Source organism: Schistocerca gregaria, chromosome 2, assembly GCF_023897955.1.
Source record: "Schistocerca gregaria isolate iqSchGreg1 chromosome 2, iqSchGreg1.2, whole genome shotgun sequence".
Lineage (NCBI taxonomy): Eukaryota > Metazoa > Arthropoda > Insecta > Orthoptera > Acrididae > Schistocerca > Schistocerca gregaria.
The window spans coordinates 267,709,729-268,264,640 of record NC_064921.1 but is presented as its reverse complement, the minus strand read 5'-3'; the positions used below and the strand labels follow the sequence as shown (position 1 = coordinate 268,264,640).

Below are 554,912 nucleotides of genomic sequence, written 5' to 3'. Positions count from 1 at the left end.
GCAATGGTGAAGTGACACTGTTCTTGCCCTGGTGACTCATGAAGTAGCCCACAGCAAAACTGAAATAACTGCCCTGAAATGGATAAGTTGCGAGATAGAGATATGTGACGTTTCTCATGCATGTTAGGGCACTTCATACATATTTTTCGGCGACAACAAAAAATTCTCCCCCCCCCCCCCCCTTTTTTTTTGTCTGGATGAGATGGTGGAATGCTCTTGTGCAAGTATTTCACCTTTAGAAGGAACTATATAATGATAGATTATTATGTGTTTAAGGAAAAGTCATCAAGCTGTTTACTTGTGTTGTTAAGCTTTAGATCTTCAGCATCATTACGTATTATGTCGTATGGTAGACGCATGTGCAGCATGTTGACGAATATACGAGAGTAATCCCAAAAGTAAGGTCTATTTTTTTTATAAGTACGTAGACCTGTTTATTTCTACAATGGTTTACATCAGTTTAAAGCTTGAACATTTAGCTATTTTCGACATAATCACCATTTCTGTCGATGCATCTTTGTAGACGCTGTGGCTGTTTTTGTATGCCCATGTCATACCAGCTCGCTGCCATGCTGTTGTTCTTTCACATCGCCATCGGAGCTGAATCGCTTTCCGGCCAAATGTTCTTTTAACCTAGGGAACAGGTGATTGTCACTGGGCGCTAAGTCAGGACTATAGGATGGGTGGGTGATTATGTTCCACTGAAACTGTTGCAGGAGAGCAACAGTTTGCTGAGCGATGTGTGGGTGAATGTTGTCATGGAGAATGTGTACCCCATTGTTCAACATTCCTCTTCTCCGGTTCCGAATTGCCCGTCTGAGTTTTCTCAGAGTCTCACGGTATCTGTCAGCATTAATTGTGGTCCCAGTGATTCAGCCCCGACAACGAGGTGAAAGAAGAGGTTCATAACTTTCTGAACAGCATGGCGGCGAACTGGTATGACATGAGCATACAAAAACTGCCACAGCGTCTACAAAAACGCATCGACAGAAATGGTGATTATGTCGAAAAATAGCTAAACGTTCAAACTGTAAACTGATGTAAACCACTGTAGAAATAAACAGGTCTATGCACTAATAAAAAATAGGAGACCTTACTTTTGGGATTACCCTCGTAGGTGGAAGTTTACAACAGCCATTCTGTGAGTTCTGTGCAGATGACATTGAAAGATTATCCTAGCAAAAAATTGTGTGGTTATGGGGTTAAAGTTACAACTGTTCATAACACAGCATTATGACTGGGTGGGGTTGGAGCCATCCATTTACACTTAATTAGTGAGACTTTACCTGCTTATTTCCAAAAGTAGCTTCGAGATTGGGACTTCATCGACCCAGTTATACACGTGGATCTGTACTTGGCAAGTCACTTACAGTGTGTGGTACAGGGTATTTCATGTTGTACTATCATTTCCACTACAATCAAAAAAGTTGCACAGAAACGATAATTTCCAAGTGACCTCCAATTCCTCTGACCTTACCATGAATTTTGTTCGTGGAATGTGCATTATGGTATAAAAAAAAGGTGTGTAGTCAAATCTAAGTATGATAATATGGTACTGGAATTGGCCAAAGAAATGTAATAAAACTGTTAACTATACCAGTATGACATAAAAACAAAATATAGCCAAATACCACCAAATTAGTATTACACAAAAATGTCATTTGCATGCTATTAATAACTTTTCTAACAAACTGTTCTGTTCAGGTACAGTTGTTCCACAGCAAAATTTGATCTAAAACCTCCCTTATTCAGTGGAAACCAAAATATTAATTTATGCTGAATTAATAAGTTTGGGCAGGTAGCTGTTTTTAGACAAATAACTCTCATAAAGACCTACAACAGTGACCATGTGCTTCTGTGTAAATGGTATAAACTGCATTTGTAATACCAGACTAAATCATTATTAGATAAAGAACAAAGATTAATACTACAGCATTTTTTACAGTGTTTGTGAGAGAGTGTGGTGTAGAATAAAGGTATCACAATGGTGTAACCTGATGTGACACTAACACGTCTTTCTGATGTCCAGGAGCAAGTAACAGTGTCCAGTGTAGGCCCATAAAGATCAGATTAATATGTTGTCTGCTACCTACTGTTTGTGTTTTTAATGTTGCTCATGGGAGCATTGTTAGATCTTTACCAGTCACCATTCTACAGCATCATGCCTCACCATCTCCCAGTGGAATAATTTCTTAAGGCCAAGAGTTGTCTTCACCTTTTTCTTCGTGTGATTCTCTTAGTGAAATATCTGCTTTTCCCCCCTCTTCTGTTTGTTTCCTGTTCTAAAGGCAACACATTATGTTTGACTGCCATTGCCATATCATAAGTGAGTGCATTTACAACCTCTTTGCTATAAGGAGGGTCACTGATCAAAGAATTACATTAGAGAAATTTTGCTTGTATGCTGCAATTAGATATTGACCGGAATGTTAATCTTGGGATATCCTACTGGCTGCTACTGCCGCCACCACTCCACACCCATTCTGTTAACAGCCTTGACAAAGAGGACAGAGGTCCACAGCACCTTCTTGCCCTTAGGGTGAGAAACAGCCCATATAAGGCAGAAGAATTAGCAATGATCAACAACGATTGGAATGCAGAAGGTACTGGAAACCAGTGCATTGATGATATAAAGTACGAGGGTCACTCCAAAAGAAATGCACACTATTTTTGTAAAAATACAGTTTTCATTCTGCATATGTGAAAGTTTTACAATGTGTAGATACATCCCTCTCACTTGTTTTCAAACGGAGTACAACCTGTTCCCGTGAGTGGCACTATCACAGCATGTCTTCAAGGTGGCTCCTACACTTGACGTTGATCAGAAGCAACGTGCTATCATAGAATTCCTTTGCTGTGAAAACGAGACAGTGGGAAACATTCACAAGAGGTCGAAAAAGGCGTATGAGGATGCTGCTGTCAATCACAGTACAGTTAATTGGTGGGCAAGCAGGTTACGTGATGAAAGCGGGCACGGCAATATTGAGGATTGTCCTCGCAGTGGCAGGGCTCGTACTGCTCGCACTCCAGACAATGTGCAGAGAGTTAACGAATTAGTGGCTGCTGACAGACACATCACAGTGAATGAATTGTCACACTACTTTGGGACAGGGGAAGGAAGTGTTTGCAGAATACTGAAAGTGTTGGTGTTAAAAAAAGGTTTGTGCCAGGTGGGTTCCCAGGATGTCGACAGTTGCTCACACAGAAACAAGAAAAACGGTATGCAGTGAACTTTTGGAACAGTACGAGAATGGTGGAGATGAATTTCTTGGAAGAATTGTGACAAGTGATGAAACATGGCTCCATAATTTTTCACCAGAGACGAAGAAGCAATCATTGGAGTGGCATCATGCAAATTCACCTAAGAAAAAAAAAATTAAAACCACATCTTCTGCTGGAAAAGTTATGGCTACAGTGTTTTTCATTTCTGTAGGACTCTTGCTTATGGACATCATGCCAAGTGGAACCACCATAAATTCTGATGCATATGTGATGACACTGAAGAAACTTCAAGCTCGACTGAGTCGTGTTCGACCACATCAGCAAAAGCAGGATGTTTTGCTGTTGCACAATAATGCACGGCCACATGTCAGTCAAAAAACCATGGAAGCGATCACAAAACTCGGATGGACAACACTGAAACACCCGCCTTACAGTCCTGACCCGGCTCCATGTGACCATCATCTCTTTGGAAAGCTGACTCTCTTTGTGGTACAAGGTTTGAAGATGATGACTCTTGTGCACACTGCCAAACAGGGCATAAGGCAGTTGAGAGGGATGGAAATTATGTGGAGAAATGAAAATATTGTTCCTAAAGGATGTATCTACACACTGTAAAACTTTCAAACTTCTAGAATAAAAGATGACTAAAAAAAATAGTGTGCATTTCTTTTGGAGTGACCCTCATACATCCACAGTGCAGGTGGCCTGAAGATTTCTGCATTGGCAAAAGGTTCCGGATTAGTCACAAATTGGATGTCCAGGTGGGGATTCCCAAGGAGGAGGTGATAGCGAGAGAATAACCGAAGAAAAGGTAACATTCTACAAATGGGGTCGAAACGTTGAACATTTTGGAAGAAACATGGCGCAGCCTAATAACCCAGAAGATTTTAACTTCATTCAACGTTCTACAAGTTGGATTGTGGCATGTCAAAAGCTTCAATTTGGTAGGAAATTGAAAAAATTGGGAAAGAAAAATGCAAAGGCTCAGCGTAAATATAGTCGGGTCAGCGAGGAGACATGAAAAGACATAACGATTTCTGTCAAACAAATATAGGGTAATATTAACAGCAGCTTAAAATGCTGTATCAGGACTAAGATTTGTCACCAATATGGAGATAGGTCAGATAAACAGTTACTGTGAACATTTCAATGAAGGGATTATTCTCATCACAATAGACAACAAACTAGTGGCAACAGCAATAATTAAAGTATACAAGCAAACGTCAGAAGCTGAAGATGAAGAAATAGACACATCGTATGAGGATATCGAACATGTTATTCAATATGTAATGGGGAATAAAATTCTAATAGTCTTGGGTATTTGTAATGCTGTAGTAGAGAATGAATAGTAGGCATAGTCACAGGAGATCATAGGCACCATTTTAGGAATGAGAGAGGAGGAGGAAGACTAGTAGAGTTCTGCAGAACATTTCAGCTTGTAATAGTGACCACATGCTCAAAAATCTAGAGAATGAGATATCCTTGGAGAAAGATCTGGAGATTGGAGATGGGAAGATTCAACTTGGATCACATCATTGTAAGACAGATTTAGAAATTAGATACTGAAGTGTAAGGTGTACCCAGGGCAGATATAGATTTGGACCACAGTTTACTAATATGAAGAGAAGGCTAAATTTTAGTGACTCGTCCAGAAGAACCAGTATGGTAAGAAGTGAGATACTGAAGTGCTAGGGAATGATGACGTGCATTTGAAGTTCTCTGAGGCTATAGATAATGTGATAATGAATACCACTGTAGGCAGCACAGTGATGAAAGAAGGAAGTAAAAAGATGTTTAAGAATACAGTAACATATGTCACTTTGGGAACAAAACAAATAGGAAGCACGGGGAACCCAAGGTGAAATGGCCACAGGAAAATGTAAAGAAATCATAAAAGAAATTGTAGGTCAAATAGACTGATTCAGCATATAGAAAAGTCAAAACAGCCTTTGTTGAAATTAAAAGTAAAGATGACAACATTAAGAGTGCTAGAGTAACTGCACTTTCAAATGCAATGGAGAGTGTGGATAGGTGGAAAGAATACTTTGATGGCTCCAAAAGAAGAAGAAACTGATGATGTGGTGGAAGAAAGGATGAGAGTCGATATGTGAAGGTGTAAGATCATTATAATGTTTTAATTGATTCAACTGTGGGTTCTTGGTGGGTAATTGCATTAACTAAATGGAAATATGTTGTTAGCCTTGTTTCATAAACTTCATCATTACTGTACAACCTAGGTTTTGGGTTTTGAGCCAGTTTTCTGGTACATAACTGAACCCAAAGATGAGAACTGAGCAAAGTTTTCAAAATTCATTAGCACAGTATTTACAATATGTATGACTAAACATTCATTGCAGTGGAGCTGTGCACAGGAGCAGAACGTTTTTCTCATGAGAATTAAGGCATCAAGATTTTTCTTCTATGTAGCAGCTGCAATATTGTCTAAAAGAGGTAATAATTGAAAGGAGTTTGTTCATTAATAAGTGTTGGGATACACACATCAGTTTCTTAATTTCTAATTGGGTGAACTTTGCCCACTTTCCCGCTATGTGTAGCACTTCTATATCTATTATGTATTTATGGTTTTCGTTTATGCATTGTTTGGCCAAGGATGAAACTGATTTCTGTAATCTCCAATATCTGTGGTGTTCTCAGAACCCAGTGCAGATTGCAAATGTATTTATTTATTTATTTATTTATTTGTCATTAGCTAACATAAGTTGAAATAGACAATTACATACTTAATAGTTGATCACATTTGATGGTTTACATGTTTAGCTTTACTATATACATTCAAATTCCGTAATACTATACACACACTTATCAACTAACAATTTGTGATGTGCTTACAGAAGGTATCACATGGTAAGTCTCTCACTGGTGGTGGTAGCTTGTTATATAATTTTATCCTTATTTGGATCTTACACAGTCTTGTAAAAGCTACATCTACATTATTTCTGTGTCTAGTTTCATGTGAATGGATGTCTGTTCTGCAAGGTAGTGTATGTATTTGATTTTTTGTAGAGAGAAGACATGTTTTAATGTAAAGGGAAGGTACAATCAAGATGGTGAGGTGTTGCTTTGTAATGCTTGTAATTGCTCTTATGGCTTTCTTCTGCCACAAGAACACTGTCTGAGCACCATGAGAGTTGCTCTGTACTTTTATTGCATACTGGAGGGGACACTGAAAGAAGACAAAGTAAGAAGTTAAAGTTGTTGTTTTCTGACTAGTGTTTTTCATTTCTTTAACAAGAAGACTGCTCTCGATAGTTTGGTACATAACTGTTTGGTATGGCAGTTCCAAGTTAGTTTAGGATCCATACCTCCCAGTCTGCCCAATGCAGCGATGCTGACACTCTCGACAGATGATCTTCTAAGCCCCACTTTCCATGATGTCTGGATGTTTATATTTTGAATTGAAGGGACACCTTCCTATCATTTGTGGGATAAAGAAAGTCACAAAGAAACCTTTCGCTTTTAAAATGTTGCTTATCCAACTTGAAGTCATACCTATAAAAGGCTGTATGTCCTTTTTGGCCCCTCTAGAGGAAATGGTGCAGTTTGCCTTTTCTACGGAAAATTTCAAATAGGATAAGCAATATTTTAAAAGAATTTCTCAGTGCTTTTCTATGTTCCTCAGACAATAGGCAGAGGTCTCTTCAGCTCAAAAGATAAATTGCCAAACATTGTGAAAAGTGAGGTTTAGAAGTTCATCTGCTGAGAGTGTCATTGTTGCTCCACTGGACAGATTGGGAGGTTTATCTGCAGTAGGTTCAAGGAACACCATGGAAATTAGAGATTAAAGAAGCTAAATTCGTTCTTCACCAAACATTGTGTAAATGAAAACCACAAATTCATGATAGTTGTAGAAGTCCTACACATAGAGAGAAAGTGTGCAAAACTCACTCACTTAGAAATTTTATAAATTAAGGACCAGGCATGTGTATCCCTCCATTTATTACTGAATGAAGGAACACATTTCAGTTGTTCACAGCTTTTAGACAATATTGTGTACATAGAAGAAAAACTTTGGTTCCTTCATTCCTTTGACAAAAAATTCTATTCCTGTGTATAGCTCCCCTCCAATGTATGTTTATTCATAGGTACTGTGAATGCTGCCCTAATTAATTTTGTAAATCCATATGTAACTTTGCCAAAATTGTCAACAGAAATAATTTTAACAGTTTAAGTCAAGAACTGATAGACAAAAAAGTTGACATGTTTATATTGGCATGGTTTTCGTCTTTGGACTCAGTTGTATACCCGAAACCTAGAATGTACGGTAATAATAAAGTTCTTGAGATGGGGCTAAAAAAAGTGTTTTGTTTAGTTAATACTATATTAGAGCTAACAGACCTTTAACTGACTTGTGATCAAATGAGGCTGAAAGTATAGATCACATTTCTTGGGAATTTCTAGACTCAGTAAAAGAAATAAAGATCAAACAACTATTCAGTTTCATTTGTACAGTCTATAAATCTGGAGACATGCCATTAGACTTCGAGAAAAATATTATCTACACAACTCTGAAGATAGCAATGGTAGGTACGTGTGACAACTATCACACAATAAGCTTACATTTCGTGCACCAGAAGAGTAGAAAAGAAAATTTAGGATCTGTTAAATAATGATCAATTTGGTCTTGGAAAGGTAAAGACACCAAAGAGGCTGGTCTGACTTTGCATTTGATAATGGAAGAATCACTTTTTTGACATAGAAAAAGTGGTTTGGCAAATGAAAGTGCTGCAAGATGTTCAAAATTCTCAGGAAGATAGGTGTAAACTCTAAGGAAATATTGGTAGCATACAGTATGTATAAGAAACAAGAGAGAAAAATATGAATGGAAGACATTGAATGAAGTCCTCCAATTAGAAAAGTTGTAAGACAAGGATGTAGTCTTGTGCTCCTATTGTTTAATCTATACATTGGAAAGCAATGTTGGACATGAACGAAATGTTCAAGATTAGGATTAAAATTCAGGGTGAAAGAATATCAAGGATAAGATTTGTGATAACATTGCTGTTGTCAGTGATACTGAGGAAGAATTAAAGGACCTGTTAATGAAAAGAACACTTAAATGAGCATATGGTAGGGACAGATAGTAAACTGAAGAAAGGCAAAAAGTAATGAAGAGTAACATAAATGAGATTTACTATCAACTTCACATCAAAACTGGTGACCACCAAAGTGAAAGAATTCTGCTATATTTGAAGCAAAAATGATACAAGGCAAATGAAGGAAGGAAGACATAAAAGCAGCTTAGAACAGGCAAAGAGGGGACTTGTTACAGCAGGAAAAAACACAATTTACGGAACATAGTGCTTTACAGAGCAAAATGTAAGACACAATGAAGTACTGGTTGTGCATAGCACTGAACACATTGACTGGACAACACTAGTACAAGTCACAAAATAGGCTTAGCATTCATTTGCGATCACTTAAATAATACTGTTTGTTTGCTGGCTCTCCAGAGCGAGCCAGTGGGGCCGACCCAGTTGGCCTCTATAAGTCGGCCTGTGACCTGTATGGATGCGTAATCTCTGAAATTGCACGTTTCATGAGAGAAGGTACATCACTCATCCCTTTTTGGGGGTGGAAAACCACATACATACATAAAAATGTGTGGTACAGAAAAATGTATGGTACAGAAAAAAGCACTGGTACCGAAGAAGCACCAGCACCGTGTAGAAAAAAAAAGTGCTGATTTCACAAGGCACTGAGATTACGAGTCATAGAAAATACCAATGACCACACTGACATCCATTTCGTTGCCCAACGATGGCAGTCGCTACAGAATGTGGCTGGCAGTCACTGGCAACTAGGGGCAGAAATGATGAGGAGGTGGATTTGCACACTTTCCCCCTCCCCCCCCTTCCCCCCTTGTCAGACGCCGTAGGGCAGGACCCAGGAACGGCATCACCATAGAGACATCCTGGTTGGGGTCAGTAGTCAGCACCAGAGGTTTCCGCGGGTTTGTGGGAGATGATGGCTGGACAGGAGCCAGCAATGGAGGTGGCAGCCATTGTGTAGTGGGTGCTGTATCAGTGACAGCAGTCAAAGAGTGGCAGTAGAGGCAGAAACTCGAGACAGCTATCTGCCAGGCAGCGACCGCTGCTGTGGTGCAAACTGGACATTCTGTGACACAGGAACATGCATTGGCCAGCATCGGATGCAGCAGGTGAAGAAGGGTACGTGGTGATGTCCACACATAGCAGGCTCTTGTCCCTCACAGGAATGAAATGGTCGAACTCAAAAATTACTCTGAAGTAGCTCCAGGGGATTGCTCGATATATAATTCTGCATCTATGCTTTAACTGTCTGAACCATGCATTCAGTCTCACAATTAGTTTGAGGATGAAATGGGGGAACTGTGAGATGGCAAACACTACTAGCCTGACAAAATTATCAAGAAACAAACTGGGTGCCATTATTGGTAACCATGGAAGTCCCTCAATTGCGAAAATCTTAGACAGGGCCAAAATAGTGGCCACTGTGGACGTGGACAGACAATGCACCATGTAGGGAAACTTGGAATAGGCATCCACTACAACGACCCAATACTGGCTTAGGGATGGCCTTGCTAAGCAAAATCATCGTCTAGATGCTCCTGCGGGTGCTGCAATGTCAGCCACAAGAAAAAGGATGTCTGCAGGACCACCTGTTGCTACACACAGTGAGTGCAACCTGCGATAAGGTGATGCATAATGCCCTCATCTATGCCCAGCTAATATACATGCTCACAAGCCAAAGCTTTATTGTGAGAGATCCCCCAATAACCAACAAGTGGAAGCATCCCCCAATAACCAACAAGTGGAAGCCCCAGTACATTATGGAATAAGGAAGTGGGAATCACAACCCAAAAGCCACTCCATAGCTAACAAAAGAACCTCATCAAACACACAAAGGTGATGCTGGAGGGAGAAGTAATTATGCAAGAGATCTGTGGCACGGCCTGGGGCTTTTATGGCCAACAGTGCTGTATAAAAGAGAGGACCTGACTAAGTACAGGATCCGTGGCGACAGCTGATGCTATTGTGGCACTAGTGATGTGAAAATCATTGATGATGATCTGCTTCTCAGTATCTAGAAAGAAACAACACCATTTGTCCTGATCAAACATTGGGTCCGGCCCAATTCGAAGGCAAGATAAGGCATTGATGATGGCATATTACAGTGTCAGTCACTAAAGAATCTGAAAATGATAATGGGAGAGGAAGAAAGCCCACCAGTGTAAACAATGTACTGCTTTGTGGCACGGAAGCCGAATGGTTAAAAAGAGTAACCTGCAGCTTGTGATCTGTGATTAAATGTAACTTAGAACCATACAAGAAGACGCAAAATTTCTTAGGGCGAACACAATTGCTAAAGCCTCCTTTTCAGTCTGGGAATACCACTGCTGAGCAGGAGTTACAGTCTTAGAAGTGTAAGGGGTCATTCAAACCTGTCCATGTGTTTGTGCTGCAACACCAAGCCAGGACAATACTGAGAGGCACTTGTAGCCAACAGAAGATGCTGACTCAGATGAAAAGTGGCTAGACATGGAGGAAATTGAGGCTTAGATTTAAACAAAGTGAATGCTCAGTCACAGGCTGTGGACCAGAAAAAATGGCATATTTTTATGCAAAAGTGTGTGTAGGGGCTGAACAACAGTGGATGTGTCCAGTAAAAACGTATGGCAGTACGTAACTCTACCTAGAAATGCCTACAGTTCCTTAATGGAGGTCAGTCATGTCAAAGCCACAATTGTGTCAACATGGTGACACAATGGCTTGACCCCAGTGTGAGAAACCTCAAAACCTAGGTATTTAACTGACGGCTGAAAAAAAGTGAGGTTTCACAAGATGGCACTTTAGATTCACGGACTGCAAAACAGAAAATAACAATGAGAGATTTCTAAGGTGGTCTGTGATGGAAGAACCTGAAATAACGATATCATTAACTGATGCAACCAGGCACATAGGCTGTCAGCTGTTCTAAAAAATACTAAAAAATTGCAGGCATGTAAGCAATACCAAAAGGAAAGCATTGATATTGGTATATGCCAAAAGGTGTATCGACAACAAGAAGGCACCTAGCACCCTCATCCAAGGGGAGCTGGAAGTATGCTTCTGACAAATCAACCTTGGAGAAGTAGTGGTTGCCTGATAATGTTATGAGCAACTCATCAGGATGGGGCAAAGGTTATGTAACTATCATGGACTGTGCATTAATCGTGACACTGAAGTCGCCCCAGACGCAAAGCTTACCCATCAGCTTCTTGACAACGACAAGTGGTGTAACCTGTTCACTGTGAGAAGTAGGCAGAATGACATCGAGTGAAGTCAAATGTTTTAAACTGGCCATGACAGAGCTGCACAATGTGACATGTACCAGGCCTGAGAACTGGTAGTACAACTGAGCCCAGGAGAAAACAGATGAAAAAGCTGAGCGAGAGACTCCAGTTGTTTGTACAGAACTTGATCCGACACTAAATTTATCTCATCAGCAATGGAGGGACTGAAAGCATTAAACACATCTAACCTGAACAGGTTGTTGGTATGGGAATGATTCACAGCAAAGTAGGTGAGAGAGCTAACAACAGATTTGTAAGAGATACGAGCAGAGAACTGACCTAGGATCGGAATCTGCTGTTTGTTGTAGCTAACCAACTCCCATGAAACCTGTGTGAGTGCAGAGAAGCCAAAGTTCATGTAAACACATGCAAGTCAAATAAACAATTTGTTCGGGGGAAACAGTCACTGTAGATATACAGTTTATGTCCATCAGTATTACTGTCTCTGCCATGTTTGAAAAGGAGTTACACACCGATCCAATGTGGCTTGTCTTTTGACTCTTGGTACAAACAGCCCAACACTTAGGGCATGCAGCACTCTCGTGTTGGATGAAGCAGTATGGGCAAAACGGAAGAGGGGCAACCAGCAGCTGTTGCGACATGCCCTGTTGCTGTGTGGCCGTAACCAATACTGCCCCATATGGTGCTGGAGTCAAAGCTTGCTCTGATGCAGTGGCTTCTCTGTCATCCTGAACACTTGCAGTGTACCTAACAGGGGTTGACTGAGCAACTTCTGATACCTCCCCTCATACAACAATCTGATTGCCTGCAGTCCATGACACTTCAAAGGGCTGTGCTATATTGAACACATTTGTAAGTGTCAGATTATCACATTGAAGTGCTTTTCCACAGCTTTCACTATCCAGGGCCAACAAATAATAACAGTACGCATCATGTGATCAATGTAGGATTTGTGATGGGTAGTAGTAATAAATGTACGATGACAGCTCAACCTGTGTAATTCGTAATTCGGCAGCCCAGGCTTCGTAAGATTGTTTTGGACATTTCTGATAATGGTGAAATCCTACATGCATTCCAGTGACATGCGTTCTGTCACAGTAACGGGTTGTAGAAGCTTGCACATTCCATCAAATGATAAGCTGGCCAGTTCTATCAAAGGCAAATGTTGGCACAGCAACTGGTAAATGCACAGTAAAAGCCAGGAAAGAAAGACAGAAGATCTACACTTGTTTACTTCACCCACATGAAAAACCTGGAGTTGTTGGCATAATGGTGTCACATAGGAGCCCCAATCTTCAGTACAATGATCATATGCCAGCAAGGGCAACAGTTTCACTGATGGGAAAGTAACCTGCAGTGAATACGCAGATGCCACTTGATTGAAAGGGGTGTCAAGAGCCTGTTGTCGTTCTGTGAAAGCTTGTTGCTGTACAATGATATATTGAAGTATTTCTTCCATCGAGATGTTTGCTGGGTGACTTAACACAGAGAAAACGTTGCCAAGTTTTCTCTAGTAAGAACAAACATGATTTATGGAACACAGTCATTTATAGAGCAACATGCGAGCCCAGTACAAATTGTGCTGAACACAGTGACCGGGCAACAGTAATACATCTTACAGAATAGGCTAAGTACTCATTTGCGATCGCTTAAATAATGCTGTTTCTTTGGTGGCTCACCAGAGTGCACCAGATATCTGACCCAAGTGGCCTCTTTAAGCAGGCCTGTGATCTGTGTAGACACACAATCTCTGAAATCATGTGCGTCAAGAGTGTATGTACATCAGGCCTGATGGCTAGAAGTAGTTTACTAATATCAAACATCGGCCTTAGTTTGAGGAAGAAATTTCTGAAAATTTATCTTTGGAGCACAGTATTGTATGGAAATGACTCATGAACTGTAAGAGAACCAGAATAGAAGGGACCCAAAAAAATTTGAGATGTGGTTCTGTAGAAGAATGTTGAAAATTAAGTGGTGTGATAAAAAATGACAACTTTTTCCACAGAATCAGCAACAAGAGGAGTAAGTGAAAATCACTGAAATGGATGATATGACACATGCTGAAAGACATCAGGGAAGTACTTCCAAGGCACTTGAGTGAGATATAGGGGGTGAAAACTTTAGGGAAAGGCAGAGGGTGGAATATATGCAACAAATAATTTAGTGTTGCACTGAAAAGAAGAGACAGATATGAGAGAGAAATTTGCGGTGGGTGCATCAAGCCTCTCAGAATGCTGATGAGAGAGTGAGGGGGAAAAATGCTCCAGCCTCTGTTAAGAAATTTAACAAGTGTGGTTCTTTCAAATGTTTGGTCACAATATATGCAGACAAATGGAGACTCTCACACATATTAATGCATGGGTATGAGGGACAGTCAAGGTTTCATCTGTCACCTTGCAAAAATAAAGCTAAGTAATTAATTTTTTGACATATTGCCTGTTGGTTTCTGTCTTGTGGTCTTCAATTGCCAATTTGTGCATGGAAGTTCTGGAGATGATAAATCATGTCATGTTGTTGTTGCTGTGGTCTTCAGTCCTGAGACTGGTTTGATGCAGCTCTCCATACTACCCTATCCTGTGCAAGCTTCTTCATCTCCCAGTACTTACTGCAACCTACATCCTTCTGAATCTGCTTAGTGTATTCATCTCTTGGTCTCCCTCTACGATTTTTACCCTCCACACTGCCCTCCAATGCTAAATTCGTGAACCCTTGATGCCTCAGAACATGTCCTACTAACCGGTCCCTTCTTTTTGTCAAGTTGTGCCACAAACTCCTCTTCTCCCCAATTCTATTCAATACTTCATCATTAGTTATGTGATCTACCCATCTAATCTTCAGCATTCTTCTGTAGCACTACATTTCGAAAGCTTCTATTCTCTTTTTGTTCAAACTATTTACTGTTCATGTTTCACTTCCATACATGGCTACACTCCATACAAATACTTTCAGAAACGACTTCCTGACACTTAAATCTATACTCGATGTTAACAAATTTCTCTTCTTCAGGAACACTTTCCTTGCCATTGCCAGTCTACATTTTATATCTTCTCTACTTCGACCATCATCAGTTATTTTGCTCCCCAAATAGCAAAACTCCTGTACTACTTTAAGTGTCTCATTTCCTAATCTAATTCCCTCAGCATCACCCGACTTAATTCGACTACATTCCATTATCCTCATTTTGCTTTTGTTGATGTTCATCTTATATCCTCCTTTCAAGACACAGTCCATTCCGTTCAACTGTTGTTCCAGATCCTTTGCTGTCTATGACAGAATTACGATGTCATCGGTGAACCTCAAAGTTTTTATTTCTTCTCCATGGATTTTAATACCTACTCTGAATTTTTCTTTTGTTTCCTTTACTGCTTGCTCAATATACAGACTGAATAACATCGGGGAGAGGCTTCAACCCAGTCTCACTCCCTTTCCAACCACTGCTTCCCTTTCAGGACCCTCGACTGTTATAACTGCCATCTGGTTCCTGTACAAATTGTAAATAGACTTTCGCTCCCTGTATTTCACCCCTGCTACCTTTATAATTTGAAAGAGAGTATCCCAGTCAACACTGTCAAAAGCTTTCTCTAAGTCTGCAAATGCTAGAAACATAGATTTGCCTTTCCTTAATCTGTCTTCTAAGGTAAGTTGTAGGGTCAGTATTGCCTCACGTGTTCCAAATATTTCTACGGAATCCAAACTGGTCTTCCCCGAGGTCGGCTTCTACCAGCTTTTCCATTTGTCTGTAAAGAATTTGTGTTAGTATTTTGCAGCTGTGACTTATTAAACTGATAGTTTGGTAATTTTCACATCTGTCAACACCTGCTTTCTTTGTGATTGGAATTATTGTATTCTTCTTCAAGTCTGAGGGTATTTCGCCTGTCTCATAGATCTTGCTCACCAGCTGGTAGAGTTTTGTCAGGACTGGCTCTCCCAAGGCCATCAGTAGTTCTAATGGAATGTTGTCCACTCCCGGGGCCTTGTTTCGACTCAGGTCTTTCAGTGCTCTGTCAAACTCTTCACACAGTATCGTATCTCCCATTTCATCTTCATCTACATCCTCTTCCATTTCCTTCATATTGTCCTCAAGTATATCGCCCTTGTATAGACCCTCTATATGCTCCTTCCACCTTTCTGCTTTCCCTTCTTTGCTTAGAACTGGGTTTCCATCTGAGCTCTTGATATTCATATGAGTGGTTCTCTTTTCTCCAAAGGTCTCTTTAACTTTCCTGTAGGCAGTATCTATCTTACCCCTAGTGAGATAAGCTTCTACATCCTTACATTTGTCCTCTAGCCATCCCTGCTTAGCCTTTTTGCACTTCCTGTCGATCTCATTTTTGAGACGTTTGTATTCCTTTTTGCCTGCTTCATTTACTGCATTTTTATATTTTCTCCTTTCATCAATTAAATTCAATATTTCTTCTGTTACCCAAGGATTTCTACTAGCCCTTGTCTTTTTACCTACTTGATCGTCTGCTGCCTTCACTACTTCATCCCTCAGAGCTACCCATTCGTCTTCTACTGTATTTCTTTCCCCCATTCCTGTCAATTGTTCCCTTATGCTGTCCCTGAATCTCTGTACAACCTCTGGTTTAGTCCCATCTCCTTAAATTCCCACCTTTTTGCAGTTTCTTCAGTTTTAAACTACAATTCATAACCAATAGATTGTGGCCAGAGTCGACATCTGCCCCTGGAAATGTTTTACAATTTAAAACCTGATTCCTAAATCTCTGTCTTACCATTATATAATCTATCTGATACCTTTTAGTATCTCCAGGCTTCCTCCATGTATACAACCTTCCTTCATGATTCTTGAACCAAGTTATGCTCTGTGCAAAACTCCACCAGGGGGCTTCCTCTTTCATTTCTTAGCCCCAATCCATATTAACCTACTATGTTTCCTTCTCTCCCTTTTCCTACTCTCGAATTCCAGTCACCCAGGACTATTAAATTTTCATCTCCATTTGCTACCTGAATAATTTCTTTTATCTCATCATACATTTCATCAATTTCTTCATCATCTGCAGAGCTTGTTGGCATATAAACTTGTACTACTGTAGTACGTGTGGGCTTTGTGTCTATCTTGGCCACAATAATGTGGCCACTATGGTGTTTGTAGTAGCTTACCCACACTCCTATTTTTTTCATTCATTATTAAACCTACTTCTGCATTACCCCTATTTGATTTTGTATTTATAACCCTGTATTCACCTGACCAAAAGTCTTGTTCCTCCTGCCACTGAACTTCACTAATTCCCACCATATCTATCTTTAACCTATCCATTTCGCTTTTTAAATTTTCTAACTTACCTGCCCGATTAAGGGATCTGACATTCCACGCTCCGATCCGTAAAACACGTTTTCTTTTTCCTGATAATGACATCCTCTTGAGTAGTCCCTGCCAGGAGATCTGAATGAGGGACTATTTTACCTCTAGAATATTTTACCCAATAGGACGCCATCATCGTTTAACTATTCAGTTAAGCAGCATGCCCTCGGGAAAAATTACAGATGCAGTTTCCCCTTGCTTTTAGCCGTTCACAGTACCAGCACAGCAAGGCCATTTTGGTTAGTGTTACAAGGCCAGATCAGTCAATCATCCAGACTGTTGCCCCTGCAACTGCTGAAAAGGTTGCTGCCCCTCTTCAGGAACCACAAGTTTGTATAGCCTCTCAATAGACACCCCTCCATTGTGGTTGCACCTACAGTACTGCAATCTGTATCGCTGAGGCATGCAAGTGCCTCTCCACCAACGGCAAGATCTATGGTTCGGGGGGGGGGGGGGGGGGGGGGAACAACTATTGTTGGAAACAAAATGTTTCCCAATGCTTTCCAGTGATACGAGGCGACTTTCATTATTGGTTATGTACCAGTGAGGTGGTGGGTTATGTGTACTGTGGTTTGTGTACACAGTGTGTATTGCCTGCAATCCAGTGGAGGGTCAAAATTAGAATTCCCAAGTTGTTTCTGAAATATCTTTCTTAATTAAGAGTGATCTTAAGATATTCTTGTTAAAAGTTACTCTGTCAGTTTACTGGGGTAGGCAGTATGCAGATGCAGCACACCTGGTAAGTAGAGGCTGCTGGTTTGGTGAAATCTTGTCTTCTCAGGGGTGGTAAATTTAGAACAAACATGCATAGTGTCATCAGGAAGAGTTGGTGATCTGTCGTACCTAGACGTTTGATGCAGAGACTTTCAAAGCGTGTTTTTTGTTTGTTTGTGTGTGTGTGTGTGTGTGTGTGTGTGTGTGTGAGAGAGAGAGAGAGAGAGAGAGAGAGAGAGACTGTTGTGAGGTCCCACAAATGAGACTAATCCTCTCAACCTCTTCCGCAGTCTCCACAAAGGGTCAGGAACTGTGTCAGATCTCAGACAATGAATGTCATTGGTGCTGCAGTGAGAAACGATCCAATGATATGCGCCTAACTGCAACATAAGCTTTTGATTTCTCTTTGTGTGACCTATTCCACTTGGTGGTCAATTCCTCCTGGGATGCATGCCATGTGTGCACTGGTTTCCTTTCTCTCTTGTGCCTAGTGTGGGAACCACATGTGGAAATGCCCTCTCTTTTCCCCCTCTGTGACCTCACACACTTGATGAAGGTGAGGCTGCTTCAGGGTATGTCTCATTATCAGCAGGAGGCATGCCTGAAAACTGTTTGTTAGAGGTATTTGGGCTACCCTTTTGGCCTTTTCTTACCTAAAACTTTTTCTTAAGAATAGCTTCAGGTGTAGGCACAAAACACCAGCCATCTTCAGGTGACTCATGAGTGTTAGATCAGGGATGTCTGTGAACCTCATAAACATAAGGAGCGATTAGCAAGTTTTGTGACCTGTTCATAACAGCAGTTGTTGGCCTATGGTTCAGTCAACAATCCACCACACAGTAATCAGATTATGTTGTTTGACAGTTGACAGAGTTTGTGGACAACAGTCAACTTGTGCTCAAATGTCCCAATGCACATTGTGACGTCTCTTACCTCCTTCTGCACTCGTCGGGAGGAGAAACGACTTGTAATGATGTTCGTCCCCGACAGTATGATGTGGAACAGCACCTGTAACTCTCGTAAAACACAGATCCTTGCATAGTTAAGACATATTCTATTGTTTGTCGGTAACAGTCTTATCAGTTTGTGTTAACTGATCAATTGTTTATCTTTTATCTTATGCCCAGTTAGTTTCGTTGAGCAGTGAAATCTTAGTTCTTAATCCTATCATTAAGGTCATTTTTCACATAATCCTAAGTAAGGATTAATAATTGCTGTTCGTAATTTCGTTGCTATGCTGTTGCTACACCAAATTATTAACAACCATCCAACGTAACTCCAGATATCACTTATGTTGAAGTAATGTCCTTGTAACACTCCATAATGCTGATTTTTATATTATTTACCTTTCACTGTCTGTTATTCCTGTCTTCACGCAGTCACTTAAAATGTTTAAATGACTCAGTCACTAGCATGAACATACGTAATATTATTTCTTGAATCATGTAGGCGACACATTTGATTTATCTCTTAACTAATAGCTTATTAATCTTTTTTAATTAATTGTTTGTCCCTACCATGCACATACACCATTATGTCATTCAAGATTAACTCCTCATCAGTCCAGTAATTGTGATGTTGACAACAACTTTTGATTGAACGGCGTATTTGTTTTTCTTCATGACTTTGTATTATTATGTCTTAGTCAAGACTATGAATAGTTTTCGTGTCACTGATCCATTACTATCAAGTTCGCAACTGTTCTTCAGTGTGAAGGTTAAGTCCAGTAAATCAGTATCACTCCATTAAAATAACTGTCTCGTTGATAATGGTAAATATTACTTTATTCAGTCAAATGACTGAGTATGGCTTTTGTCTCTCTCTCCCGAACTATCGAACTTCCACAACTGAAACAATCTGATAGCATTTGCTTCCAGAAGATTATCGCAAAAGTACTCTAGACTGACTCAAGAGCAACTAGTTAAACATTTCCATATCTGAGTTACATTGTAGGCACATTGAATTTCCTTTTCGATGCAGCTACAACTCTCTTCCATGGTAAATGTTATCTTTTTGAACTCCTGTCGAACTCCTGGCGACAATGGCGGAGATGGCCATTGAAAGCTCGAACATTTTATTTGAATTGACGCGGCTGGAAAACTGAGAACGTTTTATTCAATGTTATCTTTGACCAAATTACCTCCTTGGATTTAACCTTCGTTCATATGAATTTAAATTTATTCTATAGATGTTTAAAAGATAAAGCATGAAAACCCATTGCTTTTGTCTCCTCTTTTGTATGTTACTCTCAGTATTTAAGTGTTACAGTTGTTAACCAAAACATTATCAGTGTAATTAATTTTTTATTTTATTATTTTGTTTAATCATCAATAGTTGTTGTTACTGTCAAGATGACTCACTTCCCTACTGCAAGTTTTCACAAAGTTTGTTAATTGGGGTTTTCTATCCTTGGGGCGTTTCACGTGCCCCCCGGACGATGAAGTGGGTACGTGACCTCCCGCTTCATCGTCCCTAGCCAGGTCAGGTTCTTTTTTCACACACATACACTCCTGGAAATTGAAATAAGAACACCATGATTTCATTGTCCCAGGAAGGGGAAACTTTATTGACACATTCCTGGGGTCAGATACATCACATGATCACACTGACAGAACCACAGGCAACAGAGCATGCACAATGTCGGCACTAGTACAGTGTATATCCACCTTTCGCAGCAATGCAGGCTGCTATTCTCCCATGGAGACGATCATAGAGATGCTGGATGTAGTCCTGTGGAACGGCTTGCCATGCCATTTCCACCTGGCGCCTCAGTTGGACCAGCGTTCGTGCTGGACGTGCAGACCGCGTGAGACGACGCTTCATCCAGTCCCAAACATGCTCAATGGGGGACAGATCCGGAGATCTTGCTGGCCAGGGTAGTTGACTTACACCTTCTAGAGCACGTTGGGTGGCACGGGATACATGCGGACGTGCATTGTCCTGTTGGAATAGCAAGTTCCCTTGCCGGTCTAGGAATGGTAGAATGATGGGTTCGATGACGGTTTGGATGTACCATGCACTATTCAGTGTCCCCTCGACGATCACCAGAGGTGTACGGCCAGTGTAGGAGATCGCTCCCCACACCATGATGCCGGGTGTTGGCCCTGTGTGCCTCGGTCGTATGCAGTCCTGATTGTGGCGCTCACTTGCACGGTGCCAAAAATGCATACGACCATCATTGGCACCAAGGCAGAAGCGACTCTCATCGCTGAAGATGACACGTCTCCATTCGTCCCTCCATTCATGACTGTCGCGACACCACTTGAGGCGGGCTGCACGATGTTGGGGCGTGAGCGGAAGATGGCCTAACGGTGTGCGGGACCGTAGCCCAGCTTCATGGAGATGATTGCGAATGGTTCTCGCCGATACCCCAGGAGCAACAGTGTCCCTGATTTGCTGGGAAGTGGCGGTGCGGTCCCCTACGGCACTGCGTAGGATCCTACGGTCTTGGCGTGCATCCGTGCGTCGCTGCGGTCCGGTCCCAGGTCGACGGGCACGTGCGTCTTCCGCCGACCACTGGCGACAACATCGATGTACTGTGGAGACCTCACGCCCCACGTGTTGAGCAATTCGGCGGTACGTTCACCCGGCCTCCCGCATGCCCACTATACGCCCTCGCTCAAAGTCCGTCAACTGCACATACGGTTCACGTCCACGCTGTCGCGGCATGCTACCAGTGTTAAAGACTGCGATGGAGCTCCGTATGCCATGGCAAACTGGCTGACACTGACGGCGGCGGTGCACAAATGCTGCGCAGCTAGCGCCATTCGACGGCCAACACCGCGGTTCCTGGTGTGTCCGCTGTGCCTTGCATGTGATCATTGCTTGTACAGCCCTCTCGCAGTGTCCGGAGCAAGTATGGTGGGTCTGACACACCGGTGCCAATGTGTTCTTTTTTCCATTTCCAGGAGTGTATATATACACATTAAAAACAAAGATTCCATGACTTACCAAGCAGGAAAGCGCCGGTAGATAGGCACAATAAAAAAACACACAAACACACACACAAAATTTCAAGCTTTCGCAACCGGTGGGTGCTTCGTCAGGAAAGAGGGAAGGAGAGGGAAAGATGAAAGGATGTGAGTTTTAAGGGAGAGGGTAAGGAGTCATTCCAATCCCGGGAGCAGAAAGACTTACCTTAGGGGGAAAAAAGACAGATATACACTCGCACACACACACATATCCATCCGCACATACACAGACACAGGCAGATGTTTGTAAAGGCAAAGAGTTTGGGCAGATATGTCAGTTGAGGTGGAAGTACAGAGGCAAAGATGTTGTTGAAAGACAGGAGAGGTATGAGCGGTGGCAACTTGAAATTAGCGGAGGTTGAGGCCTGGCAGATAACGAGAAGAGAGGACATACTGAAGGGCAAGTTCCCATCTCCGGAGTTCTGACAGGTTGGTGTTAGTCGTCATTCTTCCAGCGGACAAGGGTTCCATGACTGTGGAACTTGATTGTCGGGAGTATGTGGTTGAGGGACTGCGTCAGCTTTCAGACAACACCACATACAAAGTTTGCCAAGGTAATCCCATTCCTGATGTCCAGGCGGAGCTTCAAGGAATCCTCAGAACCTTAGGTCCCCTACAAAACCTTTCACCTGACTCCATCAACCTCCTGACCCCACCGACACCCCACACCTCTACCTTCTACCTTCTTCCTAAAATTTACAAACCCAATCATCATGGCCGCCACATTGTAGCTGGTTACCAATCCCCCACAGAACGTATCTCTGCCTACGTAGACCAACACCTTCAACCCATTACATGCAGTCTCCCATCCTTCATCAAAGACGCCAACCACTTTCTCGAACGCCTGGAATCCTTACCCAGTCTGTTACCCCCGGAAACCTTCCTTGTAACCATTGATGCCACTTCCTTATACACAAATATTCCGCACGTCCAGGGCCTCACTGCGATGGAGCACTTCCTTTCACGCTGATCACCTGACACCCTACCTAAAACCTCTTTCCTCATTACCTTAGCAAGCTTCATCCTGACCCACAACTTCTTCACTTTTGAAGCCCAGACATACCAACAATTAAAGGGAACAGCCATGGGTACCAGGATGGCCCCCTCGTACGCCAACCTATTTATGGGTCGCTTAGAGGAAGCCTTCTTGGTTACCCAGGCCTGCCAACCCAAAGCTTGGTACAGATTTATTGGTGACATCTTCATGATCTGGACTCACAGTGAAGAAGAACTCCAGAATTTCCTCTCCAACCTCAACTCCTTTGGTTCCATCAGATTCACCTGGTCCTACTCCAAATCCCATGCCACTTTCCTTGACATTGACCTCCATCTGTCCAACGACCAGCTTCACTCGTCCATCCACATCAAACCCACCAACAAGCAACAGTACCTCCATTATGACAGCTGCCACCCATTCCACATCAAACGGCCCCTTCCCTACAGCCTAGGTCTTCGTGGCAAATGAATCTGCTCCAGTCAGGAATCCCTGAACCATTACACCAACAACCTGAAAACAGCTTTCGCATCCCGCAACTACCCTCCCGACCTGGTACAGAAGCAAATAACCAGAGCCACTTCCTCATCCCCTCAAACCCAGAACCTCCCACAGAAGAACCACAAAAGTGCCCCACTTGTGACAGGATACTTTCCGGGACTGGATCAGACTTTGAATGTGGCTCTCCAGCAGGGATACGACTTCCTCAAATTCTGCCCTGAAATGAGATCCATCCTTCATGAAATCCTCCCCACTCCACCAAGTGTGTCTTTCCGCCATCCACCTAACCTTTGTAACCTCTTAGTTCATCCCTATGAAATCCCCAAAGACCTTCCCTACCCTCTGGCTCCTACCCTTGTAACCGCACCCAGTGTAAAACCCGTCCCATGCACCCTCCCACCACCACCTACTCCAGTCCTGTAACCCGGAAGGTGTTCACGATCAAAGGCAGAGCGACGTGTGAAAGCACCCACATGATTTACCAACTGACCTGCCTACACTGTGAAGCTTTCTATGTGGGAATGACCAGCAACAAACTGTCCATTCACATGAATGGACACAGGCAGACAGTGTTTGTTGGTAATGAGGATCACCCTGTGGCTAAACATGCCTTGGTGCACGGCCAGCACATCTTGGCACAGTGTTACACCGTCTGGGTTATCTGCATACTTCCCACTAACACCAACCTGTCAGAACTCTGGAGATGGGAACTTGCCCTTCAGTATATCCTCTCTTCTTGTTATCCACCAGGCCTCAACCTCCGCTAATTTCAAGTTGCCGCCACTCATACCTCACCTGTCTTTCGAGTGTACACCTGTCCTTTTTTCTCCCTAAGGGAAGTCTTTCTGCTCCCGGGATTGGAATGACTCCTTACCCTCTCCCTTAAAACCCACATCCTTTCGTCTTTCTCTCTCCTTCCCTCTTTCCTGAAGAAGCAACCATCGGTTGCAAAAGCTAGAAATTCTGTGTGTTTTATTTATTGTGCCTATCTACCGGCACTTTCCCGCTTGGTAAGTCTTGGAATCTTTGTTTTTAATATATTTTTCCCATGTGGAAGTTTTTTCTATTATATTAAAAACAAAGATTCCAAGACTTACCAAGCGGGAAAGCGCCGGTAGACAGGCACAGTAAAATAAGACACAAACACACACACAAAATTACGAGCTTTCGCAACTGGCGGTTGCTTCGTCAGGAAAGAGGGAAGGAGAAGGAAAGATGAAAGGATCTTGGGTTTTAAGGGAGAGGGTAAGGAGTCATTCCAATCCCGGGAGCGGAAAGACTTACCTTAGGGGGAAAAAAGGATAGGTATATACTTGCGCGCACACACACACACACACACACACACACACACACACACATATATATATATCCATCCATACATATACAGACACAAGCAGACCGTATATGTATGGATGGATATGTGTGTGTGTGTGCAAGTATATACCTATCCTTTTTTCCCCCTAAGGTAAGTCTTTCCGCTCCCGGGATTGGAATGACTCCTTACCCTCTCCCTTAAAACCCAAATCCTTTCATCTTTCCTTCTCCTTCCCTCTTTCCTGACAAAGCAACCGCCGGTTGCATAAGTTGAATTGTTACATAATGTGGTACAATCACCTGAACTTAAGTTTCACAACTTAATAAATTTCATTATAACTGTTCAGTTTCTTTCCGACACATTGTCACTCTGACACTGCGTCTGCACCAGGCCATGCGAGCTGCAAACATGGCCCAGTTTGAAGCCAGTTTCTTCCTCTCAGGCACCATGGTGAGGCTGCTACAGCATCAGATCATATAAGGTAGCAAGTACAATCCAATAACCCGTGCTCGTCTGGTGACCTGCATTATCCAGAGGCTGCTCTCCTGGTAGACTGCACTAATAACTCAGTACAATCTACTGTAAGATGGTCCACATCACCATTGTCACTTGGTCTGTAACTATTAATTCACTCTTGTCTTATGCACATACATGACACTACATGTTCATTGTTTTTATCATGGTATATTGTTTCCACACCAAATTGATCATGTTTGTATTTAGTCTGATTAAGCTTTTGTCACTTCATACTTCTTATCAGTCTATTAACCAGTACAGTTTTTAAACACTGTCACTATTGTATTAGTAATGTTTTCATTGCAATGACTTTCCCCCTTTTGAAGTCTTTGAGTTGATCAGTTTATATTTATTTCCGTTTCCTCTTTATTTCTTTCACTTTTCTCAAAATAAGTGATCTTTTCCCTTTTTTAATCAATTTCCTTATCCCGGAATGATCATGACAAGATGTTTCAGTGTGCTTGTGTATTTGATGCCTCGTTTATTGTATAACATTATGAGGCATGTTAGCAAAGAATAACCAACAAACATTAATATTTAACTTAAAATAGGCACATACTTAACTACTTAATAACTTCTAATAAAAGCTGTGATCTTTCTCAGTGGATTCTTAAGCAAAACTCAATGAACATGTTGCTATTACTCATTAAATTCTCAGTGGAACTCATTATCTTCTTTGATGGCTTAACATTTACTTAAGTGTTATAAAACTACTACTATTGATTGATTGTATCAAATTCTACATAGAAAATTTCACAAACATTGTTCATGTCTTCTTACTTCCTATCTTATTCTACTTTACACATACAAAAATTAAATTCTTCATCAATGAAAATATTTCTTCAATTCTATATGAGGATATACTCCTATTATCTCCTAGCATCTTCGTCTTCCAGAAGGTAACATCCTGCATGTGGGATTTTAATAATCCTGTCCTTTACATACGCTACACCATTTTCTATTTAATTATTTTTTTTTTTTCTTTGAAGATTTGGGGTGATTCTTTGATAATACGCAATCCCCAACTTTATAGCTAACTCCTAACCCTAGCTTCTTACCCAAGAATTTAATCTGATTTCTTCCAAATTTGGATTTCGCTAAATTGACCATAACTCTATACTCAAGGAATTTTTCGAATACATGACTCATCAATTCAATATGTTCTTTCCGTGTCTCTGTGGCAATCATTAAGTCATCAACATATACCGTGACCCACTCTAATAACTCCAGACCAAGCACTGTATCTAAAGCAGTTATAAAAACACCACCATTAATATTCAGCCCAAATGGCATTACTTTAAATTGGTGACTACATCCTATATAAATGAACACTGTATACTTCCTCGATTCTTTAGATATCTTAGTTTTCCAATATGAGCTTCGGAGTTCAAGGGAGGTCAGGAACTTCACCCCATGAAATTTCTGTAATAGTTTTTCTAAATTCTCTGGGTGAGTCCTTACAGGCTTAATAATATTAATATCATGAGTGTCTAAGGCTAACCGAATGTCACCGTTAGGCTTAGTCACTGTCAATAATGGGTTGAGTATTCAGACGTGGAAGTCTCAATAATTCCCCAGTGTATCATCTTTTTTATCTCATTAGTTATGGCTTCTCTCTTTGATGAAGGGACTGAATATGTAGTTTTACAAAAAGTAGGATGAGGATGTGTTTTGATACTATATTGAAAGACTTTAATTACACCTGGCTTTTTATTAAATACCGGCAAAAATAATTGCAAGACTTCTCCCAATTCAGTTTGTTGTTGTGGCGATAAATATTCTGATTCTCATACCTTTTCAGCAATACTCGATACATTGATCTCATTATCAGTTTGCCTAACGCAATCATTATTCTTAAAATGCAAAACATTAGCAGGAGGACAATTAATGGTTAGGTTCTGGCAATATTTTCCTAAAATAATTTTATTCTTCAATAAAGTTACGTTGAGTGGTTTGCCTTCAACTACAAAAGTACACACACCTTCTTTCATATCAATCACTGCACCATAATCACATAAAACATCCATAACCCAAATACACAGCGTGGACATTCTAGACGCTACCAAGAAAGTGCACTCTAAGGCTACTCCTTGTAGTTCCATTTCCACCCGTATCTGCTTAATTACTTGTTGCGCTTTCGCACTAACTGCCCCTGATACTGTGCAGTCTGTTACTGGTAAGGTGAGTAATTTCTGTTGCTGACTAACCTTATTCAAGCAACTCATTATCATCACAATAACAGTCGCCCCATATCTATTAGTACATTAACTGGTACATTATTTATCTTTGCTTCTACAACCGCTTGCGAAGTATACCCTTCTTCCTTCATCTAATTCCCTGGTTCTTTCATGAGATTTTCCCGAATATCCAACTCCATATTATATTCAAGAATATTTACTGACTTGCGATGTATGCTTCCCTCCTCAGTACCAGCCACCCGAGGAAGGCCAAAAATGACTGGTACTAATTTGACCGCCTGTCATTCAGGTTCCTCGGCAGTTCATGTACCTCTACCAAATGAATTTCAGTTCCTGTTTGTGGTTATGTATTATTCACAACTACATTTCTCCCATCTGTCAGTTGTATGGGTCTGGTTATTTTTATTTTATTTTTTATTTAAATGTCAAGTTCCGTAGGACCAAATTGAGGAGCAAATCTCCAAGGTCATGGAACATGTCAGTACATGAACTTACAACATAAAAAGTAATAACAGATAAAAATAAATGTCCATGAACCTGAAAGAAAATCAGTCCATAAGTTTAAGCAAACGCTATCAGCAATACAATGAGAATCATCTTAATTTTTCAAGGAACTCCTCGACAGAATAGAAGGAGTACCCATGAGGAAACTCTTCAGCTTCAATTTGAAAGCACGTGGATTACTGCTAAGATTTTTGAATTGGAGTGGCAGCTTATTGAAAGCGGATGCAGCAGTATACTGCACACATTTTTGCACAAGAGTTAAGGAAGTTCGATCCAAATGGAGGTTTGATTTCTGCCGAGTATTAACCGAGTGAAAGCTGCTTATTGTTGGAAATAAACTAATATTGGTAGCAAGAAATGACATTAAGGAATATACATATTGAGAGGCCAATGTCAAAATACCCAGACTCGTGAATAGAGGACGACAAGAAGTTCGTGAACTCACACCACTTATTGCCCGAACCGCCCGTTTCTGAGCCAAAAATATCCTTCTAGAATGGGAAGAGTTACCCCAAAACATAACACCATATGACATAAGTGAATGAAAATAACCAAAGTAGACTAATTTACGTGTCGAAATATCACTCACTTTCGATACCGTAAGAATAGTGAAAATGGCAGTATTAAGTCTTTGAACAAGATCTTGAACGTGGGCTTTCCACGACAGCTTACTATCTATCTGAACACCTAGGAATTTGAACTGTTCAGTTTCACTAATCATATGCTCATTCTGTGAGATTAAAACGTCAGGTTTTGCTGAATTGTGTGTTAGGAACTGTAAAAACTGAGTCTTACTGTGATTTAACGTTAGTTTATTTTCTACAAGCCATGAACTGAGGTCATGTACTGCTCTACTTGAAACCAAGTCAATGTTGCACACAACATCCTTTACTACCAAGCTAGTGTCATCAGCAAACAGAAATATTTTAGTTACCCATAATACTGGACGGCATATCATTTATATAAATAAGGAACAGGAGCGGCCCCAACACTGATCCCTGGGCCACCCCCCACTTCACAGTACCCCACTCAGATCCCACATCACAGCCGTTATCAACATTGTGAATAATGACCTTTTGCTGCCTGTTGCTAAAGTAAGAGGTGAACGAATTGTGTGCTACTCCCGTTATTCCGTAATGGTCCAACTTCTGGAGCAATATTGTGTGATCAACACAGTCAAATGCCTTTGTTAAATCAAAAAATACTCCTAGCGTTAGAAACTTTTTGTTTAGCCCATCCAGTACCTCACAGAGAAAAGAGAATATAGCATTTTCAGTTGTCAAATGACTTCTAAAGCCAAACTGTACATTTGAAAGCAAATCGTGCGATATAAAATGATCAATTAACCTTACATACACAGCCTTTTCGATAACTTTTGCAAACACTGATGGCATAGAAATAGGTCTAAAATTATCTACATTTCCCTTTCTCTCTTTTTATAAAGCGGCTTTACTACTGAGTACTTTAATCGCTCAGGAAACTGACCATTCCTAAAGGAAAAATTACAAATATGGCTAAATACAGGGCTAACATGCGCAGCACAGCACTTTAATATTCTACTAGACACTCCATCATAACCATGAGAGTCCTTAGTCTTCAATGATTTGATTATTGTCTCAATCTCCCTCTTGTCTGTATCACAGAGGAGTATTTCAGACGTCAATCTCGGAAAGGCATTTGCTGAGAAATTTATATGATTTCCTGTAGATACTAAATTTTTATTTAATTCACCAGCAATGCTCAGAATATGGTTGTTAAATAGTGTACATATATCTGGTTTATCAGTAACAGAAATATTATTACTGCAAACTGACTTTATATCGTCAACCTTGTGCTGCTGACCAGACACTTCCTTCACAACTGACCATAAGGCTTTAATTTTATCCTGCGAATTAGCTATTCTATTTGCATACCACATACTTTTTGCCTTGCTAATAACATTTTTAAGCATCTTACAATACTGTTTGTAATGGGCTACTGTAGCTTGATTGTGACTACTTCTAACATTTTGATATAATTCCCACTTTGTTCTACATGATATCCTTATCCCACTAGTCAGCCAAATGGGCTGTCCATTACTGCTAGTACCCTGTTTAGAATGTTCTAATGGAAAACAACTCTCAAAGAGCATGAGAAATGTGTTATGGAAAGCATTGTATTTATCATCTATATTATCAGCACTATAAACATCTTGCCACTCTTGTTCCTTGACAAGTTTTGAAAAACTCTCTATTGCTGTTGGATTAATTTCCTATGTAGTTTGTAATTAAATATGACATTGGTTTGAGTACAAAAACCTCTTAGTGTTAAAATTTGTGCATCATGGTTTGAAAGGCCATTCACCCTTTTACTAACAGAATGCCCATCTAGTAATGAAGAATGAATAAAAATATTGTCTATGATTGTGCTACTGTTCCCCTGCACCCTAGTTGAAAAAAAACACAGTTTGCATCAGATCATATGAATTTAGGAGATCTACCAACATCCTTTTTCTTGCACAATCATGTACAAAATTAATACTGAAGTCACCACATAGAACTACTTTCTGGTACTTCCTACAAAGTGAATCAAGAACCCTCTCTAACTTAAGCAAAAATGGTCTGAAGTCAGAGTTAGGGGACCTATAAACAACAGCAATTAGAAGTTTAGTTTCACTAAATTCAACTAATGCTGCACAACTTTCAAATATCTGTTCAGTGCAGTGTCGTGATACGTCTATGGACTCAAATGAAATACTGTTTTTTACGTACAGAGCCACTCCCCCACCCCGCAAGGAACTCCTTGAGAAACAGCCAGATAATCTGTAGCCGGGTAAAGGAAGCCTCTGGATTATCAAATTATTTAAGTGGTGCTCTGATATACCAATAATTTCAGAGTTAACATCTATTAGCAGTTCACTAACTTTATCTCTAATACCTCTTATATTTTGATGAAATATGCTAATTCCTTCTCTACTTGGAAACATTACATCCTCTGGAGGTGAGCCCTTAGTTAGAGGCACTTCCTTTAAGCAGGTATACCTATCTGCTGACTTCAGTCTAAAAAAGGTGCAGCTCTAACACCAACTGCTATAGGAATTTTCCCATGATTGATACCACTACCACCACCACCCACTACACTGTCACCTATAAGCTTAGCCAGCCTCCCCTTCCCATACCTATTGAGGTGCAGGCCATGTCTCCAGAAGATGTACCTGTCGTATTAGTATTTGTCCAATCTGCGTTATTCGTTTGATACGTTCCTCAATTTACTTTATTTGGTGGCTCCATAGGAGTGCAATTATTTCTGCAGCCATTGTCGCAACTTGTATTGTTTGACAATTGCCGCCCCCCAAACTTTCTTTTCCTATTCGTAGTCACAACATTCACCCATTGAAAACCTCCTGCTCCTGGTACTTGACTATGATTTCCTATGAAATTCCCTTTAGTGTATTTGTAATTCGTATTCCAATTTTGATTATTGTTTTGTGAGCGATCCACCTGTCTACTATTATTGTTCTTAAAATTATTGTTACCTTGATTAAAGCCTGGAGAATGACTGTTACTTTGATTGCTATTATCCCATTGATTGCTACCCATATTATTCCTAGAATAATAATTACTATTATTATTCTGCCATTGTCTCGCATCTTCCATCAGCATATCAATTGAATCTATTGCTGATAGAAATCATTCTACATCACTGTTGGCTACATGAATAAGCTTCTCTCTAATCTCAAAAGGTAATCAGCCCTTTAATACTCTAATAACCTCCCTACTCGAAATCGGTTCAGTCCAATAATGTGTCTTGTTAAAATAATGTTCAAAATATTGTCTCAACTTTTCTGTTTTGAATTGTAAAATGCAGGCTGATAAACCTCTTTACATAATCTCTCTTGTGTACTTATTGACCAATATTTTGCTAAAAATAATTTTTCAAATTTGAAACATGTATTGCAGGTTTCATTTATCTCAGCAGCCCACAATGCTGCTTCTCCTACGAGTTTTTATACTATGAATTGTAATTTGTCATACTCTGTCCAAGTACTTGTAAATATCGTTTTACAAGAATTAATAAATAATTTAGGATTAATTTCATTCTTTTTACTCAAAAAAATAGTAAATTGTCTACTTTTGAAAATACCATGTTCTACCTTTAATGATGAAATACAATTTTTTTGGAAATATGGGTCATCCTCTCCATCCGATTGGCTGTTTACTTCCCATGGTTCACCTATATACGCACTCTGTTGTACTCATGGACGTTTTCTCTCACAGTTAGATTTTGTATCACTACATATTTGTTCATTTTCTGGTTGCTTAGAAAACTGGGCCTCAGCCAATGCATTAACAATTTCAGTCATAATCCCAAATTGTTCTGAAAAATTACTAACACTTTCTTGTATCTTGTTTACACGGTCAGTAATTTTAACGTCTCCCTTTTCTCGACTAACTTATCTGGATTCTATATTACTAATTTTATGATCCACATCAATTTGCTGTTGACTAAACTTGTCCTCCCAAGCAGCGATCATTTTAGGCTGTTGTTCTGAAAATTTATTTTTTAAGGCCTGTTGTTGATCCCTAAATTTTGCATCGATGGATGCTTGGTGCTCCATTATCCTATCACCAATGTCAGATAATCTAATTTCTAACATCTCCCACTGTCCAGAGAATTTAGTATTTAAAGTTTCTTGTTGTTGACAGAATTTGGTATTCAAAGTTGCTTGTTGTTCAGCTAACTTAGTATTTAAATCACCCAACATATTTCACTTTGATAATATAGTACTAAGTACATCTATATATCCTGAACTGGTTTGTGCAACATTCATCATGCATTCATTGGCTGCTTTCTCGTTGGAATCAGAATTATCATCATCTAGTTCCATAACTTTACTTTCCATTCCAGAACCAGATACACTAGGAGTAATAATTTTGTCTGCCTCTGTAAACAATTCTCCACCTACATTGACAATAGTACTATTAATCTCCTCATGTTCAGATAATTCGCTTCATTCATCACCAGATTCTGGAATGGCTTTGCCAAAATCACTACGTAACCTCCTACTTCGCTTGGACATGATGGAAAATCTTGTTAATTATGATTATTACAATTACAATATTCAGACTACAATGCTTTTACTCCTACTTGACACAAGCATAATGAACATGTTACTGTTACCAGTATGGTAAAGTAATGAAATCTACAATAACTAAATAATCTTTTATTTGATTAGAGCTTACTGGCCGCGTGGGATTAGCCGAGTGGTCTAAGGACCTGCAGTCATGGACTGTGCGGCTGGTCCTGGCGGAGGTTTGAGTCCTCCCTTGGGCATGGGTGTGTGTGTGTTTGTCCTTAGGATAATTCAGGTTAAGTAGTGTGTAAGCTTAGGGACTGATGACCTTAGCAGTTAAGTCCCATAAGATTTCACACACACAGAGCTTACTGTTTATCATCTATTTGGTGTTGTTGCAGCTTCACCAACATCCAAGCCAACAGCCTATTTGCTGTCTCGACCGACGTTCTCCACTCGAAAAGTTCTCCAATGCGTTGTGTCACTCCGTATGTAGATACCTCATAGTCGCGAAGCATTGACCCTCACATAGCAGTCGTAGAGGCATCAAGCTCCACAAATCATCTCTGCTGTCGTCGGTGGGTTGAATCGCCAAACAATGGGTAGTCCAGTGTCATCAACCCTTGCGCCAACTAATGTGATGCTCATCATCGGTGGGCCCCGAGTTGCAGGTGCCAACTGATGTGACATCTCTTCCCTCTTTCTGCACTCACCGGGAGGAGAAGCGACTTGTAATGATGTTCGTCCCTGACAGTATGATGTGGAACAGCACCTGTAACTCTCGTAAAACACAGATCCTTGCATAGTTAAGAAATATTCTATTGTTTGTCGGTAACAGTCTTATCAGTTTGTGTTAACTGATCAATTGTTTATCTTTTATTTTATGCCCAGTTAGTTTCGTTGAGCAGTGAAATCTTAGTTCTTAATCCTATCATTAAGGTCATTTTTCACATAATCCTAAGTAAGGATTAATAATTGCTGTTCGTAATTTCGTTGCTATGCTGTTGCTACACCAAATTATTAACAACCATCCAACGTAACTCCAGATATCACTTATGTTGAAGTAATGTCCTTGTAACACTCCATAATGCTGATTTTTATATTATTTACCTTTCACTGTCTGTTATTCCTGTCTTCACACAGTCACTTAAAATGTTTAAATGACTCAGTCACTAGCATGAACATACGTAATATTATTCCTTGAATCATGTAGGCGACACATCTGATTTATCTCTTGGCTAAAAGTTTATTAATCTTTTTGTAATTAATTGTTTGTGCCTACCATGTCATTCAAGATTAACTTCTCATCAGTCCAGTAATTGTTATGTTGACAACAACTTTTGATAGAATGGTGTATTGGTTTTTCTTCATGACTTTGTATTATTGTGTCCTACTCAAGACTATGAATAGTTTTCGTGTCACTGATCCATTACTATCAAGTTCGCAACTGTTCTTCAGTCTGAAGGTTAAGTCCAGTAAATCAGTATCACTCAGTTAAAATCACCATTGCATTGATAATGGTAAAGATTACTTTATTCAGTCGAATGACTGAGTATGGCTTTTGTCTCTCTCTCCCGAACTATCGAACTTCCACAACTGAAACAATCTGATAGCATTTGCTTCCAGAAGACTATCGCAATAGTACTCTAGAGCAACTCAAGAGCGACTAACTAAACATTTCCATATCTGAGTTGCATTGTAGGTTCATTGAATTTCCTTTTAAATGCCGCTACAACTCTCTTCCATGGTAAATGTTACCTTTGACCGAATTACCTCCTTGGCTTTAATCTTCATTCATATGAATTTAAATTTATTCTATAGATGTTTAAAAGAAAAAGCATGAAAAACTTTTCCTTTTATCTCTTCTTTTGTATGTTACTCTCAGTATTTAAGTGTTACAGTTGTTAATCAAAACATTATCAGTGTAATTTTTTTTTTATCACCAATTGTTATCACTGTCAAGATGACTCACTTCCCTACTTTAAGTTTTCACAAAGTTTGTTAATTGGGGTTTTCTGTCATTGGGGTGTTACACTATGTACATCTACTGGTAGAGGAAAGAAAGTGACTTTAGCAAGGAACTGGAATACGGAACTCAACCTGTTGACGCAGAGAGAGAGTTTCCATTTTTTTGAATTTGCTTAAATGGCGGAAATGATGGATTGGGGAGGTGGGGGGAGGGTTTGAAATGTTATGTAGTTGGTGACCTTACTCTTTCTCTTCTTGATCGTCAAGTGTACAAAATTTTGCAAGTTAGGGATAATCTGTAGATTTCTATAACAAACAAATATATGTACACTTTTCTTTATGTATTCATAAATTAAGGCTCCAAATATAATGTGGCTTACTTTTCTGATGATAGTGATCTGAACTGCTTTTGATATGGGTGTATTGTGAAAAAAATGACAGTGACAGTTTGAATGGCTTGCTACATTCAAGCTTTGTGCAGTCCTTTGCTCATTGTTGAGTTTGCTGTCTGCAAGGTCACTGCCTGTTCTCTGATAAATGCAGCTTTATTCATTGTCAATATCACATTTGTACTGACCATTCAAAGATACGTGGAAGTGAGGGTTGGTTAAAAAAATTGTAGAGGAGTCAGTTTTTATTGTTTTTGTTAAATTTACTTTCTTGAATGTTATGTAAAAAGACATAAGTTTCATGCAGACATTGAGAAAACTCCACAGGGTTCTTTGAAACACAGTTTATTAATGATGGTGTAGAATATTAAAATGTTATAGTGATGTGACTGAAATACCCATCAGTTTTTCAGTCAGTCAGTAACTTGAAGCACATCTCCTGACAGACTTAATACATAAAGGATACCTCCACATTTAGAGTAAGAGCTAAGTAAGTAGTCTTCTATGTCTACATCTACACTTTGCATCTGCCTCCTGCCATAAGGAAGAACTGGGTTCTATTTCCAGTACTGCCAAGCATTTTTTTGGGTAGGAGGACTGGACCAGGTTGCACTCACCTTCACAATGCCACTTGAGGAGTTACCTGATTGAGAGGTATAAGCTACAATGTCTAAATGTGAACTTTGGCTGGGCGAGTGGAGTGTTGACCACATACCCCTCAGTGCCACATCTGTGTAACATCACACAGCAGAGGGTGACACAGTGGCTGGTGCACATCATGTGTTCAGGGCATGGTCACTGACTTTTGTTATCATTTCATTTATCTATACTCTGCAAACTACTGGGAAGGGCATGCCTGATGTTATTTCCCATTGTACCACATATTAGGAATTCTTCCCATTACCCTTCCACATGGAGCAAGGGAAGAATGACTGCATACTTTCTTCTGTGCATGCCATGGGAAATCTGACACCTGTCTTCAGTCATCTGCCCATTCAAGTTTTCAGCAATTCTCTGACAGTGTCTCATGAGTTGAAAAACCTGTGACCATTTGTCCTTCCCTTCTTTGTATATTCCATCTACACTGTGCATCTGCCTCTGTAGCTGAGTAGTCAGTGTAGATGGCTGCCATATTTTCAATGCATACCACTACACTTATTTGGTACTGGCCCCAAACACTTGAGTAACATACTAGGACAGTTTAAATAAGCATTTTTTAAACAATTTCCTTTGCAGATTGACTGCATTTTCCCTGTATTCTGTGAATCACTCGAAGTCTGCCGCCTGCTTCACCTAAGATCTAGCCTATCATTCCATGTAATATCACTATAAATTGTTGCCACCAGATATTTGTGAGAGTTTGAAACATAGCAAAGTGGTATAACTTGTTTTGCCATAATTTTACTCTCTACATAACTAATTTTTTTCCCTCTCTGTTGTACTGCTGATTACTACACCACATTTACATAAAATATCAAGATTCTTGTCTAGGTGATATTTCATTAAAATTTGTGACCCATGCTTTTTTGAGCTATACTGAGTACAGTGGTAGCCTATATTTGGTTCATCCTAAAACATTTTCTTTAATGAGAAATCTGTGATTTAATATGTTCAAAAAATGTGTGCTCACAAAAATGTCATGAGGTAATGATTGTTTATTTGCAAAATGACATAGCTCATTTGAAAGCCCTATTTCCCTCGATCTAGTAAATATTTTACTTTTCCTGAAAAGAAAAAGTTTCCTATCACTCAGAAAGTACTTCCATAAATCTTTAAATATGTTTAATTCTAAGAACTAATGTTATAATTTTGTTATCCTAATTTTTCTGACTTAGAAAATATATTTGCACTAATTATCATACACTTGTCTTGGTTGTCAAGAATTAATGTATTTTTCACATCTCATGACACTTTTTGGTTTACTCCACCATCATATCTGTGGCATAAGAGGAACATGTAAAGTGAAATTGAGAAATGTATATTACAATGAAGCAGTGAAGCCAAGTAACGTACCTACAACAGCGAGACACAGTGTCTTGTTATCCCTACTTACTTGCTATCCCTACTCACTCTACTACATCCTCTGTGCCAATATGCTCAGGCAGTACAACATGTTACAAGGTAAGCAATTTTGCCAACAGGCAATGTTAGTGAATATTAAAATGCCTAGGACAACAGGTATATCTGTGACGTGTCAACATCTATTATAGTACATATGTTATTTAACTTTCAATTATGTAAAAATTAGTACAGGAACTGTATTACATTAATAAAGGCCTACAGATAAATTTCAGTGCTGTTTGTATTCTAATGTAGGAAGTGAAAAACTGCATTAAGGAAACAAAATTTAAATCCAAAATTGGAAGCACAAAATCTGGAACTCCATGAAGTTCCATATTGGGACCGCTCTTAAAACATGAATGGCATTAGAAAAATCAAAGTATTGTTCAAAATTTGTAATTCTTTGCTGACAATTTAAGCAAGGACCCAGATTGAACAATATCAGACAGCCCAAACAATAGAGATGAACAGAACTGCAACTGATTCACAGCAAGCAGTTCAAGTTTCAGTCACAGCAGTTCATATTATAGAAATGCTATGTCTAGAATCCTATGGATTCCACTGAGTGACAACCTATAGTGGCATCAACCAGTAGATACAATTACCAAAAAGCACAGTTCTGCTTGTTTTATGTACAGAAATATCTCTTACTCTGTTCATTTAAAGAACAGGCCGTTGCTGGTAACTTAATTTGTTTACTATGTCTCCCTGTTATACTACCACATTATCTTATGAACCATGAAAATAAAGAAAGTATTCTTTAAGAAAAATGGATAGTAAGAATATTGAATGAAACAGATAAAGCAGCTTATAAAGGTCTCCAAGATCTTGCATTATTACATAATTCTTCCAGTCCCTTTACTCATCAGTAGCATTATGATGATAAAAATCCATTTCAGATGAAGAGTGTGAGGGCACAGACTTTTTTAAAATTAAATTCAAGAACTTTTCTGTAAATGTTTGAGGTGCAAAGTTTTCTGTACTCTTGTCACCATTCATAAATGAGCACGTGTGTCTGTAATTAATATTATTATAATGATTAGGAGGTTTAAATAATATGGCAGCACATTATTTTAACACATAGGAGATTCTGTATTGGTGCAAATATTTGTTTTTTATTGCATTATTTTTTTGAGGTATGGTGCTCCTTGGGCAGCATATTGTGGTTGAAGTTTGTCAGCCTATGCCCATACCTCACAGCACATGCTGCACAGAGCTACTAACACATGTACAGCTCAGGGGAGAAGGGTGATGGGGCCTCAGAGTCTTGCTAAACAACAGTTGTCAATGAAGAAGCAATACAAGAATGAAGTGTAAAAGTTTTGTAAAAAGTATGAATTAAGACACAACTCAAATCCAATGCCTATGGTTGGGTGTAAAATAAATGTTCAGCCTTATCTAAATAGTATAGTTCACTGATCACATCTGGTCATAAATACACGAATTTGGCAGTGAATTGCAGCAGCACCAGCCCCAGGAAATTGTGGCAATTATATAACATACTTTACAAAGTGTAATATAGTCTCCTCATTGTTGTGAGCCAAGCTGTCCTGACAGGGTGTAAAAACAGTTGACAAAGTAGTACCCAAACTGTAGTTGTCATAGTCCTTTTGACACTAGCAGCCACAGAAATGTTTAGAGTATGTGCTGCAAGGTAAGCAAAGCACAAACAAGAGCAGCTCAAAAGCATATAAATACCTAACCATTTACACTAAAATCACTTCTGTTGGTATCACAAATCCATTGCTGTAGGGCTGTGATGTTTGATAGTTGTCTGGAATGCTGCTGGTAGACAACAGTTTGACTCTGCATTAGGGCAGTCCACCCTGAGACTGCATGATCTCGAGCCGAAGCCACAATGGGCTAGGACCAGCCCTCAGAAGCAGCTTGTTGGCTATTGACTCTGGGGCAGTGAGTTACAGCCATTACATTGCTGGCCTGCTACTTTCTGCACAGTGCAGGGTGCACAAATTGTGCCATAACCCATGCGATCACAGCTAGCCGAGGCTGCCCAGAGCTGGAGTCGCTGCTGACAGAAGCAGTTGCATCAGGGGCCATTGCCCAACCGATGCTGTGCTCTGTTAGCATTGAGGGGCAACAACTAGCAGGAGGCCACTGAATGCTGATGCCCAGCTGCTGCTTTTTCTGCTGAAGTACAGCAGGGTGCTGTAATAAAGCATTTGAAATTACAGGCTGTGTAATTGGTGCTGCATGGCATTCCCCCCAGCCCATCTCCACCAGTCATTTACAACTTGTGTCAGAGTACTGGCATGTCCTTTACAGTGCAATGTTTGAGACTATGACTATATTATGGAGACTCAAGAAATTTAATTGTTTTTGCCAGAGTGTCTTTGTCATGGAAAAGAAGCTTGACTACCATGGTTTTTGTAAGGTGAATTTTGTGACAAGTAAGGAACCGGTGGATTTGTCACACTTTAGAGATAGAGTGGGATTTGACTGGCTAGTATCTGTCAGATGACTGCAGTGTAACTTTGAAGGTCATTCAGCACCATGTACAGAATCAGTAGCGGTAGTGCATATCACATATAAGCATTACATGCACATAGTTAGACAGTGCTGGATATCAAAATGACTGATGATTAAATTTAAAGATTAAATTGATTTATTTTTAGTGTTTTGTAATTGTTGGTATTCCAAAATGAGTACTGAGTAGGGCAAGGCTTTGGCAGCACCATGGACCCAAGCAGTATCAGAATCAGAGATAATGTGTATATGATTGGGAAGGGTAACACAATTGACAGCAGACATATTGAGTTAGGTTCTCAATTGGGAATGCTGCAATATACAGATTTTTCAGTTGTGAGTTTAGTTGCACCATTCTTTTGTAAATCAGATTGACTCTCCACTTCTGCCTTCTGCCTCATCATGTTGAATGGAAATGGCATTTTCCCATACACAATCTCGAATGGCAACTATCCTGTGCTAGTGTGTACTTCAGAGTTGTACGCACTGTATAAAAAGAACAAATACATGTCCCAGTTCAAATGATGTGCATTTACATAATAACTCTGAATTATTCTAATCATCTGATGAATTCAGACCATTCTTCTATTAGTCTGGTGGACACATCCTTAACATTTTAACTCTCAGTAATAGACACAACTTCTTCATTACATCTGACATGAAGTTTGTGTCTTGTTCCATATCTATTGTTTCCTATACTCCAAACTTAAACATTCGCATATTAACTAATGCTTGTGCAAATGTAATTGGTTGCTGGTCTGACATGGTTACATTCTCTTTGACACTCTGTGCTGGCTGCCATGCCTCAAGGTCGTAACATAGTGTCTGCGTTACTGCTACTTTTCTGCTCAATCTGTCTGCATTTCCCTAGTTTGCAGTTTACTTCATAATCAAATTCACTGAGTTTCAATGCCCATCTCATAAATCTACTGGATGGGTCCTTCAAACTTAGTACTGATTTAAAAAGAGCATGGTCTGTAACCATCTTCAGTTTCCTACCATTTAGGTAACACCAAAAATATTTTATTCCATACACCACACTCAGCATTTCCCTCTCCACTGTGGAATAATTTCTTTCCATCACATTTACCTGTCTTGACGCAAGAGCTACTGGATGTTCCTGACCATCCATTTTCTGAGTTAAGACACACCCTAGAACATGACTCAATGGATTTAATATTGATCTAAAATTGTTTTGAAAGTCACAAAAAACCAGCACCATATTCAATGTTAATACAATTTTCAGCTCTTCAAATGTTACCTGACATTCTTCTGACCACCCAAACTCTATGCTATTTCTTAATGTCTGTGTAAGCAGTCACACGATATCTGCAAATCTCTTCAGAAACTTCCTGTAATAATTTGTGTGACCAAGAAAAGAAGATTGCAGCTTCTTAGTTGTTTCAGCACTGGAAAACCCTGTACTGCACATACTAATTCAGATCAGTCCACACACAATTCTTGCTGATAAGATGGCCTAAGTATTTAATCTGTTCCAATTCAAAATGATATTTTTCTGTACTCATTGTTAAATGAGCTGCCTGTAAGCTGTTAAACACTTCACTTAATCACTGCTGTTGTTCCTGCAAATCCCTTGAAATGACAGTTATGCGGTCAAGCTACAACAAACATTGACATGATTTTAATCCTTTCAATGCCTCATGCAATAACTGTGTTGGAGTGTTGCCTGTGTATTTTTTAATCCAAATACATTCCTTTGTATTGGTAGCATCCCCATAGTGCTGAAAATTCAGTCTTAGGTATATCCTCTGGACCAACTTCTAATTAGTGGTACCCACTTCACAAGCCCATCATACAGAAGTACTGGCATTGTCCAAGAGTATCTATTGCTTCAGTGTTGTTCAGGTGAGCATCTACTATGTTTTTGCTATTTAAATGTCAATAATCACAACAGAAGTAATACATCTTCAAACCATCTGTAGACTTCTTGGACATGATTACAATTCCCCCCCCCCCCCTGCCCCCACCCCCAGGGATACTTTTTTCATATTATCCCATCAGCCAATCATTGTTTCATAAATTCCTCCAAGATAGAGATATTCTGTAATGACCCCAATCCAATATATCGACAGTTCATTCCATGTTGGAATCCTGTGCCCAATCACTGGCACTGCATGCAGGTACCATAGAGGAAAAAACAAATCATGAAATTCCTGTAATAACTCTTCTATTTGATTCTTTTAAATGCTTCAACTTCTCACAAAATGCAGACCTAGCAGCATCCTGTTTGCTCTTATGGCCCATGCCTCTTGTGTGGGAATTTTCTCCATCCAGAATTTCTAACATGTCCAACAATATTCATTTCACTAACTCTTCTATTTGTTTCTTTTAAATGCTTCAGCTTCTCACAAAATGCAGTCCTAGCAGCATCCTGTTTGCTCTTATGGGCCATGCCTCTTGTGTGGGAGTTTTCTCCATCCAGAATTTCTAATGTGTCCAACAATATTCATTTCACTAACTTAACTTCTTTGGAGTTAAAATTATCTATATTGGTGGTTTCTACTTTTCTTCCATCCCTCTCCTGCATGTTTACAATACTTCATTTCACTAAACAATGTGCTGCATCCAAAACTTCAATACCTCATAGCACTTCCACTACACATAATATGTCAACTGGTAAGTATGGCTCCACATTCACCGATAGTGACTTTCTGGTGCCACTAGACACACAATTATGCAAATTAAGCATTGATGTCATTGTTCATGGTACAATTGGATTACTCTGTACAAGAGCCATTCCTTGTGACAGAATGTTTTCCCACTAAGTTCTATCATGTGTTGTCGAAGGTCAGTTATGGCATGATGTTGATGTAGGATTCTAACCTTAGGATCATGCTGTAGCCCTTGCTTACATGATAAACCACTTTTACACACAGTTTAAACTTGGCTGTTCCCAATGAATAATTCACCATCACTGATCCCAATGGTTGCATACCACTACCCCCAACTCCATACAATTTGTAACATGGGTTCCAAAGCCTCCTACCCGCTGACTCTCTTGAGGCCACTGATACGTGAACACTTGTGGCCAACATAATCTTATACTCCCTCCCATCAGTCATAACTATTATGGCAGACTGTAGCTTTGCATTTGTTTCTACTGAATTCAAACTTACTGCAAACTCCTGTCGGCTACTCTGGGGTTCACTCTCAGTTTTAATGGATTTCTTTTGAACTGCAGACCACATCTGCTGCTACCCCACGATCCCTGTCCATGATCCATTCCACCTCTGCTACTACCAACTCCACTAATATAGAACCACAATTACCAACTTTGTCAACAACTGTGCATGTTGGGCATCTGCAATTATTCAAAGGACGTCCAGAAGTAATACCTTGGGAAGTGGGAATAAAGTCAAAGAAAGAAGCAAACAGGAGCAAGCAAAAGGATAATCAATGGGAAGAGGAACCTTGGGTATTTCATCTTTGATGCATGTTAAGGCTGAGAAAGTAATGGCTGTATATTACTTTTTATAATTTTGGGGGTATTCTGTTTTTATTGTGTGTAGTATAGGGTTTTGTTTTGTCTGTGTCGCATTGTTTCTGATAAGACTGTTTGTCTCTGTAGGGTTGAATTTAGTTGTATTGTGGTGAGCTGTGCTGTTCAGAGACTGTGGGCTTCCAAGGGTAGGGGAGGTAATGATAGTCCCTGTCTTATGGAGAAATCAAGAAAAAGAAGAATTCTTGTTGTGGCAATACTGTACCTCTTCACTGGCTGTGGAGCAGGAACACTGGAGAGCCATCATGTGGACAGAGGAGTTCTATTTTCCAGGCAACAGGATGTAGTATTATCAAGTCCAACATCGTCATCGAGTCTGGTATTTCATGTGTGGGAGTTGCAGAATGAGGTTAGGAAGATTGCAGAAGGTTCAAAGGAAACTGTCACCAGAATTACAATTGGTAGCAGATCTGAATAGGCAGAACCTGCCATTCTACTCTCATAGAGCAATGACAGATGTGTCAATGGATAAAATATGTAGCAATAAAGATACCAGTAGCAGGCAAGCATGTGATACTCAGATGTTACATGGTGCACATCTGTCTGGTGAATCTGGTAGCAATTAGGAAATTTGTGCAAGTAAGGGAAGAAGAAGTGTTAATGGAAGAAGATGGGGATCAACGCATTGTAATGTCCAAAGACAAGCTTCAGCAATGCTAGAGTGGAAGGCTCACCATATGTGCAACACATTATGCACTTGTTCAGAAACAAAGCTCAGGGGCATCCTTGTCAAAAGGGGATAATTGAGCCTAAACTATATTGTTGGAGGGCAGGACTACATTGGTTGTACTCAGTATATGACATTGAAGTGCTAGGTGCTAGTTCCTACATGTGGCATAAACTCATGGGGTCTGTAAGTTTAGAATTGCAAGGTTGTTAATTAACAGGTCTAAGTGTGACATAAAGTGACCCGCATTTCATTTACCATCTACCATGAAAGGAGTTACTGTATTGAATGTGACACAGTGACAGCTATTATGGTTAGATGAACTCTTGGAAATGTTATCCTAGCAGAACCTCACATTTCCTTAGTGACACCTGGGAACAGAGCCTGGACCATTCTTTAAGACAGGTGAAAGCCACACAGGAGGGGAAACTCAGTAATTATTGTAAAACAGTATAAAGAAGAGAGACCTTGAGTGACAGTGTCCTTGACTGTTGTAATTCCAAGCACCATAGTGATTCTGATCATACTTTGCCTAGCCTTCGTGTATCTGAGGCGATAAGCCAGACACAGAGGAAATCCAGAGATGATTGGAGTCCTGTGAATTGGGTTCCTCTAGCTAAGGATGGAGAGTAAATGTTTAGATTCAGTTATAACATAATAAGTGCATAGTATTTAGGAAGAAATTACTCTGTAGTAATACTACTAGCTTACATGCTGAAGAACCAAAGAAACTAGTACATCTGCCTAATTTCTTGTAGGGCCTCTGCAAGCACACGGAAGTGCTGCAGCACGATGTGGCATGGATGCAACTAATGTCTGAAGTAGTGCTGAAGGGAATTGACACCATAAATCCTCCAGGGCTGTCCATAAATCTGTAAGAGTACGGTGGAGTAGAGATCTCTTCTGCTTAGTGTGTTGCAAGGCATCCCACATGTGCTCAATAATGTTCATGAGTGGGGAGTTTGGTGGCTAGCGGAAGAGTTTAAACTCAGAAGAGTTTTTCTGGAGCCACTCTGTAGCAATTCTGGATGTGTGGGGTGTCACATCATCCTGCTGGAATTGCCCAAGTCCATCAGAATGTGTAATGGACATGAATGGGTGCAAGTGACCAGACAGGATGCTTATGTACGTGTCACCTGTCAGAGTCGTATCTAGATGTATCAGGGGTCCCATATCACTCCAACTACACATGCCCCACACCATTACAGAGCATCTACCAGCTGGAACAGTCCCCTGTTGACAAGCAGGGTACATGGATTCATTAAGTTGTCACCATACTTGTACACATCCATCCCTTCAACACAATTTGAAATGAGACTGATCCGACCAGGCAACATGTTTGCTGTCATCAGCAGTCCAATGTCAGTGTTGACAGACCCAGGTGAGGCATAAAGCTTTGTGACATGCAGTCATCAAGGGTACATGAGTGGGCCATCGGCTCCAAAAGCCCATATCGGTGATGTTTCATTGAATGGGTTGCACTCTTGACACTTGTTCATGGCCCAGCATTGAAACCTGCAGAAATTTGCAGAAAGATTGCACTTCTGTCATGTTGAATTATTCTCTTCAGTCATCATTCATCTTGTTCTTGCAGGATCTTTTTCCAGCTGCAGCAATTTTAGAGATTTGATGTTTTACTGGATTTCTGATATTCACGGGACACTGGTGAAATGGTCATATGAGAAAATCACCACTTCATTGCTACCTCAGAGATGCTGTACTCATTGCTCATGTGCCGACTATACACCACGTTCAAATTCACTTAAATCTTGATCACTTTTCATTGTAGCAGCAGTAGCCAATCGAACAGCTGTACCAGACACTTGTTGTCTTATATAGGTATTTACAACCACAGCACTGTATTCTGCCTGTTGACACATCTCTGTATTTGAATAAGTATGCCTATACCAGTTTCTTTGGGGCTTCAGCGTAGACAGAGATTTCAGTGGAGAACCATGTAAAAGTTAACTATGAGAAGCTGGGACTTTTCTGTGGAGGAGGAAAATGTAATACTACACTAATAAGGAATGGTAAGTAAGCCACAAGAAGGATTGCAGTAGCCATAATGGGATGGAAGCCGCCTGAGTGGTGACATGTAGGTCAGTTTAAGCAGACAGGAAGTATGTTGTGTACGTAGTGAAGGCAGCTGCCCACAACAGAAAACAACATAATGCAGCAATAGCTGCCACAAAGGTTGAGGCAATGTCACGACACCAGGGCTGGTGTGCATTACAAATGGCGTGACTAGCTGCAAGATTTAGGGAAACAAATGTGCTAGAGGACATGGGATCTGGATAAGCTGAAAGAACCAGAGGTTGTACAGAGTTTCAAGGAGAGCATAAGGGAACAATTGACAGCAATGGGGGAAAGAAATACAGTAGAAGAAGAATGGGTAGCTCTGAGGGATGAAGTAGTGAAGGCAGCAGAGGATAAAGTAGGTAAAAAGACAAGGGCTAGTAGATATCCTTGGGTAACAGAAGAAATATTGAATTTAATTGATGAAAGGAGAAAATATAAAAATGCAGTAAATGAAGCAGGCAAAAAGGAATACAAACGTCTCAAAAATGAGATCGACAGGAAGTGCAAAATGGCTAAGCAGGGATGGCTAGAGGACAAATGTAAGGATGTAGAAGCTTATCTCACTAGGGATAAGATAGATACTGCCTACAGGAAAATTAAAGAGACCTTTGGAGAGAAGAGAAACATGTGTATGAATATCAAGAGCTCAGATGGCAACCCAGTTCTAAGCAAAGAAGGGAAGGCAGAAAGGTGGAAGGAGTATATAGAAAGTTTATACAAGGGCAATGTACTTGAGGGAAATATTATGGAAATGGAAGAGGATGTAGATGAAGACGAAATGGGAGATAAGATACTGCGTGAAGAGTTTGACAGAGCACTGGAAGACCTGAGTCGAAACAAGGCCCCCGGAGTAGACAACATTCCATTAGAACTAATGATGGCCTTGGGAGAGCCAGTCATGACAAAACTCTACCAGCTGGTGAGCAAGATGTATGAGACAGGCGAAATACCCTCAGACTTCAAGAAGAATATAATAATTCCAATCCCAAAGAAAACAGGTGCTGACAGATGTGAAAATTACCAAACTATCAGTTTAATAAGTCACAGCTGCAAAATACTAACGAGAATTGCTTACAGACGAATGGAAAAACTGGTAGATGCAGACCTCGGGGAGGATCAGTTTGGATTCTGTAGAAATGTTGGAACACATCAGGCAATACTGACCTTCCGACTTATCTTAGAAGAAATATTAAGAAAAGGCAAACCTATGTTTCTAGCATTTGTAGGCTTAGAGAAAGCTTTTGACAATGTTGACTGGAATACTCTCTTTCAAATTCTGAAGGTGGCAGGGGTAAAACACAGGGAGCGAAAGGCTATTTACAATTTGTACAGAAACCAGATGGCAGTTATTAGAGTTGAGGGGCATGAAAGGGAAGCAGTGGTTGGGAAAGGAGTGAGACAGGGTTGTAGCTCTCCCTGATGTTATTCAATCTGTATATTGAGCAAGCAGTAAAGAAAACAAAAGAAAAATTTGGAGTAGGTATTAAAATTCATGGAGAAGAAGTAAAAACTTTGAGGTTTGCCGATGACATTGTAATTCTGTCAGAGACAGCAAAGGACTTGGAAGAGCAGTTGAACGGAATGGACAGTGTCTTGAAAGGAGGTTATAAGATGAACATCAACAAAAGCAAAACGAGGATAATGGAATGTAGTCAAATTAAATCGGGTGATGCTGAGGGAATTAGATTAGAAAATGAGACCCTTAAAGTAGTAAAGGAGTTCTGCTATTTAGGAAGTAAAATAACTGATGATGGTCGAAGTAGAGAGGATATAAAATGTAGACTGGTAATGGCAAGGAAAGCGTTTCTGAAGAAGAGAAATTTGTTAACATCAAATATACATTTATGTATCAGGAAGTTGTTTCTGAAAGTATTTGTATGGAGTGTAGCCATGTATGGAAGTGAAACATGGACAATAACTAGTTTGGACAAGAAGAGAATAGAAGCTTTCGAAATGTGGTGCTACAGAAGAATGCTGAAGATAAGGTGGATAGATCACGTAACTGATGAGGAGGTATTGAATAGGATTGGGGAGAAGAGAAGTTTGTGGCACAACTTGACTAGAAGAAGGGATCGGTTGGTAGGACATGTTTTGAGGCATCATGCGATCACAAATTTAGCATTGGAGGGCAATGTGAGGGGAAAAATTGTAGAGGGAGACCAAGAGATGAATACACTAAACATACACAGAAGGATGTAGGTTGCAGTAGGTCCTGGGAGATGAAGAAGCTTGCACAGGATAGAGTAACATGGAGAGCTGCATCAAACCAGTCTCAGGACTGAAGACAACAACAACAACAACATGTGCTAGAGAGTGGTAAATATAGTGCTTCAGTTTCAGGCAGGGCAGATTCATCTTTGACTCATTATGCAGTCAACTTCTCCATATTGGTGCTGAGTTCTGTAGCACCACCATGATGCTCGGCCTCACCAAGTCACTGGAGATGGAGCAGCATCAGAAGCAGTCATGGGATCGAAGCCAGGCTGCACCTGCTGCCTTTAGCACAAATTTACTGGTGAGACTTAGTGTCTCAGTGCCACCAGACTGTCGCCATTGCCTGCTGCTGCCTGCACTTAGTTAGAAGGGGGGCTCAGTACCATAGTGCCAGCTGCTGCCTTACTCCTGAACAGGAGCTGTGGGTGAAGTTCTGAGCAGAGTAGTTTCCATGCCCCACCACAGTGAATGCTCATGGGCCAGAGCGGGATGGCTATATGGTCTTCCATCATTGCTGAGAGAAGCAGTGTGCTGCTGACATCATAACTGTGGCCTAGTAGGCTACTGGCTGATCATGGGCCTTCCGTCAGCATCACCATGTGCCAACACAGTATTCTGGATGGATGCTGCAGCCCATACATCACCAGCAGCCCGGGTTGATGAGGAGAGGTGTGTCTGCCTAATTGAGCCACAAAGCAATACATACCAAAACTTATAAAGACATGTGTTGTTGTAAAATCATTGTACTGGGTCAGTTTGACCCCATCACTCACCAACACACCCTTCAGCAACAAGTATTTAATCGAAGAAGGTCTAAGGCAGGATAAGCAAAACAATACCTCAGGTATAACTTCCAATAGATCCAGTGGATTCTAAATTTGAAAGAACTACTGAACTCGGTACATTGCAAGCCGTTGCTTCTGTAACACCAGAGATGTTCCTTTAACAGTCAAACAGAAGAGATGGTTTTAGAAAAAGACACCTCGGTCACATCCCTTCAGCATTGAAACATTCATTTTGGATGAACCGGAAGGTATTCGTGGGTCTCAGGTTCAGAACTCTAAATTCTCAAAGTGTCAAAGCAAGCTCATCTCTGGAAGGCCTTCAAACACCTAGAAATCTGGAAAGGTATAACTTATTAGACAGGTTAATGGTCAGTTAAGTAAGAAGTGCAGAAGGATATCAATCATTGTGTTAACTGTGCTGTGTATCAAGCTCTTCATTGGCATTTTCCATGGTCAGCTGGTAGATTATAAAATTTGTAATTTAATTAGCAAACATTAAGATAGTATCTTTGAAATCTATACTTGTACAATATCGTAATGTCCGACTTATATTCTTACAGCTAGCAAAGAAAAGAAATATTTTTAGCAAACCATAATTATGACCACACTTGCAATATAAAAATGTTCAAAACTAATAGATTACAGAAAAATTTAAATATGAATAGTACTCAATATGCAGTATTTTGGTAATGACCACAACTTCTGAATAAGATCAAAAAAGACATCTTAGCTATTACTGTTTGTTAGTAAAACATAATTTAACAAAATAAATAACTTGTGGATTTGCTTATTTACTAAGAGTAGTTACCTTTTTAAAATCTGTAGTTCATTAGAAAGTTTAGGAGATGGTGTGTCCAGAATCCATTTTATTTCTTGCCCAACTTACTAAATAGAATGGTTATCAAACCATGGAATATTTAAATTGCACTGTGATTCAGAATTTCAAAGCACACCTGATGTGTTACAGTATTACATCAGAAATCTGTTGGAATTTTACATTGTTAATGTGATACATAAACAAAACTTAAAAAGTCATGTTCTCAGGAAAATTAACTATGAAATGTATATTTGTCGAGCAAGTTTCAAACCAACTACTATGTTCAATGACACTGAAGAGCTGTTTTTTCATAAATAGGATGCTGTGACTTATCACACAAACACACACACATACACACACACACACACACACACACACACACACACACACACACACACACACACAATTATTTCAAGCTTTCGCAACCCAAGGTTGCTTCATCAGGAAAGAGGGAAGGAGAGAGAAAGACGAAAGGATGTGGGTTTTAAGGGAGAGGGTAAGGAGTCATTCCAATCCTGGGAGTGGAAAGACTTACCTTAGGGGGAAAAAAGGAGAGGTATACACTTGCACACACATACATATCTGGGGGACTGATGACCTTAGCTGTTTAGTCCCCCTTAAACATCCCAACAACCACCACCACCATACATATCCATCCACACATATACAGACACAGGCGGACATGTGTAAATGCAAAGAGGTTGGGCAGAGATGTCAGTCAAGGTGGAAGTACAGAGGCAAAGATGTTGTTGATTGACAGGTGAGGTATGAGTGGTGGCAATTAGCGGAGGTTGAGGCCTGGTGGGTAACAGGAAGAGAGAATATATTGAAGGGCAAGTGCCCATCTCCGGAGATCTGACAGGTTGGTGTTAGTGGGAAGTATCCAGATAACCTGGACGGTGTAACATTGTGCCAAGATGTGCTGGCCATGCACCAAGGCATGTTTAACCACAGGGTGATCCTCATTACCAACAAGCACTATCTGCCTGTGTCCATTCATGCGAATGGACAGTTTGTTGCTGATGATTCCCACATAGAAGGCTTCACAGTGTAGGAATGTCAGTTGGTAAATCACGTGGGTGCTTTCACACGTGGCTCTGCCTTTGATCATGTACACCTTCTGAGTTACAGGACTGAAGTAGGTGGTGCTGGGAGGGTGCATGGGACAGGTCTTACACTGGGGGCAGTTACAAGGATAGGAGCAGGAGGGTAGGGAAGGTGGTTTGGGGATTTCATAGGGATGAACCAAGAGGTTTCCCTCTCCTTCCCTCTTTCCTGATGAAGCAACCTTGGGCTGCGAAAGCTTGAAATTTGTGTGTGTGTGTTTTTTATTGTGTCTATCTACCAGCACTTTCTCGTTTGGTAAGTCACACATATATACACCCTAATTTTAAAGGGGGAACAAAGAAGAAATATTAGCTATAATTTGTGTTTTACTTACAAAAAAATTACTCTAACACAATGATTCTATTAATCATCACTTTCACCATCACCACTGGCAGGAGAATTCATGTTGCATTTACAGAAAATTATTCTAACATAATGATTCTGTTCATCATCAAGTTTATTGTCATCATTAGTGGAAGAATCACTGTTGAAGCTGACATTTTCCCAAAGAGCATCATCCTTGGTTCCATCCATTGAATTTGTGATACCGCATTGCTTGATGGATTTTTCTATGAGTGGTAGTGGAATGGAGTTCCATTCACATTTCTCCCACTCACAAATCTGCAACTAATATGGCTGCTTTATTTTTCCACTCAGTATGTGCTTGCAGTTTTCATCGGCCACCCATTGAATATATTTTTGTTGAAGAGCAGATTTGAATGCTAATTCGTACTTACATCTAGTGGTTGTAGGATGGATGTTAGATCTGCGGGGATAATGACCAAATCAGTTTTCCCTTTTTTTCTCTCACTTCCTCAGTTGTATGTCCACAGAAACTGTCCAGGACCAACATATTACAAAATTCAGTGACGCACAAGGGTGAAATTGCGAAATGTGGGTCACCCAGTCAACCACAAGGTCATCGTCCATCCACCCTTTCAGATTCATCCTCACCTATAAGCCTTTCACCAATATTTTTGGAATGGTTTTCCTTTTAAATATCACATAAGGTAATAGTTTCCATTTGTCAACAGTTACACATATCACTGTACTCCTTTGTTTCTCTTTGCCACCAGTTCATATCTTGATACTGGATTCTCCTTTTCTGTTCATGGTGGTGTTGAGTGGTGCCTCAAAATGGACTGGTATTTGATCCACATTACTGATTTGCAGTATTATATAAGAATGTTCATGGTGCAAATTTATCACTTGGAGATGAAAAGTCACTATTTTTTCCTTGTAATTATCTGGAAGTCTTTGAGCAATGGTAGCTTTCCTCTGGCTGCCTAATCCATTTTGATTGAAAAACTCGATAGCCAGCCCCAGGTAACTTTAAAACTGGTGAAGCCTATTTCTTTGACAAAAGCTAATGCTTTGAGTTGTTACATCTCACTAACCACTGTGCGTCCTTATTGTCGCTCCTCATCTGTATAATCACAGAGCCTTTTTTCAACATTCAGATGCTTCACCTTTTGCCCGCAAAATGCCTAGCTATTACCATTTGTATTCTGAGAACTTGTACCATAATTAACAAATTAACTCATGATTACTACATTTCTACCATGCTACATGCATCATAGACAGGCTGAAACAATGCTATAGTATTGCAGTCAGTCTGCACACCCCAGTTTTTTATCCTTAAATACAGGAAAAAAATATCTGCAGATTATTTGCAAATATGTAGCATATAACTTTTTGGTGAAAATCATTAACATCTAATCTGTTATTATTACAGATATTGTTTTCTATTTATGGTTGACATAAATAGGGCAAAATTTAGTAAGTCGTATGGTGTCAGGAGTAAGTCAACCATTTTGGAAGCTGGGACATGAAAGGCGAGTTGGTTTTCTGGTGTAATGCTGAGCAGATGTATTTGTGACATACTCTTCTGTGTCAAGTGAATTATGGTTGAAAAAGTGAAATGTTCAGTTTCTATGAACTGGTATTAGTCAACCAACAGAATAAATGCAATTCATTAACTGAAAAATATGGCCAGTTTAATTTGAAATTCCACAAGAACTTATTAGACAATAACTGCACAAAACATAATTGGATCCTAGAGCAATAAACAACTTTTAAAGCCTATGAGATCACATGACAAAAGCAAAGTAGATTCTTCTTTGAACTTGCGTCACTTTTCTCGCAAATTAGGAGTTTGTTGCGCTAATATCACATAATGTGTGATAGCACTTACGGATTCAAACTGAGAACTACAAGTGACATTTCAAAGTACCATCTTCATTCCCCAATAATTGATGAAAAAGAAAAAAAGAAATCAAACAGAAATAAACTTCCTTGCGCAGTTACTTCAGAAAAATGGAAAGGATATCTTGAAGCTTTGAGAACAATCATAGATGATAAAGAACAAAAATTAAAAAGGAAGACAATGGAAAAAACCTTGGAACACAAGCAAAAACTGATGTATTCCTAGAAAAGCACATTCTCAGATAAGTGAGGAAAGATGAGAAAGACACTTTAGCTGATGAAGTTATAACACCCCTACACAATTCAGATGAGGTTTTAGAACATATGTTTCACACAATCACATGATATGATGATTCGTTCTCCTATTACAATGACAGAGATGTAAAAGTAAATAAAATCTATGTAATTGTAGTTTATGAAGGCAAGTATTTTCTAGGCACTATTACTGATCTATGACAATGTGTGGACCAACACACTGGAAATGGTCCAAGAAAGAGAACCATATTTTGTATCCGAGAGAGGAGATAATAGAGATTATTTCAGATCCTAAGGCAGTCTGTCGAATGTATTTATGCATATCTCATATTAACATTGTTGAGAAAATGAAATATAGAAGCCATAAATAAAATATGCTATATAAGGTTTATCAATTTTATGTTTTATCTGTGAAGCTAAATAGCCTTCAATGTTGGGAGGCTCCCAGTACCATGTCATTAACTGCAAAACCTTTTCCCGAGTCATAACCCAGTGTACGTCAAAAATTGCAGCACAAATTGTCCCAGATGGGAGGAAATATTTATAGCTAAATTAAATGGACATGGCAGTGTTTTGATTCTTGGAGATGTGTATAAAGAGCAATGAGTTTGACTAAGAAAAAAAAGTCATCAAAAGTTGACATTTGATGACTCTAAGAAAGAGTTTTTGAAAAAGCTGGTCTGAAGTGGAGCAGACTAGAATTAAGGGTGAATTTCTAAATGGACCACGTCACAGAGAGCAGAAGTAAGGCATGAAGGAGTTTTGCAATGCTCAGTTAAAGAAGCCATTTCATTTGAGTAAACCTTTCAATGAGTTAACACATATAGAGGCAATAAAGAGGATGTTGCTTGAAAGAATGTGATGGAGTTTGGTATATGGATGTATGGACCTTTATAACTCCATTGTCCAGTTCTTGAAAGATGTAGACCAGCCAAAAGGGCATTTGAGAGAACTGCTGGACAAAATTTTTACTATGGGAGGCAAAATTTGGGAAATAATAATAATAATAAGGAAATTGGCATATGCAAGGAAGCCAGAATGTTAAAGTGATGGCAGTAGACTGTTTGAAGGTAGAGGCAGACCATGGCAAGAGCACAATCAACTACAACAACCCTTTAGACATAATGGGAGAAGGACTGATTAATTAAACTGAGGATCTCTCCATAGCCAGCCACAATGTGAGAGCTTATGATGATTTTATTGTGGGGACCATTGATAAAGATGAATGTTCAATTTGCAGTTGTGATGAGAATGATAACAGTGTGGTAGAAGTATTTCATATAAATACAACTGCCATTACAGAGAAATTTTGGAGAGGATTTTGAAAGATAACTGAGAAATTCAAATTAATAAAGAGACAATTGGCGATGAGTATCATTTGGAGGAAGGGGATTCACATAGGTTGTTCGGTCAAGATTTGGGGAAAGTGTAGTGAATTAGGAGAAAATGGGAATGAAAGAATTAGAGAACTAGAAGTACATGAGCAGAAGTATGAATGCATAACAGGCAATAAGGTAACTGGTGTTTTTCTGAGGGATAATAAGATAAATAAACATGTTGCAAAGTTGAGAGAGGAAGAAAAAGAAGTGGGTTATTAAGTTAGTTTAAATGGTGTTTCTCTGTGAGAGGAATAGAGTGAAGTCTTAGATATAGTGGATCTTGTAGATACTCTAATTGGCAAGGGGGTATGGGGTAAGGATGTATTAAGATGATGCGGGAAGTCTGTTCATCTGTTGTGTTGAAATTGACAAATTCTGCTTATTGCTGCAATACTAATCGAGCTGAAGATCATTTAAATATGGAACAAAACTACAGTGTGTAAAGTCAGATGCTGCTAGAGGGAAGAAATAAAAGTTTCTTTATAAAATTTGGATGAATTTAGGAAATGTCACTTATAACTGTTTCTGTTGGGAAATCTGGCAGTAATAAGTAAACAACTGCAGACAGGATGGTGGAAAAAGTATCAGAGTATGTTTTATAAATAGTTTACAGAAACATTAAGTTATCTTCACCAAAATTCATTAAAGACAGATGCACTGTTAAAATGGCAGTGATGAGGCGAGAGAGCACATTTCTGAAGTGAGCATTAAACTATTTGAAAGAGTAACTGATGTTAACAATAGCAAAGGGCTTGAATTTGATAACATAGAATGGAACTTGTCAGAACAGCCTGTTGATAATACACCTTGTGAGTCAAGGGGAAGCCCTTCTGTCAATACAATGGTTGGAGCATGGGAAGGAAGATGCCTAATAAACTGAGCGAGTCAGATCTCTGGGTTTTCAGAGTCAATACAATGGTTTGAGCATGGGAAGGAAGATGCCTAATAGACTGAGGGGGTCAGATCTGTGGGATTTCAGGAGTACTTAGCAAAGAACTTAGAGAAGAGTCAAATCAAGGGGAGCGGGAGTGGAGGTCACCAGAGGCTGGAGCTTCACATGACCAACAATGCCATGGCTGGCTGCTATGCGGGGTGTGTTTGGAATATTTCTCACTGAAAGGGAGGATAAAGGACATGGTGTTCTGATTCCCACCTTGTTTCAATATAGGTGGTATTGGCTGAGGTAGGGTGGAGTTCAAAAGGAGTAGCTGTAGTGGAAGTGTTGGTCTGTGTTGATTTGTGACAGTCATTGAGTAACTGTGAATGTTGCTCAAGTACAATGCACGTTGAAGGTGCTTATGGATTGGTGTCCTCAGAAACCATATGTGCGTATTGTGGCAGACCATCAGTGATGCCAGGTACAGATTTTCTGCTGTTTCATGGGTTCCTCATCTTAAATATGTGGTGAGATGAAAGTGTTGGAGGAAATCCACCCCTAACATTGGTTCATGAACATTCGTGACCAAATATTACCATGTAACTTTTTCATGGAGGCCAAAGTCTATGGTGTATGTTTCAGTTCCATAGAAGAGTTGTTTGTAGCATGCAGTTGGACGGCTGGTATTGGGAGGTACTGCCTGGGGATGGTACAGGCTTCTGAGCCATTGTCAATCAGAAAGTATTGATTTTTTAATAGAACCAGCACATATAGTCTACCAATGTCACTTATGATCTGGGCAAAACTGGTTTGGACCACATGTTTGAGGTATGGGCAGGGTCATGTTCTGAAATGTACGTGTATCACCTATTGCATTTGGGAGTTTGCACATGTACAGCAATTACGGACTTTGTTGCTGAAGCAAGAGTGGACCAACACAATCAAGATTGAGTTGACATACCTGTTGACTGAATGTTGTCGCTAGGCAGAGGTGTGTTTGTTGTGGTTGGTGAAAGGTCAGTGTCCTCATCATTGGGACTAGTGGCGACACTCTTATACGTGTACAGAATCAATTGGATTGCATCAGCTCCTAGCTGGTGAAATCCAAATGATTCTGTACACTCATGGGGGCAGCATATTGTGCTAGTAACGTCCCTGCCATGCAAATCTGGAACCACTTAGGTCTTATCAGCTGCTCATGGGTTCTGCTGGAACAGGCTTCAGCAATTTACTGGTGGTGGCTACTTTTGTTCAATATATTTGCATACTGTTTTTGTTGCAGAATCACAAAAAATGTATCAGCCAGAAGTAATCTGTGTTTTACATTACATTTTCTTGCAAAACCATTCCCATCTGGATGTGTGGTGGTATAGTCTGGGAAATGGCTTTTTGGTTCTGTCAGCTCAGTAGCATCATTCCATTGCCTAGCAACTGCAGGTAGCCAGCCAATGGATTGCACTTGAGCAGGTAGCAGGAACCACATTGCCACTCTGCAAACCTGATGTGTGTGTGTCAGAAATGTAACAGTGAGTGTCTCATGTGCAACCAGTGCTGTTGTTTCCTCATTTGTGTTAATAGTTTAGTTCATAGTTTATTTTGTTTTTGTTATTGTTAGTGTTTATTTGCTTTTGTTTCCTTTTAAACAATGCCCCCTGCAACAAGTAGTGCCAGCCAAACACATGAAGGGAAATGGAGGAAGGAAAGTGTATTACACAGCCAGGCATGTGAATTCGTGTGTTCGTTGAGGGACTGCTTTGAAAAAAGAAAAGGAAAAAGTTGATCCTTTATTTCCTGTTTGCCAGGTTGTTAAGAGCACTGCAGCAGCATTTAGAATAAGCAAGAATATTGTTGTAACAATAGGGAAAGAACAGTACAGTAAAGATTGTGGTGAGAGTGGCACAACAAGGCTGCACGCACTAGGAATGGAGTGGCTGAGGAAGAAACAAGTGACAGCTTTGGACAATTTCCAGAAGGATGCTGTTAGTTGTCATATATATGGCCATTGTAAGAGAAGGAGTCATCCCACTCTATCTAAATTACTTGTGTCACTTCAGAAATATGATCTTTTTAAAGCAAGCAAATTTTGATCATGTACAGTGCTGAAAGACGAGGCTTCAATTATTCAGTGTTTAATGGACCCTAAATATTGATGGCAAGGACAGACGTAGTTGCTTGGTGGTAGATTTCTGTGCAGAATCATGGGTCTGAGATTCAAAAATATAGTATGGCTAGCTGGAGCTTGGGTTAATGCTACCATTCATTATGCAGAGGTTGGAGTGACAGAATGCCTGAGGGGACCATGGCAGTGCCTGTTGGAAAAGGGTGGCGAATTATTGTTTTCCATGTAGGTACATTGGATGGTTCTGTGCCAAACTGCTTGTTAATGTTTCGTTCAAAAAAGACAGGTGATTACCACAAAGAGATGAACAGTGTGGTTTTTCAAAAGTTGTTTAAAACCTTACTTATGACAAATATGACAAGTGCAGCAGTGATCATCATAGACAATGACCCTTATCATTCCATTGTTCACAGTAGGACATCAACTTTGGCCATGAAAAAAGAAGATCTTATTCAGTGGATGAAATGACAAAAAGTGGAGTTCAGAGAAGATATGAAGATGTCAGAATTACTCAAAATTGTGGTACAAAAGAAACCACAATTTCTGACATACGTAATTGATGAGATTGTCAAAAGGCATGGACATGAAATTTTTCAGCTTCCTCCATACCATTATCACTTCAATGCCATTAAAGGGGTACAGGTGCAAATAAAAAATTACATTGCTGCAAACAATAAAAAATTCACAATCTCTGTAGTTGAAAATCTTCTTGTAGCAACTGTCAGTCAAGTGACAGCAAGACGTGAACAAAAATTGTGAACAATACTGCAAATGTCATTAGAGGCAGACAAAAATGAAGGCATTGCAGAAGAATGCATAGAAAATTTAATTGTACAACTGGGAGAGAGCAGTGATAGCTTGAGTAGTGCTGAAGAAGACTATTTTAAATCAGATTCTGACATTAACAAGAGTGGTGTTTTTCCATTAGCCCAACTACAGCACACTCAAGAATGTAAGGAGTGATCAAGCCATAGATTTATCATCTTATTATGAGTACCATCTTCAGATTATAATTGTTAATATACTGATAAATTATTTAGTCACTCATTGTAGAACTAATTAATAAAACTAATATTCAACAATGGAAGCAAAAACTGCATCATGTTAAACAATTTGAGAAAATAGTTTTCATTTATATTGTGAAATTAGACAAATTACTTCATGATATTTCAGCATATTAGATAGCTCTTTTCAGTTTTTTGAGATTATACATTACAAATAGCAGCTGTAAATAAATGTGCGAGTTCAAATACGACTTGCATGTTATCAACATTTTTGTTTCTGCTGCTAGATAATGTGTACAAGTAGAGACCAGGTGCGGAATGCTATAAGCCATGTTTGGCAACATTGCCTTCTGCCTGCTGAATAGTCAAAACCAATCACTTGGTTCAAATGGCTCTGAGCACTATGGGACTTAACATCTATGGTCATCAGTCCCCTAGAACTTAAACCTAACTAACCTAAGGACAGCACACAACACCCAGTCATCACAATGCAGAGAAAATCCCTGACCCCACCGGGAATCGAACCCAGGTGTGGGAAGCGAGAACGCTACCGCACGACCACGAGCTGTGGACCCAATCACTTATCTCATAGACTATAGATTGATGAGCAATAATATCCAAAGTATAATATGTAGTATAAGTGATGAGGAGATATATTTATGGATATGTTTTCAAAGCTGAGACAGCATACTGTTGTCCGGTGTGTCCTTGTAAATCACCTGTCACAACTGTTGCTTTGGCATTTTTATGAGATGGTGGAGCAGCCCCTGTTTGGTGGTGGCGAATTTGCCATTAGCCAGGGGTGCTATAATGACATCACTGATAATGTGTGCTTTCTCTCCTCTTTTGCTCTGTTGAGTGACAAACTTGAAAGTGTTATTGGAGATGTTGTCTCTGTAGAAGAAAGTCAATCGTTGTGAACCATGTTGCTAGGTGGTCTGGCTGGAATGGTGGTAGATTGGGATAAAATCTGTGTCACCCATACATCCAGCACAAATTTTGTTGTTGATGTGCTGGTTCATGTAGCAGATGGAATCGCTATGATCATGTGTGGTACAGATGGTAAACCGAGAATTTTGTTACATGGACCATCTGGCTTGGCTACGCATGGATGGGGCCAGAAAGTGCTCAATGCAGGTGGACTCAAAATCTGATGATTCAAAGTTGCACAAGTTGGAAATAGTCTGTAGAACATTGTCTTGTTGGGAAGCTTGATTAAACTCACCACTGAAATCACCATGGAGATCAAAGGTCACCTGCTCATTGCCCACACACATAGGTCACTGTTACAGTCAACAGCCTAGTATGTCAGTTTCACATTTCTCATATGAGTTGGTTGATCCATGTGGTGAAAAACATCATACAAAGTACCATGAGAGTGATTTCCTTGTACTAGTTCTTCACACAGCCAGCAACTGTCAGACAGCTAAAATTTCATACTAAGACAGTTGGATAAAATACACTGCGGTTGTTCATTGCATGGTCACCACTGTTAGATTTCCTGGAGGAAAACCTTGCAGTGGAACACAGAATGTAGATTTAGGCTGTTGTAATATATTTTATTTCAACATAGAGATACAACTTGAATACGTGTGCACTGCACAATTGTTCATAGGGAATTCCGAATACCAAAGGCAAACCCTTCACAGGAGCTCAGCCACTGACCAAAGAGTCTTAACTCAACACTGTAGTATATAGGAAGAACCTAAATGTGTGTGTACTCAGAATACCTTTTAGTATCTGCACTGGTGTGACAACACTGCTACACTACATTGTTGGCATGGGCACTTCATGGGCTGACAGTGGGTTTATAATGACCCGACAACATAAACCCATGAGAGGAAATGAATACTTGCCATCTAAGTCAACCTATGGGAAGTAGGAAGCCCAAACCATCTTAAGGACAGGCACAAGGATAACTCGGCATACATCTGGCACAGTGTCTGTTGACTGAGCACTAGGCAACAACATGGTGTGCAAGGTGTGAGGCCAATGGTAGTTGCTTCAGTGTAAGCACTGGATTGCTCATCTTATGGTTGACCCCAGGGAAACATCTCAGTCAGTGGGTCTGCCCATACTACACACACTTGCACCCTCCATGGTACGTTTTCACACTATTCAGTGGTGCTACCCAGGCCAGCTCATTTCCTCCATTTTCCTCCATTGTGATGCCCACTGGTAGGGATACTAAATCCCTCCACCCTGAACAGGCCAGGTATGGTCCAAAATGTCCATACTTGGGCTGTGATGTCTGATGCAGAACTGGAGAGGTAACCAGGCCCACCTTATGGCCCACCACGACACCCGGCAGCCACCTCTGCTACTGGCTGAAGGACTGGGGCTAAATGGCAGCCCTAGGAGGAAAACACAGCAGGTCACAGTGGTCTGTGGTTTGCACAAATAGAAATAGACACTGACTTATTCATTTGGGTCTTGAATGTAATCACAAAGCACTGCATATCTGAGTTAGAAGCCATGTGAAACAGTCCAGTGGTCAGATGCTGAACACCCTCACAAATACAGAAGTCTTCAGACTCCTGCAACACAAATTGCCTACCATTTTTGCATAGAAAAGTCCTGGGGGATATTTCAGTGGCAAAAATAACCAACAATGCATGAGCAGTGGCAAGGGAGGGCAGCTTGGCTACACAAGTGAAACTGAACAATGTGTCGACCAACAACAACCACATGTTATCCAAAAATGGGCCTGCAAAACCTACATGCACCCTTTCCCAAGGGTGCTCCAGGACCATCCAAAGAAAAAACTGGTGCAGTGGTCCAGCCTGGTTCTGTGCACAAGCTCCACACCAGACATTTGATGTCACAATCAATCACTGGTCAGTAGACATGACATCAGGCCAATGCCTTCATAAGAGTCATACCCCAGAGTGATGCATGTAGGAACTGGAATACATGAGGGCACAATTTTGGAGGGATGACCACTTTCCAGCATTCCTCCTCTGTGTTAAGCTTTCAGATCCACTGGACAATGTTGAGTTGATCATGTAGGAGAAAGAACACAGACCAGCTGGATCCACACCTGAATACAATAGCCTCCTTGCTATTGAACTCTGGATTAGACCCCCTGGAAGCTGCTTCCAAATTGGCATGCTGGGTGGTCGAGTGGAAACACATGTTGTAAAAATAGTCACTAAGAAAGCGGGCCCACCTCTGCAATTGCTGGGGAGTCCTACCAGACAGCTTGCCTCAAATGGGGACCAAATAATGACACCAGCAGCAACTTGCAGTCAGTGATAAGGAGGGACTCAGACCCATATAAGAAAATGTGCAACTTTCCAACTCCAAAAATAACAGCTAACAGATCCTTTTCCACTTATGAATAGTTATGCTGCATGCAGAATGTGTCTTCGGTGCAAAGATGATGGACTGTTTGTTGCTATCGGGGTTCCAATGGGACAGGACTACACTAATGCCATTCTAGGACACATCACAGGCCAGGGTTAAAGAGCTACACAGTGTAAAAGAAGCCAGACTGGGACTGAGCACAAACATTGCCTGAGGGAGTGAAAAGCACACTGACAATCTGCAAACCTAACAAACTTAATGAGTTTCTGGCAAAGCTAGTTAAGAGGATGGTGGATGTGCATGACCCAGGGGATAAACTGCTGATGATACAAAGTCCTACTCAAAAAATGCAGGAGTTCCTTCATGTTCTTGACCACTGTGAGATTGGTAGCTTTGATGTGGTTGTCCATCAGGACAAGGCCATCTTTGCTAAGCACAGGTCCCAAAAATTCACCTTTGGAGAGAAGAAAACTGTGCTTTTCCATCTTGCAATGAAGGACATTCCCCAGAAGGCATTGGAAAACCGACTGAAATTTCTGTAAATGCTCTTCTCTGGTAGGACCCATTACACAGACATCATCAAGTTAATTAATGCTACAGGCAATGTCCTGAATCAACTGCTCCAAATGCCATTAACAAATTCCGGGCATACTCAACGAGCGGAAGCAGTACAATGGAAGGATCCAAAAACCACTGCAGTTGGGAATTGCATTGCTGTGACTGATGTGAATCAGCCAAGCTCAGCAAAGTTAAAGTCATGCAGTGCCCTGCTGCCACTGCAGCAGACTTGTCAATGGTGTCAATACATGGCGTCTCAGTGGGAGGTGAGGCTGCCTGAGGTATCCTGGTGTGTGTGTGTAGGGGGGGGAGGGGGAGGGGAAGGCACTACGGGCTGTTACTATGGACATGTAATTCAGCTACCTGCCAATTGTCAGAAAGAACATATCATGTCACCCCTGTAATTTTATATGAGTCCACAGTATGGGCAACATCGGCCAAAGAAGGGTTGGGCAATTCCAACACCCTAGTCTCAATCTCAGGATCAAGCTCTAATGTGATAGTCATATCCCGAATTATTGAGTCTGCTTAAGATGCAATACATTTGGGACACTCAAAGTGACACTTACATGAGAGACCCTGCAAATCAGAAATCCAGGTCGCATATGACTAGCCATGGCACTTGTGCTGGCTAACTGCTACTGTGCCTCCACCATATGGGTTTGATGTCTGAAATACTGCATAAGAAACTGACAAAGCTTGTCAAAGGATAGTTTTTTGTGATCAGTGGAGGGCTTCAAATTTTGGGCAACTTATATAAACCTGCAGTGCTGGACATTATCACAGTGGCCTTATCAATGTGATTGACAATATGCTTTACCTCGCAGTGCAGCAAACACTGACACAGGTGATTCTTCCACCTTTCCATAGACTCACCAAAACTAGTAAATGACATCAGGGGCAGAGAAGAAAATTGCACAGCAGGCACCTGGCCTGCTGCCATTAGAGCAAGGGTGTGAAGGAGCTCAGCACTCTGGTTCATCAGCACTTACATCTGTTCCTCTGGCTGCTACTGTTGTTCGTTTTGCAGTGTCAACTGTTCCTACAGCATTACACAAATGTTGAGTCCATGGTGGCCCAAAATTAACACTAGGAAACACTTTTAAGAGACAGCAAAAGATCATTCTCCACAGTACTGAGAATGGCTATGATCTGGGTCCGAGTGAGGTATGGTTATGCCCCAGGTTATGTCTTCTAGTATTGCTGGTGGTTCTAAAATATATCTGTTTGCTGAAAACACTAGCTTTGTAATAAAGGATGTTGTGTGCCACTGTTTCAAATAGTGCAGGTCAAGACATAAGTTTATGGCTTGCAGAATCACAGTAAGCCTCAGTTTGTATAGTTTCAAATATACTATCTGACAAAACCTGATGTTTTAATTACACAGGTTGGACCCATGATTAGTGATATTGAACAGTTCAAATTTTTAAGTGTTCTGATAGATAGAAAAGTGTCATAAAAAGCACATGTTCAGGAACTTGTTCAAAGACTTAATGCTGCCAATTTTACTATTACAACTGTATCTGAAGTACATGATAATTTGACTTTTCTTAACATTCATTCACTTATGATGCATGGTATTATATTTTTGGATAACTCTTCCCATTCTCAAAGGGTACTTGTAGTACAGGAATAGGCAGTTTGGGCAGTAAGTTCGCAAACCATTTGTCAACCTGTATTCATTAGTCTGGGTAATTTGGACACTGGTCTCTCAATATGTTTATTCTTAAATGCCATTTCTTGGTAACATTATCAGCTTATCCCCAAGAATTATCAGCTTTCACTCATTTAATACTAGGCAGAAATCCAATGTGCATTTGGATCATGACTCCTCGAGTCTTGCGCAGAAATGTCTGCAATATTCTGCTGCATCCATTTTCAATAAGCTATACAGAATTCAAAAATCATAACAATAACCCACACAGTTTCAAATCTTAACTGAAGAGTTTCCTCGTGGATTATTCCTCGTATTCTGTTGAGGAGTTCCTCAAAAAATTAAGCTGATTCCTGTGTTATATTGCTAATTGTATTTATATAAACTTATAGCTTGTTGCTTTTGAGGATTCATAAACATTTTACTTTATTTATTATTACTTTTCTGTTGTAATTTCTTGCACTGACACATTCCATGACCACAGGGGTTTGTGCTCCTCAATTTTCTCAAATAATAAAAAAAGAAAAAAAGAAATGGCCATGGAGGGGAAGGAGGGGAGGGGGAAGGCTGGTGTCACACAAGAAAGAACACTTTTTTCCACCGCTTTAGAATTTTCCATGGTGGGACAATGCCACTAGACTAAACTGTTGTTGCGGGCACTTTATGGGACAATGGTGGCTCAATAATGACCAGAAAGGAAATAAATACTCGCCATGTGAGTCAATCTATGGCAAGCAGGAAGTACAAACACTCATAGAGATGTGCATAGGGATACCTTAGAAAGTAACTGATAGGGGTGGCTGTCAACTAAGCCCTGGCAACAAGACTTGGCACTATGCAAAACCTGAGGCTCATGGTAGCTGCACTCAGCATAAGCACTGACCCGCTTGGCTTGTGGCCCCGCTGATAAACCACTATGTCACAGAGTCTGCCTTTCCAAGGCTGCTTTCCACACTATTCTGCGGTGCTACTGAGGCCTCCATCGTGATTTCTGCAGATGGGTATACTAAATATCTTAATCTATAATATTAAATAATTTTGCAAATTTGTTTGAAAAAAAATTGATTGAAGAGGTGTAGTAACCAGTTTGTGATGTTACAAATAAGCTTCAGAACAACATTTAATACATTTTACCATTGCATTTTATTTGATATGCTTAAATAATTCTTACATGCACTAATTAGTCAGGTTTGCAAGGATAAAATTTAAGTGCTTTTCAAAATTTTACTTTATATATATATTAAAAAATGAGTAAAGTTAAAATTATATATATATATTAAAAACAAAGATTCCAAGACTTACCAAGCGGGAAAACGCCGGCAGACAGGCACAAGAACAAAACACACAAACACACACACAGAATTACTAGCTTTCGCAACCGATGGTTGCTTCTTCAGGAAGAAGAGGGAAGACGAAAGGATGTGGGTTTTAAGGGAGAGGGTAAGGAGTCATCCCAATCCCGGGAGCGGAAAGACTTCCCTTAGGGGGGAAAAAAGGACAGGTGTACACTCGCGCACACACACACACACGCACACATATCCATCCGCACATACACAGACACAAGGCCTAAATATGTCTGCTTGTGTCTGTGTATGTGCGGATGGATATGTGTGCGTGTGGGTGTGTGCGCGAGTGTACACCTGTCCTTTTTTTCCCCCTAAGGGAAGTCTTTCCGCTCCCGGGATTGGAATGACTCCTTACCCTCTCCCTTAAAACCCACATCCTTTCGTATATACTCGCATGCGCACGCGCACACACACACACACACACACACACACACACACACACACACACACACACACATATCCATCCATACATATACAGACACAAGCAGACATATTTAAAGGCAAAGAGTTTGAGCAGAGATGTCAGTCGAAGCGGAAGAGGCAAAGATGATGTTGAATGACAGGCGAGGTATGAGTGGCGGCAACTTGAAATTAGCGGAGATTGAGGCCTGGTGGATACCGAGAAGAGAGGGCAAGTTCCCATCTCTGGAGTTAGGATAGTTTGGTGTTGGTGGGAAGTATCCAGATAACCCGGAACCCGGACGGTGTAACACTCTACCAAGATGTGCTGGCCGTGCACCAAGGCATGTTTAGCCACAGGGTGATCCTCATTACCAACAAACACTGTCTGTCTGTGTTCATTCATGCAAATGGACTGTTTGTTGCTGGTCATTCCCACATAGAAAGCCTCACAGTGTAGGCAGGGCAGTTGGTAAATCACGTGGGTGCTTTCACACGTGGCTCTGCCTATGATCGTGTACACCTTCCGGGTTACAGGACTGGAATAGGTGGTGGTGGGAGGGTGCATAGGACAGGTTTTACAGCGGGGACGGTTACAAGGGTAGGAGCCAGAGGGTAGGGAAGGTGGTTTGGGGATTTCATAGGGATGAACCAAGAGGTTACGAAGGTTAGGTGGATGGCGGAAAGAGCCTCTTGGTGGAGTGGGGAGGATTTCATGAAGGATGGATCTCATTTCGGGTAGGATTTTAGGAAGTCTTATCCCTGCTGGAGAGACACATTCAGAGTCTGATCCAGTCCCGGGAAGTATCCTGTCACAAGTGGGGCACTTTTGGGGTTCTTCTGTGAGAGGTGCTGGGTTTGAGGGGATGAGGAAGTGGCACTGGTTATTTGCTTCTGTACCAGGTCCGGAGGGTCGTTGCGGGATGCGAAAGCTGTTTTCAGGCTGTTGGTGTAATGGTTCAGGGATTCAGGACTGGAGCAGATTCCTTTGCCACGAAGGCGTACGCTGTAGGGAAGGGACCATTTGGTATGGAATAGGTGGCAGCTGTCATAATGGAGGTACTGTTGCTTGTTGGTGGGTTTGATGTGGACGGATGTGTGAAGCTGGCCATTGGACAGATGGAGGTCAATGTCAAAGAAAGTGTCATGGGATTTGGAGTAGGACCAGGTGAATCTGATGGAACCAAAGGAGTTGAGGTTGGAGAGGAAATTCTGGAGTTGTTCTTCACTGTGAGTCCAGATCATGAAGATGTCGTCAATAAATCTGTACCAAACTTTGGGTTGGCAGGCTTGGGTAACCAAGAAGGCTTCCTCTAAGCAACCCATAAATAGGTTGGCATACGAGGGGGCCATCCTGGTACCCATGGCTGTTCTGTTTAATTGGTGGTATGTCTGGCCTTCAAAAGTGAAGAAGTTGTGGGTCATGATGAATCTGGCTAAGGTGATGAGGAAAGAGGTTTTAGGTAGGGTGGCAGGTGATCGGCGTGAAAGGAAGTGCTCCATTGCAGCGAGGCCCTGGACGTGCAGGATATTTGTGTATAGGGAAGTGGCATCAATGGTTACAAGGATGGTTTCCGGGGGTAACAGACTGGGTAAGGATTCCAGGCGTTCGAGAAAGTGGTTGGTGTCTTTGATGAAGGATGGGAGACTGCATGTAATGGGTTGAAGGTGTTGATCTACGTAGGCAGAGATACATTCTGTGGGGGCTTGGTAACCAGATACAATGGGGCGGCTGGGATGTTTCGGTTTGTGAATTTTAGGAAATAGGTAGAAGGTAGGAGTGCGAGGTGTCAGTGGGGTCAGGAGGTTGATGGAGTCAGGTGAAATGTTTTGTAGGGGGCCTAAGATTCTGAGGATTCCTTGAAGCTCCGCCTGGACATCAGGAATGGGATTACCTTGGCAAACTTTGTATGTAGAGTTGTCTGAAAGCTGACGCAGTCCCTCAGCCACATACTCCCAACGATCAAGTGCCACGGTCGTGGAACCCTTGTCAGCCGGAAGAATGATGATGGATCGGTCAGCTTTCAGATCACGGATAGCCTGGGCTTCGGCTGTGGTGGAGTTGGGAGTAGGATTAAGGTTTTTCAAGAAAGATTGAGTGACAAGGCTGGAAGTGAGAAATTCCTGGAAGGTTTGGAGAGGGTGATTTTGAGGAAGAAGAGGTGGGTCCCGCTGTGGTGGAGGACGGAACTGTTCCAGGCAGAGTTCTATTTGGATAGTGTCTTGGGGAGTTGGATCATTAGGAGTGGGATCAGGATTATTTTTCTTCGTGGCAAAGTGATATTTCCAGCAGAGACTACGAGTGTAGGACTGCCCTTGTCAAAGATTTACTGTCTTTTTAATAACCTCTAAAATATCTTGCGTTTGTTAATGGCTTTCTTCCCAGTTTCCTGAAATACTTTTGAAATGACCCCTTTATTTCTGCTTCTTTATTTCATTGAACGCCACAAATGAAATCATTCATGCAATAATTTATGTGCGAAATGACTGGCATGCTGTCGAAGATGATAAAAAGATACTTCGAATTTTTTATATGTTTTGGAACATTTTCCTTAACGGTTTTCTCCAGAACTGAGATAAAAACGTTTGACAATGGATGAAGAATTGTCAAGAGAGATTCCGCAACTGTTTACATTTTTAAGATACTTTCTATAACAGTCTCAGTTGCTATTAGTCGCGCTTGTTAACTAGTTTAGACCACATTTGATAATAATTTTTAAATCTGATTAATCACGATTTGTGAGAAGTCAAAATTCTTTAAAAAAAGATCGTAGTCATAAGCAGTAACATAAAAGGAACAGAACTACAGTACATAATGACAACATTATGTGTAACAGATTACGACTACGTCCTTTTTAAAGAATACTGACTTTTCACAACTCATGGGAAATCAGATCTAAAGACGAAACTTCATGTCTTTGTCACAGAGTAAAATGCGTGCTGGACGGAGATTCGACCTCGGGACCGTTGCCTTTCGCTGGCAACTGCTCTACCGACTTTTTTCTGATGTTCACCATAAAGAAACTGACTCCATTTCCCTGAAATTACCACTTTCTTCACTAATAAAATAACATGTCCCATTCACTCGTCATTACATTACCGTGTCCTAGCATCGACTGACTCATACATTTCTCATTTCCTCCTGAACAACTTAGCACAGATAAAACTTTTCCTAGCGAACCAGAGCGTTTTTCTTTACACACAAATTGCACTCAATCAAAATTAAATAAAACATTATATTGTATTTATAGAACACATTAAATTTAATTAACACTTTAATGCAAAGGAACTAAACGCATCTGTTGCTGGGGTCATCTGCATTGTAGTATGTTCATTGTCTCCCACCATGGATGATTCAGCTGCGTGGCAAGTTGTGGAGTGCAGTTCAAAGGTAGTTCGAAAAATGTTGTATGTTTTTGGAAGTCCTATCACACAATGCCATTTAGTTCCAAAAATCAAGTACATCCTTTGCGCCATTACTGAATAAGGAATGGACCACATAGTCTTGGATACATGTGATGGCGTTTGTGTTGTCTCTGGATAATATGTCTCATCCAGAAGAAGAAAAGTTTAAGCGCTGGTATGTGTCGGTGCTACCCGCAAATTGTCGCGGCCTCTCCGCAGCTAAAGTGGAGTTCAGCCTAGTCGATCATATTACATTGCATTCAGCTCAGGAACTCCGCCATGTGGATTTTAAGTTGACGTTCCTGTGTGGACTGTTTGCTATTGACTGTCGCATATCAAGTAGATTGGACACCAGAGTAGAGCATTGCTGCGTGGACTATGTCTCACACGAAAGGTATCCACCACATTTGGTTATCGTCTCTGTTGCAGAGCACAATAGATCTCCTTCGCCGTTGTCAAGGGAGGAGCCAGGAAAGTGTCGCCTGTGTAAGCAAGTTCCAAATGGAAATGCCCAAGGTAGAAGAACGGTGCTGGGATATTTTGTAACGACGCTGGGGACTCGAGGGAAACTAGCGCTAGTGCTTCCAACTGCAAGCTCATGAGGCTGGTGTGTCAACGAAGCTAACAAACAGCACCCCGACTCTACTGTAAACGTTTACTAGCTCTAGTCCTCCCCTGTCCTCAGGCAGGGCGAGGAATTCATATTGAACGTTGAACAATATTCATGTGGTAACATGCAGCCAAGAGTTGCGAGATTCATATTGAACTTTGAACAATATTCCTGTGGTAACGATGCAACCAAGAGTCGCCACAATGGTGTTAGCCATCGGTTTCGTAATTGGTAGTGCCTCTGTGACGTGTGGGATGCGAGACACTAGGTAGAAATTCGCGTACTATATGCTCTGGAGGATGTTCGAAGTCTGTGGGCAGTGATCTGCTATCCTTGTTCTAATTTGATGCAGGACTCGTCTGTAATTACGGGACGACATACGACATATATCGTGCATGAAGTCTAAACCCAAGCATCTCATCTAGTCGCTGACCTGTAAGGGGTTGACACTGTCAGGTGGCAGTCTCGTCCCGATACGCATAACGACTGATTTTTCGACGTTAATGCAACTACGTGATCCATTCCACGGCGATTTTCATATCGTTGCTGCCACCGAGGAACAGCATCAAGTTGTCCGTGTACACATTGCGTTGGAAGACGGCGGTACTGTCTTCTCAGTCAATCTATGGCGCAGGCCACATAACAAGTGTTCTAAGGCCAACGTGTATAATATCACAGATAATGGATAGCTTTGGCACACTGAGCAGAGAAACTGGAAGACTGTCATTAAACGAGCATTCTCAACCATGCATATGAAGTAGGCACATCATCACTTCGATAACGTGGTCCGAGTATCGAACGCTCCAGAGAACTGCAATCAAGAATGAGTGGTCAATGCGATCAAATGCTTGATTAAATTCGATGGTTGCTAGCACACCTAGTGTGCATCGAATTTTCACCAAGGATATCATGTCTCAAAATTGGCACAACGCTGTAAATATTTTGTGGGCATCGCCCAACGATGCTTGATCCTGAGAAAAAATTACATTCTGTATGTACTCCTGAATCGTGTGACCATAAATTTGGTGAAAATGTCCATGTTACTGTTCAGCAATGTCAGGGCTCTGTAACCATTCGATTTATGAATAGGCACTATCATTTCTTCTAAGAAGGTTAAGGGAGTGGTACATCCAAAATTCTTGGCATATCTCTGTCCAACATGACATCGACAACTGCTTGAAACCTGACCAAACTCCAAAGGAAGGCCTCTGGTCCCAGGGTCTTGTTGGCTGCTCCTCTATCGATGGCATCAGGTGCCTACTCTTCTGCCATATTTCCTATCAAGCCCACCTCCAAAGCCGGCCGGTGTGGCCGAGCGGTTTTAGGCGCTTCAGTCTGGAACCGCGCAACCACTACGGTCGCAGGTTCGAATCCTGCCTCGGTCATGGATGTGTGTGATGTCCTTAGGCTAGTTAGGTTTAAGTAGTTCTAAGTTATAGGGGACTGATGACCTCAGATGTGAAGTCCCGTAGTGCTCAGAGCTATTTGAACCATTTTTTGAACCACCTCCAAAAATTGTGGTAAGGAGCCGTGGATCAGCCCTGAGACCTCTGTAAAGAATGCCAGAACTGGAATTGTGCTGAATACAGTCGAGAATAATGATCATGAAAACCCATGCCTATAACATGTAGCTCATTGAGACATTTACCTCCTCCGTCTCGATAACGCGCACCAGCGCCCATTATCGCCTTTCGCGCTCCTTGAGTATGTGATACTTTGAAGGTCGTTCCATGGACAGGCTGTGTTATGTGCATGCATGTACTACAGCTCCTACTACCAATTGGAGGTGTATGAGAGAAACGACTTTTGCTTTGGCACAGCTAACTGAGGCCTGTCTGTCTGGCGAGGATGTCTGATTGGAATGACTGGAATGATAGAGTGGTTGTACCACGCAGGTGCTTCTCCACCAGACGCCATGAAGGTTCGCCTAAGGACCAGTTTTGCACAGTTAATCAGTCTTCTTAGGATCGAGGGGTAAGGACCGCAATGACAGACACAGTTATTCCATGTATCTTCTATGGCTACTCGACGGACTGGGAAGGTGAAGTGGGCAGTGTTGAGCTTCCATGGGCTGATGTTTAACCATACCTTGAGGGTATTGAGAGAGATGGCACAGATGTAGGCTGACTGAACAGAAAAATCTGTTGGCCATAGTTCTGTGTCACATATTGTCATCTGGAGTGAGCAAATGACATAAGTAAGTTCGAGTCAGCTGGATAAATGACTGGTAAAGTGAGTAGAACCGTCTATCACCATGGATGTGGTGCCATGAGCCCACCAGTTAAAGGTCGCAGATTATGTCAGGCTCAGTGCACAGGAATTGATGCCGGAGCTAGTCCAAAGGTGCTTGTGTGCAGTTGAAGTGCCCACCAATCACCAGATCGCTTAGTCGACCGTGACAGAGCAGCGCAGTGTGCTCTGCCAAGAAGATGGAGCGTTTCAGCCACCAATCAGAAATGTTACAGACATTGATTAATTGGACACCATTCACTGTGGCGCCATGCTCCGTTCAATGGGGAGATACTGAACGTCTCCTGCTACTAACCTCTCTCGTAGTAGGGCGATGACACCGGGTAAAATATGGGAGACATTAGCTGTGAAAATGAAAAGGTCGGAGAAGCTGGCTATATGGACCTCAAGCAGGAGCGCGATGTCGATGTATGCAGCACTAAGCAATTCTTGTAGCATGGAGAATTAATGGTGTCTTCTAATAGTGTTGAGGCTGATTTTTGCCAACCAAAATGTTTGTTGTGTTGTCTCCGCTTATGATCGTGTCATCATGGATAACGATGGAACGGGATATCGTCACCTAAACGCCACTAGCTCACTGTCATTTACTTGGTCACCAGAGCGGTAAGGGCACACTGGGTATCGACCCTATTTTCCTCCCTATCTTCTGTTGGCACATCACATTCAACGACAGCTGCCTGTTGGCTGTAAGATACCAGCTCCTGTTGTGTAGAAATTCCGAAGGTCGGATCCGGTATCTCTTTCCAACAGGCAGCTGATGGAGGGTTAGCTTCCCTTCATGTCATGAGAGGAGATGAGGAGACCGCGTCTTGAGCATCAAGGGTCAAGTCAACCGCTCCCATTGTGAGTGTGTCCTCAATGCCATGTGCAACACAGTCACTGTCCTATTCCATCGTGCAAAGGAGGCAAGTGGCAGAAGGTGTGCACTGACTCTGTTTATGCTTGCAAGGTGATTGTAGGTTACATACATGAGTTTCCATGTCAGAGTGTGCATGTTGATCGGTCACTGTCATGCCCTCAGTAAGGAAGGCTGAGGTCTGCACAGCCCTGCTGTTGATGTCCATCTTTTCTTGAGATTCGCCCAGTAATGGCAGTTGGGGGTGTCACAGTGTCGCAGTGGCATGGCCTGGGTTGTGTCCTCATTGGATTCACAGGGCGTCAGCACCTGCAGATGATCAATGGTTTCTTCGTCCATGGAGGATGTTATCTCCGCTTTGACGAAGGTAAGGGGGAGGATCGTCGCCACCGCTGTTGGGTTTCAGAATAAGCAAAAGAAAATTGTCTCAGGTCATTTTGATCCGACACAAGTACTTATTTATTTTCATTACATAATTAAAAAGTAAAACAGTTCAGGAAAGATCGGAGGTACATGACTTAACCAACGTAACAACCGTGTCTTCGTCGTAAACACAAACGACTGACTAGAGAACCTGATCTTAAAGGAAGATATAATTTAATGTAATTACATCTTTACATTACATCCAGCTACACGTTTCTCTGAAAATACTTTTTTAATCAAGGAATATACGAACCAAAGCAGGACAACCTCAGTTTCACATCAGACAGAACGTTATACTATTTCCAAGACAGTAAAGCAAGTTTGCATTAAAATATGGCACGTTTTGCACAACTACATAACAAATTATATGAATTGGGTCAACACTTATAATGCTGAGCCCGTCGTAGCCACAGAGACATTCTCTCTAGGATCTCATAACGCAATTAACTGCACACCTAGCTATTGTGTTGCAATTTTTTGAAATGGGTAGTCTCGTAGACTACTACAGTGTACATTTGAATAAATGAATACCTTTAAAGGAAAGAGCACCAAGCGACACCTCTGCAAAACTGTATCCAAGATCTAATTTCTTTTTTTGTGCATCCATACATAAGTCTACGTCTATGCTATCCAAAGTGAATGTCTCCTCAATACACAACCTCATTTTTTTACGATCACAGGCACTTTTGCTAATAAAATAGTGGTTTTCTTATTTTACAATCTCAAATCTCTACTTACCACAAAATAACAGCAGCACGAAAACCTTCAGAGAATAACCAAATCGTAAAAACAGTTTAGTGACTGACAAGCTATGTTAATAGCGTCCCTTTGCAAAAAAGTAGATAGGCTATATACCAATCTAAGATCATTAACATCACCTTCTCAAGTACTGTGTAGGCACGGTATCTAGACGGTAAAAAGTGCGTATTTATGCAAAATAATTAGACCCAGTCCATAAGCTCTAGTTTCTCACTAGCTGCCATTACTGTCAAAAATGAAAAGACAAAAAAAAAAAAATTACAACTTGTGCCGTTCGTGGCATCCCCACGGAGGCGCCCGCAATCCCTTAAGGCCTGGCAGACAGAAAGCGGTCTGGCGGTGCGGTTCATGCCGCAGCGTCTTTCAGCGGCGAGCGACGTCACACAGGAAGCGGTTCCCATAGAGCGCCTGATGGCGGTACACAAGAAAAATGAGCTTTCCGAATTTCTTGCCGTAAAAAATACTGTGTGTAAATGAAGCAAAACTATTTCAATTCGTGTAGTTATTTTTTCGGTAAAAAAAAACACTTTTTTCGGATTTGTGCGTTTTTCTCATTAAAAAATACTCCCAATTGGCGCAAAAAGTTTATATTTCCATATCTTATAGTGCTGTTATGTCGATGCTTTCACTTGATACCGCATACGATCGTACTTTTGAGAACAAGAGCAGGTGTGGTATGAGCAAATGCTTTTCGGAAATAGAGAAATACTAACTCTACCTGGCTGCCTTTATTTATGGCTTTCAGTACGTCGTGTGAGCAAAGTGCGAGATAGGTTTCACATGATCGGTGTTTCCGAAATCCGTGCTGGTTGGCATGGAGGAGGTCATTCTCTTCGAGACACCTTTTTATGTTTGAGCTCGCAATGTGTTCCAAGATACAACAAATTTACGTGAAAAATATTGGACGGTAGTTCTGTGGATCACTTCTACTACCCTGGTTGTAGATGGATGTGAACTATGCTTCTTTCCAATTAGTGGGAACAGTTCTTTGTTACAGGGATCTATGACAGATTATAGTTAACAGGCGGCCTAAATCAGCCGCAGCATAAAATTTGATAGGGATTCCATCGGACCCTGGCGATTTGTTCAGTTTTAACGAGTGGGTAAACTCTTTACTGATTGAAAATGTTAAGCGTACAATTTCTCGTAAGATATGAGGTATTGCTTTAAATTGTATTATAAAACATGTGTATGAAATAATATCTTCGATTCTTGGCGTCAGAAACAAGCATGGAAATAATTCTTTTTGACATCATAAATACCATGTGAAGCAATACAATTTTCGTTTGAATGCGACACGTGATTTGTCTTATATAAGTTCGATTTTCTACGTGTTGCTTTCTGTTTTGATCACAGGGTGCTTACATATTTACTGTGATATCTTTCATGTGCTTTAAGATGTAATATACCAGGTGTACCGGTATGAAATGAGCGTTAAGATACAGATGTGTCGATAGGGAACATTTGTTGTGAACGAGCCTTAAATTTTTTTTTTGGTTGGTGTGACATCTGTCAAAGATATTTAGTATACATCAAGTCACGAAAAAAACAACGTCATATGTTTCATAGTGTTAACAATGTCGAATTTTGTACCAGAAAGTGATGATTTGCGGAAAGCATTAATTTTTTGTTTTCATTTGAAAAAAAGTGCTGCAGAGTCGCACCGAGTGCTTGTAGAGGCATATGGTGATCATGCTCTATCAGAAGCAACATGCAAAAGATGATTTCAACGGTTCAAACATAATTTTTTTGATGTAAGGAATGAAGAACGTGGAAGACCACCAAAAAAGTTCGAAGACGCCGAATTGCAAGCAATATTGGATGAAGATGATACTTTTAGTAGGAAGCAAATGGCAGCAATGCTAAACTTTGCACAACAAACAATTTCTGACCGTTCGAAAGCTATGGGAAGTATCCAAAAATGTGGAAAATGGGTGCCACTTGAAGTGACTGAAAGGCACATGGAAAACCGAAAAAACCATTTGTCAAATTTTGCTTCAAAGACATGAAATAAAATCAATTTTGCATCGAATTGTCATTGGAGATGAAAAATGGATTTATTTTAAGAATCCTAAACGGGAAAAGTCATGGGTTAATCGGGGACAACCATCAAAGTCGGCTGCAAAACCAGATCGATTCGGCAAGAAGACAATGCTCTGTGTTTGGTGGGATCAGAAAGGTGTGGTGTATCATGAGCTTCTAAAGCCCGGTGAAACTATGAATAGTAATCGCTACAGACAACAAATGATCAATTTGAACTATGCATTCATCGAAAAAAAGACAAGAAGACATGGCAAAGTAATTTTTTTACACGACAATGCACCTGGGCACAAAGCAAAACTGGTTCAGGATACAATCAATACACTTGGCTGTAAGCTGCTACCCCACCTGCCGTATTCACCAGACTTGGCCCCTTCCGACTACCATTTGTTTTCATCAATGGGACTCGCACTGGCTGAGGAACACTTCGATTCCTCGAAGAAGTCGAAAATTGGGTGTCTGATTGGTTTGATTCAAAAGACGAACATTTCTTTTGGCGTGGTGTCTACAAATTGCCAGAAAGGTGTTCAAAATGTATAGAAAGCAATGGTCAGTCATTTGAATAAAATGTTTTTACTTTTCAATTCAAAATTAGTGTTTTATTTTCACAAAAAACGCTCATTTCAAACCGGTACACCTGGTACATTAACAGATTTCCAGTACTGAATACTGTACTGTATTTCATTTTATGTAACTTTTTGCTCGTGTGAAAATTAAAACATTTGGAAAAAATTTCCCATTTTGAACCATTTCAGCATATATATGCCTCCAAGCTTCGGCCTTCTTCAAAATGCTCTTGTTACCTACCTCGCCTGTATCGTACGAGAAGTTGTACTTCCTCACCTGTTAGATAACTTCTTCTGTTTGCATGATTTCCACTGAGTACACTGCACGGTCACCGATTCGACAGATCTACCTGCCACCGCTGCTGACTCAGCCGTCGGTGTGAGAAGAAGGCAAGAAATGCGACTGCAGGCGCTCACAGCCGCTGTCCGCGGCGGCGAATCTGTATTTTGAGGCAGACTGGTGCTCGCCGCGGCGGCTGGCCGGTCGCCGCCGCGAAAAGCCCGCCGTCTTTGCGGCTGACACGATGCGACAACACGCTTGTCAACGACGCGGGCTGTCCGCCGCTGCTCAAGGTCGCAGACCGCGCGGCCAGACGGAGTTGTGTGTGGCCGGGCCTTGAAGCTATGTCTCTGATATAAAGGGTGATCAAAAAGTTGTTAGAAGAGTGTACAGTCCATAATCGGTATGGCAATCAGACAAAATCGCCGTGAGCATTAAGGCAACCATCACACCGACACACCAAGTTGAAGACACCCGTTTAAACATCGTCACTTGTCGCGTGGAGAAGTCCGCAGGTGCCTGTTGCACATCCTCCTTCGACTGGAATCGTGCACCCGCCAAAGCCTTTTATTGAGAGACCGAAGGTGCGATAATCGCATAGGGAGAGATCAGGGGTGTAGGGCGGGTGCTCGACTCCCTCTAACTTGCGTTGGCGTAACTTCTGCATTACGACATTTGCGATTTAGGGACGTGAGTTATCGTGAAGCAGCGGCATCCTTGTTGCAGTTTCCCCGAACGTTTCGTCTTAAATGCGCGTTGTGATACCGGTTCTTCATTTTCCGTTGGATATCTACCGGTGTTTGCCTTTCGCCTAACGAAGAAAAAAATAACAGCACGTTGATCCTGTTTGGGCGCATTTGGTAATAACGCCGCCGTAGTTCACGTTTCCGCAATTATCGCACGCAAGTCTGGAAGACACGAATGTCACACTAATCCCTTGCCTATATGTCGGTGCTTATATACGCGCATCGGAGCCACACTACGTCACACATAAACTGCAGTACACCCTCAGAAGGAAACTTTATATCATGTTCTTCTTCTCTGGGAAACTGTGGGCTACGCCGATGTACACCAGAGTCCCACATTGACACAGGGGCAGCCCTGCTTGGGTTTCCAAGATTTCGCCGTTCAGCGATACGATACGCTACGTGCTCGATTGCATACCTTACTGCTCACAAAAGCATGGCTATGCTATGTATGTTATGAACTGTTAAGGCTGTTTATGACGTCGAGATAACATGAAACATGTGTGTAATTTTACCTGCTTACATGAGTACCTTTTCCGTAGAACCAGCTAGAAATTAACAACTTTCAGTTGATATGACCTCGCGCCAAATTCCGCATTAACTTTCTATCGCGGGACCTGGTGGCGGTGATCGGAAGGCAGCCCTGCTTTCCGGCGCTCCAGTCGCTACTTGTATAGCCCGTTCAGATAACATCAATCCTTTCCTGAAGCATAAAGCGTAGTGAGCGATGACTTCCGAATATTGGTGATAATGATGAACAATCGGTAACTTTAATCCATTAGCACTGTATAATATAACAATTATTAACTCATATAAGGAATGTATTTTGAACTTAAATGATTCCATTAATTTTGCTGCTGCTTCCAGTTTATGCTGGTAAGCAGTACGTAACTTTTACTCGTTGAATTCGCACCAGTGGCTTCACGGCTGCACTTTGGCCCTTGGAGTGTTGATCATCAGTCTGGACCGTCTCTGTAGTGGTGTGAAAGTAAATGGGCACGTGGTGTGGCGATGCACAACAGCGTGGGACCAGTGTAGCTACAACATGATGCAGCAGCCAGTACCATCATTCTGCTATGGCTGTTTGCAGGGTGCGCTTTGAGGTAAGCTCCAACATTTAGCGTCGATTTTCATTTTAATTTAGGTATGGTGAAGATATTTAGCAACTATAGTGTTTACTATGGGTGGCATAAAGCACTCACATCAGGTATTACGATAACAAGTGACAAATTGGTTTTCCGAGCATACAAATTTGTCTAGAACGAATACGCAGCAGAAATGATGGCCCAACGTGGGGCTCACCAAAGTGCTGCCATTGACCAGGGTAGGCAATAGCTGGAGAAGGTGATGTGCGACATAGCAGGAATCAGTCTGGCGACTCCGTAAATTCTCCAGCTCTGTGTAAAACGCATCACGCAGATGTCTTCATATGAGTGCACCACTGTAGGGTTAATAGAAGAGATAGGAAAGATTAACAGCTGAGCTGTACGTTTCTACATAAGTTCGTTTAGTGAGTGTGAGAACATCACGGAAATGCCCCATCTCCAATTGCAGACTCTAAATTTTCCGAGAACTCACAGTCAAAGAAGATTCAGGCAACATATTACGTCTTCCTACGTATATCTATCAAAAGACTGTAAAAATCAAAGAAATTCATGTCCATGTAGAGCATTAAAGACAGTTGTTCTGTTTGTGTATCAGTCGGGTTTGAAAGACGGGGGAGGGGGGGGGGAGGAGAAAATAATAGTGTACACTCTACCAACCACCGTACGCCATTGTGAATTTTAGAGTAGGCCTATAATCAGCAGTAGACATGGGCTAAAATAGAAGAAGAAGAGGACGAAGAAGAAGAAGGATAACAAAACAGGCATGATGGAGAATGACAAGTGTGTGAATTTGAGACATAGAACATTAACCCGGGAATGACTGAGCCGTAAATTATAAGTGGCAAATGGGAAAATTTCGTATTTGCCATTGATCTAATGATGACGATAAAAATTCAAGAAAACATTTCTTTTAGTAGTCTTATTTATTGGCAGCACTTGAGCAACGTGTTATATTCACAACATGTGTGCAATGCGATGTGATATCCCCCATGACATCGTCACACGAAGTTTTAAAGTTTCTCTTCGAGTAATCCTGGCGTTGTTCGAAAAATCTCAAAGGCAGAGAAAATTGCAGAAAGTCGTCTTCAAGCTCTATGGGTGTGTCGTACAGAAGACCTTCCGCAGAAGCCCACGAGAAGATACCAAGTGCATTCAGATAGTTGCACTAATTGATCACGAAGCAAAACCCAAGCTAACGGTGTGGATGACTCTTCACAACTTTAGCGTGAGGATTTTCAACGTACTTTACACGACTGTTGCCACTTCTGAGTATTCCGTGTGTCAACAGTGCCGAGGGATGATCATAAAGCACTACTGTTCCTGTTGACTCAACAAGTGATCGAAAGCCAACAGGATTTAAAGACGGCGCTGTCTGTGAATGTTGGGGTTATCGGTGCTATTCCCATATTAATTTTCACGCAGAACTATGCGACACTAAATAATTTGGCTTACAACTGATCGAATGCTGATTGAAAACTCCTCAGTTAAAGCAAGCAAGCAAACACTGTTTCTTCCAAGTGATAATCTGCACATTTCGTTCTACTCCTCAGTCGTACTTTATTAGGATATGCTCTGTTTCCGTTAACCGCTATAAGTATTCTAGAAATATGATTTTCGTAAGATGTCTTCTATCAGGATACATGGCCTGATACAATGGTTTAGCTTCCCTACAGTTTTAGTTATATTGTTCATACATGAAACTCACGTCTACTAATTCCGTAACCGGTTACAACTAGGGCTGACTGATTATGTACACAGTGCAGTTTCACCGATCTTTCCATCGTGCCTATCTGTTGACACTGTACACATGACGCCCTCTTAGCTTATCAGCATAGTTTCCTGACCCTACCACTCATGGTATAAGCGTGCATGTTGGTCGCCTCTGTTAACTCCCATCTACATACTCATATGTTCAAATGTGTGTGAATTCCTAAGGGACCAAACTGCTTAGGTCATCGGTTCCTAAACTTACACGCTACTTAAACTAACTTATGCTAAGAACAACACAGTCATCCACACCCGAGGGAGGATTCGAACCTCTGGCTGGAGGAGCCGTTCAGTCCGTGACATGAGGCCTCAAACCGCGTGACCACTCCTCACGGCTCTACATAATCAATCAGCTTTTTAAACTGGTTCATAAAGTGCAAATCCTGCAGTAGCAATAATGCTCGCATAAAGTCCGAGTCTCATATGCTGTCTCCCACTGTCCATAATATACACTGAAGTGCCAAAGAAACTTGAATAGGGATGCGTATTCAAATAGAGAGATACGTAAATAGGCAGAACATGGCGCTGCCGTCGGCAACGCCTATATAAGACAACAAGTGTCTGACGCAGTTGTTACATCGATTACTGCTGCTATAATGGCAGGTTATCAAGATTTAAGTGAGTTTGAACGTGATGTTATAGTCGGCGCACGAGCGATGACACATAGCATCTCCGACATAGCGATGAAGTGAGGATTTTCCCGTACGACCATTTCATGAGTGTACCGTGAATATCAGGAATCCGGTAAAACATCAGATCTCCGACATCGCTACGGTCGGAAAAAGATCCTGCAAGAACGGGACCAACGACGACTGAAGAGAATCGTTCAAGCTGACGAAAGTGCAACTCATTCGCAGATCACTGCGGATTTCAGTGCTGGGCCATAAACCAGTGTCAGCGTGCGAACCATTCAACGGAACATAATCGATTTGGGTTTTCGGAGCCGAAGGCCCACTCGTGTACCTTTAATGACTACACGACACAAAGCTTTACGCCTCTCCTTGAGGCACCAACACCGACATTGGACTGTTGATGAAAGCAAACATGTTGGCTGGTCGGATGAGTCTCGTTTCAAGTTCTATCGAGCGTATGGACGGGTTACGGGTATGGAGACAACCTCATAAATCCATGGGCCCTGCATGTCAGCCGGGGATTGTTCAAGCTGGTGGAGGCTCTGTAATGGTGTTTGGCGTTTGCAGTTGGAGTGATATAGGATCCCTGATACGTCTAAATACGGCTCTGACAGGTGACACGTACGTAAGCATCCTGTCTGATCACCTGCATTCATTCATGTCCGTTGTGCATTCCGACGGACTTGGGCAATTCCAGCAGGAGAATTCGACACCCCACACGTCCAGAATTGCTACAGAGTAGCTCCAGGAACAATCTTCTGAGTTTAAACACTTCTGCTGGCCACCAAACTCCCCAGAAATGAGCATTATTGTGCATATCTGAGATGCCTTGCAATGTGCTGTTCTGAAGAGATCTCTACCCCCTCGTACTCTTACGGATTTATAGACAGCCCTGCAGGGAAATTAAAAACGGTGTAAGACAGTGCTTTAGTCTCTCGCCCTTACTGTTCAATCTATACATCGAAAAAGCAATGATGGAAATAAAAGGTGGGTTCAGGAGTGGAATCGAAAATTCAAGGTGAAAGGATAAACATTTCTATCCTCAATGAAAGTTCTAACACACTCGTTTTATCAGGTTTTAGCTGAAAATGTTCGATTAACGTCCTCGTAGATAACAGGTCTGTGTTGTTCAATGAAATGCTTGAAGTGTGTACTTACCTCGTCGGTTTCGACGACTTTTCTCCACCAGTTCAGTGTTAATTGGGGTGTGTAATATTAATTGCTTCACTGCAGAAATACCAGGGGTCAATGTGAAAGGCCGATGATATTAAAAAATTTACAACACACAGTTTACATTTTATGTTAATATTTATATTGTTCCAGAACATTCGTACAGTCCACAGCTCAAAGAAACTGACTTTACAGATCATGCATCCAAACTAACTAAAAACAACTGCCACTCTGCTGTCACACTACTGCCATTCCGGAGCTCTTAGCTCACTGTTTATATAGTTTCGTAGCAATACAAGGTCTTTGAAAGTATTGATCAACGAAGTCACGTTAGCTGAGTTAAATAAATATCAGTTGTTTCATGAGAAACTACAGTTACAGTTTTGAAGATAATAAGTGACTGATTATAACAAATGTGATTTCTAAAATTGCTTTTCAAATTTAGTATCGAAATTCTACTTGAGAAAAGTGACTAACAATACTTGATATTAAATAATGAATATCTCGTTAATTACAACAGGTATTTTGATGCGAATATATTTTGGAGTATTTTACATAATGCTGAAATAGATTTTGATATTCAATTTTACACAATAATCTCGTTTTGACCAAATGTTCAAAATAATAGTTTATGACAGAAAGTTCTAGAACTCGTAATAACAGAATTAATTACAATGAGCTGATTTGGTTTCCAATTACAATTAATCTGATTTGAGTTTGTATAAAAACAATCTCTTGAGAGTGAACGCAGCTTTCAGTGCATGAGTTAGCCAGAGATCTAAACAGAACATTAATTTTCGCGTTTTATGAAATATTCAAATTTTGACAAGTAATTTCCCGTTTAATGACTGTACTGATTTTAACGCTAATATTTCTACGTGATAATTTTCTGATAGTTACACAAATGAAATAATCAGTTTTTCTGTAAATTTTGTAAAATTTATGATAACAATAAGGCACTTTTCAACTAATTAAAGGTTCCTGTTCATTGTATTTAAATGAACTGTAGTTGACTAAATGGGTGTGCTACGTTTCATATATCTCATGCACAATGCTACTTGATATAACATAGAACACCAAAAGTTATATTTTAACATTTGTTGTACTGTGAAATGCGTATCGTATAATACGTAAAAGTATGGTACCGAATACTTCATATTACGGTCCCCAAAGTAAGTCCTATCACAAAATGAAGAAGAATTACATGATCTGCTGAAAGTAACGAACCGTCTAATGAGTAGAGAATATGGATTTGGAGTAAATCGAAAAAAGGCTAAAGTAATGAGAAGTAGCATAAATGAGAAAAGCGAGAGGCTTAAGATCAGGGTTGATGGTCACGAAGTAAATGAAGTTAAGGAGTTCTGATAGCTAAGCTGCAAAATAACCAATGACGGACGGAGCAGGGTTTCATTCTATAGGGTTCCTAAGGACCATGAGACATATGTAACAACACATTACAGGAACATTTAATAAAATTTTCTTTAGCATAGAGATATTAACTGAAGAATAACCTTTCTTTTCAAGGACAGCAAAAGACATGATCTACTGCAGATAGGTGTAGTATATCATAACAGTAATTGGAAGTTTTGTTGACTAAACTACGAACCGAAGCAGTTATGAATGCGTAAAATAGGAAACAGGTATGGAATCCAGTACCTACATTATTTAACGTACCATATAGACCAACATATCTATATCTGAAGAGGAAAATACCACGCAAGTGAATTAACAAAACAACAAAAACAGTAAAACCGTTTCCCAACTCAAAAGAAATATGTTCTTCATTTGTTGGTTCATCAGAGCCACAGACGTCAGTAATTGTCAAAATATTCGTCTTAAAGGATAAGTAACTAAACTAAAAACATTCATGAAATGGAAAGCGAGTGCAAGAATGTGTAAATCTGTAGACCCGGTGCAAAACAGTTTCTTGTCAAGAAAGTGTCTATCATTATCAGAAAAGTCACCATCGGGAATATATCCTTCCTATACATACAAGAGGCAGTCAGTTGCAAACAAGTCCGAAGGAAGAAAAGTAAGTAAACCGTTCATTATTTCAAAAGTCATCGCCAACTGTTAGTACATTTATCCCTCTATGGGACAAGACGGTCAATGCCTTCGTGGAAAAATGGTTGCGATTGACTACGCAACCATGACTGGTATCATGAATGCATTTCCCGGTCCGAATCAAATCGACGGCCACGGTTGTCTACCTTTAGGGATCCAGAAATATGAAAATCGCATGGAGAGAGATCGGGGCTGTCTGGAGGGTGTGTAAGGGTTTCCCAGTGAAACTTCTGCAGCGAAGTGGCAACAACCTTGGCAACTTATTGGTGGGCTCACATGTGGGCTGGTCCACATATTGTTTACGTGAGTATAACAAAAATAGCAATGCATCAGAAATCTTTCAGCAAAAATTTACTAAATTGAAGCCTAAGAAAGGAGGGGCAGCAGTTCAGTCACGAACTAGCAAATGATAGGCTTCCGGGAAGTCAAGAAATTATAATAAGATTAAGAGTAATAGCTGAAATAATCTGTGATGGAAACATGATTGAACCTATGATTGACTCTTCATTGTAGACGACTGACGCATAAAACCATAAAACAGCTTGTCACAAGTACATCTAACATCGTCCACCATCCTTAATGAACTATTGAAAGACAGGGGACTAACAGACACGAGCACCTGCAAGCAAGTTTTGAGTCTCAAGTAGCATTACACAACAGTAGCATTAACTGCACACATAAATTACACAGATTTTAATCTGGCATAAGCATGAAGGTCCAAACAAAAATAATTACAATCAAAGTGATAAGTTGGATTAGAAAAGAACTGCACGGGAAACAAAACAACGACCTCAGACAGTATGTGAAAGTATCGAACACCTGATTGGAGCATACAGGTCTGCATGGAGAAAGAGAAATTTGTGACAGTAATACAAGAGCTCATACAGCCGCGACGAAGAGCTACAGCAAGTACACTATTTGACCAAAGGATTCCGGCCGCCCTTATACTAGCTGCGCAGGGTAGCCGTTCGGTCGTAGGTGCCTTGCCACGGTTCGCGTGGCTCCCCCCGTCGGAGGTTCGAGTCCTCCCAGGGGTATGGGTGTGTGAGTGTTGTCATTAGTGTAAGTTGGTTTAAGTTAGATTAAGTAGTGAGTAAGTCTAGGGTCCGATGACCTTCGAAGTTTGGTCCCATTCCCTTACGTTATCGGGAATTGACCATCAGATGTCCCGAGAGGCGGGCCCGCCAGTATAAAAGGAGCCGGTGGCTACCGTGTTGCCAGCACAGAAGCAGTAACAGCAGAAAGGGAGGAGACCTCAGTGACTTGGAGCGTGGACTAGTCACTGGATGTCATCTGAGTAACAAGTCCATCAGGGACATTTCAGCCTTTCTAAAGCTGTCCCACTCGACTGGTCTGAAGTAGTTGTTTCTCAACTAAACCGATATCAGGCATACCTCATGTACCATCGAGCATTGCGGATGATGGTTCTAAAATATCGCATCAGATCAGCGAAAAGAATCCCTCGGAGTTCCAAAGTGCTACCAGCAACTCGTCAGGTTCAATGACTGTGCATAGAGAGTTAAAGAGAAATAATGGGTTACAATGCTCGAGCCACTCCTCGAAAACCGCAGTTTTCTGTGGTCAGTCGTATGCAACACTTCATGCAGCGGAAAGAGCGATGCCACTGAACAGCGCATAGAGTGCTGCCACTGGACAGTGCATGACTGAAAACGAGTGATCTGAAGTGATGAATCACGCTATACCCTACGGCAATCCCATGGAAGGGTTTAGGTTTGGTGAATGCCTGGAGAATGTTAGGTCTACCTGCCATCACGCTTAGTGCCAACAGTGAAGTGTGAAGGAGGTGCTGTTACGGTATTAAGGTGGTTTTCGTTGTTACTGTGTAGTCCCTTATTGTGCTTAAGTAAATGAAAGTGCGAAAGGATATGATCACGTTTTACGCCATCGTTGCTGCGTTCACTACAGCAACAGTTAGCAGACGACAATTGTATCAGCATAACAGTGCATCCTCTCATAAATAAGCCCCCCCCCCCCCCCACACACACACACGTGCGCGAGCACAAACACAGAGAGAGTGAGTAAGAGAAAGAGAGAGGTAGTGAACAAAATTCAAATTCGGTGTCAAACTCACTTGAGAACAAGTGAATGCCGACTGAGAAGGCCACACAATATCAACAATTACTTAACTTGTTGGCGAAGTGAAAAATGTTTGTGCGTTTTTGCTTCTCCATAACTGATTTGGACACAAAAGAACACGGAGCTATCAAAGGCAAACGTAAGTAACTGTAAGTATGTGCGCGAAATATCTCGGCACATCAAAATTACGTTTAAACATAAACTAAATTCACATTAACATCGTTTGCTTGCATATGACCCGCAACCAGTACATCATAATGGCCTATGGTCCTGTTGAAGCGTATAATGTAAAATTTACGTAATGACAAAAACAATCAAAAACTGTTGTTTACACCTAATTTTCATAGATTTGGTATCACTCAAAATATGTTCGCATTTCACAGAGTATTAATAAAGAAAACCCACTGATGATGGCACGGAAATGCGAAACGTGTTCGGATCATACGAAAAAAATAGTGTTTTGCATAACAGGCGGGCCATATATCCAATAAGTTTTCCTGCGGGAAGGTGAAGAATCTGTAGGGCATAAAACTTCATCTGTCGCTCTGTTGGCAATTACAGAAGACGGTATTATTAATCACTTGCAGAAAATTTCCTTTATAAATTGGCAAACATGATTCTTTTGTAACAACGCGAGCTATTTAAACCGTTATTATATCTATACCATTCCAAAAATAGTCAAGTGAGAAATAATACTAAAATTGCCATGTAAGGTTATCGTGTGAGAATACAGCATACTGACTCCCATGAATTTCGTTTCTGCCTCTACTTCAGGAGAAGCAACTGTACAGAAAATCAGAGTATTAATTTTTGCTTAAAGCACACAGAACGTACTCCAAGATTATTTAAGAAGCACTATTCTCACGACGAGGAGCAAGGAGCACCATTTCAGGAAAAAAGCAAGGAAAGGTATCGTCCTCGACTGGGATTTAACACGCAAACATGAAACTGACGGGCCGATACGCTGATTGCGCTGCCACTGGCCTCAGAATAAGGATATTATTACTGACGTTACCCAATTTGAGCAGAGAAATAAGTGACGATGACCGAAGTAGAGAGGAAATAAATTGCAGGCTGGCAAGCAAGAAAATCGTTTCGGTAAAAGAGAAATATTTTAACATCTAATACAACGTACATTATTAGGAAGTCCTTCTGAAGATGTTCGTCTAGTGTGTAGCCTGATAGCCAAGTGAAACGTTGACGATATACTGTACAGACAAGAAGAGACTAGAAGCTTTGGAAATGTGGTGTGGCAGGAGAACACTGAAGATTAGATTGATCAAATGAATCCATAAAAATTATAGAATGGATCTATGTAGGCCTATGGTTGTATGTATGTACGTTCCACATATCCTCTTAAACCACGTGACCGATTTAAACCATACTTGGTACACGTATCATTTACTACGAGGACAAGAACCACCCACCCCTCAAGGGGTGGGGGTGAAAAAGCAGTGTAGCCTACTACGCGAGAATACCCACATTTTAGCTATCCAGTATTTGAGAATGAGAGCACTTAGAAACTTGGAACAAAATTTATACATAATTTAAAGCATTTACGAAACATTTTGTCACTGGCAACCCCTCAAAATGAAGATAGGTACAAAATTTACAGTTTACTAAATTTTTGCTGTTCATGCAGTAAAACTGCCACATGAAGCATGACGTTTTAATCTATTATTTGTTTTTACAACCAGTTGTGTCCCTGACAAAGTTTTCAGACATTATTCACATACACCACTGAATGCACTAGAAAAATTACGTCCTTGTACGATACTTAGTTCAGGAGATATGATGTTATAAACAATGACACTCGTGAAAAACTACCGTATCATGCAAGACGTATAAATTTATTACTTCTTTTCTACTAACTTCATTTGAAACACATTTTGCAGACTGGGTGTACCTGCAAAGTTATATGATCGTACAGCACTGGCTCAGAAGATACGACGTCATAAACATTGGGCTGCGTGAAAATGAAACTGCAGGGCGAAGCCCGCTGGTCGTACAGGTGAAATATGTGTACAAATACACACAAAATGTATTAAATACGTGTGAAATATATTTGACATGTGTGCATGAATCATAAAAGAAGGTTGTATACATGGAAGAATCCTGGAGATACTAAAAGGCATCAGATAGATTACATAATGGTAAGACAGAGATTTAGGAATCAGGTTTTAAATTGTAGGACATTTCCAGGGGCAGATGTGGACTCTGACCACAATCTATTGGTTATGACCTGTAGGTTAAAACTGAAGAAACTGCAAAAAGGTGGGAATTTAAGGACATGGGATCTGGATAAGCTGAAAGAACCAGAGGTTGTACAGAGTTTCAAGGAGAGCATAAGGGAACAATTGACAGCAATGGGGGAAAGAAACACAGTTGAAGAAGAATGGGTAGCTCTGAGGGATGAAGTAGTGAAGGCAGCAGAGGATAAAGTAGGTAAAAAGACGAGGGCTGCTAGAAATCCTTGGGTAACAGAAGAAATATTGAATTTAATTGATGAAAGGAGAAAATATAAAATTGCAGTAAATGAAGCAGGCAAAAAGGAATAGAAACGTCTCAAAAATGAGATTGGCAGGAAGTGCAAAATGGCTAAGCAGGGATGGCTAGAGGACAAATGTAAGGATATAGAGGCTTATCTCACTAGGGGTAAGATAGATACTGCCTACAGGAAAATTAAAGAGACCTTTGGAGAGAAGAGAACCACGTGTATGAATATCAAGAGCTCAGACGGCAACTCAGTTTTAAGCAAAGAAGGGAAGGCAAAAGGTGGAAGGAGTATATAGAAGGTTTATACAAGGGCGATGTACTTGAGGACAATATTATGGAAATGGAAGAGGATGTAGATGAAGACGAAATGGGAGGTAAGATACTGCGTGAAGAGTTTGACAGAGCACTGAAAGACCTGAGTCGAAACAAGGCCCCCGGAGTAGACAACATTCCCTTGGAACTACTGACGGCCTTGGGAGAGCCAGTCATGACAAATCTCTACCAGCTGGTGAGCAAGATGTATGAGACAGGTGAAATACCCTCAGACGTCAAGAAGAATATAATAATTCCAATCCCAAAGAAAGCCGGTGCTGACAGATGTGAAAATTACCGAACTATCAGTTTAATAAGTCACAGCTGCAAAATACTAACGCGAATTCTTTACAGACGAATGGAAAAACTGGTAGATGCGGACCTCGGGGAGGATCAGTTTGGATTCCGTAGAAATGTTGGAACACGTGAGGCAATACTGACCTTACGACTTATCTTAGAAGAAAGATTAAGAAAAGTCAAACAAACGTTTCTAGCATTTGTAGACTTAGAGAAAGCTTTTGACAATGTTGACTGGAATACTCTCTTTCAAATTCTAAAGGTGGCAGGGGTAAAATACAGGGAGCGAAAGGCTATTTACAATTTGTACAGAAACCAGATGGCAGTTATTAGAGTCGAGGGGCATGAAAGGGAAGCAGTGGTTGGGAAAGGAGTGAGACAGGGTTGTAGCCTCTCCCCGATGTTATTCAATCTGTATATTGAGCAAGCAGTAAACGAAACAAAAGAAAAATTTGGAGTAGGTATTAAAATTCATGGAGAAGAAGTAAAAACTTTGTGGTTCGCCGATGATATTGTAATTCTGTCAGAGACAGCAAAGGACTTGGAAGAGCAGTTGAACGGAATGGACAGTGTCTTGAAAGGAGGATATAAGATGAACATCAACAAAAGCAAAACAACGATAATGGAATGTAGTCAAATTAAATCGGGTGATGCTGAGGGAATTAGATTAGGAAATGAGACACTTAAAGTAGTAAAGGAGTTTTGCTATTTAGGAAGTAAAATAACTGAAGATGGTCGAAGTAGAGAGGATATAAAATGTAGACTGGCAATGGCAAGGAAGGCGTATCTGAAGAAGAGAAATTTGTTAACATCGAATATAGATTTATGTTTCAGGAAGTCATTTCTGAAAGTATTTGTTTGGAGTGTAGCCATGTATGGAAGTGAAACATGGACGATAACTAGTTTGGACAAGAAGAGAATAGAAGCTTTCGAAATGTGGTGCTGCAGAAGAATGCTGAAGATTAGATGGGTAGATCACGTAACTAATGAGGAGGTTTTGAACAGGATTGGGGAGAAGAGAAGTTTGTGGCACAACTTGACTAGAAGAAGGGATCGGTTGGTAGGACATGTTTTGAGGCATAAAGGGATCACAAATTTAGCATTGGAGGGCAGCGTGGAGGGTAAAAATCGTAGAGGGAGACCAAGAGATGAATACACTAAGCAGATTCAGAAGGATGTAGGTTGCAGTAGGTACTGGGAGATGAAGAAGCTTGCACAGGATAGAGTAGCATGGAGAGCTGCATCAAACCAGTCTCAGGACTGAAGACAACAACAACAACATGTGTGCATGCGGGCAAAGCCACAGGTTAGAAGCTCATACTAAATCCGTTGAAAGATTTCAATGAAATTTGGCACAAATACACTGATGAGTCAAAACACTATCGCCCCCTGCTTAATAGCTTGTTTGTCGCTTTTTGGAACGATATATGTAACTTATTCTACGCATCCGGGATCCGACAAGTTGTTTGTAGGTTTTTGGAGGTATGTGGCGTTAGATGTCTAAGCACAGGTGATGTAATTTGCGTAAATAACGCGCCTCTGACTTGCGTACGCGGTAGTGGCGCCCGATAGAGACCCAGATTGGTCTCAAAGGATTTAGATCAGGCGAATTTTGTCGCCGAGACTTCAGCACGAGTTCACTGTAGTGCCCCTCAAACCATTGTAGCACGGTTCTGGTTCCGAGACACGGACTATAATGCTGCTCGAAGATGACATCGCTGTCGGGTAAGACATCAAGCAGGCGGTTCGCAGCTGTCAGGTCCCATGCAAGCGCAGGAGAATGTCTGCCACACCATAACACTGCTCCCAACAGCCTGCGTCCGTGGCACGCTGCACGTTTCGAGCCGCTGTTCACCTCTATGACGGCGTTTGAGGAGACGACTGTCAACCTAGTGAAGCAAAAATGTGATTCATCCGAGGAACAGACTCGTTTCCATTCACAGACCGTCGAATCGCCTTGGTCCTGTGCCCACTGTAATCGTAACTGACGATGTCTTTGGGTCAACATTTGAACACATATGGGTGGTCTGCTGCGAAGCTCGATGTTCAACAATGTACGATGAACGGTGTGCTCCGAAACACTTTTACGTGCACCAGGATAGTGCTCTTTTGCCAGAGATGCCACAGGCCCCTATGTATCCTACTTGACAGAGCACACAAGCCTCCGAAACCACGTTCTGTGAAGAGTCGTGGTCGTACAACCATTTAGCGCCAATGTCCTTCTACCTCCTTCAGTAGATGTTCACGACGGTAGCACGTGACCATTCGACCAGCTTCACCGCTTCCGAGACACTCGTTCACAGGCTCTGCGTAATAGTATATCTGCGCTTTGTCAAACTCGCTTATCTCAATGAATTTCCCCATTTGCAGCCCATACCTGCCCTAAGGTGAACCGCGTCTGTGTCTACTCAAATGGTTTAAATGGCTCTAGGCACTATGGGACTTAACATCTGAGGTCATCAGTCCCCTAGACCTAGAAACTACTTAAACCTAACTAACCTAAGAACATTACACACATCCATGCCCGAGGCAGGATTAGAATCTGCGACCGTAGCAGCAGTGCGGTTCCGGACTGAAGCGCTTTGAACAGCTCGGCCACAACGGCCAGCTCTGTGTCTACTCTGCGTACATACTTTTATACTTTTGTTAACACATCACGCCACCAGGCGGCATCCAACGTCATGGTGGGCAGTGATCATAATGTTTTGGCATATCGATGTATTAGTTAGAATCTGAAAAGAAACCCTGTAGGGGTAAGAACCATCAACCTCCTGTTGGGGTGAGTGTGATAATGTCAAAAAATGCATGGAGAAAGAGGAGACGAACAGACGGCGAAGGGAAAGATGGAAAAAGACACAGACAGGAGGAAGAAGAATACAGGGGAGAGCAAATGGACAGAGAGAGAGATGGGGGGGGATAGGTGGAGATGGACACAGGAAAGAAAGGGGAGGAGACGAAGAGAGAGAGGGGGAGGAGGAGATCGCGAAGGAGAGGGTGTAGCAGAAGATGGAATTAGAGGAGGAGGAGGAGATGGACAGAGGAGGAAGGAGCAGGTCGACAGATGTGATGAACCAGACTGACAGAGAGGGGGGGGGGGGGGCAGGAGGAGATGGACAAAGAGAGTAACAGCCAGAGGTGGACATAGAGTAAGGGGTGCAGCAGGTGGGCAGGGAGAGCAGGTGGTGGAGATGGACAGAGAGAGGCGTAAGGAAGAGATGGACTAAGAGAAGACTGGAATAAATACAAACCTGGCCAATGCCGTGTACTCAGCTACTAATTAATGAAAAGATACTGAATCGAATTGAGGAGAAAATAGGTAACTAAAAGAAGGGGTTGGTTTATAGGACACACACTGAAGCATCAAGTAAAAATCAACTTGATTAGGGAGGAAGTGAATGTGTGTGGGGGAAGAGGAGGGGGCGGGAACTGTAGAGGGAGATCAAGGATTGAGTACAGTAAGCCGGTTCAAGTGTTGCAATAGTTGTGCATAGAAGAAGAAGATTCCTTTGTAGGACAGACCAGTCTTCAGACTGAAGACCACCACTACAGCATACTAGCTACTCACCCCTGCTTCGCACAGGTAGCAATAAGTATCTGCTGCCGGACGTCTTGCGTAGCGGTAATAAATTATATACGTAAAACTTCCTCGTGAGAAAGTCTATTAACGAAAACCGTATGAAAGTCACTACGGTAGTTTCTGAGACTGACCTCCGTACACAGACAGGAAAATCTGTCACGACATTTCATTTTATAATACGTGTCGATTAACAGTGTTAAATAATTAAGCATTTCGGAAACACCACTACTTCGCGAGAAACGATATTCCAAACATACAGTGGAGACACTGAAACTTCTATTATTAATTGGATAATAATAATTAATTACAGAATGGATGGATGTCGTAGTAAAAGATCGTTCTGTCAGTCGGTTGATGGATGATAGGCGGCGGGAAAATGAACGTAGTCTTATGTGAACTCATTGGTCCATTCGTCGCTTTAATTGGGGAGCAGGAAGTCAACGTACCATATATTGGTTGTATCGCACGCACTAGAGACAGCACTAACTGTATTGACACAAATGTGACAAGAATTCGACTGTATTTTTGATGAAGACCAAGCCAGTATTCTCCTGAAATTACTAAGGAAACATTGATATTCTAAAATCAGAACATCTGTATGGTGATATAAGAAAAATTGTGAGGAAGGATTTGTCGTCTCGTCGGCGACATTAGAGGTGGATTTGCGAGTCCAATTAAACTCCTCCATTAATCAATGAGCCACTCTCCCAGTGACTTGGCAAGATTTTCATAGGCGATTAATAAAGGCACAGTCAATTAATACAGTAAACTTGTATCTAAATTTTAATCTTTTCACTGTTCTCACAACTTCCATCTTCGGAATTCACTGTCATAAGTAAGAATAAACTGAATGTCGGACAATAGGTAGGCTCTATGCTTTTTATTTGAATGCGTACCGTTTTATTCGCTCTAGTGTGGATCGATGAAGAATCATTTAATTCAGCTTGAGAGTTCGACTCGCTTTCTTCAAGGTTTCAGTTTTCAGTTACTCTAAAACTTGTACCGATTTTCTAATTATTACAACTACGATATTATGATAACTTTGGGCGACTAATCTCGTAACTTTCTTCTCTCAGTCCGAAATTTTTCGCGAGATTCAAATTTCGTTTTAGATCACACAAGACACAGGACACTACGAATAAACTAATAGCATTTTTCTTTCGTTTTTGTGTTTTGATATATCTTTTGAGAATGTGATGTTACAATATAGCTCGAATTGTGCGTACATGTTCAAGAGAAGGCTTTTCATTGAGGACTTGGAGTTGTTCGAATATATGCGACCCGCAACACAGACGCGTCTCTCGATGCCTACTCAGCAGGCGCCGATGAGTGTCGAAAGAGAAGGAAGAAGTATGGTGCAGGTTTAATGATCGTTCGACGACTAGGTCATTAGAGGCGGAGCAGAAGTTCGAATGGACCATACTGGCATTCGACTTAAGCCATTTAGAGAAATCATAGGAAAACTACATGTAGATAGCCGTCTGGGATTTGGGCCGTAGAACAGCTGTCCTCCCGTATGTAAGCCCAGTCCCTCCGTAAAAGTTTTGATAAATAGCCGTGTTTAATTTGACGTTTTAACTGGGAAAAGGACAGTCAATTAGCGCTGAAGTATAGCAATTAGGATCACTGTAGTGTGGATAGACCCTATTAGAGTGATTTTATACAGGCGAATCACATAAAGCTTGCACCGCAAATATTGCGGAAATGGAAAGTACCATTGATGTGTGCGGTTTTCACAGAATGGATTGGTTGGCAAGGGCACGTATTATTAGCTAATAATCGGATATAATACTTCGAAAGCGTATTTTTTTGTGCAAAGATACACTTTTTAAAACGGAACAAAGCCTATTGACATTAACAAACTAACAGTAGGGTAAATTAGAATGTCAGTGGTTTTTGTTGCTGTTTTTTAGTGCGAGTCTTTATGAGGTACCGCATTTTGAGAAGTTTCCACAACGATATTTGTTTGTGCTGTTCAACCTGCGTAGTTGCTAGGTACGATGTTGTTATGTTTGCTTACAATGTACTTGTGTGTTTCTTGAGTACATTGCGACTCGCTAGTCATTCAATGTATAACAGTCCAAGACGTAGGTCATGTGTGGACGATGGGATTTATCAACGCAGAAAAAGCCGACATGCTCATGGAGATTGTAGAAAGTATGCAGTTCGTTCTCGTATGGTGTATGCTGCAAGATATCCCAATAGACGTCAACTATCTCGGCAATTATTTACCAACCTCTTCAGTCACTTACATGAAACTGATAGTGTAACACCCAGACAACATAACAGAAGGAAACAAGTGACGACAGAAGAGGGGGGAAATTAATGTCATTGCTATTGTTGCAGTTGATCCGCACTTAAGCTGCCTCGCAATCGCTCGAGGAAGTGGTTGAGCCAGGAAAATGTCCCAGGTATTCTCCATCGACATAGGTTCCATAGGTTCCATACCTATCACGGCTCTTTCTACCAGGGGCTGCATGGAAACCATTATGAGAATTGTGTTAACTGTGTTAACTTACCTACGTGGGCGTTAAGACAGGATACTCCAGATGTACCATGTATCTCGTTTTGTGTTGAAGCCACATTTACCAGTCATGGTCAGGTAAACCGCCGGAACATTCACTACTGCTCTGCTAGCAATCCCCGTTGGCTTCCTCATGTGGAACGTCAGCGTCCATTGAGAGCAAATGCGCGGTATGGGAAAATGAACCATCAGCTCATAGGCTCGTTTTTCATAGACGGAACACTGAACGTGCACAGGTATTGTACTCTCCTAAAAGGCCATATTTTACGGCTGCTAAAAGCTGTTCCTCTGCAGACTAGGAGGAATCTATGGTACCAACATGATGGCTGTCCAGCCCATAGTTCACGAAGTACTACAGCACGTCTTGACGAATTGTTTCGAAATCGTCAGATTGGACGCAGAGGAGCTGTTCCGTGGCCGGCCCGTTCCCGGGATTTGACCCTGTAGACTTTTTCGGTGGGGAAAGCTGAAAGACCTGCCTACAAGAACATACCAACTGCAGCCGATGATATGCAATGAAATATTACTGTAGCCTGTTCGGACGTCGTCGCTGAAATGCTAGCAGTTGTGCAGGAGTCATTTCATACTAGACACGAACCGTGTTTTGCCACTGCCGGTCGGTCATCTTGAACAAAAACTGTGATTGTCAGTTATCTTATTACTTGTAAGAATCCACATAACTAGCACATGCACTTGTGTTGTTCTTTAGTGTGTGCTATCACAGGTATTGTACAAATGTCGGTATGGGGACTTCTCAATTCACGTTGTCTCGTAGACCACTCGCTCTATAATCCTTCAACAAACACCACTGACACTCCAATATATCCTACTTTTAGTTTCTTAGTATCAATAGGCATTGATCCATTTAAGAAACTGTATTTTTCACACAAAAAATGCACTTTCTAAGTGTTATTGCAATCTGTTGATTGGCTAATAGTACGAATCCCTGACTACCAATCCATTCTTTGAAAACCGCACATTAATAGCACTTTCCGTTTAAGCAATATTTTCGGTGCAAGTTTCCGGTGATTCACCCTCAGTTTTCGAAACTCTACCCCATGGCCGTATTGCTGTCATCTTGTTTGTTTGTTCGTTAAGTCTTTTCGTAATACAGTATAACTTAAAACCCCTAAGTGGAGCATCCAGTCTGTAACCGTTTCGCCATTGAATGAAATTAGGACTTGAATTTGTTTCTGTGAGTTCCCAGGTAGCTTTTGTGCGAGTCCACTAAGCACGAATAGTAGTTACTGGAAACCGTGACTTACAAGCCACAGACCAACTATATCACAAACTGTTTTGACGGGTCACATTTCAGGCGAATAACCAAACCGGTGAATTAATAGAACAGGCTGTTTTTGATGAAGGGTAGCACTTCTCTGGCCTGAGCATTGTCCTGGTGAAATTTGGCAAGTATCGTTGCCAGGGGAAAGTGCAGTACTTCGGATGCTAAAAACTTCCCGATATAATGATTATCATTTAGATTGCTATTCGACATGTACTAGTAGTCTAGATCGCATGTAGCACGACAAACCGTGATCTATGACGTTTGTCCATTATGTCGCCCAACAATGCAGGCAGCCTCACTGCAGTCAGTAAGGAAGAGTCTAATACATATCTGGTCATCACCGTAGGACACCTCGAAACAGAAACTGTCACTGAACACTGCATCTTGCCGTTTGGCACTATTACAACTCTGTGTACTTGGACTTGTATACAGTCAATTGTGGATTTAAAAAAATGAAAACTTAAGCAATACCACACGTGTTATCAGTTCAAGCGGCAGATTAATACGTCGAATAGTCGACGTGGACTGGTCAACACCCATTGCAGTGCTCCACTGTCGCGTGAAAACTGTATGAAGTCGCATGGTCTGATGCAGTCGTGGGTCAAGATGGAGGCGGCATTGTCGTGTTGTATAATCGAGTGGCCAGTCCAGGTTACGCACAATACTTCTGTGGTTCCGTAGACAAATCACAAATCAGGGACAAGTGTGCGACCTGAACCTCTGCAGCATAAGAAGACTGTTTCCAGGAGACCGATCATTCCCCATCTAAATTCCCATACAAGCTGATATTGAATTCTGTGAGGGTATACGAAGTGCGTGTATTCGTGCTAGCACACTACTCTTTCCGCAGAGCCATTGACTCGAAAAGACACGAATTAGTTTCCCTTTCACCTCCCTTCCCCAAACACAGCGTGTTAATATTTCGGATCCAACACTGAAGTATTTCTGTCAGTACAAATATTTATTCGTTAACCACTAATACTTAGCTTAAAAATTCTCACCGATGAAATAGACACATTTATTATGCTTTATAATTTGACGATGGTTTCATACGCACGCTAGTGTCTCAGACTCATCGCCGTCCGTAACATCTATCACGCCATGTATTTGGACGTGTTCAACGACGGAAACAGCATAATATGTATCGGAATGTAAGGTCAAAATGTACAAATAAATGTAACAATGTAACTAAAGTCGAGAAATATTTGTGTCCAAATGAGAGTTGTGGCGAATAAATATAATCAACGATATAATAACGGTATACGATTACCAGAAGTTGAGGCTTTTGCAAATGATCAAACAAGCAACAAGTCAATAGTTTCTGCAAAGATTTGGCGAGAAATGCATTGAGTTTGGCAGTCAACAAAATAACGTTGGCACAAACAAATGGTGCAAATGGCTCTGAGCACTATGTAACTTAACATCTGAGGTCATCAGTCCCCTACAACTTAGAACTACTTAAACCTAACCTAAGGACATCACACACACACACATGCCCGAGGCAGGATTCCAACCTGAGACCGTAGCGGTCGCGTGGTTCCAGGCTGTCGCGCCTAGAACCGCTCGGCCAACCCGGTCGGGTGAGCACAGACAGACAGGGGATGGGTTTCACAGGAGTTATATTTTCTCCAGCATTTTTCACAGATATGAAGGCACACACCGTCAGGTGGCTTGCGGAGTATGGATGTAGATGTAGATGTAAATTACTTTACTTCAGAGGAATAGTATGCAAAAACATTGACTACATTTCAGAATCCATAAAAATTTAATTTTAGCCACTCCTGCCAGCGATGCGCGACTGTATATTTTACATAAAGTAGAAAACTAGTCGCCTTCAGTTACTAATCATTATTTTTATTTCAATGCACGGTGTATTTCAAGGCCTGGGGGTCATCTTCGGGTGCTCGATTAGTCTACACCATTTCTAGAATTTGGGTTAATACAGATCCTGTTGAGAGTACATAGGTATATTACAAGGTGGAGCATTGTGACTACAATTTTTAAAAAGCAAAGACGAAACTAAAAATATTACAGTAAGGGCTACAAAGTTTTTAGCACAGTACGAGTAGACACTATTATATACATACGAGAGCTATTCGGAAAGATAGGTCAGACCGGTCGCGAAATGGAAACTACTGTGAAAATCAAAAATGTTTTATTTGCAACACCTTCCAGCTACTTCTCTACATAGTCGCGGCTTCGACACAGGCATTTGTCGTAGAATTGTACCAACTTTCCAACACGCTCGTCATTGAAGGCAGCCGCCTGTGCTTTCCACCATTTGTCTATGCTGGTCTGCAGTTCATTGGCCGAGCCAAAATGTTGTCTTCATTGGCAGCGGTTCATGTGAGCACAGAAGAACATCAGAGGGAGCCAAATCCTGGCTGTATGAGGGTGATCAAACACTTACCATTGAATACGCTGTAGGGGCGTCCTCATTCCCGTGCAATGTGCTGGGCGAGACTTGTCATGGAGAAGGAAATGCATGAATGGTATGTTCTGTGGGGTTGCGTGAAATCAGGCGAAATCTCTCAGTGGGCACCCATATTTGGTTTGAGCTACTGTTGTTCTAGGCATCCTTTCGTGCCCACTGTGTGCTCAGAACTGAAAAGAGCGACATGATGCGACTGAGAGGCATACTGAAGTCACTACCCAACACATCCGCGCAAAACTTCAGTGAATTTTCACTGTGGTATCCATCTCGTAACCTATCGGACCTTACTTTCTGAAAGCACTCGCATACACAGTTTCCGTCTCACAGCACATTTGTAAACTAAATTCGTACAAGTCAAAGAATTTCCAAATGTAAAGATGTTACATACACTCAAGTGTTGTTATTTATAAAATGATGCAAATGTGTTACATTATTATGTATACATTGGTGTAACTTTAAAAGTAGTTTTTTGTGCAGTGTGAGATGTGACCTCATGTTATGAAATTTACTATTGTAACTATAAGACAATTGCTGCTTTAGAGAAAAAAAAAACCTCTGAAATTTGTCGTAAAACTGTGGCTGTTAAACTCTGTTTGTTCATTTAAAATGTTTTCGAAAAATTTGTGTAACAGTATTCCTGACTCCAGAGATGGCATTTAAACTGCCTTTTAACGAATATTGTTATAGACATGATGCGATAATGTCGTCCGTTTATATCAATACGCAATTGTCATCCACGAACTAATGATTGTCTACTATGCAGATGTTTCACGAATAGTGCCTGCAGCTTCAGCCAAACGATCCGCCAGCTCTTCTAGAGTGTCTGTCGATGTCTAGTACACCAAACGCTTCATCTTTCCAAAGAAAAAAAAAGGAATGCCACTGGTACTGGCTCACCCACTCCCAGTGCAACGACTGGAGAAAACCTTGCCTAAAGGTTCTCTGTCATCAACGGCAATATGAGGGGGGATCACGTCACTCTGAAACCCTAATCGTTCCATGACTGACAGCGGGATATTTTCAGACATTGCCTTTAGTTCTTCAGGGAGAAAGATACACTAATTTCCACCACGAGCATGTTGCATAGAAGACATCGCCCCGTCAAATGATCGCGTGCAATACCAGTTCATACATCTATGGTAAGTCTCTGCTGCTCTGAGATTTTCCAAATTCCAGACGTGACTATTGTGGCTGGTGTGTATTCCTTCTCTTGTGAAGACGGCCTCATCAGTAAACAAAATACACGTTTAGCACTGGGGCATGTTTGCAATGGAATGTAGTTACCATTGGCAGAATTTCACACGCTGGGGAAAGTGATCAGCTGATTGGTCTCGTACCATCGGATGTTAAATCGGATGCAAGTGCGTTTCGTGCAGGACAATCCACACGTTGGCACTAGGGGATATTTAGTTCCTTTCCGCTGGATCGTGCTGTGGCTGTCCGCAATAGTTCGCTGGAACCGAGCTTCCTCAAACTGAACAGCTCACACACTGCGAGGTCTACAAGTTTCCCGTCGGTCTGGTCTAAGGCATCCTGCCTCAAGAACACAGTTATCAGTACTTTGAACCTGACATTATTTGGCTACCCGCTCCCCGGAAATTTTTCTGCATGCAGGGGCCTGTCTGCTCGATTATTGCATCGTGTTTTCCCATAAATAAGGTGCATGTCAGCTAATTCGGTTATAGCCTAATCAACTATCAAGAACCGTTAAATTTCAGCAGAAACTTCCTTGTTAACACAAGATAGATAATAACAATCTAAATGTTTCTCCAGGGCTTTGACAATGCTAGCAGTAATTAAAACTTCCCTTTCCTAGCAGTAATATCTAAATGTGTTGCAAATCAGATTCTAACGTCAACATGTTGCATACGAAGCGGTGAAACAACTGTGAACGTTGGACTAACTGTATGGGAAGTACAGCGTCAAACTCTTCGAGGACCGTTAGTGCAGAAACAGTTCATCTTGACGTGTGTGTCACATAACGTAAGTGTTTCTCTGTATCTCCTCGAATAATTCTACAAATTTGTGTACATAATTTTTTTACGCCCCGTATAACTCTTGAAAGGTAATCAACAAGTATCCAAAACAAACAGATGATTGCCTACACTTATTCTCGGCCATCGAAATCTAAGCACTTCTTTGAACATAGTTTCGTTTGGTTGTGAAGTGAGGACACTCGTCTTATCCACGCCGAATATCGACGCTAAAAGCCAATAAGACTCTTTAAAATAACCCAAAAGTTACTGAAGAATTCACTTTCGTGGATGCTTTTGGTTACAATTCTGTTAATTTAGAGCCTATCTTACACTATGTTTTCTAGCATTTAATTGATCATGTAATATACCTGAAAGATGAACACGTTTTGTTCAGGTAACCATTTTTTTTAAATCATGAAAATCATGGAGTACATTCGCAATGTCCTCCCATTAACTTCTGATGAATTTTTGTTGCTCATTAACCGTCAAAACTGATTCTAAGAAGTCACAGTATTCCAGTTAATCCACTAGAACGAAACACACGTGGAAGACACGTTCAAAAAGTCATGATATCCAAACTAGTCCTTAGGTTGAATTTATGTTCAGTTTACGCCAATTCGCAGTGACTACCAGATATTGTATTCTTCAGTCTGAAGGCGGCTTTGATGCAGCATTCACGCTAACAATACGGCCCCCACATCTAATATTCGGCATTCTTCTGTAGCATCACATTTCAAAACCATCTATTCTTTTTTTGTGCCTACTGTTTATCATCCACGTTTCATTTCCACAGAAGGCTACACTTCACACACTTCAGACAAAGCCTTTCGTAAGATACTACCTAAAACACTTATGTTATATGTTGATAAATTTTGTTTTTCAAGAAAGCTTTCTTCACTGTAGCCAGTCTGCATTTTATATGAAACTTACTGGCGAATTAAAAGTGCATGTCGGACAAAGACCCGAATCCAGGACCTTTTCCGTGAAAGCCAAAGGTACCGGGTTCGAGTCTGATCCAGCACACAGTTTTAATCTGCCAGAAAGTTTCATAACAGCGCACACTATGCTACAGAGTGAAACAGTCGTATTAATTTATGTATCTTTAGTTCTATGGGTGTCAGTAATTCTGCTGGTCAAATAGCAAAAATTGTTCATTATTTTTAGTGCCTCATTTCCTAATCCAGTTTCTCGACGTAACTTGACTTGATTTGGATACTCTCCGTTACCCATGTTTCACTTTTACAGAGCTCCTTGTTACAGTTCCTATTCAATACACTTCCCAAGACGCTGAAGTGATCTTCCAAGCCCTTTGCCGTTTTCGACAGAATTAGAATATCACTGTCAAACATTAAAAATTTTATTGACTCTCGCTGGAGCTTAATTACCTTCCAAATGTTCCATTGGTTTGATTTACAGCGTGCTCCTCCTAAACATCGTCCCACTCGCTGCCTCCCTTTCTTGTCCTTCACTCTTTTCCACATGAAGCTAAGCGATCTGGCACAGTGTGTAACAAACTGGATTCTTATTCCGAAGAGCGGCGGTCTCATCGGCACGTTTAATCCTAATATTCTTCGCTTTTTGTTTTATGACTGCAGTCTAGTTTCTATATAAATCATAGATACGGATTATACCCTGTTTTTTATTCTTTAAAACTTCAGAATCGAAAATAGCATAAAGCAGTTAACAACGTCAAAAGCTTTATCTAAATATACTAGAATAAAGAAAGTAATACTTCAGAGATACCAACACCACGTTGTGGCAGGAGGAGGCATTTTCACCGATCGTAATATTGGAAAACATGCACCTGTAAGTTTTTACCATCGTATTTTAGATAATTTCTTCATTTAAGTTGTGCTTGACAACTTTTATAAATGACATTATGTACACGAACAGCAAAGCGGTTAAAATATTTATTGTTCACAAACTAGTCGCGACAGAACCCCATCATTTAAAATTCTAGAGTCTTCTAGACGGTGACGTATTGTCATTGCGATAGTACGTCATCATTTAAAATTCTGGAGTTTGCTAGACGGAGACGTATCGTTGGAACTACCTGAACAACAAAGATGTAAGCACCTTTGTCGGGTTTATTCATAAAATTGCTGTCAAGTGAACTACTTGTTCATGAGATGTAGCATGAAATCCTTTTGGTACCTTTGAGCATTTATATAGGTCGTTTCCAGAGACGAAAAAAAAAAAAATCTGCTATATGACAAAAAAATGGTTAAAATGGCTCTGAGCACTATGGGACTTAACATCAGAGGTCAACAGTCCCCTAGAACTTATAACTACTGAAACCGAAGGACAGCACACATCCATGCCCGAGGGAGGATCCGAACCTGCGACCGAAGCGGTCGCGCGGCTCCAGACTGAAGCGCCTAGAACCGCTCGGCCACACGGGCCGGCTCTGATACATGACATCTATGGCACCACGCCTTAACAGATATTCACATTTTTAATGCAGCTCTTATTGGATTGGAGTGCGTTGTCTACGGAACTGTTGATAAATTTTAATAGTAGCAATAAACCCCCATTCCCCGATTTTTTAAAGAAACAAATTCCCATGTGCAAAACGCCTTATCTCTCGAACTACACGTTGTAAAAAGCAGGTACATTCCGTGGTCTGTGTGAATACTGTCTTCAGACTGTGTTGCGAATAGAGAGAGTAGTAAATGAGTAGTAAGCTGAAACGTCTGGTCTGATGCTGTAGTCTACTGCATGAACGGGGGAAATGTAATAAGCGATAAATTTATTTCCTTTCATCATTTTGTGTGTGTATATATGTGTGAGGGGGTGTCAGAAAGAAAACTTTCGTAAAGATTTGAAATTATGTTCAAACTTCGTTGAAAATCGCTAAGTGCTCTTTCTTGCAAATACTGCGTGAATATAGTCTGGGTAATATGAGCAGCATACACAGTTTGGAACTGTAATACCAGAGTTAGTTTAAAGCTCTTAATGAGTAGATTATGACGGCATTTTAAATTTTTTAAATTCGGTCTATAACTGTATGAAATATTAAGAATTATTTTCTTTTGTCCCTTGAAACCGTTAGATACGCAACCTGCAACTGAATCCATGCCGCATTTAGCAACATAGATCTGAAAATAAATAGACGGGTATAGCGACAAGTCGCCAACCGTAATACCACAATATGACACCTCTGATAGAGATAACAGGCACACTTAGTGGCAGAGTCGAGCACAATAGCTCTGCTTGACGCGGACGGACACAAAGAACAGTGGAGGGCGACCGTCGGTATTTTGGAGGCGGCGGGTTGGCAGCGCCGGCGTGCGCGCGCAGCCCGCTATTCCTGTCGGCTGCTGCTACTGCTGCTGTTGCGCTATCTTAGGACTGCGCTCAGTTTGCCTGTCGACGGCAGCGCGTCGCGACGTCGGCGGGAGAGTCGGAGAGCCACGATCCGGCATACGAACAGGTAGGAGCCGCTCCGCGTGCCTAATACCGCGTAAACAGCCCACAGTCCCATATGGCCTATTTCGGCACCCAGTCTCTATCGTTACAATAAAATCTGCGGGTAATTTAGCATTTTTTTACTGTCGGCGAATACATCAACAATCCAGATATAAAACCCACAGATAAGAAATCAGTCGTATATTGCCGCGGTCCAAACGTTGCAAAAAGGCAGTTGTTTGTGTACAGGAGGGCGTTACAACTGTCTGTCAGCCTGTGCTGGCGTGGAAGGTGAGAAATAACTGTTTAGGACTACGTCCTGTCTCTAAATAATATTAGAGGACAAAGGATTTGAATGCGTCGGTCACTAACTGTGGCACGGGACTTCTTAGGGCGCCGGTGTCAACTCTGAGGTTCCGTAAACACTCGAGGGTTGTGTGTCATACTTCTGTTTGACTCGCTCATTTGAAATATTAGTAATGATTCGCACCGGCCATCTGTTGCTGAAAGGGGATGTGGACAAGTTCAGTGTGTGGGGTTAGTTCGTCGACTACGGACTCTATAACTATTATGGATCTGTGTAGAAGACCATCGGTGAACCACTGAGTAAATTGTGACTTTAATTATTCATAAATTATTAATTTTCAACGCATGTGAAGTGAGAAAAAGATGATTTTTTTGTTTGGTACGGCAGCCCCCCCCCCCTCCCCCCGTCGGAGGTTCGAGTCCTACTTCGGGCATTGGTGTGAGTGTTGCCCTTAGCGTAAGTTAAAGCTAGATTAAGCAGTACGTAAGCCAAGGGACTGATAATTTCAGCAGTTTGATCCCATATTTCTTACCACAATTTTCCAAATTTTTTACGCAGTAAGCTTCTTCCATCTAGGTTGCTTTGTTCCTAAAGTTAGCCTATTACTTCATCCATCGATGAATCTTCTTCTATAAAAAGTTTTAGTTACATCACAACATTTCCTCTCTTTTGAAATATATTATATGTTTATGTATATAATCATGTTTCTGCCGCGAGCTAGTTTCGGACTCGGGGGCATTTTCATCTGATACAGAAGTCGCAGGCCAGCGCTACTTTTGTAACAGACTGAACCACTTCGTACACATATGCGACAAAAACTCTGTTAGAATAAACAGACAGGTCCGTCAGACAGACGAAGGAAATAAAAGCGAGTAACGTGAGCGCAGCGCTTACGCGTGTCGGAAGAACTGGGTTTTTATACTTTGCCATATTTTTGTTGGCTGAGGAACCCAGCAGAAGAAACTAGGTGATCCCTATGTTGGCGCCCAAGCGAAATTTGGGACCGAAGCCAGGAACCGCAAACTTATTGCCAAGGACGCTTCGCTACAAAGAGCCCCCGCATCCCAGGTAGCTTCTCTGGTTCAAAGCTATTAAAGAAAAGGACCGCATAGACTACACCTTTACTAAAGCAAATTTTTTTCCATTCAGTTCTTCTCTGTCGGCCTCAACAAATAATTCTGAGGACCGAAAATTGGCCTCTCATGTGGTTCTTCTTTTGTTTCATGATTTTTGTGTTGTCTTTTAATCGGTTTTCATTGTTTTCAGTGTGTACACATGGGCTGGCTGAGGGTAGCTTTGCAACGCATATACGCATAAAGTACTAAACTTTCCGGTACTTCAATAAACCGAACTAAGATTTTCGACAAGTGATCAGACCTACAAGGGAGAGAATTTACCTGTAACTTTTTTCTATCCATTGAGGTACTGAAGCAAGTATGTCTCTATCCATTGAGGTACTGAAGCAAGTATATCTCTATTATTCTTCGTATTTATGGAACGATGTTCTTCGTAAGTATATTACAGAGTTCTGTAAAAGCTTTATGCACTGATATACAACCTTTCATTGTTTACACTTAAATTCTTCGCAAACAAAATTAAGTAAGATTTCGACCAAGATTTTACATCAAAACTTTTTCATCTCTTGTAATGTAAACATAGTGTCGTACAACTCTGACCGACGCATAGGCCATTAAATTTAGGACACTTGTCGGTACACTTTCTTTTTTAAACAGGCACTACAGAGATTAATAAATGTAGTTATCTATTACTAAATTACCTTAAGAAGAATAGAGCTTTAAAAATATCATCGCCTGAATATCTGCTAAATTAAGTTGACATACTTGTCGCTTCGCGAGAAATAACAAGTCGAATTTCCCGTTCTGATTTGGTGTTATACAAGGTGTCTCTGGAGGAACGGCCAATATTCAAGGCTATGACAGGAACGATTATTTGAGCAAGAAACTTCATATGGAGATATTCCCTATTCCGAATGGTTTCAGACATTGTCATGAAGTCGTTATTTATTTTCTGTATTATTCAATACACTGCCAGGTTTGAGCGTGTACAACAGTAAACATTACAAATGGGTTTTACCCAATATATGTATTTCTAACAGATTTACGTCTAAGCGTTATCATACATGTCACACTACGGCTTATAATACATGTTCGAATATCCCACCGTCAACTTCACAACATTTGTGCACTCTTGATAGAACATGTGTTGCTTGTCTGAGTGCCTCTGCACGTGCCGTAATGAGAGAAGAAGTGCCCATGATGTGACTGAGCAGTTCATCTCGCGCATTAACCTCTCTTTTTACGCTCAGACTTCATCCAACATCATGAACAAAAGTCGACTGGCTTAAGATCTGGCGATCTTGGTGGCACATCAGACAAATCCAGTAAAACGGTAAGTGTACTTGAGGTGTTCCCTCACACGTTTGGTAATACATTGAAGGAAGAATATTGCTGAAAGTACACTCCTGGAAGTACATTTCAGCCCACGTTGCCAAGGAACTTCCTCAAGCTGTTCAAACAACGAATTTCGCAAAAAATATACGTAATTCTATCCCGTCATTCGCTCCTTTATAATGACGGGAGCTACATGTTGTCAACGGCCTTGCCGCGGTGGTAACACCGGCTGCCGTCGGATCACTGAAGTTAAGAGCTGTCGGGCTGGGCTAGCACTTGGATGGATGACCATCCGGTCTGCCGAGGGCTGTTGGCAAGCGGGATGCACTCAGCCCTTGTGAGGCAAACTGAGGAGCTACTTGATTGAGAGGTAGCGGCTCCGGTCTCGTAAACTGACGTACGGCCGGGAGAGCGGTGTGCTGACCACTTGCCCCTCCATATCCGCATCCAGTGACGTCTGTGGTTTGAGGATGACACGGCGGCCGGTCGGTGCCGTTGGGCCTTCATGGCCTGTTCGGGAGGATTTTTTTTATGTACATGTTACCGATCATGCCGCATCAAAAATTAATCGGAAAACAAACAGCACCAAACATTGGTTGGAAAACAAAATTGGAAAATGGTTTCCACACTAGCGTGTGGCTTTTCCTCCGACCATCGATGATTATTAAGTGTGTTGTTGATTCCATTCCGTGTAAACAGGCTTCATTAGTGAATAGTACAAATGACGACTGTGATTTAAGCTGTGACAAAATTCAAGTTTTGTAACATTGTCAGCAATGTGGAGATTGTAGACACGCTGTATGTGAAATGGGTACAAGTTTTCCGCGTGTAGTTCGTCACACACGCGTTCGTTGAACATTGATAAGTGCAGTAAGTCGCCTTGTCGTGGTTGTAGAACTACGCTGCACCAATTCAACATGGTGTTACTGTTCCTGCGCGGGTTGTTGAGCTACATGATGAGAATAAACATGGGGAATTGGAAGAATGCCTGTTTCACACAATGTGCTGAAAACTCTGGTAAACAGTCTATCAGGAATTCGGTGTGTTGGAAAGCGCCGACGGTATTCTTCGACAGTGGCAGCAGAGCTACCATCGCAAAAGCCGTAAACATTCACCATATCTGCATATTCTCCATTAGAGTAGATGTGCAGCATGTTAGCCAACGCGTGTACAAACACAGTTAAGCGGTGGTTCTCTGTGATATCCTCTCAATGTCTCGTATTACTCCACTTACACCAGACTGTGTGCAACTGTGCACTCAACGAGCAGGTTTAATGACAGAAAGGCATCCCGGGCAAAGAAGTTGCAAACAACGAAGTAGGGTGGGCAGAAATAAAACGTCAAAGAGGTTGCGTGGGAAAGTCGCATTCCTGCGCGTCACTGGCCCAAAATCTATCTCCATTCGGAATAGGGCCATATGAAGTTTTTTGCTTCAAATTGCTGAAGTTTATCATTCCTCCTTGGACATCCTGTCGGTGACCGTGTTACATGGCACAACGCCGATACATCCAACTGAGTGTCTTCCGGGATATCTTCAGCGAACTTCCCTGTCATTTTTTTTGAGATATTTTTATTTCCTGTACTGCCTGTATGTGTTTGTGTGGAGTTCCCCTTAACAAAGTCTTCCCGTATGATGCTGCATGCGATGTTCAGTGCCTATGGTATACGCCAGCTTCGTTCTTGTTAGAATAAACTTTTTAAAGCGTAATTGTAGGTACCTAGCGATATTCATTTATACATCTACATCTATACTCTGCAAAGCACCTTGCACCTTCCGGTGTTTGGCGGAGGGTACTTTGTGTACCATTACCCCATCAATCTTAACTGGTAATATTTCGGAGCCACGAGCAATACCGGTCGAACGAGGTTCATTCGTTAGTGGACTGCATTTTGTCAGGATTCTTCCCATTAATCTGTCTGGCATCTGCCTTTCCTACCGTAAGTTTTACGTGATTATTGTACCTTAAATCGCCAATTATGCATACTACAAGATATTTGAGGATCACTTTCTCTAGTGACTGTTCGACAGTTGGACAATCATAAAAAAAACTGGACTTTCAACCTCTTTAAGCGCAAGGCATTGTATTTATGTTGAGGGCCAACTGCCAATCCCTACACCGATCGTCGATTCTCTAAAGGTCTTCCTGCATTTCACCATAATTTTCTAGCGTCACGAGTGCTCCAAATACCATAGCATCATCGGTGAACAGCCTTATGGAGCTTCCAACGTTATTTGCTATGCGGTATATATACAGTAAGGGGTGTAGAAGTGGTTATCTCCCCTCAGGTACTGGAGCAGCTACAAGGCATCTCTTAGCTGAGTTGATATCGAAGTCTCTGACAGTATATTTTTGACGTGCTCAACAGAAGTGTGTGGGCTTCACCAAAGAAACTGCCGAACTGGCAGGTCTTTGACGGATCCTTTGATCGACTCACGCACTTGTTAATGTTGTACCCGTGCGTGATCGCGCCACGAGAGGGAGCGAAAGAGGAGGGTCGAAAAAGCGTAAACACCCATTGCTGATTCGGATCACGGTCAAATTTCATAGAATGGTTTGGAATGGTCCCCAGTGGTTCCACCCTCTACACCATGAAACTTCCCCCTAGAAAAATTAAGAATGACTGTGCTGGTAAACTTCTACGTTACTTGATTTCCAAACAGCTGAGCAAAACTGAAAGTACTCAAACAGTTTTCTCTTTACTTATTCTGATCATCACTAAACTGATACACAATATTTTAGCGCAACGCAGTCTGACTTTCAATAACCTACAAAACAATGGCCCTGACTAACAATAACCTATTTCTATCATGAATCACTTACGTCACAAAAATCTTTGTTACTCGAACTACTGCAATACAGCGAGCGCCAATACTTTCAGCTAAATAAAAGATGTGAAAATTACCGAACTATCAGTTTAATAAGTCACACTTGCAAAATACTGACGCGAATTCTTTACAGTCGAATGGGAAAACTGGTAGAAGCCGACCTCGGCGAAGATCAGTTTGGATTCCGCAGAAATGTTGGAACACGTGAGGCAATAGTGACCCTACGACTTATCTTAGAAAATAGATTAAGGAAAGACAAACCCACATTTCTAGCATCTGTGGACTTAGAGAAAGCTTTTGACAATGTTGACTGGGATACTCTCTTTCAAATTCTAAAGGCGGCAGGGGTAAAATACAGGGAGCAAAAGGCTATTTACATTTTGTACAGAAACCAGATGGCAGTCATACGAGTCGAGGGGTATGAAAGGGAAGCAGTGGTTGGGAAAGGAGTGAGACAGGGTTGTAGCGTGTCCCCGATGTTATTCAATCTGTATGTTGAGCAAGCAGTGAAGGAAACAAAAGAAAAATTTGGAGTAGTTATTAAAGTCCATGGAGAAGAAATAAAAACGTTGAGGTTCGCCGATGACATTGTAATTCTGTCAGAGACAGCAAAGGACTTCGAAGAACAGTTGAACGGAATGGACAGTGTCTTGAAAGGAGGGTATAAGATGAACATCAACAAAAGCAAAACGAGGATAAAGGAATGTAGTCGAATTAAGTCGGGTTATGCTGAGGGAATTAGATTAGGAAATGAGACACTTAAAGTAGTAAAGGAGTTTTGCTATTTGGGGAGCAAAATAACTGATGTTGCTGGAAGTAGAGAGGATATAAAATGTAGACGGGCAATGACAAGGAAAGCGTTTCTGAAGAAGAGAAATTTGTTAACATCGAGTATAGATTTAAGTGTCAGGAAGTTGTTTCTGAAAGTATTTGTATGGAGTGTAGCCATGTACGGAAGTGAAACATGGACGAAAAATAGTTCGGACAAGAAGAGAATAGAAGCTTTCGAAATGTGGTGCTACAGAAGAATGCTGAAGATTAGATGGGTAGATCACATAACTAATGAGGAGGTGTTGAACAGAATTGGGGAGGAGTTTGTGGCACTACTTGACAAGAAGAAGGGACCGGTTGGTAGGACATGTTTTGAGGCATCAAGGGATCACAAATTTAGCATTGGAGGGCAGCGTGGAGGTTAAAAATCGTAGAGGGAGACCAAGAGATGAATACACTAAGCAGATTCAGAAGGATGTAGGTTGCAGTAAATACTGGGAGATGAAGAAGCTTGCACAGGATAGAGTAGCATGGAGAGCTGCATCAAACCCGTCTCAGGACTGAAGACAACAACAACACCACCACCAAATAAAATATTCTAACTACTGAAGGCACTAACTACTGATAGGCATAGTTAGCAAATGAAAGATTTACCTTAATAATGTCCATCTTTACAAATTTCCTTTTCCTGCCGGACACACGTCCAGATCGTCTGCTTATAGTAACCTCTCAAAACTCTGGCATCTCTCTCTCCACATACACCACTGCTGGCGGCTCATCTCCAACTGCCAAACGCTACGCGCTGTTCACATCCAACAACCCAACACTACACAAGCAAATATTCCAACAGTGAGTCCAACCAGCCACAGACTGCACACAGCGCAGTCAGCGATTTTCATGCAGAGCACTAAGTGGCGTTACCAACATAAAAACCTAAACAGCCCACTTACAACCGCAGGAAATAATTGAGGTGGCATTACCCGACAAACGGAGCAGATCGCTTTCAGTGTGGCTGTAGACGCAAGATGTCCTTACAGTAGGACTGTATCGTCCGGGGGAGCATCAGCAGTGTCGATCATTAAATACTGCTGTCGCTGACAGCGCACTAAACTGTCGTTTTCAACCGCTAAGTGTACGGGAATCGGAGACCCAAGGGAAGCGGTGGTTTCATGGACGCCCATTATACCACTTCTTGTGGGCTTCCTTTGTAGATTCTGATCGACGGTGTGTCTGAAGTGTTTTCCTCGGCCACCCATAAGAAAACTGCGTGACTTCAGCGCTGGGCGTTGCAGTTCTGACCTCCATCGCAGAGACGTCAGAGGAAGGAGTGAAATGTTGGTAAGATGCGGTGTGATAACCATCCCATGGTGTGACACATCCACGGAATGTAGCAGAAGTTTGGTGAAATTTGGTACTAATTTGACGTCACTAACCACCTTACATCTTACATGAAGTTTTAAGCTGCGCCCATTTTTTTTCCGTATTTTCACACCTTGGTGTTTAAAGCGCCACCGAACCCGAGTGTGGCGTCGCAGGGCGCTACATCCTTGCACCATTACAGCGGATGGTTGTAGACATCTTTAAGCCAAATTTTAAACTTCTCAATGGGAGACAATAACGGTGTTTCGAAACACGACAAATCTTTCGTTCTACAATACTTCCTTGGGGTACGCACGAGATTAACTTTATGTCTGAAGATTTGTTTCCATTAAGAATTACATGCTACATTCGTCTGCTTATTCGGATAAAGGACACGTAGTGACGGTGACAATAAAAGACGATGAATAATCTCCATTTTCAGCAGTAACTAACATTAGTGATACGACGCATGTGGTGAGCTGCTCTCTGCTTTCTCAGTCACTGCGAAACGTTTTCACTGGAATTATGGCATAGCACGACAACAGCCCAAGATCAGTCTTTGCTTGGACTGTCTCCATGTACGTATATACACTCCTGGAAATGGAAAAAAGGACACATTGACACCGGTGTGTCAGACCCACCATACTTGCTCCGGACACTGCGAGAGGGCTGTACAAGCAATGATCACACGCACGGCACAACGGGCACACCAGGAACCGCGGTGTTGGCCGTCGAATGGCGCTAGCTGCGCAGCATTTGTGCACCGCCGCCGTCAGTGTCAGCCAGTTTGCCGTGGCATACGGAGCTTCATCGCAGTCTTTAACACTGGTAGCACGCCGCGACAGCGTCGACGTGAACCGTATGTGCAGTTGACGGACTTTGAGCGAGGGCGTATAGTGGGTATGCGGGAGGCCGGGTGGACGGACCGCCGAATTGCTCAACACGTGGGGCGTGAGGTCTCCACAGTACATCGATGTTGTCGCCAGTGGTCGGCGAAAGGTGCACGTGCCCGTCGACCTGGGACCGGAACGCGGCGAAGCACGGATGCACGCCAAGACCGTAGGATCCTACGCAGTGCCGTAGGGGACCGCACCGCCACTTCCCAGCAAATTAGGGACACTGTTGCTCCTGGGGTATCGGGGAGGATCATTCGCAACCGTCACCATGAAGCTGGGCTACGGTCCCGCACACCGTTAGGCCGTCTTCCGCTCACGCCCCAACATCGTGCAGCCCGCCTCCAGTGGTGTCGCGACAGGCGTGAATGGAGGGACCAATGGAGACGTGTCGTCTTCAGCGATGAGAGTCGCTTCTGCCTTGGTGCCAATGATGGTCGTATGCGTGTTTGGCGCCGTGCAGGTGAGCGCCACAATCAGGACTGCATACGACCGAGGCACACAGGGCCAACACCCGGCATCATGGTGTGGGGAGCGATCTCCTACACTGGCCGTACACCTCTGGTGATCGTCGAGGGGACACTGAATAGTGCACGGTACATCCAAACCGTCATCGAACCCATCGTTCTACCATTCCTAGACCGGCAAGGGAACTTGCTGTTCCAACAGGACAATGCACGTCCGCATGTATCCCGTGCCACCCAACGTGCTCTAGAAGGTGTAAGTCAACTACCCTGGCCAGCAAGATCTCCGGATCTGTCCCCCATTGAGCATGTTTGGGACTGGATGAAGCGTCGTCTCACGCGGTCTGCACGTCCAGCACGAACGCTGGTCCAACTGAGGCGCCAGGTGGAAATGGCATGGCAAGCCGTTCCACAGGACTACATCCAGCATCTCTACGATCGTCTCCATGGGGGAATAGCAGCCTGCATTGCTGCAAAAGGTGGATATACACTGTACTAGTGGCGACATTGTGCATGCTCTGTTGCCTGTGTCTATGTGCCTGTGGTTCTGTCAGTGTGATCATGTGATGTATCTGACCCCAGGAATTTGTCAATAAAGTTTCCCCTTCCTGGGACAATGAATTCACGGTGTTCTTATTTCAATTTCCAGGAGTGTATAAGCCGAAACTGAGAATATCTTCCGAAGTACCACTGAAGACACCTGACGTCCTGTTTAACAAAATGGCACTGAGCGCTATGGGACTTAACATCTGAGGACATCAGTCCCCTAGAACTTAGAACTACTTAACCCTAACCAACCTAGGGACATCACACACATCCATGCCCGAGGCAGGATTCGATCCCCGTAGCGGTCGCGCGGTTCCAGACTGAAGCGCCTAGAACCGTTCGGCCAGAACGACGGCTGCCCTGTTTGACAGACAACTTCTTTTGAAGGCGAGGTCCTTAGATACGAATAGATCTCCACTATTGGGATGACTAAGAAGAAAAATTCTGGCAAACTTAAATCTAAATTTTCACTTCCGCAGTTGACGCCTAGTCCTCGCAATTGTTGGACGCAATTTGCTGGATACACTCCTTCAGTTACATGTCCGTATTAGAGGACTTACAAATCCACGCTAGAAACATATATATTACATAATTCGCTCTTGGAAGCTGCAATATACATTTCATGGTGGTGAACTCAGTGAGATTCACAGTTTAGGGACCTACTTATAACTCCGTATCTCCTTTGATTCAGAATGCACTTCTTCTGCCGCGTTTTTCAGTAACTGTTATGGCATTTTCAATTCCCAGCAGTAGGAAGTGTTAATTTGTATGTACTTGAGGTTGGAAATCATCACGTGAACTATAATACGTACGTGACTCAAAGGAATCAAAAAACAATGGTTCGCTCCTTACAATGTGTTTCTTCTGTATTACAATTCACCACATATCAAAAATAAATGGATAACGGGAAGCTATTTTCAGACTACACGAAGTATCTCGTGACTCTTTCAGAAAAGTGGACTAGTTGCTAAACTATTAAACTTTTATGTGACTGTCCTCCACAATTTCATACAAACGGTGTGTATGTGTACTAAAAGAATCTAGTACTCTTAGATTCTTCTCTGAATAGCTCGTTACACAACAAAACTGTGTACGATTCCGAATTTATGGCTTGCAGAATGAATATTAGAATATTGCTGTAACAAATGTGTGCCGTAGCGAGAAGGTCAAAGGCAATCCCGCCTGGCGAAAATGTCACTGGGTAATGCTCTAAACGTATATATATATATTTTTAATTTAACGTTTTCGTTTGTTTAATTGGAGTTTAAACGGATTAAGGTGCAAAAAAGGGATCGAGGAGGAAAAAAAGACGCACTTTAGCAAAACTGCGTCAAGATTAAAAACTAGAAGAAAATTATTGCATGAGATCTGTAATAAAGTTGTCCTAAATTGTTTTAGACTTCCGGTGCCAGTTACAGAGAAAAAAAACTTACAAGAAGATTAGCAGACAGATTACCAGACCGCAGTGCAAATTTATGAACACACGACTCTCCTGTCTGTCCGTTCGTCCACGGTGTTGCTAAAGGGCTCCGCACGGTGCACTTTGTCCTTTGCTTTTCCTATGAAGGATGCGATGCAGTGTATGTGAGATACTACAGGCGACCGAATCGAACTGTTAGAGCAAGAGTTAAATGCAGTAGTGGAAATCATTATACAGGCAAGATTCCTACTAAAAAATGGTTCAAATGGCTCTGAGTACTCTGGGACTTAACATCCGAGGTCATCAGTCTCCTAGAACTTAGAGCTACTTAAACCTAACTAACCTAAGGACATCACACACATCCATGACCGAAGCAGGATTCGAACCTGCGACCGTAGCGGTCGTGCGGTTCCAGACTGAAGCGCCTAGAACCGCTCGGCCACACCGGCCGGCTGGTTCCTACTAAAGTAATAGTATAATATCTGAAGCATCGGTGAGTCTAATTTGTTATGAAAGTAGTAAATACAAATGCAATGACAAACAATGATGATGGAATTACATAGTTCCTTTCATAACCGAGTAGCAAAATAAGATGTTTGCATGCCCTGGATGGTAACTGGTATAAAGGCACTTACGGTGTTATCGCATTGTTAGTGCTTTGTCCAACCTCCGTTCTTCCTAATCAGTTCAAAAATTTTCTTTGGCATTGATTTTGCTAGGGTTTGTAGTTCGTGCAGTGAAATTGTCGCCCACTCTTCTCGTATCACATACGGCCTCAAATTGCTATCCATTGCGATCAACACGCATAAAAATATTCAGCAAGATTTTCCACGGGTTCAGATCCGGGCTACGTGCAGGCCTTGGCAAGACATCGATATCTTTATCTTCAAACCACGTTTTTGTTGTAGCAGAAACATGCAAAGATGCATTATTATGTTGAAACATAAGATTTTCGTCCCCTAGGTCCTTATGCATTCTAATCAGTTTCGTTTCTAGCATCTCAGTGTACATGTTAGAGTTCAGCCAAGTAATGCGTAATTTACTTTTAGCGCAGAAGGCTGTCCAGATCATAACATTTCCTCCACCAAAATTTCTATTCATTCTTATCCGATGCTCTGTTCTCAGATCATGCCAATAATACTGAAATCCATCGCCCATCGAAATTCAACTTCTTCTCATCAATGAAGATCACTTTGTCCCATTCTGAAGTTCATGACAAGTTTTTCAGCGGACTTCAATCTAGCCTGTTTATGTTCAGGTGTTAGAACTGGTATCTGTAGTCACTTATTGAATCCAGGTTGTTTTTCACGTGACAAAATTTGTCGTATATACCTGGCAATTAATGGTAACGGTAAATCAGCAACAAACTAAGAACAATGATGTTTTGTGGCCTTTGCTATGCGCAGAAGTAACTGTTTCGATGCCCGCCCGGTGAGCCGAGCGGTCTAACTCACGGCTTTCCGCAGTGGGAAGGAGCGCCTTCCCCGGCACGAACCCACCCGGCGGACTTGTGTCGAGGCCGGTGATCTGGCCAGTTTGTGGATGGTTTTAGGCGGTTTTCCGTCTGCCTCGGTGAATGCTGGCTGGTTCCCCTTGTTTTGCCTCAACTACACTATGTCGGCGATTGCTGCGCAAGCAAGTTCTCCACATACGTGTGCACCACCATTACTCTATCATGCAAACATATGGGTTACACTCGTTTGGTGTGAGACGTTCCCTGGGGGGGGGGGGGGGGGGGGGGTGTCCACAGGGGGCCGAACCGCACAATAACCCTGGGCTCGGTGTGGGGCGGCGGAGGGGTGAAGTGGACTGCGGTAGTCGTCGTGGGGTTGTGGACCACTGCGGCTGTGGCGGGGACGGAGCCTCTCCGTCTTTTTCAAGTCCCTGATTCACATAGAATATAGTATAAACCGTTTCGATGCCTCAGATAACCGTCTACGAGTACTTTGCCCATATTTTCCGTTCTCTCCATATCGTACCGGCCAACCTAACGAAATTATCAATCACTGTACTTGAACAGTCAGCTTCTTGCCGATTTGACGATCAGATAGTCCCATTTTCTTGTAGGCACCGATTTTTGTTTTTGCATCACGTGATAACTGTTCTCCGCGTGCCATTGTCATAATCGTCACTAATGGTGTCTGTTTCTTATCTGCAGTAAAGGCACGTATGCACACAACACCACCACACAGAGCCGACTGCCCATATACGAGTTCCACCCTCCACCATCTGAGTGTGTGATGTACCTTCATACACTGTACTACTGACACCAAATGCGATGCCATTTGGCTAGATTTGTCGGTGCACTGGATCTCATACTACTGCATACACACTGTGCACAACTATTCCAACTTTCACTGATAATTTTTCTACAAATATCAATGCCTATACACTCATTTCCACCACTGTACCTGCGGCAGTCGTTTAGCGGCGAATGATGGACAGACAGACTCACGATTCCATACGTTAGAAACAGCAGAAGAAGCAAGGGAAGAGCTTCGTTGCCTGCTCTCTTGAGACAACTTCTTAAGTACGAGCTGAATGATGTGGAGGACGAGATATTTTGATGTGGCATTTCTAAGAATGAAGAGAACGTAGTAAAAAGAAATGATTAGAAATAAATAGTGGGGAAGTAATAAGAAATCTTTTAACGTAAATAAATGTAATGTAATGCGTGTAAATAGTCAAAATACCCGATATTGCTTGACTACGAGATCGATGATCACTAAGTGGCTTTCAGTGATAACTTTCAAGTGTCTTGGAGTATCTTTTTGGAACGATTTAAAATGGAACGATCACATAACCAAATAAACCTAGGTATGAAGCAGGCTGACGCTGGACTCTCATTTCTTAACAGAAGACAGAAAAGATGAAAATAGGAGTCACCTGTACGAATTACCTTTTGCTAAAGCTTGTTTCAGTTTACAGCGTGGTTATAATCAAACTTTCGCTACTTGAGAGTGCCCCACATGAAAATGAGCAATGTAGGACAATGAAACTTTGTGGAAACATTTGTGAGGACGTGCGAAACAGGAACCACGAATATACCCTTGAAAGAAACAAGCTTTAATTTCCACATGAGAGGTTTTGTATTAGCAGAAGAGCCAACACTGTGTTACGTGTGGAGACCGAAATGCAACAGTTTTAGCTCACGCAGGCTGGCATGAGGAGGGAAGAACTATATTGACGTGAGGTATGGAACATGACAAGGAATGAGAATTCAGAAAGCGGACGTAATTAGTTTGATACTTAACTTTAATCCACTAATGATGAACGTCGCTCTTGACGGTACATGATTCACAATATTATCTGTTCAGAACACACTCTTGAAGATAGTAATTATAGTAACTGAATACGGCGCCTTGCTAGGTCGTAGCAAATGGCATAGCTGAAGGCTATGCTAAACTGTCGTCTCTGCAAATGAGAGCGTCTGTAGACAGTGAACCATCGCTAGCAAAGTCAGCTGTACAACTGGGGCGAGTGCTAGGGAGTCTCTCTAGGCTAGACCTTCCGTGTGGCGGCGCTCGGTCTGCAATTACTGATAGTGGCGACACGCGGGTCCGACTTATACTAACGGACCGCGGCCGATTTAAAGGCTACCACCTAGCAAGTTGGTTCAAATGGCTCTGAGCACTATGGGACTTAACATCTATGGTCATCAGTCTCCTAGAACTTAGAACTACTTAAACATAACGAAGCTAAGGACATCACTCACCTAGCAAGTGTGGTGTCTGGCGGTGACACCACAAGAGGCAACATTGTTGATTGCGTATCATTTTTACGTTACAAACGTTGCTCACTGTGACAACCATCTGCATCCCAGCGTGGTAGATTCTACAAATACCATTTCACAGTTGTTCGCAGCACTCACCGCACGATGGACCTCGCAATGTTCAGCTGTCAGGACACAGCTCGTGCACTGCTTGAAGATAGCACATGGCCGACCAGCATTCTCAGCCTTGGCGACAGTAACTTCTTCCCAACAATTTGTGGCTCAGATGGTCGTCGGTCTCTCACAGGACCAATTCCCAAATCTCCGGTTAATTCGAAGATCCGAATGATGTTCACTGCCACTGCGGAAACAGGACCTCTCGGTATTTCTTTAACACGCCGATACCCGCAGAGAACAACAGCACTATTCCTGTTGTTTAGATAAAACAGCTTTACAAATAGAGCCCTGCTCAGCCTGTCCAGACCCGTGTTGACTGTCTGCAGCTGTAATGCACACTGATGCTTGGTTTCAACGGTACGTGGCCGTACCAGTGCCTGCTCCTAAAGGCAAATAAGTCATAACGCAAACACCACCAACAACGCAAATCCTGCAGCGCACAGTCCGAACGTCATTTTTACAAAATAGGGTGCCCTTGCGGTAAATAGTTTTCCGTCTACGTTCGCTCAAGCAGCGGAAGTTTAAAATAACCACCCTGCACTTCGATAATTTCTATGGCATGTAAAGTATCACACTTTCAAATAATAAGTATCATCCAAATTAGTGGTTCCAAGAACGTAGTGTAACGTGGGTATCCAAGCCCTTATCCGTGGTTTTAGGCACGGAGGTAAGTCGGTTCAGAACCTCGTGGTGGATGGAATTTTCACTGCCAGTACTTGGCTAGCAAGAGGACCTGCGTTGATGGCGAAAAGTTCCTGATTTTCAATCTTTGAGCCAATGTCCTGCATTAAATGCCAAACCTCTCCGCAGTGTCTCGTGAAGCGAAGGCAGGTGGCATTGTTGACGGTGATCCATCGGATGGGGACGTTAAGATCAGCGCTCCCTTGGTGCTATCCAAGAGGAGAAGGCCATTTGCCGATACAAGGTTTCACCCTCGTCTTTCTCACACCATCACCATACAACATAAAGAATGCACTGTACACGCACCCATTATGCTCACCTACACGCCACAAGTACACATATGACAACTCTCGCGCATCCACAAAGGAAAGGGCCAACGTGCGCGGAGGAAGAACATCTCTTTCCGCTCGACGGCTGAGCCCAACTCGTGGAATACCCCAGCCAACAATGTCCTACGACATGTAATACGAATCCAGAAGACATTGAAATTAAACATCAAAAGAGGACAGACTATCATCAGATAATAATGTACAGAAAGTTTTGAGCTAATACTCTGTCGTTTGAAGCAGATGTTTCACCTGAATGATGAGAAACAGATTCAGGTGAAACATCTGCTTCAAACGGCATAGCATCGGTGTCCCGGGTTCGATTCGCGGCGGGGTCAGGGATTTTCACATGTCCCGAGATGACTGGGTGTTGTTGTGTCGTCTTCATCATCATTCATCCCCATTACGGTCGGTGGAAGGCAGGGGCAAATCTCCACTAGGACCTTGCCTAGTACGGCGGTGCGGGTCTCCCGCATCGTTCCCCTAAGCTTGTGTGAAGAAGCATGGGGCTTCATTTCCATACATTTCCACTAGATTTCATGTACGTTTAAAATTTTTCAGTCAAGCTTTACCCAAAAATTTAAGTTTCAATAGTAGATATAATTTTTCCCAGTCAATGTCAGGGCCCCACTAATACGTCAGAATCTTTTTAAAAAGTGTATTGAGAGTAAAAGTCCATAACAATGAATGTAATTTGCATTTCTTAAAATTTCCTCTGGTAGTCATAAAGTAACCCTCCCTCAGTAGTGCAAGTTATTGAAAGTACGTTGATAATGTTAAGTGTGCTAACAGATATTTTCAGGTTCTGGACCATACTTACACATCAGTACCTATTTAAAAAGTGTATTGTTAATATAATACAACAACAAACGAATAGGGTTTTTGTCAGTTATTATGATATCATTTCTTTTATTTCACGGAATGTGCTGGAGTGCTTGCTTCGTTTCGTTGAGTTCTTTCCCTTGTTCATACGGGAAGTGGCCACGTGCAATCAGCCTTGGTCTCTCTTTGCTTGAATATCTATTGTATTCTACTTAACAATAAAACATATTTTCAATTCGCGAGAATAACGATGCTGATTTAATTCATTTTTGTGTTTTAACCAATCATAGATTTCAGTATGACGAACCGTGTGTGAAGAGTAGTATTTAACTTATACCTGTTTATCGGAGTTTTTGCCTTCAGCAATCTCTAGTGTTATTGCCATGTAATGACACGAATCAGATCATGGAATTGTTTTTCCTAGGGTTGCTAGATGTCCTGGTTTTCCGGGACGGTCACGGTTTCAGATTAAATAAATGGGTGTCCCGAAAAATACTTTCGGATATCAGAGAAATATTCTCTTACTATCTACTTTTTCTCCAAGTTCTTGCGTGGATCTATATTTCATCTCCATCTGTTAAGCTAAATACCGAAAGTTTTTATTATCACTGATGACTGAGCCTCTTGAGGCGTATTATTGCGGGGAAACGCTGAAGAGTTTCCATCATTAGCCCTTATCTCTGTCCAGTTTAAACTCTGCGCCGAAGTGGTTCTTTGTTTCTCCGTCTCAGATGTATCGTGGTTAATTTGTTATTAAAGTGTTTGATTGTTTCAGGTTAACTCAAAATACCAAATAGGAAGCGTTCGTTCCAAGACAAATACTCAGAAAACTGGTTTTTCATAAAACGAGGGTGATGTTGTTACGAAGTAGACTGTGTAATTTGTGTTATGCTTCACTTGCACGTGAGGGAAGAGCAGATATTAACGACCTTTTAGGTAACGTAAAGCATAAATCAAAGGTGTACTCTTGTAAGTAGGCTGTTTAGGTTTTCTTATTGGTAACGCCGCTTAGCGCTCGGTATGAAAAATCACTGGCTGTGCTGTGCGCAGTCTGTGTTTAGTTTGCCTTGTTGTCTGCCATTGTAGTGTTGGGCAGCGGCAGCTGGATGTTAACAGCGCGTAGCGTTGCGCAGTTGGAGGTGAGCCGCCAGCAGTGGTGGACGTGGGGAGAGAGATGGTGGAGTTTTGTAATTTGTAAGACTGGATGTCATGAACTGCTATATATATTATGACTATTAAGGTAAATACATTGTCTGTTCTGTATTAAAATCTTTCATTTGCTAACTATGCCTGTCAGTAGTTAGTGCCTTCAGTAGTTTGAATCTTTTATTTAGCTGGCAGTAGTGGCGCTCGCTGTATTGCAGTAGCTTGAGTAACGAAGATTTTTGTGAGGTAAGTGATTTGTGAAACGTATAGGTTAATGCCAGTCAGGGCCATTCTTTTGTAGGGATTATTGAAAGTCAGATTGCGTTGCGCTAAAAATATTGTGTGTCAGTTTAAGCACAGTCGTGTATAGATTTTACAAAGGGGACGTTTCACTCTCAAAGCATTTAAAAATGAGCAGCTATTTTGTTTCAAATTCATTTAAAGACGGAAAATTAGGAATAGACGCGGAATAAGTAATGTGCTATCACACCGTTAAACATCATATGACTTTGGAATCAGTGGTCTGTTCTTCTAGGCTACACTCCAAACTTTTTAATGATTCCGAATCACCAAAAACTGTGACGCTGGGCACAACAAAATCAACAGAAATTGTATAATCAGTGTTAACCCGCGGCACTGTCAGACAAATATGCGATGATCTTAGAAACGTCCGTTATTTTGGTGTAGCCACAGGCGGTAGTAATCACAAACCGAAAAGTATTTCCATTTATTAATTTACTTTTTTAAGATTAAGAGAAGTGTTTTACGTTTCTGTTGTGGTTGGCAGGAGAGCCAACACCGTTACTACAGGAGGCCGAAATGCACGCGTTTTAGTTCACGCAGGCTGGCGTGAGGTCTGGAACATGACAAGGGAATTAGAATTGAGAAAAACGGACGTAGCTGGTGGAATACTTAACTTTAATCCATTAATGGAGAACGTCGCTCTTTATGGTACATGATTCACAATACCAATAGTACGGATACTAGCGCCTTGCTAGGTCGTAGCAAATAACGTAACTGAAGGCTATGCTAACTATCGTCTCGGCAAATGAGAGCGTAGAAGTCAGTGAACCATCGCTAGAAAAGTCGGCTGTACAACTGGGGCGAGTGCTAGGAAGTCTCTCTAGACGTGCCGTGTGGCGGCGCTCGGTCAGCAATCACTGACAATGGCGACACGCGGGTCCGACGTATAGTACCGGACCGCGGCCGATTTAAAGACTACCACCTAGCAAGTGTGGTGTCTGGCGGTGACACCACAGTTTCTGTTTCTCAAATTGCGTCCATTTTTAGTCAGCTTAAGAGAAATGTCCCAGTTTGTCACACATAAATTATGGCAACCCTAGGTTTTCCATGTCTGAGGTATGACTATTGGTGTGGCTTCACCGCTGTGTGTGAACGAAATAACGGTATTGCAAGCGTAGGCCATCCGAATGCGTAGCTTACTTATTTCTACGCGGATCGATCCCCAATTTGAATAAAGTTTCTCGAACTGAATGAGGGTTAAAGTATTTCTCACTTTTAGCGGTAAGGCTTTGACTTTAACAGCCCTCTGTCTCCCCTGTGTAGTTTCAGTTGTGGTGGAATAAACCTCATGAATAAACTGTTTCCGTAACTTGTCAAGTTACTGTGGTTATTTTTGAACATCTATGCAGGATTGCTCTTCTTTTGTGTAGTTTCCAGTTTTTCTTGTCTCCGTCTTTGAATTCACTATACTGGTTTCCCTAGCAATCTTTTTTCCAACATAATAATTGCACAAGTAATGGACTATAACTTCACTGCTAATTCGTTGTCAATTAATATATTTGATGTGGAATGTGAACCGCGCTAATAAATTTCTAGGATCAGTGGTAGTTGCTTTATAAACATTTCACCTCATCTCATGCTCCCCTATCGTGTGATTGTTATCCTCAAAAGATAAAGAGAAGGCACATTAGATTTAGTGCGCTAAGTATTGGAATTTCTTGTGTAGGCGTTGCACACCACGTCTCTATGTAGTCGGACCATATCACGGGGAACGTACCGTTACGCTATTTAAAATCAAGGTTCCTTACAAATTGTGCTGATCGACTGGCAGTGCTCGCTTGGTAGACGAGGGTGAGGCGTAACTCATGTGAACTACTGGGAAGTAATAAAGTCCATGATATATGGGAGCTTGTCAAGTCCACTAAGAAAGCGTTTACCGATTTCTAAACACATTCTTTCGGCAACAAAAAGAAACGACTGGTAAATTGCAGTTGAAAATACGTAATATCATTTTGACTGAAGATCGAGAGAGCAGCAGTCTTGCAACTGGTATACCATTTACCTCCACCACACATCCTATTGTGCCTTGCTGGAAAGGGGGGGGGGGGGGCAGTCAGCTGCATCTCTAGGTGTTTAATAACTGTAAACGACACGTTCCTCTAGTTTTTATGTGTTTTCTCAATTTGAAAAATGTGAAATTAATCATCTCATTTGTCCATTGTCTAATTCACAGTGTATTGCTACAAACCATATTTGGTCTTTTGCTTTCTGATACAAAGACGAATAAATTTTATGGTTTTCCGAACCGCGAATACGCTGTGCATGGTTGTCCGTGTGAGAAACATTATTCTGTTAAATTCACTCAGGAACATTGAAGCGTTTGCCACTGTGTCTTGTTAAGTCATACACTACGCTAATATTGCCTGCAATAGGAGTCTTTTAAAGCTGGATGACAAGTTAGTTGAAATGAATAGAATTCGCGGAGTAAATACTGACTTGCCTTTTTCTTTCCCGGTTAATAATTGAGCTTCTATAATGTTGTTTGTATCGTTTGTGACGAGAGCGCCTTCATCGACATACATACTCCGCAAGCCACCGTATAATGTCCCAACCACTAATAGACATAACTTTTCCTATACCACTCGTAGATGAAGGAAAACGAATGTCTACATCCCTCTGCACGAGCTCTAATTTCAGTTATCTTGTCCTTGCGCACTATGTACGTTAGCGGCAATAGAATCGTTCTGCAGTCAGCTGCAAATTGCCATTCTCTAAATCTTCTCAATGGTATTTTTCGAAAGAAAGCTGTCTTCCCTGCAGGGAGTCCCATTTGAGTTCAAGAAGCATCTCCGTAACACTCGCGTGTTGACGGGATCTGCTTGTAACAAATCTGACTGCATACTGGAAACAATGAGTTATTCTTTTCTTCCCTTTCTGTCATATTCTGTGATTGCTTACTTGTATACTGCATTTTTGTTGTTAAAATTGTTCGCTGACACAAGCATTCTTTATTTCCGTAGTTTCTCTCTATAAGCGGTTACACTTTTTCGATAACTTGTTGTTCCTCTGCCTTTACTTCACTGCACCTTATAAGTCAAAATGATTTTGCTTCATTCCGGACCCATTCGATTTGTATTACTTCCAAGATGACTTGTTGAACGTTCGAGAATATTCTAGAACAGTGATCGACAAACATTTTTCCTCAAAAGCCAATACTGGCATTGTGGTGCGAATATGTATCGGTTTTAGGAAAATTTGGAAATTTATGGTAAGGTCTTATGGGACCAAACTGCTGAGGTCATCAGTCCCTAAGCTTACACACTACTTAATATAACTTAAACTAACTTACGCTAAGGATGACACACTCACCCATGCCCGAGGGAGGACTCGAACCTCAAACGGGGGAAGCCGCGCAGACCGTGACAAGACGGCCAAGACCGCTCGGCTACCCTCCGCGGCTATCGGTTTTAGTATTAATTGGTAAGCTATATAAATTAGAATGTTACGAGTCCCCAATAGCTTGGTCCCAACCACTGACCGTTAAGTTGGCGCCATTCTGAACACTTCGTGTCGACTGTCGTTCGTTTTAATTGCTGCCAGTGTCAGCGACCCCAAAGTTGTGACATGGTTACTGCCTGACAAAGTGCTGTTGTCTTTGTGAGCGGACGATTGATTGATTACCAACAGTAATTGCAGTTTAATTTAAATGTATTATGCATTATGAAACACGATCAGAAGTGTTTACTAATTATTTCTAATATCGTTTTTCTCCTATTCATTGCGTTATTTCAAAATAGCCTTAGTTAATTTTATATGTATAAATGTGTGCCACATTTGAAGATGACTGTCTCTATAACACGCTTTCACGAATCCTTGTTACTTTAATTTTGTGTCAAAATTTATACCATAACATCTGATTGGCACGAAGTGGCCATGCCCGCGAGTTTCAGTGCTGGAACACAAACGTTTCGCCGGCCTGGGTGGTCGAGCGGTTCTAGGCGCTATAGTCTGGAACCGCACGACCGCTACGGTCGCAGGTTCGAATCCTGCCTCGGGCATGCATGTGTGTGATGTCCTTACGTTAGTTAGGTTTAATTAGTTCTAAGTTATAGGGGACTGATGACCTTAGAAGTTAAGTTCCCATACTACTCAGAGAGAGCCACAAATGTTTCCCGCTCTTACATTCTTTAACACCGCTGTTTCCACGCTACGTGTCTTTCTCCCCTGACGTAAGCATCCAGCTTAACCCAAGATCGAATTTACAGACGTCTTCCAAATTAATCGTTTCTTAAGATTTTATTGTTTCTGTAATTATTTTTGTTTGTTACTAGGCAGGAAAACCAAGCTCTTAAGAAGCTCTTAATGTATCTCGGATTCGGCTAAATGCATATTATAAAACACAGGTGAGAATCGAGGACCACACAAATACTTGATTCGGACTGTAGTTTTAGAACTTTCGAAAACATTCGCTGACATTCGAGAATATCAGAAAAAGCTCGAAATCATTATATCACTAGCTCGAGTTTTTCCTCTTAAAATACATAGATTGCAGAGAGGCAGAAAACATCCTCGTAACCACCACAATCCACAATGTGATGGTGACCTCTTCACTCATATCTCCTCAACCACAACAGCTCCCGCCGCAGAAACACTGTAGTGTACAATGGAGCCGCTAAGGGTAGCACCAGAGACAGAAACCAGTCACTGGCTGTGGATGGATTTGCAAGTATCGTCAACTCCACCCACAAACGCAACGGTTAGTTTTGCACCACGTACTATCAACTGCAAAATGCACAGCGCCTGACCAAGCCGGAGGCGATCTCACAACCAACACATCGATGTAGATTCAGGTCTGAAGAAACTGGTGCGAGGCAATAACTTCGACGTTTTTGATGTGATAATGCTCGAGCTGCTGGGTAAGGTGCATGCCCTTGCGTTAAGTCCTCATCCCTTCCATGAAAAATAATTCTTTCCGCATCGTTTAGCATTCCTTTTCTGTTTTTAGATTCTTCCATAGCTGTTTGGTCGAAAAACTCCTTATTTAAAATGGAACCACACAATGTGGAATTCATACGGTATGCAACTTATTGCGCAGAAATAGGTTAAAAATACACTGTTGTGCGATTACACTATTAGCAACAAATCAAAGAAAATGGTAACTAACGTACAACACCTAGGACTGACAATTCAGATCGAATTAAAGTGGAATGACTACAAAAATAAACTGCAGGTTAAGCGGATGCAAGCCTGAGAATCACTGGAAAAATGTTATGGAAATTCACATCATCCACGAAAGAAGCGACGTACGAAACACTTATTCGATCGATTGTTCTTCACTCCAGAAGTAGTGTGGCAAAGAGAGTGCAGTATGAAACTGGTATTCCTCCTGGGGATAATCCGTCCTTCTATAACCCCCCCCCCCCAACCCCCCTCCACTCTGGGAATACCAAGCCTTTCCATCCACATCTCCTGTTAGCGGGAAATTCAAAAATCGGCGGGAAATTCCAATTTTCAAGCTAAACTCGAATTTTCGCTGTAAATTCAAATGCTAATTTGCGGAGGAAATAATAATAAAATTGCATTGCAGAGGACATAATTATTATTATTCTTGCATTGCAGACGACATAATGATTATTATTATTATTATTATTACGTAGTCTACAATGATAATGATGATGATGAAAATAATTATTATGTCCTCTGCAATGTAATGTAATTAATATTTGAATTTTCGGTGAAAATGATAGTTTACCACGAAAGTTTGAATTTCCAGCCAATAGAAAGTGGAGTGGAGAGGGCTAGGGATTTCCCAGAGGGGAGGGATTGAGAATTTATCAGGACAGATTATCTCCATGGGTCATAAATCAATTAACATCTCAATAGGTAAGGGAGTACATCATCAATTAGTTAATTGGTATATCCGTTTGATATCAAATTAATTAATTAGCATATAAATTTGATATTAAAAGTGGTGGACAGATTATCTCCATGGGTCATAAATGAATTAACGTCTCAATAGGTAAGGGAATTAAAATACAAGGTGAAAGGATATCTTCAAGTGAAGAAAAATTAAATGATCTGCTGAACGGAATGAACAGTCTAATTAGTACACAGTGTGGTTTTAGAGTAAATCGGAGAAAGACGAAGGTAATGAGAAGTAGTAGAAATGAGAAAAGCGAGAAACTTAACATCAGGATTGATGGTCACAAAGTCAATGAAGTTAAGGAATTCTGCTACCTAGGTAGTAAAATAACCAATGACGGACGGAGCAAGGAGGACATCAAAAGCAGACTCGCTATGGCAAAAAAGGCATTTCTGCCCAAGAGAAGTCTACTAATATCAAATACCGGCCTTAATTTGAGGAAGAAATTTCTGAGGATGTACCTTTGGAGTACAGCATTGTATGGTAGTGAAACATGGACTGTGGGAAAACCGGAACAGAAGAGAATCGAAGCATTTGAGATGTGGTGCTATAGGCGAATGTTGAAAATTAGGTGGACTGATAAGGTAAGGAATGAGGAGGTTATACGCAGAATCGGAGAGGAAAGGAATATGTGGAAAACACTGATAAGGAGAAGGGACACGATGATAGGACATCTGCTAAGACATGAGGGAATGACTTTCATGGTACTAGAGGGAGCTGTAGAGGGCAAAAACTGTAGAGGAAGACAGAGATTGGAATACGTCAAGCAAATAATTGAGGACGTAGGTTGCAAGTGCTACTCTGAGATGAAGTGGTTAGCACAGGAAAGGAATTCGTGGCGGGCCGCATCAAACTAGTCAGTAGACTGATGACCAAAAGAAAGGTAAGAGAGTACATCATCAATTAGTTAATTGGTATATCCGTTTGATATCAAATTAATTAATTAACATATCAATTTGATATTAAAAGTGGTGGCGTTCTCTTTTTGCCCCACTACTTATTGGTCCCTTACCAGGCCTGAATTAATAGAAACAGACAAGATCCGAGGAAGTGCGGTGCGTTCTGTTATTTAGTCGGCACGAGAGCCTTATGAAGAGGTTCATCAAACTCAAGTGGGAAACGCTTTTTATACACATGTCAATAAACGTGAAGTGGAATAAAAACATCTAAGAGAAACGTAGGTGGGGGAAAGAGACGGAGTAAAAGGTAGAGTGGAGAGGGAGGGCAAACCTATTCGCTGCATGCAGACTTGTCAGCTATAATTTAAAATAAATGATCTTGCCTCAGTCGTCCTTTTGGATGCCTGATTATATAGCAGCTTAGACTGTAAGGTGTCTAAGCAATCCCGACCACTCATTTTCGTAGCTTTCATTATTTGGATAAAAGAGGAAACATTTCGATTGACCTTTCTGTTAAAATGAGAGTGCCCTTAGTTATAACTGTATGACCTTTCGGGGTACTGGGAGATAGGCAGAGGCCGAATGCAGGGTCGTAAAAGGGCGTCACTTGGGGGTAATAGCCACAGAGCGACACGGCTATACTGAATCGAACTTTAAGCCTTCCTGTCGTTCCGTTCACTACGTCTAAATACCAGAGCGTATCAAAATTACGTGTGCTTTTCGGAAAGTAAGGTCCGATCGGTGGCAAAATGGAACCACAGTGAAAATCAAAACTGTTTTATTTGCAAGAGCTTGTTACAACTACCAGCTCCTCCTCTTCACAGTCAATGCTCCGACTCAGACACTTGTCGTAGCGTTGTACCAACATTCCCATACCCTCGTCATAGAAGGCAGCCGCCTGTGTTTCCGCCACTTCTCTACACTGGTCTACAGTTCGTTGTCTGTTCCAAAATGTCTTCATAGCCAGTTGTTTATGTGAGCAGAGACGAACATCAGAGGGATAAGTTGAATTTTATCCATAATGGATGCAGATGAACTACGTGACTGTTCCTTTCAGGGTGTTGAATGAAAACCGCTACCAGTCACAATTGAAGGTATTTATTTACAGCACGACCGGTTTCAGGCTTTTGCCCATCTTCAGGTGCTTACATTCAGAAACATGTGACGTTCAATGATGGAGTTCACTGTTTAAATAAAAAGAGAATATGATAACTAATAAAACCGAGCGAACCAAATGCAAATGAGAAGTGGTTTATACGAAAACTATTCCTGTACTTACACACAGATGGATTATCCATATTGTTGTCACGCTAATCTTGCAGTTTTTGGTCTTGTGTTCGTTCTTCTTCACATAAAACTTTTCAATTTCACTTATTGTTTTGATATTTGCACCACTATAAGCATGAACTCTTTGATTTACAGACGCTACTTTCATTTTTACACTTTTATAAGCGTGAACTCGCGACATTGAACGTCTTTACATTTAGATACAGCTGTTTTGGTCAAAGAGCTTAGATCTAAGAAGTGTAAAGACGTTACACTTACAGAACCAGAAAACGTATTACAAATTACGAAATATAGGTACAAATATGTTACACATACAGAAACAGAAAGGTATTACAAATTATGAATTATAGGCACAAATATGTTACATAGAAATAAACAGCTATTACAAATTATGAAATTGAGAACTGTTGTATGATTGTGGGACTACACTGACATTTATAATATACAAAATGGTTGTAGGTAAATGATGTTGGGTTCAAAAAGTTTGTAGAGTGAATATAAGCTGATCTGTTTTCAATGTGAATTACTGTAGAGCTGTTACAAATTCAGTGGTCATGAGAAAGGAATTAGTTTCTGTTTTGAAATATTTCATGAAAGATGTTTAGGAATGATTTGTTTGCAAGGTCGACTTGTTCATTTAGAATGAGGTGTGGTGAGTTTGAGCTGTAGATGTAAATTTCAAGTTCTTCAAGGAGGTTCATTTTCTTTCCTTTGCTGACAGTGTGTAATATTTGTAAGTTGTCTGTAATGGCTGTGGCTGAGTGGCCATGTTCTTTTAGATGTGCTGCAAAGGTTGATTTGTCAAAGTTGTTTAGCCGGAATGCATCCATATGCTCTCGGTATCTTACTGTGAAACTTCTTCCTGTCTGCCCTATGTAGTATTGTGGACAGTTGTCACATAAGAGTTTGTAAACACCTGACTTATGATGACACTGGCTGTTGGTTTTGCTACTGTGAATGATATGCTGCTGTAGCTTATTGTTGGTGCTGAAGGATATTTGGATGCCACTGTTACGAAAAAGGTTGGCGATTTGATATGAAATTTTTCCAAAAAAGGGGATGCAGGCAAATGTTTGTGTTTCAGCTTGTGAATCTGGTTTAGGAGGTGTGCAATGTTTCTTTTTGATCTTATTGTTAAGTTTATCAATTATATCTGGGCTGTATCCATTTCTGTCTGCAATTCCTTTTATAATGTTAATTTCTTTTTGTTCATCAAGAGGACTGAGTTGGATTTTGTGTACACGATTAAGTGTAGATCTGAAAAATGCCATTTTATGTTGTACTGGGTGACAGGAAGAGTTATTTATAACAACATCAGTGGTGATGGGCAAAAGCCTGAAACCGGTCGTGCTGTAAATAAATACCTTCAATTGTGACTGGTAGCGGTTTTCATTCAACACCTAGAGGGATAAGTGTCCGTGCTGCACGGTGGGTGATCAGACACATCTCATCGAAAACACTGTAGGGGTGTCCTGCAATGTGTGGTCGAGAATGTTCATGAAGAAGTAAGTGCTTGGCTGGGTGGTTGTGTGGGGTTAGATGAAATCAGGCAAAATCTAGCAGTGGGCACACCTACCTCGTGGGAGACATTATTGTTGTAGGCATCTTTACGTGCTCACTGTGTGCTCAGAACTGAAGAGATATGTGGTGTAATCGACAGGCATTTGTGCAAAGCTTAATCGGATTTTCACTGTCGTTTCCATTTCGCGACCTATAGAACCTTACATTCCGAATAGCCAACGTATCTTCACAGGCTGTATAATTCGTCATGCCGACGCTTATAATTCATCTGAGCCAGTGCCCTTAAGTACGGTCGAGGAATGTAATTCAGTAGGGACTGAAGATGCTTTCACCGAACGTATTCAGAAGCATGCTAGTGGAAGAAATACTCACTTGCATAAATTGGTCACCAGGAGGATGAAACAAAAATGCTGCTCTCAATTCCCCATTACGAGAATACTTTTCAGTCTTCATCAGTTATTTCAAATCCACTGGTAGGTCGTTTTCAGTCCAAAACGGTCTCGAACGAGGTGCAGCTGTGCCACTCGTGCACGTTTCTAGCACAGCCACTCGCATGACTACAGTTTCCACCCAGATACATACAGAGCGATATCGTTTCATGCAACCCGCAATGTTATATCTGCCCTTCTGGCGAGATGTTCCTATTCCAAATGGTTAAAATGGCTCTGGGCACTGTGGGACTTAACATCTGAGGTCATCGGTCCCCTAGAACTTAGACCTACTTAAACCTAACTAACCTAAGGACATCACACACATCCATGCCCGAGGCAGGATTCGAACCTGCGACCGTAGCGGGAGCGTGGTGCCAGACTGAAGCGCCTAGAACCGCTCCGCCACAACGGCCGGTTGTTCAAATCCTCTCGCTCGCTAGGCGTAAATTATTAATCCTACAGAAAAAGTGAACAGGACCTTTTTATAGGAAATTTGATGTAGTTAAATTTTATACTGGGATACCTTTTCGCCAAAGAGTGTAGTTTTCGAGTTATTCAAGAAAAACGTACAGAAGTGACCTTAAAGTACATCCCCTTTCCCACTCCCACACAAGCCCCCACCGGCTAGGATTTCGAGTAAGTTGTTCATCGCACTCCCCCCCTATCACTGTAGAAATATTTGCGACTGCACGAATCATGAATTATTTCCCACATTTGACTTTCTTTGTCTTCATTCACTGGCCTTATTAGGCTACCGGTTTAACTGAGCACATACAAATTGTAAATTTCATTCAACAATTTTGTTAATTTTAACAGCATAAAATAAGAAACTAAATTTTTATATTCGTCAGTCGTTCTCACTACGAAGTTACTGTGCATGTAAGGGTTAAGTTTGGATCGAATTGTCAATGTAATTAGTTTTAGCGTAACGATTACAAAAGTCGTTTTTATTTCATTAACCTCTTGGCCACGTTTAAATTAAAAACGTTAACGGAAGGGTCGAGTGTGCTAGTATTAAAATAGCCCAATCAATAGGGACCAAGAAAGGTCGAATATCGGGAATAGTTCGTGTAGTCGAAAATTTTTGTACAGAGGTAGGAGGAAGCGGCACGGATAACATACTAGAAATCCTGATTGATGAGTTATGAGTGTGGGCGTGGAAATGCATTTCAAGGTCACTTTTGTACGTTTTTCTTGAATAACTCGATAACCGTGGCCTCTAGCGAAAACGCATTCCAGTACAAAATTTAAGTACATTAAATTTCATATTCTTTTTTTCTGTAGGTCTGAGTTTGCGTGCAGCGAGCAAGAGTATGAAAATCTCAGGCGAGATGTAACACTGCAGGTTGCATAAAACGACGTCGATAGGGGCAGCTGAATCCTCCTGTGTAATTTTCGCTGCAGTTGTAATCGAGTCTCCTATCGTAGTCTTCTTCTCATACATTGGTTTTCTTCTCTGCGTAATTTCCAACATAACATGCGTCCCATTATTCTTCCATTGTAGACAGTCTTTAAGAAACTTCAAATTTTTTTTTTAAACATAGTGTCTAACAAACATCCAATTATTATCTAGAAATACGGATTCTGCCGCGCGGGGTAGCCAAAAAGCGCCTTGCCACAGTTCCAGCGGCTCCCCCCGTCGGAGGTTCGAGTCTTCCCTCGGGCATGGGCGTCTGTGTTGTCCTTAGTGTAAGTTAGATTAAGTAGTGTGTAAGCCTAGGGACCGATGACCTTAGCACTTTGGTCCCATAGGAACTTACCACAAATTTCCAAAACGGCTGTTGTAACGCGAGCGTATTCTACAGTCATGCTTCGTGCGTTATGTGTAAATCACTTTTCAACTCAAAGACGATCCGATCCAAGCCGGTTGTGTATGTTGCATCGATACATCTTTGCTGTAGGCATCGTCGGCTATATCTTAGGGAGACGCAAAAACTTTGACCACGGCCATCCAACCAGAGTGCTAGGTGGGTATTTTTCAGTTGGACGCATCTTCACTTTAAGCGCAAAGCACTCCTTTCTGGCAGCACATCACGCAGACGTGATTTGCGTCCTTGTGGTTACCAGATAGGCGCGTTCCACCAGGAACTTTCAGCGCTGTGGCGAGTTTTCAGCAAGAGTCAAGCATTCGGATTATATTCCCGTGACCGGAATTAACGCTTGTGTTGGTGTTATATAAAACTGTCTCCTTTTCGCGTTGCATTTTTCATTCGTACTTGTGAACAATGTTACGCCTGCGTTCTCGGTTTGAATCTCATCAGAACACATGGTGAACGTAATCAGTTTCATAGTTGACCATCTACAAATTCGAGTGACTTACAAACAGTTACTTTCCTTCGCAATATCAGAAGGCTGTGATTTTATTTTTGAATATTCTCGTGCTATGATATTCGTACGGCATGTAGGGTGGTTTATTCCGATCCAAAATGAGTAATCAAACAATGTAGTTGATCATCGTGTATTTATCATCTTGCACCTCTTACCCTTTCCACAACTTTCACCATGTATCGCATATTTCCGTATGTAAATACTTAACAGCTGCTTCACAAAACATGCTCCATTCACTAACATTACAATCTGTTAAATATTGGGGTATTTCAGGAGGAACGGTCAATATTAGGATTATGATCGGCTAGTTAAGAGACCATTTGGAGCCATCCATAGACTTCATATTCCAAAACAACGATACGCCATGTCACTAGACCGCAATTGTTCGTGATTGGCCTGAAGAAGATTGTGGATAATTAGAACGAATGATATGGCCAGCCAGGTCACCGGACTTTATTTCAATCCAATATTTATGAGACGTAGTAGAGATTATAATTAAATGAATGTTCCTAGCTGCATACAGGCGTTGATATGTCAACGGGGACATTTGAAAATGTATGGCCCCTACCGGAACTCGAACCCGGGATCTCCTGCTTACATGGCACACGCTCTGTCCATTTTGAAATCTCATTTTGTTCGTTTTCGTTCGTTGTATCTGCTCGGGTCGGACGTCGCAAGACACCCGTTTCAGATCGTCATCGATCCATTAACTCAGTTTTTATATTACAGAGGGTAGCTAACCCTCTGACCGAACACGCTGAGTTACCGTGCCGGCGTCCATCTGAGTCACCGAGGACACAGAGACTGCAGGGACATATCTCTGGCACGCCTCCCGTGAGACCCATATTCCCACCTTATTCTCCCGCACTATATTCATAGTGCCCCTGACAATTGTAGTCATTGCTCGCAGCTTTTTGCTGATTCCTGTAAGAGTTCGGCCACTGTTTGGGCATCCGCACAGAAGAAGATGGTCAAATGGCCTGTGAGCGTTATACATGGTATCTGTTCTTTCGGACATGTCCGAAAGAACAGATATCTTCATATACACTCCTGGAAATGGAAAAAAGAACACATTGACACCGGTGTGTCAGACCCACCATACTTGCTCCGGACACTGCGAGAGGGCTGTACAAGCAATGATCACACGCACGGCACAGCGGACACACCAGGAACCGCGGTGTTGGCCGTCGAATGGCGCTAGCTGCGCAGCATTTGTGCACCGCCCCCGTCAGTGTCAGCCAGTTTGCCGTGGCATACGGAGCTCCATCGCAGTCTTTAACACTGGTAGCATGCCGCGACAGCGTGGACGTGAACCGTATGTGCAGTTGACGGACTTTGAGCGAGGGCGTATAGTGGGCATGCTGGAGGCCGGGTGGACATACCGCCGAATTGCTCAACACGTGGGGCGTGAGGTCTCCACAGTACATCGATGTTGTCGCCAGTGGTCGGCGGAAGGTGCACGTGCCCGTCGACCTGGGACCGGACCGCAGCGACGCACGGATGCACGCCAAGACCGTAGGATCCTACGCAGTGCCGTAGGGGACCGCACCGCCACTTCCCAGCAAATTAGGGACATTGTTGCTCCTGGGGTATCGGCGAGGACCATTCGCAACCGTCTCCATGAAGCTGGGCTACGGTCCCGCACACGGTCCCGCTCACGCCCCAACTTCGTGCAGCCCTCCTCCAGTGGTGTCGCGACAGACGTGAGTGGAGGGACGAATGGAGACGTGTCGTCTTTAGCGATGAGAGTCGCTTCTGCCTTGGTGCCAATGATGGTCGTATGCGTGTTTGGCGCCGTGCAGGTGAGCGCCACAATCAGGACTGCATACGACCGAGGCACACAGGGCCAACACCCGGCATCATGGTGTAGGGAGCGATCTCCTACACTGGCCGTACACCTCTGGTGATCGTCGAGGGGACACTGAATAGTGCACGGTACATCCAAACCGTCATCGAACCCATCGTTCTACCATTCCTAGACCGGCAAGGGAACTTGCTGTTCCAACAGGACAATGCACGTCCGCATGTATCCCGTGCCACCCAACGTGCTCTAGAAGGTGTAAGTCAACTACCCTGGCCAGCAAGATCTCCGGATCTGTCCCCCATTGAGCATGTTTGGGACTGGATGAAGCGTCGTCTCACGCAGTCTGCACGTCCAGCACGAACGCTGGTCCAACTGAGGCGCCAAGTGGAAATGGCATGGCAAGCCGTTCCACAGGACTACATCCAGCATCTCTACGATCGTCTCCATGGGAGAATAGCAGCCTGCATTGCTGCGAAAGGTGGATATACACTGTACTAGTGCCGACATTGTGCATGCTCTGTTGCCTGTGTCTATGTGCCTGTGGTTCTGTCAGTGTGATCATGTGATGTACCTGACCCCCTGGAATGTGTCAATAAAGTTTCCCCTTCCTGGGACAATGAATTCACGGTGTTCTTATTTCAATTTCCAGGAGTGTATATACACAGTCGTGCGCAAAATCCTGTATAGGCAAGACTTTCGCAGTTATGACCGCCTGTAGAGGCAGGTTGGCTCAGTATTTCTGCAGGGGACTTCCCATGACGTGTTAAGTCTATTCCTCGTCGAGTTGCTGCACTACACCGAGCAAAAGGAGGTCCGACACGATACTGGGAGGGATCCCATGACTTTTGTCACCTCACTGTACTGCGTCTAGTGAGTAACATGACCCATAGCACCCTCGACGAACTCATTTACCCGTCTTTTACTGGATCCGCACTGCACTTGGAACGTGACTGTTTACTGCCGAGTGCGGAGTGGCTGCGCTTCCGAGTGGTAGTAGTGTGGGAACACTCTCAGAAAACCCACCGCGCCCGTAGTAAACAGCCGGCTAGGAGGGCGCTATATGTCGGCCTATTAATAGCGAGCTGGCGGTGCGTCGTTTGTACTCGTCGTGCTGTCTCAGTCACAAGGCGAACGCCCTGTTGTCCCACGCGGTAAACAGCGGGAAGTCGGAGCTACTGGTCTTTCTCCTTGCCAGGGACGTCTGCCAAGAACTCCTTTGATATTACGTCCCAGACGCCCCATACGGCGCACAGATGCCAGGTTACAAGATGCCGCTCCGATCCTCCTCTCGCGGTCGCGATTCAGTCTCGGGACAAAATTTCCAGTTGGTAGATTTCTTTAAATGTGGCTAACGTAAGATAATATCTGTAACAAAGAGAATCAGTCCGATGTCATACATAGCGGCGAACATACACAGAACGCACTAGTCATTGGGGTTGAATTCCCAAAAAGGACTTAAGTACCTAGCTACGATAATTGCTGCTGAGGGAAATCTGAGCACAGAAATCACAAATCGCCTGAGCAAGACGTGGCTCAAATGGCGTTCTGTAACTGATGTACTCTGTGATCGAAAGATTTCAAACAGGTTCAAACCGAAAGTACACCGATCTGTAATCCGTCCATTTGCTCTGTTTTAACCATGAATTCTGACCTTCAACAAAAGAAGCGGGCTAGCGACTTGCTGTCGTTGAAACAAAGAAGCTCAGCTGGACATCTGGATCAACAGTGCACTATCATGTCACAAATGATGAAGTTCAGAAGTTACGAGGGGAATCATTAAGTAATGCTGCACATTTTTTTCGCAGCCAGTTTCGATCGGAACAATGCGGAATTTGTTGTGGGAGTCGCGTAAAATTCTCGATTTAGTCTCTTTGGTTTAATGAAGCTTCGATAGATGTTGGCACTAATAATAGCTTTTAAAATGGCACCTGTAAAGAAGGAGCGTACGTGTAAAGTCATGGGGACAGTCTTCTGGGACTCTGAAGGGCTATTCCGTTTGATGTGTCGATGTGTCCCTTCATGGAGCGACGACCGACTCTGAAGTGTGTTGTGGTACCCACAGGAAAATGAAGAAAGGATAACAGTGTGTTCGTCGCCACGAAAATGCAAACGAACTTCTCCTTCTCCATGCCAAACAAAGCAAGGTCTGACACAAGTCTGCGCACCGAACAGGTATCCACATATCTTCATTAGACTGTTCTTCTTCATCCGTCGTACAGCCCTGACCTCACACCTCCCGACTTCCATCTGTTTGACCCAATGAAGGAAGCGCACCGCGGGGAACATTACGTGGATGATGGGGAGGTTATTGATGCACCGAGACGTTGACTCCGCCGTCGATCAGTAGAGGGGTACCTTGCTGACAAATAGGCATTTACAGTAAGCTAGCGTAAGGCCGGCACGTTGAACGGAGATTATGTTGAAAAACATTGTTTTGTAGCCAAGACAATGGAAAATAATGTGGTGTAGTTGAGTTTGAATAAAACCAACCTGCTTTCAGAAAAAGTTTGTTGTATTACTTACGAATGCCCCTGGTATTTAATAAGCTTTTTGCTGTTTTTCTCACAAAAATCATTATCTTATGAAAATAATTTATTGCCCAATACTATTACATTTTCAGTAGGAAATAGCCGGTAAAAGTGCTTTCTGCAGTGGCAGAAGTCAACTACGCTATCTTAACATTTGAAGAACAAGCAATCGCTGGCTTCTACATTACAACTGAAATATCGTTTCTTCCATAATTATCTTCGCCGGCTAAAAGCACTCGGTACCAGTTACAGGTTGCCTATCTAAAGGCTTCAAGGGGCAAAAAAATTGGTTTTCAGTATTTCATATAATTACTGAATGAATTTAAAAATTTTAAATGCTATCATTATCTACTCATTTACAGTTATAACCCGACGGTATACGTTTAACAAAATAAGACACGTATTACAATTAGAAATTATATGTACGTGTCCTGAAGCAGCGTAACTCGCGGTGAACAAGTTACCTAGAAAATATTCATCCAGTGTTTGAGAAAAAGCGAACCAAGAGACTTCAAACAAACTTAATACATAATTTTAAACTGTTCCGAAAGTTTTTCTAGCTGACACCCCCACAAAATAAAGAAAGGAAAAAAAATCATCGCTTGCACCATTTTCAATGTCCATACATAAAATTTTTACTTGCTTAACGTCAAATATTTAACATATTGGCTCATTTTTAAAGTAAACAGACGTTTGAGCCTGTTTTGTACGTGAGCGTCCGATTCTTTAAAGAATCGGGTGTAGGGTTGAGGCAGAGAGTGGTGTTAAGGGTTTGAGCAGTTTGTTGATGGGAAGAAGAAAACGTACTGAGTCATTTTGCAACATATCGCTGAGTACCTGCTTTTGGAACAGCTGATCATGGATTAGCGTAAGAAAAGGTGAAGAATTGTAGTAGTAAGGAAGGAAACGCTCTTTTTACTCGCTGCACATTTATTTTTAGATCTAGACGCGTTTAGTCTTTTTAAAAAGGCTTCCTTAAGGGGTGTCCTGGAATATTACATGATTTTTCATTTTCACATTAAGTATTCGGTTTTGGGCTGTGAATTGGTCACCCAAATATTTTATATCAAAATCAAAAGGTATTTACTGTATAAACGCCCAATTAATTACTTGAACATAATGCTGTTTTGCCTGATATGTACAACCGGTTGAAAGTCGCACTTTTTCGCGTAGAATCACTGTAATTTCGTAACGTAACATTTCAACTATCATTTTAGATTCCTAGTGTGTCGTTTCTTTTTGTAGAAGATGCCAACTTTCCCAATTTTTTACTTGTTTTTTGTCTACCTGTCTGTGCCTCTGTTTATGCAAGTGCGTCTCTGTGTGTGTGTGTGTGTGTGTGAGTGAGTGTGTGTGTGTGTGTGTAAGAGTTCTTTCTTTTAATTAAGGGAAAGAGTGGAATTTGTGATCACATGTTTCGCTGTTTATCCACTATGTGATGAATTACAATTAGTGGAAAAAGCGATTTGCTTGTCACGTTCATTTGGTCTTTTCATAGTAGTTTCTTTTCTACCTTTGTTTTGTATGACTTATAATGAATTATGAAGTTAGATGTCTTTCATTATTAATTGAGATATGAATACAAATCCATACCTGGACACACCTGTTTTGTACATCAGCATTCAATATTTCAGTGTCATTTCTTTTTTACTAGTTCCAGTGCAAAACAGTACTTTGCCCACACTCTCACAATGAAGAACGTTAAAACACGAAGCGTCGCTCAGTGATACGGCATGGAACGGAATGGTGATAGTCAGCGGTAACGAACGAATTTCCAGGAGCGGCAAGAGGTTACAACTTATAGTTAAAACTATAAATGCTATCTGAACTTCTAATAATCACTAATAAGTAACATGATAGCCGGAAATTTCGTTTGCTAATACAGGTTCATGGAAATCCAAAATTCAGCCTGGACCAAGCTAGAATTCTCAGTAAATCTTTAGATGAAACTAGGTCGTCACCTTCTTATTACAACGGTGTTTTCTCTGTTATTTCTGGCAATCATGTCATCTTGCTAATATTTACCATGAGCCATATCCGATAATGTGTGTATTTGTTAGTTGAACACATTTCTGCGTGTCTAACAAGTCTCTGCTGGTATCTTTTATGGTGCAGAGAGATTAAATTGTCTCTCCATTATTAACTTTTGTAGCCTTAGTACCAGCTAATGGACTGGTATTATTGAACGAAACTATAGCAACGGCGCCCACAGTCGGTGTAAGAGCAGATCGAATAACATGTATACCAACAAAATTGCGTTTTCGTGCCATTGTCGGACGCAACGTCTGTGGCGTCACGGTACCCTTTATTGTGTAGCGCAGGCAGTCTTTGTGCTTTCGCCTTTGTGTGATCCCGGATATCGCACTAGTAAACATCTTGCGACACTCTTTTAGCGAGGTCGTTACTATTCTGACGCACACGAGTACTTCTGTACCAGTTGCACTCCTGTCTTATTTCCGACGTTATTTAGGAACACACTGCAACTGCCTCTCCTCGTACTGGTATTTTATAGAGCGATAAGAATGGTCTACTTAACCGAAACTACTGTCGTAAATCCGCAACGGGAGCCTTCCGGTGACGAAGTGATAACTTGACGTGCACAACATGTATCCACTTTCCGTTCCCTCTCGAAACGAATTTGATTTAGGGGCATCCGGTCGTCCACGGAGAGCCAGGTAACATTCAGATCTCGGAGCTTTCAAACATGGATACTGACACAATGTGAATTGCTTTGATGGACTTCGCATATTGCAGATGTGACAAAACGCCTTTCAAATTCAAATGCTGTATAGAGGTCGAAACACTGTCTTATTGGCCGCATTGGAACTCTTAATGTTCCTTACCTCATTACGAATTGATTGTTATGACGAACTTCATGAAATTACTGGTTTTAATGGTGGTATGCAATCACTTCCCCGCTTTCAAAGTCGTTGAGGAAAACAGAACCGCCAATTCAGGTTCTCGTCTAGACTCGCCCCTCTAGACATGTTTCCGTGTGCGGTGGATGAAGGTGATATGTTCACAACACTATTCGCCGAATGTATATGATCTCACCTCGCACGACCGCCACAAATGATAATTTCATAATTAAGAAGAACGTCAGCCCTTCTTCAGTCTGTGGCAGCTCCACTTGTACCATCCCTCAACTACTCTACTGCCCCATATTTAACCATTTTGACCATTTTATTACGTATTGTGAAATCTTAAATGAAGCTGTATCAGAATTATGTTCCTAGAGGAACCTCACCCCGAATACTGGATTACGGACTTGGTATCTCACCTTAACCATCTTCAATAAAGAGGTATTAGCGGAACAATATGTCGTTGTCTTCCGCTTAAATGGCTCTGAGCACTATGGGACTTAACACCTGAGGTCATCGCCGGCCGAAGTGGCGTTGCGGTTCTAGGCGCTGCAGTCTAGAACCGCGAGGCCGCTGCGTCGCACGTTCGAATCCTGCCTCGGGCATGGATGTGTGTGCTGTCCTTAGGTTACTTAGGTTTAACTAGTTCTAAGTTCTAGGGGACTAATGACCTCAGAAGTTGAGTACCATAGTGCACATAGCCATTTGAACCATTTTTTGAGGTCATCAGTCCCCTAGAACTTAGAACTACTTAAACCTAACTAACCTAAGGACATCACACAAATACTTGCCCGAGGCAGGATTCGAACCTGCGACCGTAGCGGTCGCGCGGTTCCAGACTGTAGCGCCTAGAGCCGCTCGGCCACTACGGCCGGCTCTTCCTCTTACCGACTGATTAAATTTACCACTTTTATCATTTTCTCTTTACTGTAATTTCATTCCGTTGAACTATACGAGCTGGAGTGGGCTGGAGCGGAATAATTTCCCACCTTCAGCGAAACTAGCTTGGACATCACACATTATTTAAATATATAAAGAGATCAAATAGTCTTGTACGATACATAAGGTAAACACATTGATGATACTTAAAAAGAACTGTTGTACATTAAAACAATGCTGGAGAGGAAGCAGATTAATGCAATGACACCCAAAGCATCAGCACTGAGAAGGAGTAAGTAGCGAGAGGGAACATTAAGTAGTTATGTAATGTACAAAGGATGGGTTAGTAATGGAAGTGCTGGGATTGTGTGAGGAGGAGGGGCAGGGAGTAATATTACAGCAACTTTGAATTTGTGGTAGATATAATTAGAAAGTTTGTGCAGACGAAGAAAGTGGAAATGATGGGAATGATGGAAATGATGCAGGAAAGCTCTCACCAGGAAAGAAGAGTGGAGTGGTTTGGTTGTGACACCAAGAATAAATGTCACGGCGGATTCATTTGCAGTGGGGTGGGGACGGGAGATGGTTTGAATTGCGAGAGGTACCGAGAATGTGGAAATATAATGCTGGAGGAATGTGTTGCGACATAGTGGGACTGAAAGTCACGTATGAAATACTGGGGTGATTGGAGTAAGTTTACAGAGTGTATAGGATATTCGTAGGTGGTGAATGAGACAAGCCAGCAAGGTATTAGCGTACTTGAGGGTAATCAGTTATGGAAAACAAGGTGGAGTGCTTACCCTGCAAGAATTTGCAAGGAATGATAAAAATTCCAAGGGACGCTCGCTAGGGATTTTCACATCAGGAGTGTGATGAAGGGGTGCAATCCACATATTCAGCTATTTATTAGTTTTTGCACTTTCAGCTTGTTTAGATGGTTGAGTTTCCTTGCTAGTTCACGCCAGAGGGTAGCGTGTAACGCTGCGTATGTGTTTTGTGGGTTTATATGGAATGAAAGTCTGAGAAAGGGAAATTAAATGTTGATGCCTAGCCCACTCCTCCCGAAAAGAAACGCTTTGGCTGCTGAAGTAAACGTTCGTATCCGAGATGACGGCCTTAGGTGGCGATGGGCTTTGCACAACTGAAGTCACGGTCAGTGGCTCGGCTATGGATGGAAGCAGGCATCAACCACACCGTAATCAGTGTTTGTCCACGTTTGTAGTATGTTCTTTATGTTTTTCTTTGGGGCTAATGTTTCTTGTAATTTTACATCCTTTATCCACACTTGTCTCATGCAATTTTAGTACCGGTGGTAAAGACCTTAGTGTCGTGTGTCCACATCACCATATCATCATCATCATCATCACCATTACCATCATCATTATCATCATCATCATGGCAATCGCCTTCTGGCCATTGCCAAGAACTATTTGACCAAAACCTTGAGAAAATTAACCACTTCATCTTACTTGAACTCTTAGAAATACTATTATATTGCCACGAGACTAGGCATTTGTATACTACCTTTCTAAAGAGCCTTCTGGGATGATCTATATATCACTTTCGCACTACATCATTGGCGGCTTTTGTTCAAAAATGGTTCAAATGGCTCTGAGCACTATGGGACTTAACATCAACGGTCATCAGTCCCCTAGAACTTAGAACTACTTAAACCTAACTAACCTAATGACATCACGTACATCCATGCCCGAGGCAGGATACGAACCTGCGACCGTAGCGGTCGTGCGGTTCCAGATTGTAGCGCCTAGAACCGCTCGGCCCCTCTGGCCGGCACTTTGGGATGCCTCACTCGTTTTATCGGGCAATTTACTAGTTTAAATATGGGCCATTTAACACGTGTTGAGAACGGTCAGTACAGAATGCTGTAGATGGTGGACAGCACACAACACCCAGTCATCACGAGGGCTTTTGTGAATGTATACATGTAACTAAGAGTAAATAGAGGTTCTGCCGGAAAGCAGCACCGAGCGGAGCTGTTCAGTTGAATGCAGAGAAAGCAGGCGCATGGGGAATGCCTAGCTGGAGACAAAGGTCAGGGTGTTACCGCAGAGGCGATTGATTAAAAGCCGTCATCTTAAAAAGTTTTCTGGAGCTTTTCGACACTAGAAATTTCGAGCAGTTGGGCGTGGATCCTCGTAAATGGTAAAATAGAGATTTTGGCATCCTGCAAGACATGCAAAACGGCAACTATTTTGACATTATTCTGTTTCCTTAGAAGATCGTTGTCATCAACTGCGTTAGAGCCTATAGTTGCTTTGAAATAAGCGGTGCTCAATAGATGACGAGGTCCTCAACTTGCGTCAGTAGACTGCGTTAAGTGCTTCACTTTTGGCGTTATTAACAAGAGTAAGATATGAATAAACAGCGACTGTGAAGCACTTATTGTCTGCTTAGTCATTTGAACCAAAGAATAAAAAATATCTTTCCAGTTATGCCACAAGAGCTTACGCTAAAGTCATGGGATAACGATATGCACACATACAGATGGCGGTAGTATTGTGTAAACGAAGTGTAAAAGGGCTGTGCATTGGCGGAGCTGTCATTTGTACTCTGATGATGGTTCAAATGGCTCTGAGCACTATGGGACTTAACATCTGAGGTCATCAGTCCCCTAGAACTTAGACCTACTTGAACCTAACCTAACCTAAGGACATCACACACATCCATGCCCGAGGCAGGATTCGAACCTGCGACCATAGCAGTCGCGTGGTTCCGGACTGAAGCGCCTAGAACCGCTCGGCCATCGCGGACGGCTGTACTCAGATGATTCCTGTGAAAAGCTATCCGACATGGTTATTTATGGCAGCACGACAGTTAACGCTCTTTGAACGCGGAATGGTTATTGGAGCTAGACGAATGGGATATTCCATTTTGAAAATCGTTAGGAAATTCAGTAGTCCGAGATCCTCTGTCAAAAGTGCGCCGAGAATGCCAGATCTCAGGCATTACCCCTCAACATTGACAACGCAGTGGCCGACGATCTTCACTTAACGACCGAGAGTAGCGGCGTTTGCGTAGAGTTTTCAGTGCTAGCAAGCAAACAATACTGCGCGAAATAACCGCAAAAATCTATGCAGAAATCAATGCGGAACATACTACGAATGTATCCACTAGAACAGCGCGGCGAAATTTAACGGGTAACAGCAGCAGCCGACCGACGCGAGTGTCTTTGCTAATAGACAGCATCTCCTGTAGTGCCCCTCATGGGCTTTTGACCATATCAGTTGGACCCTAGGTGACTGGAAAACCGTGGGCTGGTCAGATAACTCCCGATTTCAGCTGGAAAGAGCTGACGATAGGGTTAGTGTGGAAGAGACACCCTCTCCCCCCCCCCCCCCCCCCTCCCGAAGCCATCGACCCAAGTTGTGGTGGCTCTATAATGGAGTGGACTGTATTTACGTGGAATAGACTAGGTCTACTGATAAACTGAACCGATGATGGACTGGAAACGGTTATGTTTGGCTGCTGGATACTATTTTTTTTAAAATCCTTATTGACCAATTATTATAATGATACAATTTAACCTACTACCTAAATACATTAGTAGGTCCTATTTTTTAACTATTACAATTTCTATCTGCAGCTATTATATTAAACACTACAGGTATCTACGATGATCCTTTATCTCTATGGGGTTAGTCTACTATGCTATACTACGTTGTTATTTTGGTGTTACTTTGAGTCTATCTACTGTTAATTATGATACTACTTGTGGATGGTTGTTATTAATACTATTAAGACTACACTACCTGCAGCGTTACAAGTGTGCCAGCTTAGATATAAACCTAATTGTTGGCCGTTCCCACTAAGCTAATCCTAGTGGGAGTGCCCCTGGCACTAGGCTGGCCGGTGACATGTCGCTGCAGTTCTATTCTATTTCTATTTCCTGGTTTAGCCTATAACTAGCCTTATATCTAATGCTGGATACCATTCGCAGACATTCATGGCTTCATGTTCCTAAGCAGCGATAGAATTTTTATTGATGACAGTGCGTCTTGTCACGGGGCCACAGTTATTCGCGGCTGGTTTGAAGAACATTCTGGACAATCCGAGAGTGTGTGGCCGAGCGGTTCTAGGCGCTTCAGTCTGAAATCGCGCGACTGCTACGGTCGCAGGTTCGAATCCTGCCTCGGGCATGGGTGTGTGTGATGTCCTCAGGTTAGTTAGGTTTAAGTAGTTTTAAGTTCTAGGGGACTGATGACCTCAGATGTTAAGTCCCATAGTGCTCAGAGCCAAAATAATGCACAGGCAACAATTTTTCAATTCGGACGGCTAGGAGCTCGTGACACGATATTAGGAGGTCTCCCATTCTTTCTGTCACCTAAGCGTATAATGAGTGTCTTGAAAATTATAGCACTTCAAGCGGCGTAAACAACAGTTTTCCAACGCACACTGAATTAATGATAGCGATTTCACGGTAGAAGTTTTTGGTGTCTCTGCTTTTGAAGCACTAGTAGCATTCATATGATTATGCCACCAAGAAGTCTAGCTATATTCGAATTCCGCACCAGCTACTGCTGGGTCTGGGTGCTGAAGAGTCCTCTCCATTTGGCTCGGTCCTACACCACTTTTCTTCCTCCACTTGCTGCCAGGTCACACCTTTCCTTTCTACAGATATTCTCACACTCATTTTCCACCGTGTTCTTGGGCGCCCTCTAGGTCTTTTCCCATCCATCTTTAGTTCTTCCATAATTTTGGGGAGTCTCTGCCCATGCATCTTCTTAACATGCACATACCATCTTAATCTCTTTTTTTCAATTTCTTCTCTCATACTTTCTTGTTCAAGGTCCTTTCTAATCTCTACATTCCTTACTCTGTCCATTCTTCTTTTTCCCTCAACTACTCTGAGAAATTTCATTTCCCCTGCTTGAATCTGCTCCAGCCCTTTTCTGTCATTGTCCATGTTTCTCCACTATAGGTGACAATAGGGAAGTAATAATTTTGCGTTTTCTGAAACTTCCTTATTCCAAATCAGGTGTTTTATTGTTTGGTAGAAATATCCTCCCTTCTGTAACCTCCTGTTAATTTCGTTAGTTATTCTTCCATCCCTAGATATTTCACTCCCCAAATAAGTGAAACTTTCTACCACTTTCAGGGGTTCTCCATTCAAGGTAATATTTCCGTTGATCCCTTTCTCTGTTCCAAATACCATTACTTCACTCTTATCTTTATTTATTTTAAATCCATACCTTTTCATTATTTCCTTCCACGCATCAAGCTGTAACTGTACATCTACCTCTTTATCACCCCATATTACCATCTAATTTGCAAAAATCAGCTTTTTGTCTTTTCTTTTTACTACATCTTTAACTGCCCTATTCACTCCCCCCACCACAACATTAAAAATTGCAGGAGATAGAATACTTCCTTGCGTAAGTCCTTGTCTTATTTCGAAGTATTCAGAGTTCCCCAGTGGTGTTCTATTTCTACAATTATGTCATCTGTATATTGTCTTTATTACATTAATGTATCCATCTTCTATATCTATCTTCTTCATTTCTCCCCAGAGTCTTTCACTGTTAACTGAGTCATATGCCTTTTTATGTCTATAAAAACCATTATCACCCTTTTGTTATACTGCTAACTTTTTTCCGTCAGTTGACGGATAGAAAATATCAGGTCGATCGTGCTTCATTTCCTAAACCCATGCAGTTCTTCACTGAGCTCCTTTTCTATGTTTTCACTTATTTGATTTAGTAAAATTCTTTCAAAAATCTTGGCTGTATGACTCATAAAGGTTATACCTCTGTAGTTTTTACAAAGTCTTTTATTGCCTTTTTTGAAGATGAGAACAATGTCTCCTGTTCTCCAATCGTCAGGTATTGTACTATTTCTCCACACGCTTGATAGTACTCTATACAGCCACTGCATTCCCACTGGACCTGCTGCTCTTATCATGTCCACTGATACTTCATCAGGTCCTGCGACTTTCCCCCCATTCATCTTCTTCACAGCTTTTTCCATTTCTTCCCGTGTAATTTGTCTGAATTCTGTTTCCCAAAGTCTCTCAATTTCTCCATTATTTGTTGTTTCCTCATGTACCTGCTCCTCAGCGTTTAACAGCTTCTTAAAATGTTCTTTCCAGAGAACTTTTATATTCCCTGGATCTTCAATCACGGTACCGCCTTCTGTTTCCACCTTTACTGGTACTTCAGAAGCCTTCAGAAGCCAAGAAGTATGGATTAAAATTAGGTGATTAGTCACCTTGCCAGGCCGCCAACTTTCCCCGATCTCTCCTACACACAAAAGTTTCAAAATTACTAAATATGTTTGGAACGAGTCCATTCACAAGGCTGTGTTAACTTACCAAACTTAAGATGAATGAGACACGGCACTGCGTCTCCTAATAGTGTCTGCAAACGAAACGGACTGCCAGCCATCGAGTGACCTAGTTTCCAAGAGATAATGAGGCAGTAGCACGGCTGCCGTTGGAAAATCACGGAGACTCGCTGCCTATCTTCTCCGCTGCAAGAGGATGGCACGCCATGCCTTATGCAGAGGCAGACGGCGGCGATTTTCCGCACATCCCAAGTGCGAAGCGCAACGGATACGTATCCGTTGCATGCGCGCGGCCGCAGTCCGTCCCTGGAGATAGAATTACCCCAGCCGACAGCTCAGTCGGCGTGGTGTTACGTTACGTCACATTACGGCCGCCGACAGCTCGCATTACACTCTGTTCAGCCCAGTTCGGTAACCTGGCATAAATCTGACCCAATTAATCCAGCTGGTTGTAAGCGTTCATGTTCATCTCTTCCTCTAGTCGAGGAATTTCGTGTTACATACGATTCTGCAAAACTAGAATTCTTTTTCACGGGAAGCGATACCATTTTAGCATTTACAAGGTTTTCCGAAATCACTTGACCCTTAGAATAACAGATACCTCCGTCCAAAATATGTCCCTCACAGATGACTTATACTCTCCCGTTCAGAGAATCTCTTCCACCAGTAATCCTAAGCAGCAGAGATATCACCTTTCCTTCTTCTGGAAAGAATCTGGGGATAATTCTGGACCATCACCTAGACTGGACTGTACACACAACTGCAGTTTGTAACGAGGCGTCAGCATCACTTCATTCACTATAGAAATTTGAAAATTATATCCGCTCGAGTTTAAAAAGAAAGGGTCACTAATACTTCCAATCCTTGATTATGATGATCCTGTTTCCGAAGAACTTTCGTATGAGTGCTCATGTCTTGTGGAACTGGCGATGAATACTTCTGTGTGACACATTTTTTATGTACGCTATTTCGACAATATCACTCCTGCCTATGAATAATTATCATAGCTACGTGCCCATAACTGTATGGATTATCATACCATCTGTTTGCCGTATCGTCTTCTCAATCATTGCACTCCTTCCTATTTATCTCGAACCCTTACACTACTAACTGAATAACACGGCAGAAATACTGGTTCTCAACAAATTAACATCCTTTCTGTACCACTATACAGTACTTCCATGTTCTCTAAATCATTTCTCTATTACGAACCCGACTTGGAACAAACTTCCTCGAAATATTAGAGAACTTAATAAGCCTTTCAAACTTCAGAAGACAGATAATGGCCATCCTTCCATCACAATAGCTATCTCTTCGTGTAGCTCACTCGCCTCAACCCACCTTCCCCCAACACTTTTCTCTCCCCATGTCTACAGAGTTGTCTGTTGAAATTCTCTTGTTTCCAAGCAATCATTGTCACTTTAATTTCAGTTCTCTCCTATTTCATTATCCCTTCCACTTCTTCTATTACCAAACAAGAGTGCTAGATTAATCAATATCATTCTGTTACGGAGTTTATTGTGCAATAACTAATTAATATATTTTATCATTATCAAAAGTGTTACTATTATTATTATTATTATTGCCAATAACTTTTATTGACTATGTAAATTATCATTATTGTGGTTATTATGTAATAGTTTTTGTATACGTTGTTCCTGGTCAGATATAAGAGATGGCCGTAAGGCCCTAATCTGGCTCGGTTAAATGTAAACATATTATAAAAAAGAATGTATGTATGCGTATGTGTATGTTCCTCAACTCCTAAACCACGGGTCCGATTTCAACCAAACATGGTACACATGTATCTTACTGTCAGGTAACAATCACTGTGGCGGTAAGAACCATCTACCTATCAAGGGGGGGGGGGGGGTTCGAAAAAGTGCATAGCTTGCGACGAATAATGAATTCCCACACTTTATTCATTCAGTATTTGAGTATGAGGGCACTCAGCGACTTTCAACAAACCTAACATGTAATTTCAAATCTTTACGAATTTTTTTTCCTCGCTTACAACCTCAACAAAATTATGAAAAAAAAGTTTAGCGCGTAGTACTTTCCGCTGTTCTTACAGCAAAAGTACCAAATGACGCACGATTTATAATTTCTTACTTCTTTACTACTAACTTTATTCGCGACACATTTTTCAGGCAGTGTGCTCATGCACCACTGAATGTAACTGAATAATTATGTCATTGTATGACACATAGTTCAGAAGATATGACGTCACAAACAGAGATGCGTGAAAAACTGTCACATCATGCATGGCGTTTAAATTTATTACTTCTGTGCTACTAACTCTATTCGCAATACATTTCACACGTATGACGCTGAATGTATCCATAAAATTATATCATTGTGTGACACATACACGAGATATGACGTGATAAACATTCAGCACAATTCCAGACGCTGCGTGGATGCATAATTAAATAACCCAGCAACGCCGGGTTCCTCTGCTGCTAAGCAATAAATAAATAAATGAAATCATTTTACTAGCGGAGGTGCTCCACATCCCGAGTCGTAGAACTAGTGATACGTGAACCTACATGAGGCATTTTCTCGTACACTTGTCCCCATAAATTAGTGTCAAATCACAGAAAACTAACAAAAAGTGTAACACCGCCATCAGGCTCACAGAACCACGCAATCCCAATCGACTGCAGAATTATCTTCCACCATATGGCCTCATTCAGATGCGGTACGGAGGGACATGTGGTCAAAACGTCATTCTTCTGGCCGTTGTCATCTTATGGAATCGGTGGGTTCAGGAGAGTAATACGGAACGCCGTGCTGGATCCCACTAGCAGTCGAGATGACAGGCATCTTATCCGCATTGCCGTAACGGATCGAGCAGCCACGTCTGGATACATGAGTCAACACATGAGGACGTTTGCAAGATAACATCCATCTGCACGAACAGTTCGACGACGTTTGCAGCAGCATGGAATATCGGCTCGGAGACCATGGCTGAGGTTACCCTTGACGCTGTATCACAGACAGGAGCGCCTGCGATGGTGTACTCAACGACGAACCTGGGTGCACGAATGGCAAAACGTCATTTTTTCGAATGAATCCAGGTTCTGTTTACAGCATCATGATGGTCGCATCCGTGTTTGGCGACATCGCGGTGAACGCACATCGGAAGCGTGTATTCGTCATCGCCATACTGCCGTATCACCAGGCATGATAGTATGGGGTGCCATTGTTTACACGTCTCAGTCACCTCTTGTTCGCATTGACGGCACTTTGAACAGTGGACGTTACATTTAAGATGTGTTACGACCCGTGGCTCTACCCTTCATTCGATCCCTGCGAAACCCTACATTTCAGCAGGATAATGCACGACCGCATGTTCCAGGTCCTGTACGGGCCTTTCTGGATACAGAAAATGTTCGACTGCTGCCCTGGCCAGCACATTCTCAAGATCTCTCACCAACTGAAAACGTCTGGTCAATGGTGGGTGGCCGAGCAACTGGTTCGTCGCAATACGCCCGTCACTACTCTTGATGAACTGTGGTATTGTATTGAAGCTGTATGGGCAGCTGTACCTGTACACGCCATCCAAGCTCTGTTTGACTCAATGCCCAGGCGTATCAACGCCGTTATTACGGCCAGAGGTGGTTGTTCTGGGTACTGATTTCTCAGGATCTATGCACCCAAATTGCGTGAAAATGTAATCACATGTAATTCTAGTATAATATATTTGTCCAATGAATACCCGTTTATCATCTGCATTTCTTCTTGGTGTAGCAATTTTAACGGCCAGTAGCGTATTTGTATCCGCCCGGGGTGCATCTTCTTTGGAGAAATACGCAATCGAATAGTTGTTGCCGCGACTCTGCCTGCGTGCACGAACACCATAAGCAGAGTTATTTTATTTTATTTTACCGACTGAAGCACAGTTTAGAAGGACAAAATAATATTTACATTTATATGTTCATTAAGGCTTATGAGGATAGCTTGCTCTTCGGAACCCTTCAGTTCTAATGCTATTGCACTGTGAACGGTGACTTAGCATACATCTTAACTTTAACCAGTGATACGTTGAAAGTGAGTCGGTCTGAGAGCCGTGTTCGCTAGCTCATTAAGAGGCACAACGTCAGCGAAAGACTGATATGCAGCTTAAGTGTCCTGCTCCGAGACAAAGTATTGTGCAAAACTCATGATGTGTACAAAGTTTATGTCACTAACAATGGTAGCTCCTTTATCTGCAAAATTGCGATAGCAAGATGAAATGTACCCCTCTGGCAGCTGCAGGTTGTTTATGTAAGATGCACTTATTATTCGATGTTAATTTCCTTTCGATTAGGTCACTTTGTCCAGCACTTTTTCAGCCATTCATTCCATCACTGTTGTGTAATTATATTACGGAAGATATGTAGAATCTTGATCTGTGGCTTCCATGACCTCCATATTTAAATCATATCACGTTCCAGATACATATTTCCTTGCAGGACTAAGTGGTGATCATGTGCTAAACACAAGCGTGTGTTACAACAGTTTGCACTTAAAACCCCACGGTTTTCCCAGTGCCACAGCACCATCGTCTTAGCCTCCATTGTATTAACGTAAGATAACGCTCATACAGTCCCTGTCTCTTGAATGATTCATCAACTAGCTGAGCAAGATTTGAGTTTTATTCGTCAACTATTGTCTTACCATTTAAAATTAAAACGCTTAGTAGAAACCCTTCTTCATTTAAAAAATTACCACCCATTACGTTTCCCGTACATGAAATCAACTTCACTTCATGCGAATATCCTGCTGCGTTTTGTTTGCTTTTCGTCTGCATTCAAAAAATGCAACGCCTACACAGCACAAAACTATCTCATAGTGAATGCTTCATGTAAAATAGGCCACTTTCTGTCTTGCGATATCCTTATATTTCATACGTCTTTAAACGCTTAATATGGAGGATCTGGAACGTCTTGTAAATGGATTATCTTCAAAAAATCCCAGGCACGTCTGATTTCACCCATCTGTTGACAGTGCAGGAATCTACTCTTTACGTAGCACCTTACGATGAATTTCCGCTCGAAAGAAAGGAATATTTTAACGGCACGGCATTTCACTGTACACATTTAAATGAGACATGTACAACAAGATTATTTAAAATGTCTTAATAAACAAAATTATTCCGCCGATCAAGTGATACACACACGACATACAGTATTTTAGAACACGGGGCAAAGTCAACAAAGTACCATTTGATGTCGTCGCCATCCGTGCTGACCCAGCACTTGTTTCCTTTTTTTGCTTCCACAGTGGGGAATATGACATAAAACATGTACTAATCTCCTTGAATAAGGAGACAGAAAGTTTAGCGATATGTCCGCTTTGTTGCTAAGACTTCAGAGAAGATGTAGCAGGTAAGCCGGAAAGAACGGAGAGCACGAAAATGTTGAACCTACGAAACCATCTTTCAGCAATGAGATCACCAAAGTGGTCGACGAGGAACATGCATAAAATACACGCCACACAAGATTTTTAATTATTCTCGTGATATTATATAGGTTGGCTTCGCCACCTTGCTACCAGACTTTCAGCTTTAACGTATTCTCAGGTGTAATACAAATGTCGCCACAACTAAGATTTCATACTAAAATTCATTGTCCTCGCCAACTCACAATCGAGCTGTCACCTTACCTAGATTTCGGGCTTCGACGCAGATCGTCGTGTCACGATATTTAAGATTTCATATTGCAGTTCACGCTGACTTCGCCAAATCAAAACAAGACTGCCACCTATGTTAAAAGAACTTAGGTAGAAGCAAAGTAATATTGCAGTCTCTTGTTCTATCTCTGTTAGCGCACGTTGACGTCACACACCTCAGCATCATTAACTCACGCTAACTCACACGAAAGCAACTCTTAACACACTTACTCGATAGAACTAGTTGTTTCTAGCAAGCCCACTTCGTAAGACGGCGCCGACAACTTCTGGAGTTTAATACCGGTCGACGGCGCGCAGTCTCGTAATTACGAACTTACGCTGCCCCGCTAGTCCTCACCTGCGGCCCGAATGCTGATGATGGAAGTTCTTCCACCAAGGGGATTCAAATCAAATTACGCTGCCTCGAAAAGTGACACGCCCTTCGGTCTAGTGATTTGCGTTATGTAGGTTGACGTCACACTGCCTCACTCACCGGCTTCGGGCGACGAATATTAAAGACATCTACGTGATATAGGAACTATTTATTCCTAGGTTATTTAGATGAACTGTGCTGTGCGCAAAATTTAAAGCTGCGCAATGGAATGTATGGGTAAGCAATGAGTGATTCTTCTTTTTAATATTACCATTTCGAATCGAAAATTAAATTTTAGAGGCTGAACCAAAGTTTCATTTGCAACTTGCAATTATTTTAGAATACCATTCATCATCTTGCCAATTGTCTTTTTACATCAGCAGTAATTTTCGCAGAAAAAATTGACTGTTTAAAAGCAGCAAATAATGAAAATATGGTTAAAGGATGCTGCCAATTCCTGCTTGTAGAAGCAAAGATTTTCTTGGGAGCCACGAGTAGTTTGACATAAATCTTTAATTGTAGTATACCTTGAAGGCCTTTTAACTGTTCTGTGTTTTACCTGCACCTACTATAATTTCCTAATCTTACGGTACTAGAACGAATTGCGAACAAATTACAGGTGATTTTCGACATACTAGTACAAATGTGCCACTATGGACTATAACATAATACCAAAGTACCGCTCACTGTTTTAGTATACCTGAGCGAATCCTGTTCAGTTGAAAGGAACCCTTGACCGAATAATGTTGAAAGACACAGTTTCTCATCGCGTAAGAATTAATTACTATGGGGGCCAGAGAACGGATGAACGCAACTGTTCCTTTAGTTTGGAGCCCTTCACATTTTAGAGCAAACATACGTTTTTCGATAAGTTAAAGAGATTAAAAAAAAAGTTCATGCAGATACCCAATCGAAATATCGTGGACTGTAGTTAACGAAGACCGGCTGCAAGCCCAAAACAGAATATTCAATTCGCGGCAAAAATTTTGAATTTCACCAATTAAAGAGCTCTCTCTTTATATTTGGAACAAGTTGTATTACTTACGTGCACACTATGTGCTTCTTGTGTCGTACACGAGAATAATTTCGTGTAGAAAAATTAAAGGTGTGTCTCATAACCTTACAGCAAATAGTACGGACAGGAAAAGATCACTAGTTGAGATATGGACCGCTATGTTCTATGAAAGTCGTCTGTTTGTTGATACTGTGTACAGGTGTCCGGTGGGTTACCACTCACTCTCACACAGTCATTCTCACATAATCACGAACTCGTGCTGACACACCTGTCTGCACTTTGATGTGATTACGTGCATGCTACGCTCGATCCTGCATCGTGTGTTCGTGCGTACGTTGTCCATGGGTGTGGAATACATCAATACCTTCAAATATCCGCATATCATGTCAGGTGAATTGATAGGCCATGCTATGGGGCCTTCTCAACCAATCCATCGGTCACTGAAGTTTTGTATTTTGTTCTGTTGTGGGAGGTGTAGGAAATGGGGTGGTGCCACCTCGTACGTACATCACACCCATTGTGTTTCTCCAAGGGTAACATTCTGCAATAATGCGGGCAAATTGCCGCTCAGTAATGGCTGATAATACAATCGTTAAATTGTCCAGTGTCCTGTGAGTTTATCACTAAAATTTCCTGTGCAAACATTAATACTAAAACAAACTTAATGCGTTGCTTTCATGATCACTGAATTTGCATACACACGGTTATTTTGGTAATTTATTATGCCACTCCGAGTGCATCCGCTTCATTCGTAAATATAAGGAGAGATCAAAAGGTTTCTGTTGAAGGGCATAGCTGCAACTTATATCCAACGTAGCGCGACTCTGATGTCGATATATTAGCACCGATGTTTTGGACAAGGGATTAGTGTCACAGTGCGCGCGGAAAATGCGGGAACGTGAACTATGACGGCGTTGTTACGAAATGCGTACAACCAAGAGCAACGTGCATCTTTTCTTTGCTGCCGAAGGGTAAACACCGGTAGACATCCTTCGGATGTATGGGGCAGCATATGTGTCGAAAATCGTCGTTGTGGAATGGTGCGACAAGTTCCGTGCTGGTTCTGCTCCTTCGTAACATGTTTTACTGAATGGGTATCTTCAACCTCGCAGTTACGGACTTCTTCACGCAGCAACACCCAGAGTTTTACCATATGGGTATCTGCAACCTGCTGCGACGGTGGGCTGTTTTTGTCAATGCTCACAACGATTTTGTCTGATTGTCATACCGATTCTAGACTGTATGGCTTTCGACCGGAAACTTTTTGATCGCCCCTTATAAAATACAAATTGTGAATTCCGTATCCTGAACGCTCCGTCTTCGAATCCAAGCACAATTTCGAGCGGCGATTGTGTGACTTCGAGGCTCGCACACACTGTGATGTGGATCAAGTATTTGCTTGTGTAGAAGTGCCATTAAGAGCATGGTTTGTGCCTTCAGTTTCTCCAATTCTTCGTACACCTGTTTCAGGATCGTTTACTACTCGTCGCAGCACTTGCTTCACCCTATACGGCAAGCGAGCTGTGCATATTCTGCAACAATTCCTAGACATTTTTTGGGAATGGTCCTTGTCTGCAAGTCTCTGTTACAAACTGTGCAACATTTGTTTTTCCATGTGGACTCCGGTGTTCAGAATGTCTCCGTCGTACAAGTACACACGATTGTTGATCAACAATGTAGGCTAAAACGTGGCAAAATAACTGGGTCCTATTTCTTGCATGGAACAGTAGGTCTCTTTGTCACTGCGCCCTTCACAGATTCACTGGTCTTATTCAGGTACCAGCGCAACTTGGTAATGGCACGTACGGAATGACAACAGCACCTCAGTCAGAAGACAGAACAGAAACAACCAATAGGAAATGAGCAATGACATTCTACAGGAAAACCACCATCTACAGCATTCTGTACTGACCGTTCTCAACACGTGTTAAATGGCCCATATTTAAACTAGTAAATTGCCCGATAAAACGAGTGAGGCATCCCAAAGTGCCGGCCAGAGGGGCCGAGCGGTTCTAGGCGCTACAATCTGGAACCGCACGACCGCTACGGTCGCAGGTTCGTATCCTGCCTCGGGCATGGATGTACGTGATGTCATTAGGTTAGTTAGGTTTAAGTAGTTCTAAGTTCTAGGGGACTGATGACCTCAGCAGTTAAGTCCCTTAGTGCTCAGAGCCATTTGAACCATCCCTAAGTAGAGGAGGACAGGAAATGAAACTTCACAATCTGCGAGGGATTTTGATATTATTTCCGTGACCACGAAATCGCATAATATTTACAAAGAAACTTAGCAGTATTAGCCCAATTATCAGCATGGCGTTGCACCCCCTTGGCCTGGATGCAGACAGTCATTTGGTTAGAGAGGAATTCATAAAGCTACTTTATCCTCTCTTGAGGCAGGCTGGCCCACGTCTGTTGTAACTGGTCCTTGATATCCTAGATACTGGAACCGGAACGGACATAGGAGTACCTAAACGTCACACACAGTCCATACAGGCACGTACAGTTGAAAATGGTAACGTGACAGCATCGCACGAAAGGTAACACATGATGACGCTGGATGAACGTGATGTACCGTTGTACTGTCGGCGTTTCTTCAGTCACTATCAGCTGCGAGCTGAAGTCATATCGATTGGCTACCCGCACCATGGTACCAGGAGTAACCCCGCCATGCCTCTCTTAAACACTGGAACAATGGGGCCTCTTCCTAGCTCGCCGCCGTACTCGCTGGCGCTGATTGCAGAACCGTGAATGGATGCACAACCGTGAACTATTACTGAACACACTATGACGCCATTCGTCAGCAGTCCATATTTCCTAGTCACGTCACCACTCCAGACGCAGCCGTTAGTGATGTGATTTTAACACCAGCCTACGTTTGGGGCGGTAATAATGTAGTCTTGCTGCTGCTGCTTGTCTCCTATCAGTGGTGCAGGACGTACATCTACATCATACTCCGCAAGCCACCTGATGGTGTGTGGCGGAGGGTACTTTCGGTACCACTATCTCATCCTTCCAAAACTGCTCCATTCGCGAGTAGTGCATGGCAAGAATGATTGTCGGTAAGCCTCTGTATTGGCTTTAAGTTCTCGAAATTCTTCCTCTTGGTCAATACGCGATATGTATTGGGGGGGGGGGGTGGGGGTGGGAGGAAGGTAATATATTGTCCAACTCCTCCTGAAAAGTGCTGTCCCTAAATTTCAATAGTAAATCTCTCCGTGGTGCACAACTCCTCTCTTGTAACGTCTGCCAGTGTAATTTGTTTAGCATCTCCGTAACGCTCTCCCGCGAGCTAAACGATCCAGTCACGAAACTCGCTGCTCTTCTTTGGATCTTCTCTATCAGTCCTACCTGATAGGGATCGCAGATGGATGAACAATACTCAAGAATCTGGCGAACTAGCGTCTTATAAGCCACTTCTTTCGTGGATGAGTTACATTTTCTTAAGATTCTTCCGATTTATCTGAGTCTGCTGTCTACTTTCCCCACTATCTGTTTTATGTGGTCATTCCACATAAGGTAGCTCTGGATAGTTACGCCTAGATATTTTACGGTTGAGGCTGTCTCCAGCTGTTTGTCATCAACAGTGTAGCTGTACAGTAGTGGGTTCCTTTCCCTATGTAAGCGCAATATGTTACATTTATTTACTTTCAGGGTCAACTGCCAGAGTCTGCACCATTCTTCAATTCTCTGCAGGTCGTTCTGCAAATTCTTACTATCTTCTGGCGTTGCTACTTTGGTATAATCAACTGCATCATCTGCGAATAGCCTTAAAGAGCATCCGACGCTTTTTGCTACATCATTTATATATATTGTGAACAGCAACGGTCCTATCACACTTCCCTGTAGTACTCTGGATATTACCTTAACATCTGTCGATTTAGTTCCGTTAAGAGCGACGTGTTGAGTTCTATTTGCAAGAAAGTTTTGAATCCAATCGCAGGTCTGCTCCTATACTCCGTAAGCTAGTATTTTTTTCATTTAACGGCAATGCGGGATGGCGTCAAATGCCTTACTGAAATCAAGAAACACGGCATCAGCCTGAGCGCCGTTCCCTACTGCGCTGTGGATCTCGCAGAGGAACAGAGCGAGCTGAGTTTCGCAGGATCTCTGTTTGCGGAATCCATGTTGATTTTTATGGAGGAGATGTCCATTTTCCAAGAACGTTATGATTCTTGAGCATAAAATATAGTCCATAATTCTACTACAGATTGTTGTCAACGATATAGGGCTAGAAATGGGAATGACCTGCGCATTTTTGCAGTCGTTAGGTACCTTTCGTTGCTCAAGCGGTCTACGATAAATTACTGCTACAAGTGGAGCAAGTTCTTTCTCACAGTCTTTGTAGAATCTTATAGGTAGGACGATACAGACTGTTGCAGGGAGTCCGTTACTTGTCCTTGGTTGGCAGGTACAGATGTCCTTGGTGCACAATGCGGCAATCCTACCTCCTGCCAGTTATACGTACGAGTAATCGACCGGATCCTTCACGACTAGTATGCCTGCGCTCACGTTTTCATGCAATCCAACATTAGACCACTGTCCGAATGGATCACAACTCTGGATGTTACACGTTTCAACCAGCTGGCCAAACGGAGACCCAAAATGAAAGCTGTTTCAAACTGTTAGGTACTGATAAAGCTTATCACGTGAACGCGGCAATTCCGTGTCCTTCACAGCGATCTCGCTGAATCTGACGCCGTTTATGTCCTGTACATACTCTATCAGACCTGGTAACAACACTCTGGTGGCCGTCCTACATGTCACTGAAAATTGCAGTTCTTATCACTTATGTGGTGTGTACGTATACGAAGCTACACTGAGAAACGACCATACACTATGTGATCAAAAAGTATCCGGACTCCCCAAAAAAACATACGTTTTTTGTATTAGGTGCTTTGTGCTGCCACCTACTGCCAGGTACTCCATATGAGCGACCTCAGTAGTCATTAGACATCGTGAGAGCGCAGAATGGGGCGCTCCGCGGAACTCACGGGCTTCGAACGTGGTCGGGTGATTGGGTGTCACTTGTGTCATACGCCTGTACGCGACATTTCCACACTCCTAAACATCCCTGGGTCCACTGTCTCCGATGTGATAGTGAAGTGGTAACGTGAAGGGACACGTACACCGTAAAAGCGCACAGGCTGACCTCATCTGTTGACTGACAGAGCCCGCCGACAGTTGAAGACGGTCGTAATGTGTAATAGGCAGACATGTTTGCAGACCATCACACAGGAATTCGAAACTGCATCAGGATACACTGCAATTACTATGGCAATTAGGCGGGAGGTGAGAAAACTTTGATTTCATGGTCGAGCGGCTGCTCATAAGCCACAAATCACGCCGGTAAATACGAAATGACGCTTCGCTTGGTGTAAGGAGCGTAAACATTGGACGATTGAACAGTGGAAAAGCGTTGTGTGGAGTGACGAATCACGGTAGACAATGTGGCAATCCGATGGTAGGGTGTGGTTATGGCGAATGCCCAGAGAACGTCATCTGCCAGAGTGGGTAGTGCCGACAGTAAAATTCGGGGGCGGTAGTGTTATGGTGTGGTCGTGTTTTTTATGGAGGGGGCTTGCACCTCTTGTTTTGCGTGGCATTATCACAGCACAAGCCTACACTGATGTTTTAAGCACCTTATTGTGTCCCACTGTTGAAGAGCAATTCGGGGACGGTGACTGCATCTTTCAACACGACCGAGCACCTGTTCACAACGCACTACCAGTGGCGGAGTGGTTACACGACAATAACATCCCTGCAATGGACTGGACTGCACAGAGTCCTGACCTGAATCCTATAGGACTTCTTTGGTATGCCTGCGAGAGTGGAAGCTGTCATCAAGGATAAGGGAGGGCCAACATCATATTGAATTCCAGCATTACCGAAGGAGGACGCCACGATACTTTGGATCACATAGTGTCTCTGCTGGGTGCTACAGATTTTTGTTAGGCAGTGTACTTGTTCTGGACATTTCCTTACAGGCATTTTGGCATATAAGAATATGAGACGCTTTGTGCTTATTTGCCGTGTTATTCTCTGTGAGCTTCGGTGAGCGCATTACTCTTCACTAAAAGATTTATTTCAGTTGATGCTCACATAAGTTATTTTGTGGTTAAATCGGTTTCAACAGATTAGTTACAAATTTATGGCCTATTGCTAATGAATTACAAATATCGTATGAGAAAACGGAATACATTGAACATAAACGCAACAGACGAAAACGTATGAAAACACAACATGGAACATCAAAGAATTGATAAGTTTAAGTATTTGGAAGAATGGATATAATGAAATGAGTTAGATAACGCCACAACTAAAGAAATATTGAAGAAAATGGAATTAAAACACAAACTCATCAAAAATCGATATAATAAAAGATGAGTATCGTTCCAGACAAAAATTAAAAACTACGCAACAGTAATAAACAGGAAGCACTATACGGATCTTATGGCTAACACTGAATGAAAGAGGTGAAGAAGAAGAAGAACTGGAAAAGAAAGCAAAATCAAAAATTCAGTAAAATTTTAGGAGCACAAAACAACAAACGTAACTGGACGAAAACAAGAAATGAAGGTCTATATAGAAACAAGCACAGGCACTATAAGGAAGACGAGATTAAAGTTTTGTGGTCGTATTTACAGAACGAATGCGAATAGGCTAGCGAAGAAAATGATTAATTTCATTTCCAAATTAAAAAAAAAAGCACCACGGGATGGCTGGAAGGGACAAGATGGAATTTGAGAAAACTTAACGTCACGGAAGACGCCGTAAAGGTCAGGCAAAATTTCAGGCCACCATCCAATAACAAAAACCACAACCTAGGAGGGTGATATCAAATAAACACAAGCAGGCAATGAGCTAATGCATGAAGAAGTTCCGGGCAAATAAGAAGAAACAAGCTGTGTTAAGCGATCTATAACAGGCCGAGATCTGTAATAAAAAAATAATAATCTGTCGGAAGAGATACAACAATCAAACGATCTATTTTAATACTGAAATAAACTTTGTGTGATGGGAAATGTTTTTTGAATGGTGTTATTTGAGGTGTTATTGTTAACACTGAATTAAAGTAAGACAGTAAGACAAGAATGTCTGTCAGAGAGAGAGAGAGAGAGAGAGAGAGAGAGAGGGAGAGAGAAGTGAGAATTTTGCACAAGCAGCAGCATCAGTACACTTTACGCATAATTAGCAGCGGCCAGTTTGCCCCGAGATAAGCTCAACGCAAAACTAGTGACACCCTGGTAGGCGGTTCTCACAGAGAAAATTAAGTCCGTTGCTGTTAGAGTTGGTGTCGTTAGGCGCCTAGCAAATTGGTTTTCTTACTTGGCAGCCTACAGTAGCGCAAAGTCATCGCTTACGTCCCCACGGAGACGCAAATTAAGCAGATATATGGCGTGCTCCCTTATCGGACAGGAGGCTCTTACGAAGCGAGATTAGTGTTCTTCCTGTCTCTAGGTACTCGTCTCCCCGTTGCTCCACAGAGGCCTCAAACAAGCAGTTAAAAATAGCGAGTTCAACTAACTGTGGTAATAAATAACTACCGAGGTAGTGCCAGTTACTACCGGCACAGCCATGTACTAATTAATTAAACAAACAGCGACTGTTTTTTAAATTAATATTTTATCGTCTTTTTGTAGCAAACGATGCAGCCATTAGAGTTGCTTTACTTTGTGACGTAAGTTTAATTTTAAATACGCATCTACTTTATAGATATATAAAATTACAAAATTACAGTTAAAACTCAGTATTTTTTTGTGTCAGAGCTACACTAATGGCCATTAAAATTGCTACACCAAGAAGAAATGCAGATCATAAACGGGTATTCATTGGACAAATATATTACGCTAGAACTGACATGTGATTACATTTGTACGCAATTTGGGTGCATTGATCCTGAGAAATCAGTACCCATAACAACCACTTCTGGCCGTAATAACGGCCTTGGTACGCCTGGGCATTGCGTCAGACAGAGCTTGGATGGCGTGTACAAGAACAGCTGCTCATGCAGCTTCAACACGATACCATAGTTCATCAAGAGAAGTGATTGGCGTATTGTGACGAGCCAGTTGCTCGGCCACCATTGACCAGACGTTTTCAATTGGTGAGAGATATGGAGAATGTGCTGGCCAGGGCAGCAGTCGAACATTTTCTGTATCCAGAAAGGTCCGTACAGGATCTGCAACATGCGGTCGTGCATTATCCTGCTGAAATGTAGGGTTTCACAGGGATCGAATGAAGGGTAGAGCCACGGGTCGTAACACATCTTAAATGTAACGTCCACTGTTCAAAGTGCCATCAATGCGAACAAGTGGTGACCTATTCCTTTATTATTCACAATATATAAGCCCAACGGAATCTGACTGCTATACCTTGACAACATGACTTCGAATTGCAAGAAATCCTAACAATAATACAAATAAAAGAATGAAATTAAGGAAATATGAAACTACGTCCAACTCTGCTAATTGCCTAAACTAATTTCAGTCACGAATCCCAGTGCAAACCTCATTATTTTTCATTAGTCACTTACCTCACACAAAATCTTCATAGCACGAACTACAACAATTACAGCAAGTAGGAACTACAGCCAGATAAATAAAAAAGGTTCTAACTACTATAGACTACCTACTAGTAGGCAATATGGTTAGCGAAAGAAAGATTCTGTTGAAGATCAAACTTTGTATTTAGAAATTTTTTCCTTATTCATGTGACATCCAGTACCAAAAATTATGTAGTTATCAATAATTCCACTGCCAAACATTATCAACGAAACATCCGTTATCATGCATTTCCTTGCGTATTTTCTTATAAACATCATTTCATCTCACTTTACAATGCATGTTCTGCCTGCACAGTCTCCACTAAGAATATCATGTCCATAAACCTCCCAGTCCACTTGCTAACTGCTAGTCTGTCCAACCACAGAATCTCTTGCCGAGGGCGCAGGGCGCTGTCAGCGATATTAACACAGTCTATAGCGCTGCCAACTTACAGTCTACTTACAAGGTGTATAAAAGTAGGGTCCTCTTCTTTGATGCTATCTTTTGGATGACCTTGTACTACTTCGTTATGCCGAATACCGGAGAGTCCCTTCACCCACACGAGATGTATCGATTTATTTTTGTTGTTGGCTTTCATTATTAGTTCCACCACGTCGTAGATACGAGAGACTGAGGGAAACCGGTTTTACAAATGAAGCTTTAGGCTGTCTATGGAGATTCTGATTTTTTCCAATTAGCAAAAATCTAAAATATCTAGTGTCCGCCCAGTTACATGTAGGTCCTTATGATAACTCCAAATCCGCAACTCTTGTTTAGTGTTTCCCGGCAGTGGTTACAATAACATGAAAGATTCGCCTTACCCCCATATTCCACAAACATGTAGTTCACCATGGTCAACAGGAACCTATTAAAACTGAAATGTACATACAGATTTCGTTCTGTACTGTAGTGAATGATTATTACTATACAGTAGCACACTGTGAATAAATACGACGAGCCCAAAAGCAGGTATCAACTTCTTTGGACAGATCAGAAACTAAAATGAATGATATGTAAACGGTCCTATAGGTGGCGTGGGTGGTCGGTGAATGACCACTGATGTGAGAGAAGTCAAGGGATACCTTCTAACATAGTGTAGGACTTTCTTTTGCCCAGGCGTAGCACACAAGCAGAAACGGCATGGATTCAACAAGTCGCTGCAAGTCCCCTGCAGAAATACTGAGCAGTGCTGATTCTATAGCCGTACATAATTGCGAAAGTGGTGCCGGCGCAGGATTTTGAGCACGAACTGACCTCTGATTATGTGCTACAACTGTTCGATGGGATACACGTTGGGCGATGTGAGAGGCCAAACCATTCAATCGAATTGTCCAGAATGTTCTTCAAACCAATAGCGAACAATTGTGGCCCGGTGATATGTTTGGGGAACATGAAGTCCATGAATGGCTGCAGATGGTCTCGAAGTAGCCGATCATAACTATTTCAAGTCAATGGTAGGGTCAGTTGGACCGGAGGATCCAGTTCGTTCCATGTAAACACAGCCCACACCATTATGGAGCCAGCAACATCTTGCACACTGCCCTCTTGACAACTTGCGTCCATGACTTTGTGGGGTGTGCGCCGTACCCGATCCCTACCATTAGCTCTTACCAACTGAAACCGATACTCGCCCAACCAGGCCACGGTTTTCCAGTCGTCTAATCTACAAGCGATATGGTCACGAGCCCAGGAGAGGCGCTGCAAGCGATGTCGTGCTGTTAGCAACGGCACTTGCGTCGGTCCCCTTCTCTGTAGCCCATTAACGCCAAATTTCGCCGCACTGTCCTAACGGATACATTCGCCATTCCTCTCACGTGGATTTCTACTGCTATTTCACGCGATGTTGCTGGTGTGTTAGCACTGTCAACTCTATGCAAACGCCGCTGCTCTCGGTCGTTAAGTGAAGGTCGTCAGCCACTGCTTTGTCCACGGTGAGAGGTAATTCCTGATTCTTGATACAGTGGATCTGGGCTATTGAATTCTGTAACGATTACTGAAATTGAATATGTTGTGGTTGGCAGGAGAGCCAACACAGGGTTACTAAAGGAGGCCGAAATGCACGCGTTTTAGCTCACGCAGGCTGGCGTGAGGTCTGGAACATGACAAGGGAATTAGAATTGAGAAAAACGGATGTAGCTGCTGGAATACTTAACTTTAATCCATTAATGACGAACATCGCTCTTGACGATACATGGTTTACAATATCAATAGTACTGATAATGCCGCCTTGCTAGGTCGTAGCAAATCACATAGCGGAAGGCTATGCTAACTATCGTCTCGGCAAATGAGAGCGTAGAAGTCAGTGAACCATCGCTAGCAAAGTCGGCTGTACAACTGGGCAAGTGCTAGGAAGTCTCTCTAGCCCTGCCGTGTGGCGGCGCTCGGTCTACAATCACTGATAGTGGCGACATGTGGGTCCGACGTATACTAACGGACCGCGGCCGATTTAAAGGCTACCGCGTAGCAAGTGTGGTGTCTGGCGGTGACACCACAGAATATCCCATGCATGTGGTTCCAACTACCATTCCGCGTTCAAAGTATGTTAATTCCCGTCGGGCGTCCATAATGACATGAATCAACACAGTACGAATGACAGTTACGCAAATGCACTGCCCTTTTCTATCTTGTTTACGCGACACTCCCGCCATCTGCTTATGTGCATATCGCTATCCCATATCTTTTGTCACTTCAGTGTAAAGCGAGTTTAGTTACAATTTATAGAGAGGTCTCTGCTGGCCCGCTATCCGGCGTGCCCTTCCGTGCCGATGAAGTGGTAGTGGCGCTGCAGATGAGGTATTAATTACGGCGACCACGCGTCGGCGCCAGGCTGCGACGGCCGCGATTTATGGCGTTACGCAACGTGGTGCCTGGGCCGGCACCTGCCGGCGACAGGCGACATGCGTCGCACAGACAAGGCAGAGCCCCTCTCTCCGCCCCCTGCTCCCGGCTCCACACGCAGACTCGCCGCCACCAGCAGCGAACCACGCGCGACTAAATTGAGAGTGGTATTTGAATCACTATTTCCGTCGCAGCTGCCCCGTCGCTATTAGCTCGGCGAGGATTTTTGAGCCCGGAATAGCCCGTCTGCGTCTTTCGGACCCGATGTGAGCTTACCGAAGATCGTAGCCTGAGTTTTGAAGTAGTATTTTGCGAAGATTCGGGGAGAGAATACGAGGGCACTTGTATTCAATACTTGCACGACAACAGCGGTGAAGTCACTGATGACAGTGCCACTAAAGCAGAGTTATTAAACACGGTTTTCCGAAACTCCTTCACCAAAGAAGACGAAGTAAATATTCCTGAATTCCAATTAAGAACAACTGCCAAGATGAGAAACATAGAAGTAGATATCCTCGGAGTAACGAAGCAGCTTAAGTCACTTAATAAAGGCAAGGCCTCCGGTCCAGATTCTATACTAGTCAGGTTCTTCTCAGAGTATGCTGATAAAATAGCTCCATATTTAGCAATTATATAAAATTTTCCTGGCAGATTAAAACTGTGTGCCAGACTGAGACTCGAACTCGGGACCTTTGCCTTTCGCGGGCAAGTGCTCTACCATCTGAGCTACCCAAGCACGACCCACGCCCCGTCCTCACAGCTCAACTTCTGCCAGGACCTCGTCTCCTACCCTCCAGACTTAACAGAAGCTCTACTGCGAACCTTGCAGAACTAGCACCCCTGAAAGAAAGTTCTGCAAGGTTCGCAGTAGAGCTTCTGTTAAGTCTGGAGGGTAGGAGACGAGGTCCTGGCAGAAGTTGAGCTGTGAGGACGGGGCGTGGGTCGTGCTTGGGTAGCTCAGTTGGTAGAGTACTTGCCCGCGAAAGGCAAAGGTCCCGAGTTCGAATCTCGGTCCGGCACACAGTTTTAATCTGCCAGGAAGTTTCATATCAGCGCACACTCCGCTGCAGAGTGAAAATCTCATTCTGGAAATTATATAACATCACTCGCTCACAGAAAGATCCGTACCTAAAGACTGGAAAATTGCTCAAGTCACACCAATACCCAAAAAGGGAAGTAAGAGTAATCCGCTGAATTACAGGCCTATATCACTAACGTCGATTTGCAGCAGGGTTTTGGAACATATACTTTATTTGAACATTATGAAGTACCTCGAAGAAAACGATTTATTGATACATAGTCAGCACTATTTCAGAAAATATCGTTCTTGTGAAACACAACTAGCTCTTTATGCTCATGAAGTGTTATCGACAGGGAATGTCAAACTGATTCCATATTTTTAGATTTCCAGAAGGCTTTCGACACCGTTCCTCACAAGCGCTTTTGCATTGTACAGCTGGAGTCTGCCCAAGCAAATAGTGATCATTAAGACTTTCATTCGATTACTAGTGTCGACGGAAGCGTCGGTTTGTTGCGGGTTACAAATAAAATGTTTTTTAATGTGGAATTTTCCCTACCAGTTCAACAGAGCGCTGGCAAATTAGTCCAGGGTGATATTTCTGCTGAAGCACCAGAGAAAACACGCCTAACGACTCCTAGGTGGGACGTACGATACTACAGTGTCATTCTAAATTACATGCAAAATTCCTTCTGACATGCATGCGTATTCAAACGAACTGGCACTCCGGTGACTACAGCCGTCATGAAATACATTAAATGTATTCGCAACTGCGACCATGCACAACGATCGGCTGTAGGATGAAATAACGATAGTGAAAATTTGTGCAGGATCGGGATTCGAACCCGGATTTACCAGTTAATGCGAGCGGTCACCGTAATTGTTTTTTCCCTTTTTTCTCTTCTTTATTTGATTTTTTTTTATTATTAGGGCCTCCCTCCTCCTCTCACAGCTCAGCCATTCTATCATCTGTTTAGCATGCATCGGGTAGTTTCTAAGCTTTATTTGCAAGTAAATCATTAAAAAACAGAAGTTCATTTATGAAGAAGGAAAAAATGAAGATTTTCTCCGTATTTGTGATGGAAATAGATTAACGGAAATATGTATTACTTGCAATCTTCTGTTAACTAATTTATTTGTTCTTTTCAAAGTAGAAATAGCAAAATGAAATGGTACACAAATAATTATCATTTTATTGTTGAAGAAAAATTGGGTCTCCCGTTCCTGGAGGGAAAGGAAATGTAAGAACACAAAATGGGAAATAAAACTGCCTGCTGAGTCGTTGAACGTCTGCAATAATTCCTTAAAGATTCAGATATAACTGAAGTCTCCGAAAGTAATTAAGGTTCGTACGTACATTGGCTATTCTTGTACGACTCACGGACAGACCCAAACCCCCATTCGCCGTCGTTCCTGCGTCACAACAGCTGCTTTTACGCACAATGAAAGTGCTAATTTGTTTTTGTTGTGTGGTAACGTTTAGTTATATTTACCTTTTATTTTGTCTATTACGCAATGTGAAGCTAAACTCCTGATTAGAAGTACAGTTAGGTAACACAAAGAAGGACCTGTGCGACGCATCTTAATTACTGTACATATTGGTGTACAACTACTGCCATCATCAAACTGCTACTATAACAAGTTACAATCAAAGTGTCTACGGTAGGCGTGTTTGTACACCTGAAAGACCCTGTCTGTTCAAATTTCGCACCAGTAGCTAGTAACGCCACTATTAGGACGCAGATCAGGTTTCCTTTAAATACACACTGCAACGGTCGTGAGCGATAGTTACTCTCGAGAGCGGACGTTGTAAGTTGATGTTAGTCAAGATAACCTTTAAGGCGACAAGTATGCCATTGTCAAAATCTCACTGAGTTTGAACGAGGTCGTTTAATAGGGCTACGATAAGTTGGATGTTTCTATTGGGATACTTAGAAATGGCTAAGCAGGGATAGCTAGAGGACAAATGTAGGGATGTAGAGGCTTATCTCACTAGGGGTAAGATAGATACTGCCTACAGGAAAATTAAAGAGACCTTTGGAGAAAAGAGGACCACTTGTATGAATATCAAGAGCTCAAATGGAAACCCAGTTCTAAGCAAAGAAGGGAAAGCAGAAAGGTGGAAAGAGTATATAGAGGGTCTATACAAGGGCGATGTACTTCAGGACAATATTATGGAAATGGAAGAGGATGTAGATGAAGATGAAATGGGATATACGATACTGCGTGAAGAGTTTGACAGAGCACTGAAAGACCTGAGTCGAAACAAGGCCCCCGGAGTAGACAACATTCTATTAGAACTACTGACGGCGTTGGGAGAGCCAGTCATGACAAAACTCTATCAGCTGGTGAGCAAGATGTATGAGACAGGTGAAATACCCTCAGACTTCAAGAAGAATATAATAATACCAATCCCAAAGAAAGCAGGTGTTGACAGATGTGAAAATTACCGAACTATCAGTTTAATAAGCCACAGCTGCAAAATACTAACTCGAATTCTTTACAGACGAATGGAAAAACTAGTAGAAGCCGACATCGGGAAAGATCAGTTTCGATTCCGTAGAAATATTGTAACACATGAGGGAATACTGAACTTTCGACTTATCCTAGAAGCTAGATTAAGGAAAGGCAAACCTACGTTTCTAGCATTTGTAGACTTAGAGAAAGCTTTTGACAATGTTGACTGGAATACTCTCTTTCAAATTCTGAAGGTGGCAGGGGTAAAATACAGGGAGCGAAAGGCTATTTACAATTTGTACAGAAACCAGATGGCAGTTATTAGAGTCGAGGGGCATGAAAGGGATGCAGTGGTTGGGAAAGGAGTGAGACAGGGTTGTAGCCTCTCCCCGATGTTATTCAATCTGTATATTGAGCAAGCAGTAAAGGAAACAAAAGAAAAATTCGGAGTAGGTATTAAAATCCATGGAGAAGAAATAAAAACTTTGAGGTTTGCCGATGACATTGTAATTCTGTCAGAAACAGCAAAGGACTTGGAAGGGCAGTTGAACGGAATGGACACTGTCTTGAAAGGAGGATATAAGATGAATATCAACAAAAGCAAAACGAGAATAATGGAATGAAGTCGAATTAAGTCGGGGGATGCTGAGGGAATTGGATTAGGAAATGAGACTCTTAAAGTAGTAAAGGAGTTTTGCTATTTGGGGAGCAAAATAACTGATGATGGTCGAAGTAGAGAGGATATAAAATGTAGACTGGCAATGGCAAGGAAAGCGTTTCTGAAGAAGAGAAATTTGTTAACAGCGAGTATAGATTTAAGTGCCAGGAAGTCATTTCTTAAAGTATTTGTATGGGGTGTAGCCATGTTTGGAAGTGAAACATGGACGATAAATAGTTTGGACAAGAAGAGAATAGAAGCTTTCGAAATGTGGTGCTACAGAAGAATGCTGAAGATTAGATGGGTAGATCACCTAACTAATGAGGAAGTATTGAATAGGATTGGGGAGAAGAGAAGTTTGTGGCACAACTTAGCCAGAAGAAGGGATCGATTGGTAGGACATGTTCTGAGGCATCAAGGGATCACCAATTTAGTATTGGAGGGCAGCGTGGAGGCTAAAAATCGTAGAGGGAGACCAAGAGATGAATACACTAAGCAGATTCAGAAGGATGTAGGTTGCAGTAGGTACTGGGAGATGAAGAAGCTTGCACAGGATAGAGTAGCAGGGAGAGCTGCATCAAACCACTCTCAGGACTGAAGACGACGACGACGACGTAGAAAGACTTGGCAGGAACGTAGCCACTGTAAACGAATGCTGCCAGCGGTGGTCACGTGAATGTACGCTCACAAGAAGACCAGGCTCCGGACGGCCATGTGGCAGTACCGGAGGGAACACCATAGTGTTCGGTGTGTGGCTCTGGCTCATAGTACTGCATCTGCAGCAGCAGTTGGCACCACTGTGGCACAAAGAACTGTTACAAATCGGTTACTTCATGGACAACTCCCAGCCAGACACTTTGCAGCGTGCATTCCACTGACCCCAGACCGTCGCCATTTGCGACTTCAACGGTGTCAGGCTAACTGTAGGACAGGATGGGGATCTGTTGTGTTTTCTGATGAAAGCTGGTGCTGCCTTGGTGCTGGTGATATCCGTGTGTTGATCGGGAGGAGGCCAGTTGCAACCAACCTGTCTGCGCGCTAGACACATTGGACCTACACCTGGAGTTAGTCTGGCGAGAGGTTTCGTATGACCGCAGGAACACACTCGTTGCTATCCCACGCGCTCTGACTGCAGATTTGTACGTCATTCTGATTATTTGACCTTTTGTGCTGGCATTCATGAACAACATAGCAGGGGGTGTTTATAAAGAAAGACAAAGTTTGTCAGTGTGTTCACCTTACAGAGTCCTTCTATAAAGCTGTGAAAACTGAACACTTGACAACGGACAACGGATTCTTTAGAGGCGGTGAAGATGACGATGCGATGAAGATTACCGAGAAGATTATCTGCATGAGTAGCAAATTAAGTGACGAAGTTTTAAAGAAACTGTAGGAGAGTAAAAGTCTTGTGACTACTATTCAGATGAGGAATGTAGGCCGCGCGGGATTAGCCGAGCGGTCTGAGGGGCGCTGCAATCATGGACTGTGCGGCTGGTCCCGGCGGAGGTTCGAGTCCTCCATCGGGTATGGGTGTGTGTGTGTTTGTACTTAAGATAATTTAGGTTAAGTAGTGTGTAAGCTTAGTGACTGATGACCTTAGTAGTTAAGTCCCATAAGATTTTACACACATTTGAACATTTTGAGGAATGTAGAAAACTGTGATCGTATATTTACACTGAACAGCTCTCAAAAATATTTTGAGGCAAATATAGGGGGGGAAAGGCATGGTGAGATCACCGAAAATGTCTCTCAGGATGTAACAGAAAGAAAAAATGGAAATTTGTGGTAAGTTCCTATAGGAACAAACTGCGAAGGTCATCGGTCCCGAGGCTTACACACTACTTAATCTAACTTAAACTAATTTAGGCTGAGGACAACACACACACACACACACACACACCCATACTCAAGACCTCAGAGGGGGGGGGGGGGGGAGGAGGTTACCACGCGAACCGTGGCAAGGCTCCATAGACCTCACAGCTAACCCGCGTGGCTATAACAGTAAAAATGAAAAGCATACTATAGACAAGACATGGCTTTTAGTAGATTGGGAGGAGCTGTCCAAATCTCTAAATACTTACCAAAAAATAGTTGCTTTCTACCAGCAATTCAAGTAGCAATAGCTGCAAATGTTGTGCGGTAAGTGTGGAAAACGTAATCCCACCGTAATAAATGACTAATACTATATCTGAATGTATTAATATACGCCGAAAAGTATGTTTATTAGAAGTTTAGCACAAAACCGTCTACTGGGGTGGCGAAAGAATGAGATTAAAATGGAATCAAAGAGAGAGGCTGTGCACGAGTGTGCCCTCCAGTCGCCACGGCGAATGGAACAGTCTGGCTTATCACGTGAGTGGGACGTCGTCAAACCATGTACTGGCCGACGGCATACAAAAGGACGCACAACACACTCGATAGCAGCACATTACATAGGAGCCCTACCGTCGGCTCGTGACACAGGGAATCATCCATTCCAGAAGTTGCGCAAGCACTGGGCGTTCCACGAGCTTTCATGTCCACAGCGCACTGTAACACCTCGATACCGAGAAAAACTCTACCAGCTGGGTCTTCAGGGGCGTATAACGTGTTGATGAAACCGGCTACTGTTGAAACTGCAGTTTCTAGCAGCGAACAGATAAACCACACACAGCAAAATCTCCCGCTAATTCAGGACATCAAGAATTCAATCTTCCTATTATGCGGTACAGAAGCTACCGACCGAAGCGGTCACAACAAGCAGAGGGTACGGATGGAGACGGGTGTAGCATCACTGCCCTTTTGTGCTCCATGCGTGTAAAAAAGGTCTCGCGATATTTATTAATGGCTGAATAACTGTCTATTAAACTACGCGAGTTGACGCATCCGTGCCAAAAGGCCACCGTTCAAGAAGGCGGTCGAGATATTCTTGTATGGGGGATACTTATATTCCATGTTACTTGATGCATCAACCAAAGTTTCTCATCAGCGACAGATTGAGTCTACTGACCGATTAGTGCTTCCGGTTCATTCCCTATGGCTCCTCATAGGGTACTTACACCTTCCCAAAAAAATGGTTCAAATGGCTCTGAGCACTATGGGACTTAACATCTGAGGTCATCAGTCCACTAGAACTTAGAACTACTTAAAACTAACTAATCTATGGACATCACACACATACATGCCCGAGGCAGGATTCGAACCTGCGACCGTAGCGGTCGCGCGGTTCCAGACTGAAGCGCCTAGAACCGCTCGGACACAAAGAACGGCCCTTCCCACTGAACGCGAATCTTATCAGAGTTTTATGAAAACCTCCACCAGCATAAGGACGTTAGTGTGAAGCCTCTGTCTTCTGAGCGCAAACACACTAAGCGCCTCTGAAAAGCCACAGATAGCGATGTGCACGTATTAGACGCAAGGCCGACCGATCTGTCAATTGTGGTAGGCGCTTGATCGGTCATGAATTAGAATCACAGTCCAACACATTCGGTGTGTCGCGGAGCGTTTTTGGTTTGCCTCGTTTTATTAGGGTGCAAAGGTTCATATTAGAGATTAGCGGGTCGTATGACGTCATTTCCGAAAACGTCATCTCCGTACTCTCGGAAGCTCGATTCGCAAGGCACTGCTGCTGCCGCCCATTTAAATGAAAACTCTTGTGTCAGGCGCAAGAGGACAAGACCGGCGTAGGTAGGAGAGCTAGTACACGAGTTCGAAAGCAGAATGGAGAACTCGTGGCACTACAGCTTCGTCCGCATGGGTATTACGGTTATTTTATAGCAGTCCAGTTCCTTCTGGACCATTCTCTTCCATACCTGTGGTTCGAATCCTGCTTCGGGCATGGGTGTGTGTGATGTCCTTAGGTTAGTTAGGTTTAAGTTGTTCTAAGTTCTAGGGGACTTATGACCTAAGATGTTGAGCCCCATAGTGCTCAGAGGCATTTGAACCATTTTTTTCCATACCTGTCTCCAAACGACGGGCGAGCAAAGTATAAAGTAACTCGCAGTGATTTCTAGTCAGTTGTCGATACATACTCGCCTTGCTCTGTTGATGGAGCAAGATGCCAAGAATCGTGTTGAAGTTGTAAGCGAACTGCCCTTTCTGGCTCTGCTGAGTATGTGAAGTATCTATTCAAAAATATACTTTGAGGACACACTCTTTTCTACATAAAATTTACATCCAAGAAATGATTTTTAACCAAATCTGTATGAAAATGTATTTAAGAGTACTGAAATGATCGAATGACATTGTTGACGGGGAGGCCCCACGCGGAAGAGTACCGCCGTATTGCAAGTCCTTTTTTAGTTGAGGAATGATGGACACACATCACCCAGTACTCTGCCGGTAATCGGTAATTGAACCCTGGCCCCTTGCGCGGTAGGCGCAAACGCTACCGCAGCGCTACGGAGGAGGAGCGAGAGTAGTGACTGCTTACTTTGAGCAGTGGAAAGATAAGAGGGAATAACTGAATATTTAAACGAATATTATGCTCACACTTACTTCCTGCAAGCTTGTAATCTGATGTCAAGAACATGTAGATGACCCAGCCTAAAGGCGAGTTATACACGATGACCATACATAGCTATGTCTGAAAACCTCTCAGTTTTCTACCGAGAAACTTGTAACATATATACCCAAAACAATCAGTTCGAACACGATCTGATAAGCATACGGCACTTTCGGATTCTGCACCCTGTCACCTTCAATCATGCAAGGAATGGAAAAAGCATTCTGCCGATTTCATTTCTTAAAATGTGTATACTGACTGCAATAGTGGCCCACTTTGACTAGTATTCCTGCTGAAGGCAGAGTACATGTAATTGTACATATTGTAGTTAAATTGGGGGTGCAACGTGCACACAATACCACGAAAGTCATAGAACCCTTAAACATGAATTTATCATTGGCGCGGGATTATGAATAGCTTTCAGAAGCTTCAATTCAGTGAATAATTATTTCGGCTCAAACCGTAGCCACTGATACAGAAGAGAATAAGATTACCCATACATGAAACATGAGCCATCCTAGGGCACCACAAACGAAAGAACTAAACAAGATATTCTATATCCACGGGAAAAAGCTAAAAACATTTAGGTAAACGAGAGTGTGACGAATTTCAGCACGAATATCATTCGGACGAATTCTGTACCAAGAGCCTTAAGACTAACCCCTTCACTAAACAACAAACGTCCATTCTGCATGTAAGCAAATTCTGCAATGTTATGCCAAGCAGCGCGGTGCTAAACGGTATCTCACCATAATTTTGTAACTCGTTGCACTAAAAAGGCTATCAGAAACCAACTTCAAAGCAAGTTAATATGTCACTCGTCTATAGAAGGGCTGCAACAGATGACCATCCGGAAACGGCGGCAGGAAATTAACCAGACCAGACTCGACTAGATTCGACTAGCCTAGGCCGCTTTGTGCGACTCAGACAAGCATGCACGCAGAGAACTCTTGGCTGTACTCCCTTCCCACTGGCTACCGCTTCAACTCACCAAAGTACATCATTTTACGTTACACTGGGCCCGCACCGTAGTACACATTTTGAAAACGAAATATACAGGCTAGCTGCAGTAAATTTAATATTCTTTACGCAATTGTTTCGGCTTTATTTCCGTTCTCAAGTAATCTGCAAATACAACATAGGTGAGACCATCTACGTATGTGGTGGTTATCCATGTGAATAATTATACATTGTAATTTCACATTGTTAGTAATGTCTAGTTTGATTTGATGACAGTATTGCATCTCCACCATCTAATTCTTAGACATTATGTGATGTATGGTAATTAAAAACGTAAAGAATGCGTTTCTACACGTGTTTGATAGTTCATTTACCACAAACTACGATTTGACATTTAATTGACAGTTAGATTACTAGTAAGATGTTCTATGTTTACAAAGTATAATGAGCTAAGCAACGATAATATTATATTTCACTGACTACATTTTCGGTTCTAGGCGCTACAGTCTGGAACCGCGCGACCGCTACGGTCGCAGGTTCGAATCCTGCCTCGGGCATGGATGTGTGTGATGTTCTTTGGTTAGGTAGGTTTAAGTAGTTCTAAGTTCTAGGGGACTGATGACCTCAGAAGTTAAGTCCCATAGTACTCAGAGCCATTTGACTGCATTTCACAGCAAATTAAATTTTTGGTCTCAGTATTGTTGTTGTCAAACGCACTAACATTTTTCGGGTTCCAGTATGTCAACAAAGTTTTCCGGTTAGAATTATTGTTTTAAGTCTCTGAGTTCATTTAGTACATTTATAAATATCTCCAATTCTTCGAGTATGTTCACAGTAGATCCTTTCGGTATTCTGTGTGGTATTTGTAATATAGTTTCAATTTTCCCGTTGTGTGATGTTGGGTTTTTTAGTATCAGATTCAGATAAAACACCAGGAACAGCGACAGTAATCAATCTAGCTTCTTCTTACACCTAAAAAAAATCAACACTATATAGCGAAGAAACCCCGTCGGCCAAATTTAGACACTTTTATTCGAAGAAGACTATGCGAATATTGTGCTGCCACCATCGTATATCAGGCGTAGGGATAGTCAACGAAAATAACATAAGAGTGATCATGGTACATACAGACGCTGATAGACCATCTTTCCAATGGAACAGGACAGAAAATAATTAATATTTGTACGATGTTCCCTCCGCCAAGCAAAGATTAATGACTTGCCGAGTATATACAGGATATTTCAAAGTCCTTACATCAAACATCAAAGGATTATAGAATGTATCAGGGAAAACAACTTTCATTTAAAAATAAAATATTGGACGATGTTTCGTGGCTACGCAAGGCATCTGTTAGCAGTCACCGGCGCTGCGACGACGAGATTTCACCAAACTAGCAGCATCTGATAACCAGGTGCGCTGCATACTAGCTGCCCCAGTAAACTGATTGATTTCCAACAAGAAAAGGTTAAGAATGAGTGTCTCTGTGGAGAAAGATATTTTAGAAGCGAATCAGGAACTTCAATTGGCCCAGTCCACGCCGTTTCACACGGAGCAGGTGACTGGATTATAGGAAACACACATTGTATGCCCGTGCGCTGCCGCTTCTCAGGGGAATAACAAATAAAAATGGGCGCCTCATTACACGATCTATCATCCATATGTGTCTCTTGCAAAGACTGAAGCACCCTGTCTACATATGCAGGCTAGTATGTAAAGTGCTCTTTATCTGCTCTCTTCTTAATGTGTAAGTAGGCTGTTTAGGTTTTTTTATTGGTAACGCCGCCGCCACGTAGCGCTCTGTTTGAAAATCACTGGCTGTACCGTGTGCAGTCAGTGGCTGGTTTGCATTGTTGTCTGCCATTGTAGTGTTGGGCAGCGGCAGCTGGATGCTAACAGCGCGTAGCGTTGCGCAGTTGGAGGTGAGCCGCCAGCAGTGGTGGACGTGGGGAGAGAGATGGCGGAGTTTTGAAATTTGTAAGAATTGGTGTCATGAACTGATATATATATATATTATGACTATTAAGGTAAATACATTGTTTGTTCTCTATTGAAACCTTTCATTTGCTAACTGTGCCTCAGTAGTTAGTGACTTCCGTAGTTTGAATCTTTTAGTTAGCTGGCGGTAGTGGCGCTCGCTGTATTGCAGTAGTTCGAGTAACGAAGATTTTTGTGAGGTAAGTGATTTGTGAAACATATAGGTTAATGTTAGTCAGGGCCATTCTCTTGTAGGGATTATTGAAAGTCAGATTGCGTTGCGCAAAAAACTATTGTGTGTCAGTTTAAGCACAGTCTTACAGAATTGTTCAAAGGGGACGTTTCAAGTGAACATAATACCCTGATGGAAATAGACGTGATTTTTGATCCGATGACGGAATGTGGTACCTGAGGACAGCAGATGGACTGATAATGGTTTCAATGTAGTCCGTCCTCAGATAGCTATCAGAGCGCCATTTCTGTTTACGTTTTAATACGGAATGCTCACAACCAGTTTGGTGCAAACATGTGAAGCAAGCAGGAAACCATGCTACGGAGACGCTCTCGTGCTTCCTACAGCCGACTAAGTGTTTGAAAGGGGTCAAATTGTGGTCTTCAGAGTGGCGGGATTGTCCTTTCGGAGAACTGCCACACAAGTTGAACGTGGCGCGTCAGTTACGCAATGACGCTAGTATCAGATGAGCATTCTCACACCCGTAGACGACATTCTGGATGTCCACACGCCACAGATGACCGCCGAGATCGTCTTATTGTAAAGGCAGCAGTGGCAGATCGTACAGCTACCACAGCACAGATAAGAGGGCTTGTGAGCCTAAATGTGTCAACACGAATTGTTGCGATCCGGGTTTCAGCAATGCGACTAGAGACACACCTCTAGTCCGTCTCTCACTCACTCCACAGAATCGATGCGCATCGACGTGCACATCAGAGTATCACTTTGCGCGCCGTGGTCTTCAGCGATGCAAGCAGGTTCTGTCTGCCCGCTAGTGATGGTGATTTGCGCGTATGACGTAGACCTGCTGGCGAGCGCTGTCCCATAGAGTACATTCGTCCAATACACACTGGTCCCATCCCAGGCCTGCAAGATGTGCAACAGCGACCCTGGGCAGGACGATCTCTGGACCTAGCTCCAATCGAGGAAGTATGAGATATGATGGGACGAGTCACTCGGGCGACTTGTCAACCAACTCTTACTGAACTGCTTGAACAGGCCAAGAAGGAGTGGCATGAAGTATTCCAGGACAGTATTCGCCCTCTGTGCAGTCGATTTGATGCCTGGGTCAGCGCTTGCATTGCCACCCGTGGCGCACTACGTATTAGCACGGGTGTTTCAGCATCGGTCGATACCTCGTACTTCAGAATCTAAAGGTGCTATTGGCTGTAAATGTAACCCTTTCATGTGCTCCATACGCACTACTGCAAAATAAACCTTGAGTGAATTGGAAACCTCTAGAAGGGTCTATTATTTTTTTCCGGCACTGTAATTTAGTTCCACGCAACGGCCTTGCCGCAGTGGATACACCGGTTTCCATGAGATCACCGAAATTAAGCGCTGTCGGGCGTGGTCCGCATTTGGATGGGTGACCATCCAGCCGCCATGCTATATTGCCGTTTTTCGGGGTGCACTCAGCCTCGTGATGCCAACTGAGGAGCTACTCGACCGAATAGTAGCGGCTCCGGTCAAAGAAAAGCATCATAACGACCGGGAAAGCGGTGTGCTGACAACACGCCCTTCCTATCCGCATCCTCAACTGAGGATGACACGGCGGTCGAATGGTGCCGATTGGCCACTTGCGGCCTCAAGGCAGAGTGGTGGTAATTTAGTTCCACACTGCCTTTACTACATCTGCTTGTCCTGGATATTTGTATCTCCAATTCTCATTCGACCTCGTAATTCTGCGTTAATTTCTGGTCTGTTTGGATTTTTTTTATCGTCCTGTATTTAACTGTAAGAAGAAACCGATTTTCCCGCTGAAAATGCTCCCCAATTTGAGATTAACCCACGTGAATTGAAGGGGGCGGAAGGTGGAGAGATGTTCACTTTTTTAGCTCCGACCAAAGAATCCGAATGAAAGCTTGGCTGTAGGTGCAGCGAACGGCGCACTTGTGAGCGCTCCTGCTCCCATTGCGTGGGTGAAGTTGGCACGTGCTCTGCCCCTCGTGATCTCTGGCAGGCTGTACGTCACCTGAGAATCAGACGCTAGTGACGTCGCGTGTGACGTACGGAGCGTCATACAGGTATTTTTAACAGGCTGAGTCCTAGGTCCCATTATTCAAAATACCAGGTACGAGAGCACCAGATGCGCACTAGCAAAGGGAGAAAGGGACCGGAAGCCGCGCAGCAGAAAAAAGAACTGTTGTAATTTTTTGTACACTCAGTGAGAAGACATGACGAGCCTGTCTTCTGCACTTAACAGAAATCAAACAAAATAAGTGAACGAGTTAGCGCAGAGGTTAATGAAGGGACGTTCATGAAAAACACTAAATCCAGAATTTTGAAAATACGGCAATGTAATTTATTTTGTACCGTGCATTACATGAGGTTAACACCTTTACTGCTAGGTTCCTTCTTCTGTAAGAAAATACGGCAAAGTAATTTATTTTGTACCGTGCATTACATGAGGGTAACGCCTTTACTGCTAGGTTCCTCAAATTTTACATGTTTTTTATGGAATTTAGAAATTTTATTTTCAAATAATGGTATATGTATCTTTTTCCAAGAAGCTATTCAAAAGATTTCTACAAAATGTTCTCTGTTTAATGTCTTTGCAATACTAAACTTCTAGCATGAGGCTTTACGAATATATCGAATAGGAGAATTTTAATAATTTTTTAATTATAATTCTGTAAGTAGAACAGGAAATTCAAACAAAATTCCAAGTACTTTGTCCCATATCTCAGCTTAGACTCAGAGTTTCGTAATTTACTCTTGACACAACATTTATTGGGTTTATAGCAATGAGTGTGCAACTTTCATAGCTCTAGCCTTCATAGATTCTGAGGAAATGCTACATAAACTTAAAAAATTCTTACGTCACCTCTTCAGAAGGCCCCAAATTTGTTCTCAGGCTCATCTTTCCCTTCAAGGTCTCTCTTTCGGTTTGTTTTTTGCCTTCTTCCACTTACCAGATCTTCAATTTGAGTTTTTAGTTGCCGAAAGACGCTGTAAATCTATTTTTCTCAAGATACCTTGCTTCATTCTCTCCACGTTTCCATCATTAAATTCAAGGACTGCACCATAAGGCGCCATTCTGACAACTGTAGCAGATGAAAATGTGGTTTTTGGGCATCATTTCCATGTATGTAAATTTAATAACCGTTGGAACTGCCAGAATGTTGAATGCAAGCATACAAACGTCACATGTTTTGTATTTTGAAGGTGCCGGATGTCAGTTTGTGGGATGAACTTCCATGCCTATGGCACTTGCTCGCCTATGGGTTAGCCATGTCTCCGCAATATCCTTTCTTTCAGGAGTGCTAGTTCTGCAAGGTTCGCAGGAGAGCTTCTGTAAAGTTTGGAAGGTAGGACACGAGATACTGGCAGAATTAAAGCTCTGAGGAAGGGGCATGAATCGTACTTGAGTAGCTCAGATGGTAGAGCACTTGTTCGCGAAAGGCAAAGGTCCTGAGTTCGAGTCTCGGTCCGGCACACAGTTTTAATCTGCCAGGAAAGTTTCACAAGAGAGTACACTCCGCTGTAGAGTGAAAATCTCATTTTGGAAACATCCCCCAGGTGTTAGCTAAGCCATGCCATTGTATTTGTTGTAAAAAGCTATATCTACTCTTATAGTTTTTGCCTGATTTACTGTCGCGGTAGGAATTCCCTGATGTTCAATACGTGTCCTATCATCTAGTCCGTTCGTCCAGTCGGTGTTTTCAATTAGTTCCTTCGCTTTACGATTCTGCAGAGAAATTCATATTTATTACTTTGTCTGAGAATTTAATTCTTCCTTGACATGACAAAAAATTCGATTGTCTTCGTTCGTGCTCTCCTACAATGATTCGCTTTTGTGCAGTTTTTTGCTCGAGACCCACATATTATCAGTAATTCCTAACTTTCACAGAGGATACCCATGTCATCAGCAAACTTATTATTGATACACACACACACACACACACACACACACACACACACACACACACACACACACACATACAAACACGAGCGAGCATGCTCTCACGAACTACTCAAATACACACAAACATTAGGTATGGGGTAGCAAGACTGAAACTGTATCTAAAAACTTTCCGACAATTCGTAATGCAAAAGTATTAACAGCAAACAGGTCTGCTCTGCTTCCGTGAAACTTCTGGGTTGTATAGAGTGCATCATACCCTAAAATGTTGAACCAATGTTTCGATTACTATCATAAGTGGCCTTCATTAGGATATGTAATAAGGAATCTGATTCTGGTGACGAAAGCTTACGATCGTACGTTGCTCAAATGACGATTCCGACAAAACGCCAACGACCACCAACTATGTAGGAGGGAATTAAAGATCTTCACGTCAGAATACTATAAAAGAGAGCCTATGTTATTATTCTTAAAATTTCTCTGTTGTACATGAGTTCAATAGCTTTCTGATGAGCCCGTACATACTGAATTTTGGACAGTGAATTGTGAGTGAAGTGGTGTCGAGACATCTGAAACAGTATTTTTTTCTTCATTTCTTCAGATGGGGCCTAGTTCAACCTGTCTATTACCGTGAACTCACAGGACACATTCAACTATACGTAAGAAAATGCTTGTCATTATGCCAGACAGTTGTCACAAAATGTAAGGATTAATGTTGGACTTTCAATTTTTGTGCCACTTTCAGTTTGGTCACATAGGCTCAGCGGACAAAAAATTACTCACCCCGGTGCGCACGCACAGATGAATCGTTAAAGTGTTTACAGCCAACAAGTCAAGCGCTCAACCGCCTCTACGTGAACACAAGGCAGTAGCGATCAATGAGGCATTTATGTTGCAAGCGGACGTTGTACGTAAACACGGGTAAATGTAACGACGTGACAGAGTGGCAAATAGTTGCGGAAATGTTTGGCCGTGACCAAACGTGACTGCAAGAGGTGGTGAAACACACGTAGCCACTAAACACGACGTCAGAATTACTGCCGGGAAAAGAAGCTAACTGAGAGGGACCGGAGACGCTTTTCACGGCTTGTGGTTCGAAATCGCTTCCAAACCAGGCGGGAATTTCTGCAGACAGTAAACGAAAGTTCATCCCAGCCTTTTATCTGGAGAAAACTGCGACGGTAACTGCTTGCAACGAACATTTGGAGTCGCTTCCCTCGCAATAGGCCATTGCTCACACAACTACGGAAACCTGCGCTCCTTGAATGGGCTAGGAGTCATCAAACGAGGACAGTAGCTCACTTGTGGAACGCAATGTGGTCTGACGAATCACGTTATTGACTACTGTATATTGAAATGACGCACGTCGTCGAGAGCAACGAAGGCAAAATGAAGCACTTTCTCCTGAAGGTGTGCAAAGGAATGTTCTGGCCGGAGGTAGGTCTGTGATATTTTTGTTATACTCAATTGGCCCGCTCACTGAGCGATAACATGAACCAGCATGTTTATTTAAACATTCTAAATGATCAAGTGTTGCTTTTTGTCAACATTTACATTATGAGTATGCTATTGATACCCCAACTTTTCAAGACTGTAACAGAAATATTCATCAGGCTGCAAAAAATGTGACTGGTTTTCTGAACTCTCTTCCATTCAATTACATCTGGATTGGCCTGCAAAATCACCTGACTTGAACCCCATAGAAAATTTGTAGGACTTTTGGAATAGCGAGTAAAACGCTGACATCGGTGTCCCTGCAATATGATGCAACTACGCGATCAGATCCTCAGCTAGTGGCTTAACCTGGATTCGACGTGCCTGCACAACCTTGTGGACTCATTTCGTAACCGAATCCACGGGGTTATCAAGTCCAGGGACGGAATTACATGGTACAAAATGATGCTTATAATGGTGAAACCTTCCCGTCTCCTCTATATCTCTTTTGTTACGCAAGCTTACCTTCTACAATAACCTATGAAATCTTCCCTTAGGATTTCTACCTCTTGCTTAGTAATAACAAATGAAATCTTCGCTTTGAAATTAATTCTCTTTCTCAATCTTCGCTTACATATTTAAATGCTGTTTATTAATTTCTGATTAGTACGACGAAACATAGAATGTGTCGTTGTCGTGACTCTCAGTCGTTACCTGCTATAACGCACACCTGTTCCTTACTTTTTTTTTTTTTTTTTTTTTTTTTTTTTTTTTTTTACTGTTACTGGATAGCCATCTGACTGCTACATCGAACTACGACATGAATATGCTTCCTCTGGTTTACTATACTCTATTAGCTGCTGGTGGGCTGTCATAATAAGCGGCTGTATTTATTACCAAAGCTGACGTTATTCTTTAATACCAATGCTGACGTTATTCTTTAATAAATTTGACTGAAGTTACGTCATTCATAGTTAAACTTTTTCTTGACAACAATAAAATTTTGCGAAGTTTTATGTTGATGGTTTTTGAGATGGATTATAATCAGTAATGCTATACTGCTCGCAAAAATTAATTATATTCTGAATGACATGATTTTACAAACGTTCAAATGGGACTTACTTTTTACAATAATCTTACAACTAGCAATGCGCAAACATACCTTCAGTAGTCTTGAGTTTCTCAAAAAATTAATTCAATAATATTAGTTCCTCTTATGAGAATAGTTAGCTGATGTCTCTGTACATCCGTTTATAATCTCTTGCAAATCATAGCTGGTGGCTGGCAGGCACACCGCTCCTCTCAACCTCTCGCTTCAGACCTGCTACCGACTCGCTTCACATCTCGCTTACTAGTGACTTACTACGAACGCTAAAGTGCGGTCTCTCCTGCCAACAATGCTTTCTGGTGCAGACAATCCCTGCTACCATTACAAAATGTATGAATGCGCGGTCTTTACCGCTCTTTTCTTAAAATGTAAACATACGCGGCCTCTCCCGCCCTTTTTAAAATTATATCAATGTGCTGTCTCTCTTGCCAACAAGTGCAGACATTCCCTGCTACCACAATTATTTCCAACATGACAAATATTAATTATTCATACTTAATCCTATTAACAAAATATAAACACCTTTCATAAATTGTGGTTTGACAATGAACAATAGAAATATACACGTCTTACAATGATTTCTCTAGGGATGACTAGTTTTTTGTCTGGTGTGCTTATACATCTACATCTACATGACTACTCTGCAATTCACATTTAAGTGCTTGGCAGAGGGTTCATCGAACCACAATCATACTATTTCTCTACTATTCCACTCCCGAACAGCGAGCGGGAAAAACGAACACCTAAACCTTTCTGTTCGAGCTCTGATTTCTCTTATTTTATTTTGATGATCATTCCTACCTATGTAGGTTGGGCTCAACAAAATATTTTCGCATTCGGAAGAGAAAGTTGGTGACTGAAATTTCGTAAAAAGGTCTCGCCGCGACGAAAAACGTCTATGCTGTAATGACTTCCATCCCAACTCGTGTATCATATCTGCCACACTCTCTCCCCTATAACGCGATAATACAAAACGAGCTGCCCTTTTTTGCACCCTTTCGATGTCCTCTGTCAATCCCACCTGGTAAGGATCCCACACCGCGCAGCAATATTCTAACAGAGGACGAACGAGTGTAGTGTAAGCTGTCTCTTTAGTGGACTTGTTGCATCTTCTAAGTGTCCTGCCAATGAAACGCAACCTTTGGCTCGCCTTCCCGACAATATTATCTATGTGGTCCTTCCAACTGAAGTTGTTCGTAATTTTAACACCCAACTACCTAGTTGAATTGACAGCCTTGAGAATTGTACTATTTATCGAGTAATCGAATTCCAACGGATTTCTTTTGGAACTCATGTGGATCATCTCACACTTTTCGTTATTTAGCGTCAACTGCCACCTGACACACCATGCAGCAATCTTTTCTAAATCGCTTTGCAGCTGATACTGGTCTTCGGATGACCTTACTAGACGGTAAATTACAGCATCATCTGCGAACAGTCTAAGAGAACTGCTCAGATTGTCACCCAGGTCATTTATATAGATCAGGAACAGTAGAGGTCCCAGGACGCTTCCCTGGGGAACACCTGATATCACTTCAGTTTTACTCGATGATTTGCCGTCTATTACTACGAACTGCGACCTTCCTGACAGGAAATCACGAATCCAGTCGCACAACTGAGACGATACCCCATAGCTCCGCAGCTTGATTAGAAGTCGCTTGTGAGGAACGGTGTCAAAAGCTTTCCGGAAATCTAGAAATACGGAATCAACTTGAGATCCCCTGTCGATAGCGGCCATTACTTCGTGCGAATAAAGAGCTAGCTGCGTTGCACAAGAGCGATGTTTTCTGAAGCCATGCTGATTGCGTGTCAATAGATCGTTCCCTTCGAGGTGATTCATAATGTTTGAATACAGTATATGCTCCAAAACCCTACTGCAAACCGACGTCAATGATATAGGTCTGTAGTTAAATGGATTACTCCTACTACCCTTCTTGAACACTGGTGCGACCTGCGCAATTTTCCAATCTGTAGGTACAGATCTATCGGTGAGCGAGCGGTTGTATATGAGTGCTAAGTAGGGAGCTATAGTATCAGCGTAATCTGAAAGGAACGTAATCGGTATACAATCTGGACCTGAAGACTTGCCCGTATCAAGCGATTTGAGTTGCTTCGCAACCCCTAAGGTATCTACTTCTAAGAAACTCATGGTGGCAGATGTTCGTGTTTCAAATTCTGGAATATTCCATTCGTCTTCCCTGGTGAAGGAATTTCGGAAAACTGCGTTCAATAACTCCGCTTTAGCGGCACAGTCGTCGATAACAGTACCATCGGCACTGCGCAGCGAAGGTATTGACTGCGTCTTGCCGCTTGTGTACTTTACATACGACCAGAATTTCTTCGGATTTTCTACCAAATTTCGAGACAATGTTTCGTTGTGGAACCTATTAAAGGCATCTCGCATCGAAGTACGTGCCAAATTTCGCGCGTCTTTAAATTTTAGGCCATCTTCGGGATTTCGCGTTCTTCTGAACTTCGCATGCTTTTTCCGTTGCCTCTGCAACAGCGTTCGGACATTTTTGTGTACCACGGGGGATCCGTTCCATCTCTTACCAATTTATGAGGTATGAATATCTCAATTGCTGTTGCTACTATATCTTTGAATTTGAGCCACATGTCGTCTACATTCGCATAGTCAGTTCGGAAGGAATGGAAATTGTCTTTTAGGAAGGCTTCTAGTGGCACTTTGTCCGCTTTTTTAAATAAAATTATCTTGCGTTTGTTTCTGATGGATTTGGAAGAAATGGTATTGAGCCTAGCTACAATGACCTGTTAAGTATAACCTCCACCCACACCAATTCGCACGGAGTATCTACTTCGACTTCACTACAAGATAAACCACTACTGACAGACACAAACACTCCACCACCAATTCTGCCTAATCTGTCTTTCCTGAACACCGTCTGAGACTTCGTAAAAATTTCTGCAGAACTTATTTCAGGCTTTAGCCAGCTTTCTGTACCTATAACGATATCAGCTTCTGTGCTTTCTATTAGCGCTTGAAGCTCAGGGACTTTTCCAGCGCAACTACAACAATTTACAACTATAATTCCGACTGTTCCTTGATCCAAGCACGTCCTGTAATTGCCAAGCACCCTTTGACATTGCAGCCCATCCCGCACTTTCCCGAGGCCTTCTAACCTAAAAAACCGCCCAGTCCACGCCACACAGCCTCCGCTACCCGTGTAGCCGCCAGCTGAGTGTAGTGAACTCCTGACCTATTCAGCGGAACCCGAAACCCCACCACCCTATGGCGCAAGTCAAGGAATCTGCAGCCAATACGGTCGCAAAACCGTCTGAGCCTCTGATTCAGACCCTCCACCCGGCTCTGCACCAAAGGTCCGTAGTCGGTTCTGTCAACGATGCTGCAGATGGTGAGGTCTGCCTTCATCTCGTAAGCAAGACCGGCAGCCTTCACCAAATCAGATAGCCGCTGGAATCCAGAGAGAATTTCCTCAGATCCAAAGCGACACACGTCATTAGTGCCGACATGTGCCACCACCTGCAGCTGGCTGCACCCTGTGCTCTTCATGGCACACTGACGGAAAAAATCGCATCACTAAGAAGAAGTTATGCAACATAAACGGAAGTTGGAAGGCGTGTTTCTACACCTGAAGGATGACACCTGTTCAAATTTCGCGCCAGGTGCATAAGAGAGGCGCTAGTAGAGCCACTATGACGATGGAAATCAGGTTTGCTTTAAATACACGCTTTAACGGTCATGACAGACTGGACATGGGGAGTTGATGCAAGTTAAATATGCCTTTAAGGCGATAAAGACGCCATTACAAACACCTCACCGAGTTTGAACGAGATCATATAATATGGCTACAGGAAGCAGGATGTTCCTTCTGCGATCATGCTGAAAGAATTGCCAGGAACGTAGCCACCGTACATGGCTGCTGACATCGGTGGTCACGAGAATATACGGCCGCGGACGGTCACCTGGCATTACCGAGAGGGAAGACCATCGTGTTAGGTGTATGTATCTGGCTTATCGTACTGCATTGGCTCCGCCAATTTGAGCAGCAGTTGGCAACACAATGACACAACGAACCGCTACAAATCGGTTACTTTAAGGACATCTCCAAGCCAGACGTAATGCAGCATCATTCCATTGACTCCAAGCACCGCCATTTGCGACTTGCGTGTTGTCAAGCGAGAGATCAGTGGAGGACAGGTTGGAGGTCTTTTGTGTTTTTTGCTAAAAGCTCGTTCCGCCTCGGTGCCAGTGATGGCCGTGTTTTGGTTAGGAGACCAGTCGAGGGTCTGCAACCAACCTGTCTGCGTGCTAGACTCGCTGGATTGACCCGTGGAGTTAAGGTCCGGAATGCGATTTCGTTTGACTGCAAAAGCACTCTCGTGGTTGGCCCACGCACCCTGACTGCAAATCTGTACATCCATCCGGTGATTTGACTGTTTTACTGCCATTCATGAATAGCATTCCAGGGGTGTGTTCCAACAGAATAACGCTCGCCCACATAGCGCTGTTGTAGCCATGTAGCCCAGCATGCTCTACAGAGTGTCGGCATTGTTACCTTCGCCTGCTCGATCACCAGATCTGTCTCCAATCGAGCCCATACGGGACATCACTGGGCGACTCCTCCAGCGTCATCCACAAACAGTATTAACCGTTCCTATATTGATCGACCCAGTGCAACAGGCATCGACCTTCATTTCACACATTGACATGCGGCACCTATACAACACAATGCACGCACGTTTGCCTGCTTGTATGCACCATTCTCTCGGTTATTTTTGGAAATTTGTGGTAAGGTCTTATGGAACCAAACTGCTGGTGTCATCGGTCCCTAAGCTTACACACTACTTAATCTAACTTAAACCAACTTACGCTAAGGACGACACACACACCCATGCCCGAGGGAGGACTCGAACCTCAGACGGGGAGAGCAGCGCGGACCGTGACAGGATCTGGCGGTTACACCAGTTATTTATTCGCCAACATTCCACATTTTCAGTGGCTTATCTAGCCCGTACATTAACCTATGATCTTGGAATGTTAATCAGTCACTTATGTCACATAGGCAAATGTTTTCTCGAAATTACATTACTCTACGTTAACCGCTTTTGGTGTTGCGATTTTTATTCCGTCGGGTTATATATGAGCTAGCACTACCCAAGTTTCTGTTACAATGAAACAAAAATACATCAAACATTTTACCTGGTAAGTCCAGCAAAGTACAGTGCTGCAGCTATCGGCATAGTCAGTCTGCAGAAAGATAACAGTAAAGACTGAGGTAATATTAAAAGCAGCCGGCCGTGGTGGCCGAGCGGTTCTAGGCGCTGCAGTCTGGAACCGCGCGACCGCTTCGGTCGCAGGTTCGAATCCTGCCTTGGGCATGGATGTGTGTGATGTCCTTAGGTTAGTTAGGTTCACTTAGTTCTAAATTCTAGGGGACTGATGACCTTAGAAGCTAAGTCCCATAGAGCTCATAGCCTTTTGAACCATTTTTAAATATTAAAAGCTGGCGCAGGGTGGTTTGCTTTATATACGTTTGGCTTGAGATGTATGATCGTATAAAAACAAGCGAGGATTTGGAACGAATTCGACCGTGTTAAAGTGAACTGAGTTTGCTTTAAGTAATCTGGGGAAAGGGGGGATATCGTAAATCTGGATTGCTCGACGCTGATTTCAGTTGTCGTCCTCCCGAAAGCGAATCCAGCCTCTTACATCTGTACAACGTACTAATGTATGTCCTCTGTACTACTTGTCTGTATGAGATGAGAAATTTTCTGCTCTAGTGAGATAGCTTATAAAGTCACTAACAGTCTGATCGCAGTGAAGGGCACTTGTCTAAAACGGGTTAAGTAGATTATGGATGAGTTGCCAAGAAACACAGTTCTGCCATTTGCCTACCATGCAAATCATAATCTTTCACCTGGTTTCAAGACCACGGGAAACGCTGGCAACGTATTCTAATAAAAGTTTCTTCTCGTAACACTTCATTCACCTGTTCAGTTCTGTGAGACAAATAATGAAAGAATCGTGAATGCTATCAGCAGACGACACAACATAAGGCCGGAGGACTCTACCGATCTGTTGTCCGCACGACACAACGCCCTTTTAGACTTTCTATTATATAACAATTTCTGGCAGAACGACGTTCGTAAACACTGACCACCAGGTCATCGTGCTTTATATTTTGTTATTTCCCACATTACTATCATAGGTCTTTCGACTGGCTTTGCATTAACCTTAATATTTACATATCCCATGTCAATATCATTCCGGTGCGACTGTTGCAGAGAATTTTCTCGACAATCTGTACACCGAACTTCAGCATTTGTTGCCATTCGCGCTTAAAAGAATGTTCGATTGCTAAATTAATTACCCCGCGTCTGATTCTGGCCGTGAAAAGAAGGCGAGTCTGGTTCGTACTAAAGAAGTCTCTTGACATTCTTCTAAAATTATTCAGTGGTGAACGAAGAACGCTACTGTTGGTGCTGGATTGCGATCAGCCCTCTTTCAGTTACTGCTAGCACGACTCCATCTGCCTTAGTAATCAGTTGCCACAATAATTTCAAATTCAGCATAATTTCACGAGTGTCGGCCATAGAACGTACTCGGGAAATTACCGAAAGACACTGGGGAAATTACCGAATGACGTCATTTGCGGGACGAAGAATTTTGGCACGTGGTGATGGTGCGACTCGGCCGTAGCAGTATTAGAACGTTATGAGTCGTGCAGACAAGAATTCCAATGAGCTCCGTAAGTTTGTTCTCAGGCCGCCGGCTCAGCACGTGTCGACATCCGTGTTAAATTCAACGCCAGCAACACCTCAAATCTAGAAATGATCTGGCAGCGAATTTTGATTTCAGCCTTCTTCCTACTGGATTATTCTTGGATATGCACATGCTAAGTGAAACGGTATTTCAAATAATGCGGCCTGCCATCGAAGCTAAAACAGCATGTGTCATGGCAGCAATAAATGCACTGTCTCGACTACGACGTTTATGGAGTTCTTGTCTTCTTTTTGATCCTGTATGCTTAAACAGATTAAACTGGTCGCGACTGAAGGAAATTTGTCAATGCTGACTCTGGATTGTAGTTGCGCTTCTTGTGGATTATGTACAAATCAACTAACGCATCACCTCTTTCGACAAGCGTGGATATCGTGACGGACTGATCTGCAGCGTAGCGCGAGGTCTAAGTTAGGTTGGAATGTAGCAGTTTCGTCGCAGCAATCACATTTACAATGATTGTTTCATAATGTTGCTGGGGTATGTTTAGAATTTAAAATTTCGGCGGTGATGGTTTTGCGTCGAACGAAATAACAATGTGATTGACCGCCGAGCTTGCCGGTTCACGTCCGTCTGTGCGCACAATAGCTCCTGCAGCAGCAACTAGGTGTTTCCGTTCTGGATGCATTCACACGCTGTCTGTTAACGTGTAGCTGTGGGTTTGCTTTACGGAGCGGTAATAGTTTTATAACTTTCCTTTAACTTTGGCAACTCGTTGAAGTTTGTTCAAATTTTCAAATATGTGTGAAATCTTATGGGACTTAACCGCTAAGGTCATCAGTCCCTAAGCTTACACACTACTTAACCTAAATTATCCTAAGGACAAACACACACACACACACACACACACACACACACACACACACACACACACACACACATGCCCGAGGGAGGACTCGAACCTCCGCCGGGACCAGCCGCACAGTTCATGACTGCAGCGCCCTAGACCGCTCGGCTAATCCCGCGCGGCTCGTTGAAGTTTCTCATAACGCGAAATGAGGAGGAGCAATCTAGATTTACTGTAAATAAATTATTAGCCAAGATCGTGTTACAAAACTGGCTTTTATTGACCTGTTTAGACAGGTAAGACTATCATCTTCAGCTCTTTAAAACTTGTTTTAGTTCCATAGTGGGTTCATTAAGTATGCCATGTTGGCATTTTAGTGGAAAGTATATTGCACATTCGACACAGGCTTGTCAAAAACAAAATTACAAATTGATTTGTCACAAGAAAGGATTTATTCGGCTGAAATGTACCTTGTGTGGCTGTCTATTTTTACTAGGTGACAAATCCGTTTGAATTTTATTTTTGTCAAGCCTGTGTGGAACGTGGTATATACTCTACACTAAAATGTTATCGTGGCATCAGTAATGAACGCACAATGGAACATGATATACAACGAAAAATGTTTTTAAAGATCTGAATATGACAGTCTTAGTGTTGAAACCGGTCAATAATAAACTAGTTTTGAACGCGATCTTGCCCGTAAGTTCCTTTAAACTTCTGCAACTAGTTTATGCCATTTTGTCGTGTAAAATAAACATGCCGTACAGAGGAACAACGAGTTAAGATTGTTGTGTTACCGGCGCAAGCGTCGCTTGCAGCTGACTGTGGCGGCTGGCACCTGGAGGAAGGGGAGAATTCCACCCGAATCTTCCTGAAAACTGACGTAAAAATGACATGTCTTCTAGAAAACTGGATGCAAGCACGGTATTCGATAGAACTTTGGAGTTGCCGAGATTAATTTTTTTGTATTCGTACGGTAGCTTGCGTTTTATACTATTTCAAGGCAACGGTGCATTGAAGATTTGTCACAGACTTATCACTCAAGAACGATTTGTTATAATTGTCAGTTAATGACGTATCGATCATAAAAGTCTTCAGGAGTTCGTAAGATGAAAGATAGTGTCAGAAATTGTATGAGTTCACCATACTGTAGTAGAGAGAGGCATGGAGTTACGAAATAGAAAGAAATAGGTTCGCGTCATACTATACACTAATATTTTTTATAAACCTTCACATTTGTAAAATATTCTGGGAGTTTCTTATTAATTTAATACAAGTATTTTCTGTAATATTCAGTGTCTCTAGAGTGTGAGATCGTTCGATTTTTATGACTTTAGTCTTATTCGTAAAGGAAAGACGAAACTATATATTCTTGCTTGTCACAAATAGATACTCTTCCGTATATGTCGCGATTTCCAAGGGTCCACTAACACATCTTATTTCCGTAAAACTCGATGCGACCTCTATACTCGGTAACAGTTGACAAATGTGTGGACATGTACACTTCATTTTGACGTGACTTCCCAGTAACATTCAGGTAGCAGGTAGAACAGCGGACGTGACCAGTCACATTCTCGGATTGGCTGTTGCTATGATTGTTATCCTGTAAACACATAGCTGTCAATTACCAGAATGAACTTTCGCTCTGCCGTGGAGTGTGCGCTGATATGGAACTTGCTGGCAGATTAAAATAGCGCTCTAAACGGGGAGTCTCTTTCCGGTACACAGTTTTAATCTGCCAGAAAGTTTCAGCTGTCAATTACAGTTGTCAATTCAAATACGGTCGACTTGTGCGGCATACCGATCTGAAGATGGCCGGTTTAGACGATCGAAACACATTATCTAGAAACTCAGATATGATAAACATTATTTTAGAAAGGTATTTAATCCAAATAACAAAATGGCTCTGAGCACTATGGGACAAAATCTATGGTCATCAGTCCCCTAGAACTTAGAACTACTTAAACCTAACTAACATAAGGACATCATACAACACCCAGCCATCATCCAAATAAGAATAATAATAAATACTTACTTTAATTTTCCGTTTGAATAGTGAAGCCACAGTGGGGCTATTTGCGTTTTGTGAAGAAGTAAGCATTTCATTATATCTCATGTTTAGTGTCTATAGTTTTATGGTTATAAAAAGTTCGAGAGGATGAAGGAATGGGTCATGCGGCTTGTGATATGTGGATAAGTTACAGTATATCTCAAGTGTGGCCGGCCGGAGTGGCCGTGCAATTCTAGGCGCTACAGTCTGGAGCCGGGCGACCGCTACGGTCGCAGGTTTGAATCCTGCCTTGGGCATGGATGTTTGTGATGTCCTTAGGTTAGTTAGGTTTAATTAGTTCTAAGTTCTAGGTGACCGATGACCTCAGAAGTTAAGTCGCATAGTGCTTAGAGCCATTTAGCCATATCTCAATTGTTAGAAAGTCAAAGTCTAGTAGGCAAACAAAAGCTGAATGAAGAAAGAGAGCTTGAGAGGAGCAATACGAGAAGCATTCAGTTAATTCGAAAGTAAAATTTTGTCACACGATCTGACTAGAAAGCGAAGAGATATTAAGACGGTCTAAATCAACTGTGCAGTTACTCTGTGACCATAGGGCACCGAAACAGGTGCTTGAGATAAGGCCGAAATACTGATTTCGGTCTCCCGAAACTGTTTCATCCCAGATGCTCATAAAATATATTCTTTTTTGAATTATCACCCGAATGTCGAAATGGGCATATATTAAGAGGTCGCAAAACCGAAAGTCAACTAAAATAAAACTCTTCAACTACCGAAAAGCAACTGGATCGGGTGAGATAAATGTAAGGTTCTGTAGGCATTATCCGAAAATCTTGCTCGTCTTGTAGTAGTTTGTTGGACAAAGAAGGGTGCCTGGGGACTGGAAAAAGTGCATTCCTTTCCCGTTATCAAGAAAGGCCGTCGGACGCATGGTCATAATTATAGGCCTATATCACCAACAATCTGTCGTATAATTATGGGACATGTTCTACGCTGCCTGTTATGACTTTTCGCGGGGGAAGATCTCCTCTATTATAACCTCCATAAACAGTAACTAGAATTCTTGCGAAACACAGTTCGCTTTTTTGCACTGCCACGGCCGGTATCATTTTTGATTAAAAAAAGTTTAGCTATTGGGCCACGTAACTGCAAACTACTACAACAATTACAGTGTCAACGTTTCGGAGTGAACGCAAGATCCGAGGTTTGTTGATGCCGACTAAGAATCCCCTGAATGCTCTCTAGACTGCAGGTGTCTACGAACGGCGGTGTGAATGTGGCGAAATTTGTTGGTGGAAATCGGAAGAGCGATTAACATTCGAGTTTCGGAGCATGAACGTTGCGTGAAACTGGGATCGAATAATAAGACAGCTGTAGCAGAACAATGCTAGAAATATGGCCGTCGTACTAGTTTTTCGAAAATCGCGTGTGCTCGCTCGGTAGTCGTGGATACAGCAACGAAAAATGAGAGAGGGTAATGAAATAATTAAACGCCCTATCAATATGAACAGGGGCGATGACACATTGCCCAAGGCCTAGCTGGCAACTATTCCAGACCGGCGGACCGCGTGTGTTCGCCATCCGGGAGCACCACTTGACCCGGGTTAAGAGTATAAACACCGGCCGCTAGAGAACTGCCGTGCGGCCTTAACGCCTCGCTGCAGGAGAACACTATCCACTTCATACAAACTGCCGATGTGCCTTCCAGCCACAAGCGAGAGATAGAATACCAACCACTTACCAGAGAGGCACAAGCTGCAGCCAGTGCGTGTGCTACATCCTATCAATCACCTACTAGAGTTACCTTCGAATCAGGCAATAGCGTACCGTACAGCCATCTCCTCCATAACTACTTCTTCAAATTGTCCCATGACATTTCAGATATGAGACGTCAGCAGCCACTAGATAAAAGAAAATGACAGCATATTATGGAAGACTGAAACCTGGTAGTCAAGGAGGGCAGTATTCGGTTACGATTGTGGACGGGGCCGTAATCAGTTATTATTGGTTGGTTCAAATGATTCAAATGGCTCTGAGCACTGTGGGACTTAACATCTATGGTCATCAGTCCCCTAGAACTTAGAACTACTTAAACCTAACTAACCTAAGGACAGCACACAACACCCAACAAATTAAAATAATGGCAATAATTTAAGAACTGTTTCACGGCTGATGGCCTTAATGGGAATAAATTAAGAATTGTTTCACGGCTAAAGGCCTTAAACGACAAGAATAGCAATTATTTAAAAAAATTAACAAACATGCATAAAATACGGACACAGCAAATAATGTTATGAAAACAAGCCAATATGGTAGCAATTCGAATTTCAAGCGAAGTAACCACAGTCACGGCTGCAAGCCTTTAACGCCAATAATGGCAATTTAAAAAAAAACGACATACAATAAAACAGCAAATATAATAACAAAGGTTAATTCAAAAGGACAAGCAACTGATCACCAAACAGGTGAGACAAATGATGGTAACTTGGTAATACAATAATGAAATAATAACACAATTAAAAAACACAAGGCTCAGTCACAGACGGTGCTCCAGGAATCGGCCTCTGAGTAGGTCAGGCCAAAAACACTTTCGCGGGCGATGATGGTTCAAATGGCTCTGAGCACTATGGGACTTAACTTCTGACGTCATCAGCCCCCTAGAACTTAGAACTACTTAAACCTAACTAACCTAAGGACATCAAACACATCCAAGCTCGAGGCAGGATTCGAACCTACGACCGTAGCGGTCTCGCGGTTCCAGACTGGAGCGCCTAGAACCGCTCGGCCACTCCGGCCGGCGCGGGCGATGAGAAAGATATCCAAGAGTTGTATTCACACCACAAGATGGTAACTCCGACTAGTGGCAGTCTAACGAGTGACTAATGATAATCATGGTGAGGCTACCTGACGTCCACTAAACCAAATGCAAGGGAGTAAAAATAAGCCAAAGTCGGGACCGGCGGTCTGGACTCCACCCACAGAATACTGTGATTAGAGCGCCCGGAACAAGAAAAGAATCACTACCACCAAGTTAGAAGAATCGCCAACCAGCCTACAATCGAGAAAGCTGTCAAACTTACACGCCTCACCGGACAACGGTGGCAAGCGGGGAAACATACAGTGCCGTTACACACACTAACCCCCACGGCAGGTAACTGGTGCGTTAGCGGCCACCAGGCAGGAAAATACCGCAGGTTGAACTTAACAATTGTAACAAGCTGAAGGTAGTAAATAATAATTAAAAGCCCAGGAAAGCTAATCAGATCCGCCCTCTCCAAGCACTCCACCGGTTGCTCGTGGCATCGGCGACACTATGAGCAGTAAACATGAACCCAAGCCACTGGAGAATCTCGAGATTCCACAGTGGTGGCGGTTTGTCTACTCGAATTGAAATGCGCTCAACTTAAAACTTGCAGGATCCTGTGCACCCTCGTGACTACAGCCCTTCCTTCCGGCAGTCCATTCGTGCCACCAGGAGTCCCATCGTGTTCTCGCTCTGCTCGGACCTGGCTCCTCCTGCGTCCCCAACCGAACTGCTCACTCACACAACACGGTAGAACAACGACGTCACCCCAAAGATAGGGCCACAGTTACTACATATCGATAACGCCACTGCTGCCACTAGCGGACAGACAACGCTTGCGAAATCAAGTGGCTCCAGTCAACACAAGAAGAAGACAAACAACTGCAACCATGTCAACTAAACGATACAGTCTGGCCTCCAACAGAGGACAGAAACCTACAACAGCACCAACGCGAGCCGAAGCACAGCTCAAAGACGTTCACCAATATACGGCAGTGAACCACTCTGAAGAGGACTGCAACTAGTCGGTTTTTATTTATTTTAGTCGTTTGCAATGAAGCGGCCCAATACCCAAAATTGGTTTATCCAAAACAGTTCACTCTGTTCGTCCATGGAATCGTAGACAAAGACGTCCAGATTAGAGCCGTGGTTCTTGATTTCAGAAAGGCACTTCATACAGTTACGCACTGTCAAAAAACCAACGTACCGAATATCGATCCAGATGCTTGACTGCATTCAGTACAGTACTCAACACATCGTTCTTAGTGTAACAGAATCGACAGATATAGGGCTAATTTCAGGAGTGCCACACGGGGATGTTTCCGTTCACGAATTGCATTAATGATGTGTATCAGCAGATTGAAGCGACGAATAGAAATTTGTACCAACGACGGGATTCGAACAAGTGTCTGTTGCTCACTAGACACATCCGCTGAGTCCGCAGCTCGTGGTCGTGCGGTAGCATTCTCGCTTCCCACGCCCGGGTTCCCGGGTTCGATTCCCGGCGGGGTCAGGGATTTTCTCTGCCTCGTGATGACTGGGCGTTGTGTGATGTCCTTAGGTTAGTTAGGTTTAAGTAGTTCTAAGTTCTAGGGGACTGATGACCATAGATGTTAAGTCCCATAGTGCTCAGAGCCATTTGAACCATTTGAACACATGCGCTGACCACTATCCCATCCTGGCACAGTGGCTTTGCACAACTGTACGGACTATGCCAGCACGCCTCCGTCCTCAGTCTAAATTCCCTTTCACGACCCAACCCCCTTGGTATTCCGTTTAAACTCGAGCAGCGTTGCAGATGGTCTCCAGCTTTATTGGAATAGCACCTTGGCATCGAACGAAACGGGGGGCTCTGTGAAACCCAGGCATAGATGCTTTCATCAAAAACTATATCGTTCCAGAGATCTTTTCAAGACTCAAAATCTACGATGTGTAGACTGAAGCGACGAATAGTTTGATTTGTGAAGAACAGTGGTGTTCATAACTACAACACTAGAGGTAAAATGACCTTTATTACCCATTATTAAAGCTAACAGTGGCTCATAAACGTGTTAAAAATGCAGCATTAAAATATTTTGATAATTTGTTCAATACTATAAACTTTCTGACAAGTAGCCGAGTAAGTTTTTTTATCTAACTGTACAGGAACTGAAAATATTGTGATTTAATCGCAGAGGTGCTGAAAAATTGTTCCAGTGACACACCAGAGAAATATCTGGTAAACTTTTTATCTTTGAGAGACATAGGAACAATTTCGCCCTTCGTTTTTTATTTCTTGTATGAACGACTACCTTTTGTTCTGATGGGCTGGTGGAATGTCGTACTGTCTAATTACTAGTGTGTGTGTGTGTGTGGTAAATGAATGAGTTAAAAGACGCTACATGTGTTTTATATTATTTTCATCGCACAACAAGCCTTATTCCCATGCCTATGGAGTATTTATGTTAAACAGAGAAGGCGAGTTTTAGATGGAACCGAAGATCTTCAAAACGGCGCTGCTCAACAATAGAGGTACGTGATTGTGCTCTCTACTTTCCTTTCGTGGCCGCTAAAATTACTTCCGATTCGTTTTGCCGAGACATTCAGAACCTGCAATCTTCTTTTTCTTATAAAAATACTAGTCCGATGCAAAAGAAATACTCTTAGATTTAAATAATTGCCATTCTTTTACCCAGGCCACGGGGAATGATAGAACGTACGTGCCTCTACTCTGAATGTACGTTCGCAATCTCCGAGTGTGTTACGACGAAATTATTTCACAATGAAAATTTCTCATCAGACCGCAACCACTCGCACGCGAATGTACGTACCCTCTGAATGTATCTAGTCAGTCACGCGCGTTGTTCAAAAGCTTTACTTTTAATATTCAGTGGATTACATTTCCGAAATTAATTTTTGTTTGTGCTGCAAATCGTACTTCACGCGAAGTATTTATTACGAAAGTTTCAGGCTCAATTTAATAAAAAAAAAAAGATTCCGAATAATAGAAATAAAGAATAACAATCAAACATATCAAACCTAAATAAACAGAAAGAGGGAACGTTACATAACCCAAAATCATTTCTCCTGGATCAACTCCTGTTCCATGGACGAACTTTTATTTAAAGGTAGGTAACTTGTAAAAAAGAAAATAACCCTTGTTTTTAAGTGTACTTTAATGAGTAAGACTAAAAAGTAACATGTTCATTAATGTTAACACTAATGATATATGCGTATCCTGTAAAATGTGAACAGGAACAATGAGGTTCGAGGGCTATAGCTACTGGCTCTGAGCACTATGGGACTCAACTGCTTTGGTCATCAGTCCCCTAGAACTTAGAACTACTTAAACCTAACTAACCTAAGGACATCACACAACGCCCAGTCATCACGAGGCAGAGAAAATCCCTGACCCCGCCGGGAATCGAACCCGGGAACCCGGGCGTGGGAAGCGAGAATGCTACCGCACGACCACGAGCTGCGGACTCAGCGGATGTGTCTAGTGAGCAACAGACACTTGTTCGAATCCCGTCGTTGGTACAAATTTCTATTCGTCGCTTCAATCTGCTTATACACATCATTAATGCAATTCGTGACATCACACACATCCGTGCCCGAGGCAGGATTCGAACCTGCGATCGTAGCAGTCGCACGGTTCCGGACTGCGCGCCTAGAACCGCGAGACCACCGCGGCCGGCGGCTATAGCTACTGTGGTAATTAATACCACAGTACGCAGTTCTGGTGAGAGGACACCTCTCAGTTAATCGACGAAAGAAGAAAGTACAAAAATGTTCAAGACAAGGCTAGAGTGCAGTAACACAAGTCGCTTAGGAATGAAGTAAATAGAAAGTTTAAGGAAAACACAGCGAAACGGCTGCAGGAAAAAAGCGAAGAAATCGAAAAATAAATGTACGCCGGAAGGACTGATTCAGCATATAGAAAGTCAAAACAGACTTCGGTGTAATTAAAAGCAAAGGTGTTAACATTAAGAGTACAAGAGAAATTCCACTGCTAAACGCAGAGCAGATGAACGAACAGGTGGAAAGTGCACAGTGAAGGCCTGTACGCGGTGGTGGATGAAGAAATGGTACTTTGTGGTGTACTTCTGAATTTCCTTGCACCGCTGCCGCACTGTAGATTTCAGGAGAGGATGCATAGTTGTGTAGGATAACTAGCCTTGTTCAATGAAAAACCGGTTCCCCCTTGCACACGTTTTTCCGGTCGGTACGCTGAGTTACATTGTCTCACTACTGTATAGGGCATAGATCTTTGGAGCAAGTACTCACTTGTTTGCCGTGTTTGTGACATTACCACTACACCACATATTTTTTAGAGTGCTTTTATATTCCATACTTTTATACTGGAGATTTTATTGTATTAGGGGAGGCAGATTCGTCTATTACTCAGTGTTTAACGAGCAACGTTGTCTCTTTAAGGTATTTTAGATGTCCTGATTTTCTCATTTCTATTACTCTAGTGTACTTCAATAACAGAAAGTTTTCGAAGCTTCACAACGTTTTTTATAACTCTTGTTTCATTGGTATTTTTAACTGTCAATCAATCATCCGCCACGTAATGTTTTAGGCAGTGAACTAGAGATCAGGCAGACTTACGCCTAGAAGCTCCCCATCATTTATAGAAAGTCTGCCATGAATGTCGTGTCTCTTTGTCTCTGCTTTTTCTATTTATCATAATCTCTTCCTAGAGAGAGTTCTTGTGGAGTCATTTATGATCTCAACTAATTAAAGCAAAATTTTATGTTACTTAATTAGTAGTAAGGCTAAGGATGTATCAATGGTCTCTCAAAAGAACTATGTTGGCTTTTATTTTGAGCGAAGAAATGCATCTTCTATTGCGAAGTGCAGACACCTAAATACATCTCCATATTCATTAGAAACGCAGCTGATAATTCTCTTTGACTGCCGACTGTATTATGCAGTGCTCTAGGCAAGCATCCTTTGGTGTCTGCCTTCTGTTTCTTTGCTGCATCGTCTGTGAATAAGATCCTCTTATATTTAATAGCTTCGAAATATTAATAATATTTAAGCATTCTTTAATGTCTCTCTAGCGCATTCTGTTTACTGAACCTACCTCTAACTAGAATGTGTAGCCTCCTTTGATATTTTGTACTTATAAGCTTTATTCAATTAAATTTCAGCGCCAGTGCTATTAAAGACGAACACATATTGCTAGTGCAGTTTCATATTAATGTCGTCGTCGCATGGGCATTTAATTTCCTGCAAGAGAAACCTTATGCTTCTCTGCTTTGCATCTTACATCGCTTAAGACTTGTTACTTACGACATGATATCGTAGTCTGTCGTTTAACAGTTCTGGCGCCACAAGAAGCGCAGGCACAGTACAGAAATCCTTGAAGACGTTTCAGAAAGTGTGCATGTGCACACTTAAACTATTTACGAAATTTTACACGTTGCACGTGAAAGACAGAATATACAAAATTTAAGGAACGATCTCATTTTCTTCTTGAAAGTTTTTAAAGCAGTATTTGATTTGATATTCCTGGCATACATTGGATAAGTTCTTTACCTTCATTTTTTGAGTTTACCTACTCTGCTGCAACCTTGTACCATTACGATTCAGATTTATCCGCTTGCGTGATATTTTTCTGACACATGTTATCACCTGTAGAATTTTTCTTACTCTTTCAATGTTCTAGCGATATTTAATTTTCCTCTGGAAAGTTTTATTAGTTGTATCTCTGAGCTGAAGGTACTGTGAATGTGACATTTCTTCCAGTGTTAAATTATCGATTACTATTGTTTGACTTAAATGGATAGTTTCCCTAGAAAGCTGTTACTTTAGTCTTAATGGTTCAAATTTTTAATGTTTCCAAGAACTTATCTGATGCTACTTGGACAGTGCCTTTTGCAGTTAGATGCTTTCTTGGCTTATGAGTACATCATCAAGATGGAATAGATTTAAATTTGGTTCTTTTCCTGACTGCTTCCGTTGAGAGATTAGTTATGCATCACAGTGATAATACACTGTTCTGTAAGAAAATGAAGACTCTTTATGGACTGTGATTTCTAGCATGAAATTTACAGGGTAAGTGTTTGTCTCTGAGGTCCTCACATGGGGCAGTGACGTCACCGCCCACTTGATTGGACAGCCGCGGACGTTTATAACTATGTTTTCCACTACATACATACACTGCAAATCGAAGTGAAGTGTACGCCAGAGGGTTCTTTGCTTGGTACCGCACGTTAGTGTTTCTTCCCGTTTCCAACGCGAATGACTCCTTTAATGTCCATGAGCGCTCTGTAATTAGTCTAAGCTTGTCTTCGCGGTCCCCACGTGAGCGGTATATTGGGATTGAGTAATGTGTCCACGGTCTTCAGTTAACACTACTCCTCGAAACTTTGTAAGTAGGCTTTCGTGGAATAATTGTCTCTCAATTCGTGTTGTTGCACTTTCCCCTGACGCTCTTCCACGAGTCAGACGAACCTGTGATTATTAGCGCCACCCTTCTCTGTATACGTTCAATACCCCCAGTTTTACTTGGCGTCGGTCCCACACATTTGGGCGTCTAAGATCAGGCCCACAAATGATTTACAGGCAGTCTCCTTTGCAAACTGACTGCATTTTCGCATATGCTGCCAATGAACCGAAGTCTGTCACTTACCATGCCCACGATTAGGCTCATATGAACATTCCGTTCCATAGCAATACAAATTATTAGACCCAGGTAATCGTATGAATTGACTGATCCTAACTGTGAAACTAATTTTTTTTCCTTTTGGTATAGGATACTACTTGTCTGCCTTTTGTAAAGTGCACAAATCTGTATTTCCGATCACTTAAAAAAAGTTGAAAGCTTTTGTAACACTTTGAAACGATATGAAGGTTTGACTGGATATTTGTGTAACGTTTTTTCAGAGGCTGCTTTATCTAAATATTGAGTAGTTGGGATAAATAGAGGATTGAGGTCTTTTACTGTCAGACTATGAGTATGTGCTAAGGTACACCATCCATGCAGGTGGACGGCGAATCACAAACGACGTAATGGCAACGTGGTTAGATAATTGAAAAATTATTCTCTTTTTTCTAGCACCATCAGATTGTCACAGTAGCGCAGCGTAACAAGGACGTAGCGTCGCTAGGTATCTGAAGGTCCAGAACACAAACAAAATGTCCAAGGTTCCCACAGCTAGACTGAAAGGAAAAGTAGGAACCTTCGCCTCGTGACAGCACCGTGATCCACAACATTATCGCCATGCAGCGTACGCTGCCACGTCACAGACTCTGTCAGCGATGCAGCACGCCGGCGCAAGTAAAGGCTACTTATCATGGTATCAGAGTTTTTTACCGTTCCAATCGTGAATGGAGCCCGGGAAGAGTGCCTACTTAAATTTCAGCCGCTTCTGTGACAATTTTCACGGTCAGTAATCTCAACGTAAACCACCCACAACAGGAAATGTAACTTGTACATTGTCACCTGATCGTCCCCCCTCCTCATTGCCTCCCTGCCACACCACCACAGATTTTACGTCGCTGAACCAGAGGGTGCGTCATCAATTCCTTATCATACATGAGAAAGAGCACTGTATTATGAGACAGGGGCAGCGCCCAGCCAGCTGTAATCACAACGTCGACCGAGAGCGACTTCTGCGTACGACTTGGGCGCCAGAAGCAGTATGCGACCAGGGTTAGTAGCCAACATCCGGTGATCGCGACACCGCACCAGTATTCTACTCGTCGACGCGTGCGACCCGGCAGGGGCGAAGCTATATGTGGCAACGAACGAGGCGCGACGTAGCGGCGACTCTCGTTCTGCAGGTATTAGATGGTTCAGATGGCTGTAAGCACTATAGGACTTAACATCTGGGGTCATCAGTCCCCTAGAACTTAGAACTACTTAAACCTAACTAACCCAAGGACATCACACACATCAATGACCGAGGCAGGATTAGAACCTGTCGTCGTAGCGGTCGCGCTGTTCCATACTGAAGCGCCTAGAACCGCTCGGTCACACCGGCCGGCCTGCAGGTATTGCCAGAAGATGGTAGCGAGGTGTGAACTGATGAAATACCGTGTTTCGTCAACGACTGTACTCGGATGGACGACCGAGAGCAATACAAAAACAATTATTATTTGCTATTGATTCTATAATACACCCCTGTTGGTCATGCAAGATTTATATGCATCGACGCCCTGTAGTATATGATGTCTGATATTACGGGCTGTGTTTTGGCAAGTACAGGATTATTCATAGGTACCTCCGGGATTTCAGAAGACGAGTGTGCGAAAACTGGAAGATGTGTAAACTACACGACAGTCTTTACTTAATGGTGGTCTTTTCCTTTCTGGTCTTATCTCCTGAAAGTCATCCGTCGTGGTCTCTTCCTGCGTTTGCCCTCCTAAGTTTTTGCTTAAAATATTTTTTTAAAGAAGTAGTTATGTATAAATCTACACAGTTTTCTATCTTCCTCTTCCAAATAGTAGCCAGCTAATCTTCGTGATAATCTTCTCCACAAGCACTTTTTCATCGCCTCAAAAGAATCCCTTGTCGCCCGCATCTCGTGCTCGTGCGGTAGCGTTCTCGCTTCCCACGCCCGGGTTCCCGGGTTCGATTCCCAGCGGGGTCAGGGATTTTCTTTGCCTCGTGATGGCTGGGTGTTGTGTGATGTCCATAGGTTAGTTAGGTTTACGTAGTTCTAAGTTCTAGGGGACTGATGACCAAGGATGTTAAGTCCCATAGTGCTCAGAGCCATTTGAACCATTTTGAACCCCTTGTTCGTAGCCAAGTGTTCAGTTTTCACAGTGATACACAAGCACACTCCATCATCAGCCTTCTGATACGGCCCGCCACCAATTCCTCTCCTATGCCAACCTTTTCGTCTCAGAGTAGCAATTACATCCAGCGTCCTCAATTATTTGCTGGATGTATTCCAATCTCAGTCTTCCTCTACAGTTCTTACTCTCCATAGCTCCCTACCATGGAAGTGCTCCCCCGATGCCTCAACAGGTGTCCTATCATTCTATCCCTTCTTCTTGCTTGTGTTTTCCATGTGTTCCTTTCCTCATCGACTCTGCAAAGAACGTCTTCCTTCATTTCCTACCTTTATCAATCCACATAATTTTCGACTTTCTTCTGTGGCATTACATCTCAAAGGCTTCTGTTCTCGTTTTCCCACGGTTCCTATCTCACTCCAGCATGAATGTACTAACAAATTGTATCTTCCTTTATATACTGACTGGCCTTTTAACCACGGCTTCTCCCACGTATGCGTCCTATATATACGCTAAACACCTCCCAGCGTCCACCTCTTCTCCTTCTGTCTGTCCATCTCATCCTCCCAACTCTATCTCCCCCTCCTTCTCCTCCTCCTCCTCCTCCTCCTCCTCACCCTTTGTCTCTCCACACCCTCCTCCCCCTCTATTAGTCTACTTCCTGAACCCCCATACTTTGACCATATCATATCCTCTCTTCCAATTTCCACCTCCCCCTCTTCCTTCTCGACGTGCCCACTACTCCTATACCCTCTCCACCTGCCTGATTCATCTCTCCCTCCTCCCCTTTCTCTATCCATTTCTCCCCCCTATACTGTGTCCACCGCCTCCTCTAACCATTGAACTTGTCACCAGCCATGCTCATCAGCACGTGTAGCTAACTGTTCAATGAAACAAGTCGTTACTACTCCCACAAAACACCTGTCATTGAGAGCAGGCTACAAGAACACGGGCTTAAGGCGATAAAGCACCCCGATACTACAACACAACACGTCTGCCATTCAGGACAACATACATGTCGGTCACAGAAAACGGTATCGTGCTCCTGGCGAAGCAGATCTGGGAGGCCAATACTGTTTTCACACGACATGCATGTCGTGCCGGAGCGACCTTAAGTGGAATGACCACGTAAGGAAAATAGTAGAAAACGCAGGTACGACATGAGATTGATAGGGAGAATCTTACGGCAATGTAACTCATCCACTAAAGAAGTGACTTGCCAAGCACTTGTTCGACCGACTTTCGAATATTATCCGTCAATATGGGACACTTATCAAGTAGGACTGATAGAAGAGAGAGAGAAGATCCAACTAAGAGCGACGCGTTTCGTCACACATGGTATAGCACCGCGCGAGAGCATTACAGACATGCTCAACAAAGACCAGTGTCAGGCGCTACAAGATAGGCATTGTTCGCCAAGATGTTTACTATTCAAATTTTGAGAGCGTACTTTCCGGGATGAGTCGGACAACATACACTACTGGTCATTCAGATTGCTACACCACGATGTTGATGTGCTACAGACGCTAAATTTCACCGACAGGAAGAAGATGCTGTGATATGCAAATGATTTGCTTTTCAGAGCATTCACACAAGGTTGGCGCCGATGGCGACACCTACAATGTGCTGACATGAGGGAAGTGTCCAACCCATTTCTCATACACAAAAAGGCAGTTGACCTGCGTTGCCTGTGAAACGTTGTGATGCCTCGTGTAAGGAGGAGAAATGCGTACCATCGCGTTTCCGACTTTGATAAAGGTCAGATTGTAGCCTATCGCGATTGCGGTTTATCGTATCGCGGTATTGCTGCTCGCGTTGGTCGAGATCCAGTGACTGTTAGCAGAATATGGAATCGGTGGGTTCAGGAGGGTAATACGGAACGCTGTGCCGGATCCCAACTGCCTGGTATCACTAGCAGTCGAGATGACAGGCATCTTATCCGCATGGCTGTAACGGATCGTGCAGCAACGCCTCGATCCCTGAGTCAACAGATGGGGACGTTTGCAAGACAACAAACATCTGCACGAACAGTTCTACGACGTTTGCAGCAGCATGGACTATCAGCTCGGGGACCATGGCTGCGGTTACCCTTGACGCTGCACCACAGACAGGAGCGCCTGCTATGGTATACTCAACGATGAACCTGGGTGCACGAATGGCAAAACGTTATTTTTTCGAATGAATCCAGGTCCTGTTTACAGCATCACGATGGTCGCGTCTGTGTTTGGCGACATCGCGGTGAACGCACATTGGAAGCGTGTATTCGTCATCGCCATACAGGCGTATTACCCGGCATGACGGTATGGGGTGCCACTGGTTACACGTCTCGGTCACCTCTTGTTCCCATTGACGGCACTTTGAACAGTGGACGTTACATTTCAGATTTGGCTCTACCTTTCATTCGATCCCTGCGTAACCCTACATTTCAGCAGGATAATGCACGACCGCATGTTGCAGGTCCTGTATTGGCCTTTCTGGATACAGAAAATGTTCGACTGCTGCCCTGGTCAGCACGTTCTCCAGATCTCTCACCAATTGAAAACGTCTGGTCAATGGTGGTCGTCACAATACGCCAGTCACTACTCCTGATGAACAGTGGTATCGTGTTGAAGTTGCATCGGCAGCTGTACCTGTACACGCCATCCAAGTTCTGTTTGACTCGATGCCCAGGCGTATCAAGGCCGTAATTACGGCCAGAGGTGGTTGTTCTGTGTACTTATTTCTCAGGATCTATGCACCCACATTGCGTGGAAATGTAATCACATGTCAGTTCTAGTATAATATATTTGTCCAATGAATACCCATTTATCATCTGCATTTCTTCGTGCTGTAGCAATTTTAATGGCCAGTAGTGTATTAGTTCCTCCTATACATGACTCGCGAAGTTACCGCAACAAGAAAACCGACAACCATTCTTCCCCTCGCGCCATTCGCGATTGGAATAGGGGAGGGGTGAAATGTTAGAGGTACCACGAGTAGCCTCCACCGCACACAGTTCGGTCGCTCGCTTGTGCAGTATTGATGCAGGTATTTTCCGTATGATTTGTAGTCATCGCGCAGTCGTCTTCTGAAACCCCGGAGGTATTTACGAACAGCCCCTTATTTAGTAAGGCCGGTGCAGTCGGCGACTCGCGTGCCACCCTCGGGCGGCGGGAACCCGCGCCCGGCCACGGGACCCGGAGGATGCAGGGAGCGACGCCGGAGCGCCCGGGGGCGGCAGCGGCGGAGGCGGAGGCGGGCGGCGTCGCACGTGCAGCGCGGGTCGATAGCGGCGTGAGTAGCGGCGGCGGCGGCGGACACGGCTCGGGATCACGGCGCACGTGGCCGCTCGATACGTTTGCAGCCGTGCCGCTTCCTCCTGACGGCCAGCACCCATCGGAGGAGGAAGAGGAGCCAGACACTCCAACGGTGACGGCCATTGGTGAACAACTACAAGCGCAGCGTTCTACAGTCACAGCTTCATAGAATGAAAGAAGTCATGGGATACCGCTTAATATTGTGTCAAACCTCCTTTTGCTCGACGTAGTGCAACAGCTCGACGTGGCACGGACAAGTCGTTGAAAGTACCCTGCAGAAAATTGTGCCGTTTTGCCTCTATAGCCGTCCATAACTGCGGAAGTGTTGCTGGTGGAGGATTTTGTGCACTAACTGACCTCTTGATTATGTCCCACGAATATTCGACGGGTGGCCAAATCATTCGCTCGAACTGTCGAAACGGTTCTTCAAACCAGTCGCCAACAATTGCGGTCTGGTGATATGGAACATCGTCAGTCCTAAAAATTCCATAATCGTTTGTTCTCCGAGCAGCCGCACTGAACCGTCCGCAGCTCGCGGACGTGCGGTAGCGTTCTCGATTCCCACGCCCGGGTTCGATTCCCGGCGGGGTCAGGGGTTTTCTCTGCCTCGTGATGAATGGGTGTTGTGTGATGTCCTTAGGTTAGATAGGTTTAAGTAGTTCTAAGTTTCTAGGGGACTGATGACGATAGATGTTAAGTCCCATAGTGCTCAGAGCCATTTGAACCATTTTTGAACCGCACTGAACCATTTCCAGTAAATGATGGGTTCCGTTGGACAAGAGGACCCAGTTCATTTCACGTGACTACAGCCCACACCAATTTCGAGCCACCAACACCTTGCACAGCGCCTTGTTGACGGTTCCATGACTTCGTGGAGTCGAACCCTACCATCAGCTCTTACCAACTGAAATCTGGGCCCGTCCCACCGGGGTCGAATCGATATGTTCACGAACCCAGGAGAGGGTCTGCAGACTATGTCGTGCTGTTAACAAAGGCACTGGCGTCAGTCGTCTGCTAGCATAGCTCTTTAACGCCAAATTTCGTTGCACTGCCCTAACGGATACGTTCGTCGTGAGTCCCATATTGATTTCTGCGGTAATTTCACACAGCGTTTTTTTTCTGTTAGCACTGACAACTCTATGCAGACGCCGTTGCTCTCGGTCGTTAAGTGAAGGCCATAGGCCACTACGTTGCCCGTGGTGAAAGGTAATGTCTGAAATTTGGTACTCTCGGTGCACTCTTGGCACTGCGGATCTCGGAATGTTGAATTTCCTAACGATTTCCGAAATGGTATGTCCTGTGCGTCTAACTCCAGCTACCATTCGGTTTTCACTTGACTGCCCTTGTAGTTTAATATTGTCTTCACGATCCCTAGGGTAGCGGTACAAAGGGGGATGAAGAACTCATGTTTCTTAATATAGGTTCTTGAAGTTTTGTAAATAGGCTTTGGCGAGATAATTTGTCTCTGTCTTCAAGAGATTACTAAATAAAGTTTTTTGGCATTTCCGTGTCTCTCTCCTTTGAGTCTCACAAAACTGTGAACGTTCGTGCTGTCCTTCTTTGTATACCTTCAGCAATACTTCTCAGTCCTAGTTCTGATGGATCCCACAAATTTGCTTGTTGTAAGATGGAACGGTCAAGTCATTTGTAAGTAGAGCGTATGTGGACTGCATATTCGCAATAGCCTCCCAGGGAACTGAACACTATCACCTACTTTGCAATTTCAATAAAGAAAATTTAAGATGGTTAAACAAATGATAACTATCAAATGATTGTAGTGATATGGTATATAAATTCTTTTCATTATGAGAGCGTTAGGCTCAGGAGTTGGGGTACACTCTGAACACAAAGTACGACGCACCGCGAAGGAGTTATGATTGGCCACAGATTGACATTCGTACAGGTATTGACGGAAAATACTAAACTGTGTACTTTGGCGGCCGACGGATAATTGCGTGACGCTGCGGCGCAGTTTCACTGCGCAGCTGGCAAGGACGGTAAATAGATGACGTATTGACACTAGGGCATAAAGTCTTTGCAAATTTCATTCCGTGTAATCAGCTGTATAGTAACTATGCCTCGCAGATAGGCGCATAAAATATGTACGCAGATGGTAGCATTTGAGAAAGGACGTGTAGTTTGTCTCAAGGAAGCCGACTGGAGTAATCGTCGAATCGCTCGATATTTGAATAGAAGCGATGCCACGATTCGACGACGTTAGCACGAATGGTCGAGCCACGGCCAAACAAAGCATCAAGGAGGAAGCGCTCGACCTAGAGAGGAGACAGAACGTGAAGGCTGAGCCATCGTCCTAGAGGCACTCAGAACTCCCGGTTCAGAGGACTGACCCATGGGTAGACAGACATCAGAACTCCGGATTCGCCATTATCACAGTTCCAGCGTGCAACTGGTGCTTCAGTGACCACAAGAGCCACTAATAGGCGGCTCGCAGAAAGAGGACTGCGCTTATGGAGTCCCTTGCGCCGACTGCCATTGGCCCCTGTAACCAACAAGAATCTCATTGACTGAAGTAGAACTGTCTTCAGTGACCATTCCCGCTTAGAAGTGAGCCCCTATGACAAGTGAAGACGTGTCTGGATTGCGGTGGGATACCAACCTGATTGTCGCCCACCATACGGCCCGACAGCCACGGTTGATGGTCTGGAGTGAATTCCATTCCATAGCAGGACCCATTTGGTTGTCATCCGCGGCTTTTTTACAGAACAGTGGTAGTCGACTATATTCTACGCCCCGTTTTGTTGCCCTCCATGGCAAGCCATACAGCGCTTACATCTCAGCAAAAGAATGCCAGCCCGCACAAGGTGAGAGTTTCTATACTTGTCTTTGTATGTGTCAAAACCTACTTTGGCAAGAAAGGTCGTCAGAACCGTCCCCTGGTCAAAAGGTTTGGAGCATTATGGACTAGCTTGGAATTTTGACGATCTAACACGCTAGTTGGGCATAATTTGGTACGATGATCCCGAGGAGGACATCCGACAAGTCTGTCAATCAATGCCAAGCCGAATAACAGCTTGCATGAGAGCCAGAGGTGGACCGACGCGTTACTGACTTGCTCAATTTGTGAAGCTCTTTTTCTTGATTAAGTCGTCCAATATATCTGAAACTAAACTCCTGTAAATGGAAAAAAGAACACATTGACACCGGTGTTTCAGACCCACCATACTTGCTCCGGACACTGCGAGAGGGCTGTACAAGCAATGATCACACGCACGGCACAGCGGACACACCAGGAACCGCGGTGTTGGCCGTCGAATGGCGCTAGCTGCGCAGCATTTGTGCACCGCCGCCGTCAGTGTCAGCCAGTTTGCCGTGGCATACGGAGCTCCATCGCAGTCTTTAACACTGGTAGCATGCCGCGACAGCGTGGACGTGAACCGTATGTGCAGTTGACGGACTTTGAGCGAGGGGGTATAGTGGGCATGCGGGAGGCCGGGTGGGCGTACCGCCGAATTGCTCAACACGTGGGGCGTGAGGTCTCCACAGTACATCGATGTTGTCGCCAGTGGTCGGCGGAAGGTGCACGTGCCGGTCGACCTGGGACCGGACCGCAGCGACACACGGATGCACACCAAGACCGCAGGATCCTACGCAGTGCCGTAGGGGACCGCACCGCCACTTCCCACAAATTAGGGACACTGTTGCTCCTGCGGTATCGGCGAGGACCATTCGCTACCGTCTCCATGAAGCTGGGCTACGGTCCCGCACACAGTTAGGCCGTCTTCCGCTCACGCCCCAACATCGTGCAGCCCGCCTCCAGTGATGTCGCGACAGGCGTGAATGGAGGGACGAATGGAGACGTGTCGTCTTCAGCGATGAGAGTCGCTTCTGCCTTGGTGCCAATGATGGTCGTATGCGTGTTTGGCGCCGTGCAGGTGAGCGCCACAATCAGGACTGCATACGACCGAGGCACACAGGGCCAACACCCGGCATCATGGTGTGGGGAGCGATCTCCTACACTGGCCGTACACCTCTGGTGATCGTCGAGGGGACACTGAATAGTGCACGGTACATCCAAACCGTCATCGAACCCATCGTTCTACCATTCCTAGACCGGCAAGGGAACTTGCTGTTCCAACAGGACAATGCACGTCCGCATGTATCCCGTGCCACCCACCGTGCTCTAGAAGATGTAAGTCAACTACTCTGGCCAGCAAGATCTCCGGATCTGTCCCCCATTGAGCATGTTTGGGACTGGATGAAGCGTCGTCTCACGCCGTCTGCACGTCCAGCACGAACGCTGGTCCAGCCGAGGCGCCAGGTGGAAATGGCATGGCAAACCGTTCCACAGGACTACGTCCAGCATCTCTACGATCGACTCCATGGGAGAATAGCAGCCTGCATTGCTGCGAAAGGTGGATATACACTGTACTAGTGCCGACATTGTGCATGCTCTGTTGCCTGTGTCTAAGTGCCTGTGGTTCTGTCAGTGTGATCATGTGATGTATCTGACCCCAGGAATGTGTCAATAAAGTTTCCACTTCCTGGGACAATGAATTCACGGTGTTCTTATTTCAATTTCCAGGAGTGTATAATCATTTGTTTGTGTGTACATGCACATCACAGCTACCAATTTCCGTCATACTCAGTTAATTCCTTCGTGGTGCGTTTTTTCTTTTTGTTTTGTTTTAGAGTGTCTCTGTGAAGGGAAGAATATTTTGTGGAAAATGATGTATTTCTATGCTGGAAGGAACCAATGTGATATGGGTGTCAAGAGATGAGTAGGATTCCAACTGTTCAAGAGTAGGTAGTATTGGAACTTTTATTTATTATCGTTCCGGATGGGTAGGGTGGTTTGTGGTTGGTAAGAGTGGATACATTTCAGGGTTGCATATGTATCTAACGTAAGTCTTAATTTATGGAAGAAATTTGTGATCATAGCATTCTATTATAGTGAGACACAGACTTCAGGAAAACCGGAAAAGAAAAGAATAGAAGAGCGTTATTTAGATATGGCGCTACAGTGGAATGCTGATAATTATATGGACTGATAAGGTAAGGAATGAGGGGCTTCTCCACGGAATCGTCGAGTATAGGAATATGTGGAAAACACTGACAAGAAGATGGTACAGAATTTCAGGACATCTGTTAAGACACCAGGGAATAACTTCCGTGGTACTAGCGGCAGCTATAGAGGGTAAAAACAGTAGAGTAAGACAGAGATTGCAATACATCGAGCAAATAATTAGGACGCAGGTTGGTAGGTTGGAACAGCTACTTTGAGATTAAAAAGTTGGACAGGGGAGAAATTCGTGGCGGAGCGCGTCGAACTAGTCAGAAGACAGATGTCATAAAAAAAGAAAAAAGTTGTATTCCATGGTCTTTGCGGTTACTCTGCAAGCTCACAATACTGCCAAGAATTAAGTGACAAGTCTGACTGATCAGGTCTATTCCACGATGCAACGTTTGTTTCCCAGTGGTGATTCTACGTACCAGGCCGACAGAGCCTCTGTTTGCACAACTCTCATCTCCCAGTATTGCACAAGAATCTCCCCTGGCCACCAGTGGCAAGTTTCAGTGTTTTTGAGCCTTTGTGATCTACTTTGGGAGATGGTTGCGTGATCGGTATCTACCTCCATCATTTCCAGAATGAAACTTCCTGGCAGATTAAAACTGTGTGCTGGATCGAGACTCGAACTCGGGACCTTTGCCTTTCGCGGTCAAGTGCTCTACCAACTGACCTACCCAAGCACGACTCACGCCCCGTCCTCACAGCTTTACTTCTGCCAGTATCTCGTCTTCTACCTTCCAAACTTTACAGAAGCTCTCCTGCGAACTTTTTACCTCCATCATTGTTAGCTGAACTTGCCATTATTTTAGGGGGAGCATGGTATAAGATTCAGTTGTAAACCATAAAGGAGCTATATTTATCCATGCCGAGACGACTGGTACCTGTTTTGAACGCCAGTGGTTTTCCTACGTAGTAGTGGGCATGGTAATGTGTTGTTTCAGTACTTTTGACAAATAGTATTTCATTGGATCTGTGTTTTTGGTGTTTCTATATTCTTGTCCACCCCCTGAAGTTAAAGAGTAAACGTAAAAAAATGATAGCTCTCCGTTTGACAAAGAGTGCGCAGCTGGTCGGTTGCGGAGTCCTACAGCGGAGCCAGCTCTCCTGCTATCCACGATGCTGGAGGGCCGTGTCAGCCGGTGCATTCCCGCGGCACGCCTCTCCCTGTCAGAGGCACTTGGCACTTTCTCTGCTCCTGAAATAACTTCCTGCCCTGTGGCACATATCCAGGTTACTTCTCGACAGTAATAAATGGTTGGGGAGTGCAGCAGTCGACGCGCTCTCGACAATTCTCCAGGTTCCTGACAGTTACTTTTTCTTCCACAGATCTTAGAGAAGAATTTGTTTAGTTCCGCCTGACTTAAGCTTTTATCCTGCATTAGTATCTAGGTGAGATTCGAATTGTCCCGAATGCTGACAACAGAAGAGAAGAATGAGTGAGGCTGTGAACGTAGCCGCCGGCCGCTGTGACCGAGCGGTTCTAGGCGCTGCAGTCCGAAACTGCGCTGCTGCTACGGTCGCAGGTTCGAATCCTGCCTCGGGCATGGATGTGTGTGATGTCCTTCGGGTAGTTAGGTTTAAGAAGTTCTGAGGCTAGGGGACTGATGACCTCAGATGTTAAGTGCCATAGTGCTTAGAGCCATTTCAGCCATTTCATTTTTGTGAACGTAGCCAAAGTGTTTGCATCCTTGTGGCCATCCGTGTGTTATGAAGAAGACAAAAATGCAATGTATTTCTTTTGGATGCAAATATGCATCCGGACATAAGTTATATGATATTCTGTAGCCTAGCAAGTAACGTACCTGTATTTTTTTATTACAGCTTTGAAAATCAGATGGATAGCAGAAGTATGTAGTGGTTTAATGACCCGAGAATCTATGGAATTGACAGATTAGCTTTGTGTACTGCAGCAGATATACGTACATACTCTGAGAACAAGTATAAAGTGTGTGGAGATGTCCTCCCTCGGACATGGATGCATTTGTTGTCCTTAGCGTAAGATAGTTTAAGTTAGATTGAGTAGTGTGTAAGCCTAGGGACCGACAACCTCAGCAGTTTGGTCCCATAAGAACTTATCACAAATTTCCAAGTGATCGTACTGAGAAAGGTCAGAATGTTTACACTACACGAACAAAAGTATCCGGACATCCCTATGTAATGCGGAATTGTCAAATATACGTCACGAGACGCAGACCCGCCAGTATAAAAGGAGGCGAGGAGTATTCTGTTTAACGTAGAGAAGCAGTAATCGAAGAATGGGTCAGTCGAGAGAATATATAAGGGTCACTACAACCCTGTTAAAGCTGCCCAAGTAGACTGTTGGTGACGTGGTGTGGAGTAGAAACGCGAAGGCATAACTATAGCTAAACCAAGACCAAGCAGATAGGGGTTTCTTCCGTTCTTAGGATGTGGTCCTTCATTGCAGTTGAGAAAACGCCAAATCCAGAAGAGAATGAATACATTTTACAGCATTTTGTTCTGGGTATGCCGGCGGCTGAGGCCGAGCGGTTCTAGGCGCTTCAGTCCGGAACCGCGCTGCTGCTATGGTCGCAGGTTCGAATCCTGCCTCGGGCATGGATGTGTGTGATGTCCCTAGGTTAGTTAGGTTTAAGCAGTTCTAAGGCTAGGGGACCGATGTTAAGTCCCATAGCGCTTAGAGCCATTTGAACCACTTTATACTGCGTACTGTAGAGGAACAGTTCGGGGACAATGGCTGCATCAGCGTCAGACTGCACCGTGTAACAAAACAGCATCTGTAAGCCGAATGTTCGTGGATAATAGCACTCCTGAAATGTCCGCAGCATCGTGGTCCAGTAGCTAGCGTTGCTGCCTCTGGATTACGCTGTCCCGGGTTCGATTCCCGGCCGGGTTGGGGATTTTCTCTGCCCGGGGACTGGGTGTTTGTGTTGTCCTCATCATTTCATCATCCTCACCATCATTCATGGCTATATTAGACTATGTAAAAAATGGGACTCTGTACGGGCGCTGATGACCGAGCAGTTGAGCGCCCCACGAACTAAACATCAAACTCCTGAAATGGACTGGCCTTCCAAGAGTACAGTCCTGAACCCAATGGAATACTTCTGGCATGAATTAGAACGTCAACTTCGCTCCAGACCGAAGATTACTACCTTTTCTCGTTTCGACTCTTAAGAAGGAATGGGCTGGCATTCCCACACAAACATTCGAGTGTCCACAGCAGAGTTGAATCCGTTATAAAGACGAAGAGTGGTCGCACCTCTTATTAATGTCCACTAACAACGTCCGGATACGTTTGATCAGATAATGCATATGCCCATATATAGCCCATAATCTCCTTTGTCGCAATCTCATGGTGTTCTATGTGAGACCTGCCATGATAGCAGCAGAATCGCCTTGCCCGTTAAATTCACCAAGCACCTCTGACAGACTTTTATAGGGGTTATACCGACCTTTACGATAATGCCAGCGCATCGTTGAATTCGCCCGCCATCTGCATTTATGTTCTATTGATAAGGACTGCAGTCACTGGAAAATACTAGAACGGGTCAGTGTAAAGGCTTCTATGTAATTCCTTTGACAGATTCACCCTAAAACCTACTTTCCATTCGCATTCTCTAATACTGATTTTACATGTTCGTCTCATTCACATAGCTTACTAGTATTCTTCGTTTCTCTTTGTAATGGGCACTATCTTGCATTTATGCACATGCAAAGAAAGCTGTGATTTACTATACAGAGTGTACACTTTGTGCAAGTCTTTCTATGCCTCATTGCTTCGGTAGTTCTCTCCACACATCTGTATCTTCAGCAAACAATCTTATAGGGTTGTTGATCTGCTAAATTGCTAATGTCTACTCAGAACATTAGAGGTTCTATTTTGCTTCCTCGGGGCTACACTCGATGATCTTTTATCACCCAAACACGTTTGACCACAACCGTGGCATCCTCAGTGAGATTTTTCTTTAATTTTCCTTTTATATTACATTGAAAATGAAAATAAGACAAAAAAAACCCATTGAGGATGCCACAACTGTGGTAAAACTTGTTTGGGTGACAAAATAATAATTTGTGTACTTGCAAAAAGACGGACCCCAACTTTAATTCATTACTGTCCTTAATTTATTACTATTTACTAGCTTGAGAACTGAGTTCGGAATTCCAATTTGATCATAAGATATATCGATACAGTGTCAAGAGAGATGCGAAATGAATATTAACACAAAAAGCAACAATATTAGTGTGCTCCAAGGAATTAGCAAAAGTAAATATCAGAATCAGAGAAAATAAAATATAATGACAAGATCATATTATTAATTAAAAATTAAGTGGATTGAGAACCAAAGAAGCCGAGAATTAGAGAAGCGAAAGTAATGTTTACGGGCAAAACGAAAATACTTTACACAAACAACATAATTGCTGAAGTGACGATAAAGCGATTAAAAGTGGAATTTGACGCGAAATTTTTAAGACTACGGACCGTGCGGTATATGAAAACGACGTTAAATCTCTTTAAGCTTTTGCATTATGGTGCTAGAGACGTTTCTCCAATATAACCTTTTAGAAACAATGATTTTTAATACTTAACAGGATATATGTGTCTGACAGACATAACAAAACACTAAATGTTGCTTTTCTGGTAAAGAGGTACATTAACATGTAACAGACTGAACAATAATTCTATAAACAGCGCCATCAAATAATGATTACAATATGTATTACTTTCATGAACACTCGTATAATGCAATACATGAATTGTGTATGGAAAAATTAATGTCAGAGATAAGCTTCCAATTCATAAACAGTTTTAGTTAAATAATCCATTAAACATTTAACACACATTTTTGTGGAACATTCCAGGTGTTCAGGTATATCACAATTCACACACTTATATGCAGTATTCCTTTTGTTCTGGTACGATCAAAGAGTGCCCTCACTCTTTTACTTCATGCAATGTGTAGATTTGTAGTTATTTTGCTGACGCGCTTCAATTCTGTTTCTGTACTCTTCCAGTTTAACGTGTTTCTCACAATTAGTTCTATGACTATGATCAAAGATTAGTTATCTTAAATCTTATGAAATCACCTAAATTTTGAACAGCTCTTGTTATATCCTGTATTCCTCGGATTATTGTCTAGCACCATTTGGTTCTTTTGGTTCCCAATAGAAACCATTTTTAGCTTTATAAGCAAAAGGAACTGAAACACTGTATCGGTATTTGGAGGAAAAATCAGCAGCAGCAACAGTCTTGTTCGTCGGGAGGTTCACAATCGAAATAGAAAACAAATCCTCTACTTTCGTTTCCTCTCCATCTACTTCTTCCTCCTCCCTAGCAAGTCTCTCTTCAACATACGGATTATCCCTTCTCAATATTTCGGTTCGTCTTCTTTTTCGTGACATAAATGAAACATGCTCCTGTTTCCCCTTGTATAACATATTTAAATATGATAAGACTTGTAACATAAAACAATGTCTAAAAGAAAAAGCAATAAGCTGCATCTATTTCTACTCACCAGAAATAAAAGAATCACTTTTGGGCATACGTTTCTAATAGACATGCAACAAAACTTGCGTTGCTGGACATACGTGTTCCACAGATCCGTAATATATGTGAAAACAAATGGTACCTTACATGCAACTGTCACAATTAACAATAACACACACATCACAATCTAACGAAACAAAAATGCTTGCGAGTCCCTCAGGTGCATAATTCCTTTTAAGCGTTAAAATAGACAGATACATCCATTACCCAGAAAAAGTTTCTAAGAACAACCAAAGTAAGGACATTCCAAAAAACCATCGAATGAAGTCCAAAGTAGAGCACCGACCGCCATTTTTTTCACAAGCTATAAATAACGCAGTAGTTAGTAATTATACAGTAATGAAACAGTCGGCTTGCAATAGAACTACCAACTAATAGATGATCGATGATGGAGAAATACGAGTATTCATTTGTAAATTGCAACTACTCCATTTTCTATCAGTTCAATTATTTGAAAAACGCTGCAGAAAGGAAACTAAAGCAAAATAAGAAGATAATGCTGGCCCACATCCTCGCTATAGGACGAGAGCTGCGTCGCCTGCATGTTGAGGTGTGTACGCGGTTACAGACACGGTGGCTGAAGCGCTGGCATGAGACCAGCACGAACAACCGTAAGAAACTAGATGACGATTCATAGGAAAACAGCGGTGGAAAAAAAAAAAAAAAACGGCAAAGGGAATTGTAAACGAACCGTAGTCACAGACAATGCTAATTGTAAGTCAGTTTGAAAGAATAATTTCCGCAGCAGAATGTGGAACAAGGAAACATTCATCTTAAGCTGAGTGCCGAACATCTATGCTTTCCGGAAAGATATTAACATTTGTCGCTCACTGATATTAAAAGCGAAGCGCACAACTTCGTTAAAAATGTCACCTGATTCTTCCCATACTATCTGCAACGAAGCGAACCCGGCTGAAACTTCCCTTCCATTTTTTCTTTGTTATCACTCTAAAATATTTACTACGCATTTTCAATTGATACCGATGAATGACTTAGCAATTACAACACGCCAAATGGAGTTTGTACGGACGTTTCCACGTTCACGAAGTGGGTCCATTTCAGAAAGCGGCCATGGTATGCTAACAGGGCGGCTACTAGTGATACTAATAAACTGTTGTACGTTTGGGTTTCATTAATTCACAATGAAATTTGAAATGCGCGGTTTCCACCGAACAAATAGGATAAATATTCTTGACATGCAAATTTACTGGTAAATGTTTGGCATTACGTTCACAAATACCGGAATGCGGTGTTCCATAAAGCCGCCCCATTCGCTGTCACTAGCGTAACAAATGCTGTTGTTATTTCGTATTAATTGGGCGCTTTAGCGAAATGCTCTCGCATTCCGAAAGAGAAGAATTTAATTCTGCTCCGCAGACCATTGGTAAGCATACAAATGTGCGATCCGTATAAATTACGGGACTGTGGGATACGTATGAAATTGGGTGAGCGAAAATATTTGGATATCGGTTTTTCAGAGCCAGATACTATGTGATTTTGTATTTCACAGTTGAGCGATCGTTCGTAATTAGATTATCTCCAATGGCAAGCGAAGTCATGGAATGTCAAGGAAGTGTCAGCAACTAGAAGCGTGTCAGCATAGCCAGGTTATTGCCCCATTGGTAGATTCCGTTTAACAGCCTGTGTTTTCTTAAGAGCTGCAAAAAATCTTAGTTACTCTTTCAAAGTAAATGTGTAGTTAAAATTAACTTCAAGGGGCAAAGGAAAGGATGTACAAGGTGTCTTACAAAAGTAACAAGACTTGTTTTGTACGGTTGATTTATTATCTTTATACATCAAGCTTGCTCCCTTCAGCTTAATACCCTTCGGTAGCTACTCAGCGACAGAGGCTTATTTTCAGTCTTTGTGGCAGGTCTGGAGAGCTCTTGCTGAAAGCCTTTCAATTTACTTTCTTATGGATATTGTCGAAAGTACCCAAGAGATTCCTTTTCAAGTGGCTTCCGGGCCGCGCGAGTAAAAAGAGATCATAATAATTGTGATGCAGCGAGTGGAAGAGATGACGGCTGAAGTGATCGTTATAGCAAAGATCTACTAATACCAACATTACTGTCCCTTGTTTTCATCACAACCGAGGTAGAATCTTTCTACACATCGGTCAGGGGCCTGAAGATGGCTTAGTAAAACGCTGAAACTGGTAGCCAAATAAAACAAGTTTGGAAACTAGACGGCTGAAATGGGTTTAATTTGACGTCCATTTACATGAATACTGTTTGTTGCCAAAACCTTATTGATAGGTTTCGTCGTGTGTGTCAACATCCATTGTCATGGAGTAGCTTCCAAGTGCTTGCAATGTTTAGAAGCATTCGTGCCACTTTTTTTTTCTTGAGTTTTTCAGTGGCTTCCCGATAAAATGTTTGATGGCATCAGTTTTTTTGTGAACAATCCCCTGGCTGTCACAAGACAAATGAATATCACGTTCCTCAGAGGGGAAATGTTTGCAGTATTCTACTCCCGACACTGGCGTTTTGACCTGGGGGCCTTACTTGTTGCGAAACCTTGGATCCATCTGAAGACGGTCCAGAATATGAAGACACATCCTTCCGATCGTATTTCTGCTCAGCTGTGAGGTTTCTTTTGATTCATTTTTGCGCGAAGTTTTCGCATGTCCAAATCCTGTGGACGTTAAACATATTCAGATTGATTCCCTACTGCTCTCTTTCCCCGTCAGTCAATGATCTGATCTCTCGCAAGACACTTCAATCCTTCGGCTTAGTCATCCATTATTGACGTCGAAGGAAGCCTCCAGACGAGACTCATCTTGAATTTCTTCTTGGCCTCCTAAAAAGAACTTGTGCCATCGGAACACTTGCTTGTGTTTTCCATAAGCCCTTTGCAAAACGACACTGATATGATAGTTCAGGTATACATGTCCAGGTCGCAAACTAAAGGTAAAGAGATAGAGAAAGTACCAATATGAGGATACTGAACGGGTAGTTCAGTACGTAAAGGGAGATGAAAATCTAATAATCATTGTTGTTGTTGTGGTCTTCAGTCCTGAGACTGGTTTGTGCAGCTCTCCATGCTACTCTATCCTGTGCAAGCTTCATCTCCCAGTACCTACTGCAGCCTACATCCTTCTGAATCTGCTTAGTGTATTCATCTCTTGGTCTCTCTCTAATGCTGTTGTAGGGGAAGTAGTAGAAGAAAGGGTTACGAGACACTATGAACTTCTACATCTACATTTATACTCCGCAAGCCACCCAACGGTGTGTGGCGGAAGGCACTTTACGTGCCACTGTCATTGCCTCCCTTTTCTGTTCCAGTCTCGTATGGTTCGCGGGAAGAACGACTGTCTGAAAGCCTCCGTGCGCCCTCGAATCTCTCTAATTTTACATTCGTGATCTCCTTGGGAGGTATAAGTAGGGGGAAGCAATATATTCGATACCTCATCCAGAAACGCACCCTCTCGAAACCTGGACAGCAAGCTACACCGCGATGCAGAGCGTCTCTCTTGTAGAGTCGGCCACCTGAGTTTGCTAAACATCTCCGTTACGCTATCACGGTTACCAAATAACCCTGTGACGAAACGCGCCGCTCTTTTTTGGATCTTCTCTATCTCCTCCGTCAACCCGATCTGGTACGGATCCCACACTGATGAGTAATACTGGAGTATAGGTCGAACAGTTACAGAAGTAACTGCTACCAGTGTTTGTTCCGCTGTCATATAATCATACAATAAAGGATCCATATTTCTATGTATTCGCAATACATTACATTTGTCTATGTTAAGGGTCAGTTGCCACTCCCTGCACCAAGTGCCTATCCGCTGCATATCTTCCTGCATTTCGCTAAAATTTTCTAATCCTGCAACTTCTCTGTATACTACAGCATCATCCGCGAAAAGTCGCATGGAACTTACGACACTATCTACTAGGTCATTTATATATATTGTGGAAGCAATGGTCCCATAACACTCCCCTGTGGCATGCCAGAAGTTACTTTAACGTCTGTAGACGTCTCTACATTGATAACAACATGCTGTATTCTGTTTGCTAAAAACTCTTCAATCCAGCCACACAGCTGGTCTGATATTACGTAGGCTCTTACTTTGTTTATCAGGCGACAGTGCGGAACTGTATCAAACGCCTTCCGGAAGTCAAGGAAAATAGCATCTACCTGGGAGCCTGTATCTAATATTTTCTGGATCTCATGAACAGATTAATCGAGTTGGGTCTCACACGATTGCTGTTTCCGGAATCCATGTTGATTCCTACAGAGTAGGTTCTGGGTTTCCAAAAACGACATGATACGCGAGCAAAAAACATGTCCTAAAATTCTACAACAGATCGACGTCAGAGATATAGGTCTATAGTTTGGCGCATCTGCTCGACGACCCTTCTTGAAGACTGGGACTACCTGTGCTCTTTTGAAATCATTTGGAACCTTCCGTTCCTCTAGAGACTTGCGGTACACGGCTGTTAGAAGGGGGGCAAGTTCTTTCGCGTACTCTGTGTACAATCGAATTGGTATCCCGTCAGGTCCAGTGGAAGTTCCTCTGTTGAGTGATTCCAGTTGTTTTTCTATTCCTTGGACACTTATTTCGATGTCAGCCATTTTTTCGTTTGTGCGAGGATTTAGAGAAGGAATTGCAATGTGGTCTTCCTCTGTGAAACAGCTTTGGAAAAAGGTGTTTAGTATTTCAGCTTTACGCTTGTCATCCTCTATTTCAATGTCATCATCATCCCGGAGTGTCTGGATATGCTGTTTCGAGCCACTTACTGATTTAACGTAAGACCAGAACTTCCTAGGATTTTCTGTTAAGTCGGTACATAGAATTTTACTTTCGAATTCACTGAACGCTTCACGGATAGCCTTCCTTACGCTAACCTTGACATCGTTTAGCTTCTGTTTGAGAGGTTTTTGCTGCGTTTAAACTTGGAGTGAAGGTGTCTTTGCTTTCGCAGTAGAGAAAGGATTGTGAGTTCTACAATAAATTTCAGCTAGTAATAGCGAATACTCTGTTCAAGCATCACAAGAGAAGGTGGTATACTTGGGAAATACCGGCAGATACGGAAGATTTCAGTTAGGTTACATTACGGTCAGCACGAGATACGGGATTTTAACGTGTACCCAGGAGCAGATATAGACTCCTATCACAATTTAGTAGTGACGAAGAGTAGGCTGAAGTGTAAGAGACTAGCCACGAAGAATCAATGTGCGATGAAGTGGGATACCGAACTGCTAAGGAATGCAGAGATACATCTGAAGTTCTCCAGTGCTATAGATATTGCGATAAGGGATAACTCAATAGGCAGTTCAATTGAAGAGGAATTAACATTTCTAAAAAGGGCAGTCACAGAAGGTGGAAAGAAAAACATAGATATGAAGAAGGTGACTGCGAAGGAACCGTGGGTAATTGAAAAAATACTTCAGTTTATCGATGAAAGAAGGAAGTAAAAAAATGGTGATGAAAATTCAGAAATGGAAACATACAAGTTACATAAGAATGAAATAAATAGTAAAAGTAAGGATGCTAAGACGAAATGGCTGCATGAAAAATGTGAAGAAAACGACAAAGAAATAGTTGTCAGAAGGACTGACTTGGCATTTAGAAAGTCAAAACAGTCTCCGGTGAAATTAAAATCAAGCATAGTGGATTGGGAGTTCCACTGTTACAAGAAGAGAAGAGTGCTGACAAGTGGAAAAGTACACTGAAGGACTCTGTGAGGGGGAGGAATTGTCTGGCGATGTGATAGAAGAAGAGACACGAGTCGATGTAGAAGAGATTGAGGGTCAAGTATTAGAATCAGATTTTCTTTGGAAATAAGGCAGATGGTATAGATATTCCATCAGTATTTTTGAAATCATTGGAGGAAGGGGCAATAAAACGACTGTTCACGTTCGTAGGTAGCATATGAGTGGCGATATACCATCTGACTTTCAGAAAAATATCAACCAGACAGTTCCGAAGATTGCAAGAGCCGCCTAGTGCGAGAATTATCGCCCAATCGACTTAACAGCTCATGCATCCAAGTTACTGACAGGAAGAATATACAGAAGAATAGAAAAGAAAGTTAAGGATGTGTTAGATGACGATCAATTTGGCTTTAGGAAAAGTAAAGGCACCAGAGCGACGCTGCAGTTGATAATGGAAGCAAGACTAAAGAAAAATCAAGCCACATTCATAGGATTTTTCGATTTCCAAAATGCATTCGACAATGTCAAATGATGCAAATTGTTCGAAACTCTGAGGAAAATAGGGGTAAGCTTTAGGATGAAACTGATATTGTATAATATGTACAAGAGCCAAAGGGGGAAGTAGGAGCGGAATATCAAGAAAAAAGTGCTCGTATTAAAAGTGGTATAAGGCAGGGCTGTATTATTTCGCCCCTACAGAACAGTCTATAAATGGAAGAAGCAATAACGGAAATAAAAGAAAGGTTTAAAAGTGAAAATAAAATTCAAGGTGAATGGATATCAGTGATAATATTCGCTGATGGCATTGCTATAGTAATTAACAGTGAAGAAGAATTATAGGACCTGCTGAATGGAATGAAGAGAATAATGAGTACAGAACATGGATTCAGAGTAAATCAAAGAGAGTCGAAAGTAATGAGAAGTAGCAGAAATGAGAACAGCGAGAAAATTAACATCAGGATTGATGATTACTAATCATATGAAGTTAAGGAATTCCGCTACCTAGACAGCAAAAAGGGCATTCCTGGTCAAGAGAAGTGTACTAATATCAAACATAGGTCTTAACTTGAGGAAGAATCTGAGAATGTAAGACTGGAGCACAACATTGTATGGTAGTAATACATGGACTGTGGGGAAACCGAAACAGAAGAGAATCGATGCATTTGAGATGTGATGCTACAGAAGGATGTTGAAAATTAGATGGGCTGATAAGATAAGGAATGAGAAGTTTCTGTGCAGAATAGGATAGGAAAGCAATACATGGAAAATACTGACGAGACAAAAACAAGGACAAGATGATAGGACATCTGTTAAGACATCAGGGAATGGCTTCCGTGGTATCAGAGGGAGTTGTGGAGAGTAAGAACTCTAGAAGAAGACAGAGATTGGAGTATATCCAGCAAATAATTGAGGACCTAGGTTGCAATTGCTACTTAGAGATGAAAACGTTGGCACAGGAGAGGAAATCGTGCCGGGGAAAAAAGCCCATTGCTGCTTTTTATACGCTGCAATAGCGGTTGACGACATTTGACGAATACAACTTAAAACACCCTCAAGAGTCGAGTACAAACTGAAGCTGTGTCAAGGGCACTACTACACAAAAGAGCAGGCAACAGCGCAAGAATGCTTCCAGGTCACGCACAGTATTGCTAGTCTTATTACCTTTCTAACATGCCTGATAAATAGATTGTTGAAGATTTCAGCAGAATACTTTGGTTCTTAAGAATCTTCATTTCGTCTCTCTATGTGAAGTAAATAATCTCATTTGTTATAGGAACATCTTACTTGTTGTCTTTAAGATCCAGAAAAAAACATTTTGCTATGTATGTTGATCTACGGTTTCTATCACGTACTGGTGCAACGTATTGAATTATTGCTATGTAAACTTGTTCTGAACCACGATTTTTTTCTTTATTCTACAATAACCACGACATACCCTTGCCCGTAGCCGAGGTCATTAACGCACTCCTGTGAGGTAGCGCTCGACGCAGAGGTAAGTCGGTTCGAAACCTGAGCGTGCAAAATTTTCGCTACTAATGTTTGGCTGGCGAAGGAAGGAGAGGTGATGGCATAAAGTTCCTAATCACCAGTCTTTACGATGGTGTCCTGTATTATGATTCCAAAACTCTTGCCAGTGCCTGATGAAGAGAGAGCATGTGAAGGTCACCGTTGATGATGATCCGTCTGTCTGATGGTGATGTTAAGCTTGGCAGCCACCTTGGTGCTATTCGAGAAGAGCAGGCGCCAGTTTTCAGCTTCTCCCTTCCCTTCAGCCATAACAATACAAACCAACAGTACGCTGCACAAGCGCTCAACACAGTCATCCGTATGACGTAGATACACACTTGACACTTCATAACAGCTCAGAGGAAGGGGTGTTGTGTTGTCCTAATCATCATCATTTCGCCGGTACGGTTGCTCAGTGTGTTTGGTCAGAGAGCCGGTTGGACTCTGTAATAAAGAAACTGAGTGGAAGGATCAACAAACAAACTTGAACGGCTGTCTTGTGACGTCCGCAACTACCAAGCACAAAGATCATAAAATGAGGGGAAAAAAATGGCTAGCGTTTCTGCCTCTAGATCACGGGGTCCCTGGTTCGATACCCGGCCGGGTTGGCAATTTTTCTATGCCCGCGAACTGGGTGTTCGTGTTGTCCTCATCATTCGTGACTGTGTAAATGGACTGTGTAAATATTGGGACTTCGTACGGGCGCTGATGACCGCGCAGTTGAGCGCCCGACAAACAAAACATCATCATCATCGCTCCCCTACGCTCATTTCCTGAAGATGGGACTACTCTTATTTTTTGTTACCATGGGATACTGTGCTTATTACAAGCGATGAACAAAATTTTATGAACGTCCTGATACAACGTCTCATTCCAGGTTTTTGCTTTACGGCTTACCTAAAACGCACTGACATTACCTAAAACGCACTGACATTACATTTTACTCTCTCTTTATTGTATGAAATTTCTGGGAACCGTCAGAACTTCAAATAGTTCAAATGGCTCTGAGCACTGTGGGACTTAACATCTCAGGTCACCAGTCCCCTAGAACTTAGAACTACTTAAACTTAACTAACGTAAGGACATCAAACACATCCAGGCAGGATTCGAACCTGCGACCGTAGCAGTCTCCCGGCTGCGGAGTGCAGCGCCTAGAACCGCACGGCCACCGCGGCCGGCTGAACCGTCGGAGCATTTAACACGTCTGTGATTGTTGTGGTATGATGTCGGAACTTACGGACTTCCAGTGAGGGCGAATTGTCTGTATTCTATTTCCCTGAGACGTGATCGATTCAGTCTAGGGATTTATCTTTAGAAGCGAAGTGGCGCAATTGTTAACACATTGGCCAAACTGATTTAGAGTTCCCGTGGTTTTACTAAATCGCCTCAGTCTAAGATCGGTTCCATAAACATTCTTCTCTGCTGCGTCGTTAACGACCTCGATGTCGACGGAAAATTGCTCTAACGTTTTTTCCTGATTTTCCAACAGCTGAGAGACCCTCTGTTTGGTCGTAAATCTTATGAAACAATTCTTCTGCGTTCGTTTTGCTTTCTGAGCGGATATTTGAAACAGAGTTGAAGGCGTTTCACTTATCAATCCACCACGGTACCGCTGTAATTACACTAACCTAAAATTCTTATGCCTGTTATACTTGGAGAAAATGCTTGTTGGGTTCAACCTGCAGGCGTTTGAGGCATGGAGTGTTTTCATTTTCATACAACGGAAGTAGCAGCTTTATCAAGAAAAATCCTGGCAGTACGACCACGACGTCTTTCACGATGGTCTCATTCAATAAAAAGTTCATTTGCAACATGATCAAATTTCAGACCCTCTAAATTAATTGGAAATAACAACCAACCAACTGCAAAATACGGCTTTGTTAAACGCTGTACATGGTTTCGAAAGTTACAACACTATTTCCTTCAGAAGGTAGGATACGTAGATTCATATGTTACCTGTATCCGATGTGGGAGTCATTGGATTCGTCTAGAACATGTGTGAGTCGTCCTCTTAATCACGAACATGTACTAGACACAGTCAATGGCTCCCAAATCGTGTAAAAGTATTATTTAATTCCATATACAACATCTTCTGAAGAAGACAGTTTTAAAATTGCCAAAACGATGGTCAAGATTTAATAAACCTTTATTTTGCAACTGATTCTGTTATTTCCAATCCATTAAAACTCTTGTACACACAACTGCTGTAGCGCAGCCATGTTTAAAACCTTTCCAAAATTCCCTCATCGTCGTTAGGGAAAGCAGCTGATGGCATGGATACAGCTTAGAGCTCCTTGATTAACCCGCAAGATCGCTAGTTATTGGTCGGTGTGATTTACGCGAGTCACTGACATGGATGGGTGGGGGATATATGAATATGAATTCCGTAATGACGCTTATTGCGACTAGAGATTAAACTGTTACCGAAGATATATCTCTGTCATTTACATGTAAACTGTGGGTCGTTGTTCTATGCAGTGACATCGCTAATGGATTCCTGATAGTATAGCTAGAATCTCCACTAAAGCTGTTAGCGTAAGTTCTTCGATTTCTACCGATTCTTTGATGATAGATTCCAATAATTACAGCTGCTGCTTGAATCCTCGCCTGATCAAAAGCGACGCTAAATGATGTCTATATAAATGTTTGATTTTTTTGAGAGGTAATGCTCGGCCACTATACCCACTTTGGCTTTGACTTTAACTCCCGACACACTGTCATCGTGGTAGCTGGACTGCTGGTAGCACTCTGGAATCGACCAGTGCCTCCTTCCACTGATTTCATGATATTATTTATAACCTGTAATATCGGAGCTTATCGATACTGTCAGAACTGGTGCCACAATGACGATTCTTGAGGACGCCACCAGCGACCCTTGGGACATCGGCACCAATAGAATGATCAGAGCAATGAATAACCTCCTCGCCGTCGATCAATGAACGCCACCACGACGATGTTATAAGTGATGGGCACCAGTCTTCTAGTTGGAGATTAGTCATTTGTTGATAGTTTGTGCTAAACGGTACTCCCAACTGTTGAGCTGTGTCGGGCCTTTGCTTGTAACTATCCACTGCTACCACAAGTTGGCATGAGTGTAGCAGTTCTTCAGCAACAAGTTGAGTGAAATACACTCCTGGAAATGGAAAAAAGAACACATTGACACCGGTGTGTCAGACCCACCATACTTGCCCTGGACACTGCGAGAGGGCTGTACAAGCAATGATCACACGCACGGCACAGCGGACACACCAGGAACCGCGGTGTTGGCCGTCGAATGGCGCTAACTGCGCAGCATTTGTGCACCGCCGCCGTCAGTGTCAGCCAGTTTGCCGTGGCATACGGAGCTCCATCGCAGTCTTTAACACTGGTAGCATGCCGCGACAGCGTGGACGTGAACCGTATGTGCAGTTGACGGACTTTGAGCGAGGGCGTATAGTGGGCATGCGGGAGGCCGGGTGGGCGTACCGCCGAATTGCTCAACACGTGGGGCGTGAGGTCTCCACAGTACATCGATGTTGTCGCCCGTGGTCGGCGGAAGGTGCACGTGCCCGTCGACCTGGGACCGGACCGCAGCGACGCACGGATGCACGCCAAGACCGTAGGATCCTACGCAGTGCCGTAGGGGACCGCACCGCCACTTCCCAGCAAATTAGGGACACTGTTGCTCCTGGGGTATCGGCGAGGACCATTCGCAACCGTCTCCATGAAGCTGGGCTACGGTCCCGCACACCGTTAGGCCGTCTTCCGCTCACGCCCCAACATCGTGCAGCCCGCCTCCAGTGGTGTCGCGACAGGCGTGAATGGAGGGACGAATGGAGACGTGTCGTCTTCAGCGATGAGAGTCGCTTCTGCCTTGGTGCCAATGATGGTCGTATGCGTGTTTGGCGCCGTGCAGGTGAGCGCCACAATCAGGACTACATACGACCGAGGCACACAGGGCCAACACCCGGCATCATAGTATGGGGAGCGATCTCCTACACTGGCCGTACACCTCTGGTGATCGTCGAGGGGACACTGAATAGTGCACGGTACATCCAAACCGTCATCGAACCCATCGTTCTACCATTCCTAGACCGGCAAGGGAACTTGCTGTTCCAACAGGACAATGCACGTCCGCATGTATCCCGTGCCACCCAACGTGCTCTAGAAGGTGTAAGTCAACTACCCTGGCCAGCAAGATCTCCGGATCTGTCCCCCATTGAGCATGTTTGGGACTGGATGAAGCGTCGTCTCACGCGGTGTGCACGTCCAGCACGAACGCTGGTCCAACTGAGGCGCCAGGTGGAAATGGCATGGCAAGCCGTTCCACAGGACTACATCCAGCATCTCTACGATCGTCTCCATGGGAGAATAGCAGCCTGCATTGCTGCGAAAGGTGGATATACACTGTACTAGTGCCGACATTGTGCATGCTCTGTTGCCTGTGTCTAAGTGCCTGTGGTTCTGTCAGTGTGATCATGTGATGTATCTGACCCCAGGAATGTGTCAATAAAGTTTCCCCTTCCTGGGACAATGAATTCACGGTGTTCTTATTTCAATTTCCAGGAGTGTATATTTATTTAATGTGCAGTTGTGGCAATTAACCTTTAGCTTAACTGTCCCGAGTCCTACGGTGACAGATCGCTGTGGCCACCTCCACCCACTTAGCATTAGCAACGAGGACGTAACATTTGGGTCCTCGGATCATAACGGCTGTTAACTTGCATTTTAACGTAACCAACCCCTGCAATGTTCGACGGTCCCTTTGGTCAGTACGTGGGGTCTGCCTGGTCTTGGTCTAGCTGTAGCTCTTCCTCCGCCTGCCCACCTAAAAATCACATCACCGGAGTCCAGTTGTACAGCTTTAGAATGATTGAAATGTCCCCGATGTGTTCTTTACTTCTCGAATGACCAGTCCATTCTGCTATTACTGCTTCGCTACTGACAACACAATACTCACCACCTCCTTTTATACGGGCCAGTCCACCTCTCGTGACATCTAGCGGACAATTCTACATTACATAGGGATTTTCAGATACTTTGATGTGATAGTGTTGAACCGTGCCATCACATCTCTGCCAACTGATACCACAGAGCCTGGCCGCGAGTGCATTGTGGCGCATGTTAACTCTGCCCGAGACAGAAGGCAAGCAGTGTTGGCTGGTGCGCACTCTGTCACGAGTCTACCCGCAAACGAGAAGGGAACACGGCTTACTGCAGTGCCTTGGGTAGAAGCCAGCGTGTGTATTGAAGCTGCGGCTGTGACAGCTGAGTACTGAGGGCAGGCCTGAGCTGTGCCCGTCGATTGCAGTGTGTTTGCGTGCCACTTCTCGGTGTCATGTGTGTAGGATGGGCCCTGCATGGATTTTGAAGAATGACACGCGTCGCCTGTAGGTTGTCGGCCGTTCATTACCGAAGGTTTTTGTATGTCCGTCCCTGTGAGTGAAGGTCTGGTAGGATTTCGGCCATACTTATGTAAGAAAACGAAACACCTATAGCCGTCCTTACGATATCATTTATTGTATGGCTACCAATTTCGCTGCTTCAGTGCACCGTCTTCAGGCCTAAGCTGACACTGAGAGGGATAACACCATCCGTTCATGTGATGCAACAGTGGCCAACATCTATAACTGATAACTCTGTTGAAGTTGATAGTTGGAAAGATAACATCGTTGTTACAGAAAGTCTGCTTAAACCAGTTATAGATGTTGGCCACTGATGCATCGTGTATACACATGGTGTTATGCACCTCAGCATCAGCTTAGGCCTGAAGATGGTACAATGTAGCACCGAAACTGGTAGCCATACAATAAATGACATCATATGGACGGCTGTAGGTGATTCATTTTCTTTACATGTCATTACCGCAGTGTCGTGATCCAAATGCGGCCCACAGATTAACAATGTAGTCACCAACAACAGCGTAAGCTACCGGTCTGCCATTTTCTCGATGCTGTGTGTGGTATGTGGCACCCGGGGACATTAGCATGGTTCTCAACCGAGGTTGTAAGAGATCGATGACGTACCGAAAAACAATGTAGATTTTAGTGTACCGTGAGAAAAATAAAGTGCACATGGAAAGCAGCGTTCGAAACCGGCATACACCGAGACAACAGAGCATCACATCCATAGGAGACAAGGCCCATCCTCGCAGCAGCTAGCTCCATCTTCTCCACTGGCGATCGTGGCAATCAGTCGCGATAACTGAAATTACGAAGCGTTCCGTCTATAGTACTGTAAGTAGGCTGTTTAGGTTTTTTTTTTATGGGTAACGCCACATAGCGCTCTGTATGAAAAATTACTGGCTGTGCTGTGTGCAGTCAGTGGCTGGTTGGAATTGTTGAAATACTCGCCATTGTAGTGTTGGGCAGCTGGATGTTAACAGCGCGCAGCGTTGCGCAGTTGGAGGTGAGCCGCCAGCAGTGGTGGATGTGGGGAGAGAGATGGCGGAGTTTTGAAATTTGTAAGACTGGATGTCATGAACTGCTATATTTATTATGACTATTAAGATAAATACATTGTTTGTTCTCTATTAAAATCTTTCATTTGCTAACTATACCTATCAGTAGTTAGTGCCTTCCGTAGTTTGAATCTTTTATTTAGCTGGCAGTAGTGGAGCTCGCTGTATTGCAGTAGTTCGAGTGCCGAAGATTTTTGGTGAGGTAAGTGATTTGTGAAAGGTATAGGTAAATGTTAGTCAGGGCCATTCTTTTGTAGGGATTTTTGAAAGTCAGATTGTGTTGCGCTAAAAATATTGTGTGTCAGTTTAAGCACAGTTATGTATAATTGTTCTAAGGGGATGTTTCAGTACGTCAGCGTACAAAAACACGTTTGCTGCCAAAGGGGTGGCCTATTGGAAGGCCCTGCTCCCGTACCTTGGACGTTCCCTGGCGTCGTCGGATGACGTTACCGGACATCTGTTCCTATCCTCGATTTGTTCCTGAAGACACTCACTATAACTCCTCGTAGTTTCCCGTAGCATTTACAGGACATCCTGTACAATATGCACAAGAGATACAACCATATATCTTGCAAATACACTCATGCTCATAAATAAAGGAGAACGCTGATACATGGCTGAACGCTCTGGTGGGCGGTTTGCGGGCTTCAATCACCTCGGGGTATGACCATGCAGTGCATTTGACCTGCGGTCGTCGCGCGGTGGCCCTGGCAGCAGTCTACATACGCCGAGGTGTGTTGGTGCACGTCAGAGTACGGTGCAGCGAGTAAGTGTGCAGACTTTTTCAGACTGCTAATGGTCACTGTGAGCTGAAAATGCCTCACAGAACACGTATTGATGACGTTATGAGGGGTAGAATATTAGGGCGACTGGAGGCTGGTCAAACACAGCAGGACGTAGCACGGGCTCTCCGTGAGCCACAAAGTGTGATCTCAAGATGATGGCAACGATTCCAGAAGAGAGGAAACGTGCTCAGGCGCTACAGTACGAGAAGTCCACAGTGTACAACACCACAAGAAGACCGATGTCTCACTATCAGTGCCCGCGGATGGCCACGGAGTACTGCAGGTATCCAGGCATCCTTGCTCGGGATCTTACCGCAGCCACTGGAACAGTTTCCAGACACACAGCCTACAGACGACTGAAAAGACATGGTTTATTCGCCCGGAGACCTGCAAGGTGCATTCCACTGACCTCTGGTCACAGGAGAGCCGGTAAAGCCTGGTGTGAAGAACACAGTACACTGTCATTGGAACAGTGGTCCCAGGTTATGTTCACGGACGAGTCCAGGTATAGTCTGAACAGTGATTCTCGCCGGGTTTTCAACTGGCGTGAACCAGGAACCAGATACCGACACGTTAATGTCCTTGAAAGGGACCTGTATGGAGGTCGTGGTTTGATGCTGTGGGGTGGGATTACGATTAGTGCACATACAGCCCTGTATGTCTTTGACAGAGAAACTGTAACAGGTCAGGTGTATTGAAACGTCATTTTGCACCAGTATGTCTGCCTTCTCAGGGGTGCAGTGAGTCCCAGCTTCCTCCTCATGGATGATAACGCACGGCCCCACCGAGCTGCTGTCGTGAAGGAGTACCTTGAAACAGAAGATATCAGGCAAGTGGAGTGGCCTGCCTGTTATCCAGACCTAAACCCCATGGAGCAAGTCTGGCATGCTCTCGGTCGACGTATCGCTCCACGTCTTCAAACCCCTACGACACTTCAGGAGCCCCGATAAGCACTGGTGCAAGAATGGGAGGCTATACCCCAACAGCTGCTCGACCACCTGATCCAGAGTATGCCAACCCGTTGTGTGGACTGTGTACGTGTGCATGGTGATCATATCCCATACTCATGTCGGGGTACATGTGCAGGAAACAGTGGCGTTTTGTAAACATGTGTTTCGGGACGGCTTTCTCAACTTATCACCAATACCGTGAACTTACAGATCTGTGTCGTGTGTGGTTCCTATGTGCCTATGTTATTAGCGCCAATTTCGCGTAGTGGCACGTTGTGTGGCACCACATTCTGCAATTATCCTTATTTTATGAGAATGAGTGTATTTATAATATCAATGATCGGTAGTCTTACAGCCAAATGCGGTGAAATACATTTTGAGATCAAACTGTTGTGATCAGCCAGGATTAAATCGTTCAATCGCTGACGCCTGAAGATCAGATTTAGCTGTTATTAACAAATGCTGATTTGAAAGGTGTCCTGTAAAACAACCAGCACCCTTCACCTCCCGCTCTTCAATCTATCTCCCCAACGTTTCAGGTGTTATTCCGGGGAAGTATTGTCAATAGTCCCAGCTAAAAGTAAAAATTTAGCGTGTGTTTGTGTGCCCGCGCATGTGTGTGTGTGTGTGTGTGTGTGTGTATGACCTTTAGCGCGAGCACGAGAACGGTCCTGGTTAGTGGCGGGGCGGAAGCTCTTACGGCACGAGTAACCGCGTGCCCCCTCGTCCGGTGGCAGCGACAGCGTCTCTTTAAGGCGGGCCAGCGGCGGGCCGTGCGAATATTCGATACGCCCACGCACGGCGCGGCAGCCGCCGCCCCCGCAAGCGACGCCGCCCAGGCCCATAAATCGCGTCGTAGCCGCAGCCGGCGCTCGTAATCCCTCGGCGGCGGTGTCCATATTTCAGGCTTCCCGTCTGACCGACAAGGGGGCCGCTTCACTTTCGTCAGCAGCAAGCGAGCTGTCATTGGCAGGAGGCGTCACTGTCTGTTGCAGTGTACCTACCGGGTGTCGCGCGGGCAACCACATCTGGAGGAAAGGCTAGCTCTTCTCGTATAAATCGTCCGACAAGTCTCTACCACCGGGAACGGAACACGCGAGTATTTGTCGGCACAGAAATGTTGCGAACGCGTAGGCCGTGAAATAGCAGGTATAACAGCTTCTAACATTTACAGTCAAAACTATGCAGATTGTGGACTATCGCCAACTATGTAGAGGTAATGAACCACTGTTCGGGAATAAGTATTTTGTAACTAATGTATGTGCGTGTTGAGCATTCCATTTTATCGGTTTGCATCTTACAGTCTGCTATAAGTGAGACGCCCTGCTAAAACCTCAGGACAGGACAGATCGTTTAAGTTGTGGAAAGGGGCCAAATAAGCGGCTGTCAGTTACACTCGAACATACAACCTTTTATTTGATCAAACATTACAAGAGCCAAGAAAAAAACCACAGCTTTAGTTTTGGAACTTAATTAGCGTACTTTCATTAAAAATGGCCGAAAGCCAATAACTTAAAACCAAAATCCGAAATTTAAAATGCAAAGCCTTATCTTAAAACAGTTCGTTAATTAGGCTGAAGGCCCAAAAATCTGATACAATAAGAGCAAACAACTTAAATTCAAAATCGGCTGAAGGCCCAACACTTACGATTCAATAACATTAATTTTTAAAATTCCAGAGGCTTTACGTAAAACAGTTGTTAAATTAGGCTAAAGGCCCAAACCATCTGACGCCTTAAGGGCAACACAGACTTAATATAAAAAAATTGGCTGGGAACAATACAAGTAGAAACAACAAGAATAAACAAGAAAAGGCAGTACACCCAAGGGCGCTTAGAAGTTTCCGAAGGTAGGCCTGGAATTCAAACACTAACGCTCGCTTATGTGAGACAGGCAGTCGGCCCAACTATTCACGATCGGACGACAACCCAACCGGCAGTCAGCGGACTCACCGACAACGTAACCTCTGCTTCACCCGACCGGCACACAACAGGGAGTTCAATGGAACAATGTAGAAGGTATTGGCGCTCACAACCAATTATACATTGAGCTGTCAAACTACACACCGTGCTGTACAGCGACAACACGATGAGGAAAATACGCTGCCTGAGTTTACGTCAACAGCCACGGCAAGTAACTGGAACGTTAACGGCCACAAGGCAGAAGATTCCACTGGTGCACTTCAGTTCAAATAAACAAGTACAGTTTAACTCCACCGGAGGATGGCTAAAATTTGCCAACTTGAAAACACACGTTGCTGCTCGCGGGAATATCCCAACAGCCGACAACGATCTCCAAACGACACAATGTGAACAGTCGTGACTTGCTGGTAGATTAAGTCAAAACTGAACTTCCATGTCCAGGATCGGTGAGCCACGAACCTCGTAGCAATGGGAACAGCAGCACACACTCAGAGACACTGCATAGATGCCGCCAGCGGACCCGGCTAAACTGTGCGCCGCGGATATTTCCTCGCTGTCCCACGCCAACCGACCAACTGCCCAGGCCCGGAAACGGTGAAAGGGCCAAGTATACGTCGACCGATGAGACGACCAACCGAACGACGGACCAACGGTCGTTCCGCTCCAGTCTCCCTTCATCAGACACTTCATGTGTGTTGCCAGCGGTCGGCGAGCACTGGCTGTCGGCACCTCACCGGCCATCTGTCCCCGACTTCACTGCTGCTGCTGCTGCACTGCTGGTCCGTCCGCTCCCGGTAGCTGAGTGGTCAGCGTGACGGACTGTCACTCCTAAGGGCCCGGGTTCGATTCCCGGCTGGGTCGGAGATTTTCTCCGCTCAGGGACTGGGTGCTGTGTTGTCCTAATCATCATCATTTAATCCCCATCGACGCGCAAGTCGCCGAGGTGGCGTTAAATCGAAAGACTTGCACCAGGCGAGCGGTCTTCCCGACGGGAGGCCCTCGTCACACGCCATCATCATCACTGCTGGTCTTTGCCGAACTGACTGCCAGACACACGACGACCCGGAAATACTATCTGTCGCTCCAGAGATGGTACGACAGTGCACTTATCGATACGCGCTGCCGCTGCTGCCGCTAACGGGCAAGTAAGGTAGCAAGTTGGTGACGCCAGTAAATTGAATTAGAAAACGAGGAGGCAGTACCGTAATAGAAGATAACAAACAATAAATGGGATAAACGCGAGCCGTGCACAACTCAGTAAGGTCAGTACAATGCCATCACACAGACAGTAATTACACAATCCAGACACTTTAACGTGAGCACTACCTATGTTCAGCGTCAAGGTGCAATAACCACTCACACACCGCAGGTGCCTGCTCTAGCAGTGGTGGGTATTGACACACACAGTGGTAATGGTTACAAGTTGGGAAACGGGGCCAAATTTCTAGTAGTTTACTGTCGAGTTGAGATTTTCACAAATGTTTTATTCGTATCTTACAGAAACTAGCAGTACGGCAATAAACAGCCTTTTAAACACGCCGCTAACGGCAATCAATTAATTTATAGCAATACAACAATTAAAAAAATTAAAACAAAGAAAACACAGAAGCTAGCAGTACGGCAATAAACTACCTTTTAAAACACGCCGCTAACGCCAATCAAAGTAATTTATAGCAATACAACAATTTAAAATTTTTTTAAAGAAATTAGTAAACAGGCTACTAAAGTAAATACAGAACTTTGTTAATAAACTTCGGTGAGGTAGTGAAGCTACCAACAACGCCATTAAAAAAATTAAACAGGTATCAGCAAACACACGATTATTGGCAATAAAAGGAATTTACAAACTTGAAGGAATTTAAAAATTTGTAAACAAAAGTGTCCTGGAATATCATTAGAACATAACAGATATGACGGACCCGTGTAAGGCGGCCGCAAATCACCCACTCACGGATGCTCAGGCTAGACAGAATACTGACCAATTTAAACACGCCCGTGAACACAACTGCCACTCTCAGGCTGGTCACTGCACCGACTTTTAGACCGCGAAGACTTTTTATCAGATGGCTTAACTTGCTGACAGGATTAGAGCTAGCCTCGTGTAAGGAAACATTACACCACACAGTCCTGAATGAGCGACCACATGATCAACCAACAAGAAGCATGAATTTACTCATAACCCACGACAGAATAGCGAAACAATTAAACTGCCAAAACTACACGTCTCATCGGACAGTAACGAGAGGAGGAGGAAAGATCATTGTCTTCAATTACACCCGGTGGTAGAGACAGGAAACCTGGTCGCCGGAGGCCACAAGGCAGAAGAGACGCTGGTTACACAAAATTATTATTTAATGATTAAACCTTCCACGAACTTAACTCGCAATTATGCTCGAACAGGCAGTACACGACCTCCGATGGCAAGGATCCACACATCCGACCGCGCACGCGTCGCCAGCGTACCCAACACGCCACGGTCACGCGACAACACGCTCTGTCACCGGAGTTCACGTCTTCTCTGCAACGCTGACGAGTAGTGACCGCTCCTTCATGTAAGGTGTCTCCTTTTAAACTCCAGTGTTGAAACAGAGGATTTAAAGAAGCCTGTTAACGTCCTACCAAGGCGAAACGAGCAGCAACTACTCGTGAGGCGATTCTGTATACAACCAACACGCGGGGAGTTCTTCCGTCAACTCGACCCGCTCGTTACAAACAACCGACATACATCACGTGGCGACTCGGTACAACCGACCACGCCTGCTTGGCGCTGGAGAGCCACACTGCCCTCCCGCGTCCACCACACTCCCTGCGCGCAACGCCCGTACTTGCGCGCCACCACACGAGGTTACAACCGGTCAGAGATCTCACTTCCTCCATAGCAGTTTCCCGGAAGCAAAGACGCAGATATCGATAGCAGAGGGAAAAGACAACCAAGCAGCCACTTAATGACAGACAACATATCAAACAAACATGTCAGGGGAAGAAAAGGAAAACCAATGCAATCTAAACAAAAGGTGTAGCACGAGTCGATACACGGCTCAGGTATATAAAGCGTCTCAGAAAGGTCATGATCATCGGCTTTCGGGCGAAGGATGGAAAAAGTTCCGAAACAACTAAGTTCGTAAAGAGTGTTTAGACTGCTGCATATCAAAATGGCACTATCCAACACCGGCGCCGAGGCAACGGCGATGCACCATGGATCAGACGGTTGCGGAGATGTGTACAGACGACTAGATACGCAACTTTTGAGCGAATGACCACCCAGCTGAACCAAGGGGCAAACAACAGTGTTTTCTCAATAACCATTCAGCGAACGCTGATCCGTACGGGCCACCGCAGTAGGCGCCTGTTTCACGCACTCGTCCTGGCTTCATCGTCGACGAAGGCTCCAATTTCCATGCCAGTATCGTAACTGCACATCTACTGAGTGGCGACATGTGGCCTTTACAGATGAATCACGCTTTGTATTCCATCGGACAGATGACCATCGGCGTGAATGGAGGGTATACATTTATGTTTGGGGACCATGTCGACATTTATATGAAGTTTGTTTTTTCTGAGCAGGATAGCATCTACCAGCAGAATACTGCAATATGTCACACATCTCGGATTTAAACCCAATCGAGAATCTGTGGGAGTACCCCCAGATCGCCAGTCATCAACCGAGAAACGTAGCGCAGCAGCCCACTGCACTGGAATCGCTATCGCTACACATCCCTATCGGTACCTTCCAGAACCTTATTGAATCTCTCCCTGCACGTCTCGGAGCAGACCGCGTTGCAGAAGGTGGTTATTCAGACTTCTGGCAGGTGGTCACCGTAATGTGGCTGGCCAGTGTAGAAGCTAGTTTCGAAAATCTCAGGGGGGAAGGAAGTTGAAATCTATATTTGTACTGAGTTGCACCAATCATGATTCATATTCATTCCGGGATACAAATGGTTCTAATTGCTCTGAACACTATGGGACTTAACTTCTGAGGTCATCAGTCCCCTAAAACTTAGAACTACTTAAACCTAACTAAACTAAGGACACCACACACATCCACGCCCGATGCAGGATTCGAACCTGCGACCGTAGCGGTCGCGCGGTTCCAGACTGTAGCGCCTAGAACCACTCGGTCGCCGCGGCCGGCCTCCGGGAAACATACCTGCCATTTTCTGCTGTTCATCCGCAGACTCTTCAAACCACAGTAAAGTCGCTTACTACAAAAGTTGGTGAAATGGTAGTTGCCCCATGCAGCAATTACTCCACTCCTATTGTATCATCAAGATACGCATATATTCAAAGCCCATACTTGTTTTATAATCATGTTTATATGAAAACGGTGTATTAACTGCGCATATGTTCTGATCTCTATGGTACCATCTTTCTATGGCTGGGAATGGTGTAATTGAATAAAGGAGCAGTGAGGTGGAATCCCGTACCACTAGTGTCCAGAAATTTTGGCGACGTTTTCATGCACTTTTACGGTCGTGGAAACACTTGCCAGCGGCTACAGGACGGGTACAACATTAATTGGCTAAAGCGTTCCCTCCAATGTAGTTTGAAATTTAAACGTGATCATATAATTATCTTATTCACTGTGCCTTGAATCTCGCTGGAAAAGTAGTAACAAAGTTGGGACGAAATGAGTTAGTGCGCGTAAGACCACAGGAAAGGTTTAAAATAAATTAAAATTGGCACGAGGTTGTTAAGAGTAGGCAGCGAATCTGGTGTCTGCACGACGTCAGAGTCAAGAGGACTGCGTCAGCGGAAGCAGCCATGCTTAGTGAAAACATAGTCTTATCTGTGATTATCCTGCGTAAGCAGTTCTTGTCAAGCCAGTGACAGCTTACCAGGCACTGAAAATTAAGGAAGCCATCATGAGTAGGACTTTTCGTGATATACTGGCGTGCTGAGTACTTCAAGAACGAGTACTTCTGTATGGCGTTAGTTGCGAAACACTAACTTTCACGGGCTTGAGTAACAATAAATCTTACAGGAGTTCGTTACATGATAGCAAGAGAGGTTCTGGGAGCCAATAAAGCACTTACTGAGGTTGGTAATGATGACAAAGTGCTATTTAAAGAACAAATTCCTAAGAATCAATTGGCAGAATGGGTGTAATATTAACTGAATGAGCAACTGAAGAATTTTTTTAAACCTAGTTGGACCTCGATTAGCTTGCAAAAGCAAAAGGTCCAAATCCTATTCTTGGTCTCGGCAATAACTTAGTGACATTCTTTTTTTTTTTGGAAAATAGATAGCTTTTCAAAATGGTAAAATTCAGTTACAGTTTGCTAATAACTATTGCCAGTACCCGAAACATTAAGTAGAACAGCTTTGCAGCAAGTGCACTGGAAGGAGTTCTACGAGTGCTGCAAGTCAAGAAATCATTAACAAGCAAGAAACAAGTGTAATTTCAAAACACTGAACGCGTTGTGCACATTTTGTATATCGATTATGGTGTCTGATGTGGTTTCCACTCTGCTCTTCAAACAGTTCGTCTATTGGCTTATCTCCTCAATGAAGTTCAATAATATGTGGGCAAGTAATTTCAAAACGAAACACTCACAGATAAAAGTCAGCAGATCAGGCATATGTGAACACACATACCACTCTTGTCAGTATACATAGGCCAAATGTGCAGTAACATTGAAACAAGATATTCAGAACAAATCAGAGTTCTAGAAGTAACAGTTCCATTAGCACATATGATGACCATTTAATAGCCCAAACCCATCACCTAAAATAGAAACAAATTTAAAAATTCTAAAATCCAGCCACTGCTATACTAAAAACTTAGAACAGAAAAAATGTACGTAAACATGAGCCATCGGCAAAAGGAAACAGATTATAAGGTAATTAACTGACATTGTCTGCAGGAGAACGGGCTCTATACCAGTGTAAAAAACTTCCAAAATAGAACTTTTACTGTCCATACTGCGTTTGATAAATATCCCGATTACTACTTTCAGCAAATTTATTTTGCCATCTTCACATCTGAACTTTGCTGAAACTAGTAATAAGGATACATAACAACTGAGATATGGGCAATAAAATTTCTATTTTGGAAGCTTTTTTATACAGGTTATAAAGGAGTACACTACACTATGCAATGGCACATTATTTAGCACATTAAAAGAGCTATACAGATACACAGACAGATAAAAAGAAGTCCCCCCCCCCCTCCACACACACACACACACACACACACACAAACACAAACACACACACACACACACACACACACACACACACACACACACACACATACAGGAGGAGAGAAAAAGTAAACAAAGTTCAAACTTGGCGCCCAACTGATATGAAACTAAGTGAACATCAACAGGGACTTGTCGCACTGCAGTAACGCAAACGCTGTGTTTTGTGCAGTGAAACACTGTAACCTGGGAGTGAAATTACTTATTGTATGGGTTTCCACAACACATGAGACTGCAGATGAGAAATTAACTGTAAGTAATCGCAAAATATAAATGCGAAATATTTTCTCACAACCTCTCTCACAGTAACATCTGTTAATTTCAGATGACAAATTCCCGGTATCCATTAATGTAAAGAGGGTACAGTAGAACACCAAAATATAGAAAAATTTTGATAATAACCACAACAGACAATTTGTATTTATCCCAGATTTGTTAGAATAATTTGTGCTTTAAACATGTTCTCATTTTACGGAACTGAATAAAAGTACCCGCGGTTGATGGCACAGACGGCTGAAACATGTTTGAGTATTTATAAAGTACAGCTATTAGCATAATTGGCTGATGTGAAATCCTGTAATTTTGTCTGGCAGCGCTTAGAAACCAAATAATAAGTGAAATTAATATTGCTTCCAAGTCGCGTAAAACCGACAAAACTTTTAGATTTGCTCTTTAAATGCACTGTTTTGCTGACAGAAGTTTCACGTTTCAGGTCGGTGTGAGCGACTACCCCAGAGTTTCCTGTTTTTTCATCGAAGAACAGTAAGTAGCGCCTGTGTAGTGAAACTCTTTTGCTTAATGTAAGTGTGAATCTGCTTATGTTAATTCAGTTTATAGTCATACAATGACGTTCAGAATTTTTCTAGCCAACCGAATATTTTATGAATATCTTCAAATACCTGAGTGGAGAAAAACAATTTTGAATGATAAAACGGAGTACATTGTACTAAATCAATGTTTCCCAACCTGGAGGTAATTATGCCCTGAGGAGTAAAATTTTCTGATGGATGAAAATGAAAGCGTTCAGTTGTGTTTCGGTCACGAAACTAAATTCGTTTCAAAATATCGTTACTATTCTTACTATTTCTTAAGACTCTGCTTACAAGAGTTACTAACAATCTTTTTTTTTCTTTCAAATACTAGCATTAATGCGTGACACAATGTGTTGGAGCTTATGGCTTGTGTAGCAGATGTGTGAAAAACATCTTCCTCAAGTTGTCTGTCCACTACACACATACTTAGTACTTTGTACCATATATCAATAAAAGTAAATTTGAGATATGAACATCACACATAATTAAACATCTCATGAAACTGAATTCTCGAAGTTGTAGGTAGTTCCCACAATAGACCCACAATTGCTTCATTATTGACTCAGCAACAGTAAATAAAGTAACTGACAGCGCAACACATGAGTAATTATGTAATGACTACTACATCGCTGCAGGGCCTGCACAGTGTTATTATTGTAACTGTTATTATTATTATTTGTGGAAGCGATCAGCAACAAAGCAATAACAGCCTGAAGTCTTCAGATTTCTGCTAGTTCTGAAGTCAGCTGTTCAGCAATCAAGTGCTCGCATTGTAACTTAGTTGTACTTTCATTTTAAATAGGCGTGAAAGGTATGATTGAAGCAAGTGTCGCTAACAAGAAGGGTGGACGAGGGGAAACATGTTTTGTAACAAGTGTCTAACCTCAATATGAACAGCTAGGGACCGATGGCCTTCGCAGTCTGCTCCCTTCAACCCCCACAAACCAAACTACCAACCATGAACAGCTAGCTTTTTTTTTCTGAGAAGGAGTTGTAGGCAGCACTCGAGATGCACTGAATCAGAACTGCATCAAAATTATTTCATCTTTCTATAAAAAAAAAAAGATTAGTAGAAATAAGGAGAGCCAGTTGCGTCACTGGGTCATTATTTCGTGTTTTAATACACTGTCTAGCAGCGTTAATGTGACAGCCTATTCAAAAGCCTGTATAATCACGTTTTGCAGCGCGGACTGCTGCGAGAGGCGAAGGAAAATAGTTGTTGAGGTTCTGGGAGATAGCGGTAGGGATGTGGATCCATGACGACTCCAGCACCATAATCAGCTTCGCTACTGTGCGTTTCTCGGTCCAGGATCCATGGCGCGATCAGCCCGATCGACGTCGTCGACGGATTCTCGGCTGGCTGTGAGCCGGGGAGTCCGGCAGGCAGGAAAGGACTGCGAGCTAAGTGACACGTTGCATTGTACTGCTGGTAGATGCCATGGAGTCGAGGAAAAACAAACTGCATGTAGGAATGGACATGGTCGCCGAGGACTGATGCTTACTTGATCCATTGTGCCTCCCAGAATAAAGACATCACCCATGGAACGCTGCAGAAACACTGCTCAGATCGTAACGCGACCTCCTCCAGCCTGAGCTTCTCCGACGGTTGTTGCAGGGTGTTTGCTTTCAAACGTTTCATGCCGTATACGCCAACGGCTACCTGTCCAATGGTGCATTAAACGTAGTTACACTACTGGCCAACAAAATTGCTACACCAAGAAGAAATGCAGATGATAAACGGGTATTCATCGGACAAATATATTATACTAGAATTGACATGTGATTACATTTCCACGCAATTTGGGTGCATAGATCCTGAGAAATCAATACCCAGAACAACCACATCTGGCCGTAATAACGGCCTTGATACGGCTGGGCATTGAGTCAAACAGAACTTGGATGGGGTGTACAGGTACAGCTGCGCATGCAGCCTCAGCACGATACCAGAGTTCATCAAGAGTAGTGACTGGCGTATTGTGAGGAGCAAGTTGTTCGACCACCATTGACCAGACGTTTTCAGTTGGTGAGAGATCTGGAGAATGTGCTGACCAGGGCAGCAGCCGAACATTTTCTGTATCCAGAAAGGCCCGTACAGAATCTACTCTGTTGGAATCAACATGGATTCCGGAAACAGCGATCGTGTGAGACCCAACTCGCTTTATTTGTTCATGAGACCCAGAAAATATTAGATACAGGATCCCAGGTAGATGCTATTTTTCTTGACTTCCGGAAGGCGTTCGATACAGTTCCGCACTGTCGCCTGATAAGCAAAGTAAGAGCCTACGGAATATCAGACCAGCTGTGTGGCAGGATTGAAGAGTTTTTAGCAAACAGAACACAGCACGTTGTTAGCAATGGAGAGACGTCTACAGACGTTAAAGTAACCTGTGGTGTGCCACAGGGGAGTGTTATGGGACCATTGCTTTTCACAATATATATAAATGACCTAGTATATAGTGTCGGAAGTTCCATGCGGCTTTTCGCGGATGATGCTGTAGTACACAGAGAAGTTGCAGCATTAGAAAATTGTAGCGAAATGCAGGAAGATATGCAGCGGATAGGCAATTGGTGCAAGGAGTGGCAACTGACCCTTAGCATATACAAATGTAATGTATTGCGAATACATAGAAAGAAGTATCATTTATTGTATGATTATATGACAGCGGAACAAACACTGGTAGCATTTACTTCTGTAAAATATCTGGGAGTATGCGTGCGGAACGATTTGAAGTGGAATGATCATATAAAATTAATTGTTGGTAAGGCGGGTACCAGGTTGCGATTCATTGGGAGAGTCCTTAGAAAATGTAGTCCATCAACAAAGGAGGTGGCTTACAAAAGACTCGTTCGACCTATACTTGAGTATAGTGTGGGATCCGTACCAGATCGGGTTGACGGAGGAGATAGAGAAGATCCAAAGAAGAGCGGCGCGTTTCGTCACAGGGTTATTTGGTAACCGTGATAGCGTTACGGAGATGTTTAACAAACTCAAGTGGCAAACTCTGCATGAGAGGCGCTCTGCATCGCGGTGTAGCTTGCTGTCCAGGTTTCGAGAGGGTGCGTATCTGGATTAGGTATTGAATATATTGCTTCCCCCTACTTATATCTCCCGAGGAGATCACGAATGTAAAATTAGAGAGATTAGAGGACGCACAGAGGCTTTCAGACAGTCGTTCTTCCCGCGAACCATACGAGACTGGAACAGGAAAGAGAGGTAATGACAGTGGCACGTAAAGTGGCCTCCGCCACACACCGTTGGGTGGCTTGTGGAACATGCAGTCTTGCATTATCCAGCTGAAATGTAGGGTTTCGTAGGGATCGAATGAAAGGTAGATCCACGGGTCTTAACACATCTGAAATGAACGTCCACTGTTCAAAGTGGCGTCAATGCGAACAAGAGGTGACCGAGACGTGTAACCAATGGCACCCCATTCCATCACGCCGGGTGATACGCCAATATGGCGATGACGAATATACGCTTCCAATGTCCATTCACCGCGATGTCGCCAAACACGGATGTGAGCATCATGATGCTGTAAACAGAACCGGGATTCATCTGAAAAAATAACGTTTTGCCATTGGTGCACCCAGGTTCGTCGTCGAGTACACCATCGCAGGCGCTCCTGTCTGTGATGCAGCGTGAAGGGTAACCGCAGCCACGGTCTCCGAGCTGATAGTCCATGCTGCTGCAAACGTCGTCGAACTGTTCGTGCAGATGGTCGTTGTCTTGCAAACGTCCCCATCTGTTGACTTGATCGAGACGTGGCTGCACGATCCGTTACAGTCATGCGGATAAGATCCCTGTCATCTCGACTGCTAGTGATACGAGGCCGTTGGCATCCAGCATGGGGTTCCGTATTACCCTCCTGAACCCACCGATTCCATATTCTGCTAACAGTCATTGGATCTCGACGAACGCGATCAGCAATGACGCGATACGATAAACCGCAATCGCGATAGTCTACAATCCGACCTTTATCAAAGTCGGAAACGTGATGGTGCGCATTTCTCCTCCTTACACGAGGCATCCCAACAACGTTTCACCAGGCAATGGCCGTCAACTGCCTTTTGTGTATGAGAAATTGGTTGGAAACTTTCCTCTTGTCAGCACGTTGTAGGTGTCGCCACCAGGGCCAACCTTGTGTGAATGCACTGAGAAGCTAATCATTTGCATATCGTAGCATCTTCTTCCTGTCGGTTAAATTTCGCGTCTGTTGCACATTATCTTCGTGGTGTAACAATTTTAATGGCCAGTAGTGTAATTTGAAAAGGCCGCCTGTCGCCAATCAGTGGACGTCCAGTTGTGGCATTAGTGTCGAAAATGCGGCCTTCTTCGCCGATGGACACCAGTCGGCATGGGAGCACGTGCAGGCGCCTGCTGCAGCGGCCCTTACAAAGCACCGTTCGCTGCACGGTCGTTGAGGACACGTTGTCGTAGCCCTTTAGTTCATATGGGCGGTCAGCTGCTCAACAGTTGCCTTTCTGTTCGCCCACACACATTTCCATTGCCATTGTTCACTCCTGTCATCTGTGGCCCTTGGTCCACCACAGTTGCCTCGGCGCCGGTTTTGGATAGCGCCATTTTACCAACCCGTTTCGGAAACATTTCCACCCTTGGATGGTTCAAATGCCTCTAGGCACTATCGAACTTATCTGAGGTCATCATCCCCGAGACTTAGAACTACTTAAATTTAACTAACCTAAGGACATCACACACGTCCATGCCCGAGGCAGGATTCGAACCTGCGACCGTAGCAACAGCGCGATTCCGGTCTGAAGCGCCTAGAACCGCTTGGCCACAGTGACCCCATCCTTGTACTGATTGCCAGTGATCATGCCCTTTTGTACATCAGATAAATCGCTCTCTTTCTTTATTATGAGAACGATTGCACTGTTTTCTGCGTCCCCAACACGCTTTGCATACCCTCAAATGCCAGCACTGCCGCTTGAGCGCGCGCGCTTGCATGTGTGTTAGCATGCTTGCGTGTGCGTTCATTTCACTTTGATCTCAAACATAGGCATTGCTCACATTAATGTGATTTGACTGTGTAAAACACCTACAAAGCCTAAATTACTTGTCTACCATCAGTTAAAAATAAAAGTCTTCAAAGAAAATTATTTTTCTTTCTAAAGTTTAGTTAGGTGCTAAAGTTGTTGTTGGTAGTGGGATGTGGGGGTGGGAGAGGGGGCTGTACTACCTCATATCTGATTACGCTCAGGGGTAATGCTCTCAGAAATGTTGGGAACCACTGTACTAGATGGTGTTCAAGGGAAGCAAAATTTAGTACATAGATGCAATATTGTAAAAAGCTTTGTCACATTTCCAGCCGTCTTAATGAAATGATCTTGCAATTTCATCACTAATCGGAGTGTTAACGTAGTCTGATATACTCATCAGTTCCAAAAGTTTCGGGACTGGATTAGTACAAATTTAGAGAAAATTTAAGATGGTGGTTTTAATGCTTCAGATGTTCGTCTTAGTCTCCCCCCCCCCCCCCTCCCCTGCCGCCCCCCTCGAACTCAAAGCGCAAATCGTTCTTACAATAATGTGAAACTGGCAATTCTTCTTTTGGATGTTGTTCAACCCCCGCTTCATAGTGGCTTGAATATCGGTCATTTAAGCGTGCACCTTTCGCGTGAATTTCTGAACTTTCTCGATTTGTGTTAGGTTCGTGGCGACAACAGACAGTATCGTCACGCGTGATGATTTTTTCCAGAAAAGAACTATCCGTGTTTTTCATTAAAATCAAGTAGCGGCAGGCATCCACATAGCGTTTGATTCAGACATGTTGCTCCACAGCGATATTCACAGGCATTAACTGTGACTAGGTATCCTGAGATAAAATATTTGATCAAGTGAACGTCCGCAGCTGAAGAACATACAATAGAATAAAAATCCGCCTCAGTTGCCTGTAATTCCATCTTTACTGCTCGACCGGTTTCACTGCCTAAAGCTTCATCTTACGGAAACATAGATGTGTGGCGGTCAGCCCAGTCAGTCACGGGCGGGGTTCACATACACAGGTCAAACACAGCGCGACACGATTACTGGCAAATGAGGCGGATTTATTTATTCTATTAGTATACTGAGATGTCACACTGAAGTAGCTGGAAGTACTTTTGCTGACTTCGTACTTGCAATTGGTCGGACGCTGCACGGACAAACTAGAGCAGAGGGCTGATAGTTCGTAGTTGAAAAATCGCTGTTTAAAGCTCAGAAAGAGAGAGAGAGAGGGAGAGGGGGGGAGGGAGGGCGAGGGGGAGGGAGAGAAGTAATTGCCGTACTTCCACTGCACGCTAGTGACATACAAAAACTTTAATTGCTACTCGCACTCGGTGCTATGCAGGGGCGAAAGGACCATTCGAATCTTTTTCCGGACGCTGAACTCTAAAAAAGAGACGCGAGAAACTTTTTCACGGTGATGGAGTTTCGTAATCACGCTGACCTGTCGGCGAGCGTTCTAACGGGTTCAACTATGACCTTTGACTCTCTTGATAATGTCACACAGTTCAGCCCTGCAGCTCCACGCGTACGCGCTCGGGGGGGAAAAAAAGGAGAGTGAGTGTGAGAGTGATAACAAAAGGGCGCGAAAAGTTGTGCGAGTACGCGGTGCCGAATGAAAAAGAAAGGCGCGAAGCTGCGGGCTCGCGGAAGTCGTTAGCGGCCGCTGGAAAGCGATTGTCGCGTGTTTGGCGTGGCGCGAGCGAACTCCTGTCGCGTGCTGCTAATCTCGCTCTGTATCTGCCGCGCTACAAGCGTGCCTCGAGAACTCCGCGGCCAAGTGAATACGTGATCACGCGCCGTGTAATTGTTATCAGATAACTATTAACGCCATGCTGAGAGAAACTTGTGGCAACTTCAGACAGATTCTTCAACTGACTTTGATGTACCATAAAATCCTCACAAGGAGAAACTATTCATTTCTGAATACTATTCTGGTACCCGCTACAATTACGGAGAGTTACAGCCTTGAAGCTGATTGCAGCGACTAAAACAGGTGTAACTCTACGAAATTGACCAGACACACAGTCCCATATACCCTGACAAAAGTCACTGGATAGCGATATATACATAGCCAGATGGCAATACTACCACTTGTACAAAAGGGCAGTGCAAGGGCGCAGTCGTCATTTGTACTCAGCTTATTCATGTCAAAAGGTTCCCGACGTGTTTATGGCCGCATAACGGGAATTAAGAGATCCAGTGCTCAATGGTAACTGGAGCCAGACGCATAGGACATTCCACTTCGGATATAGGGAATTCAATTTTCCGAGATTCGCAGTGCCAAGAGTGTGCCGAGAATACGAAATTTCAGACATTACTTCTCACCACGAAAAACTCATTGACCGACAGCCTTCACTTAACGACCGTGAACAGCGGAGTTTGCTTAGAATTGTCAGTGCTAACTGAGGCAGCACTGTGTAAAATAATCGCAGAACTCAATGTGAGACAGTTCGGCGAAATATGGCGTTACTGGGCTATGGCAGCAGACGAACGACACGAGTGCCTTTGCTGTCAGCAGGATATCGCCAGCAACGCCTCTCCTGAGCTTGTGACCATATCGGTTGCTCTAGACGACTGGATAGCCGTAGCCTTGTCGGATGAGTCCCGATTTCATTTAGCAAGAGATGAGGGTAGTGTTCGATTGTGGCCGAGATCCCACAATGCTACGGACCCACATTGCCAACAAGGCACTGTGCACAAGCTGGTGGTGGTTCCATAATGGTGTTGACTGTGTTTACATTGAATGGACTGGGTCGTGGTTATGTTCGGATACCACTTGGAGCCATTCATATACTTAATGTTCTCAAACAACCTTGATTTTTTATGGACGACAATGCGCCGAATCACTATGCCACAATTGTTTGCAACTGGTTTGAAGAACTTTGTGAAGAGTTTGAGTGAATGATTTGGCCACCCAGATCGACCAATATGTATCCCATCGAACATTTATGGGACATAATCGAGAGGTCCATTCGTGCACAAAATCCTGCACCGGCAATACCTTCGCAATTATGGACGGCTATAGAGGCAGCATGGCTCACTATTTCTGTAGGGGGATTCCAAAAACTTCTTTATTGCGTGCTACCGAGAATGAAGACTTCTTTGTCACATGAGTGTATATGACCAAGGAGGTAGCCAGGATTTTGTAAAAGGGAATAGAAGAGTATCAGATTTGTTAAAGAGGACCTTAAAAAGATTATTTTGTAATTTATTCTGAAAATTTCCGTCAATAATAATAAGCCATTTTATTCAACAATGAACACGGGTTTTTACCTAGCGGAGATATAATCTCGTTATATTGCTTTTTTATTATATTGCTACATTTTAGTAAAGTGGTTTAAATGGCTCTGAGCACTATGGGACTTAACAGCTGTGGTCATCAGTCCCCTAGAACTTAGAACTACTTAAACCTAACAAACCTAAGGACATCACACACATCCATGCCCGAGGCAGGATTCGAACCTGTGACCGTAGCAGTCGCGCGGTTCCTGACTGCGCGCCTAGAACCGCGAGACCACCGCGGCCGGCTATATTTTAGTAAACCACTAATACGCAGTTATGCTCCAATCTCCATTCAACCTCCAAGGTCATTTTATACTCTTCTTTCAGCCTGTCTTTGGTCGGAGGAAGCGGTTAGGAGTGTACGAGTGCTAATTATTTGGGACATCGTGATTGTTACCGACAGGGATTTTGGAATAAAAAGACTTCTGCTCGACAGAGTAGCTAGAACAACTTTGTTCGTGGCGAAGGTGCAAATGATCTGAAATTATTCTTAAACTTACCCAAATTACTTTACTTAAGTGCGCGTCTGTCACTTCTTGCAGTGTAAGAAAGATCATTTTCTGCAGTGAAGAAAATCTCGGAAGACAAATGTATGGGCCTAAACGAGAAGACTTTTGGTTATTATTTACCATATGGCTAGTGGTGCCCCTTGCCCATTATCCTCATTATTCATGCTACTGCATGGATATTTTAAGATTTAACTGTGCATGGAATTGCTCGCTCCAGTTATTATTGAAGAAGGAATTGAAGTTCATTGTAATTCGGTCGCAGACAGAAAATGACTAGGAAGAGCAGTTGAGTGGATTGGACACTCTTGAAAGGAGGATATAAGATGAACATTTAGAAAAGCAAGAGAAGGATAATGAAATGTAGCAGAATTAAATCAGGTGATGCTGAGAGAATGAAATTAGGAAACGAGACAATAAAACAAATAGATGAATTTTGCTATTTGAGCTGTAAAATAACTGACAATTTCCGAAATAGAGAGGATATAAAATGCAGACTGGCAATGGAATGAAGAGCGTTTCTGTATAAGAGAAATTTGTTAACACCGAATATGGATTCATGGATTTTGTCTGGAGTGTAACATTGTATGGAAGTGAAATGTGAACGAGAAACGTCCAGGTAAGAACAGAGCAGAAGCTTTTGAAATGTGGTGCGACAGAAGAGTGCTGAAGATTAGATGGAGACATGATGTAACCAATGAGGAGGTACTGTATAGAATGGGGAGAAAAGAAATTTATAGCGCAACAAGACTAAAAGAAGGGATCGGCTGATAGAATACATTCTGAGACATAGAGGGATCACCAATTTAGAACTGGAGGGAAATGTAAGGAGAAATTGTTGAGGGAGAACGGTGGATGAACACAATCAGCAGGTGTAAAAGTATGTTTTTTTGCAGCAGTTATTGGGAGATGAAGAGGCTCGCACAGGGTGGAGTAACGTGGATATTGCATTAAGTCAGTCTTCGGACTGAAGACCGCAACAGCAGCAGCAGCTGCAACAACAACAACAACAGGACCACACTACATGTCTCCAGTCAGCTTCTGTGATGTTTGGCTTATTGAACACATGCTGCATTAAGTACCGCTCTAAGCAATGGCCTTCTGTGAGGTTCTCAACTCTAAATGCCTATAGCATGCAGTTCCCTTGCAAATTTTCTCTTAGAAATTACTTGAGTTGGACCTGCATTCATTGTCAGCAGCAGTTCCTACCTGGTTAGAAATCGACTATCATTAGTGAGGCCTGACAATCGTCCTGGATCCCTGTTGATTAGGATACTTGTACGGCCACTATTCTTACACAGAGTTACATGACAAAGGGATATACCATTCCTTGTAAAGTCGTTGACCAGTGCCCGTTGGAACACCAACGAATCATGTAACTTCAGTCACAGTGTCGTCATGGAAATGACCAAATACAATAGTTCCTCTCGTAGAATCGGGTGTACAGATGTGTGTCAGCGTCTTCCCCACACGATATTTCGACGTCGTAACTCTTGTCTTCATCAGGTGTTTCCGGAGACTATTTTCTTTGCTTCCTCTGCCCCTCAGATTCTTGTATAGCGTCATCAATGACTCTACTAAAATCAAGGTGGGGAAGACACTGAAGAACAGGGAAGCAGGATACCAGTTCAGTACAGCGTGGAATCCAATTCTGGAACTACTACAGAAACACTCAAAAAAAAAAAAAAAAAAAAAAAAAAAAAAAAAAAAAAAACGATAATGAACCTCAGACGACCGGGGGTGTAATTAGTAGGATCAGAACTCAGACGGATCAGCAGGCGGCAACTACCGCCCCGAAAGACAGCCCCAGTGAGCTCAGAGGGAAGAGGGAACTTCTGGAGACAGCACAGTGAACACCAGGCACCGGGCACAAATATGGGACCCGGGCAGCAAAGCGACCTGATGAAGACGCCCAGATACGACGCCGAAATCTCGTGTTGGGAAGAGGCGGACCACCGGCAGTAAAACCGAGTCTAAGAAAACACAACGAATTGCCGAGGAAATCTAAGAAATTATACGATAGTTCCTTTCTGAAATTCTGACAAGTGTCCACGTCGGCATGTCTTGCTGCGTGCTGCGATGATTCTATACGACCAGCTGGCACACACACACACACACACACACACACACACACACACACACACACACACACACAAATACACACACACCACTTCACTGCCATGACTTAAGTCAGCGATGCCGAGACATGTGGCCTACTGGTAGCAGTTCTACACCATCTACAGTGCTCTGAAGAGCTAGTGTGCTATATTAGAGGGATACGAAAATTTGTCCAGTGGCGTTTAAACAAGGTTCAAGCTAATTGTATTTTCTGAAGTTACATGGGTAATTATCTGTCATTACTGATGATCCCCTTTACCCTTTTATGCCATTTACATGTTACGAGAGGCTTTGAATAAGTAATACAACTCCTTGTTTTTTCTTCTGAAAGCAGGTTGGTTTTATTCAGGATTCCAATACACCATATTATTCTCCACTACCTTGTGCAAAAAACTCTGTTTTTCAACATAATACGTGTTCAATACGACGAGCTTACGTCACCTTACTGGGAGGGCCTGTATGCCCCCATGGTACCACTCTACTGGCCGACATCGAAACCAGCGTCTTGCTACACCAATTACCTTCCCGTCATTCACGTACTGGTTCCCGCGAAGTACATCCTTATTTGGGCCAGACACATGGAAGCCGGAAGGTGCGAGATCCGGTCTTTAAGGCTGATAAGGAAGAACAATCCAAGGAAGTTTTGTGAGCTTCTCTCGGACGCGCAGACTTCCGTGACGCCTTGAAGTGTCACGGAGAAGGAGAAGTTCGTTTGCATTTTTGTGGTGACGAAGAAGCTGAAGTCATTTCTTCAATTTTCTGAAGGCAGCACAAGAGACTTAAGAGTTTATCATTCCACCACGAGGGAGGACAACAAACAGAATAATCCTTTCGGAGTCCCAGAGAATCGCCTCCATTATTTACCACCTGAGGGTGCAGCTTTGTACTGTTCCTTCGAAGTAGAGGTGATGTGTGGCGCCACATTGCCATTTTGTTTCCTGTTCGAAGTGAGAAACCCATATTTCATCGCCTGTAATGACGTTCGACAAAAAATTGTCGCGATCAGCTTAGTTATGCGCGAGCAATGCCGTCATAGATGCTCCTCCGATGCTCTTTATCGTCTTGAGTTAGAAGGGGAGGAATCAAGCGAGTACACACCTTTAACTGACCCATCTGGTGGACGAGTGTGTCAGCACCACGAACAGAGACGTCCAGTTGTGCGGCGAGGTGTTTGATTGTGATCCGTTGACCTCCTTAAATGAGAGTGACCTCACGTTCCAATACTGAAGGAGTCAAGCTGTGTGTCAGTGGCAGGAACGCGGGAGGGCGGACGAGCAAGCGCGATCTTCCGATGTTGATAGACGTCTCGCCCAACAACTCTCCGTGCTTTTGTTCACTGCCACGTCTCCGTAGATATACTGCAAGCGCCTATGAATATCTGCGATGCTCTAGTTTTCTACCAAAAGAAACTCAATGACAACTCTGTGCTCGGAATGCTCCTCCTTTGCAGGTGCCATTTCAAACGCTACGATAGCGCTGCCACGATTCGGAACTTCATGAAACTATAGAGGCTGAAGCCAGAATATTCGACGATGCCCCACAAAAAAAGAAAAAAATCCGGGTTTTTTCAATACAGTTAGCAGAGAAGTAATTGCTTCGAGAAAATAAATTACTTTTTTCGTAGTTATACTACTGAACAGCGTGCGTGTCCAGTATTTACTTCTTCTGATTTTCACTACACTAATAACAGATCTACACATACTAGGAAAAGCTATTTTTATTGAGGTTATGTGCATCGTGTTGCTGTTTCCGACTCTGTCCAAGGCGCTGACATGTCGCTTCCGGGACACAACTACGTGATTACTCTGCTATTCACAATAAAGTGCCTGGCAGAGGGTTCAATGCTTCATGCTGTCTTTCTACCGTTCCACTCTTGAACGGCACGCGGGAAAAACGAGCACTTAAATTTTTCCGTGCGAGCCCTGATTTCTCTTACTTTATCGTGATGATCATTTCTCCCTATGCAGCTGGGTGCCAACAGAATGTTTTCGCAATCGGAGGAGAAAACTGGTGATTGAAATTTCATGAGAAGATGCCGTCGCAACGAAAAACGCCTTTGTTTTAATGATTGCCACTCCAATTCACGTATCATGTCTGTGACACTATCTGCCTTATTTCGCGATAATACAAAACGAGCTGCCGTTCTTTGTACTTTTTCGATGTCATCTGTCAGTCCCACATCTCACAGCAAAACTCCAGAATAGCGCAGACAAGCGTAGTGTAAGCAGTCTCTTTGGTAGACATGTTGCACCTTCTAAGTGTTCTGCCAATGAATCGCAGTCTTTGGTTTGCTGTACGCAAAATATCATCTATGTGATCGTTCCAATTTAGGTTATTTGTAATTGTAATCCCTAAGTATTTAGTTGAATTTACAGCCCTCAGATTTGTGTGACTTACCGCGTAATCGAAATTTAGCTGATTTCTTTTAGTACTCATGTGAATAGCTTCGCACGTACCGCATCCTGTCCCGGATCGAATACGGTTCAACGACGGCAGGTGAGCCGAGCAACGAAGAAATGGTTTTTAGATGTTTTCACACATACCACTAGTTGAATACAGGGTTGGTGCCCACGTATCGCCTCAAATAAACGTTAAGCAAGCATTTAGAAAATGTTCACACAGTTGCACATAGGATTAACTCTACGTGCATACAGATGGGGTACACAGCTTCCACCCCGGGAGTGGAGGAGGGAATGAATGACAGATTGATAACCAGAGGTGTTTAGTTGCTTGAAACTCTAATCAGCAGCAGCAACAACAAGGATTGTTGAATAAAATATTGTTTTAATTTATATCAAGATCTGAGAGTATTGTCACATTTTTGCCTTAAATACACAGTAGAATGAGTAGAATACAGCGAGCAGAAGGAAGGAATGTTGGAACTCATTCTGTCGGTTTGTAGTACTTTAGAGACGATGTAATAGCTAGGATGATAAAGAAAAGTGGCCGAGGGTCTGTGGAAGAAATAATAGTACTATTCACTTAAAATGATTGTTTGGAAAACGCAAACGTCAATCGAGAATATGAATGTAGGTCACAACCACAGATGAAAATTTGTGAACAATGCAATAACATGCTTTGGAGTGCCGATGTCTTTGCACTGACAGAGACTGTCATACAAACTACTGATGGTGAAGTAAATTTTAAGTGTGATTACTAACTGTAAGGATTCTTTCCCGAACTAGTAATAAGCAAATGCTCCTTAAAAAAACATGAAAATTGCGTTCAGCGTGTCCCAGATCTGACTCTAGAGGGTAAGTGTAATGATCGTTATAAAAGCAGTCTTTCATCGTACAAGACGAGAGCATGCACTGCTCGTTCTTTCTCTGAACTCTCAATGTAACTGACCGCTGAGTTTGGCCACTGTGTACAAGGAAACCAACGCCACCGTTAGAACAATGAATTAGGTGTGCATAGGTTATATTAGTTATTTTTGGGACATATAACCATGAAACGTCGCAGGGCAGTTAGGGATCTTCTAATCTGAGTCAATACTGAGATTAAGTTATTTATTTGCAATAATGATTGACATAAATCATAACAAAATTAACAGAGCTACGTTCTCGCAAACTCATACCAATTTACAAAATGACTAACACGGTGGCGAGGTACCAAAATATGAGGAAGACTGTGCGGGCAAAGCGCAACAAGATCTGCTCCTCTGGCCAGCTCACGAAATGAAAGTTAGCAAGATGATGCCCCCAGATTTAACCAAATGAAGCTACACAAGTTGAGTTACAAAGTTAAAAGTAATCAGTTGCTGAGAATTTAGATCATATTGTCCAAATTTGCGATACTCATATCTCTCCAAATCAGCTAAATTTTGCCAGTCAGCACCAGCTAGAGATGACTCCCTCTCGATGACGCCCAGCTGCGAAAGCCCTCAATGTACGTTAACAGCCCTCCAGGCTCTATTTTTTTAAAAAAAGAACATCTCTAGATGGATGGAACGGCTCAACGCTGTTGGCAATGTGACAGCTAACGATATGGCTAATTTCACGAAAAGAAAAGAACGGGCGAACACAGCTGAAACTTCTCACTCATGGAGTACAAAACGCACATGAACAAACTCTAGCCTGGAGCAGTGTTTCCTCGATTGTTCAGGCCCTTGACGTCAAGCATGGTAGTAGGGCGACTAAATTCCATTGGATAACTAAAATTTTGGAGCAAAAGCAACTGCCATTCTCACGCTGATGCGGCGTTTTGGCCTTTGATGTCCATACAGAAAAGGCAAAAATGCCAACTATATTATTGTGGTGGCACCGTGATCCCCTGCCCGCAGTTAGGCCAGGGTACCGGCTCTGTCCATAGTAACATAAAGCAGGTAGCAGCCTCACTTCTGCGAAAACTGCTTGGCTCCGTGCATCTCTCCTACAGCACCGTCCCAGCGCGAAAAACGCAAAGCTTTTCTCGCTAACAGACAAGTCCTGTACTAACAAAGTAATAACACGGAATAACAGCGGAGAACGTTACAATTCTGTGTAATGTCACAATCTGATTGATTAATCTGTCAGATAGCTTACGTCTAAAGAGTGGGAAAAAGTTAATTAGTTCTGCATCTACATACATACTCCACAAGCCATCATAGCACGCAAGGCCGAGGGTACCTTACACCACAATTAATCATCCCCTTTCCTGTTCCACTCGCAAATGGAGTGGGGAAAGAGCTAGTATCTACATTATTCCGCCTATGCACTGGTTTCTTCTGCCTAGGGGGCTCTAACGTAAGAAGTGCTTTGATGACAATAGAATCATTCTTCAGTCAGTCACAAATGCCGGTTCTTTTAAACTGGTCAGTAGTGTTTCGCGAAAAGAATGTCTTCTTCGCTCCAGTGAATCACATTTTAATTTACAGGGCGCTGGCAAAATACTCAAGTGTTGATCGAACCTACCGCTAGTAAATCTAGCAGCACACCATTGAAGCCGCGCGGGGTTGCCGCACGGTCTAGGGCGCTTTGATTCTGTTCGTGTGGCTCCCCGCGTCGGAGGTTAGAGTCCTCCCTCGGGCCTGGGTGTGTGTGTTGTCCTTACATTTACATTAAGTAGTGTGTAAGCTTAGGGATCGATGACCTCAGCAGTTTCGTCCCATAGAAACTTACCATCTAATGCCACACCTTTGAATTGCTTTGACTTTCTTTCCTGATGTTAATTATTGAATTTGGCAATGTTAGTGGTAGAGGGTGGCAGGATGCCCTTCTTGTCACCATCCATTCCTCCATGGTACGTAATTTGTGTACCCCCAAAGTCTGCGTTCAGCATTAACCCATATGAATGGGTACAATTTTTTTTAATGTATGCGAATCGCGTAACTGAGACAGGACTTGGGTACCATCCCGGTATTCGCCTAGTTGGATGTGAGAAATCGCCTTAAAACCACATCCATGCTGGAGTACACATCAGCCTTCGTTATCAATTCGCCAGGTGGATTCGACTCGGGTCCGGAGCAAGTCCCTGAATCCCGAAATCAGCGTACTAACGTGCTCGGCTACATGGTTGGGTTCTTAATTGATTAGATGCCTTCTTTTAATTTGACCTGGTCGGATTCCAAACACTCGAACAGTACTCAAGAATGGGTCGCATAAGATTTGTGTGCATGGTCTCCATTATAAACGAGGTTCACTTTCCTAGAATTCTCGAACATTCACCTTCCCTACAACTAACCGTATGTGCTCGTTCCATTTCATGTCACTATCCAACATAATGCGTATATATTTGATTGAGATCACTTTGTCAAGCAACACACCACTATTACCATAATCGAATCTTTCATGACTTTTTTTTTACTGATCTGCATTTGCTTGTATTTGTGCACATTTGGAGCAATCTGCCTTTCATCACACCAAACAGAAATTTGTACAAGTCCTCCTGTATCCTCCTAAAGTTACTCAACTACTGCACTTTCTGGTACACTACAACGTTATCTGCAAACTGTTTCAGATTGGTGCTTCTAACAACCCTACCACAACAAAGGTCAAAAATTAATTATGATTTTCGGGTAACAACAAAGTTATATTATGTGGCAGGTGTCATTAGAGCACACTTAATAAAGTCATTTCTTGAAATAATGGCTAAACTAGCCACTCATCTTTTCGTGTTTCCCACGCTGGTCTCGTTGTGGACTCATGGCCCAATCGTCGAAAATCTAGGTAGTGATGATTCCAAGCTCGGATGCAAAGAGGCCTAGGTGTTATTCCGCGATATTCAAAAGTTTTATAGATGTGTTTCATAAACCATTCTTGAAGATCAAACTTTTGCAAGTTAGGACAATGGGGATGTAAAAAGGTAATCAGCATTCCGAATTTAAGTTACACTTCTTTTTTATGACTTTTGTTGCAATATCACGTAACTCGTTCCAAAACATCACTTCACAATATAAAACATAGTTGAAAATATCTTCCTCACCGTTAAGGTTCACATTTCATAAACTGACTACAATTTGCGTCTTTTTAACATGACGACCAAAGCTTGACTCTCTAATAACCGCTTACACGCCCAAAAATCAGAATTACAAGTACGTCAAAGATCATAGTGACAAAAGAAAGAATACACATAATAATAATATCATTGCAATATATACACATTGATGTATCGAAGTACCTCTACATTAATGAAATCAAATCTGAATGTTGTCACAGAAATATGTTAACTATTTTACAGAAAAACAGTAGAATATTGCTGGTATCGAGAGGTTGAGGTGAGGTGCCGTAATGGTTATGTAATTCAAGTACCATTACATGCTCACCCTATCCGTCAGACCATTTATGAGTATAGAGATCAACAGCGGTCCTACCACACTCCCCTGGGGCACTTCTGGCAGATGCCCATAACTCTGATGAACACTCGCCATCGAAGATATCTGCTGGGGTCCTTCCGGCAATCTAGGAATATGAACTGTGCCTGTCGTCCTTTCATCGATGGTTCGTATGATATACGCTAAGCGAAAATCATAAGCTGATTATTTCACGAACGATACATTATGAATCTGTGCTGATTTGTGGAGAGTAGCTTTTCTTTACCGAGGAAATTTATTGTACTCTTAAACTTGAAATATGCTCAAGAATTTTGCAGTAAACAGCTGTTAAGGATGTTAGTCTGCAGTTTTCGGATCCGTTACTTTAGCCATCTTATGTACGGCAGTCACCTGCACTTTTATTCAGTAGCTTGGAACTTTGTGCTGGGCGAGAGATACGCGATAGTGGAACTAAGTGAGGGGCCAGTACTGAAGAGAACTCTCTAAAACCAAGGACGTACCTGAGTTAATGCTGTACGCCACCGACGACTAACAACGTCAGTTGAAATGTAACGAATGAAAAGGGCATTTAAGCTTTGCGGTAACGTAATCAATGAACAGGTACAATCGGGAAATGCACATTATAATAATTATGCAAACAAAACACGTAAAATACGAAATGTGTAGTGCCTGAAATTGGGTCTATGGCTGTTACTGACAAGGGAAATTCCCCGTCGCACCCCACTTAGATTTAGTCGTAAGATGGCCCAGAAGAGTCTCTGAAAAACTCAACACAGATCAAGCATTAAAACAGGAAGAAGGTGTAATGAACTGTGAAAAAAGAAGAAAATTAAAAACAGTGAACAGTCCAAGCTCAAGATGTGGAACATCGAGCGAATTGGAAGAACCACAAAGTTTTGGTTGTATGGTCACAGTGTTGGACTGCAAACCGTAGGATCCGTTTTCAAATCTCTCTCGTCCCATTATTTTTTTCACATAATTATGAACAGTGCGTCCGGTAATTGACGTGTCTGTTCGCTGTATTCAGATTTATGTCTGTGTCGTGGTGTAACGTCCGTTTATTGCAACAGCGAGGTATGGTGAAGGGACCTCCAGACGTACGTACCTCCTACACTATGTGATCAAAAGTATCTGGACACCTGGCTGAAAATAACTTAAAACTTCGTGGCGCCCTCCATCGGTAATACTGGAATTCAGTATGGTGTTGGCCTACGCTTAGCCTTGATGACAGCTTCGACTCTCGCAGGCATATATTCAATCAGGTGCTGGAAGGTTTCTTGGGGAATGGCAGCTTATTCTTCATGGAGTGCTGCACTGAGGAGAGCTATCAATGCCGGTCGGTGAGGCCTGACAGGAAGTCGGAATTCCAAAACGTCCAAAAGGTGTTCTACAGGATTCAGGCCAGTACTCTGTGCAGGCCAGTCTATTTCAGGGATGTTAGTCGTGTAACTCAGGCCGTGCATTATGAACAGGTGCTCAATCATATTGGAACATGCAATCGCCATCCCCGGATTTCCCTTCTGCAGTGCGAAGCAAGAAGGCGCTTAATACATTAATGTAGGCCTGTGCTGTGATAGTGCCACGCAAAACAACAAGGGGTGCAAGCCCCCTCCATGAAAAACACGAACACACCACAACACCACCGCCTCCGAAATTTACTGTTGGCACTACACACGCTGGCAGATGCGTTCACTGGGCATTCGCCATACCCACACCCTGCCATTCGATCGCCAGATTCCTCACTCCACACAACGTTTTTTCCACTGTTCAATCGCCCAGTGTTTACACTCCTTACATCAAGCGTGGCGTCATTTGGCATTTGCCGGCGTGTGGCTCATGAGTAGCCGCTCGACCATGAAATCAAAGTTTTCTCACCTCCCGCCTCACTTTCATAATACTTGCAATGGATCCAGGCGCATTTGGAATTCCTGTGCGATGGTCTGGATAGATGTCTGCCTGTTACGCATTACGACTCTCTTCAATTGTCGGCGGTCTCCGTCAGTCAACAGAATAGGTCAGCCTGTACGCTTTTGTGCTGTACATGTCCCTTCACGTTTCCACTTCCCTATCACATCGGAAACAGTGGACCTAGGGATGTTTAGGAGTGTGGAAATCTCGCGTACAGGTGTATGATACAAGTGACACCCAATCACCTGACCATGTTCGAAGTCCGTGAGTACCGCGGAGCGCCCCATTCTGCTGTCTCTCACGATGTCTAATGACTACTGAGGTCGCTGATATGGAGTAACTGATAGTAGGTGGCAGCACAATGCACCCAATACGAAAAACTTATGTTTTTGGGGTGTCCGGATACTTTTGATCATACAGTGTATTTGTTCTACACAAGTACCTCGTGTTATGCCTCTTACGTTCTGCTTTGGAAGTTTTGGCTCTTGAATTCCTTTGTTGTAACATAGTTCACACTCGATTGTTTGTTTCTTTTCATTTCTGTGAGAGGTTTATGCGGCTTCTCGCCTATTTTCTCTAATCATCACATTTACTTGCGACAGCAATATATTCTTAGCGCGTGATTCATATTCTGTAACAAACGTGTAGTATGACAACTGCCAAGACTACAGAAGGATAGCAGACACACCAATGACCGGACGAACGATTCATAGTTTTTTGAAACAGAAGAAAAAAAATTGGGGACGGGGGAGTTTTGAACAAGGATCTGGAGGTTTGCAGCCCAGCACAGAGACCACACAACGGCAACGCCGTGTCTCTTTTAACGCGTTCGATGTTGCACATCTTGAGCTTGGAGCGTTCACAGTTTCTGTTTTGCCTCTTTTTTTCACAGTTCAGTACACCATCTTCCTATTTTCATGCTTGATCTGTGATCAATTTTTTGACGGGCTAACTACTGGACCATTCAGAGGGGGATGGGGGTTTGCCTTATGATTAATAATTATTTCATGAGATGCGAAATACCGTTTCGGTTTTACCTGTAAGTTTCCGTTACTCGCATGTTTTCTTCTCCGCATGCAGTCCGTACCCCAATCGATAGTTTCGTATTTGTGCAATTTCTTACTCTCAGCGGAGCAAGTCGCTGGTGGCACATAGCAACGAATACATTTTGTCGGTCGCTACGTTTTCTCTCCCGCATACAATTCGTGTCTGACTCGGGTACAATTGGCAGCATTCGCAAGTCCCCAATTCCATACTCTGAAAAATTTTCATCGCGTACAACAGATGGCGTGAATAACTTGAGGGAATTTGTATTCTTTGTTCCACCGACCTACATTTTTTACGAAGTATTCATTTCGATCATAAAATTAAAATTGTCTTCTGAGGCGAGTGGAGAGATTAGTCCTATTCAAACCCCAAATCATAATTTGATAAAATGAACAGGATCGTTCCTATAATTAGTATTGAAAGGAAGAGAAGTTTTCTAGAGTAGTTGGTCATTAAAAAGGAGAGGATTGATACGTCTATAAATGGGGTATGAACCCATTAGATTGTTTAGCCTACGTTTTTACATTAAGGTGTATGATGCACATTAGTTTTTGATAGTAAGGGAGGTAGTTTGTTTCTGTCTTATGTAATTGGTTTAATGAAGGTAATTTTATTTACTTAATGTACCTTATCAAGGTAACCCTTCAACCAGGCACTTTATTTGTATTTAAAATATAAATTGAAAGTTTTTTTAGATTAGTTTATATATGATTTTATTTATGTCAAATTAATTTGTATTCGTAATAAATTTGCCAAAACTCGTTACACTTGTCGCGCGAATCCATATTAACGTAATGCAGTGTATAATTTAGTTTTGTAATCCAGATATCTCTGAACAGAAATAAATAAACTGTGTGCTTTTTTTTCGGAGAAGAGCCAGGAAACAAAGCTAAATGTGATTTATTCCAACAGTCATACTCAATTAAAGGGGAATCTACAACAAATAAAAAAAAAATACATCGACCAGCTTGTGATAGTTTATTTCCGTCTACCTCAGAGTCCCACACTTCCACGACCACTACAAAAGAGCATAAATATTTCGTCACATCCAAACTCTAATACGAAAACCATCCCATACTGTACTTTAAATTAAGAGCTATGAAATAAAATCTGACTCCTATAAATAATTTTCACCGCGATGTCTGCTATCCCAAAACAATCATTTGGCCCATATGCGTCGGCAGTTACCGCTCCGTCCCCTGTCGCATCATTCATTTTTGAACAAACAGCGGAGCGCTCATTGCTGAGTTGTAGCGGCGTGTCATAGATGCGTTACACAAAATGAATCCACTAACGAGTATCGAATACTTCGTAACAGGTAAGTTTCTTGACCATACCAAATACAAATAAAGCGTATCGTTACTTTTACACTCCTGCTTGAGAGCGTCTCCCCAGAGATTTAGGCCCGTGCATTTGAAAGTGGCTACGCTAATGTGAAATGGACTCGTTTGCAACGCTTGGTGTTGCGGAAGACATGTTTCTCTTCTCGCCACGTCGTTAAGTGCCTGACGTGGCAGCCGCTGGCATTGCTCGATGCGTGGACAAACGCATCACACGCCTGCCGAGGCACGCACAATGGCGCAGCCGAGCTGTGCGTCACTTAACACTGATGGCTTATCGACGTGGCGCAGTGGTACGACACTAAAATTCTGACGATTCTCTTGAGTTTCATTCTACTGTAACAACATTAATAAACTACGATCTGGGTCCAAATGAGGTGTGTTCAAAAAGTAGCAGGAATTTTGTAATTTTCCTTGTAGTATTAGCGCGATTTGTGCCATTTTTCTTCGTGTTGGTAAACATGTCTGGAAAGTATATGTACACTGTTAGCCATATCAGATATTTATTGTCAGCTGTGAAAAAGGTTACATATGTTTCTGTTGTATCGGCGTTTAATTGTTTCGTGTGAAGTGGATAGAAAAAAATTGTATTAAATAAAGAACTCAATAAAGTCCATTACAGTTTTATAAATCCTAAATATTGCTTTCTCTGAGACTGCTATGAACAAAACAAGGGTTTATGGGTGATATGAACGTGTCTGATTAGTAACCAAAACGTTTTAGGTCCTGTATTCGAATTGCATCCCCGCTTACATTTTCAGTAAAAATTATCGGCCGTGGCGGCCGAAGATTCCGGCATAACAAGTCTACCTCGTCCAGGCAACGATGGCGCAAGAGGGGACGGAAGTTAAGAGCACTCTCTTGCCCTTGAGGTAGGAGACTGCCCCTAATGGCGGCAGAATAAGCAATTGTCAACGACATGACGACGCAGGAGGCAATGGAAACCAGTGCATTAAAGGCACATAATGTATATCCAAAGGACATGGGGCTTCATCTCCGGGAAGGGACTGCCAAGGGGAAGGTGACTATGACGAAAAGATTGAATAACAAACGAAAGGATAACTTTCTACGAGTAGGGTTGTGGAATGTCAGAAGTTTCAACGTGGCAGGGTAGCTAAAAAATCTGAAAAGGTAAATACTAGGGCTGATTCTAAATATAGTGGAAGTCAGCGAAGCGAAATGGAAAGAAGACAAGGATTTCTGGTCAGATGAACACAGGGTGATATTAGCAGCAGCAGAAAAATTGTGTAACGGGAGTAGAATTCGTTATGCACAGGAAGGTAGGAAAGGAAGTGAGTTGCTGTGAGCAGTTCAGTGATAGGGTCGTTCTCATCACATTCAACAGCAAACCAACACCGACAACGATAGTTCAGGCATACATGCCGACGTCGCTAGAAGAACATGAAGAAATAGAGAAAGTATGTGAGGTCATGGAAAGGGTAATTCAGTATCTAAAAGGAGATGAAAACTCAATAGGCATGAGAGCTGGGAATGCGTTTGTAAAGCAAGGAGTAGAGAAAAGCATTACGGGGCAATATGAACTTGGTACTAGGAATGAGAGAGGAGAGAGACTATTTGAATCCTGCAATAAATTTCAGCTAGCAATAGCGAATGCTTTGTCCAACATTCACAAGACGAGATGGTATGCTTGGAAAAGGCAAGGAGATACAGGAAGATTACGTGATGGTTATGTCACATGATCGTTAGGCAGAGATACCGAAATCAGTTACTGGATTGTAAGGTGTACCTAGGAGCAGATATAGACATAGGTCGCAATGCACACTACTGGCCATGAAAATTGTTAAACCAAGAAGAAATGCAGATGATAAACGGGTATTCATTGGACAAATATATTATACTAGAACGAACATCTGATTAAATTTTCAAGCAATTTCGGTGCATAGGTCCTGAAGTATCAGTACCCAGAACAACCACCTCTGGCCGTAATAACGGTCTTCATACGCCTGGGCATTGAGTCAAACAGAGCTTTGATGGCGTGTACAGGTACAGCTGGCCATGCAGCTTCAGCACAATACCACAGTGCATCAAGAGCAGTGGCTGGCGTATTGTGACGAGCCAGTTGCTCGGCCACCATTGACCAGACGTTTTCAATTGGTGAGAGATCTGGAGAATGTGCTGGCCAGGGCAGCAGTCGAACATTTTCTGTATCCAGAAAGGCCCGTACAGGACCTGCAACAAGCGGTCGTTCATTATCCTGCTGAAGTGTAGGGTTTCACAGGGATCGAATGAAGGGTAGAGCCACGGGTCGTAACACATCTGAAACGTAACGTCCACTGTTCAAAGTGCCGTCAATGCGAAAAAGAGGTGACCGAGACGTGTAACCAATGGCACCCCACACCATCACGCCGGGTGATAAGACAGTATGGTGATGCCGAGTACACGCTTCCAATGTACGTTCACCGCGATGTCGCCAAACACGGACGCGACCATCATGATGCTGTAAACAGAACCTGGATTCATCGCGAAAAAATGACGTTTTTCCATTCGTGCACCCAGGTTCGTCGTTGATTACACCATCGCAAGCGCTCCTGTCTGTCATGCAGCGTCAAGGGTAACCGCAGCCATGGTCTCCGAGCTGATAGTCGTCCATACTGCTGTAAATGTCGTTGAACTGTTCGTGCAGATGGTTGTTGTCTTGCAAACGTCCCCATTTGTTGACTCAGGGATCGAGACGTGGGTGTACGATCCGTTACAGCCACGTGGATAAGATGCCTGTCATCTCCACTGCTAGTGATACGAGGCCGTTGGGATCCAGCACGGCGCTCCGTATTACCCTCCTGAACCCACCGATTCCATATTCTGCTAACAGTCATTGGATCTCGACCAACGCGAGCAGCAATGTCGCGATACGATAAACCGTAATCGCGATAGTCTACAATCCGACCTTTGTCAAAGTCGGAAACGTGATGGTACACATTTCTCCTCCTTACACGAGGCAACGCCGGTCAACTGCTGTTTGTGTATGAGAAATCGGTTGTAAACATTCCTCATGTCAGCACGTTGTAGGTATCGTCACCGGCGCCAACCTTGTGTGAATGCTCTGAAAATCATTTGCATATCACAGCGTTTTCTTACTGTCGGTTATATTTCGCGTCTGTAGCACGTCATCTTCGTGGTGTAGCAATTTTAGTTGCCAGTAGTGTACATCTGCTGATGATTCTCTATGCATCATAACTTGCTGTGTCCTCACTATCAAGAAATTCTCAGTCCACTTACATCACTGGAACAGTTTACAACAGATCTCCCACTTCAAGCCGCTTATGTCAGATGTGCATTCCACTGAATGAGAGACTGTCCTACGTAGCCCTACAAATTGTTAGGCGCTCAGAGTGGACGAAAGATATTATTATTATTATTATTTAATGCTGCGGTTGGTTGCCTAATACAGATTACATAACACATTGTAATTCTACAAATATTAAAGTATGCGCTCATATCATCACTAAACAGTCTTGAATGAATCTGCTACAGCTAAAATAATCTGTTCTAAGAAGCTACCACCTAATACCTGAAAACTAAATATTATAATTTTGTCGCTTTGAACATATGAGCCATTTTATATGGGGATTATAACCCGGTATTCCTTGAGGAACTGGTACTCTGGCACTTTATATATAACTATTCAAGAAATACCAAATACAAGGGCTGTTCGAGAAAGAATGAGACAGATTTTTTTTTCACTAATGTTTACTACATCATTTCAATATTTCCAAAATCTTTCTCAAAGTACTCTTCTCCTACTTGAATGCACTCCTTACAGTATCTCTATCAGTGCTCGAACACACGGTGCAAGTCCCTCTTTGTCAGGTCCTTGAGAATCTCCTCACTTTTCTTGAGCACTGCTTAACACTTCTCAGATCGAATACCCCAATGGGTTGCCTTTAGTGATAGGCATAAAACAAATCAAAGGGTGCAAGATCTGGGCTGAATTCGGTGTACAGACAATGTTGAATTCAGCCAGAAAGTTCAAGACTTGATTTACTACGTAAGGCCGCGCATTGTTATGATGAAGTCGCTAGCCAGCCCGAGAAAGTTTTGGCCGTTTACTTGGAATGTGCTTCTTCAATTTAGCCAATACTAACGTGTAGTATGCTGCTCTTACAGTAGTGTGAGGGGAACTGCGTGTTAGTAATACCATCACCATCACTTTCCTGCAGATGAAACAGCTTTCGCCTTTTTTTTTGGTGCTGTAGAACCTGGCAACTTTCACAATTTGCTCTCTCGTTTTTCTTAGGGATCATAATGATGCAGCCATGACTTATCACCGGTGATAATTGATTCCAGAAATGCAACCCCTCCATCAGCAGATAGACGCAGCACCTCACGGCTTGTTTCCATTCGGGATTCAACTGATGTGGCACACAATGGCCGCAAACAGTAATGTATCACGGGTCATATGCAGATGATCGTGCATAATCGTAAAGACATTGCCGTATTAAATTCTCGACACTTCGCTGAGGTAATGAAATGTTATTAGCCGATTTTCAAGGAAAATTACAGCACCAGGTCCACCTCACTTAACACAGACAAATCGGCCTTCTTTGACGTCCTAGAACCACCTAAACACTGTTGGGTGAGTTAGTGCATCTTCGCCGTACACTTGCTGCACCTTTCCGAAGTTTCAGTGGCTGTATAACGGCCTTGCCGCAGTGGTAACACCGGTTCCCGTCAGGTCACCGAAATTAAGAGCTGTCGGGCTGGGCTAACTCTTGGATGAGTGACCATCCGGTCTGCCGAGCGCTGTTGGCAAGCGGGGTACACTCAGCCCTTGTGGGGCAAACTGAGGAGCTTGATTGGGAAGTAGCGGCTCCGGCAGGGACAGCGGTGTGCTGACCACATGCCCCTCCCTATCCGCATCCGGTGACACCTGTGGGCTGAGGATGACACGGCGGCCGGTCGGTTCCGTTGGGCCTTCCGAGGCCTGTTCGGACGTGGTTTAGTTTAGTTTTAGTATAGTGAATGTGGTGTGCGTACTGTAAGACCTCCGATACACACACCATCAGATTATTTGACTTGTCGCTCTAATGAAGTAGGCGAGTGTCAGCAGTATGTCTCGTGGTCTTATTGTGGCGTGTTTATCTTCTGCCATTAGGTCAGACGATAGAAATGCCACTTGCACGCTTAGAGTAGCAGATTGACAGTGACCAACTTTAAACAGAACTTGATTAATTTTTACACACATTTATTAAAATAATAAAAAGGCATAGACCATACGTAACTTGATACTGGGTGCTGTTTACAATTGACAATCTGAAGTTCCTTTGGTTTTGGTACGTTAATAATACTCTCACGTATCTCTGATACTTGACAAAGTGTCTATCTTCATGGCTATGTACAGGAATATGGTAATCTTATTAGGGGCAGACTTAAACTTGACTGCAGACTAATGCAGACTGATTCATCGGAGGTCTGTACACTAGTTACAATACCTCGAGCGTTCAGGTATCACTGCGCGAGTGTGGTCCGCGAGGAGAAAATGATCTACGTTAGCAGCAATCTCATTGGCTGCATTACATATTAATACGCGGATCGGCAGAAGCAGAATCTGGTCCGTCTCTAAGACAGCGCCATCTCCTAGTGCGGAGACGGACGAGCGCTGCGCCTGCGCTGTTGTGCTTAGCGGGGCGCGCTCTAGTGGGAAAGTTGTGTACGCGCTGACTACGCGGAACTATGTACACAACAACGAACATGGAAGTTTATCGCACCGTGGTGCTTACCTTGCGTCACCTCCATTGTTCGATGTGCGGAATGCAAAGAGCACCTACTGCCAACCTACCGATACGAGTGCGGCCGCCTATGGACATTAGACATAAAAACCCGCTCTTTTCGAATATTCATGGTGGAAATAGGAAGCTACAAGAAAATATCAGGTTTAGTCTTCTTTGATCAGCCGTTGTCTAGCTTCTCACTCCAACAATACAGAACAATGAGAGCAGCCTACTAATGACTTACTCTATCCTATGTTGCTTCATTGCGTCCACTGCAAGTTTTTCATAGCAGTATTTTTTTTTCTCTGTGAATGTCAGATGATATACATACACACACACACACACACACACACACACACACACATACACACACACAGAGAGAGAGAGAGGGGGGGGGGGGGACCGGTGCCGACAGCTCGCTCACAGCTTTGCTCTGGCCGCTGCGAGCAGTGCCGGCCGTTTGGCGGAGCGATAAGCATTCTGTCATCGACCGACGCGAGCTTCCTGCCCGCCTTGTGCGGCGCGCCGTATTGTCCCTGCCTTGGCTACACCAAGGTCGGCGCCGCCGCCGCGACGCCACTCTCCCACCGCGAGGTGGATGACGTCATCACCGCCGGTGCGCCAATGGGACGCCGAGGCGAGGGGACGCGCGCCGCCGGGCGTTGATTGCGGCTGACCACGCCGTCCCCAGCGGTCCTTCCGCTCCTCGCGTGGGCGACGAGAGCCGGGCCGCAGTAATTGTCCACAACAGTTATCTCAAGCAACGCCACAATCTGTTACCAGAAATACTTGTTCTGGATGGGCACCACAGCCCCTGTACGTGGTGGTTCAAAGACAAACAACAGATTTCAATTGTTTACTACAAGTAGACTTCGAAAGACAGAAACATACACTCCTGGAAATGGAAAAAATAACACATTGACACCGGTGGGTCAGACCCACCATACCTGCTCCGGACACTGCGAGAGGGCTGTACAAGCAATGATCACACGCACGGCCCTGCGGACACACCAGGAACCGCGGTGTTGGCCGTCGAATGGCGCTAGCTGCGCAGCATTTGTGCACCGCCGCCGTCAGTGTCAGCCAGTTTGCCGTGGCATACGGAGCTCCATCGCAGTCTTTAACACTGGTAGCATGCCGCGACAGCGTGGACGTGAACCGTATGTGCAGTTGACGGACTTTGAGCGAGGGCGTATAGTGGGCATGCGGGAGGCCGGGTGGACGTACCGCCGAATTGCTCAACACGTGGGGCGTGAGGTCTCCACAGTACATCGATGTTGTCGCCAGTGGTCGGCGGAAGGTGCACGTGCCCGTTGACCTGGGACCGGACCGCAGCGACGCACGTCAAGACCGTAGGATCCTACGCAGTGCCGTAGGGGACCGTACCGCCACTTCCCAGCAAATTAGGGACACTGTTGCTCCTGGGGTATCGGCGAGGACCATTCGCAACCGTCTCCATGAAGCTGGGCTACGGTCCCGCACACCGTTAGGCCGTCTTCCGCTCACGCCCCAACATCGTGCAGCCCGCCTCCAGTGGTGTCGCGACAGGCGTGAATGGAGGGACGAATGGAGACGTGTCGTCTTCAGCGATGAGAGTCGCTTCTGCCTTGGTGCCAATGATGGTCGTATGCGTGTTTGGCGCCGTGCAGGTGAGCGCCACAATCAGGACTGCATACGACCGAGGCACACAGGGCCAACACCCGGCATCATGGTGTGGGGAGCGATCTCCTACACTGGCCGTACACCTCTGGTGATCGTCGAGGGGACACTGAATAGTGCACGGTACATCCAAACCGTCATCGAACCCATCGTTCTACCATTCCTAGACCGGCAAGGGAACTTGCTGTTCCAACAGGACAATGCACGTCCGCATGTATCCCGTGCACGCAACGTGCTCTACCCTGGCCAGCAAGATCTCCGGATCTGTCCCACATTGAGCATGTTTGGGACTGGATGAAGCGTCGTCTCACGCGGTCTGCACGTCCAGCACGAACGCTGGTCCAACTGAGGCGCCAGGTGGAAATGGCATGGCAAGCCGTTCGACAGGACTACATCCAGCATCTCTACGATCGTCTCCATGGGAGAATAGCAGCCTGCATTGCTGCGAAAGGTGGATATACACTGTACTAGTGCCGACATTGTGCATGCTCTGTTGCCTGTGTCTATGTGCCTGTGGTTCTGTCAGTGTGATCATGTGATGTATCTGACCCCAGGAATGTGTCAATAAAGTTTCCCCTTCCTGGGACAATGAATTCACGGTGTTCTTATTTCAATTTCCAGGAGTGTATTTGGCTGCCAAACACTATACCATACACTCAACATAAGCACCAGACGTTTCTCGAGAAAATCGAAAGGGTTACTCATACCATTCCACACACGAATCAACAGGTCCCTGTTTACTGAATCGACAGTTCCAATAATTCGATTTCGCAGCTCTTGAATAGTGGCTGCCATAGGTGGGGCAAACACTATGTCTTTTATGTACTCCCACAGAAACAAAATTACAAGGTTTCGGGCCTGGTGACCTGGGAGGCCAAAAGCAGTGAAGATCCTATTGTCCATCTCTCCTAATTCAACATTGTGGAATGATGTTATAACGCCGCTCCACACGGTGAAAGTTAGGTGGGACGCCGTCATGTGTAAAAATGAAATAATTAGAATCTTCGTGGAGTTGACGAAAAACCAATTTCGCAGCGTGTCCAGGTATGGCATTCCTATCACAATTTCCTACACGTGAAAGACGTGTCCCTAAACTTTGTGAACAGAAACGGCACGAAACACATTGTTTCAGTGGGTGTCTTTCGTGTTCGACGACAGCGCCAGGGTTTTATGACCCCCAAATTCTACCTTATAGCGTTTTACTTTACCAGATAGATGGAACATTGATTCGTCCGAAAACATGAGTCCCGGAGAGCTTCTGCTATGGTCGCCGGGATGCAATTTATGCATTAACTGTAACTTCCAAGGGCATCGTTTTAGAACACACCACACTGTCCCTTGACGCAGTTGAAGTTTCTAAGGTTAAGTTCCTGGTCTGCCCGTCTTGTGTACACCGGGGGCCGGACCGCACAATAACGCTGAAAGAGTGGTTCGTTGTGGGGCGGCAGCGGGGTGAAGTGGACTGCGGTAGTCGTCGTGGGGCTGTGGAGGCTCTCCGTCGTTTCTAAGCTCCCGGTTAACATACAATACAATAGCTGAAATGAGAGAAACTGATAGCACGAATACTTTCTTGTCTTTCTCCCATCAATATTTCCGCTTCTATGGCTTTCAGAAGCGTTTTTGCACAGGCATTGAGCGAATTTAAGAATTCTGTTGAGAATATAACGCTCTCGTCTCCCCTCGCTTGCGCGATGTGAAGCTCCTTGCCACGGTTCGCGCAGCTTCCCCCGTCGGTGGTTAGAATCCTCCGTCGGGCATGGGAGTGTCTATGTGCTGTCCTTAGCATAAGTTAGTTTAAGTTAGATTAAATAGTGTGTAAGCCTGGGGACCGATGACCTCAGCAGTTTGATACCTTAGGAACTTAGCACAAATTTCCAAAATTAATCCCCTCGCACGTTTGTACACATGTGGTGGAACTGCAAAAGCTGAGGATGTGTATAATTTGTAGATGTCTATTCTGACGTGTCACATTGAAGACCGCACCATGCGTGACTGTCATGGCACGTGATTTCTGTTTTATATAACTTATGAGAATGAGCAAAGCTCGAAACTAGTCTGCAGTATTTAATAAGGCGCTATTTTGAAGTAATAGTGTTGTGGACCGGGGGTATACAGTTTGAGGAAAATCTCGCTGCCACAGAATAACACTAATAAAGGTGTCCTGTCAGGACGGATGGGTGGGTCCCAGGGCAGTACACACTCAATGAAAATAACACAAATAGTGAATAGTAAAATATAGTATTGAACTTTGGTAACGCTGGTTACAGCAGTTGTAGAAAGCAGTTTTAGCCAGTCCCGAGCTGGCTTCAGTTCCACGAACGCAAACGAAACAGTGTTCTCTGAACTACAGCTGGAAGAAAATTAATCTTCCGTCTTGATGTACTATCTGCAAAGCAGATCCAAATAAAGAGTACTCAGTTCTAGGCAGGCAGTCTCTGTCCATACACGATATTTCTATTCACTGTTCTGTTTCTAGTAAGGGCTAACCACTGGCTGTTTATCGGTTATTGTTTCTATCTCACTCGACGACTTGAAAACTTGAAGATACGACGAACGTTCTGTAGGAAATCCCTAGCAAGACTCGGACTTACTTACAGATTGCAATTGACAATTTCTGCTGGTGGGCAGTTACTGTCCTCCTGGAGGCGCTGCCGCATCAGGGGGCGTGATTGCCGCGGCAGCGCTATTGGTCTTCGCCCAGCCACGTTGCTGCTGCGGACGGATGTCCACGGTACTTCTGGTACCAACTGTCACACACTTTCCTTGTTTTGCATCTCAGTACACCGCGAACAGCGTTTTGAAAAATGTCTATCTTTAAATTAAATTATGTAGTGCTCACGGAATAAGCAAGTGCGCCAGTACGGACAGCCTGATTTGCCTACATACTCTGACGTGCCTGACCCCTAGGACAACTATTCCACAAGGCATGCTGTAGGTTGAAATTAGGAAGAAAATGGTTCAAATGGCTCTGAGCACTATGGGACTTAACATCTATGGTCATCAGTCCCCTATAACTTAGAACTACTTAAACCTAACTAACTTAAGGACAGCACAAAACACCCAGTCATCACGGAAAAAATGGCTCTGAGCACTATGGGACTTAACTTCTAAGGTCATCAGTCCCCTAGAACGTAGAACTACTTAAACCTAACTAACGTAATGACATCACACACATCCATGCCCGAGGCAGGATTCGAACCTGCGCCGTAGCGGTCGCGCGGTTCCAGACTGTAGCGCCTAGAACCGCTCGGCCACACCGACAGGCGAAATTTGGAAATATGCTCTGTACACTGATGTGATTCTATTTTCTGTATGTCTCGGAGTTTTCACTCGGTTACCTTCTGCAACCGTGGAGATACTTATGAATAACCCTGTATGGATGATGCAACACCAGTATTTCATTACCAATACTTTCCTTTCAAATAGAAAAAGTGCCGTCGTACAGATATTTATCACTGCACTGGCTGGCAATTTTTTAGATTATGAAACAAAGTTCTCTTCACATCTCAGTGACAGACAGCTTGGGGAACCTGACAGTGATCTGACCATCTGAAGGGGATTTTATTCTACTGAAGTAGGCCATGTGTTGGCACTCAGTGTACCCTACGTTCTCCACTCATCATTTTAGCTTAACGGACTTGCGACTAGTCTGAAATTTCCACTCTACAGCGGAGTGTGCGCTGATATGAATCTTCCTGGCAGATTGACACCGCGTGCCGGACCGAGCCTCGAACTCGGGACTTTTGCCTCCGCGGGCAAGTGCTCTACCAATTGACCTACCGAAGCTTTAATTCTGCCAGTACCTCGTCTCCTACCTTCCAAACTTTACAGAAGCTCTCCTGCGAACTTTGCCCGCGAAAGGCAAAGATCCCGAGTTCGAGTCTTGGTCCGGCACACAGTTTTAATCTGACAGAAAGTTTCGGACTTTCGACTAGTTTAATACTACGTTCAAATCAACATTCGAGGCTCATTCGTTTATTAAGCTACGATCGATCGTGAAATGAAAACCGCGGTGAAAATCCGAGTAAGCTTTGCACAGATCTGTTGCTTAGTGTCTTTAGTAGTTCTCAGCGCATAGTGAGCAAGTAAAGATGCACAGAAAATAGTGTCTCCCGCCAAGTATGAGTACCTCCTAGAGCTTTCGCCTGATTTCATGCAACCTGCATAACGTAACTGCCACGCATTTCCTTCTTCATGGCAGTTCTCGGTTGCACACTACAGGGGCAATGAAGAAATTCATGCAGGGTTTTCGACAGGAAGAGTTTTATGACCCACCATACAGCCTGGCCTTGGCTCCCTTTGAGTTTCATCTCTTCTCACATGAAACGCCGGCTATGAAGACAATATTTTCGCACAGACAACGAGTAGCGGACCAGCGCAGAGAATTGGCAGAAAGCACAGGGGGCTGCCTTCTACGACAAGGCTAGTGGAAAGCTAGCGCAACGCTATGACGAATTTCTAAGGCGAGGCGGCGAGTGTGTAGGGAAGTAGCTGGAACGTGTAGCTAACCGTTGCAAATAACATTTTTGATTTTCATTGTGGTTTCCATTTCGCAATATATCGGAAGTTAATAAAAGAATAGACCTCGTGTTACATACGGTGCGGACACACAAATGTGACCATCGCTTTGGTTGATGTCAACGTGCAATAACGAGGTGCAGACGGCAGCTGGCAGCACCAGCAGTGGAGGGTATATAAATCATGTACGGGGGGTGGGGGGGGGGGGGGGGGTGAGGGATGCGGGAAAACAGTGGATTCGTTGTCGGAATGCAGAAACGAAGCGATTTATTTGACGTCCCAAAGCACGTGATGATTGGCTTTCGGGGCAAGGTTGGAAGCATTTCCGAAACGGCTAAGTTTGTAAACTGCTCATGTGCCCCCGTGGCTAAGGTATACTGTGCATGGCAAAATGGAGCTATCGAAAATCGAGGCCGAGGCAACTGTTCCGAACCACGGGCAATAGGCGACTGGTCTGAATGACGACAGCGGAGATTTGTACAGGCGAATTGACGTTCTACTGACGCCGAGATGAACCAAGTGGCTACCAGCAGTTTTTCATCGATGACCGTCTAAGGCGCTGCAGTCATGGACTGTGCGATTGGTTCCGGCGGAGGTTCGAGTCCTCCCTAGGGCAAGGGTGTGTATGTTTTTCCTTAGGATAATTTAGGTTAAGTAGTGTTTAAGGTTAGGGACTGATGACAGCATTTAAGTCCCATAAGATTTCACAAACATTTGAAAACCATCGATGACTGTTCAGCGAACGTTGCTGCTTACGAACGCTCCGCAGCAGCTGCCTGTTTCATACACACATGCTGACTGCTGTTCATCGGCGACGAAGGCTGGAATTTTCATGCCAATACTGTAACTGGACGTTCAATACGTGGTGACAGATCGACTTTTCAGATGAATCTCGTTTGTGCTAGTTTGGACAGATGAACATTGGCGTGCACGGCTCTGCAATAATCGTCGGAAGGGTCCAGACCGGAGGAGGGAGTGGCGTAGTCAAGGGAAAGTTTTCGTGGCATTCCCTGGACGACACATTCTGGACGGCACGATGGATCAACACAAGTATGCATCTATCCTTGGGGACAATATCCACACCCACGTGCTGTTTGTCTTTTACTCAGCACGATAGAATCTACCAGCATGATAATGCAAAGAGTCACACCGCTTGCAGTATACGTGCGAGATTTGAAGAGCACTAAGATGCACTGAAAATAGCTATCCAGTCGATTCAATACTTGAAGTCTAGAACTGCAGAAAAAATACTGATTGGATTTACAATTGATTGCTGAATTATTTTTGCTTTTTTGAAATGTACTACAGCCGCTGTGTGCAACTGTTCCGATGCAATAAAACTTGAGTACGGTACATACAATGATGAGCCAAAACATTATGATCACCTGTTGAATAGCGTGTTTGTCCGTCTTTGGAACGAAATGCATACTGGTTAAGCGTATCAGCGATCTGACAGTTTGTTGATATGTTTGTGGAGATATGTGACGTGAGATGTGTATGCACAGATCAAGTACTTCCCGTAAATTACGGGCCACTGAATAACGTAAGCGGTGATGGCGCCCGATAGCGACCGCGATGGGCTACATCAGGTGAATTTGATCACCGAGACATCAACGTGAGATCACTATAACGTTCCTCAAACCACTGCAGCACGGTTCTGGCTCCGGAATACAGACAATTATACTGCTGAAAGCTAACATAGCCGTGATAGAAGATATCAAGCGTTAAGGGATACAGGTAGTTCGAAGCTGGCAGCGTTTCTTCGATTACTCCTACATGTGCCATGCAAGCGCAGGAAGATTTCTCCTATAGGATAATACTGCAGCCAGCACCCTGCTTCCGTGGTGCGCTGAAGGTTTCGAGCCGCCGTTCACTTCGATGACGGTGTTTGTGGAGACGATCATCGACCTAGTGTAGAAAAAATGATTCACCCGAATAGCTGACACGTTTCCATTGATCGACGGTCGAATTCCAATGGTCCCGTTCTCACTACAATCACAACTGACGATGTCTTTCGGTCAACATATGAACACCTAGGAGTGGTGTGTTGCGGAAATCCATGTTCAACGATGTGTGATATACGGTGTGCTCCGATCGCTTTTGCGTGCACCAGCAGTGTGCTCTTTCGGCAGAGATGCCACAGATCACCATCTATCCTACTTTACAGAGTAGACAAGCCTCCAAACCCTAAGTTCTGTGAAGAGGCGTGGACGTCCAACCCTTTAACGCGTAGTGGTAGTTTGACTGTCCTTCTCCCTCTTTCAGTAGATGATCACGACAGTAGCACGTGAACATTCTACCACCTTGGCCGTTTTAGAGATACTCTTTCAGAGGTTCTACGTAATAACAATCTGCTCTTTGTCAAAGTCGCTTATCTCAGTGGATTTCTCCATCTGAAGCCGATATCTTCGTTATAGTGATACCCCATACTTTTGTTACTGCGGCACGTGCCAGCAACGACACCAGGCGACAGCCGACGTCGCGATGGGCAGCGGTCGTAATGGTTTAGCTTATCAGTCCGTATGTGCGTGATATTGGCGGTTTAGGAATTCTTCCCGCGTACGACAAAGTGTTCTCCAACAAGATTGACGGCAGAAGTATACCCCACATCTCTCCTCTTCCCTTTCGTCAACGTCTCGCAAATACTAGGGCTTTGGTTGCAGCTCCTATGTACAGTACTTGGCGATCTGGCAGTACGCGGCTGCGGAGGAGCGTGTAACGTCCCCTTAGAAAAATTAATGAATTACTGTGCTTATAAACTTCTTACGTTATTTGATTTTCAAACAGCTGAGCAAAACTGAACGTACTCAGACATTCACTAAACTGACACGCCATATTTTTAGCGCAATGCAATCTGACTTTCAATAATCCCTATCAAAGAATGGCCCTAACTAACAATAACCTATACCTTTCATGAATCACTTACCTCACAAAAAACTTCGTTACTCAAAACTGCTGCAATACAGCGTGCGCCACTACTGCCAGCTAAATAAAAGATTCTAACTACTGAAGGCACTAACTACTAAGATTTTGATAGAGAACAAACAATGTATTTACCTTAATAGCGTTCAAAAGTCATTATATATATATATATATATATATATATATATATATATATATATATATATATATATCAGTCCATGATATCCAATATTACAAATTTACTCTTTCTGATGGACACCCGTCCACATCGTCCGCTTTCAAAATTCTGCCATCTCTCTCCCCACATCCGCCACTGCTGGCGGTTCACCTCCAACTGCGCAACGCTACGCGCTGTTCACATCCACCTGCCCAACACTACAAATATTCCAACAATGCAAACCATCCACAGACTGCACACAGCACAGTCAGTGATTTTCATACTTAACGCTGCGTGGCGCTACCAACATGAAAATCTAAACAGCCTACTTACAAGCGGAGCGGGTGACTAACAACCGGTACGCGCGAAGTTTAACAGCTGTACGTTTAGAAGGTCATAGCCGCATACTATCACACATAGGCCGAAATTTTCGCATGGGATCGATCGCTGGGGCTGATGTCGATTTGGTGATGTTTCCTTGTGAGAAGCGTTAATACGGATACTTGTACTCAAAAAAGCTATGGCTTTTTACTGTAACAAAAAATTTGTCTCTTCGAATTCTCATGTCCGCCATAGTTGATACTACTATAGGGTGTACCATACGCGTAGGACGTTAAACCTTGGTGCAGTAACTGATGATGTAATTCAGCCTCGTTGTAGGAGCTGCCATTACGCTGCACCGCAAGAATATCTGCCGTAATTTCGGTGAAACCTTGTCCCCGGAGTCGTTACTTCTTTTAAAACTTTTGCTCTGAGTCATGTCTACTGCGTTAAGAAACTAAGTTTCCGGCATCGACTATCTGTTCGAAGAGCGCGCATCCCATTTAAGATACTACTACTGCAAATTCGTGAGTCCACCTCCGTTCCTCTACTGCAGAAGAGCATTGCATCGCCGACACGCACCTGAGACCTGGATCTCTGTATCTCGCTGGTGTCAAGATCATACTCTGATAAACAGCTGTGCTTGACGCCAGTATTAGTGGATCTTGAACTTTTATGTCTTGTTCGTCTCTACCTCCAGTACCCGTTATTTGTTTTCTCAGTGGCTAGGTAGCGCTAGGAGAAATATCATTTTTAATCTTTTTCTGTACTGTTTCAGAAAATCCACGGTAATACGTTTCAGACCTTAAAATACATTACAAAGTGATAGCAGCTGTCTGCCATATACGTTCCCACTTGTAAAAATGTCAAAATTATGGGCTCTTCGTGGATCACTGCGTTGAGTTTGAAGACAATGTAATACTCACTATACCCCAGGCCCAAAGACGTAAATCAAATAGAACGCGTTCTTCGATTCTATCTTTTTGAATTAAAAAAAAATACATTCATTGCTGTTTTTTTTCGAAATTAAAAGAAGGGCAAGGGTTTGCATAAAGAGTTTGTTGTTGTAAAACAATATCGCCAATGAAAAGCGTCAGTTCCACAACAAAATCAACCAGGTTTTCGTTTTAATCATCTATTTCTAAGTTTCTCCGTTTTAGCGTAGACGAGAGGTAAAGTCCGGTGCACCGATTCCCGCGCAGCATGCGATATATACGGTTATGGCGGTGTAGCCTGGTAACCCTGGAAATGTGACAAGTTAAGGAAAACTAAGGACGTCAATATTGATGCAAATGACAAACATTACTAACCAACAATAGTTTGTTTTGAGTAGTTAAAATACACTGATGGGACAAAATATTATTATTGGTGCGAACTGTGAGATTGAATGTAGCTTGGTGGCACTGCTGTAAGTGACGCCGCAAGAAAGCTGACTAGTCACGGATTGAGAATCCTTGTAGCGAAGATACGTCCGCAAGTGGGTAATTTCATTGACATTAGCGACTTCAGCAAATGACAGGTGAATTATGTGATCAAAAGTATCCGGACACCTGTCTGAAAATGACTTACAAGTTCGTGGCGCCCTCTATCGGTAATGCTGGAATTCAATATGGTGACGGCGACAGCTTCCACTCTCGCAGGCATACCTTCAATCAGGTGCTGGAAGGTTTCTCGAGAAATGGCAGCTCATTCTTGACGGAGTGCTGCACTGAGGAGAGGTATCGATGTCGATCGGTGAGGCCTGGCACGAAGTTAGCGTTCCAAAACATCACGAAGGTGTTCTATAGGACTCAGGTCAGGACTCTGTGCAGGCCAGTCCATTACAGAGATGTTATTGTTGTGTGACCACTCCGCCACAGGCCGTGCATTATGAACAGGTGCTCTATCGTGTTGAAAGATGCAGTCGCCATCCCCGCATTGCTCTTCAACAGTGGGAAGCAAGAAGGTGCTTAATACATCAATGTAAGCCAGTGCTGTGATAGTGCCACGCAAAACAATAAGGAGTGCAGGCCCCCTCCATGAAAAACACGACCGCACCATAACACCACCGCCTCCGAATTTAAGTGTTGGCGCTATACAAGCTGGCAGATGACGTTCACTGGGCAAACGACAATCCCACACCCTGCCTTCAGATCGTTACAATGTGTACCGTAATTCGTCGAGGAGCCGTTTGGCATTTACCGAAATGATGTGTGGCTTATGAGCAGCCGCTCGACCATAAAATCCAAATTTTCTCATCTCCCGACTAACTGTCATAGTACTTGCAGTGGATCCGCATGCAGTTTGGAATTATAGTTCGATGGTCTGGATAGATGTCTGCATATTACACATTACGACACTCTTCAACTGTCGGCGGGTCCTGTCAGTCAACAGACAAGGTCGGCCTGTACGCTTTTGTGCTATATGTGTCCTTTCAGATTTCCACTTCACTATCACATCGGAAACAGAGGACCTTGGGATGTTTGAGTGTGGAAATCTGGCTTACAGACGTATGACACAAGTTACACCCAATCACGTGACCACGCTCGAAGTCTTATGACTACTGAGGTTGCTGATATGCAGTACCTGGCAGTAAGTGGCAGCACTATGCACCTAATATGAATAACGTATGTTTTGTGCGCGTCCGGATACTTTTGATCACATAGTGTAGTTACGGCACGGCTACTCGAAATGAGCACCTCGTAAACGGCGGAGCTAGTCGGCTTATCCCGTGCTATTCTCTTAAGAACCTATGGAGTAGTATCACGAGTAGATGACAGGGTGCTCTGGACGTCCTAGTCCATTACAGTACGTGTATATCAAGGCTTTTCTCCTCTATAAAGGAGGATAAGGAGCGATCTGTGGAACGTCTGACAACAGAGAACAATGCTATAGCAAGTCGTTCAACACACATTTTTTGAGCATAAGGCTCTTTAGCTGACGAGCCTTATGTGCACCCACGTGGACGCAATGACATCGTCAATTGTGGCTGCATTGGGCACGGGATCATGGAGATTGGATATCGTAATGGTTACGTGTCACCTGGTCGGATGAATCACGTTTCTTGTCCTGATACGCCGTCATCCAGACAATGGGCTGCTAGAAGCATTCACCACCCAACGGACATAGACTGATCGGGTTAGTGGTACGCCATGGGGGCAATGAACTGGATTCCATGGAACCTGCCCTTGTAATCGGAGGACCATCACAGGTGTGGAGTGCGTGAACGTTATGGCGGGCCACCTTCGTCCCATCATGCTCGATGTCTTCCAAGACGGCTATGGCATCTTCCAGCAACATAACTGTCCATGTCGCAAGGCCAGTTTGCAGAACTGTGAACTGTAACGTCTTGACCACCAGATTCTATGATCTGAACCCAACGGGATACATATGGATACTGTCGGGTGCCTTTTCTGGGCTGACAGGCCATCGGCCCGTAAATTAACGGTAACTGCCTGGCATAAACATAGTACGTAATGGCACGTACTTTCGCAGTCTTACCAAGGAGCTGTCGGATTCATGATCCGTAGACTCTCTGCTGCATTGCGTTCCAAAAACGTACCAACACGCTGCTAAGCAATTGGTGATAATGTTATGGCCCATGAGGATATCTCCAGTTTGACAGCTCCAAATGTGAAGTGAAAATTCGTGTGATATGTGTGTGTGTGGTAACGGAAAAATATCAAATAAGGGCATAGAATGGTTTGACAATACGTAAAGATCTAGAACTACACTCCTGGAAATTGAAATAAGAACACCGTGAATTCATTGTCCCAGGAAGGGGAAACTTTATTGACACATTCCTGGGGTCAGATACATCACATGATCACACTGACAGAACCACAGGCACATAGACACAGGCAACAGAGCATGCACAATGTCAGCACTAGTACAGTGTATATCCACCTTTCGCAGCAATGCAGGCTGTTATTCTCCCATGGAGACGATCGTAGAGATGCTGGATGTAGTCCTGTGGAACGGCTTGCCATGCCATTTCCACCTGGCGCCTCAGTTGGACCAGCGTTCGTGCTGGACGTGCAGACCGCGTTAGACGACGCTTCATCCAGTCCCAAACATGTTCAATGGGGGACAGATCCGGAGATCTTGCTGGCCAGGGTAGTTGACTTACACCTTCTAGAGTACGTTGGGTGGCACGGGATACATGCGGACGTGCATTGTCCTGTTGGAACAGCAAGTTCCATTGCCGGTCTAGGAATGGTAGAACGATGGGTTCGATGATGGTTTGGATGTACCGTGCGCTATTCAGTGTCCCCTCAACGAGCACCAGAGGTGTACGGCCAGTGTAGGAGATCGCTCCCCACACGATAATGCCGGGTGTTGGCCCTGTGTGCCTCGGTCGTATGCAGTCCTGATTGTGGCGCTCACCTGCACGGCGCAAAACACGCATACGACCATCATTGGCACCAAGGCAGAAGCGATTCTCATCGCTGAAGACGACACGTCTCCATTCGTCCCTCCATTCACGCCTGTCGCGACACCACTGGAGGCGGGCTGCACGATGTTGGGGCGTGAGCGGAAGACGGCCTAACGGTGTGCGGGACCGTAGCCCAGCTTCATGGAGACGGTTGCGAATGGTCCTCGCTGATACCCCAGGAGCAACAGTGTCCCTCATTTGCTGGGAAGTGGCGGTGCGGTCCCCTACGGCACTGCGTAGGATCCTACGGTCTTGGCGTGCATCCGTGCGTCGCTGCGGTCCGGTCCCAGGTCGACGGGCACGTGCACCTTCCGCCGACCACTGGCGACAACATCGATGTACTGTGGAGACCTCAGGCCCCACGTGTTCAGCAATTCGGCGGTACGTCCACCCGGCCTCCCGCATGCCCACTATACGCCCTCGCTCAAAGTCCGTCAACTGCACATACGGTTCACGTCCACGCTGTCGCGGCATGCTACCAGTGTTAAAGACTGCGATGGAGCTCCGTATGCCACGGCAAACTGGCTGACACTGACGGCGGCGGTGCACAAATGCTGCCTGCGCAGCTAGCGCCATTCGACGGCGAACACCGCGGTTCCTGGTGTGTCCGCTTTGCCGTGCGTGTGATCATTGCTTGTACAGCCCTCTCGCAGTGTCCGGAGCAAGTATGGTGGGTCTGACACACCGGTGTCAATGTGTTATTTTTTCCATTTCCAGGAGTGTATTTGGCACGATGTTTAAATTAATACTTTTGCTAGGTAATGTATAAAATCCCTAAATAATTTATAAATGCGAAATGGGTACAGACAAAGCATAAAATTACGATGAAATAATATGTTCAGACTAAAAATTTACATATTTAATGTAAGTTAAATTAAAACTTGAAAATTATCGCAATTGTCTTAGTTGTATTCACATCCTTTGAATTTCCTTGAAGCAATCGTCTGTTATAAAAACACTGTTTCTTAAAGAATTACGCCTTATTATCTGTACCTCTCTATAAAATCTTCGTTTTATTGTATTTGTACATCAACCACAGAATTTTGACAGTCATCACATGAAGTCCTCATTTTATCGCCGTGTCTGCATGAAGATTTTCTGCCTCCAGGTCGTTGTGCAGAGCGTCGGCTCATCGCTGTCTTGGTCGTCTCTTGGGTCTCTTTCTCGTGACTTCTACTGTGTTTGCTGCCTTTGAAGTGGTATCGTCCGCGCAGCACTTATCCGAACAATCGGAGACTGCTTTCTCTCGTTTTCTTCCTGATCGGTGTGCCCTAGAACTTCCCCTGATAGTGTCTTTCGAAACGTGGTCCAGTCGAATGATACCACCTGCCCATCGAAGCATCTTTTTCTCCGTGACCCCCAACGTCATTCTGCCTCTTTTATAGCTGGCCAACACTCGGTGCCGTAGAGAGCGACGTGGGGGATAGTAGTCGGGTACATCTTTGACTTCAGATGATCCTTAATCCGACGATCATGGTGACGACTGTTGTAGTTTGCCACTTCATCCGGGCTGCCTGCGTCCTTTCGTTGACCTCGTCCGTAAGTTGCCAATCGTTAAAGATTGTAGAACCGAGACACTTAAATTTTCATACTCTCTGTAGAACTTCTCCCTCAATTTTGACGGTCCCAACTTCTCGTGGATATGATGTCATCTATTCAGATTTATTTTTGTTGCGCCGCAGGCCATATGGCGCAAGTCGGTCGTTCCATTCTTGTTTTTGAGGCTGGAGATTAAACTTGTTCTCTGCAGCTAATATGACATCATCAGCTCAGAGAACTGTCCATGGTAGCGGCACGTACATGTCTGATGTGATAGCGTCCATCACTAGAATAATACGGCAGAGACCTGGTAGACCCCTACTGTGTTGCGAAAGTCGGAGAGTTCCTGCACGCTTGGACATTGCTCCTTGGCTCTAGATACAAAATCCGTATCCATTTAACAAGGTGCTCTGGAATACCATGTTCTCGAAGCGCTAAACAGATTAAACGATGCGGTACCAGATCAAAATCCTTTTAGAGGTCTAGAAAAGCGAGGTTCAGTGTTGTCCTCGCGATATTTTTCAACCAGCAGCCGCGCAGAATGGATTGCGTCAGTTGCGCCAAGTTTTTCATAAACTCAGCTTGGTTCCTTGTGATTTGAGCTATCCCGTGAATCATTTTGTCGGGAATTCGTTCAAGGATCTTCATCACGTGGCTCAGTAATCTGATGGGGCGGTAATTAGAGCACTTAGCAGGGCTCCTTTTATTTTTGAAGATTTGTACAGTGACGCGTCACTGCCAGTCTGTTAGTATTCCACCTTCTCTGATGATCTGGCTGAAAAGATCTGTTACCCAACGTGCCGCTTTCCACTGTTGAGGACACCATAATTCTGCTGGAAGATCATGGGGGAGAGTGGATTTCCTTCTCCTTCAGAGCAGCCTCGGCTTCGTCAGTGTTAATTTCCATGAGTCGTCCTTCAACAGTTGACATGGTTGGTATTGGTAGATGGAGGGGGGGGGGGGAGGTCCCATCCGCAGAAGTTCGGCCGCCGAGTGCAACTCTCATTTCAGGTGACGCTGCATTGGCGTTAGTGATGATGAGGACAGCACAACGCCCATTTCATGAGCGGAGAAAATCTCCAACTCGACCAGGGAATCGAATCCTGGCCCGCAGCATGGTAGCCAAACATGTTACCATCCAGCTAAGCAGGCGGACGTAAATGGGGAAATTCTCTCAAAGTATATCCGCCAGCAGCTCACCTGCTTCATCACTGATGCTGTAAAATGATAGATGCGTTCCGTTTTCCGCTGTTCTGATTTGTCTACTTGATAAATGTCAAGTTCTTTTTCGCGTGTGTCAAGTTTCGTGTGGACATCTGTTTACTTGTCTGCTTTTGTGACTGCAATGACCTTCGCCTCTCTACAGGCTTGTTTGTAGGCATCCCGACAGAATGATGTTTTGTCTGCAAGAAACATCTGCCACAATTTCTTCTTCTTGTATACGCCATCCTTAACATCGTCATTCCAAAGCTATGTGCCTTTGTTGATACTTCGGCGTCTTGGTTTCATTGTTCCGAGAATAGAGCATGAGACTTCATGAGAAGAGATCTTTAGTCCAGCTGTCCTTCTCCTTCAAGCACCACCATTTTATTCTTCGTGGTACGTTTGTGGCAGAGTACTCAGACCTTGGTGGGTTTATTCTAAGCTTACAGGTGACCGGTGTTGCGTTGCGACATTTTCATATGTGTCTAACACATCTTTGAGATTCCGACATCTTACTAGGAAACACTCATTCTCAGTTGCGTTTGAGCCACTAAGTACGTGATTAGGTGAGTTTCACGTTTTTTGAACTAAGTGTTCCTGATCAATAGACTGTGAGTTTCCGCATAGTCAAGGATTCGCTGGCCGCCATCGTTATTCTCTCCACATCCTTGTTCACCATGGGCGTCATGATCTTCTTTTCTTTGTCCTACATGTCCATTCATGCCAGCACAGACGATGAAGTAGCCTTCTGCTGTACTTAAAGCAGTCTTCTCTTCAAGCAGTGGCCAGAAGGCATCTTTGGTTTCTGCTCACAGGCCGGTTTGTGTGGCACAGTTAATGAAGAAGTGGACTTTTCGTCTGTCTGCGGAGTAGATAATTTTCATAAGACGATTGTCGTAATGTTGTACCTCTGAGACAGAACTGCCTAATTTCATTGAAATGACATAACCAACGCCGTTAATTGTTCTGAAACTGTTAAAATAATGTAACCTGTGTATCGTGTAAGTGTCAAAGTATTTAAATTACCTATCTTTAATACCAGCCTTAACCATATTCGGCGTTCTTCAGATGTCACATATTGGCAGCAGGCGCTAGTGTCGTGAGTGTTGCCTTCCACCGACGGGTGGGAATCAGTGGGTGTTTGTGCCTACACACAGAAATTATTGTAAGGCACTCAACAAAAGTGTGCAATTGGCACCTAGGGTAATTCTGAACTGGCTGTTCTTAGAGGTCCCCTTGGCGGTTTTATTCATGTGCTTGTCATGTCACATCTCCCCCTCGCCTTACCAAAACATAAACACCCTTTCATGCCTGGAATCACGTTCAAGTTTCATCGAATGATTTTTAATGGTCCATAACGGTTCCAGAGCAAACCATCTGGTCACGGTACGTTCCAAAGGAGTGAAATGTAACACCGTGATGTCCGTAGAGGAGGGCTGAACCACACGGCGGAGTGACTTCAATGTCAAAAGTTGTCAAGAAAGTCGTTCTGTTGCATATCGCACTGCAAACCGTCGTTTCCGGCCGAAAAGTGTGTGAGAATGAACATTCGAAGTTAAGGAGTGGTTACATTCACGGCAGTATGATTTTAAAGCTGGGCGTCACGGTCCTGAGCACCTTCGCAGGCGCATCAAGAGAAGGGTCCTGATGAAGGTAAAGAGGAGGATGCTGCGACGGTATTCCCACCGTGTGAAATGTTCCTGCAAGCGTCGGACAGAACTGTGGTGAAATTTGGTGCCAATGTGACATCATTAGCCCGCCTTACACCTCACATGAATTGTGTTCTGGCCTTTATATGCACATGCCGACGCCTTAATGTTTGAAACAGCACCGACCCTGAGGGGAGGGTGACGTTGCAGGATGCCACACTTTTACACCATTACTGAGGTAGGTTTTAGGCGATTTCGTGTCAAATTTCAAACTTCTGCGTCGCAATGGAGCGAAATGACAGGGTTTCAAAAAAGCAACCCTTCAGTTATGTTGAGCAAGTTGAGTGTATTTGCCCAGCAGATACTGACATAATGCAAAGCAGATGAAGAAGCTGACTATTATAATTCCGGAAGTACCATCATGCTGATTTGATTTGATAATATATTTGATTTGATAATATATGTACTTTGCTTGAATGAAAACAAGTTAGTCACACAGTGTTGACGCAACGATAATGTATTTGAAACGATACCCCCCCCCCCCCCCCCCCCCCACAATGATGATCCAGAGGATATCACAATACACACTCGAAAAAAAGACTGAAAAAGACTGCCTCATTTCTCTGGCGCACGTTCTTCTCAGCTATGGACAGTGTGGCAGCTGGGATGCTTGCCTTTTTAAGTTTCCGTGATGGCGCAGTTGTGTGATGGACAAAAAGTTATAGGAAAGCGGAATGGAAAAGAAGTAGCGAGATTGCGATGTAGGAGGAGGAAGTAGATGTAGGAGGAAAGAACAAAGAGGAGGAAAGCGAGAAGAAGGAGGAGGAGGAGCAGGGAAAGGAGGGGATAGTATGTGGCGCCATTCTCGTAATGCCTAGTGAGACATCGCAACGAAAGTGTAAATAATATGTTTTATGTTGGTTGTTATGCTCATTACGGCTCTACATTGTTTGGCAATGAAACAATGAAAAAGGAATCGCTTTATTGTTGCAAATATAGCGATTTTCTAATGTGTGGTTTCGATGTTTTTGATCGTACGACACAAAAATATTGAAACGTATACAGTTTACTTCTTTGTAAATTCGTGTAGATGTGAATAAACGAATAAACAGGCTAAGTTGCGGTGGGGATTAAAAAAAAAGGGTAGATATCGACAAGAGTTCAAATGTTCAGATCTGTGTGAATTCTTAAGGGACCAAACTGCTGAGGTCATGGGTCCCTACACTTACACACTACTATAACTAATATAAACTAACTTACGCTAAGACAAACACACAAACCCATGCCCGAGGAAGGACACGAACCTCCGGCGGGAGGGGCCGCGCAATCCATGACATAGCGCCTCAAACGACGCGGTGACAAGAGTCAGGGGGGAGGAGGCGCAGGCTTCCTTCGATTTTCCATTTTATACGAATATCAATATATCATTAACCTGTCTGGCAGAAAGCACTAACTTTAACTGCATGATATCGAACTATTTTACTAGTATTTACGCTGTCGTCATTTTAGTACTGCCTCTAGTCTACTTGAGTCAATGGTACTGTAACATAGAGAATTTTCAATATTTCTTAGATGTTATTCCCGATGGATGGAACGTATCACCTGTAAGGTATCAGAACTTTTCAAAAGTGAAGTGATTAAAGAAGGATTTCTATTGCATGTTTGTAAAAGTAGGTGCAGAAAAGTACTTTGTTCTGTTTGTTAAAATTTATAAAAGAACTGATTTCACGTTTATTTTAGATCGATACTAGATGACTCTAAATTGTTTAAATGCAGCAAATGATCTGCTTTCACAGTGGTGAAGTAACAGCTATCCTCATTTTTCTCTTACTTGTCCCTTTAGGTCAGTAGGTCGACACAGATTATAAATGATGGTTAGAGCGAAGAAATCTGCTTTGTCAGATATATATTTTATTTATTATATAGAATGAAGCCAAAAGCAAATTAGTAAAATTACTCGCATGTGTTAGTGGAAGAAAAACTGGATAGATCAGAATCTCATATAATGAAATGTAACTATATTACGAATTCCTATTTGGCAGAAATTGTAGGTGAATAGTTCATCCAATCATTTTCAAATATGTATGTAATCAAACCAAATAGCGTACTGCTTGGAAATGAAACTATAGCACTTTTCCAGACATAATCTGGATTACGTTAAACGTTTGTGACAAGTTAAAACTGCATGTCAAACTGTTACATGAGTCCGCGTCTGTGACTCTCATGGTCAGAGACGGGGCTGATGTTTTTCATGGTGGCGTCGGCTAAGTGGTGAGATTTAGGAATGTAACACATGGTCTTGCTCCAGGTCATTATCCCATTCTGGTACGCAGTTTTAATTTGTCATAAATGTTCATAGAAGTGTAAACCCTCTAAAGAGTAAAATAAAAGATTAGAAAAAGGTCATCTCATTACATTTATAACACTAACTGAATTTTCCGTCGATGCTTGGCAAAACATGGTAATATTAAATAAGGAAACACTTCCTAACGTTTTGCAAGGTTAGCTATATTTATTTGGTCACGAACTTGCTTCCTGTTTCTTAGACCATCTTCAGATGACAACTGAATGTTGCAAAATTTTTTGCATCTTTTCTTCTTCTGTGCCATGGAGGGATAATACCTCGATGTTCTGTGCATATCATTCTATCTGTGTTTGTGACATTCAGTTGTCACCTGAAAACGACCTTAGAGGCCGAAAACCGGCTCGTAACTAAATAAATATAAATTTTGCACAACATTGGGAAGTGTTATCTATTTAATATTATTATACTTACATTATATTGTTTTGCGACAGGTGTAAAACTTAACGGTGAATGCAATATAATCACATTTCGTCACTTGCTACCTCTAATGTGATAAAGTAAGCTAATCAACTTGTTCTTTCGTAAAAATGCAATAATTATTTTAATTTTTGTTGCCTGCTAATGAATCACATTGTGAATGCTGGACTAGGTAGAGGCAGAGTTGTTATCAGGAAATAACTAAGGTATCGTTTGTTTCCTCCTTTGTGACATTCTCATTAATTTATTTGTTGTTCTCTACTGCAAGGGATATAGTAGGCAGTTGCAGACTCGGTTGTCTGAAGAGGTCCAGTTCTTTTCAAGCAAATACCAGTCAAACTGGTAGAGAGGCAGACGGAGGGAATTAACAGTTAACCTCCCTAAAACTTTGGTCGGACCTGGGGGACAGGAACTATTTTTATTGATTTGTCTGAAAAAGGTCACCATTCTCTCAATCAATAGTTAAAATTTTGTTTTTGTCTATTGTACGTTGCGTGTTGTGTTTGTGCATTGTGTGTGGCACTGTTAGGAGTTTTTCTTCTTCTTTTGAATCTTTCGTTCTCAATCCTGAAGGAAGAGAGTGTGCTGATGAGAGCGCTTATGCTCTTTTCAGCGATAGGTTTCCTTTTTCCTATTTTGGCAACGTTTTTCTTTAGATGGGGAAGAAGGAGCATTTTCAGTTATGTGTCTCTTTTTCTTTTTTTTCTTTTCTTGATTTTGGTTTCAGGGGGTAAATCATAATCCCAGTGTTTACCTTACAGGTGAGAGAAACTCCCCTAAAAAATCACCTGAGATTATTTCGTAGACAGTTTTTCGTAGTTTGTCTTCATTGCTGGTTGGTCCTGTTTGCAGTTTCTGTCTCGTGTTCTTCGTCTGTTTCGTTATGCATTGGGCTAATTTATGTGGCAAATATCTGTGCTTTAATCTCTGAAAATTGAAAATAATGATTGTATCCTTAAGTAATTCCGTCCTCAGTGCACTGACACTACGAACACGTTACTACAAAGTATTTTAAAGGCTTGGCTCTGAGCACTATGGGACTTAACTGCTGAGGTCATCAATCCCCTAGAACTTAGAACTACTTAAACCTAACTAACCTAAGGTCATCACACACATCCATGCCCGAGGCAGGATTCGAACCTGCGACCGTAGTGGTCGCGCGGTTCCACACTGTAGCGCCTCGAACCGCTCGGCCACTACGGCCGACTTTAAAGGCTTGTATTGGCTATTTAGTATGTGACGTTTGGACTAGATATTGTAGTTATTCCTAAATTTCTTTACCTGTGCTGAATATTTTTTTTTGTTTTGGTTAGTTATTCACACAAAGGTATAGCATATTCGAAAACTAGCCTTATATATTTGAACTAATGATTCATTTGATGCCCCGTGTATGTGCGCTATAACTAGTTTTATGAATCCTAGTCACTGTCGTGCTTTCGCTGTGATGGGGTCTATGTGAGAGTTCCATGATAATGTAGAATACATAGTCACTTAGAGATATTACACGAATGCGTATTCATGTAACAGATTCGCCTCGATGGGCAATGAATCCACCACTTCAGTATGGATACGAAAATACGTCCGACTTCCTGCAGGGGTCTCGAGGTAACTAAGATGGAGCACATGGACAGGATCTACGGAGAGCTGGCTCTAGATGGGAGTGTGGGTCAGCATAGTGGGGTGCCGAGATAGACCGCGCAACGGTGATAAACACTGTGTCCGGGTGGCACTGTGGCTAACGCAACTGCTTAGTACGCAGGAGATCCCGGGTTCGAATTCCGGTCTGGCACACATTTTCACTCTCAACGCTGATTCCACTTAAAAATCCCGATGCAACTGGCATCAGCAGCCCCTTCCCTACCCTTCCATTCTCCCTCACTACCTTAACCTTACATACCAGTCCGAGATAATTAGCTCTCGTGTTTGGTGTTATTTATTGCCCGTATGATATTAATTCTACTTCTTCTGGCGTTTAGTTTTGTGAGAAGTGGTGTCCAGTAAAGTTCACATCATTCCATACGAGACACTGAACGCAGAATAAGCTGGGAGTATGAGGGTGTGAAGCTGCGTGACCTGCCCTACCTCCTGAAACATCACCTGAGTGGCGTAAGATGCGTGGCTGTCCGGACTAGCAGCCGGCTGGGGATTTCCGAGGCTTAGCGGCCTAGGTTGAGAGCTAAGTGGTTAGGCTGCCGGAAAGCCGTGGCGTGCAGCGGCCAGCTGATCCGTGCAGGCGCAGGGCGATAAAGCAGCTCGCTGCAGCGCCGACGCGGAAGCGCTGTCGGCCGGGCTGGGGTAAGCCGTGCCTCGCCATCAGCAATCGGATTACACGGGGCGCCGCGACGAGCCGCGTAGCCCTTCAAGGGCGCACCCGCGCCCCCTCCGTATCGTACCAGCTCTGCCTCACACTGCCCGCCACAGTTCCGCACGCTCTGCAGTAACCAGTCCAGTCATTGCCCCTCCACCGGGGTTATTATACACTACTGGCCATTAAAATTGCTACACCACGAAGATGACTTGCTACAGACGCGAAATTTAACCGACAGAAACAACATGCTGTGATATGCAAATGATTAGCTTTTCAGAGCATTCACACAAGGTTGGCACCGGTGACGACACCTACAACGTGCTGACATGAGGAAAGTTTCCATCGATTTCTCATGCACAAACAACAGTTCACTGGCGTTGCCTGGTGAAACGTTGTTGTGATGCCTCGTGTACGGAGGAGAAATCCTTACCATCACGTTTCCGACTTTGATAAAGATCGGATTGTAGCCTATTGCGATTGCGGTTTATAGCATCGCGACATTACTGCTTGCATTGGTCGAGATCCAATGACTGTTAGCAGAATATGGAATCGGTGGGTTCAGGAGGGTAATATGGAACGCCGTGCTGGATCCCAACGGCCTCGTATCACTAGCAGTCGAGATGACAGGCATCTTATGCGCATGGCTGTAAAGAATCGTGCAGCCATGCCTCGATCCCTGAGTCAACAGATGGGAACATTTGCAAAGCAACAACCATCTGCACGAACAGTTCGACGACGTTTGCAGCAGCATGGATTATCAGCTCGGAGACCATGGCTGCGGTTACCCTTGACGCTGCATCACAGCATCACAGACAGGAGCGCCTGCGATGGTGTAATCAACGACGAACCTGGCTGCACGAATGGCAAAACATCATTTTTTCGGATGAACCCAGGTTCTGTTTACAGCATCATGCTGGTCGCATCCGTGTTTGGCGACATCGCGGTGAATGCACATTGGAAGCGTGTATTCGTCATGGCCATACTGGCGTATCACCCGGCGTGATGGTATGGGGTGCCACTGGTTACACGTCTCGGACACCTCTTGTTCGCAATGACGGCAATTTGAACAGTGGACGCTACATTTCAGATGTTTTACGACCCGTGGCTCTACCCTTCATTCGATCCCTGCGAAACCCTACATTTCAGCATGATAATGCTCTACCGCATATTGCAGGTCCTGTACGGGTCTTTCTGGATACAGAAAATTTTAGACTGCTACCCTGGCTAGCACATTCTCCAGATCTCTCACCAACTGAAAACGTCTGGACATTGGTGGCCGAGCAACTGTCTCGTCACAATACGCCAGTCACTACTCTTGATGAACTGTGGTATCGTGTTGAAGCTGCATGGGCACCTGTACCTGTACACGCTATCCAAGCTCTGTTTGACTCAATGCTCAGGGGTATCAAGTCCGTTATTACGGTTGTTCTGGGTACTGATTTCTCAGGATCTATGCACTCAAATTGCGTGAAAATGTAATCACATGTCAGTTCTAGTATAATATATTTGTCCAATGAATACCCGTTTATCATCTGCATTTCCTTTTGGTGTAGCAACTTTAATGGCCAGTAGTGTATGTGACCATTTTGACTGATCAGGTAATACTGTGCCCAAAGACGACTCGCATTATTCAGGATATGTTTTGTGAGCACATGGATGAATTGTCGCATCTCCCCTGGCCACCAGATTGCAATATTACTAAGCCTTAGTGGTCAACGTCCCACAGAAGTGTGGTTAAGGTTCATCCACTTCCACTATCTTTATATGAACATGCCACTGTTTCGCAGGACATGTATGCATCAATTCTGAGACAACTGGAAACTGTTTTGATAGTCAACGGGTTTCCTACAGCGTATTAGGCACGGTAATTTGCTGTGTTCCTATATTTTTGTCCAAACGCTGTACACACTGACTAGGTGAATTAATACTGTTGGAACTTAGATTCGTGTGATATGCTTTGAAGAGTTGTTAGCTGGCTGTACAATATATGTAGACGTCCGTCGATCTAGCCGGAGATGTGGTTCCTCTCGGTCTGTTGGTACTTCGATCGGCGGTGCATTTCAGCGGCTTCGGTGATATCTTTTCGGAGACTCTGCTATAGCGGTTGCCATTAGCAGCGGACGAAGACTGGTCTGCTTCCACCGGCCGGGCCTGTATAGTGAGCTGGAGCCAATAGAAACCCGGCGTAGGAATCCGTGGCCGGATATGTCGCGGCGGCCTTTGCAAGAAAAGTCGGCCGCGGTGGTCTCGCGGTTCTAGGCGCGCAGTCAGGAACCGTGCGACTGCTACGGTCGCAGGTTCGAATCCTGCCTCGGGCATGGATGTGTGTGATGTCCTTAGGTTAGTTAGGTTTAGGTAGTTCTAAGTTCTAGGGGACTGATGACCACAGCAGTTGAGTCCCATAGTGCTCAGAGCCATTTGAACCATTTTTTTGTAAGAAAAGGTTCCTATTAATCGACTGGAATCTTCGGCGTGTTTACCCTGTGTGGCTGTTGGTTTGTTTCCCTTATAGCGTGGCTGTTATGCGGTGCTGCATGCCATTTAGGGGAACCCGGTGGCAGACTGTACATAAACAGTTGATAGGCTTCTCTTGAATCCACAATACAATTATACTGTATGATGTTTAGCAGACAATATCTGCTTCAACAGACATAAAGCTACAATTTTATACATGATCTCCAAAAGGCGGCTGAGTCACGAGGGTGAAACATTCTCCTCTAATAATAGAACAGTTATTAACCGTCATTTTTGAGCCTTTCAAGTTTGAGATGTTTTAAAGGTTACACCTCCATATCTTATTAGTCTAGCTGTAATTTGATCTATAATTCTGATGTTTTATTATTTGTCTACGTGTCAAGGTTTTGGGATTCTTCTTCTTCCTCTTTCGTTACGGCCTCTGTAGGACCACGGGTAGCCCCTTCCTGGACTGCATTTCCCTCTTCTTCTCCAAGAACCTCTTCACTCTTCTTCTTCCCTCCCACTATTCTTCGAGATCTTCAGTTTCCTTTTCTCCTGTCGGCTCCACTGGTGACACTCTAATCTTTTCCTGTATTCTTCTCCGTCATTGATATCCGGCACATTGGTCAGTGTATATTTGTTCCTCCACAATTTTCCTTTCCTTCGACCTTGATCCCCAGTTCCAACCTGTCCTTCCGAAGTTCAATAACCCACTTGGTTCCTGTCTTTCCCCTTGTTCTCCCTGTTGTTTCTCACACTCTCTTCGTCATTCTGTCCATACTCATCCTAACTACATGTCCAGCAAACCTTCCCATTTTGAGTCTGATTTCCCCGGAATTTGGGATTAAAAATACTATTGGATTTTTACGTCCGATACTTGTTATTCCAATCATTTCACAATCAGTGTATAATCATTCGTGTGTTCCTAAGTAGATTTATTTGTATTCTCCAGTTTCATGAAACGTTTATCATCGAATCTGTCAGCAGTTGCAGTACTTATGTTTGGCGACTAGTTTCGAACCTTGCAGGTTCATCTTCAAGCCTGGCCCACTGCGTTTCCAAAACGCAGTACGTGATTGTCATTGAACAGTGAATACAATAGAGGAATTACGATGAACTGTTCAAAAGTAACAGAAATTAATTATTTGGATTCATACATACCTCCACTGAAAGTACCTGGTCTTGATACTAAAGATCAAAGTGGCAAGTATACAGAATGAATGTCACAATCCACACGTGCATCTTACCAAGTCAAAATCAGACTGGTGGTCAACATAGCAAACAGCACCAGGAAACTATCGGTGACACTGACGTCGCTTCTCATGTGAAAGCGCACGTCCGCAGCCAGTAGCGTGTCGCTTTTTAAATGTGGACGCGTGCTAGCACCTTTATTAATCTTGACATCACTATAGCAAAAGACAATAACAAATGTACAGGTATTATACAAATACAGATACTAATGTCGTGCGTACATGTTACATATTTGAACATAAGACCAGTGTTTCATGTCCAGATCCGATGGGCGCACCGAATTAAAAGAAGGACCACTGCAGGGCCTTTATTATCCAGTCACAATTAACATTAAGTATAATAAAATTACTAAATAAAAAGTCACATTTCTTGCTCCGTTGCAGAATTTGCGTCATACTTGTATATGGTTGTCTTCCTAAAGCATTCAATCATAAATGGTTTGCATGCATAAAACATTTAAAGAGTAATATATATTGTTGGTTTAGATAGTAACTCTCGTAAAAAACAGTAATATAGTCCTACTAAAACAGCGTCTCATGGCACAAAATCATTACATTTCGTCATACGCGACCACTTTGAAATCGTCTCGCCCAGTACTCATAGTGTGTATCCGTTCGTGCGAGTCCTGTTGTTCTAAATTACAAAGGAAAGATATTAAAATACGGATACTCAAGCACATTACATAATTTAAAACAATTTTGCGTTCCTGGTCATACATTCTGCTTGAACAGCATTTTTCATCTAGTCGCTATGAATTACGGTACCTGTCAGATACAAAACATCGTGATCTGACATAATTTACAAACTAGACATGCTAATCCAATTACAGACGCACGTTAGTGCTCTCCTACGAAAAACTGTTTCACATTCAAATATCATGATTTGACATGGTTTGACATGCATATCTAATTACATATTATATTCAGCTGATATGATGTCTACTACAAAGCGCTCTCATACGTACCACTGTGCTAGATGTCATACAGCGCGTAGAATTATTTATTTGATGTGAGATCATATACACTTTTTTGGGGGTATAATGCAGTAATTAAAAATTGGAAAAAGACCATTACATGTGAAAACCTATATATCGTCAACTAAAAAAAAATTATAAGTAAAATTAAAAAAATAAGAAATAGAATTTAAAAAGTCAAGAAATAAAATTCAGAAGTCAGATCGTTGAGTCTGGCCTACGTGTCAGAGCCTTTCTGCAGGTCATCTACATACTTTATTTAAAAACCATTTAATCCTAGAGATCGTGCTATTCACACCTTAGCCTCTACTGATGTCCTTACATAGTTGGTTCCCTGTCGACAAAATACTGAAACTGAAAAATTTCTCTGGGTTGGTGAAATCGCGCTCGGCATGTATGCAAGAAAAAAAAATGTAGGCTTCTGTTCTTGTTCATCTGGTTGGTACATGAAATTAATGAGCTAATCTCATTCTCCCAGAATTATATTCCTTATTGGCCAATTGTCCTAATAATGCTTCTTCTCGCGACTGATCTTCTTGATTTATTTTGTGTTGACATAATGCGGTTCACAATATCCCATTACATCTTTGCCCAACATTAAAGAAAAGGCGGTGGGCACAAAACACATTTCTTTTCTTTAAGTTCTTTTGTCCTGTCATCCTCATTTACGAGAAATATTGCATTCATGATTTCCACTTTAGGTCCATTTACCTGCAACAACAAAACTTATTTTATCAAGTCATACATGTTCGCCTTCACTTCTTGAGAGACATCATCAGTGGCGAGGATGATAGACGCTGCTCTACATGTGTACTTGCGTTGCTTGTGTTAAAGCAGTTCTTTTGCTTATGGTCTTGTATTTTCGAATGTTTGATCAAACCAGAATACGAAGAAAACGTATGCTCATACTTTCAGTGCTGTGCTAGTGAAAATTCGAGACCGTAAACAAAACAGCTTTAAAACCAGCAAAACAAGCACAGTTGTAGAGCAGCACCTACTAACCTTGCCACTCGTGGTACCTTCCAAAAGGTAAAGACTAAACATGTACAGCATGATAAAATTGACATCATTCAGTTGCATGTAGACTGTCCTAACGTGAAAATTAGCGTTTCAGTTACAGAGTCTTTTCATTTCATAATCACTTAGTGTAATGTGGAAAAGTTATTATTACTTAAGTTTAACTCATGTTGCACCATTTCAACGCTCAGGGTCATTACTGTTTATGATGTCTAAGTCTGTCTTTTTGGGTTCCGTTTCTCTGTCGTTATTGGATCACTTTCTTGTCCGTCTGTCTGTCCGTTTGTTAAGACCAGTTTTATTCCGGAACAGGTAAACGCATCAAGTTGAATTTTATGTCAAATACTAGGGCCCCTTGGCGATGTAAAAAGAAATTAAGCCACTAAGTAAATACAATCAAAACATGCGGCCATTAATGCCAGAAACATTTATACTGCAGTCTCATTAATCAAAATCTGATGATGAACAATCTATATATGTTACGGCATAAAGTCAAGCGTCAGCACTCCAGTTGGGAACGATAGAAAAGAGATGGCTGAGAGAAGACGTCACCCAATAGCAAGCTGACTCACCCCTCTCCAGGATGACAACGCCACAGCAGCGGCGTCTATGTGAAGAGGACATAAGCGTCGCAACCGACTGGCGTTGCCCCAATTGAATAGCACGTTCAAGACTAGCGACTTGGATAGAAGCGTAAACGTTCGCTATTTCGCTTGTACACTCTATCTAGCACAGACTCTTGATTGCTTATTTCGTATGTCGCCCTTTGCTTGCGACACTTCTGTGTAATCGTCAAAGTTAAGTATTGTCTTTTTCCTTTTTGTAAGAAAACTCATTAGTAAGACTTGTTTGATTTGATAGTCTAGCGAAACGAGTACGAAGGACTCCTAGGCACCCTATATTTGACGAGAAGGCTGGACGTAATAATATACATAGTTGAGTTTGTACGGAATCCTCAGACCGTGAACCCTCCTCACACAGGTCCTGTTTTTCACAAAAAATAATATCGGTGGCAGTCCCAATTAAAAGACAAGATGCCATAAGTCTCTCAACAGGCACAAACAGTTTCAAAAATAAGAGTATGACGATCTGTGTTCAATGGTAAACAAAGCACCATGAGGATTTTCATCGACAACTGAGCAAATAGGATAAGCTTCACGTTGCTCATCTGTTTTTTCCAACAAAACCAACAGAGCTTGTGTTATGTGATGTTTACTCATCACAGTTAACACTGAAGAATGTCTAATATTCCGCGTCATGGATTTGGAACCCGTGCTACGACCTGCTGTGTTTGACCAGCTTCCAGTTGCTCTAGTATTCTACCCCTCATAACGTCATCAATGTAAGTTCTTTGAGCCATTTTCAACACAGAGTCGCCATTAGCATGTCTGACAACGTCTGCACACTTACTCGCTCCACCGTACTCTGACATGCACCAACACACATCTGCGTATGTGGACTGCTGCCAGCGCCAGCTTGCGACGACCGCAGGTCACATTCACCCCGAAGTGATTTAAACCTGCAAACCGCCCACCATGGCGTTTTTCCACCATGTATCAGCATTATCCTTAATTTAGAGCATGAGTATAGTTTCCTCTATGGAGCAGTGATATGAAAGAATAATGAATAAACCTGTCTTGAGCACATTGTCTCTCAACTCACGTAGTTTAAATATCTGGGCTTAACGCTGTAAAGCGATATGATATGAAATGAAATGAGCATTGTGGTAGGGATGGCGAACTATCGATTTCGGTTTATTGGGAGAATTCTAGGAACTTGGAACTCATCTGTAAAGGACGCCGCGTATAGGACGATAGTCTTGAGTATTGCTCGAGTGTCTGAGGTACGTACGATGTCGAATTGAAGGAAGACATCGAAGCAATTCAGAGGAAGACTGCTATATTTGTTACTGGAAAGGCCGCGCGGGATTAGCCGAGCGGTCTAGGGCGCTGCAGTCAAGGACTGTACGGCTGATCCCGGCGGAGGCTCGAGTCCCCCCTCGGGCATGGGTGCGTGTGCTTGTCCTTAGGATAATTTAGGTTAAGTAGAGTGCAAGCTTAGGGACGGATGACCTTAGCAGTAAAGTCCCATAAGATTTCACACACATTTGAATATTTTTTGGTTACTGGTAGGTTTTAACACCAAGCAGCAAGTGTTTCGGACATGCTTTAGGAACTCAAATGGGAATCCCTGGAGAAAAGGCGACATTCTTTTCGAGGAGCCCTATTGCGTAAATTTAGAGAACCGGCATTTCAAGCTGACTAATGAACGATGCTGCTGCCTCCAGCACACATCGCGCTAAGGACCACGAAAAGAAGATATGAGAAATTAGGGCACACACGGAGGCATGTAGATTGTATTGTATGTTAACCGGGGGCCTAAAAACGACGGAGAGGCTCCGTCCCCGTTGCAGCCGCAGTGGCCCACAACCCCACGACGACTACCGCAGTCTACTTCACCCCTCAGAGCCGCCCCACACCGAACCACTCTTTCAGGGTACGGTTCGCCCCCCCCCCCCCCCCCCCCCTCTAGGGAACGTCTCACACCAGACGATTTAAAAAAACCATCCACAGACTGGTCGGCTAACCGGACCTCGACACAAGTCCGCCGGGCGGATTCGTGCAGGGGACTAGGCGCTCCTTCCCAATCCGAAAAGCCGTGCTTTAGACCGCACGGCTAACCCGGCGGGCCAGGCATGTAGATAGTCGTTTTTCCCTCTCTCTATTTGCGAGTGGAACAGGAAAGGAAATGACTAATAGTGGTACGGGATACCCTTCGCCACGTGGCGTGTTGTGGACTGCGGACTATCTATGTGGATGTAGAAGTATTTCTAGAATGTGCCACTGTCCTTCCGGGCGCACAGTTCGTTTGGGTTGGTGTTAAAGCAGTACTTTATTATTTGTTTGCAACTGTTCACAACTTTGAGGCAAGTTCACTTTTCTTATAAATTATCCTAATTTAAACCGAAAATAAACAGAAAGGCAATTTCTTCCTACTTTATACTGGAAATAAAATTCTTCTTCTAAGGGATGAAAGAAATGCTACAACGTTATCGACAACTTCGGGATATACTTCTCATCGCAAAAGATTGCAGTGGTGTTCTCAGTTAATTTATCGTAGTTCTCAGTAATAGACTTTTTTTTTTTCAAGATGTAATCTTGTGGGTGTTCTGTGGCTGCCTCGAAAGAAATAAAGGAGGCGGGTGAGAAGTAAAAAGGAAAGGAACGCGAGAAAACGTACAAATTAGCTTTCGTGCCCAGTGAATCATATTTCCTTATTTCAGCTTTGATTTACGGTCGCTCTGCATAATGCAGCAGACATTGCCCACTTGTTGCTGTGCTCGTCGCAGAGCAGCACTACAGACTCTGCTGGCAGACTTCATTACAATATTTCGCATGCCGCTCATGTGGCCGCCGAGGAGAGGGAAAAGAATGGCGACGAGGCAGGAAAGAGCGTGCTTACGCTGTGCTTTGTTCGTGAAACTTACATATCACGTTTGATGAAGGTGATTTGAAATTCAAAGCTACTGTACATTCAAACATAAACTAAAACACGTTAATTTTCTGTATGATGCAGAAGGAGCATACAACGAAAAAAGTATTTTTTTCTTTGATAGAATGTTTTTAAGTTGTGAATAGTGGGGGAAATTTTTTGCAGTTGTATATTTTAGATGTTTGTTTTTTCTGAATTATGCACAATTTTAACGACAAATTTTATGCGGTAGTAAATATATTTTGATATTATTGTTTATGTTCCTAGTTTCTTAAACATTTGTCTACCGCATTCAAGAGTAAGTGCTCTCCATGTACGCTTTTAACTAAATATTTTATTTGGATTTGCCTCAAAATATTATTACGAATGAAAATCTCAGATTACACCAACTCACATTTTAATCAGCACAATCATCAAACACACGCATAATTTAACTTGCTGAACGTTATGGCGCTAGGTGGCGTATGTGAGAAGCATGTTCGGGATGCTCTCACTACACAGTTTGAATACGTGTGCTGATGTCTCCAGGGATTAACCAGCACTATCGGCTCACTACCAACGACTGCACATGAATTTTACATTTTCCCTTTTTGAATGTGCAAATAAGGGAATTTTGGTGTGACTGTTTTACACTGAGACACCAAATCTTGGTACAAATTTCATTCTTACTGGTCAATGTTTTCACGGCGGTGCAATGCATACTATATACGTACTCCATAGCGCACCCATGTTTATATTCTTAGGTTCCTTTTTGTTTTGCGTAAATAATTGGTAGCACAGTATAATTATTACTTGGAATCCGATACTGTTTAGCTTTCACAGAGCTTTGCCGTCTCAGCATGCGCGCTATAAAGAGATTCGCCATCAATGCAGTCGTAAGCATTTTCATACCAAACTCCTGCTGTTACGTGCTGTTTAAGTGACTCGTCACACAAAAGCGGGAGATGATAGAACAAGTGAACTCACTATTTCGCCGTGGTTTACCCAAGTGACTATTATCTTGTGATGTTGTATTTCGTCAGTTAATATAGCATTTCAGAGCAGATTTAGATTTAAAAAAATTGCGGGGTTGTATTAATGGCTACGCTGTAGGATAATACACTACTGGCTATTAAAATTACTACACCACGAAGATGACGTGCTACAAACGCGAAATTTAACCGACAGGAAGAAGATGCAGTGATATGCAAATGATTAGCTTTTCAGAGCATTGACACAAGGTTGGGGCCGGTGGCGACACCTCCGACGTGCTGCCATGAGGTAAGTTTCCAACCGATTTCTCATTCACAGACAGCAGTTGACCGGTGTTGGCTGGTGAAACGTTGTTGGGATACCTCGTGTACGGAGAAGAAATGCGTACCATCAAGTTTCCGACTTTGATAAAGGTCGGATTGTAGCCTATCGCGATTGCAGTTGATCGTATCGTGACATTGTTGCTCACGTTGGTCAAGATCCAATGACTGTTAGCAGAATATGGAATCGGTGGGTTCAGGAGGGTAATATGGAACGCCGTGCTGGATCCCAACGGCGTCATATCACTGGCAGTTGAGATGACAGGCATCTTATGCGCATGGCCGTAAAGGATCATGCAGCCACGTCTCGATCCCTGAGTCAACAGATGGGGACGTTTGCAAGACAACAACCATCTGCACGAACAGTTCGACGACGTTTGCAGCAGCATGGACTATCAGCTCGGAGACCATAGCTGCGGTTACCCTTGACGCTGCATCACAGACAAGAGCGCCGACGATGGTGTATTGAACGACGAACCTCGGTTCACGTATGCAAAACGACATTTTTTCGGATGAATCCAGGTTCTGTTTACAGCATCATGATGGTCGCATCCGTGTTTGGCGACTACACACTGAACGCTCATTGGAAGCGTGTATTCGTCATCGCCATACTGGAGTATCACCCGGCGTGATGGTATGGGGTGCCATTGGTTACACGTCTCGGTCACCTGTTGTTCTTATTGACCGCACTTTGAACAGTGAACGTTACATTTCAGATGTGTTTCGACCCGTGGCTCTACCCTTCTTTCGATCCCTGCGAAACCCTACATTTCAGCATGATAATGCTCTACCGCATGTTGCAGGTCCTGTACGGGCCTTTCTGGATACAGAAAATGTTCGACTGCTACCCTGGTCAGCACATTCTCCAGATCTCTCACCAATTGAAAACGCCTGGTCAATGGTCGGCGAGCAACTGGCTCGTCACAATACGCCAGTCACTACTCTTGATGAACTGTCGTATCGTGTTGAAGCTGCATGGGCACCTGTACCTGTACACGCCATCCAAGCTCTGTTTGACTCAATGCCCAGGCCTTATCAGGGACATTATTACGGCCGGAGGTGGTTGTTCTGGGTACTGATTTCTCAGGACCTATGCTCCCAAACTGCGTGAAAATGTAATCATATGTCAGCTCTAGCATAATATATTTGTCCAATGAATACGCCTTTATCACCTGCATTTCTTCTTGGTGTAGCAATTTTAATGACCAGTAGTGTATGACTGTCATGGCAACAGTATTTCGTATAGACTGTTTTGTGAACATTCTTTTTGTTATAATGTACATCTGTACTACTACACGATCCACTCACATTAATGTCGTCACAGACTACGTTCGATATCAGCGTGCAATAACCAGTCTGATGGCAGGTGGCAGCTCTAGCAATGGAGGGTATATAGTTCGTGGAGGGGGGGAGTGGGGGGGGGGGGGAGTGGCGAAGAACATTGCAGTCATTGTCGTAATCTGGAAACGGAAAGGGCGCGAACATTGGCTTTCGGGCCAAGGGTAGAAAAATTCCGAAACCGCTAAGTTTGTAAAGCGTTCGCGTGCCGCCATGGTTAAAGTATACCGTGCACTTCAAAATGGCGCTATCCATTACCGGCTCCATGGTGGACCACGGGCTATAGATGTCGGCGATGGACGACGGTTGCGGAGATGTATATGAGCGAGTGGACTTCCAACAGTTTCCGCAACGGGCGCCTGATTCATGTACCCATGCTGTTTATCATCGATGAAGGATGGATTTTGTGCACCAATACCGTAACTCGACGCCCACTAAGTGGTGACAGGTGGCCTTTACAAATGAATCACGTTTTACGCTCCATCGGCGTGAAAGTCTGTAAGCAAACGTCCTGCAATAATAGTCGGAATAGTCTAGGCCGGAGAAGGGAGCATTATGGTCTGAGGAATGTTTTCACGGCATTCCCTGGATGATCTTGTCTTTCTGGAAGGCACCGTTTAGGTCCTACTTTCGTTCGAAACTTGTTTGCTAGGTAATTTTGCAACGGGGTAGCCATAGGGGGATGCAGACGTCGGACTGGCTACTGCATTTGACGTCTATCCTACGTCTATCTCATCTTGTTCTAGCTCCATTCTCGTGTCTGTGAATGTTGGATATGGTGTGGAGTGTTGGACGTGGTATGGATGTAGTTGTTGGTCGACCATAACATACCAGACGGTGCTAGGAGCAACATCCTTAGCACGCTTAGGTGCTCGTGTACTCGTTGACGGATTATCCTCAACATGATGCAGTGCGGCATATTCGAATTCGGGTGTGCAGAGTCTCCTCTGACGGTGAAAGTAGACCTTTCTCGAAGCCGTTGCGTAATTATGGAGATAAGGGTATGCGATGGAGTTGGACGTTGTGCATACCGATCTTGATAAAGGCAACGAGCAGCTCTTTCATTATCATGAGCTTCGCCATACAGAAAGATCAGGTGCACTCTGCAAGCGTGCCCTCAACCATGTTTCTCTAACACTCAGAGGCACGTGAATGAGGCTCCGCCAAGGTTAGAGACGTTGGACACATAATCCAATCCAACGTAAGCACCTCCCCCCCCCCCCCCCCCCCCCGCCATCATCGCCACAACCACCACCATGAATACCCTGTTGCCTGTTGAAAATCTGCCTAGCAAACATGTTTCAAACTCCTACACCACGGAAATGGATTCCTAATCAAAATATTATGTACTCACTCCCCTATACAAGTTCTACAAGTTTCTAATGGGAGTTTCCAAACATCCTGTATAATTATACACAAAAATTATATACACAACAATGTGCTTTTTTATATTTAGGGCTAACTTGCAAACCTATCTTTTTTTTCAAATTAAAACTATGCGAAATACTGTCACTGAAGCTGCCATCCTTACAGATCCAGCGACTTCAATTTCCACTTTGCAGCAACAATAAACAAATCTCAAAAAACTCAAGTTCAGAGAGGGGGGGCGCGGGGAGAAGATTAAGAGAGAGCGAGGAGAAGGAGATGGACAGGGAGAGACGGGGAAGGGGTAATGAACAAAGAGAAAGAGGAGACCAGGATTTACATCACATCCATTTCTGATTTGAAGTTGAGAAGCATTGTCGGATTCGCTAGTAGAGTACATTTTAAATTATACTTCTTTAGTTGTAGATCGCCTTCAGCCAGATGTATGTGAAAGCACTTAGGATGCGCACCATGCAAGTAAGGCAGCTAGGTTCAGTTCATCATACAGCAGTTTAAGAATTGACTGAGGAACGGGCGCAGAAACAAGAATTTCTACATTTGTCAGCCACTGTCTGCAACGTATTCTTCACTTCCGCTTGTTAATGAATGGCTGTGTGAACAGCTCGATGTTTGTTAGTCAAAGGGCCTTAAAAACGTGTAATACAAGCTTAACAAAGGGAGTATTGTAGCAGTTTACCTTACAAAAAATTCTAATTTACACTCTTTGAAATACTGGGTTCAAATTGTATGTTATAAATCCAGTTTTGTGTTTCCGTAGTTCCTCTAAATCGTTTGAGGCAAATTCCGTTGACTTTGAAAAGAAAACAGCCTGCAGCCTTCCTCAGTCTCGTGCAACCTAACATTCTGTTCTCGTCATGGACAGGACTTTAGCCCCTATTCTTCCTTCCTGAATTTATTGAAGCGCAATCAGTTCTTTAGCGTATGGTGAGTGCTTTCGTGTCCCTCGTAATCTAACGCAGGCAAGTAAATATTTCGGCAATGTTTCAGGTTATCTAAAAACCGTTTGCACCCTAGCCTTAGGATGCTCAGGGCGTGTATTTTCTGTGTGAACTACGCAAGGAGGGGATGGATTCTTTCTTTCTAAATGGATCTATATACTTACGTGATGGCATCCGCGAACTCCTAGATTCTGTGACACGTTCACAGTGAAAAATCTTTAAAATAAAACCAGTCTGGAAAATCGATGAGTAGAAAGCACTAGGCTGGAAGACTTGATATTTGATTAGCATCCTTGTCTTGAAAAACGCCAATCTGAAAAACAATTCACCTTATTCGTAAGTGTGGAATTCAAAAGTTCCGACGGTGTGGAAGTGTCATCCTCATTCATTGAAAACAAAGTTACTGAACTGAGTGTGCGTGTGCGTGTGCCGTGAGGGGAGTGGCAATAAAAATAAGCCACGTAAATGCAATATGAATAACCTGTATTCCGCTAATGTGTGATGAGAACGAACATAGATGGCTAATACTTCAGAACTGACAGTGAGGTTGCATTTCCTAGTAGATAATGTCGAGAGAGAGAGAGAGAGAGAGAGAGAGAGAGAGAGAGAGAGAGAGAGAGAGAGGGGGAGAAAATAAAGTAAGCCAGATGAAACATATGACGTCATTTTTTGTTACAGGTTGACTGCCACCTTCAATCTTCGCAGCGCCAGAAGTGCGTCACCCGTTCAGTCAGCTGCAGCCGCTAACAGGACTGGTGAGTTCCTCTCCAGGCAAAATAGAATGTGTTGCCGTTCTATCCACGGACATGTCAATGACGCACCGCTCCGTTATCACGTCATTGTCGTTTTATCCACGCACGTGTCAACGACGCACCGCTCCGTGATCACACCACAGGGGGGGGGGGGGGGGGGGAGGGGGGGGGGGCAAATGAGGAGGGCTTAAAAAGCGTAAACAGTCTTTGCTGCTTCGGATTACGTTGATTCGTCGAATGGTTTTGAACGGTCCCTAGTGGTTCCACTCTGTATCGGGAGCAAAAGTTGCGGTCGCGCTATACTGCGAAGGGGTCAGATGGCGTTCAACTGGATTGCAGTCCCGCGATGTGCTTATAGCAGGGTTGAATCGTCTGGAGAGTGTCAGCGATGGCACAGGTGATCAAGAACGTCGCTCTGTTGCGCATTTCACTGCAGTCTATTGTTTCGACTGCGGAAGGCGTGTAAATGAATGCCCAAAGGGAAAGGGGGAGGGGGGGGGGGTTCATTGATACCCTTTATGCCACCTCAAGAGGCCTTTTCGTGTCGAGTGGGAGCGACGGTGTGTCCGAAATGTTTTCGTCGGCCATCCATAAGAAAACCTTGTGATTTCAACGCTAAACATCTCGTTTCCCTCTCCGAAATGTCAAAAGAAGGGGTGAAATGTGGGTAAGAAGATGGGGGGGGGGGGGGGGGGGAGGTAACGAATTTCCCAGCTTGTGACCCGTGCACAGTAGCGTAGGGCATACTTATGGTGCAATTTAGTGCTAATTTGACATCATTAACCCACCTCACACCTCACATGAAGTTCTGAACGTATTTTTTTCATGTGTCGGCAGCTTGTTGTCTGAAGCGTTGCCGAACTCGAGGGAGACGTCTCAAAAAAAAGTCATCAGTCCCCTAGAACTTAGAACTACTTAAACCTAACTAACCTAACTAACCTAAGGACATCACACACACCCGGCTGGTGTGGCCGTGCGGTTCTAGGCGCTTCAGTCTGGAATCGCGTGACCGCTACGGTCGCAGGTTCGAATCCTGCCTCTGGCATGAATGTGTGTGATGTACTTTGGTTAGTTAGGTTTAAGTAGTTCTAAGTTCTAGGGGACTGATGACCACAGATGTTAAGTCTCACTGTGCTCAAAGCCATTTGAACCATCACACACATCCAAGCCCGAGGCAGGATTCGAACCTGCGACCGTAGCAGCAGCGCGGTTCCAGACTGAAGCGCCCAGAACCGCTCGGCCACATCGTCCGGCTGACGTCTCAAGAAGCCACGCTATTACATCATTATAGGATGCAGTCGTAGGTACCTTTGAGCAAATTTTCAAACTTCTGCGTTGCAATGGGGAAAATTACGGGGTTTCAGAAACAGTGATTCTTTAATTCTTCCGCGAAATGTCATATATTACCAAAAGCAATAGTCCTATAACACTCCATTGTGGTTGAACTGACGTTACATCTATGTCTGAAGATTTCTCTCCGTGTTTTGTGTGTTATCGTATGTTAACTGTGTATGCATCATATTTTAGCAGAGATAGGGACTAGACTCAGATAACCGCTACTACCTCTATCACATGCAACAAGTGCAGGAATCATTAGCAACGGATTTCCCTGTACGCGAAGGATTTTGTACATTTGCATTTACATTTATACTCAACAAGCCACCCAACGGTGTGTGGCGGAGGGCACTTTACGTGCCACTGTCATTACTTCCCTTTCCTGTTCCAGTCGCGTATGGTTCGCGGGAAGAACGACTGTCTGAAAGCCTCCGTGCGCCCTCGAATCTTTCTAATTTTACATTCGTGGTCTCCTTGGGAGGTATAAGTAGGGGGAAGCAATATATTCGATACCTCATCCAATAACGCACCCTCTCCAAACCTGGACAGCAAGCTACACCGCGATGCAGAGTGCCTCTCTTGCAGAGTCGGCCACCTGAGTTTGCTAAACATCTCCGTTACGCTATCACGGTTACCAAATAACCCTGTGACGAAACGCGCCGCTCTTCTTTGGATCTTCTCTATCTCCTCCGTCAACCCGATCTGGTACGGATCCCACACTGGTGAGCAATACTCAAGTACAGGTCGAACAGTTACAGAAGTAACTGCTACCAGTGTTTGTTCCTCTGTCATATAATCATACAATAAAGGATCCTTCTTTCTATGTATTCGCAATACATTACATTTGCCTACGTTAAGGGTCAGTTGCCCCTCCCTGCACCAAGTGCCTATCAGCTGCAGATCTTCCTGCATTTCGCTACAATTTTCTAATGCTGCAACGTCTCTGTATACTACAGCATCATTCTCGAAAAGCCGCATGGAACTTCCGACACTATCTACTAGGTCATTTATATATATTGTTAAAAGCAATGGTCCCATAACACTCCCCTGTGCCACGCCAGAGGTTACTTTAACGTCTGTAGACGTCTCTCCATTGATAACAACATGCTGTGTTCTGTATGCTAAAAAGACTTAAATCCAGCCACACAGCTGGTCTGATATTCCGTAGGCTCTTACTCTGTTTATCAGGCGACAGTGCGGAATTGTATCGAACTCCTTCCGGAAGTCTAGGAAAATAGCATCTACCTGGGAGCCTGTATCTAATATTTTATGGGTCTCATGTTGATTCCTACAGAGTAGATTCTGGGTTTCCAGAAACGAAATGATACTCGAGCAAAAAACATGTTCTAAAATTCTACAACATGGTTTTTGCTCCAAACTATCACAATTACGAGGTTTCTGTCATCTGTCCTCTTTACCGACGAAGCAGTCCATGATGCGACATCTGAACGCGTGCATTGCATCCCATAGAGGTAGCTCTGAAAATATGTTGTGGATGCGAAGCAGCTCTTTACTGGGCCTTGGTTCGATCGTTGCACGCACACCGTCCGTTTCCGGACACATGTTCGCAGGAATTTTTTTCCTCCATTTCCATTCAGGGCTTCGTCCCTCCAGTTTGTCGGTTTCATTAATGTTTACCCTGTATGCAACCAGTATTACATGCTTAACGGCAAATATTCAACAAATTAAGTTACTTATTAAGTAACTGGGCGTTTGAAGGTGTTTTATGCAGGAGACTTAGATTCTTTAAAGAATCGTGAGTGGTTGGTAGATCTACTATTGGTTCTTCTTTAACGCTTAATGCGTTACCAGAGCTACCACTCATCGTTGTCACCAACTCTTTATGCATGTGTAGAGCGATATTACCCGTAGACAGAGAAGAAAGACAAGCTCAAATTTAGAACCGAGTTTATGTTTACCGTAGCAGTAGGAAACCACTTTTGCTGAAGTCTCTGTTTATCAGTTGTGGACGTGGGACAGCGGCTCATCAAATATTTAACAAAGAAATTCGCAGAATAGCTGTGCAAATGAGAAGTTAATTTATTTTCGCTAGTTTCGGCAATTCAATCTTCCATCTTCAGGCTCCAAATTCTCGATATTGGCAACACTGGGGCCATGTGTTCCCGAATGTCGTAAATTCGAAGAACTGATTGCAGTCACCAGCCGGCAAGAATCGAGATCATAAAAAAATACACGTCGTACTAAAAAGAACAAAAAATTCACGGAGAAAAATAAAACTCTCGTTCTTTTGGGGGACAGAAGAAAACATTCTTTTCTGTTGGTGAATTTTTTTTAGATATGATAGGGACTGAAAACCCATGAACTCAGGATCGCACATGAAATCTTGTTTATTTGGCTGGATTACTAGTTTCGACTAACAATCGAGCCATTTTCAGGTCATAAAACTTTCTTCACAATATCAACAAACCTGGTATTGTGATTGAGTCTGTAATGCGTAAAAAATCACGAAAAAGGTAATCAAGGAGAAATTAAATCTGCGCCAACATTTGTAGAGGCAAACTGCAGGACGAGTCAAGCAGTATTTTCTGTACGCCATATGAGAGATAAAAGGCACACTGCATAAATTGAAAGCTACAAATGTGAGAGGCACAAACAACCTCTCAATTGACTCCATTCCAGCAATTAATATCGCCTCCGTTGTTCCATCGGTGAAGATTTTTATGTCGTCCTACACAAGGTAAAACTCGGTGCTTTTGACTCGTAGTTCAATTTCATACTATGTTCTTCTTTCTGAAACACATTCCATAAATGCAATTTCTGTAATAAACATGGAGTGCAATTTCCCTTTGTATGTTGTTGGTGCTTTCCTCCCAAACGTTATATCTACATGTCGTAAGAGATGTACCAAGCTACCTCACTACTTTCAACAGGAAAAAAGACTGTCGTTATGTTTTTTACTTAACTGTCCATTTTTATCCTGATATGGTGTATTTCTAGAGTACATATTACAATCAGTGTAACGCTGGGAGCGTAATTCCAAATCATGTTTCAGTACTTTTAACTTTGATCCGTGTGCTGTCCACAAGTTTGAGATGAAGAAACCATCATCATCAGACATTTTTCTACTGCTGGAGAAAGACCTCCTTCGGGGTTCCATACCTGCTACGATCTTCAGCTTTATAAATACAAATGCGTCATGCCTGTTCCGTGATGACGTTTACGCATCTTCCATAATATCATCGTCTATGTCTTGCGTTATCACAAGGTACTCAGAAGAATAACACCAGTGTTCCATTATATCGACTGCATACGTGACAAATCTACGTCAATTTCAGTCACTGTTATATCATTTCTCGTCTTTTCCTCTTAACCTCATATTTCTTGACTAGTAGTTTTTGTTGTCAATATGGTTCTTTTAATTCCTACGTGATAACTTCCAGTCTTTTCATGGCTTGTGCACATCACCGCCGTATTCTAGATTTGGCACGAGGGCTGGACAAAAGTAACGTCAGTTATTTATATTTTTTTTAACCAAAAACCTTTTATGGATAAACAATGTTGCTAGTTACATCATTTCTCCGCACTTTCTCCATTAAACTCTTTGCACTTGGTCCATCTCTTGACAAGCCTCCTAATTCCGCCCTAGAAGAAACTTTGTGGCATCATTGACACCCGCTCTTCCACTGAGTCCACAACGGCATCGTGGAAAGGTAGAAGCCAGATCAGCATTGTGCGGAGTGTCCCAGCAACTCAAAACCAAGATGCACTCGATTGTTTTCGCACCTTTATGAGTGCGGGCATCATCCTAAACCAAAATCACATATTTTCAAAGCTTTCCTCTTCTTTTTGTCTTGATTTTGTGTTTCCGATTTTGCAGTAGATGTCAGTATTTAGTATTTGACCGTTAGGAGCGTGACGAATCAGCGACAAACGTTTCACATTCAAAAACGCTGTCACATCAACTTTCTTAAGGAAGCTTCACTTTGGCACATGTTTGCTCTAGGCGGAGATGGGTGTTTCCAATTCTGCTCTGCCGCTTATTTTTTGATTCGTATTGGTGGACTCACTTCTCATCAACTGTTGTTACGCAACCGAGAGTCTTCTTTTTCCTCTTCAGAATGTTTTAAATGTGATACTGATATTTGAAAACGTTCCTTTTTATCTCTATCAGTTGAGACAGTACGCAACGATCATAAGCTTTGCGATGGTTTCGAAATTCACGGACGATTCTAAATGAAGAGTGACTAATCTTCAATTCATGTCAAATATAGTCAATTCTGGTGCGACGATTATCACGAATTATTCATTCAGCTACATCGATGTTCCTGTCCATTTTAAAATTGCATGGCCTACTTCGTCGCAGACATATAGACGTCCTCTTTTAAAGCGATTTATCGTAAATGTTGCGTAGACTAAGGCAGCTATCAACATACTGCAGCTGCAATCTGGGAATAATCTCTTCAACATTAGTCACTTCATAATACAGACAACGAATGACTGGCACTTAATTTCTCTTTGGTGCATATGCACCACGGGGCGCTCTTAATAAAATATTTTGAAATCAGTATAGATGGAGCTATTCACTGAATCAACACAGCTAACGACAAGAATAAATTGAGGCATGTCGTTTTATGATCAGTGTTTTCAACTTATGGAGCAAAAAAAATTCTCTTCACTAATTGAATTGGCCTTGTATTACACATGGTGTTATGGGTATAAGTGCAGGTATTGTGATCATTCGCACCTTAATACAGTATGTGATCAGAAGTTTCCGGACACTCCCACAAACATATGTTTTTCATATTAGGTGCATTGCGCTACCACCTACTACCAGCAATTCTATATCAGTGACCTCAGTAATCATTAGACAACGTGACAGAGCAGAATTGGGCCCTCTGCAGAACTCACAGTCTTCCAACGTGGTCAGATGATGGGCTGTCACTTGTGTCATTCGTCTGTATGCGAGATTTCCACACTCCTAAACATCCCTAGATCCACTGTGGAAACGTGAAGGGACACGTATAGCACAAAAGCGTACAGGACGACCTCGTCTGTTGACTGACAGAGACAGCCGACAATTGAAGAGCGTGGTAATGTGTAACATGCAGACATCTGTCCAGAACATCACACAGGAATTCCAAACTGCATCAGGATCCACTGATAGTACTATGACAGTTAGGCGGGAGGTGAGAATACTTGGATTTTATGATCGAGCGGCTGTCTCTTACGCCACACATCAAGCCGGTAAATTTCAAACGACGCCTTGCTTGGTGTAAGGAGCGTAAACATTGGACCATTTAACAGTGTAAAAACGTTATGTGGAGTGGAATGTGGCGATCCGATGACAGGGTGTCGGTATGGTAAACGCCCGGTGAACGTAATCTGCTAGCGTGTGTAGTGCCAAGAGTAAAATTCGGAGGCGGTGGTATTATGGTATAGTCGTATTTTCCATGGAGAGGGCTTTTACCCCTTGTTGTTTTGCGTGACGCTATCACAGCACAGGCTTACATTGATGTTTTAAGCACCTTCTTGCTTCCCACCGTTGAAGAGCAATTGGGGGATGGCGACTGCATCTTTCAACAAGATCGAGCACCTTTCATAATGCACGGCCTGTGGTGGAGTGGTTACACGACAGTAACATTCCTGTAATGGACTGTCCTGCACCGAGTCCTGATCTGAATCCTCTAGAATACCTTTGGGATGGTTTGGAAAGCCGACTTCGTGCCAGACCTAGCCGACCAATATCGCCACCTCTGCTCAGTGCAGCACTCCGTGAAGAATGGGCTGCCATTCCCCAAGAAACTTCTCAGCTCCTGATTGAACGTGTGCCTGCGAGAGTGGAAGCTGTCATCAAGGCTAAGGGTGGGGCAACGCTATATAGAATTCCAGCATTACGGATGGAGGGCACTACGAAATTGTAAGTCATTTTCAGCCAGGTGTCCCGATACTTTTGATCACATAGTGTGTGTACCTGCTTCAGTCTATTAGTTTTTTTTGTTCTCTGCGTCTAAATGTCTTTCCACAAACACCTCACATAATTAACTACCTGATGTTTCCTGCGCGGTAGTAACTGCGCCAGTAAGTGGGCTCTGATTGTCGGTATAGACTAACAGTTTTGTGTCCAAGCGTCCACACCTGTCCACCTGCCGATAGGAAAATAAGCATTAATGGCTCGCTCTTGCTACATTTCCCAATACCATACTATTACCGGTAGCTGAAATTATTAGTCTGCATATAAAGTAAAGAGTAATGTTATGTTGTTCAGTATACAGTTCTCAGTCGCCAATACAAATGTACACCCCGTATACTGTTCATAGATTTGCATCAGTCTGCATAAGGAAGTACAACCAACTATTAATGTTCCCATAAAACAAGCTCCCTAATATGTTGTACCGGAGGCAAGTGTTACAAGGCAGTCACTGTACACAATAAATTGGAACTGCCCTTTGAATAACTTCGGGAGTTCATTTAGGATGTCGGCAGACAATTCTGTTGTCTATAGAAATGTTGTAACGTCAACAGAGTGAAACCAAATGAATGAAGTCCTGCAGATGAATGATGATTAGTACAGGGACCTGCAGTTGACTCTGAAAGTAAACAGATATAACGTACTGCACATAAATCGTCGAAAAGATCAATTACCATCAGATAGTGATATTGGCGATGAAGAACTTTAAGCACTGGCAGTTGTAGGATATCTAACAGTAAACTTCCACAGTGACGTGAGGTATAGTGACCACATAAATTACAGAAAAAGCAAACGCCAGGCTGATATTCGTTGCGAGAATCATAAGGAAATGCATTATGACCAATACACAGGTGGCTCGCAAAACACTTATAAGGCAGTTCCTCGTTACGAAGATGCTTCACAAACTACAGTAAAAGTCGCTACTGCAGAGCCGTTGTGTGTCACGGAAAGGGTGACAGCGGAAATTCCGAAAGCTTACGTTCGGACATGAGTCGGGCACTACATTACTTGTTCCCATATATGTTTCACGAACTAACCACGACGATAAGATAAAATAAAATAGTGCGCGTACGGGGGCTAGTGGGCAGTCGTTCACCCACGCGTTATTCGTGAGTGGAACAGAAAAGGGAGAAATGATACCACTATTCGCCATGAGTGTTTTTCAGAGTATGGTCATATACACTGACGTGACAGAAGCGATATGCACATATGCAGATGGCGGTAGTGTAGATTACACAAGGTATAAGAGGACAGTGCTCTAACGAAGCTGTCGTTTGTACTCCGGCGATCGATTGGAAGAGGCAGCCACACGATGGGAATTAACAGACTTTGAACGCGATGTGGTTGTTTGAGCTAAACGCATGGGACATTCCGTTTCGGAAAACGTTAGGAAATTCAGTATTCCGAGATCCACAGTGTGGAGAGAGTGCCGAGAATACCAAATTATAGGCATTACCTCTCACCACGGACGACGCAGTAGCCGACGCCTTTCACTTAACCACCGGGAGCAGCAGCGTTTGCGTTAGCTGTCAGTGCTAATAGACAAGCAATACCATGTGAAATAAACCGCAGAAATCAATGCTGGACGTACTACTATCGGCAGCGAGGCGTAATTTGACGTTAATAGACTATGACAGCAGATGATCGACCCGAGTGCCTTTGCTAACAGCACGACATCGCCTGCAGCGTCTCTCCTGGGCTCTTGACCGTACTGGTTGGACCCTAGACAACTGGAAAAGAGTGGCCTGGTCAGCTGACTCCCGACTTCAGCTGGTAGGGTTGGAGTATGGCGCAGACCCCTACGAAGCCGTGGACCCAAGGTGGCACTATGCAATCATATGGTGACTACATAATGGTGTGGGCTGTGTTTACAGAGAATGCGCTTGGTCCACTGGTCGAACTGAACTGATCATTGCCTGAAAATGATTATGTTCGGCTAGTTGGAAACCAACTGCAGCCATTCACGGACGTCATGTTCCCAAACAATTATGGAATTTTTATGGATGACGATGCGCCATGTCACCGGGCCACAATTATTTGCAGTTGGTTTGAAGAACATTCTGGACAAGTCGAGCAAATGATTGGGCCACCCAGGTCGCCCGACATGGGACATAATTGAGAAGTCAGTTCGTGCACAAAATGCTACATCGTCAACACTTTCGAAATTGTGGACGGTTATAGAGTCAGCATGGCTCAATATTTTTGCAGACGACTTCCTACGACCTGAGGAGTACATGCCACGTCGTGCTGCTACGCTATCCCGATCGAGTAGGTCCGACACGATATTTGGAGGTATCCCATGGCTTGGATACAGAAGGAGGTGTTTATACCACGTCATCCATGTTATTTGAAGCAGCGCCTGTACTGTGCCGCTTCCTGGAGTAGCAAAACCGCCGGTCACGTGACGACTGCGTCACAGCGCCGCTCTGCGTGGGTGCCGTCCTCGATGCACCGGGTCGGCCCTTATCTGACGCCATTACTTGATTAGTCGCTTATCTGTCTGGCCAGCCCGACCGTCATCTGCGGGGACGAAGGACGCAGCCCCGTGGGAAGTTACACCTGTGGGACCGCCTCACCTGTTGCGGAAAAATTAGCACAGCTAAGACTAGGCAAACCTCATGGACAAGGGACCGTCGAGTATTGCGGACAGTGCTTCCATAAAAACCGCCTTGAAATCAGTGAAAAGTATCGCTCGTGAGTTCTAAGTTGTAACAGCAGTTCAGTTGGCACAATGGCTGTGTGTAGGGATGGGATATAATGGTCGACCACTCCTCATACATCACTCATTTCTTTACTCACTGCTAGGTGACGCTTGAGGTGGCCTAAATAGCAACGTCGCTGGACGGTGGATTATTGTAAAGGACTGATTAGGATTGATGAATCACACTACAACCTGTGACAATCCAATGGATATGTTTTAGTTTGATGAGTGCCTGGAGATTATTACGTGCCATCAAGTGTGGTACTAACACTGAAGTATGGAGAGGTGGTGTTCAGGTATTTTGCGGTTAGGGTGTGATTCCGTAACTGTGCTTAGAGAAACGTTAAATAATAGAGGGTACGGACATCTTACCGGATTGTATATTGCGTACAGTAGAGAAACGGTTCGGAGACGATGTTTGTATCAGCATGACGTAAAGCACCATCTATGGAGCAATAGTTTGTGGACAATAACATACCTGAAATGCGCGAAGCTATAAAACTTTTCCTGTAGAGCACTGGACGAATCTCATTCAGTCGGATGAGTCTTGCTTCACATTGCCTCTGTCCGAGTTGTCGTCCCAGGAGTGAAACTGTGCATGAAGTCCGTTAATATCGTGGTATTCCAAGGTAGCTCTGTAGTCGATTTACTACCAGGGATTATGTGACCATTTTGGCTGGTCAGGTCCATTCCAAGGTACAATGATTATTCTGCAATAATAAAACTGTGTTCCAAAACGATAGGGGCCCTGTTCACACAGCTCGCATTGCCCGGGACTGTTTTTGTGAGCTGGACGATGAATTCTCGCTTCTCACCTAGCCATCATCCAGTCATCAAGTCTCAATATTATTGGGTCTTTATGGTCCGCTTTGGAGAGAAGGGTGCTTAATTGCTATCCACTTCCATCATTGTTACCTGAACTTGCCAGTACTTTACAGGAAGAATGGTATAAGAATTCCTTGAAAAGCACACCGCACCTGTATTTATCCATTTCGAAATGGCTGGAAGCTGGTAAGAATGCCAACCGTTTCCTACACCGTATTAAATAAGGTAATGTATTGTCTTTCTCTTATTTCGGCACCTGTTTTCCACTGCTTTAGATTCTCCTATTCTTCCAGAACCCCTTCATTTCAGAGCTGTGTTCACGGGCTGACAGCGATATGGTGAATAAAGTGACAAGTTTCATGATGCTGTTCGTGGATAATGATGTTACTTAAAAGAAAATCAGAGAAATAACAAAACGCAAGAAGACCTGCAGGGAATCGAAGGCTGGTGCAGGGACTGATAGGTGACCCTCAACACAAATAACTAAATAAATGGATTGATCCGTTATTCTTTAGTACACTGTCCAATGTTTCAAATGGCTCTGAGCACTATGGGACTTAACATCTGAGGTCATCAGTCCCCTAGAACTTAGAACTACTTAAACCTAACTAACCTGAGGACATCACACACATCCATGCCCGAGGCAGGATTCGAACCTGCGACCGTAGCGGTCAGGCGGTTCCAGACTGAAGCACCTAGAACCACTCTGCCACACCGGCCGGCTTAGTGCACTGTTGGCTGTCATCCAATGGCAACTGTATTATGAGCTATGCAACTGGAGATGCTTAAAATGCAAAGACCACATAAAGTCATAAGAAAAACAGATGTCAGGTACTTTCATCACAAGTGATAAAATTCTATCCAAATGCGAAATAAGCCGATCGCAAAACCGTAGTTCGACGATTTCCTGATTCTTGCTCGTCAGTGTGGCGCGTAAAATCAAAAGAGTAATAGAAGAGAGAAGTAAGATCGGCAGAAAGGCGGCGATTGCATCACGCACTCGCTCTGTGCGACATAATTCGTGGGTATAAAACGCCAGGGACATACACGAGCACAAGCGTTGTGCAGCAAGGCGACAATTTCTAAAAATGTCGTTCCAAGAACAACGAGCCAACGTGTTAAAATTATACGCTAAAGTTGTCAATTATGTTAAAGTTTTATTCACGATCACTTTCTACTCTATCACGATGCATTTTCAACCGTTAAATTGCTATGAAGAAGACAGAGTTGGCACATAAAAGGCAAGTCAGTTATTCTCTCTCTCTCTCTCTCTCTCTCTCTCTCTCTCTCTCTCTCTCTCTCTCTCTCTCGTTCATTTCAGCCTCTACATTTTCACTTCTTTCCTCCACCTCATTACACAGCACACTCTACCTTCCTTTATTTTACATTCACTGTTTACTACTTTTATTCGTCTTAGCCTCACCCATCCGTTTATTCCCACACTACCCCTTCATTTCACATACATTTAAAATAAATACATATTAACATATATAAATCGACATAATACATTTATGACGACCCACAGATGAAAACGATATTTTCGTATCAAGAGAAAACCAAAACTATCAGTTCAATTGACGACTCCACATACACATTAAACACACGGAAACATGTTAAGCTAGAAGTATGCAGTCATAGTAGTTACCCTGCATTGTGTCGTATTTCATATCAAGAAATATCTAGTGGTACAATACGTGAGAAAAGGCAAAGAACATCAGCGTGAAACGAAGGAATTTTTGAACAAAGTGTAAGCAGAGGATACTTTCTTATGTAAGCAAAAATCCGACATACAATATCTCTAGTACACCTCAACATCGACTATAACGAAGTGTTTTTATTTATAAAACACATACTGTAAAAATGTTTCACTGTAGTGCCGAGTTTTATGCAAACAAAGGGACTCCGTTTTGGTTTATATTGTCAGGTCTTAACCACAATCAAGTTCAAATTTGAAAGGGTTGTTGTCAAAAAACTTGGTACTGAAACCACTTCTTTTTACATCAACGTACAGACAGATCAGAACTGTTTCCTGGGCAGAGAGCGCTGCTATTTATAGAAACATCGAATAATTACAAATTATGAAAACATACGAAGTTTTGAAGCAAAGGTAGAAATAAAAGAAAGGTTCAAGAGTGGAATTAAAATTGAAGGTTAAGGGGTATCAGTGATAAGTTTCGCAAATGACGTTGCTTATCTCAGTGAAAGTGAAGAAGAATTACAGGATGTGTTGATTGAAACGATCAGTCTAGTGAGTACACATTATGGACGGAGAGTAAATCGAAGAAAGATGAAAGTAATGAGAACTAGCTGACATGAGAAATGTGAGAAACTTAAGATCAAAATTGGTGGTCACGAAACATATGACGTTAAGGAAGTCTGCTACCTAGGCAACAAAATAGGTCATCATGGATGGAGCAAAGAGGATAAAAACATAGACGTTAATGTGAGGAAGAAATTTGTGAGAATGTACGTTTCGAGCAGAACATTGCACGGTAATGTAACATGGACTGTGGGAAAACATGAACGGAAGAGAATTGAAGCATTTGAGATGTGATGCTACGGAAGAATGTTGAAAACCAGATGGATTGATAAGACAGGGAATGAGGAGAGGACAGGAATATGTGGAAGAAACTGATAAGAAGGAGGGAGAGGATGATAGGACATGTGTGAAGACATCAGGGAAAAACTTCCATGCTACTAGATGAAGATGTAGAGGGTGAAAATTGTAGAGGAATACATCCAGCAAATAACTGAGGTCGTACACAGCAAGTGCTACTCTGAGAGATGACCAAAAAGAAGTCTAGAGAAACTTCTAGAAATGATAAATACTAAATTAAAAATATTAGCTGGTGATCATATTTGAACGCCAGTCAGCGATGGTAATCGCTGTTCCACCATTGTATGCAACAAAAATCGATAGAATATATTTTTTCTGAAAGTCGCGGATAAATAATGTAAATGCTTTTAATTATAACGTGTATGTTTGTACGAAGAAGTTTATCGCGGTCAGCCCCATTAGAAATTGACATTCTTCACTACTACGGTGTTCAGTATTTCATTCCACTGCGTTTTCATATTCTGTGCATGTCCTGCCGTGGGTACTACACTTCAGGCAACTGTCACATTAGACACGTCTCTTATTACGTCACTGGTGCACTATAAAAGACAATAATTAAAGTATCACTTTGTTGAAACCCCGTAATTGTCTCCCTTTGCTACTCATAAATTTGAAATTTTCAGTGCTCCTGTTTCACTGCTTTCTGTGGCATGATCACAGGCGCTACATTGACACATGCGTGGCTAGAACGGCAAATGATCGTTCCAAAGTCCCCCAGTTCGCCAATAACCTCGTCGTCAATCTCAAGGGTGACGTCACAGGGCACCATTCTTTCGTACCATTACAGAGAATGGTTGTAGGCACTTTTGAACCAAATTTCAGACTTACGCATCGCAATGGGAGACAATTACAGTACTTACAAAAATTGATCCTTTAATTCTGTTCGTTGTGTAGTCTATGATTTCTTTTCTGCGCTGTAGGAATCGGTGTATACAGAGAAACTTCGCTGAATGCATCTTTCATCATGCCGGTCTGTGTCTCCTTACGAAGATCCGGAACGCAGCTAACATTATAAAGAAATTCCAGGCTGTCGCCTTTACGACTCTGTTGAAGGATGACTGCCCCGGGCTGTCGGATTGCCGGGAGACCAATATCGACAGCCATGTGAAGCGAGGAAGCGAGCGCCCGGCCGCTGTCTGCTGCAAAGGCACCCAGCAGTTTTTGCGCTTTTGTTGCGCTCACAGCGTCAGCTGCTGCGTCAGCCTTTGTTCGCCGGAAACTGAAATAGCCTCAAAGGATCTAGGTGCTCGAGAAGCTGCTCCATTCATATTAATATTGAGAAATAACTGGGGAACTTAACAAAAGCGTGCGAGGTGACGTAGTCTTGTTTTCGTAGTTATCTGAAAAGCCACCCAATCACATAGGAACTCGCATTCGTAATGTACATTTCTGGACGTTTCCAATAACACTTCACACATTTAAAAGAATAAAAAAAATTATTCGTGAAAACTCTGCAGGAAAGGTGGATTATGGTTATAGCAGGCAAATAGTTAGTCTGCACAAAAATAATTCTAGACAATACATATGTTGAATAAATGTCACAGATCTAATACCTTGACTGCGATGTAGCGTACGAAGCAGATCTTGATATCGAACAGTAACTGAGTAACTACTAGGGCGTAGGTGGAAGAATCCCAAGAACAGTTCGTACTTAACGAAATTTTATGAAGTGACTGCTGCCCAGATTCACTGCCCCACGGGTGAATATTTCAACATATTTTAATAATTCGAATACAGGCATCACCCAGATAAGGGAAGTGTCAGTATATACAGAAAAACACCGATAGCGCTGGTGACAACTTCCCCTTTGATTAACGGAGACGAATCGTCTTTCCCTGAAAATACACTGAAGCGCCATAGAAACTGGTATAGGCATGCATATTCAAATACAGAGTACGTAAACAGAAAAAAATACGGCGCTGTGGTCGGCAACGCATATATAAGACAATAAGTGTCTGGCGCAGTTGTTAGACCGGTTGCTGCTGCTACAATGGCAGGTTATCAAGAATTAAGTGAGTTTTAACGTGATTTTATAGTCGGCACACTAGCGATGGGACACTGTATCTCTGATGTAGCGATGAAATCGGGATTTTCCTACATGATCATTTCGTGACTGTACCGTGAATCATTAAATCACTGCTGCCGGGAAAACATCCCGCAAGAACGGGATCAACGACGACTGAAGAGAATCGTCCAACGCGGAAAAAGTGCTACCCTTTCACAAATTGCTCAGATTTCAATGCTTCGCCATCAAAAACTGTCAGCGTGCAAACCATTCACCGAAACATCATCGATATGGACTTTCGGAGCCGAACGCCCACTTGTGTACCCTTGATGACTGCACGACACAAAGCTTTACGACTCGCCTGGGCCTGTCAACAGCGACATTGGACTGTCGATAACTGGAAACATGTTGCCTGGTCGGACGAGTCTCGTTTCAAATTGCATAGAGCGGTTGGACGTGTACAGGTATGGAGACAACCTCATGAATCCATGGACCCTGCATGTCAGCAGAAGACTGTTCAAACTGGTGGAGGGTCAGCAATGGTGTGGGGCGGGTGCAGTTGGAGTGATATGGGATTTCTGACACGTCCAGATATGACTCTGACACGTACGCAAGAATCCTGTCTGATTACCTGCACCCATTCTTGTCCATTGTGCATTTCGACGGACTTGGGCTATTCCAGCAGGAGAGTGTGACACCCAACACGTCCAGAATTGCTACACAGTGGCTCCAGGAACACTCTTCTGTGTTTACACTTCCGCTGGCCACCAAAATCCCAGATATGAACATTATTGAGCACTCTTACAGTTTTATGGACAGCCCTGCAGCATTCAGTTCCCACCAGCACTACTTCAGACATTAGTCGAACCCACGCCACGTCGTATTGCGGCACTTATGCGTGCTCGTGGGGGCCCTACACGATATTAGGCAGGTGCACCAGTTTCTTTGGCTCTTCACTGTAGAAGAATCATAAGAAAGCTAATATCCCACTGCTCGTATTTATTTTCATTACTTGCTGCGCAGCTACGAGCTACAATGTTCTCAAAAGCATATACGAATATATCAACATGAAGTATAAAATAACAGAAAAAAATGGTTCAAATGGCTCTGAGCACTATGGGACTTAACTTCTGAGGTCAACAGTCCCCTGGAACTTAGAACTACTTTAACCTAACTAACCTAAGGTCATCGCACACATCAATGTTCGAGGCAGGATTCGAACCTGCGACCGCAGCGGTCTCGCGGTTCCAGACTGTAGCTCCTAGAACCGCTCGGCCACTCCGTATGGCTAAAATAACAGAGATTACAGTATAAGAAAATGGTCGTGTTCCAAGCTAAAGATAGAGAAACAGTGAAATACAAATGCAACGAAGCACAGTGTCAGGGGAGAATGGGTAAATTTGGCGGAGCGGGTAAAATGAGGCACATCTATATGTGTTCAACTGTGAGAGCTAGTATTATCTGATCGGTGTTGCTATGTGGTGATCAGTTATACAAATAAGCGTACAGAACACGGAAATCGTTACTTGCCAAATGTCATTGCAGGAAGCAACGACATCTTATTTCATATTTCCCAGGCCTTACAGACAAAGAGCTGCACGCAGCCCGCACGGTGAGGTCGCGTACAATTGTTTGTCTTCCGTTTATATCATGTTTTACGGATTATAACTCTGCTGTTGCTGGGTACTTAAAAAAAATGTTTTCGTATCATTTTACTAATATAGAACATGGGAATAACTGATCGATAATAGTAATCAAATAAAATGTAAAACAAAAAACATTTGCTGTCAAGGCGTGATACGACTTCTGCCATTTGAAACGCTGGGTCGTTATACCCTTAACTGTGCCCATATCACACTTCAACAGCAGTTTTCTTTGTAGTGAAGTTACTACAATTGTCACAGTTCACAAAAAAATATTGCCTCTTTTTGTAATCCGTATAAACAAAAATGTAAATATTCAAAATCGTCTACCTCCGAAAGTTCTTAACCGATTGCTTTGTCATTTTGACACAAAGCTGCATTGTAATATAGGCGTGTTTTTAGGTACCTATTTCTTTAATATTGATATATAATATGTATATATATATATATATATATATATATATATATATATATATATATATATATGACTTTTTGAGATTTTTAACTACTTTTACCTACTATTAATAAAATGTGTATCTACATGTATTAAGAAACAAATAAATTATAACACACGAGTATTAGAATGCAACGTTGTGTAAATATTTCAAAGCATTCGCTCAAAAACTTTCAGAGATTTACAATTAGAAACATTTACAGTTTCTATATAGCGAAAGGCAAATGTCCCGAGTTCGAGTCTCGGTCGGGCACACAGTTTTAATCTGCCAGGAAGTTTCATATCAGCGCACACTCCGCTGCAGAGTGAAAATCTCATTCTGTCAAACGTAGATATTGGGTTCTTTAAAATCTCAAAGTTCCTCCCGGATTACATTGAAATCTTGACGCACTGTATTCGAATGCTTACTTGTTTTTATATACCTGTTGGAATCCATCTGATTTATCTGTAATACATATATAATGCCACAAGAGGATCCGTAATAAAAATGTAAACGTTTGTTTGATCAAAATCGTACATCGAAAGTTGCTTTAAAACTTTGGCACGACGTTGAATTCTAATACGAAGATGTTCTTAGGTATCCATTTCCTTAATGTATGTACATTTTAATACATGTAATACATAAATATATCCGTGTAATATAGAAAAGGGAAACATTGTTACTAAAAATCTCAGAATTTGACTTTACAATTTACTTCAAATTTTCAAACGTAAACTGAATAAACGTTTAGATACATATAGACTATATTCAAAACATTGTCAGCAAACAAGAAAGTTGAATGGCTTATTGGCTTGCGATTAGAATACTACTACAGAATCTCAATTTGCAATAACAATAAACAAGGCTCAAGGTCAGAGAGTTGGGGAAGAGGAGATGTACACAGGAATGGAAGGAAATGGGCGTAGAAAACGGGAAGGAGGAGATGGACAGAGAGAGGGGGAAGGAGAAAATGGAGGAGAGGGGGAGGAGAAGGTGGACAGAAAGAGGGCGGAAAAGTGATGGACTGAGAGATAGGGAGATAGAGAGAGAGAGAGAGAGAGAGAGAGAGAGAGAGGAGCAGGAGGAGATGGAGAGAGGGCGAATAGAAGACGTACAGAGAGAGGGGCAGAAGTGACCGACACAGAGAGAGAGAGAAGGGGAGGAAATAAAGAAAGGGGAGAGAGAGAGAGACAGAAACAGGGGAGAGAAGGAGACTAGGACGTATATCCAGTTCCTATTCATGTTAGAAACGTGTGCTTTCTCTCCTCTTTCTCTTCCTTTTCAGCACACTCAGCCACAGCAAAGTGTGGCCGGGTGCAACTAGTCATCTCATATAAAGGGTACTTCCATGAATAATGCCTGTGGTCAAATATTCACAAGGCTTTTTATTTAAAACTAGTTTCCCGATCGCGGCTCCACCTGCATAGCCTGAAGTCGATGATGATCTTTTTCATTTCTTCGCAATAAGTTAGCTTTTCTCCCTTCCGTTGAATCTGACCGAAGGACTTCCGTTTCGTTTGAGGCATGTTAATAGCAGATAGTTCGTTTCGAGAAAATAGCCTATCATTACCAAGTGATTCACTGGGGTTTTCCTTGTTTTACACTATGCGACTCCAGAAAGGACGATAAATATATCTGTGTTGCTCCTGAAACACGCTGACAAAACTACTGGCTCGCTGCAGTGCTCAGTCTCGCGACCTGGATGACGCACTCAACAATACAAATGAAAAAAGTTTCATATCAGCGCACACTCCGCTGCGAGGTGAAAAATTACTCTCGAAAACATTCCTAGGCTGTGGTTAAACAATGTCTCCGCCGTATCCTTTCTTCCAATAGTGCTAGTCCACCAATTTTCGCTTGGGCAGCGCAGCTGGTAGAGCACTTGCCTTCAAAAGGCAAACGTCCATGGTCCGAGTCCCTGTCCGGCATAGAGTTTTAACCTCCCATAAAGGTTCTGTGAATCATCTATAACAAAATTTGGTTGAAATGTTTCCAGGCGTTCTTGAGTATGCTTCTATGTCACCTCTTTTCACCCACACTTCACCCATACTCGTACTAGGACTGTCTTACTGTCACAGATAACAAGTGATACGAAGCACGTAGAAAAGTCAAAACAACCTTCTTTGAAATTAAAAGCAAGAGTGGTAACATTAAGAATACAGATGGGATTTGCACTGTTAAATGCAGAGGAGAGAGCGGATAGATCGAAAGAGTACACTGAAGGCTTCTGAGGGGGAGAACGGGGGAGAACTAGCCTGATAACGTGATAGAAAAGGAATAGGAGCTGACAAAGAAGATATCGGAGATCCAGTACTAGGGACAGAAGTTACAAAAGAGCTTTGGAAGACGTAAGGCCAAATAAGGCAATAAGCATAGATAACATCGGAATTTCTAAAATTATTGCGGCAAGTGCTAATACAACGACTATTCACGCTGGTATGCAAAATACTTACGGAATTTCCAAGATTGAAAGAGTCAACAAGTGCAAGAATTTTACCACACAGTCAGCTTAACAGATAATGCGTCCAAGTCACTGACAAGGATAATATACAAAAGAATAGAAAAGAAAACTGGAGATGTCTAAGATGACGATCAGTTATGGCTTTAGGAAAGGTAAAGGCACAAGAGAGGCAGTTCTGACGTTCCAAACGAAGTGTTCGAATTGAAAATCTTGTAAGACAAGGATGCGGTCTCTCGCCCCTGCTGTTCAACCAATACACCAAAGCAGCAATGACGGAAATAAACCTAAGGCTCAAAAATGGAATGAAAATGCAGGGTGAAAGTATACCAATGATAAGATTCACTGATAACATTGCTATCCTCATTGAAAGTGAAGAAGAATTATCGGATGTATTAAATGAAATGAACAGTCTAATGAGTATAGAACATGGACTGAGAATAAATCGAAGAAAGACGAAAGTAATGATAAGTAGCAGAAATGGCAACAGCAAGAAACTTTACATCAGCATTTATGATCACGAAGTAGATGAAGTTAAGGAATTCTGCTACCGAGGCAGCAAAGTAAACCATGACGGACGGAGCAAGGAGGTAATAAAAACAAGACTAGCAATGGCAAAAAAGGTATTTCTGGCTTAAAGAATTCCACTAGGAAGAAATTTCTGAGAATTTGAAGCACAGCATTGTATGGTAGAGAAACATCTATTGAACGGAAACTGGAACGAAAGCGAATCAAAACATTTGAGGTGTGGTGCCACTAAAGAATGTTGAAAATTAGATGGACTGATAAGATAAGGAATGAGGGGGTTCTCCGGAGAAGCGGCGAGGAAGGAAGTATATCCAAAACACTGACTAGAAGAAGACATCTGTTAAGACTCAGGGAATAACATCCATGGTACTAGAGGGAGCTGCAGAGGATAAAAACTGTAGAGGAAGACAGAGATTGGTAACCATCAGCAAAAAACTGATGACCTCGGTTGCAAGTGCTGCACTGATTGTGAGATGAAAAGATTGGCACAGAGAGGGCTTTATGGTGGGCCACATCAATCCAGTTACAAGATTGATGAACCATTAAAAAATAAAAACGAAACCAACGTGTGCTCAGATGGGTTTCAATTGATTTAGGTGTTACAGAGACATATTCCTCTGTCTTCGCAACCCCACTCCCTCTACTGTCGTTATCCCATGATCAACTCAAAGACCCTGTCACACAAGAAAACACAAACTCACTAAACAGCTGCTAGCCATGACTCCCAGGGCACTGTATCTTTGCGTAGCACATCATCTTCCCGTAAAAGAAACAAGCGTTCCTAAGAAAACTCACGCCCCAACATCGTGCAGCCCGCCTCCAGTGGTGTCGCGACAGGCGTGAATGGAGGGACGAATGGAGACGTGTCGTCTTCAGCGATGAGAGTCGCTTTTGCCTTGGTGCCAATGATGGTCGTATGCGTGTTTGGCGCCGTGCAGGTGAGCGCCACAATCAGGACCGCATACGACCGAGGCACACAGGGCCAACACCCGGCATCATGGTGTGGGGAGCGATATCCTACACTGGCCGTACACCTCTGGTGATCGTCGAGGGGACACTGAATAGTGCACGGTACATCCAAACCGTCATCGAACCCATCGTTCTACCATTCATAGACCGGCAAGGGAACTTGCTGTTCCAACAGGACAATGCACGTCCGCATGTATCCCGTGCCACCCAACGTGCTCTACCCTGGCCAGCAAGATCTCCGGATCTGTCCCCCATTGATCATGTTTGGGACTGGATGAAGCGTCGTCTCACGCGGTCTGCACGTCCAGCACGAACGCTGGTCCAACTGAGGCGCCAGGTGGAAATGGCATGGCAAGCCGTTCCACAGGACTACATCCAGCATCTCTACGATCGTCTCCATGGGAGAATAGCAGCCTACATTGCTGCGAAAGGTGGATATACACTGTACTAGTGCCGACATTGTGCGTGCTCTGTTGCCTGTGTCTATGTGCCTGTGGTTCTGTCAGTGTGATCATGTGATGTATCTGACCCCAGGAATGTGTCAATAAAGTTTCCCCTTCCTGGGACAATGAATTCACGGTGTTCTTATTTCAGTTTCCAGGAGTGTATTTTTGGCAATTGTTCGTGAATAGTTCAAATACCTCTCTGATAGGAGCCAGCTTATCAGTCTCTCTGCGAACACCTCTATCACGAATATTATTAAACCTAAGACATGTTAACAGAAACCTGAATCCGTTTTCCCTTATGCATAAATAACACGATTGAAGTGCGTTTCCCTTTGAGTTATTCCACAATTTCGATATCCTCTTCCTGGAACGTGTCAAAGACCGATACAGATATAACAAACCAATGAAAGCTCTGATATCTATCGCATCCCTTTCCCTAGAGAAGTTATCATGATCGATATATTAGTGGACGTTACGATTCTGCTTACTATGTTTTCATCCAAGAACAAATTCAGAATTTCTATTTCTGTCTTTTTTATACGAGCTTGATTTTTTTGGTACATGCAATGCGTAATAATATTACAAGATCTGCTTCTAACAATGGTAGGATATTTAATTTTTCCTCCGTTTAATTATTCCATGTTTCCCTAAAAGAAATGCATCCTTTTGAGTTACTTCTTCCTGTGACTCATATTCATCATTCTCTGGCCCTTCTTGTTCTGTTCCTGAATCATGACCGCTTTCATGGACACAGTCTCTCAGTCAGCGCTATCACTGTGAGCATCTTCATCACTCAGTTCGTTGAACCATTCCAGTCATACATTAGGATCTCTACTAAACTCTGTCCGAGATTTATTTGCTTTCGACATTTCTTCCACAATCTAAAAAATAAAGAGAATAATAGGTAACACGGAAGGTAACTGCAGTCAGTTTCAATAAGTCCAAATTCACGCACATGAAAGATCGATTGAATCTAGGAAAGCAATAAAGTTATACAGACTTACTTTGCTTCAGATTGTGGCAGCAGAGCTCTCGGGGATGACTAGTGTCCTCCAGGCTATAATAATGTTTCATAAGCAATGTATCTTTCGTAACTCAATGCCAACAATGGTTGGAGCTAACTGCTGGAGAGTTAGTAGAAAGGCACTGAAAATGGTGCGATCTCAATCCTGCCCTGTCAGACAACATTGAGCGGGAAAGTCATGTGGATGACGAGTGTCATCCGCGGGAGCGACCGAGGGTTAATGAAATTCATTAGGTATCTTACAGCTGTTGACTATCAGTTACACAGAAGATTAAAAAATAAGGAAACAAATGAGGCACGATGCAAAGTTTTGAACTTACCAAACATATCCGGCCAATGCCGGTTAACCTCAAAGATGGAGCCAATGGAACGCACGTGTGCTGCATTGGTTCCTTTTACTGCTCAAAATAGTTCCATTTGTTTTCCACGATGTTGTGTAGCAGTGCATGAATACGTGTGGAATAAATTAGTCTACCGCCACCACTGAGTTGACGGGGCGCGTTATAGTTCGTGACGGTGCAAGGGTACGGTTCAGCATTGAAAATAGACGCGCACGTACCGGGTGATCAAAAAGTCAGTATAAATTTGAAAACTGAATAAATCACGGATAATGTAGATAGAGAGGTACAAATTGACACACATGCTTGGAATGACATTGTGTTATATTAGTACCAAAAAAATACGAAAGTTCAAAAAATGTCCGACAGATGGCGCTTTATCTGATCAGAATAGCAACAATTAGCATAACAAAGTAAGACAAAGCAAACATGATGTTCTTTACAGCAAATGCTCAATATGTCCACCATCATTCCTCAACAATAGCTGTAGTCGAAGAATAATGTTGTGAACACCACTGTAAAGCATGTCCGAGGTTATGCTCAGTCATTCGCGTCGGATGTTGTGTTTCAGCATCCCTAGAGACGTCGGTCGATCACGATACACTTGCGACTTCAGGTAACCCCAAAGCCAATAATCACACGGACTGAGGTCTGTGGACCTGGGAGGCCAAGCATGACGAAAGTGGCAGCTGAGCACACGATCATCACCAAACGACGCGCGCAAGAGATCTTTCACGTGTCTAGAAACATGGGGTGGAGCGCCATCCTGCATAAACATCGTACGTTCCAGCACGTGTTTAACAGCCAGGCTGGGGATGATGCGATTCTGTAACATATCGGCGTACCTCTCACCCGTCACGGTAGCAGTTACAAACCAGAATCACACATTTCGTCGAAGAAAAAAGCCCGATAACGGAAGATGTGGTAAATCCAACCCATACCGTGACTTTCTCGTCGTGCAATGGAGTTTCCACGACAGTTCTAGGATTTTAGGTAGCCCATATTCTGCAGTTGTAGACGTTGACAGACCCTCGGAGCGTGAAATAAGCTTGGTCGGTCCACAACACGTTACTCAAGCAATCGTCATCTTCCGCCATCTTTTGAAAAGCCCACACCACAAATGGCCTGCGCTTCACTAAATGTCCAGGTAACAGTTCATGATGCCGATGGATTTTGTACGGATAGCATCGGAGGTTACGTCTCAGTGCCAACCAAACAGTAGGGTATGGAATGCCGGTGCGACGTGCGACTGCACGATCGCTGACTTCCCCGTGCATAGACGAACCCGCTACAGTTTCCATTTCTTCCTGAACTGTCTCAGCAGCATTACGCCTTGTGCTCGGTCGGCCACTACGGGGTCTATCGTCTAAACAACCCGTGGCTTCGAACTTCGAAATCATTCTCGACACAGCTGCATTTGCCAACGGACCTTTACTCGTTCTAATCCCCTTCCTATGGCGATAGGATCGTAACGCTGAACTAGCACATTCCCCATTCTGATAATACAGCTTGATAAAAAGCGCCTTTTCAGGTAACGTCAACATGCTGCGACTGCTGGCGTATCTGATTCTCTCTCTCATTACAGCTCCTTTTATACACGATTGTCATGTGCAGTCACTGACGTTTTGCTGTCCAGCGCCATATGGCGGTCATTTTGTGAACTTCGTTTTTTTTGTTTTTGTTGTAATAAAACCCCATGTCATTCCAAGCATGTGTGTCAATTTTTACCTCTCTATGTACGTTATTCCATGGCTTATTAAGTTTTCAAATTTATACTGACTTTTTGATCACCCGGTATATGCCACGAAAAATATGTCAGACGAGGATAGAGTAATACGAGACAGCCAGAAGACGAAACAGGTGTATCGTGCACGGGATAATAAAATGATACTTGGGACCGGAGAGAACAACAAAAGGAAAAAGCAGTAGTCACAGAAAGAGAATAGAGTTTATTGAACAATTAGCGAAGATTTAGCGTTAAGAGGTATGGATTAATAAATAGAGTAGAACAAGATAGGAAAATGTGGAGTACGAAAGACAGATAAGTGGAAACAAGAAGCCTGAGTTCATGGGTATAACACCCATTATGTCAGACGTGAATGAGAAGGGAATGAACGTACTCGTAGAGCGTATATTATCAATGTACTTCCTGTAAGTGAACAAATGGTGTCATCTGGGAATGTAAGAGTAATTCCGAAAGGGGACGGACTGACTGTCTCTGTTCAGGCGTACCGCTGGGCGAGTAGCAGAGCCCTCGGTGTAGTCCACCGACCACTTAGCTGGCCAGACCCCAGCCGACGTGGGCGGCGGATCCACTCAATCTGGCGGATTACGAGCCCGCCAGGGCACGATTCACTCGTCGCCCCTACTCGTTTCCCCTGTCCCACTGTCATTTGTTCGCCTTGACACGCACGGATATAAAAAAAGAGGCGAAAGAAGAACTGCCAGTCCTCCGCTCTTTTAATTAAATAGAGGGGAATTGACGGACACGCTTTCATTACATCAGTCGGGCAGGGTAATGACCAGTGCGAGCCGAAGGGTGGGGAGTAGAGAGAGAGAGAGAGAGAGAGAGAGAGAGAGAGAGAGAGAGAGAGAGAGAGGTGAAGGAGAGGGAGAGAGGAGCACGAGGAATAGCACAGGACGAGCTCTGCGGGAGATCGATGTGGACGGAATCCGTTTTCCAGGGCACTCGTTATGCTTGCTCAATTAAAACTGGAGGGGGCAGGAAGCACGAATCAGCGTGCAGTGGAAATTATTATGGTGTACTCTCGGGGACATAAAAACGAGCTCCTAAAATTTGTTTGAGTCCTTTAGAGGAAGGCTTCTCAAACGTTTCGTCGGCGAGCTGTTTTCTACATGCACATTTCTTTGCACCCTCACTCGCTGTTATAAACGTAATTAGTACTAACAGCGTATACAAACAACGTACATACCATCTTCTAGGCGTATTTTTCTGTCTCAGTTCTTCCAATGACCTTCTTTGGCTAAAGCCGGAAATAAGTTTAGCCGATTTTTTTTTTTTTTTCAAACGATCTAACAGTGTTCAGAAAGGATAGATTAAATACAGTTGGTGATGAAGTATTTATTGCTGTCAGAGGTAGTTTGTCTTGTAGCGAAATTGAAGTAGATAGTTCGTGTGAAATAGTATGGGTAAAGGTTATACCTGACAATCGGACTAAACTATTAATAGGATCGTTTTACCGACCTCCAGACTCAGAAGATATAGTTGCTGAACAGTTCAAAGAAAACTTGAGTCTCATTTCAAATAAGTTAATGAAGCGATGGCCCATTTTTCAATCTGTTTGGTATTCTCAATTCAAGGAAGGTGGGTTACAGTTTCCTGCATCATTGTCCAGGCGTTATCTTCAGCTTGTATTTCGTGACTCATCAGCATGATGTGTGTTTCATCGTGTACGTCATAACACTTTTTTTTTAGTTTTTGGAACAGAAAAAGCAGTGCCTCTTCAGCGGTAGCCGGATCAGACACGACTACTACGAATCTGGTAGAATCCCCGACGAAAAACAGAAACGTTTTGGATCTTAACTGTTTATTAGTCAGAAGGGCCAACAATATGAAAAAAGTGACACGTAAAAATACCGGAAGAAAGAGGGAGTTATTCCTCGCACCCTGAAATGCGAGAGAGACAAGCTACAGGAATAACCAATGTCTCTGTTCTACAACAGTTTGATTTGTGTCACGACGTTCTCCCGTCCATAGCTCATGACGGTTTGTAATGCGTGCGTTAGTAGTGACACGACAATTCTGTCTTTAATCGACCATCGCTTACTTGCAGTTTTATAGAATTCCAGGCATTGCACAGTAGTCTGTTACTATTTGTATATTGTTTTGTACTGTGACTGACATGTCAAGACCAATACTCTGCAATAACCTTGGATGATCAGAACAGTTATATTTCATGTAAGCCGAAATCACTGTGTCTAACCTTTTCCGAAGTGCCCCATTAGCCAAATCAGAACTTCATATTTCGGCGGTCCCTGTATCTCTTGAGGGTCCTAGTCAACAATTTCATCCCGTAGTTCACTTTAACTCATATAGCTTGCTTAGGCAATACTAGCACAAAACGAAGCTTAACTCTGGCTCGCTAATCACTCTCTACTAAACTGAACGTTTCAAATAAAAGTAATCCATAAGGAGAACTGCTGATGCCAGGGCGAACAATTTATACGGAGAGCAAGGTCTAATTTCATTTATGTTTCATATAACCTGTAGGCAGATACTGGTGCCATGCATTATTTATAAGTTAATTACTTCCTGGAAACTTCATAAAGTCGATTCAGCTATCTTAAGTGAGTAATGTAATTTTCATAGCTCCCAAGAGAGTAAAGGCTGCCCGAGATTAAGCAATGCTCATAATATTTTCATCGAAGCGAAAAAAGCTTTGAGAAGCTCCTGTTCCAGCAAAACATGGAAATAATTATTCTAAAGAAAATTAATTTTAACATGAACTTATAAGCAATTTCCTGAAATCCCCAGATTTTCTACAGTTATCACAATCGACTTAATGAATTCTACATAATAACTCATGTATCACATTCACTTTCTCGATTTAGTTTCCGCTACGACGGGAAAAATTTGGAAGATTCGAACTCAATCGCATTCTTACCGAAAATAACTCTTTCCGTGTGCCTGTCGCGAATAACATACAAAAGGAGTTAAACGGTAGTTGTGGACGAATTACTTTCTACCACACACCGTAAACTAGCTTGTGAAATATAAGTGTAGATATGTATCAAGCAGAATTCACCACATGCACTGAAAGATATCGCCAAAGTAGCTTTGCAGGACTCCACGGTAATGAGGAAACATTATTAGAATAAATATGTGGATATGGGAGGTGAGACGAAGATCAAACATCTGTAAGTGGAAAAAAAGTCTTTTTTAAAGTTATTTTGTAAACAGATCACGTGTAGTGCAGTAATGATATATAATTATTTAAAACAAACTGATGTGACGAAGCTTCAGACTGAAATGGTGACATAGTCAATGGGATGTAGTGATCTCAGATCTGCTATATAGAGACCAGCGGAATGCGATTATCTTCTTGTTTACGTAAAAGACTGCATGAAAAGTGAGATGCGAGCAGCCTCATTCTACCTCCCTCAGCACCTTTAAAGACGTTCCCAAAAATTTCGGCATGCGAAATTACTCGCGCTTTTTTTTTGACATGCAGCTCATCTCAAACTCCTACAACGTCTCCCTATCGTTAACTCCCTCACAGTCACTAGTCCATCGATGTAAGTCGCACATACCCATCCACTACCAGTCGCCATTCTCACTGACCCATTCAGAGCCTAACTCATTGACATTATCTCTTTGTGGTTTTCTGTCATTGTTCCCTGCGTCACAAGCATTGTTTCCCCTTTGCTCTCTATTGCTGCTAATATCTCATTCCTTCCTTCCTACTGTTTCTGCTTCTTCTCACTGTCTCTCTCTCCCTCTTCCTCGTCGTCACTGTCATATATTTTATCTCTCATTATCAGTGGCTCTCTCCACTTCCATATTTCTTTTTCTTTGCCCTCCCACCCCCATCCCCATCTCACTGGCACTGCCTCCTTCACTTTTTACTGGCACTGTCACTATCAACTATGTTCCAGTTCCACTGGCCCCATTCTCTCTCACACACTACCATTGTCTCCTTCGCTGTTTCTGTAACACAATTTATTCTATTCTCTATTTATTACTCATCCGTCTCTTTGCCACTGCCACTTTCTTTTCTCTTAGCATAAAAAAGCGGGAATATGCTTGCATGGCAAAAAATTTGGCACTATTTTTTAAAGGTGCTGAGGAAGATAGAATAAGGCACCCAGTATCCCCCTTTTCAATCTAAACAGGAACTTATACGAATTTTTTGTGCTCCGATAGCAGCGCTTTTTTGCTGGCTCCCTTTTTTCTCTGGTTCAGGGCATGTAACTCATATGAAGACAAATGTATTCGTCAGTAAAATTTATATAGTTTATTTATGTGAAATTGAAATAACGCAAAACTAGTTTAACACTTCAGACCGGATTTTAAGCTCAAAAATTTTTTGCATGTGGTTCAGTAGAACAACACGATGTTCCCATGTGACAATTGAGACACATTGTAGCTTACTTCTCCGTGCTGCCTCACTTGATAAACTACGTTTTCGCCTCACACCGGAGTGTACGTGTAAAAGTAGGGTAACTTTGAACCTCAGTATCTTGGAAACAGGTAAACAGAGTGCCCAGGGTCGCTATATGGCTGTCTGAGGAGCTATTGTGAGGATAGGGTGATCTGGCTATCGACCCCTAGCGGGAGAATCAGTAAAAAGATCACAAAGGGGTGTCCACAGGGATCTTTCCTGGGGCCACTCATTTGGGATATCAACGTGGAACCTCTCTTGGACAACCTGCAGAATAGCAACGATGTGCTAGAGAGCATAGCCTAAGCAGACGACCTCCTCCTGCTGGTTGGCGGTCGTAGCCGCGAAGACCTGGAACCAAAAATTGAATGGGCCATATCTATCCTGAGTACATGGTGCCACACTGCCAAAATAAAGATCTCACCAAGTAAGTCCACTTACCTACTCTGGAGGGACAACTAGTTAGGAATCCGACAGTAAGAATAGACGGCTCACCAGTTCTTCGGAGACACAAGGCACGATACTTGGGTGTAGTCGTCTACGAGAGGTGGAGTTATACATCACATATTGACACTGTAACGTAAAGAGCCTTAGAAACACTCAACAATTTCACTGGGATTGGACATAAACGATTCCACCTGCCACCAAAACTAATAAAACTATATCACAACAGTATTCTGACGTCAATTGTTGGGTACGGGTAAGGAGTCTGGGCTCACAGGCTCAAGAGGGTTATGCCTGTCATGTCCGTAAGAAGAGTGCAGCGAAATATTCTCTTGCGATCAGTATGGGCATATAGAACAACTCCAGGGTGACAAAAAGATCAGGGAACAGGCGGCGTGATATTGGGTTAAAAAGGAAAACAGAGACAAAATAATTGAATTAATGGGGATTCACGTGGGGAACAAAATACAAATCAGACGTAGGGGGGAGGATCTCTGCCAGGAACAGTGGGATAATGTGAAGACGAATTACTGCTCAACATCAGGAAGCGATTACAGTTAATACACTTCAAGCCATCAAGAGGACTGCTGCACTTCCTTACTGGAAAAAAAATGTTTTTCGGGTTTTTTCAATAACTACTTGAGATTTTTGGAAACGGGGAGATGGCTATTCAAATATATGCCTAGAGAACATACCGCTAAAATCTGAGCAAGTTGCTGCAGTTGTATATTGTTTTGATTTCGCCTGATACCGGATTTTACGTGTAGAAGTAAGGTAACTTTGAACCTCTGTATCGTAGAAACGGATAAAAATATTAAAAAAATTGAGGCTTTTCGGAGGTCAGGATCTTTACATCGTAAAAAATTTGTGCCATTTGCTATTCGTAGCCGTCTTGGAATCGTCGGCTGAGTTTTTTCTGCTGGTGAAGGAGAAAATAGAGTAAAAAAAAATTGTGGTGTTTTCTGAGGTACCGCCGATTAACTAATGGTGCCTCCATAAGTCTCACCAAGCCCACTGTACACCACATTAAATGCAAAAAGGCCCAACACATTTTCCCCAGTTGTCTAAGCAGGCGAAAGTGTGTAATGCTCACATTATGCTCACATTTTGACCGTGCACTGTAGGATAGTGACACTAAGACGATCCTTCTGTAGGGCATACAAATGGTCGCTAGCCCAAGGGATATCCAAAAGGCTTGGCCCTAACTTTATCACGATTAGAAGCCGTGGTCTGAACACCAGAAAACTCCGTTTTTATGCACGGTATGAAGTTGTATAATAACAATTTTCTGCCTCGATCGCAGAATCTGTTGTTATTTGTACTACAGTGCATAATTTCATACTGACGTGCTATTCGTAACCAAGCAATATGTATCTGATGAGGGTGTACAAGGTATTTCACGCTTGGTGTAGGGGTATCATCTTTGACTGGTAATCGAAACGACCTTGGTTCCGGGTTCGAACCCAGCCACTGCTTGACTTCTTAGTAAAAACTTCTTGCATAAGAAGTCACTTTTGTTTGCAACTGCCTTGTCAAAGAGGGTGGAGGAACTGACAGAGATTCAGGTCATTCTCTTGCCCTTGTGGTGGGAATCTGTCCCTAAAAGGTGGAAGAATCAGCAGTGATCAACAGCATGAAGATGCAGGACGAAATAGACACCGCAGCGTTAAAGACAAATAATGTGCACCCACAGAACACGTGGCCTGTAATTGAAAAAGTGTCATGAGCTCTCCATTAGCAAAATCTTCTAAACTAATCCAGCATTTGGATTTCCGGGAGGGGACTGCCAATGAGAAAGCGACCATGAGAAACAGATTGAATAACCAATGAGAGGGTAACATTCTACGAGTAGGAGCGTTGGATGTCAGAAGTTTGAACGTGGTAGAGAAGCTAAAAAAAACTGAAAAAGGAACTGGTGAGTCTCAATCTCTGGACATTGGGGTCGAATATATGCTCTTTACCTGTGTAACACTTTTTACTGTTTCCATAGACGACTTTATTCCACATTTTCTGCCGTTTGACTTGAGCTTCTTTGCCCATCACAAATGTTTAAAAATTTAACGTCATGTAATTTATGTGATTTTCTTTCTGAAGAAAATACCCTTAGTGATACTATACCTGGACAGTATTTTTACAATTAAGTTATGCAACCAGTTGGCTACATATATTTTGAACAATAGTTCAGGTATACATGTCGATGACGTAAGCAGATGACTAAGAGAAAATATATCGAAGTATTAAACGGATAATTCTGTATGTAAAGTGAAATGAAAATCTAATAGCCATAGGGGATTGGAAAACGGTTATAAGGGAGGGAGTAGGAGAAAGGGCTGCAGGAGAATATGGGGAATGAAAGAAGAGAATGATTGAGTTTTGTAATTAAATTTCAACTAGTAATAGCGAATACTCTGTTCAAGAATCACAAGAGGAGATATACTTGGAAAAGGCCGAAAGGAGATTCCAGTTAGACTACACCACGGTCAGAGCTTCCGATATCAGATATTGAACTATGAAGCATACCCAGGAGCAGATTTAGACTTCAATCACAATTTATTAGTAATGAAAAGTTCTTTACTTTTATTTTTGTGGTTTTCTTTATTTTTTATTATTTTGAATAATCAGTCTTTCTACTTGATTGATGCCGCCCGCCACGAGTACTTCCCCTGTGCCAAACTTTTCACCTCACAGTAGCAATTGCAGCCTACGTTCTCAATTATTTGCCGAATTCTCTGTCTTCCCCTGCAGTTTTTAACCTCTACAGCTCCCTTAGTACCATGGAAGTCATTCCCTGACGCTTTAATACACGTCCTATCATCCCGTCCCTGAAGAGCAGATTGAAATTTGAGAGACTAGCCAGGAAGACTCAGAGCGCATAAAGGTGGGGTTCTGAAGTAGCATGCTAAGGAATGAACAGATACACTTGAAGTTCTCCGAGGCTACAGATACTGCGATAATGAATAGCTCTGTAGGAAGTTCAGTTGAAGAGGAATGGACATCTCTAAGGCGAGCACTCACAGAAGTTTAAGAGAAAAACATAGGGACATCGAAGACAACTGTAAGAAACTACGAGGAAGTGAAGAAATACTTCAGTTGGTCAACGAATGAAGGAAATATAAGAATGTTCAGGGAAATTGAGGAATACAGAAATACAAGTCACTTAGATATGAAATAAACAGAAAGTGCGGGAAAACTAAGGCGAAATGGCTGCCGTAGAAATGTGAAGAAATCGAAAAAGATATGGGTGTCGAAAGGACTGACTCAGCATATAGAAAAAGTGCAACTGGAATTCCACTGTTAAACTCAGAGAACACATGGAAAGAGTACACTGAGAGCCTCTATGAGGGAGAGGACTTATCTGGTGAATAGCTAGGTAAGAGATAGGGATCCAGTATTACAATCAGAATTTAGAAGATTTTTAGAATAATTAAAACTAAATAAGGTATAGGGGATAGATAACATTCCATCGGAAGTTTTAAAATTATTGTGGAAGTGGCAACAAAATGACTATACGCGTTGGTGTGTAGAATGTATGAGACTGGCAATATACCACCAGACTATCGGAAAAAATCACCCACACATTTGAGAAGATTTCAAGAGCCAATAAGTGCTAGAATTATCACACAGTACGTTTAATAGATCACTATGTTGTTTTTTATATGTGTGTTGTGTTCTGTTCTGTACGTCAAGTTGTGTGTTTTAACTGTGTGTAATTGTGCAGTTCATTAAAATGTATGATTTGTAAGCACATGTACATATAGTTACACATCAAATGACTGCACATACACTAAAGTGAGACGATAACTTACCGTGGGCAAAGTACACAGTCTTTTTATGAACATATTATTTGAAATATTAATGCCCTCAATATGAAACACATAAAGAGCGGTGTGAAGCACCCTACTTGTTCGTATGTTAACAAAATATGTCAGGTTCTTTGTGAGTTTCAATTTGATTGAAGGTAATACTGCTTTAATGTCATGGGTTCGCGTACAGAAATGTTATTGTGTGGCACATTTATCGCTGATCATTTCGGAGTGAGTTAATTTCTGTGAATTTACATGGCTGTGACGAAAGATAGCCATTACGCAGAAAACACGAGAATTTAATGATAATTGCTATTAATCTTTGCAAATAAATTAAAACGACACTGAATTTAAATAATATAATTAAAATTCAAACTTTGTAGGTTATTTCCACGGCTCTGTGCGCTTTAATATTGGCAATATTCAAATAAAGCGTTGTGGCAATTGACCGACAACAATCAATCATAGCCTTCACTGTATTGTGCTTTCTGATAAACTCTGTCAGAATAAGTTACTACTTTCCTAACTTCTATGGATGCTAAAGATAGAGAAATAAAAGTTTCAAAAGCAAATAAAAACATATATTTAACTAAAATGCAAAATAAGCACACTTACGATGTGTCTCACGTCTATCTTCATCCAAGATCAAGACCAGACTAAGTAATTTCGTAAAATCATTCGACTATTTCACAATTACTAATATTTTTAACATATAACAAAGAATAATATACATAATAAATCGATATTGTTTTTAAATATAATTACCTTGAATTGTACATGTTTTTTCTGTACATTTTTACGTACGTCTGTCAATAATCGTGAAAGTCTTCATTCATTGCACCGTTCGTAATTCCATATGAATAAATATTGTTCTCCAGAGAAATCAGTGCACTACGCATCCAGGTTGCTGACAAAAAAAGGGGAAAAATTGAGGATTGTTAGATGACGATCAGTTTGGCTTTAGAAAAGGTAAAGGCACCAGAGAGGCAATTCTGATATTGCGGTTGATAATGAAAGCAAGACTGAAGAAAAATTAAGACACATTCATAGGGTTTGTCGGCCTGGAAAAATTGTTCGACAAAGTGAAATGGTGTAAGATGTTCGAAACTCAGTAAAAAACAGCGGCAAGCTATAAGTAAAGACGGGTAACATACCATATTTACAACAACCAACAAGGAACAATAAGACTGAAAAACCGATGATGAAGAGCTCGGATTAAAAAGAGTGTATGAGAGGAATATAGTTTTTGGCTCCTGCTATTCAATGTATACATCGAAGACGCAATGACAGAAATAAAAGAAAGGTTCAAGAGTGGGGTATCAATGATAAGATTGCTAACCTTAGTAAACTTGAAGAAGAATTACAGGACCTTTTGTATGGAATGAACAGTTTAACGAGCATAGGATGTGAAGAGAGAGTAAACGGGAAAAAGTTAATGAGAAGGTGCAAAAATGGGAACAGCGAGAAATTTAACTTAAGAATTGGGTATCACGAGGTAAACGAAGTTACGGAGTTACCTAGGCAGCAAAATAACGCATGACGGAAGGAGGAAGGAGGAAATAAAAAGCAGGCTATCAGTGACAAAAAGGGCATTCCTAGCCGAGAGAAGCCTACTAGCATCAAACATAGGCTTTAGTTTGAGGAAGAAATTTCTGAGAATACACGTTTGGAGCACAGCATTGTATGGTTCTGGAACATGGACTGTGGGGAAAAACGGAACACAAGCCCGTCCCTGATTGCCACTAGGACAGCCCCTTCGCCTGCGGAGCAATTCAGGCACAACATTCGTTCAACATATGTCTAAGGACAAAGAAGGTCGCTAAGGCTTGCTCAGACTACACTGAAAAAGACGGCCTTGCTAGACTGCTGTATGTGCATCTTTACTTCATCTATGGACGTAAATGTGTTGCGCCCTTCAAAATCTATTTGTTGCGCAAAATAGCGCGGAATGCAGTCATACAGATATGATTTCTACAGTCCTGTTGACAAGGCTGGTCAATAACGTGTAAACGTGGAAAGGAGAGACCGTCTTCGTTCAGTCCCAGTCGATTCTACGGGCAAATATGATGGTTATTTTCGAAACTACTCCACGTTTAACTCACCGAATCCAGTGTATAGGTCACTCTTATAATGTGTCTTTCAAAAAATGTTTTCTTCAAATGTTATAATGCCAGTCAACATTATGAAATAAAGACGTGAAAATCCATTAAAATGGTCAGATACGAAGTTGTACAAGCAATAAAAGCGCTATAAGCGGCACCAAAGTTAAATAAGGGGTCATTTAAGTTCATTTGCTGTTTCTCCAATTTGAGGAATATTTATTAGTGTCATTAGTTGCTAGTTATTTTTGTTGACATTGAAACCGGATTTTCTTAATCAGTGTGATTTTTTATTCATTATAGATTTTTAATTTCCAAAGTAACGAAGTTATTGCTATGTGAATGAAAATATAATCCTCTCTTGAAAAAATATCTGCTGGTCCCTATGCCCAGTCTCGTTTCCATTGTATTGATTGACTTTTAAAACTTAGATAACGTTTAATTTTAAAATTTTCGCTCTAAACTGAATATTCAAAGACGATTTTGGTTTGCTGTTGGTCGTTGTCAACGACAATCCGCAATACTTCAATTCTGTGCCTGCCAGTCACCACGAAGATGATTGGCAGGTACCCGGTCGAAATATCGTGGAATGCGGTTAACGATAACCGGCAGCCAGCCCAAAATTTCCTGTGAGATGTGTTCAAGTAGGTGTTGGCTGTATAGAGAAGTTGGTCTGAGTTCTTAATTTTATTCCTATTCCCCTTTCTTCTTTCTTTTCAAGAAGATAATTTGATGATAACTTTCTAAGAAGTCGAAACCGGCCATTACGCCATTTGTGTGACGCTAAGATGGAAAGATACACTAAAAATGTTTTGAATTCATTGCACTTTTAAAATTTTTAGTTTAATTATTTTCCAACACCTTTAACCCAAAGTTGTCTAACATTTTAGTTGCTGGTTACTTGTCTCCTATTTGTGCAACAGTAAGATCAAGTAGTGGATAGCGAGGCCTTTCTAACGGGGTTTTAATGGATCCCTTTATCACAGGTCTGCCTGTACCGTGCAGATTTTTCAGTTGGTTGTAAACTATCTCCCCGCAACCACTGCAACAGGGGAGGGATGAAGATGAAAATGGGGTAACGCCTGTCGAGTTAGAGTTCCTGCAACATGGCTGTGCCTATCAGATTGCATAATAGCCCCTACAGGCGCAATGTGCGTAAATTATCTGCAGCAGAAAGAGTCTGTGATAACTCATTCGAATTATGGGTGCACCTATGTAACGTCTGAGGCAATTTCTACTGAGCTGGAGTCTTGTAATGCTTTGTCTACACAATATACTATTTCGGTTTTGTAATACTCTGACCAAACGGGATCGCTTGATATACATCAGGATTACAGTCAGTTTGATTTTTATTTTGGTAGTTTAGTAGTGATTTTTGCTTTGCGTGTTTTTAACCCTTCCATTCACTTGCAACCTGGTTTTACCAATGCAATACAGACAGAATTCGCATGAGAATGGAACCTGCAGTTTGTGATGGACTCCAACATTTAGATGCACCATGTTATCAGTATAACAAGCCATCAGTATAGTTTAAAATTACGTAAAACGTAATTCGTAAGAGACGTAGGGCTTATCTGCCGCCATGTGAATGGTGTCACAAGCGACTATAATAAAAGCAGCAGTTTCAGCTGAAAGGGAGGGGGCAGAGAGGGGCCACTTGGACAGTAATAGCAGTAGTGGGGATAGCCACGCACGCTATCGACGGGTGTGACATGTAGAAGCTTTCAAAGCTAAGATGTCCGCGTGTATTCAAGATGGCACTGTATTGTTTTTTGAAGGTTACAACACTAATCCAGCGAGATAACTGAATCCATCTGACTGGTGTTGTTGTTTTTATTTTAGAAGCCAAATAAACAAACATTACGCGTGGTATTCGTTCGTTATTTCTACAGTTGAAAAACGTCTCAGTCGATATATGGGGAATGTAAATGGAAAAGTTTCCAAACTCACATCTCACATTTGTCGGAAGAATCGAAAAAGTCTCTCGTTTTGTACATAACTTATCTGTATCCAAATAATTTATCAAGAATGTTCAAAGTGCCATACCAGGAAATTTAGTGGTCCTAAGTGTCAGTAGGAAAGTTTTTGATCTAAGCACATTTCTGCAGAGGCGCTATGTTTTAATCGTGATAATTCAGGTACAGAAATACGGCACTATTGTTTCAACTAGCAGAACTGTAGTAAAAAATCATTTCTCATTTCTTTTAAATTTCTTACAAATCACATAACTAACTTCTGTTTGCTACACACTTCCATTCCTGGGACCAGGTTTGCAAAGTTTACTGTAAAACTCCCTATGGTGTTGAGGAAGAATGAAATATCGTCAACAGGTCTGTTCTGCAACTGATAAACATGGCTGGTCTGTCAGATAAAGAGCGGCATGACATACATCTGCCTAGGTGTTTCCTCTTTTGAATACATTGAAATTTTTCCATTCTTCTGTTTCCGAGTAAAAAGTTCTAATAGCTGCTTGTAATTGACTAGTATGAGACACTTTGATCATATTACATTTGGCGATCTTAGACGTTTGCATTGACAACAGTGTTTCAACAGCATCTTTAAAATAAAAAAAGTTGCTTGTGTGCATTGGAATTTCATGGTATAGGTTCATAGCTTCAACTGATTCAGAAGTATTGTGTAAATCTTATGGAACAAAGGCCTTGATAACCTCTCTTCGTTCCTCCATGATTGTAAAATCTCTGTCACAGGTCAGAAATCTGTGTCCAGTCATCAATAACATGTATCTCTCTCTTCAAACCATCCCGGCCTAAATGGAGGGGACCCTGGCGCATGACACTTGGAACTCCATTCGGAGGCAAAACTTGACTCAAAGACCCTGCACTATCTATTAATGCATGTTTGAAACATTTTCTCCGTGATTTGACACTTGGGACAAGTCCAGAGACAGGCAACGTCATACCGACACATAGCACAGAAAACGTGTTTGGCGAATGTCGTGCTGGACGAAAGATGATTCGACGACGCTGTGCTGGGTTCTTAGATTTATTTCTGAAGGAGTCCGAGTGAATACTGCAACACACACAAAATATTCGGTCACTTTCTTCTAACTTGAACAAGATGAAATTCTCTGAAACAATCAATGCTCACAGGACTGTCTATGTACACTACTGGCCATTAAAATTGCTGCACCACGAAGATGACGTGCTACATAAGCGAAATTTAACCGACAGGAAGAAGATGCTGTGATATGCAAATGATTAGCTATGCAGAGCATTCAAACAAGGTTGGCGCCGGTGTCGACACCTACAACTTGCTGACATGAGGAAAGTTTCCAACCGACTTCTCATACACAAACAGCAGTTGACCCGCGTTGCCTGGTGAAACGTTGTTGTGATGCCTCGTGTAAGGAGGAGAAATGCGTACCATCACGGGGACGTTTGCGAGACAACAACCATCTGCACGAACAGTTCGACGACGTTTGCAGCAGCATGGATTATCAGCTCGGAGACCATGGCTGCGGTTACCCTTGACGCTGCATCACAGACAGAAGCGCTTGCGATGGTGTACTCAACGACGAACCTGGGTGCACGAATGGCAATACGTCATTTTTTCGGATGAATCCAGGTTCTGTTTACAGCATCATGACGGTCGCATCCGTGTTTGGTGAAATCGCGGTGAACGCACATTGGAAGCGAGTATTCGTCATCGCCATACTGGCGTATCACACGGCGTGATGGTATGGGGTGCCATTGGTTACACATCTCGTCACCTCTTGTTCGCATTCACAGCACTTTGAATAATGGACGTTACATTTCAGATGTGTTACGACCCGCGGCTCTACCCTTCATTCGATCCCTGCGAAACCCTACATTTCAGCAGGATAATGCAAGACCGCATGTTGCAGGCCTTTCTGGATACAGAAAATGTTAGACTGCTACCCTCGCTAGCACATTCTCCAGATCTGTCACCAATTGAAAACGTGTGGTCAATGGTGGCCGAGTAACTGGCTCGTCACAATACTCCAGTCACTACTTTTAATGAACTGTGGTATCGTGTTGAAGCTGCATGGACAGCTGTACCTCTACAAGCTAAGGCTGTTATTGCGGCTAGAGGTTGTTGTTCTGGGTACTGATTTCTCAGGATCTATGCACCCAAACTGCGTGAGAATGCAATCACATGTCAGTTCTAGTACAATACATTTGTTCAGTGAATACCCGTTTATCGTCTGCATTTCTTCTTGGTGTAGCAATTTTAACGGCCAGTAGTGTGAAACATTTTCTCCGTGATTTAACACTTGGACCAAGTCTAGAGACAGACAACGCATACCGACACATAGAGCTGAAAACGTGTTTGGCGTATGTTGTGCTGGACGGAAAATCATTCGACGAGGCTGTGACGGGTTCTTAGATTTAATTCTGGAGGAGGCCGAATGAATGCTACAACACACACAAAATATTAGATCACTTTATTCTAACTTGAACAAGGTGAAATTCTTTGAAACAGTCAATGCCCACAGGACTGCCTATGTTTATCTGTTACTGTCACTGAACACTAACATATCACCTGACGAAGTACAGAATAAAAGTATCTTCTCTCAATGTACAACATATAACTCTCGCGCTGCTGGCTCTGTAGTGTGACGATGCTGCCGTCTTCGGCCTTGACTGCAGAGTGGGCCGTGCAACACTGCGCATGCTGCTGCCGTGGCGTATAGAAATTCTTGAGGGCGTGTCTGCGCCGACGTCTCTCAAAATGGTTCGAGTAGCTCTGAGCACTATGAGACTTTACATCTGAGGTCATCAGTGCCCTAGACGTTGAACCACTTAAACCTCACTACCCGAAGGACACCACACACATCCATGCCCGAGGCAGGATTTGAACGTGCGAACGTAGCAGCAGCGCGGTTCCGGACTGAAGCGCCTAGAACCCCTCGGTCACGAATTCTCTCACTCGTCGCTATGCTTAGTTGTGTTTCCATCGTGAGGTATCAACTTGTAACATGTACCTCGTTCTTTGGACGACACCAGAGAGAGAAAAAAAAAGGACTGAGAACACTTTTCATTTCTACTCTTGATATGAAACCATGGACCTGCAATCCTGGACCGCTAGACAGCGTATATCCACAAGAGTTCGGATTCTAAATTATTAGTGAGGGCTCGTATTTATTCCACATAGAGTAAACTGTAAGTACATCTCAACACATCAGACTTTTCATTGTTCCCTCGCGTTTTGAATGTCTTCCTTTAGGCGTAAACAGTTCGTGTCTTAGCTACAGGCCCTTGTTTGCGTACTGGGACGACAAGTAAAGCTCGGGAAGTGCGGCTGGTGGCGAATCGATGGTAAGCGTGTCGCTCGTCAAATATTCATGGGCAGCCGAGCCGTAGCGGACAAATACTCCTATGGCGAGAGGTCGGGGGCGGCGGTGGCGGTGGCGGTGGTCGTTAGCGGCAGCGGCCTTGACCCACCGCCGCTGTGCTGCGCGGCCTTGCCACTTGTGGACTGCCACCAGCCGCCACGAGCCCTCGCTACGCGAGAGGGCGGCGGCACCTGCAACGGCCGGCAGGTCAGAGCAAAGCGGTCGTCACGCGGGACGAGTTAGCTGACGCTGACGCGGCTCTCTCTGAGTTTGTGACGTCACTTCCTGCGAGTCGAGGCCTACGAGACATACAGGTCGCGGCGCGTACGTCCAACTCCGACTCGAAGGAAGGCCTCGGCGCTTGTTCGTGACGTCACGTCAGCTACGCGCGGCGAACGCCAGGTCTGTTGCAGGCATACTCATAATGGTGGTGTCTCCCTCCCTGACACAGGAAAATGTGGAACTATTGGCGGTAGTTGGCCAACACACATTGTTCTGAGAGATTTCTGCAATCAATTAATTGTGCAATTCATGACACCTCTTAACAAATAGTGTACTCCTGAACTTAAATTTCCACCTGTTTTAAGGATTGACATACAAAAACAACTTCATGGTCCAGCAGCAACAGAATTCGCGCTTCTTTACCTTATTTGTAAATCTGAGGAAGTTACGTTTGTACTGGGTTGCTTTTACAAGAAACTGTTAACATGTTGGTGCTCTTCTTTAGGTGTATTGGTTGACTATGGGGTGAGGAGCACTGAATGTCAATGAAATATCTTGCGATTGTACACGTTGGGGAGGGAGTGGGGGACAGAAGAAGTGGCAAAAGAGAGATACTTGTTTTATCAAAAAAAAATTTTTTATCTTATAAAGTTTCTCCTTTCAGTTGCAAGGGGGGAATATTTATCTTTTCTAATATGTATGTTTAAAAAAGTTTAATCTCAGCAGTATTTTCGATGTATGAAGCTATTTTGTTTCCTGTTTAGAATTCCTTTCGTTGAAAACGACTGTAATCTAATGACTGGCTACAGTTGGACATGTACACATGTAAATTAGTTCACATTTCCAGTGACGATGTCAAACGAAAATAAATAAATAAATAAAAGAAACGAGTTCATTGTAAGGGGGTTGGGGTAAGTTTCGATAACTAAATGGATCAAGTAAATATAGTTACTTGAGTGTAAAATTTCCGAAGCATGCAATGGGGCAAAGCGCCTTCTCATGTTGATCTATGTTTGTTTCGACAGGATTCAGTAATGCAGAACTATGATAGTTGTAGCTTAACGATAGTAAGAAAATCTTTCATCTAAATAAAACTGCAGAAGCCAAAACAATACCGTACATTTTGTCCAAAAATAAGAGATTTATAGTGATAAGCACGCCCAGGCGTTTCTGCGTGCAACAGACCTGGCGTTCGCCATGCCTAGCTGACGTGACGCCACCAACAAGCGCCGAGGCCTTCCTCTGAGTCGGTGTTGGTACGCCGCGGAGGTAGGCCTGCGCTCGCTCACTCGCTCACGTCAGCAGACAAACTGCGTTTCTACACCTGTTAACTCGTAACTAGGCACGTCCGTACAAACGCAAACTGAAACTTCTACTGGAATCCGCTATTATGGAATCTTACTGTTATTAGTCCTATAATGATCGGAAGTCCTTATGCCTACTTATAATTCGTTAACGCTGTACTGGCGAACAATAAAATAAAATCATTCTACAATGATTATCAGTTGCATAAGGCATCACGTCTTGTATGTAATGAGTATCGTTAAGCAGAAGAGACTAAATGCTACAAACAAGCCGTTATACCATTTACATCGAGTACTGATCTTAAATTAAATTTTGTTGTAGTAATGCTAATCAGTATGAATTCATAATAACAGATTCCAGTGGAAGATGCAATTCTCGTTAGTACGTACACGCCCAGCTGCGAGACGTTAGCAACGCATTTTGTCTGCTGAGCTGAGCGAGCGAGCGAGTTCAGGACTACTTTCGTGACGTACGTACCGCGGCCTGTGTTTCTCGTGGGCCTCGCTGCGATTTCACGCTCAGCAGCCATTTCGTCACGTGAAACACGAAATAAGTTCTGCTATATTTCGGCAACGTGCCATGTAAAGTAGAACCAATACGAAGCAAGAACGCTTTCTAAGCCACAAGCAAAACTTAAGAGAAGCCATGCTGTATTTTTTCGCATTCAGTTGATACCCATGTTTGGTGGAGTTTTATGTTATAGCTTATAGCCTCTGAATACGTGCTCACCAGCACATTGAATTTCTCTAGAAGGCGTCGGTACTGGCAGGATTTGTTGTAAAAAAAATGAAGGGAAACGTTATACTGTTGGTCAAGAAATTTTTGCATTTAGATTTTTTCGTATTATAACTCCCGTGTTAATGAAAGCACGCCGTTTTAGGACAAAGGTACAGGGAAGATTCATCACATATGTGTCGTTTGTACTTTTACAGGAGTTAGAAAACATAACTAAATTTATAATGTCCTGTACAAATGTTATGCATCGAAACTACTTGTAATAATTACTCAGAAATGTTGAAATGCGTGACACAAGCACGAGAAACATAAATAATTTACGTCCGCCTCCAATGTCTGCTCTCTCATCACAGCCAATGGAAAAAGCCGCGAAATCAGATGATATCGCTTTGATCTAAATACTCGTCGGCCATATCAATAACGCTTTCCGCCAATGTACTGCCTGACAAAGGAGTTCCTTGAAAAGCCTTATTATTTCCTGGACAAATAATTTCTACAATTTTTATTAAACAGTCTTTTATGAAAGCATCTTCAGTAAAAGGTTTCGATTGTATAACTATGAACTCCGACAAGACTAATTTGTTGGACCGCCACTTCACTCTCCTGTGTTATTGGTTTATACATTAACCGTTGTTTGTTCAATCACAACTTGTCGTATCTTATTAAGCCCGGGCATAACGACGACTAATGTTGTATAATTTTGGTTCACTAATAACAGGATAGCTTATCAAACAGGTTATTTTATTATTTACTTTTCAGTACAAGAACTACCCTTCCCAATTGTCTTGCAAGTTTAAGTGATCGTTTGCAATTCTTCTTTTATTTTTTAGCACCACTGTTGATAGAGACAAGCTCAATACAAAGCGCTGAAATAAACGATTCGTCGTTAAAATTGTTAAAACAACAGAACGTTACAACAAAGATTAATATATTTCTTTAACAAAAACTTGCCAAATACTGAACAATTGCATACACTGATAACCGTTTTCCAAAAAGAAATATAAGCTCATTTCACAAACCCAACAAGTGAATTCGTACAAGACTAACGTCTGTCGACGTATTTGTGTCGTATGAGATGGGGCGAGGAAGAAATAAAACTCGACCTCTGCGGGGTCTAAGAGGATAAGAGGGGTGGGCATTGTTTCTTTTTATTCTGCAGTTCTACCAATTCAGGCGCCACAAACCATCAGCGGCTAAGGTAGAAGTGGCACAGGGATGCAACAATCTTCCGTGAAAGCGTATTATAGGGACATTCATGTTGAAATATGTTACTGTTTTGCAGTGATAAACATGACCCTGATGGACCAGCAATAGCTACACCGCTAATTGTTGTATTGATATTGGACATCCGTCCCCCGAGCAGCTACAATACCACATGTGTTAGAACGCTCCGTTTGGAGCATTGGAAAAACCCTGTAATCATGAAGGCTGCTGACTCGTACTTACATGTGCCGAGCAGCCCTAGGGAGTAAAGTGACACGGCTACGACCACGAATAGTATCGACCAAGACTTCGGTCGAGATCGACCTACTGTTTGTAATTGAATTCGCAGCAGTGCACTTTTCTGTTTTTCAAGGCAAACACTGTTCCTCCACGAACCCGACTACAGCGCATTCCGAAGGAGGAGCCTGCAAAACACCAGACTGGAATTTCCTTGTATACTCTGTGGGTCTGTCAAGTGGTAGTAGCCTGCCAAAATACTCACTTCTAGTCGAGTTTGGTGCGAGTGCTCGTAAGGTGACACACTATTTACCTACCGTTATATTGGCGGGGTGAGGGGCCAGCTCGGCACCCTTGACATACGTAATAGTATTTACCTCCTTCTGTTTTCGAGTCGCACAGGAAAGGGAATGACAAGCAGTGGTCCAAGTTACCCTCCACCATGAACTGTCTTGTGGCTTTCAGAGTAATATGTAGATGTCGACCCGATAACTTGGTCGATCTCGTACTAAACATACACAGAAGCTACAGGGTGTTTCAAAAATGACCGGTATATTTGAAACGGCAATACAAACTAAACGAGCAGCGATAGAAATACACCGTTTATTGCAATATGCTTGGGACAACAGTACATTTTCAGGCAGACAAACTTTCGAAATTACAGTACTTACAATTGTCAACAACAGATGGCGCTGCGGTCTGGGAAACTCTATAGTACGATATTTTCCACAAATCCACCATGCGTAGCAATAATATGGCGTAGTGTCTGAATGAAATTACCCGAAACCTTTGACAACGTGTCTGGCGGAATGGCTTCACATGCAGATGAGATGGACTGCTTCAGCTGTTCAATTGTTTCTGGATTCTGGCGGTACACCTGGTCTTTCAAGTGTCCCCACAGAAAGAAGTCACAGGGGTTCATGTCTGGCGAATAGGGAGGCCAATCCACGCCGCCTCCTGTATGTTTCGGATAGCCCAAAGCAATCACACGATCATCGAAATATTCATTCAGGAAATTAAAGACGTCGGCCCTGCGATGTGGCCGGGCACCATCTTGCATAAACCACGAGGTGTTTGCAGTGTCGTCTAAGGCAGTTTGTACCGCCACAAATTCACGAAGAATGTCCAGATAGCGTGATGCAATCATCGTTTCGGATCTGAAAAATTGGCCAATGATTCCTTTGGATCACCTGCTGCACTAGCTGCGCCTTGCCCTCTGTGGTTGCCGTACGCGGTCGCCCTACCTTTTCAGCACGTTCATCCGTCACGTTCCCAGTCCGTTGAAATTTTCTCAAACAGATCCTTTATTGTATCGCTTTTCGGTCCTTTGGTTACATTAAACCGCCTGTTGAAAACTTCGTCTTGTTGCAACAACACTGTGTTCTAGGCGGTGGAATTCCAACACCAGAAAAATCCTCTGTTCTAAGGAATAAACCATGTTGTCCACAGCACACTTGCACGTTGTGAACAGCACACGCTTACAGCAGAAAGACGACGTACAGAATGGCGCACCCATAGACTGCGTTGTCTTCTATATCTTTCACATCGCTTGCAGCGCCATCTGTTGTTGACAATTGTAAATAGTGTAATTTCGAAAGTTTGTCAGCCTGAAAATGTACTGTTGTCCCAAGCATATTGCAACAAACGGTGTATTTCTATCGCTGCTCGTTTAGTTTTTATTGTCGTTTCAAATATACCGGTCATTTTTGAAACACCCTGTAGGTACATTCCAATATTGGCTAAGTGTGTGTGCCCATCTCGGACAACAGGTAATTGAAATTAAGAGAACATACGCAAAAAATACGGCACTTAATTGTATCCTTAGAATCAGCGACGCACGTCGTCGTAGTAGTAGAAGTATTTAGCAGTTGTAGCATAAGTTTTAATAGTGAGTGGACGAGCGGTTCTAGGCGCTTCAGTCCGGAACCGCGCGACTGCTACGGTCGCAGGTTCGAATCCTGCCTCGGGCATGGATGTGTGTGATATCGTTAGGTTTAAGTAGTTCTAAGTTCTAGGGGACTGATGACCCAAGATGTTAAGTCCCATAGTTCTCGGAGCCATTTGAACCATTTTTTAATAGTGAGGAGTAAATGGCTCACTAGGCTCTCCGAGAGGAGTAAGTTGTTTGGAAGCATGGTCTCATGGACAAAAACCTACAATCGACATAAGCTCACTCCTTATGACACCATCAAGAGACCTGGCATACAATTCAGCACTCTGAAGCATAGTTCGGTGCTTTTCGTTCCGGTAAAATTGCGATGGAGAAAATTTATCCCACCAGCAGGATTTCAGTCCGTTACTACCGTGTCTAAAGCCATCGGAATAGTCTGCGTTAAAGACTTCCTTTCTGTTGAGATGAATAATAGCTTTATAAAGGAAGTATGGTATGAAGAAATCGTCTGGTGTATTAAAGGGAAGAAATAAAGTACGAGCTGAAATGGCTTACTAGTTTTAATAAAGGAAGTAATGCATTGCTCGTTATGAGCAACTACATTGCTTTTCTAACTGATTACTCATAACGGAAGCGTCAGAAAGCTTTTTAGAGAGCGTTGTTCTGGCTTGTCGTTTAATTTCAGGAACTACTCTCTATGCCACAGATACATATTAAGTTACATAATGGACTTTTCATTTGGAGTGCAGGGACTAGCGGCGACATTAAAGCAGTGAATGATGACTTCATGGGAATGGATTCATTATGACTCTTAAAACAAGAGGAGTGCTCTATGTCATTTCTCTGTAATGCTGAAAATTTACCTCTCAGTCAAATTTTAATTGCCGCTTGACTGTTTATGTGTTTGAATTCAGAACGTGCATACACTGTTCATGATTAAATAGTTCTATCGATGCGTAGATGTTGTATTTTGAATATAATTTATGATGACATTTTTTAATTTTTTTCTCGATTATTGTTGCGGATTGGTAGCGGTTACTTAAGCTCTTCAGCCATGGAAATACAATTAAACAAGACAAAATTTAACTATTAAGTATGGAAGAAATGTCGATGGTACACGATTTCGTGGATACATTTAAATTTTTGTTGGTGTTTATTTTATTATTGCTGCTTCTGACGAAATATAGCGCAACGCTGCTGACCATGCACTGTTGATGATGAAGATGGTAATGGTGTTCCATTACTGCTGGTGCTGATGAGATCGCTTTGGAGAGAGAAAACTAGGCTGACCTGTTGTAGGAAATCAAATCCCTACATCAAGCGTTGCTCCGCTGCAGGTACTCCTGCATTTCGTTCCAAAGTTTGGCATCGGGGCACCCCTTCACACGACAGCATCACCCCCCAATAGTCTCACGGAGCTTCCAACTGCAACTGCTACAAACAATCCATAAAAAAAGAAGGAATTATCCAAATGGGGCGGAAATCGATAGGTGTGATGTACAGGTACAGACAAATGCTAACAACTTCAGAAAAATGTTGGGCAACATATTCAACAGAGAGACAATTTTAGCAAGATAATCCTGGCCAACACATGGTTATGACTTACTTAATTTGCGAAACTCAGTCTTTTAAATAAATCATCCGATTTTTCTGTAATTGTTATCAGAAGCGGCAGTGTGTGGCGGGTCGTGGCCCATCGAACATAAGCCGGTGTGAGGTGGAGGTTACACCATTAAGTTAAGTAACGGTTTAGACTTTGTACATTTGTACTGTTTTTGTTTCCCTTTTTTCGTTTATAAATGCATAGCCACGGTGTTCTTTTAATAACTGACAAAGGTATTCTTAGGCACTTGTGGGTTTTATTGTTCTGAAGGAGGTGTAGTTATCTACGCCGAAACCTAGGTAAACACTAGGTGCTTTTTTCGCACTCGAGGTGGGTTTCTAGTTTTTTTAATTAAAAAAACAAAGCAACGTTGAAGCACGAAATAAACCATGCGCTCTGTGTTCTGGGACAGACGGACACACAGTTTTTTGAGTTTCATCCCAGAAGCGATGCCGTCAGTGCGGCACAATACTGTGAAACACTGAGAAAAATTGGGGCTGCAATTCAAAACAAAAGGAATGGAACGCTCAGTCAAGGCATTCTGCTGCTTCATGAGAACGCTCAATTCGGTTGGGAGCAGTTCGATCAGCCGCCGAAAAGGCCCGGTCTTGCACCTTCTGACTACCATTTGTTCTTGAATTTTAAGCATGGGTTTGGAGGAAGGCGTTTTGACAACGGTGACGACGCAAAAAACGGCGTTCAGCGTTGGCTGTCTTCACAGGCAGCGTCTTTCTATCAAGAGGGCATAGAACATTTGGTTCCCACTAACACAAATGTCTGATAAATGTCGGCAACTATACACGAAAATAAATTTTGGTTTAAAATAAACGTTCTTGTGCGCTTTTTCTTAAACGGTACTTACTTTCTGGACATGCCTCGTAAAATCAGTATGACCATTCAGTTCAATTAATAACTGCCATTGACGAATGACAACACGGGTAAGCTTTTCACAGAACTTCTTAACATCTTCCATCAGATCAATCCGAATATGTTGAAAGATACTCGTATTGCTCTGATCTTTTTCGATTTGTTAAGCGTTTTTTGTCAACAAGGCTCTGACTTCATTCAGATAGGCGATGAAACTTTCGAACACGCCGTATCTTTTCCATGTGTCGTAATCTTCCCCGGACAAAGCACATCAAAATTTTAAGGCCTTCGTTAAATTTTGGTACACAGCTCTTGTGCTGCCGAGTTCAAGTGTAAAAAAGTGCTGTTCAGAAACTCTGGGAGTCCGTGTCTCCTATCGGTCTGTAGCGAGTGGGGGTGAACAGCGAAGGCTACGCCCAGTCTCATTCACATGAGCGGAGCTCGGCCGTAACTCCAGCTGTTGCAACTGTGGCTGACGTACCGAGTGCCCGGGAGTACGAGCTTATCGATCACCACGCGGACGCCCCGCTGGCCGCTTCCCACATTATCACAACCGGCTGCAGCTCCATAGTGCTCATCTCTGCCTGCGCTCTACTGGAAGCCGCAGCAGACGGTCGAAGAGGCAACTGTGCCACATTTTGTGTGTCGGAAAAACACTACCCAAAAAAATTTGTACCCCTGGCCAGACGTCGTCGATTTTCATCCGATGACAGCGTATGCCACCTGGAGAATAGTACACTCATGCCCATAAATTAAGGATAATGCTGATACATGGTGAAACAAAGGTCTGGTGGACGGTTTGCGGGTTTAAATCACCTCGGGGTATGACCATGCGGTGCGTTTGACCTGCAGTCGTCGCACGGTGTCGCTGGCAGCAGTCCACATACGTAGAGGTGTGTTGGTGCATGTCAGAGTACGGTGTAGCGAATAAGTGTGCAGACGTTTTCAGACATGCTAATGGTGACTGGGTGTTGAAAATGGCTCAAAGAACACATATTGATAACGTTATGAGGGGACGACTGGAGGCTGGTCAAACAAAGCAGGCCGTAGCACGGGCCCTCCGTGTGCCACAAAGTGTGAACCCAAGATTATGGCAACGATCCCAGCAGACAGGAAACGTGTCCAGGCGCTACAGTACGGGACGTCGACAGTGTACAACACCACAGGAAGACCGATATCTCACCATCATTTCCCGCAGACAGCCACGGGGAGTACTGCAGATAGCCTTGCTCTGGAGCTTATTGCAACCACTGGGACGATTATCTCCAGACACACAGACTACAGACGACTGAACAGACATGATTTACTCGTCCGGAGACCAGCAACGTGTTATCCACTGACCCCTGGTCACAGAAGAGCCCGTAAAGCCTGGTGTCAAGAACACAGTACATGGTCATGCAACAGTGGCCCCAGGTTATGTTCACGGACGAGTCCAGGTATAGTCTGAACAGTGATTCTCGCCGGGTTTTCATCTGGCGTGAACCAGGAACCAGATACCAACTCCTTAATGTCCTTGAATGGAACCTGTATGGAGGTCGTGGTTTGATGGTGTGGTGTGGGATTATGACTGGTGCACGTACATCTGTGCATGTCTTCGACAGAGGAAATGTAACAGGTCAAGCGTGTCGGGACGTGATTTTGCACCAGTATGTCCGTCTTTCCAGCGGTGCAGTGGGTCCCACCTTCCTCCTGATGGATGATAACGCGCGGATCCACCGAGCTGCCATCGTGGAGGAGTACCTTGAAGCAGAAGATATCAGGCGAATGGAGTGGCCTACCAGTTATCCAGACCTAAAGCCCACCGAGCACGTTTGGGATGCTCTCGGTCGACGTATCGCTGCACGTCTTCAAACCCCTAGGACACTTCAGGAGCTCCGACAGGCACTGGTGCAAGAATGGGAGGCTGTACCCCTGCAGCTGCTTGAGCACGCGTTCCAGAGTATGCCAACCCGTTGTGCGGCCTATGTACGTGTAAGTGTGCATGGTGATCATATCCCACATTGTTGTCGGGGTACATGCACAGGAAACAGTGGCGTTTTGTAGCACATGTGCTTCGGAACGGTTTTCTCAATTTATCATCAATACCGTGGACTATGTGCCTATGCTATTAGCGCCAGTTTTGTGTAGTTCCACGTTGTGTGGCACGACATTCTGCAATTATCCTTAATTTATGAGCATGAGTGTAGATGTACTGGTAATGGTTTCAGTGTGGTCAACCACCAGATGGCATAGTGGCGTAGCTACCAGGGCGCTATCTGAGTCTGCCATTTAACAGTCAGAAAGCTCATTGGGGTGCAGATGTGTGAAACTAGCAGGCAACTATGCCACGGAGATGTATTCATGCTTTCCACAGCCTACTGAATGAGTCTGAAAGGCCTTGTGAATAGAAGGATGGTCCTTTCGGAGGACTGCCACACAAGTTGGACGTGCTGCGTAAGTTGTGCAACGATGCTGGTTTCAGTGGTCATGTGATGCGATGGTAGCAGGTTCTGTCTGTACACCAGTGATTGTCGTTTGCGCGTACAACATAGACTTGATGATTGCTGTCTCGCAGAGGGCATTTGTCCAAGACACACTGGTCCCACCAAAGGCCTTATGCTCTGGGGTGTGGTAGGCTACTAGTTAACCTTTGGTTTCTGGAGTGGAAGCTAACCACCGGTTGGTGCGTGTAGAATGTTGTTAGACTCGCTCTTTTGTAGTTCTTGCAACAGGAAGGTAATGTATTCTTCCAACAAGATAATGCTCGCCCACAGACTACCTATGAAACTCGACGCGCTCTGTAAGATGTGCAGCAACTTCCGTGGGCAGCAGGATCTCCGAACCTGTCTCCAATCGAGGACGGGAAGTGCCTCTTAGGAGTCATCAGCCAACAGCTGCTACAGAACTAAGTGAAAAGGCCGAGTAGGCGTAGAATAACGTATCCCAGGGCAGGATTGGCCATCTGTACGATCGACTGGATGCCGGAGTCAACGCTTGCATTGCTGCCCGTGAAGGCTATACAACGTACTAAATAGGTGTTTCAGCGTGGGTCGATACCTGGTACCTCAGAACCGCTCGTGCTAGTGACCTGTAAATGTAATCAATTCATGTACTCCACTTACGCTACTGCAGAGAATAACTCTTGAGGGAACCGAAGTCTCTAAAAGCTCTACTAATATTTTTTCCGGTAGTGTACCTGTGACCTTCCCACCATCCGAGTATACAGGAAATGTTACATTTAGAGCATTTCACCTGCATCTACGAAGACACTACCAGCACATTCCAACGCATTGAAGCTGCAACAGACTGTCACTGCAGTATGATTATTTGAAAAAATTTGTAATGCAATGCATAGTGTTCGAATAAAGTATTATTCAGGTGCCGCGTTGTACACTCACATCTATTAAATACATTGAAGAGCCAAAGAAACTGGTATACCTGCCTAAGAGGGTGTCGTGTAGACCACCCGCGAGCCCACGGAAGTGACGCAACACGAGGTGGCATGGACTCGAATAATGTCTGAAGTAGTGTGAGAGGGAATTGGCACCATGAATCCTGCAGGGCTGTCCCAAAATCCGTAAGGGTACGAGGGGATGGAGATCTCTTGTGAACAGCACGTTGCAAGGCCTCCTAGATATGCTTAATAATGTTCATGTCTGGGGAGTTTGGTGGCCAGCGGAAGTGGTTAAACTCAGAAGTGTGTTCCTCGAGCCACTCTGTAGCAATTCTGGACGTGTGGGATGTCGCATTGTCCTGCTGGAACTGCCCAAGTCCGTTGGAATGCACAGTGGACATGAATGGAGGCAGGTGATCAGACAGGATGCTTACGTACATGTCACCTCAAAGAATCATACCTAGACGTATCAGGGGTCCCATATCGCTCCCACTGCACATGTCCCACACCATTACAGAGCCTCGAGCAGCTTTAACAGTCCCCTGCTGAAATGCAGCGTCCATGGATTCATGAGGTTGTCTCCATATCCGTACGCGTTCATACTCTCGATACAATTTGAATGGAGACTCGTCCGACCAGCTTACGGATCTGAAAACCTCCTGTAGGCTTACTTAGGGTAACTGGAGAGGAATTCTGCATTATGCAAGTCAAAGTTTTATAGTTTTCTTATTGACAAACATGTTTCAACACTTTAAGTGCTACCTAGAGGGAGATTTTTTGTTCACTTTCTTTTCGAAAAATTATTGTTACGTGGTAACCTCTTCTGTAGCTTATATTAAATTTTGGGTAAAAATATTTGTCTGAGAAAGAGCGATTATTAGGTTTCACATTGTTTACATTGGTTCACATACGATACACATTTAAGACACTTGTCACCGATTTGAGGCATTATATCGCCTTTCGTGCTATGCTTAAAAATTTGTTTAGGATACTACACTCCTGGAAATTGAAATAAGAACACCGTGAATTCATTGTCCCAGGAAGGGGAAACTTTATTGACACATTCCTGGGGACAGATACATCACATGATCACACTGACAGAACCACAGGCACATAGACACAGGCAACAGAGCATGCACAATGTCGGCACTTTTACAGTGTATATCCACCTTTCGCAGCAATGCAGGCTGCTATTCTCCCATGGAGACGATCGTAGAGATGCTGGATGTAGTCCTGTGGAACGGCTTGCCATGCCATTTCCACCTGGCGCCTCAGTTGGACCAGCGTTCGTGCTGGACGTGCAGACCGCGTGAGACGACGCTTCATCCAGTCCCAAACATGCTCAATGGGGGACAGATCCTTACACCTTCTACAGCACGTTGGGTGACACGGGATACATGCGGACGTGCACTGTCTTGTGGGAACAGCAAGTTCCCTTGGCGGTCTAGGAATGGTAGAACGATGGGTTCGATGACGGTTTGGATGTACCGTGCACTATTCAGTGTCCCCTCGACGATCACCAGAGGTGTACGGCCAGTGTAGGAGATCACTCCCCACACCATGATGCCCGGTGTTGGCCCTGTGTGCCTCGGTCGTATGCAGTCCTGATTGTGGCGCTCACCTGCACGGCGCCAAACACGCATACGACCATCATTGGCACCAAGGCAGAAGCGACTCTCATCGCTGAAGACGACACGTCTTCATTCGTCCCTCCATTCACGCCTGTCGCGACACCACTGGAGGCGGGCTGCACGATGTTGGAGCGTGAGCGGAAGACGGCCTAACGGTGTGCGGGACCGTAGCCCAGCTTCATGGAGACGGTTGCGAATGGTCCTCGCCGATACCCCAGGAGCAACAGTGTCCCTAATTTGCTGGGAAGTGGCGGTGCGGTCCCCTACGGCACTGCGTAGGATCCTACGGTCTTGGCGTGCATCCGTGCGTCGCTGCGGTCCGGTCCCAGGTCGACGGGCACGTGCACCTTTCGCCGACCACTGGCGACAACATGGATGTACTGTGGACACCTCACGCCCCACGTGTTGAGCAATTCAGCGGTACGTCCACCCGGCCTCCCGCATGCCCACTATACGCCCTCGCTCAAAGTTCGTCAACTGCACATACGGTTCACGTCCACGCTGTCGCGGCATGCTACCAGTGTTAAAGACTGCGATGGAGCTCCGTATGCCACGGCAAACTGGCTGACACTGACGGCGGCGGTGCACAAATGCTGCGCAGCTAGCGCCATTCGACGGCCAACACCGCGGTTCCTGGTGTGTCCGCAGTGCCGTGCGTGTGATCTTTGCTTGTACAGCCCTCTCGCAGCGTCCGGAGCAAGTATGGTGGGTCTGATACACCGGTGTCAATGTGTTCTTTTTTCCATTTCCAGGAGTGTATATTTGGAAATAATACGGATGTATTTTTGTTCACATATTTTACATGACGCTATTGCACTGAAGCGCCAAACAAACTGGTACAGGCACGCGTATTCAAATACAGAGACTTGTAAACAGGCAGAATAAGGCGATGCAGTCCGCAATGCCTATATAAGACAACATATGTCTGGCACAGGTGTTAGATCGGTTACTGCTGCTACAATGGCAGGTTATCAAGATTTAAATGACAAAATTTTGACAAACACAGCCCTCAGTCGCGAACACAATTAATATGTTACCTAGGTTTCGGTGTCACAAGGGACACCTTCTTCTAACAAAATTAAAACTAAATGTTACAGCATAACGTACCAAAAATTACGAAAGCTGCGGTTATACCTAACAGCGTCAGATAGTCAGGATTAAAATAAAATGCAACAGAGGTGCAAGCCATTAGGGGCTGCCATGTGTCCTCTGCTAGTCAACACAGTTTTTCGCAAATCAGCATTTACGAGATGTGCTCACGAGTCGCCATCATAAAAAACGCACTCTAAACGCAAACTTTTCGAGGAAATCTCCTTGTAGTTCCGCTCAAATAACACCCCATGGCCTATGGTTGTGGAATTAGGAAGTTGCATCTTGGGGCACCGGCACATTATCCTGCTGATGCATGACACCATAGAAAGCTTGAATGTACGAGTGTCATTCAATAGGTAATACACTATATTTGTTTTCTCGTCCAATTTCGGTTGAAAAAATGCGGAATCTGTTGTGGGACATCGTGGACCATTCCCCCTCCAGCCCTTATAGTTTCAGGAAGTTCCGATGGGAGGCAGCGCTATACATACTCTTCTAAATGTCTGTAACTGAGGTGCGCTCCGAGCACAGAACCGTCATCGAGTTTCTTTTGACGGAAAAAAGAGTATTCCATATATTCATGGGCGCTTGCAGAATGTCTACGGAGACCTGGCAGTGAACAAAATCACGGCGAGTCATTGGACAAGAAGTCTCTCATAATCGCAACAAGGTTGCGCTAACCTGTCCGACCTCCGTGTGCTGCCCAGCCGCACACAGCTGTGACTCCTGAAGTGTTGGACTGAGAGGACACTCTTATTCGAGGTGATGGACTATTCACAATCAAACACCTCGCTGCTCAACTGGACGTCTCTGATGACAGTGCTGACACATTCGCCCACCAGTTAGGGTACTCAAAGGAGTGTGTATGCTCGACGGGTTCCTCGCCCCCTAACACAAGATCATAAAGCGCAATGAATTGCTTGCATGTTACGAGGATGATCGTGACAGTTTTTTGTCGAGCTTCTCACAGGCCATGAAGCATGAGTTCATCACTTCGAATCGGAAACAAAATGGCTGTGTATGTGAGCCGTGCTGCGGCTCGCGTTGGTGTCGTGTGTAGATTTCTGCCAGACCGTATCGTTTAGTTGGCATGGTTGCGTTGTTGTCTTCTTCTCGTGTTCACTGGCGCCACTCGGTTTCGTACTCGTCGCCTGTCTGGTAGTGGCAGCAGCGGCGCTTATCGATATGTAGTTCTGCTGCCCTATCTTTGGGCAACACCGACTCAAAGGAAGGCCTCAGCGCTTGTTGGTGACGTCACGTCAGCTAGGCGCGGCGAACGCCAGGTCTGTTGCAGGCATACTCATGATGGCGGTGTCTCCCTCTCTGACAAAGGAAAATGTGAAACTATTGGCGGTAGTTGGCCAACATACATTGTTCTGACAGATTTCTGCAATCAATTAATTGTGCAATTCATTACACTTCTTAACAAATAGTGTACTCCTGAACTTAAATTTCCACCTGTTTTAAGGATTGACATACAAAAACAACTTCATGGTCCAGCAGCAACAGAATTCGTTCTTCTTTACCTTATATGTAAATCTGAGGAAGTTACGTTTGTACTGGGTTGCTTTTACAAGAAACTTTGAACATATTGGTGCTCTTCATTAGGTATCTTGGTTGACTATGGGGTGAGGAGCACTGAATGTTAATGAAATACCTTGCGATTGTACAAGTTTGGGGAGGGGGTGGGGGACAGAAGAAGAGGCAAAAGAGAGATACTTGTTTTATCAAATAAAATTTTTTATCTTATAAAGTTTCTCCTTTCAGTTGCAAGAGGGGAATATTTATCTTTTCTAATGTGCATGTTTAAAAAAGTTTAATCTCAGCAGTATTTTCGATGTATGAAGCTATTTTGTTTCCTGTTTAGAATTACTTTCGTTGAAAACGACTGTAATCTAATGGCTGGCAACAGTTGGACATGTACACATGTAAATTAGTTCACATTTCCAGTGACGATGTCAAACGAAAATAAATAAATAAATAAAAGAAACGAGTTCATTGTAGGGGGGTTGGGGTATGTTTCGATAACAAAATGGATCAAGTAAATATAGTTACTTCAATGTAAAATTTCCGAAGCTTGCAATGGGGCAAAGCATCTTCTCATATTGATCTACGTTTGTTTCGACAGGATTCAGTAATACAGAACTATGATAGTTGTAGCTTAACGATAGTAAGAAAATCTTTCATCTAAATAAAACTGCATAATCCAAAACAATACCAAACATTTTGTCCAAAAATGAGAGATTTATAGTGATAAGCACCCCCAAGCGTTTCTGCCTGCAAGAGACCTGGCGTTCGCCATGCCTAGCTGACGTAACGTCACCAGCAAGCGCGAGGCCTTACTTTGAGTCGGTGTTGTTTGGGGCGACCTCGTGTTTCTTCCGTGTGGTGTGAGTGTGGAGTTCGGTTGGGGACACAGGAGCAGTGAGGTCCGCGCAGAGCGCCAAACGCCGGGACCGCTGGCGGCGTGTATGGACTGCCGGATCGAAGAGTAGTGGTCAAGAGGGTGCACGACCTCGTCGAAACCTGATTCTGCATGTTAAGTTGAGTGCATTGCAATTCGCTTAGAGAAACCTCCACCATTGTCAAATCTCGCGATTGTCCAGTGACTTGGGTTCGTGTTGCTGTTTGTAGTGTCGCCGAGGCGAAAAGCAGCGAGTGGAGTACCTGGGTGAGGCAAAACTGAGTAGCCTTCCTGAGCTTCTTATTACTGTTTACTGTTTTCAGCTTCTTACATTGTTAAGTTCAACCAGCGGTATTTGTCTGTCTTGTGGCCGCTAACGCCCCAGTTACCTGCTCTGGGGGTTAGTGTAGGTAACGGCTGTGTACATTTTCTCGCCTTGCCACCGGTGTCTGGTAAGGCGTCTACGTCTGAGAGCTTCTTGATTGTAAGTTGGGTGGCGTTCCTCTACCTTAGTAGAAGTCATTCCTTCTTGTTCCGTGTTCCGGGCGCTCTAAGCAAAGTACTCTGCAGGCGGAGCCCAGACTGCCGGTTCCAGCTTTGGCGTAATTTTAGATCTTGCATTTGTTTTGTTGGAGTCAGGTAGCCTCACCAAGATTACCATTAGTCGCTCGTTAGACTGCACTAGTCCCAGTTACCATCTTGTAACCTGATTGCAACTCCTGGCTGCCTTTGTCTTCCCTCGCGAAAGTGTTTTTGGTGTGACCTACTCAGAGGTCGATTCCTGGAGCACCGTCTGTCACTGGCCCACGAGTTATATATATTATTAAGTTACCATCATTTGTCTCACCTGTTTGGTGATCTGTTTTTTTTAATTAACTTTTGCTATGCCATTCGCCGTTTGACAGTATATGTGTTAAATTTTTTGTAATTGACATTTTGGCGTTAGAGCCCTTCAGCCGTGACTGTGGTTACTTGCTTTAAAATTCTGATTGCGACCACATTGACTTGTTTTCAAAAATTATTGGCTCTCTGTATTTTATGTATGTTACTTTGATTTTTTTATAACTGCCATTCTGGAATTAAAAGCCTTCAGCCGTGATTACGGTTACTTGCTTTAAAATTCTGCTTGCGACCACATTGGGTTCTTTTTCAAAATTATTGGCTGTCTGTATTTTGTGTATTTGTTAAATTTCAAACAGTTGCCATTTTTCGCGTTAAAGGCCTTCAGTCGTGATTGTGGTTACGTTCCTTAAAAGTCTGATTCCGACCTCACTGGCTTGTTTTCAAAAATTATTTAGTAAAATAAATGAATGAAATTGCAAAGCAATCTAATAGTAATTGATTCGGGCCCAGTCCACAATCGTAACCCAATCCTGTCTTCCTTAATTACCAGGTTTCAGTATGTAGTGTCACCACTCCACATTTCCTCCGAAGAAAAAGTTCACACCTTCGCCTTCAGCCGTGCATGGCGACTATCTTCTGGCACTGTGAAGGGGTTATTCTGTTGAGTGTTCTCCCTCATTGTGCAATGATCACCTCTCAAGTGTATTGGGCTACCCTCTGGAAACAGAAGAAACTTCAGCGTGTATATCGCCACAAAAAATGCAAACGAACCTCTCCTTCTCCATGACAACGCAAGGCCTCTCATAGCTCTACGCACCTGAGAGGAGCTCACAGAATTTCATTGGAATGTTGTTTTTCATCCACCCTACAGCCTGGATCCTGCATCTTCCGACTTCCATCTGGTTGGTCCAATGAAGGATACACGGTGCAGTATGCAGAACGTGAATGCTGGGGAGGTTATTCAGGCAGCAAGACGTTAGCTCCGTCGTCGACCAGTAGAGTGGTACCATAGAGGCCCTCCCAGTAAGACTGCGTAAGGTCGTCGAGTGGAACACAGATTATGTTATTTCGTAGCCTAAAAAGTGGGGAATAATGTGGTGTGATGGAATCCTGAATAAAACGAGCCTGCTTTCATAAAAATAAGTGTTGCATAATTTATTGAACGCCCTTCGTAGTCCAACATGGATAGAGCGTCTGCGGCAGGTGCGTAGATCACCTGACCTCAGTTCTTTCAGTCTGTGGTTATTTCAGAGGTGAAGTGATGGTTTGATAAAAATATTTTATACTCCGGGCAACGCAGCTGTTGAAGGGCATGATGTTCGGAAGAACTTCGCAAACAGCTTGTAAAATTGTTGTTTATTAAAACACAACCGGTTTCGCGTCCTAAAGCCACATAATCAAGTGTAACAACGTTAATAGATCGTAGGCATAATATCCATCGCTCCTAGTCAAACCAACGAAGACGTGCTCCATTCTTTAACATTTGCTTGCATCGGCGACAGCAGGACAGGACAAAGTAAAAGCGGCCCTCACGAACGAGAAAGAGAGACTGCCATCACATCAATACAGGCAAATTTTAAAGAATGGAGTACGTCTTCGATTCTTTTCGCTCGACATAGTATTGACGACATTCACTGAATAGTAAATTTTGAGTTTATCTTTTGACGATACCGCTATGGCTGCTTTATATTATGACATGTTTTTAATACACATATGAAGCTGGTCGTTGCTGACCGAAAATGGTAGTCTAAGGATCTAAAATTTTGTGATCATAGACGGAAATAAAGAAATTTATTCCAATTGGAATTTGTTGCATTTTCCCTCTGGTAAAGGGAAACCTACTAATGATTAGCAGAATTCCTATAATTACAGATTGTACCTGTAGGCTGTGCTGTTCTCAAGTTTCATTGTTAACCCTCGTCACCACAGTGTCCTATCGAATTAATTCGCACCTTCAAATAGGCAACACAATTACCAGATTCGCAAAGCGGACTGGCTTTCCGCCTTTCCGGACACATCGTATTAACGGCATGCACCTACACAAACGGAGCCCATATTGAGTACCTGTAATGTGAGTTACAAACTTGAAGTGAAGCTCTGTCCAATGACGTGTGTCTGTTTTCAGTATTTTGGAAAAAACGACATTTGGTGTATGGAGTGCGTGATTGATTATTGAGTAAAAATTTTTTTGTTTATTTATAGACGCAATCACATGTTCATGACACAGTCATAATCGGTTTCGGCCATACAATGACTATCTTCAGATTCTACAGGCGGCATACACTGAACACAGGTTCATGCGTTTTCAGTATGTATTGTAGGTATCGCCTTCTGAAATCCTGGAGGTCCTTGTGAATAATCCTCTATGTCCAACGCCCCCCCCCCCCCCCCCAAACCCCATGGAAAACAAGGAAAACAGAAACGATGGGATACATTCTTTTCATGTTGTTACTTCTAAGACATTAATTAAAATTACTAAACATAAATGTTTTTGAAATAAGATTGGTATTCAACTGGTCAAGACAGGCATCCCAACTTCCATCACCCGGCCTGGGTACGGATGATGTAAGTTGTGATGCGTGTTATGTATAATTAATGGCATAAACGCATACAGTTAAAAGTACATGATACTAGAGGCAAAAAAGTCTCAGTAAACAAAAAAAATGGCTCAAATGGCTCTGAGCACTATGGGACTTAACATCTATGGTCATCAGTCCCCTATAACTTAGAACTACTTAAACCTAACGACAGCACACAACACCCAGCCATCACGAGGCAGAGAAAATCCCTGACCGCGCCGGGAATCGAACCCGGGAACCTGGGCGTGGGAAGCGAGAACGCTACCGCACGACCACGAGATACGGACTCAGTAAACAGAGGGTTGAAAATACATCTTCGATACTGTGAAGCAAATCTCTTCCACTCCAAGCTCTTTGCTTTCCACATTTTGGGAAGTAGTAGTAAGGACCAAAACAAGAAAAAAATGTTCGGTAAACATGTGCTCTAAAATGCATACCTTAAGAGCTATGAGCACGTGCTCATCTTCGCTACTTGGAAACACAACTATTCTAATGGACAATTTCTCACAATTTTTAAGATACGCATTTTAGAGCAAATGTTTACTGGACATTTTTTCTTGTTTTGGTCTACACTATTACATCCCAAAATGTGAAAAGCAAAGAGATTGCAGTAGAAGAGATTTGCTTAACACTATCGAAGATGAAAAAGTGCAGGTAGCTCTTCAGGTATGCGTTTTCGACCCTATGCTTACTGAGACTTGTTTGCTTCTGGTATCGTGTACTTTCAACTGTATGCGTTTACGCCATTAATTGTGGTACACCCTGTATACATATAATTCTTTTTTTTAGTCATCAGTCTTCTGACTGGTTTGATGCGGCCCGCCACGAATTCCTCTCCTGTGCCAACCTCTTCATCTCAGAGTAGCATTTGCAACCTACGTCCTCAATTATTTGCTGGATGTATTCCAATCTCTGTCTTCCTCTACAGTTTTTGCCCTCTAAGCTCCCTCTAGTACAATGGAAGTCATTCCCTCATGTCTTAGCAGATGTCCTATCATCCTGTCCCTTCTTCTTGTCAGTGTTTTCCACATATCCCTTTCATCCCCGATTCTGCGAAGAACCTCCTTATTCCTTGCGTTATCAGTGAACCTAATTTTCAACATTCGTCTATAGCACCACATCTCAAATGTTTCGATTCTCTTCTGTCCTGGTTTTCCCACAGCCCATGTTTCACTACCATTACAGTGCTATGCTCAAAAAGGTACCTTCTCAGACATTCCTTCCTCAAAGTAAGGCCTGTTTCTGATACTAGTATACTTATCTTAGCCAGTGCTAGACAGTGTTCGATGTCCTCCTTGCTCCGTCCTTCCTGGGTTATTTTGCTGCTTAGGTAACAGAATTCGTTAACTTCTTCTACTTCGTGATTATCAATGCTTATGTTAAGTTTCTCGCTGTTCTCATTTCTGCTATTTCTCATTACTTTCGTCTTTCCTCGATTTACTCTAAATCCATATTCTATACTCATTAGACCGTTCATTCCATTCAGAAGATCCTAAAATTCCTCTTCACTTTCACTCAGGATAGCAATGTCATCAGCGAATCGTATCGTTGATATCCTTTCACCTTGAATTTTAATCCCACTCCTGAACCTTTCTTTTATTTCCATCATTGCTTCTTCGATGTATAGATTGAACAGTAGGGGTGAAAGACTACATCCCTGTCTTACACCCTTTTGAATCCGAGCACTTAGTTCTTGGTCGTCCACTCTTGTTATTCCCTCCTGGCTTTTGTACATATTGCGGGCGGCGGTGGCCGAGCGGTTCTAGACGCCTAAGTCCGGAACCGCGCGACTGCTACGGCGCAGGTTCGAATCCTGCCTCGGGCATGGATGCGTGTGATGTCCTTAGGTTAGTTAGGTTTAAGTAGTTCTAGGTTCTAGGGGATTGATGACCTCCGATGTTAAGTGCCATAGTACTCAGATCCTTTTTTTTAATATACATATTGTATATTACTCGTTTCTCCCTGTAGCTTACCCTTATTTTTCTGATACTTTCGAACATCTTCCACCATTTTACACTGTCGAACGCTTTTTCCAGGTCGACAAATCCTGTGAACGTGTCTTAATTTTTCTTTAGTCTTGACTCCATTATCAACAGCGATGTCAGAATTGTCTCTCTGGTGCCTTTACCTTTCCTAAAGTCAAACTGATCGTCATCTAGCACATCGTCGATTATTTTCCAGTCTTCTGTATATTATTCTTGTAATAACTGTGATGCATGAGCTGTTAAGCAGATTGCGCGACAATTCTCGCGCTTATAAGATCTTGAAGTCTACGGAATTGTGTGGATGATATTTTTGCAAAAATCAGATGGTATGTCGCCAGACTCATACATTCCACACACCAACGTGAGCAGTCGTTTTGTTGCCATTTCCCCCAATGATTTTAGAAATTCTGATGGAATGTTATCTATCCCGTCTGCTTTATTTGATCTTAAGTCCTCCAAAATGACTCCGTCTTCAGGCCACAAGTGGCCCATCGGGACCATCCGACCGCCGTGTCATCCTCAGATGAGGATGCGGATAGGAGGGGCGTGTGGTCAACACACCGCCGTCCCGATCGTTACGATTGTTTTCTGTGACCGAAGACGTTACTATTCGGTCGAGTAGCTCCTCACTTGGCATCACGAGGCTGAGCGCACCCCGAAAAACGGCAGCAGCCCATGCCGGCCCCGTTGGTCACCCATCCAACTGCCGGCCACACCCGACAGCGCTTAACTTCGGTGATCTGACGGGAGCTGGTGTATCCGCCGCGGCAAGGCCGTTGCTTAAGTCCTCCACAGGTCTCTTAAATTCGATTCTATTACTGCCTATCTTCAGGTGCACGAAACATTTTCCAGGCCAGTTTTATTTTCCCATCCTGTATTTTCTTGCCATAAAATTAATTTCCCTGGATTATTAGAGGTGAATATCGGGACAGGTACTAACAGAAAAGAAAAAGCGCTTTCTGTACACAGTTTGTCTCCAGTGAAAACGACAAAACAAACAAGAGGATCCGAGTCCACCGGTCTCCTGAGGACGGGAGCTGTACGACTGCTCTCTGGACAGCCCACCCCTCTCGTGGGGACGGTGAGCTGTCGCGCGCGGCGCTCGCGTGTCGAGGATTCCCCCGTGTTCCGGCGCCCCTGACCGCCCGTGCGGCGGCCGTCCATTGTCTCCGAATGAAAAGAGCCCTTGGCCAGCTTCCAGCCGTCCTCCTCGAAACCCGAATTCACCTCGCCGGCTCAAACCATTTCCCTGATGATCCTCAGAATGGCAGAGCTTAGCTCTCGTTCCAGATAACTGCTCGCTCGACAGGATTCCAAAAGGCGTTCCGCACCGTACAACGGCGCCCACTATTAACATATGGAGCATCGTCGCAAATATGTGATTGGCTCCAGCTATCTCTGACTAATAGAACCAGTATGTTATAACAGAGGACGAGTGTATCACAGAAATGAATGTGATATCGAATGTACCACAAAGAAGCGTAACAGGACCTCTAATGTATTCAGTATACCTAAACGATATATCACACACGATCAGTACCACTGTAAGATTTTTTGCTGGCGTGCTGTTGTGTACAGGAAGGAGTCGGCTTCTGCAGAAAGACTTGTATAAAATTCCACAACATGAATGACAGCTCTATAAAGATAGATAAATGTACGGTAATGGCTATAACAAAGAGAAAGAACCTGATATTTTCTCGCAAGTTGCGACATAATCGCAGTAGGTTCTCCAGCGATCCATGAATTTATTTATTTTATTACGAATCCAGTCGTGGATCACAAATGTTTATTATTCAGATTATTAATTTCGGTAAACAGTGACCATCTTTATACCTGAGCAAATGCAGTATACTACACAAACTACTAATTTTGAGCACCATGAAATGAAAAATTATAATTATTTTAAAGAAGTTTGTGTGGCTGATTAATGTGACTGTTCAATTACAATACGCAGTGACACAAATTGTGTAGTATACACCAATTATTCAGGTCGGAAAATGGTCATCGTTGACGGAAATTACGCAAATTTATATTGCGAAATTGTCTTGTAATAATTTCTAAAAGTCTTCCTTTATAACACTTGGACATGTGCACGCTTTTTTTGTCTTCCTGTTCCTATTTAAAATATTGACCGCAGCTGCAAAACACTGGCAAGACAGTTTGCTGAGGCAGCTACTTAAGTAAATTCTACATTTAAGTACAATTCTTGTCTTTTCTACTTATTGTAAAATATTAGACGGTACATATTTAGTTTTAATTTGTTTTAGATCTGAAGACTATCCAGAGTAATCGAAATATGTAATCTAATTAAAAATGTACAACTGGGACGGAACAATAAACGAGAATTATATTGAATATCAATACAGTCGCCGAATCTCTGAAGACAATTATGTCGACTACAGTAGAAATAGTAAATTTAATTGCAGCAGTTTACAATGAGGCAATTTAATGCTCTTCAGTGTAGCATGTGCAGTCAGTCAAATAGAGGGTTAGGGTACCAGGATCGTAGCATCTACAGTCATTCAGCTCTGATATAATGCCAAGGCTCGGAGAAAGCAACAGGATGGACTTCCTGTGCGTCGCTTGTCACTCAGGAACCAGCGGTAGCTGATAGTCTCCCTAGAGCAGGAGCGACGACACCACTTATTGTACCGGAACCTGCGCTAACGATAATTAAGGCGATTGTAAAGTCTGAAATACGTAGCTGGTCAGCAAGCAACACGTCGGACATTAGATTAAATCCCAAAAACAAAAACAATGCATGCTAACGATGCCGAAATATTATTTGAAGAGAAGTTCAGTAATTCTGAGCGTGAACAGGAGGAAAATTCAATTCATGGTAGGTCCAATGACTGGCAACGGAAACTTTACGAAACACTTGAACGTGATGGTCATGGACAAAGAAGTTGCTAAGTGCAGACCATTTTGCACGGGGAGGAGGGGCGAAACCACACCACATTTAATCTTCCACTGCGATTATTGGAGGCCAAAAGACGCAAAATATTTGGATCACAAATTTGTGAAGAAATTGTGGCTATCAGGGTCCTATTCAAGGGACTCTTTTTATTGTTTAAGAATACTCGTTGGTTTTAGTAGTACCGCAGGCAGGGATACCACACAATGAATTTAATTTCGGTGTGGACAGCAGAGAGTTAAAAGCACTGTTATTTAATATCCCTAGTCAAGTCAAAGCCAATCAAAATCTAAAGGTTAGAAGCATCAAATATAGGAACATAATTAAAGTACAGTACAGCTAAATTAATAGTAGCCACCCACAAAATTATTCAGTACATTACACTGAAGTATTTCAACCAAAGCTATTAACATCTTTCTACGCAAACTCAGATTTTGAAAGAGCAGCATGTCCGTTCTGTTAATAATTACCGTGGGTCAGTTCGCTGGCTGCTGGTACTAATTACTTTGATACAAATGGAACATTAAGATACGAACAATTACTGGAATGCTTTAGTATGCAAAATTTCTACGTAGTTGTATCTGTGTTAGTTTGTTCGCCATAACGTGGCTTTCATGCTGTGTCCGTGACGTGGCGGCCTGTTGGCAAGGGCAATGTTTCCATGAGCGTTGTGGTAGACCTGGCTTGGATGAAGCATTTAACAGCAATGACTCGGGTTCTGAGTCCTGCCAATAGAATTATTTGTTAGAAACTTCCATTGCTCTTGAATAAAGCCGTCTTTCCCCTCGTAGACTACATAAAAAAATACTTGCCAAAAAATATCCTTCTAAAAGGACTCCAGAGTAACGCACAGTTTGGTGATATCTCTTCTACAATCTGATAAATTGTTAGAGGGGATGTCGAGACAGTTGTTTGGAATGGGTCACAGTCCATTTTACCCCACTTTGTTCCGACTCTGCCTGTTCAAATGGTTCAAATGGCTCTAAGCACTGCGGAACTTAACATCTGAGGTCATCTGTCCCCTAGACGTAGAACTACTTAAACCTAACTAACCTAAGGACATAATGTACATCCATACCCGAGGCAGTATTCGAACCTGTGACCGTAGCAGCAGCGCGGTTCCAGGCTGAAGCGCCTAAAACTGCTCGGCCACTATCTGTAGCGACTTTTACATATTTAGTTACGTGTGTGCACGCTGTAGTCTATAACTAATTTACGTTTTTTTTCATATAGTCCAATAATTATCGCCTTCTATATGTTCATATTATTACCCCATGATTTTCATCACTTCATTGTGCTTGTTCATGTTAAGTCTCAGACATTACTTACCGTTGCCATGTTTAACTGTTTAGAATACACCCGAGTAATTGTAAATACGTAATAAGCATTTTAATTTTCTCGGTCTGGAACGTAATAAAATTATTTCTTATATTTGTTTGTACCGACGCAACTTGCAATATTACACAACACGGTTTATAAATCTATTTATTTGGAATATGACCATAGCCTTATAGTCATCCATGCGAATGGTTCAGATGGCCCTGAGCCCTATGGGACTTAACATCCGAGGTCATCAGTCCCCTAGAACTTAGAACTACTTAAACCTAACCAACCTAAGGACATCACACACATCCATGCCCGAGGCAGGATTCGAACCTGCGACCGTAGCGGTCGCGCGGTTCCAGACTGAAGTTCCTAGAACCGCTCGGCCACTCCGGCCAGCATTGAACATCCATAGAATATGTCAGTAATTATGCGACTGTACCTTCTATTAATAACAGCTGGACAAGGACGGAGATGAAAATAGGTCGTGGCTCAGGCGAAGGAACCATCACGTCGTTTGCCTGAACTGATTTAGGGAAACATCTAAAAACCTGCAACAATATAACGGACAATGATTTGTAATTCAGTCCTCCCGATTGCAATATCACTGACCTAAGCACAGCGTCACTTAGTTCCATTTTCATGGGGCCATTCATTTATTCCGATGTGTTAGTATTTTATGATGATCATTCGCTCGTATATCTTAGTGTGTAAAGCGCTATCTTATGCAATATTATCCATTTAGTGTAATTACTAAATAGTTAGGTCCTCAGAGCATATTAGCGTTAATTCATTTCGAAAGGAAACGTGTTACTATATTACACATTGAGCGAAGAGGCTCCGTCGAGGCTAAACTCTTATTACGGAGCTGCTGGGTTCTGCCGTGCTGGGATGGTTCCTTTGATGAGGCCTTCCTCGATTCCTTCTTCCATCTCCTTCGACGTGAAGCAGTGTTCCATCTAAGTTATATCGTCTACGAGGTGTTAGCTGCTAACCTTCCTTCCTTTTTACGTTAATATACCAGAAATATATTTCTAGTGCCTCTACTACTGCATGCTAAACATTTGCATATTTGTCCTCTTGAGCCTACCTATCTTACGGTTATCGAAAGTTTTACTCAATTTTGAGTTAATTGTCACAGGAAAAAGCATGCATCTTTGTATGGAACACATGCCTTCATGTGAAAGTAAGACTTCGAAAATAAAAGTATAAACAGTTAAGACAACTACATGTATTTAGACGATTGGGTACGCGCTGATACTCGAAAAAGAGTTGAGAAGAAACGTTAGAATTTGGCTCCTGCTAGATGTCGAGTTCACTAGAGAAGAACATTAACTTCCGGTGGATAAGTATGAGGGGAAGAAGCGGGGTTCGTTTTATTTAAGAAACCACCCATCAAGTCGCCTGAACTAATTGATGGAAATCAAGTAATCTAAAATTGGATAGGTGGATCAGAGGCCGTTAGGCCGTGCTTCCTGCCACAGAAATAGGTACCAGATGAGCGATAAGCAGAACTCATCAGAAGTGATCCTGTAAAATAACATAACGGCAGAAAAAAGATAGCAGCTTTTCCTAGTGACCAGAATTTGGCACTGGGAACTTTCAGGAAATGCCACAAAAGATTACGTTCTTGTGTTATCGTTTGTAGGAGTTGTGTTAGAAAAATAACGAGATAGATTTTTTGTAGCAAAAATTTTTTTCCTTATACGGGTCAACGTATCTGCTTCAAAACAGATGTCTTCGGCAGTTACGCAGTAACTATGGCCTTGTCTTCAGCTTTCGTAGCAACTCTGGAAGGCTTTCAGTTCGTTGTAGTCTTTTGGACTCTATCCAAAGTACCAAAATGATGCCCTTTCAAGCGATTTTTGATCCGGGAGAGTAAAAAGAAGTCACAGGTGACAGGATATGGTGAATTGGGAGGCGAAGAAACCACAATAGTAATATTTCTTATCACATTTTTGTTGATAGAGGTTGCCGTTCGACAGCGCGCACTGCCATGGTGTAACATCCAAGTGTGCAATGCCTTGTGCAAGTACTATCTTTGACATTCGCGCTTACAGAATTTTATAATGTCCAATTTCTATTCTGACGTATTGTCATTACAACAACGTTTATACCAACTACATATCTAAAGATGAGTCTTGAGCTCTTGAAAAGAAATTAGTGGCTAATGATGGATTCACTTCGACAATGTCCTCATCTTGCTTAAAACACTGAAGAAATTTTGAAAAATTTATTACCTTTCATTAATCTGAACCTGAGTAAAAAGCCTCCAAGAGCAAGTAAACACAGCACATTTTCGATTATGTCAAAACTATTGCGCTGAGATAAAATTGAAGTATTACGTAAACTGCATTCAGATTGAAATCCTGGAAGACGTTTACTTCATATAAATAAACAACTTTTGAAACTTAGAAAGTCATGGTCATAAAAAGGATAACATTAAATTCTAATTTTGGCTTTGGGTATCCACAACAACCACCGTGATCAAGTTTCTTGTCGCAAATAGGACAGCTAAACGGTATTTATATAGAACGTGACCATTATGAAGAAGTGGATATATTACTTTAAAGTTACCTCCATTTGTTTAAATTGATTTGAACAATCATCATTTATCTGTTATCATTGACCTGCATAAGAAGGTCTATATGGCTTTGAAGAGATGCACCATTTTTGGCACGGAGAAACGGAGAAAATGGCCACCTTTCAGGTGTGTTATGAAAACAACGTGTTTTTTAATTTCTAAGTATGTTAAAAAGGTACACAATTTAGCGTCCATACTGAAACTTTAATGTGTTTCGCACATAAAGGGAGCAAGAAGCAAACGGATAAACCATGAAGATTACTGAAACTAACGGTCTTAATTTGTTGCAGTTAACGTCACAAAACCCATTATGCAAATTTCTGTAAAGCTGCCAATAAGAACCTAGAGATACTAACTACGTAGTTTAGAGCTCTACGAGATCATAAAAATCCAACTAACAATAGCTGTGCTGAGCACCCTCATTTTCTCCAGCAGGAACAGAGTTTTAAGTGCTGAGCTCACATCAGGTATGACGGCAAGTGCTAATTCGAGCCGAGAGCTCGAACAGGCGGTCACAACTGGAGTCATAAATTATTCTGTGTCTGATATCATGACTCTAAAAAACGGACAAAGAAAGAATATTGAATTGATCTGGGACGGCTCATTCTCGCCTTCTTCATACAGGAGGATTGCAGTGTGCCACTTCCGCCTTCGTGGTACGTCATGTGTGACAAAATAACGAGGTTGAACGATTGTGGCTCTTCACTGAAGATCAATAGTGAGGTTCTTTGGAACCCTCTATGCTAAATTTGTGTCTCTAGAGCCATTCACTTTAGCGCAAGGATACATCAGTCGAAAAGAGTTTTAGCTATGAAGCAGAGCTGAACTACCAAGCTGAAGCTCTTCAGCTTTGCTTCCTGCCCGCGTCCAAACTGGGGCCAATTTTTCTGGCAATTCTTCGCAGTGATGGTCACAGATGGATACAACAACTTACTTCGTCAAGCGAAAGAAAAAACTGGATGGACGCTCCTTTTTTGAGAAAATGATATAGATAACACTAGTACGAAGAGTGAATATCATGGAACCTGATAGAAAAACCTGCAGCAAGTAACAACAGACATACAGACAAAGGAAGTATCCCAAATCGAACGGCTAAACCGAAAAAAATTTCTCTAAAAAGGGGAGTTATGTTGTCCTACAATCACTGACATCTTTTGCTTGTAAAAATCTAAATTTTTAGAGCCTGCAGTACCACAAGTCGCTGAAAAAAGAAACAGTGGTATATGACTAACAAATACGACCAGGAGATTCACAATGCTCGTAATTGAAGTGCCGTTTTACAAAAGGCCAAACATCTGCTTGAAACAATATATATTAACATATGCAGTACTTCAGAGTCGTAATTGGATGTGTTAACACAAGATTGGGTTAACTGCGATAGCGAGCGAAGCTCTGAAGATCTAACGAGTTCCCAAAAGATATGGAAGCTAGCTATGAGCGAAATTAATAACAATCCAGTGACCCTCTCACCCACAATTCTTTAGTCGAACTCTCGTGTATAAAACAGTTTCAAAGTCAGATGCTTTACAAATGATTTAACTTGTTAAATATTTGCGGTTAAACATGTAAAACCTTTGTTTGAAGAGGTAAAACCAAAATTATGTTGCTTTTTTTCGGTTTGTTCCGCCATAGATCTAAAAATTTGAAAAAGATTTTATATTACGTTTAAAGTTCATTGTAAGTTACTAAGTGTTCTCTCTATCGAACACTGGATAGGTACAGCTGGGATAATTAAGGCTCCGTTTTAAGAAAATCATCTCAGTTCTTATGACGTCATTTCATCTAAACTGTTTGTCGTACAATGACATAATTTTGCAGTTACTGTTAGAAAAATGTTTTGCAAATAGAGTAGCGAAGAAATTATGAATTAAAACGTCGTGTCTGATGCTGAAGTTTTAATATGCAGGAACAGCGAAAATATAGTAAGCGCTAAAGTTTTTTTTTCCTTTCTTTATTCTGCGTGGTATGTCAGCGAAAAAAATTATAGAAAGGTATGAAATTCAATGCAAAGTTTGTTGGATATCGCTAAGTGCTCTCATTCTGAAATGCTACATACCCATAGTTTCTTATTTTAATACATTTGTGTCAAAGCTTAACGCAAGATTCTACCTCTGAATAAGTAGATTATGATCATTTTAAATTTTTAAATCCCATCGGTAATGATGTGAAATGCTGGAAATCAAATTTTTATTACACCTGGAATCCGTTAAATAGGAACCTGTAATAGGGTCTTTGCACCGATTTAGACGTTTAATAGCTTAGATGAAATAACAGGCGCCTGTAGTGGTTTAGGTGTACATTTTTATTCGGCTTTAGCAGTGCGAGCTGCAGTACTCCCCTTGTGAAAGGAGGGGCTGCTTCCTTCTAAAGATCCTGGATGTAGAGTACCAATTTCTTGGCGGAGGTAGCAACCCTTTCTAGACATTATCTTGGGAGGACGCAGCACGACTACCGGCTTTTATGAAACAGCAGTTGGGAAAACTACCCAGCAGAGGACGCAGTGGAAAACCCAGCTGTAGTGCATCTAAGCGCACACACAAAAGATGCTCAAAAAGTACTTCTGTAGAACGAGCGTGGAGACGGCCGCATCTTAGATTTAAGAAATTATTTAAAAAATAAAGTATGCTGACTCAGGTAGCAAAACAGTTGGCTGCGACGAAAGAAGGCGCTGCTGATGCCGAAGGATTAGAGCGAGCAGCAGAAAGCTAACCACGTTCCTGTCAAGACGTGTGCTAAATGAAACGTTTCTCGTTAATTGTTTGTTTAAAGGAGAAACTGCCGCTATGGAAAGAGTTTTATACGGAATCGAACATATTCTCAGTTCGAATATAATGAATTTCCTTGAGACAGGGAAGTTGCTGTCCATGCATCAGCATTGCTTTAGAAAGCATCGCTCCTGCGAAACGCATCTCGCCCTTTTTTCACATGATATCTTGCGAACCATGGATGAAGGGTATCAGACGGGTGCCATATTCCTTGACTTCCGGAAAGCGTTTGACTCGGTGCCCCACTGCAGATTCCTAACAAAGGTACGAGCATATGGGATTGGTTCCCAAGTATGTGAGTGGCTCGAAGACTTCTTCAGTAATAGAACCCAGTACGTTGTCCTCGATGATGAGTGTTCATCGGAGGTGAGGGTAGCATGTGGAGTGCCCCAGGGAAGTATGGTAGGTCCGCTGTTGTTTTCTATCTACATAAATGATCTTTTGGATAGGGTGGATAGCAATGTGCGGCTGTTTGGTGATGATGCTGTGGTGTACGGGAAGGTGTCTTCGTTGAGTGACTGTAGGAGGATACAAGATAACTTGGACAGGATTTGTGATTGGTGTAAAGAATGGCAGCTAACTCTATATATAGCTAAATGTAAATTAGTGCAGATGAATAGGAAAAAGAATCCTGTAATGTTTGAATACTCCATTAGTAGTGAAGCGCTTGACACAGTCACGTCGATTAAATATTTAGGCGTAACATTGCAGAGCGGTATGAAGTGGGAAAAGTATGTAATGGCAGTTGTGGGGAAGGCAGATAGTCGCCTTCGGTTCATTGGTAGAATTTTGGGAAGGTGTGGTTCATATGTAAAGGAGACGCTTCTAAAACACTAATACGACCTATTCTTGAGTACTGTTCGAGCGTTTGGGATCCACATCAGGTCGGATTGAGGGAGGACATAGAAGCAATTCAGAGACGGGCTGCTAGATTTGTTGCTGATAGGTTTGATCATCACGCTAGTGTTAAGGAAATGCTTCAGGAACTCGGGTGCGAGTCTCTAGAGGAAAGGAGGCGTTCTTTTCGTTAATCGCTACTGAGGAAATTTAGAGAACCAGCATTTGAGGCTGACTGCAGTACAATTTTACTGCCGCCAACTTACATTTCGATGAAAGGCCATATAGATAAGATGAGAGAGATTATGGCTCGTACAGAGGCATATAGGCAGTTATTTTTCCCTCGTTCTGTTTGGGAGTGGAGCAGGGAGAGAAGATGCTATTTGTGGTGCGAGATACTCTCCGCCACGCACCGTATGGTGGATTGCGGAGTATGTATGTAGATGTAGATGTAGAACTATAACTACGAATTTCACTATATCACATGTAGGAAAATTTACCTAAGGGGAGATGGTACGCCCTATACTGTCAATATGAAATAATTTGTAAACCGTTATCTCTAAGACACCATCTTCCAATTTCTCACAATCTATTAATGTACTTTTGTAGATATACTGCAGTAGAACCATCGGAAAGATTGTGTTATGATACGTGTTACGATATTTTTCGGAAACTCTTAATTTTCCTGGCAGAATTTTGTAATTAAATCAACATAAAAACTTAAGAACAAGAGATATTTTTAATTTTCTGGTTTCCTGGTGTTGAATCTTATTTCTTTGGCATTCTTTAAAAGTTTCACGATTCTACCTTCAGTACGTTTTGAGATAATGGATCATTTATAACAAAAAAGTAGTTTCGATCTATTGAGGTTCAAAGCTTTTTGGTTACAAACTTTTATACAGACTTAGCGTTCTAAATCTTTCATGAACTACAATTGTCCTGGCCCATTATGTGTATCCACTTCAGTGTCATAATCGCCCCGTTCTTGCCTTCTTTGTCGCTTCTTTTGTCATTTAGTAATCAGACTCTGATTGGCCTACACAAAGCACATCAAGTTATCGTAAACCTCTAGCTATATTCTCTCCTAACCTCACCCCTATCTTCCCCAAAACCTTCACACTCTTATAGTTCCTATTATCAAGAGTCATGATGCCAAAGCACGCGCCACCACACAACATTATTGAAGGATTCATTCACATTCTGCGTCTTAATGTCTCTGGATTTGCCAGCTCGTTCAATATATGTTTGATTGCAACTATTACTGCCAAAGGTAACCAGAAAATCTAGCTTCCTTTTTACATACACTAGGGGCCGTGGTCACTTCAGATCTATTATTGTGGTTATTTTTCACTTTCTTTCATGCTTACATGTTTCCTACAAATTTAGACACAACTTTTCATCTGAAATATCTGTTACCTCAAAATTTGCGTTTCTTTAACGTCATTCTAAATGGTTCAAATGGCTCTGAGCACAATGGGACTTAACTTTTGAGGTCATCAGTCCCCTAGAACTTAGAACTACTTAAACCTAACTAACCTAAGGGCATCACACACATCCATGTCCGCGGGAGGATTCGAACCTACGACCGTAGCGGTCGCGGGTTCCAGACTGTAGCACCTAGAACCGCTCGGCCACCCCGGCCGGCAACGTAATTCTACACTAAGCCATATTATATAAGTATGAATTAGGAATATATGCGAGTACACTACAGAAATGGCTGTCAAGGACACTACTTTCAAGTAAACTAGTGCCAGAAACAGAAGACTTGTTTATTTGTAATGCAAATGCAGACCTTTGAGTCGTAGAAGTGGCATGAAAACTAGACAATTCACAGCCCAAGATACGACTGTTCACTATGGCAATGTACACAAAATGCTCAAAACCGTCAAATTTAAAAATATTATTTGAAAGTCTTAAAATAGTCTGTTTTTAATGTTCAGCAGAGTCTAAAGTACATTATGAATATAAAACAAATATAGTCAAATTTCATCTAATTGACATACACACGATGCTATATTCGGAAACGTATTACATAAGGGTGAACCCGATCTCCACTTACAAAATATGGTTGTTCAGGGATATTTTCTGAGCATTCTTTGGTCTCCGCTGCTTCATTACAGGGTGCTAATGTAATTACGATTTATTCCGTTTGTTTCCCCAATTACATTGGTTTCTCTGAAAATACCTTTCCAACAGTGAATAAACACTGTAACATGCAATCGTCAAAACGCATAACACAGAAAACAGAGAAACCAACAACTCTGAGGTGCCACAGTTCTGAGGTTGGTTGTCGCAGCTGCGGGAGCAGCTCACCATAGTGTCGTTGTGCCTCTCTTCCGTTGCATTCAGCGAACCTATGAACGGCATGCATGTCGTCCAGCTCTCCATCACCTTAAACCCAATCACACAGCCGTGTACACAACATGCAACGAACTGTACCCGATGTGGCGTTCGCTGTGTTATTCAGTGGTTTGGTATTTAACTAATTTGTAAATGAAAATGATAATCTTATTTTATTACATTGAGCAATTACTAAATAAAGTTTCTCCCGGCTAAAGAATTGGTCAGGTTGCTAAAGAACTCCAAGTTAACGTCGTGTTAAAGTGTTGTCTGTGTAAGTGTCACAAAATCACAGTTCATACAACGGATTCTATACAACTGTGGATTATGATAGAAACAGTCATCTTCAGGAAAATGATCATTAAAACCACCGAATATCAGCCGTGCACAACACTGACGTATGTTACCTGAAACAATATTCTTCGCAACTCGTGCGTTATGAATTTCAACTCCATACATCAGCAAGAAAAGTTTGTCATAACGTTCGTGCTATGAGCAGTGTTTTTTAATAACCAATCTGATTTGAATCATTTGCATTCAAATGAGTTGAGGACCACCGGTGCACATTTATTTTTACACATTTGTGTTACGTTCAGCATTTATGTCTGCAGAGTTGCGTAATTTGAATTTGCCGCTGAGACAATTGTTAAGATGGCGGCAGAAAATTGATATGGACTTTCTATTGTTGGACCAAATAAGTATTTTAATTGCTTATTAAACTTTACAGAAACTCTACTTTCGTGTTGTGCACTATTTAGACTTCATCAAGCAAACATTTGATTTGTTTCTAAGGAAAACACAGACAAAAACGCGATACAAATCGCTTTCATCAATGGCTGCGCTCCTTGCAGCGGAAAGAAACAATTATCACAGATAATGCTTACTGAGAGAGGAATTACAGTTCACTCATGTTTATAGTAATAATGAACTCTATTTTCAAGTAATAATTAACAAATAATTACAATTTCTTAACAGACCTCAGTTTGATATGCGTCTTGCATGCTGAACCTACAAAAGCCATCCAACAAAAGGTAAAAACAAAGGAAGACAAACACAGATCACAAAAGGAATTTACAATTGTCATTGTCTTCGTATAATACACATCGATATGTCCAATCATAGAATATTATATAAATAATTAATTCACTATTTTTTCATATGTCGAATAGACAATGTTTATAACTGCCAGAGGCACAATTCCCTCTCGTCGCACTGTATCCAAAAATTTATCACGTGGATGTTACAATGCCCCTTGAGCTGAGAAAAAAATTAGTTTATCTATTGTATATTTTTTATCAGTCCACTTAATCCACGTAGATTTGCTACTCTCAAGATGCATGTGTTTAGTTTCAATGTTGTTTTAGACATGATACAATTATAGTTGAATCGAGTACTTTAAATGACATCAGTGACTGTATTATCTCGGATATTGCTGCGGATACTTCCCGGATTAACTTATCTCTCCCCCCCCCCCCCCCCCCCCATTTGGGTTAACTGGACTCGGAAAACTGGGAATAAAACCGTCCAAGGGGCTTCAAGAAAATGCAGACACCTACTTTTAACAGTCAGGCTTGACATGAATGTAATAAAATATGCTGGAAAATGAAAATTTATGACTCTGTTGTAAGCATCTGAGATAATGAATGTTTTTTCATGGAGGTATATCATAATTTCCCAAGTCACTCATTTATCGAATGTCATAAGAATTTGCTGCTTACGTCATAAGACCGCCCCCGTGTCGAGCCGTTGGACCGCAGACAGGTAGTGGCTGCTGCTGGACCGCCCCCGGCCGAGTCGGTGGAGCGTCGGTTGCCGTCAGCTGCATCGTGGTTTGGATCTGCTGCTGGCTAGAAGTCGCGCTGCAGCAGGTCTTGTTTCTCCTTTCCCACGTCCCTCAGTTTAAGACGGGTACATGAAATGTCAAAATATAAGCATCAGTGACAAAATAACTACTATTTTCATCCTGTGGAAAAGTTTCTTAGTGTCCATATCACTCGCATCACACGGATGGAATTAGACTGTTTTTGGAGTATGTTCTGTATTTTGACACTGTTCAACACAATGTAGTGATTAACATGTAAGTTTATCAAAATATGCACATTTTGAACACTGCACCGTTAATCATACAAGTGTCCGTAGTGTGCTTCGTTTACTTTAAGCGGAATGTAAATAATTTCGCGACGCGCTGCGTAGCCAACGTTGCATTATTGTTTTGCCGAGCGGCTGGCTGTACAGCCTGTCACATTAAATTTGGCACGCAGAGGCGCTTCATATCAAACTTCTAAAGGTCATCAGTTCAAGTTAATTATTAATTCAGTCAACAGTACTCAACGTTCATAGCGTTGCTGCTAACTTTGACACTCCAAGAGCGTTCATAAGGTTACGTGATCACAGTTTTTATCTCTGTTCATCATTATTCACAGTTCTTCACGCGTCCACTAGTTCCTGCGAAACACGTTTCACTGTTCTGATTGCTGTCAGAGTTTTCCACAGTACTTAACAGACAATCTATACGCAAATGACGCTTTTCAAATAATGAGGTCTGGTACACTTGCACGTAAGTTCATATTACCGTGACTGAATAACAAAATTTAAAATTTTACACTGTCACATAAACATGAGACAATATAAAACTTTCAGAATCTGCTACATTATCTTGACCATGAGATCATTACTGAACTGTCCAGATAACAGTACATTTCCATTTTTATTACAAAATACATATATTTATATATTTCTATTTTATTTATTCGGATTGTTATTTACCATGTTTTTAGGACAGATGTCCATGTTCGATTTATCTAACCGGAATGTTGCTCATAAGAACATTTTAAACGACTTCATAATGAAACCGTGTACGTAAATCAGTACACATTCAGGTTTCGCTTCACTAGTGGTGTAAGCAGTTTATTTTATTTTTTATTTTCCACACAGCTCACACACCACCAACACTCGCTACGTGTGTGGGACTACGTGACTCGATCTTATGAAAATATTTTTGTTATATCCATTCTTACACACGAACAAATATATCATTTAAGCATTTTAATCATTTCTATTCTACGTATAGAAAGGTAAAATTCCTCACATTTAATGCAACAACACTCAAGTGTTTATCAAGTCATTTATCCCTTTTAAAGTAAAAATACATTTATTATGGGGATTCTCTACTCCTTGTTCAAATAATTCAACAACATTGCAGTGTAATACTTGACATAAAAGCTTATAAACTAATACATACATAATATTATCAAATTATTACTGCTAATTATTTTACCATAAACATAATATTTACAGTTATGGGGTAATGCACTTGGGCTTCTGATTGGTCCTTTGTATCACTTCGTTTTTCGTAGTCCAGGGGACCGAGTAAGATGCTCTGCAATAGGTCTTGTGCGGATATATTTTCATATTATACTGGTAATCTTTTATGACTCCAGGGCGTTCAGTGAATACTTCGAGGTATCCGGATAATAATTCTGTTAATTGTTTAGCCTCTGAAGCATTAATGCAAGTTGCCTCCTGTACTTTCTCTTCTATTGTTGTGACGATGTCACTCACGTTGCTGGATGCATCGTTATTTCGATTTTTGTGACACATCTGTGGGTGCTTATGATCCAACACTAACAACTTCTGTTTACTGACAGAAAGATTCATTTTTCTCATCAGCGGAAGGTTCGCACCGATCTCCCGATTCAGCATTATTGTTATGGGTCGTTGTTGGTACTTAAGTGCAAATGTCCCACGGGCGAGATCAATTACAGCTTCTCTTTCCCGAAGGAAGTCAAGACCGGGAAGCACCGGTACTGACAAGTTATCCATTAGTAGGAACGTGCATAGTAAGCGATCATTTCCCAAGGAAACTTCCACCTGTGTCTGGTATTTTCTACTCTGTGCCTTTTTCCCAATGCCCCTATAACCTTACAATTTGCAACCGGCAAAATCGGCAATCTCCTTATCTACGATACCTTCTTGAAAAGCTGCGTGTTCATGACTGATACATTAGCACCTGTGTCAAGCAGAATAGTGGTTGTTACACCATTTACAGCTACGGTGACACTTGCTTGGATATTTTCCCTTTGTGGCTTATCAGAGAAAGCAGGTTCCTGATATAGCTCATCTTCGCTCCTGTTGCCATCCTGATACCGTATAATGTTTATTTTTTGTTCTGTCGACCTATTACCTTCATTGTTGGCCTCGGTCACCGGGCGAAGGCCTTCAGGGACCGAAATTAGTTTGTTGGCTTCTGAGTGTTTTGTTTTGTTTCCGAAGGTACCTCCACTATTCTAACATTTTGTGAGTTTTCAGTCGGAGGAGGCCTGCTTGGATCCCACCACGGTGGGTATTGACTGCTTGGTATAGGTATAGCCTGTACATAATTTATTGGCTGACCTGAATTAATAGAATTTTGCTGCGGCTGCCAATGACTTGGCCCTGGCTGTCGCCAATATTCACTGTTACCCTGCATATTTTTAGGTTTGTCTTTATATGGATTGTCTTTCGTCTCTTTCGGTTGCTATTGTTATTGTTTAGGTTTTCATTGTGGTACGGCCTCTGATTACCATTCGGTTGTTGGTGTTCTTCGACCTTTTGATAATTACTGTTATTATTATTAGGATAACCAAAATTTTGGTTGTAGGGATTGCTACTACTATTATTATTATTGTATTTTCCGTTACTATTAGCTTCATTTTTCTTTGGACTACCTTCGCCCCTATTTCCATTATTTCCATTCATTGAATTTTTTTCTATTAGGACTATTATTGTTGCTGATCACGACAGAATTTTTTCTGGCGTCTTCTTGCACTAGATACAGAGAATCAATTACAGACAGAAATTCCTTCAGATCGGTGTCTGTAACATTAAATAATTTTTCTCTAATATGTACGGGTAATCTAGCTTTTAACACTCGCAATAAGTCTCTGGTGGTTACTGGCTCGTCCCAGTACCGGGTCATGTTAATATATTTTCCAAAGTACTTTCTTAAGGAACCTGACTTCGGATTGTACATTTCTGCATTGTAAACAATTTTACGGAGTCGCTCTTAAGTAGACGCTGACCAGAATTGATCAAGGAACGCCTTCTCGAAATCGTGGAAAGTCTTGCAAGTTTCTGCTGCATTTAACGTCCAGAGCGACGCATCACCAGAAATATGTGAAACCACAAACTGTATTTTCTATTCTTCCGACCATGATTTTGGAAGAACACTTTTGAAGCTTTGAATGAAAACTACTGGGTGTATGTTTTTCTTGCTTTCTTCGTTAAATATTTGAAACTGTCTATGCTTAATCAGGCTTTCTTCATGCATCAAAGTAGTTAAGTGCATGGAATTGCTATCATTCGCAGGTGGTGTGGTTACTTTATTACAAGTACATTCTATTCCACTATTATTGTTCCTTGGTGTCACATATTGCTCTGGTAATATCGGTTGATTACCAAACTTTGGTCTTCCTTCTGGTGCATTAAAATTCGCCGCCAGATTATCTGCGATCTTTTGCCTGTCAGTACCAATGTTGTCATTACTGCATACTGTCAGATTTTCAAAGTTTTGATTTTCAGAGCTCAGCGCCCTGGCTATTTCTGTTCGGACTTGCTTACGGATTTCCGAGGGAGTGTCCTCCTGCATTGTTTCCACAGCGGTAGCCAAAGCTTTGAATTGGTTCTCTAGTCTATCTACATCAGTTTGAAGACTATTGACCTGAACTGGAATGTTTGTTAACGGTTCAGTAGTGGTTTTTACTGCATCGATCTCCTGCTTAAAATGGGTAGTAATAGCATTATAACGATCGACCAACACTTGATTTATCCTACGGACAATTTCTTTATCTCTTTCCAGAAAAATATTGTTTATATTTTCCATAATTTTTTTTCCTTTTCTTGGTCCCTGAGCTCCTGTTGCTGTTTTTCTATAAGCTTTTCCTGTCTACGTTTTTCCTTTTCCTGCTGACGTTGTCTTTCACGCTCCTGCTCTTTAATAGTAAACTTTTCAAAAAATGCTGTTAGCATATCCTGTATCGACATAGCTTGAGCATTGCTAACTTCTGCCCCTTGCTCAGAACAAATATTGTAATTAATTCCTAACTGGTTGAAGGCAGGAGTGTCAGTTTGTTTTGGCACCTCCTCGGTTTTACTATCATTCGGGACATCAGTTTCTAAATTATCATTCATAATTAAATTTTCTAATAATTCGACAGAAATATGGGTAGATTGTTCTACCTGAGACTCTGATGTCATCTCAGCATCAGTATGCTCATTCGGTTTATTTTTCTTTTGTTTAACCATTCTATCACCAATATAGCACCAGTTGACACAAAAGGATTTTATAACTAACACATATACACAAATAACGCTCAAAAATATTATTCTCGCAGCCAGAATATTAACTTACTACTACTTATAGCTGCAGGTACTGATTTTAATTTAAATATTGTCAGGCGGCGGATGTTGATCGTGTGCTGCTATGCAATTATTGATTATGTACATGTGTCCCTATCTGAGATGATCGAGAGCTGCGGACTGCAGTGATTATATGAAGTTACTGTCGCACCGGCGAAGATACAGATTCGTACAGCAGTTCGGTAGGAAGATGTCAATGCTCATGAAACAAATAAATAAACATCTCAATTTCAGTTAATACAATGAATAAATGTGCATTGGTGGCCCCACGTTGGGTGCAGTGTGGCGTTCACTGGGTTATTCAGTGGTTTGGTATTTAACTAATTTGTAAATGGAAATGATATTTTATTACATCGAGTAATTACTAAATAAATTTTCTCCCGGCTAAAGAATGGTCAAGTTGCTAAAGAACTCAAAGTTAACGTCGTGTTAAAGTGTTGTCTGTAAGTGTGTAAGTGTCACTAAATCACAGTTCATACAACGGATTCTATACAACAATGGATTATGATGGAAACAGTCATCTTCAGCAAAATGATCATTAAAACCACCGAATATCAGCCGCGCACAACACTGACGTATGTTACCTGAAACAATATTCTTCGCAACTCGTGCGTAATTAATTTCGGCTCCATACATCAGCTAGAAAAGTTTGTTACAACGTTCGTGCTATGAGCAGTGTTTTTTAAGAACCAATCTGATTCGAATCATTTTCATTCAAATGAGTCGGGACCACCGGTGCACATTTATTTTTACACATTTGTATTATGTTCAGCATTTATGTCTGCAGATTTGCGTAATTTGAATTTGCCGCTGAGACAATTGTTAAGATGGCGGCAGACAATTGGTAGAGACTTTCTATTGTTAGACCAAATAAGTATTTTAACTGCTTATTAAACTTTACAGAAACTCTACTTTCGTGTTGTGCACTATTTAGACTTCATCAAGCAAACATTTGATTTGTTTCTAAGGAAAACACAGACAAAAACGCGATACAAAACGCTATCATGGATAGCTGCGCTCCTTGCAGCGGAAAGAAACAATTAACACAGATAATGCTTACTGAGAGAGGAATTACAGTTCACTAATGTTTATAGTAACAATGAACTCTATTTTCAGGTAATAATTAACAAATAATTACAATTTCTTAACAGACCTCAGTTTGATATGCGTCTTGCGTGCTGAAGCTACAAAAGCCATCCAACAAAAGGTAAAAACAAAGGAAGACAAACGCAGATCACAAAATGAATTCACAATTATCATTGTCTTTGTATAATACACATCGATATGTCCAATCATAGAATATTATATAAATAATTAATTCACTATTTTTTCATATGTCGAATAGACAATGTTCATAACTGCCAGAGGCAATTTCCTCTCGTCGCACTGTAGCCAAAAATTTATCACGTGGATGTTACACCGAAAAACAAACCCGACCAGAACCAAACAGTAGCAAATACAAATATGAGAGCGAAGAACACACACCATCGATGAATGGAATAAGTTAGTTTCCAAACAAGACACACAGAGCTTACCGTTGATATGTTTTTTGTACTCAGTTCAGATATTTTTCGTGTGATTTAGATAACAAGATGTATAGGGATAAGAAATCAAACTAAATACAATAGCTCTGTAAAATGCTCAGAAAATGTCCCTGAACGAGCTTTAAAAACTTTCCTGTGACCTTTGTAGCTCGTCCTGTGTATCGTGTAACTTCTTCAGTTTGATAAGGGTTTTTGATGGAATGTAAGGCACAATATTCTTGCAGCATGTTACGTCAGCTTGTTCGTATTCTAAGACTTTAAATTTGCTTGCTGATACCTGAATATCATATCAGCTCGTTTCCTATATTGGTTCTGGAGCATTAACTAGCTACTCATTCTTTATCTATACTCTGTAAACCACTGCGAACTTCATGGCAGAGGGTACGCTCCGGTTACCAGGTATTAAGGCTTCATCCCGTTGCATTCACGTGAGGAGCGCGGGGAAACGCTTGGTTAAATGCCTCTCTGCGCGCTGTAGTTATTTTAATCCTGTCTTCGCGATCCAAACAGGAGCGATACGCAGGTGGGTGTACTATATTCCTATTTTCATCGCTTCAAGCTCTCTCTTTGTAAGCAGACTCTCAAGGTCTAACTTGCGTCGATCTTCATGCGTTTTCCAGTTCAGATCTTTCACCATCTTCGTGACGCTCTACCAATGGTCAACAAACAAATTCTGACCATATCAGCTGCTGTTCTTTGTACCTGTTCAGTAACCCCTGTTAGTGCTATTTGGTGCGGGTCCCACACACTCGAGAAATATTAGGGCAGGTCGCAGGACTACTTTGTATGCATTCTGGTTCGTAGACTGACTGCATTACTCTAATATTCTACCACTGAACCGCTGCCTGCCACGTGCCTCTCCTGTGACAGACTATGTGACAGCTCCATTTCATATCCCTACAAATTGTTACACCTAGGTTATTTCTATGAACTGACCGATTCCAGTTGCGACTCGTTGATACTGTTGTCATACGATCTACTTTTTCCCTTTGTGAAGTGCAAAATTTTATACTTCTGAACCTTAAAGCAAGTTGGTAATCTTCGCACCACTTTGAAATCTTATAAAGATCCTAGGCAATATATGCGGAACTTCTTTCAGACAATTCTTCATTATAGTTAACGGTATCAACTGCGAAAAGTCTGAGGTTATTACTAATATTGTCTGCAATGTCTTTAATATACAACAACCACAAGGGTCCCAACACACTTCTACATCTGTCCATGGCGCTCCATCGAAGATAACATGCTGCATCCTACAATGTAAGCTTTCACGGCTGGTACTGTCATCATTTGAAACTTCAGGGCTATTAGGCCGTGATCGATGTACAAAACTTTCTCCTAACGTTTCCTTTCCGACTGCGGGAGATATCTTCAGAGGTAAAATGGCAGTTCTCCCTTTTTTTCCTCTGAGGATATCTCCGCAGTCGGAGAGGAAACGTCAGGAGAAAGTTTTATACGTCGATCACGGCCTAACAGTTTGGAAGTTTTAAATTATGATGCTGCATTCTGTCCAACAAGTAATCCTCAGTACGCTCGCAGATGTCGCTTGGTACACATTACAATTCTACTTTCGATAATAAGCGTGTATGTGGCACTGAGTTAAATGCCTTTCCGAAGATACATTATGTGATCAACAGTATCGGGACACCCTAAGAAACCTAATTTTTTCATATTAGGTGCATTGTGCTGCCATCCAGTGCCAGGTACTCCATATCAGCGACCTCTGTAGTCATTAGACAGCGCGAGAGAGAGAATGGGGCACTCCGCAGGAACTCACAGACTTCGACTGTGGTCGGGTGATTTTCACTTGTGTCACACGTCTTTATGTGAGTTTTCCACACTCCTAAACATCCCTAGGACCACTGTTTCCGATGGGATAGTGAAGTGGAAACGTGAAAGGTCACGTACAGCACAAAAGCGTACAGGCCGACCTCATCTGTTGACTGATAGAGACCACTGACACTTGAGGAGGGTTGCAATGTGTCCAGAGCATTACACAGGAATTCCAAACTGCATCAAGATCCACTGCAAGTACTATGACAGTTAGGCAGAAGGTGAGCAAAAACTTGGATTTCGTCATCGAGCGGCTGTTCATAAGCCACACATAACGCCGGTAAATGCCAAACGACGCCTCGCTTGGTGTAAGAAGCATAAACATTGGACGATTGAACAGCGGAAAAACGTTGTGTGGAGTGACGAATCACGGTACACAATGTGGCGATCCGATTTCAGTGTGTGGATATGTCGAATGCCCCGTGAACGTCATCTGCCTGCGTTAGTAGTGCCAACAGAAAAATTCGGAGGCGGTGGTGTTACGGTGTTGTCGTGTTTTTCATGGAGGAGTCTTGCACCCCTTGTTGTTTTGCGTGGCACTATCACAGAACAGGCTGACTGATATTTTAAGCACCTTCTTGCTTCCTACTGTTGAAGAGCAATTCGGGGATGGCGACTGCGTCTTTCAACACAATAGAACACCTGTTCATTATTCACGGCCTGTGGCGGAGTGGTTACACGACAACAACATCCCTGTAATAGACTGGCCTGAGCAGAGTCCTGACCTGAATCCTGTAGAACACCTTTGGGATGTTTCGAAACGCCGACTTCGTGCCAGGCCTCACCGACCGACATTGATACCTCTCTCCAGTGTAGCAATGCATGGAGAATGGTCTGCCATTCCCCAGGAATCCTTCCAGGACCCAATGAACGTATACCTGCGAGAGTGGAAGCTGTCATGAAGGCTAAGGGTGGGCCAACACCATATTGAATTCCAGCGTTACCGATGGAGGGCGCCACTTACTTGTAAGTCATTTTCAACCAGGTGTCCGGGTACTTTCGATCACATAATGGACATCGCATCTGTGTGACCGGATTAATCAGAGCCTTTGAGGATACCATGTGGGGAAAGTGCGAGTTGTGTTTCATATGGTCTATGTTGGACTCATGCTGGTTGGCAGGGAGGTAGTAGCTCTTTTCGAGATAAGTCATGAGATTGGAACTTACAATGTGTTCTACGGTTCTACGACAGATGGGTAGCAAGGATGTTGAACAGTTGATATGTTGATCACTACTGCTGCGCTCCATGTAGAATCACCGGACATAGTCTTTTGTTCGAGGGATTTTCAGTATATTAGGGTTACAAGAAAGGATGACTCAGCTGTAGATTCGGTAGAGAGTCTGACGGGGATCGCCTCAGCCCTTAGAACTGTATTCACTGAAAAAATAATGTACAACAAGAAAACTCTGCGGGTGAGGCGTGAATGGCATTGCTTATCGGCAGCAACGGATAATCTTAGAGGTAACGTACTGCTAATTATTTAACTCTTTGTCGCCAGTGATGTTCATAGAACTAGCTCAGATTAGACGAGGACCAGAACTCAAATGTTTGTGGCTCTTACATAGAAAGTCCTCTAGTATCATTCCCTTAGCGCGGTGCTTGTGAAGCTCTGGAAAACTTAACCATTATGGCAGGGTCAGAATTACGACTAAGTTTCACTAGCACTTTGCTTTGTTGTCGGCATCGATACCAGAACGAATGTTAAAAGCTGATTTTTTTCTATTTTTTACGGTTTTAACTTTGTAATCGGAAAATGAGTTTAAAAATTTTGTTCCTATGTCCAAAGCCGGCATGCTGCATAATAAACATGGAATGTTATTCTTTTGGGGTCATACCACCAGCGAGATTACGCCAGGTACACTCATGTGTAATGGAGGGTTCGTAGCTTTTGGACAGAAGCCTCCTTAAGTTTGGCGCATTGAAATGACATGCAGACTGGACTCGACAGTTTTACAGTACGCTGTATACTTGATATAGGAATACCGCTATTATCTGTCAGTAACCGCAGTAACGAACACATACAGATGTTTCAAAAGTATATACGTATTACGAAGTATTATTTTGTCCAAACTATCGATCGCTGCGCCTCCGCTCGGCTATTGAAGAAACGAATACATAGTCTAGTTTAAATTAAGAGCCGCTAGATGTCAGTTGTCTTCTGTTTTGCGTAGTAAGCGTCATATGTTTAAAATGGCTACTCCGCAGCAGAAATCATTTTGTGTTCTCGAGTTTGCGAAGTGCAATTCCGTGATTACAGTGCAAAGACATTTCAGTTTGAGGTACCAAACTGATCCTCCGAATGGATGGAACATTCGCATATGTTATCGACAGTTTCTAGATACGGGATGTGTATCTAAAGGGAAGAGTCCTGGCCGCCCTCGTGATCCTCAAGAAAATGTTGCACGAATTCAATCTGCTTTCCAACGTAGTGCTCCAAAATCAACTCGTCGTGCCAGTCGGGAATTACAACTGCCTACAACAACAATTTCGTGTGTTTTGAGACGTCGGCTGGTTACGAAGCCGAACAAATTGTAGCTGTTACAAGCTCTGAGTCCTGATGACAAACGCAAATGTGTGGCATTTTGTAACGAGATTTTTGATGCTATTGGCAAACCTAACACTTTCGCAAAACGCATCGTGTTCAGCCATCAAGCGACTTTCCATGTTAGTGATCAGGTAAACAAACACAATGTTCAAATCTGGGGCCTACATGCAGCCATTGGACATGTACGATATTCGCTCAAAGTCAATGTGTTTTGAGCGATATCCCGATCATCTGTTTATGGCCCATTCTTCTTTGATGGAAACACGATTAACTGTCAGCAGTACCTCGCTGTGTTACAGTACTGGTTGTTTCCGAGGCTGCACGAAGACAACTTCATTTTTCAACAAGACGGGGCTCACTGGAGTCGCCCAGTGCGTGAATATCTGAATGAAACCCTTCAGAACCGTCGGATTGGTCGCCAAGGAGCTGGCGACTTAACATGTCTGAGCTGGGTTCCACGGTAGCCGGATTTGACACCCTCTGACTTCTTCCTGTGGGGTTTCGTTTAAGACAACGTGTATGTACCACCACTCCCACAGGACCTGGAAGAGTTGAAGAACCAGAACCATACTGCCATAACATCAGTGACAAAGGACATGCTTGCCAGAGTATTGGAGGTATTTGAGTATCTATGTAATATTGTTCGTGTCACTGATGGAGCACATATTGAACATCTGTAATCTGAACTTGAGAGGTTCGTAAATATATGTGTAAAGTTTCATATTCGTATGTCTTAAAGTTTAATAAATATATGCATTTGAAATGCGTATATTCTTTTTGAAACACCCAGTATATCACACAACTCTCTTTTTCCGTTGGATGCTGTGTTATGATCGCCGTTCTAGTTGTTACTTAGTGTCGTCTTATACTTCTTTACCCTTATGTAACAATTTATTTTTGCCGATAATTAAATATCTACAAACTCAAAGCTGTTGCTATTCTTCAGTGGTAAGTCTGATTCGAACTGAGCCAGGATAAACAGCAGAGACGTGTCTGGACACGCCGCGGACAGTGCTGGGATACCAGCTTTACTGTCGCCCGCCATACTGCCCGACATCCGAGAGTGAGTGTCTTGGTAGACATTTCATTTTATAACGGGACGACTCTGGTTGTCATATGTAGCACCTTCACGTCATAGCAGTACATCAACGATATTCTACGCTGCGTTTCTTTGTCCTTGATGGCAGGCCATCCTGACTACATTTCAGCAAGATAACGCCCACCCGCGAGAGTTGCTACTGCTTGTCCTCGTGTTTGTCAAATCCTAACTTGACCAGCAAGGTCACTGGATCTCTCCCCAATTGGGAACGTTTGTAGCATTATCTGCAGGGCCCTCCAACCAGCTGGGAATTTCGACGATCCGATGCGCCAATGGGGCATAATCTGGCATGTTACCTCTCATAAAGAAAACCAACAACTCTGTGAATCAATACCAAGCAGAATAGCTGCTTGTATGAGGACCAGAGATCGATCAACGACTGGCTTTTATGAAGCTCTATCTCTTGAATAAATAGAAGTTTTTTCTGAAAATATAATCATTTGTTTCTACGTACAAGCACACCTCTACCGATTTCCGTCCCATTCTGATAATTCCGTCGTGGTGCGTCGTTTTTTTGTCTTAGAGAGTACTTTAACATCTATCTAAGTGAAGCATCTCACCTTTGAGACGCGCATAGACTTCAAGGTGGTAAAACAGCCAGTCCGCTGCAAAAATAGAAAATCTGAACTTTCATTGTACTTCTACTTGTAATCTGTTGTCAGAACTATGCAATACTTGTGTGATCGAATTGTCTTCCGACAAAAACATCTCTCTCTCGCTGTTTGTGAATTCATTATTACAGACTCAACTGGTTGTATAATTTATTTTAATGCAATACATTTAATATCTGATAGCTAAGAGAGAATGTAAGAGATAAATCTCGAATATTTGTCGATAGATATAGGTTCTAGAAACAAGCGAAATATTCAGTTTGATTTTTGCGAATAGTCCTGGATATACTAGTGTAATTATCATTTTTTAGCACAACGTACCCCAAAACATAGTTCCATGATTCATGTAAATCTAACGCAAAATTTTAATTAAATTCATAATTTGTTTTTATGAATCAGCTATAATTTAATACTTAATTTTAGTCATAGTTTTGTTCTTTTTTGTATTTTATCTATAACAGTGTCTAATACAACAGAAGTTTGATGTATTTTGCATATTATGAAACATGGAACTAGTTGATTGTATAATTGTGAAGCAGTATACATTTCAGTCCTTTATTATTTTTGAATTTCAGCATTTTGTACATTTAAAGCCAGGAAGGAGTTACTGGCTCTTCCTAACCCTCTCCCTCCCTCCCCAACCCTAAAAGTAATCTTCTTTTAATGTTGTATTGGAAAAACTAACCAACACCATTAATCGTACTTAATAGAAGTATAAAAATCAATGTCGTAAGAACGTATCTTCGTTGCTTTATTATAAATTTTTCAAGCTTTTGGTTATTTCAATTTTTCGAGGGTTGCATTGAACACGTAAGAAGTCATAAAATCATTTTTGTCACAAAAAGGTTTTCGCTTGGACCATAAATAAACATTCAACTAACGAAAATGTCGGCTAAACATCTTTATAGTGAGTTTCCATGTCAGGAGGGAGTTGAATAAGCAAAATTTCGAAATCATTAAGTTTTTAACAGAAGAAGCCTAAAAAAATACTAGTTTAATCTTTAGCGAAAAATTTGTAACACTTATTTATTTATCATACTGTTTTTTGACACACTGAATAACTATACATAGATTGCAGAGCATAATATACATAAAATAAAATCTTATAAACAGACGTCTAGAGCATTCTGTCTGTATGGACACAATGTTCATGGGTCCAAACCCTCACAGATGTGACACTGAATATAGTATTCTTTGAAGGTTTCGTTGGTCGTACAATATCCTTCTTGTGTATCAGTCAATGTCCTTGAAAAAAACTTATTTTCTAAAAAAGGTTTCATGACCACCTCTTTGTTTACCCCTAAAGACAAATGGTGCAAATGGCTCTAAGCACTATGGGACTTAACATCTGACGTCATCAGTCCCCTAGAGTTAGAACTATTTAAACCTAACTTAAGGACATCACACACATCCATGCTCGAGGCAGGATTCGAACCTGCAACTGTAGCAGCAGTGTGGTTTCTGCACTGAAGCGCCTAGAACCGCTCGGCCACAACCTAAAGACAGCCTAATGTACTTCTTAGAACAGACCATTTTTCACTCGTTTTGATGGTTATCATTGAAAAAGTTGATTTTTATGGCTTCCTTCATGTTATTTTCAACCCGTTTATGTTGTAGCTTCTCAATATTTGCCTTTTAAAGAAATGTTTAAAAATTTAAGATTGTCCGGTACAACATAAAATTACTTTGCCCAGTACAACCCAAATATATGGCTGTGGTAATTTAACATTCCCATCGTTACTACTTGGGCTAAACTCTGTTACAGCCTGTAACACAGAACAATGTCAGTTATATCTATAACACAATAGAAATATAATATTGTTTAGTTCCATATAAAATAAAACACTCGAAAGTCAAGTTCATACACTGAAAAACATAACTTGCTGCTACGCAAAAACATACTGATCTTTTGATTCATAATAGACTGAACAGTCTTTTTCTTCGGTACACTGTAGTGGCACGGGTGATGGAATTTACAAACAGCTCTTGTTCAATGCAGTGCGCTTTCCAGTATTGCCCAACCTTCCATTAAGACATGTTTTACAATTTCTGAAACACTGCTATACTTCAGTTTGCAAATCTTTCACCCCTTCCTGTACAAACAGTACCACATTTACCATAATGGAATGAACAGTTGACTGGCTTCATGCCCACAGCAATGTCACTGCTCTGGTGATGCTGTTAGGCGCACCTTTTCCTTAATGTCAGTGTCCCCTCACTTCCGACATGGTGACTTGGCTCGCTCACCCACCACTTTGTGCCCGCAGCAATGACATGGCGCTGGTCATGCTGCCGTGCGACCTGCCGTGGTGGCCGACGGTGCAGCGCCACCTGACGCAGCTCGCCCTCGCCCGCACGCCGCAGGAGCTGGTCGATGGCATGCAGAAGATACACACCATGTGCAAGTGAGTATCGCTCCGCTAGCAGCTTTATTCTCTTTGTTCAGTACCGCCCTTTGTGCAAGAACATTGCTGAACCATGTGGAAAGTACATCAGATTAAGAAGTCAGCTGCTGGAATTTTAGTGGAAACTAAGTGGAGAAGTAATCTCAACATGTAACTACAGACTGTACAGTGTGTAAAAAAGACCTATTGTTTCCTTGTTTAATAGCCAGTTAGGTTAACTTATGAATAGCCCACGCAAATATCCTGATTCCGGTTGACAATAACCTGAAGAAGTGTACACAAGTTATAGTATGAAAAGCGTCTCCAAAACATCACAGAGAACCACTACACCCTCCAAACGCCTCATTGGACTGTCGGTGCACCAGACGACTCACATCTTTTGAAAAGACGCAAAATCGCAACTCATCGGTCCATATTACGCATCTCTAGTCATCTGACATCCTGTTGCTGTGTTATGCAGCCCACACCTTGGGTGTGGCCTTTCACGAGGTACCTGACACCAAATGTACATTGCATGCATTTCACTTCAGTGTTTGTTTAAAAACAGTTTGAAATGAACCTGCCTTCACTGACAGATGCGATTCTTGTTGGGTTTGAAACCGATTGTCGTTGACAAGGCATGATGCCCATCTGTAGTCACAGTTGGTTCAGTTCTTCTTATAATCATTATTCTTAGGCCGTGGTATGCGGCTGCAACAGGTAAACCATTTCTTGTAGACATGTTGGACAGTCCACATTGATACACAAAAAAAAGTGGGCAACTTCAATCAATGTGGACATGGGCATGTCCAAATATGATAACTCCATTCTGTCATGCATCCACGTTGAACCATCTTCCTGCGCTGACTCCATAAAACTGGCTGGTAAATACACACAGCGGCCACCATGACATGTTGCACGGCAGCATGACCGGCGCCATGTCACTGCTGTGGGCACAAAATGGCGGGTGAGCGAACCAAGGTGATGGAGGGTCACGTGACCGCCTGTTACCTGCTCGAACCCATCTACAGCGCTCCAAACTGACCATTATGGGACACTTTACTTCTTTTTATAGTGAGGAAAGGTGATACGAAATTGCAGCTTTAATAACAAAAAGATTTAGAAGTAATAAAAACAGAGATATATTCTCAAATCTGTATGGAACAGGATACATTGTAGCAAAAGGCTGTCTTCACCAACATTACGCAAGCACGAATCGACAATGAAAACAAATATTGAACCATATCTATACATACGCAACTAAGAACATATCGAAGAGAGAATGCTGAACCATGAGAAGCGGATCCTGGTGACAAAAGAAGAGAGGAGGGTGAGGAGAGGGGGGGGGGGGGGATGGCAGACTTTGACGCGTCTTCCCGCATGGATTGCGCCGCCTCTCTGCCGTTATATTGCAATATAATGGCGATCACGAAACGAACTAAACGGCGAAAACGAGCAACATTGCTCAGCTCTTTTCAGGGTAATAGACAGTTAAGTGTGCCACAGCATGTCGTTGAATGCGTGTAACAAGACCTGGTCGCGAACGGTCACGAGGCGGCAGCTCCAAGTCGTTCTCGGTAGACTGGACAGTCTGGGTAGATGTGGCTGTAACCACAACTTGTAAAGGTGGACGTGTGCCACACTCTGATAAGCTGACGATTTCATTTCAAATATTAGCACCTGCGCCAACCTAATGGACGGCAGGTTGACTGGCCCTCGCCTTTTGGAACATTGAAACTGTTCACCTCCTTTTCTCCCATAGGTTCCCTACCTTGGCGCAGTCTCAGCCGTCGGAACGGCATGCTTTGCTGTATTCCTATGCGTCTCATAAACGGTTCTTTAGTTCTTAATCGTTTTAACTAGTTGCCACCTTCTTGAGAAATTATTTACACCTCTCAAGATGACAGCAACCGAAATCTATTTACAATTATTCATCCCATAGTATGTCCAGAATTATTATTAGCGATTAAATTCTTAAGTACTTCGAAATAATATTGACACTTAAATTATGAAGCCAACAGCGGGTTGTTCACCATCAAGGGCTCCCTAGTCTGTCAGTTGATTTATTACTAATCAATTTCCGTTGGACTCGTTCTTTGTTTTCGGCTTTGTGCGGCCGGCGCAGAGCGTATCACGCCACGTGGTGGCCTCGAGAGGGTTCGTAACACGTGGTGCTGAAATGCGTTCTATTATTATCTTGTTGGAAGATCTCGCGGATAGGACATAGCCATCTGGTGCCGGTTTTGCGTCTAGCATTGTCTTTGGGCGTCCTATTGTCTGTGGGCCTCTTTCTGCTGCTGTGTCAAGGCCACACCACCTCGATTACAAGCTCAGTGCGCTGAGCAGTCCACCTGCCAAGAGTAGTCTTAAAAGTCTTGTCCACATAACAGCAATTTCTTCTAGTAGGAGCTTCTAGAAAAGCCATTTTCTGGCTACATATTGTACTGCTAGTCACTGCATGACTATTTTAATAAAACAAGTCTTATACCAATTACATACTGAAAATTATCTGTTTAAACTTGTTATAAAGTAATGTGATGTGGAATGTTGACTGTCTCTTTAAGTTAAATTATCTGTTATATGCTAAACTTTGGGCTTCCTCTGGTGCACAGACCAGACCTAGCTGATGCTTCTGTATCGCTGACTGTTGGTGACAAACTCCAACTGCGAGAATGCGTAGAGAAATCTAACTGGGAGAATTATAAGAAAATCATGCCCTGTCTTAAACTTATTGTTATCACAAAGTGAGATAATGAACTTTGATGTCGTGCAAAATGCTCTCGTAGCTACAGCGCGTCTCCGTAACAAAGCTGCAAAATCTAACTAATGAGATACGTTCTCTAAAAGATATTGCTATCACTCGTGGTTCATAATTTTTAATAATAGTTTTCAGTAAATTGAAAATTAATTGAGTCTTAGGATGTGGACAATGACTCTGGGTTAAGTGAACTCAGCATCAATCTCATACCATTTGACTTAAAAACATGTGATGAAACTTCAATAACAGTTAAACTTCTTCTGAAATCACGTAACTATAATCCAAGAAGTTCAAAACTTAAACTTCACACGTATAATCTTTCCTTATACAAAATTCCAAAATCTAATTCTTAAATCCCTTTCTCTCACAATGGTAGATAAATTCCAACAAAAAAGCATAAAGCAAGAAGATCCCTGATCAGTATGTCCGACAAATCAAGAATGCTGCATTATCAAATCGCTACTGCAAGTACACTGAAGAGCCAAAGAAATTGGTATAAGCTTGCTTATTCAAATACAGAGTACGTGAACAGAAGGAATACGGCGCTGCGGCCGGCAACGCCTATATAAGACCTCAAGCGTCTGGCGCAGTTGTTAGAGCGGTTACTGCTGCTACAATGGCAGATTATAAAGATTTAAGAGAGTTTGAACGCGGTGTTGCAGTCGACGCACGAGCGATGGGACACAGCGATGATGGTCTAGCGGTTCTAGGCGCTCATTCCGGAACCGCGCGACTGCTACGGTCGCAGGTTCGAATCCTGCCTCGGGCATGGATGTGTGTGATGTCCTTAGGTTAGTTTGGTTTAAGTAGTTCTAAGTTCTAGGGGACTGATGACCACAGATGTTAAGTCCCATAGTGCTCAGAGCCATTTGAACCATTTGAACACAGCGATGAAGTGGGGATTTTCCCGCACGACCATCGTTCAACGTGACAGAAGTGCAACCCCTCCGGAAAATTGCTGCAGATTTCAATGCTGGACCATCAACATGTGTCAACGTGCGAGCCATCCAACAGAACATCATTGATGTGGGCTTTCGGAGCCGAAGGCCCACTCGTGTACCCTTGATCACTGCACGACACAAAGCTTTACGCCTCGCCTGCTCCCGTCAACACCGAAATTGGACTGTTGACTGGAAACATGTTGCCTGGTCTGACAAGTCTCGTTTCAAACGGACGGACGTGTACGGGTATGGAAACAACCTCATGAATCCATGGACCCAGCATATCAACAGAGGGACTGTTCAAACTGGTGGAGCCCCTGTAATGGTGTAGGATCCGTGCAGTTGGAGTGATATAGGGCCCCCCATACGTCTAGACACGACTCTGTCAGGTGACACGTACGTAAGCGTCCTGTCTGGTCGCCTGCATCCATTCATGTCCACTGAGCACTCCAACGGACTTCGGATATTCCAGCAGGATAACGTGACACCACACACGTCCAGAACTGTTACAGAGTGGCTCCAGGAACACACTTCTGAGTTTAAACACTTCCGCTGGCCACAAACTCCCCAGGATGAATGTCACTGAGCATACGTGGGATGCTTGCAACGTGCTACTCAGAAGAGGTCTCCACCCCCTCATACTCTTACGGATTTATGGACAGCCATGCAGGATTAATGGTGTCAGTTCCCTCCAACACGTCGTGTTTCGGCACTTCTAAGTGCTCGCGAGGGCCCTACACGATATTAGGCAGGTGTACCAGTTTCTTTCACTCCTCAGTGTAAAACAAACTTGATCATTACCTATAATCCATTCTTCACTAAGAGTATAGTCATACCAATATAAAAATCAGTTCTTTTTCTGTCCGCAGTAAATCTTCCATTAACCTAAAATCTAATTCCGTAAAATCTCTATTGTTTGATACTTACTGCACGCACCACCGCAGAGCAAAGATCACTTCTCATCTCTGTGCAGCGGATCTCTGTTGAGGCTGTGCGCGCGTGTCTAAGCAATTCAGACCATACGAGCGCGATTCCCGACATACAAAACAAGAAAAATTCCTACGAAAATTTACAAACGCACACACACACACACACACACACACACACACACACACACACCTGCCAACAAAACCAACATATCAGTTAAGCAGCACCAATTACCATGATCGTAATAATGAGAAGCTAATGTTAGTGAGGGACTAGTCTGAAATAGTTTTCATATTTATAAATTCTGAATATTACATTTTATAACTATTTGTGATAGATAAGTCACATTATTCAAAAGGCAGAGTTGTTACTCTGAAACCAAAATGGATCCCCTTCTCTAATCACTTGGCGACAAAAGGAAAACTTCTACTCTTTCCTTCTTCCTTTCTACTGAGATTCGAGAACCTTGCCCTTAATCTGCTGAACCACTAATCCAGTTTCTGCTATATAAGATGCCTTGCTAAATTTCTACGAGGAGCTCAACTGACATAGTAATAACACCCTCCCCTCCCCCGTCTCCCCGCCCCCCCCCCCCCCCCTCACACACACACATGGGCAGTGCTCTTAATCAATAACAAAACAGGCTATCTAAACTCGTTGCTTGGAGCACGGCAGAGCACAGAGCGATACTTTCATGTTGTGTATGACTTCAATTTCACTGTAAGCAAACAATTAAAAGGGAATAGGAAAGAAAAATGCGTTGTATGCTAAACTTAGCCGGCCAATATTACACGCATAATCTGACAAGGAATTGGCATTTAGTATCCTACAACTTCTGTGAATTCAATGACAATATATTGAAACAACGGTGGAAAATCAAAATTGCGAAGTGACAGGGATTAAATCCTTACAAATAGTTTATCTAGAGCAGTGGACGCTCTTCACGCACGGTGTTCGAGTTGTATATCCCATTACAAAATTCAAGATACACAGGCTGACACAGAAAAACGGGAACATTTCCACAATCCAATAAAACTAGAAGTGATGAAGGAAAGAAATTACATTCATAGCAATTGAAACCTTACGACTTTGTCATTTACTAAACATTTATGGCATTTATCATTTTTTTTAAAAAAAAATTGCGTCCTTTAATAGTGTCCTCATGACTAATACTTTCGTGAAATCCGTTGTTGAGATTCCTCATTGACCGCTGCAACATATCAGCTGGGATACTGTGAATTGCATCCCAAATTCTCTGTTTAACTCATCCAGGGTTCTTGGTCGAATCGTGTAGACTTTGCTCTTGAGGTAGCCCCACAAGTAAACACAAACGGATAAATGTGGCAATCTGGGGGGCCAGGGAATTTTACCGAATCGTGAGCTCACACGATTGCCAAACAATTCTCACACATATGCCATTGATTGCAGTGCAGTGTGTAGCGTCGCTCCATCTTACAGAAACTAGGCTTTTTGAACGTTTAGAAAGTTGTTCAATGCAGGTGAAACGAAAGTTCGTAACATCTCCACGTAACGATCGGCATTGAGAGTTATTTTGTTTCCCTGTTCATTTGCGAAAAAATTCTGTCCGATAATCACATGCGATGAAACACTACACCATACTGTGACTTCACTAGCTTGTAAAGGGCCTCATGAACGTCATTAGGATTTGTGTTCGCCCAGTATCGGTAGTTCTGTTTATTCACATAAACTGTGAGATGAAAATGTGCCTCATCTGACATCCACAACTTGTTTAGAAATTCGTCGTCATTGTTTATTTTTGTTGTCATTTGTTGACAGAATCCTAATCTTAACTGGTCCTTCAATTGTTGCACCACCAGCAGTTTGTACGGGTGAAATTTTAAATCATGACGAAGAATTCTGCGAACACTCTCCCGGGACATTCCAACCATGCTGCTGTTTGCTTACAAATTGAATGCCGTGGGCTCCGTAAGACACACTCGTGTACAACATGAATGTTTTCTGGAGAGCACACACTTCTTGGTCGTCCTACTGGTTTCTTCTTGAGGGCAGATCCTGTCTTTTCAAAGTTATTAATCCAACATTTTATCGCGTGCTTCGACTGAACGGCATCATGACGTCCTAAATTATAAAACGTCGAAACTCCCTCTGCGCCGCTAACAAACTATCATTAGTTTTATGAAACTTTTTATGGTCAACGCACGCTGTTGTTCGTTCCATTGGTCCATGATTACTTAAATGGCGGACTGTTTACTCGTTAACTGTCACGAACCCTCTGTGCTGACACCTGCCCTTGGCTGCCATTACTCATTTCAAACATTCCCGTTATTCTGTGTCACTCTGCATTAATGACGATAATTTGAGGGTGGTCCAATAAGCAAGTTTCCCCAATTCATATAAACGGACATATGAGGGCTGGCGAGTTCGGCTGATATGGGGCTGACAACACTCCCATCGGCTTACTACGCAACCGCAGCAGCTTCTTGGCAGCATGCTCCCAGATAACTTGGGTTTAACCACTACAAAGTGCGTCCGCACATGAGCTGCGCTCTGTCATTTACCTTTTTAGCAACAGAACAACTATCCGCTGTGCACATCCATCAAGAGTTAACCTGTGTTTATGGGGAAGGCAGTATGAGCATTCAAATGGTCCGACTTTGGAGTGTACAGTTTGTAAAAGAGCGTGGAGCGCCACATTTTCTGAGTAATGTCCGCGAGCAACAACAGAAAATTACTGTCGGAATCTTTCTAGAAATCCATCAGAGAGATGGAGATTTGCTCTTCAAACGGCTTCTGAGGATGAGACCTGGATCCATCACCCGACTTCTGAGACAAAACGTCAGAGCTTGGTGTGGCGAAAGTCCCCTAAAAAGGCAAAGGTCACACATTCAGCAGGGGAAAGTTACGAAAACTATCTTTTGGAACTGTCAGGAGGTTTTGCTCGTTCTCTACAAGCCTCGCAACACCGTAATGAATGCAGAGAGATCTGTAATGTCTTGAGGAATCTGCGAGCTGCTATCGGAAGAAATGTCCTGGTCTTTTGTCTCCTGAAGTTCTCTTTCTTCATGACAATAATCAGCTTCATGCAGCACTAATGACTCAAGCAGAATATGGAAGATCCAACTGCGAAGTGTTTTCGCAACCTTCATATTCACCAGATCTTTCTCAAAGTGATTTTCAAATGCCTCCCCCCCCCCCCCTCCCCCATTCGAAGGTTATTTTGGAGGTAAGCACTTCAACACCTATGATAAAGTCACATCAACAGTGAACATCAGGATACAAAATTGGTTTCGAAAACTTGTCTCACGTTACCGAAAATGCCTGCAAAACCATGGCGACTACGTAGGAAAGACACAGAAGCATTGTACAACGGCAATTATTTGAGCACGATAAATTGTGTGTAATATTTTTTTATAAAATAATAGACCTTACTGTTTGGAGGCCCCTCGTAATAATATAATATTGCCGGACGAATAACGCAGTAAGTGCTAAATTACGTCTAAATTTAAGGTTATACTTCATATTATTTACATCCTAAAACATTATAACCAGAAAGGAACTTAAATGTCTAATCTTTGCCGTAATGCTGATAGCTAAATTTTCCCTTCCGTTTCCATTTTTCTAATAACTGTTCTTCCTCCGAAGACGAAAAAAAAAAAACGCATATTCGAGCCTGTCAGATAATTTCCTTTACATCTGGACACACAACATCCTTAAGGGATTTTGTCTGTTACCAACACAAGTTTGAACCGTGCATCACATAAACAACATTAAAAACATTCTAAAGCAACCACACTGTGCAACATTTACGCATTCACAATCTCAACACAACGTTACACAACACTAGTCGTATGTTAGACTGGATCTATCAAACAGTCAACCATACGAATTAAAATTTTTGTAAGGGACCAAAACTGTGTACCGGACATGATGTCTTGCATTTAGTGACCAGTGCCTTTGCTGACCGAGCCATCTCAGCATGCCCCACCATCACGGCTTCCATTACGCCTGCCCCTCCTCTATTTTCACAAATGCTATTCTGCATACGTTGTTGGATTAGCGCTCCTGGAATAACGAAAATAGCGGAGTGTGCGCTGTTTTCAGATTGCTCACAGGCTACAATTCTGTGCTGGTTTGATACTCAGAAGCGGAAATTAGCCTTTCGCAGGTAATCTTCTTGCCGACCGAAATCTTCTGGCACGCAGTTTTCACTCAGTACAGTGAAATACGAAAAACACAGGCAGTAAAGGCAAGTTCACTTTTTGTCAGTCAGTTTATACTTCGTTCGTGTTACATAAGTGTACAAACGAATTGCTAATACCAGAAAGGGAATAAGTCCACTTTTACATGGAAAGACAAAAAACTGTTTTATACATAAAACCCTAAAGCAAAGCTATTCTATATTTTTTTCTAAAATACGTTGTTGTACAGTGCTTTAGATTACGTAATTTTTATCCAGCTCTGTGCCACAGGTAGCTTTCTCTTCAGTACGTGGTCAAATGCTCTCTACTCGAAACATTGGCTTACTTGATCGCATTTATCTTGTATTTATAAGCATTAATGATTCCCTTCTTCCTTTTTCTGACCTCAGTAACTACTTCTTCCGTTGTACTCATTATGAACAGTAATAACTGACTGAGCCGGCAGCGGTGGCCGAGCGGTTCTAGGCTCTTCAGTCCGGAACCGCGCGACTGCTACGACGGCAGGTTCGAATCCTGCCTTGGGCATGGATGTGTGTGATGTCCTTAGGTTGGTTAGGTTTAAGTAGTGCTAAGTTCTAGGGAACTGATGAGCTCAGATGTTAAATCCCATAGTGCTGAGAGCACTAACTTACTGACGAAACTAAGAATTCAGAAAACAAATTAATAAGATACTCATTATTATTAGGTTATGTTGTAGCTTACACTTGCTGCATAAAGATCAACTGATTCAAATACTGCGTAACCATTTGTTTCCGGAACCTGCCAGTCAGCGGTGTTAACAAACTTGCTCTGGCTACAGGAAATATTGTTTATTGCACAAATGGAACACGTCTAGGATATGCTCCCTTTGTGCCGTAAGCGGTGAATTATACTTGCCGTTGCAGGTGCTTTACTGGCTGTGAGCGAATCCCAGAAGTGCAGTAAATCATGGGTCTAGCCAGTTGCTCTTCTGTCTTACGATAAAACAACTTTGTAACTTTTGATATGTTTCCTTTCTCCAGTTAGCGATTCAAATACTTTAGAGATAATAGAGGTCAAAGAAATGTTCAAATGTGTGTGAACTCTTATGGGACTTATCTGCTAAGGTCATCAGTCCCTAGGCTTACACACTACTTAACCTAAATTATCCTAAGGACAAACACACACAACCATGCCCGTGGGAGGACCCGAACCTCCGCCGGGATCAGCCGCACAGTCCATGGCTGCAGCGCCCGCAGATCGCTCGGCTAATCTAGCGCGGCGATAGAGGTCAGTTACAGAAATATTGACTATTGCAATACACATGTACAGGGGTAAAAGCAGGTAAGTTTTGCGCATATTGGAGAAAACTAGCCACATCGGCAAATGTCGCACTGTTGTTGTTGTCTTCATCCGAAGTCTGGTTTGATGCATCTCTCCGTGCTACTCTATCACGTGCAACCCTCTTTATCTCGAAACAACAACTAAAACCTACATCCTTCTGAATCTGCTTGCCGTATTCATATCTTGGTGTCCCTCTACGATTCCTCCCCCCCCCCCCCCCCCCACACACACACACACTTCACTCCAATATGATCTACCCCTCTGATCTTCAGCATTCTTCAATAGCACCTCTTTTCAAAAGCTTCTACTGCCTTCTTGTCTAAACTGTATATTTAACTACCATTCGTGGCTACGCTGCAGACAGATATCTTCAGAAAAGACTTCCTAAAACTTGATTTTATCCATACTCGATGATAACAACTTTCTCTTCTTCAGAAAAGCATTAACTATTTTTTAGTGTCTCGTTTCTTAATCTGATTCCGTCAGCGTCACGTGATTTAATTCGACTGCATTCCATTATCTTTGTTTTTCTTTTGGTTCGTCTTCCTCTACTGCTTGTTCAATGTACATATTGCATAACAAGGGCGATAGGCTACAACCCTGTCTCACTCACTCCGCAACCAGTTTTCCTTTCATGCCATTGAACTCTTATAACTGCCGTCTGGTTTCCGTGAAAGTTGTAGATATCCTTTCACTTCCTGTATTTTAAAGCTGATAACTTCAGAATTTCAAAGAGTGCATTGCTGTCAACATTGTCAAAATCATTCTCTGTCTACAAAAGCTATAAACGTAAATTTGCCTTTTCCCTAACATAGCTTCTGAAGTAAGTCGTAGGGTCAATATTGCCTCGAGTATTTCTATTATTCTCCGGAATTCAAACTGATCTTCCTCGAGATCAGCTTCTACCAGTTTGTCCATTCTTCTACGCCTATATCTACATATATACTCCACATGAGACTGACAAGAGATGCAAAATGTCTGAGCAGTGGTGGCTAAAGAATAAATATAAGGGTTTATAAGCATCTTTCACTAGGTGAAAGATAGATACCGCCTGCAGGGAAATCAAAGAGGGCTCTGGAAAAAAGAGAAACATTTGTATGACTATCAAGAACTCAGATGGAAAACCAGTCGTAAGTAAAGAAGGGAAAGTTGAAAAGTGGAAGGAGTAAATGAAGGGCCATACGAAGGAGATGAATTGAAGGCGGTATTATATAAACTGAAAAGGACGTAAGTGAAGACGGGATGGGAGATACGATTGTGCGAGAAGAATTTGACAGAGCACTGAAAGACCTGAATCGAAGCTGGGCTCCGGAAATGGACGACAGGCTTGGGAGAGCCAGCGATACGAAAACTCTCCATTCTGTTGTGCAAGATTTATGAGACAGGCGAAATACCCTCGGACTTCAAGAAGAATGTAATCATTGCTATGGCAAAAAAAGCAGTCGCTGAGAGGTGTGAAAATTATCGAATTATAGGTTTAACGCTGTAAGTCATGGGTGCAAACCACTAATACGAATTGTTTACAAAAGAATGGAAAAACTGGTAGAAGCTGTCCTCGAACAAAATCAGTTTGGATTCTAGAGAATCGTAGGAACACGCGAAGCAATATTGACCCTACGACGTACCTTAGAAGACGCGTTAGGGGAAAGACCAACTTACGTTTATAGCGTTTGTGGATCTAGAGAAAGCTTTTGACAATGTTGACTGGAATTCACTCTTTGAAATTCTGAAGGTAGCAGGTTTAAACTACAGGAAGCGAAATGCTATGTAGAACTTGTACAGACAGGACGGCAGTTATAAGAGTCGAGGGGCAGGAAAGGGAAGCAGTGCTTGAGAACAGAGTGAGACCAGTTTGTACCATGTCCCCGATGTTATTCAATATGTACACTGAACAAGCAGTAAAGGAAAGCAAAGAAAAATTTGGAGTATGAATTAAAGTCCAGGGAGAAAAAATAAAAACTTTGAGATTTGCTGATGACACTGTGATTCTGTCAGAAACACCAAAGACTTGGAAGGGCAGTTGAACTAAATGCACAGTGTCTCGAAGAAGAACATAAGCTGAAGATCAACAAAAGCAAAACGAGGAGAATTGAACGTGGTCGAATTAAATCAGATGATGCTGAGGGAATTAGATTAGGAAATGAGGCACGTCAAGTAGTCGATTAGTTTCACTATTTGGCCAGGAAAATAACGTATAATTATCAAAATAGGGAGGATATAAAATATATACTGCGAATGGCAAGAAAATTGTTTCTGACGAAGAGAAATTTGTTGACATCTAGCATAGTTTTAGGTATCAGGGCGTTTTTTCTGAAAGTATTTGTGTGGAGGATAGCCATTTACGGAAGTGAAACATGGACGATAAACAGTTTAGACAAGAAGAGAATAGAAGGTTTTGAAATATGCTGCTACAGAAGAATAGTGAGGAGATTATAAAAAGTACTGTGGCTAACAGCGGCTGCATCTGCACACAGTGAAGGTGTAAGATTCAACTGCAATGGGTTTCAGTGTTCGTCAGCCTTATGAAGCTGTTATTATCTGCCAAGTCCACCATCTGTCGTGTTCACCAGCTATCTGACCGCGCCATTATCGGTAGTAGTAGTTTTATGGGAAACGGTTGTACAAAGTACACGAATTTCTAAATTGTGAGTTCAGATACTTAGCACCCCTTATTCTTGGAAAATGGAGTGAATGAGCTATTGGGAGGATATAAAACTATGTTTGTTTTAAGGGATTAAGAAACTGAGTACAACATAAGTATTTCGAGTATACATTGTATGCAGTATAGTCTAAACTACATGATTAAGAGCAGAATTAACTGGAGTTCCGTAGAAATAAGTATCAGCGGCGATGAACCAAACAGTATTGTTATCCTTCAGTATTGGGCTCGAAACTGCGGGCGCCGGCGTAAATTTTTCGAGCTATCATATCCCCACCTACTGCGCATCGATATCTGGCCATTTCTTTTAGAAATCTGCATTAGGTGGGATTATTACGCTTCTTATGTAAATGACCTTTTACGCCACAGATAAAAGTTTGCCATGACGATGTTTCAAATTCTACTGCAAATAAATTTGAGGACTTCCAGCGGCAAAATTCTAATGCCATCCACTTTGGGACAGTATACTCACAGCATACACGAGGTATACAAGGGCAGTGCATTAGCGGAGCTGTCTTTTGTACGCAGGTGATTCATGTGAAAAGGTTTCGGACGCATTGTGGCCGCACGATGACAATTAAGACTTTGAACGCGAGACGGTAGTTGGAACTAGACGTGGGATATTACATTTCGGAAATTATTCAATATTCCGAGATCCACAGTGTTCAGAGCGTGCCGACAATAGCACACTTCAGGCATTTACTCTCACCACAGACAACGAAATATCCTATGGCCTTCACTTAACGACGAGAGTAATGACGTTTGCGTAGAGCCAACACATAAGCAACATTACGTGAAATAACAGCAGAAATCAGTGTGGGACGTACGACGAACTTATCTTCCTGAAGAGTGCCGCAAAATTTGGCGCTAATGGGCTATGGCAGCAGACGACCGACGCAAGTGCCTTTGCTAACAGCACGACATCGCCTGCAGCGCCTCTCCTCGGCTCATGACCATATCGATTGGATCCTAGACGACTGGAAAACCGTGGCCGAGTCGGATGAATCCAAATTTCAATTGGTAACAGCTGATGGTAGGATTAGAGTGTGACACAGTCCCCACGAAGCCATGGGCCCAGGTTGACAAGAAGAGACAGTGCAAGTTGGTGGTGGCTCCATAATGGTATGGGCTGCGTTTACATGGAATGACTTGGGTCCTCTAGTCCAACTGAACCGATCACTGACTGTAAATGGCTATGTTCTGGTACTTGGAGTCCATTTGCAGGCATTCTTAGTCTTCATATTCCTAAACAACCATGGAATTTTTATGGATTACAATGCACTATGTCAATGGACCACAACTGTCTGCGACTGGTTTGAAGAACAATCTGGACAATTCGAGGGAATGTTTTGGCCACCCAGCTCGCCCGACACGAATCCCATCGAACATTTATTGGACATAATCGAGAGATGGCTACAGTACCAATCGATTACTGCTAGTGTAGCGCTCTTCCTAAACAGTATCCCATTAGAGCGAACCAGTTGAGTCTCTACTTGTGGTTACTTGTACTTTAGCTACTGGAGCTATGCAAAGGTCTGTTTAAGAGGAACAGCTTTATGTAGTCATAGTGTCGAGCCGCGCACACCTGCTTTCATGTCCTGCAGCTAACTCGGAGCAAATAACAACCTGTAGCTGTGATCCTGCAGTCAAATGGTCTATGCGTTGATTCTATTTGGGAGCTAATAAAGTACACAGAAATACAAAATAAAAGTTAAATGATTAATTGAATAACAATGGTTCTATTCTAACATCTGTAATTGATATAGACAACAGAGCTTTGTATTCAGTAATGATTATTCAAGATAGGACATGTCACATAAACGGGAAGGGGTCCTACAACATTCAACTAAAATACAGACAGCAAATACCCTTACCAAATGCAGTAAAGTTATGTTGAGAGTGTTACGAGAATCGTTAAAGAAAAAAACCTTAATTGTAGTAGAAAACATGCAAACACTAAGTCTATGTTGTAATCACCGTACACGAAATATTCACCAGCTCAAGAGAGATCAGAATTGAAAATGATGATTCGAAAATTAACACACACGATTCAAAGAATAATAACTCATATTCTCTCTGTTTTCACTTCCGTAAATCAAGAGGCTAATGTTAGAGTCCTACTCTGGAACACATTCAAACCTTTCGAAATATAAGTCCCTTAAGAAGTTAGCAGTCGTTCACCACCCACAATCAACTAGACGACCGAATCACGCACGTTACTGCAAACAGGTCTGCGTTCTTCCAGGAGTGGCATAAATGTCCCGAATTGCTCCCTTGAGCTCTTCACCCGAAAATTCCCAGTCTCCACTTGTCTCCCGTAGTGTTCCGCTAATATCTGCTTTTCCATTGGCTGAAGGCCATCCCCATCAGAAACACGTCGTTCTAGACAAGATTTGACTCATCTTGATCACTTTCCCTCAATAAACTAATATATGACAATAATATTTAAACAAAATAAATTTCCAACATTCAGTCGCAGACCATGCACAATGAATATAAATAAAGTTTTCTTCATTAATAAATAAGCCAGCATTATAGCGCAGTGTGCTCATGATAACTGACGACAGATTGTCATTAAATATTTTTTAAATAATTATTTATGCCTTCGTGATAGAAACGTCTTTTAGTTATCTTTTCAGTTGTGGTGTTCACTAACATATGCAGCTGACCAATTTTAAATTATCACAGTTTTTAATGTCACTTACAATCGACATTTAAAATATTAAACTTCTCATTAAATAAATACACAACTACGACAAAATAAGAGGTGTTGTTGCTGTGTTCATTTGCTGTGTAAATGTGATGAATACTATGTTCTGACAAACGTTTGCATAATGAAAAACATATAAAAGTCGTCCTAAATCAATACATAAAGTAGATATATGTAGGTACGCAGCATTCAGGGATGATACCCATAGTGCAGTGCTATAATTTGAGAGATCGTTTGTTGAACTCGAGTGAAGCTAATAAATCTTGCTGATTCAAAGGTTCATTGTGTAAATGTTATTCACTGAGAAATATTAACTTCTGTAGTTTTAAAGATATTGAAATATTGACTTGCAGCTGTATGTGCCTTACTGTTCTGAGATCACAGTTGTATTCAGATTCGCATTAATATCTGATTTTGAGCTATTATAGACTCTCCAAGCGCTTTAAGACGCCATCTTTCAGCTCATCTCAGAGTCGTTCTTTGCTAGTCATTCCACATTCTGCTAGCAAGCGCCCGTTGTCCAGCTCTCTTGTTCTGGGATTTATCCACACCTGTTCTTCGTCCTGGGCCGACCTGGAGCAGCTGCTGTGGTCCGCCCTGAGCTGTAGAGGCAGCATCGCTCATTATTTTTGCAGGGTACTTCCAACGACTTGTTGAGTCCATGCCACGGCGAGTGGCTGCAGCACTCTGAGCAAAAGGTGGTCCGACACGATATTAGGAAGTATGCTAGGACTTTTGTCACCTTAGTGTAATGTGGAAAATTGGAATTTTGCTGAGGAATTGGTGATATTGAATGAGTGGCTGAAAATCTGAACAACGTCACAAGTTAATATAGACCTATATTCTCATCAACAATGAACACGCCACATTAATTAATTAATTAATTAATTCTGTAGATCGTGTCTAAAAAAGAGAACCTTCAGCGATGTGGAACAAGTCTATGTAACACCAATATTTATTTGCAGACCTGCTTTATAACGTGGTTTGAATAAATTGCTTTACTTTGGCTGTTTATCTTGATTATCATCCATAGATTCACCACGGTGCCTTACATCAGGAGTTATCATGACAAGAAAACACAACCTTGCAAGCTTTTCAGAATTTTAATTATTAGAAACACAGGTCTTTCTCACATTTACCTTGATTCATCAAAGTAAAAAACATTCGTTGAATCGACCTAGTACTAGTTGTAAAAGCAAGTAAAGGCCCTGTGTGCATCATTCCACCTCAGTCCCCGTCATTGCCTAGTAAGATCTGTACAAACACGAAAAGTAACGAATTGCAGTAGGTTTCTGTTGGTTGTCAAGGTACCTCGGTACCATGCAAACGACATTAGAAGTTGGTGCGGCGATGGTGTTCTGCAATCACGTTCCCATCACCAGAGGCTATTACAAGCCATCAGGTAGACGGTCCACTACAAATTAACAACCATCCACGTAAACACCTGGATTCAAAACCAGAAACCATATACCGGAAATACCCGTTACAACCTTAAAGGAGTTGTAGAGCGCAATGAGTACATAATATTTTGAATAGGAATTCATGTCCGGAAACATATCGTTTCCATCCTACGACGGTCTCAGTTCGGGTGTTTAACTCCTCCATTTTTGCTTCAGGAATGAGGCGTGACAATTATTACGTAATCATTCTATTGCAAACATAAAGAGACATCCATTTATCACTTAAACGCATTTGTGTGTATTAACACTTAAACCTTCCGTGTTGACGTTATTCCAAAATAAAAAAGAACCCAGCCAGCTGTACATCAGAACGGTACTGGTGCATTACAACAGCGACTCGATATGGCGATCACCAAAGTTGTTATAGACATAATAACTACAAAGTATGTTCTGGTACATACTCCCCATCCCACCTGGTGTCTTCAGTTTCTAGTGCAGCGACCAGAATTTGTGTCAACATATTTTCCTCTGTCTCAACAGGGGTCTAGTAAATTAAATTTTGCATACGACCCCTCAAAAAGTAGTACATGTCATCCTGTCTACCCTATTGCACTCCAGGACAGGCAGTTCTGACTCTTTTCTCCTTCCTTCAGCAGACGTGGACGTAATGAAACCATCGCAGAACGAAAACGATACGTTTCCGGACACCGATTCCTATTCAAAATATTGTGTACTCAATCTGCTCTAAAAGTCTAGGAAGTTTCTAACGGGAATTTCCGAACACCCTGTATTATGTGGTGCAAGCATTAATAAACAAATCTGACGCACTTGGTAGGTAAGGAACTACGTGCACTCACGGTACTCACGGATACAGAGCAAGAAGGATGTTTTTTAATCTGCTGAAGAGAGCAGGTGGATTCTTAAATTTTTCTTCTTTGGTAATCAGTCTCCAGACTGGCTTTTGCATCACAATGCAAAATGCTTTCCTGTGCTAAACTTTTCGTCTTACAAAACTTCCTTTATTTATTCATTGGATATATGTCTCCGTGTTTTCCTATTGTTTTTACTCTCTACAGCTCCCCCTAGTACCAAGAAGCTAGACCCTGATGCAACACGTTCTATCATCCGGTCCCTTCTTCTGGTAGGTTTTTCCACACATTTCTTTCTTTGTCGATTCGGCAGAGAACCTACCCATTTATTATTTTTTAGATCACTTAATTTTCACCATCCTTCTGTAACATCACGGCTGAAATGGTGCTATTCTCTACTTTTCAGGTTTTCTTACAGTCCATCAGACTTCCATACAACGCTCTCTTCAGACGTACATTATCAGGTATTTCTTCTTTAAATTAAGGCCTATGTTTGATCTAGCACAAATGTTTTACTGAGTAATGCTCTCATTGCCCCTCTACTAGTTTGCTTCTTGTATCTTCGTTGCATCGCCCGACGTGCGTTACTTTGCTTCCAAGGTAGCAGGATACCTTCACTTGCCTATTACGTGATGGCTTATCGCTAATCTCTTTTCTGTTACCCCTCATTGCTTCCGCCTTTAGCTGATTTACTCGCAGTATACATTCTGATCGCAGCAGACCGTTCATTCCACTCAGAATATCCTGTAATTCTTCCTTGCATTCACCGAGGACATCAGTGTCATCAGGGAGTGTTGTTAGTTATACCCTTCCACCCTGAATTTTAAGCGCAGTTCTCAATCTTTCAGTCTTTCCGTCAGTGCCTCTTCGATGTACAGGTCGAACAATAGCAATGAAAGAGTACATCACCTGCCTCCCGTCCTCTTTAACCAACCACGTCTCTCTGTTGGTTTTCCATTCTTACTTTTCCTCTTGGTTCTTGTACTTACCTATCTTTCCCTACAGCTTATACGTAGAACGATTTATCCAGATCGATCTTATGAACGAATCTTTTTTTCTCTCTGTTATCAAGCGAAACGACTTAACTGTCTCTTCTGTGCCATTGCCTTTCCCAAAAACAAACTGATCTTTGTCTAAAGGATCCTTAGTTATCTTTCCCATTCCGTTGCGTATTATTCTTATCCGGAACTTGGTTGCGTTAGCCGTTAAGCTGATTGTGCGATAGCTATCGCATTTATCTGCTCTTGCTATTTTCAGGGACTGTGTGGCTGACATTCTTCCAGTTACGATGGTACTGATTACCCTATTCTGCTGTTCTTGATCATCTCTGGTTCAGGCCGTCTACCCGGCTCAGAACCAAAGAGTTCGGCAGACAATAATGCACATTGTAAGCTTCGTTAAAACTCTGGAGAAAAGATGGTCTTCTCAATCCTGTCTACCAAACGCTGTAATGGTCCAAGTCTGATCACCGACCCCAGACGACAGGCATCGTTCGTTCCAACGTGCGTCACAGTCTGCTATTGGATGCATTTTGCTCCCATATTAGCTGCCGGAAGAGCTTCTTCACCAAGTCGAACGAAGCTTTCAGGAACACGTACGGGGAGTACAAGGTGATCGTTTCCTTTCCCTTGCTGGTCTTTTCTTAATGGGCACCATTCGTCGTACTTTCGAACTGCCGACAATACACTGACCCCTTCCCTTTTGCATTGTTTTCATGTGACAAGTTTCAAAGCAGGCTTCCCATCAGGTGAAGTGTGTGTATCGGACTCATTTTGTTTTAGTGGAGAGCTGCGCCTTAAACGTTACGATCAGATGGATAAGAGTAATATCCTGGGTTCTCTCTGATCCCTGCCTCTCTAGCCTAAGACTCTCAGGCTTAACACTGACTTCACATGCGACTCACAGTCAAGTGGACAAATTGTGATAAGTATTAGACTTCCTGCAGGGGAGATAGTATCCAATAGAGACGATAGTATCGGAGGTGTCTTTGGTATTGGAGACGATAGTATCTGAAGTATCTTTGATATCTTTGGTAATGACTCAACATTTCTCCCAAAATACTCACTATAAGCAGCTTCCAAACAGCGATTTTAAGGACTCACAATCAGTAGCTAACCAACTTGTGCCTGAGAACAGCAATGAGAACTGGTGCAATGTTTGTCTGAACACCAAACAATTAACTGTAAAATTGTTTTGATTTCAGTACTTACCACGCCACAAGGATAACTAGATCCATTTCTGATCTGAAGCTGCAACACCCAGTCGTCGATTAGCTGTGGTGTGTAATAGTGCCTCATTGCAAAGTAAAGGTTGCAGTATTCATGTCACTACTTGGATCAAATCGAGTGCTGAATGCGACACTCGATAACAATACTGAAAGACGATTCAACTTCAGGGAAGAAAATGAACCCAATAGACATCAGAATAAAATATATAAGGTGCATTAAAAAAGAATCGAACCAGAGACTATAAAATGAAAACTGCGGAAGGGATCGTATTGCCATTTCCTATGGAAGAACAGGTGGTCGTTATAAGAACGCTCAGGCCCCTAAACCCGTCTCTAGAGGATCATGGACGTACAGCCACGTGACGACAGAGTGATCAAGTGCATGCATGGGCCGTCCACTGCGCTCAGTCGCGCTGTAAATGGTGATATGGGGGCTTCAAAAGAAGATAAAAGCGGTGTAGTGCTTTTCCTAACAGCAAAAGGACAGCGAGGGACAGAAACCATCAAAAAATGGCGCAAATCTAGAGTCCGCTCAGAATAAAGTGGCCGGTAGATGCGCAGTCGGCAGGGAAAATGTGGGGAGAGCGTTAGTGGTGGGGGTTCCGGGCAGACACTGTAGGGGAAATGCCAAGTGCTGGAGGGGAAGTGCTGTTCTAAACTGGATCCTATGCTCACTTTTTTTGTAAATATTAAGTGGAGCCCCTCCACACCCACACTTGCATGATGACAATTCGAAAAGATCTATCAGGTGTGCTTTGGTTAGTATCTGAAAAGAATTCCATTGAAAATGCAGCGATTTAATTTCACCTAGCTTTTAAACCATTTGTAACTTTCAGAGGAGCGTCATGAGCCGAAAATTTTGAGTAAATTTTGAGTAAAACCTACATTTCTCTTCCTGTGCTAGAATTTGCTTCTTTTGTCAAACATGGTGTCATCTCACTAACATGTTGTGTAGGTGTAGTTGCTAGTGAATTCCGAAACAGGACGTTATTAAGTTTACTAGATGGGGAACTCAAGAAAAGAAAGGCTAGTGGCTTATGAAGAAGGATATCCTTAGTACAAAATAGACGTGTAATGTTTTCACTTATGTTGTTCCAAAACTCATAACGTTTCTCGTTTAGCTAGCTATCGATGGACCTTAAAAATTATATTCTTTCATCGAAAAAGTATGTAGTTTGTGGAATAAAACGGTAGATAATAAAGTTTTGCATAATAACCATATGGAAGAATACTCTTCTCTTTGAATGCCATTAATTGTCAGCATCTTATTTCGATATTTCAAACCGTTTAAGAAATATGATGAATGTTGTTGATATTTCACTCCGGTTTTATCACTGGCGTGGGGCGATCGCAAATGAGTGTGCTATATCAAATCAATTGTTTTGAGATTGGTGACAGAGACCTCCACCAAAGTCTAAAGGAAAATTAAATATCTTAGCTATATTTCATATGCTGCCACATATTATTGAGTATGAACCAAATTTAAAATCATAATGACCCCTATTTTTCATTACAAACTTTTCCGAATTTCGCGCACTGTCTCACTCCCATGGAAATACCACAGTAACTAGGACCCTTATCGAAATGATGTGCACATCATGATAAACCTGACATATTAAGCTATAAGTAACGCAAAATGGCAATGTTTTTTACCCAATAGTTTCTGTAAAATCGTTTGAGAAAGACTGCAGGGCGTGTGCCTCCGTTTTCTCATTGCCGACTGTCCATAAGGTGGCAAACACTGCCGGCCTCCCCTTCCAAACAAAAGAATGAACTCGCCCAGCACTTTAGACGATAACTGGCTGCTGCGCATAGGGTACCGTATCCTGCACGGACTCTGCGAAGAGCATTGCATGTCAGTTGCAAAGGTCAAAGTGTGGCACATGTGATTCAAGGAAGGATGGATGTCATTGCCCGATGCCGCATGACCTGGCGTTCCGTTTCTGATCTGAAACTACAGCACCCGAGAAAGTGGAGATGCAATCGCCCCAGCGTCGCTTTAGCGGTGGCGTGTAACAATGCCCCACTGCAAAATAAACTTGCAGTACTCCACACCGCATTACCGCTGCCATTGTCCAGCGTATGGATGTCTTCATTATTGGAGACCGGAAAGTTACGGTGGCAGTCATTGATCCAGAGGTCAGTTCACCTACATCTGCATCCATATAGATACTCTGCAAATCACATTTAAGTGCCTGGCAGAGGGTTCATCGAACCACCTTGACAGTAATTTTCCATTAATCCAATGTCGAACACCGTGTGGAAAAAACGAATATCTGTATCTTTCCGTGCGAACCCTGTTTTCCCTTATTTTATAATTATGATTGTTTCTCCATAAGTAGGTCGGATTCGACAAAATATTTTGGCATTCGGAGGAGAAAGCTGGTGACTGAAATTTCGTGAGAAGATTTCGCTGCAACGAAAAACGGCTTTGTTTAAGTGATGTCCACCCCAAATCCTGTATTGTTCAGTGACACTCTCTCCCCTGTTTCGCGATAATACGAAACGTGGTGCCCTTGAACTTACTCGATGAACCCCGTTAATCCTATCTGGTAAGGGTCCCACTCTGAGCAGCAGTACTCCAAAAGAGAACGGACAAACGTAGTTTAGGCATTCTCTTTAGTAGGTCTAATACATCTTCTAAGTGTTCTACCAATAAAACGCAGTCTTTGGTTCGCTTTCCCCACAACATTTTCTGTGCGTTCTTTCCAGTTTAAGTTGTTCGTAATTGTAATTCCTAGGTATTTAGTTTGACTGATTTATCGTGTAAACGAAGTTTAACGGAATTCCTTTCAGCATTCTTGTGGATGTGATTCTTCAGTTTCTCCAGGCGTATTTTATGACGAAATAAATCTCGGGTGAACAGCCTGGTATGAGTGTGCATGGGACACAATATTTAGGCAATCGACCACGTTGTGTCCTATACACACTCATACCAGGCTGTTCACCCGAGGTTTATTTCGTCATTCTTGTGGTTGACCTCACACTTTTCGTTATTTAGGATCTGTTGTCAATTGTTGCACCATACAAATATCTTTTCTAAATCATTTGCAATTTGTTTTGATCTTCTGATGACTTTACTAGACGATAAACGACAGCATCATCTGCAAACGATCCAAAAGAGCTCCTCAGGTTATCTCCTAAATCTTTTATATAGATAAGGAGCAGCAGAGGGCCTATTACACTACCTTAGGGAACGACTTACTCGATGACTTTCCGTCAGTTACTACGAACTGTGACCTCTGACAGGAAATCACGAATCCAGTCGCATAACTAAGACGATATTCCATAATCATGCAATTTCACTACAAACCACTTATATGGTACAGTGTCAAAAACCTTCTGGAAATCTAGAAATACAGAACCAATTTGAAATACATTGTCAATAGTACTCAAGACTTCGAGTGTGTGAAGAGCTGGTTGTGTTTCACAAGAAAGATGTTTTCTAAATCCGTGTTGATTGTGTGAATATACCGGTCTTTTCGAGATAATTCCTAACGTTCTTCCATGAATTTCCTTTCCCTGCACTCATTCCACTGTTAACAAACCCACTACACCCCATTGCTCTTTCTCTGAAACCTCTATTTATCTGTTTCCATCGCTGCTTAGTACAGTGAATGCTCGATACATGCAGCTGTTTTCATTTCACAGCCTCCGGCTCTTTTCTTTTTGAATTCACTATACGCTAAATGATACCTGCTTGGATTAGTTATTAGTAACTTCCCCAAAAAGATTGTAAATAATGATCCGTGTTCCGGCGTTCCTTTGTACAGTTAAAATGAGAGTGTTATCGGTGGCTTGTGACAGTGTGCCTCACCTAATACGTTCCAAAATGGCGCTCATAAAAACGGGATTCTTCCGGGTCTGTACCACGGGTTCTGTTGGTGACAGAAAGACCGGGTCCAGTGTTTTGGATAGGCCTTGAGCTAGAGACTATTAATGTACCCAACGGAAGGATCGTCTTAGTATCACTATACGACGATACACGTTTTAAAGTATGACTATTACAAACTTCCTCCTGATTAACCAATTGGAATAAATCGATGGGGCTTTTTGCATTTGATGTGGCCTGCGGTGGGCCTTGAGAGGCTTATGGAGGCTCCATTAGTTCATTGGTGATTTTTTAGAGAACCCAAAAAGGATTTTTTGCCATTTTTCCGTACCAGAAACGAGCCACGGATTCCAAGACTGCTACGCACAGAAAATATCTTAGATGAATACGATATATTCCTTCTAAGACCCTGATCTCGAACTACCTTGTCAATTTTCTGGGTATCATTATCCATTTCCGAGGTACAGAGGTTCAAAACTATGCTGCTTCCACATGTAAAATACGCACGCAAAATCCGGTGTGAGACGTAAAAAAGTTTGTAAAGTGACGTAGCATTGAGAAATATACTGTAAAGTGCCTACGTTATCGTCAGAATTGTTCTGGGAATCCGATGTTCGTGGAACTGAAGAACATGCATAATTTTTGTGGGTTTAAAATCCTGTCCGAGGTGTAAAATTAGTTTTGCGTCATTTAGTTTCACATAATGTGATACAAATATTTACTTACCCATAAAGTTCGTTTCACATGAGTGACACGTCCAGCTGGAGAAGGGAAAAGAAGTGAACCAGCGGAAAAATGCTCCTATCGGAATACAAAAAAGGAGAATATGCTCATGTTTAAAAGACTGACTGAAAAGTGGAGTACCAGCTGCCTCATTCTTCCACAGCACCTTTAAAAATTTCCCCAAAAATTTGACATGCGCACGTATTCGCGTTCTTTTGTGCTGAGAGAGGAGGAGAGAGCGGCAGTGGGAAGCAGATGAAGAGCAATAAATACTGGGCGATAGTAGACAATGGTTGTGGTATAGAAAGAGGGAAGGAGACATGGCAGTGTGTGAGAAAGTGGGGGACACGGTGGCAGTAGAACATAGTTGACGGTGGCAACAGTTCTAGGAAAGTGTGAAGGAGACAGTGGCAGTGGTAGAGGAATAAAGAGAAAGAGAAAGTAGGTGTGACCAAGTGATAATGAGACACAGCCTATTACAATGACAACAGGAAGAGAGAGAGTTAATGACAGTGAAAAGACACAGCAGCACTGGAAGGGAATGAATGAGATATTAGCAGCTAGAGAAAGACGGAGACAATGACAGTAAGAGGAGACAGTAGTAGTAGGACAGAACGAAGGAGAATATGGCTGTGAGACAAGAGACAGTGCAGTTACGAAGACACAAAAAGATAATGACAATGAGTTAAGCTAAATGAGGCGTAGGAATGGCCAGCTGGGAGTGGCTAGGTATGAGCGCCTTACACCGATGGACTAGAGGGTGGGAGCGAGTCACAAGGGGATCTCATAAGAGTTAGAGGTGAGCTGCATGTTAAAAAGAGTGCGAATATGTTCACAAACCAAAACTTTTGGGAAACATTTTAAAAATGCTGAGGAAGGTAGAATGAGGCAGCTGGTACGTCACTTTTCAGCCAGAGTCTTTTAAACAGGGGCCTTTTTTGTGCTCCGATGGTACCATTTTTTCACTGCTTTAATAAAAGTAAGGAAGTACTAATTTAGTCATTCAGTTGCCAATCTCATTTCGATAAACTTTTATAGTCTACTTTTCAACGTCTTCTTAGCGCAATGTACTGCGAGTCGATTAAAACAGGCTCCCTACCTGCTCAGTAATTGCTCCCACTTAAGTTTTTAGGAAGAGAAGTGTCAAGAACTTAACAAACTCGTAGTTTTAGAAAATCGGGCGTCTCGATGTTTGCGCGCGCTCCCATCAATTGCTGCGTACGGCTTCCTTCATCAGCTGCTGCGGAATGGCCAGCATCCCGCTGGGTGCTTTTCCTACTCCGAGTCTTGTTCCACTCACCCTAACAACGTGCACGCCACACAAATTCCAGGAGACGGAAAGAGAGTTTCGCAACCATTTTTCGTCGTCGTTTTTATATCTTAAGGCCTGAAGTGCTTTTGCTAGACCGGTCAAATAAGGCGTCTGAAAATCAACTGTTCCACGTTCTTGTTTAGACTGCACAAATGGTGTCCCTCTTCAGTTAAATATTAGTAGTGGACAACTTCATGCTAAAACTAATTTTTCTATTTCTCCTTCACTACAGAATAATCACTCCGTGCAAATTGGCCGAAATTTTTCAAAAACAAGACGTAATCCGGACAGCCCGAGAAATTTTCAAAAACGGTGGGTGTTTACATGGGAGGGAAAATCAATTGTGGACATGGAAGCCTGGCAGCTGGACCCTTGTTTCCTGAATCGATATTGGAGTGTTTATATGAGCAACAAGAAGCGGTACTGGGAAATCCGTTTAGGAAATGCGATTTTGGATGCTCCATGTAAACTTAGTCATTCGTCTGCCTCCAGACAGCATCAGTTCCACCTCTCTACCGCTACTGAGAAACTTTCTGGTCAGTGGCTCTTCACACTGCTTTCCTGCTGTTGTAAATTAATCCTTTTCTTGGCTCATATACCTAAAACCGTTATGTTACTTCTTTATCAAAATAAATCGTTATGGTCTTATCTTTTTATAATTACAGCAGTTTAAATCTCTATAAATAAAAATACAAATGTTCGTTTGTTAAAAACGTATGTTTCCGCGAGTTCTTGACCGACTACTTTGAAATTTTTATACAACGTTGCACTCTAATGTAGGCGTGTTTTTAGATAACGTAAGAAGTAACGCCCCTTTTATTTCGTAAACGGTTACACATATCGTAACGCGGTTTTCGGCAAATATTAGGGCGTCGACGGGGACGTATGTTTTTGTTTGGTTAATACTTTTAGCGCTGGTATCAACTAAAATGTTGAAGTAAGTACGTTTTATTAAATGAAACCATGTAATTTTTATAACGTTATTTGATAGCTATTAAGAAGACAATTACAGCGATATGCCGTTTGTTAATGTTGACTTTGAAACCAGTCTTTAAAAAAATTCGAGAAATGCCCTGGAATCTGAGACCACATTGGCCAGAAACGGCTTTGCGGTGCAAATACTGCTAAGCAGGCGTCTTGGACCAGGCTGCATAGGTGTATACTGTTAGGTAGGCCTGCGCTACCAGAATAAAGCTTTATGTCTTCTTGAACCCACTTACAACCTAGATCCAGATTCACCTACGATTGTTGTATACGGAAATATGACATAGCCTGGAATCTAGTCTATCACAAAGAGCTTAGAAAAACTATTTAACATTTGTGTACCCTCCCATACTTACGTGCCCTGAAATAGATAAATCAACTGTTAATTCTTTAAAAATAAACAGGTCCTATACGCTGCAAAAAGCAACTACTGCATTAAATATTTAAACATTGCCGCGCGGGGTAGCCGTGCGGTCTAAGGGGGCGTATTGCCGCGGTTCGCGCGGCTCCCCTTGTCGAAGGTTCGAGTCCTCTCTCGGGAATGGGTGTGTTTGTTGTACTAAGCGAAGTTAGTTTAAGTAGTGCGTAAGCCGAGGGACCTATGGCCACAACAGTTTGGTCCCATAGTACTTATCACAAATTTCCAAATTTAAACATTAGCTGCAAGCTTTGACCTATCTTTTCATGTACATAGCTGTGTGCTTCTTAAACGTAAAATACATGCTGTCCGACAACTGTCTGTACCTACAATGCTCTCAGTTATATCATATGGAATAAAATTGTTGAACTAAACGTTTTATTAAAAATATTTTGGTGACCACCTGTACATTGCAAAATAAATATTCTTCGTAACGAAACGTCGGTTCGTGCTGAACGTAAGCGCTATGATAACCGTGTTACCAGTTACTTCCAATACACGTTGTCGACTTATTTGAAATTGCAAAGCAACTTCATATACATGTAAATGAAATAAACAATCTACTAGCAATGATTTGATAAACACCCAAATCAAATAACAAATTTTGTCTTCCAAAAAACTAACTTCATCCTCTATTTCAGCATTTGTTCAAACTGTTGACTATGGACTGAAAGGCACGTTTGCAATCGCCGTTCGAAAGAACTATGAACGGATGTGATTACAGTGGATGATATGGTAAAGGATGCACTCGTGATTCGACGACACATATCGTCTTGTTGGGGCTTCGTCATAGACTACATCTTTGAGTGTTCCCCAAAGAAATAAATCGAGAGGGACCTAAGTGGGGGAACTCCCAGACCATTTTCCAACAGAATTTCTCCCTATCCAACGTTCAGGAAAGTTCTCATTCAGTATTTCCATTTCAACACGGACGAGTGAGGTGGACAATCGTCGTGTTGCACCGGCATACCACAGTCGAATATCCAGTCGTAGATCTTCTAGAAAAATAACCACAATGTTCATCAGACAGTGTGCTTATGAATGTCCATTTAGAATGCCTGAGATGAAGTAAAGTCCCACAATGCAATTTCCTATGATGTCGCACCACACGTTTACGCTCCTCGGCCAGTAGTGCATGTTATGAACATTTACATCAGCGTGGTTAGTAAACGTTGCTTCATCGGTAAAGAACACACGTAGGAAAAACGTAGGGCCGTCTCTCAGTTGCTGAAGGTCAAACCGACAAAATTCTGTACGACTTTCGAAATCACGGCCATCGAGTGCCCGATGTAGTAACAGATGATATAGACGGAAATTATGTCGATGCCGGATGCGAATGACTCTCGCCTGATTGATTCCACATTACTCGGAAATATGTCTCGTACCAATGTGCGGATCCCTTAGCGTCGTAGCCAGAATAGCTTCTACGTCTTTTTTGTGAGTTTCAGTCTTCTTTCTTGTCCTCTTTTTGACGTTCAAGCAGCCTGACCGCACTAGCGTCTTAAAAATTCGTGCAACTGCCCGGTGCGTTGGCCACTAGAGATACGGATAGATAGCCTTACAACGTTGTACTGGACTCACATTCGGGAGGACGACGGTTCAATCCCGTCTCCGGCCATCCTGATTTAGATTTTCCGTGATTTCCCTAAATCGTTTCAGGCAAATGCCGGAATGGTTCCTTTGAAAGGGCACGGCCCATTTCCTTCCCAATCCTTCCCTAAACCGAGCTTTCGCTCCGTCTCTAATAACCTCGTTGTCGACGGGACGTTAAACACTAACCACCACCACTACAACGCTGTAGCACAAGAGCTCTGCCGGCCGCGGTGGTCGTGCGGTTCTAGGCGCTGCAGTCCGGAACCGCGGGACTGCTACGGTCGCAGGTTCGAATCCTGCCTCGGGCATGGATGTGTGTGATGTCCTTAGGTTAGTTAGGTTCTAAGTTCTAGGGGACTGATGACCTAAAATGTTAAGTCCCATAGTGCTCAGAGCCATTTGAACCATTTTTGAACAAGAGCTCTGCTTGGCAGTGTTTGCATCGCTAATGCCGACTGCAGCCACCGTGCTCTCAAATTCCGGAACATTTTTCTCGAGATTTCTTTCTTTTTTTTCTTACAACAGGTTTCAACGTCAATATTAGCAAACCCTGTATCACTCTAATTGTCTTCTCAGGAACTATCGAAGAAAGTTATAAATAGCACAGGTAAAAAAGTACTTACTTCTATATCTCAGTTGATACCAGCGCTAAAAACATTAACCAAACAAAAAAAAATACGTGCCCCTCGACGCCCTAACATTTGCCAAAAACCGCGTCACGATATGTATTTATAAAAGTAGTGCCACGTCTTACGTGACTCACCCTCTATACCAGATTTAAAAGACAGAGTTCTGCCTGTCGACTGTTCCCATTCGCTTGGCTGTACGCAATAAACATCATTTCGGCTTGTATCCGACACAAATACAGGGCTATTCTGCCGCTTATAGTACGGTGCGTCAATCACACAGCATGCAACACACAAGGAACACGTGGTCAGAGGAACCTTCATACGTCAGCACCATCTACTGTGCAACATGCGATTACGGTCACATGTTCATACAAGCTTTTTTCCTGCATTTCTAGGCAGGAATCCGTCCCTGCAGTTTGTCAGTTTCATTAATGTTCACCCTGTGTATATAACTTTGAGATTTTTTTGTAACATTTCCCTATTATTAAATTTACAAAACAATTACCTTACATATCACATATATAGAAAAAAGGTGCGTATTTGAATGCAATGGTGAGTCGAAATTTGAAAGCATTCGGTAAAGAAATTTCGGAGATTTGCTATTAGGAACATTTACCGTTTATGTATAAGTAAGACGTTCGTTTCTTCAGAATCTCAAATCTCCGAAAGTTCCTCATGGATGGCTTTGATACTTTGATACAACATTGGATTCGAATACTCAAGTATTTTTATACATCTACTGGGGCAACAACTGGTACATATGTAATAAAAGGGGAAAAGTTATAAAAATTTACATGTTAGGTTGTTCAAACTCGTTAACCTCCGAAAGTTCTTGGCCAACAGCTTTGACATTTTGACACAACGTTGAATTTTAATATGGGCATGTTTTTAGGTATATAGGAAAACATGGCTGCCAAAATCTCAAAATATATCGTTCTGATTTACCTCAAATTTTTATACGTTATTGTAATAAACGTTTGGACGCATTATTTATACAATAATGAAATGCTGTTAAGAAACAGCAAAGTTGCATTTATGGCTTATTAATTTTTGACTAGAAGATCAGAATACTACTACAGACTCTGGATTTGCTACAACAATAAATACGGCTCAAGGTCACAGAGAGGGACGAAGAGGAGGATTGGACAGAGGGGTGGGAGGAAGTGAACATAGAAAATGGGAAGCAGCTAAATGGACTAAGGGACGGTGCAAGAGGAGATGGAGAGAGAGGGGGAAGAAGAACGGGCAGATAAAGGGGGAGAAGGTGTTGGAAAGAGAGGAGGAGAGAGGGGAGGGGCAGGAGGAAAATGGGGAAATGGAGAGAGAGAGGGGGGAGCAGAAAATGCGTAGAGAGAGAGAGAGAGAGAGAGAGAGAGAGAGTGGGAGAGAGAGAGAGAGAGAGAGAGAGAGAGAGAGAGAGAGAGAGGAAGTGATGGACAGAGACAGGGGAAAGGACGAGATGGACAAAGAAAGGGGGAGGGGGGAAATGGATAGAGACAGGGGAGAGAAGGAGATTAGAAACGTGCGGTTTTTCTTATTTTTCTTTTCTATTAAATTAGACTGAGCCACACTGAAGAGTGGCCGGTACAGCTAGTATTTAATACAAGAAATACAAGCTCGCAGTTTTACCTTCTAGCTTTTCCGCTACGGGCTTACTTCTTGTTGGTTTGAGCAAAGCTCACACCACTGTTTCTGCGTAAGTTCTGAAAAAATCACGAACATGTTCATTTTGTATCCCTTAGCAATGTAGAGTAAAGTGACAAAAAATTTTGAAAAAAATTTGTGTCCCTTCACAACAGAACTATTACAAGGTGGCACTTTTGAAAGGAGCACGGTAGGTTCTTTTCACCATCATAGCTTAATTCAAGCTTCTGTTCTGCTGTGAATGACTTCATAGTCAACGGAACATTAAATCCTAATTATTCTTTCCTTTCTTTCAGTCCTCTCAACAAAGAAATATCCTTGGCATCGAAACTGAATTATCTGTGTGTCACTCCATCTCATTCGTTGATAGAAACTGTACTTAAAACTGTGTGAATATTCCACGTTGTTGGATGCATCTTCAATGTGTATTCATTCATCATTAACAGTATATTGTAACTTGTTATGTTCTTTACTTACGAATGAGTTACTAACAATATTACTTGTCTGACACAGTATCAGTCTAGATCCAGACGAAGAGGGCACGGATGACGGCCTGTTTGAAGGACTGAAAACGTTTCTGGAGGAGGACTTGAGTATTGAAGAGCAAAATCATTTTCTTGGAACAACGGCGCCGGCAATGGTACAACGAGCTCTTCAACTGAAACAGCTCAAGCCTCCTAGCGGACTACACTTCAGTCTGCAACAGCAAGGTAACAGATTACATAAATCCTCTTAAGCACAACTATCTCCTGAATTCTCTTAAGCGAATTTTTTTCCATCTCTACGTTTCTGAAATGACCGCAGCTCATACCTTAAGCTTTAATTCAACATTTCACAAAAATCAGGTTAATTTCTACACAGTAAATTAAAGCTCCCATCAATTGCCGCAGTTAAACTTTGAGGAGATCCGCAACACTTTCGGTGTTGACAAAAACTGAAATTTGAGAGTTATATTAGCAAGTGCAAAAAACAACTTGAACACGTAGTTAACACTTGGAAGCTGACGTGTGTGATTCAGTGGCATCCTTAAGGAAAATAAAGAATGAGAAGCTGTTTCTTTTAGAACTTACGACAGGTAACGAATGGAATAAAAGTATTAGTATTCTGCGTGATTAATTTCACGTCAACAGATTCCCCAACTCTCCGGTTTGCTCTATCTCATTTAGAACGATTAGGGTAACTTCAAGAGCCATTATCGTTAACCTCGTGCGGTGTTCGTAAAACCGAAATCGTGTAACTTCTTTGAGGTGGAGAGCGGCTTGGCTGTGCTACGTAACTGTTCTCCGGAGGTATCTGGCTATTGTCAGAAGTTTAATGCAGAGCTTCTTTCTTCCTCTTCGGCTTACCCACTTCATCATTCATTGCAAGGTTTACGTATTGCATGCCCTCGTTCATCCATTCTTTTTCATCGTGTCGTGTTGTACCTATGAAGCCACTTCATTTCAACAAGAGAAAATATGTGTGTTGTCTGCTTGAGTAATATGTACACGACTTGTATATTTTCATATTTAATTCGTTTTGGACACAAGTCTGAAGAGGGAAATGGCACCAATCAGGCGTTTGGCTGTTTTGAGTATAAAATAAGTACTTTCTGCAATACACTGAGATGGTTGTTTTCACTCTGGGCATATCAACAAATAACTGACGACACTCAAAAAATATAGTCCTTTCTTAAGCAAAACTTCGAAGTCACTATAAGAATTATAAATTTTAAAGTGGAAGAGTAGCACGTGTTAACAACAAAAGGTTTTTCCTGTGGAGGGTCAAAAGTGTTCAGTCTCATAATTTGAAATGTTGTGTGGACCTTTGTCGTCATTTACACTAAGGCGACAAAAGTCGTAGGATACGTACTAAATCGAGTGGGAACTTCTTTTGCCTGGAGTAGTCCAGTACCCTCACGTGACATTGACACAACTCGTTGTAAGTACCTTGCAAAATTATTAATCCTTTATAGGCGTTCCTAACTGCGAAGTTATTGACATTGCAGGATTTTGTGAACGAACTGGCCCTGGCCTCTCGATTATGTCCCATAAATGTTCCATGTGACTCATACCGGGCCATCTGGGTGGGAAATCAACCTCTCGAATTCTCCAGAATGTCTCCCAAATCAATCACGAACAATTATGGCCTGGGGACATAACGTGCATTGTCTTTCGTAAAAATTCCATCGTTGTTTGGGAGCATGAAGTCCATGAATGGTTGCAGATGGTCTGAGTTGGTTCAGCTGGACCAGAGATCCCAGTCTGTTCCACGTAAACAAGTGCTTGTTGACAACTTGGGTCAGCGCCACACTGGAACCCGACCATCAGCTCTTACCAACTCAAATCGGGACTCATCTGACTAGGCCACGGTTTCTCCGTCGTCTATTATCCAACCGATACTGTCACGAGTCTAGTAGAGGCGCTGCTGACGATGTTGTGCTGTTAGCTAAGGCAAACGCGTCGCTCTTCTGCTGCCACAGCCCATTAACGCCAAATTTCACCCCACTTTCCTAACAGATACGTTTTCGACGTACGTCCCACATTGGATTCGGTTGTTATTTCACGCAGTGTTACTTGTCTGCTAGCACTGACAGCTCTACGCAAACGCCGCTGCTCTCGGTCGTTAAGTGAAGACCGTCAGCCACTGCGTTGCCCGCCATGAGAAGTAATGCCTGAAATATGGTATTGTCGGCACACACTTGGATCTCGGAATGTTGAATTCCCGAATGATTTCCAAAATGGAATATGCCATAACGATTGCTCGTTCAGAGTCTATTAATTCCTGTCGTGCGGCCATAACCACGACGAAAATCTTTTCACATGAATCACCTGAGTGCAAGTGACAGCTGTGCCAACTCACTGCCCATTTATACCTGTGTAAGCGGGAGTAACGCGTACGCATATATGCATCGCTGTCCCATGACATTTGCCACTTCAGTGTATTGTACGCAGTAACGAAGTGTAAAATAACAATCAGAAACAGAAGCAATGCAGTTCTTACCAGTGAAAATCAAGCTCTTCTCTCCAGGACTGATTGTCAGTCAAAGTAATCTACCATCAAGGTCGCAGACCCCTTCAACAAACAGTCTAGCAATAACCAGACTAAGATGTAAGTCATCGTAAACAATCTACTGGGCCAAAATACTGGTCACCTGCTGAAGACGGTAAAGAACTGGTTCGAGGCAGTCATATGACCGAGGGAGAGTCTCATTACTAAATGGTAACCTGCATAAATTATGTTGTGAGCCTTCTATAGACTAGGGAGTGGCAAGCTGGCTGACCCCCCCCCCCCCACCCCACCCCCCCACCCCCCCCGCCCCCACCGCACACACACGCTACTGTTTGTTCAAAGTCAGCAGTATTTGGAACACATCGTGTCGACTGTTCTCTTTTTTCTGTGGGTGGATGAATAACTGATGAATAACAGTAATAGTCCTTATATTCGCACTGAGATGACAAAAGTCATGGGATAGCGATTTCCACAAATAGAGATGGCAGTAGAATCTCATATAAAAGATCAGTGCATTGGAGGAGCTGCCATTTGTACTCGGAAGATTTATGTCAAAAAGGTGTACGACGTTATTGTGGTCACAGTACTACACTACTACAAACACGGTCGTTTGTGTTTTGGTGTTCAGTTTATGCATGGGACGTTAATTCCCTAGACCGGTCACTGCTAAACTTCTTTTCTGTTTGCAGACGCAGATGTGAAGGAGTTACGATGTGCTTAGTGGTAAAAGAGTTTGAACGAAAACAGTAGTTGGAGCTAGACAATTAAGATATTCCATTTCGGAAATCGTTAGAAAATTCAATTATTCGAAATCCACAGTGTGAAGAAAGCGCCAAGAATGTCACAGTTCAGGCATTACCTCTCATCATGGACAATGCAGCGGCTGACGGCCTTCACTTAACGAGCGAGAGCAGCGGCGTTTACATAGAGTAGTCAGTGCTAGCAGACGGGCAGTACTGCAAGAAATAATTGCAAAAATCAATGTGGGGCGTACGACGAATGTATCCGTTAGGACACTACGGCGAAGTATGGAGTTACCTGGCTATGGCAGCAGATGACCGACGCGAGTGCCTCTGCTAACAGCACGAATCCCCCTCTCCTGGCCGGCCGGTGTGACCGTGCGGTCCTAGGCGTTACAGTCTGGATCCGCGTGACCGCTACGGTCGCAGGTTCGAATCCTGCCTCGGGCATGGATGTGTGTGATGTCCTTAGGTTAGTTAGGTTTAAGTAGTTCTAAGTTCTAGGGGACTGATGACCTTAGATGTTAAGTCCCATAGTGCTCAGAGCCATTTTGAACCCCCTCTCTTGGGCTCATGATAAATTCAGTTGGACCCTAGGCGACTGGTTCTAATGGCTCTGAGCACTATGGAACATCTAAGGTCATCAGTCCCCTAGAACTTAGAACTACGTAAACCTTACCAACCTAAGGACACCACACATATCCAAGCCCGAGGCAGCATTCGAATCTGCGACCGTAGCGGTCACGCGGTCCCAGACTGAAGCGCCTAGAACCGCTCGGCCACAACGGCCGACTAGACGGCTGGAAAACCGTGTCCAGGTCAGGTAAGTCCCATATTAGTTCGTAAGAGCTGATGGTAGGGGTCGAGTGTGGCTCAGGCTCCGTACAGCCATGGACCCAAATTGTCAACAAGGTACTGTGCAAGCTAGTGGTGGCTCCATAATGTTGTGAACTGTGTTTACATGGCATGAACTGTGTCCTCTGGACCAATTGAACCGACCACTGATTGGAATTGGTTATGTTCGGCTACCTGGAGACTACTTGCAACCATTCGTAGATTTCTTGTTCCCAAATAACTACGGAATTTTTATGGATGAAAATGCGCCGTGTTCGTGACTGGTTTGAAGAACATTCTGGACAATCTGAGCGAGTGATTTGGCCACCCAGATCGCCCGACATGGATCCCACTGAACATTTATAGTACATAATCAAGAGATCAATTCATATACAAAATCCTGCATCATCAACACTTTCGCAATCATGGACAGCCTTGAATAGGCTCAATATTTCTGCAGGATTTTTCCAACGAGTTGTTGAGTCCATACCACGTCGTGCTGAATCATAATTTTTTATAATTTTTTTTCATCGATCTTTCGGTTGGTTTGATACGGCCCCGCCACAGATTCTTCTCCTGTGCCAACCTCTTCATCTCAGAGTAGCTCTTCAAACTAAGTCTTCATTAATTTGGTAGATGTATTCTAGTTTCTGTCTTCCTTTACAGCTTTATCCTCTACAGCTCCCTCTAGTACCATGAAAGTTGTTCCAAGACGTCTTAACGGATATCCCACCATTCTGTCCCTTCTTCTTGTCAGTGTTTTCTACACCTTCCTTTCCTCGCCGATTCTCTTGAGAACCCCCTAATTCCTCGTCTTGAATTTTAATTTCACTTTCGAAAGTTTGTTTCCATCATAGCTTCTTCGGTGTGTAGATTGACAGTGGGGGCGAAAGACTACATCCCTGTTTTACTCACTTTTCAGTCCGAGACTGCGATCTTCGTCTCCTAGTCTTATTGTTCCCTCTTTGTTCACATTGTATTTCCCTACAGCGTACCCCTATTTTTCTCAGAAATTCGAACATCTTGCACCATTTTTCATTGTAGAACGCTTTATCAAGGTCGAAGGATCTTATGATGGTGTCTTGATTTTTCTTCAGTCTTGCTTCCATTATCAACTGCAAAGTCATAATTGCCTCTCTGATGCCTTTACCCGTGCTATGCAAATTGATCATCATTTAGCACTTCCTCAAGTTTCTTTTTCTTTCTTTTGTATATTATTCTTGCCAGCAACTTTGATGCACGAGCTGTTAAGGTGGTCGATAATTCTCGCATTTGTCACCTCTTGTAATCTTGGGAATTGTGTGGATGACGTTTATCTGAAAGTCAGATTGTATATCGCCAGATTCATACATTCTACACAACAACGTCAACAGTCGTTTTTTTTGCCACTTTCCCGAATGATATTAGAAATTCTGATGGAATGTTATCGATCCCTACTGCCCTATTTGCCATTAAGTCTTCCTAAGCTCTCTTAAATTTTGATTCTAATACTGAATCCCATAACTCTTCTACATCGTCTCCTGTTTCATCTCCTATCACGTTATAAGGTAAGTCTTCTTCCTCATAGAGGCCTTCAGTGTACTCTTTCCACCTATTCGCTCTCTCTTTTGCAATTAACAGTGGAATTTCCATTGCATCCTTAATGTTACCGCCCTTGGTTTTTAATTTCACCAAAGGTTGTTTTGAGTTTTTTATATGCTGAGTCAGTCCCTGCGACAGTCATTTCTTTTTCGATTTCTTCAATAGCCATGCAGCCATTTCGCCTTAACTTCCCTGCACTTTCTATTTATTTCATTCCTAAGTAACCCCTATACTTCTGAATTTCCCTGAACATTTTTGTGTTTCCTTCTTTCATAGATCAACTAAAGTATTTCTTGTGTTACCAACGGTTTCTTTGTACTTCCGTTTTTCTTTACAACTTCTGTTATTGCCCTCTTTAGAGATGTCCATTCCTCATATAACTAACTGCCTACTGAGTTAATCCTTATCGCAATATCTATAGCCTCAGAGAACTACAAGCGCAACTCCTCATTTCTTAGTATTTCACTTCTTTGTGCATTGATTCTTCTTGACTCGTCTTCTAAAATTCAACCTACTGTTCATCACTAGTAAATTATGATGTGAGTCTATATCTGCTCATGGGTACTCCTTACAGTCCAGTATCTCCTCCTGACTGTGATGTAATCTAACTGGAATCTTCCCGTATCGCCCGGCCTTTTTCCAGTATACGTCCTCCTCTTGTGACTCCTAACTATAGTATTCGCTATTACTAGTTGAAATTTATTGCAGGACTTAGTCTTTCTTCCCTCTCATTCCTAGTACCAAGCCCATATCACCCCGGAACCCTTTCTTGTACTCTCTACTACAACCGCATTCCAATCCCCCATAACTATTACACTTTCGTAACATTACGTACGGAATTTCTCGTTCAATATTCTCACACACTTTCTCTGTCTCTTCGTCTTCGGCTTGCGACGTCGTCATGTACCCCTGAACTATTGTTGTCGTTATTGGTTTAGTGTCGATTATGAAGAGAACAACCCCATCACTTAACTCCTCACAGCGACTCACTCTGTGCCCTATTCAACTTTTAACGAATCCTTCTCTCGTTATACCATTTTCTGCTGCTGTTATTACCCTACACTCATCTCATCAGAAATCCTTCTCCTGTTTCCATTTCTCTTCACTGACCCCCCACTATATCTTTATTTTTCTGATTTTCTAGCTTACCTACCAAGTGCAAACTTCTGACATGCCGTGGTGCGTCTCGTAGAACGTTATCCTTTCGTTGGATATTCAATCTTTTTCTTGTAATCACCTTCTCCTTGGCAGTCTTCTCCCGGGGATCCAAATGGGTGACTAGCACGGAATCTTTTGTCATTGGAGAGATCGTCATGGTACTTTTCCAATTACGGGCCACATGTCCTATGGATACATGTTATGCGTCTTTAATGCAATGATTTCCATTGCCTGCTACATCTTCGTGTCGTTGATCATTGCCAGTTTTTCCTCCTTTTCATCCTAAAGACAAGAGAGTATCCTGAACCTCTGTGCGCTCCTCCGCCCTCTTTGACGAGGCCGCTGGCGGAACCAGGTTGACTTCATATCCCGGAAGTCTTTGGCCGCCATTGTCGATGATTTTTATTTAGAATTTAAGTGATAGCAGAGTTCTAATTCGGGGACGAGTACGTTGTGATTATTAATGAAAGCCGCTTCCCCATTTTTTTGTTGATCTCATTTTGTTCGTTATTGTTCGTTGTATTTGTCAGAGGTGGATGTCCCATGACACCCATTCAGGTTCACCATTGATCCAGACACTCAGTTTTATTTTATTTTTTGTTTATATTTTTATTACAAAGGGCAGCTAACACTCTGACCGAACACGCTGAGTTACCGTGCCGGCTGCCCCTAGACTACAGGTGACGCACTAGGCCGGGTAATAGGAGGTCCAACACGACACGAGGAGGTACCCCGCGATTTTTGCCATCTCAGGACCTTGCCTAGTATGGCGGCGCGGGTCTCCCGCGTCGCTCCCCTACGCTCGGTAAACGGAGTATGGGACTCATCATCATCATCATCATCATTGTAAGTGCATTGCCGCAACAGTCTTAAATTTGTACCACTTGACAAAGGAAGAGGTGTACTCAGCCAAAAGCACTTGACGCGGCTGGGAAACTCGAGAGAATTTTATAGGTACATATCGTCACATACTATATTTGTTTTATGTTTTGAAAGTATTGGTGACAAGTAGGAATTACACATCACATCAGATATTCCAACATAATACATCTGTAGGTACTGAGTGTTAGGGAAAGTGAAAATGTGCACTAATTATGCCCTATTAGTGTAAAATTTCAGTTTTAATGCTGATACAAAGTTACACCGTCATTCTCGATTACTTTAAACCAGTCTTTAAAAACACAAAATTTTTCCTACATTTATTGCTCTCAGTAACTTTAGACCTTCCAAAAGGAAATCGGGTGTTAAGAGAAGTAAAACAAAGTGTTAATTTAGTACATCAGGTTTCTTTTGAAATAACAAGGTATTTGTATCGACTTGGCATTGCTCAGTTTAAATTATTGTCGTCAGAAGTTCTGTTCAACGCAATTAAAGAATAATCACAAGCCTAAGAGCTTGTAGGAAGGTAGGAAAAATACGAACTAGAATTCACAGACGTGATGAACCCGTTACTTTTAGTACAAAATAATGCAAGTAGTTGGAACACCAGCCATTTGAAACAAAAGTAGTAAGCGGTGCTGAGATACGGAGACTGGTAATATGTTACCAAGAGTGAATTAATGCAGTTGATACACGATCAAAATGCTTTATAAAATACACCGAAGCAAAAACGCAACACCGAGAAGAAGTTGTGCAACATAAACGGAAGTTGGTAGGCGTGTTTCTATGTCTAAAAGATGACGTCTGTTCAAATTTCAAGCCAGTCGCATAAAAATGGCGCTAGTAGTGCCACTAAGAGGATGAAAATCAGGTTTGCTTTTAATACACGTTGTAACATTTGTGAGTGTTACTTACCTCTGATATTTATAACGATATGTTTACGTAATGTGTATACATAAACATACAGTTATAAATGTCCCCGTTCGTAGTCGCTAATTATAACAATACATTTACTTTTGTGCTGTAACATATATAGCTATAATCAGTCGTGGAAATATCTTTGCGAACGCTGACCGTGTGCGGCTGTTTCTTGTTGGATCGTCTGATCAGTCGGAAGTTGCATTGCAGAGGAGAGTAAATGCCTATTCAAAATATAATTATTTTTGGATAGCTCAACATGAATTTCCTAAGGGACCGTAGTTTATCATGCATTTACCAGTAGAATATGGCGCGGAGAAAATATTTCGCCGCATACAACTTCCGTCCGATTTCGACGAAAGAATTCGTGACTGTGAACTCTCTATTTGGCAGAAACATAAAGAAAATTAAATAACTTCATGAAGGAGTGAGACATAGATTCTATATTAAATAAATAGTCCATACACCAATTCCATTTAAATCTGAATATATGGCAATTAATAGATGAACTTACACTGCAATGAAAGATTTAACATGGATGCCGTTTTGACCGGCACTTCTTTTCTCGTAATAAAAATAATTCCTTAAGCGTTTTAACATACACGTCGCACAATAAATCTACTGTTATGCAGTATTGCACTTTTAGTGTTGCACTTTTACTTTACACTAAAATAATATTTTAACGATAATAATACGGCGGCAAGACATGCGCGTCCGACACAAGTTACAAGAGACAAGAGAGGAATGAGTAACTGTTCATCGAGAATATCTCGTGCATCAAAAAAAAAAGTGTAAAAGTGTTCTTCTTCTGTCCTTTTTTCGCGCAGCGGATTTCAAAGTCCATAAATAACTCACTGCATCTCTGACGGCGCTTTGACAATAAACAAGTTATGTCACAGGTAGTTCACCTTTTACGTTCTCTCAACATTATTTGCTAACTGTAGCTGTTGCCGAGCGACTGATCGATTAGTGAATGATTTAAAATGATAAGGCAATCACATAATGTTACAGATTGGATGTGCTGAATTGAGGTTAGTCAAGAATGCCTTTAAGGCGACAAAGATGCTATTATCAACAGCTCACTGAGTTTTAAGGATTTTGTTTAATAGAGCTAAGAGAAGCTGGATGTTGTAATTGCGATTCTGCACAAACGCTTGGCACGAATGTATTCATCGTACATGATTTCTGGCAGCGACTTTAACGAGGATGTACGATAGCAAGAATATCGGGCTCCGTACAGCCATGTGGCACTACCGAGAGAGAGAGAAGACCGTCGTGTTCGGCGTATGGCTGTGGCACATCGTACTGCAGCTGCAGCTGTAGCTTGAGCAACAGTTGGCACCACAGTGAGACAACAAACTGTTACAAATCGGTTGCTTCAAGGACATATCAGAGTCTGACGGCCTGTAGCGTGCCTTCCACTGACCCAAAACCACCGCCATTAACTACTTCCATAGCGTCAAGAGAGAGTTCATTGGAGGGCAGGTTGGAGAACTGTTATGTTTCCTGTTGAAAGCTGGTTCTGCATTGCTGCCAGTAATGGCTGTGTGTTGGTTAGAAGGATGTCAGTTGAGGACTTGCAACGAACCTGTTCGCGGCTAGACGTACACCTTGAGTTATGGCCCGGGGTTTGATTTCATATGACAGCAGGAGCCCTCCCTACCTGCAAATTTGTACGTCAGTCTGGTGATTCGATATGTTGTGCTGCTAATCGTGAACAGCATTCCAGGTGGTGTTTTCCAGTAGGGTAACGTTCTCACACATGCTGGTGTTGTAACCGAGCGTGCTCTACAGAGTGTCAACATGTTGCCTTGGCTTGCACGATCACCAGATCTGTCTCCAGTCGAGCACATATGGGACATCATCGAATGACATGTCCAACATCATCCACAAACAACGTTAACCGTCCATGTATTGACCGACCAAGTGCAACAGACATGGAACTTCATCCCACAAATTTACATCCAGCGCCTGTACGGCACGATGCACGCACGTTTGCACGCTTGCATTGAATTTCCTGGTGGCTACACCTGTAATTAAAGGACCAGCATTTCATTATGCAACGGTTTATCTCGTGCTTACATAAACATGTGATCTTGCAATGTTAATCACTTAAATGTGTTACCTTAACAAATGTATTCCCAAAATTTCATTAATCTGCATTAATTATTATTTGCTGTTGCAATTCTTTCCGTCAGTGTATCTTTTGTTGACTGGATTTTATTACAACAGCCCTAATTAATTTAATGTCCCTTACTACAAATAATACCGCATTTTAGTCCGCATTCATTAGGGCTTGTTACTTCCATGTCAAAATTTATACAGCAGCAGCTGATCGGTGCGAGTCACGCATAACAGTGTGTTGTCAGTATAGGAAGACTAACAATAAAACATTCCTACTCTCACATCCTCCAGTCCTGAAATGGCCGCTCTACTTACCTACCTGCCCCTGGGGTAACTGGGGAACTTTACTTGTATTGTATGGAATTGGGGACCTAGAAACGATGGAGAGGCTTCCCCCCCCCCCCCCCCCCACTTAACCCCACAGTGGTTCACAACCCTACAACAGGCTACAGCGGTCCACTCACCCCACCGCCGTCCCACATCACCAATCGCCGACATTAACTGATGCGGAATAAGGGAAACCAGCCCGCATTCGCCGAGGCAGATGGAAAACAACCTTAAACACCATCCACAGACTGGCCGGCACACCAGACCTCGACACTAATCCGTCGGGCGGATACGTGCCGGGGACCGGCACGCCTTCCCGCCCGAAAACCAGTGCGTTAGACCGTACGGCTAACCGGGCGGGCGAACTGTACTTAGTTCACGACCGAATTCACCAATGTCAATTAAAATTAAGCGCATGATAAAATGCCCCTTACTGTCTCCCTAAGTATGTTTGTTTGCTAATGAGGAGAAAAAATGCTCTCTTTAAGAAGCTCTTGATGTTAGTTGACTTTTTCGAGTCGGCTGTTAGTTGTTGGACGCATATTATTACAAAATAAGGTGATAATCAGGGTCCGAACGAATACTCGATGCGGGTCGCTGTTTGACGACCACTGCTCTGCACCATCATAATCAGTATGCTTGTACACTTCTGTCTTTGAAGACAACAGCCGTGTTCACAAAGCTGCACGGATATGTTCCTACTGTGACAAGCACTCAGCCTGCCGGCCGCTGTGGCCGAGTGGTTCTAGGGGCTTCAGTCTGGAACCACGCGACCGCTACGGCCGCACGTTCGAATCCTACCTCAGGCATGGAAGTGTGTGATGTCCTTAGGTTAGTTAGGTTTAATTAGTTCTAAGTTCTAGGCGACTGATGACCACAGATGTTTAGTCGCATAGTGCTCAGAGCCATTTGAACCATTTTTTTTTTTTGAGTGACTTTAACCAAACGTGGCATACCTGAAGAAACTAAGAGGTTCTTCTCTTCATCGAACTGAGGCCATTGTGAAGGTGCGTCCAATAGCAGTTACCTAGTTTGCCCATACCTGGGGATAGTAGCCCCTGGGGGGTTAAATGAAGAATTTTGAGGTGAAAAAATGGTTCGATTGTATTTGTCACGAAACTAAACTATTTTAAAAGCTAGTTACAATTACTATTATTTCGTAAGATTACGTAAGTTACCAATAATTCTTTTGTAAAAAAAATACAAGCATTAATGCATGACACAATGTGGTGGAAACGAATGGATGAACATCTGCTTCTCCACATATTCCACCCACTACACACATACTTCGTATTTTGCACCAAACATCCATCACAGTAAAATTGAGACATATACGTTATGCCCAAATGTCTCACGAAAGTGCTTTCTACGGTTTATACACTGGGGTGAAAATCGTCTTGGGATACCTCCTAATATCATTCGAACCTACTTTTCCAGGCGTAGTACAGCAGCTCGACGTGGCGTGGACTCAGTAAGTCTTTCTAAGTCACCTGCAGAAAATTGTGCCTTGCTGCCTCTATAGCCGTCCATTATTACGAAACTGTTACCGGTGCACGAATTTCTGCACGAACTGATCTCTCCATTATACCCCATAAATGTTCCACGGGATTCATGTCGGGCAGTATGCGTGGCCAAATCATTCGCTCGAACTGTCCAGAATGTTCTTCAAACCATTCCTGAACAAGTGTGGCTCAGTAACATGGCGCATTGTCATCCATAAAAATTCCTTCGTTGTTTGAGACCATGAAGTCCATGAATGGCAGCAAATAGTCTCCAAGTGCCCGTACAGAACCATTTCTAGCCAATGTCGGTTCAGATGGAGCAGAGGACCCTGTTCAATCCATGTAAACACAATCCACACCATTATGGAGCCACCACCAGCTTGCACAGTGCATTGATGACAACTTGGATCCATGGCTTCGTGGGGTCTACGCCGTACTCGGACCCTACCATCAGTTCTTACCAACTGAAATCGAGACTCATCTGACCAGACCACGGTTTTTCAGTCGTCTAGGGTCCAAACTGTGTTCTCAGGAGAGGCACTGCAGGCGATGTCGTGCTGCTAGGAAAAGCACTAGCGTCGATCGTCTGTTGCCAAAGCCCATTAACACCAAATTACGCCGTGTGCTAATGGATACCTTCGTTGTACATTTGTAAGTAGGCTGATTAGGTTTTTATATTGGTAGCGCCACGTAGCGCTCTGTATGAAAATCACTGGCTGTGCTGTGTGCAGTCTGTGGCTGGTTGGAATTGTTGTAATATTCGCTATTGTAGCGTTGCGCAGATGGAGGTGAGCCGCCAGCAGTGGTGGATGTGAGGAGAGAGATGGCGGAGTTTTTATGGGCGGATGATCTGGACGTGTGTCCATCAGAGACAGTAAATTTGTAAGACTGGATGTCGTGAACTGATATATATGTTATGACTTTTGAACACTATTAAGGTAAATACAGCGTCTGTTCTCTATCAAAATCTTTGATTTGCTAAGTATGCCTATCAGTAGTTAGTGTCTTCAGTAGTTAGAACCTTTTATTTAGCTGGCAGTAGTGGCGCTCGCTGCATTGCAGTAGTTCTAGCAACGAAGATTTGTGTGAGGTGACTCATGAAAGGTATAGGTTATTGTTAGTCAGGGCCATTCTTTTGTAGAGATTATTGAAAGTCAGATTGCGTTACGCTAAAAATATTGTGTGTCAGTTTATTGATGATCTGAATAAGTAAAGAGAGAAATGTCTGTGCACGTTCAGTTTTGCTCAGCTGTTTGAAAATCAAATAACGTAAGGGGTTTATCAGCACAATCATTCATAAATTTCTAAGGGGAGGTTTCACGTTCCACATTGGTTTCTGCGGTTATTTCACGCAGTGTTGCTTGTCTGCTATCAGTGACAGCTCTACGCAAACGCCACTGCTCTCTTGTCATTAAGTGGCGGCCGTCAGCCACTGCATTGTCTATGGTGAAAGTTAGTGCCCGAAATTTGGTATCCTCGGCGCAATCTTGACACTGTGGCTCTCAAAATACTGAATTCCCTAACGATTTCCGAAACGAAATGTCCCAGGCGTCTAACCCCAGCAACCATTCCGCGTTCAAAGTCTGTTAATTCCCGTCGTGCGGTCGCAATCGCGTCAGAAATCTTTTCACATGAATCACCTGAGTACAAATGACAGCTCCGCCAAGGCACAGACTTTCTATACGTTGTGTACGCGATACCACTGCCATCTGTATACGTGCAATCGCTACCCCATGTCTTTTGTCACCTCAGTGTAGGTTGTTCTCAAAATGAACTAGAAGTTATGTTATTTACTTCACAACAGATAATCGAACTAACTGAGAGCACAACATAACAATAACTATGTAATGCCCAGGATACTGCTGTAGGCCTACACAGTATTATCATTATTATTATTATTATTATTATTATTACGGGGGCCACTCCAAAATAAATGCACACTATTTTATTAAAAATACAGTTTTCATTCTGCATCTGTGAAAGTTTTACAGTGTGTAGATACATCCTTCCTGCTTGTTTTCAAACTTACTTCAAACTGTTCCCGAGAGGGGCGCTGTCGCAGCATGTCTTCAAGATGGTTGCTACACTTGATGTTCGTCAGAAGCAACGTGCTGTGAAGACGAGACAGTGGGAAACATCCATAAGAGGTTGAAAAAGGTGTATGGAGATGCTGCTGTCGATCGCAGTACAAACGTCGGTGGGCAAGCAGGTTATGTGATGAAAGCGGGCACAGCAATATTGAGGATTGTCCTTGCAGCGGCAGGCCTTGTACTGCACACACTCCAGACAATGTGCAGAGAGTTAACGAATTGGTGATTCCTGACAGACGCATCACAGTGAGCGAATTGTCACGCTACATTTGGGATAGAGGAAGGAAGTGTTTGCAGAATACTGAACGTGTTGGCGTTAAAAAAGCTTCGTGCCAGTGGGTTCCCAGGATGTTGACAGTGGCTCACAAAGAAACAAGAAAAACAGTATGCAGCGACCTTTTGGAACAGTACAAAAATGGTGATGATGAATTTCTTGGTAGAATTGTGACAGGTGATGAAACATGGGTCCACCATTTTTCACCAGAGACGAAGAGGCAATCAGTGGAGTGGTGTCATGCAAATTCACCCAAGAAAAAAAAAATTCAATACCACACCTTCTGCTGAAAACGTTATGGCTACGGTGTTTTTCGATTCCGAGGGACTCTTGCTTGTGGGCATCATGCCAAGTGGAACCACCATAAATTCTGATGCATATGTGATGACACTGAAGAAACTTAAAGTTCGACTGAGTCGTGTTCAACCACATTGGCAAAAGCAGGATGTTTTGCTGTTGCACGACAATGCACGGTCACATGTCAGTCAAAAACCATTGAAGCGATCACAAAACTCGGAAGGACAACACTGAACGCCTTACAATCCTGATCTGGCTCGATGTGACTATCATCTCTTTGGGAAACTGACAGACTCTCTTCATGGAACAAGGTTTGAAGATGACTCCCTTGTGCATGCTGCCAAACAGTGCCTTCAACAGGTTGGTCCAGAATTTCACCATGCGGGTATACAGGCGCTGGTTCCAAGATGGCGCAAGGCAGTTGAGAGGGATGGAAATTATGTGGAGAAATGAAAATATTGTTCCTAAAGGATGTATCTACACACTTTAAAACTTTCAAACATGTAGAATAAAAGATGGATTTTTAAAAAAAATAGTGTGCATTACTTTTGGAGTGACCCCCATATTATTATTATTATTATTATTAGTGGTAGCCTGAGGTCTTCCAGATACTGCCCTGCCGAAGTGAGGGATCCTGCAATGAAGTGATCTGCAAGCAATAGGCCTAAGTGTAGTGCAAATATTTTAATTGCGTTCAAATTAATTTGGGGGATGCTGGGTGAGGGTGAGAAAAGTGTCGCTAGCGAGAGGAGTGGTGCAGAAGAAGCATGTTTTGTAACAATTGTCTACCCTCTGTCTGTATAATTAGCTTTATTTTCTGAGATGGAGTTGTAGGTAGCACTCAAGATGCACTGAGAATTGCTTCATCGTTATATGAAAAGGCTGTTAAAAGTAAGTAGTACCAACAGTCTTACTGACTCATTAGTTCATGGTTTAATAATAACCTATAAAATCTAAACACCGTTTATTTTTCATCACTCTAAACATAAAAATTTTCAATGGAAAAGGTTAGTTAGCCGCTAATGTTGATAACAGCAGTATGTCGTGAGCGGACGATAGAATTTAACAGTGCTGAAAAAGTCGACATGCTCCTCTGTTATGGAGAGAGTAGGAAGAATGCAGTTCGTTCTTGTACGGTGTATGCGGAAACATATTCCAATAGATGTAAACCATCTCAGCAATTATTTCTCAGCCTATTCAACCAGATACGTGAAAGCCATGCTGGATTAGCCGAGCAGTCTAAGGCGCTGTAGTCATGGACTGTGAGGCTGGTCCTGGCGGACGTTCGAGTCCTCCCTCGGGCATGGGTGTGTGTGTTTGTCCTTAGGTTAATTGAGGTTAGGTCGTGTGTAAGCTTAGGGACTGATGATCTTAGCAGTTAAGTCCCATAAGATTTCACACACATTTTTAGTTACATGAAAGTGGTAGTGCAACACCTAGACAACATAACAGAAGGAAATAAATGACGACACCGGCTGCTGTGGACGAGTGGTTCTAGGCACTTCAGTCCGGAATTGTGCAACTGCTACGGTCGCGGGTTCGAATCCTGCCTCGGGCATGGATATGAGTGATTTCCTTAGGTGAGTTAGGTTTAAGTTCTAGGGGACTGATGACCTCAGTAGTTAAGTCCCATAGTGCTCAGAGCCATTTGAACCATGCACTACTGATCTCTTTATAGTCGCCGTTTGCTTCGTCAGGTGGAACATCAGCGTCCATGGAGTGTAATCGTGTGGTAGTGACAATTAGGTTATAAGCCTGTTATTTATAGACCGAACACCGAACACACACAAGGATAGCAGTGTCATAACAGACCACTTTCCATGGATACCAGAAGACGTGCTGCATATTATGAGGAACCTGTGGTACCGACTCGAAGTCTGTCCAGATGTTTTGCATGAAGTACTACAGCATGTCTTCAATAATTGTTTCCAAATCCAGTGGCGGCTCATGAGTAGTTAATAAATTTTTAGCTTCGGATAAATATGAGAGAGTGAAATTAATAGCATCTGCTGTATAACAGTTATGCTTATCGGTGTATTTATACAAGTACAGCCACTGCCAATAATAATAATAAGAGTAGTAATAATAATAATATGCATAACTTGTCTAAGAAAAGAAAGAACTGTTTTTGTGGAATTTTCTTGTTTTGTACGTAATAAAGTATAGTTTCGCTATTCTCCTTTTTGCATTGTTAACGAATTAGCTTCTGGGCTGAAAACGAGACGCCACCCGTTGTGGCCGAGCAGTTCTAGGCGCTTCAGTCCGGAACCCCGCTGCCGCGACGGCCGCAGGTTCGAATCCTGCCTCGGGCATGTATGCGTGTGATGCCCTTAGGTTAGTTAGGTTTAAGTAGTTCTAAGCCTAGGGGACTGATGACCTCAGATGTTAAGTCCCATAATGCTCAGAGCCATTTGAACCATTTGAAAATGAGACATACTTACATGTCTCATTTACATTCAACACCTTACACTTATTTTACACTTCTTTGTTAAACGTTCAGTTGTAGACATGCTTATTTCATTTCGTCACTTTTTCTGGGAGGCATTAGTTCTTTTGCGGCTAACTTTCCCTGGTAATTTTCTTTTCTATTAGCACTTAAAACAGGGCCGGCTGGATTGGCCGAGTGGTTCTAGGCGCTACAGACTGGAACCGCGCTGCTGCTACAGTCGCAGGTTCGAATCTTGCCTCTGGCATGGATGTGTGTGATGTCCTTAGGTTGGTTAGATTTAAGTAGTTCTTAGTTCTAGGGGACTGATGACCTCAGATGTTAAGTCCCATAGTGCTGAGAGCCATTTGAACGTAAAACAGATTCACCGGAATTCACGTTCACACTACACACAAAGGACAATTCCTGCACAGTAAACAACCAACTCCAAACACAAACTGCCATTCATGGAAATGATTAAATTCAAATAGTACTGTCTACCAACATGGGCACTTGACTAGAACGCAGATGAAGTCCTGAGAATCACAGTGACCAAAAGCACACCATCTTTGATCCCTATTTGGTGAACATCAGTGAAATCAGTGAGGCAGCTTTTCATGAAAGTTTGTGTATACAATATGGGCCAACTGCACAGATAAACCTAACCCAGCACATCAACAGGTGTCAGAAGCATGAATAAATGCCACAGTGTCACAATCAACCATGATTTACATTGTGTTTCTCACCACCTCAAGAGGATTACTGTGTGATAAAATCCAAAAATTAATATAATTTATCTCATTAGTAATCCCACAGAATACTGATGTCTAATCTAATTTTACTATGCAGTGAGTGAATTGGCATATGAGAGGAGTGTGCTACCATGTAGCGCAATTCACGTCAAGCAAATGGGGATAATGTCTGTTGGATTGTGCTACTACCGAGTGGCACTAACATAAATTTGTAGCGGAGTGGTTGTGGCTGGCTGTGCACGCCATTAACCGTGTAAGTTGTTTATCAAATGTGTTTGTATGTGGCCCATAAGGCAATTACGACACGCCAGTTCTGCATGCGCAAAAGCCCCTTAAAACGTGCACAACTAAAGGTGTGCACGCGACACTGTTGCCAAATTTCATATGGTTAGAGAAATAGCAATGTAGCATACACAGCCATGTATTTCAGATTATCACATCTATATTGTGTTTAACAGCATTCATAGCAAAATAACCAATAAATCCGCAAGGTGTCAAAAGGTAGGGTGTTCACGTGCTCTTACAACAATAGCCGCCACTGTCCAAATCGTTGGATTGGGCGCAGGGGACATGCACCTTGGCCGGCCAGTTCCCCAGATTTGATGCCTGTAGGCTTCTTTCTGTGGGGAACTGAAAGACACTATCTACAATGTTACACGAATTACACCCGATTATATGCAACAACGTATTTCTGCCCGCTGCGCGACGTCTCCGCTGAAATGCTAGCACATGTGCAACAGTCTTTCATACCAGGCTGGGGGCTTGTACTGCCACTGCCGGTGGTCATTTTGAACACAACTTGTACTGGTCAGTTGCACGTTACTGGTCAGAGTCAACATAACTAGCGTATTCACTTGTGTTGTTCTGTAGTGTGCGCTATCACAGGTATTCTGCAAATGTTGGTGTTGGAAGTCTTCAAAATAGAGTATCCTGTAAACGGCTCGTGCTAGAACCCTGCAACAAACACCACTGACATTCTAATTTACCCTAATTTTAGGTTGTTAATGTCAATCAGCATTGCTCCATTTGAAATAGAGTTTGTTTGCACAAAAAATAAACCATGTACATATGATCAAAAACTGTTTGTTGGCTAACAATACGAGCCCATGACTACCAGTCCAGTCATTGAAAACCACACATCATTAGCATTTTCCATTCCAGCATCAATAGCATGTTTTAGGTGATTCACCCTGTGTATAGCTACAACTTAGTGGGTACGAAATATGAAATACATGAATCTATCACTTGATATGCTCCAGGTTTATGGAGAAGAACAAACAGAATTGTTCTCAAAACTACAGTACCTTAAAAATTGTGACAGCTCGGCTATTGTTGTTTCAAAACTCGAGTATTCTATGGCTAATCGAGAAATTGATTCTGCTTTGTTCTCACTTATGCTTTCATTGTTCATTCCATTTTTATGCAACACAATACCGTGAGGTGCAGTCAAAATCGAAAAATTAGATGATATATTAGCCAAAGTACATGTTGTTGTTGTCTTCAGTCCTGAGACTGGTTTGATGCAGCTCTCCATGCTACTCTATCCTGTGCAAGCTGCTTCATCTCCCAGTACCTACTGCAACCTACATCCTTCTGAATCTGCTTAGTGTACTCATCTCTCGGTCTCCCTCTACGATTTTTACCCTCCACGCTGCCCTCCAATGCTAAATTTGTGATCCCTTGATGCCTCAAAACATGTCCTACCAACCGATCCCTTCTTCTAGTCAAGTTGTGCCACAAACTTCTTTTCTCCCCAATCCTATTCAATACCTCCTCATTAGTTACGTGATCTATCCACCTTATCTTCAGTATTCTTCTGTAGCACCACATTTCGAAAGCTTCTATTCTCTTCTTGTCCAAACTAGTTATCGTCCATGTTTCACTTCCATACATGGCTACACTCCAAACAAATACTTTCAGAAACGACTTCCTGATACATAAATCTATATTCGATGTTAACAAATTTCTCTTCTTTAGAAACGCTTTCCTTGCCATTGCCAGTCTACATTTTATATCCTCTCTACTTCGACCATCATCAGTTATTTTACTTCCTAAATAGCAAAACTCCTTTACTACTTTAAGTGTCTCATTTCCTAATCTAATTCCCTCAGCATCACCCGATTTAATTTGACTACATTCCATTATCCTCGTTTTGCTTTTGTTAATGTTCATCTTATATCCTCTTTTCAAGACACTGTCCATTCCGTTCAACTGCTCTTCCAAGTCCTTTGCCGTCTCTGACAGAATTACAATGTCATCGGCGAACCTCAAAGTTCTTACTTCGTCTCCATGAATTTTAATACCTACTCCAAATTTTTCTTTTGTTTCCTTTACTGCTTGCTCAATATACAGATTGAATAACATCGGGGAGAGGCTACAATCCTGTCTCACTCCTTTCCCAACCACTGCTTCCCTTTCATGCCCCTCGACTCTTATGACTGCCATCTGGTTTCTGTACAAATTATAAATAGCCTTTCGCTCCCTGTATTTTACCCCTGCCACCTTTAGAATTTGAAAAAGAGTATTCCAGTCAACATTGTCAAAAGCTTTCTCTAAGTCTACAAATGCTAGAAACGTAGGTTTGCCTTTTCTTAATCTTTCTTCTAAGATAAGTCGTAAGGTCAGTATTGCCTCACGTGTTCCAACATTTCGACGGAATCCAAACTGATCCTCCTCGAGGTCTGCATCTACCAGTTTTTCCATTCGTCTGTAAAGAATTCGTGTTAGTATTTTGCAGCCGTGGCTTATTAAACTGATAGTTCGGTAATTTTCACATCTGTCAGCACCTGCTTTCTTTGGGATTGGAATTATTATATTCTTCTTGAAGTCTGAGGGTATTTCGCCTGTCTCATACATCTTTCTCACCAGCTGGTAGAGTTTTGTCAGGACTGGTTGTCCCAAGGTCGTCAGTAGTTCTAATGGAATGTTGTCTACTCCAGGGGCCTTGTTTCGACTCAGGTCTTTCAGTGCTCTGTCAAACTCTTCATGCAGTATCGTATCTCCCATTTCGTCTTCATCTACATCCTCTTCTATTTCCATAATATTGTCCTCAAGTACATCGCCCTTGTATAAACCTTCTATATAATCCTTCCACCTTTCTGCCTTCCCTTCTTTGCTTAGAACTGGGCTGCCATCTGAGCTCTTGATATTCATACACGTGGTTCTCTTCTCTCCAAAGGTCTCTTTAATTTTCCTGTAGGCAGTATCTATCTTACCCCTAGTGAGATAAGCTTCTACATCCTTACATTTGTCCTCTAGCCATCCCTGTTTAGCCATTTTGCACTTCCTGTCGATCTCATTTTTGAGACGTCTGTATTCCTTTTTGCCTGCTTCATTTACTGCATTTTTATATTTTCTCCTTTCATAATTAAATTCAATATTTCTTCTGTTACCCAAGGATTTCTAGCAGCCCTCGTCTTTGTACCTACTTTATCCTCTGCTGCCTTCACTACTACATCCCTCAGAGCTACCCATTCTTCTTCTACTGTATTTCTTTCCCCTATTCCTGTCAATTGTTCCCTTATGCTCTCCCTGAATCTCTGTACAACCTCTGGTTCTTTCAGTTTATCCAGGTCCCATCTCCTTAATTTCCCACATTTTTGCAGTTTCTTCAGTTTTAATCTACAGGTCATAACCAATAGATTGTGGTCAGAGTCCACATCTGCCCCTGGTACCTAAATCTCTGTCTTACCATTATATAATCTATCTGATACCTTTTAGTATCTCCAGGGTTCTTCCACGTATACAACCTTCTTTCATGATTCTTAAACCAAGTGTTAGCTATGATTAAGTTGTGCTCTGTGCAAAATTCTACTAGGCGGCTTCTTCTTTCATTTCTTAGCCCCAATCCATATTCACCTACTATGTTTCCTTCTCTCCCTTTTCCTACACTCGAATTCCAGTCACCCATTACTATTAAATTTTCGTCTCCCTTCACTATCTGAATAATTTCTTTTATTTCACCGTACATTTCTTCAATTTCTTCATCATCTGCAGAGCTAGTTGGCATATAAACTTATACTACTGTAGTAGGTGTGGGCTTCGTATCTATCTTGGCCACAATAATGCGTTCACTATGCTGTTTGTAGTAGCTTACCCGCATTCCTATTTTCCTATTCATTATTAAACCTACTCCTGCATTACCCCTATTTGATTTTGTGTTTATAACCCTGTAGTCACCTGACCAGAAGTCTTGTTCCTCCTGCCACCGAACTTCACTAATTCCCACTATATCTAACTTTAACCTATCCATTTCCCTTTTTAAATTTTCTAACTTACCTGCCCGATTAAGGGATCTGACATTCCACGCTCCGATCCGTAGAACACCTGTTTTCTTTCTCCTGATAACGTAAAGTACATGTAATTTGTAAAATCAGATGTCTCTAGCAATATTAGTGTCCCTAAAAAATACTGACACTTTGTGCTGAGACATGCCTCATCTGATGTTAAAGATTGCAAATGAAGTAAAAAAGTAGCTTCTCATTAACTAAAAATTGATATTAAACCTTTCATAGGCATCTTCTCAGTCTAAAGCAAAATACATTTTTACATTCTTAGCAACCTATCTGGAGTGATGCATTGCCTGCTAACTTTTATGTTGACACTCAGTATCACACTGTAGAAACATTATAAATACAAGAATGTGTTTCTCTCAAAAGAATATAAAATATTGAGTTTCAGGAAAATTATTTCCATTTCTTGTTACAATATGTGCATACGTATGACATGTATACGTGTAAGCCTGCAAAGTGATAGATTAATAATTCCCAGAATAATGTTACAAATAGCTGTCAATTTTCTGCAGGGTCTGCACAGTAAAGTTATTGCACAAAAATTTTCTGTTACCATTTGCAGGAACGCAGCCACGAAAGATATTGTAAAATTTATAGCTTGTGTGAAGAAATAGATTTTATTCTTGTAGAAAAAGGATACCAACAGCTGTATTTGTTCCTACAATTTTTTTGTTATTTAAACCTGAGGATGACACAAATGAAGCATCAAAACCAGTTGCTTAAATAATAATAAATATAAAAACAATACGGAGAATTACAGCTGTTGGTAACCATTTCATACAAGTTATTGATCATCCACAGTCCTTCATATGCATTTATATGATGGAGCTACAAAAAATACATATTATTTTTTATTTATGTTGGCATCTCCCAATGAAGTAAGTCCAAACAGTAGAGATTGTTGAAAATGAACAAAGCTCCAGGCCCTGGTAGAATCCCTGTCAGATTCTGTACTGAATTTGCAGCTGAGTTAGCCCTCTTCAAACTTTAATCTATCGTAGATCCCTCAAACAAAAAAACTGTTCCCAGTTCATGGAAAAGGAAGGGTAGTATAAGTGATCCACAAAACTACCATCCAGTATCCTTGACATCGATTTGTTGTAGAATCTTAGAACATATTCTGAGCTCAAACATAATGAAGTATCTTGAATAGAATGATCTTCTCAGTGCCAACCGGCATGAATTTTGAAAAAATAGATCATGAGCAATCCAACTCGCATTTTTCTCACATGACGTACTAAAAGCTTTGGATCAAGGTAACCAGGTAGAAGCAGTATTTCTTGATTTTCAAAAAGCATTTGACTTAATGCTGCACCTATGTTTACTGTCAAAAGAACCATCATGTGGAGTTTCAAGTGAATTTGTAACTGGATTGAGGACTTCTTGGTAGGGAGGACAGAGCATGTTACCTCACATGGAGAGTTATCAACAGATGTAGAAGTACCTTCAGGTGTTCTCCAGGGAAATGTGTTGAGACTCTTGCTGTTCATATTGTATATTAATGACATCAGAGACAATATTAATAGTAAAACCAGGCCTTATGCAGATGATGCAGTTGTCTGTAATGAAGTACTATCTGAGTGAAGCTGCATAAATATTGTCATGTCTTGATAAGATTTCAACATGGTGCAGAGATTGGCAACTTGCTGTAAATGTCCATAAATGTAACATTTTGCACTTCACAAAACAAAAAAATGTACTATTGTGTGACTATAATATCAGTGAGTCCCTGTTGTAATTGGCCAACTCGTACATATACCTGGATGTAACACTCTGTGGGGATATGAAATGGAATGATCACGTAGATTCAGCCATGGGTACAGACTTTGGTTTGTTGGTAGTATACTGGGGAAGTGAAATCAACCTACAAAGGAGATTGCTTACAAATCACTTGTGTGACCATTTCTAGAATATTGCTCAAAAGTGTGAGAGCCTTACCAAATAGGACTGAACATATAAATAGAAGGGCAACACGAATGGCCACAGGTTTGTTTAATCTGTGGGAGAGTGTCGCAGAGATGCCGAAGGAACTGAACTGGAAGGCTCTTGAAGATAGATGTAAATTATCCCAAGAAAGACTATTAACAAAGTTTCAAGAACCAGCATTAAATGATTACTCTAGGAATATACTAAAACTCCCTATGTATTGCTCACATATGGATTGTGAAGATAAGATTAGAATAATTACTGCACCCACAGAGGTATTCAAACAATCATTTTTCCCACACCCCATTTGTGCATGGAACAGGAAGAAACCCTATTAACTAGTACTATGGGATGTACCCTCGGCCATGCAGCTCATGGTTGTTTGCAAACTATGGATGTACGTGTAGAACTATAATACTGTTCACAGCTGACAGTTCCCTGTTTCAGATGTTGTTTCAGCTGATGACATAGAAGTTTATAACCAGTATTGATAATAAGGAAATAATCCCTAATCACCCAAAGACCAATAAAAATTTTATGGCTAACTACAGTATGGCAGTTGTGCAGCTGACAAGAATCTGCAGGTATACTGAACTTTTATGGTCGCAGACTAGAATCCTTGATCTAGGAAATATAGAGATCAGTGGTCACAAGGTTCTGCTTTCAGTTGCTTGTACTTTCAGATAACATTACCCCAGAGGCTGCAGCACACATCACACCAAAATAACTCTTCAAGAGATAAATTGGATTAGCAAGTCACATATCTTTACTGAAGTCTCTGTACACTGGTTAGCAAGTACAACTGTTTTCTCTCTGGACTTGGAACTCTGCACTGTTTAAGACAGTTCTGGTTTTATTCATTGGTACTGATTTGAAGTCAGGGACAGTACCATAATGAAGCCTGAGTTGGTTGCATAAATATTTAATAACCACTTTTTGAGAGCAGCAGAGAAGACAGACTATAATGGTACTATGGAAGAATCATTTTCCCTCCTACAGAAAGCTATTAGCAGCAGAATCCCACAGTTGTCTTTACCTCCTGTTACTGTAAGCGAAGTCATAAGAGTAATTAGATCATTAAAAAATAAAAATTCTGTTGGTGTGGACAATATTTCTAGTAAAATACAGAAACACTGCTATAAATTTGTTAGTCTCGTCTTATGCAACATATACAATACACCCCTACAAGAAGGGATTGTCCCTGACAGACTAAAATTTGCTGTAATGATTCCTCTCTTTAAAAAAAGTGATAAAAACAATGTTACAAACTATCGCCCAATATCCCTAATAACTACCTTCTTGAAAATTCTTGAAAAATTCATGCACAGGAGGTTTGTAGATCATCTCAACTTCCACAGTATCTTAAGAAAAAATCAGTTTGATTTTTGTGCTGGTTTTTGTACTGAAAAGTCAATATTCTCTTTCAGCAACCAAGTTTTGGAAGCCATTAACAAAAAATAAATATCTCTAATGTCGATCTCTTGTAGAATTTTAGAACATGTTTTTTGCTCGAGTATCATGTCATTTTTAGAAACCCAGAATCTACTCTGTAGGAAACAACATGGATTCCGGAAACAGTGATCGTGTGAGACCCACCTCGCTTTATTTGTTCATGAGACCCAGAAAATATTAGATACAGGCTCCCAGGTAGATGCTATTTTTCTTGACTTCTGGAAGGCATTCTATACAGTTCCGCACTGTCGCCTGATGAACAAAGTAAGAGCCTACGGAATATCAGACCAGCTGTGTGGTTGGATTGAAGAGTTTTTAGCAAACAGAACACAGAATGTTGTTATCAATGGAGAGACGTCTACAGACGTTAAAGTAATCTCTGGCGTGCCACAGGGGAGTGTTATGGGACCATTGCTTTTCACAATATATATAAATGACCTAGTACATAGTGTCGGAAGTTCCATGCGGCTTTTTGCGGATGATGCTGTAGTATACAGAGAAGATGCAGCATTAGAAAATTGTAGCGAAATGCAGGAAGATCTGCAGCGGATAGGCACTTGGTGCAGGGAGTGGCAACTGACCCTTAACATAGACAAATGTAATGTATTGCGAATACGTAGAAAGAAGGATCCTTTATTGTATGATTATATGATAGCAGAACAAACACTGATAGCAGTTACTTCTGTAAAATATCTGGGAGTATGCGTGTGGAACGATTTAAAGTGGAATGATCATATAAAATTAATTGTTGATAAGGCAGGTTCCAGGTTGAGATGCATTGGGAGAGTCCTTAGAAAATGTAGTCCATAAACAAAGGAGGTGGCTTACAAAACACTCGTTCAACCTATACTTGAGTATTGCTCATCAGTGTGGGATCCGTACCAGATCGGGTTGACAGAGGAGATAGAGAAGATCCAAAGAAGAGCGACATGTTTCGTCACAGGGTTATTTGGTAACCGTGAGAGCATTACGGAGGTGTTTAACAAACTCAAGTGGCAAACTCTGCAACAGAGGCACTCTGCATCACGGTGTAGCTTGCTCACCAGGTTTCGAGAGGGTGCGTTTCTGGATGAGGTATCGAATATATTGCTTCCCCCTACTTATACCTCCCGAGGAGATAATGAATGTAAAATTAGAGAGATTAGAGCGCGCATGGAGGCTTTCAGACAGTCGTTCTTCCCGCGAACCATTCGCGACTGGAACAGGAAAGGGAGGTAATGACAGTGGCACATAAAGTGCCGTCCGCTGCACACCGTTGGGTGGCTTGCGGAGTATAAATGTAGATGTAGATGTAGAAAAAATGTCTCCAGTGGGTATTTTTTGTGATCTTTCAAAAGCCTTTGACTGTGTAAACCTTTTGAAACAGGCAGACTACTATGTTTTAGGTGGTACTTTTGGATTGTGGTTACAATCATATCTAAAGGATCGAAAGCAGACTGTAATGCTAAATGGCTTTTCTGGAGAACCTGCCACATCTGAGTGGGTCACGATAACATGTGGTGTGCCTCAAGGCTCCGTTTTGGGCCCACTGCTATTCCTCATCTTCATTAATGATCTTCATCTTTGTTCTGAGACAAGCAGAAAATTTACCCTGTTCACTAATGATACCACAATTATAATTGACGATTTGATAGATCACAATCTTGAACAAACTACAAGTACTGTTTTTAATGACATCTTAAACTGGTTCTTCTCAAATGGTCTCTCACTCATTGCAATTAAAACTCATTATATGAGGTTCCATACATCACAAAGTAATCTTGATGAAATTAACATAAAATGTAGAGATCAACCAATACAGAAAGTTGAAGATACAAAAATTCTGGGTGCTTTTATAGACAGCAAATGTAATTGGTCAGTTGACATTCTTCATCTATGTACAAAACCTAGCTCGGCAACATTTGCATTATGGGTAATTTCTTCAGTGGCTGAAGTTGATGCCATTAAGGTTGCCTTCTTTGGCTACTTCCACTCACTGATGTCATATGCTATCATATCCTGGGGAAGCAACCACTTGCAAAAAAAAGTTTTCACTGTCCAAAAAAAAAAAAATCATAATAATGTGTGGGGTCCATCAAAGACACTCTTGCAGGCACTTGTTTCGAAAGATAGATATTCTAACAACTGCCTCACAGTATATTTTTTCTGTGCTGACCTTTGTGTGCAAAAATTATTCTATGTACCAAGACAACAGCAAATTCCATGGCTGTAACACCAGAAACAAAAACAATCTACATGTTGCAATGAAATGTCTCACTCTGGTACAAAAAGGAGTTTACTATTCTAGCATTAAGCTGTTCAATGCTCTCCCACTACATATCAAATGTGTTCATACAGAACTGCCAAAATTTAAACAAGTTCTCAAAGATTACCTGACAGAGAAATCTATTTATACTGTGGATGAATATTTGAAATAAAATGAATACCATCACTAAACTTATTGCCTCTAAAACTAGTTCAATTGATTTTATTGAGCATTTGAGCATTATCACACTTTTTGTAACAACAGATTGAATGTACCTGTATTTACTCTTGTAGACCTAATATCTAATTTAACTTTGTGCTCTTATTTATAACCTTTATTTGAAACTCCTTTTTCTGTTAAATGATTGTTATGTTATCTAGCTGAAATTGTATCTATTACTGTATTTATAGTATGACTTACTTAAACTATATACAATTTGGCATTGAATTGCCCTTGTATTTATTGTAAATTTAAATTGAAACCTGTACAATTTGACACATTTCACATCCTTGTGATTGACTCACTAACTGGATCTACAGAACATTAAATAAATAAAAAAATAAAATCATGTTATTTGCAAATGTAACATTCACACTCAGATTTTGACCATCAGCTTAGCATTGATCTTGGGTTCCACATGCTACAAGATTCATGCCTATTACCTTCCGTAGTAGTTTATGTCAGGATACAGCACAAAAGGGATAATTATAATTGCTGATAAACTGTGAGAAGCTACAAAACTTGATATGGAACAGCAGCCTCCACTTCTGTTGGAATTAAGATTACTTCTGACCAATGACACAAAACTGACAAACATTGATTTATGAGAAGGCACAGAAGAGGGGAGACAAAGCAATTAAAAGGATTTCACATAGAAGAAGGACTCTTGTTTTCAGTCACTCACTGATTTTCCTTGTCTTGGATTGTCTTGTTACCTATATCTTGAGCATCCATCATCATCCACAGACAGTATTTAGTGGCTGATTAACTTCTGTGATTTGTTAGTTGACTTTCAGTTATTGTCCATGTAAGTGTAACTGAGCTAATGAGAGCCTCAGTCAGTGGGGTTATTATTGCCATTGCCTGATGGTACAACCCCAAATGACTACCTGCCTCTGTGGCCGACATCTCTTAACACATACTTGTGTGGTAGCACTCAACCTGGGGTAAGCTGGTTCCAATGCTGGTGGCTGAAAAAATTTTCAGTGCCAGTCTTTTGCAGACAAGAGGAGGAGAGGCGGTAGCATAGAGTTCCTGATCACCAGACTTTGCAGCAATGTGTTGGTTTAAATACCAAACCTCTCCACAATGTCTCAAGAAGTGGGGACATGTGACTCTGTTAATGGTGATCCATACATCAGATAGGGATGTTAGGCTTGGCAGCTTCCTTGGTGCTATTTGTGAGGAGCAGGCTATGTGCTGGCACCAGGTTTCACCCTCTTCTTGTCTCATCATCATCATCATGCAACCGTTACACTACGGCCCCAGCCCCCCCCCCCCCCCCCCACCCCTGACACACACACACACACACACACACACACACACACACACACACACACACACACACACACACACACAATACAAACCGTACACATTACATACAAGTATTGTAATGGAGCATGTTGTAAATAAACAAGAAAATCCCAAATGACTTCAAGTTGCCTGACATGCATTGTATCAAGATGCCAAAATCATACAGCTCTTGTCAGGGCATGACCCTATGGCCTGACCAGAGACAACAGAGGCCATCAGCACCTGACTGACATGTTTATGATGTGTTGAGCATCTGTCTTCACCCCAGTCAACTCCACCTGCCCAAAAGTGGATCACTTTTATCTGACTAGAGGACACATGGTTCCTCACTGAAAGGATGAGGAATATATAGAATGTTTCAAAGTCTTCACATCAGACGTCTATGGGTGGTACATCACAGCATGGGGAACAACTTTTGTTAGACACAAAATGTTCTCTGACACTTCCCAGTGACATTAGCCATCATTTATAATTAATTATTCCGCCGAGAGCTACACATGTACTCTGTGACATTCATAAGCAATGTATATTGCCTGTGATCCAGTTTAGACACACTCATTTCTGAGGTTTTCTAGCAGAGAATCATTCTGTCAGTTTACTGTGGTAAGGTAGTGTGCAGATGCAGCATACCTGGTTAATAGAACCAGCTACTTTGCTGAAATCTCATCATCCCAGGGGTGATGAATACAATAAAATGAAATCAAGCACCAGTAAGCATCAACAATTTTTTTGTCTCCAACAAAACTTGTTCCCCGTACTGTGATCTATCACTACTATATGTTTGATGCAAAGGCTTTGAAATGCCCTGTATATGTGTACAAAGTGTATGGCATTCATCTGCTTGCTTGAAACAACCAATATGCAACCAGTCTTCAACTCAGGGCACATGCTCTCAGATGTACTGAGAAATGTTTTAATCTCCTCATTTGATTAAAAATGGAAAGTAATAATTAACATACATATTTTAATGTATGTGATTCTCTGATAGCAATTTTTCATTTATACAACCTGTTTTCAATTCTCCAAATGTTATCATTTGTGATTTATGCAAGGCAGTCTGTCACCCAGTCATTAAAAAAATGGGTTATAGGAGATGAGTGTTACTACACACTAAATGATGGAATTGCTGGAGTGCTAGATGCAGCTCTGAGTACACTGGAGGTTGCTGGTATGTGGCCAAGTTTGTTGTTACTGTTGAGTAACCATTGCTGAGTGTCACTTATGCTAAGGCACAAAATGAAGCTCTCAGATACACCTCCAATGTTTTTCTAGATAAAGAAAGAAAAATTGAAGAAACTTCTTGTCCTCCTTGTCCCATGTTGTGCCTGTGTATATGTAGCACTGAATTTCACTCACTTTATACTACTTCTTGTCTTCCATATCCCACATTATGCTTGTGAATGTGCAGCACTGAATTTCATGCTGGCATATATGACTAGGAATCAGTTCACACATGTGAAAGTAATTGTTGTAATGGCTGAATTAATAGACTGTGACTGGCTGTAATATAATATCTGCATAGAATATGAAGTAAAGATAAAATACTCATATAATGGAAACTACATGTAGGAATATCAACAATGTAGGAAAAGATAGATTGCTACTTACCATAGAGATGACACATTAAGTTCAGACAGGCACAATTGAAAGACACTTACACACAAACTTTCAACCACAGCCTTTGACAGTAAAAGAGAAACACACATCATTCATTCAGACAAGCAAGCACACCTGAAGCATCCATGAGTGCCATCTCCAGCAGCTTGGGCCAGAATGCCTGTGTCTCTTAATTACACCTGTCTACAACTTAACGTGTCATCTTTACGGTAAGAAGCAATCCATCTCTTCCTACATTAAAGATAAATTAATTATTCATCATCTTTCAACTGAGTTGTTTACAGTGAATTTATTACATGCTTACAAAATTTAAGAGATTTATTAATATTAGTGATTTGTAAATGTTGCAATTTTGACAATAAACTCAAACCATCTCAAGAAAACTAAGAGAATAAATGAAATAAAAGCAAAAAGTTCCTGTAGAGGTTGTTTCTGTAACTACCAGCTGTGACTGAATGAATATATATTTTGTATATTTGTGAAAGTAAGTTAGACTTAGCACCCTGTGTAATGTTGTAGTTTAAAGTCCCCTTTATTGCTTTCTGTTCTAGCGGACAGAGTGGAACTGGACCGTAACTTTGTGGCATCTCTACTTGCACATGCATTCTTCTCAACATTTCCAAAGAGGACTAGCAAAACCCATCCCACTCTACAAGATTCTAACTTCACACACTTTTTCAAGCACTTAAACAAGTAAGTATCATATTATATTTTAATAACATTTTAGAATATCGGAAAATAGATCTTGCTATAAACAAACAAAATTTCTGTGTGTTATTTAATTTATAATCCTGCCATCCTCAAGAATGACACACAAAGATAATCATATTAGTGTTTTCAGGGTAAGTTAAAATTTGCATCACCTCCACCATTAGGTAGGAAATAAATACACAGTAAGTCAAAAGATATTCAATTCCCTGACAAAGTAGCAATATTTAATACAAATCATTGCTCACTAAATTCAGTGAATTCTCCTTAACAGTAACTGAAAGAGAGAAACAGAAATGAGATGCTGAAATCAGACCCAACAGATCTACAGACAGGTTTTCCATACTTCACCCCAAACATCAATATTGAATAATCAATTTTTAAAGAGCACACAAAATATCATTATGTGACTGAAAAGCAATAGACATATCTGTACTAGTTTAGAGAACACTTCAACCAAAGTACTAAAGTCAAGTGCAGACTTTTTAGTATCATCGATGAGTTAACTTTAGAATCAGTCAGTGAGCCAATGAGTATTTTCTACGACATTGAAGTAGTAACACCTATTAACCACACAACTAACTACATAACACTTTTGCTGTAAGTAAACTGGAAGTTTTTAAATAAAAATTCTTCTGTGGAATAGGAGGTGCCTGGAAGGAACTTCTAGAGCTTACTTTGATTTACATGTATACTTCTCCTGGAAGATCAAAGAAAGCTTCAAAAACTGCGATAGTTGCTGATGACACAAGTACACTGATAAAGGGCTCAAACACATGCACACTAAACACAGCCTAGAGAGAAATGATACAAGTTTATAGCAATCAGCTTAACCTTTAATCTTACAGAGATTCGTGCTAAGCAATTCTAGTTAAAAATCTTACAGCTACAAGAAGCAAGCATCAATGGGCACACTCTGAATGAAGCTCTGTACAGGGTGCTACAAAAAGGTACAGCCAAACTTTCAGGAAACATTCCTCACACACAAATAAAGAAAAGATGTTATGTGGACATGTGTCCAAAAGCACTTAATTTCCATGTTAGAGCTCATTTTAGTTTCGTCAGTATGTTCTTCCACCTACGCTCAGTGGAGCACGTTATCATGATTTCATACAGGGTACTCTATCTGTGGTGCTAGAACATGTGGCTTTACAAGTACGACACAACATTTGGTTCATGCACGATGGAGCTCCTGCACATGTCAGTCAAAGTGTTTGTACGTTTCTCAACAACAGATTCAATGACCGATGGATTGGTAGAGGCGGACCAATTCCATGGCCTCCATGCTCTCCTGACCTCAACCCTCTTGACTTTCATTTTTGGGGTCATTTGAAAGCTCTTGTCTACGCAACCCCGGTAACAAATGTAGAGACTCTTCATGCTCGTATTGTGGACGGCTGTGATACAATACGCCATTCTCCAGGGCTGCATCAGCACATCAGGGATTCCATGTGACGGAGGGTGGATGCATGTATCCTCGCTAACGGAGGACATTTTGAACATTTCCTGTAACAAAGTGTTTGAAGTCACACTGGTACGTTCTGTTGCTGTGTGTTTCCATTCCATGATTAATGTGATTTGAAGAGAAGTAATAAAATGAGCTCTAACATGGAAAGCAAGCATTTCCAGACACATGTCCACATATCATATTTTCTTGTGAGGAATGTTTCCTGAAAGTTTGGCCATACCTTTTTGTAACACCCTGTATATGAGGTTCCCAAGCATCTAGATTCATAATAACACGAGGAGGCAACAGTGTGTAGACAAGCTATCCAAAAAATTCATTTTTGCCTGCTTGCGCATATAAAAATCTCTCATTCTGTTGACCTGCTGATGGGATTGTTGGTAGAGTTTGAGCAAATTCACTGAAGACTGCCCTATAGCATAATCTTATGGGATAATATGGCTAAGATCAAAAAGGAACTTGTCCTACACAAGTATTCAGTAAGAATAGTGTGTAAGGTTAATGACTGAACCATCTTGCAGTTAAGCCTCTTCAGGAACTTGAGGATTCTTTACACTTACATGTCCTTATATTTACACCCTAATGGTATTAGTGTTTAATAACAGTAGTGAACTTAGGATGAAATGAGCAATCACAAAACTATCAGTAAATAATTTCCTTGTGGGTCATTATGTAGGGTTTGTAATGAAGTTTTGGATTTTGATTGAATCCAAATTGTTTCGCTTATATAAAAAATAACAGAAAGTTGTACACCAAAACAAATATATGGCTATTTTGAAAATAATAGGTTACTGAATGCAAAACCAGTTTGGCTTTAGAACAAATCTGTCAGTAATAAAAGCAACATAACATCCATTATATACCAAGGAAGTCATTAAATTTATTTCGAACCTGTTTCTCTGACAGGCCACAACAAGCATATGCAAATAATCAGACCTCACAGTTGTTGAAAATAAAATGTGGAATTCCACATGGGCTGATTTTTCAACCCTTTCTCTTAATTGTTTATACAAATTATTCCTCAAGTCATACACCATATGAGAAGGTAATTGAAATCATGCTGATAACAACAGTTGAAAATTTGCAAATTGCTCAAAATGACAACTAATAAATAAATGAGATGATTGATCACTGATGACCAGCCAACCAAAAGTTCATTAAGAAAACAAAAACTGAAGAACTGTATTTTAATCTCAGAGCAACTAACGCCAAGTCTTAAATTAAGAATGTGAAGTTACTTTGACTTGAGAATGATAAAATGCTGTCATTGATCAGACAAATAAACTACTTAAGCAGCAAACCAGCAAAAGTACTATTTTTGTTACATAAATAAACATGAATTGTCCACCTGATTAGCTGGGTGGTAACATGCTCACCTCCCATGCAAGTGGGCCCGGCTTTGATTCCCTGCTGGGTGGGAGATTTTCTTCACTCAGGGTCGGGTTGTTGTGCTGTCCTCATCGTCATTTCATCCTCATCACCAGCACGCAAGTTGCCCAATGTGGCGTCGACTGAAATAAGACTTCCACTTGGCGGCCGAATTTTCCCGTATGGGGCATCCCAGCCAACGATGCCATATACTCATTTCATTTTTCAGTACGAAATTTCAGTAAGAACCTTTTACCCTGCTGTGCGGGGAAATGCATCATTTTCTAATGACAGAAAAACCGATTAGATGTATTCCATGTCTGAGAGAGAATTGCAGAAGTCAGTTCAGATTACTTTACATAATGATGGTCCCCAGCCTTTGCATAAATAATCTGTTGATTTATAACAAAGGAAATTTATGCAAACTCGTACAGAAGTTTTAAAAAGTCTTTGAAACTTGGCTAAAAAAAGCATGAATTTTACTCAATGAATGAATTAATGGAGAATGACGCTAAAGAAATGTTCTTTAAGTACAGTAGAATGAGGATGTAAATTGGAGAGGGCTCCAATGAGAGGAAATGCTGAATGATAAACTGTGGAAGAAAAGGATTTTAAGAGACTTTGTCAATGCCCTAATAATCAGAAACATTTCAGGAAGAAGAAGAAGAAGAAGGAGAAGAAGAAGAAGACTAAGGTCCTACATTGCTTCTTGTAGCCATAAGTATTTGTAAATGTGTATTTGCATTTTTATACCAAAGTCTACAGCTGTCATCTATAGCTTGTCTCGTAGGAATTTTTGTATGGAACTTAAAATATATAAGAACTTGTCAGTGTTACGTATGATAATTATGTTTAACTCAGTTTGAAAAGATATTCTTACGAATGATATAATGTTTAACTGATGATTTTTTCAGAACCAGTCAGAAGGCAAAACTCAAGAGCATTCTGCATTATTTTGACTCATTGGAAGGCAATGGTGTTCCAGAAGGCAATATGATATTTTCAAGAATGGTAATGATAATATTAATAGTAATAATAACAATAATAATAATAATAATAATGATGATGATTATGATTATGATGATGATAATAATATGTTCCACTTTTCCAGTTTAATAGCTGTCACTTAAATAAGCAGTTTATTAATATCTGAAAGAAGTATTCTTCCTAATTCAAAGCAAAATTAGGAACATTTCTCATTAGCCACCACTTTTATACTATCTGGTTATAAAGATCCAAGGACTGGAAATTCCTCTTAGTTTCATGACTGATACTAATGTTTACAAAAACACAACATGACAAGTAGTAGTGCTTTGTAAATTAGTACCTGTCTTACAGACATAAGTAGGTTACTATTTTGTGGGAAAGTACCAATGTAATCACATAAACATTAAACTAGCAATAGGAGATGAACCCTAGCTACACTATGTGATTAAAGGTATCCAAACACCCCCAAAAACATATGTTTTTCACATTAAGTGCATTGTACTGCCACCTTCTGCCAGGTACCTCATGTCAGGGAGCTCAGTAGTCATTAGACATCCTGAGAGAGCAGAATGGGGCACTCCGCAGAACTCACGGACTTTGAACGTGATCAGGTAATTGGGTGTCACTTCTGTCATGCCTCTGTACATGAGATTTCCGCACTCCTAAACTTCCCTAGGTCGATTGTTTCCAATGTGATAGTGAAGTGGAAACATGAAGGGACACATACAGCACAAAAGCAAACAGGCCGACCTCGTCTGTTGACTGACAAGAGACTGCCTAAAATTGAAGAGGGTGGTACTGTGTAATAGGCAGACATCTATCCAGACCATCACACAGGAATTCCAAACTGCATCAGGATCCACTGCAAGTACTATGACAGTTAGGCAGGAGGTGAGAAAACTTGGATTTCATGGTTGTGCAGCTGCTCATAAGACTGCATCATACCAGTAAATGCCAAACGCCGTCTCACTTGGTGTAAGGAGCATAAACATTGGTCGATTGAACAGTGAAAAAACATTGTTTGGAGTGACGAATCATGGTACACAATGTGGTGATCTGATGGCAGGCTGTGGGTATGGAGAATGTTCCGTGAATGTCATCTGCCAGCTTGTGTAGTGTCAACAGTAAAATTTGGAGGTGTTGGTATTATGGTGTGGTCGTGTTTTTCATGAGGGTGCATCCACACCTTTCTGTTTTGTGTGGCACTATCACAGCACAGGCCTACATTGGTGTTTTAAGCACCTTCTTGCTTCCCACTGTTGAAGAGCAATTCGGAGATGGTGATTGCATCTTTGAACACAATAGAGCACCTGTTCATAATGCACGGACTGTGGCAGTTTGGTTACACAACAATGGAGGGCACCACGAACTTCTAAGTCATTTTCAGCCAGGTGTCCAGATACTTTTGATCACATAGTGTATTTTATGTAACTATGGAGGCAATATCAAACAATGGAAAGTCCAGAATTTAATAACAACAGTATGGTGAAAAGGGTAGATTACCACTACCATATATGGGAGACGTTCAGTTGCAGACAGGCTTTACAGAAAGACTTCTGTACATTTTAACTTTCTGTCAAAAGGCTCTCTTCTGAAGTATAAACCACACACACACATTTACACAGGCACAACTCACACACACATGACCACTGTCTCTGGCCACTTTGGCGAGTTCTAACTGTACTTGATGGGAGCAACAATCCATTGGGGGAGGGGGGGGGGGGTGTAAGGAGGAAGCGTACGGCAGGGAGAGCAAGGGGGCAGGAGGCTGTGTAGTGTAGCTTGTTGGAGTGTACAGGCAGTTGGTAGGGCTTCTAGATGCAATTGGGAGGTTTTGGTGGGGAGAGGGGGTGGGAAGGAGATGGTGTAGGAGATACCTGTGACAAGACTGGAGGATTCATTGCAGCTGATAGAAATATTGTCTCTATTGGGGTCAATATCGAATATGACAGTGAAGTTTGCAAGTAACATGTCAATGTGAAACTAAGTTAAATGTTGAATTGGATAGATAAGAAAATCTACTTGCCAAGCAGTGACAGAATACACGCATGAAAGATGGTTGTAATTGGTAAGCTTTTGAAGACAGTGGCTCTTTCTTCAGGCAGAAGTCTAGAAGGGAAAGGAAGAGGGGTGCACAGAAAAGACTGGAGAGATTCCAAAATTCTTTCAACAAAGAAGATGATGTAAATATTCCAGAATTCAAATCAAGAACAGCTGCCAACATGAGTAACATAGAAGTAGATATCCTTGGAGTAGTGAAGCAACTTAAATCACACAATAAAAGCAAGTCTTCTAGTCCAAAATATCTACCAATTAGGTTCCTTTTGGAGTTTGCTGATACAATAGCTCCATACTTAACAATCATATACAACCGCTCGCTTGATGAAAGATCTGTACTCGAAAGACTGGAAAGCTGCACAGGTCACACCAATATTCAAGAAAGGTAGTAGGAGTAATCCACTAAATTATAGGCCCATATAATTAAGGTCGATATGCAGCAGGATTTTTGAACATATATTGTGTACAAGCATTATGAGTTACCTCAAAGAGAATAGTCCATTGACATACTGCCAACACGGATTTAGAAAACATGTTTCTTGTGAAACACAATTAGCTCTTTACTCACACAAAGTGTTGATTGCTGGTGACAAGGATTTCAAATTGATTCTGTATTTCTAGATTTCCAGAAGGCTTTTGACACTATACCATGCAAGCTGCTTGTAGTGAAATTGCATGCTTAGGGAATATTGTCTCAGTTATGTGACTGGATTCGTGACTTCCAGTCAGAGAAATCACGGTTCATAGTAATTGATGGAAGGTCATCAAATAAACCAGAAGTGATTTCTGGCATTCCCCAAGATAGTGTCATTAGCCCTCTGCTGGTTCATATCTGTATAAGTGAGTTAGGAGACAATTTGAGCAGCCGTCTTAGGATGTTTGCAGATGAAGCTGTCATTTATCATCCAGTAAAGTCATCAGAAGATCAAAATAAATTGCAAAATGATTTAGAAAATGTATCTGTATGGTGCTCAGTGACTTTAGCAGGGTAAAATTTCTAGTTGGAGTGATCAATGGCAGCTAGCTCTAAATGTAAAAAAAAAAAAGGTACATAAGTTAATGTGGATGAGTAGGTAAAACAAACCCATTGTGTTCAGATACAGCATTAATAGTGTCCTGCTTGATGCAGTCACATTGTTTAAATGTCTAAATATGACATTGCAAAGTGACATGAAATGGATCAAGCATGTGAGGATTTTGGTAGGGAAGGTAAATGACTGACTTGGGTTTATTGGCAAAATGTTAGGACAATGTGGTTCATGTGTAAAGGAGGTCACACATAGGGCTCTGGTGTGACATATTCTTGAGTACTGCTTGAGTGTTTGGGATCTGCACCAGGTCAAATTGAAAGAAGGCATCAAAGCAAATCAGAGCTGGGCAGCTAGATTTGTTACCATTGGGTTCGAACAACACACAAATATTATGGAGATGCTTCAGGAACTCAAATTGGAATCCCTGGAGAAAAGGCAACATTTTTTTCAAGGAACACTGTTGAGACAATTTGGAGAACTGACATTTGAAGCTGACTGCAGAAGGATTCTATTGCCATGAATATACATTCTGCATAAGGACCACAAAGATGAGATACAGTAAATTAGCTCATATGGAGGCACATATACAGTCATTTTTTCCTCACTCTGTTTGCAAGCGTAACAGGAAAGGAAATAACTAGTGATGGTACATGATACCCTCCACCATGCACCATACGGTGGCTCACTGTATTTGTAGGTAGAACAGGTGATGGTGGGAGGATGTATGGTGTAGGTCTTGCATCTTGGTTTATTGCAGGGATATGAGTCGTTAGGCAAGGGGTAGGGGGCAGGGATGGAGTAAGTGTGGATAAGGATATTGTGGTGGTTTGGTGGGTGGCAGAATATCACTATGGGAGGGGTGGGAAGGATAGTGGGTAGCACATTACTCGTTTCAGGGTACAGCGAAAGGTAGCCAAAACCCTGTCAGGAAATGTGATTCAATTGGCAAACCACAGGTGCTTTTGAGTTACAAGGGAAGTGCTCCTTTATGGTCAGTGAAGTCCTCAGTGAGACCCTTGGTATTATATTTGGAGAGGGACTGCTCGTTACTGCAGGTGCATCAATGACAGGTGGCTAGGCTGTATGGAAGAGATTTCTTGGTGTGGAACAGGTGGCAACTGTTGAATTGGACTTATTGTTGGTGGTTAGTAGGTTTAAAATGGGTGGAGATACTGATGTAGCCATTCTTAAGGCAAAAATCCTCATTGAGGAAGATGGATTGTTGGGTTGAAGAGGACCAGGTGAAGCAAATGGGAGAGAAAGTGTTGGTGGTTGGAAGAATGTGGACAGGGTGTCCTCATGTCAACAATGAAGCTGAACCAAATGAGGGGTTTGGGATTCTGCATTGTTATGAAGGATTCATCTAGATGGCCTATGATTAGTTTAGCATCAGATGGTACCATGTAGGTTCCCATTGCTGTACCGTGGGATTTTTGCAGGGGATGCCTTTAAAGGAGAAGTAACTGTGGGTGAGGATAAAATTGGTCATGATGAGCAGCAAGGAGTTGTAGGTATGGAGCCAGCCAGGCACTGAGAAAGGTAGTGTTTAGTAGTGGCAAGGCCATGGGCATTGGGGATGTCAGTATAGAGGGCATCAACATTGACAGGCTAAGTGCTGTGTGATTAAGGAACAGGAAATATGGAGAGTTCATGAAGACAGTAATTGGTGTCTTTTATGTAGGAGCATAGGTTACGGGTAATAGGCTGAAGATGTTGGTCCACAAGAACTGACATTCTCTGAGTGGGGGCACAGTAACTGACTATAACATGGTGTCTTTGGTGGTTGGGTTTATGGATTTTAGAATGCATATAGAAGGTAGGAGTTTGGGGAGTGGTAGGGTTGAGGAGAGAGATTGACTTAAACAGAATGTTCTGGGATGGGCCTAAGGATTTGAGGAGAGACTGGAGATTCTGTTGGATTTCTGGAATGGGTTCACTATGGCAGGGTTTGTAGATAGAAGAATTTGACAGCTGGTGGAGTACCTCCATGAAGCAATCCCTGTGGTTCAGGATGACAGAGGTGTAGGCCTTGTTAGCAGGTAGGATTATAAGTTTAGGATCAGTTTCGGTGGATTGCAGTTCTGTCTGTGGATGTAGATTGGTTTACATGTTGAAGGATTTGGGGAATGATGGTGGGGCAAGATTTGAGATTAAGAAATTCTGGAATGTTAACAGGGAGTGATTTGGAGGGAGGGGGGCAGTTGGGGAGATCATGGTTGGACGTTACCACCCATTCCTTACCTAGCCACCTGTGGTCATCGCACCTCCAGTGATGAGTGGTCCCTCTCACTGAGGCCTTCAGACCAAAACTACCCCATGCTTTGTCTCTCCAGCCTCTTACCACCTCCCACACATCGACTGTATGGCCACAAAGGAGCACTCCACTTGTGACTCAGTACCATCCAGGACTGGAGCAACTGAATCACATACTCCGACTAGGGTTTCTATTTCCTCTCCTTGTGTTCTGAATTAAGGAATATTGTACCCACTATTCTTCATCCCTGCCACTGTGGTATTTCACCACTTACCAAACCTACACAGTGCCCTTGTGCAACATTACTCCAGCCCTGTCCCCAGCCACTTGCCTTACGGCTCATATCCCTGCAGTAGATCAAGATGTAAGACTTGTCCCGTACATAAATCCTCCATCACCTAATCCAGTCCAGTCACAGGCATCTATTATCCCATCAAAGGCATGTCTGCCTGTGAGGGCAGTCATGTGATCTACAAAAAGAACAGCAATCACAGTGCTGCTTTCTACGTAGGTATGATAACTAAGAAGCTGTCTTTCTGCATGGGTGGCCACCAACAAACTGTGGCCAAGAGACATATGGAGTACCCAATTGATGAAGATGCTGCCCAAAACAATGTCCATCACTTCAACAGTTACTTCACAGCCTGTACCATCTGGAGCCTTCCTACTGCCAAAAACTTTTCTGAACAGTGCAGGTGGGAGGTCTCTGTGCAATACATCATTTGTTCCCATAACACCCCCTGACCTCAACCTTCACTAGTCCCTGTCCTCCAGTTTCCTAACCCTTCCTGCTCCCACTCCAGTGCAACACAGCCTTCCATTCCACCAACGTACCCACTAGTTCTCTAGTACTCTTCCCCCCCCCACCCCCACCCCTCCCATCCAACCTGTGCCTCCTCCTTACCCCCACCACCTGATTGATGCTCCCACTGTGTGCAGCTACAACTCAGTCTGGCCACAGCAGCTAAAGACAGTGGTTGTGTGTGTGTGTGTGTGTGTGTGTGTGTGTGTGTGTGTGTGTGTGTGTGTATAAAAATATGTGCATGGTGCATGTGTGTGCATGCACTTTCTATGTGCTTTCTACCACAGAAGAAGACATTTTGACCAAAAACTTAAGTGTATAGCAGTTTTCTTGTTGTGCCTGTCTGCAACTGCAACTCATATCCTCTATAAGGTGAGCAGCAATCTATAATTTTCATAATATTGTTGTGGAAGTAGCACTTTTTCATATAAGTTAGCAAGTCTCCTTCTATTAACTGATACAGGCACAAATAGTATTAAGCTATATAGTGATATTTTACTGTTAATACAGTACAGTAGTTAATTTCTTAATGAGTTACTTACCTTTGGTTTATGTATACATAGACTCATTCCTCATTCCTAATGGTTCTTGTTACTGTTGGAATATATAGAATATGAAGAATTAATTAATTTTAATTATTTATTCAGCCATTTTATGTATTATTAACTAATTAACTTAAAATGAAATAGAATTAATGCTGATTTGATTGCTGAAAGCTATATTACAATCTGTTAAATATATAATAGAAGACAATTACAAACAAACAAAGTTTAAGAGAACAACTACAAATTTAAAAAAAAAAAACAAGGTGAATGTGCAATGTGACAGAAGTTTGTTATTGAGGTTATTGAAGTTTTTGGTGTTTTTGTGATCTTCAGTCCATAGTGATCTTCAGTCTGATGACTGGTTTCTTGCAGCTCTTCACATTAATCTGTCCTGTGTAAGTTTCATTCCCTGCTCAACTACAATTTCCTTTCCTACCCCTTTACTTTTATAATTGCAGTCTGGTTTCTGTACCTGTTATAATTAACTTTTTACTCCCTGTATTTTATACCTGTTACATTCAAAATTGTTGTCCATTCAACACTTTCAAAAGTTTTCTCTAAATCTACAAATGTATGTTTATCTTTCTTCATCCTATCTTATAAGATGAGCCATAGTGCCAGTATTGCCTGACATGTTCCTGCATTTCTCTGGAACCTGAACTGATCCTTCTTGCAGTTGGTTTATACAAGTTCTTCCTTTCATCTGTAAACAAGTTGTGCCAATATTCTGCAACCATGACTTATTAAACTAATGGTTTGGTTCTGTTCATGCCTATCTGCATTTGTCGTCTTTGGAATTGGAATTCTAACATTTTTCTTGAACTCTAAGGTTATGTTGCACACAAGGTGGAATATTTTTGTTGTGGCTGGCCCTCTTAAGGGTCTAAATAATTCTGAGGGAATTTCATCTGCTCCAGGGGTCTTGTTTCAGCTTAGGTCTTTCAGTGCTGTGGCCAGTTCTTTGCACTGTGCAATACCTCCCATCTCATCTTCACCTCCTTCCTCTCCCCTTGCATAATTCTGTTCTCAAGTGTGTTGCCTTATGTTGACAATTTATATTCTCCTTCAAAAATCCCTTTAATTTTCCTGTAGGTGGCATCTATCTTCCCCTCACCATGTATATTTCTACAGCCTTGCATTTGAGGTTTGTATTAAGACTAAAAGTATGAGTGTGTAAGGAAATGAACAGCTGCCTTGAATGTCTGGTACTCAAGACAGCATTTCACCAATGTTTATTTACAACAAAAGCCTGATGGACAATTCAAGAACTGAACAGAATTTTTCACGATTTTAGGATACCCTGCTAAATGCACCTGTAATTGCACAGTATTTTGCTGGTGCCTATAGCAAGTGTTATATAAGACTATGGATCTATTGCTGCTGTCACCTTATGTAGCAAGTTTGTTTTAATCTGACCAAATACAGGGTGTGGCACATAAAACCAGCCTTTAAAGTCAACTCATGAACGTAACACAACTGACTCTTCTTTTTTTACCAAGTTTGAATAAAGCTCTTTCAGAACTGGCAAATATGTCACTGTTCACTGTTGTCTCAAAGAATATGGGCTCCATAACTTGTGTGGTGGAAATGGTACACCAAATACCAATTTTCTTATCATACAAGAGCACCTGGTGGATCTTGTGTGGATTTTCTGTCCACCAATACCAGTTGTTTTAGGAATTTAAGTATCCAGACAGGTGGAACCATCCCTCATCATTCATGATAAACCTTAGTGGGTCCCAGACACCACTGGCAACATTTCTCAACAGCCATAAACAGAAATACACTCTCTTCTGCAGGTCAAGCTCCTTCAGTTCTTGCACAACACTTATCTGGTGCAGTTTTAATGTCAGTCCACTTAAAACACATCTGCAGCTTCTCTTACTCACATACACCTGTTGCCTCAGTCCTCAGGTTGACTTATGAGGACTTCTTGTCATTATCTCCTGCACTTGCTTCTTTAATTCAGGTGTGCAGAAAGGTGGCTGTCCCTTCCTGGGAGCCTTTTGCACTGATCATGCATGCCGCCATTTTTTAATCAATTCCTGTATGGTGCTTTTTCTGGCACAGAAGCCCTGGATATTTCTCTTGAAACACTTTGTTTTCACAAAAGATCCAGTTTGAATGAACGATTCAACAATGGCTACATGCTCAGGTAGTGAATACAGCATTATCACACACTCACACCAACCTGGCTTCACATAACGAGGCCTTTTTCTCAACTGGTTTTGACAAGTTTCACTGGCTGTGGCTGCAGCTGCTTTACATGACAACAAAGTTCCACACATTGTCAGTACATCAGGGGAAATGGTTAATTCATGTGCGTCTGTTTGCATAGGGTTTCTCCATTTTCCATTAGTATTGATTTGTGTGCATGCACTGGAACATCATCATTGCATATGTTGGGCCAGTTTTAGGTGCCACATTCTGTACATAGACATTACAGACACACACTAAATGAAACATTGTGGTTATGGGTAATAATCTAAAATAGTGTCACTGTATAGATTGTATAACCCAGAAGCTTAGTTTTATATGTTTTACACATTAGAAGTATCTCTCATTGTATGCACATGCTGTTTTTGCATGCTTTCATTTCCTGTGGTCATATGGTATTTTCTGGGTTAATGTAGCCTTAGAGGTTAGTTTGAGCAAGTGATAACCCATTTTAACCACTTTTCAAGAAAGAATGCTCTTTGAAAAATGGCTGCTAGTTTTTGAAAATGAATGTTGTTCTTTGACAGTAATTCAGTTTCCAGATATTCAAGAACAAAGTAAAAGAAAGTCTTATTAGCCAATTCTCCTATAATTTATCAGAATATTTCAGTTCTAGGATGTAAATTGTCGCTCCCACTAATATTAATATTATACACATTAACTTTTTTAGTATATCTACAGCTGTTAGTGTTTTCTAAAATCAGCAAAGTTATATAAATGGTTAGTATGAACTAGTAGATAAAAGCAGAGATTGATAAGTAAGGGAACAATGTTTCCTTTTTCACCTTTGGTTTCACATCCATCAAAGCTATTTTCATGATGGGATTTATAGAACATGATGTGTGAATGAATGGATGCTTGAATGAACGAATGAATGAATGATTGAACAACTCATACAAATATGAAACAAGAATCATTAGATCAACAACAGATACATGTTACTACAAAGTGGAAAATTTCAGATTTATTAAAAAAAAAATAGTCGTAATTCTATTATCTGCATCATCTACCAGTACTCATTCATTTCTTCGTAAATACAAATTATTCAGCAGATTAGTGGTATTTAATTGTTAATGCAGTCTGTTGATTTGCTGATAACTGCTCTTCTTTGCTAAACTGCAGTTCAGCTCATTTCACAGTCCTGTAAGCTATATTTCATAATTGAATTACTGGAAGAACTAATATGTTGGCTTGTGGTACTTCATTTTACATGAAGAGGAATGTACATTGAGATTACAAAGGTCATGAGACAGCAATATGCACATTTACAGATGGTGGCAGTATTACTGGAAGAACTAATATGTTGGCTTGTGGTACTTCAGTTTAAATGAAGAGGAATGTACATTGAGATTACAAAGGTCATGAGACAGCAATATGCACATTTACAGATGGTGGCAGTATTGTGTACATGAGGTCTAAAAGGGCAGTGTATTGGTGGAGCTGTCATTTGTATGCAGATGATTCATGTTTAAAAGTTTATGATGTGATTATGGATGCGGGACATTCCATTTCAGAAATTGTTAGGTAATTCTACAACCTGGGTTCTGCAGTGTCAAATTGTCAAATTTCTGGCATTACCTCTCACATTGGACATTGCAGTGGCTGATGACCTTCACTTAAAGCAGCATTTGCTTAGAGTTGTCAGTGCTAACAGACAAGAAACATTGCATGAAATAACTACAGAAATCAATGTGGGACATGTGACAAACATATCTGTCAGGACAGTATAGCAAAGTATGACATTAATGGCCTTTGGCAGGGGACTTCCGATGACGTTTTGACTCCATGCTGTGTGAAGTTGCTGCACTAAGTTGGGGAAAAGGAGGTCTACCATGATATTAGAAGGTCTCCCATGACTTCTGTCATCTCAGTGTATTTTAAACATTTGTAGAAGCGGTAGATATTTTCAGATAAGAGTGCCTTTGCTAACAGCATGACATCACCTGCAGCACCTCTCCTGTGTTTGTGACCATATTGATTAAACCCTGGATAACTGGAAAACAATGGCCTGGCCATAGTGTCCCAATTTCAGTTGGAAAGCGCTAACGGTAGGGTTCGAATGTGGCACAGACTCCATGAAGCAATGAACACAAGCTGTCAACAAGGCACTGTGCAAGCTGTTGGTGGCTCCATAATGGTTTGAGCTGAGTTTACATGGAATGTCCTGGGTCCTCTGGTCCAACTGACCACTGAAAGTTGTTATGTTCATCTACTTAGAGACAGATTCAGCCATTCATGGACGTCGTATTCCCAAATAATGGTGTAATTTTTATGGATGACATTGCGCCATATCATTGGGCCACACTTCTTTGCAATTTGTGTGAATTATCTGGGCACCTGGATTGCCTGAGACAAATCTCATCTCTCACTTTTGGGACGTCACTTCCTGCAAAAAACCCTGCACTGGCCACATCCACAGTTATGGATGGCTCTAGAGGCAGCAGGATTCCATATTTCTGCTAGGGACTTCCAGTGACTTGTTGAATTCATACTGTGTTGCTGCACTAAGCTAGGCAAAAGGAGGTTTAATGTGATACTGGGAGGTATCCCATGACATTTGTCACCTCAGTGTATTTTAAATGTTTGTAGAAGCAATATACATTTTCAGATCTCTATTAAAAATTTCTGCTTACTTTTAGTTTGTTTGAAAGTAGTTATTTCTGCTTAATGTAAATGCCATAATTCTATGGAATATGAAGAATTAATTAATTAACTCAGAATGTTTGAGAAACATATAGATAGGTGGCCCCAAGTTATAATATAATATACTTACTACATAATAGAAGACAATTAGTGAAAATAATTGTTTCATTCTGATATAACACAATTTTGTAATGAATTTGAATTAAGGCACCATTTTCTAAATATCATTTTTGTTTTAATCTGTGACTGAGGTTTGTTTGAATTTAAAAGTATGAAGTTGAAATGGAAGAAAATGTGGACAAAAAAATTAACTGATCTCGTGTAAGAAAAGGTCTGAAGGCCCTAATCTGTTTAGGTTTGATAAACAGTGTAAGACACTGTCATCCTGACTGATGTATATTTCATCATTTTTCTGTTTCTTCATTATCCTTATAACACTGTAATGTTTTACTACTGATATATTTCATTATTCATTGGCATCAGTAACTTTTCTTAATGAAGAAAATCATTGTGAAAACTTAATTGAAATTAGTGTTTTTATTTTAGTATTCCGTTATGATAACTTGATTACTGTGTTTGTCATTTAGGTTATGACAAGCAAAGAGTGGCTAACAATAGAGGACTGGCTGGAATGTGGAGTTCCACTTATTCCTGTAGTAACAAAACATGAAGGAAGATTGGAAAGGTCGGAGCCTGAGACACTACAAGTGTGCTTCTCAAGCAGTCATTTAGGAGGTGATGTTCTACATGCAGGCTCTTCACAGGTGTCTCTCATCATGATTAATTTCACCTACACAAAATTTGGTTTTGATATCCTTATAGGTAGAATTTGTGCATTGCTGCTTGTAGTAATGGGAAAAATTAAATGTTTGCAAGTGACTCGTAAAGATTATCTCTCTGTCTAATTTACTTGTAAGGATTATGACAATCATTCTGTGTCACTTGTGAAACATATACTTCCTGTATTATTTGATAGATGCTGTATTAAATAGCCAACATGAGGGTACATTACATTTATTCTGTGGTTTGCTGCAATTTGGCAACATGTTAGGCAAATATAATGGTTTTTCATTGAATAATTCTCTCTAATTACACCTACCCAAAAACTGGCTAAACTTAAGTATTAGTCTAAGCAGGAGGAAGATTCTTGACTCTTAACTAGGTGTAGCGGCAGACCTCTTACAGAAATGATATGAAAGAATACAAATACAAGCTTGTGATACACTTATGTCTCATTACAAGTGGTTATTTATGTATGAAAAGAGGGAGAATACTGATGCTGAGAAATGTAACCACTTTACTAACATAAATAATTACACAACTCAAAACACATGTGTGAACATAGGATGTACATAGTGCACAAAGAGAAGACAGAAGACAAAGACATAACACAAGTATAGTTTTCTTAGTATTCAAATAGAAAGAAACTTCCACATGGGAAAAATATATTAAAAACAAAGATTCCAAGACTTACCAAGTGGGAAAGCGCCGGCAGACAGGCACAATGAACAAAACACACAAACACACACACAGAATTACTAGCTTTCGCAACCGATGATTGCTTCTCCAGGAAGGAGAGGGAAAGACGAAAGGATGTGGGTTTTAAGGGAGAGGGTAAGGAGTCATTCCAATCCCGGGAGCGGAAAGACTTCCCTTAGGGGAAAAAAAGGACAGGTGTAAACTCGCACAAACACACACACACACACACACACACACATATAAATCCGCATCTGTGTCTGTGTATGTGCGGATGGGTATGTGTGTGTGTGTGTGTGTTTGTGCGAGTTTACACCTGTCCTTTTTTTCCCCTAAGGGAAGTCTTTCCGCTCCCGGGATTGGAATTACTCCTTACCCTCTCCCTTAAAACCCACATCCTTTCGTCTTTCCCTCTCCTTCCTGAAGAAGCAACCATTGGTTGCGAAAGCTAGTAATTCTGTGTGTGTGTTTGTGTGTTTTGTTCATTGTGCCTGTCTGCCGGCGCTTTCCCGCTTGGTAAGTCTTGGAATCTTTGTTTTTAATATATTTTCTTAGTATTTAGTTTAACTCATTCATATTGACCTTTGTGGTCAATGTTGCCATAGACCCAGTGCCCTTTGTTGGTCCACAATGTTCACTGTTCAACAGGATGGTGGCAATGTGTATTTACTAAATCTTTAGAAATTATGTAGTTGTCATGATACCAGATTGGTTTTGTCTGTGACTGTGTGGAAGCATAATAAAGAGTTCATACTGATACCACAAAATATAACCACTTTATTAACATAAATAATTACACAATCCCAAATACACTACTGGCCATTAAAATTGCTACACCATGAAGATGACGTGCTACAGACGTGAAATTTAACCGAGAGGAAGAAGATGCTGTGATATGCAAATGATTAGCTTTTCAGAGCATTCACACAAGGTTGGCACCAGAGGTGACACCTACAACGTGCTGACATGAGGAAAGTTTCCAAGCGATTTCTCATACACAAACAGCAGTTGACTGGCATTGCCTGGTGAAACGTTGTTGTGATGCCCCGTGTAAGGAAGAGAAATGTGTACCATCACATTTCCGACTTTGATAAAGGTCGGATTGTAGCCTATCATGATTGAGGTTTATTGTATCCTGACACTGTTGCTCGCATTGGTCGAGATCCAATGACTGTTAGCAGAATATGGAATCAGTGGGTTCAAAAATGGTTCAAATGGCTCTGAGCACTATGGGACTCAACTGCTGTGGTCATAAGTCCCCTAGAACTTAGAAGTACTTAAACCTAACTAACCTAAGGACATCACACACATCCATGCCCGAGGCAGGATTCGAACCTGCGACCGTAGCAGTTGCACGGTTCCGGACTGCGCGCCTAGAACCGCGAGAACACCGCGGCCGGCAATCAGTGGGTTCAGGAGTGTAATACGGAAATCCATGCTGGATCCCAACGGCCTCGTTTCACTAGCAGTCGAGATAACAGGCATCTTATCTGCATGGCTGTAACAAATCATGCAGCCATGTCTCAATTCCTGAGTCAACAGATGGGGACGTTTGCAAGACAACAACCATCTGCATGAACAGTTTGACGACATTTGCAGCAGCATTGTCTATCAGCTCGGAGACCATACCTGCAGTTACCCTTGACACTGCATCACAGACAGGAGCGCCTGCGATGGTGTACTCAATGACGAACCTGGGTGCACAAATGGCAAAACATCATTTTTTTCAGATGAATCCAGGTTCTGTTTACAACATCATGATGGTCGCACCCATGTTTGGCGACATCATGGTGAACGCACATTGTAAGCATGTATTTCTCATCGCCATACTGGTGTATCACCTGGCATGATGGTATGGGGTGCCATTGGTTACACATCTCGGTCACCTCTTGTTCACATTGACGGCACTTTGAACAGTGGATGTTACATTTCAGATGTGTTACGACCCATGGCTCTACCCTTCATTCGATCCCTGCGAAACCCTACATTTCAGCAGGATACTGCACGACCACATGTTGCAGGTTCTGTACGGGCCTTTCTGGGTACAGAAAATGTTTGATTGCTGCCCTGGTCAGCATATTTTCCAGATCTCTCACCAATTGAATTTGTCTTGTCAACGGTGCCTGTGCAACTGACTTGTCACAATACGCCAGTCACTACTCTTGATGAACTGTGGTATAATGTTGAAGCTGCATGGGCAGCTGTACCTGAACACGCCATCCAAGCTCTGTTTGACTCAATGCCCAGGCGTATCAAGGCCGTTATTACGGCCAGAGATGGTTGTTCTGGGTACTGATTTCTCAGGATCTGTGCACCCAAATTGCATTACAATGTAATCACATGTCAATTCTAGTATAATGAATACCCGTTTATCATCTGCATTTCTTCTTGGTGTAGCAATTTTAATGGCCATTAGTGTACCTTCATGATCACAGTGAGAACACAGTGCACTAGATGAAGACAAGATAGAAGACAAAGACATTACACCTGTATAGTATTCTTAGTATTCAGTTTAATTTGTTCATATCAACCTTGATGGGCAATGTCACCACAGATGAGAACTTGAGTGTGAGTTGACAAATCTGATGACCATGACATCTTTACAAGCTCAGATAGTTATTAAATATTCAAGTATTCATTCATAAAATAAAGTGAGATCAGAGATTATGTACAGTTCACATGAATTTGAACTGTACCTTCAGTTCTATATGTACTACAGAATTACATTTCTTGTTCTAGCACATGTCTTTAGAATTTTTCTCATTATGGACATATTTTTGTTTTATGTCATGATGCTGGTAATATCACAATGACATATATTAGTGAATATTCTGTCATTAAAACTTCCATCATACTTATTCATACATCAAGTGTAGACTTTTCTGTCATATGCTGCTGGTAAAAGCTTCTCAGGCTTCCTTCCAGGTGTCTGCATTGAAATTCCGTGACATTTTGGTGAGTGTCACTCTCATCATCTTCTTGCATAGTGCAAAGTTTGTGTGGATCTCAGTATATATTGAGTGGTGGCTACCATCCCAACACCTTCACCCTGGCATGAGAATCACAACCCATGTGGGCTGGCAGGAACTCAGATGAAGCCCCAGGGTGTCAGTGATAACAAGAACAGTTGTCAACCTGGTGTACAGTTAACTTGATGCTGCTACAACCTCACCCCTCTCCAAAACCTGAACTTCACTCCTGTTCCAAATGCGTTACCAAAACATAGCATTATCATCACTGTTGAAGAAGCAATCCATGGCCAACCTGCGAAAAAGGCAGAGGAAATCATATGTGAAACATGCAGGATTGTCCCAATCCAACTTCCAGAACCAAATATGAAAACAGCAGAATGAAAAGCACTATGCGCTGACAAACAAAATGTGAAAGTTGTGCTGTGCATTGACAATTACCTCCTTACGACTGGATACAGCCAACATAAAGCTAAAGAAATACCCAACAGCAGAGATGGCAAGAAAAACAATAGCTCTGCTTCATAAGTCAGCTCTTAATGAAAGAAGATTCAGTGATCTATCAAAAAGCATTAGCATCGCCTTGCCTATATGGACTGCCTAATATTCACAAATAAGGTGTACCACTATGGCTAATAGACAACACCATTAATACATTCACTTATGGAATGCTCAAGTGTCTAGCCTCACTTATAAAACCCACACTGGAACACTTCAGTCACCATGTGAAGAAGTAGGCCAAATTCATGATCATGCTGAAAAAGGATGTGGCTGCAGATGAATGACCTGATGTGAGGCATGACATAAAATCTCTTTTTACATGAGTACTATTTCAAGATGCTTTGGTAGTCTTAGCAGATCATTTTAAGTCCCAGTCAGTGACGGTATTTGAATATGTCCTCATTGCAACCTACTTCAGATGTGGTGGGGACGTTTGTGAAGAAGCTGATGGGTTAGACATGGGCTTTCAACTTGCCCCTTAGATTGCCAATCTCAATATGCAGCCCTTGCAGGAGAAGACACTAAAAACTGCATGTGGATGACACCTTCGTTGTGCAGCAACATGGTGGGGAGACCCTGAATGAGTTTCTGGACCCCTGAACCAGCAGCCATCACAAAATACAGTTCACAGTAGAGCTAGAACAGGATGGATGTCTTCCATTTTTAGACATTTTAATAAAAAGAAATGCAAATTGTACCCTATAACACACCATCTGCAGAAAGCATATACACACACAAATGAGTATCATCAGCCGGCACAATGGTACCCTGTTCTGACAACTCTCGTTCACAGGGCACATGCTGTTTGTAACAGAGGCAGCCTCCCAGTTGAGATGCAACACCTTGTGGCGTCGACACACGGATCGATACGCCAAAACATGATACGTGTATAGTATCTTCGATTGATGTTCTTTGTAGGTTGACTTCCGGGAATCAGTTCCCATCTGTACCCCATGCTGTACAGTTGATTATGAATAAAGTATTGTGATAGGAAGCGAGAGACGTGGTTATTACCTTCCCACCCTTGCGCCTTCCTCAACCTAAAGGAGTGTTTTGCCAAAATAGGGACAGAGAAGCATCGTAGGGTGAGGAAATCAGTCATTCAGCATTGGAAAAAGAAGAGGTAAAGAAATAGAAAGAGAAATAAGCCTTTATCCCTCAATTTAGGGCCTCCTCAGCCAAAAATTGCAAGAATCATTGGAAGGGGTGGGGGGGCGGGGGGGGGGGGGGGGGTGATCAGAGCTGTCTTTCAACCTCTAAAAAAACAAAAGATATGCTGGGCTTGGCAAATTAAAACTTCAAATACCTGGTACATACAGCATCACTTGTGATTGTGGCCTCCAGTACATTGGCCAAACATAGTGCTGCTGCTTCCAATTCTGCATGGAACACACTAGATGTGTGTGTCTGGAGCAGTGCAAAACACAACCTCAGTGAAGGACATGTTTTAATTTGAGAAAAATGAGTCCTGGACTAGTGGCTTATGGGGAACATTATTCAAGACTAAATTGAGAAAGGCTCCATGACAGTATCATCAACAGGAATCAAGGCTACTGGCTAAGTTTGATTTGGAATCCTATACTTGCAGTCGACACTTCACAAGTCTGGACAAGACTGAATGCACCAAGACTTGAGCAGCTGTCTTCCCTTTACTATGGGTTGCCAAACCCCACATCATGGGGAAGGGGATGAGAGAGTTGAACACCACTCAGGTATATTATGGGATGCCAACATAATCTCAACACTTAGCCAGAAGATGATGAATAACACTCATCAAAATGTTGCAGAATTTCAAAACAGCTGCCTGGATGGAAGCTCAAAAACATGTGTTACACTACATAATTTTCATCTTTTGATGAAAAACTTTCACATTTGTACTTACATTTTTAACAATGTAGCATGTTTATGACAGTGTTACGTGAATCAAATGACATATTTTTAACCTATATTTCAGTGATGTGAAAGAGTATTGACTTTCACATCATTTCCATTTACAAAGATTGCTGAAATAAAATAAGAAATTACTTAGTGGTGTGGGAGCTAAGAATTTTTATTTTATGTTCTTGCATATTAAACAAAGGATCTGACATGTTTATTAACATACAGAGCAACTCAAAACACTTCTTGCAATTTATTGATTCTATTGCTAAGTGGGTATTTTATACTGTTGAGACTGTAATGTAGTAATAACACCATGTTATTTAAATTTATGCAATGCAAATGAAATGAAACAACCTACTGGAAAGTGACATTGACAGGGTGGCTATTAAAACTTTAAAAAAAATGTTCCCTCAGAAGTGCAGATGTGAGGAGGAAGATAGTGTCAAGAAGCTCCTGGTAAATATTAATGGTGAGCAGGGGAGGGGGTTGGCTCTCAGCTTAGCTATACACCAGCCATAAGCAGTACTTTCACCACAGTTTTTAAACATCAGTAATTTATGTGGAATAATATTCATATAATTAACACACTTTGAAAAATTAAATATTTTAAAATTTGTGATTTATAAAACTCAGTAAAAGTCAATTTCAGTGCTAGGCGAAAAAATACAAAATTCCCTGAGAATTCCAGGTTTTTCAGAATTTGCCCCCAGTGTGAGTACAATATGAGAGTTGGCTAGCGAGGGGGAGGGGGGTTCAGGGAATGGCAGAGAGAGAGAGAGAGAGAGAGAGAGAGAGAGAGAGAGAGAGAGAGAGAGAGAGGGAGGGAGAGAGAGACATGGGTAAGGCCTTATAAGTTGATGTATTTGTATTTGAGACAAGGGTAAGGGCCTTGTGTTAATTACTGCTTCTGAGGCTGTTTTATTAAGAGACAGTCATTACTGAACACAGAAAGTAATCTGTTGTATTTGCTGTCTGCCTGTTCATTCAGCATGTAAGTGGGTCAGAAAATATGTTGCCTGTGTAAGTCTAGACCCTCTAGTTTGATGAGTTTTGTGCTTGATAGTTGTCTGTGGCAAATACAAGTGATTACTTTCTATACTCAGTAATGACTGTCTCTTCATACAATGACCTCAGAAGTAATGAACACAATTCCCTTATCCCTATCTCACGTATAAATATGTCAACTCATTCCATTTACCCAGATCTCTCTCTCTCTCTCTCTCTCTCTCTCTCTCTCTCTCTCTCTCTCTCTCTCTCTCTCTGCCCCCCCCCCCCCACCCCCTCTCTCTCTCTCACACACACTCACTCTTTGCCTTGCTTTTGCCCCCCCCCATGAACCAACCCCCATTTTGGGCTCACTGTCACTTTGCAGTAGGTTGTTTCATTTCATTTGTATGCATAAACATAAATAACATCACATTATTACTAGGTTACATTCCCAGTAGTATAAATTACCCACTTGAGAAAAGAAGCACTAAAGTGTAATGAGTATTTTGAGTATGTTAATATGCATGTAAAATCTCATTTTGAATATAGAATGATGTTAAAACACTGGAAAATCCAGGGTGGAATGTAACATCATGAAAAGGATAGTTGCTACTCACCATGTAGCGAAGATGCTGAGTCACGGAAAGACACACCAAAAAGACTGTCAGAAAGTTAGCCAGAAGGGTTATGGTAATGTAGGATGTATTGCAGGAAGCTGGAAGAGCTCCCACATGTGGAATTCATAAAAGCTGGTGTTGGTGGGAAGGAAGTAACCCTAATGGCCTCAACTTTCATTACTCATAGTCCTTATTCATCTAGCCCCTTCCCTGATCCCATCCCAGCACTACACAGCCCTCTTTTCCACCAAATCCTTTTACTTCTTTCCTGCTACGCCCCTATTCTTGCCTCCTCCCTCCGCCCCCCCCCCCCCCCCCCTCATCCACCCGACTGTATCTAGTTGGCCTATTCTCCACCTCATCCCTGCACACTTCCAGCACCAATTTACTATCCTCCACCCCTGCCCTCCTGTCCATCCCCCTTCCTGCCCCAGCCTCCTCCTTACTCCCACCCGGTTGCCTCTCCCATAATACACTGCTTCTTGCATTCTGGTTCCAGCTGGCGGAGACGGTGGACGGTGGTTTTGTGTGTGTGTGTGTGTGTGTGTGTGTGTGTGTGTGTGTGTGTGTGTGTGTGTGTGTGTGTGTGTCTATTTTTGACAAAGGCCTTGTTGGTTGAAAGCTAACTTTCCAACAGTCTTTTTTTGTGCCTTTCTGCGACTCAGCATCTCCACTACATGGTGAGTAGCACCTATCCTTTTCATAATATCGTTAAACAGAAATTGTTAGTTGTCAGTCTACTAACAATTTTTTTACTTTATTTGAACAGCCTGTGTAAACAACATAACACCAAATTGCGTATTCCATCACACCACTGTAACATAGTCTAAGTAAAAATCATTTGAGTCATGTAGTAATAACATAAACATGCTCAGTTTTTAAAAAATTTAATTGAAAATGTGTAAGTTTTTCAGTAATACAGAAGATGAATATCATGTCATCAAACACAGGACATATGGTATAATACTGTATCTTCTGTTATTAACCCCATGTGAAATAGTTTTCCCATAAAACTAACAACTGTATCTTCCTGTTACTGAGAAACTGAAGCAGATGTAAAGCCCATTAAGACTATACAGTCTTTGAAAATGGAGTTGCTGCTCTGAAACACAGTGGAAAATCATTAGAAAATAAAAAATTGAACTAAAGATGGAATGTTATTAATAAAATATATCCCTAACACAGAAGTTATAGTCATGGACAGCCCACAACTTAGTCTCTATTATTAAAATATTTATCAGCAGTATTTAGCATTTTGTCTTCTAAGGATAAGTAGTAGCCTCTCATTCTGCCCCTGCATAACTCCAAATAGTTCGGTATTTACAGTTCTGAATCATGTAAGTAATACATATTGTGATGAATTACTTACAATTTACCAGGTCAACGATTTTTTTAACAAAAGAAAGAAAATATAACAGCTATTCATAGTATTATGGAATTCACAAATTTTATTTTTTATAAAATAGAAATTTCTCTTTATTCTGCAGCTTTTTACTTAATATCATCATACGTAACTTAATGCCATTGAATATTAGTTTGTAGGAAGTTCCTAATTCAATAATACAAGCAGTGGGCTTACATGTATTACCCAGCATGTATATTTGGAAAAGAATGAGTGTCTGTCAAATAAATAAACTTGTCACTAATGACGGCAGCTTGAATCTGTTGTGAAAATGTTATGTCCTTAAACTTAATGATCTAGTCATTTGTCAGAAACCTTTTACATCATTTTCTGTCATTAATAAATGAAAACTCACAGTTTATCTCCCATGCTTTTTAGGAGAGCATCCAGTTCTGCACCCAACCTGAGCTCTTGGCACTCCTGTCATTTGTTGAAGCTCTGGAGGACAATGAGGTTGTAACAATTGATGGTGTTCAACAAGTATCTCGCATACATGATCCTAAACATAGGTCTACTTTTGAGACTGCTTCTCAGCCTAGGATGGTGAGCATACACCCATTATAGGATACTGAAAATATGTTACAGATGTGATTTTCATGCTTCTTTAACAGCAGTTATTTCTTCTTGAAAAGGCACATGTGTGCTGCATGGATGCTGAAAACTACAAGTTGTTACCAGTGGGTCAATTTGAGGAAGACAATGTCCTCAGAGAGCTGAACAAAGCTCTTCTTGGCTTCAGGCAGTTACCATATAAAGATACTCAGCAATCTACGAGAAGACTGTCACCCATTGGTGAATCATGTAGTTCTACACCTCCTGAGACTACTTCAGAAAAGCTGCAGAAGCAGGTACCATTTGCTTACAACATACTGTGAACATATAAAATAATCAGCATTATGTTCTAGCCATTCAATTTTAATTTAAAATAAGCTTTGTTGTTTAATTTAGCTGCTTGCACTCATTTAAAACAGAGCCATTATTGCATGAAGTGCCTGCAGACATCTTCTTGCATACATAATGTTCAATCTACAATTTTAGAATATCCTTGTTACAATAACTGAGTGAAACAGAAATTATTCTTATACTTTAAGAATAGACATATTTTTGAGTGGAAGTGTATGGACAATATTACATGATGATTTATTACATCTAGATCATCTAATTACCACAATATTCTCATTATCAGTTTCACCAATATATTGCAATTTTTAGTTGTGATTAATGATCCACAAACAGTTTTCTCATAATATATAAAAATGTAAGTTATATGCTTTCTGAACACAATAAACTGTTTTAACACATTTCAGTTAAGTATACATCATATTGTCACATGGTAAAAAGAGGCTATATGACACACAATGACAAAGGTGTTTGTGGGTCAATTATATGAGCCAAGAAAGGGAATTAATTTTTGAGAGCACTAATCTGAATATTGTAGTAATTAGGTGAACTCAACACGATAAATTATTATATTATAATTAGAATGAGATTTTCACTCTGCAGTGGAGTGTGCGCTGATATGAAACTTCCTGGCAGATTAAAACTGTGTGCCGAACTGAGATGCAAACTCAGGACCTTTGCCTTTCGCAGGCAAGTGCTCTACCAACTGCACTACCCAAGCATGACTCATGCCCCATCCTCATGCTTGGGTAGCTTAGTTGCTAGAGCACTTGCCAGCGAAAGGCAAAGGTCCCGAGTTCGAGTCTTGGTCCGGTACACAGTTTTTATCTGCCAGGAAGTATTATATTATAATCATTCTACAAAAGCAAACTGAATGAAATGTGAATCTGATGCATGGAAATAGGGAAGTTGGGCATCCCAACTAGTGGTTATGTGGTTTCAACAAGGTTACTCTGCTTCTTCACTTTAATCTAAGGGGAAGGATGTTCTTCACAAAATTGTTTTGAAAATCATATAAGCTCTGTTTTTTGTGTCACAACAAGTGTTTGTTTGCTGTATTTATGAAGCAAAGATTGGAAAGTAGTCTTCTGTTCGTATAAAAACAGGCATGAAAAACCACATATGATCCACACCAATAATGCTGTTATTAGGCTTAAGGGCATTACTACTACTACTACTTGGACATGTGATCTAGTGCTTACAAACCAAGCTGTCTTGCAAGTCATAAAATGATAATCTATATTATACTAGTGAACCTGGAAATGCTTCAAAATTTCTGAATATGCATGGGAATCGGATATATGTCCTGTTCTCCTATGTCCTGTTCTCCTTTCTCCTCCCTCTCTATGTCCATTTCCACCTCAGCATTCATTAGCCATAAGTACAACTTTCCTGTTTCCTGTTAAAATTGACTGTGAGGAAGTATACAATTTTTGGTTAAAATTATATTCAATGAGCAGCACTATGTAGGGGGATAAGTAATGTGTATAATGGTCTAAATGAGCTGTTATCGTAGTTAAAACTGACTGCGAGAAACAAAACAAAACCGGAGATTTTCACACCACAGCGTTTCCTCCCTCACCTGCACATTGTTATTTAAAAAATGCAAGATTTTTGTTAACAAATTTTCCATATTGTGTGTGTGTGTGTTTGTGTTGATATGTACTTGGAAAATTCCAGCAATGTACAGATAGCTTGTGGTGTAGACAGGGATTTGAAACCTGCTTTTCAAGTGTACTGTATATGAATTGCTTAACTTAGCACCACATTGGTTGTCATATGTACTGACCTTATGAAATACTTATCAGTATTATAAAAAGAATAGTTGCTACTCACCATATAGCAGAGATGCTGAGTCGCAGATAGGCACAACAAAGAGTCTGTCACAATATAAGCTGTCAGCCAACAAGGCCTTTGTCAAAAATAGATGAAAAACACACACGCGTAGACACAACTCATTTTCATGAGTGTGTGTGTGTGTGTGTCTGTGTGTGTGTGTGTGTGTGTGTGTGTGTGTGTGTGTGTGTGTGTGTGTGTGATCTATTTTTGACAAAGGCCTTGTTGGCCGAAAGCTTATTTTGTGACAGTCTTTTTGTTGTGCCTATGTGCGACTCAGCATCTCCGCTATATGGTGAGTAGCAACCATCCTCTTCATAAACATGTTACATTCCATCCTCGATTTTCAAATGTTTGAAATATGTATCAGTGATAGACATAAAGTAAAAAGCCAATATTTTCTGGTTGTTAGAATAGAACATTCAGATATGTCTCTGCATTTATACTACTATATAAAGACAAGTTGTCATTTAACATTATTACCAAAAATCTCAAGAAGTTCTTGACCAATTCACTTCAAATATATTCAGTGACAAGTATTTCATAGGATCAGTACCGATGTGGTGCTAAGTTAAGCAATTCATATATTGTACAATTGAAAAGCAGGTTTCAAATTCCTGGTTGGTTGGTTGGTTTGGGGAAGGATACCAGACAGCGAGGTCATCGGTCTCATCGGATTAGGGAAGGAAGTCGGCCGTGCCCTTTGAAAGGAACCCTCCCGGCATTTGCCTGGAGCGATTTAGGGTAATCACGGAAAACCTAAATCAGGATGGCCGGACGCGGGATTGAACCGTCGTCCTCCCGAATGCGAGTCCAGTGTCTAACCACTGCGCCACCTCGCTCGGTTTCAAATTCCTGTCTGTGCTTCCTAATTCTAGCTATCTGTACATTGTTATCAAACTGAGCTTGTACTCCATCTCCAATAACTTTTTTAAATTATTCTCACTAGTAACTCTTCTCATATGTACTGTTACCCTAGCACAATATCAACTTTATATTCCATGACCACAGCTTGCCGGATTTGTAAAGAACAAACTGGAACTCTGGAAATCCAGAGTATACCACAATCTATGCAAGTGTAGAAATGGTCACCACTGAAACACCACATGGACAAGCTAGTATTAAACTGTCAGTGTCAAGTGCCACATGTACCTAAAACAGCCACAATCCCTTGTCTCACCAGGATATTTCAACAAGGCAACATTTTCTGAAACTGCATCAGAAAAGAATCTATGTCAGTTTGAATACAAAACATACTTCAGGATAAAGACAACAATTAAATTGAGTTCTGAATCTCGCTGTAAGCTTACTAAAAAAGAAAAAACACAAACTAGAGACATTAAGGTGAAAATTGCCTCCCCACTGAAGGCAAACTTTGAATGTAAGGATAGCAATGTTGTATCTAAGTGGGATTCATGGCCCAGCAGTCCTCTTTTCTGCCACCTCACAAAAGGAACCATAACTGGGTTTCACAGGGACATGATTGTCAACAGGAATTATGTATGAATAAACAGGTACTTAGAGAGAGACAGTCAGTCATCAGAACTGCCTGGAAATGGTACCATACCATGTTATCAAAATATCACAGAATATAGACAATACCAAATGGTTGAATTCACAGTGATAGGTCAAAAGCCAATATCTGTTAGAGTTTGTTCTTCTTGCAAGTAGCTAAAATGTTTTATTTATAAATTTTATGACTTTATTGTACTAGGAGTTTGAATTAATGCTCACTGTTCATGAAGAGAGACAGTAGTTGTACTAGCATAGCATGGCATAGTGGCACAAAACGTATTGAAGAATAGAAACATTGTGCTTTCAGATCTGTGTGTGACTTATGAGTGGAGTGAAAAGAAAGTACCTATTTAATGCCTCAAACATGTTGACCTTTGTACCTCTCCAAAAGAGCATCACAGTAAATATTACTTTCCTGCTTTCATCTCAAGAGATCGATGCACAAAGTCATTGTTTGCTGTGGAAGCATATGGAGAACAAGCTCTGTTGGAAACAATGTGCAGAGATTGGCTTTGATGATTCCAAGACAATGTTTTTGAGATGCATGACAAAATGTATCCTGGTTGGTGTAGAGTACCATCAGGTGCTGCAAGTGGATGAAACAAGGAATACTGAATGCTACAAAGCACAGTTACTCAATTTGAATTGCACACTTTGAGAAAAATGTCTGCAGTATGGTCAGCCACATGACAAATTTGTTCTGCTTCATGACTATACCAAACCAGATGTTGCAGACCAAATGAAGCAAGCTTGAAGGGACTTTGATGGGATATCTTATCCCTTCCCTCCACCATGTTCACCACATCAGTCTTGCTAACTACCATTTTGGTCTATGGAGCTTAGCTTTTCTGGACAACACTTCACGTCTTTTAACTGGTTCCATGAGTTGATCACCTCAAATATACCAGATTCTTTTTTTTTTTAATCAGCAGGTCACTGCACTTCCTGAATGAAAATTTCTGATTGTTTTCACAGTGATCCTTTCTCAAAGGACAATAACAGACCTGCTGTTTCATGCATGCAAGGCATTCAAAGCAATTTTCATTAATAACTAATATCTGAGATGCTACTCATGTGAATTAGTTAGATGAAATGGTTTTATTATTACTACCTACTGAAACTGCTGCTATTTTTTATGATGCAGATATGATGTTCTGCTTATCATGCAAGTTTTACAGATAATATATTATCCACAATTTCAGGAGACTGCTGTGCCTCAGCCACCACCAACAGCTCCTTCTGCAGCATCAAAAGATTTGTTGCGACCGCCAAGCCCAGGATCACGTCGTGGGCGTTTTATAGTGCTTGGATCTTCAGGAGAATGTTTGCCAATCACACGGAATGTTCCACTAACATTTGGTAGTCACTATTCCAGCTGTCAGTCTGAGACAGAGTCAGAAGAATTTCATAGCGCATGCACATCTCTTGACACAGATGATACAGGTATGTCTCAAAAATCTTTTCTTTAACAGTATACAAAGTCATTTTGTTGTGTTTCAAGACTAATGTAGAAACGCATACACACTTGTTTTGCATATGACCTGTAGTATTTCCTCAAAATGACTGTTTGACATCTTCAGATGGTGGTAGTTGCTGACGTCACTGCTGCAAGATGAAACTGGTGAGAATCACATGGTAGCATCAAATTTTATTGGGCCACAAGCAGGAATTACACATACCAGAGAAGAGTTCATCATTGAATGAAAGTTAGGCTCATAGTGACCTGTACTGGGAGCTGAAGAGAGGCCTTCCATGTGTGTGCAGTGAGCAATGACTGAACTGCCAGACACTCCTGTGGTTAAAAACTGAATTAACTCTCTGCAACACATTGCATCCAGTCACAAACTGGAGATTCTTGTTGCTTCTGTTTTAACTTAATATGAGCCAGCGCTGAATTTCAGGCAGTGCTTAGCTGAAATATCCCTGTTGACACAACATTCTTGTATGGTGCTACATGTCTGCCCAATATAATATTTCCCACACTGGCAAGGGATCATTGTGTACCACACTTGCTAAGGCCATGTCTGTCTTTAACCAAACACAACAAATTCCTCAATTTTGCTGCCGGCCGCGGTGGTCTCGCGGTTCTAGGCACGCAGTCCGGAACCATGTGACTGCTACGGTCGCAGGTTCGAATCCTGCCTTGAGCATGGATGTGTGTGATGTCCTTAGGTTAGTTAGGTTTAAGTAGTTCTAAGTTCTAGGGGACTGATGACCACAGCAGTTGAGTCCCATAGTGCTCAGAGCCATTTTTGAACCTCAATTTTGCTGATGGACAAAAATGAACTTAATGTTATATCTCCTGAGGACTCTTTCTATTCTTGAAGACATGTCATGAATAAATAGAAAGAGGCCATTGCATTCTATGCTTCTGCATCTCCATTTACATCCGTACACTGTAAAGCTTTGATCAGAATGTATTACATATCTGTTTATTAGAATAACCATTCTATTGGAACACCAGAAAAACCATTCTATTGGAACACCATCCTTAGATATTGCAGCTCACTTGGTAGGCCTCTGGATCTTAAACCACATGTGCTCTAGGCAACCAGGTAGCATAAGACACTATCGCATTGTGTGCATTGATGATAGTTTTTGGTCTGCAAATATGATTGGATTGTGTTTTTAAGGAAGTCCTACATATCCATAGAGCAGACAATCTTATGAGTATGGATGCATGTTTTCAGCCAAGCACTGCCTTGATTCCAGCAATGGATGCCATTAAATTGAAACAGGAACAATAAGCACATCCAATTTATGACCTAATACAGTGCATTGCAGAGAGTTAATTCAACCTTTAACCACATGAGTGTCTGGCAGCACAATCAGTCACTGCTTACTGCACATGTATGGAAGACCTCTCTTTCGCTCCTGGTAGAAGGCACTGTGGGTGCCACTTTCTTCCAAGCCTCTATGTGCACACATAATTTCTGCTCCTGCCACAATAAATTTAGATTCCACCACACAGTTATCACCAGTAGTGTCCTGCAGCACTGACAACAGCAACTACCACCAACTGAAGAGACTGAATAATTGTTTTGATGAAATATTGACAGAATTGCACAATTTTATTTGGTGTAAAACTTAAGAAATGTATTTTCAACAGATCCACCAGGAAAGCTTGAAAAGCTGCATCTGATGTAGAGATGATTGAATCCTGTCTACTAAGGGGCAATGATGTTAATTAGTATAAATCCATTAGAAATATATTCCCACTTCACCAATAACATATTAATCATACAAGAGTTTTTTGATTAAATTCTGTAAATTCTCTGAAGAACTGTTGCTGCACTGGGAGTACAATAAGTCTGCTGTGGTTCAAAGATGCAAGAAAATTGCTTCATGGAGTGGAAAATGAATATTTCTGTAAGAAAGTGAAACTGTTTACCAGAGCTGGATTTAAAAATGGGTCTTTGCTTTTATGGCAAATGCTATTTCAGACAAGCTGTTAATACATTACTCATGATTTGATACAGTTTCAGACCTTCAAGATATTTCTCTTACTTTCCAATGTCCACACAAGCTCTATGGTATAATTCAGTGAACTAACATACCAGAAATCAGTCACATATACATTTCTCTCAGGAGTGATAGTGCAAAATATGCAAGAGACCTGCTGCTGACTTTATTTGTAGAGAACTGCCTGCAAAGGGCAAAGATGTGAGTTCCAGTTCTGGTCCGGGTCACAGTTCTTATGTACCGGGAAAGTTCATTTCAGCACACAATCCTCTGCAGAGTGAAACATAATTCCAGGTGTGACATGAGTTTTGGAAGGGAGAACGTTCCCCTTTGAGTGTTAGCATTTTTGCAGAAAAAAATGGACAAAAGTAAGTCTATAAAAAAATCAGTATTTATTGACTTTACAAAGATTTCTCTAAATCTACCATAACACCTGTTGGAGTGTGTTAATAAGGAGAAGATTTTAAAAAATCACGTGATTAGTGTGTTAATAAAGAGAAGATTAAAAAAATCATGTGGTAAGAGCTGCAATAGCAACCAAAAATAATAAGGGGGAAAAGACGGAAACTGAAAGAAAAAAGGCGAACAAACGCCAAAATTACCATTACAACTTACCTACGAACCAAGACTATGGTATCTCCTTTTAATAGGAACTTGATCCAAAGAATATGAGTCAGCACAAAGGTGGCAAAGTGTAGATACCCCATAACAGAGCTTCTTTATAAACTGTGAAGTGAAAACTCATAGCATTTGGCTTGTATGCCAGATGACTGTCAGTATCTCCTACATATTCATGGATTGTAGACATGTACCCACACACTGCAGATGTAGCAACATCAGATTTGTACTGTGAGTTAATCAATGAATGAGATCTTCACACAGTAATACTACTTCAATTTCCTGAATAAGTTTCCCCAAATTTTCATCTGGAGAGAAAATGTCTGTCAGCACAATCACAAGAACTTATGATTGTTGTCGGTGTGGGTCTTGTGTAGAGTGGCATCGTGTTGGGTGGATGTATGGAGCTTCACATCTTCACTGAGTACCTGAAGAAAATTGTTAGTGCCCATATGTTACTTAAAAAAATTAAGTATTCAAAGTACTGTTGATTCAGGCGTACTCCTTGCAGATGATAATGTTCGGTTTCACTGACACCTTTTTGTGGGTTAATTTGTCATAGTGGAGATAACTACAGCAACTATGGACTAGTCAGTCAGGTGGCATATGTATCACATCTCCATCTATATCTACATATATACTCCACAAGCAACTATACGGTGCAGGGTAGAGGGTACCTTGTACCACTACTAGTCATTTCCTTTCCTGTTTTTCTCACAGATAGAGCAAGGCAAATATGAATATCTATATGCCTCCATATGAGCCCTAATTTCTAGAATCGTATCTTCATGGTCCTTACACACAATGTATGTTGGTGGCAGTAGAATTGTTTGGCAGTCAGTGCCCCTTGAGAATAACATTGCCTTCTCTCCAGGGATTCCCATTTCTGTAACACTTCCACATTGTTTGAATCTAATGGTAAAAAATCTAGCACCCCACATCTGAATTGGTTTGACGTCTTCCTTTAATCTGATCTGGTGTGGACACTACTAATGCTGTATTCAGATAGTATGGGTTTGTTTTCCCTATTCATCCACATTAACTCACATTTCCAAACAATGGAAAATCCAGGAAGTGTGGCTACAGTTGCCTTCAACTGCAGTCGTGTGTTTGCGCGTGCGCGTGCGGGTGCGGGTTTGTGGGTGCGGGTTTGCGTTTGCGTTTGTGTTTGCGTTTATTTGTGTGTCTGTGTCTGTGTCTGTTGTCTATTTTTGACAAAGACCTTACAGGCTGAGAAAGCTTGATTTGGAACAATCCTTTTTTTTTGCCTATCTGCGACTCAGTATCTCCGCTCTAAAGTGAGTAGCAACTTTCCTTTTCTTAATATTGTTAACTCGCATTTTTGTACATTTAGAGCCACACCAGCTGTAAATGTTGTCTAAGTCATCTTGCATCATCCTTTAATCACTCAACTTCAACACATTCCCATGCTCCACAGCACCATCAGCAAATAACCACAGTTTGGTGCCCACCCTATCTGCCAGATCATTTATGTATACAGTGAATAATAGCAGTCGTATCACACATCCCTGCAGTACTCCTGATGATATCCTTGTCTCTGATGAACACTCACCATCGAGGACAACTTGCTGGGTTCTATTATTTAAGAAGTCTTCAAGCCACTCACGTAGCTGGGAACCTATTCCATGAGCACATAAATTTAACAGTCTGCAATGGGCTACCACATCAAATGCTATTCAGAAATCTAGAAATACGGAAAATGCCTGTTGCCCTTCATCCATAGTTTGCAGTATACTGCATCAGAAAACAGCAAGCTGTGTTTCACATTATCAGTGTTTTCTAAACTTAAGGTAATGTGTACTTCTGAAGGGAACCATCACTTTATGAATTAGATACAGTCCTACTGAGCATCTGTGCAATATACGTGCCCCTTTATCCCACAGAGTGCTGTTTTTGTAGGGATGGTTTTGTTGTTGGATTTGAAAAACTAATTTATATCAATTATATTTATTTATAAAAATTAACGGCACTTGAGTGCAGTGTTTGTAATTAATAATAAACAATTTGGTTTGGTGAACCAATTAAAATAAGAGTGTCTTACAGTTGTTTAATTTTGACAGTAGCTAGCTCAATTACTAACATTTTTCCATCACAAAAACATAAAAAAGAAGATGAGTACTAATTTATGTAAAGTAATTTCTGTTTATTTCGCTATTGGTATTTACTGAATCATGATAAGAAGAGAAAACAGTTTTTGCCAGTTTTTTCACTAATTAGGCACTTTTGTGACATAGATTTTGATATACTATAAATTGAGTTATCTACGATCTTGTAAATAAAGTATTCTGATTTTTGTAATGATCATAAATTCTTGCGTGTAGAAAAGTTCTGGTGGAATGTAATATTTTAGGAGTAAAGTAGACCACTCACTGAAAAACAGATGCATTTAGTTATTCGCAGGCACACACACAAAAAAGAGAAAATATGGCAGCTTTCCTTTCTTGACCTAGATGTGGACTAGGTGGGGTGGGGGTTATGTGGTGTCGGTAAAGGAAGAGAGAGATGGGAAACAAAAAAGGAATTGGGCATGGATAGCTATTGGTGCAGAGGGAGGCAGCTGGTTTGCTGGCTAGGAAGGCAGCAGGAAGGGGGTGGAAAGTCCACAGGCCAGGTATATGATGCAGAGCACCAAAAATGAAGACAATGTAGAGGCATGAATTTGATCAGGGTGGGGAAACTGTTGGGTGAGGGGTTTGGGAACAGTGAGTTAATGAAGACTGAAGCCAGGAGGTTTAGTCGAATGAAGGATGTGTTGTAAGGATAACTCCCATCTGCATATTTCAGAAAGCTGGTGGTGGATGGGAGGATCCATGTGACCCAGGTTGTAAAGCAGCCACTGAAGCAGAGGATGTTTCACTAATTTGAATGTTGTGCCACTAGGTTGTCAACTTTGTTCTTGGCCACAGTGTAGCAGTGGCCGTTCATTCTGGTGGCCAGCTGGTTGGCTGTCATACTGACATCAAAAGCTGTGCAGTGATACACCAACATCCTGTGACCTTGCCCCTATTGAACACTACCTCTCTCAGTGTCCTTCAGACTCCAAACTCACTACCTCATTTCTCATGCACCTTACTAACTTTTCCTAACACACAACTGTTTCACATAATTATTTCACCATATCCTCCTAAAACCAACTTGCCACCTTCCTGAATGTTAACCACCAATAGTACCTGCATTTTGACAGCTGCCATCCCTTCCACAGCAAAAAAAAAAAAACCATCCCTTACAGCCTGGACACCCTAGGACATTGTATCTGCTGTGATGAAAACTCCCATGGCCAGTATGTTGAATGTCTTTAGAGGGACTTCACGGACAGGCACTACCACCAAAACTAATCTGCAAACAAATTTTCAGCCATAAACTCAAATGTCCCCAATCCTTCCATGACCCAAGAATCAGCTACAAAGGATTGGACCCCTTGTCACCTAATTCATAGGACTGAAACATCTGTACCCTATCCTTCACCTTGATTATTCAGCATCATATTATGAAACGAGGAACATTCTATCCAAGATTCTTCCCAGTCCTCCTAAAGTAATGTTCCATTTCTGACCCAACCCACACAACATTCTATTCCATCCTTATGTTCCTCCAACTCCAATCCCCTTGTCACAGGAATCATATCCCTGCAGAAGATACAGGTGCAAGACCAGCCCAGTCCACTTACCCAGAACTTCCTATTCCACTCCTGCCACATGCTTATTGTTCCTCCTCAGAGTCAGGGCCACCTGTTAAAGCACCCGTTTCATATGCCAGTGCTGCTGTAATCACTGCACAGCTTTTTATGTCAGTATGACAACCAACAAATTGTCCACCAGAATGATTAGCCAGCATCACACTGTGAGAACAAAGTTGAGCACACAATGGCACAGCATGCTAGATTATAGTGGCCAACAAGCAATCTGGATCCTTTCTTCCCTCACCAGCTTTTTTTAAACTACTTGAGCGGCAGTTATCCGTACAACACATCCTTCACGCCCATAAGCCTCCTCATTTCATTCTCCATTAGTCCACTGTTCCAGCATTTTGCACTGAACAATTTCCCATTCCTTTGTCTTATCTGCTGCCACTCCCCCCCCCCCCCCCCCCCAAAAAAAAATTCATGTCTCCACATCATCTAGCCAACCGGCTACCTCCTTCTGAGCCACTGTCTATCCCCCTCCTCCACCAGAGACCCTCTTCCCTTCTCTCTCGCCATTCGCGACATAGCCTTCAGCAAATGCTGAACTGCATTTGTGACATTGTGCATCCAGCTGGCACTATGTAGGGGCACAGTGTGTGTGTGTGTGTGTGTGTGTGTGTGTGTGTGTGTGTATGTGTGTGTGTGTGTGTGTGTGTGTGTGTGTGTGTACACAACATCTTTGTCAGTTATGCTAGATAATGGGCTAATAACCTGAAACTTATTGGTGCCAAAATAAATAATTAGTAAAACAAGTGGCAAAAATGTGTCTTCCATACAACTTTCTCAGTGTCACTTTACCAAGTTTTGCTTATTACTTCAAGGCAAACAGAATGCTGTCAGGTGACTTTTCATTGGATTTTGTAATACATTTCATACCTTACAGTGTATACAGTTTGCTCTGTATCCTCCTAATAGGAACATTTTCCTGCAAGGAGCATCATGTCTATGGCCACCATGTTGGAGGCTGCAAGGGAAAAAGAGCCACCATGTACCAGCTGTGATTCTACCTAATAGCAACTGTATTCAGGATCAGAGAATTGAGTGACCTCCGAGCAGTGGTCAAAGCATCTCACATCAGGTCTAGAAAGACTTGGCCCACTCTAGGAGTACCTCTCCCCTAACATTCTTGGAAATTTCCTATCCATGAAAATATGCTATATATATCTGTCCATACATTGGAAAGGCCAGGTCAAATTCTTTGTCTTACCAGCTTAATTATTTGTTACCAATTTTTGTTGCTGTTGCTTAAGAGGACACAGTTGTTAAGGAACTCCAACAAGGAATCAGTGTTAAAATGAGCAAACATTTTCCAAGGAAACTATTAGAGATAAAAACCCAAAACTCTTGCAGAATACGGATGAAACACCATGCTAAAATCATATAAAATTGATTACTGTATTTTATATATATTTTAAGTAATCCTTATTATGTCCCAAAAGGAAATATTAAAACTCTTTTGAACAGCACGCAGTTTGTAAATTTGTTCTTGGTGTCAGTACAGGTCCTTTTTTATCTGGTTAATCTCTATTTTTAAACAAGAGATAATGAAAGATTTATGTCTTTATCAGCATTAGTTTTCCATGAAAGTGTACCAGACTATAAAAAATGTAGTTTTGAGAAAAACTGTAATGCACATTACCATACAGAAACATTCCAAGACTAGACTTTGGGTCAGCTGAATCACATCTGTCTTCTTTTCTTTGATCTCCTGACTATCTTGGTTTCCTTGGTAGCATTTCCTGTAGAAATTTCAGCATAGCAGACACAATCCATGTTTGTGCTTTTCAGTCCTCCCTCAGGATTGATACCATCATCTGTTCCCAAGAGCCTTAACACAACAGTCTTCTTTGGTGCACCAGCATTGAAGCACATCACTTCATCATGAACACCAAACTTTAATGTTTCCTTTCCTGGTTTTGGTAGCCTTGTCACAATAACAGAATTCAAACTTTCATTTGGATTCTGAGTTTACCTTGGAGACACTTTTTCAAGAGCTCTTGCTGAACAACTAGAAAAGTTCCGGGAAAAGTTTATGCTTATGATTGGAATCTACAGCTGGGTTGAATTTGCACCATTGATGGGTCCGTGTGAGCAAAGGTTATATGGTGGGGGGCTGGGGGCGGAGGGGGGGGGGGGGGGGGGGGGGAAGAACCACCTTTTATATCATAAAATATGTCATCTGTATTGTTCACTAGGATTACCTATTCTTGCTTTCAAGAAGATAAAACTACTGATTATTTTTGCAGATACCATACCAATACAAATCACATCATGCTGTCCATATCAGCTTCACTGGTATATAGATAAGTGTTTACATAATACCACTTACATAGTAATAACTGTTTTTGAAACAAGACTTTATTTTGTTTTTTGTCAGATAAAATGTCAGATAAAGTTTAATGAATGTGGAGGAGGAAAAGTCTCTCTTTATGCTCTTCGAGTTTACAGAACAGCTAGTATTTCTAAGATACATGGTGATAATAATCAAGACAATAAATAGTTTTTATTCTTTTATACAAAAAGGAGAATGACCTTTTTCTTTAACTTTATGTTAATCTAGAACTTAAATTCAGTTTAATTCAACATAATTATATAAAAACTTATGTACATAAAGTATAAATGTTCACAGCAGTCTGATGCTAAACTGAGTGTTCAAAATTACTGTGTTTGACAGAAAGTGAAGGATGTGCACGCCGCTACAGCTCACATCTTGATACTCCTGAAAGACGCCACACATTTGCTGCACGGCTGCGTGATGCTCTGTGCCGTGAAGCAGCAAGCAGTACATGCAGCACAGATTCAAGTTATGCAGTTGGAATCAGTGTCACAGGGTCCAGCGTTGGTGACAAAGACATAAGGTCTGCAATAGACAGTCGCAGTGTTAAGTAATTTACAGGTTTGCAGCTAAATTATTTATAATTTTATAAGAGTCTTAGTATTTTACAAATCCTAAAGCTGCAAGGACATAAATCTCATTTATGCATGCTTCTCAATTTACTTATATGAAATGAAATTTATGCTATGTGACAATTACACAAAGAAATAAGTAGACAGTATTTCTAATATCCAGAACCACAGGTTTCTTCTTCAGAACAGAGAAGAGGGAATTGTTGAAGGAGGATGCAGAGTGGGTGGTTGCACATATTTTAGAAGATGGGTACATAAGGACCTATCTTGTCAAAGGAAGAAAGGAGGCAAATATGAAGGACAGTATGTGAGAGAGAATCACTGCATGAGCTTTGCTAAAAGATGGTAGAAGGGAGTAACAGAAAGAAATGTGAAGACTGATACTGAAGAAAAGGAGGCAGCAAGAATAAGAATAAAGTACAATGAATAGGATAAAGTGTGAAACCATGAAGGAAGAAAAATAATATGTAAAGATAATAAAAATAAATAAAATGCCAACAAACATCAGTGGTGAAAGGGAGGGGGAGGAGGATGACTACATAATATGCTGAGTCTTGGAAGATGGCGGAAAAGAAGATAAATAAGAGTAGAAGTTCCTAGAATTTGGGGAAACTGCCACTTGGTGGGAGAAGACAAGTATGTATTTTATACCATACCATAGATCCATACAGGGATAATCTCACCCTGGATGTGAAATTTATCAATATTATTGTTACAACATTGCCTGTAAGTTTCTTGCCAGACTATCATTGAAAATACTATTGTATTACAAACACAGTAGCATGTGGCTCTGCCTTTGATTTCATAGATTGTACTTTGATGAGTGATGTATTCAAATCCTCTGATTGTGACTTGTTAAGAAATTGATAAAGTATCATTTGTGGACCTAAGCCTGAATGTTTTCAGGATGGTAACTGTCTTCTGCTAAGGCAGTTTTCTGGTACATGTAAGCTTTCACATTTTGTTTTTGGCAGAGCTGGAGTAGGTGGCAGTGAGACATTGCCAAGTACAGGCTTTACAACAGAAAAGGTTGAAGGATAGGGACTTGCAGTAGGTATGGAGTGGACTGTAGTATTATTTGTTTATTTTATACCCCCTATGTCCCCTTTCATTCTACTTGATAAACTCTGTTTCATTCTGATTTTATTTTATTTTGTGCCCATATCTTGATTTATCACTTTCTTTCATCATCCTTCAAATAAAGCCGGTAGAGTGGTTGATTTTCCCCTCCCCCTTCCCCCTTCAACCTCACACTCTGTACAATGCCTTTTCCTTCTCAGGCCAGGTACAAAGTAGGTCGTTCTTAATCTGGACTCTGAGTGATCTAACTGCTCCCACCTTCACCTGGCTCACTCAACTATTGATTCCTTTCTGCCTTGAATAAACAGTTGTTAAGATCCTACACATATCTGAAGCACTTAAGTGAAAATGTGGAAGAACATTGAACATTGATGCATTGTTTTAATATTTGATACTGGCCAAAGGTAATGTTACTAATAAGTAATGACCTGCTCACAATACCATGGGCAGTTAATCAGAGTGGACATATTAGCTGTCCGAAGCTATCTTAAGTGCTAATTCTAATTTCATTAATATTGAAAACCAGTAAAAGCCATGTTTATAATCACACATTATCACAAGTTAAAGAGTACAGTACATACAAAAGACTAATGCATGGTACTCAGTTTAAGACTCACTCAGGAGTTAATCAGTTGAGGAAAGTAGGGAGAAGGTAAAAAGTGGGAAGAGAAAGATAAAAAGTGGGAAGAGAAAGTTATAGTTATGTTCTTAACAACAGACACTGGTACAAAAGGAGCAGCCCGTACAATTTGTGATATGGTGATAGTGATAAATGACAGATAAATTAGCATAAAATTATAATTAAGGTAACATTATTTGGACAAATTATTAAGTGGCTCTGAAGTATAATGTTGATTGAAGAAATTGAGAGAAAAGGCAAAGAGATACAGTAAAGACAGAAAGGTTCAAATAAAGAAATCATGACTAGGGAGTCAGAATATTCACAGAAAACAGTCCATTTAGAATACTGACTTGGCAAAGAAATAGTCATGGGACAGAAAACAAATGGAACGAAAAGAGAAAGACACATAGAGAATTGACATATTGCTATTCATCTTCTCACACAATCAGCCATCAGCAACATGAGTTGCAAATCCAGAGATAAAAAAGAAAACTTAATATTCAGAATTTAGTTCACATCAAACAAAATTCACATTTTTTTCTGTTGGTATTCATTCTATTGATAATGATATGTGCCATAGGCCTCTCATGAACACAAAACTTGTTTTTATGAGAATTTTACTTGTACTTAACTCAAAGGTGAGTTTAAATGTGCCTTTTTGCAACTGAAATTAGGCTAGTGTGAACTTTTATGGTATAAATGGATTGTTTTCTTCTTCTTTTTCTTCACTTTGCCACAATAACCACAGTGAATTGTCATCAAATTTTAAATGGTAAGTGCAGTAAGCAGGCATTTGCTTGTCGATCAGAAATACTTCTGTAAGATCCATGGAAGGTAACATAGAATGGTCAGTTTGGGACCCATACATTCTTGTACACAAGTGGAGGAGGGTTGAGTTTCTTTATCTTGCAGTGTTAGCTGTACATTAACAGTGATTCACAGCAGTATCAATAGGTTTACTGATGAAGAGTTGACTGATATGTAACTCGGGTATGGGTTCACTGAATTCAGTGGAAGAAGTGCACAATGCAAAACCAGAATACACAATGTAGAGTAATGAACAGATGAAAAGGGCACTGGGACCTTTCGCCTGTCTTGACTGTGCTTCTGCGGATTATGTGCAATGGAACAATATGGAAAAATACAAGAATGACACAAGAAGTGAAACTGATTCCAGAAGGGCTGTGATGTGAGTTGCCATTGTTGTGGGAACAGTTTAGCGTAGTGTCATTGTGCTCTTATTCCACCGAATTCAGTGAACCCGTACTTGAGTTGCATATCAGTCAACTCTTCATCAGTAAACCTATTCATACTGCTGTGAATCACTGTTAATGTACAGCTAACACTGCAAGAAAAAGAAACCCAAGACAGAACTAAGCAGTACTGAATGCGAGCATGGGGGTTAAGAATAAATTGGGCATTACTGTTATCAACAGAAAATACCTTGAGTGAATGGAACAGTCCTAATTCACTCTGTAGATTACATTATTAATTCACAGAATTAGGAAAATGCAGCAAACCTTGATGCTAAAGAAAATTAGTGTAAGATGCATGCATACAGACCAGTTAATTTTTTTTATTTTCTAGAGAGAACAGCTTGAGACATTTTGAACATAATCTGTCACTCAAAAATGTTCCAGTTTTATCATATGTATTTTAACATCATACAGAAGAGTTTGCAAATTTCAGTAACTGCAGCAATTACAAAAAGGAAGGATTATTACAAGAATGAACAAATCACAAAGTTGGTTCAAAATTTTTTGAAATAACAATTTTTTTCTGGAGGAATGCAAAAAATTGTCAGATCAGAGTTGTTTGTCTAAACCAGCACAACAAAAATGTTTTGGAGATATGATGATGTGCTTATGTAGTCATAAGAATGGAATACACCTTCATTAAAGTAGTAAAAGGTGGAGAACACATCAGGGTATAAATTAACAGATTGTGCAATCTGCAATCTATGTGAATACTAACATCGCTTGTTTTCATTTGTGAAATAATTTAAATTTTAAAATGGAAGCACTTAGTGTACTTTTAATTTCTACTTGAATCAAAAGGAGTCAACATTCAGAGCCTACTAGTGTTAGTCAGAACCGACAGGTACACATGGAAAGATTGGTCACTGTCAAATCATTTTAATATTAAAAATGAAAATACTTAAGCTATTCCTCATATGAATGTTATAGTGATATTGTAATTTTAGGGTAAGAAGAGGTGGATCAAGAGGATTCATGCTACAGGAGGATTCAATGGATGATAAATTTTTTAGAGAGTCATTGCAACAGGAGAAAGAATGGATAGACAAATTTCGAGCAAAGCGAGCTGGTCTTCTTGCTCGGAAAGACACCGGAGATTCCTCTAAATACAGCTTCAGTACTGATTGCAGTTCCGGTAGGTTGTGAGTTAGAACTCACACACACCTATTTATACAGGTTACTTACTTTAGTTTCATTTCTGGAAAAATTTGAGAAAGAGGAGTATTCATGTAATGAGCTTTGCAACTTTATCCTCAGAATATTGAAGGCTTTATGCTAATAACCCAGTGATTATATTAATTTTTAACTGAGACTAATATTTTAAAATTTGAATGATTTGCAGCAGCCAACTCAATCAACAGGACTATATGGTATGTAAATGTACCAAATTGAGTATCTGTGTGATTATTACTTCATTCTAAATAACTGTATATGTAGGGTACCTGGAAAATTAATTTTTGTCATGATAAACTGATGCTTATCTACTTAACTGTTCCTGTATGTTTTCAAATATTTATTTGATTTCTCTGTTGTCACATAGCCATTAGTGCCTGGCAAGATAGAACCCTAGTCTCATTCGGACACTAGCTGTAGCTTTGGGAGGAGGTTGTTTGGCATGGGAGAGAGAAAAGTAAAGTATTTACAAAAAAATGTCTGTCAATGCAGAGCAGAACAGATGGTGTATGTTTCTTCCACCTTTTTTTGAGTTGTGAACAATAAAAATGGGATCCATATTTAGTTTTATGCAGATCTTTACAATTAGGAATGTGGCACAGAGCTTATGGGAAGTTAAAATAATAGAAGCTTAATTCATATATGCCCAGTGGGTCAAAAACGATCATGCTGCAACCTGACAAATTTGCCCTCACTTAGGATAACCCACACAACACATGTGGTGGTGGGGTAGCTCTGCGCATTCAGCAGGTCTCCAGGAATATAGCAATGCTAGAACTTGGCATTGACCATGACAGCTAATAAGAATGGCTGTACATGTTTCTGTAAGAAAAAAATTAGCTCAATATATTATTTTCATTGATCAGGTCACAAGAAGATGTGTGCTTTGTAAAAGTAAAACTGTCAAATTGTGCCCCAAATGTAATGTAATTAGCATGAAAAATACTTTGCTGAGTTTCATACATAATTATATTAATAGCTCATAATTTGTAATAATAAAGTCTCACTATGAAAATTCAATTAATAAATGCTGATAAGCATAAAATGTTTTATTTTGATTATTCCTGTTCCATAGTAGTGTACTATGGTGTCACTGTTGGGCCACTGTAAAAAACCTTCTTCCAGAACTGACAGCTACAAATCACTGTTACAGTTGCTATCTGTAGTCATTAATAAATGATATATCTGAAAATCATACAACACTGTGACAAAAAAGTTTCTGGGTATATAAGGGTTAAAGTGCCCTATGAGTTGACAGATGTGCATAGTCTCTATAAAATAAAAAATGAAAAGTATAGACATTCAAAACATGTGTTATGATTGCTAAACTTCTAAGCAATTGCCGGATCACAGAGACTAGCAGTTTCTGAAGTACAATCTTATGTTAGCTGTGAACTAGGGAGTTTATGGCAAATAGCAAGTGTGCAGATACTGAAGTAAATATAAAGTGAAATTAATGTTAGGAAATATGAACATCTACATTGTCCAACAATAATGAACCAAAACGAACAAATTTTACTGCACCTTCTATCATAAATTTCAGAAATCAAAGATTCTGAATTTATTTTGTATATATTGTTACTAGGTTATTTTTTATCCAGCATGTTATTTCTAGTGGATTGTATGTCCTTATTATATAGGACAACTTGTAAAGGTAATATCAATTGATAAAGTTACTGCTCCAAAAATTTAGAATGATTATGCTTAATTGATTTCATGAAACAGTCAAATTCATTCAGGCAGTAGAGTAGTACTACCTATTACATGATCTGGAAAAAAATATTTGAAAAATTATGAGAAGCTAAAAACAATTCAATCTCATGTACATTCTTCTTGAAATCATTCAAAAATCATAGTGTATGTGATGATTTGCAAAGTTGCTTCTTAGCTGGTCCACTGAATCCACTAAGTGATATGCTGTTTTATTTTGAACATTGAGACATTTTCTAACAACCGCAAGTAGTACTACAGAATACCTGTTACGCAACAATTTCCTATTTATTATGTTCTATACTAATATTTTTTACTCTTGTATAAGTAATATGTCATTTATTAATAATCCACAGAAATTGAAGAGCTATATGAGCAGTACAGTCGCTGGCTGGAGGATGCAGGTGTGCCCGAAAACATCGATGAGATTCGGGAGCTGGATGCTCGAGACATAGCAGTGGTGCGATTTGCTGGCAGCCTACTTAAGCGCACACTGAGTGACTCATTTGCTGGAGTTTCACTGACTGAAGGTGCACAGGGCATTCCCCTGGAAGGGAGTCGTGCTAAATTGGCCATTGTTGCACGATCTCTCAGCTTGGAACTAGCCAGGCACAAACATAAGCTTGCTGCTCAGCTTGTGAGTCAATCAGTATCACTAACACATTCCACATACATTTTAATAAATATGCTACAGCTGTGTGTGTGTGTGTGTGTGTGTGTGTGTGTGTGTGTGTGTGTGTGTGTGTGTGAGTGTGTGTGTGTTTGTGTGTGTGTGTGTGTGTGTGTGTGTGTGTGTGTGTGTTTGTGTGGAAACATGGAAAAGAAGTAAATAAACTGTTTCAGTGGAAAGTCAGGGTTGTAATGTCACAATATTGTAAAAATTATAGATTGCTACTTACCATAAAGATCATACACTGAGATGCACATAGGCACAACAAAAAGACTGTTACACATTTGCTTTAGCCAAAGCATTCTTCAGAAAAGAAAACACATACACATTCACACAATCAGGCACATCCCAAGCACACATGACTACTCTCTCTGGCCACTCTGACACAGTGCACCCCAATGAAAGAATTTTAGCTCTCACTGACCAACACTTCCAACCAATTGCCCATAAGCAAGCCTCCCACTTCAAAGAAATCAATCACTTCCTTCATTGACTCTTCTCCATTCCCACTCTTTTATCTCCTGGATCCCTACTCATCACTTTGATGCCACTTCCCCATACACCATTTTCCCTCAGGCTCATGATTTTGTTGCTATTGAATACTACCTCTTCCAATGGCCTTCCAACTCCAAACCCATTACCTCATTCCTTATACACCTTACTGATTTTATCCTAACCCAAAACTGGATATCCTTTGAAGGGGTGATACACAAACAAATCTTTGGCACAGTCTTGGGCACCCACATTGCACCATCCTATGACAATCTGTATGTAGGTCATCGACAGGAAATTTTCCTAGCCTCCCGAAACCCCAAACTCCAAAGTCTAGGTCTGGTTCAGATTTGTTGATGATGTCTTCATGATCTTGACTCAGGATCAAGACAGCTTATCCTTCTTTCTTCACAACTTTCTCTCCCATATGCATCATCAAGTCCTCCTCAACCCAGTGTGTGCTACCTTCCTGGATGCTGATCTCCTCCACTCTGATGGCTCCATCCACACCTCTGCCCAAATTAAACCCACCAGCCAACTGCATTTCAACAGCTGCAATACCTTCCACATCAAAAAGTTCCTCCCACACAGCCTGGCTACCAGGCGACATCATGTGTGCAGTGAAAATAACTCCTTTGGCCAGTTCACTGAAGGTCTCACAAATGCTTTCCAGTCAGGCAGTATCCCACAGACCTGGTCTGCAAGCAGATTTCCCTCACTGTATCCCCACTCACCCCTCAGTCCTCCCACCATCCTAAGAACCAGCTACAAAGAAGTGTTCCCTTTGTCATCCAATACCATCCTGGACTGGAACAAGTGAATCACATCCTTCATCAGGGCTTTCATTATCTACCATCATGTCCTGAAATGAGACACATCCTATACAAGATCCTTCCCTCCTCTATTAAAGTGGTGTACTGGTACCCACCCAACCTCCTCAACATCCTAGTGCATCCCTGTACCAATTCCAATCCCAACAGTACTGTCACAGAGTTATCCTACCCTATCAGAGGCTGGGCCCCCTGTGAAAGCAGGCTAGTCATGTACCATCTCCGCTGCAATCATTGCACAGCTTTTTATATTAGTATGACTACCAACCAGCTGTCCATCAGGCGGAATGGTCACTGTTAAACTATGGCCAAGAGCAAAGTGGACCACCCTGTGGTACAACATGCAGCTGAACATAACATGCTCGATTTCAACAGCTGCTTCACAACCTGGGCCATCAGGATCATCTCCTTCTCCTCCATCTTTTCTTAACTGTGCAGATGGGATTTATCCTTAAAACACGTTCTCTGCTCCCATAATATCTAGGCCTCCACCCAACAGTTTCCAGCCACTGTGTCTTTTCACTTCCTCACAATTCACGTCCTCTCAACCTCATTGTTTGTCGCTCTCTTACAATGCAGCCACTGGTTGTTTCCCCTTGTCTGCTCCTCTCCTTTTCTGCTCCCTGTTCCCTCACCCCCCACCCCTCTCTTCATCCTCCCCCTTCCAACACTTCATTTGAAATGCTTGTCTAGCCACCATCTAGTCTCTGCACACTCTCCCTCAATGACTCTTCAGCCACCAATCATACTGTGCTATCCCTCCTCTTTCACCAGCCCACTCTGGATTGCTGCTTTTGTTCTATGCAACACTTGCATTCTGGCAGTCATGTGTGCATGAGGTGCGCTTGCCCTTGTTGCTTGTGTGAATGTGTGTGTAGCTTTTCTTTTCTGAAGAAGGCTTTGGCCAAAAGCTCTATGTGTAACAGTCTTTTCATTGTGCCTGTTTGTAACTCAATGTGTCCTCTTTACGGCAAGCAGCAGTCTGTACTTTTCACAGTATTGTTAAGTAAACTGTTTATTACTTCAGAAGAATCACCATATCTGTTAATACTTTCATACCACTGTGAGACAAGATGGTCAGTGCCTTCATGGAAAAATATTTGTGGTTGCCTGAGGAACCATGAGTTTACTCAGGCGTGTTTCTCACCTATGGAACCATGATTTTACCCAGACGTGCTCCTCTTCATCCAAAGCAAGTCAACAGCCACAAAATGTCTTTCTTGAGGGCTACAAAAGTATGGAAATCACATGGGAAGAGATCGGGACTGTATGGAGGATATGTAAGGATGTGTGGGCCTGCTCACATGTTGCTAATGTTGATACGAGTACATTGTAGAAATTTCACTGGGAAATTACGTTGTCCCCATCTCTCCTCATGTAATTTCCATTTTTTGGAGTTGTGAAGAAATACATTCATGGCTGTCAAATTGCCTCAGACCTAGAGGTGCACACCTGCATACAATTCTGCTTCTGTAGGCAACCACAAACATCTTTTCATGAAAACATTGACCCTCTTATCTAGTTATGGCAGTTACTTTTGAAGTAATGAAAAGTTTATTCACTTTTTTCCATCTGTCTTACTTTCATTTGATTGGCTCTTACGAAATAGAAAATAGAAAAGGAAATTTAATATGTGAAACTGTACCAGGTGAGGCTATTTCACCTTGATGTGGCTCAGGTTGCTCAGATCGTGTTACAGCCTTAGAAAGTTAAGTACTCTATTCAATCTCCCATACAATAATAATTCTAAAAATATCATCCCATATTGTTTCACAATATATTCTTGAAATAATTTATTGAGACACTTCAACAAAATGGAGTGGAAGCTGCTTGTAAATTAATTTCAAAAGCTTATGAGTAATTTGAAAGTTTTGTTGTAGCATTGTCAAAAAATAGCTTCTGTTAATCACATCCAGACTGACAAGACTGCATATCAGTTAAATGTGACACAGGTTCCATTTCGAGGATAAGTGTTATTAGGGACACAAAAATATTTTTTGTTAATTACCTTGCAGTTAAAAAATACTTTTTTAACTTAAAAATATTAATTTCTGCTAGACTACACTCACAGAGAGGAGGCCAGACATAGTTCCTTGAACACTAGTTGTATACAAAACTTAAGTTATTATCAAAGTCATGCTGGGGAGCATGTCAATAGCTACTGAATGAAGTGCTTTATTTCGTTACTGGTTCCAGTTTGTTGGGCAATTGCTAGGCACAAAATCTTACCTTACATTTTAACTCAGCAAATTTGAACTTAAATGTTTTGCACTAGAGATGTGATGGTTATTATCAAAATAATGATGGGCTATGCATACATATGTTTAGGTGATGTTCTGTAAATTGATGATCCTGAAAACTGAGATCTGCAGTGCAATAAATCCACAATGTAATAAAGAAATTCACTTAACAGCCACCAGTTTGTTTTCCAGAATGACTTTCGCAAAATATGTCACAGCTCTGGAGTATTACCTGTTAAAAAGGTTACACTGTTTTTCCTGTTTATTGGCTTCAAAATGATATTTTTCAACATTTGAAAATAAAATTTTTAAAGCTTTACTTCTCACCATATAGAAGAGGTGTTGAGTTATGGACAGGCCTGTAACTCAACATCTGCTGTATGTGGTTAGTAGCAATCTATCCTTTCCACTGTTGTTAGTCCATCTTGGACTTTCCATTTTTAGATTTTCACAAGTTTTATGTAAAGTTTATAATTTATTATTCTTATAATCACCTGTAAATGAATTATAAAGTGGACATACTCTTTTCAGGCATCAGTGCTTGGAAAAGTTGCAGCTAGCAATAGTGCTTCTGGAATACGTGCTGTTTCAACAGGGAACTGGGGTTGTGGTAGCTCCAAATGTGGAGATCCTCAGTTGAAACTTGTGATACAGTGGCTTGCTGCCAGTATGGCTGGTGTTCCATGTCTCCATTATTATACTTGTGCCAATGATAATCTGCTTAAGGTGAGTACACACCAGCAAATGGAAAATCTGCAAGTTATGCATTTATTTTAAATAAAGCATTAATCCTCATCTAAAACTGAAGACTTACATTTTGCATGCATGTATGTTGTAACAGTGGATACTAAGTATAACTTATTGTATCCATAATACATATTAATTATTAGGGTCAGTAAGTTTCAGTGAGTCACATTTGTTTAATCTTTTTCCTATATTACCAACAGCACAATGTCTCTTAATATGCACTTGTAAACTTGTTTCATTGTGTTCCAAAGAAAAAGAAGGAGAATGTGATGGATGTAGACTGGAGCAAGAGGAGCAAGATATATATTAACAAAATATAGCAGATGAAACAACATAATAACTAACTAACAGTGTTTGTACTTACTCTACCTCAATTTAGAACAGCCGCATCTTAAGAAGAGTTGCTTCTTTGAAGAAAAGCTGCTTCTTCATCTGTCATATCAAGTAGTTAATGCTTTTCTTTCTGTTTATAGCTTAACATCTACATCAACAAATTTAAATTTATTCTAGAACAGTAGTTAAGGTAAAGGTCTGTATGCATGGTAAAAAGACTGCAGTTACAATCTTTGTTGCATAAAACCAAAATTATCACTAAACAGCACTAAAACCAATCAAAGAAAGTATGTAATCAGTTTTAACCTTGCTTCTCTATTCGGATTTATGGGATTGAATGCCACCATCCCTTTTGTAGTAGCCAAGTAATACAAAAAACCAATCCATGTAACAACAATATGGCCTTATTCATAAACCTGTGAACAATAATGGAAATATTATTGTCTCTCATGATATCACATGTAACAAGATGAAGATTCATATAAAATGTGCAATATAAGTGATTCACAGAAGAAGTGATGTGAGCAGTACGAAGTAAAAGAACGTAGTGAGGGTGAGTCAGCATGGCTCGATGTGTATATAGGTATCAGTCATCTGTAAAGGGCATGGCAGAACCCGTATTGTTTGTAGGCTTCCTACAGGCAGACTCAAGTGGCTGACACATAATGATACAGTTAGCGGTTGATTTAAGTATACATGCACAGTGACACTACAATTGGCGCACTCACATGCACTAGTATCAGGATGCAGAACATCTCCCCCTCAGGTGAAGAGGGTGCCCAGTGGCCCAACAAGAGACACATGTATCAGATCCGAAGTGGTGGCAGCTAGTGCTGACGGCGGGCATGGGACGATGTGCCAGGCAGACACTGGAGCATAGGGCCAAATGCACAGAGACATGTGCGTTACTTAGGGCAATGGGCGCACCTGGCTCCTGACAACAGCACTGGGGAGGAAGGTGCCATCACCATCTCTGCATCATTATCAGCAGCCAAGTCCCACTACAGAGGAGATGAGGCTGGTTACACTGGAGATGGTTGCTGAAGTGATGATGGCTGAGATGAATATGGCTAGCTGGCTGGTGGAGGTGGCCCAACTGGAACAGCAAGCTCTAACAAGGGACCTGAGGCTGGCAACAGACCAGCATCCAGCAGTGGGAAGTGGGAGCCTCAGGGCACTGCGTATTGGGGAGGCAGCCAGTGGAACAGGGGTGCCTGACAGCAGGGGATGATGGGCGTGAGCAAGCCAGTAGTGTCCAGTGGTGAGCAGGGTGCAACTGATCAAAGTGGCAAGCCACGAGCCCATTGGCCTTATGGACATCACAAAGATGGCACCCCAAGTACTGGACAACAGTGGCTAGTGTACAGTTGGACTGGTGACAAAACCCTCGCACCCACACAGGCAATCCCGTTACAGGGCAGCAGTATGACTCTGACCAAGACAGGTGTTGCATAGGCTGCAGAATTTGGGGGAGCATGTGTGGCTGCCAACTGTGAAGCAACCTAGCCAGGCTCCACTCCCCCATAGACATGAAGTGGTAGGTGCTCAGAAAACAGAGAAGGGCATCATCTGACGAAGAATCCATAACAAACTTTTTCATTTGGGACTTGTATGTACACACTAGTCACTCAGCCTTGCCATTTGTTTGAGGGTGGAATGACAGAGCCATAACAAGACTAATGCTGAGACAGGAAAAGAACAACTGAAATATATGTGAAATGAACTGTGGCCATTATCTGACACTATGGTAAAAGGCAACACTCAGTAGAAAAAAAAAGAAAAAAACCAAATGTATATGAATTGTGACCTTAGCCTATGCTGATGCACACTGGAGAATGTAAGGAAACCCGGAAAATGAATCCACAACCAAGGGCCAATAGGAATTCAAGAAGAGACCCACAAAGTCTACAAGAATTCATCACCATGGCTGGTGTGGAGCAGGCCAAGAGGATGGAGACGTCCTGGGAGCTGCCTGTTGTTGGATACACTCCTCACAATCTGTGACAAAACTGACAATTTTGTCATCAATTCCTGCCCAAACCAGCTAACAGTTTAGTGTGTGAAACTCCACAATGCCCCTGGTGGAGCCTCATGCCATAATGCAGCAGGAATGTCTACTCTTGGAGAGTTGGAGAGATGTCTTCTGTGGACAACAGCAAAACACCGTCAAAAACAGAGAGATAATACCATAAGGAAACATAGTCATGAAGTGGGTCTGAAGCCCAACTCAGTGGTTTATCTGGCCACTGTAGAACTAACCCAACGACCTGGCAGAGAACCAGGTCAGTAACAACAGCAACTGCTTTGCATGAGCTCGTAATAGGAAAATATTCAACTTTAGCCTACATTTCATTATCAAGATGGAAGCATATCAATTCTTCATGATCAAGGTGAGGATCAGGACCCACAGGAAGTTGGGACAAGGCACCCACATTAGACATAGGTCAAAAATGGTTTTTGTAATTGTAGCGAGATTAGAGCAGCACCCAGTGTTGTAGACAATGTGCTATCTTATCAGGCAGTGAGGTGTGAGAATCAAACAAGGACACCAATGGATGGTTTATGGTCAGTAATAAGGTGAGACTTTTGGCAATTAAAAAAAGAAAAATCTGGAGAGCAAAGACTATGGCAAGAGCCTCTTTCTCCACCCGAGAGTAACAGTGCTGCATTGGAATGAGACATTTAGAGGCAAAAGCAACTGTTCATTCAGAGCTGTTAGCATATTAGCATGCTATGACCATGCTGAGGCCACACCATGAGGTGTCAGTCACTGAAACTATGTGCTGGTCCAGAGAGAATGTAGCTGAACAAAGGACTGAGAGTAGTTTGGATTTCAACATTTGGAAAGCATGGGCGCAATCTGGGCTCCAGCAAAAAGGTATATTCTTGCTTAACAAGGCATGCAATGGGTGAGCCAATGTGTCTGCTCTGTGGCAGGAATTTATGTTAGTAGGCTATTTTCCCAAAGAAGGCCTGAAGCTGCTTTGTTGATAAGGGGTGAGGAATAGACATAACGGCAGGGATGTGGTCTTGCAGATGGTGAACCCTATCCCACGAGACCTATAACCCCAAATAAACAATAGAAGATTGAAAAATCTGAAATTTCTATAAGTTATGCTTTAAGCCTGCAGACTGTAAGACAGAAAAGAAAGTGCGCAAAGCCCTTGACAACAATATCATCCAGATAATTAATGCAATGCAGAACAGGAATAGTCAACCGCTCTAAAAATCATTGGAAAATAACAGGGGTGCTAGCCACACCAAAATGAAGAAGCAAATAATAATAGAGACCATAAAGAGTATTCAAAACCAGAACCCACTGAGACTCTTCGTCCACATGAATCTGCAGAAACACTTTGGACAAATCAATTTTAGAAAAGTACTGGCCACCTGATATTTTTGTCAACAGCTCCTCCTGGCGTGAGAGAGGATATTTATGCATGATCGGCTGTGCATTGTTGGTAGTACTGAAGTTGCTACAGAGGTGAAATTCACCCAACAACTTCCAAACTACAAACAGCAGAGACAACTATTCACTACCCGTAACAGGTGGCACCACATCCAGAGGTTGGAGTCTGTCCAGTTCTGCTTTCACTTGATCTTTCAAGGTGACAGGAGTAGGACATGACAAGAACAAGGCTGAGCCATGGGGAGGGGGTGGGGGGGGGGGGAGAAGAAGAAGAATATTGTGCAAGGGCACTAACTGTTGCAATTATAGCAGAAATGGGGAAAAAAGGAGAAATTGTAGAAATTCTGAAAGATTTATCATTTTCTACTTCACCAGACGCTAGCGACAAAAATGATACTAATATCATGTAGTTTTTACAGTTTATAATAATATCACGCAAAAAACTTAAAGAAACTTATTATTTCTCCTAATTTAAAATAGGCTTCCACTGGTATCAACATTGGAACACTTCTTCTTGACACTCTGGTGCATTGTAATATTCCAGTTAGTAACCATTTAGCCATATTTGTAATAGTACACCTGCAGTGAATGGAATGTAGAATGGTGTTGCAGGTTGTTGAAAAACATTCTGACCTAATACCAAGTACCTGGACTATGCTACAGATAAGGGGTATGGAATCAACATCTTAGCTAGTTCTAGTGTTTTTATTTGTGTTTTTATAGCCATTATATAACTTTGACATCAGAGGGGAAGGCTCACATCAATTGTCTCAGGGTTATACTGAAAATGACCCAAGTTTTTGATCATTTGTACTATCCAATTTTTAAAACTGAATCTCCTGATCTACGGTTTTTGAAGGCTGTCAGGTATGCACCTGTGACCCTACATTATGCCAGTTGGACACAAGTGCTGTTAAGACTGCATTTCATTAGGTAGATTGGGTGGCATTGGGGTTGTGTCAGTTAGGGTGGGCAGAGAGGGATGGGGGAAGAGGCGTTCGAATGGGTAGCTAGTAGCTTGGAGCAGGGCTGTAGATTGCTAGCTAGGAATCCTTGAGTGACTGGTGGCAGGTGCTGGGTACAAGATATATGGCTACCAAAGCTAGTGATGTGCTGACTGTGGTGCATAATGAAGGTGACATGAAGGTGTGGATTGGGAGAGGGTGACAGGAGAGAGGAAAGGGAAACTCTCTCTAACTTGATGGGTTAATTTAGCTGAAATCAGCATGAATAACATTAGTTAGTATAGTGAAAATTTATGGTGAATAAAGTGAACAATTTAGTTTCTTTGATATGCTTGTTTGTTGTTAATTTATGCATTGACTAATTCTTCACCCATGAATATTTTTCTTCTTGATGGGATCTACAGAACTCTATGAATCAATGAATACACAATGTTTAATACAAAATTGTTCTGTTCTTGCATTTTGTGTAATAAACTTTTTTCCTGCCATATACTGTTAACCAATCACATAAAAATGTTACAATCAAAGATTTGTTTTGTTAATACATGTGTTACTTTCCTCTTAAAACATTTTCTGTTTGTAGCTGGACACTGTTGTAAGGGTCCTGTTAGACCGCCACTGGACAGTAGGTGAACTTGCTGCTGCCACTCTTCAGTATGCAGAGGCACTGTTGGACAAGCATCATGCAGTGCATCCCACGAGTAGCCTATTTGATGAACTGATTGGTGTAGATAAACCACACACCAGTCAAGAGACAAATCTGTGATACTTGAATGTGCCATTCCAGATGCAAGAGTAGATATACTTAACAACCAAAAGAATATTTATTTGCTGTATTTATTCTGGACTTGGTGAATGAATTTTGATGAAAATGTATTTAGTGTATGTGATTTGGCTCTAATTGTTAAAATACCAACTTTTGAGAAAGGTGACTGGTTTTTTATACTTATATCAGTGGAAAAGTTTGCTATAAAAATGTATAAAATGTATCTATTGTTAGTGTACTTAAATAGCAGAATGAAACACTACATGAAACTGCCATACAGACAAACATCACTTTTTCAGAGATGAGTATGTTTTGTAAATTACTGAATAATAGCAAATACCAGGGAAATGAGTTCTTAAGTGTTTCCAGTGATGTGCATGTATACATGAGCTTCAGAATTTTCTTTCAGTGATGCTGTTGTTCCAGAAAGTGATAGTTAATGAGCAACATAATCTCCACATGAAATATTTCTGCGTACTATGTTACAGACTTTTTTCTGGCATATCTTTCGTAATGTTTACTTTTATTTGACAAGAAAAACATTTTATACTTATGAAACAATTAACAGATTTTTTTAAGTATGTGAAACCATAGTTTTTGGACCAGTTGTACTTATTCAAAATATATGGATGTTACTTTTGCTATATAGGTGGTGCGTGAATCAATCTCCTAAAATACCATTCTACCATTTAAATAACAACAAGGGGGAACATCTGTACACAAAAGGCAGGGTGTTTAGTAGGCATTATTATTATGTCCACTTATTTTGTTTCACTGGATTTATGTCATTCTTCCAAATTTACTTTCCACTTGACTATTGTCCACTAATATCACACTTTGTTGATTTTTTTAAATTTTAGTTATATGTGTTATAAATCTTTACAATACTGAACTTGTCAGTACATCTGCTTTCATTGTAGGAGGATTTTAAAGGTGGTATTTTACTGTTGTGCTACCATGATGACTTTTCCCAAATAAATTTTGCACACACAGTGCAAGAGATGTTGTACTGTTGACATAATTATTAGTGTTATATTCTACTCTTAAATATACTCTGAAGTCACCTCTCCTCTTCTGTGTGCTACAAAGAAATCTTTCAGATTCTTCATGAACTGAAAGTTTCTTTGGAACTCCAATGTTTCACTCATAGTGTTAACCTGTCAGTTAAGGCCTATGTTCTTTAATTTTTGGAATCAGTATTTCATATTTGCTTTCTCCTGCCACAATCATTGAGCTATGTGAGACAGATTTCATATAGAATTCACCCTGTCTCTTTTTTTGGTGTCACTGGTTTGGAGGGAAGAGGAGGAAACAGTGAACAGCTTAATTAAATTTTAGACTTATACATTCAATTCACTTTAGATTTAGTCAGTATGCTGATGACAGATCAGAAGTTTGGAGGTTCTCAAGGCATTGCACCATACTTACCCAACTGTAAAAATAAATTTTCCCTAACTCATATTTAATGATGAATAGGGTCCTGTTATGGTTTTAGGTGAAGTTATCATTGATGTTTTTGCTATGTATAATAGCTCTTACTGGCTGCTAAAATTACTAATCAGTTTTATCTTGTTTTCAAATTTAGTGCCGTTTCCAACTTTACTGCATTAGAATTTGTCAACAATAACAACCTTAACTATAATCAAAGCATTCAGTTTGCTGTAATTGCCAAATTTATAATGATGGCACACTGTAGACATCAATAATGTATTAAAGTAATGGAAATCACTTTAATGAGAGGTATGGATCTTTAGATTTGCAGTTGACATCTCGTTTAATGAACTAGAAGCCACAAACAAATGTGCACTAGGAAGATTGTTGTGCCACAGTAGTGAATGTACATGGGTGGTATCAAATGGATGCCATTTTGTATACATAACAACTTTTAGGTGTCTTCAGCAGTGAACATTTCATGAACTGGAACAATAAGTTTGGTAGAATATATTCAAGAAGTACAATGAATGTTTCTATTTTGCTCATGAAATTATCAGAATGTAGAGGCAAAATATAAAGAGGAATTTGCTAACAACAGCTGCCACATAATCCAAAGCAAATACAGGCTAATTGATGAGGCTTACATTATAATAAAGAGCAACATTAGTTCACTAGTTCTTTGCCATTTTTGTTGAAAAACTAATTGCTTTATAATTTAGGTATGTTCTGTCAGTAACTGGTATAAGTTTACAATTGGTGGTGTAAAGGTTTTTGATGAATCTTAAGATACTTTATGTCAATAAGACAAATGGTAATTTTGATTAATCAGAATTTGATAATAACTTAAAATACAGGAAATACTCTACAATACAGAGAGGGAGATTATCTTATATTTAGGATTTTCTGATTGTCTTATAATTTTTTAACTGCTCTATTTTTCTTGGACATATTAACTTTTGGTCACTCTTTGATTAAATTTATGTTATGGCCTGTTTAAATTACTTCTTCTCTCAACAGTACAAGCTTTTAATTTCTATTTCAACAACCACTATTTCCAAGTTCCTTTTCTTGCTATAGTTTATAGGTTTATAGTTTCTGTTGCAGCACCTCTTTCCATTTTTATCTTATGCCATATTATGTTTCAGATCTCAAATATTTTCATTCAGTAAATTATACTTCCCGTCATGTGTTTTATCCATTTGTTAGACTGATATCCTTAGGACTATTCTTTTGCTCTCTCGCAGATCCCACTTCTGTATCTGCATCTATACTCTGACACACACTATGAAGTCTTGTGTAGATGGTAGTTTTTATTCTACTCTATTTAAGTTTCATCCCATTTCTTTTACAGATGGAATGTAAGAAGGATGATTGTTTCTACACCTCCATGTCCATGTTAGCTGTTATGGTTGGTTATTTTCCTGTCTGAGAGCCAGTTCTTGAATTTTGATATGCAGAATCTTGTGACAAGTACAGTTTTTTTTTTTTTTTTTTAGTGTGTCCTCCAGTTAAAATTTTTCACCATTTGTACTACACTCTCCTGCCAGTCAAACAGTTCTGTCACAGTTCCCACCACTATTCCTTGTATATATTGTCCCTTTTTAAATTGGCCCAGTAAGGATCCTCCCACACTTAAGTAATATAACTACTATGTGCTGTACAAGAGTTTTGTAAGGAATCTGTTTCACAGGTAATCCGTAATTTACCAGCATCAAAAATCATAGCCTGCCATTTGTTTTACGTACAATGGATCAACTTGCAATTGAGATACAATTTGTCGGGTTTGACAAATGGCATTAATGTTTTAGTCACAGATATTAGTTTGTTTAGTTTCAAGCCAGAGATAATAAGGGGTTGTCTTCTGTGGCAAAGTGTAATAATCATAAAAAAATAAATGAATGTATTATTAAGAGATAGATATTGTGTACTCTTTTTGTCACTTATGGTAATTTTAAATCATTTGTGTACACATTATGCATCATACCTTTGTCTGATAATAAGTCTTTCCAATTGATGTTTCCTCTGCAATTGATTTATATCCTGTACTATGTATGTAACACTGGCATCTTGCACCTCACTTAAACTACAAAGGTCAACTGAATTGCAGGATACAAATTTTATCCTTTTTTATCCTTTTCAATTTTTTTTCTGTTCACTAATACCAGAATCCTATTCTTCAGTTTACCTAAATAGATCAACTGAAATACAGGATACAAATTTCACATAAGTCAAAATTTTTCACCTTTGCTAGTACTAGTATCCTTTTTTTCAGTTGATTTACATCAGCAGGCTGAAGTACGGGACACAAATTTTATATTTGTTGCTTTTTCTGCCTTTGGTAGTACTAGTATTCTATTCTTCAGTAGTCCTATATATGTCAACTGACGTACAGGATACAATATTGTATGTGTCAGCTGAGGTATTTCTGTCACTAGGACTAGAATCCTATCTTTCAGTTGACCTACATAGATCAACTGAAGAATAGGATACTAGATTTTCTACCGCAAAAAAGCAATGTATGTAACATTATGTTCAAAATATGGATATATGTGGTATATATATCCACAATCTGCTTTGTATGTACTACATTCCTTTGTTTCTCAACTTCCATCTCTGTCTTTGCAATGTATCATCTGTGGTAACTTGTGAAGTTGTTTTTCAAGGCCGACGAGTTGAATATTCCCCTTACAACTGATATTTTGTGACCATTTTGCTTCATAATATGTTATTCTTGGGTACTTGTATAATATGTCTTGATCTGACAGTGAATAATTAATTGTGTACCTACTCAAAGATAACTACATTTTTACATTTGTGAAGTGCAGTACTTTACATTTACAACATCCTGAGTTATTTCTCATTGATTACATAAAACTGATAGTTTTTCGAGGTCTAACTGGACGTTACCATAATTTGTATTGCCCAGAATTTCTTTAGATACATCTGAACCACGTGGTGGTTCTACTAAAATTTCCTGTGTCCGTAAATGACTCTCCATCCAAAACGATGCTCTGCATTCTAAATGTCAAGAAATTTGGAATCCATATGTGGATAGATACTGCATATCAATGCATTTTGATTACTAAATATCATTGTGGTATTGACCCAAAACCTTTCTGGAATATGAGATGCACTAAATTTACCAAGTTATCTCTGTTCATGGCACCTAGGGCATCATATATAAGCTGTATTCTATGTGATCGGTGTTTTCATGATCCATACTGGTTTCCATAGAGGTCATTTTCTTCCTGGTAGGCTGTATTTTTTAGACCAATATGTTCCAGAATTCTACTGCAGATAAAAGTGAGCCATAAGGAATAGAATTCTACAGATCAGTTCTGCAGGTATCCTCCTCCTCCCCCCCCCCCCCCCCCCCCTCTCCACCCTCCCAATTCAAATAGAGAGATCCTGATGACATGTCTAGAGACTAATTTTTGTGCCATTTTTGTTCATTACACATGGCAGTAATGTAATAAGATGTTAAGAGGTATGCTTTGATAATATGTTACTACTGTAACTACAGGCATCACACATAGTCCTTGTGGGAATCAAATGTGTACTGAATAACATCTGCGTTTTGAATGTATAGTAGATACAGTTCCTTAACAAGATCATTATGGTTTCTGGTGCCTTTAGTCATTCTATTAGTAACATATTTTCTAGAGCATGAGTGATTATGAGCTTGAACTTGAGCCACAGTATTTCTACATGTTCATTACTGAAATAAAATTATTCTATTTCCTGTCTGGCAAATTAGGTGAATTTTATTCCAATGTTTAAAATTCAAGCACTCAATGGTTACCATTGTTTTTATAAGTTTCACAGAATTTTGGCACAATACATGAAATGCCTTCCAGAGAACAATATATCTGTAAATTTTGTTTCTTGTACATGATTTGTTGAAGTATCTGTAAAAAATGTAATCTTCTTATCCCTTTTACAAAACATAAGGGAGGGGGATTGGACATCTGTTATCCAATGGTGGCTTAGTGTCAACTTCTTCACTTTTTCCAAGCCTTTCATAACATTGGAAATTCCTGGATGGAGCAATATGTAAACTAAGGGAAAGACAACCATTCACTTATAGCAGACTGATGTAAGCTGCATAGACATATGTAACATATCACATTATTCACTAGCTTTTGAGGTTTGATTCAGAAAGTATGAACATTCACACACACAAGCACACAGACATCCAAACACACACCACCATGGTCACAGCAACACTAATGATTGATAATTGATTATTCAGAGCAGTTGGATTTGTCTCCCCCCTTTCCCCCACTCTCCCCTTCTCTCTCCCTTTCCTGTCTCCCACTCTGTCTCCTGCTCTGTCTCCATCTTCCTCTGTTTTTCCTGTCTTCCATCTGTCTCTGTCTATATCTCTTATATGCTTTATCCCTTCAGAATTACTTTTGTCTTCTTGTGTCATCAGTCTTTTCCACTCCTGCCCTGCACTATTCAATTGCCCTCTCCTTGCCTCATACATCATTATCTGCCACAGCCCCACATCTGTCAGCCCAAAGTAACTGCTCTTGATAATCAATTATTAGTAACAAGTGTAGCTGCAACCACATTAATGTGTGTTTGGATGTGCCAGAGCTCTAAAATTAGTGAATACTGTAGTCTATTATGTGTGTCTATGCACTGTAAATGATTGGTTTCCTTTCCCTTTCTAGCTTTTGTGTAAGTGTACCTTTCTGGAAGATAAGAAGCACTAAATCCCATGATATAAACCTTCATGGAAACTCAGATGGATACCATTTACCATTTAAAATTTGGTTATTGTGGCAAAGTGAAGAAGAAGAAAATAACAATCCATTTATACCATAAAAGTTCACACTAGCCTAATTTCAGTTCCAAAAAGACACATTAAAACTCACCTTTGTGTTAAGTACAAGTAAAATTTGCATAAAAAACAAGTTTTGTGTTCATGAGAGACTTATGGCACATATCACTATCAATAGAATGAATACCAGCAGAAAAAAAATGTGAATTTTGTTTGATGTGAACTAAATTCTGAATATTAAGCTTTCTTTTTTTATTTCTGGATTTGGTAAAAACCTTAACAACACAAAAATAGTTCATTCTTGGAACTCATTTGGTCTTAATACAGGGGAAATTTTAAAGTACCTATAATTAAACATTTATAACTGATTAAGTATGTCTCATGTTTTGTTTGGTAGTTTCCTTTACAGTGGGGAGCATTAATTCCCAACCAGAAGCATATACTGTAATACTAGGGAGCTCAGATTTACAATCTAAAGAAGATCAATAGTTTATTTCCACATGTTACAAACTTCTTGTGGACAATTCCTGATCCCACATATTGTGTTAGTTTTATTCCATCTATTTTACATTTATTCTCGTCACTTTCACATTGCCCAAGAATACTCCCTGACACTAACAACAAAAACATAGTGTCTGCATACTTTAAGAATCTTAGTATATAACTTACTGATTAATCATAAAGACTCACAAGTAATGAATCAAACTTTTCAACTAAAAGCATAAAATGTTCAAAGGATAAAGACAAATATAAAAGGATGTTCTCCACAGTGAGTTTACAAAATATCATTACAAAAGTGTGCAGTGGTATGTTTTGGTGGATTTGCAGGAAGTTTTACATCCTTAAGGTAAGCAAAGACCAGAATTTGTGGTGTGTACTATGCTCCTTATTTGTGCCACAATTTTCTGCAAAACTGCCAAAAACTACTTCTCATTGCATGTCTTCCAAACTTTGTGACAATATAAGTAAAATCTATAATTTCATTAGATAAGCATTCATATATTTTGTTTTATTGTAAACTGATGATTTTGTATTTATTAAAATATTCATTTACATGAGAAGCTAGTGCTGATACCTGAACAGTTACATATGTTCCTCATCAAAACTTTAACAAACACTAAAAAAGTCGATACCCTAATATTACCCTGTTCTTTTCTTCTTATTGTGTTGCACCTCAGCTGTCTGAAACAGTACAGCTTCTCAGCAAAATTTTTATACGCATTTTGCTGTAAAGAGCAAAAATGTTAATCTTGTGATGGTAGGAAATCTACAAAGCTTAGCAGCATAGTTCATCTTTCAGCTATGGCTGAACTGTATTTTTGAAGTTGATAAAACCTCATTAAATGAAGTCAAAAATTACCAGTAAGGAAAATTTTAAATACCGGATAGTTATAATTAAAATGCAGCTACTAATAGACGTCCAGTGTGGGCTGTAATTATTGTATGGCAGTGAAACTTAGTCTAATGTGTTAATGCAGAATTGATTTATGCTGTAAACGAATTAGTTCCAGTTTTGGCCACCAGATGCAAATCTGACACTGTGAATGCAAGAAAGAAATATAGAAATGTTGCTATATCTAGTGAATTGGGACCAGGACATGGGCAGAAAAGGTCAAACAAGTCAGAAAGGTACAATTTTGATTTTATTATTAATCACTAATTACACAGCTTATTCAAAATGAGCACAAGAAACATCAAGGAGACCCCGTACAGCGCCAGATTTGCACCTGGTGTCCAGAGTTGAAACTAATTTTTTCCACCATAAAGCAGTTCCACATTAATGCTTTACTTTTTCTACTGAATTTTGCTGCTGTATAATTGCAGCTCACACTGGACCTCCAAGTGTAGCTGCACTTTAATTACAATGAACCAGTATTCACTGGAAATGGAAATGAGTGTTTGGTGTCATTGGCTGGGAGGCCCCTTGCGGGGCAGGTCCAGCCGCCTTGGTGCATGACATTCGACACCACACTGGGCGACCTGTGCACCAGATGGGGATGAAATGATGATGAAGACAACACAACACCCAGCTCCTGGTCAGAGAAAATCTCCAACCCAGCCGGGAATTGAACCCAGGCCCATAGGGTGGCAAGCCGTCATGCTGAATACTCAGCTATCGGGTTACCACCTACCTAATAGCCAATATGTACTCTTTCAGAACGGATAACAGGGGTGATGAGTCATCGCATCACTGGAGGGAGTGGGCATCACATCTGCACACGTAAATCACCTAGTTCCCATAAATTCCAGAGAGAAGGGGATGATAAGCTCTGACACTACTTTCAATCTCATGCCAGGAGTGTTTATTGTGTTCAGAGCTGGCAATTTGGTGAGCCAGTACATCAATTAGAGCTCACCACACTGTTTTCCTTGAACACTCCATCACATTCATGGCCTTGTGAAATGGTGCATTATCTTGTTGAAAAATGCCACTGCAGTAGGGAAACATGATTGTCATGAAGGGGTGTACATGGTCTGAAACGAGCATATAATACTCCTTGGCCATCAAAGTGCCTTGCACAAGTTCCGCTGGACCCATGGATGCCCACATCAATGTTGCCAAGATCATAACAGAACCATTGCCAGCTGGTCTCTGTCCAGCAGTACAGGTATCAAGGAGCTGTTCTGCTGGAAGACAACAGATAGACGTCCTCCCATTGACATGATGAAGAAGGGATCAGGCTCTATCAGACCATGCAATGCTCTGCTGCTATGCCAATGTCCAGTGCTGATGGTCACATACTCATTTCAGTCATAATTGTCAATGTCATGGTGTTAACATTGGCACATGAATGTGGTGTCGGCTGTAGAGGCCCATCTTTAGGACTGTTTGGTGCACTGTATTCAGACACACTTGTACTCTGTCCAGCATTAAAGTCTGATGTTAGTGCTGCCATAGCTCCCCAGCTTCCTGTTTTACTGGTCTGCCCAGCCTACAACATCTGACATTGTAATGACGGGTGGCCACCCAACTCAACAACATCTTGATGTGGATTCAGCTTGTTTTTGGCATGTGTTGTAGATGCTCACCACAGCATTCCCCAAACACCTGAGAAGTCATGCATTTTCCAAAATGCTCATGCCAAGTCTCCAGGCCATGGAAATCTTCTCTCACTCTCATAGCTTGTGTTCCTTCCCCATTCTACATATGGAGAGCAAACTCACTGATACTCTGATACTACGTGCACCATTCATTTGTCAACTAGCAGTCTTTCCTTACCCAGTGAATTTGCTATTGCCTTAATGGATTTATAACGATAGTTAGTCAGTGGCCATTACATTTTGACTGATCGGTGTATAGGCTCTAAGTGATCTCACAAGCCTTGTTCATGATATTCTGGAACAAGGCAACATAAAAATTTAAAAGAGATACAAAAGCTTAAATCATATTTAAGTAGCACTATAGAGACTTACTGCTTGCAACTGAATTTTAACAATAACTGGTAACAATATAAAAAGCTTAAACTGAAGCTCAGTTTCTGTAGCACAATGATTTACCTCCAAAACCAAAAAAGGCAGTTAGTGACTGATACAAAAATAAAAATTTATTAAGGACAATTCAGATGTTTACAAATTTCTGAAGATGTGGTTTACTGAAGACCCAGAGAGCCCAGATACACAAACATACATGTGCAGATGAAGCTGAATTTCAGTAGCAACTAGCGGGAAAAAAAAGAGAGGAGGCACTTGATACAGTTACTCAAGACAATAAAGTTTGACAAAAGTTAGGATTAGTTTTTTCCTTCTTCCAAATTTTAACAGGAATTTTGAATAGTGAAGGTAAGTACTCATTATAACTTAATTTCCTCAACTGAATTTTCCTTTTGATGTGTAGAGAAGTTATATCTGCCTCAAAACTTTAACACAAGGCACTCCATAAATTTCAAGGTGTCAAAAAAGGTGTCCACTCTAAACCATTTGTGTTTTTCTTATGGTAGCAAAAATTATATCCACTTTGTTTATCAATATTTTCACTATATTGTGACTATGCATGTCATATCACACTTTTGTGATCTCGTGTAAAAGACAAATATCATTTTTGTTTTTTAGTCTCAAGATGTCCTTTTACTGTTTTAGTTGTTATTTAAGATTTATTTTCATTAATGTAATGAAGTTGTCATAGTGCATTACTAAAAGATAATCAAGAAATTCTGAAGTTTTAAAAGGGTCATTTGCACTAAACAGAGAATATTTAAAAGCACACTTGCTATGAAATGTGACAACCACATGTAGTTAGAAATCCTTTCTTTTTCATCCTGTTTTCATTCCTGCAAAACAGAGGCAAGTTCAGGTAATGATGGAGGAGGTGGGTAGTGACCATGTACCCCGAATTACAAAGTAGACCACAAAGGCTCAATAATATTGAGATATGTTGACTGTGGTGGCCAGGAGAGAAGCAACAATTCATTCTCATGTAAACAAGACCATTGATTGATTTTCTGCAAAAGGTCTTGCTCTCAATTTTAAATAAACACCACATATTCAGTTCTGCACATCTAGAGACACTACACCAGTGATAAGTGTAACACATACTGAGGAAAAACTAAATAGGTTGAAAACTTCAAAATTCTTGTGTGTCCATTAAATATGATTCAGTTTTACTATCTTTGGCATATCAGGGCTAAAATTTAAACACACACATGTGCACATACACCTATGCACCAACACTGTGTCAGGTGGACGAGTGTGCCTGTCAATGACTAATGCTTCTTCTGTTTCATGGGTTGTCTCCTTTTCTCCTAAATTATTTACATTCTGTGGGCTACAATTTATTCAGAAGTCTAAAGGAGCTTACTTATTTTTCTTTTTGTATTTTACATTAAATGCCAGAATCCTTACTTACAACTTTTACTCTATTTTCCTTTGTAAATGAACACAAAATATGTAAGATAATTCCTTTCACACATTTAAGAAGTAATAATCTGTGACAGTTGAAATTTTCACTTTTCAACCTGCATCCATTCTAAAAAAAAAAGTCTTTTGTTGATCATGCTGCACACTGTATAAATTTAAAGAAGTCATGCAAATACTGCCATGAGCTGCTGTCCATTAGGCAATTAGTTTCAATCTACCTACCATCTTCAGGAAACCATCTATTTAACTACACATCTTAAATTGCTTACAGTAGTAAAACAATTATGGAAAGCAGAAATCTGCTCAGTATTCTAACATTTTCAACATTTATATAAGTAACATTTAATCCAACATGTCTAATGCAAGTTGAACACAAAGTGTGTCTGATGTTTTGTCTTTAGTCTGTTGCCAGTTGTCCAATAAAGTGTTTGCAACAGTTCATTTCTTCACTCTAATTAAATTTTACAAATTTCATCAGGTTTCACTGACATTGTTTTCATATTTTTAAACTACTGGGAGCCAGGAGTAGCAAGTGTCCTCCACATATGTCCAAAGCAACTCAGTTATAAACTTTCTAAAGATGTAGTAAAATTATGCATACGTAGCAAGATGAGTCAAACAGTGCACATAGATCATACACTGCATTGTGTCAGGAGGTATAATTGGCTGTTGCCACTTTTTACCGTACCACTCACACCTTGCCTTAAGTGTAAAGCAAAAGTTTTTGTGTACCCTATTAAATGTGTGCCCATGATTCAGTAACTTCAACTGGTGTACATGGTGCCAGGAATAGCTTTCAAAGCTTGGAGGATATAATTTAAAAATTGATGCAACTTGAAAACTGAAAACATTTCATTCAGTCATTCTTTCATGAAAGACTCAGAGGACAAAATCTGCAGTAGTTTTTACTTTTGCTGGTTATTTCATTGAACTGTTACATAACCATTCCTTATGTTTTGGGCCTCATGAGTAGAAGTACCTGATGCAGTTATTGTGAATGAACTGCAGTGCAGAGGCTGCTTTCTACACTGAAAAATGCTATGCCATTTACACTTTACAGATAAAAGACAAGTACTTTGTATAAATATTTTTGTTACACTAATTACTTAAATTTCACCAATATTTACTGTGCAGATCACCAAATTCTAATCAGCTCACTGAACTGCTAACATTAGTGCCATCCTTCCTGTATAGATGGAGTCTACCATCATAACAATGAGTAGGGAATCTCTTTGATACACTCACAGATATGAAACTAACCTCAGAATGTGGGAACCTAACAAACAACATCTCAAGGGCTACTCTTGTTCTTACCTACATCAATTATTTTCCAATGATTTTAAAGAGCAGTTCAAAAATTAATGCTTGCTTATGACACAAGCATACTAGTCAAGGATACAAACCCAACCTTTCAAAATACAGCTCAGATGATAACTGATCAGGCCTTTAAGCACTTCACAGCTAGCAGTTCAAGTGTCTGTTGCTTAAAGACTCATATTATATGATTTTAAACAAACTAAAACGAGATCATTTACTGCCAGAAGCTGACCTTAATGGTCATACACTAAATGAAACACTCCGCGTAAAATTTCTTGGGTGCAGTTGGATTCCAACTTCAAATGGAGTCTACATACAGATAGACAAATCAAGAAACTAAGTAAAGCGTGTTTTGCATTTTGAAGTATCTCTTATTGTGCCGATGTAAAGACAAGAGTGTTGGCTCACTTGGCTCCTCATCATCTTATCAGGCTATCTTGTGAAATAAAAATTCCATGTAGCTCAATGGACTAGTGCAAATTTTTCAATTGGTCACTATTTCAGCAACTAGCACATTCCTAACCTACCCCAGCAATACTGTCAGAGAAATAGTTTAATGAGGAATATGACCACATGTCTTTCCTGGCAGATCTTCATACAACTGAGAAATAAAGACTTGGTTAAAGGCAGGCTAAAATATTATGTGGTCCAACCGAGATTTGATTTCATGACCTTTCATTTTCCAGGAATCCAGTTTCCTACTAGACCACCAGGTCTGACTAGTTTTTTTCTGGAGCAGTGCAACTAAAGTAAATAAAGTTTTCATGCAGTAGAACTGAGTGGTAAAAACATTGGATAATTTAGACAAGCCTTGCAGAAGTTTTTTAAGCTTTTTCAACACATGTTCCCAAGGTTGTTTTGAGTACATTGCAGAAGTTTGTTTTGGAAAGCCCTTACACATTGCCCATACAGCCCCAATCTCTCCCCACCCAGTTTCCATAATTTTTGAGCCCTGAAGGAATTGTGATTGTCAATTTTCTTCAGATGAAGAGATGCACGCTTGGATACAGTCATGGTTCTGTAGACAACTGCAAGTCACTAACCACCTCCTCTGACTCTGAGGTCAATGTATGGCAATTATTTGTGAAATGATAAACAGTTTACTTACTTTTTTCCATACTTTGCACTTTCATCTGACTATCCCTTACATAAATGACAACTGTACTTCTACTTTTTTGTTTTCTATGTTTGTGTGTGTGTGTAATGAATAAGTTTACTGATTTGAACTTTGTGCAACATGTCTGATACACTGTCAAAGACATCAAAGACGACACAAAAAAACTTCATTTTTGACATCATTTAACATGTTTTCCTTAACAAATCCATCTGGAAATGAGAGAAATTCATTTTTTTAAGTGGGCGAATAAATAAATTTGGCCAAATGTGACTCAATGGACTGCTTTAAATTTAGCAAGAGCACTCTTAATACAGTATCATATTTAGATAATCTGATCAAAAGTACCTGGGCACCCTGACTTAATGTGGAACTGACCACAAGATGTAACAAGAGGTAAGCCCGCCATTATAAAATGAGGTGGGAAGTATTGTGTTGTCAAGAGAGAAGCAATAACAACAGAGCAGGTTAGTCAGCAGAGCTCAGTGACTTCAAATGTGGACTAGTCATTGGATGTTACCCACAAAACACATCCATGTAGGACATAAAAATCCTAAAGTTGCCCAAGCTGACTGTCGATGGTGTCATTCTGAAATGTAAACATGAAGGAACAACTACTGTAATCTAATACCAGGCAAACTTCATGTGCTGTTGGAGAGGGACTGTTGACCATTGCAGATGGTGGTTGTAAAAAAGTATCACGTGAAATCAGTAGGAGAAATCACTTGTGTGTTCCAGACTGCTACCAATAGTCCAGCTAGTTCACTAGCTGTGCATAGGGAGCACAGTGGTTGAGCCACCTATTTTTGTATTGAGTGCTAAGCCACACTTGAGATGGTGTAAAGAGTGACAGCACTGGACAGTGGATGACTGGAAACAAGTGATTTGAAATGATGAATCGTGCTATACTCTGGGGCAATCCAATGGAAGAGTCTGCATTTGGCTAATGTACGGAGAACATTACCTGCCATCATGTGTAGTGCCAATAATGGAGTACAGAGGAGGTGGTGTTTAGTATGGGTTGTTTTTTTGTGGTTAGGATGTGGACCCTTTATTGCACTTACGAAAATGATGAAAGTTGAAGGTTCAGTATGACAATGCACCCTGTCAGATAGTATCTGTGAGACAATAGTTTGTAGACAATAATATTCCTGAAATGGACTGGCCTGATTAGAGTCCTGACCTGAACCTAATGGAACACCTTTTGGATAAGTTAGAACATCAGCTTTGCTCCAGACCACAGCATCCAGCATCACTACCTTCACTGGTTTTGGCCCTTGAGGAAGAATGGGCTGCCATTCCTCCAGACACTTCATTGAAAGGATCTCAGCAGAGTTCAAACTATCATAAAGGCAAAGTGTGGACACAGCCCATATTAATATCTCCTAATGGGTGTCCAGATACTTTTTATCAGATTGAGTACATTGATACATATATTAAGACATACATTATTGTGGAAGAACACATTGAATTGAGGTGATCCTAAACTGTATGTCTTCTGCATGCACAATCTCAGTTTTTTAATATCATGATAGGGTAAGTTTGAGTGAATTGGGATGTTGGCTCAATTTGGACAATTTCAGAATATTATTCCTGAGTAGAAATGAACTATGTATAAGAAGTTGATACCATCTCCGGATTATCAACTGTACTTGATGTATCAGAAAACCACCTAACAGAATGAGACTTTTGTGTTGTGTTCTGAATTTCTCACAACAAATACCAGTTGTTGAACGTAAGAAGAACAAAAACTTTTGATTTATAATATTTTGATTCTTTAAATTTACTGTAATTAATTAATTATCACTCTCATCATGTACTCAGTTGTGGTAGTTTTTAAATTGGAGATCTGAAATGAATTTATGGTACTTCTCTTGCTTATGGAAAATGATTTCATTGTTACTAATCTCTGTAGAGTAAAAACACAACTTTTTGGGTGAATAGGGACATAAAATAAAAACTAAATAGGTACATCACATTTTGCTAATTTATTTTTACTATTCATCCCCCCCTCCCCCATGAACCGTAGACCTTGCCATTGGTATGGAGGCTTGGGTACCTCAGCGATACAGATATCCGTACCGTAAGTGCAACCACAACGGAGGGGCATCTGTTGAGAGGCCAGACAAACATATGGTTCCTGAAGAGGGGCAGCAGCCTTTTCAGTAGTTACAGGGGCAACAGTCTGGATGATTGACTGATCTGACCTTGTGACACTAACCAAAACAGCCTTGCTGTGCTGGTGCTGCGAACGGCTGAAAGCAAGGGGAAACTACAGCCATAATTTTTCCCAAGGGCATGCAGATTTACTGTATGGATAAATGATGATGGCGTCCTCTTGGGTAAAATATTCCAGAGGTAAAATAGTCCCCCATTCGGATCTCCAGGCGGGGGACTACTCAGGCGGACGTCGTTATCAGGAGAAAGAAAACTGGCGTTCTATTGATCGGAGCGTGGAATGTCAGATCCCTTAATTGGGCAGGTAGGTTAGAAAATTTAAAAAGGGAAATGGATAGGTTAAAGTTGGCTATAGTGGGAATTAGTGAAGTTTGGTGGCAGGAGGAACAAGACTTTTGGTCAGGTGAATACAGGGTTATAAATACAAAATCAAATAGGGGTAATGCAGGAGTAGGTTTAATAATGAATAAAACAACAGGAGTGTGGGTAAGCTACTACAAACAGCACAGTGAATGTATTGTTGTGGCCAAGATAGACACAAAGCCCACACCTAAGACACTAATACAAGTCTATATGCCAACTAGCTCTGCAGATGATGAAGAAATTGATGAAATGTATGATGAAATAAAAGAAATTATTCAGATAGTGAAGGGAGAGGGCAATTTAATAGTCACGGATGACTGGAATTCGAGAGTAGGAAAAGGGAAAGAAGGAAACATAGTAGGTTAATATGGATTGGGGGTAAGAAATGAAAGAGGAAACTGCCTGGTGGAATTTTGCACAGAGCATAACTTAATCTTAGCTAACACTTGGTGCAAGAATCATAAAATAAGGTTGTATACATGGAAGAATTCCGGAGATACTAAAAGGTATCAGACAGATTATATAATGGTAAGACAGAGATTTAGGAACCAGGTTTTAAATTGTAAGACATTTACAGGGGCAGATGTGTACTCTGACCACAATCTATTGGTTATGAACTGTAGATTAAAACTGAAGAAATTGTAAAAAGGTGGGAATTTAAGGAGATAGGACCTGGATAAACTGACTAAACCAGAGGTTGTACAGAGTTTCAGGGAGAGCATAAGGGAACAATTGACAGGAATAGGGGAAAGAAATACAGTAGAAGAAGAATGGGTAGCTCTGATGGATGAAGTAGTGAAGACAGCAGAGGATAAAGTAGGTAAAAAGACGAGGGCTGCTAGAAATCCTTGGGTAACAGAAGAAATATTGAATTTAATTGATGAAAGGAGAAAATATAAAAATGCAGTAAATGAAACAGGCAAAAAGGAATACAAACGTCTCAAAAATGAGATCGACAGGAAGTGCAAAATGGCTAAGCAGGCATGGCTACAGGACAAATGTAAGGATGTAGAGGCTTATCTCACTAGAGGTAAGATAGATACTGCCTACAGGAAAATTAAAGAGACCTTTAGAGAAGAGAGAACAACTTGTATCAATATCAAGAGCTCAGATGCAAACCCAGTTGTAAGCAAAGAAGGGAAAGCAGAAAGGTGGAAGGAGTATATAGAGGGTCTATACAAGGGCGATGTACTTGAGGACAATATTATAGAAATGGAAGAGGATGTAGATGAAGAGAAAATGGGAGGTATGATACTGCGTGAAGAGTTTGACAGAGCACTGAAAGGCCTGAGCCAAAATAAGGCCCCGGGAGTGGACAACATTCCATTAATAAGTCACAGCTGCAAAATACTAACGCGAATTCTTTACAGATGAATGGAAAAAAAACTGGTAGAAGCCGACCTTGGGGAATATCAGTCTGGATTCCGTAGAAATATGGGAATACGTGAGGCAATACTAACCTTATGATTTATTTTAGAAGGTAGATTAAGAAAAGGCAAACCTACATTCCTAGCATTTGTAGACTTAGAGAAAGCTTTTTACAATGTTGACTGGAATACTCTCTTTCAAATTCTGAAGATGGCAGGAGTAAAATACAGTGAGCAAAAGGCTATTTACAATTTGTACAGAAACCAGATGGCAGTTATAAGAGTCGAGGGGCATGAAAGGGAAGCAGCGGTTGGGAAGGGAGTGAGACAGGGTTGTAGCCTATCCCCGATGTTATTCAATATGTATATTGAGCAAGCAGTAAAGGAAACAAAAGAAAAATTTGCAGTAGGTATTAAAGTCCATGGAGAAGGAATAAAAACGTTGAGGTTCGCCAATGACATTGTAATTCTGTCAGCGACAGCATAGGACTTGGAAGAGCAATTGAACGGAATGGACAGTGTCTTGAAACGAGGATATAAGATGAACATCAACAAAAGCAAAAGGAGGATAATGGAATGTTGTCGAAATATGTCAGGTGATGCTGAGGGAATTAGATTAGGAAATGAGACACTTACAGTGGTAAAGGAGCTTTGCTATTTGGGGAGCAAAATAACTGATGATGGTCGAAGTAGAGAGGATATCGAATGTAAACTGGCAATGGGAAGGAAAGCATTTCTGAAGAAGAGAAATTTGTTAACATAGAGTATAGATTTAAGTGTCAGGAAGTCGTTTCTGAAAGTATTAGTATGGAGTGTAGCCATGTATGGAAGTGAAACTTGGACGATAACTAATTTGGACAAGAAGAGAATAGAAGCTTTTGAAATGTGGTGCTACAGAAGAATGCTGAAGATTGGATGGGTAGATCATGTAAGTAATGAGGAGGTACTGAATAGGATTGGGGAAAAGAGGAGTTTGTGGCACAACTTGGATAGAAGAAGGGATCGGTTGGTAGGACATGTTATGAGGCATCAAGGGATCACAAATTTAGCATTGGAGGGCAGTGTGGAGGCTCAAAATCGTAGAGGGAGACCAAGAGATGAATATACTAAGCAGATTCAGAAGGATGTAGGCTGCAGTACGTACTGGAAGATGAAGAAGCTTGCACAGGATAGAGTAGCGTGGAGAGCTGCATCAAACCAGTCTCAGGACTGAAGACCACAACAACAACAACATTTATCTCACAGATGGGTAATGATAAAAGTGATTGGATGGAAGATGATATGTGGAAAGCTATTACTGCAATCTGCCAAGGTAAAAGCAAGCATCATGCTTCAGACCTACTTGGGGTGCCTCAATCATGTCTACACCATCATCTACAAAGTGGATCACTGATCATCTGAAGACAAAGGATGGACAATCTGCATTTACCATCAAACAAGAGAAGCATATAGTTTAACAGATATTTACGTTTTTGGCCTTGGATTCACAATGGATTCTGACATTTCGAAAAAGCTGTTTTTTTCCTTTGCAGCACAAAATGGAAATGAACCTAAGTTTTGAAGCAACATCAAATGGCAGGAATTGATTGGCTTATTGTTTTTCATAAGCACAATCCTAAAATACCAGTCAGGAAGGCTGAAGATCTCTCTTCATATTTTTGCAAGGGCCTGAATAAGCATAACATTGAGCAAAGTTTTTCTTCACTGGGAAAACCATAAAATTGTCCTGAGATAGTCAATATACTACCTTATTAAATATGCCCAATATATGACAATTAAAAGAAAACAAAAATCTATTCTAACACTGTCTCACTTTACTTCAGTGACTGTCCCAATTCATCCGAACTGTTATCTTTAATACATTCTCTATGTATCTGATTAAAAAAGCAGTATGTCCTGTAACTTGTTCCTTAAATATTATTGTAAAGAATGAAGTAGAAACTTTGCCATTTATACAGACAATAAAATTGGAATTACAAATTTTCAAATTTTTGCCCCAGTTCACCCAAGCTAATCCTCCCTTCTCTGTTAAAGGATCAGTTTAATTTATAATCTCAAACCACTACAGAATGAAAACCTTCACAGCACAGATGAATATTACAAACAGTTTAGTAACTGACAGGCTGTGTTAACAAAGCTCCCTGTACTAAAAAACTCAAACAAAATACATTGATATCACTGTCTCAACCACTGTGTTGAAATAATTTTTTTACATGATATTTTAGGGGTAAAATGAGCATATGTATGTTAAAGGGCCTGACCCAGTAAAGAATCTCTCTAACTGCCCACCCACTCCCATAATAGCCAGGAATGAAATGATTAAAAAAAACTGTTTATGACTTGTGCTACTGAACCTGTCAAGTTTTGCCACTCACATGATGCCTGGTGCAGACCATACCTCCCACACCATTGTACCTATTAAAATGTACACATTTAGAATTGCTACATTAGCTCTAATAAAATACTTGTTCATATTATAACCATATTGTTCTGTCTATAGAATACATAAATAAAAACTTCAATACAAGGCAAAAAGAAAGTTCCATGTTCTACCAGTAAGGACATCAGCTTTTACAACTTCCAGTACAAATTCTATGATACAAATTTATAATATTCTTCCACATAAAATAAAACTCTCAGGCAGTTGCCTAGTTAACATGTACAGTAGAGGAAGTCCTGGATACAGTGTATTACAGCCACTTCTTTCAATAGCTTTGGTTAAAGAGAGGTTAAAAAACCCTCAGTTTGTGCATGTTACTGCATTACAAATTTATGTGGAATGTACAGCAAACATTTATGAAAAAAAGAAATCTGTCAACCAAAATTTGTTACTGAATAGAGGATTTCTTTGTAGGGAAGATGCAACATATTATTTTGATGAGACATTGATAGATGGGGAAGTAGTTTGCCCCAGGGAAGTGTTTTGGGACCATCACTATTCTTGTTGCACATTAATAAACTTTGCAGACAATATTAAAAGTAACCTCAGATTTTTTGTGGATGGTGCAGTTATCTACAATGAAGCACTGCTTGATATGATTTCAAAGTGGTACAAAGATTGACAGCTTGCTTTTAATGTCCAGAAATATAAAATTGTGCATTTCACAAAATGAAAAAAGTAGTATCATAGGATTATAGTATCAAGGAATCAAACTGGAATTCTTAAAACTCTTACAAACTATGTAGATCTAACAATTTGTATGGATATCATATGGAGCTATCACGTAGAATCGGTCATGGATAAAGCATGTGGCAGACTTCAATTCATTGGTAGAATACTAGGCAAATGCAATCAGCCTGAAAAGGAAATAATATCATTTATTACCATAGCTATACTGCTCACCAGTCAAGACTGGAGGTTATGATTGTATAAGCATTATAATACAAAAACCAATTAGCATAAGTATGCATAACAATATGGAACAAATCTGCATAAGTATAGAGTAACACTTGATGACATACAGAGTGAGAAATTTTAACAAATATGTGTTGACTTCATTTCATATGTAAGTGCATTGTTAGGAAGACCAATTTACTGTTTCACTGTCAAAGAACACATTTAAACTGTACACTGGTTTTTGGCATAGGTTTTGTGACATCTTTTCTTGAAATTTTACCAAGTCCAAGGACTGCATTTTAGTATTTAGATCATTGAACATTTTAATAGCTGTTGTTGTCGTGGTCTTCAGTCCTGAGACTGGTTTGATGCAGCTCTCCATGCTACTCTGTCCTGTGCAAGCATCTTCATCTCCCAGTACCTACTGCTACCTACATCTTTCTGAATACGCTTAGTATATTCATCTCTTGGTCTCCCTCTACGATTTTTACCCTCAACACTGCCCTCCAATACTAAATTTGTGATCCCTTGATGCCTCATAACATGTCCTACCAACCGGTCCCTTCTTTTTGTCAAGTTGTGCCACAAACTCCTCTTCTCCCCAATTCTATTCAATACCTCCTCATTAGTTATGTGATCTACCCATCTAATCTTCAGCATTCTTCTGTAGCACCACATATCGAAAGCTTCTATTCTCTTCTTGTCCAAACTATTTATCTTCCATGTTTCACTTCCATACATAGCTACACTCGATATGAATACTTTCAGAAACGACTTCCTGACACAAATCTATACTCAATGTTAACAAATTTCTCTTCTTCAGAAACGCTTTCCTTGCCATTGCCAGTCTACATTTTATATCCTCTCTACTTCGGCCATCATTAGTTATTTTAGTCCCTAAATAGCAAAACTCCTTTACTACTTTAAGTGTCTCATTTCCTAATCTAATTCCCTCAGCATCACCCGATTTAATTTGACTACGTTTCATTATCCTCGTTTTGGTTTTGTTGATGTTCATCTTATACCCTCCTTTCAAGACACGTTTAATAGCTACTGTTGGAAAATTGTCCCATACGTAGAGAGTTGACACTTGGGGTGTCTATGCATTATTTATTGTGCGCGTTATAATTGTGGATGTCATTCCTGCTGGTGAATGTTGAGACCTCCTCTTTTCTTCTCTCTCTTCTCCTCTTCCTTCTTCCTTCATCTTACCGCGGCTGTATCTCAGGGTTTTCGACACAAAAAGGGAGGTAGAAAGGGAGCACACGTGTGTGGTTGATCACGATGACGCAGTGTTATGTGTGAGTGTCACCCTTATCTCCGTTTTGAGAAGATTGATGACTGAAGCAGAACATTCCTCTAAAAGAAAAGGGTAAGTGCTCTCTTTTTGTAAAAAAGGTAAATGGTAATGTAAACTATAATGTCTATCGTTCTACCTAACTGAAGGAACACGATACAGTTTGTTAAGTTTCAACTTCGGATGAAGTTTATTGATCCCAAGAAGCTGAAACAAAACTCATCCGTTCCAAATGTCATGGGAGTAGACAGTTTTCTGGTATGTGCGTAGTGGTTACTACTGATTGAAATGATCGTTCCAGTAATTCTATCACAATCTGTTTATGGGTTCTAAGCAACGTATCAACTAGCTGATTATTCCGTGATTAATATCTGTCGTATTCAAACAGTAAATCAACTCACACTTACTTTAAGCATCAAGAACACTTACTATCCCTTCCGATAATTCTTTGATAATTATTATTAAGTTAATGTCAATAAATCACGGTCAGTGTCACTTAATCCTTCACATGACTATAACGCGCGACAGCCTACCGCGTATCTCAAACTTCGAGGCGATATTTCAAAGTCCGCGCGCGATTTGTTTGTAACAAAGTTTGGCCGTGGTTCCCTAGAATATTTTCTAAGCCAACCCCGGGTTGTGAATTATCAATTCTATGTCCATTCATAAAAATTACATAGGACCCGCACTCGATTACGACTTATCCGCTCACTCGAGCAGCTCAGTAGGTATCATCCTTCTCAGAGAGAGAAAATATCACGCATAACGCAGCATTGGGATCTGCTATGTCAACACGCATTTATATCCATCTCATAAAGACTCATTACCTATTGATCCTAAAACACATTGTACTTAATTAAATACTTTGCTCCATAAATAAGTAATAAAATTTAGAAATGGTTTACATGTATACTGTGTCCATCACTCAGCAAAGATTTCACAAAAAAGAAAAAAAAAAAGAAATCTCGACTTGAGATGACATCATCGGTTACTACCTATTTTGATGCCCCTACTCTCACGAGAGACAAGGTATATCCGACTGTAATGGACACCCCCACAAGATTATTTCTTACATATTTCGAGGCCTACACAGACGATTACCCGTGTAATGCTACAATATTTCATGATTTTCTTTCACAGACATGAGGCAAGTGAAGATGTAATGACTGAAAACTGTCTGGCTCTGAGCACTATGGGACTTAACATCTATGGTCATCAGTCCCCTAGAACTTAGAACTACTTAAACCTAACTAACCTAAGGACAGCATACAACACCCAGACATCACGAGGCAGAGAAGACTGAAAACTGTCATCACATCTACACATGAGAAGGTGGGTTTGCAGTGGTCCAAGTTCCTGCTTGATGTTATGATCCTTATTGCTTTTTTGTGGTGGAAAAATTTTCTTGCAGTACCCCTTCGTAACAGGCCATAGCTGAGATGGCTGTGGAACAGTGAATAATATACCATCAGCAGATATTAATTAGTTATCATATGCTTCAGTTTCCTCAGGAGGTATATGATCAAGACAGTTTGTCACATACACCTGCAGTGTGTTCTTGCTAAGTGAGTTTATTATCCACTTTAAACCCCAGAAGCTTTATAGGTCCTGCATTTTTTAGACATCCTTTGTGACTGTGGCTACGAACCAATTTTTGCATTTCATTTAGTTTATAAGAAACCATTCCTTTGTAGCATTAAAGAAGGCATATACTTCTTCTTGATCCTTGCTGGTATCAATGCCTTCCGAGTACAGAGTTGTGTCATCTGCGAATTGCCAGTACTGTCCACGAGAGTTTAAATCATTTACCAAATACTAGGTTTAGGATGAGGGGGGGGGGGGGGGGGGCATTACTGATCCCAGTGGCACAACGTATTCCAACTTTCATTCACATGACAGTGCTCCTTGGACTGATACAACGTGCCTTCTGTTTTCCAAATAAGATTTGAGGGTTGCCAGACAGTACCCAAAAAAAAAAAAGGTTCAAATGGCTCTGAGCACTATGGGACTTAACTTCTGAGGTCATCAGTCGCCTAGAACTTAGAACTACTTAAACCTAACTAACCTAAGGACATCACACACATCCGTGCCCGAGGCAGGATTCGAACCTGCGGCCGTAGCGGACGTGCGGTTCCAGACTGAAGCGCCTAGAACCGCTCGGCCACTCCGGCCGACAAACAATACCCCCAACTCCATATTTACTGAGCTTGTTTAGGAGTACCTTATGAGGAATGCAGTTAAATGCGTTACTAAGTTTTCAAAGTCTCAGTGCTACATATTCTTTGTTCTTAAAATTATACTTTACCCTAGTAACCAGATCTAGTGCTGAAGTTGTCGAAGATTTGCATATCCGCAAACTATGCTGTTTGTCTGTGAAGCGTTCATTAAGGTCAAAGTATTTTGATATTTGGTCTTTCATTACAGTGTCAGTGAATTTAGCGAAGACTGGCATGATTGAGATTGGTCTGAAGCTTGTTACCCCGGCTAGGTCTCCCTTTTTATGAGCTGGTAGTGTCCGTACAAGTTTCAGAAAGTGTGGAAATACACCAGCAGTAAAACACTTATTAATTACCATTATTAATGGTTCAGCAGTTTCATAGATAATTTTCTTGTGGACATTAGTACACATCCTGTATATATCCTGATGATCGGAAGGTTTATAAGATTTTACAATCTTTATTATATCATTTTTTTAATTCCCTCCAGTTCATTGTGGCGCATTTTTTGTCATTTATTACAGCTTCAGGGTCTATATTGCCCGGGATTTTATTTATAGTGTTTTCCATAGTGTCAATGAAATGACTGTTAAAGGCATCTGGACTACACAAGCTTAAGGGAGAGATGGTTTTCTTCCTATATTCATTAAACAGGTCCCACGCTGCCTTGCACGACTTGTGGGCTCCTTCAGTGAAACTATCATTGCTATTCTTTTTGCCTTCTTCTACATCCCTTTTATAACGTCTTTTTGCTTGTAAATATTTGTTGTAGAACGCTTTTCTTCGCAGTGGGATCTGTTGCTGTTTTGTAGCGACCGTGTAATAGTAGTACGACAGATTTCAATTTTTTTAATAGCTTACAAAATATTTCTACATCCCATCCCAGAACACTGTTTAAGTATTTTAGACCCATACCAAATAGGAACAACAGGGTATTCAGAACACATAGCGTGACGGGGCAGCACGGATGGTCATAGGTTTGACAGCTGGGAGGGATGTGAACTGGCAGACAGTGCAAACTATCACAACATGCAAATTATTACGAGAAAATGTACTTAGTATGTTTCAACAGCCAGCTTTAAGCGATGAAGCTAGCAATACACTACAATCGCTGTGTATCACTCCTGAGGGATTGTGAGGACTGGGTCAACTAATTTCAGAGCACACAGAAGTGTTTGAGCAATGGTTCTTCCCATGTTCCATAAACGAATGGATCAGGAAGAATCTTTAATAACTGCTGCAATGGAAAGTATCCTCTGCCATGCACTTCAGAGTAGTCTGTAGAATACGGACGTAGATGTAATTAATGTGTGAGGTTTTTCTTTGATGAATAAAGAAATGAAACTATAGTAGGTAATTTTTACCTTGGTCGATCTGAACAATAGCTTCAACAACTGAACTGCGCAACGTGAAGATACTGGAAGTATCTCAGATCAACTTTTACAGAGAAACCATGCTTGGAAACGTCATACAACAACGCTACAGAGCGTCAAAATTATAGGTCCCGGTGCCTGTAAATGAATGTACATACAGAGCGATTCCGTGATGATATTACAATCTTTCTAGGAAGATGAAGAAGGGTGAACGTATCAATTTGACGTAAGGTTCCCTGTACCGGATACGAACGAGCCAAAAGTTATAAGCGAAAACTTCTCTGATACCTCTGACAGTAGAATAAATGTACCGGTAATGTTGTTGCTAATATTACAGGGCAGGAGACTTTCAGAGGTGGTTGTATGGACCAAAACAAGGAAAAATATCCAGTAAACGTGATCTCTAAAATTCTTACCTGAGGAGCTATGAATACTTGTTCGTCTTCGCTACTGTGAAACATGTCTACTGTGTTGAACAAATGCTCATTGCTCTTAAGGTATGCATTTTAGAGCCTATGTTTACTAGTCATTTTTTCTTGTTTGGTCCATACTGCAACCTCTGAAAGTTGTCTACCCTACAATCTTAGCAACATCAGTACCAGTACATGTGTTCCACTGTCAGAGGTATCAGAACGGTTTTCGCTTATAACTTTCGACTCGTTCGCTTCCAGTAGAGGGACCCTTACCTAAAATTGATGCATTTATCCTTTTCCATCATCCTTGAAAGACTGTAACATCATCACAGAATCACCCTGCATATACATACATTTAAGGCGCCGGTGCTTTAACTTGGACGCTTTGTAGCGTCGTTGGATGACGTTTCTGGACGTGGGTTCTTACGTAAAACTTGAACTATTAAGTACCTCTGCAACCGCTGGGAGCGTAGAACGTGAATTGTGAGACACTCTGTTTATTCAGGAGAATAATTATGGGAAGTATGGCTAGGTTTATTATAAGTAGCAAAACATCTTTATTAAAAGATAGGCACTGCTCTTCTGCTTACACTATTCATTTGGTGTTTCTACGTAACTCTTGAAGCAAAGCATTTATGTACCGTAACTTAGAACACAGAGTCAGATGTTTGTGTACTGGTGGGTTTAATCCTGATTTATTTCAACTTCAGTGATGCGATCTTCAAATTTATTTTACATCCAAATGGTCTAATTTCGGACATGGGTTTCTTATTAACAACCCCTAGAGGCCTGTAGTAGGAATTGTGAAACACCGTGTATAAACCTATACATACGTTAATCAGTAAGGATGCAGGTTAGACTGTCAGATGCCTGTAACTATCTCGTCGACGATGGAGTGACCTAATCTTCTTTTCTTTGAATGTTTATGGCAAAATGATACGTTTCTTTCGATAGTATTATCCTCTTGCGTTACAGGATGTGGTATGGCGAGGCTTGCGGTCATCCCACTACTCTCCCTACGTTCTCCATACCGGATACAGTGACGCCAATGGCAGAGGACGTCACGGCGGTAGGTCGGTACCGATGGGCTCGCCAAGGGCGCGTGGACGGAGTTTACGTTTGGCTAGTGCACTATTTTACTCGAGCAGTTTAGAAACCTTCGCTGGCGGAATCCCTCAAACCTCCCGAAACAATAGCTTAAGTCTACACTTAGGATGAACGCAGCAACGCCACAAAGGTTTGTGCATACAGCTGCATCAGTTTTGTAGCATACAGCTGCATCAGTTTTGTAATCACACCAAAAATGGTTTTGTAGTGCAGATAAATCAGTTTCTATCGTTTCACTGTATTTCCTTCGGCGAAGGGCGCCTCTGGACACACACACACACACACACACACACACACACACACACAATGATCCTCCTCCCTCTGGCTCTCCCTCCCTCCCTCACACACACACACACACACACACACACACACACACACACTTTCTTTCCTGTCGTCAGGCGCATTTTCTCTGGCGTTTGCAATTTCGTTTTTCTGTTGGTTAGTTGAGTCAGACCAAACAAGTGTCTCAGTGAAGTTCGATTTGTTTCTCGTTTCAAGCGGCGTTTATTAAAGAGGAATTTTATGCACCCATTCGATATAAAAGCTTCTAGTTAAGTACGATGTTGTGCTAAATTATAAGTTAAGGTGATCCTTATTTCCGCGAGTCAAGGCTGGGGTCAGTTTTGTAACTGCTCGCTGCTCGGAATGAAACAAAAGTCCGTAATTGTTATACATTATTAAAGTTTACAACAAATGAATATTACGCACCAAATGCGAATACAATAAACATAATCTGAAACAAAGGCACATTCATCGTTAGTGTATAACTATAATGCACTTAAATCTTCCTCAAGTAACTACACGCATCTTTTAACACTCAGCTGTTTATGCCCCAGTACTTTTGTGATATAAGAAGTTACATGTTGAAACTTCATATGACCAAGAATCTGATTTTATTTCTAAAAACCAGGATATTTAGGCTTCCCGGTAGGAGGGGCGAAGGGGACTGGACTCCAAAAATCGGAACTTTTCCGGTCAAACCGGGAAAGAAATGGAAATTTGTGGTAAGATCCTAAGGGACGAAACTGCTGAGGTCATCGGTCCCTAAGCTTACACACTACTTAATTTAATGTAAACTAACTAACACTAAGGACAACACACACGCACACCCATGCCCGAGGGAGGACTCGAACCTCCTACAGGGGGAGCCGCACGAACCGTGACAAGGCGCCAAGACCGCGCGTCAAATCGATAAGTCTAGTCACTCTCATTTGTGTTAACAGCGACAGCAAAATAGGAAGAATAACCAGTCTACCAATAGCAAATGAGTAGCGTATCACACGAGACGAGGAGGAGCAGGACGGCCAAGGAAGTCGTGGCAAATAGATGGTTGCAGGTATGATAAGAGCTGCTGGAAATATGATTAAACCAAGTATCGCGCTAGAGCAACTGTGAATCGCACTATCGTACGGGCTCTTAAAATTCCTCTTTACATATTGTATTATTTGTAACGAGAAACAAATACACGGGCCATTGACACTAGAACCAAATGATAATTAAATCAAGACCCTAAGCTGTCGACAGGCGTTGATATACGTCAACGGGGACAGTTGAAAATGTGTACCACGATCAGGACTCGAACCCAGGATCTCCTGCTTTCATGGCAGACACTATCCATCTGAGCCATCGAGGGTACAGAGGATAGTGCGACTGCAGATTTATCCCTTGCACGCCCCCCTTGAAACCCACATTCCCAACTTAATGTCCACACACTACATTCGTGGTGCCCCTGCCCATTACACTCATTACTCGCGGCAGACAATCTTACCGAGTCCCGTAAGAGTTCCGTCAATGCGTGTGCAACCAGCACAGAAGAAAGGAGGTCAATGGCCGGTTAGCCTTAACTATATGAAGATGGTATATGTTCTTTCGGTAACTGTTCTTATATATTGACACTACATGTCACATGGTAGACTTGTGGTGAGTAATATATGTTTGGGCTGACTTTATCCACACACTGTAAAATCGAATATGAAGATATTTGCCGAAACAGCAGAGAAAACAAGCCTGAGATGTCCGATGGATAATCTTCTTAGGATTTCGTAAGAAGTTTCCGCAACTTCAGAGTTACCACAGAGCGTAACTTAAAATTTGCTAGTCTACTTCATTTCCATGTCCAAAGTTACCTGCGAGGCGAGGAATATCCTAGTGCAAGCCTTGGGGAGACCGACAAACGTCCAGCAGATCAGGCACTTGCAAGTAGTCCCAGTCCAGCTCCTGTTCTGGTTCCATCTCCTTGTAGGAGCGAGGCGTGAAGCAGGCTTTCAAGTTGTCGAAGGCTCGGCGGACGCTCTGGCCGAGGTGGCACAGTTTGTCCAGTATCCAGGTACGTGCCCGTGCCCGCTGGATATCCATATCCACTTCTCCGTCCGCTTATCTCACTCCCACTGGTAAAACTGGAACTCACAGAAGAGCCGTTCTTCCAAATCGAATTGCAAAGCACATTTAACACCGTTACATCACTGGCAATCTTTCAAACTCGTTCGCGTCACGCTTTCAAAGCACTCTCCATTGCCACTGACATCGGAGCCAACATAACATTATCTGCCTCGAGCAGATAGTAACGTGACTCTTTACTCCTCCTATCTGAGAATGAGTATTCTTGTTAGGCTTCAGTCTGTCGGTTCAGAACGCACTGAAGAATAAAATACTTGCCGTATTCGAATACAAGACTGTCGTACATTTGTTTCTACTGCCGTGTCGCAATATCCGAACTAGTTATTGCGTAAACTTTGGCAGAGTTCTTGCACGTAACCGTTTCACACTCGAAATTGTAGAGAGCCGAATTGATGCCTCAGAGCTATGTACGAGTTCCACCGATACAGCATCTCCATTTGCAGAGCTTCCCCCGGCAGCTGGGTGTGACAAGACGTCTGGCGGCCACAGACACACTGAAGATGGTGTTCAGCTTTCGGGCGAACGAGCTAGTTGGTTAGACGGTGAACGCTAATTTCATTTTACCTTGTGCGACGAGGACAGGGGTCAAGTCTGTCCTAAGTGGTGAATGGCAGCTGTTGCAGCAACTCTACGGGTCTGCCGCTTTTGGCTACCACAAAGAAACATCCAAAGATCTCAGTCCGACTTCCAGTGCGGTATTATTTTCTATGTTTTTGGAGATATCGTTAATAATTTTTGTCAATTAATTAATTCATTAAACTTCATCGACCATCTTTTCGATAAATTGCTGACACATTAAAAGCAGTGAGGTATGACAAGTTTCGACCACAATCACTCTT

General features: G+C 42.0%; 1 protein-coding gene across 4 annotated transcripts; it reads left to right on the top strand.

The window, feature by feature from the left end:
- Positions 1-104,775: 104,775 nt before the first annotated feature.
- On the top strand, positions 104,776-525,538 carry LOC126336855 (uncharacterized). 4 transcript variants are annotated; one of them, XM_050000950.1, is made up of 16 exons: positions 104,825-104,902; positions 245,970-246,019; positions 312,050-312,126; positions 404,190-404,327; positions 435,929-436,125; positions 467,924-468,065; positions 471,828-471,924; positions 484,038-484,214; positions 493,662-493,826; positions 493,916-494,131; positions 498,737-498,977; positions 507,992-508,175; positions 512,130-512,317; positions 514,422-514,525; positions 518,829-519,023; positions 524,335-525,538. In XM_050000950.1, exons 4-16 carry the CDS (start codon positions 404,197-404,199, stop codon positions 524,515-524,517), a joined length of 2,220 nt encoding a protein of 739 aa, XP_049856907.1. In that variant the 5' UTR covers positions 104,825-104,902; positions 245,970-246,019; positions 312,050-312,126; positions 404,190-404,196; the 3' UTR covers positions 524,518-525,538. The 4 variants fall into 4 exon arrangements, with proteins under 4 accessions (XP_049856906.1, XP_049856907.1, XP_049856905.1 ...); XM_050000948.1 differs by having other exon boundaries at positions 514,422-514,702; XM_050000949.1 differs by lacking the exon at positions 245,970-246,019 and having other exon boundaries at positions 104,776-104,902; positions 514,422-514,702.
- Positions 525,539-554,912: the final 29,374 nt, after the last annotated feature.

Coding starts and splice junctions, on each gene's coding strand:
- LOC126336855 (XM_050000949.1), top strand. CDS start 404,197: ATGGCGCTGGTCATGCTGCCGTGCGACCTGCCGTGGTGGCCGACGGTG. Junction 436,126..467,923: donor CTTCAGTCTGCAACAGCAAG/GTAACAGATTAC, acceptor TTTCTGTTCTAG/CGGACAGAGTGGAACTGGAC. Junction 512,318..514,421: donor CAGTACTGATTGCAGTTCCG/GTAGGTTGTGAG, acceptor AATAATCCACAG/AAATTGAAGAGCTATATGAG.